The sequence below is a fragment of the Syngnathus typhle genome, linkage group LG11 (genome assembly GCF_033458585.1).
Source record: "Syngnathus typhle isolate RoL2023-S1 ecotype Sweden linkage group LG11, RoL_Styp_1.0, whole genome shotgun sequence".
Classification (NCBI taxonomy): domain Eukaryota; kingdom Metazoa; phylum Chordata; class Actinopteri; order Syngnathiformes; family Syngnathidae; genus Syngnathus; species Syngnathus typhle.
Genome location: NC_083748.1, coordinates 4759625 through 5243679, shown reverse-complemented (window position 1 = coordinate 5243679; position 484055 = coordinate 4759625). Strand labels below are relative to the sequence as shown.

Sequence of the window (484055 nt, the reverse complement as noted above, 5' to 3'; positions counted from 1 at the left end):
CGAGAAGGTCAAGAACACGAAATCCACAGTTGTTGTTGGCAATGGTCACGCAAGTGAAACATATTTTTCACACGATAGCTTTGGTAGGTAACCATTTTGCTTTTATTTTGAGGTGAGGCTCCCCAATGTATTCAGTGTTCATATCGTCTGGCAGGGTTGTGCAGTCTCTTTCTAATGTTGCATCAAATGGGATGGGATGAAAAGGAGTGGAAACTGAAGCTGTAAATCCAGTGGCGTTTAATATGGAAAACACCAACAAGGCATTATACCATGAAACTACAACCTACTGGCTAGTATATTATCTGTATTATTCAAAATGATCAACTTTTTTTTTTTTTAATTCACCTAAACACTAACTGCCCCATTGACTTTTTTTAATGACAGTTGCAAGACATACCTATTAGGTTGTTTAAATCACAAAGGGAGTTAAGAACAGTATATTTCTCCAAATGAGAACCCTGCATTATATTTTTATCCATTGACAAGCTATCATGCTCCAAAGTGTTTTTTTTTTAGGCAAATGCACTAAAGACAAGCTACTTCACATAGATGCCTCATTTTCTAACCATCAGAAAAAAAATATGTACCACCTTTAATCTCATTATCGTTCATAGAAAGTATAGAACGTATAAAAACAATTTTGCGAACCAAAACAGCAGCACTAAACACGTAAACAGTCAAACTAGCAAATATAGATGAGCAGTCTGTCTCAAAGTCACATTCAAGAGTGATTAGCTCGTTTGCTTCACTGTTCCGCAGTTCTGGGTTCAAACCCATCCTGTGTGGTGTTTGCTTCCTGCTACAGCGACTAGTCCAGACAGTGACAGAGTCCCCTGATGGATCTCGTGGGGCATTGCACCCTAGTGCCCCCAAAGCAAGAAGAGAAAATCAAGCCTCCACTTTTTAGTCACTTCCTCTCAGGTGCTATTATGCAAATGAGTCTCTTGTGGCCCCACACACTAATGCCCCTTTGCCTCCTGCTAGCAGAACTGTGAATGGAAGGCTTTAGCGGTAATCATCACCTACACTCATCACACGTGAGGGTGGACTGATTGGAGGATTGTGCGCGCACCAGAGTCCGTCCCTCAGGTGAGTGTGTAGTCAGTGGTGTTCTTTGCAAAGCTATCCAGCTGGACATTTAATTTGAGGAATTTGATTAAATTTCTCATTTAATTATCCAGTTCTCTGCAGGGCTATTGAGGACTGTCACAAGGGCCCTTTGCTTTTTAATGCAGGCCATCTGCTTCCTCTCCAGAATGGGCTACCTTTTCCAAAGTGCCCGTCGCCTCCTGGGCATCCTCTTAGGATCCTCCAGCCTCACAGTGCCTCTGAGCACGGAGCACTACACCGTGCTTGACAATACTACAGACCTGTATCTGACTGATCAAGTGCAATTAACCCCAACCGCTCTTTCTGAGCTCTTTGAGCCCGACGGGATGGATGACTGATTTCTAACTTCTAAATGGTCTTTTTTTTTTCCACCAAGGCAAATTCAGCAAGATGTTAAGTGGACGGAGTTAGCTGTGAGGCGCTGACCTCAAGCTTTAGTACAAGTCTTACTACAATATAGCAAAAAGAGTAATATTATTCCATGAGTCCTAGTGGGTTTTTTTTAACTAGTGATGTGGTATGCCGTGTCTGTCCATGTGTCCTTGAGTGACTTTCACCTGAAGTCAGCTGGCCGGGGCTCCAGTGTCTCTTGACCCTGAAAAGGACAAGCAGGAGAAAAAAATGAATGAATCATAAGCTGTGCCTTCCACTCTTTGTACTTTTCTCTTACCACCTTTCCTAATACAAGGTGACAGTGGTTTCGGCAGTCCAAATAATTTAATTCGAATGACACTTTCTGGAAAAGTTTAATCTCAAATTCCTGTTCTTCAATGTGGTTGTAAACCCTGATTAGCTACTGTCACTGAACATTGACAGGTTTTAGAAATGATTTCCAAAGAGGATGGTTTTATTTTTACAACCAATGACTGGCTGTTGCGGTAGTTTGTTTCAATAATTTTAAAAAGACACCGCATTGCCAAAATTCCATCAATAAAACAAGGAGACGCTTGGCCCAATTCTCTGTGCACATCATTCCAAAAACACCTTAATGGCTCCTTTTTTTCCCCTTATTTGTAGAAACTGTTTTCATTAGATATTCTAGATCAGTGGTTCTTAACCTGGGTTCGATCGAACCCTAGGGGTTCGGTGAGTCGGTCTCAGGGGTTCGACAGAGACTCCACTGAGGAGGTCCGAACAAACCTGATTTATTGTGTAATTCTGATTTGCCAGTATGTAATTTGTTGTGAGTTCATGCATTGTGTTGGTTTTGTTCGTTGAACAAGGTGATATTCATGCACGGCTCATTTTGTACACTGGTAAAAAACATCTATGTCTTGAATTAAAATAATAATAATAATTCACTAACGAGGGGTTCGGTGAATGTGCATATGAAACTGGTGGGGTTCGGTACCTCCAACAAGGTTAAGAACCACTGTTCTAGATTGCCAAGATGAATGGTTGGCTATCTACATGTGGAAAACACAATGACTAGAAAATAGACGAGTACAATACTGTAAAATTACAGGCTTTACATTAAAAGCAAAACACCCAAACAGATGCCTTGTAAAAATAAATCTCGAATCTTGATCCGATGTACATAAGGAGTCATTAAATACTCGAAATAAGCACACTAAACAGACACCTTGTAAAAATCCCCTCTTTAAATGTAAAATCCTGATCAAAAATGCATAAGCAGTAATTAAATACATTAAATAAGTGCACAGCATGTAAGTAATCAGATGGTGTATAAATATATGCATGATACATGTGTATACTGATTGCAATTATTGGAGGAGTAGGAAAAAAGATACAGAAAAGTTGAGACAAAAATACAAAAAGCATTCAAAATTATGTTTCCCTTCCCTCGACCGCCAGGTAGGTAATGTTTTTTTTTTTTTCTTCTTCTTCTTGGCATCAGCGTGAGTCAGTTTACAAGATAATGTCACTAGTTGCAAAAGGCCAGTGGAAGTGTGAACCTAGTGTGAGGTCAAGAATGAGCCCATGAATAAAACATTGCCCCACAAAAAAAAAAAAAAATTAAACTGATAACTTGGTCTGCCCTGTCACTCAACAAGACATCGGATATCACGAGGCAACTGGTTTACACACTCTGACTGCTGCTACCTGGCAGGTTCATGAAGCCATTGTAATGTGTGCTGTGCCATTTGACATTCTAATCTTTTTCACCCTTTGGGAGTTGAAGCCCTTAAGGCATCCTAACACTTTCTCTGACAGTTAAATTGTGTTGCCGAGTTGAAAAAAAAAAAAGAGTAAGTTTAAAAAAAAAAGGAAAATAAGTATGATTCATCTGAGTCCAGCCATGACACTGGCATTGTCCCACAGGCATCTCCTTCCTCTTTGCCCTTAAGTGGTTTGAGAATCACACTTGTATTATTTTTTCAAACACATTTCACATGTTGACAGTTGGTGCATAATGTATGACCGCCTGCATCAATTATGTAATGCAATTCAGGCTATGACTATATATAATTTATTTGATTCTCAATCTCATACAGTATTAATCTAAAAGCTATTTTTGCCATTATTACTCTCCCCAAATAGTTTTATCTTTTGTTGCCTTGTCCTCTGCTGTTGCTCCTCATCATCGTGAGATGCTCCTGCACTCCATCGACTCTTGTTTGTGGGTCTTGGTGCCCTCACAAATTTTTTAGTGAATGGAAGCGTGCTCTATTGAATTGAAATCAGGTCTCCCACCAATTCACTTGATTACATTATATTGCTTTGCCTTCAAAAAGCGAGCAGAGATGGGCAACTTTGATGTCACACAATGTTTTATCCATACGCTCGAGAGCCAGACTGTGAAAATGCTCCTCTCCTGCCGTCATGGGAGGGTTATGACTATTATCATTTTATGAAATGCAAAACTATGTTGAAAATGATTAATAACAGAAATTCATTATGAGTAGCACGGTGGCTGGCGTAGAGGGAGGATAATCTAGCTTCCCAGCATATTCCAAAAACACCCATCTGATTAGGGCTGGCAATTAATCAAAATGTAATCGTCATTTCAATTTTAGCTTGTCACAATCATTAAAAACATTATAATTGAAGAAAAAAATGTGCCCAATGGCGCTATGTGTGTTCCCAAGTTCCTACGCTGGATAGCACCCACAATGCACCTGTGTTACTTATGTATGGCGAACAACAAATTCGTATCGAGTTCCAGGAATGATATACGTATTCCTTCAAATAATAACAATAATAAATATTGATACATAAACTCTGCAGGCACACATACATACAGGTAACATAACAATACTAAGCAGTCTTCTTAATCTTTAAAAAATGTGCGACATTAAGAACATTCAGTTGCCACTTTCTTCTTCTACTCTTAACGAGAGTGAACTCTATGCATGCAAAGTACCACACTGCCCCTAAGAGGCTAATGTCTGCACTGCAGCCGATATTTGGTTCTTGTTCTTTCAAGTTATATTTAAATTTGGATTTGGTGAGTTGAATAAATACTAAGTTTTGAAATTCATGTATAATTGACGTTATTGAGATTTCAATATGAATGTATAAATATTTTCAATTACCCAGCCCTACTCTAAACTGTCCTTAGAAAGACAGTGGGAATGGTTGTTTGTTGATGTGACCCATGGTTGACCGGTATCAAGTCACTGCTCTCGTTCACTTTGAGTAAGGTGAAGCACAATAAAAAATTGATGGATGGAAGGTGGAGGTTTGTCACAAGGAAATCTCTAATCCGCCCATTTTCTCTGGCACTTGTCTTTCTTGAGTGACGGGTGAGCTGAAGGCGGGGCACATGGGCAAACAATCATCCGCACTTGCTTTGGTAACTATTCAGCCAACTGTAAGGCAAGGGATCATAAGATGTCAATTTTTCTTTTCTTTTTACTTCCCATGATTCTTACAGAAGATGATTCATGTTGGAGTGAAATAGTCCACACAGCTATGATGAAGACCGTCTCGATTCAACTTTTTGTTTGTGGTTGGCGTGAAAACTATTTGTGTGTGATACATTCTAAGCGCAATACTGGAATGAATGCATAATTAATGCTGAGATGAGAAGAAAAACAAAACACGAAAGGGTCAATAAGCTTACGGGCAGAGGTTGCAAAGGAGAACTGTGTTGTCAGACTACTAGCACTGAATATTTGTCTTATTCCTCTGATGGATTTAAGCCTGTGCCCATTTCTTATTTTTGTTACTTTCCTGAAGCTTGCACCTAAACTCACAAGCAACGTAAGAAGGCCTATAATAAGAAAAGTCATAATGCAAAATAACCCCAAACAAGTCAGACAAATAGTAGCTCGAGACAAGAAACTATAACTCCTGCGGCACTATCCTGTCTCTTATTGCATTATTTTTTCTCATATGCGTCCCTCACTGCGAACCAGAGTGTTTTTTTACAGTTAAGTCATACTGGTGCGCAAATGATGTCATTCATCAAACTAATGATGTGCTCTCACATTGTGAGCGCCTTCACTGCGCATGTTGGTGCAGAGGTGCTAATGTTTGACGGTGGGTAATAATGTTGCATGATGCTAAGATCATGAGAGAAACATGGGCGACTCTCCACGCGGGGGGTTCAATATTCGATTAAATAAATGTGAGCAGCAATAAAGAAGAAAAATGGAGAAAAAAACAGTAATGACCGAATGTTGACGTTGTATGGTCGCCTTTTGAGGATGTCTGCTGAATTCATGTTGCCATAAATCTCTCGCAGTTCACAGATACATTCATCAGAGAACAAACAGCATACATCGATCCTCTGAAAGCAAAGAAAAATTGTCAATATTTCAATTGATGCCACTGTGTTGTTCCATCATCGTAACTACATAAAGCACCGGCGTGTAAAGATAAATCGGGTAGTTAGTGATATTGCCATCAGTGATAGTGAGCTGTTCCTGATATATTTTTTTTTTACTGTCATTTAAGTGACTGAGTAAGCAAAATATTAAACACAGCACAACTGCAAACCCCCCCAAAAACATTAAGTTGGAACAACTTTGAAATATAAATTGGCATTTGATGTATTCTTCATGATCAACGTCACTCTTTGGGCATAGAGTCTGGATTTCCAGACTAGTATGATTTTATTTAAAATATTTTTTCCTTCTAAAAATGATGAGGTTCTGTTATTTTCTTGACGTGTTGTTTTATTTTGCTCATGCAGGACCTGTTGGCAGTTCAGTTGTTTTCCTGTCAGAGTTTAGCTTGCAGCAAAACTGTGTCCAGCTATTTTTTCTTCTCAGAATATGCATTATGCATTTAATAGGGAAATTATTTTGTGGCATAGAAAATATTTTTTTCCTCTTAGTACCAAGTTATCAAAATTGGTTTTGTTTATAATTGACAGGAAGAGATATATATGTTAGTTTTGTGCTTCAATCCCGTTTCTAAAATATTCTGAACTATTTTACTTTTACTTAACAAAAGGGGTTGGATTAGTATTTTTATTTTTTTACTCAAATACCTGCACTCAAATATTTGAATACTTTTGCAACCTCTTCTTATTGGCCTCATGTGTGACTGGTTACCAACCAATCAGCATAAATAACTAAAATTAAATGTTTTGGTCCATTTGGGTCATAAGGAGAAGGGATTTTATTTCTAATCTAGATCCAATCGCTAATCTAATCAATTTAAACTAGACAGGGCCAGAAAATACTCATGTGTAAAACTCACGTTAAAACATCTTTGGAAATTAAATGTGCATGTATTCAATTTGACTTCTCAAATATTTCAATAATATTTTGTCGCTATAAAAGGATGCTTGAATGATATTATGAAGGCTGTTTGAGAGAGTGATTATTTGGCAATGGAATGTTTGTTTAGTTTTAAATTCCTGGTTTCGGGTAAGCTATTCACCTGCAATAAAAGTGAATAATTAAAAAGCGAGAGAAAGTCATAACAAGAATACCGGTTCTTAGAAATAAATCAAATAAAATGAGAAGCAAGCCTAAACGGCTTCATAAAAGGATTATATGCCTTCCTTTCAGGTAGGAATGTTTTATTTATTCCCTGCTTGAGAAGTGTCATGACGACTTCCCGGCAAGGTTCTTTTGACAGTCGCCCCCAAAACGTCTGCTCCGAGACGTCATCATTTTCTGCATCTGTGCCCACAAGGAGCCAGTCAAGGGTCAGAACAGGTGGCGTCTGATAAAAGACATGTACGCTGAGCCATGATCGGGCCGCGATGCCGCCATTTCTTTGCAGCCAGGTGCTTGCGTTCTGCGCAGTGTCAGGGACTGATGCAACTCAACTTCAGAAAAAACTGAATGACAGCATCTGGATCGGAAACCAGCCGGGAAATACCTACCTATAGGATGTGAAAGTGTGTGTGAAATGAAGATTTTTGTAGCGATAACATCTTCCACTCTTGTGGAAGGACTGGAGTTTCTGTGAAAAGTTTTGTCAGGTGAGGTTAGTGTTTCAAAAGGTTGAGGTTAAATCCTCCTATCCACGCTTGCCTTTCTGGACCTTGCTATGTGCACTGGGAACAGAAGAAGGCCTAGATTGTCAGTATAATGTTTTGAAGCAAAGAAACTCAAAGCCTTTTAAACGGCACTGACACAAATTTAGGATAAGAAGGCGCCCTAGCAATTTCTGGGCTTTGAAGGAAGTACCAGAATCGTATCAAAGGTAGGATGACCCTAATGTGTCAGAAGATAGCAGGCAGCCGGGACAAATGCGGGTTAGGCATATTTGAATTTGAATCCATCCATCAATCCCAACCAAATCCATCAATCCCAACCAAATCCATCCATCCCAACCAAATCCATCCATCCCAACCAAATCCATCCATCCCAACCAAATCCATCCATCCCAACCAAATCCATCCATCCATCCATCCATCCATCCATCCATCCATCCATCCATCCATCCATCCATCCATCCATCCATCCATCCATCCATCCATCCATTCAAGCTGTTTTGCCTGAAAAGAAAAATGCCAAACTGTTATAAACCTGGTCCCGTATCTTGTAAATCCCCAAAGTGTTTAATTCAGGATTCCTTGCACCTCCACCAGAGCTGCGTGCAGAACTGCAATCGGCACGGATCTGTTGCTCAGCACTACACTCACAGCATCTTTCACACTTGATTTCCCCTTCCCAGATGCTGTCAAATTGCAAGGAGCTCAGAGGGTTGAAATCGAATTTGACCCGATGATGCAGAAATTGCTCCATCACGTCTTGGGTGAGGATCCTCCTTAAAAGTTAGCACGGCAGCCCGTTTCGTAGAGGGTCGAGTGCTGCTCCTTGCCACAAAACGCCCGAAGCTATATGCGAGGAGTCGGTTGAGGCTTCCATCTCGTTCTCACAGAATAGAATAATATCACCCAGAAAATCCTGAGATTATTCACATGTTAATGTTATTCCAGGCGATCTGTCCAGCTTTTGAACTCCGTATTGATCTTCTGGTCATCACAGAATTACAGTTGGCTTAGGGAGCAGCACCGTTCCCGGTTGCCATTTGTCACGGTTATGTAGAATTTATTAGCTTTCTTAAATTTTGAAGAAATTCTGGGTCAAACTAACACATCCGTGCCCTGAGTGTCTAACAAAGGAGTGCCTCATTCTCCACGAGTTCACAGGTCAAAAAGGGTCACAGAGTGCAGCAAGTTGTGAAGTTCAGTCCTATTCTGAAGCATGACGAAAGGCTGACTTTTCCAGTCTGGGTTGAAGAGCTCTCACTTTAACAACTGACTGATTTTTCCTCCCCTCATTTGTCTCAAAGTAAGAAGGAGCTAACGCTGCTACAAACAGCTAAAATGAGTTTTCTCTGTAGCGTGACGGCGCTTGGCCGCTCTTCCCTTCTGTTTTGCAGCCACCGCGGAGCGACAAGTGCAGGAAGGAGATGCGGGGACATGTTTGCCTCTGTCGTGCTACACTGACTCACGGTGATCTCTTGAGGGCCCGAGTGGTATCACCAGAAGGGACCGCAGTCAGCTTGTTTGGATGTTTGGACAAAATGTGCCTATAAATAAGATGATGCATTCGTGTCCTCACTTCCACCAAAACCCCTGACGATCTCCACTGTCCCCTTTGTATTGGAGTCATTAAAATGAAAACTTTAGTCAATAATTCAGACATTGCTGTATTCGCTGCCCTCCTGGTATTGGCTGGTGTCGTTTGAGGCAAAAGGAGTTTCAGATTTGACAGATGTTAGGACACGCGTAGCCGCAGCAACGGAAGGCAACTTTAAAGCAGTCTGCATCCTTTTCTGCAAGGACATCACATGCGTTATTACACCGTAGCTAGCCAGGCACACTGGTTTCTCTGAAGTGGTTGTACCTTGTGAAATTTGCCTTTTTATTTTGTTTTTTATATAAAATGACGGCTCTTGCTGTGACTATGTGAGAAGAAGAAGAAAAGGCCAAGAAAAAGTTACAGACTTGGACAGGAGATGGAAGACTCTTGTGTCACTATTTCCGACATCACTAAGGAAAGCCAGTTTTAATATTTTAATATAGTACCTGTCTAAAACCTGAAATGATGTGACATGTTGAACATACTATGTTACAAAAAACAACCCACCTGTATATCAAAATACAGAATATAATTGAATACATATTTGAGACACAATTAGCCATAGTTGTTAGGAATAATGGATTTTATGACACTTTTTAAAGTCATCAATCGGCAAGTAAGTAGGGAAAATATGTAGTTTTCATAATTGTTCAAATATTATGGCTTCAATATTTGATATTTTAAGATTTCAAAATTATGATCAACTGTGTGATGCTTTTCATCCCAATATGTAAGTATAAAAGTGTTTAAAAAGGTCAACTATATTAAACACTAAATATTGTGTGCTTTGTTTTAGTTAGACCAAAAAAAAGATGTAATTGACGGAATTTTTCCAAGCTCTAAAAAGTCGCACTTTTGAAATGATGCTAATCATTATTATTACAATTTGTTGTGCTCTTGAGTAAAATTAGTTAATCAACTTTAACTGTCAGATCATTGGAACAGTTTTAAAAAGCAGGACATGCAGTTTTTCATTTCACAACCCACCTTTAAAAAATTACTGGCTAGGTTTGCTTTGGGTCTCCAAATCTAGCTACGGCCCTGGACTGCACCAGCCAAAGTGTCGACGTTTAATAGCAACCACAGTGGTAACCTCCAGAGTGCAAGTGAAATGTATATCACTAATGACACCTGTAAGTAACACCATTGCAGCTATTAATGAGATATGCTTTATGCAGCCAGTCAATATGAAACTTTGCTGCTACCTCAACTTCTATTGTGCTTGTGAAAAATGACTGTCAGGTATAGGAATCCAGCCGAATGCAGGGGGAGAGAGAGCACAAAGCAGCGGTAGTCAAGCAGCGCTGCTGGGCAGGTGCCTGTAGATCCATTTGAGCAAATCTATTATGAAAAATGAAATATGCAGATGGAAAAAAACGATTGCTAACAGGAAATGTGTCCTCGTCCTTGCATGCATTGCAATAGAATGTATTATGTTCAAACTATTGAATTGGGAGCTCATGTTTAAGGCTTTTGGACGTGACATCTTGAATCTGTGACCTCTCGAGAATACTGTGGGAAATAGTACAAAAGTTCAACTTTAATTAAGTTTACTTTCCACTGACAAGCTCCTATGGCAACTTTTTCAAAATAGAGAGTACTGTCACAACATGAATGGCCTCAAAGTGGCTACTATTGTATGAGTGTGTTATAGTTGGGCAAAATCAACGACGTCAAGAGTGAAGCAGAACCTCCAAGGTAGGCTGTTTTTTTATCATTCTCAACCACCATAAAAATGTAAAAACAAAGTTAACCGCTGTAATAATATAAACCTAACGTCTCAACTTTAACTGTAATTGTCTGAAACGGTTCGTTAATCACAAATGTAACTTAAAACATCCACGAGAGACGTTTAATTTAAGGATTCGGGGTACTAAGAAAAGTTTTTTTCTTTCCTAATTAGATAGCATGATAAACTCTTGACTACATTTTCATGAGGATAGACTTAAGCATTTGTCAAAGGTAGTGGTTAACAGTGCTTGGCAGTGTTTGGATATGAAATGAACAAGGTAGCATAGAAGAGTCAAGATTGTTAGAGGACTGATTAGGCGCGATGAGAAATCTTTGCTCTTGTAGAAGGACTGTCTTAAGTTAAAGAAAACTTTAGAAAGAGCAACCACACGCAAGTAAACTACTATCAAACCAACTATTTTAAAAGTAATCCAAAATCTTAAAACATATTTGAGATTCTAGCAAAATGGTTTGCACATGGGCAGCTAGCACGAGAAGTAAATGAAGCACACTAGCTCGTTAGCTAAGTACCGTATTTCCCGGACTATAAGGCGCACCTACAAAACCTAAAAATTTCTCAAATTGCGCCTTATATATGGACCAAATTCCTAAATTTAAACTGGCCCGAAGGATTGTGTCATGAAATCAATCATAAGTGGCCCGCTGAAGACTATGAATCATGAATCAAAAAGACTATGGATCATTATTTTGTGATTATAAAGTAATTTGTTGCGTCTGAAGTTGAAATAAAAATGATAAAATTGAGAATGATTTGATTTGGATTAAAAATCTGACATGATGCATTGATGGTGCGTCTTATAGTCCAGTACGCGTTATATAAGGACAAAGTTTTAAAATGGGCCATTCATTGAAGGTGCGTCTTATAGTCCGGTGCGCCTTATAGTCCGGAAAATACGGTAAGGTCTTCGTTTAGTATTTCTTGTCAAACAATGCAAACAAGAGACTTAAATGCAAACAACAATCACAATAGTTGCCAGTACTTTGTTCACCACCAGGAATAAAAACAAACACCTATACCAAAATCAGCAACAAAATATTACAAAAAATAGACTTGACTTTGCGTCATTTCAGGATTTCTTTCGGCTACATTAGCTAGTACTATGGATCGTGGGCAGATAAGATTCACATGGGAACACATAGAAGATCTAACATCCACAGGTGCATATTTGAAGCAGTACAGCAAGGAAAACAATGACACAAAGTGAATCGACTAACGAGACCAAATCAATACAATTTCATGGAAGAAATATTGGAAATGAGGTTATAAATGTAGGTCAGTGCTTCTGATGGACGAACTATCATATGTCCTTTATTTTCTGACTAAAATGTAAGGCAGGAGCCCAGCTCTGTATGTAAGCCATTAAGTTTATTAGGTTTGTTTTCATTTTGTATAAACTTGACATAGATGTATTTCTACCCACAAAAATAAATCAACTGAAAACCTCTGTATTGTCATTATACTGTCGCTCGCCTTCCAAGACACGCTTTGTGCATTTGTACACAGGATTGTGTTGCAAGCATGGGAGGGAAAAAGCAAGATTTCCGCATGATGTTATATTTCTATATAAATGCGAAAATTATTCGATAGATGGAAGACAAAAATCAATTTGACATCAGCATATAAATGACTTCTTTGCGCTCTCAAGTAAATGTAGAGTCGGCCGGGCTTTTCGAAACCACCGTTGACATTATAGCGTATTGACTTTGAGGATTAAAGAAATTAAAATCTTCACTCAAATGGTAGGTACCTCCGTTCAAATTCTACGTGATTATTGCATTTAGACTTTGAGGATTAAAGAAATTAAAATACCTCGATATAATTTCCATGTGAAATATGTACATCACTATCACAGAGTTAAAAGCATATTCACTATTCCAATTTAGCCTGCAACTATCCAGACGTCTGAATTTGCTCTGCAATAAAACCATTTGAGTGGAGCTGCAGTCAGTCTCCCCGGCACCTGAATCACTACTGCATTGATGCTCGGAACGATCATTTTCTGTGCTACTCATCTGCGTAGTGGCTCACATCCAACTCGCCGCTTTGTTTCACATCCAAGAGAGAAAAAAATAAAAATGGAAGCACATCAAGAGTAGACAGAAGTGTTCCTTACCTTCAGTATGTGCCAGAATCAGGTCTTGAATCACATTCAACAACATTTTTGTCGAATGAAAATAACCCAATGTATGTTGTTTGGAGGAGGTACACTCATTTCATGGCAGGAATGCTAAATCCAAGATTGAGAACCTGGAAATATTAAATACAAGGCAGTAAATAAAACCTTGTGAAAAATGTGTCTACAGCGACATTTCATTCCTGGCCTTTTTTTGTGTCAACAATGTCGAAATCACAATTTTCTTAAAAGCATTATTTTGATTGAACTGTCCAACTTGTCCATTGCATTAAATTTATACAATTGTACTAACCATGTTGGCTTCAGGCTTTAAAAGGGTTATTAGAAATTTAGAAATTACAATTTAAAGTGCTTTTTTTTAATACACCAAAGTAGCAATTATTAATGCACACCACCTAAATGAAGCATATCCTTCCATCTTATATATCGCTTGTTCGCCTGAAGATTGCGGGTTAGCTGAAAGCGTAGTAATTCAATTTTGTTTGATTGTCCCTATAAAAACTCCGAGCCAAGATTCAAAACCCCAAACCTCAGAACTTTAAGACGGATTGTGCTAAAAACGCACCAACCGTCATCTACACTCAACAAAATGAAACATTGACTTCTCAAGAAAGAAAATACAGCAAGCTTGTTTAATGTCTCTAGGGGAATTTTTAAGACTGGCTTTAAGGATTAAATGTCATTTTAAGGTCCTCATTTTGGAATATCTGATTTTTTGTTTTAAGACTTTTTTTTTTTTTTAATGATCTGCAGCCAAAAAAACATTTAAAAATCCTTACTTCTACTTACTACTTACTACTTACTTCCGAGTCGATAAGAGTAATCCTCGGTGCTGTGTGCAATGATTGCTCCAGTGTCTCCAACATATACATTTTACCTTAAACATCTCTGATCACTCATTTCTACCCCTGAAATTAAATTATTAATATCATTACATAAAATTTTGGTTTTCTAAAAAAAAAAACACAGTTTAAACACATTATCTAACTTAACCTAGCTAAATTAGAATGCGAGTTGAGGTGCGATGGAACCCAGTTTGAACATTTGCTGTAATTCTAAGAAATGTTTACTGCAAAAACAGCACAACAGATTGGCAGTTCAACAGGGATGTGTACACTTTAGTGTTATTGAATGGCATGGGGGGGTAGTGTTGCAGTGTGAGAGTACACACAGTTGTGTGTCTTGGCTGCTGACAACACATTGATGCCCTTTAAAAACACCTACCCAAAGACGCCTCAAAGAATGAATCATTCATCTCCAGCAATAAAGATCCCTCATGATTAAAATGAAGTGAATCTACTTTTTGTCAGTTCGTCTGTAGCAAGATGACACCAACCCTCTTTAGACAAGGCATCACTTTGCAGCGACAGACCCTGGCAAATTCACTTGAGAAATGTGTCAAGGCGGAGCAGTGAGGAAAATTGCACTGACTTGACTTTGACCCCTGTCTCGCAGCATTGCGGGACTACAATAAAGCAGGCAAAGACATGTTGTTTTCTATTATTTGCTCGCTCCTTTCCGAGCAGAAACGGTGGTCATTACGCCGACAATATATGCAGATATATAATCCTTGGCGTACAATTGGCGCAACTGTAGGATGACAGCTGAATAAAAAACAATGCACTCCAGACACTCCCTCAGCTTGAGTTTCATCGACCAGTACCCCAACCCCCAATGCAGTCATTGCAGAGTCCATAATAAAAATGCATCAGATGGATCTTCCTATCCTCAGCAGTACGTCACTCAAGGAGGGAGGGAGGGATGGGGGGGCACCATGTAGACCTTTATGAGAGCTAATGACCCACCGCTTTTACAGTCTCTCAACCATCAGCATAATTAGATTCAGATGCTGCTAGCATCAACCAGCCATTTACGTGGCCTTGAAAGTAAAAAAATGGCAAGCATTATTGACTAGTGAGGTAACGATGGACCATTTTTTCAGGCATATTTCAAATAACTCAAGCAACATTTGGAATTCTCGCTTTACATTTGGCTCTCGTAGGAGAAGTTGTCACCGATACCGATACCAAGTACCGATACCACTAGTACTTTTGATGCATAAAATGTACCCACCGAAAAACTGACAGCCCAAATGAGAAAAAGTGGAATAAAAAATGGATAGATGGTAGGAAACAAACGTTTTAGCATGAGTTTCCTATATCATTCATCTTCTTTAGCCTTTAGGCCAAATATTAACTTTAATTTATTTCTTAAGAGCTACCGTCTTCAATTTCTGTTAGTGCACTTATGATGCTCAAGTCTCATTCCCAGCGATCACCATGCTTGAGTACAGCATCCTATATTTGTGTAGAAACCAAACAAATATTTAATTGCAAAAACAAATGTGACTTGAGCCCATTGACTTTTTTTTTTACTTATTGAAAATTATGAAAATATTTTAGAGTTGGATACTGATGTTTCTCTGCTGTGTACAGCATACTGTAAACAAGACATTGTTGGCACTGTAGCGGTTCACAAAGCTAAACTCAATTCCCATTCAATGTGTCAAGCACAATTGGCCAGTGACTGACAAGCAAGATGTCCGAGATGTGCCCATGAACAAGATAAGTCGCACAGATCGTGGAATAGTGTCAACAAAATGATTTTCGTGTATTCCTGCGTTGTTCCAAAGACCTAAATGAGCTGGAACTTAAAATTTAGCAATGTCATTTCAATCACACAGAGTCTGTTTAATTAGAAACTGTTTTTCAACTATGACTTCTGAGAACTGCCATCACATCTACTGCTATCATTAAATTAATCTCAGACCCGTTTAGACTTTTAATTTCTCTTGCATCAAAATAAATCTCCTTTCACATGCAAAACATGTTTCTAACTGAGCCCAACCCAAATAAGATAAGCACAACCCGCATCGTACAAAAATTGGATGCCGCGCATTGCGATGCAACCACCGTCGAGGGAAGACAATATGAAAAGCCAGCATTTATCCACCAAAACAGCATATGCATATTTTAAAAATGAATCAAACTTGAAGTCTTCTCCTATCCGCCATGCAAGCGTGAAGCCGGGCGAGTGCTAATGCAATGAAAAGCAACATCACGCTAACTGCAGCGGATGGAGATGACAAAGTGTGTGTACATGAGTGTCTATTTCCCAACTCATTAGCGGTGAAGTTCTCTCCATCCAGCATCGAGAAAATGTTCTCAGTGAAGCTGTCAGTGGTGATAGAACTTGGGCTGAAAGTTCTAAACTGGACACACACGCATGCACGTGCACACACAAACACACTGACAGTAACTCGAAGTAATAGAGCTTCACGCTGATGAAACCCACTGCCAAAACCAATCTCACACAATTTTCCTTAAGACACAATAGCTGCTATCTTTTCTTTCACGCGATATCGTAAACAGTTGTATCACGCTTCTATTTATAACCCACATTTGAGATCATCCTTCGTAGGATTGTCACAGTCGTACATTTAGACATTATCATATTCATTGTGAAGTAAGTGACACAGCCTCGCCGAATCTCTCACCACCCGGATGGAGAGAACTCAAATTCAAATCATCACATTCTGAAGGCACAAAACAAATGATATGAATCTAAAAAAGCCGACTGAGGTAGTTGTGTAGCTATACAAGGTAAGAAATATACCTCAAGTATTGGATACGGCGCAGTTGCAGATTGTGAAAGGTCAGGGGAAGCAAACCTAGTGGACTGTGTGCGTGTGCTGTCATGAAATGCGAAAAAAAGAAAAAAAAGATCAACCCTAAGAGCAACTGCTCGCCCCAATGGGCAGAATAATACAGATATACATGACGGAGCGGTCAAAATTAATTACCCAGGTAAAGACAAAGTCAACCCGTAAATGTCGTGTCGTCTGTGGCCCCACTAGTCTAAAAAACGGCTTTCTAATTACCGTATTTTCCGCACTATAAGGCGTACCGGATTATAAAGCGCACTTTCAATGAATGGCCCATTTTAAAACTTTGTCCATATATAAATCCATATATTTGGACACGCCTGCTGTAGTGGCTCAATATTGGTCCATATATAAGGTGCACTGTCGGCTTTTGAGAAAATTTGAGGTTTTTAGGTGCGCCTTATAGTGCGGAGAATACGGCAATATTGTGTTTGTGGAATACGAGTTGAGGATCTCAGAGGGCGGCCATTCTGCCACTTACTGTCTACTGACAATCACAGTTACCAGGTCAACAACCAATCAGGGCTCACCTTCAGAAAACCGGTGAGCCGTGATTGGTTAGAATCCGTAACTGTGCGTATGTTTCAAGTGAGTGACAGCCCTTTGATCGACCGGCGACCAGTCCAGCTGAGATATGGTGATATCTCAGTTCCCTGAATAAAATGTACAAAGTAAATAACAACATAATACTAATCTATCACATCTAGTAATACCCATGTATTTTTACCCCACTGCAATTATTTCACCCAACCAGAAATCCCTACAGAAACTTACCCAACCAATTAATTTTGAACCAGAGCCAGAACACAACACAGCATGGCAAACAGTCCAACAATAGTGGCGTAGCAATTAGAATCCACACCACAAAATCCTAACTGATGAGCCTTCGGCTTCACCTTTGACGTCTCATGGAGATTTTTGCAGCTACTCGCATTCTGACGGCGAAGGGTCTGATGCCTGCCGGTGTTTCACACTCGCAGCTGCTGTTAATGTGCGAGTGCAGGTGAGCATTATTTCCACACTTGCACTCTCTGCGGCCAACAGCGCTAATGATGCAAAGGTTATTGGATTTTCATCTCGCATAACGTGACATGACTGCACTGAGGTAGTAAGAAGGTCAAATTGTTCCTTGGCACGTTGTTAGTACAAAGGTTTTGCCTGCATGTCTCAATGACCTCATCGGTATGAGGTAACCAAAATATTAGAAAAGATGTGATGCGGTGAGGTTTTTTTTTTTAATCAGCCCAAAACTGCAACTACAATAATAAACAATTGAGGGTTTGTGTTGTTCACAATGTTTCTGTCTTATGTTATGTCCAACTCTTTTTGTTACTTCTTCACTCTGTGTCCAGTTTTTGGAAGGGATGGGAATTTTGATATGGTTGGTGGCTATTCCGCCAAAGCTTCAGCAAAGCTTCTGAAGCCCAAAGTAAAGAGATCAGAAAGAGGCCACTATGTGTGGGCCTAAAAGTGAACAGCAAATGACCAATGCCTTTTCTGTGACGCCTTCAGTCTCCGCTAGGTTGTTATGTTTTTCCACAGGTATGGCAGGTCTATAATAAAGCGACAGAGATTTTGTCACAAATCATTTTACTAAAGTGTTGTGCTGTCAGGTCATACTGACTGTTTTAACAAAAGTGACTTTTAAAATGCAACTCCGACTATTGCTGTCTGGATTCCACATTATCGTACTGAGGCGGACGATATTCTCGAAGGCGCTGCCATGGTGACCGAGGGCAATTTCTTGCAGCTCTTCATTTGATTAAATGGACACCGCTGGTACTTTTGTTTAGATTCTCTCATATTACATTGTGTGTTAATTGTTGACCACTTAGCATCCATTGCAGCCTGGAGCGTCTTGGAAGGTGGATCCTCCCATCTGCAGTTCCTTCTCAAGGTTCCTCATTTTTCCCCAGTTGGGATTTTTGTTTTGTTTTTCCTTGCCTTCCCCGGGGGTTGAAATCAGGCAATGTCGAGTATATTTCTCAACTGTGTACAAGTGAAGCCCTTTGAGATGCTTCTGTGATCAAGCGCTATATGAATAAACTTGACTTGACGTGCAATGACTTGCAATAAAGCAACACTTTTTTCAACCAACACCACAATATGCACCAATGATGAAGAAACCGAGCTCACGAGTGTTTTTATGCTGTCTGAGCACAGCCACATACAACACAATTCAGTAATGCATACAAAACATGAGCTCATCTCTCACCAACATTCTTCATTTTTAAAAGGCAAGTAGTTTTATTTTTTGTAGTTTATTCAGTCGTTTACTTTTCTCGATACTTTTATGACACTTAAGAAGGCCAAACTGCTTGTCGCTAATGCTGATTTAATGCTAGCGTCACCTAAAGCCTAGAACAAATGAAGCCACCTTATATTATTTCCTGTGGGAAAGCTTTAAGGTTCCACTCTGTATTATCTTTTCATTTTAAGTTAGGTGGATAAAGGATCGTCATAAAAACCCTCGGATGGGGCTCAACGAACAGAATATGGTAAATAGCGGCTGCGGGTTGACTGCTGAAGTAGCAAAGGTACTGTCGTTATATCTTCTGTTTCAAGCTAAAAGTTGGGGGAAACATGCAAATTCAATTCCATTAAGGCCAGAGCTGAAGTTGAACCCTGAAGCTCGGAACTGAAAGAATGATGTAGCGCTGTAACGGCAGGCTTCCGAACCTCAGTACAATAGTGATAAAAAGAAAAACAATAATTGCTATGTACAGATGTGTTATAAAAGCAAGTGTAAATGCGGATGGGTCTCTTGCTGCCATGCACTGATCACAAGAGGACTCAAAGTGTCTTCTTGAGCAGCCCTAATGTGGTCGTCACGGCGACTGCGACCTCTGAGAGCCTCTATTGGCATCCCTAATGAGGTTGGTTTTGTATTTACAGGATTGTGATGTACAGCGATGTTTTATTTCATGGTGTTATTCTCTTCAATGAAAATTCGATTGCACAATTTCACATCCAGCGACACTTATTATGCAGCAGCGTGTGTGCGTGTGTTGACTATCCCCCAATGAGAGCTGATAAAGCTGAAATGAACACAATTTTCAATAGAATTCCTTTAGATGGATGGTCCGTTCTTTTTGGCGCATGTTTCATCTCCCTGTTTGCAAAGCCTTCATCTCAATGTAATTTCCCTTTTGTGTGAGACAACTTTTGCAAGTCAAATTTCTGCCCTTGAATTCAATTAAAAAGCCTCCACATATAGCTTATGGTGTATATTTGCATCCAGATAATTTAATTCCTCAATGTCAATGCTTGTTTTTCTTTTCCTTTATATGAACAGATTATACGTCTTGACTGGAGTTGGGCAAGCCACCTGGAAACTGTGGCAAGCGTAACATGAGATTTCTGGTTAATTAATAACAATATGGAGTGAATTTAAGTTAACTGATGGATGCAAATGTATGGAGTGACGTGTTTAGCTGGTGTGTGTATGTGTGTGTGTTTGGCTACTTCCTGATTGATGTTGATACAGTAATACTAATCTATTAAAGGGTCCAACCCCTCAATTTGTTTTTATAATAATGTTGCATGAGCCCTCACTCATCTAAACACAGCATTCTCATTAATAATGTATTTGTGGAATATGAGTTAAGCAGAAAGATCCACCTGTTTTTGGGGTGGCCATTTTGCCACTTGCTGTTGACTAAAAATGACATCGCAGTTGCCAGGTCACAACCAATCACGACTTTGCTTCAGAAAACTGGTGAGCTGTGATTTGTTGTGACCTGAGACCTGGCAACTATGACATTGTTTTCCGTCAGTTGAAAAACTACTAATATTATGGCGAATTACTGAGTCACTTACTTCTATCGGGGAGTTTTAAAGATTTAGCTACTATGAAAACATTTGGTCCAAATTGATGTTGCAATGACCTAGCAACTGACACTGGCAGAAATATGGAAGCATATCAACTCGTTAATTCAATGCCAAGACCAAATCTAAAAGTAGACTCAGATACCGTTTCTTCCTTTAAGAAGTACAAACATTTTAAATTGTTATTCTGTGCTTTACACACGCCATGTACGGCTGACAATATCTGAACCAGCTCATTTAGAACGGCAGCCTGACACCCACAGCTTAATTATCTCTGGCAGTATCATCAGCGATTCTCAGTGTTTTTTTGCTGCATCTTTTTTATGCTTGATTGAAAGAAACATTTCTCTGTCATTTACTTTCCTACTAATCTAATCATAGCAATAACTCGGATATGTTTTCTCACTCTGGTGGGAAGTTCCTTGTGATCTGACTGAATATATTAAAGCCCTGGCTGTAACCGCATGACACGGCGTGACAAGTATGGGCTACTAATTGAGTGCACAAGGAACAAGCAAAAGTCAAATTACATCCTTCACTCAACATGATCGCACAATTACTGTTATGACAAACGATTTTTTTTACTCGACTTTTTCTCTCATAGGCAACAATTCATTCATTTGCGTGTTTAAATCCAATAAATATCTCCTGCTAATTCAGAATATGCATTTTGTACAGGTCAGAAGTCATTGGCACGCTTCATTCCTTAAAGATGCTATTATAAGCGGTTTTAACTCCGTAACGGTTCCGTATATTTTGCAAGTCCGTAAATGCATAATTTAGCAACATGATATATTAATATTCATTCATTATTCATGGCCGGTGCTGCTGATCCTGCGCAAGGGTCGCAGGAAGCTAGACAGACCGCCAGTCAATTGCAACACTCTGACTCAACAACCATTCGTCCTCAACGTTACGTCTGTGGGTGGAGTCACAATGGCATCAGCTGGAGTAGGAACTATTATCTTAAAATGTATTTGCTTTTACAGAAATACTGTATTGCAGAACAGGAAATAATATGCAGAAAGATGTATTACTTTAAGATGAAGTGTTGTTCCGTATTGATTTAACTTCCAGGAGATAAATTAGAGCTAGCGTCCAAGAAAAGGCTTCCGAATAATTGAATTGTAGTATTTACGTCATCCCACTGGGCACATACATGTGTATGCGTGTCTACAAGTGCCCACTTCACGACAGAGATGTGCTTCTGCAAAGTGGGCGACTAGTGTACCGCATTTCAAGAAGCTACTTTAATTGGCCATGATTGAAATGGGCTGTGACCACTCCCACAGTGGCGCAACATTCCCTCTTGGAGATCCGCCAGATCCACCTTTTGGACGGAACGCTATCTGTAAGGACCATTAACATCTGGAATGGTCTTCCTCTGCATATCCCGGAGAGTCCTACACTGATCAGCTTTAGAACTCAACTCAAACTATGGCTGAAAACACGGAAATCATTTGAGTCATAAAAAATGACTATTAACATGAAAAAAAGACAATTAATAATTTCAAATTAACATGCTTGATTAACTGCACACCTACAAAAATGAGGAACGATAAAATCAAAATTTTGGTCTTTATTAAACCTTTTTTGTTGTTGTTTTACTGGTATTTTTACCGGCCACTTCAACCTAATTTCGAGGGGGATCCTGACTGAGTTTGTTTGTTTATCCAGATTTCACTGTTTCGCTGTTACATTCACCAAATAGTAAATATGAGCTTTCTTCATTTATTCCGGGCATAGTTTCCTTCGGTTTTAAGTGAAGGAAAGCTCATGAATATTGATGAGGAATGTTTATCTCGACAGCTCTGTGCCGCGCTAAATCGCCTTTAGTCCTCGCCGCAGTGTCAGAGTCTACCTGTTCCTTTGTAGCATCAGAGGCAGATTTGTTTTAGCACGTCTATGCTATAGGCTAATAATGCGTCATGTTTTTGCACTGCATTTGATTATGCAGACTGGAAACATTCCCAGGCTCATTAGCTGGTTTGGTATTAATGTGATTCTCATTTCCTTTATCTCACATCAAAGCTATAGCATTGGCCTGATGATAAAGGTTTCCCTGAAGAAACTTATTCTATTGACTTTTAAAGCTATAATAGCTTTCATTCGCTCTCAATCTGCTCTAAAGCACAAAAGAATATTGAGAATTTGTGCTGTATCAAAGTGAATTTCAGACTCCCTTATGCGCCGCGATGAATATGAATGACAGTTGGAATAAGTCGCAAATGTTTTTGCAAAGACGGACACATGGGACGCTTTGCTCCCTGTTGGCATTTTGCTTTTCTTAATCACGGAAAGAAAAGACGCCGTGCTAATCTGCTTGCCAGATCACACCACACATGAATACGCTTGCACAAAGAGACACGGCGCACCTTCACGTATTCCATTTTTAATTGAAACTTTGGCAAGGCGTCAAGGTGTGCATTCACTTCAATCACAGAGCGGAACTGGGCGGATCAATGCAATTAGCTTTAAAAAAAAAAAGGGGGGTGGGGAATTAGATATTAACAACAAGGCCGGAGAGGAAAAATTATATTTTCCTTCTGCTGGAATTGTCATGCATCTGTCACCTTGCTTAACTAATAATGTCCTGTATGTGTATTAAGGTATGCAGTTGCCTTTATGGCATAATTTATATGGAAAAGAAGCACAGATGGAAGTGGCAAATGTCTTTTGAAAGTAATTTGGAACAATTGAGATGAGACTTAATCGCACATTCACTGCCCATTTCTGCATAAACATCTCACTTCACTGTGACTGTGCTTGAAGTGGAACTTGAGTTTAGCAACTGTGATTATAAAGATAAATTTTCCAATGAGTGATGATAACGACCACAATATATTCAAATTGTACCATAAACTGTGTTGATCAAATTCCAATAAAAGGTGCAAGGGACAATTTCAACATATTTGATATATTGCATAAAACTTTCTCATTGTAAACCATCCACATTCGGTAGCATCGTAACAATAATGCTTACTTTTGTCTCAGAAAGGTATGACCTTCTCATGTAACTGACAAAAGGTCACTTGAATGTTGTATACTCGCTCAGTATGACGTAATGTTGCTGCAAATAGAAGCGCTATAATTCTGATTCAATACATTTTTATGGATTTATATAGTGTCAGAACCTCAAGGCATTTTTTCGATCGAGCAAGCAAAGGGCCGCGCTCCTTATACATTAAATATCTCACGCAGAAGAAAGAAAGTTCACAAAACTCTGTTCTTGAGCGTGATCAAGCAACAGAAGGAAGGCTTTTAAGCAACGGCACAAAGTTGGCTGAGAATGGGATCCTCTTAAATTCTTCTACATTAGACCAAAAGATATAAAAGGAAATTCCTTCCCGTGTTTTACGATATGGTTTAAATGTCGGCGCTTCAAAATAACCACAATGTGCTCGAGGGGAAGGAAGTGGCAAAACAGCCTGCTTGTTAGACCCTTTAGCCAGCTCATTTAACACCCACATCTTAATTAGCTCTGTCAGCATCATCTACATGTCTCCACATTGCCAGCGCCGCCTGCAAGGATGAGAAATATTTTCTCCGCAGTGTCGTCAGGCAATGCCCAACTATTGAAGGTTTTAGATCAAGCCAACCGCCCCTCCACTATCAAACCCGTGCTTGGCTTTAACTTGCTACCTACTTTTTTCTTATTACTGGAAGGAGGATGAAGGAATGAGTTATTGTCGTACAACAGACAGAGGATGTTATGTGCAGTGATTAGTCATACAGTTGATGAATGTCATACGAGAAGTTGGCAGAGGTCTGACTAAAAACGTGAAATAAAAGCTCATGTCCATATTTAACAAAATGGAAAAAGGACACTTTTGCTATATCCATCCAGTTACCAAACTGGTTCAATTCTAATCAAAGTATGTTAGTTTTAAAAAGGTCAAATGTAGTTTAAGTTTTCGTCAATAAAATTCTTTTCAATTTCACTTTCAGTTATCCATCCATCCATCCATCTTATCCGGGGTCGGGTCGCGGGGGCAGCAGCTTTAGGAGGGACTCCCAGACTTCCCTCTCCCCAGCCACTTCGTCCAGCTCATCCCGGGGGATCCCAAAGCGTTCCCAGGACAGCTGAGTCAAAGTCACTCTAGCGCATCCTGGGTCGTCCACAGGGTCTCCTGCCGGTGGGGAGGCTTCCAGGAGGCATCCTGATGAGATGCCTGAGCCAGCTCATCTGGCTCCTCTCAACGTGGAGGAGAAGCGGCTCTACTCCGAGTCTCTCCTGGATGACCCAGCTTCTCAACCTATCTCTAAGGAAGAGCCCGGACACCCTGCGGAGGAAACTCATTTCGGTGTCCGGGGCCCGGGCACAGCCCAAAAAGGAGACGTGGGTCCCCCTTCCCGCGGGCTCACCACCTGTGGCAGGGGCCAAAGGGGTCGGTGCAAAGTGAGCTGGGCGGCGGCCAAAGACTGGGACCTTGGCGGTCCGATCCCCGGCTGCAGAAGCTGGGTCGTGGTACATGGGAACTCAGCAGGAGAAAATGGCAGTAAGTTTATCGGCGACACGTTCTAAATGACAAGTTATTCCCTTTAAAGGTCAGTGCCAGTTTGAATCACGCGAGCATGACGGAGTGAAGCCATGCTACTTAGTAAACTTGATGAAGGGGATTGGATTTAGCGGATGCAGTGGGAAGCTAACTTATGGCGCGGCGAGAGCTGCCAACGGTAGCCGCCGTCTATCTGCGGCTAACAGGTGCCCGGGTTAGACGCCTGAGCTTCAAGCAGCTTGTGTTCCTTCACCGCCACAGCAGATGGAGCGTGGCTTTTCCTGTGTGTGCCCGCTCATAAGCAAGCGCCATTATACAGGCGAAAGTGCGAGAGCGGCGGATGGGCGGAACCTTGCTCAAGCCCATTATGTATGAACGTGTTTATCGACGTGATTTAAACCTGAGCACGGACAAGATGAGTCACACTGGGAGAGGTTTTTCAGCTTTAGATCATTACCTTAAGTTACGGTGTGCTGCTGTAGTGGTAATTGCAGTATAATGGCTCATTAATGTAAATGCAGATGTTGATAATTGTAGCTGTCTGGCAGAAAACACACAACAACCAAGTTCATTTTATATTACTGGTAATAAAAATGGAAATTTAACTTCATTTCCCCCCCCCCCCCCTCCGGCAGTTGACATTCTATTGCTCCACAAGTTATTAATTACATGTAATTACTCAGATTGCTCCAATTAATCGTAGCGACAAGCTGAAGGGTTGTGCTGAGATGAATGGGGCCGAGCGACGGCGCGGTGGCAACTGTGCCGCCTTTGATTGTGTGTTTGCCATTCATTAGGACAGGCCACTCTCTTCAGGCCCAAACTAATCAGGGGGAAAGGCACCGTGCATCTCAGTTAGGAGCCAAACAGTCCATTTACATGAGCATCAACACGAGCCCTAAGACAAATACGCTAAAAGTGATCTGGCTGAGTGAAAGGGCATCGCAATAGCACCGCCCCGTTCGACTCTAACTATCTCATTGGTATGCATAAAATAAGACACGGGTCCTGCCAGGATCCTCTTCATCACCTTAGCAGCAATTGTTACCTACAGTAATGACTTTAACCTTCGCTTGCACTGGTTCTGCATCAAGAACTACTTGTCAACACTAAACTCTGCAGTAAACACCGTCCTCATTACAATTTCCTAAAGTCTCTGGGGTCCGCACGCTTTGGCGTTGCAGCGACATTGAACGACAACGTGCTTAAAGTTGGAGGAACCTCAAGGTTGTACAATTCGGAAATCCATCCATCCGTTTTCAAGAGCGGCCGTCCTCATTAAGATCTCGGTCGAGCTGGAGCCGATCCCAGCCGACGGGGCCCGGACTGGTCGGCAGCCAAGTTGCAGGGCGCATATGGACAAGACTATTCACACTCCCACTACCACATGTAGGAATCAAATCCCACACAAGCATACAGTAAGGATGCAGCTGAGCTTGAACTCCATAAATGTGAGGCAGACAAACAAATCACTAGTCCCACGTGCTGCCATGAGTATTCAACAACGAGAAAAGCTCAAAACAATCAGGAAAGAGCATGTTGCGCAAAAACAGCATCCAGGGATTTATTCTGAAAGCTTTGCTTTTTCTTTGGCTTTTTCTGGGTGCCGGCCTATCATCATAGCGTGCAATTAAAATATTCACTGCCATGGGGAGCCATATATGTCACAAATGAATGTTAATTGTGAGACCTGGCAGCGAATGAGCAACTAAGTAAATCCTTAGTCGTGTGCCTATTTCTGACAAAATGTCTCTCCGAGTAAGCTATTCTGCACTTCCACTCCCGTTATGAGGCAGAGGGCTAATTAACATAATAGCCTACCCCACGCTGAGCTCCTCAGCCAATGACAGCTCGGCTGAACATCCAGAGTAAGCAAACCGTTTGGACGCAGAAGCCAAATCACTATCCTTTAACGCTAAAAGCTAAGCAGAGATGCAGTGTTCGCATCAGCTGGAAATATTACCAGCAGTATGTGCTACGATAATGACTGCCTCTTTTCTTGGTTTTATGTTGGACCTAGTATATGTAAAAGCTTGCACAATACAGTTTTTACCATATCCATCACCTTTCCGAAAAAATATCCACCAACTGCTGAGTCTAATATTAAATTCATAAATATTACTTATTATTATAATTATGATTATTATAATTAGATTATAATTATTATTTTTCTTATTATTGTAACCTGATGTGCTAGAAAGAAATTTGAAATCATCTAAAAAATTAATCTAGAAAAGTTATGTTTCATCTCTGATTAAAAGTCGTAAAAGTTTGCTGACCAGCATTAATCAAAAATTCAATTCACCTTAACTTCTTTACTGACACACAAGCCTCAGCCTTCCCCATTCAGAACATTGTCCAATTAACTCCTGTGAATGTTATTTAATATCTTCCTCTCCGGATAAAAAATGCCAAGAATTACTGCCGTCTTGTTTCGTGGACACATTTATAGGGGATCAATGGTACTCTGCAACCATCAAAATGACAAATAAACTACAAGAGGGGAACCTTTGCCAAAGAAACTAACTTCTTGTCTTCCTGTTTGGATTAGGCTAACAGTAGATTTAGGTTAATGTGCCGCTGAATGGCTTTTACAACAAGAATAACCTTACAAAAATGACTTTCTGTTCATCAGAAGAGACTAAAGAAGTGAGTCGTATACAGCTGATTAGATCTTTGATTAACATCAATTCTAATCATCGTATCAAAGAAATATTCAGCCAATTTAGCCTGGAGCAGCACGTGCTTAAATCCAATAAATTAAAAAAAGAAAATGATTCATTGCATGTGTGTTGGCCGCCAAATGAACCCCAATGACAATCCATTATGAAGCGCACACAATATCAAATCTAATACACTTTCTTTTATTCAGAATGACTAATTTGGTAAATATTTACTCACTGCGCTTGCATACATTTGCATTGGGGCAGAGTGCAAAGAATTGGGAGGGTTGGACGAGGTGCACTAGTGTTTGGAATAAAAATGCTCGTTTGCAGACATAATTCAGAGGACGATACAGGAGAGGGTTTTATCGAAGCTATATAGCCCTTAAGTGAATAAGCCAGCCTGGATCAGCAGGATTTTCTGTGACAAATCGGTTATTCAGCAAATCATCACATAAACTGCTTTGACTGGTCCACCCTGTGAGCATTGAATGGAAAAAAACATGCGACCAGTGTTGTTGTTGGTTTTTTTCTTTGTGCATGTTTTTTTCTACTTCAGCTGCATTATCAATCCGCTTAGCAGGATGAGAGATTGGGCTTTCTGTCACGGTGCATTCAGGTGCAGCGGCAGCTCGGTGACGGAAATAAATTCAACAATCATCAGATAGCACAAGTCACTCTTGCCCCGCACGGGTGTGTCAACGCAGCCTCTCCGAGATGGTGGCGATTAGCGTGTCGCTACGCATGACGCCTCGGCGCTAACGACATTTCAGCACGGGCGACGACGACAATGCTTTCATTAATATTCCATGCATGCTGGGCCACAGGCTCGTCAAGTCCTCTAGTTTATCTGCATAGAACTTTCCACACATCAACAGTCACAAAGTGCTTTACAAGCTGAAGTTGATTAGTAGGCATGACCAAACTTTAAAAAAAAAGTCTGCAAAATATAACGGGTAATTGAAAATAGAACATAATCTTCTGCAGGAGGTCATTTTGTTTGGCTTCCCACAGTTTTATTTTAAATACGTATAATGTTAACAAGTGCGTGGATAATGTTTTCTGCACAATAAGTACCTTACGCTGAATGTAAAACATGTAGCAAAGGTCAACTATTCTCAAATACTGTACAAATACTGTGCAAATCTACCTGTGTACTTGGCTCTTTTAAAACTGCTTGCAAGGTTTGAATGTAGACTTAATTGATAGGTTGGATCGAATTGGACAATATTTGGCATTTTACCCAATATCTAATCGGCTGTGGTATTTGTTAAACTTCAAATAAATAAATAAGTATTTAAATAAATACATATTTAAATATATATATAATAATAATAATAACTAAGCTTCTACACACACGAAGGCAAAATTGTATCTCCAAGTTGGAGAACTACACAATTAGTTTGCAGATGTGTGCATATGGCGCATGCAGCAGACCCTGCCAAAAACAGATACCATGTCACACTGGATAAACATTTAGAATAGCTTGCTCAGAGACTCAATGTGTGTACTAGACACCTCACTAAATCATTTTATTGATGATGTAATTTCACGTTTCGCAGATGGTGCAATTAAAAAAGACCCAGTATGTCCCATTTAAGTGTTTTGACCAGCAAAGCGTTCACGTCTCTAAAAGGTCACTGAATCGGTATGAACAATAGTGTCACATCGAAGGCAAGGGCATTAAATCAGAAGATAAAACTTCCCATAATGAGGGTACCGCAGTTTGAAAGACTTTGTCACTTTTACTTTTCAGGGTATTGCAAGGGACATGGACTAAGTCCTGCTTGGAGGACCTTCTGAGAACCGCTAGTGACACGAGGGCACAGCACATCACTAATATAAGCAGGTGCTTCAACGTGCACGTCAGTGTAAGTGATGATAAGGCTCTTAAATTGGATCCTTTAGGAGGAAGCCAACGTATAGAGGCCAAGACAGGAGTGATGTGACGAGACTGCTTAAGAGCCCAGCGGCATTGTGGAGCAGTTAGCGACAGTCAACCCATGATTTGTTGATGCAAGTGAATTATAGTGTGGGGAGATACGACCATTTCAAGTTGTGACGTGGAGTTTGACATTCTTCTCTTTGTGCTGGCAGATGTAAAGAAAGTGATTGCTTTTTATCCAATCCAGGTGAGCAAAAGTGCAAGCTCCTACTTTACTCCAACGCGTGCCTATCTTCATATGTCAGCCACGTGAATGAGCTGCCCGGGTCATCCCCGCCTCCCGCCTTAATTCAGATGAATAGCTTTGGCCAAGGCACCTCGGAAAAAAGAAGCGCTGTTGAAAATGGATGAGATACATCACACCGAGTTTGGCAATGTCCACGAAGAAGGCGGGCTGACCGCTTTTTGACGGACACACCCTCGGCGTGCCACCCGCTGCTGACTCACCTCAGTGCGGGCGCTATCACAAAAAGATTGTGATGGATGATGAGTGAGTCAGCTGGCAAGTTTTTTCTCCGCTCTGAGTTATTTCTCTGTAGACACAAAGAAGATGGAAGGGACAGCGGTGCAGCAATACGGAGCTCTTAAAAGTAGTTTCTCATGCTGAAACCGCTGGCCGGGAAAACAAGAAATGATTGGAGGACGAAGGAGGGGGTTGATCACGGCGTCCATTTTAGACCGAGAAGAATGGAGAGCTTTCTTTTGATTTAAGAATAAAAGATGGAGAAAATCCGCGAGTGACACATTTAACGAAAAGAAGCAGGCTTGTTTTTTGCGTCATCACCGTGTCGTATCTTGAATTTTTATTTGATTTGATTTTTTGGAAGTAATGATAATTGTGTAGCGCTCGCAGATGTTGGCAGGCGGGTTGACAGATGGCTTTTTGAAGTCCACATAGTTACCGTATATAACAAACAACAATGAATAATAAATACAACATTGTGTCACATTAGGCGCTACTTTCAGAGAACTCACTGCAAGCTGAACACCATCAAAGCATTTTATAGGAAAAATTCGAACGTGTTTGAATGGTAAAGATGAGCAAGCGCCACCTACACAAAATGTGGTCTGCTTAAACATGAGCGCCGCAAAATGATCCCTTAACATTGACCCTGAGTACACAGCTGTCCACGGGGGTGGGATTGGAGGCTGATCCTCCAAACGCTAATGGCCGAATCACTGCATGTATAATGAATCACAAGCGAGGGAGGTGGACAGCGTGCTCACAGTTTGTTTTTTTCTTTATGTATCTTGCTTTTATTGTGTTATGCTGTTGACTATACTGGAATGAATTAAGGATGAGCAAATACAAATAACAATTGTGGTTCCTTGTTGAATGTTTGATGACATTTGCAGTCTATTGAGGATGCTCATTAGTCAGTTCTTATATTGTTACAGAGAATATGATGTAAATTGTCTTTCACCTGTATATCAAATCCAACCCTAATTTGATATTTCCTCCTTTTTCTTACAATTTTCCATCAACCATCTTTAGCCGTGCACGAATGGATTACCCGATTGCACGCAGTCCGATTAAGGCGAGTCTAATTGAATCAACTTCAATTAAAATCGTAATTATGGCTGTCTCTTCGGAAGTTATGACTCTGATGGCTTGATTTAGGTTCCTACTTTGCACGGCTTTCGAGTCTCGCAAGCAAATGTGTTGAATTCTTCTGGATAATTTTTGGTCGAAATCACTGGGGTGGGTTTTTTAAGATGAGGTAAGATAATATAAGAGATATTCCTTTATTTGCCCCACACAGGGAAATTCAAGTTTACAGCAGTTCAAATTAAAAAGAGCAAACAGGAGTTTTACAAAAGAAAAAATAGAATATACACTAGTCTCCTATGAATCATCTCCAAGATTCTCCTAGATTGCTGGCAGTGCTGGTACTTATGTTATATTTGAACAGATTTTTTTTTTTTTAACTTATGAATAAGATTTATTGCACCCTGGGGTTTCTGTTGCAAAGTCTGACAGCAGGAAGGACTTTTAAATAAGAGGTTTTCTTTTACTGCAGGGAACTTTTGTCTTCTGATGATCTATTCTGTTTAATGGAAGTGGAATTTTCTCATGTTTCTCGGTTTCTTTTGCTTTACTTTTCCTTTATCTTGAGCTGAGAAAAGTCCTCACAGCCATGGCTGATTCATTATTGTTTCATCCGAAGAATTTATTTATCATCATGTATCGTGTTTGCTTTTGTGTTTTGGCGGACATCTGATTCGTATGCGTAACCACCAAAAAAAAAAAAAAAAAAAAGCATATCTTGAGGCTGCATTATCTTTCCATTTGACATTCAACATTTTCTTTGTTTTCTAAATGCTCATTAAAAGTGCGCCTCGGGTTGTGTACGCAGGTACGGTGTTGCATCCCGAAACTTTTACACCCGGTGAGACACGGCACGACATAATCCCAGAAGCATTTCGCTCCGAGCAAGGCGTCTTACGTTACAAACAGCCGCAATAATATCAAGGGAAGATGAGATGGATAGTGCGGCACATACAACACGCTAGATCCATAACAATTCAAGCACAAACAGTCGTAGGGCAACATTAGTGAAATCAATAAACTTGTGATCTGGGTAAAAAAACAAACAAAAAGAAGGTAAAGTTTCAACCGGATTCACAATCATCTTTTGGATGCGACTCCAAGATCCTACATAAGCATATCCAATTACAGCCTGATCTGATGAGATTTGACAGAGATTTTAGTTAATTAGCATGTTAAATTGGATCATCTAAACATGGTGCACCCCATCCAGATCGATCTGACATAATAGCTTTTGACCCTGAATGGAATACATACAGAAAATATGGAGTTTTTTTATGCTAGCTATAATGGAATTTTCTGTCAAACTACAAAGCAAAATTGATTTTTTTTTTTTTTTTAAATCACTATTGACAACAGAGAAAATAGCTGATTTGGAATTGTTCTTTCAGCAAAACATTTAAAGGCACAAAATGTATGAATACACAAATAATGATGATTTTTGTCTGTTTACTCACAAATTGACTTTATATTGAACTCAAAGCTGATAACTCAACTCAAGACATGACTTATTTTGCTGTATGAATGCCAATAGGTTTATTGTAGCGTCTGGCATGTATTGGTAGAGGATTTAACAGCTCTAGCTGCTTCCATAGATGGATATATTTGCATTCTTTTATTTTTATTTCATGGCCAATGAAATGAAATTGGATACTTCATCAACAAATTCACCGATTCCATTACGACGGCCATCATAACTTGGAAGTCGCCATCCATTCAGGGAACTACTCAAAAATCAAAGCATCCAGACTATGTACATCCACCATTAAATGAACAACAACAACAAAGAGTGATGTTTGAGTAATGCCACTACCTTTACCAACAAAAAAATAAATAAAAAAAATGTAAAAATGAAAAAAAAAAGTTTCTGACATGAAGGCTCAGCAGAAGCGATCACCTTCGAAGGCCTTCCTATTTTGGCCAAAGCCCTTTAATGGTTTTTATCTTGCATAAACCGAGAGAACATTCAGCGAGTCACCACGCCGGGGAGTCGGGGACCTGGAAAAAACTTTAATGAGGTATCCTGCAGGGGCTCCCCCATGGGTGTTCGTGCATAAATAAATATGCGTCATACAAAGACATACCATTGCCCAACACTCAAAGTTGCTCGGAAATATCGGAATCATACGGCAGAAGTCACGATAGTGAGATAAAATACTCTCTGAATTGGGAGAAATGTTTTGAACTAACAGGATTACTCTCGCTAACTCCGAATTTCGTTGCCCAGTATTACTGCTGTGTGTGTGCTTTTCCCATTCCAAAGAAATACGTTAGGGTCATTAAAGACCCAAGTCTCTCCGGTAGGCTCCAGCTCACACGCGACCCTAATCAGGACGATCGGTATAGTAAAAAGCACGGATGGATGGATGCTGTGTAATGAAAGCAGAGAGGGCTAGCGGCAGAGGGAACGGCACTCGAAACCTCCACTTTGCTTGCTCGCGATGCACTTAATCAACAGTCAATTTCACACTGTGGACAGAATTCTTAACAATCAATCAACTCATCGACTATTTTGCCCATCCATACTACAAAGCACCGACTTGACAAGCAGTCATTGTGATAAATTATTTTCGCTTTTGTAAGCTTGCCAATTTCTACCAGAGGTAAATTGGCGATGTTAAACAGCAACTGCGCTAATGTCTTTGAATGCCCTTCATTGCTTACAAGCGCCCAGTCACGTCTCATTTTGGGCACAACTAAATCACGCCATTGGCTCCGCCTCCATCTCCTCGAAAGATGCTGATGGGTGGTTTTTTTGACAGCCACAATCACTTCTAGAGGAGGCGAGATGGATTTGTGAGATTACGTGGTGCTATTCGTTTGATTTTATCTACCGCACAAGCTTAGTGCAACACACAAACAATTGCTCAATAGAAGATGGGGTGGGGTGAAAACAAAACAGGAAGAGAATCAACAATTTTTATATTTCCCACATGTATATTGATTGTTGTCTGATGGACCGTAAGATGGCAAGGTACTCAAGGCTCACATGTTCAATGCTAATGTGATGGTAAAAAGATGAGGTCAGCAAGTCACTGGCGTCACCAAAGTAGAATTGATTCCAGATCAGATCTCACTTACATGAAAAACATGGGTGTAAAGGAATTGATTATGAGTGCTGAGAAATAGACGCTGCCTGTGGCGAGATGAAAGCTGGAGGAGGGATCAGCAATGTCCTTCTCTTTTGGCCTCTCGTCCTTCTCAGTCAAAAGCACCATCATTAAGGATTTCATGCCGTCAGCTGTTCCCACCATTAAATACACGTTCCATGTTTTAATTATTATGAAGTGCACATTCACCCAGGTTGCTTCGTAACTGCTGCTTTCACGTTATTCCAGCTAGAAAAAGAACAATAACTGCGCATACATTGAAATGAACCACTTCATTTAATTCCCGTCTGGATTACTATCATTCTTTTTTTTTTGGAGTCGGACAGTTCTCCATCAAGCATCTCTAGTTGGTCCAAAATATTGCTGCTCGCCTCCTGAGTGATATTCATAAGAGGGATGACCTGCCAAATGTTAGGCAAATAGTTTTGGGGTATTATCTGACCAGATAACCCACGTAGGTGCCTGAGGGGAGGAACTTTGTTCAGTCGGTCCATAACTGCCATTTGTGGCATCAACTGGCAAGCCACTACCTTTTTATGTGGATGTTAATTAGCCAGTCTTTCACTGATTCACACTACGCAACAAAATCGGCTAGCATAAAGGTTTTTCTGTATTCACGATTCTATTCATTATTTTTTCCATTTAATGAGAAATTCTCAAACAGTTTGCGAATTGATAAAACGAAAGAGATAAGGCCTTAAAAAATTAAGGCCAGGGCAACAACAACAACCATCAGCCGAGGCCACCTCGGGCCCATTGGTGACTGTGAAAAAGCTAGGTTTTTTATTTCTCTGATTTGGACCAAAAAAGACTAAATCTGCCCACGGCAAGCCCCTGAGCAAGTGCCCTCGGCCACAAGGCTGTCACCACAGTTGTGTTCTCGGCTGCAGTTTGAGCCACCATCGAGCAAAGTGGTTACTTTGAATGCAGGTAGCACACTGTAAACAAGAGGCGATGTCATAATTGTTACCTTTAATGGCACGGCATCATGGAGCACCTTTTGATGAGTTTGCCTTTAAACTATCAGGTGAAATTTTCGATTCCCCTCCAGGGGCTCTTAACACTATCCATTTTTCATATTTTTTGGCACCGCTTGTTCCGTTGTTTTCTTTTAACAAATACCCTCAACGGTATAAAAAAGAAATCCCGCTTTGCTTTATTGAAGCTCAGGATTGTATTGTATTCTTGCATTACTGTTGATTTGTGGAATTTAGTCAATCGTTGCAGAAACACCCTACAGCGTGCAATTCCAATTGCTACCTACTGTAAATGTCAGGATGCAAATCTGATGAAAATTAATTAACCCGGTGATGACAGCTACGCAGGGAAAAGTAGTTCCTGTACACATTTCTAATCACAGAGAAGGTGACAGCAGTGCAACCCAAAGGCAGCCCCCCCCCCCCTTCACACGTCTCAATGATAATCTGAATTTACTTATGTCATTGATTATGTCTGCTAGAGAAAAAAGTCCAGGAGGGCATCTAATCCCATCATTTTTGCAGAGACACAGAAACACGGGACAAACAAGATTAATAATAGCCTGCACTCCCTGTCCCCGGGGCCTGGCGGCTAACAACTCTTGACAAAACAGGCCTTCGAACGGCAGATGGATTGTTTGCGGAGATGAAGGGATGTTGTATTGGGAGCATAATTAAGAGAGAGCGAGGGAGCGTGAGAGAGCAGGAGATGCCCGCGTCCCTTCTTTTCCCAGAATCCCTTTGAAAGAGCCTTGCGAAATTAAATCAGCCGGTGACGGTCGCCATCGAGAGATTCCACCTGGGAACAGTGACCGCCGACGTGAATATACACTAATCAGACTTTGTATCTTCTGAAGAATAGATTGCGTTTAATAAATGTGAACAATACTCCTGTGGTTCAATGAATAAGGCGTTCAGTCCTTGGGAGAGTTAATGCAGAGTTGACGAATGTTTTGAACACACGCAACAACATCTGTGCTGCTTGTGATGTCAGACGTGAGCTGCATGGATTTATGAGAATGGGCCGCATGTGAAAGTAGAATTATTTGAGAAATCATTTCCAACATCAAAGCTTTCATACACATTCAAGTTAATTACGACCCGAGGCAGCAAAATCACATTTATCACTGTCTAAAGATCAGATAAGGTATAATAAATGTTTTTTACTTGGCGGTAAAAGTAAAGTTCAGTCAATTAGAACCGAGCTCAACACCATAAGCCACATTAGTCAAACTTGTGAAAAATATGATTTGAAATTCTGTATGTTGAAGTTATCTATTAATCCAAGAAAACATTCTGGCCTACATTCACCTCACTCAAGGGATTCATGGATGCTTGCTCGGTGAAAGCTACACTTTTTTTCCACATTTCGAAAGCATTCAATCCTCACTTTTTGTACCGTCTTTGCTTGTCAGACATTAGAAATAATATGGTACCCCTTTTACATCATGCAGAATGTAGAGGCTGGCTTTTCGATATGTACATCAATTTTACTAGGTCCTGGAATCTTAGCCTGTCTAAGATTTACTAGGCGGCTGTTTGGAGGTGTAACCGATCATAAACGCAACATGTCAACAGGAAAATCGAAAAGCTACGGCTATGCCACGGGGAGCTGTGTGTTCAGACAAGAGGTGTTCACTAAGATATATTTTCAATGTAAATACGTAGTAAATATATTTGACTGTAAAATGATTTATGTTGAGTGCACAGCTCGTAGAAATGGAAGCATGCGAAAACGGTCATTGAATTGTTGCTTAACCATTTACTTATTATTTATTGCATTGCAACCTGGAGGACCAAAAACCAACATACATCCAAGTTTCTTCCTGGTTACATGCTTGCGATCAATAATAGAGGACAGCAATCCCGTGTGGTTTGTCGGAATGCATTTTTGGTACACCTAGATTTTTTTTCTTTTACTATTTGAAGAGAAACTGAACCAGGGGAAAAGGAACCAACTTTACAAACCCATCGAATGACAACCCCCCCCCCCCCCCCCCCCAATAATAAAAAGTAAACAAAATATGTTAAAGCACTTTTAGTTAGTAGTTGAGTGCACTGCTGTTTTTGTTTGTTACTTGCTAAAATTATACAATTGAGTCCTCAATTTCCGGGCTTTGTATTCCAATCGTTGTTTTTTTTATTTGATTTACAGATGCATTTTTAGGACTGTCAAATATATTTAGCACACTAGTGTAGAAGTAAATTACAGTTCCCTCCCAGTGCTGGGAGCCCAGAAATCCAATACAAAAAAATAAACAAATAAATAATCTTAAATTTCAAAAAGAAAAAACATAGCTGTGTTATTCCGACCATTATGTAACACACACGTCAAAGTAGAGAAAAGACAGTGCCAAAGCACAACCGCTGCTTATGCTTAAGGGGGGGGGGGGGGGGTGGGGGGGGTCATGTAAAGTACTAATTTGATAGGCAAAGCCCCCCCACGCCAAACCGGTGAAATGTGACAAGTTTGAAAGCGAGAGCAGCTTTCCTTTCAGCATCTTGCTTCTACAGTACAATAATGCAAATGTTGAGCTCATGGCCATGAAAAAGTGGATCAGGCAGCTGTCACCAATCTAAAGCCAACACGGAAGCCTTGCGGCTCCACTAACACCTGACACATTTAATCAAGGGAGAGGGTCAACATTCAGGCCAACACCGTCTGCAGGGGAGCTACTGAGGGTCCTCGCAACTGAATAAGTCCAAGATCTCCTTTCAGTCAAGTCTGGTTCGTTTAAAAAAAATGGTGCACTTAAAAGATGTACTTATTCAAATTGACTAACCCTTCCAAGGGTGTTTAATAAGTCAACATTTGAACTAGATATTCACTCCTCTCAATGTCGATATATTACTGACAAACAGGATGAAGCATGGAGTTGATGTCCATCCATTATGCTATCAAGAAAATGGGATTATCTCTATAAATGTTCTGCACACCTCATTTTAATCAACAATCCAATTCCATGCAAACCAATCCCTAATCAGCTATTATTATTGAAAATGATACAAAAATGGTGCTTTGACGAATAGAATTCAATCATGGAGACCATCGCGTTCAATCTAAAAATTTGTTGAGTTAAATAAGATCGGCAAAATACTCAAAACAGCCCCCAGTGATGCAGTGCACGACTACAGTTACAATAAAAAAGTGTGTACCCTAATGAAGTGTAAAATGTAAGCGCATGTTGCTTTCTTTATAATGCTGCCATCGCCTCCAACTATAAGAACTTCTGAGGGTTTCTAGATTGTTTGAACATGTTTAAAGACGGGCATCAAACAGATCGTGTTTCATTTTGGCCTTTTAATTAATTGAGGAATATTTCAGCAGCTTGCATCACTGTAAAAGGAAACTACACAACGTGGTTCAGGTGTTATTGCTTTTGCCTGCATGTTCACTGGGATGGTGATCGACAGATGAACAGACGCATCACTAACCAGGTCGAGAAGTAATATTTACAAGCCGTTCTGCGATTGTGAGGGTCACAGGATTACTTTGTACATCCTGCTCTTCATAGCCATTCTAGCCTATAAAGTCAAATTTAGACAAAGGCCCATCCCTAGTTTTTTATTCTCCCATGGTTGTTTTACACCAAATAATTACAGAAAAACTAAGAATGTAGCAGATTTTAGATTATGAGTCAAGTGGGTCATGAGACACAGGCGTCCAAAATAAAACATATTTAACCAAAAATAAATTAGAAAAGCTACACTCCGTCATTATTGTGACATTTTGAACTGCATTGCTGCAACACTAGCTGGCTGACGGGGATAAAATTCCGTAGAGTACAGTCAGGATTTGATTTTGAGCCGCTTAATTTGAGCTGATACTGATCCCGTAAAAAGTGTCCATATTTGCCTGGCTCCTTTGGGTGTGATGGTGTTACTATAAAATTTAGCAGATTCGAGAACTGAGATGAAGGGAAGTATTTTGCCAATGTGAAAATTCAATAGTGTTCCTGCATAAGTTGATGAATCAAAGGTTGTCTTAATTCAGTTATAATGAGGAAAATGGCACTACTTTCTCTTAAGGACATACCTTTAATTACTGTGGCTTAATAAATTCATTGAGGACACTTCATCGGGAGTATAAAGGGTAGCGCGCCTCGAGAGGCGGGCAACAAATTAAAGTTCCATTTTAAATATCTTAAACTGAATCAAACTGCCTGATGTCAGCAGGAAGATCCAATAAGAAAGAGACCCTGCGGGGTTTTGACCTTTGCAACTCCATGCACCGACGTGAGCTCCATGTTCTGAAATCGCAGGACGGAATATGCTGTAAGATATAAATGTTAAGAATGGAGGGGGATGTTTACTTAGTACATTGACAATTCTAAATAATGACACAATGCAGGGAGGCAGGAATAAAAGTTGGTCTAAAGACAAAACATTCTATGAATCGATCCTTGAAACAAAAGGTTTTGCATCACAAAGAGAGGAGATCATATTTGGGGTGGTGTAAAAACAACATCTCTGATCCAAAGTAACATTTCTTGGCGAGACTATTAATAAATCAAACTAACAAACAGCAAGGGTCAAACAAAGTGAATGTTTTTATTATCTGTAAGGAGGGAACCCTTTTTTTTTTTTAATGAACTGTACTAGTACTCAGACTGTGCTTTATATACTAAAGAAAGTGATTTGACTAAGTGCTAAAATAAAGAAATGCAGAGGTATTAGTATTGAGCCTTGTGGGACTCCAAGGCGATAGTACGGTGGGAATAACTCATGACATGATACAATAAAATCACAACATGTTGTACTTCTCAGGCATATTATTCCAACAGTGTGTTTCAACTCCAAATTGTACAACTTCCGGGGACTGTACTCAGTTTGAACCTCAGCAGATACTCTACTGTGTGCCTATCTATCACATACCTAAAAGTAGCTAATAATAAGGCTCGCAAGCATTGAGGAGGCAGGATCTGGAACGAGATATTCCTCCAAATATTTTGCTTCCAAGTGTGAGAATTCACTTTCGCACCTCATTTATTTGATTTACTAGGATGTCTTTATTTCTGGAGGAGCACCTGTGACACATTTTTCCTTGTTTGTTTACCATTCCCTTGTGTCTACTCTACCTTTTTGTATACCGTGTGTTTGAATGTGTGTGTGTGTTGGGGGCAATGGCACTGCTCTCGCACTCCCACCTTGCACACATGCCATCCGTCAGTACATCAAGCCTCACCACTCTTTTGTCCTATGATTGCTTTACTCTCGAGACTTTTTTGGCCTGGCATTCCACTAAATTAACACTGTGACCACTCCACACCTGCTTTGTGGTCTCCTCAATCACTTAGCCTGAAATCCCCGCTGTGCTCTGTTTTGTTTACGCTCATCACCCACGCCTACATTTACATCCATTGGGCACTGTTGGTCCTATCAACAAGCATCTGTTGGTTTCTGTCATTAAGGAAGTGTGTGGGCATGGCGCGCTAACGACGGCAGTGGACTATTTCCTCCATCGGATGACTCCCCGCAAGCTAATTTGAGGAGGTTATATGGCAGCAGGGTGATATTTAAGACATCATTTGTGACCGGAGAGTCATTAGTGAGTCAATTCACTGGATTACCCTGCTTTTTGGTGATTTTTACTCACTTGGAGCCCTGACTATCGCTGTATTCCTCTTTTGGTTGACACGTAAAAGAGGAAGCAAAATAACAATGACAAGTAATTGCCACAAAAATGCTTAAGCAGAGTAGACGCCTAAAGAGCCTGGAAATAATACTGTAAAAAGACACATTTATGTCTAACTTCCATTTATCCATCCATTTTCTACACCACTTATCCTCATGGCAACGAAAGGCAGGGTACAAATTCACTGGGGTGCTGCTTTTGACACTTTTCTTGTGAGGAGTAATGACTCAACAATTGACATTGGAGCATCACTGCATAATTCCCGCCTGGCAAGACATTTTTAGAACCCTGACTGCAATCAAAAACTTTTGTACATTTTTGTCCAACAAAATGGAAGCCCCTCTGTATTTTGCCATGTTGGTGAGGGATTTTCTGACTGATGGCTTGGTCAGTGAGGTCCCCTTTGAATGGGCTCTCCACTCTTCTGACCTCAACCCTTATGACTTTTTTGTGACAGAATGCCACTAAACCCCATGACCTGTCACAGTCAGAGAAAAGAATTTGTATGGAATGCAGTGAGGTCAGGTGAAGAGAGGCTACAAAAAATAAGAGAGGCCTGCGTAGGAAGGTGGCTGAAGGTTGTTGAGAATAGAGGAGACGGCTATTCTTTAAAGCACTGGAAAACTGCAATGACTTTTGTTAATGCTAAAAATACAAATGAACTCATAGTTTGTGTATTTTTTTGGGATTTTATTTGGCATCCTGTACTACATTGCTTATGTAACCAAAGCTTTCATGTAGTTTATAGTACACTCGAATTTGACCTTACATTGCGCTGCATATACTCATATTTTTCCCACTGCACCTTTTAAAACGACGTGCTTGCGGAAAAGGGTAAACATGAAAACAAATCAAATTCATTAGGCATTTAAGTCACAAGAAAATATTTGGGATTGACTGCGAGTGGTGAGCACCCACTGGAAGATGTACCTCGCCTATCACCCAAAGTCAGCTGGGAAAAGCTCAACCTAATGAGGACAAGCGATGCAGAAAATGGATGAAGGGTTATGGAATATGGTGCAATGAAAATACATTTCTTCACAGTACAACTACTCCAATAGCACTCAACAGATTATCGCCTGATTAGCAATCATACTCAAATTACCCAAACCGTTAATAATATTAAAAAAAAAAAAAAAAGGCCCTCGCCTTTCTTTTCTGATCTCTGAAAAAAATTGAGTCAATGTGTGGCTACACTAATGGGGCAAATGTCAAAACAAGAGCAGTCCTCTGGAAGCATCTCCCGTTGCGCTAACACATCCATTAGCAGCTATTGGAATTAATGAAGCTACTGGGAGGACTAGACTTGTCATTAAACCAAAGCGATAGTATACAAACACCTGAAATTCAGTCAGTGCCGTTGCATAATATGACATCATTTCAAAAATATGGCCATGATGATTAATTTTATACCTAATTTTATAAACAACAGGAGAAACCAATGGAAATGTGTTGAGAAGAAAGCATAGCAACTACTGCATTTACACTCAAGAGATAAAATATCAAATTAAGCTACACAGAAAAATAACATTTCAATGTTAATAAAGAACACAACGACACATTCAATGAACTAATGATAATCACAACAATATTACTATTACTGTAATATTATGTTCTTATGACTGGTTAGGTATTTTTAGTTCATTCCCAAGCAACACCCATTCACTCCAGCATCTCTCCTTGCATGCCTGCTGCGGTTCTCCGTGTGGTGTCCAACACAATAATATCCAGTATGGGCTCACAATGAAGTGTAAATATGTATGTACATAATATACAATACATAATATACAGGGCGAAAACTGTAAGAGGTGTGTCAGAAAAGTTACGGGACTGATGTCATAAATATTATATTTCAAATCCAACTCTACAGTATAAGTTTTCTCTTTCTAAGAAGTCCCCCTGGAGCCTAACACACTTCACCAGCATTCCCTTCCATGCCTTCATACGCTCCTTGAAGGGTTTTTACAGAATAATCCACAGTTGCGTTGTCACAGCCATATGCTGTCAGTATATGTTAGCCCCATCTTCAAAACCGGTCCCCTTGAAAAACCCTTTGAGCTTGGAAAAGTTATTATGCAGAGCCTCAAAGGTCACAGGTCAGATAGGTAGGGAGATTGTTCCAGCACACTGATAGCAACGTTCTTCTCGGCCAGGAACTGCCCGATGCTCAGGGCATTGTGAGCAGGCTCTTTGTCATTGAGAAGCAGTAATCATTTCTCTCTTTCTTATCTCCGTTGTAGTTTTGGGTTTGAAATATATTTCTCACACACACTATAGGAAAAAATGAGGCAGAAAGGAAAAATCATTACTGACAAACTGGAAATTAATAATTATGCAGCTAGAAATCATGCAGCAAAACAAAAGTGAGGAAGTGATCAGATCGTGGAGCAATGTTGGTGGAAAATGTCTGGAGGCATAATGGTCTTCATTTTAGCATCGGCTCCATAAGTGTTTGGATTTGTATCCCTTGGTAGACACCTGTCTACCTGCCATTACATGCGAGTGCGGGTAATTGCAATTAAAATGAATATTAATCGTTTTGCTGGTGAGCACAACTTGCTTTAAGTCAGAGCAGAGATGTATAATTCCCATTGAATAACACGCTTCTATAAATATATTACACCAAAGTAATTGCATATGTATGAAATTTTCACCGAACTAATTCTGTATGTATGGAAATGTGCAATTAAAGTCAAATTAATGTTCTTGTAATAATGTAACTGCAGAGAGAATATCAATTTAGTGACATACATGCAACATGGGGCTCATGGTCCTCTTCGGGCCAAACTAAATTTCTGAAAACAATATGACGCTAGTGGTTGAACAAATGTTTCTCTTAGGGCAGTAATAAGAGCATGGTAAATGTTTAGGGGGCATTTTATACAAGAAGCGCTTGCGAGCTGTCTTACCCACAGGCTATCTTCCAGACCATTCGTTGTAGAGGTTCAATATCATGCCATAACTCCAACTAATAAATAAACATAAATGTCCCTGTGATTCATGTCGGGCTGGAATTCCAATAAAAAAAAAAATGGCCTACAGTCGTCCTATAGTAATATTTTGAAGGCCGAGCTCATTTGGGTTAGCTGTCTTCAACTTCTGTGCAAGCCAGATGGTCTAAATGTCTCCATGGACAGGTGTGGATTCTATTTTTTATCTCGAGAGAAAAGGGGAGAGAGGGAGGAAGAGCGTAAGAATGAGTAAAAAGGATGAGGGGGGGGGGGGGGTTGGGGGGAAAAAATACCGCAGGTCAAATATTGCAGTTCATCTTGTACCGCACATTATTTAAAGAAAATGGAACGTATGTGTTGCCGCCTGTGTCGCTGTAGCAATGAGGCATCGACAGCATCCGTCGCTGATGGGCTTCTTCATCACCCACACACTGTGGCGCGCGAGGTAGATGAACATATGGAGAGCGCTATGATGGTCTCTTAAGTGGTCTTCTCATTACAAGAGATATCATTTGAAGCTAGAATTCAGCTCAGCAAATTTCACAATATAGCGTCCCATTAACTTGTTTGTGAAAAGGTCGTTTCTGACTCCTTATATTTGCCCTTCAGGTATAGCTGGTATGCCATGTTTATTGGTCACTGCAAGAAAAAATGGGATTTGACTTCTAATGGTTAAGCATGTTGCTACAATGAGACAGTGAACTGACCCCAAATGACCAATGTTTCGAAATTTTGATATAAATTGAAATTAGACATAAATCCGGCCATTTCTTTGTAGAGTTATCGGAAATTTCCGAAGACACCCTCCAGTACCCTCCAGAGGAGAAGATGTCCACCCGCACTGTTTGAAGGCACTTTGGGCAAAAGTAGCTGCCAAGTCATGAGTAGAGAAACTCGGTGAGCGTGTTATGCAAATTAACTCAACTGTTACCTAGCAGAATGACTCGCTCGCAGACACGAATTTAAAAATAGGCATGACTTTAAAGATTTATTGCATCTGCCGGTTTATAGATAAAGTCTACACTTGATGAGTGGGCAGGCACCCTCGAGACACAACTGTAGGTATACCAGCAATTAAAAAGTTCAACCATCCACCACATTCATTTTCTATAGCCGTTTCTCTCATTAGAGGCACGGGTGAGCTGGAGTCTATCCCAGCTGACTTTGGACGAGAAATGGGATTTCCCCTACATTGGTCGCTAGCCAATTGCAACAATTAAAAAGTCAAATGTATTTAACTCCTTGCCATTGCCGCTCGTTTTGAAAGCAGAGTTCCACATATTGCGAGACCCTCTTCGAGGTCTACCCATCCACAAACGTGCTTGACAAATATACAGGAGTCATTTGTGGCAAAGATATGTACCGTATTTTCCGCACTATAAGGCGCACCTAAAAACCTCAATTTTTTTCAAACGCCGACAGTGCGCCTTATAATCCGGTGCGCCTTATAGTGCAGAAAATGCGGTAACGTTTGAATTCCAATTAAGGAATTCTCAAACTTTCTCTGAACTAACAAAATGTGATTGAAAAGTAGAATAGCAGCTCTAATTCAAAAATATTCACAAAACTGTGGCATTTGCCATTAAGACAAGGCACGATTATTAGTATAGCACCATTGATAGAAAAGGTACATACATACATAGCAGAAGTGAACAATTTATGAAGTTCTCAGGGCAGATTTAAGTGGACTGGTTAGGGTAGTGTTCAGGATATTTCTTTTTACGCAGTTGAGGAGCACAGACAAGGACTGCTGCCTTACTTTGTGCAGTTGTGCTAATAGAAGTACTCAATAAGCATGCGCCCGACAAACTGAGGGGTCAGCAAGTCTTGCAGGCAACCAAAAGGTCTTGAATAAATTCAAATTTTTCATACCAATTATTTGACATACAGAAAGCCAGTGCAAAAACAAAAAGTAGGACCACATGGGATTTTGTCCAGCAGGAACTTGAATAGCAGCACTGACATGCTAAACACTTTCCCAGTGTTTTGGCATTTGACAAACATTTAACCTTCATTTGTTTTCTCTAAAGATTACTGGGCCTTATCTTACGGCTTTATTCATGTGTCTTGCCTTTTATCAGTTCTCTGGCTTTCAATGATGAATTGATTTCTTGGCCTTCAAAAATCTTGAGTTAGCTTCTGGGGTATGTTTACATTTATTATCCATCCAGCTTTGTAGAATTTGTCAGAATGTACGGTACAGCCCGATACGTCTCACAAGCTTGTTAACATCTGTCAGCGGACACATCATCAATAAAGTCCAGTGTGCCCGTTCCATTAGCCGCCATATAATGCATGTGACACATGACGCTTTGGATTGTGAGGTTTTTTTTTTCTACTTGTAACTAAAAGCCCTCTGTATTTATATTCATGAAGATGTCTCCTGGTGCTAGAGTTTGCCTATTGCCAAGGATCTTGGCACCTAAAGGTATGACCATCTCAAAAGCAAATCGAAGCAAAAGTGCAAGCGCTACCTAACCCTCACCGGACTGGTTCTAATGGTGCACATGGTACAAGCCTCCTTCATGTGATGAAAAATTGACACGAACAGAGGCTAGCGCTGTGTAAAAGCCTCTTGGCTCCATCTGTGTACAGCTGTTCTTTGGTGAGCCGCGTCTTGAAAGGTCAGAAGCAACTAAAGCCAAAATTTGAAAGAGTTGGAACTCGCTGTGCAGCCTTCCATGGCAATTCCACCAGAGCTGCACACAGGCCAAAGGTAGGGCCAATTCCGAGCAAGGCTACACGAGAATTGATGGAGTGACGAATGACTGCAGGAAGGACCCGAATTGAAAGTGGTCCGCGTGTTGAAATTCGACTCACAGTTTCAAAGAATAGAGGAGCAGATGGCACCAATGTCTCTTGATGGTGAAAGAACAGAATCAGAAAGGAGGGAAGTACATGAAAAGAAGAGTAATAGTATAAAAACTGGGACCATATGGGAAGAGATGCAAAACACTCTACGTGGTGTGACAGACATGTCACAAATATAATGGGACTATGCCTCCAAAATGTGCTGTACAAAAGCGATCGTGTTGAGGTAGACAAAGCGAGCTTGCATTTATTGTATTTGACGCCGAAATGTCAGCAGTGATTAACTTTCCTGTGGGGGACTAGATATGAAAATGTCAGAAAATTCTGCAAAGGCGGGAGTGACTGAGGGGAAACCTACAGTATTCGGGAAGACCAAAAGTAGAAACGATAAGGGAGCCATTCATTTGGGCAATGAGAACGGAGGATTTTAAGCCATAATGGTGCACTCAGTCACCGCCATTCAATGACGGCTGGGGGGGAAGTAGGGAGGGGAGGGGCCGGGGATTGGGGGATTAAGTGTGAAATCACAGTTGGGAACTCGACTGATCAGGCAAGAGTTCATTGTGATTAAAGGAAGCATGAACGTATAAGAGCAGAAAAGAAGTCTCGCTTATTACATTTGCTAAACGTGATGAGAACAGATAGAGAAAGGCCAGAGAGGCAATTTTGAGGTAACTGCACCAAAGTGGACATAAAATACTCTCAAGGCCGAAATGGTTCAGCTATAGTTAGTAAACTGGGACAAGAACGGGCTATTACCAATTAGAGCCGTGCACACAGTTACGAGAGCTACCACGTTAGCAGATTCATGATAGTGTTTCATGCAAACACAAAAAAGAAGGACACACCTTTCTCCTCCAAATAATTATCTTCCAATGTAAATTCTATGAGCAACAAAGGTACAATAGTTTGCACAGAACCAACTAAACAAAAACAAATAGTTCGACACAACAGTGGGACCTTAAACCAATAGTCCAACTGCGACATGAAATTTGTAATCCGTGAAAAAGGCAGAAAATACCGGATTGAATAAGCAATGCATAAGGTGATATAGATGACTTGAGAAGGCAGTGCTGGACCCTGTAGGGAAAGGACTTGACGAGTAACAACTAGGACAGGATGAGACAGGCCAGGACAAGATAGGACAAGACAGGATAGGCGTTAGTGAGCCAGCCAGCGTTACCGTGCGAGAGTGACTATGCAGTAACTATTTCAATCATTTGAGTAAAAATCAGATGAGAGTCCAGAAAGATAATTACAGGGCTAGCAATTAGAGTAGCCCCACACAAAACGATAAAGTATATCCTCAAAGTTGAACTGATTAGTTGACTACGATTGCGCACTTTGATTAATCGTGAATCAGTGTTTTTTGGAATCTCAACAACGCCAACTGTGTCAGTTTACAACAGTGACGTTAGTATCAGTAATATTTGACACAAATCACATGAGGGGATGAATGTTGTACAATACTCACGAAACTTTTTGAGACCGATTCAGTGATTGCTTTCTGGAGTAAAAGCAGATGTTTGATCTTGTTCAGATTAAACAGCAAAAAAGAATTTCAAGAATGACTACAAAAATTAATGAACATGCTGAGAAGCTGACATTGGAGTATTTGGACATTTTTTTGTTAAGTTAAAAAATGATTTTAAATGATTACTCCATTACGGAAATAGTTGTTGAATGTGTTCATCGATTAGTTGAGTTTTGACAGCTGCTCGACTGTGCTTAAAAAAACAGAACAATTACACCTAGATTTGAGTTGTTGAAGTTTTCGTACTGATTTTGCCTAACTGATGGACTTTTCTTGACTGGGACAACACCCTGCAGTCAGCAACGGTCCAACTTAGTTCAAAGCACAGTTGAACTAAATAGAACAAGTCGGTTCCTGGTCAGACCTTCAGGCAGCATTGTATGGATTGAACACACCATTGCGTGGCCCATGGGGAAATGCTTTTGCAGCAAATGTTCACTTAAAGAAAGAATATTTAATGTACGAGAAGACTCTGGAGCTTTGGAGCTTTTCTATGTGAAGAATTTTAATGAGGTCACATTTTTAGTTTATTTTGTAGTCCAAGCCTCGCTTCTCATTTCAAAGCCAGAGCTCTTAGCCAGTTCTGATCCTCGTGCCTCACTCACCTTGTGTCTCTTCTACTTTACCTTTCCGCACGTGAATCGTTTTTTTTTTTTCTGCCAATTAATCCTTGTGCCTGTAGGTCGTCATGTTCCACACACACTTTGTTGTTGTGTACACACAGTTTTTTCCCCCCTGTCTACTCAATTCGGCAAGAGTCAGTCAATCAAATATTGCCTCGGTCAAGTGTAGACACGGGTTATTTTAAGCGTATTCTCGCTTTGGGGGTCCCCTTTTTTCGGGCTCTTTGGTCATTTTCCAGTGGTTACACTCCTATTCCTAGAGGAAGCGTTGGTATGAGAAGCGTCTGCCAGGCTGGCGGCCTGACGAGTCACTTTGAGGTATACGTGAAAATACTGTCATGGCTGAAGGCGCCGGCAAATTGTCAGTCGTGCGGTCTTTAACCTTAAGAGCTGCGGGAAGAAGTCTTCCCCTCTTTCGAATTAAATGACAGTGCATACATCACTTTTATTGTAGCGCTGATTTATTCAGGTCCCAAGTTAGTGAATCATTACTGGCACATTTAACAGCGAGCAGCATGTGGAGGTATGCTTGAATAGCTAAAAGAAAGCACGATTGATAAATGCTCGCAAAGACGAGGCTGATACGAGGAGGAACCAGTCATAAAATCATATAGGATAAAATAGTCTTATCTTGGGAGACTCGAGTCATAATTTAGGAGTTTAGTAAAGTGAAAAGTTTAGTTATACAAAGTCATAATATACTGAACAAAAATACAAAAGGGCAACACTAAGGAATGAAAAACATTTTTTTTTTTTTTTAAATGAAAAAAAAGTCACATTCCTCAAGGGGGGAAAAAGAAAAGTCATATTTTAGCATTGGTATTTAGCAAGTTAGAAAAAAATTAAGGGTATATTTTATTTGCTATTATTTTATTACTTTATTTTGTATTTATTTAAAATGAGGTCTGTTGAGAGCATGCAATCACTTAACACAATATTCTTCCTTTTTTGCTGTAACTCTAATACTCATTCATCGCTGACTCAGTGATAATAACAATAAATATTTGAGGTGCTAAATGTCTCCAAGCAGAAAATGAAAGGGTTACTGCCGGGTCTTATCTTTCTGCGTGGAAGAAATTACTTTTTTTTTTTATCATGGAGAGGAAAAACTGATGAACTAAATGCAGTGCAGAAGGTCTTCTAAGCAGAGCGAAAGATTACCTTCCTCGATTATGCAGTCATTTCAGAGAGAGTCAAAGGTTAATGATGAAAGGAGGGCCGCCGTCTGTGGTCTAAGGTCTCATACCGGCAGAGAGGGGATCGCTCACTAATGTTTTACAGGAATAGCTCGACACCCGAAACCATCTCTCTGCTTTCTGGACCTTGGTTTCTCAGGTCTTCTCGCCCAATTAAAAAACGGCTAATGGACCTGAAAGCCTGCTCTGCTAGCTGGGCCATAATTTGTCTTTTCATTACCAGTCCTGATGCTGTTTTTCTTCCACCGTTCACCTCTTGCTTCTATGCTTGCCCTCTTTTGTTTCAGAGCTTTAAACCTAATATTAGATGACCTTCTCCATGTTGTTAAGCTGTAATCAAACTTAATGCTCTCAGTACCATCTATAAAAGTATTGTATTACTTTTTTCGACTCACGATGTAATTAGGGGCGGTGTGGATGAGTGGAAGAGTGGTTGTCTCCCGATTTGAAGGTGGTGGGTGAGTTCGATCTTCAACCCTGGTGAACATGTCAAAGAGTCCTCGAGCAAGACATTGGAACCCCAATTTGATTCCAGTGGACCTGGCAGCATCTTGCATGGCAGCAGCCTCCTATTGGTGTGCGAGTGGGTGAGTTTAGAAATACGATACTAGTTTTTCAAAAACTAGTATGTACTGTGCAACCAGAGATTGAATCAAAGGGACTAGTCAAGCTTGCAAAATGTGTACATTTGAGCAATCAAATCTTGAAGATTTGCACGCATTTTTTTGGGATGAAAGCTGCCAGTGATCATTTCAAGCTTTTACTTAGTCGATTCACTGATAGCAGGAAAAAAAAGTGCAATAATTAGCATGATACTTTTCTTTTTAAGGTCAGGTCGCTTCGGAATTATGTCAAGTACCGTTATGGAACATTATCCGATTCGGGATTAATGGTATCACAAAAAACATTTGGGACAGTGCAAGCCTATTAGGTGAAGAACTCCCTTTGTGGACAGGACAATTACGTGTGTATGTGTATGTGTGTGTGTTGTGTGTGTGTGTGTGTGTGTGTGTGTGTGTGTGTGCATGTGGTGAGGAAATAGCTTGCTTCAGCATGGGCTCACACGCTAACAAATTACATGAACATTGATCAATGGAGCGAGCTGAGTTATTTTTTTCCACTCATACGACCAAATGATGTGATACATTGTTGCTTAGTAATATACGAGCATATTTCAGATTGAGCTGTTTTGGGGTTAGGGTTGCCTCAATTAACTGTCACAAAAAAAAAAAAACAGAAAAGATAATCACTAACGTAGCACACAAGACACTGCTTACAAATTAAAAGAATACGACAGCTAATCAATTGGAAGCAAGCGTAAAAAGCTAACAGCCTCACTACCATGTAAAACTAAAGGGAATTTACCAAAAAGAAATAGAAATATGTAAGAATGAAACTAGAAACAAATTTCAATGTCACTTAACCAACACAAGATGTTATCCACCTGATTCCGAACGACAATCTCCGACTGGCTTGACGGTTTTGAAATATGAGGGGTCACTCAGCTGATTTTCTGGTCGAGTTGCTCGAAAGAATTTTCAGGTACGCGCTGTTAATTGCAATTCCCATATGAAGTTTATGGTCAAACATAAAACAAACTGAATTATAAATTGCATAACTTTGCGGAACAGGCGCTACCTTAATGCTAACATATAATGGAAAAGCCATACTCCAGAAACGAGGAGCAAAATGATTTATGAGATATATGGTATAAAAACGTCAATCAGTGGATCAAGACAGCTCTACTTGTCCCGTTTCTAGACGATCGTATATTCACATCAGAACAATACAGCGAGAAAGTGCAAAAGCCATGCATCATTGAAGACATCAGTCAGAAAAAGCCGCTAATGAGGCTCTCCTGTATTTACTTCTCAGCATGTAGCTGTCAGCCAAGTTAAGGAGACCCATTCTATTCAAGGGGAGACCGAGGACACAATAGAAACCAGAACGAAAGTCTGGAGAAGAAAGTTTCAGTTGGATCAGTCAATAATTAGCCCAGTTTACGATTAGAACGAAACCAAAAGACCAAACGGAAAGAAAATACAAGTAACAAAGTATCTGTAATGTACTTAGTTACTCCCAACCAAATACAGGACATGCAGAAGACTCCATATAAGACAAGATCCTTTTTGAAAATAACACAAAGTGTGTTTTTGAATCTGCACACATGTCCAAACTTCTCCCTAATGACTTTAGACAATTGTTTGTGGTCCCGACTTCCTTTAGGGGAGATCACTGTCTGCCATCAGCCCGCCCCCCTCCGACCTGTGGCCCATCCGGCCCGGCAGGCCCAGCAGGAGAGTCTGGACCTTGGTGCAACATGTCGGTGCTGGCCCTGCAGGGAGTGACCGGCTCGCTTCGGGTCCTGTCGTGCAGCTACAGAGAAAGCCGGTCGCAGCTTCTCTCTGTCGAGGCCAGTCTCTCTTCCTGGTTTGACGGATGACCCACTGCTTCGGGCAACGGCGCCTCCTCTTGCTCCTATTCTTCTTCCTCCTCATATCCTCCTCCGACTGCAGGTCAAACATGGCCTGGTGTGATGGTCACTGTTGCTATACTGTTTTTCACAGCAGTACGCCATTTGAAGGCTGCTGTTCAATGAACTCCACGAACTTTCCTGTTGGGTGTCATGTGACTTGCTAACTTTGGGTCGGCATTACCATAGAGATGGTAAGTGTTAAGACTCAAAAGTGAGTTGACGCTAAAGTGTTGGCTGGCGGGGTCATATCCTTATCCTCAAAAACTTCTGATGCCATTTTGACTTTAAAAGGTATCAACCGGCACTGAACTATTGAATAAACCCGAAAAAATAAATGGCCTGCGGATTAAATTGGCCGGTAATATCTCGTAAAATAAATAAATGTAACATTTAGGACAAAAACTTCGAGGTCAGACTGGTGTCTGAGACACAACCATTTCTCTAGGGTTGTAGCTGTGCCCATCTATTTTTTGTTTTTAAGTAGCACAAATAGCTTGGGAACAAATCAATAAATGTTCTTTAATGCTGAAGGAATGGGTTTGAAATACAAAAAGTCCTGCCTAGCTACAAAAACAGATATGCTCAAACCTCATTGAATAAAGTACATAAGCAGACAAGTATATTCACATATTAAAGCAATAAAAGGAATATTTTAAACATATAATTCTACCTACACTAAATCAATAAAGCAGACATAACTAGACATTTTTGACAGGGGGTAATGACAAAAGTTTTTATAACTTTATAGTTATTGTTAGTAAAAACTGTATTGTCTTGATGATTTGAATCTCATCAAACTTTGAAGGTGCACCTAATACTGCATTACCAGAGTTTGAGTCAAATGCAAGCCGACTGGAAGCGCACCTGAGCAACAATCCAGTGACAAATAAACAAAGAGACAATTAAACGTGCGAGCGTGAATTTGATTCTTCGCGAAGACCCGAGCATGAGACTGCCAACAATGACAACATGCAAAAACACTCACGCATAATTCCACCATTTATCTGTCTGTTTACCAAAACACAAGGTCTTGACATTAGCTTTGCTAACACAGTCCTTTGGCGGTTTCTGCCACTTGTCATGTTGAGTGAGTTGGGGAGAGACAGAGCCATGAATATGATTAGATCTTTTTTTTCTTTTTTGTAAACCTAAACATTACGAGGTGGGCTACATCCCTTTCAGTCCAAGGTCGCAGATTTTCTCTCTTTCACAGCTTGCATGAGATGTTTTCCCACCACAATGTTTGGTGTAAAAAGCTGTTGCAATAAAAAGGTATAAATGCCACATTCCTTCCTGTGTACAAACATAAATGCTACTGAAACGATTTTTTTTTTTTCAACGGCATAGTAAGTGCAATAAAATTCTATTTAAATCATTCCGCCTTAGGGATCAGAAGGAACCTCAAATGCACTGTAACCAAATATGTGTACCTTTTTTGTGTACTGCAGGATTAAAGTTGTAGCTTTGTTTATTCGTATGTGCAATTTCCATATGAAGATGTATATATAGAAAATAGCTGAATATTACATAATTATATAATTATCATAGAAGATATAAATGTTGTAAATAGGCAAGAATTACACAATACTGTTAAATCGCATCATGAGAAAATGTGATATACGTAAAAAAAAAAAAAATCCTTATGTCAAGAGAATAAAATCATACAAGAAAATGTTACGAATTACCAAAAGTTAACACCACCAAGTAATAGTAGAAAAGTTGTATTATGAGAATAAAATCTAAATGTGATCATAAAATTATGCAAATACACAAGAAAAAAAGTCACAAATGTTACGTGAATAATTACTTAGAAGAAATGTTACATAAAAGTTCTGTTGGCGGTATCGTGTCAATTAGCTGAGCTGGCAGGACAAAATCTGTTCAGAACTGAATCTGATTACTCTCTTGTTTAATTTCACACTTGATGGAGTGGGCAGGCACAGGAGGGATTAAACAATTTGTATACCAGAAATTATTAAATCCCTTTTCCGTAATAATATGTTCTCTTCGATGTCCTGGAATTAAAATGCTCGGGGGTGTGCTGCCTTGCTCAAAAGCACCTCAGCCGGAAATGCAGAGGGAAAAGTTTAATCAGATCAATCTTTCATCTGCCACTATAATATATTGGAAAAGGTTTTGAATTTCAAATCAGACAGATGAATGATTAAATGTCCCCTCGACAGGCCATGTCAGAGCTGAAAGCGTACTATGTGCACACAGTGTAACATGTGTGACTTGCTATTTTCAATTCCCGCCAGGTAGAAAATGATATCAGATTAGTTTTCTAAGTTGTTGAGCATTGGTGACATGATGGTGGCTTAGTCCATTTTTCCCCCTATCATTTCCTTTCTGGAGCTTCGCCATTGCAACCTGTTACGCAGCTCTCAAGCTATCTTTACACATATCAGACAGGCAATATCCAGCTTTTTGCTCGTGCCGGCAGAGGACTGTGCCATTCCGCAGATAACCCATTTGCCAGAGGAGCCTCTGTGCCTCCAACCATGCATGCACTGAAATTATTTCAGGTCACATTTCAGGAATCTAACATTTTAGGGTTGGCAGTGTGATGTACTAAAATGAACGTGGAGGCCAACCTTTTTTTCTTTAGTTTTGGATAAACTAAAGCATCAAACAACTCATGAGTTATTAGTAGTAAAAATAAGAAAAACTGGATCATAATGATAATTCTATATTGCCATACATTGTCCAAAGCCTTATATTTCATGTCCATCGTCAGGTTGACACAGAAACCCTTACGACAGGTTTTTGTTTTTACTTTGAAACAACTCACTCACCGACTGAAGGAAGAAAGATCATTAGAATCATTCAACAAAAGCCGATCGGGACGCTCTTAAAAATGAGATGCAATTCTATCAGGAGAGGGCCTGGCAGACCCAGCACCACAATCCCAGGATGGCGTTCTGACAGTCGACAGCTGACAGGCGGCTCGCGGGGCAACAGGGTCTATGTCAGAACAGATCAGTTTCAAACTGACGGGTAGGGCAAGAAAGAGCTTGCTGAAGTGGCCCAGTAAGAACAAAGCGAGAAATACAATGCAGGAATCTAATACGTTTACCTTACACTACAGAAAAAAAAATTGGACAGACAGACAGACAAGGTATACCGTATTTTCCGGACTATAAGGCGCACTGGACTATAAGGCGATGGATGGATGGATGGATGGATGGATGGATGGATGGATGGATGGATGGATGGATGGATGGATGGATGGATGGATGGATGGATGGATGGATGGATGGATGGATGGATGGATGGATGGATGGATAGATGGATGGATAGATGGATAGATGGATAGATGGATAGATGGATAGATGGATAGATGGATAGATGGATAGATAGATAGATAGATAGATAGATAGATAGATAGATAGATAGATAGATAGATAGATAGATAGATAGATAGATAGATAGATAGATAGATAGATAGATAGATAGATAGATAGATAGATAGATAGATAGATAGATAGATAGATAGATAGATAGATAGATAGATAGATAGATAGATAAGGTATACCGTATTTTCCGGACTATAAGGCGCACTGGACTATAAGGTGCACCTTCAATGAATGGCCCATTTTAAAACGTTGTCCTTACACAAGGCGCAGCATTAATGCATCATGTCAAATTTTTAATCCAAATCAAATCATTCTTCATTTTATCTTTTTTATTTCAACTTCAGACGCAACAAATTACTTTATAATCACAAAATAATGATCCATAGTTTTTTTTATTCATGATTCATAGTCTTCAGTGGGCCACTTATGATTCATTTCATGACACAATGCTTCGGGCCAGTTTAAATTTAGGAATTTGGTCCATATATAAGGCGCGCCGGACTATAAGGCGCACTGTCGGCTTTTGAGAAAATCTTAGGTGTTTAGGTGCGCCTTATAGTCCGGACAATACGGTGTATAAACAAACACACACACATACACATACACACACACATGATATTATATATACACACACACACACACACACACACACAAGTTCAGTGTGTCTTGGGATCTCTTGGGGTTTAGTTACTTTGGTAGAGCTACCTTGGTGATAATCGTGAGACATAAATAGTGTGCTTTGGTCGAAGACCCTATCCAATAAATAAGGACTTGTGGGGGCAAATTAACGAATGTAATGAATGAGGACCTTTTGTACAAAGCTTCATTTAAAGTAAGAAGAAAGACTTGGTGGAATTCAAAAGGAGGTCAGGGTAGTTAAAAGTTTGTCCCACAGGCCGCTGCTCGAGAGAAAGAGACGCGTTAATGACCCCGATTACAACCAAGTGTCTTTGTGAACTTTACACTCTCCTCATGTCGACGCTCCAGAAATAGATGACGCACATTCAAGGTTGGGCTTTCCATAATTCCATACAGGGTTGAGGTGACTTCAAATGGCAAATGTTTCAGGTTAAGTGCACTCGGCTAAGTCATGCATGCAAATGTGAAAAGAGCATGAACAATTCAATAGATTTTGTTAATGGGTTAGTGAGTCAAGCTTTACTGAGTACCAATTTGGGCAACAAGCACTGTATAAATGGAGAGATGCAGAATTTTCATCATGTTTTTCTGATTAAAACTAAATAGGTAACATATGGCGACAAACAGTTATGGCGGTTGACTCCAATGAATTCATATCAATTACGAGTAGAACATAATTTCGCTAGCAGAAGCTAAGTAAACAGGTAAATGCTAGATATCCCATTGCCATGATTTTTGGGGGACAACAATTGGGACACTTCACATATTTTCTGAATGTGATGCATTTATATATTCCAGCAATAAAAACATCACTCGGGGGACAATATCTTTTCGCTTCATTATCAGGTGACATTGTGGGTGAGCTGTTTTATGGCAATTTAATTGTATTATAATGTGCTTCTTCCACTCCTTACACTTGTACGGCAGGTGAAGTATTAAAATCTAAATCTGCGTGTATGGTAAAGGAGGGAAAAAAGCTTTTATGAACCCGGAACTAATTAAATTGACTAACTTTACATTATCTTTAATGGGAAATTTAATTTGGAAATAAGCGCAACGTGGAAGTCAATTGGGAAGATGCAAACACATTTGTCTTTCACACTCTTCAAGATGGTTTGAAATCGATTAGAAATAAATAAATGAAAGCCTTTACCGTTTCATGCAAGTGGCTTGCCTCATGTTTGGCCTTTTGGGAAATGGTTTAAAGTGCAGCTTTGCGGTGTGTGATTTGTTTTTTCACGCTGAAGAAGGCGTGCAGGGATCTCTGACACCCGAGAGGAGAGTAAAGACTAAACAAATAGGAAAAGGTTGATAATAGATGGAGGACATCATGTGAGATGCATAAAAATAAACGTTCCTCTGCAATACTCTCATGATAACGACAACAATCCTATTCAAACAAAAAAAGCAAAGTAGTTGAACATATTTAAATTGGCTGATTATAGCAGGTCCAATTATGCAAATGTCATCACGACATGCAAAGTTTCATTAATGAAAAGTAAAATCTGGCTTTTTGTCAATTTACATTGCACGAGAAAACCAAATTGCCTTTGCTAATTGATGTGTTTTGATAGATGCAATTGAACAGATTATTTTGAAAATAATGAATTATTAATCACAATCAAGTACGCTAACAAGCGTGATTTATTAACTGATTTCTCCATACCACATTTGTCAGTGCTTATTGCATGCCAAGCTGTATTTTAATGATGCTGTCCGTCCCAATCAGTGTCAAAGCTTTCCTGTAGAGGATAAAAAAGTCACTAATGAACCTTTCATTGTGCCGTGGTCTGTCTTACAAAATCTGCATTCCAGTGCCATAATAAATCAGTGATACAGTGGGCAATCTTCATTATCAGGTGCAGTGCATGAAGGACTGGAATCTAGTTCAAATTGTAATCTCAAAAGTTGTGTGTGAAGTCCAGCATTTCCAGCTCAGTTAACTATAGCCACAACAGTTTGCTTGCTGAGAATTGACTCCCCCCCTCCCCCCTCCATGTAATTACAGTTAACAAGCATAAAGTTTTAACTGCATGCGGACTCACTGGGCTCCCATTGCGCGGTTATCTAGAGACGTTTGAAATAAGTCAAACCACAACGTGACATTAGTGAACCGTCTAATTAGACGAGCTAAAAACACGACCTTGCATTGGGAGCAATGAACAATGCAAGACAAGGTACGATGACCCTGGCCAGCCGCAAACATTTCTGTTGATTAAATAGAGTTTATTTAAAGGGTTCATCTATGGCATCTATGAAAATTGGATCTTAATGAATAGATTTATTAGGGTTGTGCAACCCTTGATTTAAAAAAAGTCAATTTAATATGTGTGTCGATATGAGTTACGAAACATACGAGCAATTTTCACACAATTCTTTCTAGACGGATATCACGACACTCACAAGCATATATTATTTAACTTCAGATAAAAATTAGTAATAATGCTGGGGATACTTACAGTAGTTGAGTGAAATTCATCTTCATTTGTGTCTTCGTGACTGGATTATACTTCCCCCGATGGCCAAGTTGCACACACCAGAAGGCCCTGTCAATAAAGGAATCATGATGTATGGACAAACGGTTTCATTCTTTAAAGTCCATGTAGTTCATCCTTTTATGAAATACATAGAGTGATAAGTTTCTTGTTTAAAAAAAAAAATCAAGAAGACCTTCTGTTTTTGTTATTTAGGTTAGGCTGGAACAGATTAATGGCATTTCAGTTCATTTCAATGGGTAAAGATGATTTGATAGTGTTTTAGTTTATGAACATGGTCATGAAACAAGTTAAAGTTGTATCTCAAGGCACAACTGCACATAATAAAATAGATAAATGCTTAAACGACTGCTAGTTTGTGAGTTAGCAAACTGCGTTTTGTTTCCAATAGAACGCCAACAATGAAGAGAAAATAAATTTTAGATTTGCCAATGTTCCATCTCACTTTCTGCATTTCAAGGGAATCGATTGTGTGGTTTTAATGTAACAGCTATCAAAACAATACCACTAGCCTTCACACTTTCACAATTGGCAGACGTAAAAAGCAATAAAAGGAGACGGTGATAAGGTTGATAGATGTGAAAAGAAGTTCAGGCTCATTTGAGCAAAATGAAAAGTACAAGTGAGTGGCAGTGACCTACATAGATGCCGTACAGACAGTACATTTGGTCCATCCATTTACTGAGCGCCTTTTCTAGTGTGAGAATGGCAGATGTCAATGTCAGGAAGCAGTAAAAGCCTGTCAGTCTTCATATGAGATGCTGAAAATCAATACAGTAAAAATATGTGGAGGCGACACTTTAAAAAAAAAAAAAAATGGAGCACCCATTTTGCTGCACACCTTTACAGAGTGATACACAAACTCAGTGTCCCCATCGTTTGATAATGCTTTTGCAGAAGTTTGAGGACAAGATTTTTGTATGGGGCGTTCTTTATTTATCTGAAAACCTTAATTGGGTAGGGTTAGGGGTTCAATTTTGGCAAGGATGTGGATAACAGTGAAGATTGAGGAATTTGTTTCTCCAGGAAATCCGAATAGTGGCATTGGTCTGTTCTCAGTAAGTATATTGTTTTGGTCTTCATTCTCTAGAAACATGGAAGTGGCAAGCTGATGTTTGACTGGACAAACTCCAATTTTTTTTATGAAAGGATCTGCCTAAAATGACGTATTCTCTTTAGTGCCACTCTAGTTATTTTTATACTTGCGGTTCTAAAAAGGTGTACAAGTAATGTTTAATTTTAACCACCCGCATGTTTGTGCATATGAAAAGCTTTTTTGACGTTAGCTCCAACGAGTGACTTCAAACATGTGCAACGCAAAGAGAACAACAAAAGTCACTTTATTTACGAGCATAACGGGACAGTGTTTGTGGTTTCTTCTGTTTTGATCGCAATAAATAATTAAGACCGTGCCTTGTTTGAAGTCAGAACATGCGAATGATTATGGCACGCAGTCGTCCTCTAGCTAATTGAACCCAACGCAAGACACCTTCTTGATCCCATAATAGCTCGTCTTTTTGTTTAAGCAAACAAAACATCCACAATGACATATTGTGATTTTTTTTTTTTTTTTTTTTTTTTTTTTTTTTTTTTAAAGGAGCGAGAGACACACCTATGTGTTTCTATTTAAAATTAAACATCTGTTAAGATCAAGATAGCTAGTTAAATACTTCATGGTAGGATTAAAAACATTCACCACAATTTATTACTATGGTGACTTTTAACACAGATTAACATAGTCATTTGCTTCCAGGATTAAGGATGACTTCAATTTTCCACGTCCTTATTAATATGCAAATGTCTTATATTGACCACTACATAAACTGTGAATTGTCAAATTTACGAACAATTATAATTTTTTATAAAGCATTAACCTAAGGATTCAAATTTACTCCAGGTTATCTTGCAGTATGCATTAAAACTCAAATATTTTCTTTGTGCTTTCTCTCACTGCACGTTGCTTTTCACTTTTATGGATTCCAAGTTTAAAGCTCTTTATTAGATTATTCCTTTAAAACATCCAGTCATAAATCGAAAGCACCTTTCAATATAATGCACTGCGGCATACAACACCAGCATACCCGCGTTCAATAATGAACAAAGTATTGATATTACCTTCCAGACTGACTCAACAAAAAAAAAAAAACACAAAAAATAATAATTTATGGGCTTTGAAAAGTCAGGATCTCATTACATTACCATTTTCCATGCAAAAGTTATTCATCCTGGATGAAGATCACTTTTGAATGAATGGTGTGCTCTGTGCTTTATTCAATAAAGAAGTATTGCACAGATGGGACTCAATACTAAACAGTTATTCTAAGACTGGGTCATATTTCGGTCAGACTGCAAGAATATACAATATGGAGGGGATTCGAACTCGACACGCTGCACTGTGATGCGGACGTGCATCATGCTGTTAAGAAAAGTGACTATTTAAATCCGCAAAGTGAGAGAGTTTTGCAGATGTGATCATATGATCAAAGTGCACATGATCAAGCTGGACCTGTTCAAACAAAAAAAGTACTATGACGTACTCAAAAGACACGGACACTGACGTCACGTGATGTGACCACACAAACAGATGACACGCTTACACGTTCTTCACTCTTTACCTTTTCCCAGATGACAAAGAAAACAGGATTATATGCATATAGGAAATGTTCACATTCGCATGAATTATTTATCATTTCTTTGGTCGCTTTTGCAGTCGATTGGTGCAAGCTCACCTTTAACAACCTTTCTTTTCATTGGTTAGTTTGAGGTAACCATGGCGACGAATACAGCGTCGCTGTCAACGGATGTTTATTTACGTGTTCTTTGCGTCTACACGCCCTGAAGTCACGAAATGTCTAGTTGCTAATTATCAGATTAATTAACCAGCTATTTGTCTTTCCACTCAGGTGCCAAGAAGAGGAAATGTTTAAGCACAATTATCAGGTAAACGTGTTTAAAAGTAGTTTTCGTATTGGCATTCTGTCTAAATGGTGGCTGCAAGTGTTTGTTTTGCAGGGCGGAGCCGGGGTGGAAGTGTTCAGTGGACAAGGGAAAGATCCCGTGGCCAAGTGGAAACTTTGTGGAGGCCCTTCTGCCATACGAAAAGTGAGAGGAAAATAATATTTTCCAAACAAGTGCAACCGGTTTAGACACGTATAATTAAACAAACATGATATCCTTGAATTCCTTATTGCAGCCGCATGCAAAGTAACACTCAAATCATAGACTGCGGAGGCTGCGGAAAATGAACAGCGCTGAGTGGCACTTTAAGATGTCAGTAACTCTAAAAACGTCTATCCAAGTTGACATGAACTTACATCTCTTTTTCCAGGTGTACGACAAAGAAGTCAAAGGATTTGTTTACTGTCTGGAGGGTAGCAGTAAGACTGTGAAAATGCAAATGCCAGCGAATGGGAGAATGTCGTGTAAGTTGACAATAACAGCAGGTTTCTGAAAAGTACTGCGTAGTTACATCAATATTTTCTGTTGACTCAAAAGATCAGGCGAAATGTGGTGCCAACAAGCATCAAGCGTATAGTCCAAAATATACTTATTGAAGAGTTTCCTCGCTTTTTTTTTTATCTTGATCTTTTTTTTTTATCTTGATCTTTTTTTTATGCCACCGCAGAAGGGAACCAGCAAAGAGGATAAGAGACATAAAATAATGTGAACCTTGGTTTGCCGATATAGCAAGCTGCTCAATACACTATGAGTACTACAGCTGATTAAATATCAACTTCATACACATTCAATCTTACATACAACACAATATTTCCACTAATACCAATAAAACACCACTAAGAATTGGGATTTGATTTTATTTATAGTAGTCAAAGCAGCATAGGGGACTGGTTAGCATGTCTACCTCACAATTATGAGGTTCACACTTCTAATCTTAGCTCTGGTATTCTGTCAACAGTATTTTGCATGCAAATATCTTCATTATTTCATTTCTTTAGTGGGACTCCTCCAAAGATTCTTGGCCATTCAAGTGACTATTCCGCAAGGCAAAGACTTTTCTATGGAGCTTGTGTAAGTTGGTCATGGTTTTTTTTTTTTTGGTAATGATTTACATGACATTCTTGATCATTAATTGTAGACTTTTTTTTTTTACTTAAAATTCCCTCAAAAAAAACCTGATAATCATATCATGGCAAAAAGGTTATTTCCTTTTTTTTTCTTTTTTTTTTAACACAAAACTCCCAGTCACATTTTGTTTCCACAAACTCGACTGCAAGTAAACATTCGACTTTATAACCAATAATAGCATATTGGGTTTGTTGTTATTTGTTTGCTCTGGAAATGCAAAATAGCCATGCTTGAAATACAATCATGAATACACCCTTTTGATATTTCTCATGCATAGTATTTTTAGACCCAGGTGAAATGTTCTCCTTGGTTTTGCTCTATGCGTGTGTGCTCGCATGCCTACTCACCCACGTGCGGGTTTGCATGTGTTCGTCACTGATTTCACAGAACCGACTAGCATCGTATTTTGCAGCACTGTCTAAATCACAATGTGCCTCTGTTACAGAATAACTGATGTGGGCCACCTGAAACGACGGCTCTACTTATCGACCGTGCATAAAGAGTTGTCCGCCACACTCTGGCATGCAAAACTACCCCTGGCAGGAGTGCAACGTAATATGGTGAGCATCTCACTCATCTTGGACACATTGTCATTATTCATAGGTGCGCCCCTCAACAAGTGAATTCCTTTCCCTTCTTGTCTCAGTGGACCACGTTGTTTGTTGACCTTGTGTCCTTCACGGGAGAGTTGTTCAAGGCTGCAGAGTTTTTGTCGCTGGATGGCATCACCTTGTTTGCCAGTTGTAAAGTGCGAAGAATATTTACCATGAAAACGGAGCCGACTGGATTAACAAACTACGGTAAATATTAACAATTGCAGCAGAAATTGAACATGTTGGGACTTCAAATTTTCTTCGCAATATTGTTTCAGAAAATGTTGGTGAAAACCTTTTAGAGAGTTTTGTGTCATACCGCTTACCTCATATTCTTGTTTGAATCTAGATATGTTTTTCAGTAGGGTCAGTGTTGTGGATCAGATCCCGCGAAGCTGCCAATTTCCACCAAACGTTTGCCATGAGTGTCAGCTTCTGAACATGGTAGTCTTGCGGAAGGCCAATTTGAAGACGACTCATGCGAACGCCGACGGTGGTAAGCGCTCTAACGATCAATTTCTAAATGGATCGGTCGAGAAAATGTGTTTGGTAAATTGACAGATTGGAAAACGAGTTGCCAAGATATGATTTGTAATTCTGAATCAACTTCAAGTAGACAGATCCGTTCAATGGAATTCATAATAATCATGCAAATTCATTCGTCCATCTTCCGAACCTCTCTTCCTCACAAGAATTGCGGGATATAACTTCAAATAATGCAAAAAAAATTTAAGGAATACATTGAAACCTCAAATTAGATTGTAAATATTATTAATGGGTAAAATGTATAATCAGTCGAGCATGTTGGCATGGAAACTTGTGCTCACATAATGTGGCAAAGGGGAAAGGGAGAAGTGGCACTTCACCATGAACAAGCATCAATTAAATGGAAGGACTTCAAACTGGGCCAGATCGGTTGTTACGGCAACCATCTGAGGATAATGCACCTCAAGATTACTTTAGTTAATAATCCAGAGTTCTTTCTGCAAAGTGGTTTGCAGTATTGCTGATGTGCTGATATGCATGTCAAGAAAAGTTAAAGAAAAATGTTATTTATATTCTCTCTTCCTAGATGTTTATTTTTCTCCTCATTGTCAAACAGAACAGAAAGTAGGTGCAGCATTATAGCTCGAATATGAGGATTTTTTTTTATATGCGGAAAGGTATATAATTCCATAAATAAAACAATTGCCTGGTCCACCAATGCGGAAGACCACCAAAGTAGAAAATTGGAGCTGCTCTGCAATGACTCAACTCCTAATTCTCTTACTGTGCAGCTCTTATTTGAATATATTTTTGTAATTTTCATAATGATAAAAAATAACTTTGATATTGCAATCCTCAGGAGTTTTGCCGAATTTTTTTTTGTTTGAAATGCGTAATTACAGTACTTGTATGTGGGATGCATATGGAGAAGTGTCTTGAGATTGAGTGCACTTTGTTTTGCTCCAGTTAAACGGCCGCATCATTTGTACTTCCATTTGCACTGAGTCACTTGTACTTTATTTCCTCCTCATATACAAAGACACGCACCAGTAATCCAGTCCTGCAGCCTCCGTGGCCCCTTTCATCTGTACATATTTATTTGTTCTGACAGCCGTTTCGGTCGTGTTGACGCAAGCGGCGGCGGCGCCCGCAAAAGACATCAGCGACCACCTACAAGAACGAGCTTATCGTGATTAGCATCATTAGCATACCGTTCCCTCGTCGCAATTAAAATTAAAGTAGACATCCAGTTAAATGACGACCGCTTTGCCCCATCGCCTTGTCAAGAACTGTTAGGTATGAAGTCGCAATAAATAACCCAAACATCTAAATCCTACGCAAAATAGATTTGATTCAAGGTCGACAAATGTTTTTATTTACACTTCCAGCATTTAGGCGTCTGTCACTGTCGGTTTATGTTGCCCACTTTCTTTCATAAGTTCTCGCAGGCTGCAGTCTTTGTCTGTTTCTATCCCTGTGCTTTTTTCAAAATGGCTACACAAACCTCAGACAAGTTTGAAGCTTTTGTTAGAAGACCAAAACATGCTGCCAAAGTAAATGAATCCCCCTGTAGATGCCGATGCTTGTGCGCTGTCAATATTTTGTCCACTTGAACTGTTCTTTATTCCGAGAATCAAATAGGCCCGTCTGAATCCCTCATGATATAATGCTGGAAAAAAGCCACTGGCAGCTTTTTTCCCCCCATTTTTTCAACTTGACTTTCACTGCTTCACCAGATCAATCGTACAACTCCCAGTGTTATCGTCTTTGATCATCATCATGTTCGGCATGAGATTAAGTGCTTATTATTTGCTGCCCCACTTTAAGCCTGAGCACACTTGTTAAATGATAGCTGTTGAAGATCGATAAGCGTCAATAAGTAATGTGACATGTCTGCCAAGGACCTGACCAGCATCCTGCTGCCAGATCAGCCTCTTCTCACAGAAGCAAGCCCCAGGCAGCTCCACACACGGCCTCGGGCTCCAAAGCCGCAGCGCCGGCAACACATGCCGGAAGAAAAGGCGGCCCGGCCGCGAATGGGATGGAAAAAGGCGAACCCTATAATGACAAAACGGTAATACACAAATTCTATCATATGATTCAGACAGCCATGTCATGATTGTAATTATTTTTGTTTTTGCAACACATCCCACAGGCGTACTTCAATCCGACACACCCACAATTTAATGCACAAGTTGGAGATGCAGCATCATCGCACCTTCATCAAGCGGGTAATGGTTAGTTTTGATATCTTGCTGTTATGTCACCTTGAGAATACACAGTTCGGCAACCAATACATGTGTAATCAAATATTTCAGTAAAGTCAACCCATGCACATTATAAAAAAAATCCATGCTTTCTTGATAACACGGTTGCGGCAAAATACCGGTATCACAAGGATCGATAATTATCGACGTATTTTTCCGGTATATTTCTTACTCTGGTGAAGCTCGTATAAGGGGCAGGTTTGTCTCATGCTGAGCCAATAGCAAGCTGAGCTTTGGTTTGAATAACAATTCGTGGGCTGAAACTCGCTGCGGGCATGTTCCTGCGGCCTTTTGGCCGTCATCCTTCCTCCTTGCTCAGCGGCGAGTGTTCATTAATTTCACACTTGATAGGTTGCGAGGCACTCCAGAGACCCAACTCTTTGTATGCAAACAAAACAATTTTCCATGTCCACTTTCAAAATAATTTTTTGTTATTCTGGTTCTAACTTGTGTCGAATTGTAATGCAGCGTAAAAAAACGAAGATGTGATTGTAATATTTAAACCTTCAGATGCAGCGTCCCAAAATGTTACTTGCAGATGACAATGTTATATTTCTGTGAAGTCCTACTCAGTTCCCAGGGTGAATTTTGGCGTGTGTGTGTTTTCTTCGGATGCTCCAACGTCCTCCCACGTAAAAACAAACAAAAACCATATGTTAGGTTAGTTGAAGATTCCAAATTGTCCATAGATGGGAACTGTTCTTTGTCTCTGTGCTGTATGATAGACTGAGCAGTCCTCTGCCAAATATCAGCTTGAATAGCCTCCAGCTCACCCGTGAACCTAATAAAGGGACACCATAGAAACTATATGGGTGGATAGACCTCACATAATATATTACTGAAGAATATTATTTTGGACCTTATCGAAAAAATGCTTACAGAATCCATTTTCAAAACAAACCTTGTCATGGTCAGCAATTATGGTTCATTGTTACCACTCCCATTAAAATCCCTTTAGATTGCCCTTTATTGTCATTTTAGCAGAAAGCAAACACGTAAAAAAAAAAAAAAAAATTACGATCGAATCAGTAAAACTAGCTATTGCTGCGAATTAATATAAGACTCGGTGTTGTTGCTACGCTGTTATTTCTTTGTGAATGGCTGATTTCACGGTCTACTGCTATTTATTGTACATAGGAGCACCCTCCAGCTTGCATCCACCTCCTCCGAGAGGCAAAGTGCTCAACAAGCAACCATTTGAGAGGAGAAAGTCACGAGTCCAAAGTGCAGCAGTAGAGAGGTTCCAAACACTGCTGGGTACACCGCAAAGGCTCGAATGCATATATAAAAGGACCAAACCACTTGTTCTCTAAAAACTGCGCTTTATTTTGCTTCTCAAGAGCCCGCTCATGTCAGCCACAGCAGGAGAAATGAGACCAGAGAGACATACAGCCGTCCATCAAGTGGACTGGAGAGCAGACAAGAAGTTTTGACCCCAAAAGGAATAACGGAGGTCCTAAAAGCAGGTGGGAGAATGTTCAAGCATCATGATGGCACAAAATAAGGACTACTAAAAGACATTTTCGACACTAGTTGAATCCAGACTGCTGTTCTTCCTTTCAGATTACGGTTTGCTTGAAAATGTTGCCGGAATTTTAATGAGCCTCATTCTAGGTTGCATACATAACTGCTTTTGTTCCACCTTTTTAAATTTTGCATCACCCACGTCGAGGCCCTTTGCTGAGGATTTTTCAGCCAAGCTATTCCCAGTCTTCCGTATCGGGAAGGTCATTGCGCGAACACTGCGACAGGCACGCATTTTCACTAATGTTATTCTACAAAGCAAGAACCCTTTGCGGATAGCTTCGGATTCAAAAAGTCACGCGGCAAAATGTGATGCGAAGGAAAAGCATTGGATATTTTCTTGGATCAAATAATAACTAGTGTCACAAAAACCGAATAAGTCAATTTGCTAGTAAATTGAGCCAAGATCAACATTATTTCCCTTGTGATGTTTTATAACATTTTTTATTTCTTGGTGAGATTTTCTCATTTATAAAGGGTGACCAGAGGAGGATGCAAAACATTGAATCGTCGTGGTTGACACTAAGGTTTGGGGTTCGAGTCTCAGCAACTCTTGTAGCTCAAAGGATGAATATCTGTAATTTATTTTCATAAGTACCTAGTGGTCAGGGCAGCTGCATGTTTTCTCTCTTTACTTGTGTTGGATTTCTCGATAAAACCCAACATTCAGTGCTTTAAATGGAAAAAAAAAAAATGCCGGTAATTTTCTTTTTTTAGCTGTTGCTGGGTAATTGGGCGGTGGGTAATTGATCATGACATCAAGCTAGCTCTCATTCTTCAAGGGCCTACTGCAACTAATACCATGACAATACAATAGCATTAGGAAGATTTTATTTTAAAGGTAGCCTTTGCGTTGATGGTGTGTTTCCTTATGAGCTAATTTTTCCTGGACATGCCTACACGTCAGGGGCTCAAGTGAAGTACCGCTACACTGTACTGCTGCCATACCGGCCCACTTATGGCACTGCTGACATTTCAAAAACATGTATAATGGGTTCATTATAGACTCTAAATTGTTCATAAATGTAAATGTGAGCAAATAGGTTTGCGAATAGAATAGGCTGGCAAACAGTTCTCAACCCCAAAGTCACCTGACACAGCTCACACGATGACCCGAATGAGGACAAGCGCTATAGAAAAAGCATAGAAAGAGTTGATAAAAGTTTGATGCCAAGAAAAAAAAATTCATATTCTCTGGAGTTTTTAATGCAATGCATTAACTTGTATCGCAGTCCTCAATTAATTTATTTCTCTGGCCATTTAACTTGGCAGCAGAATCTTTCATTATTCTTATACTCTATTTCTAAGGGAAGAACAATTTCTAGTCTGTGGATGTTCCTCTGGAGCTGCAAGTTCCTTTGGCCAGCCGTGCTCACAGTAGTTAGTTCATTAATGGTAATGTGGCACGTTAAATAAAAGTCAGAGTGACATCTCCCGGGTCCAGGGATTGCCACACAGTGGGCAATTAGAGGAAGCGATTATACTGACGAGAGGTTGAAACGTGCTTGCTCATTCATATCGAGAGGTGCCCCCATGTTTGAGCTCGGGCCCGCTGTGGAGTTTGAGCGCTCGGCGTCTCTCATGTGCACACATGAATGCTTGCAGCTTTTTCTTAAGGTTGGACTTAATTAAATATTACGCTCCCATTTTTCTCTGTCGATCTAGCGGAGTGAACACTCTGTGTTCTAATAGATTGAATCCTCTATTCGAGGCTCTGGGAGATTTATAATATTCATATTCTATCGTTGAATTCTTTTGGTGTTAGGTTGGAGTATTTTGATCGTTTTTACCATGTCTAATAATCTTTTATCCTAGATGAATGCAGTTTCAGTTCACCAGGCACGAGTTCCATATCGCCCCCACCCACACCGGCGGAGCCTCCCCCCGATTCAAGCCGCCCCGCTTCCTCTCCTGACCCGCAGGTCCAGAGCTGCTGGGAGAGTAATGACGAGGAGCCCGAGTTGCGGCTCGCTCTGCGGGAGGAGGTGTTCACGTTCGCATCCCCGTCCCACTCACCCAAAAGAGGCCAAGGCCGGGGTGAGCGCAAGATGGAGACGAGAGGCGAACAGGTTCAATGCCCAAATGGGACACGCAGTGAGGCTCAACCCGAAGATGATTTCATTGGCAGTGAAAGTGATGAGGTACGCTCACTCTGGGGTGACAAAGGCACCCTCTTCACCTAGATACATTGCTCACTTTTGTTTTGACATAAATGACCAGTTGCCTTGAGCTGGACAGTTTGTATCGTGCCGTTTTGATTTCCCTGGCCTATCAATGCAATGGAACGTCCAACGTCAAACACAATTCTTTCCACGATATTGGTTGATTCTTTAATTCTAATTTCAAAACAATCATGGGGAACATAAGGCACTATCAGGTATTCATACATAGAGCACAAATAGTTTTTTGTAATTGTACCGTATATATTCTTTAGCACTATTATGCTAGCAGCATTAGGCCAGCGACGTTTTGTCTTTTTATTTATTCATTTATTTTGTTTGATTTTTGAGGCATAGCTTTAATGTCAAATCCTTCCGCTCCAGTTCAATGTAAAAGGACATCTCCCACAGTGCACAGTTTGGTGTCAATGTCACAATGCACATTACCACTCAAATTTAACTGGGGGGAATATACTTCATCTTAAAATGTCAATGGGACTATTATAATCAGCCAATGTAATAATGGTTCTAAAATTTATAGAGTAATTTTCTTTATGCTGAGCAGGGTAATTAAACCGTATTGTGGTTAAAGCATGCTGCCTTCAAAAATGCTAAATACTTCTTCAAAACTTTGTAGTAGGTCTTATAATTCCAATTTAATGGAAAATGATTACCATTTGGCTTACAGTCATACACCCTACAGTGGAAAAGAAAATCAATGTTTTAACTTGTACGCAGCTCCACGGTCATACGCGCATTTCAAACTAAACATTCCAGCGTTATGGCAAAAGCGATTGCGTGTGTTGCGATGAAAAATAATTGTTTTGTTTGGCACTTAGCAGCATTAGCCAAACTACTTTGTGTCCGTGAACATTGAAAGACATTTGAGTTCTTAGCCTTAATTTGGAGAGGAGGAGGGGGGGGGCACCCCATTAGCAAATTCTATTCATTAAGGAGTAGTTAGCTCGATGGCATTAAACCAAATTGGGTGCACTTGTGTTTTTTGTGTTTTGTTTTTTTCTTCTCAAGTTAAGCCAAAAAGCCCATCTGAAAATCGCTGTACAATATAAAAGATAACTTTTGATAGAGACAATACCATTTGATCAAATCCAGTACAAAAATATGTGCACGCAATAAAGTAATATGGCTGAGAAACCAGTTGGTAATTAGGATATAAACTCTTTTCAATTTATAGATCATATCCAGTACAATACGTTTTGAATTTGTGTGTTCCCATGCACCATTCGACAATCACAATTATTTTTTTTCCCCAGTGCAAAGTGTCAAATAGTCATTTTATGATAAAGTATTATTTAATAGATATTTCTATATTCATAATTTGCAAAGGGGCTAACTGTGGCACAAAGTGAGTGCCTATTATTATTATCATCCTTATTATTATTATTAATGTTATTTGGCAAGCAATACCTACCAAATAGCATTACCGTCATTTTCGGACTATAAGTCGCGGTTTTTTTCATAGTTTGGGTGGGGGGGCGACTTATACTCAGGAGCGACTTATATACATATATATGGGGGGGGGGGGGGGGGGTTTCACTTTTTTGGGCATTTTATGGCTGGTGCGACTTATACTCCGGTGCGACTTATAGTCCGAAAAATACGGTAATTGCTATTTACAATTTGATTAGAAGTCATCAACTATTTTTTAAAATTACATTTGTGTTTTCTCATTAAGAACTTTTGTTTATAAAATCACTTCAAATTTATATTTATATAGAAAAAAAACATTTTAATCAAATCATTATCACAGATTTTTTTATTTTAAACAATACATAGAATACCCGATTGCAAAACATGACTTAATCATTGCAGTGCGCCGAGCTTTTCATGTTCTTGAGCTGCCAACATGGTAGCGAAAGCACGCACAATTTATCTGACACACGTTGGCTTAATTTAGATTTTCACTCATTTCTGACAGCCTGCTCGTTTCTTCACTCATCTTTCAAGGTGTTGCATCAGATCCGTGCGATTCTTTTGAACCGTTTGTTCTTAAACACAGAGAAATATTAAAAGCAGCAAACATGTTGCTTGTGATCTATACCTGTATACAGTTGTTCTCGAACAAATGCCGTATGATTTTCCTGAAATGCAATCGGGGAAAAGAAAGAAAAAGTAACAGAACAATAGAGTATATTAACACGCCGCCAACAGATTGCAAAGCAGTATGGTCACAATACTAGTCATTAATTGTTGTTTACTGGCTTGTGCTTGAAGTAGAATGATGAAGGATGGAAAGAAGGAGAAAGCAAATAACATATGGCGCTGATAAGCTTTAAGGGATTTAAGCGCTCAACGGGCTTATTATAACCTTTCACCTCAGAATAAAGCCCGCCGCAAATGAAGCCGGGCCGAGGGAAGGAACGGAGACTCTCGGCTCTCTGGGAGCTTTGTGTTTATTTCCGGAGAAGTAACGACCGTATTTAACGACTTCACGTCTTGAGATTTGCTGCTTGCGATTGTCACTTTTTTTTTTTCCCATTCAAAACTGGCACAAACTAGTCTGGAGGGAGGCCGCTTATTATAGTGTATTCTTAACAATGCCCCGTCTGTCAACTGCACGGCACCATTATGCTTAATGTATTAGTCAGTGTGAGGAACAGTATAGTATACTCAAGTAATAAGTTCCTTGCTGATCTCAGCACTTTTGCAAAGTAATCACCTGTGCCTTTTTCTTTTAACTGTGCTATATACGTGTATACTCACACGTACACCAACCTGCCACAGCATTATGACCTCTTGGACAGTCTAATGAGCTCCAATACAGAATCTGTATCAATAGCGTGTTGACAAAATGATAATGCTCAACTTTGATTGACACATTCAAAGGGGTAGGACGTTTGCCGTATGATTATTATTGTAGTTTATTTTTTGCAGTGGTGCTGAATTGAACTGCATCATACATTATTCCGGTGACCTCATTTAGCTATATGACGGAATTAATAATAAAAGGCAATTTTCTACAGTTTAAAAATTGTCATCCGCACTTAGCTGTATGTTGCTGGCCTGGAACCTTATAATTCCAGACAACAAATTCGGGTTTATACTTTCCAACGTGCATGAGGAGGATTTCACATTTCTATAGCAATGACTCAGACAGCAAATAGTTTTTATTCATCACAAAGTTAAATAATAATTGAATGCTCCAGAACAGAAAGGTAACCATGATGGTTAAAAGCAAATATATGTTAAATGACCATTGAATTTATTTCAGAGCAACGCTAGACACGATAGTCAACATTGAAAAAGAAATTGGAGCAAATCTACACTGTACATATATCCAGCTCTATTCAGTCTTAATGAGAAAAAACTCACCTCAGGCGCAAGCTGTAGTCCACAACATCCTATAATGGATTGTGTTTTGACATCAGTGTTATATGTTGTATTATGGCAGATACATTTATGTCTGAATAGCCGTGAAAAATTCTCCCCTCCCCCTTGGTTCAGCCTACAGCTATATAGTCTATTTACTTGTACACCACTGTGGTAAATAAAAATCAACAGCAGTCAATGTGCATTTGTTACGCAAGAAAGAAAATTTCTTACAATGTAAAACCGTGACTGCTTCACTAGCCAGTGCTGTGTCCAAACTCAGCGAGGCTTCGGCTCACTTTAATGACTTTGAAAAATTCTCACAACGAGATGGTTCAACGAGAGCCAGTGTTTCTTAAACGCTGTCAGCCATTTTTTTCCTATACACACCACGCTAAATAAATAAATAAATAAATGAATAAATAAATACGTCACTGTTGTTGAAAGTCTGAATCCAAATAAATAAATAAATAAAATTGAATAAATAAAATTGAATAAATAAATAAATAAATAAAAATCAATTATAGAAATTCTGGATTCTTAAAAAACAAAAATCTATGTCATTGGCAGTTACTGAGTTAACCTAATTCCTGTTCTTCTTCCAGGAAAAGAGCTACTCTGCATTCCCACAGCTAACAATAAATGCAGACTCCACTCCTGACATTTCCCAATATCTTGATCCAAATTTGGACCTGACAGTCCAGCCTGAGGATCAAAGAACTGAGCAAACATCAGTCGAAGATCTTTGTCCAGTTGCCAGTGAAATGCAACTGCAGTCTCCTTGCGTCAACCCGGTTGAAACTGTTCGCATAACTTCCGGTACCCGTCGTTGGCCTTTTGGTACCAGAGAGGAGCAAAGGTGTGGGTCGGGTGACGCAGAAGCAGAACATCAGGCTGTGGAATGGACCAACCCGGTTGAGACTGTCCGTGTAGCTTCCGGTACCCGTCGTTGGCCTTTTGATACCAGAGAGGATGAGAGGTGTGGGTCGTGTGATGCAGAAGTAGAACATCAGGCTGTAGAGTGGACCAACAGCGTGTCACTGTCAAGGAGTTGTCTTCAAGAGATCTCCATGCATGACCCGGTCAAGGTAAGATCTACTTGAAGGAGCCAAACATCATCTGAACAGTTTAAATGTGGGTCACGCCAAGATGGCAATGCCCAGGAAACAATATGTTGCAGATTTACTGGTGGTTTTAGTTTTTATCCCAGAGTAACTTTGATTTGTGGTTTTGGAAATTGTGTTCCATTGCCGAGCGTAAATCGAACTCACCTTGTAGATAAAATAAACGGCCCAATAGTAAAACGAACGGTATAAGTATTTTAATATTTTACATTCCATTCCAAACAGGATGTTCACAGGGCTAGATGAAATGATGCTATAAACCATGAAACACAATGTATCCCCGTCTTTTTTTTTTCTCCCCCCATTGCCAGTTCAGCCTAATCCTGTGAATTTATATTGGCACATTATTTAGGCTTATACTGAGGAGAGCCGCTCTGGAAAGACAAAGCAGTCCGAGGCTTGTAAAGCAATGAGGGTAGGATAATGTGTTGATTTTATTTTAAGGATTGTAAAGTCATGAAGGAAGGGATCAAACTATATGGTGGGATCACGAGCTCTAGGCAGGAATCCAAGATATCAGCGTAGTCAGCTGGAGTGACGGTGAGGCCTGAAGGGTGATGTGTTTCACGGCTGTTTTCTTCCCGAGTTTACACAACAGTGTTGCGACATATCTTCGCATCCCTCTCGTCATGGCTGTAGCGGCTGACTTTTGATTTGTGGCAGCTCTTGACAGGCGGCGTGCGGTGACGCCTTTGACTGAAAGGTTGTCATAGGAATGTGACGTGTTTGAATTCCGTCGTCCCCAGGCCTCGGTTTATTATTTATGAAAATTAATTCACCACTCAACACCGGGGCAGAGTCAGCCTCGTTTTGTACTATTCTCCCAAATGATTAGATGGCCCTATGAAGAAAAAAAAAAATACAAAAAGACATTTTTGCCTTTGACATTTGAGTTTTTGTAGTATGCTTCTGTATGAGATTCACACAACATTGAAAGCTTTGCAGAATTATGTTGACAGAATGCAAAGCCGTTTCATTTGGACTGTGTCAGTCTGCATAAGTGATTTGTTTTGGGGAAATTATTTCAAAGGAAGAAGACAACACAATCCAGCCTGCTGATTCTGGTGATTGGCACACAAAGCCGGTCGGCAGTCTACAATTGCACGACGGGGATGACGATGAGCTCCAGATGCTTGCGAGTCTAAAAAGGGAGCAGGAGGAAGACGAATACAAAGCCTCGGGCCTCACTGCGTCTCAAATCCACCAGTGTAACGTCAACGTGAGCCTGAGCAGCGAGGACGCCTCTACCTGGACGCGCATCTCCACGGTTGGTACAAGCTTCTACTCTGCTACTTTAATCCCGCTAAGCATCCACAGTCGTAATGACGACTACACTGACCCTCTACCTCCCATCTGGAATTATTTCACTGACCGCTGCTGACCCGCACGCTTGCTCATTTCCATTTCAAGCTCCTCATCCACAGCACAGCAAAGTACTCACACACCCTTTCCTCTGGTGTGTTTCCTGCATTACAAAAGATTATGGAGATAGAAACGCATTAATTAGGCCTCTTACCGCTTTAAAAGATACACTAGCACAATAGCCACCATTTCCCCGCACGACTAGAAATTATTTAGGTCATTTTAAAATCATCCCCCTATGGTCTTTTTAGAATTCAAAGATGGTTTGAGGTTGTTGAAGGTCATTTGGATCTATTGTCAATTAGCATAAGCACATTGCACTTTGGAATGAAGAGTGCAGCCTCGGCTGGTCCCAAATGGCTCCTCTGTATGATCCCCGGTGAATGTGATCATTATAGATGCAAATTTTATGAGCCTGTTACTATTTCACTAGATGCTGCAGGTATCCCGATAGTGGTTGAGATCCAGGTAGAGCATATTTCGTAGCTGTGGGACTGACCCTGTTTTGGGACAGCGCCATTAAATGCATTTGAGTCTGTTTCCCATGCGAATCAGATCTGACTTGACTTTCATGTTGTTGTATTCACCCGCCCTGGGCCACCAACTAAGGCTCGCCATGTTTCAAATAACAGTGAAGCGTGCCTTTCCATAACTCAATAAAGACAGTATATGCCGATGTCAGGCCTTAAACAAATATGTCTGGCAATAGTAAAGTCCTCATTTGGAACCCTGGCAGGGCACCCGGTTCTACCAGAGCAAACGCTCAAGGTCTAATTTGGGGTGCAGACTTGGCTTATATTCAGAAGGCTGAGCTCTTGGCACTGGGAAACACAAGGGCAGAAAACAATATGCTCCTCCATAATGTGGAAATCTCTAGTAGAATGAATGGGAATTGTTTTTTTTTTCCAAGAAGTGGAAGCAGATGGTAATTTTATATTTTAGTGCACCAGATGAAAAAAAGGTGTGGCTTCATTTATCATTTACGTTACTACGTGCAAAAGAAATTCACACAAAAAACTCAAATATAATCCTATCACTAGCAAAACTATTGTGCTTAGATTCCCACCCCAAGTTCAACCAAAGCTCTTTTTATTTTCAAATTAATTTTTCTACTTACTCATCATTTTTTCTTTTTTTTTTAGCATCTGCCCTTTTCCAAAAAGACCTTCTTAAGGAAGCTCTTTGAAACAAACCGTCTGGCGAGTCAGATTACCCAAATCATATCCCCCTAAAATAATAGTTCCTATGCATCCCCTTTTCAGGATACTCGTCTTCATCAGTACATAATACCGGTCCAATTCCGCAGGGTACCATTTGAGAACAGTACAAACAGTTAAATAAGGCACCGGAGCATGCTGATAAATTCAATAGACTCAAGCGTTGTGAGGACTCCGAACCTCAGTGTGACTGCTTTTACATCACAGTTGTGCAATGTAACAGCCTTTGCGCCACCACAAGGCTAAAATAGCCTCCCGGGGTAATGACTTTGCTTGGCCGAGATGAAGAAGGTAATATGTTATTATTTCATGTAGGGGATGAGTATGGCTGATACTGGAATAGAAAGGGGTTTTATTTTTCCCACTATTCGCATCAAGATTTCGCACCCATGTCGAGCGTCTCTATTTGTCTCATCTGCGATACAGGATGTAATCTCGCACGCTGAGATTGTATTGCGTCCATTTGCCAGCAGGCCACTATGAGAATAGTTTTTGGTTGTCGCAATATTGCCTGCTTGTTTTTCTTGACTTACTTTTGAATAACATGATAATATTAGAATTGTTTTCTTCCTTATCAGAATTTACCGTCTTTTTCGGATTATATATTGCATCGGATTATAACGTGCACATTCAGGGAAACAACAATACAGCAAATTAGTTAATTCAACTTCATTTGACATCCATCCATACATAAATGAAAAGATTTGAAGTGTGCCTTATAGGCCAAAAAGATACAGTGAGAATAATTCTGAGGGAAATGTTAAATTTCTTTTTCTCTTTTTTATTCAGCCAGATAATCAGGGTCACCACTACCAGAAGGAAATGAACCCACTCCAGTGCTCAAAATCCAGGTAAGCAAACCATCAAAATGTATTCAAGTATATACTCACGGTAAAATTGTCTATTGATATTCATAGTTACTTCGTAAATGGTATATAGATCTCAAAATGTTACAATTGTATTGTACCAATTTCCGCTGGTGCAACAACTGCACTTTGCTCCTGAAATTATACAGCACAACTTGTGCAGAGCAGCCGAGAAATCATACAGATAAACCGATTCCCCCACCTTGATGGGATCTGTAATTGTGTTTCATTGCATCCACGTAAAACAATGAAATGAAACACATGATAAGCGACTGCAGAATTAAGGCTAAATGTCAGCTGTCAGATGCAGACGGAGGCTCATCTCCCTCACAGATGAGTGCAAATAAATTCCTTTTGTGTGTTTTCTTCTCCCTTAACTGCTGTTTGGGCTTTGGTCACAAGTGCACATTACTCCGTATTTCCTTTCTATTTTCTTTTGTGCCTGTCAGACCAAATCACTGGCAACTGGCAATTTGAATAATGATAGAAATCACATTTTGCTCTCAGAGTTCTAAAAAAATGCCGAAATTTGAGTTGCGCTTAGTCCGTAAGGCTAGTGTCGCGAAGAAAATGTATTGTTGAGAAGGGAAGATCAATTTTCAGATTTCACCTTGTTTTGATTTGCCCCAATTCAAATGATTATTATTGATTATGATCATTATTATTAGTGATTATTTTACTGTGACAGCATTCTTTTTGTTTTTAAGAAACACAGGATCTGGATTAAGATGTTTTCGTTTTGTTCCTACAAAATGCACTTTGCCCAACTTTGTATTTGAGTCGAGACACAACCATACCAGAATTCCAAACTCATAAAGTAAAAATTTGTATAAAAAAACAACGACACCCTTTTAGCCATGAATAATCAAATAATAACCGGTAACACAAACCAAACAGAGAACAAGCTTTATCTTTACCCCTGCAGTTGAACCTATTGTTGTTGCCTAGAGATGTTTATTATGATTTATTTATTTTTTACATAGAATTCAATTTCACTACATTTTTGTTGATGATATTTCCATTTATTTCAGTTGGGAAAGATAACAGAAGTGATTGATTAGTCACGGAACAAATTAAACTTCTATCTCAAGGCACCGCTGTCATAGATAGGAGAAATTTCTCTGTTTTCCCAGCTTCTGTTTCCACACCGTTGCCCCGTGACCTGTATAATAATACCCAGAAGCCGAGCCTGAAGAGACCTGCTGGGTTCTAGCTCACCTTCCCAAAGCCGGGATCATGTTCTTCCTCAGGCCACAAATTAGTTATTGAAATGGAATCATATGCTGGTTGCACTCCGTTCGTCCTCGATTACTGTCTGCACAGCAACGCGCTCAAAGCTACTTTTAATTCCGTACGTTCCGGCTTCACAATAGCAGCGTATTAGTAGTGCAAGAATAGATGGAGACCCGGCTTTGTGCTTTTGTCCCTCGTCCTATCTGGCCACATCTAACGGCTCACGTGACATGTTACAAAAGGAGACAAAGGGATTGCATCATGGGCAAATTCAAGTGCCTTCAAGAGAATACTTTTGATTTATTGATGAAAAACAGCGCAATGATATATAGGCTTTCAGCTTAGGCGAGTTTCCTCTGTATATTTCCTGACTTATTTGTCTCCAGGTTGTTTGAATTCCCAGTGGAGCCGGGATTCTCTTCGCCGAATTGAATATTTGTTATTGACAAGTACCTCAAACACCTTCCAGTCGACTTGTTTGGCTTTTACTTTGAAGTAGGTCTTGATTTACATATTGATGAAAAGCTTCCGTGGTTGCTTTTTATTCTTTTAGGTGTTGAATGCTGACACTGCTACCGTTGAGATCTGTCACGTGGGGTTTTTGGAGTGTCCTTCAAGGCATAGTCTCTGAGGAGAATAGTTTTGCTGAGAGTTGAAGTACTCCTGTTGCCGTGTTTAGTGTTGCCAGAGAGTTTTTTCTAATACATGCCTCTCCAAATTCTCTTCTTGCGTCAGACTTTTGAAAGTAATTGCCAGGGTGATAAAGAAAGTGTGGCCTTGATGTCGTTTCATTTAGAGAGATTTGGAAGAGCTTAATGTCAATAATCACTGCCATGTCCCAATGGACAATTTCAAGTCCAATTTTCAGTTTTGTTAGCGGAATCGGCCACTGACACGGCTGAGTAAGACGCGGACAGATTTAGAGCGTAATTACACACATGGAGAGATGTATTCTCATTGGACACTTCATTAGGTACATTAATACAATCTATCACAGCGTTTGCCAAACCCTCAGCTCAAGTCGATAACCTCCCCTAGGATGGAAATCATAATAGATATTTTTTTAATAACTGTTGCTTGTGTTTTGGTTAAATGTTCACTTTTGTACTATTAGAATCAGTTCCTAGCCACCTCCATTTAAGACGATAAATATTTCACGCGTATGTATGTATGAAATTGAATGGTGCAAAATGTTCTTTGTGTATTTTTAGTGCATTGAATTGATTGTAACTGAACAGTTCTGGCCCTGAGAAAAAAATTACTTGGGTGAATGAGAATATTGTCAGGCACTTTTCTTTCAAGGCATTTGCTTTAAACACAAGTAAAGAAATAAACAAAGTGTTCAAGGATTGTCAATTCAAGCATTATTACCCGCCGCTGCAAGTCTCGTATTGGATCTTATTAGACTGTGTTATCGAAGCTGGCAACTCAAGATCTGGAGTCAATAAGTTGTTGTACTCATTTTCCTCCACCCTATTTTTTAAGTTTATGCAAACACGCAGTAGATCAAAATGAGCGACACCGTCCCTCCTTGCTGTTGTTGCTGATGAGATGGATGTTTGATTTGCCCGCAGCCAGATGAATATTAAAACATACAGAGGTTATCGTTTCCTCATTAAAGATGCTATGATGTGCTTTTATGAGATGCTTTGTCCGGAGGCAAAAGATGTAAATGGGTGATTATGCAACTGATGTGAATTATGTTTCAAAAGATTAATCTCTGCCGCGCTGCCAAGTCACATTTCCTCTGGAGACGCCTTGTGTTGAAACACTGTGCCGTGACTTATGTATAATTGAAACCTGGGAGAGTACGCTTGCATGGAAAAAGAAGTCACAGAAGACGGGCAAGGTTGAGAAGAGCTATCTGGGTCAGAATGTTGTCAGCTTAAAGTCGCAGTGCGAGTCAGGACGGAATAAATGATAGTTGGGCTAACGCGGCGAAGCTAATGTTGGAGGCCCAAGGACAGCGGAGTACCGGTTAGGCCCCGGGACGGTGCACGATGATGGGGCCTTTATTGTTAACATGTCATAGAGGCAATTCCAATGTGCCTAGCACTGCGCGGCGATGAAGACTGGAATGGCACATCTTGTCAGGGCTGTATTCCTTTATGGTCTTTTCCCAGGGACTGGATGGATGAGCTCAGCCCCCGCATTCTGCCTCCGAGCAGCAAGAGAAGGTCAGACAACACAAGTAACCGTCATGAGGATCTAATCAGAGGTAAGGTTGATCGTTCTGCACTCGTCACTCCTTTATGTCCGTCCAGGTCAGGGAGACGACGCGTCATCTACGTCCCCCATCACGTGGACTAATGGAAGAAAGCTCTCAAGACACTAAACAGGGCAGCGTAGCATGATAGGAATGCACACATAAACTGTAATTGGGAGAAAAAAAACAAAACACAAGAGGGAAGCTCTCTGTCCTGTGTAGGTCAAAACAGACGGGGCTCATTATAGGTCTTTACCCCCTCACGCTCCCCCCCAGACACACCGACAAGGTTAATTGATGAAACCTTTCCAGTTTACAACATCGTTTTTTTTAAACCTCTTACACAATGTGTCTCATAATTAGTTTTCATTATCGTCACCCAACTTCTGATAAGATAAAATGTTCCACCCGGAGCCTTCCATAACCTTTTTAGCATTTAACTGCCTGTCAATTTAACAGCCAAATTGGTGTGCTTTAAAGTAGTGAGGATTACAGGGTTGGGGCTCTTAACGTCTTCGTAAGGTGCTCGTCACTCGGCGCGTCTCAACTCTTGATTGATGAGTAGCAAGATGGCAGAAATTTTTTAAATCCACCTGAGTCTGAAGGTCATCCCACATGACTCTCGCTTTATTCCACCTGGGAGAGTCTACTCGCCTTCTTATCGCCGAAACGTGCCCGGAAAATATAGCCTCCGTTTATACACTCAATATGGAGGCTTTGAGCACAACTCCACTCCATTCACATCGGTTCATCGTTCACGTCCTGCGTTTTCTTGGGAAGGGAGGGGTCATGTTTTTATGGGTTTTACATGATATCAGAGATACGTACACTAATTTAATTGAATAATCGACAACTAATCGGTCATCAAATGAATAAACAAGTTTTGATCGTTAAATACTTTTTAATTGAAAATGGTCAAATTAAGTATGTATAAAGATTCTCTCATCATTCATGAGCGCCGACTGATGTTTGCACTGAATCAAAATTAACATTAATCAGCATTTTTGCGTATTTTCTGACATGATTTGTGAAATTTCCACATTGTCAATTTGAAATCACGATTTGTTTTTGAATAAAGGGATAAAAATGTCAACTTTTTTTTCTTCCAATAAATCAAACTCATCGTTTAATCGACGAAATAACAGCCAGATTAATCAGTTATTAAAATAATCGTTAGTTCTGGTCCAACAATACGATTATTGCCATGCCATAGAAGAAAACAGCTGAGTATGTTCACCGCAAATAAATCTTTCCTGCCAATTCATTACTTGGCATTGTTGAAATGTTTTTGCTACAGCTTTACAGTTGCCTGCATATTTTGGCATCAGTCGTAGTCCACCCCTTACTCTTAATAGGAAAGGGGGTGTCTATTTGATGTGCTGTTTTTTCACTTACACTATTTGGCTGCATGAGTGAGTTTAAATAATATAGCATCTCAGTAGGATGCTGTGTGGTTCTACACCGCAACAACCTGCAAACTTAATAATGAATGCCTTGTTAAATATCAACGCCTGTGCTATGATGTGCAGGCAAATGTTGCGGGCGGTGGGCATGTTGACTGTATTGTTTAGTGGGCTCTTTTTTTATTCATTACTTTGAGAATTACATCTTTGGAAAAAAAAAAACTTGCTGAGTGATGTTCTCGCTTCACCGCAGGAGGGGACGAGTCTGGAAACGAAGAGGAGATGGAAGACGAGTACTTAAATCTGCTCTATGATCCTTGCCTCAACTGCTATTTTGATCCAGAGACGGGGAAGTACTATGAACTAGCTTGACTCAAAGCTTGCAAGATTCTGACTCAATTAATAAGAGGACATTGACAGCTGATGAATGGCAGCAGAGTTTTGTTATTGATCAGCAATGAATACCCTGCTGGCAAGGAGCTTTTCATCTTGCCGCCTTTTGTTTTTATGCTGGTAACTAACATCGTCACCGGTGGTCTTGTTAGCGTGTAAAGGGAGCAAAATGAAAGCTTTTTTTTTGCGGCAGCTGCTCATTTTATTAGCACATCTGCTGGTAAAATCCGTTTTCGGGAAGCCTTGGCTATAGGTTTAATTGTAAGCTATCTGAAAGAACATCCTGCAAAGTCATTTTATAAATTCAAATTCTGATTTGGATTCATTTGATCGTGTTCCTCATTTGTGTAAAATAGTCAAAGATGTGCCGAATGAATTTCCACTTTAGAAATGCAACTTATGTGGCTTTGCTGAATATAAAAAATAATTTTAAAATAATTAACCAATATTCTGTAATAAATATTATAAAACTATCCTCTGTGTTTATTGCATATACTGAATATGCAGATTTTTTTTCTCTCTGTTTTAGCTCAATAATAAACCCATCAATAATGAATTTTCAATGGAACATTTTTCATTATTACTGAAATGAGACATAAATGTAGATTGCATATCTTTCAGACAGTTCTGACGTTCTGGGCTCAATCTAATCCCAGGGGAAGGCTGGAACCGATATTTTAAGAGACAGACTTGCCAACAAGGGCCACTCTGGTGCCCCATTTACAAAAAAAGAGAGATTGCAATATAACACACTTTGTTGCAATTCATCTCCTGTGTTTCATCCCATTAAAACTTTGCTGAGGTCATACAGAAGGCAATAAGATCCTCTACTGTTATCTGGGTTAAGATGAATTTTTGTCTCATTTATAATTACCGATAGATGTAAGGTACATAATCTAAAAGGGGGGGTGGCGCGTGGCGTGGATCTAAAGGGGCCCAATTCTGCTGCGTGTTTACCAGCTCAAAGTGTGTCTCATCACGAGCAGTTTGTCTGAGCGGTAAGTGACATAATGAGAGCAGCCGGGGCCAAGGAAAATAATCATTTGCTTGTGTACAGCAAGTCATTCTGACAGGATAAACTTCACCTGCCAGGCAAAAAAAAAAAGTGGGCGAGGCTAAGAACGCCGACAGGTGAGTGTGATCCAGAAATAACCAACCGTTGCCAAACTAAAAATGTGCCTGAGCAAAAACACCACTTAAAGTCATAAAATATTTACTTTAATGTTGCAGCTTGATAAGGATGTAGCACCCTGGACCTTTGAACCCCCGCTCTTTTTTTTTCTGCCGTCATCACACAGGTACGTAAACACATCACATAGTGAACCTTTGTGACATGACAAAGTGCTTTGACCCGCCTTAGTACTAAAGATGAACTTCACAAAATGGCTGAGGTTGTAAGAAAATGAAGATTAAAGCAATAAACAAATCTGAGGTCATTTGATGCGCTCGGATATTCTTCTATGCCTAAGTATTGTGAAAAATAACCAGCAGAAGCCAATTCAAAGAAATTTTAAGTCTCTAAACAAATTATTTTATTTGTGGCTTGCATTGGGAAAAAATTACGTTTTGGTAGGAGCAGTCGAAAACGCTTTGTCATTAAATGATGGGCAATTACATTGAAAATTCACTTGGACTCAACCCACTTCAGCCTCTAAAAATATCAAGCAAATTGCTATTGTATTTTTAATTTTATGGCCATTACGCCATTTTCTTAGAATAGACATCTACTATTGACATTTTTAACATCATTAAATGATGTTCCCACTGGTTTCATCAAATGCGCCAGAGTTTTACAACAATGTCAAGACCCCTTTGGTGTTGATTCACATAACACCGACTTAAACCCTAGTGTTTACGATCCACTATCCATTTATTTAATATTACTAATATTTGTAGGTTGATGGGCGTCAGTTGACATTTGGCAAAAATGGAACAGCTCGGGAAGCAATTCAAACACGCACACGTATATTATTTTTTTTCTATAGGTCTTCACATCACCTCATCTGTCAAGCTTTGATATGACACACGCTAGCGTAACTCACTTGAGGCTTTCAGATGTCTTCCTCAGGGAGCTGCAAAAATAAAAAAGATGGCTTTAAGGATAGCCTGGAAACCTCCTTCAGGAATTCTGGGATTTTGGCTGAAAGCCTGTGAAAGCCTGTTTGAGGTGCAAACTGCCTGGAGAAGAAAGTGCAGCTCTCTGTTGGCCTTTTTACGTTTCACGCGTGTGTGTGAATCACTAACATTGTTGTCGTTGTGTTTTTTTCCCCCAGTTGCGCCACAAGCCATTAACCAAGTGCTTGGCTTTACGTGGCCTTAAACTGCCCCATGGTTAAAATTGATTGGATTCATTTGTCTATAGGTTGGGATGAGCCTTGACCCTGTAATCCTTGCTTTTGTGGCCTTTGTGTCAATGACGGCGTTGGCATCTTTTGTCTTGGTTATCCGGACATTCTGCTTCCCACTCGGGTAAGTGTTTTGAACTTGTGTATTATTCAGTGTTATATATCTCTTAACTTACTTCACTCTGTCTAATTTTCCAGTGAGACCAACCATCGATACCTTTCGCTCAGACAGCTGAATGAGGAAAGTCCAGCGATGTCAGCGGAAGCACAATACAACTCAGATGAGGTGTGTGTTTTTTGTTGCCAGAAAAGGCTAGAAATGTGTGAAACATTATTTAAAAGGGAAGTCAAACCTCCATTTGTTTATTTTAAATATGTTCAAAGCGGGCCCACGGGTCTTGACACGATATTCCGATTAATATTGGAATGAGTTAAGCAACAAAATCTACCCGTTTTTATTTATCTCGAAGGGCAGCCATTTTTCAACATGTTGACTGAAAATAACATCACAGTTGCTCAGGGGTATTACCCAATCAGAGCTAACCTGTTTTTTTTAAGCTGAGCCGTGATTGGTGAGTAAAGCGACTGTGATGTCATTTTTGGTTGACAAATTGACTCAAAGCATCTTCATTGTTTTAGATTTACACACATAATAATAATGATGAAAAGTTAGAATCCGTACATGCCATACAAAATAACAGTTGACTGCTTTAATGCGTCTGAAAATCAACATTTCTCTGGAATGACAATAAAATTGTAATTAATCTACATTGTATACCATACGTGCATCGAAAAAAAAAACATGTTTTTATTAATGATAATTCTATTTAAAAATCCTGTTGTAAATTAGGTGACTTATCAATTACAGACAATGGTAAAAACAATTCTATTTCCCTTTGTAAGCCTAAATCGCTGATGAAGTGGGGCGCCATTGAAAATCTCCCCTTGGGTGCCACATTGGTTAGGGCTGGCTATGTCCACAGCCGACACTGTAAATATTCCTCACTCGACACTCTTGGGCGCACTCATTTTCAGGGTTCCCTGGGGGGGGGATAGGGATGCGACAGGCTGACCGGGCTTCAGCAAAATTGTGCTGTTTTCTGCTCCTCTGCCCTACCCGTCCTCTAGTTTTAATGTTAAAATACTACTCTTCTACTGTTTTCAATACATCACATACATGCACGCTTGGTGGTGCTGTGTGGGGGCAAGCTGCGGGTCAACAGTGCCCGATCGCCTTCCTGTTTTGTCGCCATCAGCCTTTCCGGATTTTTTAGTTTAGTATTGGCTGGCCCCGTCGCTAGTGGGGATCATCTTGCAAGGGTCGAGGGATCAAGGGCACCCCGACCTCACATTGCCCTCACAGCAACTTCAGAATGCTCCTGATGACTAACATGAATGTTTGACAATGTCGCTCAAAGATTTTCATGTGACATTCTTAACATCAACTTCTGATTGGATATGACATACACCCAACCTAGTCAGATGCATTTACTTTTATTGTACTCTATTTTTTAAGTTCTCAGTCCGACTTCATATTATGTTAAGTAAATGTCCATCGGAATATTCTCCAGATTCTCTATTCAGGACACAACTGTGACTACCTCAAATAAAAGTGCAGTACGAAAAGGGGTTAAGTAATTGGTTTTGACTTTCCAGTTACATGTGAGTTTGAATTGAAAAATGACGCTTCTAAAAAGAGTTTAGCACCGCCCCTCAGACACTGATTGGTCTGGTCATTTTTTGGACCACTAGCATCGTATCATTTTGAAGCCTAACGAGATGGGACCGGTTAGATTACATGTCTGTATTCTCACGAGTCCCTTTGACATAATGCAAGATAATGCAGCCTCCGTTCCCACATCGAATGTAATTGGCTTTTTTTGTGTGTGTTGACCTTGACAGGATCTGCTGGAATAGCAGCCCAATGACTGCTGGAAGTGACCATGCCATGACTGCTAGAGCATTCTTAAAACACACTGACAATTTCACCAAACCCCCTTCAACAAGTGTAAAACCTCAAATCTTTGCAAGGCATATTTATATTCTCCTCTGTTATCTTGATCTTGACAAAATAAGCCGAGGTGTTCTGTGCGTTTTGGCTAGACGACAACAGCACTGACAATCCATGTTACAAATTGTTCCCGACACAGCTGCACATGTGAAAAAAAGCCGTTTCTAGCTGATGCAATATCCTCTCACTGGTCATTTTTGACATGACACGAAATATAATAAACTTCAAGCAATGAATACCAAGAAATATGAGAAAAACACCATTTCACTAGCAACGCAGTAAAGGTCACTAATTGTCGCATGTGCATTTTCATTTCTAACGGCAGGTTGAAAATGGCTGTTGAATATATACAACATTATCATGTTATAAAATAAGTGGCGTCACATGGCCATCTGACATTTGGGGTGTCTCAAACGCCATAATTGACTTCTAAAAATAATCCGCTCTGTCTGCGAGTGGGCCGGCTTCCCTTTTTCAAGCCTTATTTTCCTGCTTACATTAGCTGACTTGAAAGGACAAGAAAAAACGATCAATGTGACTGCAGAGTTTTTCCCAGAAGCCGGAATACACACGTGCCACAAAAGTAAACTCATATTTTAACATGTAGTATTCAGTGTGTGTCTAGTTTCTGGTAATATTTGAACTTATACCAATACCAGTACCATTTATGCATTCAAACTCCGCACAGGAGGTCCTGGGCTCAGGGTCGAACCCAGAACATGGCTGGGAGGCAAATGTGGTTACCAATTGGTCACTGTGCTGCTTCTAAAGACTTTTGATTGTGTTGTTTTAGTCTTCCCCAAAAACATATTTATTAGAAAAAAAATCCACTACAGAGCCAATTCTCTTGCCAATTGATGTAAATATCCTAATAGTTTGAATGTGTTAATGGCAGTGCAAAGACGCCCTATGCTGGCCGTGCGCGGTATTACATTGCTTGACCTTGTTCATGTATAAGAAAAAGTAAACCTCTTCCCTCACTGTTTAAGGCACACTTTAGATGTAAAAGTTTTATATTATGGGACCTTGTGCTTTATTGATTTAATGGGCTTTTCACCATTACTATTGGTGTGTGTTTGTGCTTTACAAATATGTTTGTCATCAATACAAACATAAGGGTTTATCTTGTTTTTTTCATTGGTCTTCTAGTAGTGACTGTGAAGTCCTTTTATACCTAACCATAACATATTTTTTAAAACAAAACGTTTGTTTCGAATTGAATATAGGACAAACGATTTTCAAATCATCAAATTCTAGTTTTATTTACATTGCACACAGTGATTAAACTTCAGTGGAATTTGAGCTTGTCGGAAGAATGTCGCCTTTTCACAGAAGAATGTTGCTTGGTGAGCACATAGATTTTTCATAATTGTCTTAAATCATGAATAAAATAATAAAAGAAAATATTATATAATACAAATATTGAACGCTTTAGATACAACCTTCTATGTATTTCCAACTTGTCTTCTTAAACCATCTCGGATGAATAACTCCTTTTAGAGAAGCTGGCTTTTTTTTTTTTTTAACACTAGCTGACGCACACCTTCGGAAGGCCAATATCAAAAGTCTGAAAATTGTGGGGAATTATTGTGATATGTCGAAGAAACATTCTTCTCAAACTCAGTGTGACAATTTTCTGTCAAGGTGAGAATCGTATTCATTTTGTACAAGAGTGTATGAGCGCCACACCAGTGTAAGAGAAACAGCCTTTGTAATATTATGAATCGGGAAGTCCTAGTAAATGAATTACCGCCGAAGGTATGACAAAGAAATTATTCTCACATTCTTTCAGGCTGTTGTGTTGCTTCTGTCTGGTGACTCTTCGAGTGTAAGAATAAAGAATTGCACCTTAAACCTCCTAAGATTGAATACTTTGCTTTTCTGTTTTGGTCAGCTTTATTTCCATAAAAAAAAAGAATAAATTTATATTTGTTTCTGTTCTAGTTTAATTAAAAGGTCATTATTTCTAAGATTACAATCGTGTGAATTGGTTTTTAGAAATAAAATAATTGTTTTCCTTTTAACTTTATTATGGTAATCACGTGACTTTTGCTTTTGAATAGGGGTGTGTAGACTTTTTCTTTGCGCCGCACAAATGAAGCTTCACAACAGGCAGCCTGTCAGAGAAGTAAGCCACAGTAAAATGATCAATTACATCAAAACTGCTACGAAATGTTATAATTATTGGTCTGTGCGGAACAAATACAGAAATATCTTAATTTTATTATCAGAATGTAACCTTTAACGTTAAACTCTTGGGCTAATCACGCTTTCTTCTAGCAGTGCAATGCCAATTTGTACAGACAGCCCTGTTATTAACATAATTTAACAGTGTGCACTAAACACATTCATTAGAGCTGCACATGGGCGCATTGTTCTGACTTTTATCAAGTAGCAATTTGATTTTGTAGACCACTGCAATTTGATTTTGTAGAGAAAATAACCCACATTAAGTAAACATACACAGCAAAGAAGAATTATCTTATCGTTTTGTTTTATGACAGCGGGTTGTGACTTTTGTGTGTATCCAAACAAGCTTTTGTTGACTTTAAGCTCTATCACTGACCTGTGAATGGATGCCGTCCCATATTTGACATTGTGGGTGGGAGAAACTTGATGGCTGTGTTCTCCATGGGTGTGTACCCATACAATGTCACATCCTGCTTACTCTCCCAACACAAGGACGAGCGCTGTTGCACATCCAAAGGTCCTTCTCATGCATATGCGTGGCCAGGCAGCCTGAACGAATGACATGACACCAAGCAGCTGTGTTGCTGACAGCAAATACATCAGAAACAGAACGGACTCATTTGTCGCTGACATGAAGCTTCGAGGTGAGCTTTTGATTGCTGATGTACTATATATTTCACAGCCCACATGCTGCGTTGACTAACATCCTCTTGCTCTTTGTGGTTGACAGTTGCTCCCTTCGCTGCTGTAATTGTTGTTTTGGTGCTCATATGGGCCATCTCGCACGACTACGTACGCATACGGCAGAGAGCAAGAGATCTTCTGGGTGAGCTTCATGTTTCCAGAGTCTTTGGGATCTCCACATTTCACCCAAATTAAATTTTCCATTGAAATTCATATGCTTTATTTTAAGTGGTATTAGATGTTTTAACGTATTTTTTCAATAAATTCACAGCATAAAATGTGATGCAATCAGCAAAATATGTGAACTTGATGACACGGTGGACATTTCTGGCTATTAGCATTTAATGAGCATCTTCACTTAATTACCAACATGTTTCAATTATCAAGCTGACTGTATTGATTAAGAAATATGTTTTAATTTCGAGCCAATTAAATGTCTATTTCACAATGAAAGGGTGGACAAGTTAAGGTTGACAACATCCAATTATACACTCATAATATGATGAAAACTACACAACATGGTGACAAGACATAGTACACAATATACATACAAGTAAACAACACAAACAAATAAAAACAAGGCACAAACAATGAATAAATAAGAGTGATGAATAAATAATGAAATGTTAATAATGTTAATAGACGCATATCACATTTTTGTCATGCCTTATTGAGTTCATGTTTTTTCTCTTCTTTCTGTTGCAGGAATGGAAAGTGCAGCACAATTCAAACTAAAATTCCAGTCAAGTGAGCAGAATGAAGTTTGTTTATTTTGACAATCTCTTACTCTTGTGAAATTGCACATTTTTCTCCCAGAATAACTTTTAAAAAACACTTTAATGAAATTACAACTGTATTTTTTTAACTTAAATTTGCTCACACTTTTTCTCGTAAAATTACAACTAATAAAAAGATTGTAGCTTTTCTTGTAATATTCAAACTATATTCTCGCAGTTCTTACTTTTTCCGCTAATTTCAACTATTCTTGTAAAAAATGCAATACGTTATCACATTTTATCTGTTCTAAAGATTGTTTTACTTTTGTTAATTTTCTCGATCTCAATAAATATATTTTGTAAATATTGCAGAAACCCCTCCACCACAATGCAACCTCTCCAGAAATTGCCCACCTGATCACTTTGCAATACACATGCAGAGTGGAGCAGCTAACGTTGTCGGGCCCAAGATCTGTTTCGATGGCAAAATGTAAGTTCACCTGTACGCGAGAACCATTCGTGCAAACCTCTGTGACCCTTCACGTTCTTTATATACTCCATGTCTGCAGCATCATGAGCCACGTATTGAACAACGTCGGACCTGGACTCAATATTGTTGTTGTAAACAGTGAGTAATAATCCAAATATTTACAAATACAGTCATTTGTATTTGTCATTTTATTTTGTTTACTTTGTGTTGTCCACATCAGATCCAGTATATCTCACTTATATTGTAGATGAAATTACAAAAGATTAAAAGAAAAATCAGCTATAGTAAAGTAGGCATTCATTGGTTCTTGAAAACATTTCATCTTTTATCCAAAAGGCTTCCTCAGTTCAGAATCTTACATGTTGAATTCCTCTATTTAGGGTTAGGAATTGATTTCGGATTAAAGGCAGAGAAATGTCTTTTTCACAAACAGTCCAGTGTCCTCAATTCAAAATGTTACCATGTCGGAAAATCTTTTGTTAAGTTACTGATTTTTTTTTATTTTTATAAAACCATCTGACCCTTGTGTATTGAGCAGAAGTCAGAGGTTATGCTTGATATGCACATGCTTCACGTCCGGGTTGAACTGCATGGACTCAATTTTCAAAGAGTCGTCCATCTTTTTTTTTTTTAATCTTGCAAGAGCCCTCTTAATGTTTACGTGGGTAGATGTTTTTTGCGTTTTACTGATTGACCTTTGAATATATTTTCGTCAGTTTTGTTGTTTACTTCTGTCGACATTTTCTCTTCATCAAGCAAAGTGATTTAAATTTTGATGCATACTGTTGAAGTAACGGCTGACAAATGAGGGATGGAAAATGAGAAGGGAAAACATGCTCATTTTAATTGAGCCAACATTTCATGCATACGCCGAAGATGATACGATGATGAATGCAAGCTGGCAAAGATGTTAAACACGTCTGCGTGTTTGTTTGTTTCATCTCAGGTGAGAACGGTGCTGTGGACAGATGTGGCTATCTGAATATGAAAGATGGCGGTAGGGACGTGTTTTGGAAATCTTTTTCACAGAGATGATTTATTTCCATTTTTTTTTTTTTTTTAATTTAATCTGACTTTCTCGGCTGCCAAAGTCCCAGAGGACATCTTGGCGTACCTGAAAGAGATTAAACCAGGAGAGATTGTCATTGTGGCCTCCTTTGACGACGCGACAACAAAGTAGGTCCAATTCCCAGACACTCATCCACTAAAATGATTTCCCTCTCCACAAAAATTACCTTTCATTTTTTTTTCTTCTCCACTTCACTTCTCCACGGCAGGATGACAAAAGAAATGAGGGAGATTTTTGTCGGGATGGGCAGCGCTTTGATCGAGTCCGTACGTTACCGTGACAACTGGGTGTTTGCGGGAAGAGGCGGGGCGGCAAGCAGAAGCTCCTTTGAGAAGGTCAGTGACCCTGCTCTCATTGCTTCTATTTATGCACGTTGAAAGACGCAGTTCTGACAAGTCAACGTCTCCTCGCCTGTTCAGCGATCTGCTAATGACGACGCAAGCAACCTTTATGACGGATGGCCCGTGGCGGTGGAGGTGGGCGGCTGTTTCCCCAGGAGCTCTTAAAAAATATTTCTCATAAACACAATCATAGGAATACATTTTAATATGAAAATAAATGTTTTGCACTTACCGTTTACTGGTTTAAAGCAAATATTGGACCCTTTTTTTCTCTTTTTCTGAAAATATTTGCATTATCTTCATAACAAGTCCAGGTCAATATCACTTGAAAGTGCCTTTGGCAACCTCATCAGAATCACTTAGTCATCATGCAAATGGAAGCAGAATAATGAAACTGAGGTCTTATTAAAGTGGCTAAACTATTGCACACGTACCAGTATAATCAGAAGTTCTCCTTTTTTTTTTATATATATATATACTTTCTTTATACCACACTCAATCAACATGGTTTTATTATCTGCAAAGTATTTGATGAAATGAGTGATGTTGTTTTTCGCAATAATGCTTTCATTCCTTTTTTATATACTAAGCGATTAACTATCCACTTGTGACAACACAAGACATCTCAGTCCTCATTTGCACAATAGACAAACTTCAGTGAACTGCAAATTCCCACTTGCAAACTGTGTGGAAAAAATTGCGTCAGAGGGCAAATGAGCAAACACTAAAAACGTGTAAATTAACCTACTAAATATTTCATCGGCGGATTCATTTTTATGTGTTATATGACAAACATAAAATTAAGTAAACACTCGCCTTTACCTCGAAATCGAAAATCGAACCTCTGCGAGTGCAAATGATTGACAGCAAACAGTTTTCCCTTTTTTTTTTAAAATAAATGAACTGTAAACAGACACATTTGCATGGCACGCTTGTCAGGTCTTTTTTAATATGGCTGTGCACAAATGCAGATTATTTTTTAAATCTACATTTGATTGATATCATAGTGTAGTTAATACCTGTTGCAATACCTGTTGTCTATTTTCCACCATTTACAATTCATCAGACTGTCAAATTACCTTGCAGGTTAACTAACTGCGCTGTCATGATACACCTGTGAGGCTTCTTACTGCGAGGAAGCATGGTGTCGCCCATTAAGACGCCGCTGCAATCCATAAAGTGCGTTATAATAATCAATATTGTTGTCATTATCAAAACGTGGCAGGTGACTTTTTTTTGCATGTTTTTCTCATGGAGAAAACAGGGAGGGTTCACTAATACGCACAATAATAAGCATATTGTCAAATACTTTACTGACAAGAGTCAGATTAAATTAAATTCACAAGTTGTAAAATTAGGTGGGAAATAAATAAAAATAAAAAAAAGGACCCATTAAAAATCTTTGCATTCATATTTGTGCTAGTGCAACACAGTGACAGAAGACAAACACAATGCATAGACAAGGAAGATTTATTCCATTTCCTGCTTTCGGTGGGTACAAATTGTATTCTCCTACATTTTGTTCAATAACCCATGATGCATTGCATCCATACATTTGTAGCTCAAAACAGCTTTACAAAAAAAGGATATACAATATATACTTATATATATTTATATTTACAGTGCTTCTTTTTTTATGTATTTTGGACGTCTTTGGATGGATAAAACAAGCATAAACAACATGTATTGATATTGTATATCAGAGTGGTCCAAAGATGGCTATTTGACATTGAATGAAGCCCTTCACACATGTTTTGCATATTTTCCACAAGTTGTAGAAATACAGAGTGATTGCTTTCTTTTTTTTTTTTTACTGCACAATATGGTTAACCTGTTTGAAGTATGGGTCAACATACAAAAACATGATTCAATACGGCCTGATTTGATGATCGCGTGACTCAAGGAAAGATTTATTTCACCATCCCCAAGTTGTTGTCTTCCTCTTTTCTGTCTGAGAATCACATCCATCTTTCTTTTTCTCAGTCACACACTAAAAAAGATGTATGTGCACTCAGGCATTTTGACTTCATGAGTATGGCTTTGGGACTGCAGTCCATGTGATTTTTTCCCTTTTATCCTTTTTTTCCCTTATACTCATTTGTTTTGTCGTTGGCACTTTTGTCCAACCAAGATATGTATTTTTTTTTTCATCGTTACACATGACAGGGGACTTTGAGATGAATAAGACATGGACAAAAGTAAGGAGACACATATTCAAATGGTAATGATTCATCTTTCCTCATCTCCTTTGAGCATTTATCTCAACACAAAAGAGATCAAGATGTTACATCCCCCAACTTCACAATTAAGAGTTCTTGCAAAAGCCTGAGAAAACCTCATAATGTCTTCCATTTCCACTTCTTGTGGGATGTGTCCCAATACGTTTGCCCATTTAGTACTTAACACATGAATAGACCTTAAAAAAAAAAAACGTCAAACAAAACGTCCACTGTGCTGTGTTTTTGTACTTTGTCAACATTACTTTTGGTGTTACTCACTTCACATTATATAGCTCAAAAGAATTACAGAAGTACATCATTGTCAATACAACAGAATAATAATAATCATCATATTCATTATCATTGTCATGTGTGTATACTAATTGATCATCATTTATGTAAACATATTTAATTAACCAGGTCATGCAAACAGTAGACCGACTTCCACTAGAGGTTGCACAGCACAGAGCAGGCAATGCGCCCACACTGAGACCCCGGGTAGTAATGAGCAAAATGCTTTTTATTTTATATATGATGAAACTTTTTTATCTTTTTAATTTTGTCCAGGGTGTGCTTGGCCTTATCGTATAGAAAATGGATGCATTGGTGTTTTGGGGCTTTTCCACCTGGGCTGTTTGGCCCATTCCAAAAAATCATGAAAGATAATCTCATGAGGGGGATCTCAGTGTGAGCCTTTAATAACAGAACAGCCATAAAACGAACCCAAAAAATAGACTCTTCATTATTTCCACCTTCCCCCAATATCATGCATACACTTTCAGGTCAGCACGGCTTGTCACCAACCCAGTCTGAGGCAGAGCAAAGAGAGACTTCCTTTCAATCGTTTAACTTCAAAGGTGTGATTCGGTTCACGCTGCAGGCAAGTACGACCTAGCTTTTTTTTTGTTCCTTTATGACAGTCTTGACTTATTGACCTTTTGAACTCACATGTCCAACTATTTAATCTTTCAATAGATTTTGCAGTCAGTAGCAAAATTCACAAGTGATCCATGCATTCAGTCATTAGCTCCCCCTTGTGGAGACATAAAAGAAAACCTGGATTCAGGGATGGGGATGAAAGAAGTCAAAACAAGCAGATGACCTTTAGGTAAACTGGGTAGATGTGACAACTAAGCAAACAATGTCTGTCATAAGGGTACCATCTCAGGTCTTTTGATCACTAATCTGCATTCTGAGCCAGACTGGGTGGGCAGCAGCCCTCTGTGCACTCCACAGGGTCTCAATATTATCATTTAGCAAAAGAAAAAAAAAGACAGTGAGGTTGCGGTCAGATGCGACTGGCCGGCCTGCAGCAGTATGTGCAGCTCCTCAGGCTGTCTCGGTCAGTGCTGCCCTCTGCGCTTCCACGGCGGTCATCGCTGTAGTGCGACACTAGATGTGACGAGATGGCATATGCATGCTTATTCATTCCAGTAATTCCAACAGACCACAGTAGGTGGCAGTATTGCACTTCCTATTGCCTTGCCAAAGGGGAGTGGTAGGCTAAAAGCAATGACTGAAATTTACAACTTCATTTGTTTTTGTTCCTTTCACTCATATTAATTTGTGTTTTCCTTGGCTGCACTGCATCCTGTGTGTGTGTATTAGAATTGTTTTGTCCAATCAGATTTCAATTTAAATATGTTGCCATGGCAATCTAATCTGTCCAGGACCTTCAGAGTCACTCAAACTGTCTGATCACATTTCAAAGTCAACACAGAATGCATAATAACATCAACAATCTTCTATCCTCTGATTGGTCGGTCAGAGCACACCAGGTTTGCCATGAAATTCTTGTTTAATTGAGAGATGCAAGTTAACTTGTGATTTTTTTTATGCCGAATCCTGCACATGGGACGGTTTTGTGCTTTTCTTGCATTTATAAAAAAATATATCTTTAATATAATATATGTGTTTTATTTATATGGAGGTGTCATGTAAAATTAGAACAACTGGAAGCCAATCGGGCTCACAGAACAGAGTGTGTTTGACTATGGAGGTGACGCTTTACTTATTCATCCATTGAGGACGATTGAGCAGGGTAAACAGAATAAAGTCCATAATTAAAAAAATAGATTACCACGTTAATGACCCTTGATCCGTCGCATCCCATCAGCTTTGAATTATTGAGTTGTTTCGGGTTTAGAGTGACAATATTGTGAGCTGACAGCTCGTAACTGCGCGTTCATTAATTTGCTGTTTTACTGCAGTAAGCAATGGCTTTTCTGCCACGTTTAATGGAGCGATCCGTAAGTACAAATAGGCAAGTAAGGCTTTCTTATTTGGTGGTGCTCGAAGATGAGTTTATCTTGCCATTTTCACCATCGTAAACCACGTGTCGAGGTGTATGCGTTGCAAAATCATGATAAATGTTTCGAGCGCTTGTGCAAACTCACAACTCTCGTTCTCTCCATTCCCCAATTCATCTTCTTCTTCCTCCTCGGGCAGCAGGAGTCCGTGGCAGGGACTGGTGGGAGTTATCTGACTGGGCCCCTCCACGCTGGTGCCCAGCTGCAACCTGCGCATGTGGCGGACCACTGCCGTGGCGTTGAACGCTTGCTGCGTTGGACGAAGAAAGTAGGTAAGTAAGGAGGAGCAAACACTGATCGTGTTGTCCTTCTAGCAAATCACCAACCTTCCACTTGCTTTTGGCAAAGTTCTTCTTGATTTGAGCACTGACGGATTCATGGATGTTCTTGTCCAGAGCGGTGTCTCCACAGATCCTGGGTAAGTGACACATTGTTTTTAATCTGTTGTCCAGTCAGGATTGTGTAAATATGCAAATGATTCCCCTGACAATAAATAGCAAATCAGTTCATGAGAAATGGTTCTTACCATGGGTGCTGAAGGGCCTGTTCACATGTGTATCTTTTCAAAGAATCTTTTTCCATCATGTGGCAGATGAAGTCTTTGGCTATGAAAGAAAGTTATGTTGATAATGACGTATTTTCTGATTCCTGTTATCTGGATGTTAATGCTAGGGATACCTGATTCGGAGATATCATCCCAGTATGGAGAGTCAAATTCATACTCCGCTTTCAAGATTTGTTCAAATAGCTTGGCGTCATTCTCGTCGTAAAATGGAGGATACCCGCAAAGTCTGAGGGTATGTTTAGAAAAAAAAAAAAAACCATTCATATATATTTGGTACAATAAAGGTGCTGCAACATTCCAGAATCAAATCGAATTGTTACATTTTGAAATTGTCACACTTAAATCGATAAATCGTACACATTTTTTAACCATTTCCACCCAATCCAGAATCAAACCGTTATGCTTATTCATGACATTTGCTCACTATTTTGCCATATGTATGCATGCCATGTATTGTTTGGGCCGCTTTGTTTTGACAAATAATTTTAGATTTCATTCAAACTCACAGAATATAAGAAATGACTCCTATGGACCAGCAATCGACCGCTTTGCTGTACGGTTTCTGGGCCAGCACCTCAGGAGCTGATCAACACACGCAAAAGCACAGCATCGGTGAGGGTAGCATACAAAGTCATCTTGACCTTGGCGTGCTGCCGGGTCACGTTAAACACGATGGAGAGTACTTATAGATCGCTTACACTTGACTTAGTAGTGGATGAGAGAGCCTCTCACGAGGCAATGTGCGCGAGAGGATGTCAGCTGAGCCAGCGAGTGCTGAGCAAACAAAAGTGAGGAGTGGCTCACCCGGGAAATAAATGCCTCACCCACATATCCGGGAGTCCCGCAGGCTGTGGACATAACGCTGCCCGCTCCTTCAATTTTGGACAGGCCAAAGTCACTGATCATGATCTTCGAGTCTTCGTCCATGCTGTAATATAACAAATTCTCCGGCTGCAAATATAGTTATGATTAGAGCAAATACACAGATTGCAGACTGCCAAATCTGTCTTTTTCCATCCTACCTTCAGGTCTCTGTGCACAATTCCCATATCGTGAAGATATTTGACCGCATCCAAAATCTGGTGGATGAGCTGGCTGGCATCTCTCTCAGTGTAGAAGCCCTTCTCCACAATCCTGTCAAACAGCTCGCCGCCTGACACACTGCGTAACAAAATTGAAGCTGATTATAATTATAACTGAGTGACAGGCTGTGCTTGGTATTGATGCTGAAGGCAAAAATGACAAGCTGACAAGTTGGACGCAAATGGCTCCTAAACAGCCTTGAGGAATTCTACTTCACTGTAGCATGTCATCTGCAAACATCTGTTTAGAATTGATGTTCAAGAGAAATATGACGATTTGGTGCTGGTCTTGAGGCACTTTTGTTACACTTTTAGCATGATGCTCAAGAACGTGGCTTGAGGAACTCTATTTCAGGTACCACGGATATATTTTTATGCCATCGAACCACTTGTGTTCACTACCTTGAGATCACAAAGCATCCTCAAGACTCTATTTTCTCACTTGTGTTAAACAAGCCAAGGAAGCCCCCTTAATTGCCACCATTGTTTCTTAAGCTTCTAAATACAAGTGGTTTGAGAGTAGAGCTTTGAGGAACTCCTGTGTAATGTTTAGACATCTCCAAACTATAATTTGTGTTCATTTTAATGAAAAATGACAAGTGTAGGTCCTCAAGGCCTTGAACCTATACATTGACATGTAGAATTTAACTTTACAAACACCAGCTATATATAGTTGGTACTGACGATCACATTGGAATTTTAAAAAATGTGTTAAAACAAAAGTCTCAAGAACAGAGCCTTGAGGAACTCCCCTTGTCATTGTTATTTTCCTCAAACAAAATAATGTTATCATTAAACATTTAAACATGCTACGTTTCTGTCAAAGTGAGAATATCAAACTTTTCTGCTTGATTTTGAACACATTGACACATTTATCATATACCGAAAGTCTAGTCGGACAGTAAATTTGGCACTTTAGCACCAGTTATAGTGAAGAATGTCCAACAACTTGAATAGCATCTCTTTGCATTAAAAAAAAATTGCTGCTTCTGCTGCTGAGAGGTTTGAATATTTCATTTAGAACAGACAGTATGCTGCGTGTGCTGCATAACATAAGAGCAGAACATCATTTTACAAGAACGGGTTTGTAGAAAGTAATAAAACCTCACCAAAAAAATGAAACATCTGCCTTTTATCTTAAATTGCCCCCCTCTCACCAATTCTAATTCCACTTTATCAACTCTCAAATTGAAAAGAGAACTCACAGCTGCATGACGAGGTACAGATGAGACGTGCTTTCAAAGATGTCCTCCAACGAGACGATGTTAGCGTGCTTGATTCTGAGAATGTCGGGAGAGCATAATTACTATATAGAACATTCCGTCACCAGATGGCATTATTGTTGCGTTATGTCACTATTAGAATGCCTCGCGAGGGTAAAATAACGCAAGGACAGCGTTGAGCTGATGAATGTGCTACTCAGAGCAGATTTTAAAATGACGGCAAGTGTAAAAAAAAAAAGAAATACAGCGTGAAGCATCCAGCAGGGCATCGCATGTCAACATCTCACTTTAACACTATGACAGATGATGGAGGATATCGCAGGCTGAGCAACTGCTCTCTTTCCCAGATTGTTTTTTTTTTTCTCCTCGTAATGCTCTTTTATTGGCTTAATAGTGACTTCGAATTTCAGTCCATAGCAGCCACCTTCACTTCTTCTCCTCCCCTTTACGTCTCCTTCTCTTCAATACATTGCTGCAGGGAACTCCACACCATCTCTGTGTGCTGTTGCCCTGGCAACAGGGACACTAAAAATAGGTTTATCTTCTTTACTCCTGACATTTCCGGTGCACAATCCTACTGTTTCTACTGACACCATGCATTCGGTGGCCCATCCACTTGACCTCCTGCGTATAATCTGCCTGAGGTTAAACTCTTCTACCGGACAACAGGAGGGATTTTTGGGGATGGTCAGCTCACCTGTGCAGTACTGCGATCTCATTCTCTATATTGTTCTCTTTGCCTTCCAGAGCTTTCTTGGGGATGCATTTGATAGCCACCAGCCTCTGTGTCCTCTTCTCCTCGGCGAGAAGCACTTCCGAGAAAGCTCCCCTGGGCAAAAATAAAATAGTGCACATATGAAAGAAGATTAGCGAGAGATAAGTGATTACAGAGTTCATTCTGATCATATTGTATTGATTTCACAAACGCTTGACATTCGTTAGATTGGTATTAGAAGATTTTACATGTCAAAGCATAAAAATCGATATGTATGTAATGTCAAGTTTACAGCAATATCAGGTCAAATATGATTTACTGTTTTTTTTCCATGTATAATGTGCCCCCATGTATAATACGCACCCTAAAAATGGCATGTTGATGCTAGAAAAAAGCCTGTACCCATGTATAATACGCACCCATATTTTGACTCCTACTTAAGTCCGTAAACGTAAAATTATTTCAGAAAAAAGATCATCTTTGGGAACAACCGGATGTTATTCTGCCGGTCAGTGTCACTGCGCATGCGCTAGCAAACTCAATAGTGAAGACATGTTTCGGATTTGTGTAGGGTACATTGTGACAGCAAACGAGCAGGTGATCGAGCAAGCGTCTGATACGAGAGCATTGTGTTCGTATGGAGCGTGTTTGAAGTGAACAGCAGAGAAGAAAGCGCATCTGTAATGGCGGCCTCCGTATCATATCCGGATAAAGAAAAAGATTAAAAAATAATAATTTTACCCATGTATAATGCGCACCCCCGATTTTAGGACAATAAATTAGTTAAATTTTGCGCATTATACATGGAAAAAAACGGTAAAAAAAAAAAAGTTAAAAAATAGCAGAACAAAATCTAAAGGCCTCTTGCTCGGAGGGTAAAAAAAAAGTGTCCGAAAAAAAGTATAAAAATGTATTTTCAGAGATGGCTTAAGGTGGCCCTAAAAACATTTTGCTGCTGGATTCGACATATATAATATGAAATCTATTTTTACTTGAAAATCAACTAAAAGTCACTCATCTGTAACAATTTTCAAAATATCCTATTTATGGCAGCAAGATGTACCTCTTACCAGAGTGACATGCTAGTTTACTTGAGCAAGAAACCGTGAGCTGATTTAGAGTAACTTTGTGGCAAGTAATGAGATGATTCAACAAATAATCAGCACCCTTTGGTGATAAGCATCTGGATGTATTTTTTTTATGTGGTGTGTGTGTTAGTGATTGGATGAATAATTCAAAGTGATTACATGACAGAGAAGAGAAAGGTTCAAAAGTTGAAGCCACAAAACGTACGTGCAGGCACTTACAAGAACAGCAGCTGGTTTTAAAAAAACTGAAAAGAAAAAAGAGATGCTATCTTTAACCTGTTCAATAATAGATACCGCAAATGTAGCGTGGCTGTTTTCCAAACGAGACCAGATTGCATTATGCATTACAGTGAGGGGGAGACTGGCATGTATTTACACAGGAGCGTGGGGGGACCACAGGAGGAGGCCATAAACATTGTTAGAGACCGCAGGGATGCCGTGGGATGGAAAAGGGCGGCGAGTGACCATCGGGAGTACGAAAAAAAAATTTCTCCTCGTATGTTGATCCCAGAATGAAAGGTCATGCGCACAAAACCCAATATTAGTCAGTGACTCTCGTAAATGGGAGCCTAGAGAGCATGTGCGCAGTCACACACTGCTATTGTTGCTGTGAGACACGTGTAATTAAGCATCCACTAGCTCATTCCTCCTTGGAGACATTGCTTTCCCGGGGTTTGCTGCTGAGATTTAACCAAGAGACGACTGTTGAGCTTTTCCATGCATGGCTAAAGAGAAGCATAAATAATGGCGATCGTTTTGTTGTGTAAACTCGATCAATACCATCCTAAACTGCATTCTGCATCGTAAGGTTGTAGTCTGCTATAAGTATCCATGTGTGTATTGCTGCGTCCTGCTTTAAACTTAAAATGTTTACGCTAACTGTGTATTATTGCATTCCGCATTTATATTCTCAAGGTCATGTATTTCTTTCAGTCCACTGAGGACACTATCAAAAGCGTTTCTTTTATATTGAGAAATTCAGATTCTTTTACAATTGAATATAAATGAAAACACCAAGTTTCATAACTAACTAACTAACTAACTGACTGACTGACTGACTACATATGTTACAATTAAAATTGACCAGCTAACTAACTGCTAACCCTAACCAACTAACTAACTAACTAACTGACCACATATGTTACCAATTAAAATTGACCACCGAACTTACTGCTAATAGACTCGCTGCCATGACAACCAGTGATGCTAACTGAAGTGACTGACTATCACTATCCCTTTTAAATAACCAACAGTTTATACTAACAAACTGAGTGAGTCTCCTAAGTATAGTTTATTAATTGTATTGACTTGAGCACACTTTTTGTTGATGGCTCACAGGGCTCCAAGCCAAAGTGAGACACGAGCGGTGTTGTCACACTTCTGATCGTGCATTATGTCTGTTGACTGCAGTGTGCTCGTGTGACGAAGAACATGAGCGTCTTCTCCGTCACATCTTCTTGAATGAGGACACTTTGTCCTGACACTCGACAAAGCCTCAAACTGTGAGGATTAGCCAGAATTGAATATTTCAACATAAATCAATTAACCTCGTGCGCTGAATTCCTGTAAGAGCTTCTCTGTAATCGTCTCTCCGAGCCTATAAGGAGCTTTTCATCTGCGACTTTATGCCAGGTCCGGCATCATTGACAATTGACTACAAATACAATCTATATTATGTAACCCAGAATAATAGTATTGTAAATTACACAGCACTAGTCACTTGTACAACACTAACCACGAGACAAGTTTTAAGCTACAGTGTCCCACTTTTCAGCCATAGCTATGACAGGGCCACTCCAACTTACGTCCCCAGCACTTCTTTGAAGTCATAATGCTCTTTAATGTCCGACGTCTTCTTCTTCCACCCATTGCCGTCCTCTCCTAGAGGCATCCTGTCGCACTGATGGGATTCGCCACACTCCAGCTGAGAGGAGACGAGACATGCAGCACGCACAATTCATTTGTTAGCCCTCACCAAAACAAAACACGTGCTGAAAAGCTGACTTTTTGTCGCAAACTATGCAAAAGCATTAAGGCATAAGTTGGAATATGTTTTTAATTTTTAATTGAATAGTGCTGTGGCATACAATGTCCATAGTTATATTTCAGAGATGCTGCTGCACAGTCTGCAAAAATAGATCCAGTACTTCCCTTAGCCTGATGTGATTAATGCTTAGTCCAGCTCATGTTTGACTCCACTGAATGACAATGAGACAACACCATTAATCTATTTTCGATCACGCTTGTCCTCATTACGGTCAAGTAAACTGGAGCCCAGCTTACTTTGGGTGAGAAAAGCGAGGTACACCCTGGACTGGTCTCCAGCAAATCGCTGGGCATATTTACTCAACCATTCACAACGAGTGAAATTTTAAGTGTTCATTTAACCAAACATGCATATTTTTTTGGCAATGTGGGAAGAAGGTAGTGTATGCAAAGAACACAAGCAGGGGGAGAACATGCAAACTCTTCATAGGAGGACCTGAGCTGTGATTCAAGCCATTGACATGGCAACTGGCCACCATCTTTGTGGAATTTTAAACATTACTAAAGACTCCAAATTGATTTTAAAATTCAGTTTTCTGTTGATAAGCAACAGCAAAGATTGCAGCGTTTTATCACAATTTGCATCCCTGAAAAAAATTCAATGTACGACCTTATCTGCTGACAGGCAGCGTGAATAACCGCTTGGAAGTAGGTCAAACAGGACCAGTTACAAAAAGGAGGCATAGAATAAGAAGCAAAAAAAAATGTAATAATAATGTAAAGAATAACATCACTTGCATGGTCAAGAGAGGAGTTGATGACACCAGTGGAAGCTTTTAAAGATATGTCACTGCAAAATTTGTAGCTAATACACTCGTAAATTTGTTCTCAAAGAATGAATTTTAGACAAAGAGACATTTTTGGTCCAAATTAAAATTGTGCTTGCGTGCGTTCATGAAACCACTGTGGGTGTACTGCACCACTCAAGGATGTGACACGCAAAGCAAGACTGCATCGTTAGGTTCATTCACACGGGTGTCATGCACGGACACTTTATAATTTGCGCATTCATGAAAGCCATGGAAATCAATGCGTTGAAGAAATAAAACATACCTAAATGGCGATTTGTGCCCGGGGTTGTGCGCTCCTTGCCTTCAAGAGAGATGAGCTGCTGCTGCTGCTGTTGGCCGGGCTTGTGCGAGGCGCTGCCGCTCCGTTTGCGCTCCCCCTGACGTCAAAGATACGCACGTCCGTGGACGTAGTGCAGCAGCATGAAAACGATTTGGATGGGAGGGAAAAGGGAGATAATATAATGTCCATAAAAAAAAGAGCTATATTACACTTGCAAATGCAGTTTGTAAATTAAATTACGTAAGGAAACATTAGAAAAAGAAATCATGAATCATTTAATAAAGCAGGATCATAATAAATCATGTTGCAAAAGTTTGATTCTATTTGTTATTTTTTTTTAAACGCGATTTGTATATGGCTTGAAGGTGGTTGCAGTACTGTTCCGAATCTGTAGATGGAGACACTGCCCGTTTGTGGCGCTTTTTTTCCGCTCGCTACACAAACAACACAAACTCAACTTCCGGGCTGGAGTTTTCAAACACTGGCTAGCTAGCCCCAATATCTAAGCTCAGGGAATTACGGCTGTCTTCTCTGCATTTGCGGTAAATTTCTTTTGTGATGATTCGGTTATAACTTATTTTAATTTGCTGTATTTCACCATGATATACAATGTGTCGATTTGTTCTGCTGGTAGGCCATGCTAACAAGCTCCTTGCTTTGTTTCATACATTCAAGTGATGCTAATGCTAAGCGACTAAGTTTTGGAGTCCAACCACGATTCTTGTACTATTTCTTCAGTGTCAAGATTCGCGGATGTTTTTTCTTTTCTTTTAAGATAGTGGCCCTGCTCTCTGTTTTTGCAGCTTGCCGCTTTAGATCAGCCCGTTCGATGTCGAGCGCAAAGAGGAGAAGAGCTACTTCACCCTCCAGCAGTGTGAGCGGAGGAGGGGACCTCGATGATGTTTCCACTCCTGGAAGTGGTCGTAAAAGAAAATGGGCTTCCAGTGTTCAACCTGTTGACACGGTAAATTTTGACGATTAGATATTTGGACAATCTCCCTGTGCTAATTGAAATCTTTCACCTAGATCGCTGTATGCCACGAGCTGTTCAACGCCGTGAGGGACTACAAAGATGATCAAGGGAGAAACCTCAGTGAACATTTTCTAAGGGTACCAAAGAGAAGGTATTCAAGTGTAAAAACTTGGAAGATTGCCTTTTACCTGTTTAGCATTGTTTATTATATGAATATCAGTTGTGAATATTATACTAATGGCGTGATCACTTTGTTCTCCAGAAACCTGCCTGATTACTATGAGGTGGTGTCCCAGCCGATAGACATGACAAGAATTCAGCATAAACTAAAGGCTGAAGATTATCAAGAGGTGGAGCAGCTCACTACAGACTTCCAGCTGATGTTTAACAACACCAAATCGTTTTACAAGGTATTAAATGTATAAAGTCTCTCTTCTTTGGTAGCCTGAATTATATCATGTCCAGTGATTGTCATTACTCTTGTATTAATTCCTCAAATTATGATTCTTGTCATCATTGTAGAGGGACAGCGAGGAATATCAAGCTGCCTGCAAGCTGTGGGTCCTCTATTTGCAGACAAGGAATGACTTTTTGCAGAGTGGAGATGGCGACGACGACGACGACGGGGACGACATGATGGATAACCCAGGGGGGTCAACGGAAGATGAGGTCAGTCTAGTGGTGACATATGTTTCCTTTTTCAGCCTGATATCATGTGCATGTACGGACTGTTAATCTGTGTTATATAAAACAGAGCCCTTGACGATAACATTTGTCTTTATTGTGGTTACGTAGGCACCCTCCAGCAGCTTGAAGGAAGTCTTAGAGCAACTCCTAGCGGCGATTGTTTTGTACACTGATCCCTCAGGTCACGTGGTCAGTAAACTCTTCGAGAAATTGCCTTCCAAATTGGTAAGTATTGATTGAATGCTCAAACAATACCGCTCTTCTGGACTACATAGAACTGCAGTCTCTCATGGCATTTTCTGTTTCTATGATAGAGTTACCCAGACTACTATGCTGTTATAAAAGATCCCATTGATCTGAGAACAATTGCTCAAAGAATCCAGGTAGGATTGAAAATTATATTATTCAAGCCAAAGAATTAGTCTCATGTTGAAAAAATGAAGGATTCACAAATTCCCAACAATATCGTCAAAGGGATTTTGAGTTTATAATTTAATTAATTATGCCTTACTTCAAATAGATGCCTGATTCTTTTTACAGTTCAAATGTTGAAAAAATGCATTTTTTTTGTTTAACGTCACCATTTTCTCACTTGCTCAGACGGGGTACTATAAAAGTGTTAACGCCATGGGCAAGGACATTGACCTCATGGCCAAAAATGCCAAAACATACAATGAACCCGGATCTCAGGTTTTTAAGGTTTGTCTTTTTCTTTTATGTATTTAATTTATTTACTCGTGTAGCACATATCAGTCCATTTGTTGTAACAATTTGTTGTGTCGTATTGTAGGATGCAAACACCATCAAGAAAGTGTTCATCCAGAAGAAAACTGACCTGGAACACTCTGAACCCACTAAATCAAGTCTTCGCATCCGGTAATTTATTTATTTTTGTTCATCAACAGGAACAAAAATAAACGATTACTTGCAATCAAAGCAAGGAAGCATGCAACATATAGTCTAAGAATTAATGTTGCGTTGCAGTTATGTGATTAAAATTATTCTTGTTCTTTATAAAGAAATCGCAGATCTGGTCAGGGAGATCGACTTTCTGGTGTCAGCGTAGCTCTTCAGTACGGCTCGGAAAGTGAGGATGACCCCGTGCTATCCGGTAAGCGTTGTTGGACAGCACCGACTGTAGAAATTCGACTCAAAACATTTCATGTTCCGCAGGCTCCGTGTGCTACGACGAAGGCGAGTCGGAGGCTGAGAGTCAAAGTTCTAGCATGGAGATGAGCAACCCCATCTTCCAGCTGTATGAAGCCGTGCGAGGCGCGAGGAATAGCCAGGGCCAGCTGTTTTCCGAACCCTTTCAGAATCTGCCCTCCCGCAGAGAATATCCCGACTATTACCAGCAGATAAAACAGACCATTTGTCTGCAGCAAATCAGGTAGTAGTAAATGCATTTAGGGGCTCTTACAGTGGGCTTTAGTTTTAGAATCTAGTCCACAAAACAAAAATGTACTGACGTATGTGACGCATGGTACAAAATAGGTTTACACTGTGAATTTAAGTCGTTTCTTTAGTGCCATTTCCCCCCCCCCCCCCCCTTAATTGTAGGGCAAAAATGAAGAATGGTGAATATGAAAATATGGAACAAATGGATGCCGACCTCACTTTGATGTTTGAGAACGCAAAGCGATACAACATGCCCAACTCAAGCATTTACAAACGAGCCCTCAGGCTTCAGCAGATTTTGCAGGTAATTTATTTGCTCTTCCCTTGTGTTCCATTTCGTTCCGCCTTTGATCGTAATCATCCAATGTTTCTATTTATTTTTAGGCAAAAAAGAAGGAACTTCTGAGGAGAGATGATGACGATGGTGACAGTCTGCTATCATCTGATGCAGGCAGCACCAAGAGAAAAAGGTATCAAGTCATTTTCCCCCCACCTGACCTTTGCTGTGTGTTGCTGTTTTCTCATTTGATTCTCTCTTCCCGTTTTGAAGCCACAAGAAAAATATTAAAAAGAACCGAATGAAAGCCCTGTACGCTGCAGTGACGGACGCCAGAGAGGTGGGCACCAATCGCCGCCTTTGCGATCTGTTTATGGTCAAGCCGTCCAAGAAGGACTACCCCGACTACTATAAAGTCATCCTTGAACCCATGGACCTGAAGACCATTGAGCACAACATTCGCACCGAGCGCTACGCCATAGAGGAAGCGCTGATGGATGACATGAGGTTGATGTTTCGCAATGCCCGTCATTACAACGAGGAAGGATCTCAGGTAGGACGTGTGAAGGCTATGCCACGAAAATAGCATTTATTTAATTTATTTGCGTCACTGTAGGTGTACAACGATGCTGACGTCCTGGAGAAGATACTTAAAGATAAGCGCAAGGAGTTGGGACAGCCAACTGAAGACGAGGATGTGGGCTCTCCTAAACTAAAACTTAGTAGGTTTTGTTTATTTTTATTTGATCAAGATTGGAGACCATCAAAACTGCTGACTGACTCTGACTCCGTTGTTGACTGTTTTACTTTCCTTATTTTTCCAGGAAAGAGTGGCGTCTCTCCAAAGAAGACCAAATACCTCACCCCGCTGCAGCAGAGGTTAAACGAGCTCTACGACGCCGTGCGGAACTTCACCGACCGGCGCGGCCGCCGCCTGAGCACCATCTTCCTACGGCTACCGTCTCGCGCCGAGCTGCCCGACTACTACGCCACCATCAAGCGGCCCATCGACATGGAGCGTCTGCGCAGCCACATGGCGGCTGGGCGCTACCAGGACGTTGAAACCCTCGCAGAGGACTTCACTGTCATGTTCAACAATGCTTGCATGTACAATGAGCCCGAGTCGTTAATCTACCGGGACGCTCTGGTGCTGCACCGGGTGCTCCTGGAGACGCGCAAGCAGCAGGAGGGAGGAGAGGATTCCGGGCCTCCCGCTGTTGGAAATCTGGTGCGTGAGATGATTAGGAACCTGCTGGTGTCAGTGCTCGGACACCAGGACGAAGAGGGCCGGTGTTACAGTGACTCGCTGGCCGAAATTTCCGCCACGGATCCGGACGCCCCAGAGAAGCCTCCGTTAAACTTTGACTTAATCAGAGTGAATGTGGAGCGTGGCCGCTACAGGAGACTGGATGTCTTCCAGGAGCATGCCTTTGAAGTGCTGCAGAAGGCCAGGAAGATGCACAGGTACACAAACTGACTTCTCGCCAAGTAGCGATTTGTCTAATAAAGACAAAATGTTTGTTGAGTTTAGTTGAAGCCAAAAAAAGTGTACCTTATTTCAATATTTGGTCATTGAAATAATTGGCCTTTTACAGGACCGACTCTGAGGTATTCGATGATGCGGTGGAGCTGCAACAGTTTTTCATCAAGATTCGGGACGAACTGTGCAAGAACGGAGAGATTCTGCAGACCACCGCGCTCAACTACACCTTGAAGCACTTGCACAACGACGTGGAGCAGGAAAAGAGGGAGAAAATACCCAAAGAAATCGAGGAGGATAAGGACAAAGAGGACGAGCCGAGCAGAAGTATGTTCGACATTCCGCTTTGACGTGTTGACTTAAGTCTGAAATGTGAACTCATCTTCTCCCCCTAAAAGGTTCAAAGGAGAAGAACCTGCCAAGTGAAGTGTGGCGGCCTGAAGCGCATACAAATCTGGTGTACAAGCAGCAATGCACCTTTGAGAACACCACCTACCAGGTGGGCGAGTATGTCTATGTGCACCCGTCCGAGGCCAACCTGAAGCCTCACATCGTCTTGATCGAGCGTCTTTGGGAGGATGACCAAGGTTACTCAACTCGATGAATTAATCAAATCTTTTTGGGACCAAAATTGACGAGCAGCTAATCTCATTTTGTTTTGCTGTATGAAGGTGCGAAGTGGCTCTATGGCTGCTGGTTTTATAGGCCGAGAGAAACCTTCCACATGGCCACTCGCAAGTTCCTGGAAAATGAGGTCTTCAAGAGTGACTATTACAACCGAGTGTCCTTTAGTCAAGTCCTGGGCAAATGTGTGGTCATGTTTGTGAAGGTAAGCGTGAAAGATGCAACGATAATTCCCTCTTGATTTCGGCTCATCAGGGTTGTCCGACAAATTGTAGGATTATTTCAAACTGCAACCGGAGGGCTTCAAAGCCGAGGACGTGTACGTTTGCGAATCCCGATACACCGCCAGGTGCAAGCTGTTCAAGAAGATCAAGATATGGGCCGTGCCGCCGAGCCCCGTCAGATTCATCCCTCGAGACGTGCCCCTGCCCGTCGTCCGCATCGCATCCATGTTTGCCAAGCCTGACCTGGAGAAACTTGAGAAAATCACGTTTGCAGACAACAGCAGTTTCGTAGACAAGGTGAGCTTTTAACTTGGCTGCTTTCGGATGTATTTTGTTGATCATGCAGTTCTCTACTAAATCAGCTTGTCAACCACTTTGAGCCTATCCATGGGGTAAACGCAGGAGCAAATAAAGACACGTTCAATACTTTGACATTGGCCTCGCACATGTGCTCCCATTTATCTACGAACAATGAGTGTAAAGGAAGAGTGGGGACCGTATAAATATTTAAAGACAAATGTTAATTGCACTTAATGAAGTGGCTGTGTGCATTTGGCAAGCTGTGAGGTATTTAACCTGAACTATGAGAGAGTCAAGTCATGACTGTGTGTCTTTAATATTTTAGGAGAGGGAGGATGTCTCCATGGAGGTGAACGGTGCAGAGCCAGGTTGCCAATATTATGAACAGTTGCGCTACAACGATGTGTGGTTCAAAATTGGGGACTGCGTTTACATCCAGTCGCATGGCCTCTCCAAGCCTCGGGTTGCCAGGTAACAGTGATTCAATATTGTTGTTTGGTGTGATCTCCTTGTGTGACCTTTTTGAGCATCGCTCCTTTTGATTGGGATGTAGGTTGGAGAAGCTTTGGGTGCAAAACGGAACCACTTTCTTCTTTGGGCCCATTTTCATTCACCCAGAGGAGACTGCACACGAGCCCACTAAGATGTTCTACAAGAGAGAAGTGTTTCTCAGCCACCTGGAGGAGACCTTGTCCATGAAGTGCGTCATAGGTACTGTGCTCATCCTGAACAAAGCCAACATATCACTCCTGCACATTTTCTTTCTTTTATTTCAGTGTTGGATGTCATTGTTTGTTCTCTCAGGCAAATGCATGGTGTCCTCGTTCAAAGACTACCTGTCATGCAGACCGACCGAGGTTGCAGAAGAGGATAATCTTCTTTGTGAGAGTCGCTACATAGACTCAGAGAAACAAGTGAAAAAGTTCAAGGGGCTGAAGCGCTTCTCGTACTCTTCTAAAGTGGTGGAGGATGAGGTCTATTATTTCAGGTGAGTCCACTTGTACAAAGCGCTCCAAAGCAGAGCTGATACAAGGATGAATTTATTATTATTATTATTTTTTGCTGTCTGCAGGAAATTAATAGTTCCACAGAAAGAAGCGTCTCCCTTTTTGAATAAGAAGATTGCTGAGCTTGAGGTGAAACTAGCAGATGTAGAGGATGGAGATGATGACATAGAAGACATGGACGATGAAGATGAGAGCATGGAAATGCCTTCAATGCCTCAACTGCAAACGTCGCTCACCAGCGATATGGATGGCTTGCCTTACACACCTTCTCAGGTATACATTCACAGACCGCTGAATCTCACAACAAATGTTTTTCATATTTTTCACATATATTTCTTTTTTTAATAGTCCACACCAAAGATTAAAGGCTTGTCAAAGAAGGAAGGCGCCAAGAGGAAGATCAACATGAGCGGCTACATCCTCTTCAGCAGTGAAATGCGGGCAGTCATCAAGGCTCGACACCCGGACTTTTCTTTCGGTGAACTGAGTCGTCTGGTGGGCACCGAGTGGAGGAACCTGGAAGCCGTCAAGAAAGCAGACTATGAAGGTTGAACCCTGCAGAAGACAACATAAGCTCCTGCTCCCGAATTGCCGTGACCATTTGTGTTTTGTCGCAGAACGGGCAGCCAAAATCGTGGAGCAACAGGAACGGGAAAGGCCAGCCCTGAAGCAAGTGTCCCCGAGATCAGGTACCCCCGTAGGGTCACTGATGGGGGTCGTGCCTTCGCCTAGCACTATGGGCATGATAAACCAGACCATGACACCTATGTCAGGTAACCCCTCTCAGAGTGTTTGACTAGATGGCAGCAAGGAAATGAGGCAGGACAATTTCAAAACTCTTGAATCTTTTAAAGAAAAGCAACCGTGCTAAAGCTTTTTTTTTTCTTTTTTTTTTTTTTTTAATATTTTGTTGCCTTGTGTTTAATGCTTGTCACATTTTATTGTCGCGAGCATCTCGTTTAAAACTGCATGACAATGCATGAATAACCATTTGAACTGTAAATCTTCCATTCTTGTTTTGCCTGCTAACATTCATTTCTTACTCCAGTCCCTTTCACGCAAAGAGCCTGTGGTTTTATCACAAACGAAATGTTTTCAAAATTCCTCTGGACACTTTTAACATTGTAGTTTTTAATACTTGACCGCAATCCCTCCAGCTGTCACATAATCGCTGGTTATGGAGATTATACCAAATAAGCCTGTGATATCAAAAGATAATGATTGTACTATAATTGGGCCTGTGCTATTTTATACACATTGCAGACATATCCAATGCAAACTTGACATTGTTTAAAGTATGTTTATCGGTCTGAAAAAAATAGTATCAAACATCCCGAATCAAAAGCTAACGTAAATGACCAAAAAGGTTTACAGACTGCTTCCCCCATTCCCAGGCTTTTGTGTGAAAGTGTGTACGGTAGTGCATGGCATGTCATAGCCAGCTGCATGTCACTTATGCATGAATATGTTGTCATCCTCTCCTCGCCCTCTTCCCCCAAGGCATGATGGGAGCTTACGGGCCACCTTACATGCCCATGCAGGGCCCCCATGAGGGTTTGTTGAGTGTGGCCCCAATGTCACCTTACCAAGCAGGGGGCCCCCACCTACCTCCTCACCATCTCCATCAAGGTGGTATGCCCGGGTATCCGGGCATGCTTCATCATGGTAAGGGTTTACTATGGTAGCCACACCTTCACTGGTTGTGGTCTGCGTTTGCGCCATGTGACCGGGTGTGGCACATGCGGTCTTTACATTCACACGACTGACGCATGTGATAATATTGGCACCCAACTACTAACATTCAGCTGAAGTCACTATACATCCAACGTTCCTTTATTTTTGTCTCGTTTAAAAGTTATAGGTGACCATGTAGTTGCTCGACATAGAGTAATGAGTTCTCTTTAATAGGCATGATGGGCGCTGCTGTCAACGGCCTGTCAGGAAGTCCCACTCCAGGAGGCTACATGCAGCAAGTGAGTGTCCAAATTTTAATTTACTCTGCCCCTAAGATCTGTCGTTTGAAGAAAAAGCTAATGATGGTTATACACGCTAATTAATGAATAATGTCAGTTGTGTTTTACCTAAAATGTTCTAATCAAATGAAATCTCTCCATTTCAGTCAGGGATGTTCAGCCCAGGGCAGCATGCTCCCCCACCTTATCCAGGACAGGGTCAGACCCCACCCATGTTTGTTGCTCCACCGCCAAAGACTCAGAGGGTTCTGCACTCCGAGGCCTACCTGAAGTATATCGAAGGCCTGAATTCCGACTCCAGCACCGTCAGCAAGTGGGGCCAGACACTGAAAGGTTTGAAAGTAGGCTCCTCTTAGCCCTATGATAGTGTCTTTGAAATGATTTTGACTACTTTCATGTAGCTTTTATTTGGCAGTGAAAATTCTGAATCCAAAACTTGTCTCCACAACAGCTCAAAGGCGAGACGCTCACATGACCAAAGAGCAAGAAAGCCGGCTGCCAGCTCATTGGCTGAAGAGCAAAGGAGCCCACGCCACAATGGCTGACGCGCTGTGGCGCTTGCGTGACCTGATGCTGAGGGACTCTCTAAACATTTGTCAGGCATACAATGTGTGATGTGTAGGACTCGCACCACTTTTAACCGCAACTCTTCATGACCCTTACTCTCAAACTTAAAAATGAACTGTAGACCCTAAAAGCAATATTTTGCAGTAATTGCTAACCCGTTTTATATTTATTAGTAACTACAGTATGAGCTGAATAGTTTGTGCATTTTCATCTTTTTTTTTTACCCTGCTGATTACGTTTTCTGCAAAACAAGTGTTCTAGCCAATTGCTACTGTTAAAATAAACTTTCTGAATACTATTTAACAAGTACTTGCACTTGTTATTGTAGTGACTAGAACCCAACAACATCAACATGACAGCTCAAATAGACTTCTTCCCATTTAGAACAAGGATATATATTTATATGTATTTATGTCCCCTACTTTATTTTGGAAACATTTCCGCTTTCAATGACGTGACTTCCTGAAGCCCGGCTTAACATCGAGCCATTCTCTTTAGTGTTTGCCCTGTCTCCCCCATGCCCACCTCTCCACAGCCCACAGTTTTGACTTCCAAATTGCATAAATGAGCCCTTGAAAGTGGCCTTTTAGGATCTTTGACGACACCGAGCCAGTGTCTTATTGGGAAGCTTCAAACCTGACAGGAGAACGCAAAGGTAAGGCTTTGCTTTGTGCAGGCTTTTTCTAGGCTAACCTAGCAAAGCTAGCACTTTTGTCGGCTTGTTCGGGTCTCCGATGGGGGAGAAAAATGAGAATACTTTCTTGTTGTAGGGAGTACATTGTCAGCTGTTTTTGTTTTTAGGCTTCTTGTTCGTTTTTGCAATTGAAACAGTTGATTCGCATCGTAGTGTGATAAATTCAATATTAAATAAAGGGTTTGAAGTGGTTAGGGTCCCTGCATTAGCCGAAGAACGCTATGTATCACCCGGCGGCCTCTTTTCAACACAGATTCAATATTTATTTATTGTCATGAAAAATGAGCATGCATGTGTGCAATGACTAGTGTATGCATAATTCTTGTAAGCTTTCCTGCTAGCTCACGGTATACCAGTCCACTCCCACTTCGTCAATAAAAAAAATAAAATAATAAAGTGTGATATTTTTTTCCTTTCCTGTTCCAACACCCATGAAGGGTTTGTAGACTGAACTCCCATTTGTGCATCTCTACTGAGAAAAATAATTAGGGCTTTGTTAGAGGGGGAACCCTGCCGTGTGTGTCTGACTTAAATGATGACCGACATCACTTAAAAACTCGCAAAATCTTACAACAAATATCAAGATTAGAAAATGCTACAATGTTTTATTGGATTTTCTGGCTTTGGTCAGTGGCACTTGCTTAATTCCACTTGTCCACATTCCAAAACATTTCCTCCCCTAAATTTTGTAGCACTGTTGCTGAATGAAACATCGCTTAAAGTGAAATAACAACACAAAACATTTGCAACGATAACGTTAATAACAAATTAACCATATATTACAATTGTTATCAGTTTAAATGTTTTGGGGGGGCTTTCGTCTCAGTTCCACAAAGGTTTGAGATTGTATTTGCTCGAACAATCAATTGCTTTTAGTTGCTAGTTATGTGTTTGGGGTCTACCATGATCTTATTCCTCATTTGTGCAACAGTGCAAATCTATCCTCTTTTCCATTAACAGTTCCCCTATCATTGCTACACTGAAAGGTTTCCTGATCAACCTATAGCAGCTAAAGATGTCCCAGCTCCAATTCCAGTGTCCGGCCAGTCCCATGCCGGCCGCCCCTGCCCCACTGCAACCTGGGCAGCCTCAGATGAGGCCACCTTTTAGCATCCCCTGTGCCGCCAGCACGTTAGCGTCGGAGAGTGCCGGCCAGCCAGTCAGGAGCTCCGCACTCCCTGCGGGCTCAGCCACTCCCTATACAACTGTCACAGGTTTGTTTGTTCAGAAAGGTACCCTCTCTTTCAAATTGATGTATGAATTGAAACAACGTATTGATGGGAAATTTATGCAATTTCATTATTAGATGTAATGTTTTTTTGTTGTTGTTCAAATTGTCATAAAACCATTGGAAATATTTTAAAGGGAAGTTACCTAGTTTCAACAGTAAAATGGTCATTCTAATACAAATTTTTAATTGAAAAACTTCAAGGACGTTTGACTTCAAAGTTTCCACTGTGTTTGGCATTAGTAATTCATCTTTTGGCTGTTGATAGAAGTCTTTCGAGTCATGTGTTTGCTTTTCTTTTTTTTTTTGTTCCAGTATCTAACATGGCAAACCCTAAAGAGAAGACCCCCATGTGTTTGGTGAATGAGTTAGCCCGTTTCAACAAGCTCCAACCTGAGTATAAGCTACTGAGCGAGCAGGGACCAGCTCACTGCAAAGTACGTTGAGCAAATCTTTTACCGAGCTTCATTATTATTATTATTATTATTATTATTATTATTATTTATTATTATTATTATTATTATTATTATTATTATTATATGGAGATCTATATTCCCTGTCGCCGTCAGATTTTCTCTGTGCGACTCACCCTGGGAGATCAGCACTGGGATGCTGAGGGGACCAGCATCAAGAAAGCCCAGCATTCCGCTGCTACATCTGCCCTGGCTGAGAGTGTCCTTCCAAAGCCCACGATCAGGACGCCGCGCAACACAGGCAAGAACTCAGGTTGGTTCCTCCCACTGCTCCTACAACAAATATAGCAGTCTTTGCTCTAATGTGTACTCATATCAGTATTGGTTCCTCCTGGCAGATGGTATGATTCAAATCATGGAGTTGAACGCACTGTGCTCAAAACTTAGTAAAAAGCCAATTTACAAACCCATCGACCATTACCCGATGAGACCAGCACACATGAGTTATGGCGTTCGTGTCCCAGGGCCCTATCAGCGCTCTATGCAACAGTAAGCTTGGCTCATTTACCGTCCACCTACTGTTTATTGTTTTATTTGTTTTAACAAAACATTAACTGTGTGCGCAGCTACTACTACCCATTTCCCCCCATGGGACCAACAGTCTACCACATGGAACTATCCATCGGAGGCCAGCAGTTTGTGGGGAAGGGGCGCACGCGGCAGCTCGCCAAGCAGGACGCTGCCATGAGGGCCCTGAAAGTGCTGCAGAGTGAGCCCATATTGCAGCAAATGCCAGAGGTGAGAGCCGTGCGCTCAGCATTCCCATTGACTCTTTTAATCCACATTCAATGTGTTTTTCATCTCAGGTAAACGAAGAGCCCGAAGAAGAAAACCTCAACAAGTCAGAAATCAGTCAAGTGTTTGAGATTGCACTGAAGCGCAACCTACCCGTCAATTTTGAGGTATCACCAATTTTGATTGCAACACGTTGGCAGGGCACTTGCCAATTGTCAATGTCATGCAGGTGTTAAAAGAAGAAGGCCCGCCTCACATCAAGAGCTTTGTGGTACGCGTCACAGTGGGAGAGTTCACCGGAGAGGGCGAGGGTAAGAGTAAGAAGATCGCAAAGAAGTTGGCAGCTGCCGCCGTGCTTGGGGACTTGAAGAAGCTACCTCACATACCCAGCGTGGAGAGGACACTACCACGCATCAAGAAGAAAACCAAATCCATCATTAAGGTAGTCCTCAAATGTTGCACACGAATTTCAAAACGAAAATGGAAAAGTATGGCAGAAATGTGACAAATATATTCGATCAAGCAAATGGGAAATCTAATAATATTGTAAACTTTATTTTTTTTTTCATTTATTTTACAAAACCCTATATGCTAAAACAAAGCATGTTTCTTTCTACAGTTTTTTTAAAATAAATAAATAAATGAATAAAACAAGAAATGGCCGGGTGAAAAAGGCAGCGGCATGCACGGCTCCAGGCTAAATGTCTTCACATTTAAGTGCACAAGCCAAATGTAACAGAATAAAGTAACTAGAGCATACTGATTCTTAATGAGATGTCAACGCTTGAACTAAAGCAGCCAAGTGACTAGCATTTCCCACCCACTCAATTTTTGTTGGATACATTATGCAGTATTGTATATTTGCATTGCGTCAAAACTGTGACGGTTTTCTTTTAAAACAAAAAAGTGTTAACAAGTCATGTCGCCCGCAGCTGCAGACCAGCCCGGAATACGGCCAGGGAATGAATCCCATCAGCCGTCTGGCGCAGATCCAGCAGGCCAAGAAGGAGAAGGAGCCCGAATACAGCATGGTGACGGAGCGAGGGCTGCCGCGGCGTCGGGAGTTTGTCATGCAAGTGAGTTTTGCGGCAACTCAAGCAGTCGTCTGTCCTCTCCAATGAGACCTTTTTGCACTGCTCTTTGTCTTCTTGGCGTTTCCGCGGCACAAACTTGTTTTTTTTATGGAAATGGTTGCTTAGCAGCTGACCAGAAAGTAGACTGGAGTGTTTGCCTGCAAAGTGTGAAGTAGACTTCATTTCAGCTGTCTGACGTCACAGAAACAATGAATGGATTTAATGGAATGCTAAGTGCAATGTGAAAGGGCCTCTCAAATGTTACGCTCTAATTGAATGTGTGTTGCTTGCATGTTTTTGTTACAGGTGAGTGTTTGCGGCCAGTCTGCAGAGGGCATGGGGCCGAGCAAAAAAGTGGCCAAAAAGAACGCGGCAGAGAAGATGTTGGAGATGCTAGGATACAAAGTGCCTCAGCCGCAGCCTCCTAAACCCGCACTTAAATCTGAAGAGAGGGTAACTATTTGTCCTTTTGGGTCATACAACAGCATAATCCTATTTGAATGTTTAAGCTTTAATGTTTGTTCTTGGTGGAATCTTCAGACTCCTGTGAAAAAGCCCGGTGATGGACGCAAGGTGACATTCTTTGAGCCTGGCTCTGTGGAGGAGGTGCCACCGGGTGAGTGCTAGTGGTTGGAATGTGCAAATTGTTACTCCCTTCCTGTTTTAGGCACATCCTCCCGCAATATTTTCCAGGTTCCAAGGAAGAGGAGTTCCGCCTGCCTTACTTGAGTCACCAGCAGCTTCCCGCCGGCATCCTGCCCATGGTTCCAGAGGTGGCTCAAGCAGTGGGGGCCTGCCAAGGACCTCAGGCCAAGGACTACGCCCGAGCAACACCAAACCCAGGCAAGGCCACCGTCACTGCGCTAATTGCCAACGAGCTGCTGTACGCCGGCACATCCCACACGGCTGAGGTTATCCTAAAGAGCAAAAATATTCAGACTCCAAACGGGCCCCTCACCAGGCCCTCGGAACAGCTCGCTTACCTTGCGTCTGTGCAGGGCCTCCAGGTAGCCGGCGTCTTCAATGCCTTCAGACGCTCATTCAGCTCGGCCTTGCGTACCTAACCGTTCAAACATTTTCTTATTTGCTTGCAGGTGGAATACAAAGATTTCCCGAAAAATAATAAGAATGAGTTTGTATCACTAATAAACTGTTCCTCCCAGCCACCGCTCATTAGCCATGGAATGGGAAAAAATATAGAATCCTGTCATGATATGGTAAGACATGGTCCCGTTTCTATTTTCTACAAGTTTTTGTACAGTGTAAAAGTTCTGTAATACTGGTTGTCCTAATTTCAAAAGCATATTCTCGCCGAATTCCAGACTCAAACTATTCACCATCATTAACTGTACAGGCAATTTTGAAGTAACCTTTAACCTTCATGTCGAACCTGCTGTTAGCCACAGCTCACGCCCGGACACTCGCGCTTTCAGACTAGCCAATGACTTATCCACCGCGCTGCCTCTGTCATCTTCGTTGTTTGTGCGCACAAAAAAGTTGTCTGCTCACTGAGCTGTAGGATGAAATACGTATGTTGAGGTCATGATCCTAGACTTCTTTTTTTATTTTTTTATTTTTTTTAATTGGCCTGCATTTTGGTTGAATTTCTATTTGTACCACTTAGTTTGACGCTAGTTGAACTAATTGTACTTGGTAACATGTAACGGACAGCACATCATCTAAACTGCTGGAAAAAGACGTCAATTACTCTTCTTCACCTCTACAGGCCGCACTTAATGTATTGAAACTGCTGTCAGAGTACGACCAGATGTTAAACGAGCGGACGGGAAACGGAACAGCCTCCGGGTAAGCCTCTTTTCTTCATTGATTGTCAACGCGGCGGAGGAGACCAGTAGCTCATTTACCAGGCTTGTTTCTGACAGATGTGGCAAACAGGAGGTTGAGGGCGAGCTGCACCCAAAACTGGCTAACTCAAGCACACTGGCCCCGCCCCTGGATGGCAGCGTTTAGACCAATATGATGGCTTGACTGTAAGCACTCGAGAAAATTTGAAGACACTGTTCCAAGTCGCTGCAGGACATTTTTGGCGGTGGCCATGCCTCACCGTTTGCATCATGCTCACAGTTAAACAAGATTGAAGTGAACATTTTGGTTTCGCTCTCCTTGATGTTGTTTAATTGTACATTCTTTTTGCTGCTCACTCGTGAGAGTAGCTGCATCCTAGCCAGTGATTCGGGGCTTCACTTCGTGTAACAAACTGTGAATTACGTCCTGTTAACACTCGTTTTAAATATGTTTTATTACTGCCATTTATTAAAAAGAATCCCATTTGTTTTGTTTTCCCCGTGATGGCTAGGATGCAGCTGTCGATGGTTCTGCAGTGCTTTTCGCTCAAAAACCCAAGTGACGTGTTACCGACATTTACCGTGCAGGGCCGGGAAGAAAGAGTGTGTCACTACAAATAAATGTAGCGTGTGATGTAACATGATGTCTCCACTGTTCATGGCGGGGCAGTCTTAACTCCCTTTCCCCTCCTTGATGTCGGCCTCCCGTCTCTTTTGCTCCCTATGGAAATAAACCTGTGTGCGCATATGCACGAAACAAGTGTCTGCATTATCTAGTCTTTATTCTTTCCAGGTCAGTGCTGGACCAATTTTTTTATTTTTTTATTTTTAGGGGGGTGCACTGGGTGGCAGAAGGTATAACAAACCTGTGAATCCATTCGTTGCTATACTTGCAACATAAAAGCTTTGTGTCCATTTAGACAATGTAGTTTTGTTTTTTTATTGTGTGAACACATACAACACAGTAGTTACAGAGTTGCGTTATTTAACTTCTTTGTTTGAGTGGACCTAATGCAGAGCTGATAACCACTTGTCTGAGTCGTCACCTCGCCTTCTGCAGTTGTCCTAGCCTTCAATATGTGAGTAAATCCTAAATTAAGTTTTTCTTTGTGTTAAAGGTCTTCTGTTTTTAACATGCTAAGATTGAAAACCTATGCAAGTGAATTAACACCATTTGCCATTTGTTTCTTCTTGGCCTCAATGAAGGGATACATGCACTTGTCGGAGCCCATGAAACGATACGAAACCACATTGGATTCCCATGGCAGTAACCTAGAAGACAACCAGAAAAAAAAACATAAGCCGGTTTGGGTCAGCGTTAGTGGGACGAGACACGGTACTGACGCTCTGCAGATCCCCGGTAGGTAAGTGAGACGTGGAATGCACACTAGGGGTTGGTCGATGAGGATGGCGTTCATGGCCTGCTCCACACAGTACTGAGGCTCCAGAGGGGGCAGAACAAACTCCACCTCCTCTCTGTTGGTAGTCCGTAGAATAGAAAAGAAATTCAAATGAGGCTGACCTATTTGTAGATTTATTTTTGGTAGAGGGCAGACTTCAGTTTTTCGTGGTGAATGCTGACAGGTGGCTTTTCAATTACAGTCAATTATTTTCCAAAATTATTCAGCTATTCAAAATTCAGCTTCACTTGTGCTATGTATGGGATTAGAAATAACATCGACACACCTTATCTTGCAGCCCTCAAACATGCCCGTGTCCACAATGTAAGGGCACACCAGAGTGGTCTTCACGCCTTCCACTTCCTCAGCCAGCAGCTCGTGAGCCAGAGATTCGTGGAAACCCACCGCAGCAAACTTACTGGCACAGTAGTCCTGTCTCAGGTAGGAGAAACAGTCATTTAGAATGGATTTTTCTGAAAAGTGTTTCAGCCTCAGGTTGTGGTCCAATCCACATTCACCTCGACGCAGGCTGTACTGAAGAGGCCCAGCACGCTGGCGATGGTCACGATGTGGCCGTGATCTTGGGCCTTCATCTGAGGCAGGAAAGCCTTCACTGTCTGGCAATGCACAAAGTGATGTCGAGGTATGTAACGTCAAAGAGTGATTTAACTAAACGTTGCTCAACGTGAAGGACGCTTTTGTTGCGTGAGCAGCATCACATTAAGAGGATTGTGATTGTTGCTGTGAATGGGATTGTGTTAGTGCGCCTTAATTTTTAACAACAATAACCTGCTGTGTGCCAGTAACTGATGATGAAAATGTATTCTGTAATTCAAGTTTATTTTGTCATAAATTTTAATTTGTTTCCTTGATATTGATATCATGAAGAGATAGAAGAAACAATATGTGATTTAATTTGTTGGAGTAGTGTAGACATTCCATCCTAATTTAATAATGCTGGACTTCATTAGATCAAGGCATTGTTAAAAACATATTTATGATTGTTTATCTGTGTTGCTCTTCACAGATGATAAAGAATATTGTAAGTAAAAAAAAAAAATCCCTTAAACTAGTTGTTAAAGCCACATAACAAATTGCTCTCCGTACAAATATTTCCAAATAAAGGTTCACCTCACCCAGAAGAGCGCGAGACAGTTGACCTTAATGGTCTTCTCGATGAGCTCATCCGGACAGTCGAGTACTCGTTGGCCCGCGACCACCCCGGCGTTGTTCACGAGCATGGTGACATCCCGGCCTAGGTCCTTCCGCACCACGTCCGCGTAGCGATACACTTCCTCTCGTTTGGTGACATCCACAGTGTAAGCGTGCGCCTTGCCCCCCAAGTCACGCACCAATTTAGCCGTGTTCTCGTTGGCCGCGGCGTCCACGTCCCACAGCACCACCTCGGCGCCTTGCTTAGTGAACTCCTGGGCAAAGAGACGACCCAGGCCTCCTCCCGAACCGGTGATCAGCACCAGCTCACCGTCGATGGGTTTAATGCGCGGCCGCAGCACGGCCCGTAAAGTGTTGCGCAGGATGAAGTAAATAATATCCAGCATCATCATCTGCAAGTCCATGAGGAATATCATGGTTGCTCACCTTGATTCTTGCTGACTTTCACAAACTGGTTGAGAGCACGCAGACGGCCGAGCTGCTGTTTGAGCCGTCTGTGGCCCTCAGCCTCCATCCTACTGGTTTTAAACACCCTCCTCCCAGATTAGAAGAAATACTTTGAGCTCCTCATTACTGCTGCTTTAAGATGTCGGTGTACTTTATGCGTATGCACCAATGCCAAGGGAAATAGTGTGTAGAATGTAAGTCTTTGTACGGAGCGAGGTCACAGTTTTCTACATGTACACGTGAAACTCAAACAGTACTTACACTAAGCAGACAGTTTATTAGGTACCCCACGTTAAAGCCATAACAGAAAATCCGACTTTGCCCTTTATACAGAAAATCTGGATAGAATTACCAAATTTCCACAAGTGAAGGCTGAGGCGGGTTCTTCCATGTTATCCGAAATTGTAATACGCTATTTATTGAGGGCTGAAACAAAACAAAAATCACGCCACATGAGGAAATAATGGTTGCTTCTTGCAATGAGTTCAATTTCAATTGTGGTGTGTGAAAATTCACACGTTTTATTGGCAGTTTGAGAGCATAAGTAGATTATGATTTTGAACTGTGGTGCCATTACACCACAGGGATTGTTTTTTTTGTTTTGTTCCCCCCCTCCCAACACTGGTGAACTTGTTTCACATTCAATGTTTGGAATGTGAGCCATGTATGTATACAATCACAGTCACTCTTCAGTAGTCTTAAAAATGTCAAGTTCAAATGATCACATTTTTCTGTTTACAACCACAACCACAACAACAACAAAAAATACTTGCGATAGGAGAGGAAATCATATACTATTTAGTGATTTCCTTCAGCCTCTTGTGCCCTTCACACACAATTCAGTTTGGCCTTCACTGTCCACACAGTTGGTATTTTTTGCATGAATAAACTCAAACCACGGGAGTTACATTAAGATGCGCTTTTCAAAATCCGTTTGACGGACACGCCCGGCGAGCAGATCAGTCGAGAGACCACCGATAATGGTCATCAGTTTTAAGCAAACGCATAATGGTTTTAAGCTGTGCTGTTGCCATGGAGACAGTGACTCAGAGAACCACACATCTCTTCGATGGCAGCTTGTTGCCTCAACTTTGATCTTTCTTATTTATTTTTTTATTCAATACCACTATTATATATTTTCCTAGTGTGTATTCTAAATTAAGTGTATAGTTAACTATGGTGTTAGCTTGACTTGATGCCTGCACAGGAGAAAGGCAACGATAAGAAAAACATATCTCAACATCAAAAACATTGTATGCTATTAAAGAGCATAATGTAGTCAGGCGCCATTTCAAATAGACTTTCAATTTCTGCAATTGTCCTTTTATTCAGTGGCTAATGTCCATTGTGAGGGTGAAGTATTGCAGAACATGTTGATAATTAATGTTATTATCATGGATTCTCTGTGGACAGTCCCAGCTATTATTACCACTGGTGGCTATGGCAACGCTAGGGAGAAGCGACTCATCCCCCACGGCGACGACACTATTGGGTAACCCGTCCAGACGGTTTGCGTAAATTGGTGACCTTTTCCAACTTTTAAAATGTTCCTGAAGTAGCCTGGATTTAAGACTGACACTGATAACGGTACTAGAACTAATACTAGTACCGGAAAGACTGTCTGGCTCTTGTTGTTGTCACTTACGTAAATTCACTGTGAAAAGGTTGAATCATTTTTATTTTTTGTAACTACTGTCTTCTCTCTATTCCATTTGGGATAACTTTAATGGGTTAGTCTAAATATTATGTTTTAATGAGGTTTTATTTGTAACTTGGAAGCTCCAATAATTTTCCAGTGGTGTCGCAACCAGATTATAAAGAGTCATTTGAGGAGAGGAAAAGATTGAAGAAAAACTAAAATAATTTATACTAAGTGGAAAAATTATGTATTGAGCCAGTAAAAATATTTGAATGTTTTCTATTCAAAATTTCAGTCTCCCTGGAGGGACCAAGCTCATTTCTGTAAAGTTCTTTCAAAGAAACACACATGGAACTGCTGGGGGCTTGCAATGAGGAGCGTCTACCGCTAGATGGCGCTATTATTTAGCACAGTGGATGCCGATCTCCAGTGGCACGCTGTGGTAGTGGGCTTTTCCCAGTTTTTACCCCCTGGCCCTCACCTTCTGCTTGTAAAAGCTCTACCATACAAATAATGAGTCAGCTATTCTCAATCAAAATGTAAAGTGATCTGCTTTATTTCATTTGGAGTCATCCGAGGGTGAAACGTCACTTTTCTTAAGAAATAGAAACATCCCGGGGACATGGAGACACAGTTTCTTTTTTTTCCCCCGTACAAGACAATAACATGAATGGCTCCGTGTGAGTCACAAGCAGCCGCAACGCCAAAAAGTTACAACATGCACCGAACGATAGAACAGTTATACAGAAACGACAGCATAGAAAGTCAACAGGTAGAAATGTTTTTGTTTGTTTGTGTGTTTTTTACAAAACAGACCAAGCTGGGGACCTACAAACAACATTGGAGAAGAACTTTCCGAGATTTCTTTTCTCTATTTCCCTGGTGTACTTTACAAAGACTGATGGCTTAGGCAAGATTGGGGTCGGGTCAATTCCGCTGAGAGCTTCAAATGTAGAAAAATATATATTTTGTAATTTGTTCCAGTTGTTTATTGGCCTCACTCCTATAATGCTTTTCTTTTAGCGTGTTCCCCTTCTAAAATTTGACCCTAACCCTCTGATAGAGGGTCTCTAGCTTCCATTTTCTGGGTCAGATTTCTCATGGCAATACTGTAAAAAAACCGAATCCCTCGATGCCACAATCAAACTATTCAGAATGGTAGAAAAAAAACATTCACCATACCGCAGGGAATGCCTTTTGGAACGTTTGGAGAATCTGTGCTCTTCATTTTTTTCCATAAAAGTCACTTGATTGTGTTTTCTGATTTGGGCATTCCTCAGTATTCAAGGTTTGGAGATGCAATGTTTCGAGGCTACGATTGGTGTGTTTAGTTACCAGCATATTTCATGTTTTTCAGTTGCTCATTTATGGCCGAGATATGTTTTCCATACCTAACACTTTAATCATGACTTTACAACCGCATCCGACATAAACTGAGGACAACTTTGTTATATTAGCGTAGAATACAGAAAAGTGTCTTACAAAGTAACTTGGAAAAAAATAATAATCATATAATAGCATCACAGTCTAGGTATCATTTTTTTCCCCACCCAACAATACTGCTGTCATAAATGCACTTAAATGAATAGAAATAAATTAAAATACATATTTTGGGCATCCTTCAATAATCTTCAGGAACGAAAATGTGACCCCCCCCCCAAAAAAAAGACCTGCCTTACCTTATGTCTACATTGTGACACATGTTATTTGAAAACATTCACAGGAAATAGTGCTTAAGATTTTAAGATGTTGGGTACCCTACTCATGTCTGAAAACATGGCCCATCAATAATGCGCATTGTATTTGTCGACGCAATTATCAGCAAACCTCGACTACACTGTTTCCTGTCTAGTCATGAAATATTGATTGTCATCATAGTTGAAATATTTCAGCCAAAATGCTCCCTGACAGCCTTTTTCCATCGAAAGCCCAAATGACACATGGTGACAACTTGTACTGACCTTTAGTCACAGAATAAAATACCTGCCCCGCCCCCATTTTATTGATTGCTATTGATAATGATTTTGCTCATAAAGGGCGATCAGCAGATTATTCCTGACCTAATTATGTGTGACACATCTACGTCAATGAGATTTTTATCTCTCGACAGCAATGACATGTTCGTCATACGTTGGCCTTCAATTTTCTTCATCAAGCTAAATCCAATTAAAGGTCCATTCAGCACTGCTGAGCTGTTGAGAGGACAATGGGACAGAAGTCAATTGGAAACGGTCATTTGTCTCTCTTTTGTACAATTATCACCTCGTCAAATGTTGTTAGAATAATTCATAAGCCTAAAAGAAAAGATACTCTTAGTCAAATATGTTAATTACACTTAGATGTGCGTACAGGATATTTCTTTGTAATCGCTGGACAGCAATTCTTATTTTAAGTATGACTTATGCAAGATATTTTTTTTTACCACATCGTAAGTTAAAAGATACAGTTAACCCTATGAACAACAATTGTTGTTTTTGTTTTCAAATAAAATAGCTAACTGTAAATATTACGTGGCAAAGGATTTTATGACTGACTATCCTTTGAATCGTGAGAAAAATGAGAACCTCCATGTAAAAATCTATAAAAATGACATTTGTCTTTTTTTTGTTTTTCTTCTCCAGCAAATAAATGAACAAATAATTGAAGGCCAAAATGTGTTCAGTGTATGACTAATTTGGGTTTTAGCTGTAAATAATATTGCATTAAAAATCCAACTCCAACACTTAGCAAGGGGGCGAATTAATTTATCGCCACTTAAAACATAATATTGTTTATCCATTCCATTCATTAGCAAACTCTAATGGAATGTATCTTGAATATACAGCATCTTTTTAAAAACAAATACGGCATATTTCTGTGATGTCTTTCGGGTGTGGCCGTACGCACATACGGAATGGAGACTTCCCGTTATGCATACATTCATTTGGGAAATTCTTTTCTATTAAGCGTCACAGTCCGGCGCTCTAACACGCACTCACAGCCCCATTGCAATTCCTTTCACTCTGGCTTCTCTGACAACAATGCAAAACCAGATTTGAAAAAACTCCAAAACACAGGAATGACCATCACATACAGTATGATTGTATAACTAGAAATCCAAATTCCTCATTGTTATGCTTTTCTTTCAAGGTTTTGGTTCTGTCCACATACCCTCACTTAATTCTCTTAAAGGGCATTCAAAGGCTCAACTGAGATGAACAAAGACCATTTTTCCTCCCCATATGAATTAGACATTAAAGTGCATGTATATTCTTCTAATAATGAATACGTATATTCCCTTAAATGTTGCTGTGTGTTGCAAAACAAAACAAAGTCACATATCCGCAATGTGCTACATAGGTCACAAACGTGTCACTAGGCGAGGTCACGGCATCTTTGTGACGACGCCGCGTCCGTGAGTCATAGTTGGTGATTGGTGGCTAAGCCAACGTGTGACTTGCATGCATAACTGCCATTCCTGTGTGCCTTTGTGCATATGTTACATGCAGTCAGACCTTCCCACCCCAATTAAAAGACTCAGCAAGGGTACCTGTCACCATGGCAACCAAGCATTTAGATACTGCATATATTGAAGTTAAGCTGTATGCGTCTTCCGTGGGTGTTTTAGCACTGGTCAATTTCAACTGGTGTGCCGTTTCTTTATATACAGTATGACTTTGTTATATAATACCGAAATTTAAGCACCAAAGCCGCAATGGTTTAATATTACCTCAATTATCAATCAATCAAACCAGTTTCTGATTGCGTTCCTGTTGGACGAAATGAAAATTTGCTACTAAAATCTTAAATTAATTGAAGTGGGAGGTGCTTCAAATTGTTATTATAGAAAATAAAAAAATATTTTGCTGATGACTAAATAATTTTACCCTTTTTTTTTTTTTTCTTCATACTGATATTGAGTGTATACATTCACTGGCTACATTAGACACACTGGCGACATTGGACACAGCGGCACATCTACACGCGTGCCGCAACGTGAAATTGGCGGTTGGATCGAATTGGATTGTGTCCTTAATAAAGTAGCCTGTGGGTGTACATTATGTTTGCTTCTTATATTTGCCCATAAAAAAATTCTCAGTCCAACATTTTCATCCATTATAAATGACACAGAGAGCTGCCCAGCTAATATTAACCATTGGCAAGATATAAGTGTGATCCATCTTCCTCGTGATGTCATGTGACAAAATACCGTGGATGATGAGCTGTAACCTCTCAATATCGAAAGCCTCCGTTCCATGACTCTGATCCTTTTCTCGAGATTACTTGTCACGTATGATTATGACAAAGCAGACTTTCAAATAGCCAATATCTAAGATATTTTATCTTTATATATAAAAAAAAAATCAGATTGGACAATCTTTGACGTGTGTATACATAAATTACCATCGGATCATTCATCAGCAGTCGTCCTCATATTCACACACAATTGCAAATGACTAAGGCCAGGTATGGGAACTGAGGGCATGATGACGTTTATAGGCTTTTAGGTCCTTTCCTGTATCTCCCAGACTATGAAACGAGTTCTTACCGGAGAAGGTAACGATAACCGTCAGCCTCAACAATCGCGCAAAACCCGGTTTGATTTTCTCATAGGATGGCTGGACAGACCTGCTGGCTACATTGGGGTGCTTCTGTGGAATACTACCTCTTGATTGGAATGAATCGAAAGAGGGGCAGTGAAAGTGTTTCTCCCCGAGTATTCGGCCCTCGTGTTCTCCCTGAGCCCATGGCAAGCTCGGGTGATTTGTAAAACATCTCAACTTTGTCACTCTCCATTGTCTGCCTGGCTTGTTGTGTGTTTGGTTTCTCTGTCACAAGCACTCCTGCTCTGGTTTATGGTTTATACTTAACACACTCCGACCTCAGTAGCTTTTGTCCAAAGTATTTTGGCGGCCCCTTTCCCCCTTTTGTCTACGTCCTATTTCTGGACCAACGTGATTCTCGTGGGGAACCCCGCAAATTCCTTCCCGGGGAAAAAGACAGTTTTGTCCAAGCATTTTATGAGCTGCTTCCAAGTGGTTGGTGGCTCTCTGGTAGTTGATGTTGATGCCGCGTTTGGGGCTGGAGCCGATCAGCAGGCAATCCGTGGGGCTGGCGTCGGAGATGTCACGCAGGTGTTCGTCGTCATCCGTGTCGGCGTCAATGTATTTACTTATGGAAGAGTCGTGGAAGGTGAAGACTGCAGGAGCCAGGGTGGCGCTCTCCGGGGACTTTGGTGGGGTCCTGCTGCTGGCTGTGGTGTAGACCGAAACTTCAGGGCTCAACAGAGAGTGGTCGGCCAGGATGGAGCTGTCTGAGAATGCCGATGGTCCGGGATCCATCTCATTCCGACAGCCTCCTTTGGAGAAAAGACTTTTGGAGGCTTTGCCAGAGAATAAGAATCTTCTTGCATTTTCTGAGCATGAGGGTTTAGGAACGGGGATGGGAGTCAACATAGGTGCAGCGGTGCTTTGTTGGCCTGGTTTCGCCAAAGAGTGATGAGGAAAAGCTACAGCTGGATTATATGAGAACCGGTTGCTTTCACCATAGCAAAGGTCCATTGTTGTACCCTGAGGGAAGCGTGGATTCTCCTGAAAGTCTGTAGCACAACTGATGTAGCTGTCAAGACTGGACAAACTTTTCATGTCGCTCACCCCGTCTGTGGTTCCCAGCACTGATTGACCATGATCCTGTATGGCTCCTAGCTCTATCTCGTCCCTTTGTTTTCCAACCCTGGAACCTTTAGCATTGAGGTTTGGTTGTGACTGCGTCTTGGCCATTTGGGTGTACATCTCCTCCAGCTTCTGAACATTTAAGTTTTGGGGGCTGCTGCTTCGGCCCTTGTTCGGAGAGTCCTGGACGTTGAAAGAACGATTGGAGCTCGTTTCCGAAACGGCTCTCTTTGGAGTCCATTTCCAACGGCCCGGTGAGAGGTGGTTATCATGAGGTCTAGCATTCTTTTCCACCACCACATCCATCAGTTCTGCACTACGGGCAAAAGCCTCCTTCAAGTTCATGGAAACAATGCTACCATTTCTCTTTGCCCTCTCAAGGGCCTCTCTACGTTTAAGTGCTTTTTCCTGTCTCTTTTGCTCCTTGTAGAATTCTGAGAAGTTGTTTACAATAATGGGAATAGGGAGCGCTATTACCAGTACTCCTGCTATGCAGCATAAACCCCCGACTATCTTACCAAGTAGAGTTTTCGGGTAGATGTCTCCATAGCCTACGGTGGTCATGGTTATAGTTGCCCACCAGAAAGAAGCTGGAATGCTTTTGAACTTTGTGTCCTCCTCATCCTTCTCGGCGAAGAACACGAGACTGGAGAAGATCATGATACCCATGGCAAGAAAAAGAATAAGTAGGCCCAGCTCATTGTAGCTTCTCCTCAGGGTGAAGCCCAGAGACTGAAGTCCTGTGGAATGACGGGCAAGCTTGAGAATGCGCAGGATTCGCATGATCCGGAATATCTGAACTACACGACGGACGTTCTGAAACTGCAACACGCTCTTGTTAGATTCCGTCAAGAAGATGGTGACGTAGTACGGCAGGATGGCCAGTAGATCGATGACGTTCAAAGGACCCTTGAAGAACTTCCATTTGTTGGGAGAGGAAAGGAAGCGGAGCAGGTACTCCATGGTGAACCATGCAATGCACACCGCTTCCACGTGAGCCAACTTGGGGTTGTCGGTGAAGTGGCCGTACTCATCTGTGTCCTGCAGTTCCGGTAGAGTGTTGAGAGACAAAGCGATGGTGGACAACACGATGAAGAGAATGGAGATGATAGCCAGGATCTGAAAGACAAATTGAAGTAGTTTGATTAACGAGCGATTCATCGAGCGGTGAACAATTTTGAGTATTTTCGAGTGCGGGGAATGTTGCGTTTTCATCAGGGTTCTTTCAAGGTTGTCCTTCAAAATTTCCTTGAGGGGCAAAAAATATCAACAAAACTGTTGACGAATATCTGGCGAATGTTTGCCGAACATTTCTGACCTTGAACTGACTCTAACGTAATTCACTGCCCGTCGGAAGCACTTGCGATTGTTCACCGCTCAGTGGGATAGTAGTTGACTACCTATTAAGTGGACCATTGGATATGAATTAATGGACTGTGTGGCTCACTATTTCTGCCCTATTCTACCATGTTCTGTCCAGTCGCATTGTGTAATGGCCCTGCCACTTATTGTGTCGGAAAAATCCAACTCCTTTAAAACGTTTGATTTATTTTGTTTTCCGGCTAAAATAGGACAAACAATTTCAGTATAAATGTATTTGAATGCTATAACATTATTAATTTCCTCCACCGTGTCCTCTTTTGATCAAATCGCACCGATCAGGCATTGGTAAAACAAATTGCAAGCGCATAAGGCAGGGCTTCCTTTTAAATTGTCTAGAGGAAATGAAGGCTGGGGTTGTGAAGAGGCTGATTGACAGCTCGGGCTTTGACGACAGCCTAATGATTTGTCCACTCCCACGAGCAAAAGGGGTTGCTGCCAAATGGCTAAAGAGGCAACCTTATCTACGGCCAATCAGAGCAGGGGGAAACTGTTGCCATAGCATCGTGGCAGACAGGAATAATGATCCTATCTGTTTATTTGCTCCTCTCTGTGCTCCTCTCTTCCTCCTTTGGAGGAAAATGTTTTAGGTATAAAATGTTGAGGAGTAATTGAGAACCATAATTCATCCACAACTTCCACATCCACTCTAAATATAACCTGTACAACTCAGTTGAGTTTGTCAAAAAATCTTTTAGAGGGAAAATAATAAACATCTGAAATGATGTGTTTGCACAAGTGCGCACACCCTCTTATAATTACAATTTGGCTGTGTTCAGAATGAATCTACCAACTCATGTTAAATGGGACTAAGAACACACCTGCCACCATTTGAAGTGTCTCTAATGATCCCAAATAAAGGTCATCTGTTCTAGTGGGCCTTTTCAGACATTTCTCCTGAGTCTGACTGGTAGGCCTATTTGGAACAGTTTGTAATGTCCTCCACCGTGGATAAGGCCCCTGTTCCTGTTGGGGGGGGAATAGTCTCAAGAGAATGATGCTGCCACCATCATGCTTCACTAGACCTTAGTCAAGGTCGAGGCAATTATGGAACAGTAGTAGTAATCAGAGCTTGCACAAATACTTTAGGCTTCTGCTAGAAAGAAAAAGAAAAAGTCAGAGGAAAGTGAAGGACAAGTGAACTTTAATTAGGGTTAATCAGAAGCACTTTAAAGTTAAAGGTTTTCAAATGATTCAGCTTAATTTCTTAAAAATCACTAAACCTTGGGATATAAGCATGGGGTGTGTAGACTTTTTAGACTGTTTAGTAACAACTTAATGTCGAACCACATTTTGGAGCTGAAATAGTTTAGAACGCCTGCTTTAGAGTGTGCAAGTAAATGTGTCTAATTAAGCACCCTCAAAACTTCCTGGCCCTTTCATTTTGCAAACATCAAGTGCTAATTTTTGGCTGTAAATTAGCCATCCGCGGTATTGACCTTACAGGTGCTAATCGAATTCACCAAGATGCTGCATGCAGCACATTTGTAATGAGCCAGAGAAAACATAGACTCGCGCTCTTAACAAATGCCTATTTTCAAACTGTGGGCAACTTTCACTATTAAAACAAATGGCTGAGGTAATAGGCTAGAGATGCTATAAAAAGGTCACTAATGAGGACACGGTGGCGCCGCTGTGTAAAATGATGGCTATGAAGTCAAGTCCTACTCGGAAATCCTGCACATTTCCCACTGGCCTGAGTCCCTGCGGTGACACGGCCTGCCTGTCGTTATCTTTGCACTCCCTCCTTCCTTCCTGGCAGCTTTATTGTGATTGGCCGCTAATTTCATCAAAGCATTATAAATCAGCCCACTAAAAAGCCAAACACATGCATGTCAAGGAAACAGGGCTGAAGAGAGCAGCAGATAAAATTGCAACCACATCAACCAAATTACTGACTATTTATAGTTTCCCTGATGGACTGACGCTGGAAAAAGAAAGATGCTATAAATGGCTGTGTATTAGTATTTCATGTACTAAATTATATTCAACACTCTAATGTATTTTGGGTGGCTTTGGAAAAAAACAATGGAAAGCAGATATTTATATCCAGAGGAGACAGAGAGAGCAGACGGACAGGAAATCCCATTAGAGACCTGAAACATCACAGCACAGGGTCTCATCTCATGTGGCTCACAAGACACAAAATTACCTTTTTAAGTAAAAGAAGGTGACAAGGTGACCCCGGGCTGCTCCATGAGACGTCCACGTGACCCAAAGGGGATTATTTAACTTACTTTGAAACCTTGCAAAGTCAATTCAGTGATTTGTTTCTAAAGGGATCATTGCTGTAAAGACAACTTCTGTATATACTCATTTGTGGCAAAATAGCTTAAAATGGTTTTCACCATTACGGTTTTCAAGATTTATTTTTTGGGTAAAACGCCTCTTCATGGCAAGAGTGGTTACCCAGCGCAACTGCAACATGGAGTTATCTTGCTAACTTGTTTACTTTTACAGCAGGCTTACTAACACTCCTCTTTCCAGGGTGCCAAATTTACAAGCCATTCTTTTTTTTTTTCAATTTACAGGGACATTTTTGAAAGACTTATTTTTCTCTTCAGTACACACGGTCTCATTATTTGCTGTGTTGATTTGTTTTCAATTTACAGGGCCTTTTTTTTTTTTAAAGACTTTTTCTTTTCAGTCCACATGGTCTCATTGTTATGTGTTATGTTGATTAGTTTGTGAACTCTCGCATATTTGGGGTCATGTACCCTTAAACGTCAATAGGAATCGGAACATTAATACTTAATTCTAACCCACACGCCTTTTGGATCCCGTTGCCCTATTTTCAGCGCCATATGACATACATATGCTGAAATTAACATTTGACACGGCCCATGACACCCTCTTAAACAGGGTGGGTGGGGGTCAGTGTGAATAGTGGGGGTGTGCAGAAAGTGTGTTCTGCTCAGTGCAGAGATGCACCCTGGACTGGTTGCCAGTCACTGCACAAATAGAAAACAAACATTTCCATTTTGATTTACACCTATGGACCATTTACAGTCGTCAATTAACTGTGGGACACGTGCCAAACTAGCTAGTTCACCGTGGTGCCCCTTTCCGATTTAGCCTCTGAAACAAAAATCAATTGTGTTTTTTTTTTTCCACAGAGAATACCAAATAGTGTGTTGTCGGGTTCCTTCATCTAACAGAGCTAACATTTGCATTCAACCGGCAAGCCAAACTCGGCTTTGAGAGTCTTTGCGCGTTTGGCTGAGAATGTTCCGCTAATATTTGCTGACTTCCTCTGGTTTGCTATTTGCTGGCAGCTTTAATGGCTTTATAGCTGGCTTTTTTCTTCAAGGCTGCTGTTCTGGGAGGACTGAGGATAGGAGTGTTCTCTCTGACACGAATAATTCCATTGTTTGAAGGGATTGAACGCACTGCTTGTTTGCTGTCAAATATTCCTGTTTCAATAAATCTGAATTGAGGTAGAACATTCTCTTCAGTTTCGAGTTGTTTGCTTACCTTATTTAGCAATATTAGCAGGCCACATCATGAGATCCAGAGCAGTACATGAACAGACGGTAAAGATGGGGAATCTGATTACTGAATGAGTCATGGATTAAACAGAGATTTTAGCTCTCAATTTTATACCCACACTATAGTAACTGAAGGCGATTGTGTTACATCTTTTTATTGCTTCTCTGCTCCCTTTTTTCATTATCAGTTGAATTTCCTCAAAATGTGTTTTGTACTTACCCAATAAGAAATGATGTTGCTAACCTGTTATAAGACATTGTTGGGATAGCTTAGTATCCACGATTATTAGCCTCGGAAATGATTGCAGATATATATATTTTTTTTGTGGCCTGCACTTGCACTTTTCAATGGTCTGGTTCCATCTAAAAAATGGCCTCACCTTGTATTGCCAGCCAGGAACATTTTTAAGTGAAATTTCTCCTTCCATTTGTAGGTTAACATAGTAAAGAAACAAACAAACATCAAAACTAAAACAGTCATAGAACATTTTTTGTTCTGCGGCCATGTAGGTTGGTTTGTGGTTCCTGCTCAAGATTATTGAAATTCATAAGCACCAGTCCAGGGGGTATTGTGTCTGGCTAAAGAACTGAGCCTTCAGCTCGCTCTGTGAATGCCAACTTTTGGATCCAAGCTGTTGCTGCATCATATTTATCTTTTCTCTGATCGTGGTAGCTCGTGCTAGCTTTTGCTCGCTCATGCGAGCTCATTTTAGCACCAAATGGAATTGCAAATGTGAAAAAAATTGCAATCCAAAAAGTGAATAGAGATTGGATGGATGGACGTAGGCATTATATAATATCAATTGTGATAAGAGAAGCTTCACAAGAAAAGTAATGACCATAATTATGTATTACCATAAAAATATTACCGTAATTTTCGGACTATAGGTCGCGTTTTTTTTCATAGTTTGGGTGGGGGGGCGACTTATACTCAGGAGCGACTTATATACATCTTTTTTTTATTTTTTCACTTCTTTGGGCATTTTATGGCTGGTGCGACTTATAGTCCGAAAATTGCGGTAATACATAAAAATATTAATACATACTAGTTTGATTTTTTTTTTTTTTTATGTATTTGTGATGTGCATGATAGAAACACAAGGTCACAAAAATATTATCAGCTAAATTACAATTCCGAAACAACCTTTGGATCTTCCTCCGTACAGTAATTCATAAATAAAAATATTTCAAATCAACCAGGGTGTGCTACCCTTCTGACTTCATCCAAAAAGAAGCTCTTCTTCTTTTCCTACGTGTGTGTGTGAGCCACTGACACAATTCCGGCTACATCACTCGAGTGAGTCCCAGCGCTCTGACTTTCCCTTATTAGTAAGCATCATGAGGAACACCGTGCTCCGTGTGGAATCTCCTGTTCCCGCCATTCCCACTGGAAGCAACTGATGTAGCTCGGAAAACACGCTGGGGCTACGAGCCAAACGCCGTGAACCTAAACTGCTGCGAGGCAGGCGGATCCATTTCCCCCAATCCCTCACCAACTCTCTCCCCCCCTTCATCTCCTTTCAGAGGCGAGGCCAAAGAGATGCCACGTAAACCCTCTGGCAGCCCAGGCTGGGTTATATATCGCCATGACAACACTCTTGAAGCTCGATAGGAGGCGGCTACGTGGACCCGCCTGCAAGTCTGACACCGTCTTGCAGACGCTTCCTCCCCTGCTTCTCTTCTGCTCCTGATTTTCACCGTTTGTGACTCCACCCCATCTTTTAACTGTCTTACCTCTCACTTCCATCAATATTCCACATGGCTCTGTGGCTGTCATTGTTTTAAGTGTCGCAGTTCACACCGTGCAAAGTCCATAAATGTCCCCATCTGTTATTTGATGTGCTGGCGGGCATCCTCCGCTGCAGATGTTTTCCCCGTACGCCGCGCCACACGTTCATAGCGCCGGCGGCGGTGATAAACAACAATAAAGTCGTAATGTGAGCGTTGAATAACGAAATAATTCACACCCCGGATTCAGAATATAGAAGGGCTCTGCCTCTGAGCCTGTGAAAGAGATGGCGTTTCCATGGAGACGGGAGGAGGAGACTTGAGCAGCAGAAGCCAGTTTATCTTTGTCTCGCACGTCTTTTACTCCATAATTATGTACAGTAGTATCAAACATGTAGATTGAAAGCGGTGGCCTACGGGGCACATATCATCCTCAAGCCTACCGCTGCTTGTTTTGCTTTCTTTTAAAGATGGGCAGATCTTCCTGCACAAGTCTTGATATAGCATCAAAATATAAAAAAGCAAATAATAAGTTTGAAGCTGTTAGAACATCTTAAACAAAACTATTCTTACATTTTAGGGCTTTAAGGCTTGCATTAAAGGTTTACAATTTCATGTTGATCCAATGAGGATTTCTTTAAGCCTTTAAGATGGTTTTCGCTCCACAGGTTAATAATTTTGGCTAGGAGTGTGTTAGTTATCTGCTGTATTTCCCATTTGTTCTTTGTGGAGGAGGAACCTTTTACTGGAAAGAACCAAATGTTGGTGTTTCTCTTCTTAAAGGTAATAATCTTGCATTTAGATATATTGACTCCTTAAATTTGATTTCTTAGCTAGTTTTAAAGCACTTTACTGTCACCCACAGGACTGGAGTGAAAGTTTCAAAGACGAAATGGGGAAAAATTCGGAACATTTTGGACGGTCAAGCTACACGCTGGAAATAAACTTCAGGTATTTTGGTTGAATTTTTACAAATGCATGCTGGACTATTTTACTATATTCAATACTACAGACAATAAACTATGCTAATGGCTTAATGAATAAATTCGAACAGTGATAATAATATAACATATAACAACATAATAATAATAATAATATAAACATATAACCTTTTAAAAGCAAAAAAAAGAAAAAAAAACAGCCTTAGCCAAAATCTACTCTCATTTTGTTTGTCCTTTTCCTCACCTAGCCCCTTTGGTGCGTTTTGAGGTCACAAAAGAAAAAAACTTGCAGTCATCGTCCAAAAGCTATTTTCAGTGGGGAACTCTCGACAAACTCGTATAGTGCTTGCATACACAAAAATATTGTGCAACCCCGTTTAAGTAAATGCAGCCAGGAAATCTATGCTTACAGCATCCATCTCCTGAATGAATACCACTTCATTTCCTCTCCTCCTTTATTATTCATGATTAGATGAAGAAGAGAATCCAGACTCAGCATCTAAATTTAAAACTGGGCTGCTCCACGGTGGTCTTAAAAATAGAAACACAATATAGGGGAGGCAAACCGTAGGAGCACTCGCTGGGTGTTGTATATGTCTGACTTTTTGCCTTAGCATGGACGCTAAAGGCTAACACAAAATGAAAGGAGTCCTGGCTGGTCCACCAAAAAGTCGGTGAACTGTGGTCTCTATGGCAATTAGACGTACGATTCAAATAATTCAAATGAATTTTAAATTAAATGATGACTACGTTTGGTTCTTTTAATACAAAAAAAAAAGCAGCATATTCTCCATAGACACAGCTGAAAGGAAATGCAGAAAAATATAATACTCCTAACCCTTTCGACACATACATTCGTGCACATGCACGTACAGACAGCCAACAATGACGCCTGAATAGGCAGCTTTAAGTGTCGGCGTCACACGGTTGACAGTTGCCATGGCGACCCTGAACTTTTCAACACGTTACGAAAGCAGCCAAATAAAAGAGAGAAGTGGTGAGGGAACAAAGGCATTCGAAAGGAGAATAAGCAAGATGTGCGTGCTGCATTTTTTATTCACTCCCGACTGAGAATATTCCAGAAGTCAACCGCGTGCTTGGCCCACATACTCAATGCAACTGTGTATTTGTTGAGCTCAAAGGTCAGGGGTTGGTCATGCTCAAGGGCTGTTGAGGACATGGAGACAGATCCTCTGACTTGTTTAAATCCCATATTGTATAATCACATGCATGCATGCGGGATTTGTCTTCTAAATATGATCTTTGTTGTGCTCCCGGATCTGTGTGAACAAAAGATGTGGCTTTCAATCTAAAGGGGTTAGTCAAGCTCATTATGTCAAGCGTATTATGTTCTCTTATTTTAACAACTAATCATTCATGACAAAGAGAAGCCGGCATTTGGCATTTTAAATAGCAATTTTAATTTACCCAACAAAGGCTGTGCCATTTTAGAAAACCCAGCTTGTACGGGTTGATGCACTTGAAGGCACCAAACATCATGTTCCATAGACTAATGCTAATAATTGCATCCTCACTAAATCATGAGATTTATGCGTGAATTATATAACATACAAGGGGGGAAAAAAGAGCAATTAGTATTGTTTGAGACGAGAGGCAGAACTACAAGTGTATATTGGAAAAATAAATGGCGTAATATTTATATTCAGTATTCTGCATGTATGCTTCAAAGGATTTCAATCACAGTAAAACAGAATAATGCAGGTTAACGGTAGTCATTTTAAATCACAGCCGTATACTTGGGTGAGCGTTTCAAAAATCTCATTTCTGAAGTCTCCTTATTAGTTCTTATAAAATAGAATATGTTAGAATGATGATGAAAAAAATATTTTATTATTTTTGTAGGCATGTTTTGGGGGGCTGGAACCAATTAATGGCATTTCTTTTCATTCCAATGGTGAAAGAGGATTTAGGATTTGAGTGGACTTGAGTTGAATGGTTTGAGTAAGCGAGGTCACGGAAAGCAAACCGTAATTCAAGGCATTGAATCTCAATTTGTAATAAACACCTTGGTAATACACATGCGAAAGAAGTATAGTGGAACAATGCACTTGCTTAGAGTGGGTGGTTGCTAGCTTGCCAGACGCAATTATAGCCAGAATGATCCCTTTACATGCATTTTGACATATTTGTACTAGCATTGAATTGATGCGGCGCAGTGTAGAGTCCGGGTCATGTGCCCATCAAGGTGAGAGGCTTACCAGCTCGCCAGTTCAAGAGCTCTCCCCGCTTTCACAATCAGGCCAGGGATTGATGAATGTTTCTCCCTCGCCTTCGTGGATTCTATTTCTGCCTATGGCCTTGAGACTCTGCTCTCCTCAAAGTCATTTATTCACCTTTCCATCCCAAAGTGCCGAGTTGAGAGAAATGGGGCCTTGTCGCAGAACGGACGGATCTGCCCGGGAGACTTGGGAGTTGTGATTTATAAAAGCTTTTATTCCGAGCACACATCCACGCCAGTGTGAGGTTAGGTTTGTCAAAGTGACGGCGACATGGCCTTTCTGCAGACGGGGGCCTTCAGGTCACTCCTATGTGTGAGTTTATTTCGCGGATTTTTAGTAGCGGAAAATATGTCTGAGGAGCTCACAATCATCACAGATAATACAGTAATTGTGTGATAATCGATTAATCGTCAATCAATGACAGGAAATAAATGAATGGATAAATAAAAGAATGAAGCAGTCAAGTGTCACCTGGACATGCTGTTCTTAGACGAAGATGACAAATATCAACTTTCAAGCGCAGTCTCTGTGCACTGTGTCCCCGTGGATCCCTTCCAAATGAGTTCACAGACTCAAGTGCTTATTTGCTACTTCACTGACCAGTGTGCAGTGTTTGGCAGAGGGACTTAATATTGCTTTTGTCTCTGCAAGTACAGCTGGGCTAGTAAATTTAACTTATTTGCATTATAATAATAGGAGAAGGATTACTACACGCTTGGAAGGGGCCTTAAAGCGTACATAATCATTTTTCTATTGTATAGCTTTATAAACAGAATTAGTGTCTCGGCACTAATTCTGCAGAGTGAAAATAACACGAACGAAGGGGAGAAAATGATCACATATGTTTTGGGGACTTAAGATCATTCAGGCAGGAAGAATTATTTGGGATGCGCTGAAAAGAAGGATAATAATTTAACTTAAAAAAATGTTACATGATTTTATTCCTATTGTAAATTTCTGTTATTCTTGTGAAATCATATATTTGAATCAAATCTTATTTGAATTGATTGTATTTCAACTTTATTCACAATGTATATTTGTCATAACACAATAGTGTCACTGAGCAATGGCATTCTTACTTTGCTAGTTTCCCTCCACCTTTCCAAAGAATGTCAAATGGTTTTAAAAGGAGCAAATTTAAATAAGATACTGAAGGAAAACAATGTTCATTGTGAGGCTTTCCCTTGATAGCAGCCGCATTATTATTTCACAATGTGACTTGTGAAAGACTTGTTCGGCTCCAAAATCGCAATCCCACAATGCATTTTAATATTAAGAAGAGGAAGGATACAAATAATTCATAACAACTTGCAAGATATTTTGGTACACAAGCAAGTCTGGATGCGGTTTTGCCCAAGTCTTGAATCCGCTTAATATTGTGAAGTTGAACCAGCTCGAGTCAGACGTTTCCTTTCTCGCGTTTACAATCTGCAACTGGGCTTCTGTGTTGTCTCAATGCTTCTTGGCATTTTTATCATGTGCGTGTGAGTGCTCCCCTACCGGCTTCCCCATTTGTGAGCCACATTGACGTTCTTCCCGATTTTGTCTCCCTGCTGCGCTCCAAATTGAATCAGCAGAGGAGCTGTCGAGCTGTCTGGTGACAATGTACAATTCTTGGCCACCTCCAGTCCAACGAAGGCGCTACTTATTTTCATTTGAAGCATGTTTTCTGGAGATGTGTCGACATCTGCTCTACAAAACCAAGGTTTCTGAAGCTTTTTTCAAGAAATTAAATTTGGAAGGCAACAGTGGCCATTTTATTTTAATCACTAAATAATTTGTTAATAATTAAGCTACATTAATTATACAGGAGTTAAAAATAAGTTATTTATTGTCACTACATTATAAAATGGATATGGAATGGCAAAAACACATTTTGTAAAAGTGAGGATGAGTAGATCAAAGGATGATAAAGGTACAAATATTTACTTTTACTATTACTTTTTTAAAATGGTTATTAATTAAAATTTAATTAATTATAATTTAAATGAACTGTGAGGATGATGGCTGGATGGATGGACAGGCGGATGAGACGTCTAATTATTATTTTAACTCAACTACAAATGACTTGGCCCATGTGTCTGTTTTAAAAATCCAATTTAGCCCCAATGCACAAAGCTTCGCCCACCCGTGCTCTAACGCAATTGTGCAGTCGTGAATCGTAGCTAGGCTGCAAAGCCTGGCGAGCTCAGCTGACAAAAGCCTCAGCGATCCACTACAAAATGCATGACATGACTCTCACTAAAACTCACTAGACTTCCCTGCTGCACACCGCACATTAACAGCGGATGAGAATGTGAACATGTCAGGAGGCGAAACACTGTCAGACATTCCCCCGAGCCTCGGCTCTATTCTCCATGTAGTTTCCGTATGAAACTGTATGATAACGACATGTCAAGAAAACTACCCCCTCAACTTAAATGGGAGCAAACACTCTGGTAGTGCATGTACATATAAAAAAAAAGAATTGAACAACCAAAAAATTTTAAATAATAGCCAGTCTGGACAAGTACTGCAGTTCACTTCATCTTATAATATTTGTTTTATTGGGAGAAGTTCAGTTATTTTATTTGTCTTTATTTATGACATTGTCATGACCTAGCTGTCAATTCCTAAGTAGCCCTGCTTTACAGTAAGCCGTTACTCATAAATGCTCCATTCAGACACATCCGCTGCATCAACAGTTTTAAAAGAGGAACTTCAACCAGCAGCCACAAAGTGTTTACTACGAAACTGAAGTCACACTAATCACCTTTAATGAGGTTTTGTGAGCCAGCCACTCATTCAATGAAACCTCCCTATTCTCTTCTTATGTAACGTTATGGATTGTTGACACTCACGCAGTGCATACCACCTCACACAGGCGCAGGCGCAGGCACAGGCACACTCTTCATTAGGCACACCTGCACAACCTAATGGGATCCAATACAAGAGCACACATTAACTATTCTGCCTTTGCAAAAACAATAATGCTCCAATTAACTGAGACCTATTTGTTAGGTTATGGGGCATTACCTTTATGTTTTTAAATATCTGCTTTACTGGAGCTGAAGTAGAGACAGTCACAGTGCATTTCTGTCAAAAAAAAACAAAAAAAAAACTTTTTGGCTGTCACGTGCCTTTGGCTGACAGGAAGCAAGATAAGGATGGATGCCATTGATTCGATAGACAAATCCTCAGTCTGTTCACATTATTGAATACAGTGGAGAATAGTCATTCTTATTTTAATCCGTTTTTCTACCGTAATCATACAGTAGCGCAGTGCCGGCTAGTGTGCACTATGTAAATAAATGTAGGCGTGTGTTAGTGTGGCAATAAAATCGGTCAAAGGTTAAAGCCACAGCTCAATAGCTGGGTCGTTCCCTGTCCGCCAATCTATAACCTGAGCTGACCTGTTAATATACTCTTTTGAGCTAACCTTATTTATTTTTGTTTGATTAAAGCATCACAGTTGCCTAGTGTTTAGCACATCTGGCTCACAGTGGAGAGGTCCTAGGTTTGAATCTCATCTGGGAGAGAAAATGGATGGTTGCGGTACATGTTGTGAACCATAGCTTAAAAAGAAAAAAAAGGGATTTCCCATACCTACAACTGTGACGCATCAGGGACACTTTCTTACTTCTATCTTAGATGGTCTCACAAAAAAAAACATTTGGCAAAGAGGTTTGAATTATTCACAAGGTGCGCCCTGAAATGTAGGACGACATCGTTGTTTGGAGAACAACAATGTTCGCGCCGTCCTTCAATGAAATATGTACGATTCAAAATCCGACTTTGTTTTATGCCATAAAGTCATCCATATTATGCCATAAAATATAGCCCGATTTAGAATCGTACATATTTCATTAGAGGAGGACAGGGTGTAAATCAATCAAATTTGTCACAAGTACCCGGCACTTGTATGGGTAGTACAGTCCATAAATCAACGAGCCTGAATTTTAAATCATTAAAGTTAAAACAACAATATTTGATAATAAGGCCTCAAAAGAACATCCTGTAAATCAAAGTCATACTGTCTATATACGAGAATTTCTTCTTGCCAGGACACTTCTAAAATTGCTATTCATACAAAAATAAAAAACTTAATATTGAAGTGAAGCCATCTCAGCTTCCCCCAGACAATAAGATCCCTCTAAATTGAAAGAAAATGTTGAACAAACGTTTATCAGATGGCGATCTTTGGCCGCTGTTTTTGTTTGTCAGGAAACACCTGGCGAATTGATGATCCGGCCCTTGAATCCGGACGCAATTTTGAGTTCATGCGGCCTCTTATACGACATCATCATCCATCTGAGTGGCTGCGCCTTCCGAGCTGTCAGGCGCCCTGATGGATCCCGCTCAGCTCTGATTGCGCTGCAGACTGATTTATGAGCAGGAATATAGCTGCGCCACCTTTCTGTGTCATCTTAAGTGTGACTTGAGTGGGGCGTAATTGGAATTTGTCACCTCCCATCTGATGCACAATGCGGACTGACAGCCACGTTCGCCATCTCACCTCTCCACTGACTACAGAGGAAATTGTGTATGTTGCAGACCTGGGCATCATCATATTGGGGATATATATTATGTATATTAGAAACGAAATGATAATAGTAATTCATCTAGAAAAAAAAAAAAATCATAAATTTGACCCTTGGTTTGTACAACGTCAATGAAGAGAATGAAATCTTTTTTAAGAGTGAAAATAAAAACAAAATAGGAAATCACTAAGCATACTTGCAGTCTCTATTCCAGGAATTTTATGCAGTTCCTAAATAATAACTAAACTAGCCATTTATGAGCCTCACGTGCTATGATGTAAAATAATATATCACACAGTAAAGTTTGTTGCATTAGTGATGAGCAAATGAAGCTTCAAATTTACTTCATGAACCAGTTGTTTCACGCCTCTAGATGGCACTGTTGGTTTAAAAAAAGGGGATTAAGAAAATGGCAAGTCATTGCACTGGCCAATGTTAACTAGAGAATGCCATTGAGAGAAGTCCAAAATACGATATTTATGAAACAAACGTGTGATGTGTTACGACCAGGTGGTTAAAACATTTTTAAAAAAAATTGTATCTTAGTGCCAGCATGAATGTTCTCATCATGCTCAGACACAAAATACTATTTGATGGTAGCACGAATGTGATTTGAGCAGGGGACAGATGACAGTGTGCCTTTTAAAGAATGTAAACACAGAGCTTCAGATTGGGCCTCCTAGAGAATAATTAATGTGACATTTCCCTGACATTTAGTAGACGGAGGTATACAAGAGGAAGCAAAGGGAGAAGGAACAAAGCTTACCCCCCCCCCCCCCCATCTTGAAAATATTTGGTTTTAGTTATACTGCACTTCTTGCTAGGTCCGGATATTAGACAATGGTATTCCCGTTTGTTGCTAGGCAACCTTTTGTTTAGTGCAAGTATCCGCCACCTATTCCCCATGCGTTTATGGCCTGTTACCATCATTGATCCTTGCTGAGAAACCACCGTTGGGATTTTTGGTGGTGCTATGATGATTTTGATTACTTTATGTGAGTGACAGTTTGATGCAGCTCTTTTCCACAGCACAATAACAAGCATGTTGTTAAACCATTACAGTTTACTCAATCAAATCCGAGCGTTATTATCTTTTGAAAAGGCCAAATCCTCTGTGCAAGCGCTTGCAACGTTTTCGTAGATGGAGTGTGAGCTAATTGGAAATTGATTCAGCATCGCAGTTCTTTACCTCAATTGATGCGAGTCTTAATGCGTCTACTTATCACCGGGCGGAGTATTGATCGAAGCAGTTGGATTCAATGAGGACAATATGCACGTGCGCGTTGGAACATTGTCCTCCGTCGGTATCGGGAGGCCGTAATGGAACGAGCCACCGCGGAGTTTCAACTCACGGGCGATCGTCTCCTTTTTTGTAGATGACGTTACTTTTTTGGCTGTAACACAATAAACATTGATTTTTCTTTTCTTTGCATCGCTTTTATTCACATGATGAAGAAGAAGCCTCTTTGCTGATGGATTCAAAAGGCTCATTTTGATAGGCTTTTTTATTTTTTATTTTTTTAGAAGTGCTGACCATTTTTAGAGCCTGTTGCCACGTCTTCTCCAATACGCTAGATGTTTAAAGCAAAGCAAGTTAACATTTTCAATATTTAATATGTCAAATTCATTCTGGGAGAAGGGCTATCCAACGCCACTCGTCAAATACTGTTATTTTAACCTACATTTGAAAAGAGAAATTTGTACTTTCAAACAGCATAACTTCTACTTAATAAAGTGAACATCATCTCCACTTTTTTTTTTTTTATGTGAAAAGAACTGTCTGACATGTTATTTAGCACACGCGTGCAGTCGAGTGAGAATCTTGACATAATGCTTGGAGGTGTTGACCAAAATTGTGGGCTTTACATGGTTACTCAAGCAGCAAAAGCAATCACTATTTATAATTACCTGATTTTTTTTCCTAACAGCAGCAAAAATATGATCAAACATCATTCTTCTAAAGCATACAACAAGAGTCGACTATTTCTGATATACAGAGTCTATTTTGATTCACAAGACAAAAATACTCTGTGATTGACACGATTAGAAAATAATAAATCCGACAATATGTTTATTTTGTTGGTTGTAATGTACAGAGGTGCTCTCCATTATGTGTGTGTGCTTCTTCTCTTTCTAGAGCAGGGGTCAGCAACACGGTGCCCCCAAGGACCACATGAGTAGCCTGCAGGCCTGTTCTAGAAATAGCTCACAAGTGGTGCAACATTGTAGAAGAGATGATTAAAAAATAATAATAATCTGAGATTTACTGAACTATTGATATTTCTTTCCTACCTATTTACATCATTGTGAAAAATCATGAACATGATGAGCGGCTTCACAAAGATGGATACAAATAATTAATAATAAGAAATTATTATTTATTTATTTAACTGGTGGTGAAAGGGTAATTTACTAAGTATATATTTAACTCAAGCTTCAACGTGAAATTCAACCTTCATTGTTTCATCCAGACTCATGTACACTTGCTGAGGGTTTATTGCCATGGTTACAACCCTAACATGATGAAGGTGGAATTGAACAGCGGCCTCTTGTTCGGCACAGTCTTGTATTTTGACACAAATATAAACTGCTCTTTATAAGAGCAACAACCTTTAATTAGGTGAGGAACATACCACCTCACACTATAATCATACAGAGACCCTCTCTTGAGTTTACATATATATTCTCACGCAGATCAATTTGTATTTGTTCTACCAATTTTAGCCATTTTGCCAAAGTCAGGAAAGATGACAAGCTTGTTTAGCTCATCTAGAACATACCATTTTAGTCATATAATAGTGGAAGAGTGACAGAAGACAGCCAATCACACAATAAATTATATTTATTGATTGATTGATTGAGTTATGTATTTATTTATTTATTTATTTATTGGATTACTTACGTATCTACGCAGAGTTGAGTTTCTCGGGTGCTTGCTCACCCATCCATCAAGTGTGCAATTTATCAACTCATCAGCTTATTCTTGAAAGTGTGTCAGGAAGAGACCCATTCTTCACTCCTGCCCCAAATACCCCCCCCTCACCCTATTTTCATTCACACATACCAAGATTCTCCTCCAATGAAATGATCAGTTAAGCTAGGTCAAGATCCAGAGCCACTTTTAAGCATCACCTGACTAGGCTGTCTGAAACACCGCCATGCAGAGAGTCACTATCATGAACAATCCCCTTTTATGTGTTAAGTAATGAATATTCAAACTCAAATGGCAAGCTACATATAGAGAAAGACTATACAACAACATTCACAGACACATTTTCTCACTACTCTGTCAAAAATACATTACTGTAGCATTATTTGCATGCAGGCACAACACCGCACAACATACTGTGAGCAGCACTTCCATTTCCAGGCAAGTGGAAAAAGATTATTCTGCATGAATAAAAAGTGTTATATTTAAGAGAAAAATATGTTTCATCCAAGATTGTGTTTTGTGTTTCTGATTCAACTAAAACATATTTTCATTAAATTGCGAGACATAATAACGTTATAAAATATCGGTACTTGGTATCGGCGCGTACGCAAATGTGCTGTTTGCTACCACACAAGCGCCACCTTGAGGAGCCATGATGTATTGACTCAAGGAGATCAATGGAAGTGCCTAGATCATTGATAAACAACTGTATCACAAAAAGACGTTGCAGTGTTGGTGTTTAATCGCACTCAGGATAATTACCTTTGCAGCAACAGACGAGCTGGGCTTCTCCAGCAGGTCCCACAGTTTCTTGCGTTTCTCCGCACAGCACGTGTTGTCGAATTCTTCCCCCTCTCGGTCCTTTATATTATCCGCTTCCCTTTTCAGCTCCTCGTTCATCTGCTCCTTCTTCTGGTGGTACCTGGCCTGGCAACAGGACTCCAGGTAGATCTCGTCGATGCCCCAGTAGTCGAGTTCTTGACTGAAGGACAGGGCGCACATCTCCTCCATCATGTGCAGCTTCCCCGTGCGGTAGAAGTTGAGGATGGACGTGAAGGCGCCCGGGTGGCGGTCGAAGAAGAACTCGTTCTCGTCCGGGTTGTAGTCATCGCACACTTCCATCAGAGACTCGTGACTGCTGCAATCTTGCAGCTTGCCCAGACGCGTCCGCGGGAGCCTGTCCAGCGTTCGCCACAGGACCTCGTGCGGGAGGCCGCCCACGTTGAGGCGGACCCTCCTGAAGCATGACTTGCTACGGACGATGTCCACCGGCTCGGGTGGAAGCGACGTCGTGGACTGCGAGCCGGCCTTGTGGAACTCTGCCAAGGACTTTTCCATGATGACCTCACAACTGGGAAGCGGGTAAGCACCCACGACTATGGAGTTCTCTTGCTTCTATTTTCTGGCATTATTGTCTCTAAAAGGAAAACAAAAACGGTTCATTCAAAATACTGCATAAAATACTGCATCCTCCCTCTGCTTATCAGTAAAAGCAAAAGGTAAGCAGAGCTGCATAGTTTGATCAGGCCTCCTGCATCCCGAATTATGTGATCACCAAACGTTGACCAATATGCTCCAACCTAGTGTCAGTCCTTGCCCTCTTTTTTTTCCCGTGTACACAGCTTTAGAATGGTACTGGGAAAAAAAAAAAAAAACTCATTATCCCATGACGTTCTACGCCACTGCAAAACAAACACATTGTTAAATTAGTGTCACTGTGAGTGTTATTATCTTTATAAGAATAGAATTACTGACGCAGCTCTTATAATGAAAGTCGTTATATTGCCCAGGCGCACACACAGAATGTCACCTTGGTTAAATCAAACTTCCTGACCAATCCTACATCAATTTGATGCCCCTTCAAAACTCAACCCGTGGGGAGCAATATCCGCAATGAATCTGCTCAATGTGCTGCGTGCATAACAGCCCTGGAGGCGAAAACGGCTTCATCTTTCTTGATGTTTCCTCTTTGTTTGTGAGCCCGTGGATCGTTGTCACGCGGCGTGGGTGGGGACGCAGAGCGGAGCTGTCCAGTGCTGAAACTCCCCCCAATCCGTTTTTTCCATTACAAATACACGCATCTTTCTTTACGTTGATTTTGTTTGTTTCCCTCGAGCGCTGATTCTTTGGAGGCCGGGCGTGCTTTGCATTTCAATGCCGGTTTTTTATGTTTTGATTTGTTTCGAGCACGTAAAAAGTGCTAGCGCCTTTGCAAATGCGATCGTCCATCACTGTCACACAAACTTTCACACGTATGGCTGAGGCTCCAACAAATGCGCACACATTAGGACGACCAGGTTTTTTTTTCTTTTTCATAACCCTTTCGTAAAACAGCCCCCCTACCGCTTTTTGGCTTCAATATGACTCGTAGAAACCAAAAGAGCTTGCAGTTAGAACATCCATGATGTTTCATCAATTAATGCTGTGGCTCCAGATAGTCTCCGATGCGTGTGAGCTCCATTTGGCGCATAGCCGAGCCCAGCTACATATCATGCAGTGCGTGATGAAATCATATCAACTTTGGTAATAATACACATAATTGTAACAGTACCGTGGTGAGTTATTGTTGTTGTTGCTGTTGGCCTCCAGCAGAGACGGAGATGGTGCACAAAAATAAAAGGAGCCACCGTCACTGGTCTACTCGAGCCAGGCTGCGATGCCATCCATTCGCTCCTTCCTCAGCCTCCGACATGTCACACGCGTCTAACGAGCTCCACACGCGTCACTGCGCCGCATTCCTCGCCGCGCAAGCTTGCAACCCGGCCCCAAGATCAACAAGTACCGAGAGGGTGGTCATTCGGAAATGGACCAGTGCTTCCAGTACACCGCAACAGCAGCAAGAGGAGGAGGAGGAGGAAGAAGAAAGGGGGGGGGGGGGGGGAAGGAGGTCTTCTCGAGCCAGGCGGCGCACCGGTCTCTTCCCACAGCCAATCGGAGTTAACTCTTTCTGAGCCTCGCCCTAACACCTGAACGCACCACAGGTTTATGTTGGTCTCTCGTGTTGGGCCATATTACATAATATTCCCCAACACAGACGCTATTTTATTTGATTGATATTATTTAATTTTTTATTTTCCTTCGATTTTTGCTTTTTGCGCTTGGTTTTTTAAATTAAAGCCGTTGCAGAGTTCTGACATCAAGTTTATGTGATTCTTACAAAGCATAGCATATTTATATTTCTAAACATTCTGACTGAATAATACAATAATAACTGTTGCAAATGAATTTAAAATAGATCTGAATATGTTGGGTAAATGACATGCCATCTAGTGTGATTTACGTTTTTTAATAATGTATTATTAGGTCAATTATTAAATACTGTAAGTCAAACAGGTCCTAGAAGAAAACCATGTGACAAAAACACTAAACATAACAAATGTACAGTATATACAAAAATAACAGTGGAATAAATAAATATACACATCAATAAAATATCCATTGAGTTAATTAAGTTGACGTTATTCTCTTTGGTCTGTAGCGGACTAGAAGATCTCCCTCCGGCTGGAGCATTCCGAAACCGTAGCGGCTTGAATTGACGGGCGGCATTTGAGCTTCGGGGTCACACAATTCCAGGTCCAGATGGGTTAGCATCAAGAGCACAAATCTAGATGCAAATGAAGGTAAAATTCAAACACACACTCTTTGGTGTTCAATGTGCTTCATCGAAATATATCATGTGACCAGCATGATGTGCTTTGATCGTGTATTTACGTACATGACGGAAAGATCTTAAAACACTCACTGTTTAATGGTTGTCACTGCAAAATCTTTCCCCACGCACACATTGCTGCCCCCGCCCCAGGGCATGGTAAAATATTTCAGATTTCTATCGTCCTTGCAGAAATCCTCCTTGGCTGTCAGGTCTTCATTTAAGAAGCGGTCGTATTTGAAAATCTGTCACAAAGGAAATTCGATCGTTAATATTAATTTTACAGTCGTAGAAGTGGGTTTGAAAATGATAGAAGTTTTACAAAAATTTTTTTTTTTTTCTTTATGAGCGTGAGGTATTTACTAGGGGTGTAAATCGCGGGTTTTGTCACGATACGATATCATATCGATACAAAGAACCACAATACGATATTTGCCGATATCTTAAACCCTGCTGTGATTCATTCACGATACATCGCGATATAGTGCTATACGATCGATACATATATATATTTTTTTTAAATAAAAAATATAGAACAATATCCTGATTTATAACAATTCATACGCAAAATCAACAAGGTACTGCAAACTCTTTATTTAGGAAATTACAAGAGTATTGTAGTATACAAAGTGCTTATTTTAACACTGAACTTTGATGTCGTGTGTTTTCTTTAAATGTGCGGCGAGATTTGTGCTCCCTGAATATTTGATCACCAGATGGCAGGATTTACAAACTGCACGCGTCTTGTCCGTTGACTCGTTGAGCCATCTTTTCTTTGGAATCCAAAGTGCTTCCAAAGAATGACTTGAAGCCTGAAGTGGAGCCAATTTCCTCGTCTTTTTGGACACTAGCCATAGCACCAGCCCAGGAGCCGCGTATTAGTTGTCGACTCCCCTTTCACGTGCCTGCTCTGCTCACAACACAACACGCCGCCGCGCCACTGCTCCCGGAAAGAGGAAGCAAGCAACAATGAACTGGATTTCAAAATAAAGTCGCGTCTAATGTCCGAGGTCAAACACGGCGATATAAATCGATGTTTACGTTTAGCATCGATGCCAATAAATCGTAGAGCCTTATATCGATTAATCGATGTGTATCGATGAATCGTTACACCCCTAGTATTTACACCTACTTGAGTAACTAAATATAGTTCCTTGTCCTCTAAATGTGTTGACACCAAAGTGCGTACTTAGCACACAGTACCTGCGGTTCTTGGTGTATTTCTGGGTCCATTTGTGGGCTCAGAAAGGGAAAGAGACACACTTTATCCCCCCGTCTTAGGTGGTACTTTTGCCCGTCGGCCATTTGCAGAACTTTGTCCTTCACCACATCTCTGCTGATCATTGCAGCGGCAGTGAGTCGCAAGGTCTCTTTCGCAACGCTGTCTGTTGGACGGAGGGAGTTAGCAAACTTCAATAATGTGTTTACAAACAAAAAATGCTGTCTAGTTCTGTTGGGATGTTGACTAATGTGGTTTTCCATTCAGGTTGAAGCGGATGGATGCTGACACGTACCTAGTATGGGTGTACAGTGTGTCCTCTTCTCTCTGGCCATGCTGGGGGTCTGCTTGAGGGAGCTGTCCTCCAGAGGAAGGCCCCTTATCTCTGACTGGACTGCCATCATAGCCTCGGGGTGAGTGAGCAGAAAGCCAAGGAGCCAAAAGGCTGCAGGTCCAGCATTACACTACATGAAAAGAAGTTAAAAAATAAACATGTTAGGTATTGCTATTTCAGTTGGGAATTATAGTAGATTAGAAGATTTATTTAATCAGGCTAACACCAAAAATACCTCGAAAATGGGAAATGTAAAATGCGAAAAAAAATCAATAATTCAACATTGACATAAAAATGTCAATATTTAATATTTATGTCATGAAGCACTGTTGAGAAGTTGTAGCCCCCTCCAACATTCAAGTTGCCCATCCCTGTTCTATAGATTGACTTGAAACTTCATGATGTAGACAATCAAAACAGCATAGTTGCCCTTGTAACGGATACGGCATGCAAGTGTACCTAATGAAGTGTCTGGTGAGCAGAATCAATGAGACTGATCTTACACTGCCGTCAGCCTCCGGAGGAGAGGCACCTGATTCTGTCAGACAGTAATAGCTCAGGGTGAAGGAAGGTGTTCTTTTTTACCTTTCCGCATCTGAGCACTGACAGCCAGGCCAAATGGGCACAAGCCGCACCACTTTGTCCCCCCTGCCCCGCTACATCTGCAGGTAATGACCATCTGATCACGTCAGTAGAGACACAAAAGGAATTCTGGTGGGATGATGAATGAGGCAGTGGGTGACCTGTTGGATTTTTCATGGTATTATGGGGATTTTTTATTAAAAATGATTAGGGTTAGGGGGGGGGGGGATGAGGAGCTGTATGCCATTGGAGGCCTGGAGCTATTACAGCAATCACTTCTCTATAAAGGACACAACCATCACATTGCTCTCCCCAGTGCTTGCGTTTTTAATGTTAAAATGTAAAAAAATGCCCCCCCCCCCAAAAAAAAACCGACTGAGTAGGCTACTTTCCTTTATCGCCCTGTGCGCCTCTTTTTGTAAAAACTTTTGTGCTGCTGCACTAATGACAATTATTCTGTGCTTCTAAAACTTTACGCTTGAAATATCATTTTAAAAAGCCACTCTGACAGCAGACAAACAGAATTGTTGGATTCTCGCTGTAGTGTCATGAGACGAAAATTGTTTTGTCCAAAGAGGACCAATTGTAAATTCAACAGCGTTTCTCAAAGTACGGTCGGTGGACCTCTGGTTGACCCCACAAACCCTCCAATTGGTCTGTGAATTTTTATTGATATTTTGGAGTTTACTTTTCATGGAATTACAAATCTGTTTTCTAAGTCTAGGCCTATTTATTCTTGTATTATTATTATTATTTTTTGTATTTCCAAAGCGCGAGTGGAGAGGGTTTTGGGGGGAATAATCCTTTTTATGAAAAAGAAAGAAAGAAAAGCACTGCCTGCCTGCATTCTGCACTAAAATATTAACGATGATGATGAAAACTCATGTTCCTAAATAATTTACCACCTGTTTGCCAGTGATTGCAAGTGCTTGTCAGGTACATGTTTGCACGCGCATGCGTGCATGTGTTCGTGTGCGGTTGCTTGCCCTCAAAAAGACGAAAGCCAAAGTTAAATCCATTTCAGTGCTTATTTGTTTCAGTCAATAGCATTGATCCTATGCAAGTGGAGAGCTGACATCACCCAGTAGCTTTTTTTTGGGCAGTACAAGGCGTCTTTTCAATCCCCGTGCACACCTCTGCTTCTGCTTTTTTTGTGACACATTTCACGACACCTTTCTAGCGTCACTGCTAATTCCTCTCTCTGCTACTCTCTGCAGAGATTGCTCTACTTTCCATGCCAGACTGTGTGCTCGGGGGATCCCAGCAGGCATGATGGAGCACAAACAAACAAGCAGGAGGACTGACTGACGGTCTTTGCCCTGATCTGCAGAGCATGCCAAAAGTGACTTACTGAGGGTCTTTCCTCACATTGCACAACGTTCCAGTGGGGTTTTAATGAGGATTGGGATCATAATGTGCAGCAGCAAAGAGCACAATAGAAGATTACTACCGCCACCTAGTGGTCATGTGAAGCAGCAAGGAAGTCTTACACTACTATATACAATAAACTTTTCATATTACACTAAGTTCACCTTGTTGACATCCAGAATATATTTCAGAAAAAAAGCCTCATTTAAAAAAATAAAATAAAATCAACATAAACAATTTAGATTAATGCCGCTGTGCATGTGAACTCAAAAGATGACAAGGCGTGTCATTTCTCCTTCAGCAAAAAAAAAGACATACTGTATAAGTCTAAAGTGCAGGTCCAGGCAGGTTCTTATACTAAACAACTGTCAAGGAATCTTCTGGCCCAGCCTTTTTCTTTGTTTGCTAAATGCCACCAAATTCTCACAGACAGTTGAGGCGTGGCGAGTTGTTGGCAGTCCCCGCATATGATTTCGTTTTTTTTTATGTTTATGACTAGCCCTGACATTGACTGGCAAAAATCCAACTTCCCGTTGAAGCTGAACAGGATAAACAGTCGAAGAAGGATGTTGTGAAAGAAAATCAGCCATATTAGCAGGCTGATGAAAACTAATCTACAGGCAGATTAATTTCCTCTATGCCATCTAAGCTCTTTAAGCTTCATATCCATTCTCAGCAACAGAGCTGGCGTCTTTAAAAAACTTTGAACCAGATTATAGCACAACAATAAGACTGCATTAAACTGCTTTTAGATGTTTTTTTTTTTTTTTGTGTGCATGTTTAGACTTTTTATATGCACCGTATGGTTCTTGTGTATCTGGTCTAGTAAAAAAGAAGAATAAACACTCACCTGTGTGGTCCACAGCTGCAGCAAAAGAGCTCTCTTTTGCATCTCGGCATCCACTCCTTGTTCCTGGAGGAAGCGTTGGTAGTTCTGTTGCCACTCTGCCTTCCCACTGCACCCGTCGTTCGAAGACAGAAGTTCCCACAGTCGTTCTCGGGACGAGTGGGCTGTCCTGTGCTCCCCTGTCATGCACGTTCCACGTCAACCCACTGATACGGTCAGATAATAATCACTGAGTATGAAGATCTCACCTCCTTTGAGCGAGCGGCGAGCCAGTTTGGAAAGTAGATGGTCAAACTTGCGGAATTCGCTGTAGACTGTATTGACGTCCTGCGTGTTGGCAAACAGTGTGAGGTAACCAGCTCTGGACACATGGAAAAGTTTCACAACTATTGTGAGTGATTCAGTAAATTACATTAGTTGCTCTTTGGAGAGGATAAAGAATAGATGCCTGCAAGTAGTATAATAATTTATAAGGTGGCAAAATGATATGCCCATGATATTTCTCTTGTGACTCTTTGTCCAGAAACGAAGTTACCTGAAGAGGAGGCTGTAACATAAGCTGAAGAGTCCCTCTCGTCTCCACTCTGATTGACCGGAGAGATCACCTAGCAGTAGCTCCTGAAGGTGAGTGCTCATCGAACAATTCATCTCCGACAGACGGAAACCTCGAAAATGTCTACAGATCAACCATCAAAGATGACTAAGTGAGATTCGCACAATTACAACACCTCAATACCCGTTGAGTGAATCACTCATTACGTTTTCATAAACATCCTGTCCGCTGCCGGCTCCACGCCTGGCAACTGAAGACCGAAAACTCTATTTATGAGCTGCTGTTTGTTGCGGGTGAAGTCCAGGCGAATGTCGTCAAAAAGTACTTCGTCGAAAGAGCGCGGGTCTAACAGCAAGGTCACGTAATGGCCCGCAACGCACACCTGAAAAGCACATAGTTTGTTTTTGACTCATTTGAGTTTCAAATGTAATTGTCTCTCATGAATGAGCTCAACAAGATACTGACAATTATGCAACAGGTTGAATTTGTGCAACTTGGGTGTGTAGATTTGTTAATCACTGCTGCTTTCAGGAATAGAAAGCCATTATATTAATAGATGAATTGGGAATTTAAAATTTGCATGACTAAATAGATAAGAGTATTTTAGTATTTTAAAAAGGTATTTTAATACCCACGTACAGTGAAACGCTCCAAGGAATTGAAAATATTTTCTTTGGGTTATACTGCAGTTGAACTACATTTTTTTTTTTTAAAGGGGAAGTCGAGTCAAAAATATTCTTGACATTAATATGTTTGACGCGGCTCCACTCATCTAAACATTGCATTTGTGGGACATGTGATATTATTGGCTAAATAATGTGATGGTATTGCAGTAATATACATTGCAATGTGCTTTTGTTTTCTTCTTCCTGTTACAGACCCACTTTTGCAATTCCGTAACTCCAAGAAGAATTAAAAGAAATCTCCCCACAGTTTTACTTACGGTAAACACATCGCCGTGTTTTTCCTTCATCCGAGACAAAAACTTTGCGACATCCTTTTGGAATGCGAGTGCGTGTCCCAACCATGGGATGAGACCTTTGTCCAAAGGAGGCTCATTTTCCCGTCTGCGTAAAACAGAGACAAAGATAAGTCAGATTGTGGTTCACAAATGTCAACTTGAAGACATTTCTCAACCAATTTGCTTGATCGGCTCATTTTGAATGACTGTCCTTTGAGATTGTTGTTCTACCTATCAATGTTTATTCCTTTTAGAATTGCAACAATTGATCTTACGACACGTTTCAGTTCAAAGGATGCAGTTTTGCTGAGGTCTGAATCGTCAATACAAATTGCAATCCTACGATAACGGTAACGTGTATTAACCTAAAATCTTCAATCAATCTTATGCACGCCATACTAGCAATAAAATGAATGAACTTACCTGGTGCGAGGGTAGTAAAGGAGAATAAGTATGAGTACAAATGTAAGCAGGGAAAAAAGTACCCATACCATGTCTGTAAAGTGATACTTGTCTTTCCTCTGGAATAATGTACTCCATAACCAGAGTTATGTGACTTATATGTGCTCCCAGGCTTGGTTTCTTTTTTGTCAAGAGGCGTGGAAAGGTGTGGCTGCTGACACTGACGTAATTACACAATGCAACAACACAGTAAAGTACCGACACACTCCACTCAGACAATTTAGTGGAATCGTGGATGAAAAGAAAATTACATAATATTTGCAGGCTCGGCTTGGAGGTTTTGTTTACTTTTTTTGTCAGGTTAAGTTTTCCTGTTATACTGGCAGATATCTTTTTTAAACTAAATAATCTAATTCTGATTTCATTAGTTGTCTTGTTTGTCGAGAGCATTTTTTGCAGTCCAATGACGTCATTGTCATGAGTGAACTCATGTCAACGAGAGTTGATGTTGGGACATGCAGACTTCCGAGCAGGCATAATTCCGCTTCTGTGACGCAAGCACGCTAATGTGGCGAGATAAACTATATTTAGGATTTTGAAGTGAAGATGAGCGGGTGTACAGTGATGACACACTGACTGGAACCTCAGGCAATCTCACCTCAATTTGCAGCAAATACAGCGGAGGTTGTTTTGTTTGTGCTCACGCTGGATGTGATACTCTGACTAATGAGAATGAGTGAGAATATTTTGAAGAACAGATTTAAAGAGAACCATCATTTATGTTAACAGATTGAGGAGTTTTCTTTATGAACCGCGGTTAGTTGTCCGCTCCACCAGCAGAGGGGAGTAACACACTTTTCGAAACATCTTTAAAACTCGTTTTGCACAGTCGACTTGGCTTCTATGGTTGAAGTTAGGGGTTAGTTAGGATCAGGAAGTGTACATGTATTTTTTAAGGTTAGTTTTTTTTAAAATATATTGAAATAATTTCACTTGTCCCAAGTGTTGGAATGCAGTGATGATACACAGTCTTCCATGTCATGTGAGATTTTTATATGAGGTCGAGCATGATGGCAGTATTTGATTTGATTTTGCAGATAATGGGCCGCTGTGGTGAGGCACTCATGAGAGATTGCTACTGAAGATACTGCAATCAAACTGGCAGGAAGATGCGCAGAGTTTATATGAGTTTGGAGCAGAGACGCTGCAACAAGGGAGGCAACCCAGGTAATTGCTAAGGACGCAAGGGGTCTCGAGGCGATGGATGGATGCATGGATGGACGGAAAGAAGGATTGATAGATAGATGATTAGATGGATAAAAATATTCGTGCCTGCGCAAGTTAGATGGAATGGAAGTGGTGGGGTTGAGGGGAGGAGTCTCACTTTGACTTACACGTCCATTCACCCTTTTTCTCTGAACAGCAGCATGAACTATTTGAATTGAGAGAGAGAGAGAGAGAGAGAGAGAGAGAGAGAGAGAGAGAGAGAGAGAGAGAGAGAGAGAGAGAGAGAGAGAGAAGAGAAGAGAGAGAGAGACTCGTTACCGTCTTTTCCGTTCAGATTTTCCTCCCTCCCTCTTCTGAAATGCGAGTCAAACGTGACTCGTCTTTGTGGAGTTCTTGTGGAGGAGTCCTTGCAGGGAGGAGTGGTCTGGATCGCGTGTGCACTTCCAGCTCGACGTCGCCTTAAACGCAGCCCAACGCAGCATAACAGAACAAACCAGATCATCAGGCCGCTGCTTCTTTCGCCCATCCCAACTTGAGCTTCATTCTCGGGCTATGTCGGGCCTCTGATCGCCGCCGCGGAGACGGAGCGAGTGCAGACGGAGTAAAGGTGCAGTCTCTTCTCGCCTCGACTAATCGGGCCAGCCAGCCTCCTTCCAACCATGTCAACGCAGGCCAAAGTGAAGAAGGACAAAGAGATCATAGCTGAATATGAGAGCCAAGTGAAAGGTCGGTGCTGCTCATCAGTGACAATTGTGCAACTTTACAACAAGCGTATGTGCGCGCGTGCAAAGCTGAGGGGTGGGTCCGGCTGCATATGCTCTTAAATGCATGCATCCCAGCGGAAATGTCCCAAACCACCTCCCTTTTATATCACCTTTTTGGCAGTACACTTTTGTCCAAACGTGACCAAACCGGTTCCGTTGGAGCAATGAAGACTGCAGGCTGCATGACGAGTAAGCAGCAGGCTGCATTGTCAGGCTACTGCAGATGACTTTCATGCTGCAGCTTTTAAGCTGCACACCCAACTGGGAAAATGGGTCTAATTCCTACCTTGGGAAATCTTCCCTAAAATCCGTCATGCATTTCAAATATACAATCTACAATACTAATGATAATGCAGACTCCAACAAAATGATCGTGTTGCAAGAGCAACTCGAAAAGGTCACCCAGCAAACAGTTGAGAAAGTCCATCAATAATGGATGGCGTCTGCATCAATTATAAACCATGAAAGGATTTTCCTTTCTGAATCTAAATTTGTGGCTAAGAAGGATATGAGCTGTTCTTTTGCAGGGTGTGCATGAAGCAATCAGATGCTGCATTGTCCTCCATTGTCCTTTCACTGTAGTGTCATATTCGATTGATCTGACAATAATCGTTTTTATGTGTATTTTTTATTTATTTTTGTGTCTTTGATCAACAAAACAAACAGTTAAAATAAACCATTATAGTCTGTTCAGGCTTACAGGGTGGACATTTTTTTGGCATAATGTTAAACTCTGCAACATGATTCAGTCAGCAACCTGACTGTGTATTGTTTAACATGTATTTTGAATTTTGAAAAGGTTTCTACGGGAATTGATATTACACAGCGACGGAGTGGACATGATAAACTTGGGACTGTCCAACTAAATCGATACTCACTGAGCTGTTGTGTATATTGCTAACATCCCTGAAGTTTCCTAAAGTGACAGCCTGTATTGTAAATTGATACTTACTCAGGCACCAGTAGGGGAAAAAATAATTAAATAATGCTTTTTTTCTTCTTTTTTCCACAAAAACAACAATTTCCAATGGAGGAAATGATCAAAGTTGATTACCAAACAAGCCTCATGCTTTAGCATGTTCTCATTGGCTCGCATATTGGTCGGTTTCTTTGCTCTTCGTCCTCGGTGATGGCTAGAAAAGCTGCCACGGCATTTTAGCTTGTTTCCATTTCACGAAAAGCTTCTAAGATGACATGTTAAGCTCATTTTGGAAGTGGGATTAGATCATCTTGAAGCGGCAAATGGGCTCATTTGACACTGACACTTGGCTACATTAATGCTGACTTACTGGCAGTGCAGTAGCACAATTAACACACACACATATTCTCACTCACTCACACACACAGAAATACTTGTGCTCTCTGCTAGAACTGTAGAACTGTACACGCTTGGACATGAATGTGTGAATATTGCCAAATATTTCATTGAGGAGCTAGTATTCATTCATGAAATGGAAAAATAGGTTAGTCATCTACTGGCCTCAAACTGATTGACAGTTTCTGTAACCTCAGCCTTCTGTTTAGTTGTTTTTTTTAATCACTAAATAATAAAAACATGTTTTTAATACTTTTTAATTCAAATACAATTAATCAATGGAATAATCAATAGAATAATCTAATATTATAATCTACACTAGCACATAGGGACTGTACCGTAATAAAAGTTTTTTGTTCCTCGGATGGAATTACATGTTTTTTCTTTAAATGACGATAAAAAATACAGTTTAGAAATAATGAGAAAAAATTGTTTGTATTGTTCCATGTACTGTAGGTTTAGTAACATACCGTTTTTTTCCGTGTATAGTGCGCAAAATTTAACGAATTTATTGTCCTAAAATCTGGGGTGCGCATTATACATGTTTTTTTATTTTTTATTTATTTTTTTATTTTTTTATTTTTTTTAGAAAACAAAACCAACAACAGGACTGACCGACAAAGTCGTGGAACAAAAAGACAGGGTGACATTACCAAAGACAGGAACAGAAAGCAAACAGACATCATGACAGTAACACATGCAATGATCCGACGGTGAGCGAGGGGCAGACAGGACTTAAATACAAAACACGTTACATCGATTGAGGTGACACAGGAAGAGAGGGGCGACGCGAACAGAAACTATGGCAACCTAGACACATAGCAAAACTGGGGACGAGACGTGACAAATGTCCCTCGAAATGAAACTTGAAATCACCAAGTTTTGGTTTCCAAGGGTGTTTTTATTCCTCTTCAACATCTCTCCCATACAGAGCCGCCTTTTTCACGTCCGCACGCCTCTTTCCCGTGCGCGCACGGAGCGCGATGGTGCGTTTATGAGCAGTCGGAGAAATCAACGCCAACAAAAAAAATTACATCCAGCCTAGTTAAGACCATACCAAAGACTATAAAAATGGGACCCATTGCCTCCCTGCGTGTGTGACGATCATTAAGACTTAAAAAAAAAAAAAAAAAAAAAAAAAGAATTCATAAAAAAAATTCAGAAAAATTGGGTGCGTATTATACATGGGTACAGGCTTTTTTCCAGCATCAGCATGCCATTTTTAGGGTGCGTATTATACATGGGGGCGCACTATACACGGAAAAAAACGGTAATTTGATTTTACTCCGTATTCACACACTTTTGTATGTCTTAGATATCTTTTCTTTCACGTTGGATACGAGCGGTTATGTTTCGCCATTGTCGCCTTATTAGGTGTAGATATACGCATTCCATGAAGTGCACGTGGCCCCAGCCTGCGGGTCTCGCTGTTTATTCATCATAATAAAAGAATGGCCAGGGTGACACTGCCTTGAAATGTCAGGGCTGCATTACGACAGCGAAACTACATCTCTGTTGCCAGCGTGTGAATCTGCAGACGTGTGCCGGCAGAGAAACCTGCTTGGAATGTCAGCACAGCACAATGTGGATTTTCCTGTCCTGCGGTTGCACAAACGGTATTTGAAGCGTTCACATCCAGGGAATGACACGTGAAGTCATGCACGCGTAGCCCCCCCCCAAAAAAAAGCATAGAGCGTCTGTGAGTGCATTGAGACGCTCACGGCCTTGATTCGAACCAAATGATGTCAACGTGTCAGTCTGGGTTAGGACACATGTGACTAGCCACCCATGGCTAATTGCATACGCAGCCCCGGAGAGCGGCACTAGCTAACCGGAGCAGGCTGCTTCCACGACAATGACTCCTTAAAATGGGATTTCTGCACAAGCAGGACAACTTGGCCCACTTGCATGCATGTACAGCAGAAGTTCGCCCATGTAGCCACTACATGCAAGTGCATCAGAGCATGTTCGCATTACATGACATGGGAGCGGCGCCGATTAAACCTCAGACTGCTTTTGTTCAAAAACAGGATCTGCTCAGCTTTTTCACTGACAGAAATTTCCCAGAGAATATACACGAATGGAATGTCAATCTTTTTTTTCAAGATGCACAAAACATAAATGGGAAATTCAAAATGTAAGACTCTAAAAGACATCATGGAGGATGTGATTGATAGCAGAGTAGAACGATAATAGTTTTTGGTTATTGCAAAGGTTTATCAACAAATAACTCCCTCTCTGCTAATCCTCACTCTTGGGAGCAGAAAAAAAATCACTGCCTGAGTACCTTTCAGTTAATCTGAAGATAAATATCACCTTGATAAAGCGTTATGGGTGTCATAGTATCGTAGCATTCTGATGAGCGTAAGTAAGAGTGCTGACATGACCTATGAAAGGATTGTACACAAATGACCTCAACTGATATGATTTCTGATGGGAAATTCAACTTTAAAAGTTCAACTACAAATGTATTCTTCTACTTCCACCTAAAGTGTGTTTTCCAATGTCCCAGAACACACCAGAATGTTGATTGTTTGAATCCCGTTATAATCACGTACTTTTAGACAAAGTCCTCATCCCTGTTGGTGTGCACCTTCACACTCACTTACATTTGACAGCTTGATGTAGAGGGGAACTTTTCAGTGTTTTACATGGAACTGTGAAGTGCTTGCCCATGTCCTCGCGTGATTATGGACACTCTGCGAAAGCTTGAATCATTCATCGCTTGTAGTGCAATATTGCACAATCCCTAGTAACAGTTTAGCTTCTAAAAATAGCCTGCCTGCTGGAGAGCAAATGCAAAAAAAAGATGTCTATTTGATGCCTCGCTGATGACATTATGTTGTCACATCAGTCTAAATGTTATCATTGGTTTGCTATATATACTCTGCAAAAAAAAAATTGCGGTCAATTTCAGCACAATGTTCCATTTTGGAGCTCATTGCTGCTTCGGTGCTCCTCGTTCTCGGTTGTGTATCGGGCATTTCCAAACAGAGGAAGTCGCCCGGTGTCCTTGACCAAACGCCAACGACTGGTGTCAAAAGAGAGGGCGGATTAGCTCGCTCTGGCTGTGATGCCTCCAGAGGCATGTAACCAGGCAACTGCATTACCAAAGAAAAACATGAGGGTGACATGTCCGACTGCATATTTATTTTGTTTTTATTTATATTCCTCTTCTTTCATTCATATTTTCACTCACATGATGGGAGAACATTTACAAACACCTTTTGTCCTAGAGTTTCCATCATTTTAAAACAGAATAAAAGCGCTTTTCATCATTGACGCTCTACAAAGTTCCTTTATGTGCGAACAAATCATATGCATGCTTGAAAACGTCTGTTAGGCCTCCTTAATGGCCCTCAACTGTTTTAATGGCTCATACAGACGTAGCGCCTAGTGTGTGCGTGGGTGTTTGTGTGTGTGCGCGCGCGTCAGTAAATGTATAATCAACACATTTTAACTAGACATGGTCATAATAACCAATTCATTGATAGTTGAGGAGATGTTTGTGTGAAATTGATTGGTGTAAATTGTGTTTGCAAATTATGACAGTCTGAGCAAGATGCTCTATTACAGCACATTGATCTCAATTAATGGAATTGATTCAGGGAGGCCAGTCAACCTACATGCTAACTAAGTTAGGCAACTGTTTTCACATTTTCTGGAAGGACTGCAAGTACCTTGTGGTCATGTTGACCTGCTCGTATTTCTAAACTAGCGACTTTTTGTTTAAAATGTTTAGTTGGGCCTTCAAGCTTGATTGTCTCTCTGGCTGCTGTTGTGTTATCTCTGCTAATTTGTTTTTTTTTTAAAGCGGAGAATGAAAGAAAACCAGAATTCAACTCCTATAATTTCCTCTGTGTCTGTGTATGATGGGAAGCAGCAAGTTTGCCAACCTCCTAATGTGAACTGCAGCAATGCTGCAATTAAAAGAATTCCCCGTATTTGCTGTTTTGAGACAAATCTTTCCGAAGGCTCTCACAGCACAATGCATGCTGACCTAGTTTGTTTTCCGTGCTGTCTGCAGCAATAAACAGACATGCATGTCACAAAATACACACACACACACGACGGACAAAGGCAGTTAGACATCTGCTTTTATCCAATTAGGATGTCTTTGTTCTGTTAAACAACTGGTTCTGCTAGCGTAATAGGTTCCTAACAAATTGCAGCTCTTCCAGTGTGTAACGTAAGAATGACAGCACCAAACATGGCCCACGTATTCCCATTGGCTCTTTGCCTACTTAAAGTGATGCCTCCTGTTGATCTGCAGAGATCCGTAACCAGCTGGTGGAGCAGTTCCGTTGTTTGGAACAGCAGTCAGAGTCCCGACTGCAGCTGCTGCAGGACCTGCAGGACTTCTTCCGCCGGAAGGCTGAGCTCCAACTGGAGTTCTCCAGAGGCCTGGATAAATTAGCAGAGCGCTACTCGTCCAAGATCCGCACTTCCAGAGAGCACCAGCATTTCAAGTGAGTTCCTGCATCGACCTTTCCATTATCCTTGTCAGAAGTGATCATTCTCTGTTGACCAATCGACAAGCAGCTGAGTATCTCAAATTTGAGAGTTGGTACCAGAACCAAACTACTGTAGATTAAAGGTTGGTTTAATAAATAAATATTTAATTTAATTTAATTTAAAAAAAAAATCATTGCTAGCCTTCATAACATGCCATACCCAATAATGTGTACTGCTTGGTAGAAGGAACAAAGGGATTAACAATAAAAAAAAAAGGAGGTATAAAGTATTGACCTGAAATGTAGCCAAGGCCAAGGAAGTCTGGCCTCGGGCTGCTGTGTTCCTTCCAACTAGGTCAGACTTAACCCACTCTACCAACCCCCGCCAAGCCAAGCTCGTCTTCTCTGTCTGCTTGTCATTTCATTTCCATTCTCAAACAACTTCACGCCAGACGCCGACGCTTCAATCCTCGAATTTCCTCACCGGTCACAGAGAATTAGTGAGCTTAGAGTCGAAGGAATGAAACGTTCTATTCAGAATGGTAAATGCTTTTTTTTGGGGGGGGGGGGGGGTAGATTTTAGTGTGGTCATGAATCAAACGCACCCTTAAGCGTTTTATATTTTGTCATCAACTAATAGTTTGTTACGAAACGTTACATACATTCAAATCACGCACATGTGAACATCAAATTCATGTCAGACATAACAAAGGTTGGTTATTCATGGGCAGTGGTGAGCTGTCTTGCTTGATTTCATTCTCTTCGGCCAATTACGTAAATGTAGTCAAAGCACGCAGAGCTGCCATGTCGGGGATGTAGATTAATGGAACGTTCAGTCTAAGGGAGAACCCAGTAAAATATTCCCATCGCTTCACTTCTCATGTCACCCGTTGTCCCGGCCCCAGCTCCTAAAGCTCCGCACCCTTCACTTAAAATGATCATCAATAGAAAGGCTTGATTTCACTCTCAGTTATTGTAATGAGTGCAAAGTCGGTCTGTCTCCTTTAAGAGTCGTGCTTTTATTTCTGACATCGTATAGACAAAGAGGACACGGTCAGACTGTCTATGATACAGAGTAGGGACAGCCATGATATTTGAGGAATTTATCGTTAGGTACTGTGGTGATGATGCGGAATTGAGTGGTCTGCAGATCTTACAACCTGCATCATTTAAGAAATAGTATGGGCAGTCTACAGCTGTCAAAATTAATCAACGATTATCAAATAATCAACAACTATTTTGATAATCGAATAATCGTTTAGAGACATTTTTTGTTAAAAATTCATGAAAACACACTGATTATCTTTTGTGTTTAATCAAAAGATTTTTTTTCCAAACTTTGATTAAACATCACCAATCACAAAATCGGTTTCAAAAACGTTGGTGAGTGGGACATTAATCCCTCTGGTCTGATATTAATTGTTGTTTAGTTGTTAAAATCACTAAACAATATATAATAATTGGTTACAAAACCCTCAATGAGCATGCACTATATTTTCATGTTGCATAAAATTGTATCCAATTATTTAATCAATTGATTGATAGAATATCATTCTAAAAACATTTGTAGTGACAGCTGCACAGCAGTCCTACTTCAGGTAGAAGTTTTTAGCTAGTCTTTGAATCACATACACCGAACCAGCTCTTGAGTAATATGTCGCAACAGGCTCGCAAACGAGGCAATAAAACCATCAAAACTGTTCCGGCACATGGAGCCCAAGCAGCAGCTGGCAAAAAAACAACAAGTGTTTGGAGTTTTTTCTTTTTAAGAAAAAAAGATTACCCTAAAAAGATGGAAGCAGCTTGTTGAATAGAAAAAAAAGCTCAAGACAATATTAAGTATAAATTTACTGCATTAGTTTCGATACCGGTCCGTCAAAATATGTCTTTGGGTGTTTGGGAACTGCTGGATTGATTGTTGTTTTTCCCAGCGTCAATCAAGCAAGGTAAGTTCAGCATGAAGCAATTACTTTCCAAGTAATGAACGCTAGCAATAGTTTTGCTTTTCTCCAGCTGAGTGCTGTTTTCTTGCCCTGCAAAAGCTTGGTCATGAATATTACTTTTTCTCGGCGATATTGAGGAGCAGCCAGCAGCAAAAGATTTTACAGTTAATCTCACGGCATCCAGTGTCGAGGATCAAACTCGTGCTTGGCTTTGAGAAAAAAAGCCTGCGGGAAGGGCGGCTTCACCTTTTTACTGCACTGGAATGGAAAAGGAATAACAAAAAGATGCTGATGCTCAGCACCCTGTATCTTTTTTGTTTTTTATCGACTGTAGCTTTTGTTTTAACTTTTGTTTGTCTGATGTTTGTACTTGGCAAATATTGTACTAGTAGTTGAGAATCAACAGTGCCTCTGCTGGTTGCATCTAAGTAGTGCACTCGATTTGCCCCATGATTCATCAAAAAATAAATCAATTACCGTAATTTCCGGACTATAAATCGCACCGGAGTATAAGTCGCACCAGCCATAAAATGCCCAAAAAAGTGAAAAAAAGACATATATGTATATAAGTCGCTCCTGAGTATAAGTCGCCCCCCCACCCAAACTATGAAAAGAAAATGCGACTTATAGTCCGAATATTACGGTACTCTTTAGACAAAGAACACATTAAGTTAAACAAGCTTCTCAGTGTTAACTGCAGAAATGAAAAAGCCAAACAATAACTCATCAGGGACAAAAACAATCAAAGATGTTGTATGACTTGAGAGAAAATCAAAGTGAATTTTATATATTTTTTAAAAAGCTCTTCAAAACTGAGGCAAGCTCTAAAAATAAGCACTGTGCTTCCAAATCGTCGTTTGATTTCAGAGACACTAAATCCAGACATAGCACAATAATAGTATATGTACCGTTTTAATGTTTCATATTTCATCTTTGTCAAACATTTCCCCTCCAACTTAGTACCGTTTCATCCTTCACAAAATCATTTCCAGTCATCTATCCCATAAGTAATAGTAGTTAAAAAACAATTCTGATCAGATTTTAGCGTTGGTCATTGACCGTCATGTCTTTATGAATTTATGATAAAGGTTTTTGTAGTCTTCATAACAGTTTGACGGTGGGAAAACAGACAGTCTTATATTTCCTAAAGAAAAAGAAGATAAACAAACTCTTCGGTGTGAACGTAATTGAACTCACATGCTCCCTCGAGCAATGAGGCAAGAGCAGCCCGCATGCTGGCTTTGTGCGTGTTTGTGTGTGTGTTTGTGTGTGTGTGTATGTGTGTGTCTGCGTGTCCATCCAGCTATCTTTATGAGGACCGAGTAAAATTCACAACCTTTCAGAAAAGGACTTTGAGATAGGGACAGTAGATAATCTAAAATTTTGTGCAGTGTTTGTTTGGTCGATGTGCTGTTTTGGGGTTTAGATGATAACTGCTTCAAGGGTTCTGGGAATGTATTTTCATGTCCTCACAATTGAGTTCTATGGTGGTAGCATTGTGGGCTAGCAGTTAGCACGATCAGCTTCATTGAAAATTCTGAATTGCCCTTTGGTGTGACTATGAGTTCCAATGGTTGTCTTGTGATGGGCCATGGCCATTGTTAGGTATGCTTGCTCATTTTCTCGGAAACCATTCACAAAGTCTTTGTTTTGCTTTTCCAAACATCTTAACGTACGTCAAATAGATCATAACTATCATCAAGCTTGCGTGTTTCCACCATTAACTGTTCATGCTGCTGTGGTTGTTTCAGGAAGGACCAAAATCTCTTGTCTACTATCAACTGCTGGTACTTGGTCCTGGATCAGACCCGGCGAGAGAGCAGAGACCACGCTACACTCAGTGACATCTACAACAACAACGTCATTGTCCGCCTGACACAAGTGGGCGACGATGTCCTCAGACTTTTTAAAAAGGTCAGCTTTGGAATGAAATGGATGAATGCGTGCAAGCCAGACTGATAATGCGTAACATACATCGTCACGGGTCACCGGCTTGAAATTCATAACTGGTACATACAATTGTCACGACAGAAAGAGGGTTCTCGTTGTCATAGGTGGTCTTAAATTACTGGCTAACTGAATCATCAGTTGTGCTTGAAGAATTGTTAGTGCCTAAATTGTAGTTAAGCATCTTTAACCCTAAATAGCTGCCACCGTACATGTTGTTGCATTTTCTATGCAAATGATTTAAAGACATGTGTAATAATTTAATTTATGTGAATAATTTATTGATTTATTATTATTATGATTATTATTATGACCATTTTTGTATTATTATTATTGCTGATCATAAATTCTGATCTTGTACAAGAATCTCATTGATAATTTCAGTACAACTGGGTATTTGTCTAACGGAGTCACGACGCTCTCATAACAGATGTGCATAATATGCGCTTTGTGTAAAGAAAAAAAAGTGGCTGTGGTTCAGGGGGTTGTGATGAATATTCTGCCCAAACGATCTGAAATCACTATCGCTCGACAGCAGAGGATAATTTATGCTCCTTTGGGGGTTCTGCAGTGTCACGATGGGAGCCTTGATGGGTTGGCCTTCAGCCAGCCAGCCCTGAGAGGCGTTAGGAACAGCCTGCAGAAAGTCTGTCTTCCCCCCGCTAAGAGTTTAGCGCAATTGGAGAAGTTCTTCAAAACAAAAAGCACGTTATGGTGCATTCATCTGCAGTGCTGTTTCATTGCTAATACACTACACATGTGGAACCGCAATGACTTGGGTGTTTATTGAGGAATACGTGGAGCGATTGTGCTGACGCTGACATTTCTTGGAAACACAAGGTTGTTGTTTTTGACAAGTGGTCCTTTGGGAGGTGGCAAAGACGTGAACTTTGCAGAGTCCCTCACCTCTGAACCCCCTCCTCCTCTGGGCCTGTTAGCACTGCCAGGGGATCATGTCAGCTTCGTCATAGCTGCTGAGCAACAGTAACTTCAGCCTCAGCTCTCAATCAGAGTAGTTGATACTGAATAACTTCATAGCACTGAGTCTAATAAAATGGTGGTAAAGATACGGCTCAGGGATCATATACACTTTGTTCTTTATTCCGGCCCACCGTCAAAATGCATTTCTTAGAATCACCCCTGGCCTTGAGCACAAGTCTGGCCACCCGTGTTCTAATGTTGACTAATATCTTTTACAGAGCAAAGACATCGGAGTGCAGATGCATGAGGAGCTTGTGAAAGTCACCACTGAGCTCTACACAGTGAGTCATATATTATTGTCCTTCTCTAATGTCCATAACAGGTTGTCTGGCCTTGCGTGCGTGTTAGCTGCAAGTCTCTCTCCATTGCTACATCCTGCTGCCTCTCAATTGTCAGCTGGCTGGCCTGACACTGCAGACGGCAGACTTGCTTGATCAGCACTTTATCCTCTAACTACTCCTGAGGTCACACACACATTTGCATTCATCTATTGTGAATTTCTCCCTGGGGTAGATGGGGAAAGTGGTTGTGTTTCTCGTAGCGGTGAAAATGAGCAGCTGCTGAAGGTCGGACACATCTGTTTGATGGGGAAGATTATTCGTTTTTGTCTGCATTCAGAAGACGATGCACACCAGTATTGTAACACTTTAAGTAATAAATGTTTATATGAATAGATGTTTTGAACACAAAGAGTGCAACAACACATGTAGACAGACAATTCCAAAGAGTAAATTATAGAATGTTTAAAAATAAATCAAATAAAAAATTGTCGTTTGTGGCAGTCAGTGTGGAACGGATTAATTTAGTCCTATTCATTTTAATGGAAAATGCTTTACGATATGACAGTTTCCAATTTCGAACAACATCACGGAATGAATTATACTAGTATCTCAAGGCGTGGTGGTTTTACATGAGTACACATTAAAATTGCAAAACTTGGGAGCTGCATACGCGATACGCTATTGATCGGCTGATGGATTCTTGCACTATTTGGTTTGCTATTGGGAGCGCGTTGCTTGCTGTCACTATGAAAGGCCCTTTCCTCCCTTCTTAATCGATCGGACTGTCCTTTTACTAAATAGCATGCAGACAGGGTTGCTAGGGAACCATAATTTAGGAGTGAGTCAGGCTGCGCCAGATTCAGTTTGTGGTTGTTTATTGGTCATTTGATTATTTAGTTAAGGGCTACTCTTGAAAAAAAGCATAGTTCATTTTAAGATGTGTGTTCTGGTTTGGGGATTTATTATGCTAGGTTTACCAACATTCTCATCAGGGTTGTTAACCAGACAAACTGGATTGAGCGCCTGTGTTATATAGTCGATTCATGGATTCGCACAACGTCACATTTAACTATCTTGATAAATCCTTTAATCGGTTGTCTGTCCGTGTTTGTGGCTACATTCCTTTCAGACAGTGTGTTGTGTTTTTATGGATGGGTCTTGGTTTGGTATTCAAGGGAGAAGACAAACAGGCAAACAGAGAGAAGAGAAAAACGACACACCCAGTTCAAAGCCTCCAATTCAGCAAGATGATTAAGTTACACTTCCTGTTGTGATGAATGGTAGTAAAAGCAAATACATAAGCCTGACAAACGTATTGCTGTACACAATGTGATAGGCCACCTTTCTCTATTCCGTGGTCATTATTTGGCTCTTTATTGAAAATCCAAGACATAAAAAATTTATTCATATAAGTTTTTCTCCTTTTTTTTTTTTTTTTAAATTAATTAATTTATTTATTTCCTGACTGACTCACAATTTATACATATACATTTTTCTTCTTTTTAAAATGTATTTATTAATTTAATTTATTTATTTATTTGCAGACTGACTCGCTTACTTAATGTATTGTGTATCATGACAGGTGATGAAGACGTACCACATGTACCACACGGAGAGCATCAGCGCCGAGGGCAAGCTGAAGGAAGCCGAGAAGCAGGAAGAGAAGCACATGGGCAAGGCCAACGACATCAGCGCCGCCTTGCTGCGATACGGTCACGACGAACGGCCGCAGCGACGGAGCTCGGTGAAGAAGATGGAGAAAATGAAAGAGAAGGTTTGTTTTTTGATAAGATACTGTCTATGCTGAATATTGACTTAATGGTTACCTGATATGATGGAAAAAGAATAGTTCATGATAGGTAGTGATGAATGCATAGTAAATGGTACAAAAGAGGAATATTATGCAAAAAAAAAAAAACATTTCCCGATATAAATTCCTTCGTCATCAGTAAAACTGACTTGCATTTTAAAATGCCACATTGTTGTTATTGTGTGGAACCAGTCGCGTCAACATTTGGCTGCAATGTTGTCACGCTGCACCCGCTTTGTTTATCATCATGCGTTGTGTTTCTCTTTCTCACAGAGACAAGCCAAGTATTTTGAAAACAAACTCAAGTGTACAAAGGCCCGCAATGATTATCTTCTCAATCTGGCAGCCACTAATGCCTTGGTGGGGAAATACTATATCCACGATGTGTCCGATATGATCGATGTAAGTAGAGCTACCTTGAAGATGAACACACATTGAGTAGACTAATTAGGATTATTTTTGAATTTCCCGCTCATAGTGTTGCGACATGGGGTACCACGCAAGCTTGACGCGAACCCTAAGAACCTACCTGTCAGCCGAATATAGCCTGGAGACGTCTCGACATGAGGGTTTGGATGTTCTAGAAGGAGCCGTGGACGCCATGGACGTACGAGGAGACAAGCACAAGTTCATGGACATGCACTCTCAGATGTTCTGCCCTCCAACACGCTTTGATTATCAGCCCCACATGGGGGATGAGGTGAGCAGGAGATAGCGAGCTCATCTCAAGGTCTTTTTGTTCTTATCAATTTGAATTTGTGTCCTGCTTTTTCCTGCCAGGTGTGCCAGGTGAGCGCACAGCAACCTGTCCAGACGGAACTCTTGATGCGATATCAACAGCTTCAGACTCGCCTGGCGACGCTCAAGATAGAAAATGAAGAGGTGACATGTTTTCTTACTGGGTCTAAATAAACATGTATGTGCCACGCTAACTTCAGTCAACATAGCACATGAAGTCAAATAACCTGTTGTGCAGGTTTAGACAATTTCCTACAACACAAATTTAAACATCAGCACTGTGGTTGGATATTAGAAGTCTTATCATAGAGTATCAAACATAAAGCCAAGAAATTTAGTAGGACAGGAGGAGAATTTAAAGATTGATATCTTCTGCTCTATGTGTGAAGTTTTGGGGGAGAATATTTTGACTGTCTATTACATTAAATATGAAGCTCTAAGCCCAGTGAAGAGTCATTAAGAAGTGCTCTAATTTTAAAAATGACATCATACGCTTACTAATTTTATATACTCGTATAAATGTATCGCTGTTATTGATTTCTCAATAATATTAGACAGAGTAACACATTTTTCAGTTAATGCTAGCTAAAGACGGAAGGAACAAAAGAACCACGTGCCTTATTGGTCTTCTTTGCAATGTTTTAAAGTCTCATTTTAAAATTTTATTTGAAGTAAATCTTCATTTTTTTATGAAACTCTGTTTTGTAACACATTTTTATTCAGTTAAACTCAACAAAATGTGTTATTTTAATTTCCAATGTTTAATAAAATAATGTATTCTCATTTTTAGAAATTAGTTTGACCTCAACTAATTATGTTAAGATCGTTTTAATATCCCTGGTTTTACTGGTTAGTGATATCTAAGTGGTAGAAAAGTCAATAATTGTCAGCAAAAAAAAAAAAAAGTAATGTTTTGATGATTGCTAGGCTTGTTTTAGTACTTGTCGCACTGGTTTTATCTGCAACTCTCACGTACTCTCAAAGAAATGATTAAAGATGACAAAATGTATTGTTAGTCTGCTTTGAGAAGAGGAATGCACACTGAAGACATAGACTTATTATTTCTTGTCATAATATGTCTGCTTTTCCTTGATAGATTGACTTGATGATAGATGTTTTAGGGAGTTTTTGGCAAATGTTAAATCCATGTGTGCGTGTTTATGTCAGGTGAGGAAGACTCTGGACGCCACAATGCAGACCCTTCAGGACATGCTGACAGTAGAGGACTTCGATGTATCCGATGCCTTTCAGCACAGTCAGTCTACAGAGTCGGTAAAGTCAGCCTCATCTGACTCCTACATGAGCAAGATCAACATCTCCAAGAGACGAGCCAATCAGCAGGAGACGGAGGGCTTCTATTTCACTGTAAATTCTGATAAGATATTGCAAAATATTTGCGTAAAAGCTCAAATATGCTGGCCGTGTATATATATATATTTTTTTTTACAATCAATTATTCTTTTCCTCCCTGCAGAAATACAAAGAGTACTTAAATGGCAGCAACCTTATAGTCAAACTTCAAGCCAAACATGACCTTCTGAAGCAGACACTGGGAGAAGGTGAGAATAATAAAATGCATACAAAACTGAAATTGTACTAATCACTAATCCCACACTTTAAAAAAAAAAAAAAAAAACTAAATTATTTAAATTATGAATATTTGATCTTGCTGACAAGGAGAATTTTTTGGGTTAATGTTAGCATTTAATGAGCACTCAGTGGACCTTCGCTAAACTGACTGTACTATTAAAAAATATATATTTTTAATTGCCCAAAAAGTTTTTATATTAAAAGTAATTATTCTAGAACTGTCGTTTTCTTCAATCTCTATTTAAGAAGGACAAAGTACTGGTTGTAAAAAGTTGATATGACACCAACTAAGCTTGTCATCTCGGTGCATTCTTGGTACCATTGGTAACCTTAAAATGGCGCAAACACTTTATGGAAGTAAATGAGATTATTAAGGCATGAAGGTTCTCCGTTTACATTGGCTTGAACTCGCACCCAAATGACTGAATGTTGCAACTACAAAGTCATTCAAGTTTTCTGCTGCATGGTTACAATTATGTGACATGAAGCGAAGTTGAGCAGAAAGCTGCTTTACACATGACAGAATGCTTCAACCATCCTTTCCTCATTCACTGATCAAAGTATGTGTGTTATGAAATTGTCCCCTTATAAAGCAACAACTCGAAAGCTGCTTACACTCTCTAGAGAGAGCAGTCTGGCTATCTGGGGGACTTCAGGGGGCTCTTGTCCCGTTACCACGGCGACGGATGAATGGTCGCTGCTTGGCGGCGTGACAAATGCAGCCATGCTACTCACCCCATTGAGTGCGCCTGAATAGATGGCTGTTTTCTCATAACACCCCTTTCCGTTTCCATCTGGCAGCCTTGCATTTTTTGGGCTGGCACTCAACTGTACCATTTGAAAAGCGTCGTATACTGATTTAGCGCCTTTTGTGCTCTGTTTCCTTTTAGGGGAGAGGGCTGAATATGGAACAACAAGGTAAGATGTCCCGTGACAAGCGAGACAATAAAGTGGGCATTGATTTTTAAAATCCTTCCTTTGGTGTCCATGAATATGACAAAAAATGAGATCTCAGTGTGGGAATGGGAATGTCAAAGTTAACATTGCGTAAGACAGTTATCGGTTTGTTATGATTACAAAATCAGATTATTATTACGATTCGCCAATTGAGAAGCTAGCTTTTTTTTTATCTTAGAAGAAATTGACAAAGCTAAGCTACAGACAGCATCTAAGTTCTCAGTTGTGTGCAAAATGCTATTTGATTCCATAAAAGTCGGATATTAGAAACAGTCAGAGTCAAATCAAGGCGTGATTTTTGTGAAGTACTCCAGCATTATTATTTGTAATTGTCATACCAACCGTGCACCCCCCACCCCACCCTTTCCCCAGGCCCCCCATACTTCCCCCTAAACCTCAGAGAATGCGGAAGTCTAGACCTCGCTCCATTTTTAGGCGTAAGCTGTTTAACGGCAATATGGAGGCCTTCATCCAGGTACGAGCCCCATTGTGTGCTCTTTGTCTCTTGGTGAGCTCCGCTATTTCTCTGGTGGTCTTTTTGATTTTTTGTTTTTTTTTTCCCCGTCCCGCTCATCTTTGGGCCACGCTTTTTACCCATACGTCTGGCTCGCTCACGCTCTGACTCTCCTCTTGCTCGTCGCCTTGTCCTTCGCCGTCTGCTCGTCAAGTCAGACACGGGCAAATCAAGCAAATGTGAAGCTGCAGTTTGCTGTTAACGCTCTCATCCCTGGACAAATGAAGTCCACTCGTTCCTTAAACATGCCGCTTGGCCGTGTCAGACTCTTTCAAATAAAGTCCGCAAAACACACTCAGTCCAAATCAAAAAAAGATCATTTGCAGTACAATGCTATCAAAATCAGCTGCAGGTTTTGAAGTGAGATGTGTATTCTCCTCCTCTGACTTGAATCTAGCCCCCCTCCATCCCAACGTCCGCCAAGCCCCATGTCCTTGTGTCTTGCAAAGACACTGAATTGATGCTTTGGCATTTCCAGGCCTCCTCTTTTTTTTTTTCTCTCTCTCTCTCTGTGAGATCTGTCTTCCTCACTAACTTGTTTGTGGTTGTTGTCGCCTCTCTTCCGCCGTCTACGTGCCTTACTGCTCTCTGCCCAGGGGAAGACGGAATGTCCGAGCCAGGACTCAGGTACACTGTCCTACAGCTTGGTCGCAGTACCATTTTGCTATATTTTCTGGGCCTCTGTTCTGTTGGTGCTTCTTTAAGTGTACATGCTGTAATAATCACATTGATTTTATAGTGTTGTTTGGTAGCTGTAACATTTGATATGATTCGATTAAAACAATGAATACTTGATTAATTCTGTCATTGTGTTTGTTGCCCATCTGCTTTTAATAATTTGAATGTAACTGCAGGACTCTGGGCAGCCCATACCAGTGGTGGTTGAGAGTTGTGTCCGATACATCAATCTTTACGGTGGGTTCACATGTTCCATGACTTTATTACTTAATATTTCCTTTTTGTTTTCCATCATTTTCTATTATTTCTAATTTAATTATTTTCTCTAGTAATTAATTAATAATGTATTTTATTAAATAATTTCTATAATTTTCTAGAATATTCAACTCCATATGTTAGCAAATAGTAAATAAATCTAACACTAAAACTGATCTAGAGAAATAAACTAAAATATTCTAAAAGCTAATTAAAAATAATTCAATTTAAAAAAAAAGCCAAAATGAAATAACTAAACTATCATGAAAAATCCCAAACTATTAGAACTATTCAAATCTCTTGAAAACGTTTTTGTCAGATTTGGAAAGTAAGAAATGAAATGATATTTTCTCTATTAAAACGTATTTGTATGGTTACAGGTCTTCAACAGCAAGGTATATTTCGAGTTCCGGGATCCCAAGTGGAAGTCAACGACATTAAAAATGCATTTGAAAGAGGTCAGAGCCAGTCATTTCATCTTTGTAGATACATAATTTATGACATCTTGACGTCATAGTAAATATACAGGCATCATCCAAACATCATATCAAAACTTTGATTTGTAACATTGCCTAAGAGGAAGGTTCGATTGTGTCTGTGTAGGTGAAGATCCGCTGGTCGACGATCAATCGGATCATGACATCAACTCTGTGGCCGGCGTACTAAAACTCTACTTCAGGGGTCTGGAGAAGCCGCTGTTCCCTAAAGAGCATTTCCTCGACCTCATCTCCACTACGAGTGAGTCATCTAACAGGAAACTTGCCAAACGTGAAGCTTCCTCGCATTCACGTTAAACATGGAAAATCTCATTTATGTCTATCAGATCTTAAACAAATGTGTTCTTATTTTAGAGTTGGACTTTGGTTCCGATCGAGCTCATCACCTCCAGCGGATTGTTGCCACTCTCCAGCCACCCGTGGTCATCGTCCTGAGATACCTCTTTGCCTTTCTAAATCAGTAAGTCTCCTCACAGCAAGTGAGTGACAGCTCCGCTGTGTCGCTAATTGCCTCCGCTCCTCCAGTTTATCCCAGTACAGTGACGAAAACATGATGGACCCTTACAACCTTGCTATTTGCTTCGGCCCCACGCTGATGCCCATACCGGAGGACCAGGATCCCGTGGCCTGTCAAGCGCACGTTAACGAGGTCATTAAGACCATCATCATCCACCATGAAGCCATATTCCCAGGCCAGCGTGAGTTGGAGGGGCCTGTATATGAGAAGTGCATGGCTGGAGGCGAGGAATACTGGTGAGTTTTATATATCAATATATATGAATAATATATTAGCTAATAATATATCTATCCAGAAGTGTACAATATCTCATTGCTATGAAATGTAATCAATATGATATCGTTTTGGGATGAAACTGGTCATTTGTACCCAAACAAAGCATGAGGTTGTTTTCGATCTGGGTTTTACACATATGATAATTGCTCCTAATTACTGCAAAGATTTAAAGTCTTGCGTTTCATTTTCCAAATTAAAGCCTTGATCCTTGAAAATGACACTTAAGCCTTACTTCTGTCATTTTAATGCCAAAGTTCTTATTGATATCTTCCGTATTTTTATTTCCACCAACAAACACTCCACAGATGCCGAATGAAATGTCAATATTTATATTAATTTCCAATATGGTTATTGTTGCAATTTCTTTTGTCCGCTCAGTGAGAGTCCACACAGTGACGCTGGCGCTCTCGATGAGGTGGACAACGGTACTGGACCTAACACAAGTGACGATGGTGAGTCACAGCTAGTTCAAATAATCACTCATCCATCGTATTGCTACAAAATCTGATTTGGTTGAACTTCTTTTCGACAGAGCTGGAGCAGATAGAAGCTATCGCCAAGTTTGACTATGTGGGGCGAACTCCAAGAGAACTTTCCTTCAAAAAAGGAGCCTCGCTGTTACTTTACCTGCGAGCTTCGGAGGACTGGTGGGAGGGTCGACATAACGGTGTGGATGGTCTCATCCCGCACCAGTACATTGTGGTGCAGGATATGTATGTAAAATGTTTTTTTTTTTTTAATTCAAATATGTAGATGTTAAAACAACATGAAGTACATCCTGCCTTTGCAAAGACAATATTTGCGTTTTGCTTGATACTGACAAATAGATACTATTTTTTTTTTCTAATCTGGTACAGGGATGATGCATTCTCAGAAAGCATTCAAAGGACTGACAGTGAGAGCAGTAGTGGATACCACGAAGAGCGATCATCATCCAGACACCAGTCTTTATCTGAACACCCTCTGGAACGTCGCTTCGGGCCACCAATTGGAAGGTGAGTTAGAATTCAAATTCATATTGATTTTTTAACATTGTTTTAAATTATGAGAGCCTACACTGAAAACATAAATTTACTCCGGAACAATCGATTGATTTCAAACGCACCCTTCTAGGGCAAGAGTGCGGTCAGATGGAGCTCCCCTTCAGCGCCACAGGAACGGCGACGGCCACAGCCCCACCAGACCCGCCGACGGGCCCCCGAGGGTGGCGCCTCGACCGTGCAGCCCTCACAAAATAGCTATGAGCAGGGGCCTCACAGATAGTCCGGAGAAGCGGCGACTCGCCAACTATGGGGCCGCCGGGCACCCTCAGCGGTCGTCGCCGGTCACCTCTCGGCACGCCGGCATGGGAGACCACAAAACGCTGGAGGCAGAAGCCCTCGCGGATGTGCGTGGTGATAGATAACGAAGGATTTTTACTGCTAGCATCAATTTCTTAACTTTTCTGTCCGTCTGCCTTGTTTTTCAGGACATAGAGAAAACAATGAACACAGCCCTCCATGAGCTATGTGAGCTGGAGCGACAGAATGTGGCCAAACACGCTCCTGATGTTGTCTTGGACACGCTGGAACCTCTCAAACATCCCGGCGGCGGTGGCCAGGACGTCCCCGGAAGCCCCCTGCACACCATGGTCATCAGAGATCCCGAAGCGGCTCAGCGACGGAGCGGCAGCAGCTCCTCCTCAGAAACCATGACCACGTTCAAACCCGCCCTGGCGGTGCGCAGGCCCAACGCGCCCATCAGGCCGCCGCCCGTCAGACCGGTCCGGCCGGCTCCCGTGCTCACGCAGGGACAAGGGCCACATCGCTCCAGCAGCTCCAGTTCGTCAGGTCTTGGCAGTCCTGGCATGACTCCCACTGACAGGGTTTTCCCTAAAGCTCCTTCCCCTTCGCCGTCCACCTCATCTTCGTCCTCAGACAAACAGGGTAACGCATAGTCATGGCGGTTAGACCCAAATCAAGAATTGCAAAACAGGGACTGATCGCTACACAGCACTTGTTCAATCCAACTGCTGGTTCCCGTCAAACCGCCACTCACACTTTGACTTAAATAGTCAATAATACACTTACTTAGCATAGATGTTGAATTTAAAATGGATGCACTGGAAAGGCCCCTTGTTCACCAATAATAAGGACCATGTCAATGACTTTTACTAGGGTACAAATATGCTGTGAGCTGGAACTTTTCTGCCCTTGTCAGTGTGAGGCAAAGTAGTAGCAAACCACTAGGCCATCTTTTAAACTGATTGAAGTAAAGGTTTGGATGTCCTAATGGCCTACAGTGAAGCAGGTTTAGTATATCAGGCGAAACAGACCACCCTAAAAATTGACATTTTGTTGTATACATTTTTAAATTTGGAATATTTTTATAGCTTTGAATTATTTGGTCATTTTATGACCCTTTTAAATTTTCAGAAAATGAAGAATTCCAAATGTTTTGCAGTGAGTGATCTACCTGATTTTTGATCAGAGGATCAGAATCTGGACACCCCAACTAGAACATCTGGATGGTATAATGAAGGTGTCAGGCATTGAAGTTGCTACCAATAAATACTGTGGCAGGCTTGAATCGTGGCTCCCTCCAGTGGAAGTAGGAAATATTTAACTGGTATCTCCATATGGATGGCAGCTCAAGAAAATTATTTAACTCACCAAAAAAAGATTTTTTTTAAAAGGTACATTTACAAAGCAGACTGTTTTAATGTCTTTTGTAACTTAAGACCAATGCCATCTCATAAAAAAAAAAATGCATAGGTTTGTTTGATATCTCTTAAGGTGCCGTCAGTGCAGTATAAATGTGAATGCCACTTATACTGCATATTCTCGATTTTAGCATCTAAAGCACAAAAATTACTTGATGGTTTTCACCAGTTTTACCATCTCTGCTATCAGTGAGTGTGATTGCATGTTAGCGTCAGTGGTCTGCTACCGTTGAACCTTTGATTATTGGATGGACTGACCAAGCACAATCAAAACTTTGCTTAGGGTATTTAATAGAAACATCTCAAGGACATTGGCACTTTGTAAAGGACTAACCACACACGTCGTTCCTGTAACTTTTACGTAGGATATGAAGAAAATAGCAAAATCATATATCAATGTAGATTTAAAAAAAAAAAAGAATCTGCAAAATAGTAGAATTCCTGCGATGAACTACTAATGCACTTACAAATATTTGCAGGAATTGTGCTGCGTTCGTGTTGTTGATTTTGTACTAGAGTACATCAATGAAGCTTGTCGCCATGTCTGGATGGCACATGGTCTCGCTTTAGATCAGCTCTTTGTCGTCCGTCTTGCCGGGATGATCGATATATCTTTTCAAATGTAACAGGTACGTTTAATCGAATGCATACATGCTGTTAAAATGACGACTTGTACAAATAATGTATGATAGGAACAGGATATATTATCATCTAGTCTGTAGATTTCTTTTGTAACTCTTATCCTTGCACAAGCATTAATTAAAGAATACATTGGGAGATTTTCTCATCATCATATTTGTCTTCAACCACACTTGCAAAATATACACACGCTATATTGTAGAAGTCATTTATTAATTTTAACCATTTTTGCCATTTCCCAGATGAGTGAATGGAACAAGCAAGAATTATCAAGCATCTTTCCATTTTTGGAATTTCAAAAAGAAAAAAAAATTGGAGTTTTGATATGTAGTATATGCATTGAATTCAAATTTACATGCGTGTAACATTGAATTACTTTTAATTATTTTTAAATCACATAACGATTTAAAAACAAAATGTAATATTAAAACGTAAAATATGTATTTTAATGTAGCCTAAATTCAATAAAATATATATCTACTATATTGTGTAGGCATTGGGTTCTATTACGCAGCTCCCATCTTGCTCTGCAGATGGAGACATTGTCATACTAAATTCCACACTCAAACTACCATTCTACTTTAATTTGCATTGCCTTTCGGTTCTCATTTCTCCACAACCAAGGATAGCATGGTATAATATGATTAGTATGACTAGTGAAGTGAATCAATTACTGGACTTTATCTATAAAAGCTAACAGATACAGCACATATATTTATAACATTATTAGAAATTGAATCAATTATCCAAATTACATAGCAGTAATAAACTACAAAAAGAAACTGGACAGTTATAAAAAAAAAAAAAAGCAAAATATTTAATGGGTCTAAAATAAAACTAAGCCTTCGAAAGTTAGGAAGAAAGACAAGTTACCATGCCAAATTTGCCATGCTAGCGCGCTGCAAAATGTATTTTTGCTCAGTTTAGCAAGAAAAAAACAATTGATTAAGAAGACCACCAGTTTGTAAACACACACATTATGAGGGAACATCTGTACACACAAGCAAATCCTGTGCCGTGTTATTGTGCGCTTGCGCTTTCCACTTTTGTAGGATCATTCAATTACATGCAGATTTGGTCCCTTTATGGAGGAATGCACTTTTTTTTAAGTATTGAAGCAGGGTAACTTTTTTATCCTTACATCTTATTAACCCTGGTTAACCCTTTTGATTAATAACAAATGCTATATATATATATTTATATATACATATACGTATATGTATATATTTTTTATATACATATATATAAAATATATAAATATAATATAATATTTAAAATATATATATATATATATATAAAATAAAAATATTATAATATAAAAAATATATATATAGGTATATATATACCATTTTTTTTCATGTATAATGCGCCCCCATGTATAATACGCACCCTAAAAATGGCATGTCAATGCTGGAAAAAAGCCTGTACCCATGTATAATACGCACCCAAATTTTGACTCCTACTTAGGTCCGTAAATGTAAAATTATTTCAGAAAAAAGATCATCTTTGGGAACAACCGGTTGTTATTCTGCCGGTCAGTATCACTGCGGATGCGCTAGCAAACTCGATAGCGAAGAAATGTTTCGGATTTGTGTAGGGTACATTGCGACAGCAAACGAGCAGGTGATCGAGCAAGCGTCTGATACGAGAGCATTGTGTTCGTATGGAGCATGTTTGAAGTGAACAGCAGAGAAGAAAGGAACAAGGCAAAGTGTTGCGAAATAAAATATTACCTGTAATACGGATTTAAGTAGACAACTGAAGTCTCGCTTTTTATATAGCTGGCGTATCAAAAAAATAATAATTATACCCAGATTTTAGGACAATAAATTAGTTAAATTTTGCGCATTATACATGGAAAAAAAACGGTATATGTATATATTTGGGGTTATTTTGCGATTCTGTGTGACAAACCTAACCTCACGCGTTGCATTTGACCCTGGCTGTGGCCTGCATGGAAACACTTATCACTGCTGCTCCACTTCAACTCACATGCACATGGGCCTGCACATCATGCTAGCATGATAGTCTTGTATGATTTTCCTGCGGAATACATGCATGTTACGTAATTGGCCGCGAGCGTCGCACATTGAGAACGCTTGTTATTCTCCCCAAGAATCTTGGCTTCGCGGCAAAGCCCGGAACGTCGCCGCACAACAGATTTCAAGGCTATCATCTGTTCCCGGATGAGACGCAGATGTCGGATCCTGTTCCCACATTGCCATTGTAATGTGTAACTTGTGGAATAGCGTGGGGGTGGGGGGGGGGGGGGGTGATCACTCTAAACTCTTGCGGACATCACTGTCAACATAGAAAGCTTTTGGTGATTGCATGTGAAAGAAAGGCTTGCGTGGCTTTCCTCATAGCGTGCTATTTTGATCCAGAGCAATCACTGCAACCGTGACCAATGGTGAAAAAGCAAATACAGAATATTCCCATCACACAAGTATTCTAGCAAAGTGTTTATCATTACAGCGGTGGTGACTACTTGAGCCCTAAAAAGCCTCTTTGAGACATCACAAATGCGCTTTTAAAGTGGTCACGGTGGAGACACTTTTAAGAAGCCGTCTAAAGGCACGGCAGGACTTTTGCCTTTTCAAGATCAGAAATAATGAAGAATTGGATTACAAGAAAATGATGCTAATCCTATAAACAACTGAGCTGAGTTAGCATGTAAATATACGAGGTCAGCTTCCATGACTGATCCCTAACATCATGCATGCATACACTGTAATGTCAACCCACACGAAGCACCTACATCAGAATCACATCTGCAACGGCAACTACCTCTATTTATTTATACGGGGGAAAAAAATGTTATGGCTACATCCATGACTTAGCACATGCCTTTCCATTTAAAGACTTGAAAATATATTGAAAACAAATCTATCAATGAGATGTTTTGTCAAACTGCACCTCTTACCTCATTCAATCTGCTTCCTTATTTTTGGAATAAGTGTCAGATAAATAAACTTTCATAAGGTGTACTCATCCTTGAACACTTTAGGCAAATGAGGTAGACTTAATGAAACAATTATAGGCATCTATTTTTTTTTAACCTCAGTCACACAAGTGTAAAAAGTAATACAAGTTGATAAAAATCCTTTGATAACAACTGATGATGGAAAATGAGCCTGCCAATAATTTATGAGAATGTTTGTGCACCTCTTGCCCTTTTATGTTCAAAATTAGCCACAGAGCCTTGGGACTGCTAACGTTTCAAATGTGTTTCTTCCTGATGTGGAAAAGCTGATTGCACTTGTTTATTTGCCAGTTGCATGCGGAACTGAAGAGGTCTCGACGAGTGGTTTGAATCTAATTGCTGTGATTATGATTGATCAGAACAAGCCGTTTCGATTGTGTGCGCATATTGCAGACAGTGAGGATGTGTTGTGGGGAAAAAACATTTGTTGAAAAACAAGCAAAATTAGAGACACCTGGAAGATCTCTCCCAGATGCCATCATCTAAGACTATGCTTATGAATAAAAATAATAAAATACTCTAGAGGATTCCGAATTTGCAAACATGGCTTAATGTACCTTCAAAAATTTTGCAATTGAATGTCTAATGAAATGTATTTGATTATAGGAAAATATAGGAAATATATATATGTATATATTTTTGAATTATTTATTTGTTATTTTAGTATTAAAGTACGTTCATGAGTACCTCAGAACAGTCATTGCTAGTCTTCATTGGGCTCTTGATTTGGGGTGTTGTATCATCTAAGACTATGCTTATTAAAATATATATATATATATATATTCTAGAGGATTCAGAATTTGAAAACATGGCTTAATGTACTACCTTCAAAAATGTTGCAATTAAATGTCCAATGAAATTTTAATTTTGAACTTTGACTATAGGAAAATATAGGAAATATATATATATATATATATATATATATATATATATATTTGTATTATTTATTTTTTATTATTTTTTATTTATTTTTATTTAGTACTAAAGTACGTCCATGAGTACCTTCATTGGGCTCTTGACTTTGGGTGTTGTGCTGTAGTGTAAGCAATAATACTCAAGAGACCAAAGCGATGGGGCACAGGTGAAGTTGAGCTGCGCGAGAACAAAGAAAGACGGGAAGTCAAACAAACAGAGATCACGTCAGTGAAGGTTAAAAAGAAGTCAAAACAGGAAAAAACACAAGATTGTTGAGTCCCTCCGTTGCGGCAAGTGGAACAAACTTCCCCAAAAGCGATTTTCAACATGTCACTCGGTGTTCCACATCACTATCAATAGGCTTAGTCATAGGCCTCCTGCTTTGCAATCCGGTTCGGACCTTTCCTGTGGGTCCTGACCTCTGCCTTCCCTGTCTTTTCCTCCCTCGCTCTTGGGAAATCAAATGGAACTTTCATCAAGGATTTCAAGATCGCAGACATCCAACCTTGCCTTGGGCCATTGAAGTTTTGGTGTCCCGGTTGAGGGACCATGTTTAAATGTACATAAAAGAACTTTAGAACCAAGGAATGATACAGTCTTCTCAGTAGACATTACATCCACCATGTTCTTTCTGTTAACATTGACTTGGAGGATGTAATATTTTATATCCATCCTTTGCATTTTTTACCAAATGAGTAAAAGTCTATCAATGTCAACAAACCTTTAAGAGCAGATCTAAATTGTGGTGTAACGCAATTTTGATGATTTGATTAAGGTGTAAACCGACTCTGCCTCTCAACATTGGAGAAATTAATTATTTGAACACCCTTATAAACATATAAACATAAACACCCGCATGAACTCCAGTCTTATAGACTGCTTCTCTACTGTGCTTAATTCAAAAGGAATGAGAGGAGCAGCTTTCATTGGCCAAGAAGTAAGCCGGCTGTGTTCATGCCCACAATTGCGCAATCGCCCACGTGATGTCTTCAAAAATACCTAAAGAACAAAGATTTCATGGCTAGATCAAACCTTGCGCTAGACTTGCAACAGCCACAAAAATCGGGGCATTTATGGTAAACATGAAGAGGAAAATGTCAATGCCATCATGATGCACAATTACATAAAAAAAATAAGAAGATTTTTGCAGAGAATTTATTTAGTAGATAGTGTAGTATAGTGCTTTAGACCAGTGTTTCCCAACCAGTGTTCAGCTGTGCCCTGGGAAATTGTCCAACATTAAATACCGAGCGCATCGTAAACAGGCCGTCATCGGGCAGTAGGCGGGGGACACCTTGAACCGGTTCCCAGCCAATCGCAGGGCACACAGAGACAAACAACCATTTGCACTCGCACTCACACCTAGGGACAATTTGGAGTCTTCAATCGGCCTACCAAGCATGTTTTTGGGATGTGGGAGGAAACCGGAGTACCCGGAGAAAACCCACACGGGCCCGGGGAGAACATGCAAACTCCGCACAGGGAGGGCCAGAATCGTGGGATTGAGGGGGAATTGAACCCGCACCCTCCTAACTGTGAGGCGGACGTGCTACCCAGTGCTCCACCGAGCCGCGCTCGGTATTTAATGATGGACAATTTCCCACGGCACAGCTGAACATCTCTCGCGCGGCACACCAGAAACACTGTAATATACAATAGAAATAATGAGGTAATGCACTTCGCGTTGAAACGAAAAAACATGACGCATATAAATCTAATACAGTGAGGAATTTCTAAAGCCAAAACAAGGATTTTTTTAATCAGTGGTATTGTCACACTGTTTTATGAATTTTATGTTCGTTCATTCATTCATTCATTCATTCATTCATTCGTTCATTCATTCGTTCATTCATTCGTTCATTCGTTCGTTCGTTCGTTCATTCATTCATTCACCTTCCGAACCGCTGTCCATTTTTAAGCAATGACAAGCCCCAATGTTTATTTTGTTACTTAGAACCTTCTTATTTTGGACTTTTTTTTAGTAGTTTTGATGACCTGAGTTTGGGTCCATATTCATAACAGACGGTTAGTCATTAGGGTCAGTGATGCTTATACGAATAACTTGTCCATATGCGATACATATCAGAGTATGTAGAGCATGCATGGATCATAATCCATCAATTTCCCGCAGAGGAAAATGAGATTAGGGGAGGAGACTGCTGTGCCCATAGAGCCTCTCAGCAGAGCAGTCCACAGTGGATTTAGACACGTGAATAGTTGTGTTCTTTAACTCGCAATTTGCTATCATCTAGTGTTAGATTTTGTTGTTTGAGCAATTATTGAAGCCAATCAGTGGGAGATTGCGTGTGCTTCAGCTTCAGGATGTGACCACTGGCTGCGCTTTTTACGCACGATGGAGGACTTTTTACGCGCGGACGACACCCAGATCCAAAATGCGTCTTGGGCCAGATGGCGTGCGTTTGAGAACGGGAGTCACTCCGCCAACAACACCGTAAACCCTTTAAAACGAAATGACGAAGTGGCTAAAGCGGAAGTGGCCGTACTGGTGCTGGTGCTGCTCCTCGCGCTCACTGGCAACCTGTGCGTTCTATGGGCCATCCGCGCCGCCAAAACGCGCCAATCTCGGATGCTCTACTTCATGAGGCACCTTAGTATCGCCGACCTGGTGGTGGCCGTCTTCCAGGTTCTCCCGCAGCTCATCTGGGACATCACGTTCCGCTTCTCCGGGCCGGACGTGCTGTGCAGGCTGGTGAAGTACGCGCAGGTGGTGGGCATGTTCGCGTCCACCTACATGCTGGTGCTGATGTCCATCGACAGGTGCTTGGCCATATGCCAGCCACTCCGACCATTGCGCAGGGGACGGGACCGTGTATGCGTGGGCACGTCATGGCTGCTAAGTCTGATCTTCAGCGCGCCTCAAATGTACATCTTCTCCCTGCAAGACGTTGGGAACGGCGTGTACGACTGCTGGGGGGACTTTGTACATCCGTGGGGCGCAAAAGTGTACATAACATGGATGACCCTCAGCATCTACATCCTCCCTGTGGGCGTCCTGAGCGTGTGCTACGGCCTCATTTGTGTCCAAATCTGGCAAAACTTTAACCTGAAAACTAGGAGGGAGCACGTTTTGGCTTCGTCATCCAAAGACGCACGTCACCTCTGTCGGGTGAGCAGCGTCAGGCTCATCTCCAAAGCCAAGATTCGCACAGTGAAAATGACTTTTGTGGTGGTGCTGGCTTACATCGTATGCTGGACCCCATTTTTCTTTGTCCAGATGTGGTCTGCGTGGGATGATGCGGCTCCACGAGAAGGTAAGATACCCAAAATTTACTTTGACGCGTTAAATTGGAGGGTCGTAACATTCACGCACCAAATGAAACAAACAGGAGTACTGTAAAGAACTTTGAATGAATGAAAGAAAGAATGAAAGAAAGAAAGAAAGAAAGAATGAATGAAAGAAAGAATGAAAGAAAGAAAGAAAGAAAGAATGAAAGAAAGAAAGAAAGAAAGAAAGAAAGAAAGAAAGAAAGAAAGAAAGAAAGAAAGAAAGAAAGAAAGAAAGAAAGAAAGAAAGAAAGAAAGAAAGAAAGAAAGAAAGAAAGAAAGAAAGAAAGTGTTTAGAGAATATCTAATTTCCCGAACAAAATAAGGACTCATTTTGTAGTTGTATTATGTGTAAATAATTGAATCATATTTATATTAAATTAATCTGATCGTCTGCATGGTGACCATTCCAGCCCACTCCTCCACAAGTCGGATGTCGAACTATTATTATGCTCAGGTTTACTGTAATTTTAATTGACATTCTCAACAAGGAATTTATAGGTTTGTCAAGTGTAACCATTATTATTACTATAATTACTTTCTCGGTCCCTTGTTCTCCATGAGCTCTTAGAATGGTCAGCATTGCCCCCTAATAATTAACATCATTTCTTTTAATTTATAGTTTCTGACTGTAAACTTAAATGAATTCTTTCCACACTCAAGATCTGAATTTAAATTACAGTATTTGTTTCCTCCATAGGAACCAAAGTTATTGATTATAATTAAGTGCTATCATTGGTGATCGAGAACAGACAAGCCATTGATGTATTTCAACAAATTATTATCAAAAAGTTAACATTTGCAACAAATGAAATAGCTTCCATAATTTTACAGCGGATATGGCCGTATTGTTGAACGAATTTCCTTGAAACTGTATTGGATGGCATTGGTTTGTATACAAAAAGTGTGCCTAATAATTTGGCCAGACATCTTTGAGCACAGATGAAGGTTATTCTTTTGTCCTGCCTCCTCGCGTGAGATAAGAGCCATTCTATTTGATTTTTTTTTTTTTTCCTAAGCAAAGGCCCTGAATGGTGTACCAGACCTTTTCCCGATGGGACAACTAATCAGTAAATGAGAGTGTCACTGACAGTGTTTATCAGTGGAAGGAAAAAGTCCATGGAGGGGAATTGGAACTCCAGAGAGTGGAGACAAAAGCAGGGAACTATTAAAACTTTGTTATCTTTCAGTTACTCTTGACGTGTAATCATGCATAAGTCTTTTAATTTCCTTCTATAATTCTGGGGTAATACGCATATTTGGATTAATGTATTCCAGAAGGAGAAACATCAAAAATCCATTGTTAATGAACAAATTATACCAAATAGTCAATTAGTGTTTCTAACTAATTGCATTGAAATGTAATCACAAGGCTATAAATCTCATGCGTGTTGACTAAATCATCCTAATAGTGAATTTCTTGCTCTATAAACTTGGGATGGGCATTATACTTCATTGTCATCAACGGCGAAATGTTTTACAATTAATTCATTGTTATTTCAATATTATTTTATCTTTGAAAACAACTATTTAAATATTATTTTTTTCTTAAAACAATAAATATAATAATATTTAGATTTGCTCACACACATATGTCAATAATGATATCATATAAACAATTGAAACAAATGAGACAGCTGATGGTGATTTTCTTTCGACATCAAACTAGTTGAGTGTGAATCAACCGTGTAGTGCGCTTATTTTGCCTCACTTCTTTTGAGTTCCATTGTGGTCTTATCCCCAGATTCCCGGTCAGTTCTTAAGTTTAGAAGCCATGTAGGGAAGTTCACTATACTGAGCTCAACAGGGCTTGAAGTCCAAATGGGACTTTGTGCACTCATGCAATGTTTGCTTAACTTCTGCTCTTTGATAAAGTGCACGGTCCTAATCGAATAAATGATTGCGTTGTCATCGTAATCCTCTTCTGGATTTCAACATGATCTCGTCTTCATTCTTGCGGCGCCGCTCGCTAAAGAGGCGTGAAATGAAGTGTTTCATCTCCGCTTTCGGAGAAATGTAAACAATATGTCATTTGAAGGCATTTCCCTACAGAATAGTGATTTTTTTCACTGGCCATGTTTAACAGGATTGACAAGTTGATGTCAAAGCTCCATCTAGCATGCGAGAGGTCAGCACCTTCAGGAGAAAAAACATTTGACACTCTTTAAATCTGTTTCACCCCATTAGGATTAAAAAGAAAAAAAAAATCCGCTTTCCCCAATGCCCCCCTCCCAGTGTTCTGTGCCTCCCATCACTGGAATTATCATTTCCATGAATAATAAATGACTTTTTTCCATGCAAGACAGTCACATTGGACGGAGAACATTTATCATACTTGTTCCGATGGAAATGCACCAGGCAACTTAGAGTTCACTTTGTGTGGCATCCCTCAAAGTTTCTTATAATGCCAGATGTTTCTGAAGTTCTTGCTTCACCTCAACAATGATTTGTAACATCTCCCCAGCTGGCCTGACCTGTGGCTGATCTATATACTGTGGACATAAAATACACATGAGTGAAATTCTTGAATGCCTCCTTTCGAACTCAAGTGCAAAGGAGCAGAGCTTGAGTTTTTTCTTTTCAAGAAAATATATTGTGCTCATAGTCTGAGCAAAGTCCTCCATTTTTTGACAGACACAGCCTTCATCATCGCCATGTTGCTGGCCAGTCTGAACAGCTGCTGTAACCCTTGGATCTACATGTTCTTCGCCGGTCACATGTTCCAAGGTGTGACAAGCGGTTTCTTCTGCTGTCGATGCTATGTGGCAGCATCCTTGAGAAGCCGCCATCACAACACGGCCATCAAGAAGGACAGCAACCACAAAAGCCTCTCGCACTCGTCTAGCACAGGGGAGTCGGCCCACTGAGACGTCCTCTTCAATGGCACGTCATTACTTCAGCAGTCTCAATGGAAAAATACTTTCCAAACTACAGGAGAGAGTTTTTCATGGCTACTTGTTGCTAAGCGAAAATGAGATCTTGCCCCAAGGACAATTGAGCCACCGAGAAATAGCGGGCCAACTCCATTTTTATCATTTTAGAGTGATTCAGCTCTTATGACAACATGGGGGTAATGCTTGTATGACAGAAATTCTGGATCTCGTCAGATTTGGGCTTTTTGCCAGAAACCGCAACTTTGATTTTGATTAAACATAAGTACACTTTTATCCATATATGGTCGAGTACTGTCATCATCTAGGCTCACTGAAGGACGAGAAACAAACTGGGGTTAAACAAAAGAGTCTATTAACCCTAACTCTAATCTCTAAATACATTCACTTAAATTAACATGCACTCAAGACGAACTATGCATTGAATATAAAATATGTATTAGACTTTTTTTTCAATCCACTTCCATCATGTCAATTACGTAAAATCTCACTGTTGATACCCAAAGTGAGCCAATACTGGTGGAGCGGCTAGAACACAGTCCATTTTGAAATGTGGTAAAATGATTTTAATTTGTTAGGACACATGTAATACAATAAAGAGCCATTTCAGTCAATGTTTTGCATTCCTGTCCAATTTTGAACTCATTGCAAATATCATGTGCTAAGATTTACTGCTTTTTGTGTTTTTCATCAGCATTTGTTGGATCACCATTTCTGTCCTAATTGTATTTTCTGTCATGTTGTAAGGGGATTTGAATAGTATCAAATGTAGGTGTCTGATTTAAGGCTGCCCAAGACTGCCCCCTGTGGCCACATGTTGTCATTAGCGGGAATGTGGAGCACTTTCCTGCAGTTCTCGTTTTGTAAATATGATTGAATGAGAAAGAAAAAGCTACTACGTGCATTTTAAGACACGTCAAAATATTTAGTTATTAAGGACGTTTGGTATCCATAGCAGAGAAAGCCGCGGGAACAAACAATAAATGCATTCCTAGTGTGGTAAATTATACTCGTTTAAAGAGGTCACTTTCTTCATTTAATTTCCCAGAAATTCATTCATTTTTCAAAATAATTTTAAAAAAGTCACAGGAAAATAAAGTAGAAATATCTGTGCCATATAAAGTTGTAAACTACACAGTTGCTAACTATTAAATGTGTTATTGTTTCCAAATCCCACACAAAATTGAACTCTGAGCAAAGTTGCTGTAAACACATAACACTGTAGTGAAATACCCATCATGTCCACTTGTAATCCACTTAGTGGGCGGTGCCGGTGAGTTTGTGTCATTCCTTGGCCAGGTGAACGCTAAAGCCGCTACAGCACCGCCCGACGCTGGTCAACAACGGCCGAACGATGATGTCCAGCACGACGCTCCAGAGATTCTGCAGCCAGCGTGTTCCTATAAGAATACTCTTGATGCACGGGCTGATCATCCTGGAGAACACAACACACCTCAGTGACTCCTTTGCCCTTCGTACCCAAACGAGGTAGTCAAGATTACGTCACAATTGTAATTATTGACATCAGAAGTTTTGAAGTGGCACACTTACCATATGTGTATGCAGCTGAGGATGGCGAAGAGGATTCCCGAGAGGATAGACATGGGGATGGCCAGAAGCACTGAGATGATCCTGTATACCCAAATTCGACTGACTTCAAACAAAGCATGGCTCCAGAGCCACACCCGATCCCCGCTGCGCACCGACATCGGCTCAGCAATAACATCCTCAAATGTCACCTGCATGCCAAAAGAACACATGGTGTTAAGTTTGTGCAGATATGAATAGTACATGTCTCTACTTTCATTCATTTCATATTTGATCCTAGTGTTCACAATTGATAATCGTGAAATGGGTCAGAAAATGTGGGCGTGGGTAAAATAGATTTTTGTCACTGGCCTTTGGGGCACAGATAATTGTGCCCCACAAATTCTGCCTTGCAACAGGTCATGGCACAAAGAATGCAAACAATTCTGTTGAGCCAAGTCACAAAATCCATCTCAGCTGTTATAGCACATTAACATTTTGCTACCTTAAGGCAGTCGTTGATCCCTCGAGGGTCGCGAACATCGAGCAGAGGTTTAGTATCGCTGATATCCACCAGACAAGACGAAGGAATACTTTCTTCTTGCCCGTCAGTGGGCGCTTTCCACAGGAAGTCTGGTTGCTCTCCATCATAATCCTCAGGGTCACTGGAGTCCTCGAGGTCAATCTCCACTTCCTCGGAATCTCCCCCCTTCTGCAGGTCGTCCATTGAAACAGGCAACACGGTACTGCCGGTACAGACGTCCAAGTGAGGCCAGAACTCCGTCAGCTGTGGGCGCGGCGAGGCGCTATATTGGGAAGGCTGGGTTGGCCTGGATGGTATTTTCAGATGGGCTTTCAACTTGGATCACTTTCCTGAGCTGCGACACGATAGAGAGGATATAAATACTGGCCACACACATGAAGCATATGCATTATTTCAGTTGGCACTATGTCCCACAGATGTGAATCTTGGTTTGTTGTCTGGTTTTATTGAATTTTGTTTTTTAAAATTGTAAAACATTTTTTATAAGGTGCTTTACAAATAACGTTGAATTAAATTGCTCCCTAAAGATTATGATTGGCACAAATGTAGTGAAGCACAACAACAAAGTGCAAACCCTAATGTGCACATACCTGCACATTGATTTTAAAGTGTGGAAGGTGCTTGATTTGTTTCATTAACTCTTGGACCCTTTGAATGAAACAAGATACCAATATATCTTGGTGTAATACAAAAAAAGGAAGGTTTTTGAATATAGCTCTTATAGTACTATGAATTGTGAATGTGTTATATAAATAAAGAAAGTATTGTTTTGTATTTTTGTACATAATCAGTACCTTGTACAAGTCCAAGGAGTTAAACAGTGTGAATCTAAACAATTAACAAGTAGTGCGAAAGTGTGCTTAGAAATGGGCGACCAAAGGTGCTTATTGAACAGAAAAAAAACATAAAAATATCTGACCCCTCTTGGGCTGGACATCCATTAACGTCAATAGTGTTCTTGTTGGCCAACAAATAGATTTTTGACACAGACGCCAACGCAAACCTACAACTCTACGGTAACAACTTTCTCGTCTCTACCCACTTTGTATCATATGTGAGCTTTAAAAGCGCTGAACATTTTCTCTACAGCCATGGTGTCAAACTCTTTTTTTGTCACGGGCCGCATCAAAGTCATAGTTTCCCTCGGAGTGACATTTTGAGTGTCAACGTCTTCTATATACATACAGTATAGGCTACACAACAAACCCATGACTAACTAGTTTTGAACCCAGAGACTAGTAAAAATTGTTCAAATATTCTAAAAGGATGAACGGTAATAAAAATTGCTAGCAATGACTCTATTATTTAAAAGTGAAGACATTGTAATTTGAGTAGTGACATAAAGTCGATGCAAAATCTGTCTTTGCGGGCCACATAAAATGATGTGGTGGGCCGTATCTGGCCCCCGGGCCTTGAGTTTGACACCAATGCTCAACAGTATATGTAATACTGTCTAATGAGCGCCGTCCCATGTATAAAAAAAAAAGGGATTACTATAAAAATAACCTACTTCAAGCACCACACAGAATGATGTAGATTAGGAGAGGTGACCTGTCACACGGTTACAGTACAGCACACACGCGAGCAGACAAGAAGGCCAAAACGCAGCCTCGAGTGGAATCGATCATATCGACACGTTGTTGGGTTTGGGTTCCACTTTGACCATGCCCATTCTCTTCTTGAGCAATTTGTCCTCATTGTTCAACTTGGTCCGAATGGCCGTCCTGATCTGGCTGCTGTCCACGCCAAACTTGACCCGCACGTGATCTGGAGGGAGGGATCACACGATAAGGAAGACGAATCAAAAGCTTGCGTAAGACTGCTGAGATGATGTCGAATCCTACGTCTACACATGGACACTAATTTGTAGTAATGAGTACTATCTCTAGGTCAGGGTACATCCCAGAACTGGTTGCTAGGCAATCCCAGACCCCACATAGGAAGGTCAAAACTGAGATTCAAACTCAGAGCCTTTCGAGAGCTGAATGAATAAAAGATGAAGTAAAATCTCACTCAAATTGTACTCATTGCAACGGTAGTGCTACAGATGAATTATTAATCATTCATATTGTCAGTCAGCAACCTACTGATGATGCTCCTGAGGGTCTCAGGTGGAAGCTGGGGCTTGGAGCAGTCCTCCCCAGTCACAGTGTTCCTGCGGCCCTGCAGCGAGTGCGTGGCTAGCGTCTCTCTGTCAAAAAGCATCATAAGCAGCGCGGCGGTGTATTTCTTGTAGTCTGAGATTTCGCCCACATGCTCGTAAAGATTTCTTGGAACGCGGAGGTCTTCAGCGAGGTACATGTAGTTGTTGGTATCCTGAGGGGGAGAAAGATCCTGAGTGTGACGACCCATAAGAAGCGTGGCCAGGCGACACCGACAAAAGAGTGCTGACCTCTGGCTTGTCGCCTACTGCTTCCGTTTGGGCCTCGGGCCCCGGCAGGAAAGCGATGTCTTCGTCTTGGGAGTTGTGCGGCACCATCGTCGCGTCGCCGCCTTGAAGAACGTGGTCCAGCGTGGCTCGGAGCTGATGAGCCGTGTGTCGCATCTCCGCCATGAGGGTGTTCATCTCTGCACCGAGTATCACACCAAGACAAATGACCATTATGCTCAAGCATGTACACATTTTGGGCTAATGGGAAAAACATTTTTACTGTTGGATCAATCATACAGTTTGAACACATTTTTCCATCACTGCAAACTTTATATAAATATTCAGTCCCAACTACAAAGTTAAATTTGGCATTATCCTCTTCACCAGGATGCAAACAGAACATTCAGAGAAGCAACCCATCTTATTTATGAGAAGTTCTCTCCTCCTTCTACCCACCTTTCATCTCCCTCAATTCTCTCTCAGCCAAAATTCGACATCGCCGTTCATATTTGAGTTGGGCCTGCAGCTCTTCTATCTTCATCAGCAGGCTGATGGTGTCCGTTCGGATGCCTTGACTCCCTTCGTCATTAATTTCCTCAAATTCCTGCTGTCGGGTGAGAGGAAAGCCCGATCGTAATTGGGAATACGTGCACGGCGCGTTGTGTATGCAGAGTTCACAAGAGATGCAGCCTACCTCGGTGTGGAAAAAAGGAGAGTAAGTGGACTCGGGCAACTCCTCCATTGGACCATCCTCCGGTGGGACCGTGTTGAGCTTTAGCATCTTTGGCGGCGGCGTCGGAGATGGGGTCGCCCCCGCCTCTCTCTTGGGTGGCATATGGTTCAAGGGAAATCTAGAGAGGGAAGACACATTTTGTGAAGTTCGGCCCAGCGATCGGCGTCTAACTTTCAGCCAAGGAGGGAGACTAAAATGGAAAGTTAGTTAACGCCATGTCATCAGCTCGACCCCTCGGCTGCAGCCTACTTAGCTCACCGTGATAAACAATGTCTAATAAATTCGCTTTTTATGGATACAGTGGTGGAAATGAAGCTCACCTGGGCCCTCAGCTCGTATCGAGAAATTTAAGTGCAACGACACCCACTGAGGACAAAGGCAGTGCAATATATCATGCAAATACTGCGTAGTAGAGGAACTAGTAGAAGTACTACTGCAGTACTACAGTGCATGGATCCCCGTGTAATATTATCACTGTTAGATGTGTAGCTCGTAAGGTTTTGAGCTCAATTCGTGGAAGAAACTGATTAAATTAATTTTTAATATATATAGTTTGAATATGTCACGAATAACTATTAGAATTTTCAAATAGTTTATCTTATACGTGGAACAAAACCGAGACTTGTTTTTCTCCAGGGGACTTATTTTCGGACAGGACTGCTTCCTGTTCTACTAGATTTTCTATGAACCAATAGGATTGCAAAACCTTCTAAAAAGGCGGGATGTAGTAGGCATCGACGAATCAGCAACAAGCTTCATTCCAATTCAGTGTCGGTTAGGTTGACCTGCATGCTACCCATGTGGGTCCAATGTTGACTTGAATCCTAAGAAAGTTGGGATTGTTTTTCCCAGAGTAGCTCGTATTAAGACGTTTTCCACAATGTCGTCGTTTTTTATCAAGGGGTCAAAAAAATACCAAGTAGCAAAAACGGGGGTAAAGACATCGAAGCGGAAAGTAAGTTTAGCGGACCGGGGCGAAGTAGCCACCACTCACTGCTAAATAAATTTGCCTTGCATACCTGCACGTTTAATCTTGCATGTCACGATCGATTTCATTTGTCAAAATCTTTGACTCAGGGTGACGCCGACCCGGCTGCGAAGGGCAAAGCCAAGAAACAGAAAGCAAAGTATAACGAAGAGATTTCCAGCGACTCTGACACAGAGAGGTAGACAATTCGGGTCAAACTTTTAGCAGGTATTTATACAGAGAATAACAATATCTATTTTTGTTGGACAGTCCGATAGTTCCAAAGAAAGGTCAGGCCAAAGAGGACTATGACTATGACGAGACACCGCAGGAGAAGAAACTGAGATTAGCCAAACTTTACCTCAACCAGTTAAAGGATCAAGGTAAGCTTCTACTTATATATCATCATTTCTGAAGTCTACTTTCTTATACTTGTTCATTCTGTTTTGAATAGAGGAAGAAAAGATCGAAAATGACTCATTTGAGACAGATTTGATTGCGGGAAGACTTCAAGAAGAATTGGTAAGACAATTTCTGAAAAGAATGCTGTGTTGAACAAAGATATAAAATATTGTCTTTTTCTTTTTTACAGCTTGAGCAGAAAGGAAAGCTACAGCGGTTCATTGCCAAAGATGTAAGAAGTAATAAAATGTCTATGGTGGGGTGGGTTTACCCATTAAGTATCGTTTTTGTCTTTTAGCTATTACCACCCGACGCTTCCGATATCCGTCTGTTACGAGGACACAAGCTCCCAATAACCTGCCTGGTTATCAGTCCTGACGATAAGTTCATCTTCTCTTCCGCAAAAGACTGCTCCGTAATTAAATGTAACGTACCGTCAGTCTATTTTCTGCATAGCCCGCGGTGACATCATATGTGTTTTAAATGATGTCTGTTTTTTTCTACAGGGAATGTCGAGAGTGGGAAGAAGCTACATGTCATACCTGGTGGGAGGAAAGGGACAGAGGATCGCCATGTTGGACATACGGCTCAAGTCTTGTGCATGTCCATATCATCCGATTCCAAATACTTGGTGAGCACTCACACTTTTACAGTGCAAACCGTAACTAACAGTTTGAGTAGTAAAAAACTTGGTCTTTATTTAGGCCACCGGAGACATGAATAAACTGATCATGATTTGGGAAGCTGAAACGTGCAAGCATCTCTACAAATTCACAGGACACAAAGGCCCCGTGTCGGTAGGTAGTCGCCTATCATCAGGAGTTAATTTATTTGATTTACTTTTAGGGCGTTGATTTATCTATCAGTCTAGCTTTTGTGGGGTGGTCAGATTTTTTTAAGGCCACATTGCTGAGCTGTCAACACATGAAGAAGCTTGTTTGTTTGCTTGCAGGGTCTCTCGTTCAGGAGGGGAACTCACGATCTGTACAGTGCCTCACATGATCGCTCCATCAAAGTGTGGAATGTGGATGAAAACGCATATGTGGAAACTCTGTGAGTGACACCTTAAGAAAAATATCAGCATATACATTGGTAGCGTTTCTTAATTTTGCCTGCCCTTGATGACTTTAAACAGCTTCGGCCATCAGGACGCCATCACGGGACTGGACTGCTTAAGCCGAGAACGTTGCGTGACCGCCGGCGGCCGAGACCACAGCGTGCGGGTGTGGAAGATCGCAGAGGAGTCGCAGCTGGTCTTCCACGGCCACGAGTGAGTGCTTGCGTGTGTCACTTGATGGCGCCAGTGAGTTAACACTAAGCTTTTTTGAATTTTGTTTCGCACAGCCAACCGACAGTGGTTTATGTAAAAGTCCCGGTCAATGTTAAATGGAAGCATTGTAGTGGCTGGCGTTAATCAAAAAAGGCAGAAGCCACTTTTAATTTCTCACGACTGTTTCTTCCAGGGGTTCAATCGATTGTATCCAGCTCATCAACGAGGAGCACATGATCACAGGAGCTGACGACGGGTACGTCCTGTCATCAGCAAAACTTTGGACCCCTGTCATTATCATTAGCATGTGAGTCTGACTCAGTTTCTGGCCCCACCTCCTCAGCTCTGTGTGTCTTTGGAGCGTCAATAAGAAGAAACCCCTCAGCACGGTGAAGCAGGCTCACGGTTGCCATGGAGACCCCGGGCTGAAGCAGCCTCACTGGGTCGCCGCGGTAGCCGCGCTTCAGAATAGCGACGTCGTAGCCTCAGGTGCCTCTGGCTGTGAGAGTCCTTCCCAACACACACACACACATGTTCATTAAGGCTTGTTGAATATGTGCAAATATGTTCCGCTCGGTGTGACACGCACATGTTTCCATTTGGTTGAGTGTTTTGGACACAAGACCAATACATTGATCCAAAGTCACTATAGCTTCTGTTTCACAGGTTCCAGCAACTCGCAGGTGCAAGTATGGAAATGCAGTCCGAATTATCGAGGGCTTGAGCCTCTCTTCAATATTCCACTGGTAAGAGCAACTTGGAATGGACCGACTTTCACACAACACGTCGCCTTCGTGTTTTCTTATTCTGCGTACTTCTTTTCCCTCGCTCAGATCGGTTTTGTCAACAGCTTGAAGTTTTCACACTCTGGTCACTTCTTGGTGGCAGGTGTCGGGCAGGAACACAGGTAATATGGCTGTTTCCATGACAACCGTTCCCTGACATCTTTTTTAGCATCAGATGTTGTCCACTAGATGGTAGTGTTCTACTTTTGTATTACGAAAAAGGTCATTTGACCTGCTGGCTGGTCAAATTCAGTTGTTAGTAAATAGCACTAATTGAATCCCCATGAACAAAATTGAGCTAATAGAAAGAGTATACTGTGGTAGTGAAATGTAATCTGTCTCTGTGCAGGTTGGGCCGATGGTGGAGACAAAAAGAGGCCCGCAACGGAATCTGTATCATTCCCCTTAAAAGGAAACCTACCAATCAAGATGAAGCCCTTACAACAGAATAGTGGACCTATTTTTGTTTTGTGAATTAAAATTGTTTCAAAGTTTATGACTGATTCCTTTGTTTGCTCAACACTGAAAATATGATATATCACATGAATATGAGATGAGAATTATATTGGTATCTTTTTTTTAGGTACGCTAAAATATTGAAACATTCATGTTTTTGAGGGCTGAAATTGTTTTTTCCCAGTACCATTTAAAACTTTCTGGAGAGTAAGAAAGTAACACCACACTGTGTTGTTAATGGGAGGTTCTTTGTCATTGTTTAGCAAACACAGTCACTTGCTGTTCTAATGATTAGCAGTTAGCTTGTGGAACAAAAATGATTAATATCCAGACAGTGTATTTAAAAACAATACAAGTGCCAACTACATTTATTTATCTCTCGTCTTTCTGCAGTTTGACTTACAAATCTCCACCAAAACAGCTTTGAGAGACATCATTGAACTGAAATGGCACCCCCATGTTACTGAAAATCTTCAAATGCTGCGCATTCACAACATCCTACAGAAATGAAAGCAACATGTTATTATTAATTTGGATGCAAGTCAGGTTTATGTGGAGGCAGACCTGACGTGGTCTTCAGCCCGTATGAGTAGAACATCACATGTTGATACACATTACATTAAAAAAAAAAAATTAATAATACCTAGGTATTGCCAAATTCATAAATATTGGCTCTTAATTGTTTTTGAAAATGTTAAAATACAACTCTATTCTCTATTCTGATATTACAAAAACATTTTTATTTACATAAGTTACATAAAAGCACGTGTTCTAAAGTAGAATGTCTACATCAACACATTTTCCTCAGGAGTCATCTAATTTCCCATGTTATACTCACTAAGATAGGTCACTTTTTTTTTTTTACTCCGTTAAATAAACATTTTTAGTCTTCAAACATCGTATATATTCACAGCACTGGACGGACAATAAGAGAAGAACAGCTGTATTACGTTATCGCTGCATACAACATGACAAGTTAGGACAAGGCACGGTGCAAGGCGTCACGAGCCAGAATTTAGTAGGATTTTATACCCCCAAAAATGCATACATTATAATAGAAAAATTTAAATATTATTTTCTTTTAGTGGTTTGTTTCATAATGGCGAATTTGATATGAGCAAATAAAGCTTTAGAAGTTCTTGTTAGATTGTTGTGAATGTAACAATATGGCCTGTCAAGTTGTTAAAGCTTACACAATAATGACCCTGGAACAGATTATTATTATTCCGGCCAGATAGAGCCTAACTTTTTTAAATGATTTCCTACTAAATTCTCACAAAAACACATTGTCCAAGTGTAAACCAAAGAAGTCACAGTATATTAAATAATCTATACAAACGAGGGCCTGTCAAGCGATCCCTACTGTTCGCTGGGGGGCAGCGTCAGTTCTGCCCGCACATTGTCTCTCTGTCGCCGTGGCGACCGGGCCTCTTTACGCACGATGATGGGATGGCGCTCACAATGAGGAAGTCGTCGAGTCCACCACTTCACGACCGTTACAAACCGTTGGCACATAGTTGGAGGCTGACCCTGAGATACGTTCAGAACAAATGTTTCGACAATGTCAATTCATGCAACACATGATTATCATTTTAGATTTGATAGATGGGCAAGTCAGGTAAAGGAAATCGGCCAATCAGGTGAAAAGATGCCAAAAACACGTAATACGCGATTAGTTGACTGAAATCATCAAACGTCAATGAGGAGTAGTGATAACATTTTGGAAGTATTTGATGTTTGAGTCACATTGTATATGAGCACTTGGGCCCACTATGCATCTGTAATTTAATGTTGGTCATCGTGGTAACACTTGAAGAGCCAAGTATTTGTATTATGGATTTTCTTTTTGTTGGAGGTTGTGTATGTGCGCACCTTTTGAGTAACTGGAACTGGGAGCGGATGCAGAGGCCGACACGGTGGCACTGAAGCGGTTGGCTGTGACCCGCAGCGAAGCCACGTTCTTCTGAGGCTGGAAGAGGATGATGTGGACCTTTGGAGCGAACAGGCAGCCCAGCACCACTGATCCGCTCAGACTGACAGAAATGCACATGGTGGTGGTCTGGACCTGCCAGGAAACATGGCATGCCAGCGGGTGAGTACAACACAATACAATACATCTTTATTCATATACAGCTTCTTTATAAACGTGTCCATTTTTTTCTTTCTTTCGCACATATGAAGAAATGCTAATCAAATGTACTGGACAGTCAGTTAGTCATGGTTCAGCCTCTAATATGAGCTGACTGTTGGGGTCATGTGCCTGAGCACCATCTCTTCCCACGCCACCGGATAGCCCCGCAGTCCGAAAACTTCTATTTGCAGACGCACAGCATGAAGTGAATAGAGAGACCCGTCATAACCTCCAAAACATACGGAGGAGGAGCCTCACACGTTTTAACTTTCGCCTGGAAAAACACTGTCGGTTGGGTTTTGAGTGTTGCAACTGTTTCTCGTTATTTTTATATTCAACTCCAATTTGTAATATTGAACCTCAAATGACCTGTTGTGTATTTGTTATTGTTGTTTCCAACATTTTTTGCCCTGGCATTTAGCTGAATTAAATTAGCAAAATGTTGGAAAAAGCCATCTGTGCTAAGCAGTGCAGTTGTACAAAACGGTTTTGCAAATTTGGTCAATTTGTTCCAGACTGTTTGGGACAGCCAGGTTAAGCACTGCCTTTGTTCAAATGTGTAACACCCAAAGGAAGCCAAATTTTAAGCACATGCAGTAACAATCTGTTGTATTATTTTTTTCCATCACATAATTTTGAATAGACAAAAAATATCACAAAGAAGGAAAAAAAAAAGTTTTTTTTTTTTAAATCTTTTGAAGAGTTTTTTTCTTCTTCCATGTGTGTGAGAGGTTGTTTGATGCGAGCGTTTTTTGGGATGAGAGTTAGAGGCTTCTTGGTGTCACTCGAGAGTTTTTAGTTAAGAGACAGACAGACATTTTGTGTGTTAGCGAGCCTTTGATATTTGTAGAGGTATTTTTAGTCCAAGAGATTTTTGGAATGTTGGAGAAAATCACAGATGAGAGGTTTTGTGTATGTGAGTGAGTTTTTTTTTCTGTGTGTGTGAGGGAAACCATAACTGGGCCATTCCACTGAACCACAGAATCAGTGCCATTTGCTTGTTATAACTTAACTCACTTAAAATTTAATCAGACATGTATTGTACAACCCAAACTGGCTGTCTCGGCCATCTTATTATTTTCATGGCATTGTTTTTTGTGCTGAAAGTCCAATTTTGATTATGAGGATCGTAAGTAATAAGAATTAGTTCTTAGCATAAAATGATCAAATTCATGAAATAAAGGCAATACAGATGTTTTTTTTTTTTTTTTAGAAACTTCATAAATGTAGATGAAATTAACATAAAAATATGGGAAAACCATTTGTGGTGCATAACTAATTTTTAAATTGTATTTGCAGCCAATTCACCATGCAAGACACTTTGCGCAATTAAAAAAAAATCACAATGCATTTACATTTTTTTTTTTTGACTGAGGACACAAATGGCAGCAATTTGGTGGAATGGCCCGCCATGAAATTGCATTTGACATTTCTGGCTAAGGTGCCCGATAGTTACCCTGTAGTCACTAGCGGTGACATAGAAGATGGGCTGGAAGGCAAGCCAGATGATGCAGGTGGTGTACATAGTAAAACCGATGAACTTGGCCTCGTTGAAATTTTCCGGGCACTTCCTCGTCTTGAAGGCGTAGACGGTGCAGAGGACGATGAGGACGCAGTTGTAGGTGAGCGACATGAGCATGCTGGAATCCCTGCTGTTGCACTTGAGGGTCACCACGTCTCTCCGCTCCGGGCTCGCCTCCTTTCTCACGCCGGGCACCTCCACCAGCAGCCAGATGACGGCCACCAGAAGCTGGCAGGAGATAAGCGCTCCGCATATGGCCACCTGGGAGGCCGGGCTGATGAAGCGAGGCCGCTGGGCGCCGTCCTTCACGCCGCTGAAGATGCGGGCGATTCGGTTTGTCTTGGTGAGCAGAGCCGAGTAGCACACGGCGAACGACGTGCCCAGGCCCAGTCGGCGCAGCGTGCAAACGACGGTGGAAGGCTTGGCGATGTAGATGAAGGTCATGCTGTAGCACATCAGGACTCCCAGCAGGAGGATGTAGGAGAGCTCACGTCCGCTCGCCTTCACCACCGGCGTCTCGTTGTGCTTGAAGAACAGGGCCACCACGGAGAGGGTGCACATTATTCCCAAGCAGGAGATGGTAACGGGTCCGATGGCCCACGCGTCCTCCCAGCGGATGTACTCTTCGGGCAGGTCGTAGCAGCCCGTCAGGTTGTCCAGGGGCCACTGGCCGAAGCCGCAATCGGCACACGTGAACTCATCCTGAAGGTACTGGTAGGGTTGGCAGGGGATGCAGATCCAGCAGCACACGTCGCCGGGCTGCATGCTCTTCACCTCGTTCTTCCTGCAGGGGTCGCTACACTGCGAGGTGGGCGGCGACAGCCCGGGCCAGCTTACCAGCGTGGTGTTCAGGGTCAGGTTCTGGTCCCAGTAGCCCACCTTCTTGTAGACAAACTTCCCGTCTTCTTGGTGGTAGTGGAAGATGTTGTAGCGGCTGATGCTGTCGCCGACAGAGTCAAAGCGCACCATGTTTAGGGTGTCCACGGGTCGAAACGGAGCTGGAAAATCAATCATCGTTTTAACATCAGATGAATGACCGTATTTGGAAGTCAACCACATTTTCCGGGAAAAATAATCCTCAAAAGGCGAAACTTTTATGAGCTTTTGCTTTAGTTTTGATTTACAACATTTATATTTACTTGTGCAAAAAATGTCATGGATCATCTCAATTCGTTGGCTCCCACAGATCTTTTTGCTTAAACTGCGGTCACCTTGGCAGACTTGATATTTTGTGCTGCGATATGATCAAGAGTGGATTCACATTTCAGATATCTGATTCCATTTGTCTTTTTTCAAATAGAATGTATATCAAAAGTGAGCCACACGGCATGAGATAACTCAAAATTGGATCACTTTTATCGCTATTTCATAGAAATCCGGCCAAACATCTTATTTGTATAACCGCATGTTATTTTTTGAGGCCCGCGGGGTTCGGTGAGCCATAACTGTTGTTTTTTAGATTCAAATAATGTCATGTCAGGTGGTTGTTATGATTACTACCTTCAAACTTGGTCTTCAGAATGAACTCCTTGTAGAACCTTTTACCATTGCCCGGTTTCATGGCTTCACAGACTTTGGAGGTGTTGGAGCACACCGCTTGCCTCATGTTGTGTAGGGCGTAGGCCATGGCGTAGACGGCGTTGACCACAAACATGATCTTGGACTCCTGCTCAAAAGTGCCATCCCTGAGGCTGCGCTCGCTGCACCCGTGTTCCTGGAGGCTGCAGCCGAAGCGGTGCTCCCAGAACTCTTTGAACCAAGGGTTCCTGGTGTTGGTGTACGGGTTCAGTTTGGTGAAGTAGTCTTCAAATTCTCTGATAGGGTAGGAGGCCAGCTCGATGGTGAAAGCGCCATCCGCAGCCGTCTCGCTGGCCCTCACCACGCTCTCCTGCGCTCCCCAGCCGTCACTGGCCACCCAGATGAAATTGACTTTCATGCGGGCGGCGGCCACCAGCAGCTCCCTGGCATCCTCGCTGCGGGTGAACATGATGACCACCTTGGCGTTGGACTTCTGCTGCAGGGAGCGGATCACGTTCTCAAAGCCCTGACGGTTCATGGAACGGCTCACCTTGGCCGAGGTGGCGATGCAGATTTGGTGGGAGCGGGCCTCTTGCTGAAAGGCGTCGATCCCCGTCTCGCCGTAGTCGCCCTCCGATGCCACAGTGGACACGTAGGTCCATTTGAAATAACGCAGAATCTCCGCCATGGCTTTGGCTTGGTAGAAGTCTGCGGGCACGGTGCGGGCAAAGTAGTCATAACGGGATTTGTCACTTAGTTTGGCACTGGTGGAAGCGTAGCTGATTTGAGGGATCTGGAAGAGTCGAAGGAGGTTGGCCACCTTTAGAGAAACAAAACGGACTTTAGAGAAATCCACATTGAAATTTTTAGTCGATATACTTTTTTGCTCAAAGACTTTTAACACCTGCCTGGCTTAAGCATTTGTCTTTGTGAACTGCGGGAATTGTCCATTTCCGGACATTTTACAAGGAATGGCCTATTCGGGGGAAAAATGAGACATTAGCATTTATTAATTTAGATGTTGGCCCCTCTGGTAACTGTTTTGGTCTTTGCTTCCAATTGAATTTCAAGCAAGAGGCTCTTTTTCAGGGAACTTAATAGATTCTCTGTGTGCATGTAAAGACTGCACTACACAATGGGTAATCACCGCTCGTTCCTTTTTTTGGTTTTTGTTTGACAGATAACTGCGTCTTGACAGAAGTGCAAAGCTGCAAAAACAAAGCATGAACAACAACATTGAATCTATTCTACGCTAAGATTTCATGTACATCCCATTCATACTTCTATCCATCCATGCCGACAGTATGTAAAGTAGGTCCATTCATTGACTTGCATTTTAACGCACTTCAGCTGAATGGAGCAGTGGAGTGTTTGTCACTATCAAGCTGTTTACTCAGTCAGGGTCCGCATCGCCAGCGGCTTCAGCCATCAGACCCGTAGCTTAATACCAACACCCGCAATGACCAACGAGGGGGATTTTATCAGGCTGTTCAGGCGGCTCGGTGGCGCACTTGGGTAGCACGTCCGCCTCACAGTTAGGAGGGTGCGGGTTCGATTCCACCTCCGGCCCTCCCTGTGTGGAGTTTGCATGTTCTCCCCGGGCCCGCGTGGGTTTTCTCCGGGCACTCCGGTTTCCTCCCACATCCCAAAAACATGCTTGGTAGGCTGATTGAACACTCCAAATTGTCCCTAGGTGTGAGTGTGCGTGCAAATGGTTGTTTGTCTCTGTGTGCCCTGCGATTGGCTGGCAACCGGTTCAGGGTGTCCCCCGCCTACTGCCCGATGACGGCTGGGATAGGCTCCAGCACGCCCGCGACCCCAGTGGGGACTAAGCGGTACAGAAAATGGATGGATGGATGGATGGATGGATGTTCTGTTGCTCTTCAGCTTTGCTGCTGGCTTTTCACTCCGTCTCCCTTAGCCAAGCTATCTCTTGAACCAAACCTCCCATTGTTTTGAACTATCTATATTCAAATTTGACCCACAGACATTAAAAATCAATGGAGAACTTTGGGAGCCTATTTTGGTTAATTGGCCCCTGTGCGCTTGGCGTAAAAACAGGAGCCATTTTATTTGACTGCTAGTGCAAAGTTTAGTCTACGACAATCTAAATTCTAATATATGTTTTGTGAAATTGTATGAATTATTTCTGGTCATTTATCTTGTCTGTACTGCTTCCAGCATGCGTAGGGTGTTGATTTTTTTTCTTTTTTTTTGCCCAATAGGATTTCAGACTGGCATGTACTGCCGACTGCTTCTTTAACCTATATCGGATTTCAGATTGGGCCCAGGGGTCCAGCTAGCTGGCACACAAATGTCATCATTTTTCCATCCTCTGATTGGTTGCTCAGAGCAAAATTCCCTGAAAACAAATCTCAAAGACAGAAACCTTGTTTTGCACTTGATACATATTCATCAGTCTCCATCCAAATGAATGTATTTGTCTTTTAACTTATGTATGTCGTATGAAAAATTGGCTTCATCAAAGTAGAATTGTCACATTATTTACTTGAGAGGTCGTAACTGTTTGAATACATTTTTTGGCAACAAAGCACAGAAACAGACCAGATGGAGAAGTGTGTGTGTGTGTGTGGGGGGGTATTTCTATGGGTCCTCGCGAGACACCATGGTGATTATTGAACACAAACACGCTTATTATGCATCCCTCTTGCTTTATTGTAAGCCTCGGGGGCTTCCCAAACAATGATGTCCTCATGGGTGTAATACTGAAAACATCCCCTTTAAAGATTAAGCCATTAGTGTTTTTATAAAATAATTAATTCCTGCCCGTACACAAAAATAAATCCAGGAGTGATATTATTGACCGTTCATCGTCGTACAGTATTCCACTCACGGGCCACATTTAACATTATGGCTTTGATTGTGGCAGTAGTTTAAAGTTAAACAGCTAGTAGATGGTGGTAAGTATAGGTAGGGATGTTTGCACGACATTCAATTGGTCACAAGGATAAGTACAGCAGATACTTTTGTTGAATATTTCTCCAACATTAGGTCTATTAAAGGTATTTCTCCCCTTGTAAACGTATACGACCAAGCAGAGACACACTTTGTGTATTCTCACCGATAACACACCACCAACACGTGTGGCCTGAGAAGTTACAAAAGCGTAATGGACACGGACCCACGCATTTGACCTCCTTCTACTGCAACAGCCCAAAGACAAGAGACGGCACAGGCGGCAGGCATTCTACCAGTTCTGGAGGGTATGAAACGAGTCAATGTGATGGATTCAAACAGGCACGCCATGCCACGCCACGCACCCGTTAGTGCTTCATCTGTGAGTGCAGTCGGCCGATGAATATATATGAAATCGCCCACTGGCGTCTATAGGTCCATATTGAATTTGCATCTTTTCCATACAGCGGGCTGATAAACGGTCTTGGAAGTATCGGGGACACGTTTGATGTCGCATGTTGTTTAATAGATACGTTGGATCAATTTATAGGTAGGTAGGCAATTTAGTGGAGTTTGGTTCTGGCCAAGATTTCTTATTAAAAGTCTCTCACACGTTGGCTTAACCCTACAAGCAGACTGACAGCAATTATATGCTCTTTACAGTTCAGTGCTTCCATCCCCGAAAAATTGGTCCGCCTGCTCCGTGTCATAACTTCCGCTTCAGTGAGCGTGGTAAAAGACGAGTTATGGAGGATTACATTTCTACAACCATGAGTGTTACGAGCTAATTAGATTATCAGTTATGGTCACAAAGTTCAAACCCTGACGTCATTCGCGATTCAAGACTTTGTCGTAAGAAATTAGTTGATCAAAATACTATGACTGTACCGCCAGAAACGTGGCAGCTATAAAACTGAGCACTGGTTGTTTTTCGCTAATATGAAAGCAATGTTGTTTCAAATTATTTGTAGTCACAAAGATGGCAGACTAGGCTCAGAAATAGTTGTTTGATAGGACTTCTGTGTTTTTGGCTGGAATTTTGTTAAATTGTGAAATTTGTTACATTTGTTCTTGGGAAAAAAAAAAAAAAAAACACTTAAGAAAATCTGCAGCATTACGGGGTTCTAATCCAAAAAATCGGAATTAAACTAAGACATCTGGAATAGCGCCTATATGTTTCTTAAATCATGTCGCTGTCATGACTTCTTTATTTTTTTTCATCTCAACAGAGAAAGTCCATCTGAATGTCCCAGAGGTGCGTGTCAAGTAGAAGCCTCTAGCTGCTAGAGTCTAGCAGATGACATTCAGGCAGACACTTGAAGACCTGAAGCTTTTTCCGCTGTAACCTCTCTCTGAATGGCCCAGAAAAAAACTACTGCTTTGCACAATAGACAAGCAGATTATGCAGAAACATGGACTGGCAAGAAGTTAGCAATAAATGTGTCTTGACTTGACGTCACCAAAACTTGCTTGACTTGTGAGCGGAGTGTCATTGGGATGTGTTAATTGGGACCAGACCGACAGTTGCACAGAATGTGTGAGAAGTTCATGCACAAACACGACACTTTGAAGCAAGTGAGAGGACACGACAAAAACGTTGAAAAAAGAACTAATGTACCTTTGTCAACACGATTCTTATTTGCACCCAGTGTTTCGGCAAACAAAGCTCCAATTTACAGTTTGTGTGCAAAAAAACAAGTTGAGAAATGTTAACTTAAAAGGCACAACGGGTGAAAAGGTGTAAGAGAAAATTAGTGCAAGTGTTTGTACTTGAGCTTCAAGGGGCTTATATTGTTACTTTTATATTTTTAATGTTATGCAGATGTGCTGAATTTCATGCTTTTATAAATTGTGATCAATAAGTGCGAGTGCGTATGGTTGTTTGTCTCTGTGTCCCCTGCGATTGGCTGGCAACCGGTTCAGGGTGTCCCCCGCCTACTGCCCGATGACGGCTGGGATAAACTCCAGCACGCCCGCGACCCCCGTGGGGACTAAGCAGTACGGAAAATGGATGGATGTATTGATGTCAAGAAATATGTAAAATGTGTTAAAACAAAAACCAATACCAAAAAATATTGATTTTAGACCCATCCATCCATTTTCTGGACCGCTTAGTCCCCACGGGGGTCGCGGGAGTGCTGGAGCCTATCCCAGCCGTCATCGGGCAGTAGGCGGGGGACACCCTAAACCGGTTGCCAGCCAGTCGCAGGGCACACAGAGACAAATAACCCTACGCACTTGCACCTAGGGACAATTTGGAGTTTTCAATCGGCCTACCAAGCATGTTTTCCGGATGTGGGAGGAAACCGGAGTGCCCAGAGAAAACCCACGCGGGGAGAACATGCAAATTCCACACAGGGAAGCCCGGAGGTGGAATCAAACCCGCACCCTCCTAACTGTGAGGAGGACGTGCTACCCAGTGCGCCACAGAGCCGCCTGATTTTAGACCCACCTGACATAGTTTTGTGCATAGTTGAAGCTTTGTTAGATTAATGTATCCAATTGAAAGTTTGGCTTCCACTGTTGGAAAGTAAATTAAGGCATTGTCTCGAAAAGTGCTGAATTTGAATATGGGCATAAAATCCGAATGAATGCACATCAACAATCAACGCTAATTCAATCCTCCACCAGATGGTCACGAATTCTTCTTTTGTATGAAGGTAAGCCTTGACAAGGTAGAGAAAAAAAATTAAAATGATGAAAGAGCCTAATTATGAGAGAATCCTTGTCAGGATCACAAGAGACTGGCACAGCTTCCATTCGCTTCCTTTCTTACACACAGGTGGACGCTTTGCTGCTCACTAAAAGAGAAATCTCCCAGATGGTGCAAATAAACGCTTCTGCTAAGTTTATGAAAAACATTCTTGGCAGGCGCCCGTTGTCTTGACAGACTCAAAGTAAACCTGAAAGACAGTTGAGTGCCGTGACAGTGTGAGCTTCATTTTTGGATCTGGGTGGCCTAGGCGGCGCAAACCTGCTGTTCTTTTGTCAGAAACGTTGGCATCGCAGCAAGGAAAAGGAAGTCGATATTATGCCAGTGGTTTTCAACGAGGACATCCTGTTGTTGAAATGGCCTTTCACACTTACGAATTGCTTACTGGACTCATGCCCAGACCTGATTCAAGACTCAAATCATGCCGTAGCGTCACAGTCTTATTCAAAGAATCGGCACTTCCTCTTCCTATATGTTCATTTCTGTGGAGGTGCTGGCAATTATAGTGAAAAAAAAAAAGGTTTTATACTCCCACGGCGAGAGGCAAAAGAGCTACAAATAGATTTGGTTATGAGGAGCCATCCAAGTCTCAACTCTCATTTTCTCATGCAAAGGCACTAAAAAGCAAGCAGAGATTCAGTTGAGTTTAAATATAAAAGGAAGTGATATCAAATTGATAAAAGGTTTCGAAAACAAATCAATGGAAGGTGGTTGCAATCATAAAGGTTTGACTGCTACAATATATAATTCATGTGTGGCATGGAGGACATCATCATGCTTGCATTTCTTCCCAGTGGTAAAAATGGATCTGCCATCTTCATGGTATCCTTCTGATAATGTCAAAACTCAGTGGAAATGTATGCATGGAATCATCCAACTCTGGCAAAACCATCTTTACATTTTGCCCTAAAGACGTTCACATATTTGATCATTTATATTATATTCTATAATATACTATATAATATTTAGATTATACTATAATCTGAGCTGTCAATCAAAAAGGTCATCTTTTCGGTTACTAACTGAATTTGAACTAGTGCGCAACAGACACTTTTGGGTATCTCAAAGATGATGAAAGTAATGGATGATAATAAGAATAATAAACAATGAAAGTAATTGACTGCATCAATAAAACTATATTTCTGTGCAAATCAACAATATGGAGCAAGTTACTATATCATTTGAGAATAGCGTATGTGCCTAATTGAATTGTTGGCAGTTGATTCATTTCAACTAGGCGCACAAATCCACATAATGTGCATACACAGCGGCAAATACACTGATTAACATGCATATCTGCATATTCATGAGTTCACGTAGTCACCAACACTTCAGGTGTTATGTCAATTATTAATGCTCTGAGTGTGTTTATTACAACGCACAGGACTGTAGACTGTCTCGCAATAAAGAATGAGGCACTTAGTTATTTCGACTTGAGGCAGGAATTCACTTTTGTGATCATTTGCATTTTCTCATTATTTGAATTTTTATTACAAATAAAACAGGGGAATAAATGCTTGTGCCCAGAAATGATTGGACCATAGATTGTAACATGTCTTCTCACATGTCTTTTTGTTTGGGGGGGAAAAAAATGAGATCAAATTAGGCACTGACATCATTCTCGATGATAACGAAATCGTTAATAGCAGCAAGTGAAGAAAATAATTGAATGAAGGACGTTTTAGTTAGTTAATATTTTAAACAGCAGGTTTGGAGGAAGCACTGTGGACTAGTGGCTAACATTTCTGCCTTGCAGTATGAAGGTTCTGGATTCTAAACTTTGCTCTGGCCTTCATGTGTGGAATTAGCAAGTGCTCAGATTTTACCTTTACTTGCTATGAGATCCTCCCACATTTCAAAAACATGCATGTTAGCCTCATTAAAATGTTCACAGGTATGAATAAGTGCATTTACCTGGATGGAAACATCACTGTAGGATCCACCGATAACCCCCGAAATGGCCAGCGGGACTTCATTCTGGATGGGTCGGGACCCATCCGGGCAGATGAAGCCTGGGTCGTGCACCTTGGTGAGAGACGCCCTGACAAAATCGAGGGACTGCTCCAGAGCGTAGGTGTCCTTTGAGCAGGTGTCAAGGATGTGCGCCCCGAGCTGGAGTCCAGGAAGAATGCGATCACTTGAGTTAATCTCGTCGAGCGCCAGCAGCATGGCCTCCAGTCTCTGGATCCCTCGCTCCGCGTTGATTTTACCACAGTCCTCCGTCCCTTCGCCTTTGTGGTGCACCGGGAAGAGGCCACCGATTACCAAGTCGCCGTCGATGAGGATCTCACGCTTGGCCGCCGGGGGGAGTCTGGACATGCTGGGCAGGCTCCCTGGTACCAGCAACTCAAGGAGGAGGATCTGGAGGGGCCAGTAAGAATGCGCCGGAAAGGCCCAACACCTGAGGCGGAGCGCGATGCTCAGCATGGCGGAAGGAAGATTTTGGGGGTCAGTGTATTGAAGTGTCGGGAGGTGGCAGTTTACAGAGAGTGTGTGTTTTCTGATACTGGACACGGCATGGTGGACACTTCCTATAAAGAAAAAAATCAACAATCAATACGGTCATTATTGTTGGCCTCACAGAAAAAAAATAAAAAAAAATAAAGATTTTTAGTCAGCCTTGTGACGAAGACAGCAAATTCTATCATTTCACAGAGCAAACCTGAAATTGTTTACTTTGTTCTTATGAGACATAAAATCCAAGCTGTAGAAATTCCGGACATTTCCCAGATGAGGAGGATTTTCTCAGCTTACGAGGAGATGACACATAGATGGTGGTGCTCCTCAATGTTGCCATGGTAACTTGCTGGGTTCAAAAAAAATAATAAGTGAGGGTTGGACTGCAGGGAAGCGGGCAGTGTATGCTAATATAGATCTCTACAGAAGCGAGCCTACTGTGTTTTGATTTGGTGAGTTGTTGTGATGTCAAATGATAATGAAGAGGGCTCATTAAATTAGAATAGCCATGCCAAACATGCTTATTTATTCATAACTCATCGTGTATTCAAACTTTTTACTGTGTCCATCCATACCTTTTGCACATGCTATGTGACATTTCCGAAATAGGCGATGACGCAAATTGACGATCGTCAATCCACCTCGCTCGGAATATGCTCCAAGAATATTCTGTGACGCTCTCAAAAAGAAAACAACAGGAAGGTAAGAGTCTAATGAATGCTGCATTCCCCCGCTCAGGATAAATATTACATCAGGTTGTGGGTGGCAGCTCGAGCAGCGCATTGATGAATGCACTGCTTTGTATCCAGCGAGGATGTTCGCCGAGAGTGTGAAGATGTGATCTAAGTTACGGACGGGGCGGGTGGTGCAACATGGCGAACACAAAAGCGAGGTGCATGTGTCGCCATTTACGTTTGACCTAATAGGGTCAAGGTCAGAGTGTCACTTCCATGTCCAACATGAAAAAAAGTCTAATTGCTCTTCTGCGCTGGAGCAGATGGCAGCTTTCTGGTTGCAAAGGCAAGGTCGCCGTGTGAATTAATGGCGCCATAAGGAACAGCCAATTAGGCGAGCCTTTGTAAAAGTAGGCCAAATGGAGGTTGGAGGTCTCTCAGAACTCTAAGAAGCGCAAATGCAGTCAGACGCCATAGAGGACATGAAACGGCAGGGTATCAACCCCCCCCCCCCCCAAAAAAAAAACGCATTTCCGATTTGAAAGACAACCAGGACCTTCATCAGCCTTCAAATGGTCCCATCAGCCTTCAATCAAGTCATTACAAGGACGCCCATGTAGACATCGCGGCGGAGCGACTTCGTGCTCCGAAAGTTCAATCGGAAAGAAGCAGTCGGAGAGGACTTGTCCATTCACCATTAGCATAAAAGATGCCTTGATAACACAATTTTTCATTGTCTGGTCCAAATATAGCCAGAGTGTCATGTGTGAGTCTGTGCAGATTCACTCTCAATTATTCTGTGATTGGCACGTACAGTCGCGTATGAAGATGTTAAGTGAGAGACAAACTTTAAGAAGCACCTGTGCTTGAGTTCTACTATGATACATCTATCCAACAATGTTTTAAAGAACTTGTCCTTATGAGGGTCAAGGGTGAGATCAAGACTTTTGAGGACAACTGACCTTTTGGAAAGACCTCCCGTTAGATGTTAGGCAAGACCCCTTGGTTTTATCGTGTTTACATTTATATGTTGTTAATTTTTTATTTATTTACTGTCTGCTGTTAAACAACATTTTTGGCTTTAGTTTTTTGTATGCTGAACTTCACAACTTCACCAAATCAAGAGGTGTTTCTGGTAACTTCTGCACTTACAGGAATTAAGTTAAACAAACAATTAATTGAAGCAGTTGTGTTTGAGATCATTTGTACGCCCCATTTTGCCTCACTTTCTTCTAGATGACAATCAATTTCATACTACTCTTTACAATCAATTAATTCTCAAAAGTGTTTTTAAGTGTCCCTCACAATCACAAAACACATCCATGTATTGTTAAATTACAGTAACAATTAAAACCAAGTAGTATTACAATTCTTGCAAAGGCAAGATTTGACCTCTCTTATTGGTTCTAATTAGATTGAGTACCTAACATTGTAGCTGGTGGTTGTAAATGGGATTTACTCATTCAGTAACATTTGAATAAAACCAGAATGTATTCATTAATATTAGCTTAATCCAGACAAAGCCTCTGCACTCTTTGGTGGAATCCTCCAGTGTATAAGAATTGACGTGTAATTTAGTGCCTATGAGTTACATTAATAGGAGATCGAATGTGGCACTCCTCCCATGAGATGTAGTATATATATAAGTATATAAGCATATAAGTATACACATATATATATATATATATATATATATGTATATATATATATATATGTGTGTATATATATATTTTTTTGAATTGTTTTTTTTTTTTTTCAATGCAGACAAGTGGAAGATAGAAATGCAACTTGTTTGGCTCCAACACTGATTTTCCTCTAAACAAATGGATTGGGTGTGGAAGAGCACGGCAGAAAGTGACAGTGACAGCTCCAGCCGCTTGTCATCCATCACTGTCGAGATGTCACCTCTGATGGCCACTAGATTAGGTACAGAATGTACTAATCTGTGTACTACACTTCAGGTAGATCTTAATGTAAGAGCAGTACTGTACTGGAGAGGAAATAAATCAGTTTTAATTGATATTGCCAGAGCAGTTTTATAGCACTGCAAACAATAAACATACTATAATAGCCATAAAGCAACCGTTATTTATTTTGTAATTTTGTTTACATATTTCATAGCAAACACGGCAAAATATTTGTTTCTATCGTTTCTAGCAGATCTTAAGTTTGCTTCATAAACTAAACTAATTGAGTTGTTTTGATTATATTAACTAAAATAGTTAATCCAATTGCAGGCTGGGATACAATGTGGAGTATAATTCGGAAAATATTGTATTTAAAAAAAAAAATGAGAGAGCGCAACAGAGAGATGAGGCTCATGATGCAGGAAAAAACACGCTGAATTGGAAGGAAATAAAAGCACGGTGCCTTACCAAAATTTTATTGACGTGCAGCTTTCCTTGGCGACCGCGAACGCACCGAGAGCCGCTTCATGTGACCAGGAGCGTGCAGATGTTGTCCTCTTGTGCCGTGTTTGCCAGACTGCCCTTTGGATCTGTCCTTGGTCCTGAAGTGTTTGCTCACACGGGCAAAACTCTTTGGTGCACTCCAGAAAAAGATGTCACTGGGCAATGCAGAGAATAACAGAGCTGCACTTGTCAGGAAAAAATGGCGTTTATAAAAGAACTTCAGGAGCTTTCGTCGTCGAGAAGTGATCAGAACGAACTTCAAAACAAGCGGGAGCTGAAGAATCTCGCTCGTGGTGCTGCAACACGGACGCGCCTCTGCTGCTCCACTGAGCGCAACGGGACCACGCTGCATGCGCGCTCCCGCCTGTCAGCAGCTTCCAAACAAAGCCAAACGAGACACAGGCTGGGTGAAGCTCGGTTTTAAACAAAACTACAGCTTAGTGAGCAGGAGCAAAAATACACTTGTGAAGACAATTAAATGTATATATAAAAAAATAAAAAAATAAAAAAGAAGGTTGCTGAGCTGCATTCCAGCCGACTTTGGGCAAAGGGTGGCGCATTGTGTACAGTTAACCATTACACTCGCGTTCTTTTTAACCTAACGCTGCAAACACCACTGTAAGCAGGTTAACCTTTTTCCAAGTCAGTGAGTCTGCCATATTGAATGTGGCCATCATATTAGCAAATTATATTTGTAAAACGGAGTTAGAATGGCCTAATATTTTAAAAATCAAAAATATTGGTTACGGCATGGCATTTGTACCGATTGCTTCATTTTGCCACATCGAATTCAAGGTGGGAACTTTGACAAAAAGAGTAGCTTGCTCAGAAGTTAGAGGTTAAGTGGCGGCTCATTCTTTTGTTACTTCAAGATAAATGAAGTTAATATCGGATATTGAGTTGGGATTTGGCTGCTGTTCAACCGATGCCACCAATATGAAGTCCAGTGAGCTCTCAAAGCAAGTCAAGTAAAAAGTCATCTATAAGAGAGGAGGAAAGAAATATTAGATGTGACCAAATGAACAGAAAGAAATAAAGTGATTGTATTTCATTGGATCGGGAAGGACGAATAAGATGTCTATGTAGCACATACTCAAGACTCCATATTGCAGCTAAGTGAGTATTTTTCCCCATTGCCTGGGGAATATGATATCAGCAGCATTCCTGTTGCATAATTGATCAGCAGCAGCGAGGTGTTCAAGTGCACAAACACAATTAAATGTAAAGTTCCTCTCAGGAAGCAAGTTGGTTTTACAGAATGTGCAAATGCCTCTTCCTTTCTCTGTTCGGCAGCCACCTTCACATACTTAAAACGCACACGCATGCGGGCTGGCACTCAACTTTCATTTCAGGACAATAGCCGTGCAGGAGGGGTTGGGCGAATAAGGTTGTTTTCTGTGCACTGGCAATTAAAATGACGAGCGGGTCCTGCCTGTTGCGTCATTCTCTCAACTAACACAAAGGGACCAATTTTCTACTGAAATACACTTGTATTTTATATTACGATGATGGATGGCCAGTGGGTGGAATTCAGACTTTAGATAGGAACATGCCAATTGATGTCACGGGAAATAACAGGGAGGGTGAAACAAAGCACCGCTATCCTGCAGTAAGGATGTGGCCGTGTTGAGTTGTATGTAATTATTAAAAATTCAAGAGATATTAGCTAGACAGCTACGGCAGGCAATGTATTCCAATGAGAAATAAGTTGGAAATTGTATAAGGGTCTGGCAATGAATCTACCTGGGCTTTTTTCCAGCGACAAACGATCACATTCGGTTGATTTCATAAGTGGCGAGAAAATTGTAGATTGTAACTGTATATTAAAAACAAAAACAAAAAAATAGCTCGGAATGTGAGACTGCCATGCAAATACAGTTTTGTTAGAATATTAAAAAATGGAAATGAGGATGTATATTCTGTTTTCTTTTTTCATTTGGTTGTCTTAAATGAATCACATTGATGATTACGTTTTTGAATCTGTTATGTTTAGTACACAGCTCTAAGTAAAATTAATTTTTAATGTAAAAAAAGTGGTAATTATTGTAATTATGGTTAAGTTGAATGCTACATCTCATTTATTTTATTTCATTTCTTGGGTCACTTGCTAAAGATAAAAGAATTCATCAAGAGTGCCGTCTGATCATTACTCGATGCGAGGACATCCGCTCGATTAACGAGTCAATTAATTTTAACCTTGCACAGTTGCTCATTTAGTGCATGATGAGGAAAGGATTTATTTTTGTTTTTAATGTCAAATTGTTTCAATCAGCCAGATTTGGAGAATTGATGCTCGAAATAAAATTTAAGAAGAATGCTTGAAAAATTCTGCTTAACATTTCTTACAAGAAAACAAGTTGGTTATTGAAACATTTGTGCAAGGACTGAAGAAAAAAAGTTGGCTATTGAAATCGCGGGTGAAAAGACCAATTATTAAAACTGACATCTGGCAAAATGAGTCCGCCATTTTCGATGAATTTTATGCAAATGATAGCCACGTCTACTTCTCTGCTATTGAGTGGATGTTGCAATGTGTTCTCTTCATTGGTGCCGATAACTTTGCCGCTGCTGTTAATGAGTTTATTTGCCCTCTTCACCCAAGCATTAAGTCTAGCAATACAGTCATAAATGTAAATATGATCATCTGCTCCTACTTTGCTTCACTTCATTTCACCCAGGGTCAAATTACTACCAAGCTTTCTAAACTAAGAAAAAAAAAATGTTAAAGTGCAAAAAACAACAACAACCAGTTAATCCATAAGAAATAATCCAATTTAAAATATTATTATGATTAAATAAACACAGGCAATTTTGCATTTATTGTGTTTCTGTTGCCTTGAGATAAGAGTTTAACTCATTCCTCATTCACGCTTGTACCTCAAAACACTCCTATCTCAAATCGAACGAATTAAAAACCTCACTCTGCTCTTCTTGAGCCTCATTCCATTTTAAGGCAACCTTCAAAGTTAAGCTTGGAACAAGGTCATTTTTACATTTTCAGCATTGACCTTCACCCAAGTGTGGACTCGTCTCTCACCAGCTATGGGTCGGCCCAATCTTCAGCGTGTTGAATAAGAGGCGTCTTGTTCCTATCACAGTCTTTTTATTTCCCCTGTCCTGTCAACCTCATTCTTTTTGCTCATTACTCATATATGGAGTGTGAAGGCACTCGTCTAAAGTCTCAGAGATTGAGGGAAGTTGAAGTTTTTTCAGCACTACATCTGTGTGTGTGTGTGTGTGCACAGTAAACAAGGCAGGGCTGAGGTCCATCTGCTGGATGTAATTATACACCTCAGGGCTTCTCTTACATCCGTGAATCTCATCCATCAGGTTAATCCTTGGGGGAACAAAAAGCCCTTTAGCATTTAGATTTATAATGTATCAAGCGACTATAGATCGTCTTATTTGGAGAAAATTTAGCAGATAAACACCCAGCATTCTTTTCGTGTCCCAGAGGCATATCCAATTTCAAATATATTCAAGAATCGGTGCTGCCTGTTTTTTACCCCTCTAATTTGACTTCTTGACCAAAGTGGTCAATTGTGCTAAATGCTAAACAACCTCCTTATTGCTAACAATAACAAATGGAAAAAAAATACACTCATTTGTAAAAAGGCAGAATCTTGCCACCAATCATTCTTGTAGCTCTTAAATAATGCCATGCATGGATACTTGAAAAATCTGATTGAAAAGAATAACAAAGTACTTGGAATTCATTACTTGCCACCATTCCAAATTAAATAAATGTTTTATTATTTTACTGGCCTTATTGTTTCATTGACTTATGGAACACTGTTACGGTGCGGCTGAGTAGTTTCTGACTGTCACCTCCTTTGCGGCGTTAGAATGCAAATTGTGCTCAGTAAACCATCAATGCAGAGAGATTTGTGGTTTGTGCCCTCGGGTCAGTACCTTTCGGACCACGTTTGTCCCTGGAGAGATGCTCGGATTTCAATTGGCCACAGAGTCTGTGGCTACTTTATCTGCTGGAAGCAGAAATGCAGAAGCAGATCTTAAAAGAAAAACTAGGATTGTTTAGTTACGCACAAAAGTGGAATGATAAAATGGGGATTATTTTAATTGCTCTCAAAAGAATGGACTGCATGTGAGAGTCTGACTAACCACGGTGGGGCGGGCGAGGGGGGGGGATCTGCCACATTTTATCTATTAAAGGCTTTGCTAAAATGTTACCCCATTAATTCTGACTGAGTTGTGTAATAAGTGCAAAGAATGAATTGTTATATCCTGCAGAAGGCTTTAACTCAGCCCACAGGGGCAGCTGTGGAACTGTTGCAGAGTGACTCACACTTCCATCAAGTGGTGAAAATGTGAGGAGAGACTTGGATTCAAAAGCCATTGTTCTCATTTTCATCCAGGCGAAGAGTCCTAAATGAACATTCGTGATAGCCAAACGCTCAAAGGAGATTGACTCCAAATCAACGTTCCCGGTGCGCCTTTGACTTGATGACGAGTGTGCGCCCCGCCTGCACACTCACAGCCGAGCGGCTTGCTGTGAAAAGCTTGCTGTGATCTCTTGTTTGTTCAGAGATGAAGGCTATGGATATGACTGCACATACTTGACTGGCTGCGGGTCATCGGGTGGGTCTTGCAGACTGCTGCCGCCGTCCGTGTTTATTCCGCAAAGAGAAAAGAAAACGAGTGGGGAAAGAGATAGTGGGTGAAAGCAAAGAAATTATTAGATTAGAAGTGGATGACTAAACAGAGCAGGGAAGTGCTGTGTCAATTTAGGAGCGCGGATAATCGCAAGAGGTGACACGGTGATAATTGTACAAATAAGAATCATTTAATCAATGACCTGCCTCAGGGGTTGGCAAACTTTTTGGGTCAAGGAACACCTTAAGCGCCATGACAAAGCGTGTACTAGAGATATGCAGCTTGATTTTGAAATACAACATATTTGATGCCATTTATGCTCTAAGATCAGTTATTGATACTTTGGATATTTTGGTAAATAAGTTCATCTCATTTATAATATATTTTTATTTGAATAATAAGCCAATTAATCGGTTATGCCATTTTCATTCAAATTTTGGAATCAGCATTGAATTTAAAAAAAACAACAACAACAAATCGCCATTGTGCTGCTTTGTGTGAGATTTCACACTTAATAAATTGAGGCCAGATCATTTCAGTATTGCCTTTTTTTTTTTTTTGGTTCGGTATTATAATCCAATGAAGCCATGGCTCAATAAAGGTTTGGAAACATTGGCATGCCTTTAAAGTCAAATAATCCAGTCACAATATTTCTAAAATTCTTTTATTAAAACCATTAAAAGTATTCAAATACTATACACAGTACTAAGAGTTTTGTGTGAATCTGCATGTCTGTGCATGAGTAAAAAACTTAAAATAAACAGTGGCCATTATAAATGACAGCCATATATAACACTCCATATACACAAACACAGTTCGACTTAAATAGGACTGGATCCCTCAGTTCCTCCTAAATTTGAATTATTCAACTTATCAATGTCTTAAGGGGCAAGTATATGCTTCCAACTTTGAAGGAACAACTTGGAAAAGGCTCTTTTTTATGTGCACCAGCGCAGAAAGCAACATCAATAAAGTTTGAAGAGTTTGAAGTGGAACATCTCTTCTGACAAACATTGCAACAGAGCTCATTAGCCAAGTAGGCTCCTCTCTTGGATCCGTGTCAATGACCTCTGACCTCACTAATGTTCCTACAAAAGAAGAAAAATAATGACTAGTTGACCCTAATACTTGCTTGGCTGTGTGGAAATCACTCAAGTAAAACTTATTTTGCTACACAAAAAGCAGCACAGAAAAAATGGCTAGGGAGATTCTATTTGCAGGATGCATAGTGCAAGGTGAGAAGCGGCCAAAATAATATCAAAATATAATTTAAAAAAAAACAAATTATACATATTTATTCAATATTTGTGCCTCCGGCAGAAGAGTGGGCTTGTGACTGAGGGTCATCAAAAAAGTAAAAAAGTTCAGCATGTCCTGAGACTCAAACAAACTTTGTTGTGTTTATTTTCAGAGGAACCTTTGACACAACAAAGGTTCTGCTGTATGAATTTTAAAATCTGCTCAGTCAACTTTTACTCCTCGCCACTAACAACACCCAAAAACTGTGGGACGGGATCAAGGCTCACCTGGCTCGAGCCTTTCTTAAACTGCTCTCCTTCCTGCTCATTTCGTTCCAAGTCCACCTCCTTGAGGGATCGCTCCCTGGAAGTTTCCCCTCCGCGATTTGCGTTCTCGCGGTCCTGGACGGATTCAGAGCGGGCCGAGGACACGGCCGGTGATGTCTTTCGGCTGTCTGACAAAAGAATCCCACTCCTTGAGCTGTATTCGCTGTTTGAGTCTGCACCTAGAAAGCGGCCATCAAAAAGAAGAGGAGGAGATGGGACAGATGGTGAGAGCACTTCTGTAAACAAGCACGAGGAAAGCAGGGCTTCCCAAATAATCGGAGAGATTCAGACCAAATCTGCCGGCTCCAATTTGAGCTGCATTGCACCTATATTAAAAACATTGATTGCAGTTATGTACCATTGCACACTTGTTCGTGCAGCTGTAAATATAACTTCTGGTTAGATGACAACTGTATTTTATTGGCTGAGTACAAGAATAATAAAGTGCATTCTCGACTCAAATCTCTTTTTCCCCCTTTATGTCTTATTAAAATAGAGGAACTCGAGCTGGTGAAAATAACAAGCTGTCAATAGTCAATTCACATTTTAACATAAAAACAATCAAAATATTAGCATCACATTGAATAGAAACACAATATGAGATTAAAACTGATAGTTTGCGAGTTGCAATTTTATGAAAGTCATCATATTCAGGGAATAAAGTGAGAATTTTAGTGAAATGACCAGATAAAATCTAACGAATAATTTTAATCAATATTACTCGCATTAATTTAAAAAGTAATATTTGGGGGGGAAAAGTCAGTTAATATCACAATTTGTAATGTTAGAAAAGTTATAATAATCCAAAGAGTCAAGCAAATATTTACTGCCTTTGAGCATTTTCTTCTAACTCTGGGCTGATAATAGATGCTCGCCTCATCACAACCCCCTGACCCCGCCTTCGATTGTAATCTCCAAGAAAATGGTGTGCGGCACCATATTAGATGTGGCCTGGGTGACCAGTGGCAAATATGCTAATACTGGATACGGGGAGTTCTCGAGAAATAGAGAGCACGAGGTGGCTGTGGGGGTGTTGAACTTTTTCCAAACAAGACAATCACCAAAATAACAAAACTTTTCATAAATTGTCCACAACTGAAAATATGCATTCCGAGGCAATATTATTCCTTTCACTGTGACATTTCCTATTGACTCTTGGCATAACGAGGAAGGTCAATATTTGCATTTTTTTTTTTTACACATCGAGACTTTCTACTTCACCAAATATCTTCTTTCCTTTCAAGAGAAGTTTATTTTATCAATACAACCTTGTTATCTTTTCAGATTTTCAATTTGCCCTTTGCAGGTTAATAGGATCAATTTTATACCTGCGTGTACTAGTCTGCTGCCCTTTTTGGCCTTTTGTGTAACAGTGAGTGTTCTCACAACACTTTTCTCAAATCAATATGTCCAACTAAGCAGCAAGCCTGTCATTAGCGGACGACTCAATGAGGAATATAAACAAACAGTATGAACGAACATTTTGCGTAACCTTTTGCCACCGCTCTGTGAGGAAAATACTTATTTTTGAGTGAGGACTAAAGTGCAAGAATGCTTCATATTTTTGAGTGTGGAAATTCAGTATTTTCTGAAGGCATTTTTTTTCCAACTGTATCTGAGATGCGTAGTCAAGACGATTCGTAAGGTGCTGTCTAAAAATACGAGAGGCTTGATTGGCCCCCGAGACAGAATTGGCATGTGGAGGGGGGCAGAGTGTAGGCAGGTTGGACGGGTCAATGGACCGGCCAAGTTTCCAGTGCGTGACTCGACTGAGTAGATCACACCGTGACAGGAGCACGACTACCTGTCACATTATTATCCCGAGTCGTGGGGCCCAAACGTCACATCCACTCAGCGCACATCAGACATGAAGAACTGTGATTTTGTGAGGGCGGAACACTAACGGGCAACATCTAGTGCAGAAATGATGTAAATGTGCAGCTTTGAATACACCTCAAGTGGTTCATTTTGTAACTGACCATGATTTAAGAGTTCTGAAACAATAAGCAAATCTTGAAAGAATGTAATTGCTTGTTCTTGGTCTTTTATGTCCAGCAACATGTATTCGTCATAAAAGGTCAATTTGCCAGGCATAAAAAATTCAAACTGTGACTGAAAAATAGATTATTATTATTATAATTATCATTTCTATTTTTTATCTTTTTTTAATTTAATTTAATTTAATTTAATTTAATTTAATTTAATTTAATTTAATTTAATTTAATTTAATTTTATTTTATTTTATTTTATTTTATTTTATTTTATTTTATTTTATTTTATTTTATTTTATTTTATTTTATTTTATTTTATTTTATTTTATTTTATTTTATTTTATTTTATTTTATTTTATTTTATATACCTAAACTGTAATAAAGATTGTGCTGTTCCCACCACACAGGCATCTTTTGCACATTGCATAATAGGATGGGCTTCATACAAGCAGCCACTGTGGTAAACACTCCCTAAGAAAGAAATACAGTAAATCTCACGAGGATAAATTAGTGGCAAGTGGAATAACGTTAAAAGACTGCCGCATCTTTTACAGTGAAAGCAACTTTTCCAGATGCCATCCCGTCTTGCTGTTGACAGCACCAGGGTGAGTGGCACAACACGTTCATCGGCGGATGCTGTGTTTGGTCTTTTCATTAACACCTAAAAAGGTGCAACTCTCACACACACACATACACACTGCGCTGCGCTCTTCATAAGCAAAATAGTCGTGTAAACAATGTCCAAAAGGTCATCTAGCACGACGGAATGTAATATTTGTCATGTTTCACAGAGAAAAGAATGTATATTTGTCTTCATGCACCGTGGAAAAACACATTCAAGTGTGACTGGAAATACCTGAAATTTCCGAGTCGCATTCTTCTTGTTCCCAAGCAAGCATTTCCGCTAGATGGGCTTCCGGAACGTAGAAGTTTTCCTGTCGAGCCAGCGGAACCATGAATTGGATCAGATCCTCACTGTAGATCTCGAGGAAAGGATATGCACAAAGTTTTCTGTCCTGGAACAATATTACAATAATATTACAAACAATCCAAGTCGACAATTTTTTTTTTCTTCTAAACCATTGCATGTCATCACACTCCTCCAAGGCACAATTAATGCTATCTGTGGCAGGTTTCTCGAAACAAGATCTGTTTCTGAAGTGTGAGCATCCAAACTGTTAATCCAACACAGAAGGTGTTGGAATGAGTTTCTAGATAACACCTGTACACAAGAGCAGACATGTCTATAATATAACAATATTGGCGTCAATCAAGCAGAGGCTCACATAACGGACACCACTTGACGTCTGACTGCTCATTAACCTTTCATATGCCGCATTTTTGTTATTTCCATACTTTTGACGTAAATTAAACTTCTGACAGGGTGCAGCTAGATAACATATGAAAGAAGATTTGAAGGTCAACATGCTCTAATGAGAATGTGGTCGGAAATCTCGCAAAACACACAATTTTTCTTTATTAACATTTAACATTAACTAACATTTATTGATGACCACTAAATTGTTTTGGTTTTCTATAGTTGTGTATGAATATTTACAAAATTCAGTTTTTATTGTTCATTAGTTAACTTTAGTGCTTACTATTAAAATTTGATCACGTTATGCAAAAAAAACTTGGAATGGAAATATTGTAATCCAAACTCGGAGGCATGAACATTTTTGAAATTAAGAGCTAGCTGTTGTGCAATTTCTACTATGAAGGGCAACCAGTTTGGCACACCGTTTTGAAGTAACAAAATTGCTTAAATTATGTTTAATTATGTGTTAACATGAATTTATTCTTCTATTTAGTCAAAAATATGATAATGACAACCCTTTATTGTTGCACTTTTGTTCAAATCTCAAGTATGGGCTTCCCTGCCATCGTCAGTTCTTCAGCAGAAGTATTTGGAGGCATCAATAATTTTGCATGCCTTTTCAAGACATTCAACATTTGATATTTTTCTACAGCTTCTTGACAGAAACTGAGAGGGAAAAAAAATGATCCTTTCAGATAGTCCACTTTGAATAAAGTGGAGACAGTAAGCTTATTCAAGAGTGGGACTCACAAACACACAATCGTGCACACAAAATAGTCTTACATCTGAATTATTTTCCATCCCATCGTCGTTATCACCATCTGTCTCAGCGGTGACATGCCTCGCTCTACCATATGCAGCAACATCCATTTCACTGATTTTCAACGTCAATTATCAATCCACTCCCCCCCAGAGGCTTGTGTATCCACATCATGTGTTGCATAATGCATACGGATGCGCTACCTGACTAACACAAGCCATCAGAAATTGTCAAATCTAAAATAAAAAGAATGCATTAATGCACCGGGTCCCATTTTCATTGGTTATTTCTTTTCTTCTAAATAATGGAAGGTCAGAGGATTTGACGCAACACAAATGGAAGCGGCGCTTCGGAGTTCAAATCAACTGACAAGTAGTAATATTTAAGAGAAGACCGAATTCTGTTAAAAGACTTAAATCGTCACCAATCAATCCCTTTGTCGTCTGCAAATGCGGCAATCGTTTTTACTTTTAAAGTTCAGGCTGAGAGCTTTGAGAGCCATTTGCAAACTAAAAAATGTTTGCATTGCGAGCGAGTCTGCTTTGTAAAGCAGTCAAGTTGTTTTCATTTTAGATACATGCATTATTTCAGTGCTCTTTCATTATTAGTTGCAGATTTATTTAGCATTTTATGCATTTCAACTTGATGGGGTTCCTTCAATAACAAAACCAGCTTTATAATTTGACTTTTAATAAAAATAGCTTTGGTAAAGATTACGTTTGACTATTTTCAGCAGCTGATGAACGTGACTGAGCAGGGGTGTATTAATAGAAACGCTAAGGTTTTGGTGCGATGAACCAAAAATAAATTAGAGTGCCCTTGTTTGTTGTCCTGACAGAACGTGGCACCCAGTTCAACGTCATATTTCATGTGTTTTGAATCATTTTTGGAACACAGTGGTGATCAATGGAAAATATGAACATCAAGCAGGAAACTTTTTTTTTTTGTTAGATCAAATCTTTTTCTCGCTTTTTATATTTAGAGGAAACTGTGAAAATTTATATTAGCTACAAAGTCTACTCACCACTATTCAAATGTCCAGGTTTTTGCAGATTAAAAATTAAGACCTAAATCTAAAAAATAGTTTAATAGTACCAAACACTATTCATCATCAAAAGAAGATCATAGTACGATTAAGCATGGTGGTGGGCTTTTTTTTTTTTTTTTTACCTGAACCAAAAACCTTGGCCAAGGTCGAGGGAATTATGAAAAGCTCTAAATAACTCCTTATTTGAGTATAAAATATTCTTCTGATAGAAAAAAAAAGGCTGCAGGCTGTGCTGACCTTCAATTCTGGACACAACAGTAAAGCTATATGAGGGTGTGTACACTTGTGCAACAAAATTATTACAGCTGTTTATATTTACCCTACATTCCCTCTTGAAGAGTTCTTTTTTTAATTGTTCAGCTAATATGCCACATTAATGGCAGAAAAAGACTTGCAAGAAACTGTCTTGGTATTATCATTTTATACCGCAGAAAAAGTGATTTTGACACAGGTGTAGTTAAAAAACTGTATATTGAAGACCTGTGAAAGGCTGAGCTAAAAATACTTCATTTAGAACTTCTTGTTGATCCTCTGAATTCAACTGTTTGGAAATAAAAACAGTGACAATGATTTCTTACCATCATCATCATCATCTGTGAAGGCCTAATCCGTTTCTATGCCACCTATACCAGTGGAGGCTTAAGACAAAGGGGCAAAGGCCAAATAATAAGACCTACAGTCACAATTCCTGACACACACACACACACACACACCGCATTGTATGCTTGTATAATTGGGCAGGGGATTGTGGATAGTCCGCTATTGATTTTTGTTGTATTTTCTCCATACACTGCAGAATCAGGACCACTGGGACCAGTGCAAGCACTTAAAGGCGGTAAAGACGATCAGGGTCAAGGGAAGGCCATTTATTATTCACACATAGGATTTACAGTATTGGAACAGATTGTCATCTTCTAAAGTGTGAAAAGTGTTAAACTGCATATGAGAAATCACCCAGGCCAAAAGAGACACGTGAGAATATCCATCTCTGCTGTGTACAAGTGTATCATTTTTCAATCTATCGCTTCAGTTGTAATGAACAAATTTGTCATGGTGCAAAAAATAACATTTTTTTTTGTAACCCAGATTCTTTTTTTGTGCAAGACTTAGAATTAAACGTTGCTTATTTACAGCCGATCTGCAGCAGATCCTGAGGGACCTGCTGACCATTAGACGGTCAACAAGAGGAAGAGGATGTGCAAGTGTTTTCTCTTTCAGGTCCCTCGCCCGGGGGGACTACATCTGCTTGGGATCCTACAGTGAGTGCGTCACACACCCTTGGATAAATAAATGAAACACTGCAGTGTATTTTTAGGGCTCTAAAACAAGATAATTCGGATCTCCCTTGGTAAAACATGCCTATACACTTAGCCTTTACCGTACATTATGACTTGACAGTTGTTTTCCTAGAAAGACAAGTAAATGTATAATCCAGGTATTAAACTAAATGAAGAAAGCGTGTTATCACATACTATAGCTTAGATTGGATATTAGTTTAGATATTAGATTGGCTGGTAAGATTATTAGTGCTTCACTCCCCTCCCTGAAGGACATTTACACCTCCCAACTCACCCGCAAGGCGACCACGATTGTGAGTGATGTGAGTCACCCCGCTCACTCTTTGTTCGATCTTCTGCCCTCTGGGAAGAGGTACAGGAGCCTGCGCTCCCGCACCACCAGACTCACCAACAGCTTCATTCTCCAGGCTGTTAGAATCCTGAACTCTCTCCCCCCTTCTGCGTAGCGTCCTGTACTTTTGCGCTATATTCTGACTGTCTGCTGTATGCACACTTGCTTCTTATTTATTGTTATTTGTTTATTTATTATTTATTCATCACTCCTATTTATTCATTGTTCTTATTTTTTTGTGTTGTTTACTTGTATGTATATTGTGTACTATGTCTTGTCACCGTGGGATAGTGGGAACGTTATTTCGATTTTTTTGTGTCTCTTGGCATGTGAAGAAATTGACAATAAAGCAGACTTTGATTCATAGTGACTTGGATGGTCATCCACTGTATTAATATAAGATTAGAAGCACTATTTAGTAAAATGTCACAATCCTCTACAGTGCTGACTTGAGTAACCCAAATCATCCTTCCGAATTGCAATCCGTTACTACAATATTTGGAGGTTGATATTCTCTTTATGTACATGTAGAAATGCAAATACAAAGTAGACACATTCTGTAGTTTTTCTCATCCAAGAGATGAGACTATCTTTGATTCCTTATGGTCTACATTTCATCCAAAAGCCCTAAAGGTGCATAAGTCAATTCTGAAGACATAATGAGTGACAACGCCAGAACGAACAATGTCACTCAAGCAGCAATTTTCACTTCAGTGATGTGTTCAGCCATGACAATATGAAAAAGGACAGGCTGAAAGTCAGTGACCTGAATAAAGCAGTTAATTCCTTAAAGCCTCCTTTTTATCTAACCATTTTCTTAAAGTACCCCCCTCCCCCCCAAAGTCCCAGACCCCTTCACCTATCACCAGCACCTATATTTCAATGTTTGAAAATTGCCTTTTCAAATGCTATTCACAAAATCCCTAGCCCCACACAGTAAAAACCGAAATCTAATGTACGATAGCATCTTTTAAAAGCGCTTTTAAAAACATATTTGACTTGAGTAAAAATAATAAACCCTCTTAAATTGCAATCATACGCCACATACAACATGATCTTAATTCAGAGCGACAGGCTAAGTTTGAATCGGATCAATCAAATGCAAATGTGACATTTAACACCAACAGTAGAATCCTAGACGCCTGGAGATAAAAGTCATGTTTGAACGGGCAAACTCTGTAGAGTCTCCGATGGGAAACATTCGCTCGCAGGCACGTGATGCAACACTCGCTATAAAAGAGTGAACGCTCGTTTCTTGACGTAAAAATATGAAACTTGAGGAAATTACGGCAATACCTGACGGCAGGAATGCGGATTTGTTCGTTTTAAATCGGTCAAAAATGTCATTTTTTGATTCATAATAACTTAAACCGTTTTTTCAGAAAATCAGCTTGACACTTTTCCTACATACACACGCTGGAAAATTAATTTTAGTGTATTGCTTTAAAAATGTTTCAAAATACACTCACATAGGGCTCACATCTTTGTCCAGAGGACAAAACCCCGTGACCTTCTCTTGACCTTTCCGAATTTACATCATAGCCAAATGTCGGGATGTTTCATAAGCCCCGAGGACAAGCAGATGTGCCGTGGTTTGCACTACTCTGGTCCACCATAGTGGCAAGACTAACAGAAAATTGCAAGAGGCAGCATTTTGTGAAGGTTCATGAGCATGTTGCCATGTGTGCGGCTTGCTAAAAATAAGCACATGATCGAGGAACAAAGGTAAACTTGCTTTATATTCAGCACAGAGGCTCAGTGGTGGCAATCAACTTTAGTGCCCTCAAGCAAACAAATGTTCCATAGTCTGTCCTTCTCAAACCTTTAGATCTGCGTAAATGTCAGCAATATTATCATCCCATTCCAGTCCTCACTACAGGTCCGAAAGCCCGGCCGGCAACCGCGCACCAATCAAATCTCAAGATGTTGCCGCATCTGTGATGAAGCTCACCACTTGAGGGCCAAGGCACAGAAGAAAGCCTGATCGATGGTCTGACTAGGCAAATATCAGGCCTGACCACAGGGCGGCAAAACAAAGTGTCAGCAGCGGCAGCAAGAAATCATCCTGCCGTGGAAAGCTAGATCTGCTAAATGCTGATGAGCTGCTTTGAAAAGGTCTCACCATTGGGGATAGTCAATGTGTCGCGCATGCTTTATTCAAGAGAAACCAGCCCAGGAAGGACGGTGTTGTTCAATATCGTACCTGAAGCTATGGGGGAAGACTGCAAAGCGTGAAAGTTTATTTTTGGCAATGGCAAAAAACATTTGGACATTTTGGGTTTAGTTCCCCATGAAATGGAGTCAGCAGGCCCATGCCATGTTTTAAAGTGTCTCTGATTAGCCCAAATAAAGTTCATCTTTATTATTCACAGCACAAACCATAATCCTCAGACAGCCACCATAACTCCGGCTCATCGGAACATAGAAGTTTAAACAAACATTTTGATGGTTTTGTTTCATTGAAAGGAAACAATTGCATTCCAAAAAGACTTGTTTCAAAACGCCCCAAAATACTCGCCGGGTGTGTGGGAGAAGTGTCAAGGTGCATTCAGGGTGATGCAACAGAATCAAACATTGGGTATTGCAAGAACTGAATTTCAATGCATATTCCCTTCACAAAATTGACGTGTGCCGCCGTTTCAAAAAATGTTCAGAAGGGTTTGAGACCTCATTATTATGTCCCCGGTGAACTTCAAGTTAGGGAAACTGAGCTGTATTTCAATAACAAAAGATCACGGTACCGTTTCACTGGAGACTCCAAAGTACAGTTAAAGAAGAAAGTGGTGAAAATCCTTCAAGATTGTAACATCGCTAGAGCTCAAGCATTTGTATTTTCTAATCAGAATTGACTCGTGTTATACTGATAAATTAAAAAAAAAAAGATGCACGGAGAAACTACAACCTATATTTAGTAGAAATGTCATTTGTAAAATCACTTGCATGACTTTACCCGAATTTTACATAATATTATGATGGCTAATGTTCAATCCATGCAACAAGTGAATTTCCATAATTTCTTATACGGGAATTTAGTTTTACAAATCACAGATTATGTCACTGAGCATCACTGGGGCTACTCCAGCCAAGTCAAGTCAAGTTTATTTGTATAGCCCTAAATCACAAGCAGTCTCAAAGGGCTTCACATAGACAGAAATTGACAATTATTCTCAAAGCATCCCCTGGTCTTAAGCTCCCAAAAGGGCAAGGAAAAACTTAAACACCCCTACCGGGGGAAAATGAGAAACCTTGAGAAGGGACCACAGCCAGTAAATGAGTCACGCACAAAATCTAAGATAGACTCAAACAGACAGCTGAGCTACGTGAGGGGAGGCAAAGATAAAACCGGGATGTAATTAAGTGAAGAAGAAGACCGATGGCCGGTTAGATCATCGACTGTGTACGTTGACCTCTTAGACCGTCTAAGTGCCACTGGAGGGCGTCCAAACAGATGGCAGAGGCAGCCAGACAGGACCCGGGCCAGCGTTTCTCCGACAGAAGCGACGCTACTCAAGACAACCTGTGGTGCTGCCACCTGTTTCCAGCACACTGCAAAATTAAACAATCGCCAGATTGGCCACACAAGTCGGCACGTCCCGATGATTCATTGACACGAAATTCCTCAAACATCACCTAGTAAGGCCCCTTCATGGTAAGAATGTTCACTGCTGGCTGACTCTATGCTATGCTACCTGAATAATAACTTCAGAACTTTTGGAGCTGCTGTAAAAAAGAAAATTCAAATATCAAATGAAATGCCAACAATGCAAATATTTACTTGATGATGAATTTAGAACAGCCAGCGATCCATTCCATAATTCCAGTGTATGTCTTCTGCATGTAAATGCCCGTAGTCTTCCCAAAAACATTGACCATCTTGCTCTAACTCTCTCTAACCTCAACTTTCCTTTTTCGGTTATTGGCATCTCTGAAACTTGGCTACGAAAAGATCATTCTGATTAGTATGCCTTGGACAATTACAGTAATGTCCACAGATGCAGAGAAGACAAGAATGGAGGAGGTGTTTCACTAGTAAGTTGGAATATAAAGAAAGACCTGATCTTGAACAATGTTTTGAGCTGAGTGGAGAAGCAGTATTTATTGAGTCTAATCGAACAGTTATAGGGTGCATTTATAAACCTCCAAAATCTAAGATACCTGATTTTGTTAACAGTCTGTAGAACTTCTCACCTTCTGTCAACCATCTTATTTGCTGATGATACTGGTGTTGTTTATTCACATAGCAATCTCGAACATCTTCTCTCAGTAATAAACAACGAATTGCAAACGTTTTCTCGGTGGTTCAAAGCAAATAAATTGTCTTTGAATATAAAGAAAAAAAAAACTTCTTATTGTTCAACTGTGGGAAAAGTTGTTTGAGCAACAAAGACGTAGCGGTCTTTATTGACAATAACTTAATTTCTCTATCTTCTTTTTTCTTCATGTGACAGTTGTGTTATTTTGTGTGTGCTGAATAAGAATAAAAATAAATAAATAAATGAATGCAACTGTTCAGTGTATTTCGTACTGAGAAGTTAATTTCCCCTGTTTGACTTCATCCTTAGAAAAAATCATTTTTGCCCCCCCCCCACACACAAAAATACACTTGTTTCATTTCTTTAGTCCCTATCGCTAAAATGAGCCTGTGACTCATTGTGTTTATTTTTTATTTTATTTCACCTCCTCCAGCCAGGTTTTTTGTTTTTTACTGTTTTAGTTTCAGCGTCTTTGAGTATCCAGAAAATAATTTTATAACTAACATGCAGTACTTTGAGTACAGCTTTTAAATTAGCGTTGATGTTCCGATAAAGATCGTCAATCCATAATTGTGTAATGACCTCAAGTCAATTCAATTATACACTTTCTTTTCTACACATATATCAAGGTAAATATGAACAAACATCCAGCACCCCAAGCCCACTCAATGATCTACTTTGTTTACTCCAATTCATATCGGAAAGCAATATTCTTGCGGCTTGGACTTGAGGGCTGCAGCATAAATATTGGGAGGAGAGTAGTAGACTTTTCTGACTTTCACGAATCTGTGTTGTGATTGTAGAGACCAGTTGTGATAACTTTACAGTCTCAAGGAACCTGGAGGGTCCAGGGAAAGATTGAACAATCTCACATTCCACTTTAACTCAAGTTTGGCTATGTTGCAAATAATTTTTGATTCAACAGAATGACTTGCATTTTTTTTTCGTGGAACTTTTTCCCAACCGCACACTCATATTCAGGATCACATTTTGTTGAGCAAGTCTGAGGTTACAGCAATATTTCTGAAAGCACAGAAGGAAGGCGGACTGAGTTACGGATGGGTGTAAAAAGCAAAATACCTTGATGTAGCTTGTTAGCCGTGGATAGACTCTTTTTACTCCCAGGCGGATGGAGAAACTGGTCCTGATGGGGAATGAGGTAGTGAGCACGTGTGAGACTTCAGGAAAGACGAAAACTTTAAAGCCGAATGTCTCGTAGCGCTTCAGAAGTTTCTTGTCCGCCTTGTTCTCCCCTTCGCTGACAATACTGCCGATAGCACAGCGGCACTGAGGTCCGGGCACCTTTGAATAAAAGAAACGTACGCAAAGGATCACTGAAAGAGAATGTGCACAGGCAGCGTATATTTTGAGAGGAGTTGCTTTGCTGACAATAAAAGTATTTTAGATGAATTTTTAGGAGAAAACATGCTCATTAACTCGAGCGTTAATTGCAGTATTTGACGTTCTGGATCTTCGGAGCACCCTGGTGGCAATTAAATAGAGGAGGATGGAGAAGGGGGGAGAAAAAAGATGCTCTAGTCTAAACAAATGAACCCACTTGGGACATCCAAGCATGCCGAGTGCCACTAGAAGCAGAGAATAAAAAAAATGATAACCCATCACATTAATGCTCTTTATCCACTGCCATCATGTGAATTTTCAACAGTGCTGAGAAGAAAGGTTCTGTACATGTTGTATTGCCATACAGGAGATATAAATAGTGACCATTTAACAGAACAAGAACAGTTTTGGAGCAGCAGCTATCAAATATTTCTGGAATCAATTATTTGACTGATTATCACAATGATGAATTGAGTGACCAGATAATTTAATTTGCATCTTTAAATATGTGCTGGGTCATCATCTTCACATTCCGCAGTATACTATCTGTAACTTTGAGTGTGTGTGGCTTGAAAAGTAAAGTCTAGCCTGCTAAGTGACGTGGGATTCACTGAGTAAAAGTGTAGAGTTAGCTGTTGTGACCTCGTGCTAGCTAATCGTTAGCAAGTGTGGTGTGGCTTTTTAGTGGAAACATCCAAATTGAAAAATTGTGGAGGAGCTGTAAGCATTTAAGGTGTGTCAATAAATCTCAATTGAATGAGGGATGATGCAACATCTAATCATTGGTCCGAATCAATACAAGCGATTGTATGTCGCAAGACGCAAGAGGTTCTTCCTAAACTAAGGAGTAATGAGTCACATTGTGAAATATTGAGATTGGTTGTATCAATGTGCTCCATATTCTGCTCACAAATGATCCGACCCTGCACGCACATTCTTGACATTGTGGATGGATCTTTTGGGAATTCACAATGGGAGCTTTTTTTTATCGATAACCGCGTGACTACATGCAGAGAATCCAGAAAAAACAAAAGCCTCTTGTTTTGCTTCTCTGCATGTAGTGCACCTAAACCAAATACCATATGTGTGGATTTAGCCAGGTTACAAATGGAATTCTGCTTAATACACTGTGTAAAAACATATCAAATAGATTGTATTTAAATAATAATATTTTAGTGGTACTTTTATATGACAGCCAGGGAAATTGACTTCCCCAGTAGACATTTCAGTTTTATTTGCTTTGATATGGGACATTTCATTCTTTGCTAAGTTTTCTAAAGATAAAAAAGAAAAAAAGAAAACACTGGCTACAGAAAATGTATTACGTTACTAATCCCAAGCTAAAAATATTGTCACAATATTATATTGAAACAATTTTCCCTCTGCCTATGTTATATTATGTTTGGCAGGTAAGACTTGTGTTGATTTGTTTGAGGTATTTTACCCCGAGGCAGAGCCTCCTTTTTACACTACAGTAATTTGCAAAAAAAAAAAAAAGGCATGCATGCTATGTTGATGAAAATCTGATACCACCTTGATCAATTACATATTTATACAAATGTATTCACAGTCAAAATTATTTAACTTTATCCACAAGGTCCCCTGCATTTCAGAAGATGCAAATATCTGGATTCTGCAATTTTATTGAAATTTAAAGACATTATTGTAAGTCACATTTTTACTTTTTCTCCTGAAGTAAGTATAAATAATTACGGCTCAATCACATTAAAGTGAGTTATAATTAAGACCGGTTGGGGGTACCCCGCCTCGGTCCTAAAAGTCAGCTGGGACCCTGAACAAGATAAAACGACAATGGATAAAACTTAATATTGTTCTGCTCACACATAAAAAAAATCAACAGAGGACAAATTACTATTAATTCGATGTATTCCAGTGGGATGGAATTACATTTTTAGGTTGAGTGAGGCAATAGAAGGGAGGGAAAAAAACATCCAACTATTCACTGGCATATAAAGTAGTTTCACATGGACTTTCTGTCACGGAAAGCATTAGCGAGATTGTCGACTATTTCATCAGCCTTCACACAACGGATACCAGCTTCGCTAATTCTCATCCTCCAACCAACTTGTCCTTCTCAACTTCCATCATGTTATGACCTCGGCGTGCCTTGCTGAAACTTTCAAACGTGCCGTCTCACCGACAGCGATTTTAATGAAGGGACTGTATGTCAAAATTGTGGCCTTGACTGCTTATGAAAACGTGGATAGGATGTAAACATCTTCGCAGAGGATGAAGAGCCCACATTGGGTCAGGGAAACACCGCATGAAGAGTTGTCAAGGAGGAGGAATTCTTGAGCCGGAATATGTGAGTGCTTTTTTTTTTTAGGGAACAAAAAGAGCCACTCCAGCCCTGCATCCATGGCAACCATCACAGGACCAACTTAAGTCCTTGTTGAGGTCCTTAGTTTCCCCGGAGGAAATCATTAACAGTGGTAAACGTGAGAAAGAGGAAAAAGAAGAACAAGTCGGGATGAGAGCAGTCATGCAGACACTACTTCTCTGTCAGCTGCACCTTTCGAAAAAAAAATCTTCTCACCGCAAACATCAATAGCAAGTGTCTCCCCGGTTAGACATTAAATAGGAGTCCTCCTATTTGAGAGCGCTCTCTGAGGTTCCTGTCTAGGACTGAAAGCATCCAGCGGCTTGGACACTAATGAGCTGAGATCATTATACCAATTATTTGAACTTGAATCAGGAGTTGGCTGAGAGTGTGCAGTGCCAGCACCCAGTGCTACCCTAATTGTCAGCTTTTGAAAAGAAGATTTAAGACGGAGAGAGGAGGATCTTGTCTGAGCCCTTTTAAAGCTGCCGCAACTATTAAAAGACAACTCAGATCATATACTGTAGTAGGCAACAATGACATGATGAGCAATTACAATGAAAAACAAAACGTGGTTTTTAATCCAATTAATCAACAAAACAATTGACAGAATAATTGCTCACAAAATAATCATTAATTGGAATCCTAAATTAAATACTGTATAGAGTATAGACATTTAAACGACACAGATATTGTCACACTCATTCTGGTGTACACACCCTGACCACTAGAGGGCAGTAGAGAACACACATGAGTACCACAGTAATATTAGTCTTTCTTCATCTTCACAGAGGATAAAAAATAAATGCCTGTGGTATTATTTGCATAGACGCGTTTCTCAGTTTGTGTTCTGATATGCGATGCTTAAAGGGTTATTTTACAGACAAAATATGTAATTCTGTTTCTTTTTAGGCTGATTGACAGTAGTCTTCAAATGAATGTGGAAACAGTCTTGTAAAATGTTGATGTTTACATCAGAATGGAACATCCTTGACAGTAATATTCAGAATCCGTCTGCCATTTAACATTACAAGGTAAGGCTGTTTCTACATTTTTAATTCTATTTGGATTAAGCCTACTGAAAAATAAAGAACGTCTGGTGGACTCCGGTGGAAAGACGCACCGCATGAGTTGGAAGACTGCAGAGCGTGTGCAAGATAAAGTATGAGGAGTGGTTACAGATATTATTGCCTGCTGTTCACAGCCTCCAATATGTTTGGATAAGCTCTCATGAACAGAAGGTAGGAAAACATCTCAAACAATTCCACCCCACTGAATTTTAGATGCAGTGGTCCAGGCGAAGGAAGGCCTACTTGTTTACGACACATGCAAAATGATCATTTGGATGCTTCAGACAACCTCTTTCGGGAGCAACGGAAAGTACCAAGTGACCTGACATAGTTTTAAAATGTCTCTTGCGTTGTACTTCATAATATTCCTAATTGTGTGAAGGCGAAGGCCTTCACACATATGTTATTCTACACCATTCTCTATTATTATTATTATTGTGTGAAGGCGGAGGCCTTCACACTTATGTTATTCTACACCATTCTCTATTATTATTATTGTGTGAAGGCGAAGGCCTTCACACATTGATATTGTACTTTATTATTAAACAACTTATTCCTCCCACTTTTTTGACATCTAACTACTCCCACATGCTTCAACCGATTCACCTCGTTCAACCTTTCACACGTTCCAAAAATTCATGGCACGCTTGCCAGTATTTTTCGCGTTCATAACATTTACCGTTTTTAAGTAATTAGCAAATTTGTGCCTTTTATTTCCCCATTCATTCTTAATGGCAATGTCAACCCGAGCCAGTTTCCTGTAGTGGGTTCGATTCCCACATTGGGCGTCATTAATTATTTTACTCTTTATTCTTCCCGCTTATCATTTTCAACGCTTATCATTTGTAACTAACATTCGCATTCAACATTCATTACATTAAGCAATTTCCACCACTTTGATTACGTATTCGCATTCAACAAACACATTCATTACATTAACCAAATTCAACCAGTATGTAGACAGGGACACAATTAGCTCGTGGGAAACACAAGTGATTCCAGTACACGAGCATCTTTCCCGAGTGGTATCAAATCCCGCGTCAGTTCGATTCCCACATTGGGCGTCATTATATATTTTACTCTTTATCCTTCCCCTTATCATTTTCAACGCTTATCATTTGTACCTTTTTTGTAACATTTGTAACATTTCATTTTTAACGCTTATCATTTGTACCTTTTTGTAACATGTATTTGTAACATTTTCCCATTTATTTCACAATTATTTCTTTCCCTTTTCATTCTTCCCGCTCATCATTTTTAACGCTTAACGTTTGTAACTTAACATCTGCCTTCGCCTTCACACGCAATTTCTTCCGAAATTGCAATTCTAGTTATTGTGTGAAGGCGAAGGCCTTCACACATATGTTATTCTACTTTTTTCACTTTATTATTATTGTGTGAAGGCGAAGGCCTTCACACATATGTTATTCTACTCCATTTACTTTATTATTATTATTATTCTATTTTATTCCCGCCACTTTTTTGTCCCGCTTCTTCTTCCACAAAATTCATCCGATTCACTCCATTCCACTTTTCACGTATTCCAAATATTCACGACATGAGCGCTTGTATTTTTCTCATTCCGAAAATTTTCCGATTCCGCAAAATTCCCAAAATTCCGACAAATTTTTCCCCATCCATTCTTAATGGCACATTCCACATTTCACAAAATTTCGTTTTTCACCTCTAACTTCTACATTTTTCAACCGATTCAACCCATTCCAACTTTCAACTGTTCATCTTTTGCCTACCTATTCCACAACTTCCCACTTACCAAAAATTCCAAATTTTCAAATTTGAAATTCAACCAAAATTCTCTCAAATTCTGTTTTTCTACTCTAATTTCTACATTTTTCAACCGATTCAACCCATTCCAACTTTCAACTGTTCATCTTTTGCCTACCTATTCCACAACTTCCCACTTACCAAAAATTCCAAATTTTCAAATTTGAAATTCAACCAAAATTCTCCAAAATTCAGTTTTTCCACTCTAATTTCTACATTTTTCAACCGATTCAACCCATTCCAACTTTCAACTGTTCATCTTTTGCCTACCTATTCCACAACTTCCCACTTACCAAAAATTCCGAACTTTCACATTTGAAATTCAACCAAATTCTCCAAAATTTCGTTTTTCCACTCTAATTTCTACATTTTTCGACCGATTCAACCCATTCCACATTTATTCCCTTTATTCATCTTATGCTTACCACATTCACTCCCATTCACCCCCACTTCCACTATGCTTACACAATTCAACCCTTGACCCCCAATTCCAGTGTGGCGGCCATCTTGGATGACCCTGAAGTGCCACCAATGAACCCAGAATGAACCGGAAGTGCCCCAAATCAAACCGAAAGTGACCCCAAATAGACCGGAAGTGACCTCAGGTAAACCGGAAGTGACCCCAAATCAAACCGGAAGTGACCCCAAATGTACCGGAAGTGACCTTTTTAGACCGGAAATGACCCCTAATAAACCGGAAGTGACCTCAGACGAACCGGAAGTGACCCAAATTAAACCGGAAGTGACCCAAATAAACCGGAAGTGACCCCAAATAGACCGGAAGTGACCCCAAATAGACCGGAAGTGACCTCTGGTAAACCGGAAGTGACCCCAAATCAAACCGGAAGTGACCACAAATGAACCGGAAGTGACCTTTTTAGACCGGAAGTGACCCCAAATAAACCAGAAGTGACCTCAGCTAAACCGGAAGTGACCTGTTTTAAACCGGAAGTGACCCAAATAAACCGGAAGTGACCCAAATTAGACCGGAAATGACCCGAATCAAACCGGAAGTGACCTTATTTCAACACTAAGTGCCCCAAATAGCTACAATTGCTAACTTTTTCGTTTTTTGTCCGATTTAACCCGTTTCAACATTTTTACCCCAAAAGTGAACCTCTTGAGGCCGTTTTTTGTTTTTTTTCCAAATTTAGAAAGATTTTGGCGCAATTGCTTTTTTTATTTTCCCATTCATTCTCTATGGGGATTCAACATTTGCTCTAACTTCTATATTTTTCAACTGATTCAACCCGTTCCAACTTTCAACTGTACATCTTTTGCCTGCCTATTCCACAACTTCCCACTTACCAAAAATTCCAAATTCGAAATTCAACCAAATTCTCCAAAATTTCGTTTTTCTACTCTAATTTCTACATTTTTCAACCGATTCAACCCATTCCAACTTTCAGCTGTTCATCTTCTGCCTACCTATTCCACAACTTCCCACTTACCAAATATTCCAAACTTTCAATTTTGAAATTCACCACAAATTCTCCAAATATTCTACATTTCTCAAGTAATTCAACACGTTTCAACATCGTTCGGCAGCATTCCCCGAAAAAGTTATTCATACATTTCGCCTTCACACGCAATTTCTCCAGAAATTGCAAAATTCTAGTTATTATTATATTTTATTCTCCTCACTTTTTTGTCCCGCTTCTTCTTTCACAAAATTCATCCGATTCACTCCATTCCACTTTTCACGTATTCCAAATATTCAGGAAAGGGTGGCTTGTATTTTTCTCATTCCGAAAATTTTCCGATTCCGCAAAATTCCCAAAATTCCGACAAATTTTTCCCCATCCATTCTTAATGGCACATTCGACATTTCACAAAATTTCGTTTTTCACCTCTAACTTCTACATTTTTCAACCGATTCAACCCATTCCAACTTTCAACTGTTCATCTTTTGCCTACCTATTCCACAACTTCCCACTTACCAAAAATTCCAAATTTTCAAATTTGAAATTCAACCAAAATTCTCTCAAATTCCGTTATTCCACTCTAATTTCTACATTTTTCAACCGATTCAACCCGTTCCAACTTTCAACTGTTCATCTTTTGCCTACCTATTCCACAACTTCCCACTTACCAAAAATTCCAAATTCTCAAATTTGAAATTCAACCAAAATTCTCTAAAATTTCGTTTTTCTACTCTAATTTCTACATTTTTCGACCGATTCAACCCATTCCAAATGCATTCACCTTATGCTTCCCACATTCACTCCCATTCACCCCCACTTCCACTATGCTTACACATTCAACCCTTGACCCCCAATTCCAGTGTGGCGGCCATCTTGGATTGACCCTCAAGTGCCCCCAATGAACCCAAAATGAACCGGAAGTGCCCCAAATCAAACCGAAAGTGACCCCAAATAGACCTGAAGTGACCTCAGGTAAACCGGAAGTGACCCCAAATCAAACCGGAAGTGACCCCAAATGTACCGGAAGTGACCCTTTTAGACCGGAAATGACCCCTAATAAACCGGAAGTGACCACAGACGAACCGGAAGTGACCCAAATTAAACCGGAAGTGACCCAAATAAACCGGAAGTGACCCCAAATAGACCGGAAGTGACCCCAAATAGACCGGAAGTTACCTCTGGTAAACCGGAAGTGACCCCAAATCAAACCGGAAGTGACCCCAAATGTACCGGAAGTGACCCTTTTAGACCGGAAATGACCCCTAATAAACCGGAAGTGACCACAGACGAACCGGAAGTGACCCAAATTAAACCGGAAGTGACCCAAATAAACCGGAAGTGACCCTAAATAGACCGGAAGTGACCCCAAATAGACCGGAAGTGACCTCTGGTAAACCGGAAGTGACCCCAAATCAAACCGGAAGTGACCCCAAATGAACCGGAAGTTACCTTTTTAGACCGGAAATGACCCCAAATAAACCGGAAGTGACCTCAGCTAAACCGGAAGTGACCTGTTTTAAACCGGAAGTGACCCAAATAAACCGGAAGTGACCCAAATTAGACCGGAAATGACCCGAATCAAGCCGGAAGTGACCTTATTTCAACACTAAGTTCCCCAAATAGCTACATTTGCGCTAACGTCTTCGTTTTTTGTCCGATTTAACCCGTTTCAACATTTTTACCCCAAAAGTGAACCTCCTGAGGCTGTTTTTTTTTGTTTTGTTCCAAATTTAGAAAGATTTTGGCGCAATTGCTTTTTTTTATTTTCCCATTCATTCTCTATGGGGATTCAACATTTGCTCTAACTTCTACATTTTTTAACTGATTCAACCCGTTCCAACTTTCAACTGTACATCTTTTGCCTACCTATTCCACAACTTCCCACTTACCAAAAATTCGAAATTCAACCAAATTCTCCAAAATTTCGTTTTTCTACTCTAATTTCTACATTTTTCAACCGATTCAACCCATTCCAACTTTCAACTGTTCATCTTTTGCCTACCTATTCCACAACTTCCCACTTACCAAATATTCCAAACTTTCAATTTTGAAATTCACTACAAATTCTCCAAATATTCTACATTTCTCAAGTAATTGAACACGTTTCAACATCGTTCGGCAGCATTCCCCGAAAAAGTTATTCATACATTTCGCCTTCACACGCAATTTCTCCAGAAATTGCAAAATTCTAGTTGTGTGAAGGCGAAGGCCTTCACACATATGTTATTCTACTCCATTTACTTTATTATTATTATTATTCTATTTTATTCCCGCCACTTTTTTGTCCCGCTTCTTCTTCCACAAAATTCATCCGATTCACTCCATTCCACTTTTCACGTATTCCAAATATTCACGACATGAGCGCTTGTATTTTTCTCATTCCGAAAATTTTCCGATTCCGCAAAATTCCCAAAATTCCGACAAATTTTTCCCCATCCATTCTTAATGGCACATTCCACATTTCACAAAATTTCGTTTTTCACCTCTAACTTCTACATTTTTCAACCGATTCAACCCATTCCAACTTTCAACTGTTCATCTTTTGCCTACCTATTCCACAACTTCCCACTTACCAAAAATTCCAAATTTTCAAATTTGAAATTCAACCAAAATTCTCTCAAATTCTGTTTTTCTACTCTAATTTCTACATTTTTCAACCGATTCAACCCATTCCAACTTTCAACTGTTCATCTTTTGCCTACCTATTCCACAACTTCCCACTTACCAAAAATTCCAAATTTTCAAATTTGAAATTCAACCAAAATTCTCCAAAATTCAGTTTTTCCACTCTAATTTCTACATTTTTCAACCGATTCAACCCATTCCAACTTTCAACTGTTCATCTTTTGCCTACCTATTCCACAACTTCCCACTTACCAAAAATTCCGAACTTTCACATTTGAAATTCAACCAAATTCTCCAAAATTTCGTTTTTCCACTCTAATTTCTACATTTTTCGACCGATTCAACCCATTCCACATTTATTCCCTTTATTCATCTTATGCTTACCACATTCACTCCCATTCACCCCCACTTCCACTATGCTTACACAATTCAACCCTTGACCCCCAATTCCAGTGTGGCGGCCATCTTGGATGACCCTGAAGTGCCACCAATGAACCCAGAATGAACCGGAAGTGCCCCAAATCAAACCGAAAGTGACCCCAAATAGACCGGAAGTGACCTCAGGTAAACCGGAAGTGACCCCAAATCAAACCGGAAGTGACCCCAAATGTACCGGAAGTGACCTTTTTAGACCGGAAATGACCCCTAATAAACCGGAAGTGACCTCAGACGAACCGGAAGTGACCCAAATTAAACCGGAAGTGACCCAAATAAACCGGAAGTGACCCCAAATAGACCGGAAGTGACCCCAAATAGACCGGAAGTGACCTCTGGTAAACCGGAAGTGACCCCAAATCAAACCGGAAGTGACCACAAATGAACCGGAAGTGACCTTTTTAGACCGGAAGTGACCCCAAATAAACCAGAAGTGACCTCAGCTAAACCGGAAGTGACCTGTTTTAAACCGGAAGTGACCCAAATAAACCGGAAGTGACCCAAATTAGACCGGAAATGACCCGAATCAAACCGGAAGTGACCTTATTTCAACACTAAGTGCCCCAAATAGCTACAATTGCTAACTTTTTCGTTTTTTGTCCGATTTAACCCGTTTCAACATTTTTACCCCAAAAGTGAACCTCTTGAGGCCGTTTTTTGTTTTTTTTCCAAATTTAGAAAGATTTTGGCGCAATTGCTTTTTTTATTTTCCCATTCATTCTCTATGGGGATTCAACATTTGCTCTAACTTCTATATTTTTCAACTGATTCAACCCGTTCCAACTTTCAACTGTACATCTTTTGCCTGCCTATTCCACAACTTCCCACTTACCAAAAATTCCAAATTCGAAATTCAACCAAATTCTCCAAAATTTCGTTTTTCTACTCTAATTTCTACATTTTTCAACCGATTCAACCCATTCCAACTTTCAGCTGTTCATCTTCTGCCTACCTATTCCACAACTTCCCACTTACCAAATATTCCAAACTTTCAATTTTGAAATTCACCACAAATTCTCCAAATATTCTACATTTCTCAAGTAATTCAACACGTTTCAACATCGTTCGGCAGCATTCCCCGAAAAAGTTATTCATACATTTCGCCTTCACACGCAATTTCTCCAGAAATTGCAAAATTCTAGTTGTGTGAAGGCGAAGGCCTTCACACATATGTTATTCTACTCCATTTACTTTATTATTATTATTATTCTATTTTATTCCCGCCACTTTTTTGTCCCGTTTCATCTTTCACATAATTCATCCGATTCACTCCATTCCACTTTTCACGTATTCCAAATATTCACGACATGAGCGCTTGTATTTTTCTCATTCCGAAAATTTTCCGATTCCGCAAAATTCCCAAAATTCCGACAAATTTTTCCCCATCCATTCTTAATGGCACATTCGACATTTCACAAAATTTCGTTTTTCACCTCTAACTTCTACATTTTTCAACCGATTCAACCCATTCCAACTTTCAACTGTTCATCTTTTGCCTACCTATTCCACAACTTCCCACTTACCAAAAATTCCAAATTTTCAAATTTGAAATTCAACCAAAATTCTCTCAAATTCCGTTATTCCACTCTAATTTCTACATTTTTCAACCGATTCAACCCATTCCAACTTTCAACTGTTCATCTTTTGCCTACCTATTCCACAACTTCCCACTTACCAAAAATTCCAAATTCTCAAATTTGAAATTCAACCAAAATTCTCTAAAATTTCGTTTTTCTACTCTAATTTCTACATTTTTCGACCGATTCAACCCATTCCACATTTATTCCCCTTATTCACCTTATGCTTCCCACATTCACTCCCATTCACCCCCACTTCCACTATGCTTCCCACATTCACTCCCATTCACCCCCACTTCCACTATGCTTACACAATTCAACCCTTGACCCCCAATTCCAGTGTGGCGGCCATCTTGGATGACCCTGAAGTGCCACCAATGAACCCAGAATGAACCGGAAGTGCCCCAAATAGACCGGAAGTGACCCCAATTAGACCGGAAGTGACCTCAGGTAAACCGGAAGTGACCCCAAATCAAACCGGAAGTGACCCCAAATGTACCGGAAGTGACCTTTTTAGACCGGAAATGACCCCTAATAAACCGGAAGTGACCTCAGACGAACCGGAAGTGACCCAAATTAAACCGGAAGTGGTCCAAATAAACCGGAAGTGACCCCAAATAGACCGGAAGTGACCCCAAATAGACCAGAAGTGACTTCTGGTAAACCGGAAGTGACCCCAAATCAAACCGGAAGTGACCCCAAATGAACCGGAAGTGACCTTTTTAGACCGGAAATGACCCCAAATAAACCGGAAGTGACCTCAGCTAAACCGGAAGTGACCTGTTTTAAACCGGAAGTGACCCAAATAAACCGGAAGTGACCCAAATTAGACCGGAAATGACCCGAATCAAACCGGAAGTGACCTTATTTCAACACTAAGTGCCCCGAATAGCTACAATTGCTAACTTTTTCGTTTTTTGTCCGATTTAACCCGTTTCAACATTTTTACCCCAAAAGTGAACCTCTTGAGGCCGTTTTTTGTTTTTTTTCCAAATTTAGAAAGATTTTGGCGCAATTGCTTTTTTTATTTTCCCATTCATTCTCTATGGGGATTCAACATTTGCTCTAACTTCTATATTTTTCAACTGATTCAACCCGTTCCAACTTTCAACTGTACATCTTTTGCCTGCCTATTCCACAACTTCCCACTTACCAAAAATTCCAAATTCGAAATTCAACCAAATTCTCCAAAATTTCGTTTTTCTACTCTAATTTCTACATTTTTCAACCGATTCAACCCATTCCAACTTTCAGCTGTTCATCTTCTGCCTACCTATTCCACAACTTCCCACTTACCAAATATTCCAAACTTTCAATTTTGAAATTCACCACAAATTCTCCAAATATTCTACATTTCTCAAGTAATTCAACACGTTTCAACATCGTTCGGCAGCATTCCCCGAAAAAGTTATTCATACATTTCGCCTTCACACGCAATTTCTCCAGAAATTGCAAAATTCTAGTTATTATTATTATTCTTCTATTTTATTCTCCTCACTTTTTTGTCCCGTTTCATCTTTCACATAATTCATCCGATTCACTCCATTCCACTTTTCACGTATTCCAAATATTCAGGAAAGGGTGGCTTGTATTTTTCTCATTCCGAAAATTTTCCGATTCCGCAAAATTCCCAAAATTCCGACAAATTTTTCCCCATCCATTCTTAATGGTACATTCGACATTTCACAAAATTTCGTTTTTCTACTCTAATTTCTACATTTTTCAACCGATTCAACCCATTCCACATTTATTCCCCTCATTCACCTTATGCTTACCACATTCACTCCCATTCACCCCCACTTCCACTATGCTTACCACATTCACTCCCATTCACCCCCACTTCCACTACGCTTACACATTCAACCCTTGACCCCCAATTCCAGTGTGGCGGCCATCTTGGATTGACCCTCAAGTGCCCCCAATGAACCCAAAATGAACCGGAAGTGCCCCAAATCAAACCGAAAGTGACCCCAAATAGACCGGAAGTGACCTCAGGTAAACCGGAAGTGACCCCAAATCAAACCGGAAGTGACCCCAAATGTACCGGAAGTGACCTTTTTAGACCGGAAATGACCCCTAATAAACCGGAAGTGACCTCAGACGAACCGAAGTGACCTCAGACGAACCGGAAGTGACCCGAATTAAACCGGAAGTGACCCCAAATAGACCGGAAGTGACCCAAATAGACCGGAAGTGACCTCAGGTAAACCGGAAGTGACCCCAAATCAAACCGGAAATGACCCCAAATGTACCGGAAGTGACATTTTTAGACCGGAAATGACCCCTTATAAACCAGAAGTGACCTCAGACGAACCGGAAGTGACCCGAATTAAACCGGAAGTGACCCAAATAAACCGGAAGTGACCCCAAATAGACCGGAAGTGGCCCCAAATAGACCGGAAGTGACCTCTGGTAAACCGGAAGTGACCCCTAATCAAACCGGAAGTGACCCCAAATGAACCGGAAGTGACCTTTTTAGACCGGAAATGACCCCAAATAAACCGGAAGTGACCTCAGCTAAACCGGAAGTGACCTGTTTTAAACCGGAAGTGACCCAAATAAACCGGAAGTGACCCAAACTAGACCGGAAATGACCCGAATCAAGCCGGAAGTGACCTTATTTCAACACTAAGTGCCCCAAATAGCTACATTTGCGCTAACGTCTTCGTTTTTTGTCCGATTTAACCCGTTTCAACATTTTTACCCCAAAAGTGAACCTCCTGAGGCCGTTTTTTTTGGTTTTGTTCCAAATTTAGAAAGATTTTGGCGCAATTGCTTTTTTTTATTTTCCCATTCATTCTCTATGGGGATTCAACATTTGCTCTAACTTGTACATTTTTTAACTGATTCAACCCGTTCCAACTTTCAACTGTTCATCTTTTGCCTACCTATTCCACAACTTCCCACTTACCAACAATTCCAAATTTAAAATTCAACCAAATTCTCCAAAATTTCGTTTTTCTACTCTAACTTCTACATTTTTCTACAGATTCAACCCATTCCAACTTTCAACTGTTCATCTTTTGCCTACCTATTCCACAACTTCCCACTTACCAAATATTCCAAACTTTCAATTTTGAAATTCACCACAAATTCTCCAAATATTCTACATTTCTCAAGTAATTCAACACGTTTCAACATCGTTCGGCAGCATTCCCCGAAAAAGTTATTCATACATTTCGCCTTCACACGCAATTTCTCCAGAAATTGCAAAATTCTAGTTGTGTGAAGGCGGAGGCCTTCACACTTATGTTATTCTACACCATTCTCTATTATTATTATTATTATTATTATTCTCTTTTATTCTCCACACTTTTTTGTCCAGTTTCATCTTCCACATAATTCATCCGATTCACTCCATTCCACTTTCCACGCATTCCAAATATTCACGCGATGAGCGCTTCCATTTTTCTCGTTCCGAAAATTTTCCGATTCCGCAAAATTCCCAAAATTCCGACAAATTTTTCCCCATCCATTCTTAATGGCACATTCGACATTTCACAAAATTTTGTTTTTCACCTCTAACTTCTACATTTTTCAACCGATTCAACCCATTCCAACTTTCAACTGTTCATCTTTTGCCTACCTATTCCACAACTTCCCACTTACCAAAAACTTCACATCTTTTATTTTGAAATTCAACCAAAATTCTCTAAAATTTCGTTTTTCTACTCTAATTTCTACATTTTTCAACCGATTCAACCCATTCCAACTTTCAACTGTTCATTATTTTTCTACCGATTCCACAACTTCCCACTTACCAAAAGCTTCACATCTTTTATTTTGAAATTCACACCCAATTCCTTTTCCCTTCTCATTTCTACATTTTTCAACCGATTCAACCCATTCCAACTTTCAACTGTTCATCATTTTTCTACCTATTCCACAACTTCCCAAATACTTCACATCTTTTATTTTGAAATTCACACCCAATTCCTTTTCCCTTCTCATTTCTACATTTTTCAACCGATTCAACCCATTCCAACTTTCAACTGTTCATCATTTTTCAACCTATTCCACAACTTCCCACTTACCAAAAACTTCACATCTTTTATTTTGAAATTCAACCAAAATTCTCTCAAATTCCGTTTTTGTACTCTAATTTCTACATTTTTCAACCGATTCAACCCATTCCAACTTTCAACTGTTCATCATTTTTCTACCTATTCCACAACTTCCCAAATACTTCACATCTTTTATTTTGAAATTCACACCCAATTCCTTTTTCCCTTCTCATTTCTACATTTTTCAACCGATTCAACCCATTCCAACTTTCAACTGTTCATCATTTTTCTACCTATTCCACAACTTCCCACTTACCAAAAACCTCACATCTTTTATTTTGAAATTCACACTCATTCCCTTTTCCCTTCTCATTTCTACATTTTTCAACCGATTCAACCCATTCCAACTTTCAACTGTTCATCATTTTTCTACCTATTCCACAACTTCCCACTTACCAAAAACCTCACATCTTTTATTTTGAAATTCACACTCAATTCCCTTTTCCCTTCTCATTTCTACATTTTTCAACCGATTCAACCCATTCCAACTTTCAACTGTTCATCTTTTGCCTACCTATTCCACAACTTCCCACTTACCAAAAATTCCAAATTCTCAAATTTGAAATTCAACCAAAATTCTCTAAAATTTCGTTTTTCTACTCTAATTTCTACATTTTTCGACCGATTCAACCCATTCCAAATGCATTCACCTTATGCTTCCCACATTCACTCCCATTCACCCCCACTTCCACTACGCTTACACATTCAACCCTTGACCCCCAATTCCAGTGTGGCGGCCATCTTGGATTGACTCTCAAGTGCCCCCAATGAACCCAAAATGAACCGGAAGTGCCCCAAATCAAACCGAAAAAGACCCCAAATAGACCGGAAGTGACCTCAGGTAAACCGGAAGTGACCCCAAATCAAACAGGAAGTGACCCTTAATGTACCGGAAGTGACCTTTTTAGACCGGAAATGCCCCCTAATAAACCGGAAGTGACCTCAGACAAACCGGAAGTGACCCAAATTAAACCGGAAGTGACCCCAAATAGACCGGAACTGACCCCAAATAGACCGGAAGTGACCTCTGGTAAACCGGAAGTGACCCCAAATCAAACCGGAAGTGACCCAAAATGAACCGGAAGTGACCTCTTTAGACCGGAAATGACCCCAAATAAACCGGAAGTGACCTCAGCTAAACCGGAAGTGACCTGTTTTAAACCGGAAGTGACCCAAATAAACCGGAAGTGACCCAAATTAGACCGGAAATGACCCGAATCAAGCCGGAAGTGACCTTATTTCAACACTAAGTGCCCCAAATAGCTACATTTGCGCTAACGTCTTCGTTTATTGTCCGATTTAACCCGTTTCAACATTTTTATCCCAAAAGTGAACCTCCTGAGGCCGTTTTTTTTGTTTTGTTCCAAATTTAGAAAGATTTTGGCGCAATTGCTTTTTCTTATTTTCCCATTCATTCTCTATGGGGATTCAACATTTGCTCTAACTTCTACATTTTTTAACTGATTCAACCCGTTCCAACTTTCAACTGTACATCTTTTGCCTACCTATTCCACAATTTCCCACTTACCAAAAATTCGAAATTTGAAATTCAACCAAATTCTCCCAAATTTCGTTTTTTACTCTAATTTCTACATTTTTCAACCCATTCCAACTTTCAGCTGTTCATCTTTTGCCTACCTATTCCACAACTTCCCACTTACCAAATATTCCAAACTTTCAATTTTGAAATTCACCACAAATTCTCCAAATATTCTACATTTCTCAAGTAATTCAACACGTTTCAACATCGTTCGGCAGCATTCCCCGAAAAAGTTATTCATACATTTCGCCTTCACACGCAATTTCTCCAGAAATTGCAAAATTCTAGTTGTGTGAAGGCGAAGGCCTTCACACATATGTTATTCTACTCCATTTACTTTATTGTGTGAAGGCGAAGGCCTTCACACATATGTTATTCTACACCATTCTCTATTATTATTATTATTATTATTCTCTTTTATTCTCCACACTTTTTTGTCCACTTTCATCTTCCACATAATTCATCCGATTCACTCCATTCCACTTTCCACGTATTCCAAATATTCACGCGATGAGCGCTTCCATTTTTCTCGTTCCGAAAATTTTCCGATTCCGCAAAATTCCCAAAATTCCGACAAATTTTTCCCCATCCATTCTTAATGGCACATTCGACATTTCACAAAATTTCGTTTTTCACCTCTAACTTCTACATTTTTCAACCGATTCAACCCATTCCAACTTTCAACTGTTCATCTTTTGCCTACCTATTCCACAACTGCCCACTTACCAAAAATTCCAAATTTTCAAATTTGAAATTCAACCAAAATTCTCTCAAATTCTGTTTTTCTACTCTAATTTCTACATTTTTCAACCGATTCAACCCATTCCAACTTTCAACTGTTCATCTTTTGCCTACCTATTCCACAACTTCCCACTTACCAAAAATTCCAAATTTTCAAATTTGAAATTCAACCAAAATTCTCCAAAATTCAGTTTTTCCACTCTAATTTCTACATTTTTCAACCGATTCAACCCATTCCAACTTTCAACTGTTCATCTTTTGCCTACCTATTCCACAACTTCCCACTTACCAAAAATTCCGAACTTTCACATTTGAAATTCAACCAAATTCTCCAAAATTTCGTTTTTCCACTCTAATTTCTACATTTTTCGACCGATTCAACCCATTCCACATTTATTCTCTTTACTCATCTTATGCTTACCACATTCACTCCCATTCACCCCCACTTCCACTATGCTCACACAATTCAACCCTTGACCCCCAATTCCAGTGTGGCGGCCATCTTGGATGACCCTGAAGTGCCACCAATGAACCCAGAATGAACCGGAAGTGCCCCAAATCAAACCGAAAGTGACCCCAAATAGACTGGAAGTGACCTCAGGTAAACCGGAAGTGACCCCAAATCAAACCGGAAGTGACCCCAAATGTACCGGAAGTGACCTTTTTAGACCGGAAATGACCCCTAATAAACCGGAAGTGACCTCAGACGAACCGGAAGTGACCCAAATTAAACCGGAAGTGACCCAAATAAACCGGAAGTGACCCCAAATAGACCGGAAGTGACCCCAAATAGACCGGAAGTGACCTCTGGTAAACCGGAAGTGACCCCAAATCAAACCGGAAGTGACCCCAAATGAACCGGAAGTGACCTTTTTAGACCAGAAATGACCCCAAATAAACCGGAAGTGACCTCAGCTAAACCGGAAGTGACCTGTTTTAAACCGGAAGTGACCCAAATAAACCGGAAGTGACCCAAACTAGACCGGAAGTGACCCGAATCAAACCGGAAGTGACCTTATTTCAACACTGAGTGGCCCAAATAGCTACATTTGCGCTAACTTTTTCGTTTTTTGTCTGATTTAACCCGTTTCAACATTTTTACCCCAAAAGTGAATCTCCTGAGGCCGTTTTTTTTGTTTTGTTCCAAATTTAGAAAGATTTTGGCGCAATTGCTTTTTTTTATTTTCCCATTCATTCTCTATGGGGATTCAACATTTGCTCTAACTTCTACATTTTTTAACTGATTCAACCCGTTCCAACTTTCAACTGTACATCTTTTGCCTACCTATTCCACAACTTCCCACTTACCAAAAATTCCAAATTCGAAATTCAACCAAATTCTCCAAAATTTCGTTTTTCTACTCTAATTTCTACATTTTTCAACCGATTCAACCCATTCCAACTTTCAACTGTTCATCTTTTGCCTACCTATTCCACAACTTCCCACTTACCAAATATTCCAAACTTTCAATTTTGAAATTCACCACAAATTCTCCAAATATTCTACATTTCTCAAGTAATTCAACACGTTTCAACATCGTTCGGCAGCATTCCCCGAAAAAGTTATTCATACATTTCGCCTTCACACGCAATTTCTCCAGAAATTGCAAAATTCTAGTTATTATTATTATTCTATTTTATTCCCGCCACTTTTTTGTCCCGCTTCTTCTTCCACAAAATTCATCCGATTCACTCCATTCCACTTTTCACGTATTCCAAATATTCACGACATGAGCGCTTGTATTTTTCTCATTCCGAAAATTTTCCGATTCCGCAAAATTCCCCAAATTCCGACAAATTTTTCCCCATCCATTCTTAATGGCACATTCGACATTTCACAAAATTTCGTGTTTCACCTCTAACTTCTACATTTTTCAACCGATTCAACCCATTCCAACTTTCAACTGTTCATCTTTTGCCTACCTATTCCACAACTTCCCACTTACCAAAAATTCCAAATTTTCAAATTTGAAATTCAACCAAAATTCTCTCAAATTCCGTTATTCCACTCTAATTTCTACATTTTTCAACCGATTCAACCCATTCCAAATGCATTCACCTTATGCTTCCCACATTCACTCCCATTCACCCCCACTTCCACTACGCTTACACATTCAACCCTTGACCCCCAATTCCAGTGTGGCGGCCATCTTGGATTGACCCTCAAGTGCCCCCAATGAACCCAAAATGAACCGGAAGTGCCCCAAATCAAACCGAAAGTGACCCCAAATAGACCGGAAGTGACCTCAGGTAAACCGGAAGTGACCCCAAATCAAACCGGAAGTGACCCCAAATGTACCGGAAGTGACCTTTTTAGACCGGAAATGACCCCTAATAAACCGGAAGTGACCTCAGACGAACCGGAAGTGACCCAAATTAAACCGGAAGTGACCCATATAAACCGGAAGTGACCCCAAATAGACCGGAAGTGACCCCAAATAGACCGGAAGTGACCTCTGGTAAACCGGAAGTGACCCCAAATCAAACCGGAAGTGACCCCAAATGTACCGGAAGTGACCTTTTTAGACCGGAAATGACCCCTGATAAACCGGAAGTGACCTCAGACGAACCGGAAGTGACCCAAATTAAACCGGAAGTGACCCAAATAAACCGGAAGTGACCCCAAGTAGACCGGAAGTGACCCAAATCAAGCCGGAAGTGACCTTATTTCAACACTAAGTGCCCCAAATAGCTACATTTGCGCTAACGTCTTCGTTTTTTGTCCGATTTAACCCGTTTCAACATTTTTACCCCAAAAGTGAACCTCCTGAGGCCGTTTTTTTTGGTTTTGTTCCAAATTTAGAAAGATTTTGGCGCAATTGCTTTTTTTTATTTTCCCATTCATTCTCTATGGGGATTCAACATTTGCTCTAACTTCTACATTTTTTAACTGATTCAACCCGTTCCAACTTTCAACTGTTCATCTTTTGCCTACCTATTCCACAACTTCCCACTTACCAAATATTCCAAACTTTCAATTTTGAAATTCACCACAAATTCTCCAAATATTCTACATCTCTCAAGTAATTCAACACGTTTCAACATCGTTCGGCAGCATTCCCCGAAAAAGTTATTCATACATTTCGCCTTCACACGCAATTTCTCCAGAAATTGCAAAATTCTAGTTGTGTGAAGGCGAAGGCCTTCACACATATGTTATTCTACTCCATTTACTTTATTATTATTATTATTCTATTTTATTCCCGCCACTTTTTTGTCCCGCTTCTTCTTCCACAAAATTCATCCGATTCACTCCATTCCACTTTTCACGTATTCCAAATATTCACGACATGAGCGCTTGTATTTTTCTCATTCCGAAAATTTTCCGATTCCGCAAAATTCCCAAAATTCCGACAAATTTTTCCCCATCCATTCTTAATGGCACATTCCACATTTCACAAAATTTCGTTTTTCACCTCTAACTTCTACATTTTTCAACCGATTCAACCCATTCCAACTTTCAACTGTTCATTTTTTGCCTACCTATTCCACAACTTCCCACTTACCAAAAATTCCAAATTTTCAAATTTGAAATTCAACCAAAATTCTCTCAAATTCTGTTTTTCTACTCTAATTTCTACATTTTTCAACCGATTCAACCCATTCCAACTTTCAACTGTTCATCTTTTGCCTACCTATTCCACAACTTCCCACTTACCAAAAATTCCAAATTTTCAAATTTGAAATTCAACCAAAATTCTCCAAAATTCAGTTTTTCCACTCTAATTTCTACATTTTTCAACCGATTCAACCCATTCCAACTTTCAACTGTTCATCTTTTGCCTACCTATTCCACAACTTCCCACTTACCAAAAATTCCGAACTTTCACATTTGAAATTCAACCAAATTCTCCAAAATTTCGTTTTTCCACTCTAATTTCTACATTTTTCGACCGATTCAACCCATTCCACATTTATTCCCTTTATTCATCTTATGCTTACCACATTCACTCCCATTCACCCCCACTTCCACTATGCTTACACAATTCAACCCTTGACCCCCAATTCCAGTGTGGCGGCCATCTTGGATGACCCTGAAGTGCCACCAATGAACCCAGAATGAACCGGAAGTGCCCCAAATCAAACCGAAAGTGACCCCAAATAGACCGGAAGTGACCTCAGGTAAACCGGAAGTGACCCCAAATCAAACCGGAAGTGACCCCAAATGTACCGGAAGTGACCTTTTTAGACCGGAAATGACCCCTAATAAACCGGAAGTGACCTCAGACGAACCGGAAGTGACCCAAATTAAACCGGAAGTGACCCAAATAAACCGGAAGTGACCCCAAATAGACCGGAAGTGACCCCAAATAGACCGGAAGTGACCTCTGGTAAACCGGAAGTGACCCCAAATCAAACCGGAAGTGACCACAAATGAACCGGAAGTGACCTTTTTAGACCGGAAGTGACCCCAAATAAACCAGAAGTGACCTCAGCTAAACCGGAAGTGACCTGTTTTAAACCGGAAGTGACCCAAATAAACCGGAAGTGACCCAAATTAGACCGGAAATGACCCGAATCAAACCGGAAGTGACCTTATTTCAACACTAAGTGCCCCAAATAGCTACAATTGCTAACTTTTTCGTTTTTTGTCCGATTTAACCCGTTTCAACATTTTTACCCCAAAAGTGAACCTCTTGAGGCCGTTTTTTGTTTTTTTTCCAAATTTAGAAAGATTTTGGCGCAATTGCTTTTTTTATTTTCCCATTCATTCTCTATGGGGATTCAACATTTGCTCTAACTTCTATATTTTTCAACTGATTCAACCCGTTCCAACTTTCAACTGTACATCTTTTGCCTGCCTATTCCACAACTTCCCACTTACCAAAAATTCCAAATTCGAAATTCAACCAAATTCTCCAAAATTTCGTTTTTCTACTCTAATTTCTACATTTTTCAACCGATTCAACCCATTCCAACTTTCAGCTGTTCATCTTCTGCCTACCTATTCCACAACTTCCCACTTACCAAATATTCCAAACTTTCAATTTTGAAATTCACCACAAATTCTCCAAATATTCTACATTTCTCAAGTAATTCAACACGTTTCAACATCGTTCGGCAGCATTCCCCGAAAAAGTTATTCATACATTTCGCCTTCACACGCAATTTCTCCAGAAATTGCAAAATTCTAGTTATTATTATTATTCTCTTTTATTCTCCACACTTTTTTGTCCAGTTTCATCTTCCACACAATTCATCCGATTCACTCCATTCCACTTTCCACGTATTCCAAATATTCACGCGATGAGCGCTTCCATTTTTCTCGTTCCGAAAATTTTCCGATTCCGCAAAATTCCCCAAATTCCGACAAATTTTTCCCCATTCATTCTTAATGACACATTCGACATTTCACATTTACGTCGTTCCAATTTGAAATTCACATCATTCAGCACATTCTAATCGCATTCGGAAGGATTCTCGACATTCCCAAAATTCCCAAATTCGAAATTTTCACGTTTTCACGTTAAAAATTCCGACAAATTTTCGCAAAATTTTGTTTTTCACCTCTAACTTCTACATTTTTCAACCGATTCAACTCGTTCCAACTTTCAACTGTTCATCTTTTGCCTACCTATTCCACAACGTCCCACTTACCAAAAACTTCACATCTTTTATTTTGAAATTCAACCAAAATTCTCTAAAATTTCGTTTTTCTACTCTAATTTCTACATTTTTCAACCGATTCAACCCATTCCAACTTTCAACTGTTCATCATTTTTCTACCGATTCCACAACTTCCCACTTACCAAAAGCTTCACATCTTTTATTTTGAAATTCACACCCAATTCCTTTTTCCCTTCTCATTTCTACATTTTTCAACCGATTCAACCCATTCCAACTTTCAACTGTTCATCATTTTTCTACCTATTCCACAACTTCCCACTTACCAAAAACTTCACATCTTTTATTTTGAAATTCACACCCAATTCCCTTTTCCCTTCTCATTTCTACATTTTTCAACCCATTCAACCCATTCCAACTTTCAACTGTTCATCATTTTTCTACCTATTCCACAACTTCCCACTTACCAAAAACTTCACATCTTTTATTTTGAAATTTACACTCAATTCCCTTTTCCCTTCTCATTTCTACATTTTTCGACCGATTCAACCCATTCCAAATGCATTCACCTTATGCTTCCCACATTCACTCCCATTCACCCCCACTTCCACTACGCTTACACATTCAACCCTTGACCCCCAATTCCAGTGTGGCGGCCATCTTGGATTGACCCTCAAGTGCCCCCAATGAACCCAAAATGAACCGGAAGTGCCCCAAATCAAACCGAAAGTGACCCCAAATAGACCGGAAGTGACCTCAGGTAAACCGGAAGTGACCCCAAATCAAACCGGAAGTGACCCCAAATGTACCGGAAGTGACCTTTTTAGACCGGAAATGCCCCCTAATAAACCGGAAGTGACCTCAGACGAACCGGAAGTGACCTCAGACGAACCGGAAGTGACCCGAATTAAACCGGAAGTGACCCCAAATAGACCGGAAGTGACCCAAATAGACCGGAAGTGACCTCAGGTAAACCGGAAGTGACCCCAAATCAAACCGGAAGTGACCCCAAATGTACCGGAAGTTACCTTTTTAGACCGGAAATGACCCCAAATAAACCGGAAGTGACCTCAGCTAAACCGGAAGTGACCTGTTTTAAACCGGAAGTGACCCAAATAAACCGGAAGTGACCCAAATTAGACCGGAAATGACCCGAATCAAGCCGGAAGTGACCTTATTTCAACACTAAGTGCACCAAATAGCTACATTTGCGCTAACGTCTTCGTTTTTTGTCCGATTTAACACGTTTCAACATTTTTACCCCAAAAGTGAACCTCCTGAGGCCGTTTTTTTTGGTTTTGTTCCAAATTTAGAAAGATTTTGGCGCAATTGCTTTTTTTTATTTTCCCATTCATTCTCTATGGGGATTCAACATTTGCTCTAACTTCTACATTTTTTAACTGATTCAACCCGTTCCAACTTTCAACTGTTCATCTTTTGCCTACCTATTCCACAACTTCCCACTTACCAACAATTCCAAATTTAAAATTCAACCAAATTCTCCAAAATTTCGTTTTTCTACTCTAACTTCTACATTTTTCTACCGATTCAACCCATTCCAACTTTCAACTGTTCATCTTTTGCCTACCTATTCCACAACTTCCCACTTACCAAATATTCCAAACTTTCAATTTTGAAATTCACCACAAATTCTCCAAATATTCTACATTTCTCAAGTAATTCAACACGTTTCAACATCGTTCGGCAGCATTCCCCGAAAAAGTTATTCATACATTTCGCCTTCACACGCAATTTCTCCAGAAATTGCAAAATTCTAGTTGTGTGAAGGCGAAGGCCTTCACACATTGTTATTCTACTTTATTATTGTGTGAAGGCGAAGGCCTTCACACATTGATATTGTACTTTATTATTAAACAACTTATTCCTCCCACTTTTTTGACATCTAACTACTCCCACATGCTTCAACCGATTCACCTCGTTCAACCTTTCACACGTTCCAAAAATTCATGGCACGCTTGCCAGTATTTTTCGCGTTCATAACATTTACCGTTTTTAAGTAATTAGCAAATTTGTGCCTTTTATTTCCCCATTCATTCTTAATGGCAATGTCAACCCGAGCCAGTTTCCTGTAGTGGGTTCGATTCCCACATTGGGCGTCATTAATTATTTTACTCTTTATTCTTCCCGCTTATCATTTTTAACGCTTATCATTTGTAACTAACATTCGCATTCAACATTCATTACATTAAGCAATTTCCACCACTTTGATTACGTATTCGCATTCAACAAACACATTCATTACATTAACCAAATTCAACCAGTATGTAGACAGGGACACAATTAGCTCGTGGGAAACACAAGTGATTCCAGTACACGAGCATCTTTCCCGAGTGGTATCAAATCCCGCGTCAGTTCGATTCCCACATTGGGCGTCATTATATATTTTACTCTTTATCCTTCCCCTTATCATTTTCAACGCTTATCATTTGTACCTTTTTTGTAACATTTGTAACATTTCATTTTTAACGCTTATCATTTGTACCTTTTTGTAACATGTATTTGTAACATTTTCCCATTTATTTCACAATTATTTCTTTCCCTTTTCATTCTTCCCGCTCATCATTTTTAACGCTTAACGTTTCTAAATTAACATCTGCCTTCGCCTTCACACGCAATTTCTTCCGAAATTGCAATTCTAGTTATTTTTATTAAACAACTTATTCCTCCCACTTTTTTGACATCCAACTACTCCCACATGCTTCAACCGATTCACCTCGTTCAAACTTTCACACGTTCCAAAAATTCATGGCAAGCTTGCCACTTTTTTTCTCGTTCATAACATTTACCGTTTTTAAGTAATTAGCAAATTTGTGCCTTTTATTTCCCCATTCATTCTTAATGGCAATGTCAACCCGAGCCAGTTTCCTGTAGTGGGTTCGATTCCCACATTGGGCGTCATTATTTATTTTACTCTTTATTCTTCCCGCTTATCATTTTCAACGCTTATCATTTGTAACTAACATTCGCATTCAACATTCATTACATTAAGCAATTTCCACCACTTTAATTACGTATTCGCATTCAACAAACACATTCATTACATTAACCAATTTCAACCACGGCATAGTAAGGGACTCAATTAGCTCGTGGGAAACACAAGTGATTCCAGTACACGAGCATCATTCCCGAGTGGTATCAAAACCCGCGTCAGTTCGATTCCCACGTTGGGCGTCATTATTTATTTTACTCTTTATCCTTTCCCTTATCATTTTCAACGCTTATCATTTGTACCTTTTTTGTAACATTTGTAACATTTCATTTTTAACGCTTATCATTTGTACCTTTTTGTAACATGTATTTGTAACATTTTCCCATTTATTTCACAATTATTTCTTTCCCTTTTCATTCTTCCCTCTCATCATTTTTAACGCTTAACGTTTCTAAATTAACATCTGCCTTCGCCTTCACACGCAATTTCTTCCGAAATTGCAATTCTAGTTATTATTATTATTCTCTTTTATTCTCCACACTTTTTTGACACGTTTCATCTTCCACATAATTCATCCGATTCACTCCATTCCACTTTTCACGTATTCCAAATATTCACGACATGAGCGCTTATATTTTTCTCGTTCCGAAAATTTTCCGATTCCGCAAAATTCCCAAAATTCCGACAAATTTTTCCCCATTCATTCTTAATGGCACATTCGACATTTCACATTTACGTCGTTCCAATTTGAAATTCACATCATTCAGCACATTCTAATCACATTCGGAAGGATTCTCGACATTCCCAAAATTCCCAAATTCGAAAATTTCTCGTTTTCACGTTAAAAATTCCGACAAATTTTCACAAAATTTCGTTTTTCACCTCTAACTTCTACATTTTTCAACCGATTCAACTCGTTCCAACTTTCAACTGTTCATCTTTTGCCTACCTATTCCACAACGTCCCACTTACCAAAAACTTCACATCTTTTATTTTGAAATTCAACCAAAATTCTCTAAAATTTCGTTTTTCTACTCTAATTTCTACATTTTTCAACCGATTCAACCCATTCCAACTTTCAACTGTTCATTATTTTTCTACTGATTCCACAACTTCCCACTTTCCAAAAGCTTCACATCTTTTATTTTGAAATTCACACCCAATTCCTTTTCCCTTCTCATTTCTACATTTTTCAACCGATTCAACCCATTCCAACTTTCAACTGTTCATCATTTTTCTACCTATTCCACAACTTCCCACTTACCAAAAACTTCACATCTTTTATTTTGAAATTCACACCCAATTCTCCAATATTTCCTTTTCTCCTTGTCATTTCTACATTTTTCAACCGATTCAACCCATTCCAACTTTCAACTGTTCATCATTTTTCTACCTATTCCACAACTTCCCACGTCCCAAAAACTTCACATCTTTTATTTTGAAATTCCCACCCAATTCCTTTTTCCCTTCTCATTTCTACATTTTTCAACCGATTCAACCCATTCCAACTTTCAACTGTTCATCATTTTTCTACCTATTCCACAACTTCCCACTTACCAAAAACTTCACATCTTTTATTTTGAAATTCACACCCAATTCCTTTTTCCCTTCTCATTTCTACATTTTTCAACCGATTCTTCTCATTTCTACATTTTTCAACCGATTCAACCCATTCCAACTTTCAACTGTTCATCATTTTTCTACCTATTCCACAACTTCCCACGTCCCAAAAACTTCACATCTTTTATTTTGAAATTCCCACCCAATTCCTTTTTCCCTTCTCATTTCTACATTTTTCAACCGATTCAACCCATTCCAACTTTCAACTGTTCATCATTTTTCTACCTATTCCACAACTTCCCACTTACCAAAAACTTCACATCTTTTATTTTGAAATTCACACCCAATTCCTTTTTCCCTTCTCATTTCTACATTTTTCAACCGATTCAACCCATTCCAAATTTATTCACTTAATTCACCTTATTCTTCCCACATTCACTCCCATTCACCCCCACTTCCACTACGCTTACACAATTCAACCCTTGACCCCCAATTCCAGTGTGGCGGCCATCTTGGATGACCCTGAAGTGCCACCAATGAACCCAGAATGAACCGGAAGTGGCCCAAATCAAACCGAAAGTGACCCCAAATAGACCGGAAGTGACCTCAGGTAAACCGGAAGTGACCCCAAATCAAACCGGAAGTGACCCCAAATGTACCGGAAGTGACCTTTTTAGACCGGAAATGACCCCTTATAAACCGGAAGTGACCTCAGACGAACCGGAAGTGACCCAAATTAAACCGGAAGTGACCCAAATAAACCGGAAGTGACCCCAAATAGACCGTAAGTGACCTCTGGTAAACCGGAAGTGACCCCAAATCAAACCGGAAGTGACCCCAAATGAACCGGAAGTGACCTTTTTAGACCGGAAGTGACCCAAAATAAACCGGAAGTGACCTCCGCTAAACCGGAAGTGACCTGTATTAAACCGGAAGTGTCCCAAATAAACCGGAAGTGACCCAAATTAGACCGGAAATGACCCGAATCAAGCCGGAAGTGACCTTATTTCAACACTAAGTTCCCCAAATAGCTACATTTGCGCTAACGTCTTCGTTTTTTGTCCGATTTAACCCGTTTCAACATTTTTACCCCAAAAGTGAACCTCCTGAGGCCGTTTTTTTTGTTTTGTTCCAAATTTAGAAAGATTTTGGCGCAATTGCTTTTTTTTATTTTCCCATTCATTCTCTCTATGGTGATTCAACATTTGCTCTAACTTCTACATTTTTTAACTGATTCAACCCGTTCCAACTTTCAACTGTACATCTTTTGCCTACCTATTCCACAACTTCCCACTTACCAAAAATTCCAAATTCGAAATTCAACCAAATTCTCCAAAATTTCGTTTTTCTACTCTAATTTCTGCATTTTTCAACAGATTCAACCCATTTCAACTTTCAACTGTTCATATTTTGCCTACCTATTCCACAACTTCCCACTTACCAAATATTCCAAACTTCCAATTTTGAAATTCACCACAAATTCTCCAAATATTCTACATTTCTCAAGTAATTCAACACGTTTCAACATCGTTCGGCAGCATTCCCCGAAAAAGTTATTCATACATTTCGCCTTCACACGCAATTTCTCCAGAAATTGCAAAATTCTAGTTATTATGTTTTTTTTTTCTTGGTATGGCGCCGTGAGTGGCTGCCTCCCAGCAGTGTTCTCTCTTTTCCTCTTTATTTCCTTCTTTTCTCCTTTTTCTTTCTGTCTTTTTGTCCATTCGGCGATGCTGGTGCCTTCTACTGCACTTCGGTATCTCTTCGGATCGGATATTTTATTTTTATTCCTGGGACCGGGATCATCGGTCGAGGCCGGCGTAACTCTACGACGGCTTCCTGGTTATCCGGCCAGTGATGACCGGGTCCTTCGCCTTGGCCTTGCAGCCGCAACCCCTGTGGAGAGTCCGCTCCCCCGTGCTCGTCGGAACCAATGACTTTCGCTATGCTAGCCCCGTGGTGACCATCTGCACGTGCCCCGACTGGGTGCCCGTCCCGCTGCTCACACGTTCGACTGCTTTGTGATGTTGACCACGGTCCATTGGGCGCCGTTGAACTGGACTGCCCTCACACCTGTCGATGGACCCCGTGGAGGCTATTTTGTGTGTTTTGGGGCGTTCTCTTGTGTTGGGGGTGCTGGTTGGCCGCTGTTACTTTTTTTCCTTTGTCTTTTAGCTTTGATTTGCTTTGATGGCTTTTATCTTGAGCACTTTCTGACTTTCTTTGTGGCGCCGTTGTGTGGCAGCTTTATGAGAGCCTATTGAGTTGCGCTCATGCCATCTGTGCATCTGTGGGGCCTAAATTTCCCCACCCCTGGGGATCAATAAATATTAAATCAATCAATCAATCAATTATAATAATGACATTGCTTTAGGCAGCACAACAAAACAAAAACAAACGGAAAATCGTGAGTGAGGGTTATTATTGATATTGATTGTCTCTTCAGCAATCTTAATGCATACTGAGGTTTAACCCCACGCCCAGACAGTCTAAACTGCAGCATATATTTGGTTAGAATCTAAATCTGAAAACACCCTGTACAGATATGCTTCAGCAAAACTCAAATAAAAGCACAATGAGCCGCCCATTCTCAAACTGTTAATCCAGTTTATTATGTGTAGATGTGTTTTTTATACTAATTTTGTCATGCACCAACTCCAATATATTGTGGTTATGTAAAAATACTGTAGTTGAAAAGTATTGTAATGTTCAGTATATCTAGAGAAGTATGTTGACGCCATCTACCGACCAAAACCACGCATTGTCTCTCCTTTATTCACTGAACTGTAACATGAGGTTAAGTGAAGTGCTGCAAAGTTGTACAAATATGCATCTTTTTTTTCTCATAGCTGGTGCGTGTTTTGCTTACCTTTCTGGGATAGAATATTCCGATACAAGAAAGATTAGGCCCGATACTGTTGGCTTCTTGAAACTGTTTTGCACATTCTTTATACGATCCTTCCTTAAACTTGTAGACGAATGTCACCCTTTTTATAGGAGGAGACCCGGTAAAAACGATAATATCCGACAGGAGTCCGGAGTATAAAAAGTAACCTGCTAATAACAAAAGATTGACGAACAGGCTAATAGCCACACACAGATTCATCCACTCTAACATAATGACAGGCAAGAATAATATTTTACTGGCTTTTAAAATCGACTATTTTGGATCGTTGTATATTGGCAACTGGATCAACGCAGGAATTTTCATTCATCCTTTGCGGACTGAATTCATGATGCATAGCGATCGAACAAACCACCCATCTGGTTGCTCGATGAATGAAACTTCCTGGAATGTACCATTAAAGCCAAGAGGGGCCTGAGGAATAGTTTTAAACACATTAGTTATTGACGAAAGCAAAACTATGTTCCCTCCAAATGAACTTCCTACTTCTTTTTTTTTTAAGTGAAAGTTTAAAATTAACTTTGATGGTGCAACTGAGCCAGAAAGTACAAACGAGATAAACGGTAACTGTTGCATTTCCTTGTTTGGTAAATCACTGAAAATAAACATTAAAAGGGCTGGACTAAATTGCCAGCTGGACATAGCTTCACATAAAATTAAATAATAGAAGTAATAAATGATAATTTAAAAATAAAATCCGGGAAAAAAATCGCTGCAAGAATATAAGTGATAACTGTTTGATCAGATTTGAATAGCTAAATTGTCTTCTGTAATGACCTGCACACAATAATACACTTGATGGGCATTTGCCCCCCACCAAAAAGTGTCGACTCTTCCGCTGTGTTTCCGGTTCCACACGGCTAGACACTAGCTTGACGCATAGCCAAACTCGACTCGTCCAACATGGCTGGTCAGGAAGATCCAGTGCAGAGAGAAATTCACCAAGACTGGGCCAACCGGGAGTATATCGAAGTAATCACGAGCAGCATCAAGAAAATTACTGACTTCCTTAACTCTTTTGGTAAGCATTCTCTTTCTTCGGTGTATGATTGAGGTTGGACTTTCTAGGCGTAGGCTAAGCTAGCTAGTGATGTCCTCCGTAGCCACTCCCATAGAGCATCGCTTTAGCTAGCCTATGTTGATTGTTGTCATTCGTGTCACGTTGATTTCAAGCTATATTAAAATATTATGTTGGCTAATAGTGGTGCTAAACGATATAGCACAAACGTGATCTTAACAATTAGTAAGAGCCTGTTAGCACCACTCGGTTGCCACAACTACCAAAATGCTCGTCTTGCTGTGCTTGGCAAATAGATCGAATGAACGTTACATAAAGGTCCGATCATGATCTGTACAGTTGTCTAATGTGGTGGTGGTGGTGGTGGTGAATGTATATTTGGAGTACGCTGATGAGTATTCGTTTTTAATGTGTCTTCTTTAGACATGTCATGCCGATCTCGCTTGGCTACCCTCAATGAGAAGTTGACAGCCTTGGAGAGGAGAATCGAATACATTGAAGCAAGAGTAAGTATGACACGATGTGTTTCCAAGCTCGAGCAATACACTGTTTATTACACAAGCGTAGTAACGGTACAGACTGAAAACAATCAGTATTACAATTGCAAGAATAAAGTCATAATTGCATATCAAAATTTGTGCATAAACGCAACAGTCGCAGACCAGCTACTTGTATTACATGAAAGACCAAAACTTCCATAAGGACAGTGTGTTCATTATTGAGATTGGATACAACCTTGTAATTTTAGTTTCTTTTTAGTCGTAGCAATATTCTTTTCAAATTTCTTAAATGTGCCACACTGCCTCCAGATAGTCATATACTGCATTATCTGTCTGTTACAGGTGACAAAAGGTGAAACCCTGACTTAAACGACGTCATGGAAAATTACAGCATCCTGATGCTATCCTTCCATTTCCTAGTGGCCCATGTTTTGTTTATTTTGAGTTTGCGTGATTGATTCCACCCTCTTTTTTGATGCTCATTTTTAGATTGTATCACTAGTTTTGCTTGTTTTATATGATGCCACCACTGTGTGTAGTATACAGGAAATGGATGTCTGCGTGTGTGTTACTTCGGCATGGCATTTTTAAGAAAAAAAGATAATCATCAAAAACTTTGCTTTTAACATTTTGAGGAATTTAGTACTTGTGTGATAACAGAAGGTCAGATCGGACCATGTGTTTTACATCACGTACATCATGTCAATAACAGCACAGAATTGATGAGTGGGGACCATCCTCTTGTGCCAAGTTAAACAAGTCTTGTTGTGTGGTCTTTAATAAGGACTGTGTGTGTACATTGCACTCTTTACTCATATGTCAAGGGTTACATACTGTAATAAAATGCAAGAAAATCATTGTGGAAAATGAAACCTTTTTCTGTTTTGTCATGATTTTGTTCAAAACATTTAGACAGAAACGAGGGATTCCATTAGTTCACTAGATTTCATTAGCTCAGTTTCTGTAGAATACTGTTAATACAATAAACTGCAGCCACGAATGTGTTTAATAGTCATGAGGAAATTCATTGTTTGTGAAGTGTTTTTGCATGAAACATTAAATTGTTCCTTTTTAACTGGTCTAATCAAGATCTAATTTGGAGGCTGCTGTAAATGCAGAAATTATTAACTTGTTAAATTATTATTTTAAAAAAAAACTCAAATGTAGCAGCGGTAGGAGAACAACAAAAGGTTATTTGATCACAGTGCTTTTCTGAGACATTTTCCCCCCGCTACATTTCAGGAGGAAAAAGTCGTATCTCATTTGGGGCAATTTATGTCACTGTTTCTCGCTACAGTGGCAGCCAATGCTTCTTAAATATTAACTATAAACTGTATAATCATGTAATATGAATATCGAATAACATAATTACAAGCGATGCTTTTAAGCAGAAATTATTTAGAGCCCAATCCTCCTGTAAGGCAAAAACGGGGTGATAATGTATGAAACGCAGTGGAAACCCCAATGCATCTTGGGAAGAAGAAGCTGACGTCGTTCTTTCATGAAAGGCATACAAGACAGGATTTGGTCGTCAATTTAAAAAATATCACGTTTAAAACCTTACACGTCATTGGCAAGACAGCAGTATCACACTGGTGAGTTAGTGTACATTTAAACGTAACTGTGTAACAGTTAATTTATTTGGGTTCATAATTCGTAAATATGTGTTAAATGACGGAGCTGGAAATGAATACACTTAAACTGTATTTTGCGGCCATATCGATTGAAGCTTTCGATAGCTACATTTTGCCTTTGTGCATACGTGTCAATTTTATTTATTATTTTACATTCAAATAAGCATTTTTTCATGCTCGTTTTCCACAGATCGTGTGGAAGCATTCGGGACAAATGGGAGCAGATAAGAGGTGAGTTGCAGTAGTATGATGGTAGTTATGAACTGTTAGATTTATAGTCAAAAAACTTTATTAAAACGGAGTCTTGCTTCTATGACACTGCGTGATGCCAGGGCTTATCGGTTTTATATGTTTCTGAAATGGTCTGGTCATAGTTTGTCAATATAAAGGTCAACAATAATTTACTATGTGACGAAGCAGATCAATATCATTTTCATTTTCTAAAGATCACTAATGTATTTTTGGGGGGGCAAATGACATTAGCCCATCATTGGGGAGTGCTTTGACATAGCATTCAATTGTTCTGCCTGACAGCGTACACCACTCATATTGATAACTGAACAAATAGTAGTTGTCATATTTTAAGTAGGATTGAATCATTTGAATAATCTGATTGTGTTATGTTGGTCCTTGTGTCATACTGAAATTTGTCATTGCAATTCCCTGTTGAATAGGATAAGTCGCACTGAAAGGAGCGGCAGGTATGGCTCCGACGCACCCCGTGATTCTGATTGGCGTGACAGACGGGAAAAGGATCAAGAGCGCGATCGCCGCTGGTCGGATGAGAGACGAGGAGATCGCAACGAAGGAGAGCGAGACCGTCGAGGACCCAGAGACAGTCCAGAGGTTAATATGCCATAACTGTTAAGTTTTTGGTATTGCCGGTTGATCCCAGAGACCTGAAGCAAGGACTTTATCAAACGTTCAAAGTAAATCTACAATTCACCAGTGCGCGATTCTGTTTTTATTCAAGCCAAGAGAACGGAAAAGACGCAATAGCGACAGATCCGAAGATGGATATCACTCAGATGGTGACTACCTGGATCAAGATTACAGAAGAGAAAGTGGGGATGAGAAAAGGAGCAAGACTATCATGCTATGGGGTCTTTCGTCACACGTCACAGAGGAAGATGTATGTTTTTGTTGTGCTTGCATGTGGACTATTGATAGTGTGAAAGAAGATTGTAATGATCTTACTGTTTTGTGCGTGACGCAGATATGTTTCGCCATTGATCAGTTGGAGGGTCCCCAGCCTGCCGATGTCAGACTGATGAAAAAAAAGACAGGTGAGACTGGGATGCACGATGGACCTTGACACCCCACCCCGCCCTCGTCTTCGACCATAGGGCAAATCTGCTTCCAGTCAGACCCATTTACCCAAAACAACATGATCAGATTAGTTCTTAACAAAATGAAATGATGCCTTCAAGTGTCCATCATTAGAAATTCAGTACAGGTAAGTAAGAAGAGCAATAGGAGCAGGTTTGTTACTTAGCACGGTGAGAGCAGTGGTATCAGTGGTACCGGGGCAGTGTTTCCCTTTTTCCTTTTCGTTTTACTGTGGTAAAACACTTAGGGATTGGCCTGTCGTTTACCATGCAAGGCCTGGGTCGTGAAGCACTTTGTGGAACAGTTTTAATAATATGCCCATGGAATCTTAACTAACACGCCTCCCGTCTATATTTGAATGCTGTCTCTAGGTATAAGCCGTGGTTTCGCCTTCGTGGACTTTTATCACTTGCAAGATGCTACCCGATGGATGGAGACCAATCAGGTTGCTTCACAATCGCCAAGTCTAGTTTTAATCTTGGAGATTTAGGGAAAATTACCCCAAAGGCAACCTAAATGCTTTGAGCCAAAATATTATGTGATGCTTTTTTCCTGGATAAATACCTTATTTTGACGTAGTTTATTGTAGTGCCAATTATATCTTTGGACTGGTGAGGCCATCTTTTAAATATACATTGTGTGTATGTTACACTGTAAATACATCGATTAAGCTGGCATTACTGATTAGACTTGGACAGCCCCATGCAAAAAAAAAAAAAAAAAATTATAATAGTCCTTTTGCCAACGTTTTCTTTGTGGTGAGCTCATCTGTGGTTTTCCAGAAAACAGAATTGTCTTTTAGGGTCACATAATACACCTTACTCCGCTCACCCTGAGCACTTGGGTCCCAAACACTTAGAAGCTCTCTCTACACATCACATACACCACCACGTCTGTCTTTAACAAAGGAAACATGCTGGGGGTCCCTCACCCCCTCCTCTCCCCTTCCAAAGTGGTTGCTCTGTTGAGTTAAGATCAACACACGCCACAAGTACTCGAGTAACATTTTTTTTCCTCTTTCAGAAATGTCTGGTCATCCAAGGGAAAAATGTGGACATGCACTACAGTCATCCCAGACACAACTATGGAGACTGGCTCTGCAATACTGTAAGTTCTAGCCCTGTCTTGAGTCCTTTCTGCAAGTTACCCACACACGTCTTGCATGTAGACTTTGAAATTGCTGCAGTCCTGGTAGCTTGTCTTCATTCAGCTATATATTGAAATAAATAAAGGCTAGGTGGTGTCCCAGGTAAGTCGGTTGTGCTGCACCAAGATAGACTTCAAGTTGTCTCAGGCAGCACTGTGCAAGAGGGCATTTGCAGGTGTATAATAAAAATGATTTGAACGGTTACTTGCAGTGTGGCCTGTACAATTTCCGGAGGCGGCTGAAGTGCTTCAGGTGTTCAGCAGATAAAGTCGGTAAGTAGTTAAATCAACAGGAGGCCCACCGACTCCCAACATGCAAGCAAGCTGAAGCAACAATGTTGGGATGCAGCCCAGTTTTTGGGACTCCTGGAAGCCTCATGATGGACTGTCAGTTTTACGTTTGGACTCAGTTGGGAAGGAGAGCATGCACTTCAGGCAAAATTGTTAATTGGCTGAATTACAAACCTTGGTATTATCTCTCAAAAGACCGTTGAAAAGGGTTTCAGCTATTGTCCTTTTTTGTTGACTCATCTAAACGTCACGTTTATGGACCAAGTTTCTCTTTCTCTCAACAGAATCTGAGACGAATAGTAATTCTGACCTCAATGATACTCAGCCCGGTGGAGACTTTTGTGGTGACAGTAAGGACCCTTTTCATTTTATAGACATATTGCACCGCTTAATTTAGAGCAGAAGGCCACTCCGCATGTGGTAATGATTTAAATTTCTAATTTCGTTTTCATTCCCAGCAATCATCCTGAGAAATATTGCTCCCCTGAGCTCCGTGGAAGGCATCATGACCATCCTGGCACCATATGCTAATCTCGCTCCCAACAACATACGCCTAATCAAGGACAAACAGACAGGCCAGAACCGAGGCTTTGCCTTTGTCCAGCTGTCTTCTCCTCTGGTAAAAAAACATTTTGTTTATCTTTTAATGTCTACATTGATGGTATACTAAATAATAAATTTCTGCCGTATTTGTGAACACAGGAGGCGTCTCAGCTGCTAACAATCTTACAAGGACTGCAGCCAGGTCTCAAACTGGATGGGAAAACTATTGGGGTGGATTACGCCAAGAGTGCTAGAAAGTGTGTAACTGTCCAACTTCTTGCTTTGTGAGTGGATGATTATTGAGTAGACGCTAATTATTCTTTAATTGTAACTCCAGGGACCTTTTGCTCCCCGATGGGAATCGCGTCAGTGCCTTTTCTGTTGCTAGTACAGCTATTGCTGCGGCCCAGTGGTCCTCAAGTCAGGTAGAAATATTTTCTCGCCCTTTTTCTGTCAATAAAAATTCTTACCAAATTGTTTTGATTTTTCAGCCCCAGTCGACTGTCGAAGGAGTATCCGAGTACAGCCTCTTGCACGAAGGCTACACTCCAATGTCGCAGGTCAGCAGAACAGAGAGTTATTGAAAGACCTTACCTGTGTGTAATAATTTACTGACAATTCTGCATTATTTGCAGGCCTACTATCAAGTTGCAGGAGCCAGCACCTCACAAGAGAATGGAATTCTTGGAGGTATCAAATGCAAAACTTTCATCACCATTCTTCTATGCTCTGGGATTTAAAACATGTAATCTGCATATTTACAGCTGCCCCTAACATGAAGCTTGTTCCGGCTGCTGCTGGGGTAGTTCTCCCCCCCACCATGCAAGTCTACCAACCCCATATAATTGGCCAGCCTGCTATTCAGGTAATGTGTTTGATTGTGCTACTAATTCAATGGAAAGTGTCACAAATAACACACCTATTGATTGCAGCCTTTGCAGCTGGCTCGGAAGTTGGAGGCCAATTCTCAGGCGGCACCTATCTCTGGTGCTGACGCTGTGGCTGCTGCCACGGCAACCACTGCCGCTGCAGCGACAACCTCGGGACAAACTACAGACACCACGGCCACCGGTACAAACTTCAACAACACGATTACCTTGTTCAATTGAATGTTATTGTTTTGATTCTTGATGTTGTTTAATTGACACAGTTGTTCCGGACACATCCACTTATCAGTATGATGAATCATCCGGCTATTATTTTGACCCCCAAAGTGGCCTGTACTATGACCCAAACACGCATGTAAGCAGCACACAATTTAATAATCTGTGTTCTGTCATCATCTCGTATTGGACACCTTATGTTGTTTTTTCCTCCTCAGTATTATTACAACTCTCAGACTCAGCAGTATCTTTATTGGGATGGTGAGAAGCAGACATACGTCCCCATCTCAGTTGATGCAAACGCTACAGTGGGTCCCACAGCAGCCAATGCTAAAGAACCCCGTGAAGGAAAAGAGAAGAAGGAAAAGCCAAAGAGCAAAACTGCTCAGCAGGTAAGATGTTTGTCCTACACCAGCGCCATGACTATTATTTTCTTTTTGGTTTTCTGTTGACATGGTGATTTCTTTCCAGATTGCTAAAGATATGGAACGCTGGGCCAAAAGTCTTAATAAGCAGAAGGAGTTCAAGAGCAGCTTCCAGCCAATCAGTCAAGATGAAAGGAAGGAGGCAGCCGCTGCTGATGCTGGCTACATACTTTTTGAAAAAAAGGTACCCCCGGTATATTTAGTAACTTTGGTTGGATGTCAGTATTTGCTATTCCTGCTCAAAGTGCATGTACTACATTTTCAGCAAGCCGGAGCGCTAGACAGACTCGTAACAGAGGTGACAGATATTTCTGATGAGGAAGCGCCCACCAGCTCCTCCAAGGTAAATGTTTGTGTCACTTCCCACCTTGGAGGCAATAAAACTGTTTTCATGAAACTGTTTTGCCACCTTTGTGCCTGCCAGTGTGGCCTCGTGGCGGCCTATAGTGGAGACAGTGACCCCGAGGAGGCAGCTGACGGCGGAGAGGGAGGCCAGGACAAGCTGACCGACTGGAAGAAGCTCGCCTGCTTGTTATGCAGGAGGCAGTTTCCCAATAAAGAAGGGCTATTAAGACATCAGCAGCTGTCTGACCTCCACAAGGTAACAAATATTGTTGTGAGCGGTTCACAGTGTTGATGTTTTGCTTACGTCCGATGTGTATTGTCATTTTTTTTTTTTAGAAAAACCTGGAAGTTTTGCGGCGATCCCAAATGAGTGAAGCTGAGCTGGAGGAGTTGGAGAGAAGAGAAACCGAGGTTCGACTAAATGCGTTTAGGTCACCAGTAGCACGTTTGGTAATGGACTTCTATTTTGTCCGTATAGTTGAAATACAGAGACAGAGCAGCCGAGAGACGAGAAAAATACGGTATCCCTGAGCCCCCTGTCGCCAAAAAGAAGAAATACAGCCAGCCAACACCAGCTGTGTAAGCAGTTTTTTATTCCCAACTTAAACACACTGTTGTTAAATTATGCGTCGTGAATAGTATATTCTGATCTGTTTCTTTGTTTCCCGCAGTAACTACGAGCAACCCACCAAAGATGGCCTAAACAGTGACAACATCGGCAATAAAATGTTGCAAGCTATGGGCTGGAAGGAGGGTAAAGGGCTCGGGCGCAACCAGCAGGGCATCACTGCACCTATTCAGGTATTTTAGTAGGAATTGTAATGGTTAACGTCAATCCACTGTATTTAAATGACAAATGGGGAGATTTTTCACATGCATCCCCCCCCCTCTCTATTCTTTAAGGCCCAACTGAGAACAAAAGGAGCTGGTCTCGGTACTAAAGGCAGCAACTACACCCTCTCGGCATCTGACACGTACAAAGATGCAGTCCGCAAAGCCATGTTTGCTCGCTTTACTGAATTGGAGTGAGCAAGATGAACTGTGAAGTGCTATGGCACTTATTCCTCCCATGTGTGTTAATTATTTTGCCTCGAACCACAGTGGCTGAACACTCCAATTGAAGAATCTCACATGGAGGTATATGAAAATAAGTAAATATAATTTATATGTTGTACATATGCACAAAGTAACCATTTCTGTTTTACATAGTGTTCTTTTTTTGTGGTGTTAATAGGATATTCCTTAGTACATCAGAGATTGTACAGTTTATACAGAAAGGCTTGTATGTTTACAGCAAATAAACTACACCAAAAAAAACACTTGTCATTAAAAATTAAAAAACTAAAGTTGCACTTTTACCTGGTATGCAAATCAAATCAAATATATATAAAAAAAGAGGTACCTGGTTTGCAAATCAAATATTATTAGTCAAATATTAACTGCGGTTCACAGGAAATGTCTCTTGGCAAAATGAATGTTCAACACTGTCATAAGCAACTGCAGTTATTGGATTGGCCCAGACTAAAACGTGCAGGTGTTCCTAAAAAAATGACTTAGTGAGCGCATTATTTTTGGCTCCCCTTTTCGTGCACTTCCTGTGACGGAAGTTTGCGCTCACTGCTTGTAAGCGGATGTGAACTGGGAATGTAACACTATACTTAACCTGTTGAGATGGACATTATTTACACACGAGGTGACTATCATCATGTTTTCTAGGAATCGCGTTGTTTTTACCGTGACGCTGGTCAGAAACACGAGCGTCGTGATTTACGCACTGGCCTCTCCGTGCGTAAATGGTTTTCCACTTGAGCTGCTTGAAGAGCTTGCAGTGTACGTGTAGGAAGCGTTTGCGAGTGGGTGGGTGGCAGTTGGGGGGGATTGGAGAGAACGACCAGAGTAGGCGGACCTTCTCCACCCCCCACAGTTTGGACTGCAATGTGCTTGACAATGCCTATAGCATTACTCCAAAAGCACTGATCGCTACTACCAAGGCGAGCGACCCTCCAATTGTGCGTCAAAACTCCCAACACGTTTTAATATATAAAAACCAAGGAGGAAAACGACTTTCCGTCACGCGCCTGAGGAATTTATCCTGGCAATTTCTCCATTTTAACCTTTTTGGTAAGACATATTTTCTGATTTCTTTTTTTAAAGTACCTTTCATTGTGTTTTTATTGTCCGTGCGTGCATCTTACTGGAGTGATCCGGTTGAAAGGACAAGGAGATAAATAAAACCAGAGTTCAGGAGGATGGCCATTTGAGGACCACCTATCGGATTAACATGAGCTTGGTGTTATTTTTTTCTTCTTCCTCTTTAGAGAGGGTTCTTAAACTTCATCATAATGATAGTTACATATGGAAACAAAACTCGTGTTTTGGGGATCTCTACCGCGTGTGCGCCAAGTCCACATGTCACGACCATGTGGCTCACTGACAGATTGTGCGCTATCTTTTGTTTCGCATGGCTTCAGAAATATATATGTAGTACCGTGCTGGGGTAATTTTCTTTTCTTTTTTTTTATTCCAATGTTTAGTCCAGCGGCATCAACGCAAGCTAATTTTGTTACAGGACCAGCAACAGGTCAACAAATCTGGTTAATGTTATTTAAAATGTTCATCTAAGTCATCAATAGGCGGCGGCATGGTGGGTATATTGGTTAGCACGTCCGCCTCGCAGTTCAGGGCCCAAGGTTCGACTCTGGTCCCAGCTTGTTGCGTTTGCATGTTCTAAAAACATGCATGATAAGTAAGAAAAGAAGACTAAGCCCTCCAAATTGAGCGTAGTTGTGAATGTGATTGTGAATGATCATTTGTCATCACACCCTGCAATTGGCTGGCGACCAATCCATGGTGTGCCCCAATTCTCACCCAAAGTCAGCAATAGGAATTCCATCTTAGTGGTGACTCCTGGCCTGTGTATGCTGCCATGCATATCACTGCAAAATAATGACATAGAATCTAAGACCTGTATAAAAAAAACTGAACTGTGTCCCTAAGCAAGTTTCCTCCTTATCTGCATTCATGCAGGTGTGCCGTTGAATCCATCATCTCCAGTTTGTCAAAGAAGTCTGATGAAATCATGACGTCAGATTTGAGCTACACATCCACATGGGAATTTAAAAATAATTATTTCATTTTTAATATATGTTTTTAATTATTTCATTAATCAGTTATCAGAATTTTACCAAACTAAATATCAGAATTGGCATCTAACTATAGACCCCCCCCCCCCCCGCAACCCCCCCCCCCCCCAATTGCTCTGGCACTATTTTGGGGTGTAGAGAGAGTAGTGTTTTTTACTTTAGCCCTCAATCCTAACATCAACATGCTGGATTTTACCTGCTGGGTTCATTACAGTGGTCAGATAAACCCGGCTGCGGTCAGCAACCTTTACTTGCACTGACCAGTTTAAGCAGACGTTGGTCAGGTGTTTTCTATTTGCGGGAGGGAGGAGGCAGCCATCTGTGTGGTAGGGATCATCAGGGGTACAGCGGAAATCCAATTTCACATCACTGGTCAGAACACTATTGTGATTAATGTTTCTCTTCTCATCCATACCAGCGACAGGCAGAACAATTGAATGTTCTTCCGTTAGATGCCAGAAGCTGTCCATTCATATAAAAAGAACAAGTCATGGCTTCCGATGAGTACGTCAGTGTTGTGTACATTTTGATTAAACAGGCCCAGATTTCATATTGAAACATTTGAACAGACTTGCCAAAATCTCCAAACCTCAGAAGAGTGGAAGCTGCTTTTAGCTTCGATTTTTTTTCCAGTAGGTGTCATGACTTGGTGTTCCAAAACGTTTGTCCCGATTTTTCGACAGTAGTAGCTAAACTGAGCATCTTATGAATTTGATCATCTATGAAGTGCGCACTTCCTCTGGAGGTCAACGACACATTTTCAATCTCTTTCAATCTCTTTCAATCCAGCAATGTCTCAATGCTGGAAATGTACAATATTGTGTAAACAGGCATGACGCTTTTGGGACGAGGCTACTGCCAATGAACTTTGGATGGTAAAATATTTGCTTGTTATAGATTTTTTTTAATCTGGAAAAAATACTTAAGTGGATAGGTACAATTTGTTCTTTGTGGTTTTGCCAATTTTTTCGTTATACGTTAGTTAAAAATATTGTTTTGCCATTACTATTCCTCGAGTCAAAAGTTTCCAAGATGTCACTAAATAATTGCTTTTGCAACATAAAAATGGATACCATACCTGGCAACAATGGTCGTCGCAATCATTTTTTTATTTGCCTTCCACCTGATTCTTTCCTTGTTATATCTAAAATAATATTAAACCTTCATTTTGTCATTTTTTTTAGCCAAAATGAAACTTACTGGTCGCTTTTCTTAATGATAGTTGTTGACGGGTCATCGTTACATAAATGACCAATTTGCTGAATTGTCAAGATTACAGTTGTATCTAACGAAGACTTCTTAAAGTGAGCTTCTGAGCACAGAAGCACTTCTGAGCGTGCGTCAAGTGGTGCCCGCCTTCACATAAGAGCATGTGCCCCAGTGGAACTCAGAAGGCACGTGGCCGAGGATGAGCTGACGCTGCCAAGCGCTCTGGACTCAACCTCGTGCCTGTTCCTAATCGAGCACGACCACATGGGCCTAAACACTTGCCCAACTGACACAACGGAAAATGTTGACAGCCCCACTTTTTATGCATTTGCTTGTTCATTTTCCACTCACCTGTTCAAACACTGGAAAATTCACAGCAAGAGCTTTTCATGACAATTGATTTGCTTTTCACAACGGTTATTGGATAGATAAGAACAATTAACTGCAAATGTTTAAAAAGCCAAACAAGTTATGTTTAAATGTTAGCGTTTTTATTTAGTTGGTTGTTAGCATGCCTGAAGCCAACTCCAGCCGCCGGCTGCTTCCAAATTGGCTATTGCGTAACAATTACAGGGGATTGGCTCTGCCCAACTTCAGGTTGATTACGCACGCAGGGATTTTCCACTGTGAATATTTATATATCTAATATTTATGCGTGGTCCGAGCAGGTTGGGGAGGGAAACTCACTCCTAAAACAATTTGATTTCCTATCTTCGTATTGCACTTTTCCGTAATTAGACTCAACCCATGCTTTAAAATGTATATATTCTGTGTCCTTTGAGGTCTGTGTAAAATTGAGCACCATGTTTTAATGGATTGTGATTTTTTTTCTTTTTTTGGCATTACCTATACAAGCTGTGTTGCCGGTAATTTGAGTGGTTTTGTTGTTAAACAGTATTACATTATTATCTGTAGCAACCAGCGTGTGAAACCTCTCCGAATCGGCTGCCTTGTGACACACAGTACGCAAAAGACAAAAGCAAACACGCAAAAAAGTCAAACAGGCCTTGACCGAGACGTGGTGTGATTTGTTTGCTTGCGATATTATGTAACGAGGGCACATTTGTGTTATCCGACTGACGACATCCTTAGATCAAAGTTGCGAGGTGTCGGGAATGAATTTTTGGTTTTGTTGGAAATCATTGTGTCAACAGAAGAACTGGCTTAGGGCAAGAAAGCCATGCAACGGACGGAAACCTAATAACAGCAACCATTTTGCCTTCGACTTCAAAATGACGTGACTTGACTTAACTTCAAAATAAAAGATTCCTTGTGATATTTTGTTTTTATATTTATATTGTACTAACAAAGCACCACAGAGGCAAATCATACAATACTATGGATTCAATTATTCATATTACATATTGTGGCCTTATGTAGTCATCCATTTTGTCAATTGTCCACCTTGCTGTTTTCCTTCTCCATTAGAAACTGACAACGAACGATCCAAAAAGCGTTGGCGACACCTTTCACGATGGAGCAAGCTCAGTCCGAGATGAACATCCTATCCAACGGGAAAAGCCACAACCTCGGAGATGACGTGGACGTGCCGATAAAGACGTTGCTCGAGGATGATCAGTGAGTGTTTCCGGTACTCCGCAAGCATGTCATGTGTATTTGCACTATAAATTTGTCATTGTGTATTTGCGCTATGAATTTGTCATTGCTTAAGAGCTCTGTAACAGGTTGACTGAGTGTTCACTAAATGCCTGTTTGCTTTTGTTTTTTTTTTATTATTGCATGTTTATTTTATTGCCTCAATGGGTGGATCCTTGCACAGAAATGGCACTCAGACAGTCAGGTAGGTTTAAACTGAATTTCAACTTCATTTAATGACTTTAACCGATCACATGGTTTGAACGTTACTAGCGAAAGTGCTTAACTTTCACTTGTGCTAATTGCCTGAATGTCTCACATTAGATTTGATGATCCTGAAGGAGCATTGGAGAATGAGGAATTTTTGCCAAGTGCAGATGGAAAGAAACCAGTCCGATTCACAGACGTGAGAAAACACAATTCACCATGTAGTTTTTTTTTGTATTTTCTAATATATATTTGTGTTTGTTGTATCAGTTTGAAGGGAAAACCTCTTTTGGTATGTCTGTCTTCAACCTGGGTAATGCCATAATGGGAAGTGGAATTCTGGGACTGGCTTATGCCATGGCCAACACTGGCATCCTCCTCTTCTTGTGAGTAACACCAATGATACTCAGTGCCTTATTTAGCATCCACTACAGCGGGGGTGTTGAAAGTGTGAGGATTGCAGATTGACAAAAAAAAATGGACTGATAATTAGTTTTAACGGTGAGAAAGTAGTAGCAGATAGAGACCCACACGTTGATGAAAATGACATTTCTCATAATAAACAAACGAGAGAACCCACTGTTGGACATTCCTATTTGGTCAGAGGGTGCACCCACATCAATCCCCTTTCCCAAGCCCTTAAGTCTACTCAGTATTTCTGGGTGGGTGAAGGCTTTGTAAACGTTGACGTGAGCCTTGAGAAAGCTCCAGCATTTAAAAGTTTCGTGACTGTGTTCATCAACGGACAATTGTTCATGCTGATGCACATTACCCACATTTCATTCGGAACACCTGCAGAGTCAAATGAAATTTCAATACGAGAAATCAACCAAAAATTCAGTTTGATCCTTTTGTGAGGTGAGGCGTGGAATGTAAGCCAAACATTGAGGCAGTAAAGACAGATTGATTATTATACATCCAAAGTGAGGTTGGGAAAGCTTGCAGTGTCAAGGTCTTTAGTTGCAGGACATGAAGGTAGCTCACCCAGCTAAGACAGATATTCGAGTCTTTATCTACCCCAATTCTTCCACTTGTGCACCCTGCATTCAAACAAACAGGCAGTCAGACTAAATGACCAGCGGTTACCAAGGCCATGTCTGACAGCTGCAGTCTGCACGTCGTAAGAGGACATAAATGAGCAAATCCAGATCCCATATTAGAGCGCCATGTTGGACTATTTTAGGCTGTGGCCTTTCTGGAGTCGGTAAGAGAGTATACATATAGTTTGGTTTATTATGGGACATGTTCTCTTTGGAAATGTTGGCTAAATGTCTTTGGCTCAGGTTTTGACGAGACTAATAGCAAGTTAACGGAAAATGAACAAACATAGGAAGTCTTAAAACTTAAAATAAAACTGGTACCAGCAATATTTCTCAAACACAAAATGGAAAGATCTACTAACAGGAGACAAAACTCAGAATGTGAATCCGCTAATCCAATCAGCGTACGAAGAATTGGAAATGACAAGGACAGAAAATGTAAAATTGGGATCATGTTGCAGGTTTCTTCTGACTGCAGTGGCTGCCTTGTCATCTTATTCCATTCATCTGCTACTCAAATCCTCCGGCATTGTGGGTAAGAATGTCTTATAGTCATTAAATATCATTAAATATTCAAATGATCATTTCACTTACCTTTCAAGTGCATGTGGTGTTGGGAGAAATTGCCCGCGATGTCTCCTAGATAACAATTTTGTGGTTTCAGGAATTCGGGCTTACGAACAGCTTGGCTTCAGGGCCTTTGGCACTCCTGGAAAAATGGCGGCCGGCATTGCAATCACACTGCAGAACATTGGAGGTGACTGATTAAATCATATCAAACTGGGAGTCGCAGTTTTTTTCAGGCATGTATGTTTCAGGCCTACTAATGATTTAATATTTGCTCTCTGTTGCAGCCATGTCCAGCTACCTTTACATTGTGAAATCCGAGTTACCTCTGGTCATCCAAGCATTCTTGAAGGCCGACCCGAACGCAGAGTGAGTGGCTAGCACCGACACTCGTGACTTCGCAGCTTGTCCGATCGAGCTGGTATTCGACGGGTGTGATGAAAATGGATGCTTGTAATTGAACGAGTCAGAGAGGGGCTTGTCTTGATAGCTGTTGGCTGATTTGGTGCGGACACAATGTCAACTTCCAGTCATGCCAAATATATTTTACATGAGACCGCGCAGCACTTCTCTGGGTTCCTACCACCTCTTCCAATGTAAAGAAACAAACAAAAAAAAAAGGAATGCTGCCAGATGCCTTAAGGTCACTCCCATAGGTCAAATTGTATTGTTGAGTTGAATAACTTCTGACCAGATACACACAAACAAGTGACAGCAGCAGATGGGGACACAAGGTCTTCATTCTGAGCCCGAGGCGCCACCTCTCATCAAAGGTTCACGCCAGCCCGGCGTGCCTCCTGTCGTTCCAATCCATGGAATCGAGGGAGTCATGTTTTTTTATTTACAGCTCCAGCTTCTTAAAATAGCTGGCGATGACTTGCGGCTGATGAACGAAATGCCACCTCCCACTTAAGAAGTCATTAAAATACTATGATAGAAATTTATATATAGTAGTACAAGATGCAAACACTAAAAATAAAGCCACATTGGCCACACAAGGAGAAATTGAAGTCATGCAGGTGAACTTGGAACTGGCACTTGACTCTTTTGACCCTGGAGTGAATAAAGTGTCACGTTTCAGTTGGTTACATAAGTGTATTTTTAAAAAGTGAAGTGTAACAACACTCAACAGGGCTTCCTGTCCATTGGGAGCTACTTTGACAAAAAGATGAGCACATGTTTATGTTTTCAAATATGTGGCCATTATTTATACAGTCAGTACCTGGCAAGTGTGATTACGCCAGTTTGGAAACTGGTTCCATTGCATTTTTGTCTTGAAAAAAAATTTGAAACTGAAAAAAAAAAGGAAAAGTATTTACTGGTGTCAAGGAATCGATCTTGGCTAAGGTTTGATGTAAAATCTGAACTATAACGACCGTCTGGGAGTGCTAGTTTGCGACATAGATGCCAACGATGGATGTTTGCACTTAACCATCTTTGCCCCCTTGAGAGATTTGTTTTCTTTGGTATGCTCGGTGAGAAATCCCTCACGCGCCATTTAGCACCTCGTTGGCCGTATGCGTTGAGGAACGATGACTTTGTCTGTTGACTGTAAACTGTTATGAAGCGATGTCAAAACAATGAATAAATACTGGAGGTCCATCCAACAATAATGTAGGTCAGCTATTTCAAAAGAAATATATAGAAACCACTCTGGGCGGTTTACCTCAGTCAACCCTCCAAAATCAAACACCCCAAAAGTTGTATCATTTGAAGTTCAGCCAATAATAAAAGGTTTATGATAGAGTCAGCAATATTTTTCCTATACATAGTTGAAATGAGAACTTGAATGTCAACCAGCATTTGGAATTTCTTGTATTCGCTGTACATACTGAATATTCGACAGGGATTATGTTTTATTAATGTCATCAATGGAGAGCTTGTTGAATGGTGTGTGTGGGAGTCCACATTTAGCAGATGCTGAGTCAGCAACCGGGATTGAAAACAAGGCAATGCTAACATTGCCTATGCATTTACAGCCGAGCATGTTTTATAGACTTTGCATCTTTTTTAGCGTGTGTTGGCTTAAGCCCGTCCTTCCTTCTGGGCAGCTGCCAGTCTTCTCATATTATAACTCCTCAGTTGTAATGGATTCTATTTTTGTGTGACTACATGAGCAATTAGTAATTTTACTGTTGGAGAATCCAAGAAATGAATACTTGCATATTAAACAATATTATGATTGACAAGATATTTTAAACAGTGAGGTCATGCACTTTATGCTGTCCTTAACAGTCTTTGGTACTTGAATGGCAACTACCTGGTCGTCATGGTCTCCGCCAGTGTCATCCTGCCCCTGGCTCTGATGAAGCAGCTGGGTGAGCGGACATTCGATCCTCCCTTTCCACATACTCTTTGACTCAAAGTTCAAATATCCTGTAAAATATAGCAATTGTGTATTATTGAATAAGCTCCACCCCTTTTTTTTTTTATCAGGTTACCTTGGTTATACCAGTGGATTTTCTCTCAGCTGCATGGTGTTCTTCCTCACTGCGGTATGTCGACCGAGTGGAAAACAATCTAAAAAAGATACGAATTAAAACAAAAAAATATTTCCTCGTACTGTAGAAATAGTTTTTTCATTATGAAATTTGTCGCATGGTGTCATTTGATGGTTGCCATAGAGACTGGAAGAGTCACAGAAAGGCAAATAGCGTTTCATTTGATTTCCCCGCCAGGTCATCTACAAGAAGTTCCAAATCCCGTGCCCCTTCCAGGAGTTCAACTCTCTCAACAACACCGCAGCCCATCACAGCCTGAACGTGTCCAACCACAGTGGTGATCACCTCTTGACTCACGAAGAGGACGACGCCCTTTGCGGGCCGCGCATGTTCACCATCAACTCACAAGTGAGCCCGCACACACGATATGGATCTTAATCAATGTGGTTGGGGAATCTTACAAAGATAGAATGGAATCTTTTAAGGAAGCCATTTTGGATCCTTGTGTACCACCTTTGTTTTGGTGTAATGTATCATGTGCTTCTCCACAGACAGCCTACACCATCCCCATCTTGGCTTTTGCCTTTGTTTGCCACCCAGAGGTCCTCCCCATTTACACCGAGCTCCGCGAGTGAGTTGCTTGTCCCTAAAATGCTAATATCATGACCAAGCTCAAAATATATGACACGGTAATCATATTTTGTTTTAAATTGCAGCCCTACTAAAGAGAAGATGCAGAAGGTGTCCAACATCTCCATCTTTGTCATGTACACCATGTACTTTCTGGCAGCTCTCTTTGGCTACCTAACCTTCTACGGTGAACGCTCGTATTTGAATCCAAATGATGTGTCCACAAATTGATTGTTTTGTACTTATTAACAAAACATACTGAATGATACTGCTTTTAGAATATGCAAAGGACATTCTTTTTTATTAACTTTCTGATTTTTTTTCCTGCAGGAAACGTGGAGCCAGAATTACTTCACACTTACAGCCGCATAGATCCTTACGACACGTTAATCCTGTGTGTGCGTGTGGCCGTCCTCACCGCCGTCACACTCACAGTCCCCATTGTGCTCTTTCCCGTGAGTTTCCCATTTCTTATGCTTGGAGACCACAATGGAGCACAATGATGTGGTTAATCTCATTTTGTCTGCCTGTGTGTGTGTGTGTGTGTGTGTGTGTGTGTGTGTGTGTGTGTGTGTGTGTGTGTGTGTGTGTGTGTGAGTGCAGGTGCGCAGAGCCATCCAGCAGATGTTGTTCCCTACCAAGGCTTTCAGCTGGCTGCGTCACATAGCCATCGCTATGGTTCTGCTCATGTTTATCAATATGCTGGTCATTTTCGCTCCCAACATTCTGGGCATCTTCGGAATCATCGGTTAGTACATATTTGGCAAATGACCGGTGAATGAATATTTTCTGTTTTCTTTTCACAAAAATCAACTCGCCAAAAATCAACTCGACAACTTTAATTAAACAAATAGGATTATGATTTACTTATCGTGTCTGTGTTTACAGGCTAAATTATTATTTACTTATTGTGTCTGTGTTTACAGTCTAAATCCACAATGTTTGACATTCTTCTACCTGTTCCATACCCCTGCCTGGAATTCTAAAAAACGTGACTATTGCATGTTGACATAGAAAAGAGGTGAGGGGGGGCCATGTACAGCCAAATAGAGTCAATATTACCGTGCCACTCATTTCACAGAACTGAGGTCATCTTTCTTTGGTCTGAGTTGAAAGTTGAAAGCGTTTCTGTTTACTTGCTGCTGCTGCCAAGGACGTTTTCAGAGGAGCCATTAGCCTGACAAACATGTGAGGATACAAACATAGAATGCCTGTAAACATACAGCAGGGGAGAACCTGGCTCACAACGGGACTGATAGAGAAAGACGACTTTTAGCACACTGAGACAGACGTGCCGTAAAAGATCATGGAGGAGACACTGTTGTTGTGTGAGGTGCGCTGAAGAACACTACCAATGTCCTTGCAACACATATGGGGCACTTTTTTGCAAAAAGAGTGAACAAAAAGTGTCCAAACCGCGTCAAAAAAGACGTGCATGTGACTATTAAAGCAAAAAGTAAGTGAGTATTACTTTTAGGGTGTGCACACTTATCCAACTCGCCTATTGGTTATTTTTTCTATTTGCTTCACTCTCTTCAGTCACATTGTACTGATTATAATTTGTTTTTTTGTAACTTATATTTACATTTTTAGTGATCTGCTAACCATTTAATGTTAATTAGCATTTCTGGTCATGATAACTATAGTTAGCAAATGTAGGCATTCTGTCAGACTGATGGAAAGTCCGTCACTGTTTGTTGCTTATTTTACCCACGATAGTCGATTGATGGCAAAGTTAAAAAAAAAAAAAAAGACCATCACTGACAGAAGCATATTTTTTTTCTCCTCCATCATTCCAGGTGCTACATCTGCTCCTTGCCTTATTTTCATCTTCCCCGCTGTCTTCTACATCCGCATTGTTCCCAAAGAAAGCGAACCCTTCAACTCTCGCCCCAAGATCCTGGTGAGAATTTTTAGACCAATTCTACTCTCATCCCTGCCATGCAGCAATTCCATCCCTAAATTCTTTTCTTATAGGCTACCTGCTTTGCCGCCTTGGGTGTCTCCTTCATGATAATGAGTTTGAGTTTCATTATCATCGACTGGACGACGGGGAGCGGCAATGCCGGCGGGGGCCACTAAGAGCCATGACAATTAAGAGCATGCACATCAAAAAGTGCCAAGCAAAATACCACACTTGTATTGCTAAATGAAGTGACATTTTACTGCAACGTTATACACGGACACTCACTGGCCACCTGATTAGGTACCCTCGATAAAGCTCAGGCATAACAGATAATTTTACGACGCTATGAGGAAAAAATTGCACCGCGTCACACTTAGAGGTTTTTATGCTTTTCTTACTAAACAAGGTAACCAGAATATCTACAAATAGTTGACTACAAACTTTAAAATGAACACGTTTGAGCAACTTGTTTAGCTTTATTATCTTTTTAAATCAAATGCATAGCTACAGACCTAATTTGATTGTAGCCACTGAATGTACAAGAGGGTAATAGTGCTCTTCAATTTCATAATGCAACCATTAGTTTTGAGCTAATCCAGCCACGTTACGCACAAGCAACAGCAGCTGTCACTGTAAAAACCAAAATTGTAGGCTAATAATTTATTTTTGCATGCACAAGGAGATAAATGACATTCAACAAGGAGTGTATATTTATATATCTGCTATTTTTTAAAATTCAAAAGGTCTACATATATTTAACTACTGTTGAGTTAATTGCTCAGGCACATTGTGTAATTTTGTAATTATGTGTAATCACACACACAACATTTTTAACATCGCATATCCTGCTAAAGGTCGCAAAGCCTAACCCAGGGGTCAGCAACTTGGGTTCTTAGGGGCTCCTATCCAGCCTGTTTTAGGTGCAGCCCTACTAGGACACACCTGATTCAAATGACCAGACTTGGTGACCTCTGACCTGACCCAATTTACATCAGACCTCCCTGACCTGAACTGGTCGAACAACCAGCCCCGCTGAGTGGGAATCGATCCCACGCTGCCCGCACACAAGTCAGGCGAGTTTTTGACTGATATAAAAAATAAACTCAATTAATTGTAGAGATCATATTGTGAAATGAGTGAGACATTTTAAAAGGGAGAGAAGTATGAATGAAGTGAGTGCATGTCTGCTATTGTAGTTAGTCTTGATTTGTGTTGATGCTGTGGATTTAGATACATTTTAAGAAAAAAAAAAAAAAATCCAAATGTAATGACACCTACCTAAAAGCAGAGTAACATGAATATCAACCGACTGATGGGTTTTGAAAGTTAATTTGGTAACAAGCTCTTGTGAGGATGACAACATTCTGTTGTCGCTTGTTTATTGAGGTGAAATCCTTTGCAGAATGGCATTACGTTTTTCGTATATCTACGATGTTTATGATCACCTGTCCATTTCAATCTTAAATGATTTCGGGTTGTGTTATTGTGGTAATTGTTTTTTTTTTTTTTGAACACACACAGCACTAACAGCATGCATATACTGTATGTTATCTTTGTGCTGATTTAACATTTTTCTTATTTTCAATGGAAATATATAATGTACAATATAGTTTTTCAAGTGTGAAAGTACAAAACAAATAAATTCAGAGCTATTTTTTTTAAAAAGCTATTCCCCCCGAAAGGTGTACTGCTTTTAAACAAACAATATTTTATATTTGAACAAATTCCACAGTTTATTTATGGATAAATGTTTTATCTTAGCTCTAGCCATTTGAATTCATCCTATTAAGGTATTTTCACTGATAAATTGTGAGCAACTCAAGGAAATGATTGTCCTTTCTTTACAATATATTTGCCAAAACAACAACAAACTACCTACTGTTTGAAGAAAATAGCCTTTAACTTTTAACACACAAATGCTGCAAGGTCAGTGAATACAATATGTCAAACATGCAATTATTATTGTAGCTGAGGTTACAATACAGTCGTCTCTGGAAATGACAAAGTTTATGAATGAGGATTGAGACTTAGCTTTACATTGATGCTGTATATAAATGTAAACATTTTATATTTGTGAGGCCTACTGCATTAAAGTGTAAATAGCCGGTTTTAGTTTGACAATAAAATAATGGTAAATGTTTTATTCCATCATCTATTGTGCTGTTTTTTTCTGTCTTGCACTCTAAATTGAATCTGACTCAGATTGACGAACATTTTATTGTCACTATTCTAAAATATTATTGCACCCAAGCATGGTAGTACATTTTAGAACAATGACAATTATGTATTATTCAACAGTTGTACATGTTACAATGACAAATAAAGATCTATCTATCTATCTATTATAACGCACAGTATGTTGATTGTCCATCAGAGGCTGCTGTTTGTCTACTTCCCATTCTTTATTTAAAATAGTGAATCCGTCTGTCAAGCCTGCTTGAAAACTAAAGTACTTGTACATGCTTACCTCCTACTACTGGTAATAATAATTACCCCCCCAAAAACAATAATATTTAAGTACAGTAATGAAGTACTTGTACTTCCTTACCTCCAATTAGTGGTAGTAATAATTAACCCCCCCCTCCCAAAAACAACAACTACTTGTTACAAATGAACTAGTGTAAAGTGTTAATTTTGTGTTTTAAGAGAAAGAAGAAAAACCTGGACAAAAATGAAGTCACTGTTGGACAACCTTTTGAAAAAAAAATATCTGTAGACCTCTTGTTTCAAAGGTATTTCACCACACCCTACTTCCCGTAAATCCATTCCCTCCTCAATTTCTTCTCACGTCACAGATGGTAACTAAGATTTAGATCAGGGTTCCTCTGAATTGTGTAACTGTTCTTATTCTACCTGTGTTAGTCCAGAATAGGAGGAAATTCTCCCTCATCTGTGATATTTCAAATAATTGATGCGCAAAATCTTTTTGTGTAGTGTCAGCAGCTGTGGCTCCATGACCAGCTCGCATACACTGATACAACTGTGACTAAAAGGTTTTTAATTAACTCAAGGAAGAGGAAACTAAAATAGTTTTAAGTGTCTCAAGGAAGTTGAAACAAATAAGCGACGTGACTCAGCTAAAATATCATCTAGCAAACTGTTTTTAGGCAAAGCAGGGTAGGTTTATTTATGTTGCGGATTTTTTTGAACAAGGTATCGTAATGTATCTATTTACATAGGTTCAGAACATTTAAAGTCAACATTTGAATAAAAAATGACAAAAAAAATTGAAAGGCAAAATAATTAGAAAAAAAACTTACAACATTTAAAGGCAAAGAAGAGAAGTTAAACCAATTGTAAAAAATGACAAAGTATGTACAGCGCAAGAACTTTTTTTTTTGATAAAAATGTTGCAAAAACACTTATGGGGGAAGGGAAAAATAGTATAATTTGTATGTAAAAGCCTTTACACTTGGGGCTATTTAACTTCAGTTCTGTTGGCAGTATAACAGCTAATTGCTAATGCAACAGTTTGCGCCAAACCCGGCATCGCGCAGCAAAAAATATACGACAAAAGAATATTCCATAAAAAGCATACTATTGATAGTTGAGCTAGTCAATTCAAGTCAAGTTTATTTGTATAGCCCTAAATTACAAGCAGTCTCAAAGGGCTTCACATAGACAAAAATTGACAATTATTCTCAAAGCATCCCCTGATCTTAAGCTACTATTGATAGTTGTTCTAAAAATATAATCACCTCTCATTAATGCATGTCTAATTTATTTTTGGTGTCATTATTGTTCAAGTAGCTCCCATTCTCATTCAGTGAGAGTGGGAATGTGAGTTTGACTGTTTGTCAAGGGTGTAGTCAACCATTGTTGTCAGGTAATCTCCACGTCACGTTGTAAAGTTTTCTATGTACACAAATCGTTGGATAAGTCACCTTAGTTCGCTAATGTGACTATAAAGAAGTCAAGTTGACACGCCCAGTTGTCGCGAAACCAAGACTAATGGTGCAAAAAAATTCCATCCTCAAGGTAACACATAATCTTCGATGATAATAAATTGTATAACTGAACAACCGGTACAACGTGCTGGTCGCTGATACAAACTTGCTCAAAATGTCTCCATCACGCATCGATGCTGCTCCCTTTGCGTTTGAACCAATCAGCTCTCTCCATCCAGCTGCTTGCTCCACGTGCCTCATTGTCTCATCAGTCTGTGTACATTTAATTCTTGTTTTACATGCAGGCCTTTTGTGATCGTGTGTGGTCTAGCTGGTGGGCGTGTTACATGACATGATTCTTGTCATGGTGAGTCACTGATTTCTAATCTTTGTTGTTGGTCCTTTTGTTAATAAGTACATTTTTGAGTATATCTTGCCTTGCCTCGCCCGTATCCCTGCACTTGTGTTTGACCTTTAATCATGACCAATGTGCACAAATCAACTTCAAATGAAGCAAACACACAATTTCTCCTTTTAACCATCACAAGTAAATCTAATGTTTCTTCACTATATTTGTAAAGTGGAAGAGTGTTAATTCAATTTTTATATGACAAGATTGGGATGAACAACGGGTAATGTCAATTTCCGTCTACCCATTTATCTGCAGAGAACTGGAGCCTTCTTTGAGTTTCCTTCTCCATTCTGTTGTTTACCGCCATCAAAGTCATCAAAGTGAGGACCCAGATTAACCCTGGTGATTTTGAGTTTCTCGTTCTTCAGACATACGTGAGCAGCTGAGAGACTTGAAATGAAATGAAAGAAAAAGATTGCTCAATGGTTAATAGAAAACCACTAACCTATTGACTGACTCATGGAAACACGTCTAACTGCATTTGTGTTCCCACCTGCTTTTGTCTGAACATTTTGTGCATCCAACCATGCATGATTTACCTGCTACCCTTCTTTTCTTTTGTAATATTCTCAATTATTGCGTACGATTTTAAAAGTTGTGTGACTGCGTTTTTGTTTATGGATAGCTTGCCGTTGTCCAAACCAATTATTTTAACAACCAATACTAATGAAAATCCTAAACTGGGTTTAAAAATAGCAACTCGTACATTTCAGCAAATTATTTTAAAATCTTAAGGTAATTTACTGAAAAAAATTTGTTCATAACTTTGTTCATAATATGAAACAATTTATAAATACTTTTAGAAATAATAATATTGACAATGAATTTTACACATGGGCTTTTGAGGTGTATTTTAAATGTGCTTATTTTGATATAACCGTACGGCCAGAATTAAAAATATGCGTGATTACGAATATATGTAATATTACATATGTTATATGAATCAATGTAGTGACATGAATATGTACCCTAACTTTTGTCCCTACAAAATTGGGGGATTAATTTAATTCAAACAAACTTATTTTTAAAATAAAAAAAAATAAAACCAAAATGTAAATAACTAACAAAAAATTCTAAGCTATTATAAGTCTGGCCCAAACAACTGCCTATAGCTATTTTTCATATTTTTGCACAACTGTACAAGTTGTTTGTTGGTTTATTTATTTTCCTTTCCCTATGTTAATTTGAGGGGTCAAATATTGCGAAATAACCCAAATGTTAGTGCCAACTCTTTTCAGTACGTATGTATGTAGACTTTCATGTATTTTATATAGATATTCATATATTCCGTCCATTGTGTAACCATAGACGGGTTAGATTGTTTACTTTATTTGACTGAGTGGTATGTGGGGTGTGTACATACACCTGCCGCTTTTACATACAGGTAATGAAAAAGATGATTTATTTCCTTCTGGGCGTGTACTTGCTGACTGAGGTATACCTACGTTCAAAAACAAGCTTGACTTTATTACTTCCTACTCCTGCTTCATTCACAACATGGACTACTGTCAACTTAGTTTCCTGCTCCTCGCTGTCTTGGTGCCTGGTAAGTTTCTGCTTCATTTTCTCTCATTATTTGTATTCATATACAAATGAATTGTTGTGTGTCAATAGCATGGCGATTGTTATTACACGAAAAGTGTCACAGCAATGTCCAACTCAGTTTGAATGACAACTGAGTTGAATGACAGCTTTGTTGAGACACAAAGCTGTGAATTTAGTCCCCAAAAAGTAAACTGAACTCGATTCAAAAACATTTTAATATTAGCTATGAGGCAAAACAAGTGCAAACCTAACACATTAGAAGTCAATTTGGATAAAGGACATTTTAAAAGTTGAGGATACGTTTTAGTGATTTCTTAGGTAATAATTCTTAGGTAAAAAAGTCTTATATAAATCACTGTTGACGTTCTACTTGATGTTCATCATTATTAATCTACGTATTACTCATTCTTTCCATTCAGGATGGGCAACTTTATCAGGAGGGTGGGCACAATTTTTCAGAGCTACTCGAAATGCACGCTTACTAACCACATTTATGACTATCGTAATTTTCGGACTATAAGTCGCGGTTTTTTTTTCATAGTTTGGGTGGGGGGGCGACTTATACTCAGGAGCGACTTATATACATATATGGGTTTTTTTTTCACTTTTTCGGGCATTTTATGGCTGGTGCGACTTATACTCCGGTGCGACTTATAGTCCGAAAATTACGGTAAAATGTCCTTTTAAATATGGACAATATACGTGCATGACTGTTGTTTATTGAACCAACGTACCTCATGATATTAATTAAGATACTTCATTATCTCCCATTATTTCATTATTAATGAAATCCAAGTATAATTGTCATCTATTCAAATGCATTGGATTTTTTAATTTTGATTTTGTAAAGCACCCAAATTCTTCCAAAAAAATCACAAACCCTCAAAGTACATTTTCCATGAAAAACAGGGTGTTGATATGCCCATAGAAAAAAATACATGTTTAAGGAAGCATGTTTATAATTGCCATCCCCAAATTTCCGTGTCATACAAGAGGGCATCATTAAGAAATGGCTAATTATGGCTGATATTTGTGAGGTGTGTCCAACAAACCTCACCTACATTCCAATGTAAATAATTTACATTTTCTGTCCCGTAGGTGGCGCTGGCCAGCTGGATGGTGAGCTACATTTTCCATCTATTATATGTTGCGCAATACAAATAAATATGGTGCAAGGTTATTTATGAAGCAGATTTCACAACAGCAGCATCTGTGACAAAGCCAACAAAAACATCTTTATATATGACGGAAATGTTTCATCACATCAATGGGTGTGGGTTTGTCGTATCATACACAAACATTCGTGTTTACATGTCCACATGAAATCAGAGATGCTAACTTGAATGCTTCTATTTCTGGTTGAAAGTTTCTACCATAAGCACTTTTAATTCAGTTTTGTGTATCATAAGACAAAACATTCACACAGCTTGCAAATAATTGGTCCATATTCAGTACGTATTCAACAAAACAATTTCTAGATCTGCTTTAAACTCTTTGTACTGTAAAGTCAATATATCACTTTTTTCAATTGGGGTGCTCCGCTCACAGAAGTTTCATGAGATAAAGGTACTAACAATGGCAGTGGACAATCAGAAAAAGCTGGTTTTAACTTGACAGCTTAGGTCATCTTGGAAGGCTCGTTTTAGTTTGTGACAATAGACTCTGGAACTTAAATTACCTTATCACGCCTAGTCATTAACAGAAGTAGAAGAACCAGAAAAATCACTTGATATTTGCAGCTTGAGTGACGCAACTCTGAAAGTTTATCATTGGCCATCAGTGCATAAGAACGCTTCGCCGAGTGAAGTGGAAAAGAACGGAGCCATTGAAGTGGGAGCAGTTTTTGCACTTTCAAAATTAAGATTTTAGAGTACCCTCAAAAAGAGGCCAAATGTCTGTCATTGTCATAAAAATGTAACTGTGTTCACTGTGAGAATATTCATGTAAAACGCTAAATGTGTGTGTGTGTGTGTGTGTGGCTGCGTGCGTGAAATAGTATGTGGCACAGTGCCAATCAACTCCAGGATCGTGGGTGGTGAGACGGCACCCGAGGGAGCATGGCCCTGGCAGATCAGCTTGCACAGGGACGGCTCACACAGTTGCGGAGGGTCACTGATCAACGAGCGATGGGTGCTGTGCGCCGCTCACTGCCTTACATCGTGAGTAGAAGTACAGCAAATCCCCGTTCACTGCACTTACAAACCCATTTAAATGAAAATCTGCAATATAGAGACCACATAATACATTTTAAAAAACCCACATAAATGTCAAAACACATGCTTTAAAGTATGAGCCATAGTTTGACTGATATTTCTTTCTTTCTTTCTTTCTTTCTTTCTTTCTTTCTTTCTTTCTTTCTTTCTTTCTTTCTTTCTTTCTTTCTTTCTTTCTTTCTTTCTTTCTTTCTTTCTTTCTTTCTTTCTTTCTTTCTTTCTTTCTTTCTTTCTTTCTTTCTTTCTTTCTTTCTTAATTTATTATGCATTTTTATTTATTTATAAATAATTTGTTTATTTTATTTATAAATAAATAAAAATAAATAATAAATATATTTATCCAAGTATGCGTGGTGGCGGTGAACTGAACTCATGATAATTGTCCGTTTGGCAGATAAGATTAGTGCGCAGTTCTTTAAAAAAGGGACTTTTTCCTTTTTACCTATTTTGGTGTAAAATGGTGTCTCATCATTTTTGTGCCAAAGCAATAGCCTAGTTTAGTTTGTTTGTGATTATCTATTACATTATCATTATCTTAGTAATATTTTAACAGCATTTCTGTCAATACATGTGGAAAAGTCTTGCAAAATACCAAAGTAGAAAATTCCCACCATACATACGCAGTTATACTGCGATTAGTGGTAGATCTGCACACAGAACCAAAATACGGTCCTTGAAGCTGTTTATTGTCACTTCCAGTTGAACTGACTGAAGCAAAAATAAATTTTCTGTCGATTGGTGCGATGATCTCACCGAGTTGTGTGTTTGCCATCAGCGTGACCAGCAATAGACTGACCATCTATCTGGGCCGGCAGTCACAGTTCGGCAGCAATCCCAACGAGCAAAGGCGCAATGTGGCGCGAATCATTCTTCATGAGGACTACAGCCCTACTACCAACGACAACGACATCGCCGTGATGGAGCTCGCCTCGCCCGTCACCTTCACCGACTACATTCGTCCAGTGTGTCTGGCAGCTCCGGAAAGCTCCGTCCCAGCCGGAACACAAGTCTGGGTTACCGGATGGGGCACTATCGCCACTGGCAGTACGTACATCTATTCAGCAAATTTTTTTCAAAACATTTGTATCATGGACTGAATTTACATTTCTGCCAAATTCAAACTTGAATGCAGTGCATTCTCTATTCGATCATTCTCTGAGACAATAAATGGGACAATTAGTTCAAATGTCATTTAGAATGAATGATCTTATTCTATGTGAAAACATTAATCATGTTCAAGACTTCTCAAAATAAAATCAACAATTTGTTTTCTTGTTTTGTCAGTTCCACTTCCACTGCCGCAGGAGCTACAGGAGGTGGTGGTTCCTATAGTATCCAACAGTGACTGCAATGATGTATATGGACTCATCACCAGCAACATGATCTGCGCTGGAACCGAAGCAGGGGGGACGGATTCGTGCCAGGTGAATTTGCTTGTGTTGAATATTTGAGCATGACCTTTGGACTTTTGTGAATGTCTTCTTATGGATGGATGGATGGATGGATGGATGGATGGATGGATGGATGGATGGATGGATGGATGGATGGATGGATGGATGGATGGATCGATGGATGATTGCCATGAAGTTATATGTTTAATTGGCTTTCGGATTATTGGAAGGGGCCTCGGAAAAAAACCCCGACGTACTCTCAGTCATTCATATTGAGAGAATGACACTGACTGAGCAAAAATATTTTTATGTTCGCAGGGGGATTCAGGTGGTCCGCTGGTGAGCAAGACCGGTAATACTTCTACATACGTTCAACTCGGTGTGGTGAGCTTTGGAAGAGGATGCGCGTTACCCGACGTCCCGGGAGTCTACGCCCGAGTGTCCGAGTATCGGTCGTGGATCCTGTCGCGCATCAATGGCAACGAGCCGGGCTTCATAGACTTTGTTCCGAGTACAAACAGCGCTACGGTGGTCTTCCTCTCTGCTCCTTTGCTGTTCACTCTTCTCCCGACAATCCTGACCGCCCTGGTGTTCTTGTAGTGAAGACTGTTAACATCAAGTGAAGGGATTCGCAACGATTTAGAGGATGGTGACTCAAAGCTTCCATGATAGGAAGCACCACTGAAACATTTGAATGAATTTAATTGTCTAATGAAGGATTCATTTCCAGTTGTTTATCGCTTAGGCTTTCTTTGTTATTGTTGGTGAGTTGATCTTCAATGAAGACTAAAATATGCTTAAATAGTTTTTGAAATTGAATGTATTGATTTTTCATGCCAAAAGGTTTAAAATGTTTGGAGTCGCAAAGCTCAGTGTGACAATACTTTTCTTCGTCACATTTTCACCTCATGTAAAGATTTGTGCTGATTTACAACATTTACATGTCTGTTTGAATTGATATACTCTCATGACTGCTGCAATCTAGGCTCTGTTAAAAATTGTTCTCTTGCACTGTGTGACATTTGAATGTATGAAAACTTTTTTATGATTATTCTGCAATGTAAGATATTAGTATTCCATTACTTGACTTTTTGACTCATTTGTTTTTTTTTATTTTGACAGTTTCGGTTCTCCGTAGATAAGCAGAGTTAAATCAATACTGTTAATAAGTAAATTTATTCTATTTTCATGAAACGGTTTTATAGTGATGCCTACATATTGGTAATGTTTGCTGACGATACCTGATATCTGTGTTTGAGAAGCACAATGGTTGATATTACATACTTTTGAGGTATTTTACCACTGTCTCAATTTTAGGCCTTCTATGCTACAGTATTTTTATGTTGGCCATAATGGTGGGACTTTGAGCACTAGAAAATAAATATTAGATGGTACAAAATAGTTCTACAGCCTTTAATAATGAGCAAATTTTAGATAATATAAAATAGGCAAAAAGAATTTAGATATAGCTATGGGCTGTAATTAACGATTCAATTAGATAATTGGTCAATTAAAACATGATCAGCCTCAAATATTTATATATACCCCGCCTGGACGATCTGTCCGAATAGGAAAAATGGCTCTTGATCACCAATACCCAGCACATATTTCTGAAAACGAGCGCCTTCATTTGTTCACTCTCTTTTGAGCTCTCTTGGCTACCGTAGCGTGAAGCACGAAGCAGACAGGTCGCATCTGGGATGGGAGCAGCGGCGTTCTGGACTGAGGCGAGAACATTTCAGCTGCTTGGTGGACACGAGCAGCACGCGCGGTTCTGACTCTTTGGAGATGGATCACCGGTAACAGTCATCACACATGATCTGGAACCATTTAAGCAGCAATTCATCCAGAGACATTGACTTTTTTTTTTCTCCCATTGGAATTTTTTTTGCACCATATTTTTAAGCTTTCTGCTGGTTTTTGTTTCTTTAGAGAGCCTTTTTGCCGGGCGAAAGGTTTGGCGTTGCCCTGTCTTGGAGCCATGGGCTGCACGGTGAGTGCCGAGGACAAGGCGGCCGCGGAGAGGTCCAAAATGATCGACAAGAACCTCCGAGAAGACGGGGAGAAGGCGGCCAGAGAGGTCAAGCTGCTTCTTTTAGGTAAACCTCGGTTTTGTGCTCCTGCAATTAGGTGCAAAATGAAACCACTTACCTGCGCAATCTAATGATCTGTCACTAAATACGTTCATGCATAGGTAAGAATGTTCAATTATGATTGACACTGTCAATCATACTGACTGTCTAATAATTTGCCCCTCGCCTTTTGCTCGATCATAGGGATGGGCAGGTATTTGTGCTCTAAAACTACAGTTGCTATTTCAAATGGACAGAGCTGTCAAGATAAAACGGACTAAAAAAAAAAAAAGAGAATGTGAAACATTGATAATAGTTTTTTATGAATAACTTTCTCATTTCTTAATTTAATAATTTGTAATTATTTTGATCATAAATAACTAACCAATTATTCAATAAAATAAGTGAAATGGAAATGAAATTTTTAATTTATTTTATTTACAGTAAATCATTGAAACATTATTTAATGACATACGGTAGTCAAATATACGAAAGTAAAATTAATAAATACATTCATCCAATACAACAGATACATAAATACAGTAACCAACTTGAATAATTTGCTCACAATTGTTCATTTGATTATTTTTAATTAATATTTGTTTTTGTTTTTTTAACATTCTTTTTTGACTCATATATTTTCATTACTATTTGCAGTAAACAAATTAACAGATTATATAATAAAATTAATGATTAAATAAATAAAATCTAATAAATACATATTCAGTGAGCATTTTTTGGGGAAAAAAATATTTCTTAAAATTAATAAAAACAATTAATTTATATGAGTTGTTCAGGCAAATGCTCCGTGGGTCTTATCGGGGGACCATTAGTGGTCAGACTTTGCGCACTTCTGCGCTATTGGGTGAATCTTTCAAACCCATTACCCTTGACCTAGCTTTTGTAACACACCTACCTGTTTATTTTTGGCTCTGTGAAAGGTACACATTTCTAGTACAATAATTAGCTCTGTGCTCTAGATGAGTGCAGATTGTATTCGTCTCGCTCCTCGTTTATCTTATCTTGTCATGTGCAAAAGGGTGTAAATGTGTATTGCCAAGCGGGAGGATGCTACGGTTTGTGTGTGTGTGTGTGTGTGTGTGTGTGTGTGTGTGTGTGTGTGTGTGTGTGTGTGTGTGTGTGTGTGTGTGTGTGTGTGTGTGTGTGTGTGTGTGTGTGTGTGTGTGGTGCAGGACGTGTGTCATCTTGCTGTGACAATCTGTTAGCGCAAGCCAGGACGGAGAGCTGCAGGATGGCGAGTCAGCTGACAAGTCAATAAGAGAGGCCAGCTAGTGTTGATACATTTGTGTGTGTGTGTCTACCAGGCCCAGAGCAGCATGCCTTTCCTCAAACCTGTGTGAAATCTTGAATAAGCACCATGAAAATATAATGCGAGGTGGGCAATTTCAGCAGCGAACTGAATGCTGCATAAGTAAAATTGATAAAAAGGCTGTCAGACATTGCTTGCCAGCATGGAGTGTCTGTTGCCCGATAAAAGCAGCCCTCACCGTGAATGATGGGTTGAGGGCGTTTAGGACATTGTAAAATCAAATCATATGATTTGATTTTACAGAGTTGAATGTGCGTCTGTGTGTGACGTTCAAATGTTCCCATCAACGCAATATTCCCGTGAGTTAATGCAACCCAACTCTGCTGTTTGTCTATTTTGCGGATGATTTCAGGACAACCTGTGCAAGCTATAATTGTTTTATTTGTCAGCGTGGTGTGTGAGAGGATGCACATCAGCTCTGGGCAAAGAGATGATGAGTCATTCCATAGTGGCCATTGACTAATGAGTGCGGAAGGCATCTTATTTCTTTTATATACGTAGTTGTCATCACAATAAGGTAGTTTAGGGATGAGTGAGAACCAGAAACAGCAAGTGAATATAAAATATACTACAAATAATCACATTTGTCTTATGTTTAAATTCCACCTTGGGCACACGATGATAATAATAGGTTTCCACCGACATGACTCAAATCTCAGCGGGAGACTGTCCACAACGACTACCCACAAAGTGACAAGCTAGACAGTTAGTCATGTCTCTCATCAATACCACTTATTCTTATTATACTGTTCTAGGCAAGTTTAAGAGATTACATTTAAAGTTGTTTTAGCGAGAGTACACAGGATTGATTTGATGCACTCTGGCTAAAATGCCACCCGTGTCAACAGATTTACCAAAGCAATGTTTTACATTTGCATGTTTTAATAAAATCAGGAAAGCCCTTTCTCCTAGCCTACAATAATAAAATGACGCCAAATCTCCTGCGGTTTCATTATACAATACAAACCAATCGAAGCCTACCAACATTTTTAATCTAGTATTTGTCTTGTTTAATGTGTTGTGTTGTATTACTCATTATCTAGCGTTACGGTTGCGTCGTTGAGGCAAGAGAACAGATGCTGGAGCAGATAAACAGGTTGGCACTGAAGAAAAATATCTTCAATAAAAAATAAAAAAAAGTCCACCTCATTGAAATTGCACATCATGACTCCTCTAAATCTACTTGAGGCGATTTTATTGGTAAGAATTTGCTTTTCAGCTCATCCATTCTTTTTCCATAAGCCTGTTGATTCACGTTTCTCGTCATCCACGGTTGCACTGACCTTACCCCCTCTGGCTACTTTATCACATATTCAGACACTCGTTCGTCCAATCACATTTAGATACCTTCATGGCCTGAAGTCAGAGCAGTCTAAAAACAATTGAAACCCATTCGTTGTAGGCTTTATGAAGTTCTGAGGTCTTCACGCAAAGCACCTTCACTTCCAAAGGCTTTCTCCACAAGGTTATGGATAATTAGATCCGTCGCCGTCTTTAATTTTCCAGTCACATTCCCATTATCAGCGGCATTTATTATTCAGGATGCAGTTTAATATCCCCTTATTTTCCTGCACGTTCTTTCACATCTCCCTCTTCTTGTCTTGAAGAGCGCGTGAGTGGCTAAGTGTTTGGAAGGATGCGTATTCATCGAGATTGACTCCAATCAATCGGCCTAATTGCACTTGACTCCAAAGTCAGCTGATGGAGGAGGCGCTTGATGGAGTTTGTTGCTGTCGACTTAAAAAAAAAGAAGATACTTTTCAGCTCAATGGTGGATTGTGATGAATGTCAAAAAAGATCATTACAAATGGATCTCATTAGGAGGATTAAAATAGGACAATGTGAATAGAAAGCTATCAGAGTTGTCTGCTATTATGAAAAAGTAATTTTCATCTGGTGACACTGAACAGGACCAGAGGTACAGTATAGGAAATAATTAGATAGACAACATTGATTTAAAAAAATGAAACACACAAAAATAGCTTCCATTCATCGGGTTTTGCACTGGTCATTTTTGAAACAATAATCAAGAAATAACAAGAAGCAGGCAAACAAAATACTTGCTGATCAAGCTGATTGTGTTTTTTTGATGATTCCGACATTTCCAAGAGCTGCTCTGTATGATCATCACTGCAGAAAACAAAATGCATGAAATATATTTGAGCTAATTGGATTAGTTCAAAACGCTTCATTCCCTTTGGTGAAGTGCACGATCCAATATAAGAGCTGTATGAATTATTTGTCCGCTCCATTTCAATTGGATGAGAATAGATTTGCAGGTGTACCTAATATAGTGTCCAGTTAGTGAATAAATTCTTGATAGCGGTAGCTCACCTTAAGATTTATTTGTCATGTCAGTATTAAATAAACCCACCTTTGGAAGTCAACAGTGTTGCAGAGTGAAGAGATAAATAAAGGCATTTATTTATCAGGCTGACAGTTAATCTGCTGGATAGGAGCATTCCGGGTGTCTGCGGATTTCTACAAATCTTACAAACGAGGCAAAAAAAAATATTCATATTCATTCATTCAGTATTTCTTCCATCGATCCCGCGGAGAGGAACCAATGAGGTCACACCTTCATTTAGTAACAATCAAACATGCTCTACAAGTAGAAGTGGCGCAACAGTTCAGTTGGTTTCCCTGATGATGAGGTATCATCGCAGTACTAATGAAACATCAATTCTTCTTGCTTGGACAGGCAGCGAGCTTGCCGTGGCCTAAAAAAGTGTATTTGGTTTGATCTGCGGGAAATAAATCGTATTGAATTTTTGAACCAACCTCAGAGGCACACTTCACTATTTAATGCATTCAACCAAGTGAAAGATTAAAGCGGCGGCGTTATCAGATGGAAGGCCGTGCTTCGTCTGTCACATTGTAATGGCCTTATTATTTTTTTTTGGGTGTGCTCCACATACATTTTAGGAGCAGCTTTCCTCTGCTAGAGAAGAAAAAAAAAAGATCTTTGTGAATGATATCCAAATCTAGAGTTGCCGGCTAAAAACCTGAGGAAAAATATTAACACACTTTGTATGCATATATATTTCTCTCAAATATTATTCACAAAACTTTTTTTCTCAGTGCGTATACGTATGGTAATTTTATGTACAGTATGTATGCGTTATGGGGATCATGGTGTTTATTTAATATTTTGTTATATTTGCTCCATTTTGGTGTGCAACTACAAATTGCCATATTATGGAAAATTGGCTTGAAAAGACAGTGGCATTTCTGGAGTGCTTGAGCATCTAGGTGTGAAATTACGCAACACGGTAATTTATCAGAGCTGCCATTTCTAGGACAATATATCTGCAAGCAAGCAGTTTGGATTTTGGAGGGCGGGGTGAGCAATGGCTCATTAAAATGAAACAGGACAGTGTGGGAATGATTGTAGATTATGGCAAATGTGATTACATTACTTGGATGCACTTTGGCATAACACAAGTTGGGATCCTGCAGCACTTCCAAGCCGACCTGTGCCAACTTCTTTTCCTTCTAGTGCTGGATCCGTTTTTCAGCCTTTCTGAAGAGCCTTGTCAAGTGATGCCATCGATTAACGATACACATTCACTTGATTTGCGTGATTCATTGGAACTCCCGCAAGGCAAAGTGCGTATTGATTTCTGTCAGAGATGAATTGGGTACCCTTGGCAACTTCTGACACGTCGCATGACGCACACACAACACAATTGAGCTGTTAAACTCCGACGTGAGTCATACAAGGAGCATATCGCAGATTTCTAATTATACCTGTCACCAGTAAGAATCTGAGATGACAATGAAAACCATCAATATTGAATTGTAATTGTTCATTATAAGCTGTTTAATGGCTATATTTTTTGTTAATCCACTACAATTACGACAATACAGGGGAATTCCCCTCGCCGCTTGTAACGTCAACCTTGCCTGGGTCAACCGGTACCACGTGCGCTATGTGTCATTTTGATCCATCGCATCTTCCAGATGACAAGGATCACACAAAGAGCAGAGTCTGGTGTCGTCACGGCACGTGTGGCGTTCATGAGGGAGGAGGACAAGTGGTGACGTTGGTGACTCAATATATCGGTCGGTGAGATGAAGCGGTCAAGAACAGGAAAACAGAACTAACCGTGCAGAAAGATGTAAAGTGACCGTGACGTGATTGTACATGTAGCGTAATGAAGCGCTACGACCTCTGATCGTATGTGCTGCAAGTCAGTACAAAGCCGCAGGGATATGTGATTGATTATCATACTCATATTTTTGTATGCATGTCATGTTACAGCTGCTTAGGTTGCTGTTGTAATTATGTGCACTGGAGTCTTTTAGAAGATAGTCACCGGAATCTATCAATTAGCAGCTCCTCGCCTATGCTGCATAATGGTGCATATGCTCCAAGGAGGATCTAATTAAATTGATCTAAGATTCTTTATTCATTGTCCATGCTGGTAGATGTGGTAAAATGCACGTCATCATTGTTAGGAGATGGATGTATTGTTTGGTTTTGTCTTGGAATTGATTAATTTTTATGTTTGCTCCTTTCATGGGTCAATATTTCATGGCGGGTCCATGTGGCGGCTCTAAAATTAAAGTGGAAACATAGAAGAAGGCTCTTTAACAGAACGACGATAACATCAGTCCCAATAGTTACAATGCTGCATCAAAAACATTTTTGGAGATGTTACCGCAGATGCATATTGAATCGTGTGGTGCAAATTAAGCAGTCTGGTCACATCCAGAAGCGCCAGTGAGCAAACAAAACAGATTAAACATTGTGCACATTCAGTGCAGTCTGCTTCTATGCAGAGCCCAGCGGTGGAGCTCATCTTCTTCTCAGCACAACTGATGACCTACTTTAACACTCCAGACGATATAGCGTACTATCCTACTTACGCACGACCATTTTTCTTTTGCTGCCCACTCTGCATCTATTGCCTGTTTGTACCACCTACCTGCATGGGTTACAGACACATAATGTGGATCTTTGTTCTAACTAAACTAGTAGAGCAAATGGATAACCCTCATTGATCAGGTAAAAAATAAATAAAAATAAACCTACCGTATTAACTAGGGGTGTAACAATTCATCGATACACATCGATTAATCGATATAATGCTCTACGATTTATTGGCATCGATGCTAAACGTAAAGATCGATTTATATCGCCGTGTTTGACCTCGGACATTGGACGCGACTTTATTTTGAAATCCAGTTCATTGTTGCTTGCTTCCTCTTTCCGGGAGCAGTGCGCGGCGGCGTTGTGTTGTGAGCAGAGCAGGCACGGAGAGTCGACAACTAGTACGCGGCTCCTGGGCTGGTGCTATGGCTAGTGTCCAAAAAGACGAGGAAATTGGCTCCCCTTTAGGCTTCAAGTCATTCTTTGGAAGCACTTTGGATTCCAAAGAAAAGATGACTCAACGAGTCAACGGACAAGACACGTTTGTAAATCCTGCCATCTGGTGATCAAATATTCAGGGAGCACAAATCTCGCCGGACGTTTAAAGAAAAAACACAACATCAAAGTTCAGTGTTAAAATAAGCACTTTGTATACTACAATACTCTTGTAATTTCTTAAATAAAGAGTTTGCAGTACCTTGTTGATTTTGCATATGAATTGTTATAAATCAGGATATTGTTCTATATTTTTTATCAAAGAAAAAAATATCGATCGTAGAGCACTATATCGTGATATATCGTGATGAATTGCAGCAGGCTTTAAGATATCGGCAAATATCGTATCGTAGTTCTTTGTATTGATATGATATCGTATCGTGACAAAACCCGCAATTTACACCCCTAGTATTAACACAAAAATATGTTGGCAGGCTGGACAATATGTTGAGTCTGATAGACAATATTGTTATCTACACTACTACCACTACTGATATCAGTATGGCGATAAATCATTTGCATTTATATAGACAGGAAAAGGCCTCCTGAATCCATTCATTTCACAGAATGAGTCATGTAGTCCCTACTGGGAGCCCAATGTAATCATTGGTGTGCATTATCGCAGCTATAATGGATCTTCACTCATCCCAACCAAAGTGTCAGCGGGAGATTGGCCATTGATGACGAACATGATCCCCCCGCCCCCCCGGAATGTACACGTGTATGTCTGCAGAAATACAGAAGGGATAAATGGTTGCTATTTATCTCCATCCATCCAGAAGTCCATTTTCTATTTGACTTATCTTGTTCAGCATCAAGGTCGGGGAATTTCGGCCGATTTAAGGCAACAGGCAGATTAGACCCTGGAGAGACGGCCTGTCAATCACCTGGAGATTCTGACAGGTGCACTGAGCAGTTATTGATCCTATGCGAGTGTCAATATTGCATTGAATCATCTACATACATATGAAGATGCCAATTTAAGAGATTGCAATGAGTATTTTATTATTCGAGTTAATGTTTATAGAAAAAAATATATTGTATTAAAATATTAATGGTCAACTCCTATTCCACAAAAGTAGGATTCATTTTTAAATCAAATTTGACCTGACTTCCTCTTTTAGCCTGGCTACTTTAACGCGTCACTCTGTCATGACCAGATGGCTTTAAACACCAAAACTGGTGGGGAGCCAACCGTGCTGTTAGAAGGTAAACCAAACAGACAAAAGATGTTTACTCCAAAGAAATCAATTTGGCTTGTCCCCGTCAGCAAAAACATAGCTTGTTTTGTATTCGGCTCTGTTTTATCGGCGCCCACAGTAGGTTAACCTTTTAAATGGCTGTAAAAGCTCGTCGGATGCGAGCTGTCGTGACGCCACCGTGTTGGTGGGGAGCCATGGGCCGGGATTCAATGAATTGTATCACAGACACACGTAGCAACTACAACCTGATAGTTGACCAACGTAGAGATTTGAAGGTGAAGCCGATTTATGATGCTGTGAAGGTGTATCGGATTGTGTCTAAGCCAGAGATGGGGTGTCTTCTGTCAGTGCTTGGGTATGGATTTTTTAATAGCGGTGGGATGGTCCACTATTATAAATCTTATTTATTATTAATCAGTGCAAGGATAGCTTTAAAACGAATCTTGCACGGACAGTCTGTGCAGCCGCTCACGAGAGAAATGTTTGCTTTGCTTGTCGTAAACTCACGCTGGGGAGGAGTTGAAAAGTAATTATATTTTTCATGATTTATTTTTTTCCCCACACTAAAGATTTAATAAAGGTGCATGCAGCTTGAGATATACTTCTTAAGAAAATTCCCAGCTCATCAAATTACTTTTGCCATCAAAACAGTGTTCATTAACGGTTTAGAAAAGTTGTTTTCAAACAAATAGATTAGTCCTAACTTTTTTTAACTATACATTTTCCAAACGACAGTGAAAACTCATACCGAGTACCATAATGACAATTGAGACACAATATGATCATGATTTTAGTTGCGTCTTACTTTTTAACAGTTTTACCCAGAGGTACGCAGCAGCTTAGTTAAAACAAAACACTCAGTTTAACTTAACAACTTATTTCTTCCCAATTCCCCAAAAGCAAAACACAGTTAACTGTCATGAAGTGAATGGAGCTGGGGGACCAAATGCAGCTTGGACCAGGGTTTATTGAACACACGCAAAAGACAAACTATAGATGCTCGATTAGGGACGTGAATAACCGAACAAAAAGACAAAACACGACAAGAACAGACAAGCAACTAGAAGAAACAAGAAGACATAAGACGCAAACAACCCGACATGAGTGAGGGGCAGACAGGACTTAAATACAAGACAGCTAACGAGAAGCAGGTGACAAGACAGTTAACGAGAGGCAGTTGACGGCAATTACCGTATTTTACGGACTATAAGGCGCACCTAAAAACCTAAAATCTTCTCAAAAGCCGACAGTGCGCCTTATAGTCCAGTGCGCCTTATATATGAACTAAATTCCTTAATTCAAACTGGCCCGAAGCATTGTGTCAAGCCTAAGTGGCCTGCTGAAGAGTATGAATCATGAATCAAAAAGACTATGGATCATTATTTTGTGATTATAAAGTCATTTGTTGCATCTGAAGTTGAAATAAAAAAGATAAAATGGAGAATGATTTGATTTGGATTAAAAATATGACATGATGCATTAATGGTGCGCCTTATAGTCCGGTGGGCCTTATATAAGGATTAAATTTTAAAAGCCAGAGATGGGGTGTCGTCTGTCACACAGACACGCAAACCCAAACTCTGACAACATCAAAACAAGGAGATGAACTGTGACAGATCTTAACATTCACCCCTTGACATTTGCTGAATTGAGGTCTTGTCTGACTTCATCCATGAATCAGTTCCATTCATTGATTAAATGTAAGAATGTGGGAGGAAAATGCAGTACCTGGAGAAAACCCACCTAAACATAACCCAATTGACATCAATCTGGTAACATTGATCCAAGAGCATTGTATGGGAATGAATTCTGCTCTCACCGGAAAACTTAAAAAAGTTTATGTCTCACTTTAACAATAAAATGGCCACCAAGTACTTCAGAGGGAAATAAAATGCAAAGTAGTTAAGGCGAGTGAGAATGCTGGGTGCTTCTGTTGTGTTGTTGTGACTGATGCACACGGCTCAAGTTACTTACGACTCCTAAGATGTCTGGATGGAGAAAGTGAAAGAAACCACAAAATAATTCTGGCACCTATTATTTATTGAGCTTTTTCCAGAAGTACAAGCTGCACTCCAATGATCCATCCTTTCTGCGGCGGAGATTGCACGCATCCATTAGACGCCTCTGCGGATTTATTTGTAATGACCCAACTGAACACGCTGATCACATGAGGTCGTTTGATGTTCTCTGCTGACAACATCTTGTAAATATTTGACCTCTGTGCAATGAAAGGTTGAAAGGTAATTCGACTTCAGATGATTTCTTTCTTAATATCCTGCTTAAAATTGATACCCAAATGTTGGTTCGTGGCACATTTGTAGGAAATGGCAAATTTAATATAAGCAACAACACGAATATAATATTTTTGTTTGTATTTGTTACCGCTTCTATTTGTATGGGGTCGCGAGTGAGCTGGAGCATAAAGCTGATTTTGGGTGAGAGGCAGGCTCAGTTTATTGACAGTGCTCATTTATTTACGCCACAGAGACTCTCCACGCTTTGCTTTTTTTTTACTACAATTTTGGTACCACACTATGAAAATCTGAAGTCCCCCCATAGCCGCACAGCAATGGCCCCCTTTTCCTCCAAACTAGCTTGAACATGAAAAATAAGGCTGCACTCATCTTTCCCAGTGTTCACATGCTCACCTCCCGTTGGGCCTGAAATATTAATGGCCGCGTTTTATTCTGGAGTGAGAAAAGTGACCTTCATGTGAGTGTGTCCACAGAGAGAGTAACATTCATTTCAAACCAGATTTGGGGTATTATGCAAGAATTCACAGAGTAAGCCAGATGATTGAACTGTTTGAATGAATTGTGTTGAGCATCTCAGCGGTAAATCTGCAGCATGGAGGCTATGCAGACAGTGCAGTCCTTTAAGCCTAGAAGACAATATATTCAGAAAATCAGTTGGTCATCGCAGCTGTCTTGCAGGCAGAGATGGAAGGCAGATATGATCAGACATAAAAAGCTACTGGAGGGTTTGCGTTGACACCATGCTGCAGCTTGGCAAGTCACGTTGTGTCACTTAAAACAGAATGGGAGGGGGGGGGGGGGGGGGGTAATGACGTGACCATGATGAGCGTTGACAGTGCGACAGGAGCTATTGCTGATTTTCTAGCCTGCTGACTCGTCGTCACTCTGTCCTGATGGTTCTTGGCGTCTGGGTCAAGATGGCGTGACGAGGGCAGCGCATGGTGGCGCGCCTGATCTAATATTTCGGCCTCTACTTAACTGAAGTCCAATATACATCGCAATGAATTAGAATGCCCACGCTTAGTCCCCACGGAGGTCGCGGGTGTACTGGAGCCTAGCCCAGCCGTCATTGGGCAGTAGGTGGGGAACACCCTGAACCGATTGCCAGCCAATGGCAGGGCACACTGAGACAAACAACCGTTCGCACTGGCACTCACACTCACACCTAGGGACAATTTGGAGTGCTCAATCGGCCTACCAAGCATGTTTTTGGGATGTGGGAGGAAACCGAAGCGGGCCCGGGGAGAACATGCAAACTCCACGCAGGGAGGGCCGGAGGTGGAATCGAACCTGCACCCTCCTGAGGCGGACGTGCTACCCAGTGCGCCACCGAGCCGCCTGAACTAGAATGCAATTTTCAAAATGAAAAAGATGCACGAAAAAATATTATACATACAATAATTTAGGGCTATCACTATCAAATATTTTTAGAACTGATTATAGTATCATTTATTTCAACAATTAATTATATTTGCATTCAAGTGTGTTGAATTTAATAATCATGCCCTAGTATATAAATGTTTTGGTCTTTTTTTTAGTTAGGTAAAATAAAGGCAAATAAATCATTATTAACATAAAAGTCAGTTTCTACTTTTTTAGAGCTCTTAGCTTACACTTGCAAGTCGTTTAAGCATTCACTATGACAACTTCACAAAATTCTACCATCCTAACATTCTTTAGTACATTATGGTACACCATACATCCTGAAGTGTCCCCCCCCTCGGCTTTAACCTCTCCACACTTTACAAAATAGTCTATTTTTACCACAGTCCTGCAAAGATAAAGTTTCCCTCCAGTGATGCAGTGAGCCTAAAAACATCTCTCTTCCCTCAAGTGAGAAACAAACACACTCTTGAATGTGCACTCTCACAAAGAAGAACATCAACAGAGCAGACAACCCAGAGGGGGGGATCTTGTGATGTCACTGACAGTTCAACGCTCGGCTTGCTGGGAGACAGTTTGAACTCCAATCCAACTTTGTTCTGCGAACAAAGGCATTTGAGTTTGGTTTGGTATTTATTTATTTCTTTTTTTTTTTTAACTTGAATCTTTCATTTTTGCATCAGGTGCTGGAGAGTCTGGGAAAAGCACCATTGTAAAGCAGATGAAGTAAGTATGATAAAAACTTTCATAATATACGTATATTGTATTCATAATATATGTTTGAGGCTGGAAATTAGTCTGAAATTACATTTTATATGGTTCTTTTGTTCAATATTATAATGAGTTAGCTAATAGGGTGAATTCACTTTTTTTTTGTCATTTGTTAATAACGATCATGACTTGACCGCAGTATATTCTTTTTTTCCTCCTCAAATACAATTTTTTTTTTATTTCAACAAAGACTGAAGGCAACCTTCCGCAAAGAATTTTTCACTACGATGATCCTTTAACCATTCTGACATCCTCACTAAGTAGTAGCTCAATATTTGCAGTAAGCCTGTAATGTTATGATAACAGAAATGCACCCCTGCGTCTTGGTGGTTTTCCTTTTGATGGCTGCACGTGCCTTTTACGACTCAAAGTACAAGAACGGCAGAACAACATTGTGGCAGTACACCAATCCGAATACACACAGGATGCCCGATGGCTTAATTATTTACGTTCCTTCAGGCTAGCCTGGCACCGAATCCATTTTTTATGAGCTGGGAGCAAGAACAGTCTGTCACCTTTTTGAAGCATGATTTTTATCGCAAATACACACATGCGAGCACACAGCTGTGTCAGTCTCCTAGAAACAAACAAGAATTGATTATATAACACCACACACGGATAAATCCTGGATGCGCTGCCGAGGAAAGCGATCCTTTTCCTAAATTAGGCTATGTGTCTGCTAAATGACTGCAGTTGTCAGGCAGCGAGCACTTTTCACTTGAGAGTTAATATGATTACGACCTCATGTTCTCCCTCTGCGCTCTGATTCATTAGTCTGAAAGATTCCATCTCAGTATTAGACAGTTAAATTTCTCGTTTAGGTGAACGGTAATGGCAGTGATAAAATCGGACTCGAGACGCAGGGTGTTACGCGCTGCAACACACTGATGCGTTGAATGAAATAGACATGAACAGATGCGTACACACACATATATATACATATATACTGTAATCCATAGCTTTGTTTTACTCATTAAATATTTGTTTAAATAATCTGCGGATTTGTCTGTTAGCAGAATTATCAGAATCCATTTTGCTCCGGCAATCAATACATGGCATGTTTCTTCATTTTCAAATCCTCTGCATAGGATTATCCACGAAGACGGCTACTCGGAAGACGAATGTAAGCAATACCGAGCTGTGGTTTACAGTAACACCATCCAGTCCATCATGGCCATCGTTAAAGCCATGGTCAGCCTCAAGATAGACTACAGCAATCCTGGCAGAGTGGTAAGATATCGCCCACAAACATTTTTTTTCACACTGGAAGATTTCTCTGCATGATATTCTGCTTAACAGATTTTCCCCAAATATATTCCACCTCTAACACCTTATTTTGTTGCAAGTGTTTCCCATCAGATAGTTCATTGATACCATCATTCATACACAGACAATAATAATTTGGACTTCATTGCTGCTAACCAAAACAGCAGCACCAAAGAATTCATGTCGAGAATATCTGGACCAATTTTTCAACACCGTACTAATGATCGTATGTTGTGTGGAGACGACGTCTTGAATATTATTCCATGAAGATAAATCCGCAGTGATTAATTGATCGTTGATATTTCTTTAACGTCCAATCGCAGTCAGTGAGACCTGTTTGCCTTCAGCCTCCGACAATTACAAATGCATGCTCACGCTCCTGTCATCTGCCCAGACATATGCTCTCAGCCATCCCCAGGTGAAGTCACTCCATTCCCAAGCTCCCTCGTTCAGTCACATTCAAACACCCTCATGGCCTAGCAGACAGTCAGAATTGATCAACGGCCAACACTAATGCACGTAACGCAGCTGCAGGGCTGTTACGGTGCTATGATGGGAATACGTTTGCAATAATGAACTGCGGTTGTAATATGTTGCTCGAGTTTTTAAAGTTCCGACTGTCTGAGGCATTGAAGGCTGTTCAAAACTACCGGCTGGCAATTTATTTAGCAGAGCATATTGCATTTAATTCCCCAGGTGCTTTCTCAGCATCCACAATGATTCATTCTAATGAATTTCTAAAAGCCTTCAGGTGGCCTCGACTATTCCATTTTTTAAAGACTGTCATTTATCATTTCACTTAGGCCAGTTTCTTTTAGGTGCAACGTGGCTAACAAGTATGTCCTCGTAGTGCAGGGGTGTCTGATTTTTTTTCGCGGGCCGCATTGTAGTCATAGCTTCTTTCGGAGGGCCATTATGACTGTCAACCAAAAATAAATGTATGAGCACCTCATGTTATATCCAGGAAAAGCTACAAAACAAACTGACAAATAACTCGTTTTCAAATCAGACGAGTGAAAAATGGTCAAATATTTAAAAAAAAACACATTATTCAAAGTGAAGACAATTTGCAATTCTAGTAATGACATACAAATTTGTCTTCGTGGGCCACATAAAATGATGTGGTGGGCCCTATCTGGCCCCCGGGGCTTGAGTTTGACCTCTGTGTTGTAGTGGTTTCCAACTGCAATGATTCAACCATTTTTTCATCACAATATTCAGATAAATGTAAGTGACGAGAAACAACTTTGTGTGAACAGTGTAATTCTACGGGTCTGTGGTGGCCAGTGTGTTCAGAAAAAAAAATAGAAAATACATGCAATATTCTCCTTCTACTCACGGACTTCCTTAGAGACTCTTTGAAAGCACCGCTCCCGCTTTGAACATTACAGAAGCTTTTCACAGCATCAATTTGTACTATCGTAATGATTTTGTGTTTGTGAGACTTTGGACCTAAGCTTCAAAGGGACTGTTTAATTAGCTGTACCCATAATTACCATATACTGGCAATACTCACAAGTCAAACTAATTACGAGTGAAATGAAGAAAAATACACGGCTATCAACATTGATAGAGTGCTCGGCACGTTGAAAAGTCCCAAAGGGCTCGTCTGCGCACTGTGGCCATTAAAGCAAAATGGACCTGCTGTACAATTCTAAAATGTATGTGGGCATATAGTTATGCATGAATAATTACTAACGTGTACAAGGAAACCCTTGTGAACATTTGTTGTCTTATGCAATTAAACAGAATATCTTCCTGTATTTATTATTGCAGTTGACAGCTAGCTTCATCTCTGCATAGAATGTGAAGTTGAGTACTCTGGCACGCCCACGAGTTTTTTGTAATATACAAAACAAATATTTATCACAGTACATTAACTTGACTATGGTCAAATTAAAGTGAATAATAACTGTCTAAAAACAGTACAACAAAGAAGAAGCTAAGCCTTTTCAATCCAGTTAGTGAGGGATTGTGCAATTTGAGGTGAAGTGAGCCTGTTCCTGTCTTGCCCATGTATTTGAACATCGATTTTGACTATGAAATGTAGTGGTTTTAAAAATAAAATCAGACCGGCATACTAAAATTGAAAAGGATTTTATTAGATTCATAAATGATTCTTTGTGATGCAGGTGAGGCCTTTCTGCCTCCCCTGACTGACGCTAGGGCATGGTTGCTCAAATACATCTTGCCAGCTTTTGTGAATATTGTTTGTACGTATTATGTCAGGAGGAGATAGAAATGATGGAGAGATGTCATCACGGTAGTAAAGGCGCGCAGCAATCCTGCACACACAAATGTATTGCCTCTGCTGTGCTCAGCTCAAAGCCACTGGCAGTAGTTTATCATTAGTTTCTACGGTGGAATTATAGTGCTGCCTAAGCAGCCAACTGAAAATCAAACATGGAAAATGAAATATTGTTTAACCCCCTAATTGCCGTGATGATTTTTTTTTTTTTTAGTCTGACTCGTATTTCCTGCATCGTTTTTGTTTTATGGGCAGCGTGGTGGACTAATGGTCAGGTCTGCCTCACTTACTGGGTTTGAATCTCTGCTTGAGTCTTTGCATGTTTTATTTAGGTTAACTGAATACTGTAATGTAAATTGTGTGATTGTAAGAAAATAGATGGATTTTCTTTCCAAATAAACATAAAAAGGATAATAGAGTCAAAGAAAAATGACCTCATGTATTCACTCTTGCTGTCTGAAGTGGAATAGCAAGGTAGTAAATTAAATATGAGGATTTGCATGACTTTCATTATCCCTTTCAAAAACCCATCTCGGATGTGAATATGATTGTTTGTGTGCAAACAGCAAGTAGCAAAGTTGGAGGTCAAACTTAATTTATTTAGTCATGTTTCCTGTCAGCTGAAATATCCTTATACATCGCTTGCAACATCAGCTAGTCGCTAGAAAAATACCCAGATTATTTTTCCTCCACAATCCCAGTAAAGCCTAATAAATCAATTAACTCATGCTCCATGTACTGTTTCCATGGCAACTTGAGGCTGAGGACTCTGCTGTCCCATACAAGGGAAAGAAATTATGAGACGATCGTAGCAATTTAACAGGCTGGATCATAATACCCTATAATTGGTCTGAAACTCATTCATTCATTCAGCCATTCATTCATCCGCGTGTGTTTGTGTGCCGCTCTTGCAGGACGACGCCCAACAGCTCTTCGCTCTGTCCGCAGCCGCCGAGGAGCAGGGCGTCTTGCCCGACGACCTGGCCAACGTGATCTTGCGACTGTGGGCCGACGGCGGCATACAGAGTTGCTTCTCCCGCTCGCGGGAATACCAGCTCAACGACTCGGCGGCATAGTGAGTTGTAATCTGTATGCTTTGCGGCCACGTTTCCAGTCGGGGGAAATAACGGCGTTCGCTTCCGATACCACGTCAGTTCATATGCAATCTGCTTCAATGCACAACAATTCCACCACTATAAATGTAAATGCAACTTTTTGAGAAGATGTCTTTTGAAATGTTGCTCTTTTTGATCGTCGCTTAGAAGAGGAAGGGTATTATTGACGTTTGTTTACCCCGTTGTGCTTATTGATTTGATGTTTTGCTGTTGATATTTTGCGATATATTCAATGGCGCATCTTTCAGATGATCTGTCTGCACTGGAATACCTACTATGACCTCCCCGGAGAGCCATCGAGACTGATGTTATCTGTTATCTGATTATTTAGCTTTCCCTGCGGTTTGATTCTTTAATATTGCAAGCAGATGAGTGCAATCATCTTGCCGGATGGCTGGGGAAAAAAAAAAAATAGAGTCAACTATGACAACAGGCCTCGAGATGATGAATCCCTAAATACTTTGCTTCATTATTGAAAGTGCACTTTTCGCTACAGCTGCTTGATGTTTTTGTTTAGAGAACCTCGAGAAAAGTCTCACTGGTTTCATTGATTGGAAATCAAGTTGCTAATACTACTACTCAATTTAGAAAAAAAACAATTCAAACTAGACAAGGAACACAAATCAATCAAAATGTTAATTTTCAATCTGCCTGCTACTAAATGGCTTTTTTCTTTTAAATACATTCCATTTAATATGCAATATTCAAGCAATTTTTTATCCTTTGTCTTTATCTTGGGTTGTGTGTATAAAAAAATGTGTATATATAGAGAGCTAAAGAATAGCATATCTGTGGCCAAGTTGCATCACGTAATAATACTTTGTGAGTGAAACAAAGACTGAACGGGCTCGACACGCTCCCAGCTGGCCTTGAGGATGCTGCTAATGATGTAATGCGGGTGTAAGCGAGGTGGGCTGCAAACACAGATGCGCCTTTACTCGCTCACTGACTGACATCCTGCTGGAAAATGTTTGCTACAAGGTGTTTCCAAGATGGGATGACCCTTTAATGACTCTTCAGGAGAATCATTCATCTTAACTCGACATGTTTCATTTATTCTAGGCTGCGGATTGACATTGAATTTGCACCTTCTTGTCACATTTGAATATTTTCTAAATCAATTATTCTACCCATTAGTTCTGTCTTTGGCTTGCTGCCATCGAGCCATCTTATTTCTATGCAGAGAAGTAAATGTATCTGCAGCATCATTAGTCAGCGGTAAAAATGAACACGGCAAATGAAATTGTTTGACTTTTTTTGATGAATCGTTTCTGCCCTGCTTAGCCCTCGCTGTAATCTTGGTATTTAAAATCAATGGGGTGCTTGCTCTGCCATAGGAGAGTTCTGCTTAAAGGTTTGATGAAAAATAGATGAGGATTATCTCAGGCGTACCGGGTGATCGGATGTTTGATGTTGTTATAATGGGTCGCTTATCATTCCAAATCATGTACAAGATGTTTGAAAAATATCCTTTGAGGATTAGACTGCGGAAAACAATGGAAAACAAATTGCCGTATTTGAAAGAAGAAATGCAGTCCATGTGACACGTCTACTGCATTGAGACACATCAAGTCATGTGACCACCACTGCAGCATCCATTTTCTATACTGTGAACATTTATCAAATTCAGATGGGGACAAGGTCTGCAACACAAAGCCATTTTCAGAAGATTTCGAATGTGTAAAGAGAGTAACCAAGCGGGATCAGCACTACGAATTGCATATAGCTCAGTCCCAAATCAATGATGCATAAGGTTTTGCTGCATTATCCTTTCGGGCAAGTCAATTTAACATCCTTTGATTCGACTTCCACCATCAGTGACACACACACACAAACACACACACTGCCAACGGGTGTAATCATTTATTGCAGTGAGAGTGAATTTCCTTTATTAAGAGCTGCTGACCATCAAGAACAACACTGTCCTTTTTTTCTGTTAGTGAGAAATTGCAGCTTTTGGGAGTGTTTTATGTTGTGCTGACTGAACATTTCCTTCTTGGTTGAGCAGGGAGCATGTCCCCAAAGCTTCTGCTTTGTTTGGGTGCTGACATCTCTTTTCTGATTTAACAACTATCACCTCAAGTGTTTGCATAAATGGTTTAACGGGACCTTTTGATGTACATGCCCAGCGTTTTAAGTGCTATTTGCACAAGTGCATCATTTTGATTGGTCAGAATTCTTCTAATCCTCCCTTCTCACTCTCTTTGTAGTTACCTTAATGATCTGGAGAGGATAGCCAAAGCAGATTACATCCCCAGCCAGCAGGATGTGCTGCGAACTCGTGTCAAGACCACTGGCATCGTGGAGACTCACTTCACGTTCAAAGAGCTGCACTTCAAGTAAGCTCGCACCGTTGCTGATCGTCCTGCAGTAAAAACGGAGCGCCTCTCCCGCCCACTCGCGCTGAAAACGCATCACATCGGTGCTCACCGGCTCTTAAACAAAGCCATCATGATGGCCGTTAGTCTCATTGAGCAGAACGTGCTCATTTCGACAATGCAACCTTGAAATGCGCAAGTGGGCTAAATTAAAACAGCAATTGAAAGCTTAATTATTATGATTACAGAAAGAGTGAATAAATTACTTCCTCAACCCCCCACGCTCCATTTCTATGCAACACATAAAACATGGCTAGACGCAGCCTGAGCACTTGTGTGGGATACTAATGGACCGATGCTTACACAGGATGTACGGACAGCGGAGGTTTATGCCTTCAAACATTTGATAAATGGGCCTGTCCCTGCTAACACTTGTGTAAGCGCATATAGACGAGAACAATATGTCTCCACACAGGACACAGGTGTCAAATTCAAAGCCCGGGGGCCAGATATGGCCCGCCACATCATTTTAAGACAAATTGTGCATCAAATTCGCGTGAATTGTTTTCACTTTTAATATCTTTTTTTTAAATATTTGACCAGTTTTTACTCGTCTGATTTGAAAACGAGTTATCAGTTTGTTTTGTAGCTTTTACTGTATATAATATGAGGCGCACATACACTTATTTGGGTTGACAGTCATAATGGCGCTCCGAAAGAAGCTATGATTACAATGTGGCCCGTGAAAAAAATTTGTTTGACACCCCGACATTGGAGCCCAGTCGCCCTTTTTAAAGGAAGATTAAAAGGCTACTCTCAAAGTTTATGCAAAAAAATTGTTCCTGCAATGTCTGTACATGTACTAGTAAATAATCAATCATCAATATATATTATATTGAGAATTATGATTAAATATTTATTAATTATTTATCTCTTGCTATTGCGAATCACAACAGTTTGGCCCCTTCGTATTTGCATCATGACATTCATTCATTGACCTATTTACATTTTTATGTGCACGTATACAACAGTGCTAATCTAATCAGAAACAATAATGATGGGTTCATGGTTTTGTGGCGCGCATACTAGTGGCCAGAATATATATTTAAAGTGAGAACCGGCCTGGAGGCTTTGACGTGACCAGTTCATTGATCAGCTCTTAAATGTTAACCTTCTGCCCCTGCCTCAGTATTTGACCCAAATAATGCATGGAGAGAATCAATAAAAAGGTTTTTTTTCATTTTTTATAGTTTGCCAAAGGTACAAAAAGTGTCAATCTTTTTCTAAAGCGTTTGTATAGTGTCTATTATTGATGCTCGGTCAGATGCTTTTCTACCTCCTTGTCTTCCAAAAGCAAGCTCATGAAATGTTAATGTACATTCAGGAATTGAATTTCGCCTAAAGTTTCTCCCCTCGTGTCTTTTAGTAGCACCGGGCTCCGTTTGCCTGCACCTCGTACACACATTAACTCTCCCGTGTGTCTCCTCTGCGCCATCTTCCCCTTGCAGGATGTTTGACGTAGGAGGCCAGCGCTCCGAGAGGAAGAAGTGGATTCACTGTTTCGAAGGCGTCACGGCCATTATCTTCTGCGTTGCGCTCAGCGCGTATGACCTGGTGCTGGCTGAGGATGAGGAGATGGTGAGGATGGGGCACCACCCTGTTGTGGCTTGTTCATCTGTCTACAGTCATGATGAAGCACATTACAAGGCTTTTATCATGTCTTCTTATGATTGCACAATCCCTTTTGCTGTTCAACTAATTGAATGTTGAAATCCAAAGTGGCTTGAACCATATGACCCCAATTATTTGAACAGGTTGTTGCTTTAATGATTCAACAAGCACCAATGCTACGTTATCACTTGCATTTGAAATATTGAAAAACAGCTTCCTCTAGTGGCGTACTAGACAATATTGTAAGGCTTGATTTTAAAAAAATCATTTTATTGTCTATTTATTTCCATTTATTTAATTTTATTTATTATTTCCACTGCCACTTGGTGCTTATTGACTGCCTTCTCCTTTAGAATCGCATGCACGAAAGCATGAAGCTATTCGACTCCATCTGCAACAACAAGTGGTTCACTGAGACCTCCATCATCCTCTTCCTCAATAAGAAGGACCTCTTTGAGGAGAAGATCACCCGTAGCCCCCTCGCCATCTGCTTCCCAGAGTACACAGGTACAAGCTGAACGTAAAACTGTTAATAATAGGGCGATGATCATCCATTATTTTAATTAGAATAAAATTAGTAACTAAACTAAAACAAGTGTTTTTCATCACAGGAGCCAACAAGTTTGACGAAGCAGCCAGTTACATCCAAACCAAGTTTGAGGACCTTAACAAGAAGAAGGACACCAAGGAGATCTACACCCATTTCACGTGTGCCACCGACACCAAGAACGTGCAGTTTGTCTTTGACGCCGTCACTGACGTCATCATCAAGAACAACCTGAAGGACTGCGGGCTCTTCTGAAGGTGAGACGGCTCACGGACTTTTGAGAAAATCGGAAAAAGTGCATAAAATGGATTCCTTTCCAGTTCACCTACAGGTGCTGGGTTTGGCGACACACTGCATGCGAGACTGCGGCAACCACGTGACGATGACTGCTTTTTATAATGGAAATGGTGACAGACGTCATTATAACTGGAGGGGAAAGTTTGAAAGAACTTCAGCAATCGTTTGATTGGCTACCATCATCGTCTTTGTTTCACGTTGGCCCTGCATACAAACGGCTCTTACTCTTGAAGAATCTTTCCACACCCTCATCGGGTGAGAATAATTTAGCAGCCACGTGTGGGGAAAATGAGTTGGCTTAATTGTTGGAACGCATGTAAAATGCACAAAGAATATTTATTATCCATCAAGAAAACCTTGTGATGATTTCAGTTACCATTTTGCTTTGACTTTTTTAAGATGTTCATTTTGCCCTTGAAGTTTATTAAGACGACATGAAACAATATTTTATATCGCTTCAACTCATGTGAACAAAATACTGCTAAAACAAAAAAATCATTTTTGTATGCCATTTACAATCAATGAGTCCCCTGCATGACATTCCATTAATTAGCCTGTCCCCACTCACTATTTGTCACCAATTACGTAGCACTTGTTTAAAAACAATCTGTGAGGTTTTAAAAGATGTCTGTTGCTAACCTACTGTAGTTTGCCGTGTAGTCTTTGTCTCATTCCTACTCTCTAGTTTTGACTTTGTTTGTGCCTTGATATCTGTTTACACTTTATATTTGTTCTTCACAGTGTCAATTAGGGCTATTTCTATCCATAGCTTACGAATCAATGCGTCCAAGCACAGAGTCTGAAGGATGATACGGTACTTGTTTGTTGATATTAAAGTACAAATCAAGTCACTTGGTAAATGTAAATAATAAAAGTTTGGTCATGTGAGAGGTTATTGTGTCTTTTTGTTCTAATATGTCACATTTTGTTCAATGCTATGCAAATGTGAGAATACAGTCACTATACAGTATAGAAGATTTCCATGACTTTAACACAGTTTGAAAACAGTTAAGTTGGGACTGTGTGCAAATTTTAGACTTGTTGAATGATGCTTATCTCTTTTCTTGACATGAATGAGTTGATTTGCATTAGCCTCCAGTCTGGAACGCATGGTGTCAAAATTCCTCACTTGCAAACAAAATGAGAAGGTGTCCTATCCAATGGCTTGTATGGAATTCTAAAAAGCAGAGCATTGGTTTATATTGACACGTTGCAAGAAAACGGATAATTAGTGTTTGTATTCAAGCACACTTAAAAAAGATACACAGCGCTTGAGGAAAAGTGATGATTTTTTGATGCAGCCAGCAGGTGGCGCCATACGCCTGGTTGCCCTGCAACCGTGAGCTGACCGTTAATTGATGAGGAAAACAAATAAATAAAACTTAAAACACGCACACAATGTTGCAATGTAAAAAAGTAATAGCGTAGTTAATTTATTTTTTATTATTGTATGTATTTTAATTTGAACATTTTATTTTAATTTGGATGATCAATTTCATTAGATTAATTGACTCATAAATAATAATAATAATAAATATATACAAAAATGTAACATGTAGATGGAGACAGCCAGTATAATATTTAATATATTTAATATGATAACATTGGAAATCATGGTAAATATGGTAAACATCATCTTCCTCAATTGTGCCTGCTACAAACTCATTATGTTGGAGGCTGGGCTTTGTATGAGACGCCTCGGTATTGGTCGAGACTTTGTCTGCCTCACACTCATTGGTTGTGGAGAAACATTTGGGCCTCTACAAAATGTGCTGTCAGCCCATGTTGAGCACAAGAGTAAGGACTCAGCAGCAACAGCATCATCATAAGTAAAATATACACGAGGAGTTTCTTTGCTTGGAACCAAATGCCAAGGTTAGTACTATTCATTAAAAAAAATGAAAGACAGATTTATTTGTATTCCAGAAAATTAAAGATCTAATCTAATGTGATAAATTGTTTTGATCATTGCTCTTTTATTTTGCTTTGCAGAACACATAAGAAGTTGTAACTTCACTGCAGACACTTACAAACAATGGTAAGTTATTCTCCCTTTATTTTTCTTGCATACGGCAAAAGTGTCTTGACTTGACTGAAACATCTAAGCAAGTTATAGTGCGACCCCCTCATTTGTGGGCGCTGTGTATTTAACCCCCCTCCAGCTCAAGGGAAAACTAACATGGTGGCACAGTGGCAATGCTGCCCCATCTGAGAATAAGTCAGGGCAGTAGGAGGAGATGTGGGATGATGAGGAGGAGGAGGCGAGGGGTCCCAAATGGTTCCGAATTGAGAACTCACAGCTGTGATAACATCATGTCATATGGAGTCTCCAAAGGCTAAACACTGCTGGTGCTGACAATGTCAATCAAATCTGATGACTCTATTCCTGGTATCAGGCGGAATGTTTTTTTTGGGCGTACCTAATAAGGGTCCACATTTCAGTGTGACTGGATTCATAATGTGAATCCACAAAGTTGCATTCACATAGTAATACGTAGCAGTCAACATCCTGTGACAGAGGATACGTCCTACTCAGCTGCACGTCTCTCCCTTCCGAATTTCCTCTCCTGCCGGAGGAAGCAGGGAGAGCTCTCCCCGTCCGAAATGTGCATCCTGCTCTCTGACTCATTTGGTGGATCACACCGCTTGACGTGCCGATGGCCGCTCAGAGATTTGTCAGGAATGTTTTTGCATGCACGCTCGCAAAGACCGGTGATCTCAGCTGCTAGAAATCCCACCGGCCCAGAAACAACACAAGGAAGCGTTCAGGTCTCGCGATGCGCTTGGAAGATGGCCTCGTTCTTCTTGCCAGTTTCTTCATCTGATTGTCTTTGTTTGGTTCTCCAGCTGTGTGTGGGAGATTCCAGCGACTGCTTCCAGAACCGCGCGCAGCACATGATGCGTTCCCTGCAGGACCCGAAGCAGGCGGGCCGGCCGAGGCCGCTCAGCGAGCCGTGCGAGCGCTCCTTCGCCGTGACCCGCTTGTGCAAACAGAGGGCCCAGCAGGAGCGCCTTTCCAACCAGCGCGTGTCCCAAGTCAGCGAGGCCAGCACTTACGACTCCGCCTGCTGTTTGGCCAACCCGCTGGAGGAAGAAGAAGAAGAAGAAGAACCCAACGGGCGCTTGGCTCAAGGCTCACCCAACAGCGAAAACAGCTTGGACTTGGACTCCGGTTACTCGGAGGCTTCCTGGCACGATGAAGGTGTTGTTCTGAGAAGGACAAGAAACGTGCGCGTTTCCGCTTCTGCTTGCCTCCGGACAAACACGGGACATTCGGGTCGGATCCGACCCAAATCCACCTCGGACGCTTGCTTAGAGCGCTGGACCTCCTTTGAGTCCAGTGACCCAGAGGACTGGACTACAGCTTTGCTGAGTAGAAGCAGGAACAGACAGCCTCTGGTTCTGGGGGACAACAGCTTTGCGGACTTAATTAAAAACTGGATGGACCTCCCAGAGTGTCCAGAACCAGCAGAACTCAAGCCAAGTGCTGGACGGCGCCTCGCCAAGGACATTCTAGTCAACATGAAGCGACGACTGGCTGGGATCTCCAAAGGTGTGGAGATGAGACAGAAATCAACAGAGTCCGCTCAAGGGAGCAGGACTGCCGAGGCCCCCAAAAGGTTGTCCTGCCCTGTGGGACTCCAGTCGCTCAAACCTTTCTTCCACCGGTCCCACACGGGCCTACATGCACTCGACTCAGACTTCCACCACTTCAGTGCACTCATGAAGACGGGCAGCCGACAGCCCATAATATGCAACGACATCATCGGGTACATCTGACAGTATAAGATGGATTTTCCGCCAACCCTAATAAACCCTTATACCTAATTGCACTCAGTTTGTAAAAAGCTGTAAACTGTTTCTTAATCCTTTCTATGACTTTTGTTTTTACCCTGGGCAAGCAATAAAATACTTTCCATATAAAAGAAGTAGTTCAGTTTCCAAATCATTGGCAAATGTATTATATGAAATACATTAACATGAATGCTGAGCATGGTGAAAGGTAAAGATAAACACATCTAAGACTTTTGGTATAGTATTTATGAGTAATATATTTAATCTATTGAATGAATTTGAACATTTGCGTTTACAGTATGCACAAATGGCCTGAAGAAAGAGACAAATTGAATAATTAATATAAAATTGCTGCTTGAGTAGGTGTAGATTCTGGAAATAATTCAGGGGGAAAATGGCCACCAAACACAAACGTTCAAAAAATATATATTTTCAGCAACACTGAAATGTGTTCCATGCCATCTGTGTATAAATACAGTTTCAGTGTTTTTCCCCTGCCCCCCCAAAGTCAGGAAGTGAGGGGCGAGTCATGCACAGGATGTGACTGGCTCGTGCAGGGGGGCATTTGTCGCGTGGGCCTGCTGTGCACATGCTCAGCCCGCCAAGCACAACAGGAGCTCCCCAGAGACGTTGTCGGCACACAACCGTCACACGCTGCTGTGCACTAAACGTAAGCACAATGCACAGTGACTTCCCTTTAAAAATGCAACTCTAAACATTATTTTAAATATCATAGCACCCCACAGTGTCCACATTTTGTGATGACAATGTAATCGATTCCTTTCAAACCGCCTGAGGCTTCCGTGACCTGCAAAGGTTCCCACTAATCTCCATTTTTAGCAAGTCTTTAACAGCCGCTGGGAAACCTGAGCAGCATTCGCAATCATCACAGCCCATTGATGCTTGTTAAACTTGTGTGTTTGTGTGTGGGGGGGTGGGGTGGGGGTGGGGGGGGGGTCAACGTGGTTGGAGGACGAAACACCTCATCCTGCGATTAAATGTGAGCCAAACAAAATTGTTTGTGCCTGCAGTCCTTGCTTAGAAACACTCCACCTTCTCCTCCTCATCATCCCCTTGATCGAGACATTCCGAATATGTTTTCCTTCCTCATAAACCAATAATTCTCTTCCAATCGGAATGCAAACACCACCAAACGCCTCAGGCCGGCCGTGTGGATGTATCCAAACAGAGCTGAAGGTCTGGCGATGGGCTGTGACCTCAAACGGCGGTGGCTTCTGCAAACACATAGCAGCTACCTGGGCTTTCAAAGGCAAACAAAGTCTGAAAAGCAATGCTGTCAGCTTTGTTGGGCGTGTGAAGACACTTCTGCGCAAATGGCCTGAAGTAAGAGGCAGACTCTGCATGTATATAATGTTGCATAACTATGTGGAAGGGGAACAAGAAATAATAACGTTATATGAATTAAAAAAGAAAAAGTGCCCCGTTTTGTTTTTTTTGTAGCCAGTGAAAATAAGATGGGTACACAAATGTACAAAAATGCACAAAGATAACTTTTCACCAATACTACTGCACTAATACTACTCTAGAGTTTTGCAAAAATAGGCAATAGTCCAAATATGTGATTGACCATCTGAAAAAAATATTAATAGTACTAATAGAAAAGAAAAAGGTAGTTGGAAGGGAGGATAAGGGGAACAAGCCAACAGAACCGGCAAACTGACATAAGGGCCTAACAAATATCAACGGGACTGACCGACAGGGCTGGCAAACAAAAACAGAGCTGACGTGAGACAAAAAATAATCCGAAAATTGGAGTGAGGGGCAGACAGGACTTAAATACAAGACAGGTAACAAGAGGCAGGTGAGGTCACTAATTGTGAGGTGACACAGGAGGGGAGGGGGGAGCACACACGTGGACAGAAACTATGACAAAATGGACACACAATGGACTGACCGGGTAGCAAAGTAGCCAATTTTTTTAAACAATGGCTATTGTATGTGCTGGAGGAAGGTGTGCTACTTTAAGGGGGAAAAACATGTATAAAATATGTTGTAGGAGCCAGTGTGAGGAAAGAACTTACTGAGGCATTTGGGGGGGCAGCGATTCCACTTTTGGAACTGCTGGAAGACTTCCCAAGGTCACTTCCTGCTGGCCTTCCTGCCCGACCCTCAACGAGGATGTCTTACCATAAGATATGTTCATTTCTACAAGCTGCTGATAGACACAAATGCACCTAACACACACAAAGAGTTGACAGATGGAATACGTGTGTGTAGGATGTAAAGATTTCAGAACCACCATTAAAAAGGTTGCAACAGCTCGACAAGGTGCCAAAGGTCAAAAGGGGGCTTCCTCAGACACCTACAGTATATGAAACATCTGCTTAATGAAGACACGCGGACGGATGTTACACAAGTTACAGTAAACATTATCATGCACACGTGTAACAATGGATGACATGTAGCAAGTCATAGTTGCTTCCATGCAGAAAAAAAAGTCAAAATATGACATTCAACTGTTTTGTCTGCTTTACAAGGAGTGAGCTTGGCTCCTCGGGAGAGCAGTTTGGTCCAATTATGTCTGCTCTGGCGGCCAAGCATTTCCATCAGGGGTGGGCAAATCTTTGTACTCAAGAAACACATTTGATGTTTAGGGAAAAAAAAAAATAAGTGGAACGCATCTATTACTAACTCTCTTGACCGCTCACTTAAGAAGTGCTGTAATAAAAGTTTCTTCCCTCACAGTGCGGGAGCTGTGTGGTTTGATATTGCCTCAAGATTGAATTTCTGGATGTTTTTTTTGTTCGACAATAACAAGAGAAAATAGTCAGGTTAGCTACATTTGAGTTAAAAATTGATCACTGTAATGCTTTTTCTGCAGAAGGAACTGCTTATCCACAAAGATTCAATCCCACCTATTAAAATGCTTAGTCAGCAAATGTTTTATTTCCTTGGCCTTTAACAGAAGATGATGCAACCACATATTTGCTTTTTTAATACTTTTATTTCGCAAATAAAATTACAATCACCCTGATATAAATGTTGGACAGTAACAGACTTTAATGTCACAAAAAAGCACTCAACAATGCAAGTAGAGCACTTCAATTCCAGGATGCAGGTGAGCACGCGGTTTTTGCAGAATAATAAAATCTTGGAGCTTTCTCCTCATTTATCTTGCATACCCACATCTCGTTGTCGCAGACACTTTTGTTTTCTATGCGCGCATTTTCCAGACAAGCCGAGCCTATTTTTGTTCCCTCCACTCCCTTCCGCTCACTCATATCAGCCGCACAACCTTTGGCGTCTATCATGGGTCTGTATTAAAACTGACGTCAGCAATTCATCACCAGAGCAGCCAGAGAAAAAAAAAACAGTTGAACGAGGATCCCAACTAACTCCTGGAAACAATTACAAACGTTAGCCACAACTTCAGCTTTTCCCCATGAAACAGTAAGAAAAGAATCGTTTATCTCCAAGGAAAGATGAAAATGTGATTGCGAACATGTGGCCAGTGTGGAAAAGATTTTCTCAGCATCTGCTCAAGTTTAACATCTTCACTACATTTCACTAGTAAATATCTTTATTATCAAGGACAGCTATTGGTATTTCTCAGTGTTTATGGGAGAAATACTTTTCACAAAGTATGACTCGCCTTCTCAAGTCCTCTCAAGTTTTTGGGGCGTTGACGGTAACAAATTACTTCCGAATAATTGAATCATACTATTACGAAATAAAGACGTCACGTACGTACCAACAAACATTTGTTTGGGGGGGGGGTCAAATTTCAATTGATGCTGAAGTCATGCTGGTACTTCTTGGCTGCCACGTTTCAGCTGCTAGCAAGCGAGGTCTTCTGATTACATCACATCACATGAACTTACGCCTAAAAGGTCATCCGCTAAATTCCTTAAGATGAAGGAATGGCCTAATCCTAATTTTAATCAAAGCAGTAAATCATTTTGGGCTTGTGGTCTGCAGATGCATCTCAAAGATGACTTTTAAGTTACACTGGAGAATATAAACATAAAACTATATTTGCAACCTATGCAAACGTAGTTCAACGAGAAGAAATTAAAATGTTTGTGATTCGGCTTGTGTTTGGATAAGTTTGCAGAAGATGAGGATAAAAATCTTAGGGTCAGTTGGATCTAAGCCTTAAAGGGTGACGTCGAGGTTGCACAATTTTACAGCCAGTACGCTCATCTCTAATCCACACAATTTCAATCGGTTCACATCTGCTTTTGAACGAACACTTTGGATTAACATCTTTAATTTAACCAGTTTCAACATTCATCCATTCATTTTCAAACACATAGAGACAAACAAACATACATAGATATTTTAAAAAATGTGTGCAATTTTTCCAACTGTTTTCAAATAATGCCCAATAAAGTTATACTCTATAAAATATACAACTCCCTTTCCATTTCTTTTGTCGTCGTTTTCTTCCTTAGACATTAAAAAAAAGCAGATTTGCACAATCCAGTTCAGACCTCACTACAGTCAGGAGGTGAGACACTGTCTAATGTCCACAAAAGCTGCTGACTGATGTCTGAATCAAAAAAAAAATAATAGAAAAACCAAAGCCTGCCAAGAAATCAACATGACTCAGGTCAAGTCAAGGAATAATGATAAATCTCGCATATATTCATTTTCTTTTAGACTGATTGTGGAGGCAGAAGGTTAGTCCGACTAAAGAGACTATCCACACAAAAAAGAGCTGCTTCATTATCTTGGCCAGAGTCCCAACAGTGGAAATATTTTTACAAGCCCTGTGGCTGTAGGCCTGCTTCTTCAAAGGCAATCCTCCTGATTTTCAGAGCATCAAAGTGAGGCACACGCAACATCTGTGTGGTCTTTTGGATCATACTTTTGTGCGAGTATGTGTGCTAATCACTTTTAAACTTTATTTTTTCTGTGCACGATCTGGGTTATTTTAACGGAGCCATCCTAAATGGAATACTCTAACTACTGTAATTCTAATACAAATTACGGTGTAAAAAAAAAAAAAAAAAAACAGACCATGATCGTCAGCCAGTGTGAGAGCAGGAACAGTTGGCTGTAACAACAAATGGAAACAAAAGTTAAAGAATCAATTTCCTCTTTTTTTTTTTTTTTATTGACTTCATGCCTCCACCACCACGTAGACAAATATGTTCATGTCATAACAGCAGCAGAACAGGGTCACCAAATGTCATTGATGCTGGCTGTGACATAAGGACACGCAAGCCCAGAGATCACGCTATACTTTGCTTGTCTGCAGTTATTGTCACTAAATGTGACTGGTGTCAGAGCAAGGATTTTATAGAAATTCTATTCACTACCATTGACGGCTATAGACGTCAAATATCCATTTTAACTGGACTGACAATCAATGAGTTAAAAGCTTTACCTTTGTACCAGATTTTATAAATATAAAACATGTGCTTTGGCTCAATAAAGCTTGATAAACCCTGGACTAAACTACCACAAGAGTCTTCAAAAATACTCTCTCACAATAGTCTGCTACCTGATTATTATTGATCAACAGCAATAGACCAACAGATGTCCGGGACCTCCAACTGTTCCCTGCAACCCACCCACCGCAATTATCCAGCACACACCGGGGAGGCCGGTCAGCACAGTCGCTATTCAAAACACAGCTAAGGCACTTCTCAGGAGACTGCGAGCTTTGACACGCTGACCCTCTGACCATTGAGGTGTAAACAGTAAACACAAGCTCAATGCAATTGTCTTCCAAATGTGAAGATAACAGCGCTTCACCTGACTGAAAATGACCCGAGGCTCGATGGTCCAAAGTCAATAGAAAAAAACAAAACAAAACATGCTGCAGCCTGCAGAGATGTGAGCACACACCAAATGGGTGATGGATGCTAAATGTTAGCAATATCAGTGCCTCTTTCGTCACTTACAGTACACGTCTAAGTCTAAATATAAGCTTTAAAATTACACATTACATTGATAAAGGGATGATACAATTGATAATAGGGGTTGGCACGTATTATCGGAAACAGTTTTTTTTATCACTGCGCCGAGTATTGAATCAATGATTGCAGTCAGAGGTCACGCTGCCTGTGGTGTGTTGTATAAAACACGATGTACTTTTCCGCACATTGGCCATTGGAGCAACCTATTGACATGTTGTTAAATATGAGCTTGGATTCTTGTCAACAGTTGAATGGATGCTTACTCAACACATGTTCATTAAGTTACTTGACTGGCAACTAAATCACAAAATGAAAAAGCAAGCAGCCATAGGTTGTAAATGAATGACTCACGCTTAATATTAGCTTTATAGTGTCAATTGTATTCATCTGCCCCCCCCCCCCCCCCACCCCACACACACACACAGTCACACTTATCAATATGGAGCTGTGTTGTCTGCGCCTTCACCATCAGATTAGAATTACAATTTGCAATTCGACATTTTAGCCAAGAAAATGTGTTTCCAGTCCAAATGGTCACCAAAAACAACACTGCATGGCCTTTTATTGTCATTGTAGACTAAATAAACAAAGGAACTGTCCAACTGTGCTCAGATGATCACACAAACTTTGTTCCTTATATTTTCCAAAATGCAATCTAGTGTACAGGAATAAACATGACTATTATAATTGCATTATGTTGGTGCTGCACACACCAGACCTGACCCAACCACATCTAAACACCCCCCCTCCTCCCCCGACACATTGCTGCTTCTTATGTTGAACTGGAGGCCCGTGCTCTTTGTAGTGGTGCAAATCAAATAAGGGGCGTCTCGTGGATGTAAACATGGCAGATAATGAGAACCACGTCGCTGAGCCATTTCCACCGAGCAGTATATTTCAATTCACTCTGGAGCTGGACCCGCTAGTGAGAATGGTAAGATGACTATGATGAAAGTTGACTGACAAATATTCTTTCTTTTAGAATTGTATCTGATGTTTAAAAAATAGCAGGAAAATAACAGCAAGTCATTAAGTGAGAGTCTTCAGGCAAAAAATGTAAAACATCTGGAGCGGCCATCGCATTAAGCACACTAATGAGAAACCCGCTGCCCTTTTCTCCCGCTAGCAATGCCACGTTAATTAGAAAATAATGAAACAGAAGGAGGACACTTTTAATCACTTCCACGTGGTGGGGAAAAATACTTCAAAAGCAATGTGATGGTATGTAGCATGTTTAGAAGATCTAATTATACAGAGGTCATTCGTTTTATGACAGAAGTCTAATCTGGTCACTTGCGTACCGTTCGTAATCTCGAAAAATGTTATCGTAAACCAGAACGCGAATATTCTGTACTCATGTTTTGCTCCCAGTGTCATATTGAGCACGAATCTTGGATGTAGTCGGTTTGATTGATGGGAAAACGAAGCTTCGAATTAGCTTCATGAACCACTTTTTGACTCCTCTAGATGGCACTGTAGATTTTAAAAAAGGGGTTAAAAAATTGGCAAGTCAGTATGCTCTTAATTGAACAGAAAAGATTAAAGATTAAGATTAAAGTCCCAATGATCGTCACACACACACCTGGGTGTGGTGAAATTTGTCCTCTGCATTTAACCCATCCCCGTGTGATTTTAATCCATCCCCTGGGGGAGAGGGGAGCAGTGAGCAGCAGCGGTGCCGCGCTCGGGAATCAGTTGGTGATCTAACCCCCCAATTCCAACCCTTAATGCTGAGTGCCAAGCAGGGAGGCAATGGGTCCCATTTTTATAGTCTTTGGTATGACCCGGCCGGGGTTTGAACCCACAACCTTCCAGTCTCAGGGCGGACACTCTACCACTAGACCACTGAGCGAAAGCGCCATCTAGAGGAGTAAGAAAATACAACAGGTTCATGAGACAAATTTGAAGCTTCATTTTCTCCTCAGCATTCCATCCTGTCAATCGCCAGCGCCTTCATTTTGTATCGATTGCTTCAAGATGCGATCAATTCCACACAACTCATCAACAGCCTCAATGTGCCATAACTGAAAAAACTGGATTTTGAAACCCTTTAGCAAGTACCGTAATTTTCGGACTATAAGTCGCACCGGAGTATAAGTCGCACCAACCATAAAATGCCCAAAAAAGTGAAAAAAAACATATATATGTATATAAGTCGCTCCTGAGTATAAGTCAACACCCCCCCACCCAAACTATGAAAAAAAACGCAACTTATAGTCCGAAAATTACGGTATTCGACTTTTTATCTCCAAAATAGCAAAATAAGTGTACTTCTGCTTGCAATCACGACAAACCTTATAAATGTTGAATACGTTGTTGCTGAGTCGCTGGATAAAAACAGCTGCAGAGAGACGGGATGTATTTTTCATCAGTCCCATCCTACATTTATATCTGTCTATAAAATAGTTGGTGGATTAGTCATACTCTCTCTGCTTAATATAGCCCCGAGTGGTTACTTTGCCCTCTTGGAGTCTGCAGCAAACAGACAATGCTGACAGAATTGTGACCAATAAAGTCGTATGGAAAGTAAAGACAAGTTGGTAAAAAAAAAATAGCAAGTTAACATTCTGAACAAAACAACTCGCCGATCCCACAAACACAAACTGGCAAACAACAGAAGGCACAAGCTGATTATTCACCAAACGGTGAGCGCTATTCATGAGTGATGTCGCCGTCTTGAGTTACAAAGCAAACAATGGAGGTCCACGCTGGTGCTCCCAGTGGAGCACTGAGGGCCTTGGATCAAGTTCTCGCCATCCCTCTGCTGGCATAGTGCAGGCGGACTACGGATCGAACCACATTTGAGGCTGTTCCTTTGTTCCTCTTCCTTTCCCAAAGCCTGTTATTATTTGTGCGGCAGATGTGTGACCTTGTGAAAATAGTATCATATCACAAGCAAGTTTGCTTTCTGCATACGTTAAACCAGCGCTGTCCAAATAGTATTCCGTTATATTCACACCACGCCGTCCAAATCACATACAGAGAAATTACATTTAATGAAGATTCAAAAGAAAACCTATTTTGTCACATGCTAGGTGGACAAAAAACTAAATCCTTGTGGGTGCTCTCTGCCGTACTATACTTAGCATCCCAGCAAGGCAGGAAATAGCCAACATTTCTGCCAGGGTTGAACAAAGAAACCAGTGTAAGAGTTGACCTTGGTCCCTCCCTCCAACGCCGCTAATTCAATAAGAGAGTGAAAGGACAAGCTTGGAAAGAGAAGCATTGGGGAAGCGTGAAAGGTCAGCTTGTGCAGGATGTGTGAAGATGCTGGTGGCCGTGCAGCACTTTGCAAATGTAAGCCACTTATAATGTCACAGTCGAGGTGTTAGGCGGCGCGAGCTAATTAACTAGATATGTATCAAGTTGTGACACACCCTCCTCCATTATTTGTTGACATATTTGAAAACAAAGGACAGAAGCGAGGGAGGAAAGTCAAAGGTGAGCGGGGAGGGGAAACATCTGCTTTAAAGTGATACAAGAGGTGCGAAAACTTTTTTTTTTTCCCAAAATCACTCAGCTCATGTTTATGACGGCCTGCCATTGCTGACCAACATCTGGCCACGCATAACATCGCACCACTATGAAGGCTGTTACTTGATATGAATGAACCGAAGCTGGTGAGGACAGACGTCTGGGTGGTGGTAAAGTGATCTCTTGATACCGCATGTCTGATCGGTGATATTTAACAGCTGCACGTCTGCCGCTGCTTCAAACGAGGTCGGGTCATAAACTGTCCAGATATGAGCGAGATCATACTAGCTCAATGTGAGAATTAAAGGTTGAATTTTTGCAAGATCTAACTTAAACACACATTTGGTGCCAATGGCAAGCGCTGGTCCGACTTCGGCTCAGCTGAGGCCGCGTGTTGCCGCTTTATCAGGTGAGATCATGTCTAGACCACGCGTCAGACGCAAGACCACCAGAGCTTTAGAGAGAAGATATGCACTCTACTTTGTGGCAAGTTTTCAAACTGCATAGCCAGATAAGAAATGGCTCATGTCCGAGTCTCATACAATCAATAAAAAGAAATACAAAGGGAGAAAACTTGAAGTTGGCTAATCACAGCAAATATAAAAATGTTTTGGTCCGATTAAAGCAAGGATGAACTTTTTGAATGAAACAATGCTCGCACCATTACAAATGACTCCGTCATCGCAACGCCACTTGTATCCAGCTGCAACATTTTTGGAAGCACAACTGAAACCAGAGCTCCGGTGCGTCGCCCGTCGCTGCTGCCTCCAGACAGACGACCCCCGTCGACCAAAGCCCCTCGATCACCTTTCAACTCTCAGCGAGTCAATGGCCTGAGTGAGGAAAGCAGCACAAGGCAGCTCCAGTGTCTCATTCCCTGCTGAGGTGAACCGTGAAGGGACAAACGGTGCTTTAAAAAGATATCCTCTCAAAACGAACCAATAAAATATTGCTTTGCTTTCTAATCTGGCTGTATTTGTCTTTTGAAGCTGAGGCTATATGGCATGAGACCCCAAACTGGATGCCATTCATCAAAAGAATAAAGTTCTTTCTGCCTTGGACGTTGCCCTTAAACTGACTTTGTTTATATAAACACACTCAGGCTAGGATTTTTTTTTAAGCAATTCACCAAACACCGGCAGTCTACTACAGTGAGACGCCTCATTCATGCTCCCAAGCCAGAAAGGAAGGACGTAAATCTACAGATTTATCCCCAAAGTGGACAAGCTTAAATAATAAATACCATCAGGTTGAATTAAGTGCACCTCTCGGGACCTGTCGTATGCGGATAAAAGCTTTGTGAATCTTTTCTCCAAAATCCTCCTCCCACAATCACTTAGTGTAACTGAAGATGGCTGCAAGCCTCCAACAAAATGAGGAGCGGTTGGCCTGGCAGGGGACGGGAACACTAACTGGACAGAATCAAGACCATTCAAAGGTCAACAATTGATTGGCACTGCTACGTTTACATCAACGTTACGGGCAAAGAAGATGGCACACGTGGAAGAATACTCAAATTTAAGCCTCTTGTGTCACCCCACCTCCCTCTCCTGCAAAGTCAATGGGCCAGCTCCGGTGTCACCTCTCAGGCGACAGGTAAAGTGCTGTGATTAGTTCTGCTTCAGGGGACAAAAAGGAGGGAAGGGTGTCGGGCAGGTGTGTGTGCGCGTGATAATAACACATGACAGAAAATGACAGTGATGTTCCTTACGTCATCATCACAAAGAAGAAGTTGAGGGAATAACAACAAAGTCAGATGAAAACACTGAGATTTTGTTCTAATTTGTATGTTTCTTTATAAATTGGCAGAAAATGTTGGGGATTTTTTATTTTTTTGTTTATGTACTATTCATTAATGTAAAATCGGCGCATTTATTTTACACTAAAGATTTTCATCACAATTGATATTAACCTATTTTGATATGTCATTACGCCACTGATTACAAGCATCACATCTCATATTGAAAATATATTGTTAATCACGCTTATAAAAACAATTCATTATTTGGCACTCTGGTAGAAGTAAATACTAAACCGTAAAACCTCACGTATTATTAAGTGATAGATGGCAGAAGTCAACCTGTATTGTTGTGTCGGTCTTCTCGGACTGCGCCGTGATGGACGTGGCTAGTGAAGTCATCCTTCCCACTTGGCGGCCCTACAAAGGCGAACCATGCGACTGACGCTGGGCCACGGCCGCGGGCCTTGTTAGCAAACTCGGCGGTGGCAATTCGATGCCTCTGAAAGCCTCCTATACACATTCCTCCCATCCGCAGCACCACGGGGATACAAATGAGGAGAAGATGAAATACGGCAGTTGTGATTTAAGATGACATTTGATATGTACTCAACTTACCTCATTCGCATTCATATTCTGCTATAGTGGCACTCACTCAGTCATGGAACTTGGAACTGGAGGATGGCCAATTTGAGTCTCTTAAGGGGTCTCATAAAACTTATTTTTGCATGCTTTTGTGCTAACACTATTTGTCACTGTTCATAATTCCTTCTATGTTAACTAAAGCCACCTGGGAAAAAAAAAAAACAGCCTGATGGCACCACCAGCCTGCTTCATTGTAGCTATGACGTTCTTCCGGCAATGAATCGGAAAATTGGAGTTCTCAATAGACCGATTGCGGAAAAAAATCCATGGCAGTGTTTGTAAGAACATATTCTCCAATGAAGGGCTTATTAGTATACTTCCTGGGCATATTAAAATTTGGAAATAACAATTCTGAGGGCTTTTCCTTTATAGCTTTCCAGAGTCCATGACTCAGTTTATGACCTCCTCAAAGATCTTGACTGTTTTCTCCAACTGCTTTCCACAATACAATGAAGCGCTTTCTTTTTTCCCCAGATTTCAATCCAAAATTAGGAACCACCCATTGGAAGAGGTCGGAGAGCTGGTGGAATTTCAGCTATTAGGTTTTTTTTTTTCTCTAAGCTTCCCTTGGAACCTTCAGAACAATGTGGAGGGTCAAAAGGTCTAAATGTAGCATTCTATCAAAAACAACAACAAAAATGTTGGCTGAGATGTTTGATCAACACTCATCTATCTCCACATTGACCCATAAAGCAGCTTGTAAGTGTTGCTACAGTGTTCCAATCAAATCAAGACGGCAGATATAACAAGAAGTTAGCTGGCTTTGGCACAGAAAGGTGTCATGGCACAGCTCGGGTTTGGGTCAGCGAGGACATAGACCAGGTTCTGAAAGCACTCAAAGATCCCAGTGCAGCTCCCCTGCCACTACTCGGCCGCCGTTCTGTCTGGGGCTGCTGGAGAGACGTCACCGCACCTTTTATTCTTATGCTCGCAAAGGCGTTGGGCCGCATCCGCACGGCTGGACTGCCCATGAAGATTTGTTCTGGACAGTGGTTTTGGTTGACTTTGTTTTGATTACAAAATAAATTCAGGTATGTCATGTTCATTTGGTTTTCATTTCTGTTTTCATCTGCTTAGTTTGCCATTAAAGGTGACTAATGTTGTCTATGTATTCAAAATGGGTCATGACGCCCTTGAGATTAGGAAAGGAAAATAAAAAAACTTTAATTGAGTTATAGAGAGGAGTTTGGTGTCCCTCAATTAGACTGAAGACACCTCGCCGGCTCCATCTGACAACAGGAAGCTGCCGCAACCTCCGTGTGACACGGCCTCACGAGTATTCTTATCAGGTTTGTGTTGACTACACAATTTGTACGCCTGATAAAAGAACAAAGGAGACGGGACCTTTGAAGGAGCCAAAAGGTGCAAAGTCTGGGAAGAAGAGCGTCTCCCGACGACCAGCTGTCGTTGCAAGTTCACCAAAAGGCATGAGACAAGTCCTCCTCTTCAGAATGCCACAACAGTGATCTTTGACTACTGCTGCTTCATATTAATGTTTTATAATGGAGCCATTTATGAAGTATTGATTTACTCTACCACTTAACTCATTTTTGCATTAGGCAAGATGGATTCTCTTGTGATTTAATTTAGGCGAGAGGCGGTTGGGTAATTCGGGGACAGTTCACTATCCGATGACAAGGCACTAATAGAAAAATAGAAATTGATTGTGTTCCTGTTAAATATTTCCAAACCAGGACCAGACACGTAACTGTTAAGTTAGCTTCTGCGTATCAGCCAGGTTACGACCTTTAACTGACGCATATTTGTCCGGCTATCACAGATACTGAGGAAGTCTGTGGTCACGAGTGACGCTCTACAAAAAAAAACAAAAAAAACAACGCCATCAAAACAAAGAGGAATCAGGGGGAAGCGAAAAAAGAGAAGTAGAAATTGGATCAAACCACACGAGTTTCCCTATTTTTTTGTTCCTCTTGCCAATGAAGACGTAGCTGTTATGACATCGGCATCACATTGCAGTTCTGCTGCTACATCTGGCTTGTGTGCACAAATCAGGCAAGAAAATGACATTAACGGGGGTCAATCTGGCTTGATACTGATCCGTGCGCCTGCAGGTGTGACTGCAACATGTGACATCACTCCGTCTGCATGCTTGAGCAGATTACAACCCCTAAGAGGTGCTAAGAGATATTTATCAGCCGTGGCTTTCAGGCGCTTCGGGTTTCAGACGTGCCCAAGCGTCGCGAGACACGCTGCCAAACTGCATTGGCTGAAAAGTGGAAAATGGGTTGCCAGATTGGAAATTTGGGGTTTGAAACATCGGTGACGTACAGTAAATGTACTGTGTATTTACTCCATATATGAATCAATAAGATAAATTAGGTGAAACTAGATGACTCCTGATGGGTCCCTCAATAGACTCCTGTGAGTGTCTTCTTCTCAGTTGTCAACCCAATGATATTGCTTTGTGTCGCCACCTACAGGACGATAGTGGAACTACAACAATTGCAACGATTGACAAATTTACAAGCCAAGTTGACATCCTAGTACAAACTCTGATGAATGACTTTCAGGAAAATATAATGCATAAATTACATTATGGGGGGGCTCTATATTAGATTCCCTGAGTCAATATATAATCACAAGCATACTACAGTATTCTGCAAGAGAATAAAAAAGAGTTGACTTTTGTTCTTAAGAGGTCATAATGTAAATTTGGTGCAAAATAATAATAAATGCAATAAGATTAGTGCTCCTTTAGGGGACTTCCAGTCTTTCATGAGACATTAATTTACTCTATGCAACCCACCGCATCATCTTTTAAGTCTGACAATGTGTGGACTCACAGGGAGAAGAATGAAGTGTGGTCGTCATCCTCCAATGTTCACTCCACCCGTTTGCCTCACTGTGTTGTGATGCAGTGCAGACTCACTGTACACAACACTGCACTGTGCAAACAGGAAATCTCCCCACATTCATACAAGTCCGGGCAGGAATACGAGAGTCATGCATTGGGTTGCAAATGAGCAAGGGAAAATACAACTAAATGTAAGCTCAGCTCTGCAATAAAGTAAACATAAGAAGGCTAACTGAAATAACAAAATGTGGCAAAAAATTTGGAGATTTTATCTATTGTGAGTTATAGTGACTGGTTAAGATGCATTCCAGGGCTTTGACAAGATAAGTTGCCATGTTTTAGTTGCTGTATTTTACTGCTAGAAGTTAAACACGTGCTCTTCTTTGTTAAACACAATAATGAATTAATATACTATTAAAAATGGAGACACATAAAATACAATTAGAGGTCATTACAAAAAAAAAAAAAAGTGCAGCTACATCAGATTAGATTACATCACAAAAGAAGAATGCAAACATTTGGTGTTGTCAGTGTCCAAGAAAGTTGATGCAATTTTGCAGATTTGAAACAAAATATTGTGGCTCAGTCAAGTGGAGCTGTTTCAATGCTCAAATAGAAATCCATCAGCCTACAGATAAAAATGCAATAAGGTTTGGTGTCTATATGAAACTACACGACGCAAAAATCAAGTATGCATCAACATAGCTTGCAAATTTTAAAAATGTATGTTTCTGCTCTGATCCTCAAGCACACACAAGACACTCAACCTCAAATAACGTAATGCATGTTCACACTTAAATGTTTTTTTTAGACATGAACATGAAATGGCCTCAAAATCTCAGGAGTTTTTGCGATGCTTACCTAATGAAGGATCACATGACTCATAATTGAGGGGCGGATTCAACATTTTGGATTTGGATTTCACAAATAAACAAAGTCATATTGTTGAGTAACGCAGGAAATGCCGCGTGAATCACAGCCATTTCCTTGCATGTTGCTTCAGGAGCAACATCTCTAGGGGAATTCAATTTGCTTAGTGTAGTACGCCCTCTACTGGACACGTCCCGAGATTGACATGGATTCTACAATCAACCAAATACTCCACAGACAACAATTTATGTGGCACATGAACAAGACACTAATACGCCATCACAACCGCTTCTCTAACTTCAACCGAGCTATCTGTGCATTTGACAAAACTTAGTGCAGCTCTGCTTACCTTCTTGCATCGATGTTGTGTTTCTCTCCCTCTGTGTCAACACTCCAAATGAATGGCACTTGGGTGAACCAGATAAAAGCTTTACGTGGTTGTTTAATTTCACACTTGATGGAACTCAACTTGACATATAAACAAAAAAGAGCACAGTTTCCATGATATATCCTTTTTAGATCATATCTGCAACAATAAAACGTATAATGAATTTCATAAATTGCAAAAAATGTCAGATCTATTTCGGAATTTACAAACAAAACGATTATTTTTTTTGTTGAATGTTGCAATGAAACCACATTTAACCACCTTTTGCAGTCAAGCCACATTAATTCAAACGCAAAACGAAAAAAACAGATATTCATGACTTTTGCAGTTAAGCAATGATTCAAATCAGCCGTTTTCTCTAACGTGTCCAAGGTGACAAACAATGAAGTGATTGTCATCAGCAGCAAACAGTCTCAGTCTGGCAAATACTCATAGAAGCTCAAGCGGTGAGAAGATTGATCCAATAATTAATTCTACAATTTAAGATGACTGAACGTGAATTATTTAAAATTGATAGGAAGAAAACGTTCAACAGTGAAATTGGGAAAATGTTGCCACACACATGCTCGACAAAAACTGTTAGGGTCATTTTATCACGCCTGCCAAGTGTGAAAGTGCAATTTGCATTGTTTAGTTAAATTCCTTTCAAATGCTGCTGTGAGCAAACACATCCAGCAGGTGGTGCTGTATCGTGTTCTGTCATTTAAACAGGTCACATAGGTCAAGTTGTCAACTCTCCCATTCATCCATTTCGCTCGTGCTAATTGTGTACAGATTTTAATATGATGTATATGATTTTTGTGGTCATTACGTATATGACTATGACGTAGCCCGACACAAAACCAACGTAGCATGCATGTCTTCGTGTATAAGGGACCAAACTGGACTATGTCCGTTATTTTGGTCAGGTCTGAACGTAGGTACCTGTCCATAAATCAAATTTTTTCAAGTTTCTGCCACACCCACTTTTGGGTCAAGGACTTCTGTTAAAAACTCCCATAGCCCCCAACCCACAAATTTGCAAAAAATAAAAAATGCAGCACTTTTCTGGGGAACTGATTTTCAGCCATTTTGACAGGTCTGCCTTACAGACACTACAACAAACATCCTCATATAAAAATTGCCCATATGAGTCATCAGTGCTACAGCAATTCAGGCAAAAAAAACAAACAAAAAAACATAGTAGTCCTTGTCAAAGGCTATCTCATCATAGTCCCATATCTTTTACAATCACTATATAGTATGCTTCAAATACTCCACCACGGTGGCCGTGCAGTCACTCCATGTATCGTGCGCGCTCAAGATCCAGTCTGAGACAACGCGCACGTGTTGTTGGGGTTCCAAATGAGTGGCACGCTCAGAAGGAGGAGGGTGCTTGTGGGTGCTTTGTGGTTTTTATGAAGTCCCGTCATTCCAGTGTGTGGCCCATTCCTTTTTATGAACACCGGATTTCTCTGTCTGGAACTGCGGCCGCTCCTGACGAGGGATCTTCACCGCGTGGTACTGAGGCAGTTTTTCTTTGTGGTGGGCCCGTTGGAAGAAACCACACTGGATGGGAGAAGGAAAGTAGTAATACACACAATTAGCATATTCAATTAGTGTTGGGTTGCCGTGCCTTTTTGAAAGCTCCATTCTGAACTAGACACACTAGTGAAAACTGGGGACGGGGAAAAAAAAAAATAGCAGAGAAGTGACGACTATGGGGTACTTTGTAAATCCGTGTTGTTATTACACACACTAACACACCGCCAACGTGCTCTTAGGAAACACCTTAAGCACCTGTTGATTGTGTCACCAACACAACAGCATGTGTACTAATTTACTTGTGCAAGTATGACAAGCCAAGAAAGTGTGTGACAAGTGCAGACAATCCAAAGCAACACACAGCACAGCAAGCGTTTTAAAACGCCGGTGGGCGTGACGTAACATCAACCGCGTGGCGGTCATCTTTACCGCTTGGAGGGAGGGAGAAGGAGGGGAGAAAGCAGGCCCGACTGAAATGTGTTCTCATTCCAGTTCCGAGGCCTGCTTCTCCACCTCCGAGGGCTGGACGCCCAAATGGGCGCGGTAGTACTCCGTGTCATAGTGTTGGCGCCTCTTGTTGCGCTTGAAGAAGCCACACTGGGATTTGAAAAGGGAGCAAGGAAGATTTTCAGCAGTGAAAAGGAGAAAATAGCAGCCAAAATGTTTTCTGTAAAACTGCTAAAATCATCTGATGATGTTTGCCGCCTTCGGCACCCTTCAGTTGCAAAATTCATAAATTGGAATGAAACGACAGATTTGAGTAGTTGTACGGGAGATAGGTGATGATGTCATTACCATCCACAGTAAGCAGACCAGCAGGGTCAGAAGAAAGATGCCAGCCAGGATGGCGATGAGGATGATCCACCAGGGGATTGAGTACTGGTCCACTAGACCGGGCTCGGGATAGATCATCACCGGAACCTGCGAAACATGAGAAGCATTCAAAGTGATATTATGGAAAGCTGATATTCTGTGGGGTGATGGATTCATAGATTAAATTGGGCATTGCGTTAAAAGTTGGCATTTCAATAACTAATAATTATAAAGAGTTCAGTGTTCCTAAATAGAATATTTAATTTCACTCATTCATACCTGTGCTTCAGCATCTCTGAGGAGCAGATGTTTGATGGTGGACTTGACGGTGATTTCTGCTCTGACCAGCAACTCCAGAGCACTGACAGCCGGGAACTCCTAAACAACACATGGCGGGTGTAAAAAAAGTGACGAATTGAGTGTCCACACAAATCGTACCTCAATGAAAGTGCTGTTCCACAGCCTTCCGTGAATCCTGAGCACCGCCTGCCCGGAGAAGCTGTGGAGGGGGCACTGCAAGAGCACGCAACGCGCTGATCCCAGGAGACAATCCTGTCTCACCAAAACAACAATCCATCGTCGTAAAGGAAAACTACTGGCTTTAGCGTGTGATGATTTCATTATTCCTTCTCCTCTTACCAACTTGAGTGACTTGCGCCTCTCGGAAGCAGCCACAGCCGGAGCGCTTCGTTTCACGCTGCCACCGGTCGTTTCCTGGCCTTCGAGATCCGGGTGGGAGCGACGAGTTCGTCCAACCTTGTGACAACCATCACGAACGTGAGATCTTAACATTTTTGACCATACCTTCAATTCTCCCCATTGAAATGAATTTGAATGGCAATATTGTACTCCAGGTGTGGTTCATTCTACATGCATGATGAATTTATGGACCTCCTGTCCTATTATGCTCACCGTTTCATTGACAGGTTGCGCAGATGTGGGGGCATCTAGACTTAAAGGGTTGATCGCCCCCGCAGGAGTGCATTGGGATCCATCAAAGTTCAGACTGGCCGGGTACAGGAGCCACTTGCCATTGTCTAGTTCATATGGCCACATGATGTTGAGGAAGGCGGAGCCAAATGTTTGCAGCGCTTGACCGGGATTGGCCACCTGGGGAGGGGAGGGGGGGATATTTAACCCCTAGATTGAAGCATGAAAATGAACTCATTTATAAAGTTGAGGCTCCTCACCACAAACTCAAAGTCCACGGGGCTGCCGACATCGTCCAGACTGCCCATGGCGCTTTCGCCCCTAACAGCACCGCTGAAGAACAGCTGATGAGGACGAGCCAGCCTGCAGCAACACACAATCGCATCAGTAGCAAGCTTGCACATATGCAAAACAATTATTTGCATTCATTCAGGAATACCAGTCTGACATTTTTATTAGCTTCATAAAATAGGGTGTACCTGATATTCTGAGTGTTACTTACCCACTGACAGACAGAGGGAGCTCTATTACAACTTTCGCCATCGCTGTGATCGGTAAGAGGTCAGGCTGCTCACTGATGCTGTTGATCAAGAATGGATGTAAATAATAAAATCGTTATCAGATGTAGATGTATAATATGTTGCCATTTTGAAAATGGACAGAGAAAAGATACTTGCGTAGTCAGTTGGAGGTCAGCGGTCAACTCTGTCGTTTCAATGGTGATGTTGGCCGTGCTCAAGTTGATGATGAATTTTAACTTAAAATAAAAAGTTAAAACAATTAAACAGATATATTCTTATTAGCCCATATTATTAAAATAAATGTAATTAAAATAATTATACAAAAAAGATGTAATGCTATTTTACATTTTTTAATTCTATTGTCGCTATAACAAAATGTTCATTCCGACTGACTGAGCTCACCTTTGTGTTTCTTTTCACGGGGTTCCCCAGGTCACATTCTACATCGGAGCCATTTTGATTGGCTTGACACCTCATCTAGAAGTGAGTCATAAAATTCCACAAAAACATCAACATAGTGCATCACATGAACATTTTTTTTTTTTTTGTGACCGCCTAAAGCACCTGAGCGGGCACCCTGGAGCCGGCGTAGGAGAGCATTTTCGGGAGAGAGACGAGCAGCTGAGCGGCGTGAGCGTCATCGCCGTCCTCCTCGGGGCGAAGCGGGTCCGAGGGCATGTTGGTGACGGTGATCTCCAACGCCACTACGCGCTGGTCGGACAAGGAGAAAACCTGCACATCGTTCTCGTCCCTGAGACGCACAATCAAGGTTAAGATTAACGGCTATGTAGACTGAACCAAGATGGCTGCAGACTGGCAAGGCCCATTCATACCGTTGCTCGGCAACAGCCAACAACATTCACAATACTCTGAGTTCATGTTTTATATCCACAAACTAACCTTGGCAGGGGGGTGAACAGGTCAGAGGTGAGAGGCCGCGTTCCAAAGCGGTAGCTCAGCTGTAGGTTGCTCTGGCAGATTTTGTCCGGGCCGCATCCCTCGCGCAGGAAGTTCACCTTCAATAAAAGAAGAAGATATGCTAATGAGTACAGTAGATATTAGAGACGCACATTAATTAGAAGACTGGACGTTTAGAATTAGAAGAGTGACTTTAGATTTCTTGCGGAGAGTACTAGTAGTAACCCTGAGTGACCTCCGAGTGCAGCGTATTGGAGGGCGACACGTTGAGCACAGGAGCCAATCTCTCCAGCCGCTTAGCTCCCGAGTGTCTGTGCGGGGGCACAGGTTTAATGGTGTGGGTGATGGCCAATGAGATGGGTCGAAGTTTGTCCCGGATGTTCTCCTGCGTGGAGAGAGTATACAAAATATAGAAATATGAGCCATTAGGGGATTGATTGACATTTTGCACATGTGCGATGGTGTGCCAACCAGCATCCCGGTCCTCAAGTAAGTTTTACTGACATGGAGTTGGAAGGTAGCGGTGGCACACGCTGGGTGTTTCTGCCGATGAAGCTCCACCTCCTCGATCTGCGTGTACTCGGACTCCAGGGAACTGCGGCCCAGGAAGTTGACGCGGTGCGGCAGGCCCAGCTTCCTGCGCTCCGCGTCGGCTTCAAAACGCACCATCAGGGCTTGAAAGTGGCAAGGAATCAAAATGTCAGCAAGCACAGAGGTTGAGCAGCATTTCTAATTGTTACTAGAATAAATAACGTGTGCTAATTAGCCACTCTAGCCACCAATTAGCCATTCAACACATTATGTCGGACTCACTTATATGCGGCGAGTAGTGCACTGGGTGAGCCGCATAGACAAAGCAAGCCTTGACCTCGATGCTACAATGAAAAAGCAGAGGGGAGAGCAAACAGATCAGGAACGTAAAAGGAGATCAATTAACAGGATCGTGTGGATCTGCTTTTACCAAACTCCATCTCGGCCTTTACAGTTATGCTGCGTCAGATCGATGTATTCCGGGTCAATGGATATTTCCCGAATTACATGGATGACTGGGTGAGACCTTTATGGACAAAAAAAAACAATGGAGTGTCAAAAGAACACACACCGACCGGATTTGCGTTTATATGTATACCTGAAGAGCACCACTGAATTATTGAGTGAGCCAATGGCGAGGTCTGGATAGTGGTTCTCATCCACGTCCAAGCCGCCTGAGATGGAGTATCCGAAACGCCTCACGTCAAAGTCTTGGCCATCCAGCACCTAAATAGTCACAGGGAATAAACTTGATCTCTTCCTGTCATCTACTTTTTTTCCACATCTTAAAAAAAAAATCACCTGAGCAGGTTTGGTTTCAATTCCTGCATCCGAGCCTCGGTAGATGAACACCTTGCCGTCCCCGTCAAACGGAGCGCCAACGGCGATGTCTGCACCGGGGTTACAATTGTCATGGATTTTGACCATATTTAGTTTTGATTTCAGTTTGACATTTTTTTAATTCAGTTCGTTTTGAATACGTTTCGGGTTTATTAGTTTGATTAGACTCATTTTTTGTTACAGTTTAGTTTATTATTCAACTATCTGGATCAGGTTCTTCCAATGAAATGTTATTCTTCTGCAGTAACATGACAGTTTTATCCTGTGGTTTAAATTCTCAAGTTACTCCATCTGTCTAATACACGTTATCTAAAAATACAATAGAGTTAGACTTTGGATGAATTTTTGTATGTTTGACTCTCACCTCCGTATCCGTCCTGGTCCAAATCACCTATGTTGCTGACCGTCATGCCAAACATGGAGTCGTATGTCCCGTTGAGACGGATGGGACGGGCCTGATCGTCCCAGTGTCCAAAGGGATTTAGGTACACGTAGACGGCACCACCGATCTCAGCTTTACGGTCAAAAAAATTGGGCGCTCCCACGATCAAGTCGGTCCAACTAAGAATAGAAACAATTATAAAAAGACATTATGATTTTGTATCTAGCGGCTAGTCTCCATCAAGCACTTTGGTTTATTTCCATATTTCAGGAGGACAGAAGACAAAGTCTCTTCTCACCCATCATTGTTGAGATCAGTGGTTGCCACTGAGTAGCCGAAAGAAGACGCGAGCTCCTCTCCCCAGAAAATATGCTCGGGCACCAAGCGGTGAACGTTGTCCTTGCGTAGCAACACCACGGCCCCCGTGTGATTAGCCCGCGGTGCACCTGCCACAAAGGTCAACTCCCCGAGGCTCATTATTCCCATGGCCGAGTCCACGGAGAAGCCTGGCAGAGGAGGCGGAAGGGGGTAGTTAGGCTCAAGATTTAGTAGTATTGACCGTGGTGGGTGGTTGGGGGGGCTTCTCTGTGCTCATCTTCTTACTAATGAAATGTATGCCTAAAGTGACTATTGATTTTGTGTCCAACTCCTGATGGGGCCAGCTAGCGCTTGTCGGTCTGCGGGTATGTGGGGTGATCTATTGAGCTTCAGCTCATGTCTCACGAGGTCTGCATCGCTTAATTTTAGTCGAAGCATGTAAACATTGTGACTAGACATGAATCAGATTTATAGCCCAAAGCGGGGATTCCTAAACTGTGGTGAGCACTCTCCAGGGTGTGTGGGACATTAATTGTGTAATAATTACACAGCTGTAAATGGGTCTATTTGACTTTTGTGTGGGTGCAACGATTTTGGGGGATGGGCCCCAACGATAAAAGCACAATTACTAGGTTTTACCAAAATAAACAAGCCAATGGGTTTGTTTTGAAAGGGGGTCCATCAACATTCATTGTGCACTTAGTCTCCCCAATAAAATAGGATTTGGATATTTTCGAATGATTTAATTTGGTTTCACTTGATGCACTCACATCTTTAAAATCCAAACCAACTTACAGATTCAATTTTTTCGATGAATGTTTTGTGGTAGGGTTAGCCCCAAGTATTTCATTGTTTGTTTACTGTGTGTGTGTTGGGTGATTGTGTGAGTGTGTGTGTATAAAGGATAGTTGCGTGATTGTGGCAGGTGGCAAGTGTGGTGCGTTTAAAACCAAATAATAAAAACCAAATCATAACAAACTATTGAAACAGAAGCAAACCACATGCATTTGTTACAACATGCTGGGTGGGGAGGTTGTGAGTGACAAAAGGGGGGATGCTCCGTCTGACACTAAATTTTCAAAAATGGAGGCGACAAAGCTGAGACAAACAGCAAGCAGCACCAGGACGACAGGCGAGGAATGTCTGAAGTGTAAAACATAATGGGGGTGTCGCAGGAGCTACTTTTGCCACACATGGTGTTTTTTAACTCACGTCAGTTACAAGGTCAACAATAAAACTGGAGTGGGAAACACAAACCAAATGCTTGTGAGGTAATTAGTATGTGTCCTCAGCAAGACTCTGCATACTTCTATATTCTTAAATATCCTATTCCAGTTTTGCTCCGTCAGCTAAGATTTGTATAGATGTTTGCGTATATATTACATTATGTTAATTATATACTGAAATTATATCTTGGCAGTTTTTTTATTACATTACAATTATTTTAACTCATTATTTTAAGACTGGACAACTTAGAAACACACTACATATTAGTAATAATAAAAAAAATACATAAATAAAGTTTTTAAATAAATAAATAGATAAATTGAAAAATTTACTACACAGTTTCCTACCAAATTCTCATGAGCACAAGCTTTTTTCGTCAGATGTGTGTCATTTCATCTTGTTAGAATCAATGGGGTCATGTGAGTTATTTAAAAAAATGAAGGCTAAAATGTCACATGGGAATTAGTGTTGTCAAGGAGACGGCTAAATAAGGAGTGGGGCAAAAGGGTCAGCGGGACTGGAAGGTATGTGATTTAGGAGATTTACGGGAGATCCACGCAATCAGTGAGACGTAAGAACACCGCAATCCAACGTTAACCATGAAAACGTCTTGTGAAGTCCACGACGGGTCACTAAGCTTCAACGGGACACTTGCTTAAAAATACCTCAAAAGAAGGTAATACCAACCCTTGTTAGTAAGCGCACTCCCAAAAAACACCCAAACCGTATGCTAGTTAGACATTTTTGGAAAACTGAGAAGAATGGGGGCAAGCTAACTAACACCAAGATACCCCGGAAAAGCCTCTTTTTGTACATTACATGCAGACTTGAGATGACAAAGACTTACAGACACAGGAGACGAACTCAATGTTGCTCCAAGAGACAACCACCCACTGATAGTGTAGGAGTCCACTGGCTTGACTTCGGTGGGGTTCAGATACCCCATAGTGATGGTGTAATGGTTGTCCGTCTCTACGTGTAACCTTGCCGTGTAACTGATAAACCATCCAAGGTGCTCTTTTACCAAACATCTGCCATGGACTAACTATGACAGTGAGGTAAATTTTGGATTCTATGCGTCACTGTATGTCACCTTAAATGGCGACCTTGCAGCAGTGAGAAGACCCTAAGCTATTTTTGCGGTACAGAGAAGATCTAGTTTCAGCAATGTGTAGGTACTTAGAATATGGAAGGGCCATTCGTCCGTGACCAGGAAGACCTTTGTCCATGCACTTTTAAGGGCATCGGAAGTAACCAATAGAGTGAGACTCGGACCGCAGCTGTTGTCTTACGAGGTACAAATGATGGGGGAGAACAGATAGAGGAGAGTAAAAGAACGCGAAGGAAGGAAGGCGCGAAGGACAAGAGCAGGCGCGCAAGGCGCAGGGGCGCAAGGGGCAAGAGCAAGAAGCGCGAGGGCCTTTTTGGGGCGAACATCTGTGCTGTCAAGAGCTGAAACATCTTTGCTCTTGGGGCCACTCAAACTTTTGGAGAGACATCACTTTGACATCGGTTGAATAAAATCTTTTCCCAATCAGCCGTGGGTCACCGAAGTGCTTCCTTACCCGGACCAGCCATCGTCCACTGAGTGTTTTTTTGGAGACCAGCGAAACAACAAAGACCATTCACCACATTTTTGGCGTCACGAACAGGATTCGTGTTCCCCCGGGGAATTCGCGCCCGCTTCCTGAGCGAGAATCCAGCGGTCGACCAGCGGCTGTCATTAAGGTGAGATGCTTCGCCCGCAGTTGCCGCGATATGCTCGGTTCTTGGACAGGTGGGGGGTCGGCCCCTTGAGGGGGGCAGTTACAACCGAATCTGATGTGGCCATGAGCTGTCTCGGGAGTAAGTTGTCTCTCCCAGTCAAAAAGTCGTCATAATTCGACTTTCGAAGGGGGAGTGGCCCCAAATAGAAGCAGCAAAGGAAAATAAAATAAAAAAAAATAGAAAATAAATAAAAAATAAGAAATAAAAAGTGAACAGTAACTTAGAACTTAATGGGGAATGTGCACAGTGGAGTGAGTGACATGTCTGGTGAGAATGATGAATGATGAAAAAGAAAAAGCCCGAAGTAGTGTGGCTCGTGACGGGACAGGTTGTCAGGGACATCGCTGTTGACCGTCACAATAAAAGAATGGTAGAAAGTCCCATAAAACGTGGACTTTAGTTTGGCGACAGATCCGATGGAGGATAGAAATTTTAGCTGGGTGAATGAGGCGAAAACACAGATACGATTGAACACTGTTGCGACAGGAAACTACCCGCCCCAGATGCAGTTCCTGGAAAAGCCGAGACACTGCAGTCGCACTCAGTGGCCGTACGGGCCAAGTGCGCACCTGTGGAGAGTTTCGATGGCTGGGTTAGTCTCCGTCAAAAGTCCGACCAAAAAGGGAGGCTTGCGCTGACCGCGTTTGGCAAATAGGAAAAGTGCGCAGCCTTGGCATCCGTAACTGTGAGCATGAATGTGGAAGTGACCCGGTCAGACCCTTTTTTAAGGGTGCCGAAGTGGTCCGGTCAGACCCAGTTATGGGTGCCGAGATCCGGTCAGATTTTAAGGGTACCGAGGAAAATAAAGCGCGCGTAAGCCACGTCGTTTGGACACTGATCGAATTAGAAGTGTGTGGGGGTTACAAGGCTCCTCGATTTAAACGCTGGTGCAAGGAAATGAATAGGTAAACCCGGTGGGCTGTCATTTTCGAATACCGAGGTAGCTGGTGCGTTATCGCGGCAACGGTCCGATCCCGATTTGTCGAGGCGCACTGTAATAGCATGCACGTCTGTCAAAGTTTGATAAATTTGAGCCGGCGACAAAACCGATATTGGACGAAGGTTTTGTGCGGCTGCTGTGTGAAAATGGAAAACGTGGAAAAGAGGCCTCTGGGGGGTTTAGTAGTGATATAAAAAGTAATTTGTGTGCACACTTAAGTTAAATTCTGCAGAATAAAGGGGAGATATACAGCGCTATTAGGAACGAAACGAAACGACACAAAAGTTAAGTAAGACGTGCGTATTTGTCAGTGCATCTGCTCTGATGACAGTTAAAATGACCAAACTGCTCAACAGCAGTTGGAAAGAAGCAAAATGTGGAATGGATTCGAATCCCGTTGTATGTCTTTTGTGTCCGTGTGTAATCTTTGTGAACTTTGTCATCTTTATGTTGTCTGTTTGAGCTTCCGAATGAATGGACGCTTGATGTGTGTACTTGTTGGGCCCCGTAAGTGTGTGTGTAGGGGTGTGTGCGTGCGTGTTTGTGTGGGTGCGCGCGTGTCCGTAAGTACGTGTGTGTGTGCGTGAATGTGCTCATGAGCGCGCATGGGGGTGAGTTTGAGTGTTTGGAAAACCACCAAAAATAACGGATAGTAGAGTGCGCTCTCGTTGCTCTGGGGCGCGTGCACGCCTGCGGTGCCCGCGCGCGGGGGGAGATCTGGCGGTGGGTAGGGCAGGGAGTGGCCAACCTGTATCTGCCCACTGTGTTTAAGGCTGGCCCCTCCCCGCGCGGTGATGCCGAGGCGGGGCGCAGGGCCGAAGTTATGCCCAATTAAGGGGGCCTGCCCTGCCAGCAACGAGAGAAACTATGATAGAATGGTGAAAGACGGAATGCTGAAGGAGCAAAAGAATGCATGACCAACTGGAGAAATAGGAGCATGCGTGTGTTAACCAATACGACACCAATATAGATGTATCCAAAGAAAAACATGCTGGGACGACAGCAAGCGGTGGCAGAAGAGTGTGGCCCCCTCGTAAATAATGGGGGACCCCTCTAAGGCCAGCTGACGCTCCTTTTAGCATTCTGAGAGGAATAGGAAATTGGATCTGACGAAAAGCTCAACTTATTAATTTAAATTGCTGAAAGGATGACAAAATTGAAAACAAATTATTGATACTCGTTTCTTTGGGGCTCTCCTCAATACTTCTGATTTTCTCGTTACATAAAAAACCTGAGACGGCGGATACATCCGTTGTCTCATGGAGGACATAGAGACACAGCATGAACTTAGAATTAATGTTTAACAGCCGTCTAACACGTGGAGTAGGAGCATGCGAGGGCTAACCACTACAACCCAAATATAGGTGATTTGAGTGTCTAAAGAAAACTCAACCGGTCAACACTAATTTATGAGAGCAAGAGAGGTATCAAGTGAGGGCCACAGCAGCAGCTGGAATTAAAGGAATTCTCTGGATTTAGACATAGGACTGAATTGTATGCATGGAGAGCCTGCTCGTAAATTGCGTTGGCCCGACAAGGCTGACCAGTGCCCACTGTAACAAGACGTACAGGTCAAAAGCAGCAAGTTCAAAATAGAGGAGGAGATGCCAACGAGGAGAGATTGGATTTGGTAGTAATTTGTTGGTTCTTTTAATACTCTTGTAAAAGTATGCTCGGTACAAATAAATTAGCGATAGGAGCATTTTAGAAGTCCAAAAGCAAGAAACTCAAATGAAAATCACATTCTAGATTCGAGTAATGGAGCCTAACTGGAGCATGGGAAAAGTGAACAGCTGAGAAATGGCCTTCGATGTAGTGGCGGAGAATTAAAAATTCAAGATAGTCCAGTAATATCGGTAAGTGAGCATAACACCAATAATACTGAGGGCAAACCAGAGAGGATGCAATGTTTGGAACATGACTTAATTATGAATAATGTACATTCTGTACGCAAAATTGGGAAACTTTATCTGAAATTGAAGGCTCAAATCAGCAAAGGTGAAAAGATGATAGAGAGGATTGCATAAAATCAAAGGCAGGAAAACAAACAATAGAATGTAGCCTGAAATTAGGATGATCTTCTGGAAATCACAGTATAATTGAGAGAAACCACAGTTAAGACTTGCAATTTTAAGTTTGGGGTAATCTGCCACTTTAAAATTGTTCAAATAAGGTCCATCACAATACAGCCGAGAGCTCATGAAGGAAAGGCAACGTTTTTCTCAAATATATTAAATTCTTGTTAATAGGAGAATTGGAAGTTTGATTAACAAAAGGTACTAGGTAATTAATGGCTAATTGGAAGACGATATTTAAGTTTGGTTTCCCAGTCTGTCTTTTCCAGTATCCAGCAGTGACCCTGAAACTCGATCCCGAGACTCCACCGACAGCTGAGAACAACAAGAAAACGGTGCATGGCTCTGAGGCACCTTTGACCTTTTGCAAGAGCAAAGAAGGACTATATTTGTGCTTGGGGGGAGCACAACGCTCCGGAGGAAAACGACATCCTCTGAGGCGAGAGTGAAGAAACTTACAAGATGTGAATGGACTCAGTTGAAAATGGACTCATCCGAGAGTGAGGAATGAGTTGGCTCTGAGGCTACAACTAAAGACAACAACTTGAAAATGAGGTGCGGCGAAAGAACCATGAGACCTGAAATGTGCAACAAGCGAACTGGACTCCTTGCTGGGGCGTAATCAATACTTGGTGGGCTTGGCTCAAAGTGAATGGAAGCTTGCTTGGGCACTGAACTTGACACAACTGAGGAGTCTTGATAAAAGATAAATAAATAAATCAGGAACAAAAGGTGTAGTGTTACAGAAAAAGTAAAAGCATCATAATCAGAGGATAAATTTGGATAAAACAGATAGGCTAAATTGTATGAAATAAGAGTAGGATCACATTTAGTCCACCCAGCTTAACAATTAGACATCGGGTCATTGACAAATTGGAGATGAAAATAGGACATTAGGACCCAATAGGAGGCAGTCAAGAGGTGGCTAGATTGTACAATGGACCTGATTATTATTAATTAATAAAATTAGAAGTTAATTACACCTCACGGGGAATTCTGGTGTCAGAAAGTCCGATAAGTTCAAGGAATAACAGCCATGGAAACTTTTGACAGTTAAGAATAATGCGGCATAAGAGTCACACAAAATGACAGTTAACGAGATGACAAACGTGATAGGACTCAAATAACAAATGCATTGACAAGGCAAAGTGAAAACACCATAGGGGAGTAGTCTGTCGGAGGGACCCTTTTGAGTATCTTTACCCAGCGGTTCGATCAGAATGATTGATTAGGATAAAATTATTTAAGGACCATCTGAGGCTGCTTCTTTCCCCATGCTCACCCTTGAACAGGCTCAGCAGTAGAAATAACTGAATTTGTTAGGCATTTAATTGACAGTTTTACGGTAAAAGTGAGGTACGATTGTATGAAATATTTAATCAAGAAGAACATCCAGAAATTAAGTGTTACCTTCAATATTCACTGATTGCCTACTCACTTACACATACTAAATTTGGTTGGTGTGGAATGAGAGCTGAGCGATGAAGGTGACTGAATTGGCACTTGTGTGGTTAAGAATGTGTATGTGTGTCTGGGACAGGGTGAAAGGCCAAAGTATTTTGGAGTTGGGGTGAAAGGGTCACAGTTGAGGGTAAGATTCCTCTCACATGAGACTGGAACACCCAAGTTTGATGAGTGATGAGTTGTAACCTTAACCAACAGCTGATGGTTAATCACAGGCACCATGAACAACAAAATAGTTCATGGAGAAGGCCCATTTCAGCAACACGAATGGACAAGACAGGACTAATATCAAACACTAAGACAATGGACGATATGACATGACAGACTTCGACTCATGGGATGACTGACTGTGGATGACAACCGAACATTTGAAACTTAAGCTTGCTTGTGGCAAGTGCAAGCTTTGCTTTGTTTCTGTGCGTCACTTGACTTATTGCAGCATCAACCACCAGCCAAGGAGCAGATTGCTGATTGGTTTATAACTTGTAATAATTTTGCAGGTTGGCGATTGCAGTCTTGGAGAGTTTATATTGAATTCACGTGAAAATGTTAACCCTAACCCTTTTGATTTTTGTGATGATTGGGGATTTTCAGGACAGAATCCCCGGGCGCCATGATTCGTTGTGTGTCTATGTTTTATTTTGATACTCTATGCCTGTGTACTTTTTGTGAGCACAAGGGTCCGCTGTCAGCAGGGCTGTATGCTCACTGGCAGGAGTGCGATGATTGTTGTTTTGTTGCCGAGTGTGGGGTGAACAGTCAATTTTCAGGAAGTTGGGGATGACAGTTCTGAATGAGTGAAAGGTTCGACAAACTGGCTGCAGGACATATGATGATGCGGTAGGACGTTTTGCCGGTTCCTTTTTGAATGCCTGATGACACATTGAGTGAATGTGTCAGAGGGGGGAGTTACATTTAAATGAGTAAGTAGATATAAAAGCTATTTGTGACATTCAATGTTTTTTCGGATTCAATTATTTTTGAGGCTTTAACAGGACGTGCCAGAATTCAACAGGCAGTGATGGAAGGAGCAGAAGAAGCATCTCGAAAGGAAAGGAGTTAATGGGAGACAACAGCCTGGAATGGATGCAAAGCGTGGCAACAATCTAGCGACAGTAACGGTTAAAGTGTCAACGGAAAAGCACGAATGATGACAAATCATACAGCTAATAGGGATTAGACTGCAGCGCAATAGACAACAAATGTTTGGAAGGTAATTAAATAAAATAGGAAACTGGACCAGAAACAAGCAATAGGGATAAATCCTTAACATATGAATGCATTAAAGCTGCTAATGAAGGGAAAGTATTTAAGAACACATTTTAAGAGGGTTAATTTGCATAACAAATGTTGAAAAGAGTTGGATAGTTAAATCATTTTGGGAAGATTACAGGTTCATTCAAAAGGGCGACTGATTTGAACAGTAAGATGACTTGAAGGGGAGACAAAGATAAGGTACATAAACTAATTAGGTGAACAAAACTGACAGGACTGATGCCCATTTGAGAATACTGAGAAAAATTGGATTCAAAGAGGAAAATTTGGAGTAAAAATTAAGATTTGAACTGGGAAAAGCAATTGCAAAGACTGATTGACAGGACTTCAGACAGGGACAGCTGCAGCAGGAAAGACTAACTTGAACAGGCAGAAGTTACTCTGCTACAGGACGGATCTTGCGAGACCGACAACACGACGAGAAATAAGGGGGATTATTCATAACTCCTAGGGGGAGTGTTTGTTTGTTTGTTTGTTTGTTTCAGGGATCACGTGGACCTCTGGATCATAGGAGTAGATGCCGAGAACGCCTCGGAGGTTCTACTGAGCACTTCGATGAGACGACGACCACCAGTCGTCCCCGTGCCCCAATCAACCCCAAAAGAGAAGATTTAGTTTGCAGACGACTGGTTATGGAGATGTCGTCTACTGGGGCTGACCGAAGGGGGCCGGGCGGACTTCCGGCCTACGCTGGGCATAGCTGCTTTTTTCATTGCAACTCAAGGTTTTGTGCTGTTGTCATCGTTAAATACTGGCAGTGGCTCCCGATTATTGCAGACCCCGTGGACGCTGACCGGGGCCTGGAAAGAGACTCTGAGGACGGTGAAGTGGACAAAGATTTTGGATGGACGGCAGGCCCTGAGCAGTGATCCCGGGGCAAATTCACTACTGAGCATTCAGTGGACTGGACTTTGCATCGACAGGCACTTACATATGCAAGGGGGGCAACACTGAGGGCGCTTCAACGTTTCAGTATGCTGTGATATTGCGTCAATATTTTATCAATCAGTACTTTATCTGATGACTACGTGCTGCAATTACTTTATCTTATTCATTTAACTTTTCACATGTTTACATTGACAATGCAGTTTGACTGTTTAGCGGTCGGTGAACTTGTCATTTCTTTTCCTTCTGTTTTGTGAGCTCATACTGTTTTGTGGATTGTGATATGTGCCGACTCCTTGTACCTGGCTGACGCCAGGTGGAAGGAATCACTGAGGATGTTAGAAAGGGCCTCCCTCTTTTTCCGTGTCATTAGACTGGCAGGGTTTTTTCTCGAGGGAGGGCCGGCAACTTTTTGAGGTTTCTAACGGACCACACCAAATTCATTGCTTCATTAATTATCGACGGTATTGAGATATTACCTAAGGGGGGTGGTTATCGTCATTTGAATAATGTGGACTTCAATTTTCTTTATTTGTGGTTCCTGAGAGGCCTCAGATTGCTTTCAGGGATCAATTGGATAACAAAGTAGTTTGAGCTTTCCTAGTTAAAATAACCTTAAGTAGCATGCCTCGAGCGTGATATAGGCTGTGCAGGTATAGGCCAAATTGTAGACGTGATCAGAAAATTTGGTTGGGTGAAGATTTATGGATGTTTACCGATGTCATCTCTTTTTGGACCGTTTTCGGGACATTTATAAAGTCCCGGAGGGGGGAATGAGGTAAATTTTGGATTCTATGCGTCACTGTATGTCACCTTAAATGGCGACCTTGCAGCAGTGAGAAGACCCTAAGCTATTTTTGCGGTACAGAGAAGATCTAGTTTCAGCAATGTGTAGGTACTTAGAATATGGAAGGGCCATTCGTCCGTGACCAGGAAGACCTTTGTCCATGCACTTTTAAGGGCATCGGAAGTAACCAATAGAGTGAGACTCGGACCGCAGCTGTTGTCTTACGAGGTACAAATGATGGGGGAGAACAGATAGAGGAGAGTAAAAGAACGCGAAGGAAGGAAGGCGCGAAGGACAAGAGCAGGCGCGCAAGGCGCAGGGGCGCAAGGGGCAAGAGCAAGAAGCGCGAGGGCCTTTTTGGGGCGAACATCTGTGCTGTCAAGAGCTGAAACATCTTTGCTCTTGGGGCCACTCAAACTTTTGGAGAGACATCACTTTGACATCGGTTGAATAAAATCTTTTCCCAATCAGCCGTGGGTCACCGAAGTGCTTCCTTACCCGGACCAGCCATCGTCCACTGAGTGTTTTTTTGGAGACCAGCGAAACAACAAAGACCATTCACCACAACAGGATAAATGGAATGGAAATCAAAGGATTGACTGTCATGTTTAGGGTGGTTGTCTCTTAACAGTAAAGGGGACAAAGTCCAACACAGATCGAAATCCAGACACCATTAGCAAGAAAGGATTAACAACAGGAAGAAGAAAATGGGGTTTAGGGCTACTTCTAGATCAGGAAAAGCCAATCCGGTCCAAAGAACAACACATCACGCCTACAAACCTAAGTAGCTATTATGGGCTACATCCTCAAAGGCTGCGGGCTTCGTGGAGGGCTCCAGAGTTTTGTACAGCGGTTCGTCCTTAACTGGGTTAGCCAAGAACAAGAGCCCTGTGGCCCCAGACAGGAGAGGAAAGGAGGTAGAGGGACCAGCGCAGGGAGGGTGACAGGGTGGTGAAATGTGAGGGAGGTAAGGCGGGTAGAATGAAAAAGAAAGGGGGAGAGGAGGGTGCAGGTGAGATAAGCTGTGACTGATTGGTGCTGCGTTTCGGTGGGTGGGTGGGCGGCAGCCATTTCCCCTGCAGAAAAATCCCGGCTCTCTGGTGGAGCGACGGCCCTCCGGGTTCAGAGTGTACCCTGAGTCTCATGGCTGACATCAGATCATTTGAAGCCAAATATAATTTCCAGTCCAGAAAAAACTCTGGACACCAAATCCCAGCCGGGAATGAGTTAAAAATCTTGAGGGTTTTGGCCACAAATAACCTTCCAAGAATAGATGGAGTCACTGCTCAGTTGTGGCCTGGGGCTATATCGGAGAGCGGTGAGGTACAGTCTGAGCCCTGGTCGCCATCTTCCACCAGACCCTCGCTTCCTCAGGGAGGGCGAACCCTACCCAGGTAACTGTGGTAGGGAACAGGGATGAGCCGGGCATTAAGCTCTTTCTGATCCGCCACCTCGTAGGGTCCGTCATCATAGACACCAAGGTCGAGCAGCGTCTGGTTTATCAGCTGCATGCGCACTTCACCTGAAATGCAAACGTGTGAGGCCAAAACATGACAACAGGTATACGCTCCCAAAACACTGGCGGAAACCATCTGGACGGCTACACTGGAGAAAGACGTTTGGGTTGATCGGATTCTGGAGTGAGATTCAAACAAGATGAGATCGTCAATTAACTGTGAAGCAATTCATTTACAGTTGGTATTAGATAGCAAAAGAATCCCGGCACATATGGAAAAGACTTCAGATGCTTATCCCAAGTTCAGAAATATTCCTTCCCTGCGTAAAGTCAATGTGTTTAAATGTTTCCTTGTGGGTTAGCTGAGATTTACACTGAGTAGTTCAACTCTTACATTGCGGCTTTTTACTCCATACAGGCCACCGTACCTTTCCAGTGGTATGTCCCGGGGGCCCCAAACAATATGAAGTTGTTGTCTGGCGTGAAACTGACGGAAAGACCTTGTTGGCAGAAGCCAAACTGCTCGTGACCCTGCGGTCGGCCCTCACAGAACTTCCACTCTCCTCCATCCAGGTCGTCTCGCTTTGTCAGGTCTTCACTTAGAACGTAGCAGCGTCCGATAGGAGATCGCGTCTCGGTGGGTTGGTGCACGCGCTGCCTGAGCTCGTACAGGTGAGCGCAGGTCTGGGGAGAGGTAACAGGGTAGCCAGACATTGTGCAGCTGTAGAAGTAGAAGATGGTTTTTAATCAAGAGTTCCTGACTTACCACCACCTTGCCTCCAATGCCTTGGCTCTTGACAGTAACTCCCAGCCATTGGTTGTCCTTGTTCTCCTTGTTTAGACTCACTGAAGGAGAAGAACGCAAAACAGGATGAGAAATAAGTCTAGGATTTGGTCCTAGCGGCAAGGTGCTACATGTGATTCAAACCAGATCAGGCTCAAATGTTTGTTCTATATTTCAAAAACATGCAACTTCGGTTCTTGGCTCTTTGGTGACTTCAATGCTATTCCAATGTGTCTACTGAAAAGAGAATAAAAACGTACCTGTACCATCAATATCAACCCTCTCACAGTCATATTCCTCGGGTGTGATAGGACACTTGAACAGGGCTCCAGGTCGACTGCCGCGCAACAAACCGTGGCCTGCAGCCTGTGGCGCCCCAACTAAGATCCTGAGACAAACACAATTGTAAGGATTAATAGGATGGATGAATAGATCCTCATGTTGGAAAATGAATCCATCGACAAATGATGGTCAGCCTGCACATCAATCATTGGAACCATCACAACGAGTTAATGTATGTGATATCAGGAACTTTGCATAATGATTCAAGGTAGTACTAACGGTGATATTTTGGTCTGCGGTTGATTTCCTGTATTTAAATAGTACAATCACAAACAAGAATCATGACGTCAGATAGTGTAGTAGTAGTAGTACGTGTATTAGACAAAAAACATTGCTTTTCATTATCTCGACTGTGGGACAGCTCTACGTGGGCTCTATGTCGTTTGCACAAACTTGCTTTGACTCTCAACCTTCACCCATCATGGAACGCCTTTATTCTCACTAAGATGGGTGATGATATTTGTTGGGGGGCAGAGTGGCTGCCCTCTGCCTTATTAGGAGCGCAGATTCTTAGGCTATTTTAAAAACTGAATGTTGGCCCGCATTCCAGCCAACACTGTCAGGCATGGCGGATGCATGGAAGCAAGTCGTCAAGACACAGAAGGGGAAGGGGGGGAAAGTAATGAGGGAAAGTTCAAATAGGAAAAGTAAAAATAGTTAGCCTTAAGGATCAGCTTTTGTTTCCATCTTAGCCACGCTGGTGTGACTAAATCACTCTCTTTGGTCAGAGTTTCATTCCATCGAAAATAATACAAATGTTAATTCACAATCCATTTTAATCTGATAATTCACAAGCTATCTCCGCACTTTGTTAATATGCTTGCATATGTTCTTCGGTAAGTGCCGCTGTTTTGGTTAGCAATAGGCTTCCAATGTGTTAAGTCTTCAATGTCCATGTGTTATCAGTCGTGTAAAATAAATTAGTTCAAATGATTGCAGCATATGAATCACCATTCTGGACTCCTAATTTTATGTACGGCAGGCTTTTGAACACCTTTATTCTCCATTGTTCGGCGATGAGTCAGAAAGTCTCTCCGTCATTTTCAACTGCCAGATCATCTTTCAGCCAACCCACATGACATGCACAACTAAGCTTTGTGGGGTTTAAATTTGTGTGTCTGTATGCTTGTGTGTGTGCCCGTGCACACATGTGCATGTGTGTCTATTGGTGGTGTGAATATAATTACCCACACACATTGTTGGCATATCCTTACTGTACTGTACACTACCATCAATCCACTGAGATCATATCGAGCAGTTGAGTGTGAGGTTGGGTTTTGGAAAAAACCCGCGTGAACTCTCTCATGAAACTGTTTAGACGAGTTGAATGCTCACTGATTTTGCCTGAAGGTTATTTTTCATACACAAACTAACGACAGGTCAATGATATAGAATAGTAGTATCATAGGTACCAGGTGAACAGCTGTTATGGTTTACTATCATTTACCAGAATGTAAGATAAACAACGGAGCACTGATAACAAGACCTGCCACCCAAATTAAATTGGTGTTAAACCGACAAAGACCAGACGATCGCCAAGCATTTGGCTTAAACAAGCTGTCAAGGCAAAAGGTTTACTTCATAAAATCTAAACAGTAACAAACACACTTCTGGCTGAAAATAACAAACACAGCAGAACCTTACGCTTCGAACATTGTTCATTGACCCTAACCCTCATCCACCCTAAGCACCATGTGACCCATCCACTTGCGTAAGCTCGTTCAATTTATTCACATCCATAAATGTGCTACTTCTCCTGATTTTCACATTTTGTTTTGGACGATCACATGCTAACTGTTGATATTCTTCTGAATTCTATTGTACAAACTAGACTACTAATATTTTGGATCTTTCCAGTGAGTGAGTTGTACCAGCAAGTAGATTCTGATATATAGACTGACTTCTTGCAATATATCAGTGAATGCTTGTGACGAATGGGCAGATGGATGGACAGAAGGCCATGTGGACGGACAGACAAATAGGCACGCATTTAGCAATATACCAATGGATTGCTTCTAACAGACGGACAGACGATCGTCTGATTATTTCTCAGTGGGCCTCTGACAGTGAATTCTTGGATGCACAAACGGACATATGGACGGAGAGTTGTTTTGGATGGACAACAGACATCATGTTACACCAGTCAGTTGCTTCTGATGGCTGGATTGACATCTCTCATTCTTTCTGTTATGTATCAGTCACTTCTTTCTGATGGATGGACGATTGTACAAATTTGAGGGTAAAACGTTTTGTCATCATGGTGATACGCTTACTTTTAATGTCCCAGGATTGATCATTTGACAGCCGTTCAGAATTGTGGAACATTAGTTGCACCTTCAACATTTCCATTAGGATTTTAGATTGATGAACCCCCAAGTCTACTCTCACGCTTAACATGTGTTTGGTGGACAGGAGGCAGTGGAAGGCAGCTCAGCAGGATCGGCAGGGGGGTGATGGCCTCCCCTTATTGTCCCGAGGCAAGACTGTGACCTCTGATCTGGATATACAAACATATACTTGCAAAGTCAAACATGAGCAGCAATACAGAGCTTACTATGTACCCAAATTTGTATTTACACAGCCAAAGTCTCCAGACACCAACTATGTAAACCAGGACTCAATACCCGACCCGCCGTCTGTCTTTAAAACGTTTATTTTCGGGAACTCTACGGGAAGCAACAGCTGAGAATGAGATGCTGTGAATCATAATGTGTGCCACAAAAACAGAGGGCATGGATAATGCACAATAAAAGGGGAAAAGAGAAGGACAGAGACAGCTGGTAGTCCATGCAAAAACCCCTTTGGGACACTATGGTCCACAACCGGGAAAGGTGATTCAATGCAATGATTTGCTTCAGTTAAAAAAAGACCAAAAAAAACAAATCCCCTCAGAAAGTGTGTCTCAAATGCCCTCCAGTCAATTACACGGCACATATATAAAGACAGACTCACAGAGTGGCAACTGAACACACACCAAGGTCAGGAAAGTGAACTACTACACCATCAGTTGCTATGGCGGATGCCTGTGAAAACAAAAATTACAGACCACCATAAAACAGCCGCAAAGTATAAGATGCACAAATCTATTTTTCAGCATCATAAAATCCAATTAGCAATGGTCGATATATCGCATCATAGCGATCCCTAACTCCACCTGGGGTGGTGAAATTAGATTCACTGTCTCTATATTGCGAACAGATGCTAAAAAACAGGTCTGTTTTGAGACCATTTACAATGGCAGCACCATGTGCAATTTATTTTTCGACAGCGCTCAAATCCATCCGATTTTTGTTCACTTGACTCAATTTACTAAAACTCGGTTGCGTTTAGGTATTATATGACACAAATGAGGCAATCCTCGTGTCACATACATCTTTAACAAGCCACTCATCTCACCAGTTGGCCTTCTATTGATCAACATGTCAATGATCATTTTCAGGAAATAGATGAGGTAATGATTGGCCCTTAGGAATACGTTCACATCTGTTCTATAATCTTCAATGTCATTCTTCTCCTTATCAATCAATTTATCTATCCATTTCAATATTTATCAACTGAGATTTTAAAGTACACTTGTAGGCACTTCTTGGACATATGTTGGAGAAAAAAAAAAAAAAAGATTCACGCTCATACCCAATTCAGTCTTTAAAGAAACTAGCATGAACAGTTGAAGTGTTGAAGATGTGCTAAGCACTAGCTTCACCAAGCTAATACAAACATTTCATTTAATGTTGAATGCTTTTATGTTAACACAATTATTGCATTTAACTAGTTGGTATTTTTTAGTGATGATAATTATTGACAGTATGCAAAAGGAATATTTATGACTTGGAATGCAAGAAAAAGCTGTCAAATAAAATGGTTTAATTTCCTGCCTTATACTTGACAGCTACTGTAAAGAGATGCTATCACCTGATTGATTCAACCGCAGGTTTGCACACACACACACACACACACACACACACACACACACGCACGCGCACATTTAATCAAAAAGTGAGGCCGGTCATGGCTTATTCATCCCCGCGGCTCCTGTTTGTGTTAGACCCTCCCCCACATTAGGAGAATGTGACCACCAGGGTCAACCTCTTCCTTTCTCCTCAAACAACCTTGATGACACGTGAATAATCAAACACCAAAAACAAACGATGGCGCTGCCGATTATCTAAAAAGGATGCCATGTTTTCCTGCTCTCAGTCCAACTGAAGTTGTGTTTTTTTTGCTGACTCGGCGCTTTGTCCCGCGCTCTCACTCCGCTAATATTCCTGAAAGCTTTCGGGCCTGGCACCAACGCTTCCCGTCGAGCTTTTGTATGGGTCATGGCAGGCCGACGGAGTGCTAAATGGACAGACAGTGAAGAGTATTCAATGAGAGTTCTATAAATTATTTCTCCTTGTAGGTAAGCAGTGGGAAAAAGAAAGGACTTAGATGCACTGCCAATGCTTTCACATGAACGGGCTGCAGGACAAGAGTTACTGTAGACAGATCATGAATTGAGTTTGGGGATGGGAGGGGGCAAAAGCGGGGGAGGCTGTTCTTAACCCAAGATGGAGGGCGAAGGGGTGGCGGGAGAAGGAGGGGAGTGTTTTATTGTGCTTTTGTGATGCAAATTGACAAGTCCATTCTGTGTGTGATGGAATGGTGCAGGGACATAGTGACATCCATTTAAAGAGGTGTCAAACTCATTCTTGTCACATGCTGTATTGTCCTTATGGGTTCCATCTGTTATGACTGTTATGACTGGGAAAGGATATGCATATATAATTGCCGAACCAGTTAGTTTAAAGTTTAAGTCCCTCCATGGCCATGCAACACTCATATCGAGGCTCAGCTCCCTTCCCGGATTTTTCAATGTGTCACTTTTCTCAAATACGCCAACAATTTACAACCCACACGACTGATCACAGCGTACTAAGATGTTAAAGTGAGATTGTCGAGAGGCGGAAATGGCTTTCTTGAACACAAAAGCTCACTCTCAAGGGCTCAGAGGATGAAGATGAAGCACAATAGATGTCTTTGAAGGCCACACAGACAAAACAGCATAGATGATTTGTGAGCTGTGGAAAAACACTGCATCGCGTGCGCTTCACTTTCAACAAAACGCAGAGGCCGGAAAAAGGATCTAACACTTTCATTGGACTGGGTCCATTATATAACTGATGCAGTGGCAGTGAGCCAAACACATCTATGGAGAAAGCTACATGTTGTATATCATGCTGCAATGGCTCTACACAGACGGACAAATGGCAGTAAAATATGAGTACATGAGTGCTTCATATAGACTGTAAGTGCTTGATTTTATCAAATTAAAGAAGCACATACGAAATTTGCCCGCCTACTGGATGCTGATCAATTAGTTCGTGATCTTTTGTTTTAATATGTGAAATATGTGTCAATATTCTTTTTATTTTGAATGAGCTTTTTATTGTCGCCATTGTTTTCTGTCTTGGAATATTTTTTAATGCTTTAATTTGTTGATATATTTATTTATGTTTTAAAATATGTATTATTCTAAACCTTTATCTTTGTGTAAAATGATTTTTACTTATTTTCATTAAATTTATTTATTATAGAGATTATATTTATGTTACATTTATCTTGAAATGCAAAATTTCTATCTTTATTTCTATGTTGAAATTGCTATCATTTTTGTTTGCCTTTTTATTTATCTTTATTTCAACTTTTTAGTAACATTATTATTTCATTATTATTTCATTTATTTAGTATATTACATTTTATTAGTATTTCTTTTATTATTTATATTGCATTTATGAGTTGAACACACACACACAAGCCATTATGGCACAATCAATGTTTTTACTTTTTGGCTAAAACGTGGTTTGGTTATTTACAACACAGTTTTCGGGTAAAACATCTTTTAAGCAGCCATCAACAACCGAGCAACACCAATCCAATTTGAGACTCCCACGAGGTTGTGCGGAAAGACGGACAAAGTACAACAACGAATTTGCTATTCAGATAGACAGCTGGGAGTTTGAATACAGGGAGTTTCCTGTCTTGGCCATGTGCTCAACTATTAGTGGAAGCACTTGTCATCTCAGTATAAATAGCAGATCCACACATAACTCCCACTCAAATGCCTCCATCGTCTGTCTGACAGCAGTGGCAACAGCAGATTGTCAAGCTGCTTGGAGATGCCAGCAGACCTCCACCAAGGCCAAGTCATAGAAGCCAATACTGTGACGCAGAACAAAGACATTACAGTAATTCGTTGCACCAACCGCCAGAAGCCGGGCATCAGAGTGGGCTTCTTCCGATGGCAATCTTTCACAAAGCTGCTTTGATTTTTACAAACCATCTTTGTGCTTTCAACAAATGACTGCACGGAAACTCAAATTACCTTAGAGGTAGTGGAAGTGCCTCAGTCAGTGCTGCTGTTTTGGTTAGCGATTACTGTATTTTAGGGCAGTAGGTACAGGGTGTCTCGAAAGTCACTATAAGCTTCTTTTTTGCTGTTAAGTTGTACGCATCATTCATGAGCCAATCAGCATAAAATGCTTAGACTTAATGGTTTTTGTATATACCGTGGTTTTGCGGGAATATTTTGGATGAAATATGGTGCGTCAAATAAATGATTGATTGGTGTTCTGTTGAAGATGGTAGTGAGTTAGTGTTACAGTCCGTTTGTGTCGGGCCTAGTTGGTTCTGGGAACTTCAGCGAAAGAAAAAAATCGGACTTTTCAATACTCATTACTGACGCCTACAGGACAGGAGTGCAACAGCACACGGCAAGATTTTTCAAGTGTCAAGACGAGAATGTTTTGGGTCGTATTGGATCACGTGAAGTGTCTGGAACTTCAAAGCCGTTATCTTCATATCACAATCAGTGCAGTGCAATGTGACCTCAGGCAAGAGTCACACACAAAGCTCGGCCACATTCAAAGACCAGATGAGTCAGTGGAGCGTCTGATTACAACACTTTGGGGCAAGATGTCTCATCACGGAGCTTTTGAGAACATGTCATCTGAACTGCCTAATGGAAATGTATTATTCATACAAGAGAATCGGTTTCCATATATTTGTTTGGTGAATAATAAAGTATGCTCTCTTTTAAGTTGCTGCTGAGGTTATGATACTGATATCTTCATTTCAGGGAATTGGACCCGTAATGCAACACATACCTTTGATATGTTTATTGTTACTGTAAAAAAATCTTCAGCCTATTTAAAAATGCTAAACTTGTTAATTTTTTATTAATATTTATAGTATCCAAGTTAACGAAATCACATCCATTCAATTGTAGACCTAATATTGTGGCCATTAAAAGTAAGCACATGCAGTCAGGTGTATTTTGCTAAATATATCGAGTCGTCCATACATAGCGATGGAGTGATATTACGAGCGGCCATGTTACACACCATCCAAGCCATCACTTCTTTGACTCTCTTCAGGTTCTTCCACAGCGCAGCAATGTGACACTTTTGGCTCGAGTCACTTTTTAAAATAAGATGGAGCCATGCTGCTGCGCAATAAATATACACTATTAGATTCTTCACGGTGGCTTTATGTCTGATGTCACAGAGTTGGTCTGAGCAGGCGACAGCATGACTGCAGTGCAGCTAAAGCGGGCAGTTGATGCTTAAAAATGGAGGAATACTTGGATTAGCAGGGGGGGGTCTATATATATATATATATATATATATATATACATATAATATGTTTCAAATCAATACAGAGCTTAATACTAATCGTTTTTTATAATTGTATCTTTGCACAAAGGCCGGATGTCCCACTCACTTGCTGTTTTGGCAACGCTTCTAAAGTGATGTTCAAATGAAGAAAAAAAAAAAGAAGAGTGCAGGATTAAACTGAACACGTAGCAGTAGCTGAGTCAAGAGCTGATTTTACAAAAAGTATACGTCAACTCTCGGGTGCGGGAACACTGATGACAATCAATAAACCTTGAAGACGCGTTTAATGAAACAATCTCCAATGTCCGCTGATTCATCACATATGCTCCTATTCGCCCTTGACTTCCCGTTCAGTCTATTAGTTGAATGCACAGAGCACATTCATCTGCTGTGCCCAAATGAATTATGGCTGTCCTGACAATAGACAAAGATAATAACATTCCAAGACCAACAAAAAAAGTGGTAAGACATTGGCTAATTTTAACTGGGATTGGTATTAAATATAATTTTTGAAGATTTGTTTACTATGGTATAATGAGCTGAGTACACAGTTGAGTAGAAGATGGTTCATATATAAAAAGAAATAATAATAATCATAACTCATGTCACTCAAATTTCAAAGAACCACTGTAGGCTGATGTGCTGTATTAATAATACTACTTTGCCTTGACTGTATCTAAGCATGTAAACACTTTTTTGATTAATGTATGTGATAAGTGGTAAAAGGGAGGCGGTAAAAGCTAGTGCTGGAACAGGTGCACACCACACAGAAGTTGTAAACTCACCAGCTCTGAGGTTCAGGGGTGAGCTGCTGATGTAGAGCAAGAGAGAAACCAAAAAAGGTCCCGCGGTCTCCCAGTTTGTGCAGCGTGTGAGTAGTATCCAGGTTGAAAGCCCCCACGTGGTTGAGGAGCGTCAACAGAGCCCACAGGAGACCCATCCTGGTTCCAAGGTGTCTTCCCAGAGCTCCTGCTGCCATGCTGAAGCTTTGAGCAGAACTAGAAGAATGTCCAAGGAGGAATTCCTGCTCCTGCGGCGGGAAATCTTCTTGTTGCGGCTTTTTGGTGCAGTCGGTGTGAAAGTGGGGGAGCAGGCTGGGCTCAATGTGCTCCCGTCGGCTACCAGAGTGCAAGTGTGCAGTATGTGCCTCCTCCCCTCTCCTGCTCCTCTGTGCACCCGAGGGAGACGAGGGAGGACAAGTGCCTTGAATAGCCCCGCTCACTTCTCCCCCCTCCATCCTTACGCACACATACACATTCACACACACGTACACACACTCATACACACACGGTCTCAGCTGACAGCAACACTCAAAGGACTGCTGCCAAAATACCAGGCAAGGTTGTCAAGGTACTTGGAGGCTATTGAATAGAGACAGAGTGGGTGAAGAAAAAATAAATATATAAAAATACACCAGACGGTTTTATTTATCTGCTGGGTTCACACGGTCCTTATCGAAATGCTTGAAAAAAAAAGTTGACGAGAATTGTTGGTGTACTACAAGACATTTGAAAACTTTTTTGTTGTTTCTTTTCGGATGTAACGTTTTAATGTTTTGGGTTTGTATTTTTTTGGGAAACATTCCCAGTGTTCCATTTTTTTGCTGTGTGAAGGTTTTCTTCCAATTTCCAATAATCATATTTTTAATCATACTTCCCTGCTAGTTAATGGCTTACAATGACTTAATTTGTCCCATGACCATGATCAATGAAATGAGTGAAAAACTACCTGATTAAATAAACCCCTAAGAAATTAAACTGTAATTCGGTGGGCATTGTGTTGCACCCTCAGACATGGATTTACTGTATACTGTATAAGATGGAATCATTTTAGTAATTATTTGGAGATACATGCCAGTGAGCATTGTAACATTGTCTGTCTACAGGTGTCGCTTCTCCATTTGTGTTCTAATATCTATTGCTTAACAGTTTCTAAAACCACAACACTAAATTGTATGGTATAGAAGAAATGATGGACAGGAAATACCACGCACACACCCACGCACACAATCTGGACTAAATTAGAAAGTTGTCAGTGCCTGTGACGTTAAGCTACAAAAAGTTGGACTTTAGTGGGTCCTGTGAGAGGACAGAACGGTGGGAAATGTCTGTCCACACATTGTTGACTTTTGCAACTACTTCACATCCCAGTTGTGTGTTGTCAGCTGCAGTAGGACCACCTGATGACTGCTTGTGTGCAGCTGTCACCAACTGTTGCATGCAATAAAGTTTGTGACATATTGTGTGAGCATGCTTGTAGCACGTTACCTTCACACTTCAGACTGTTTAATGCCATGAAAACAGAGCGATAGCCAGCAGGATGTTTTAAAACAAACAGAGCTGTGCCGCACTGCTCTATTTTAAAAATTCTATTTATGCCTTACGTGTAGAAAATTGGGAGGGGTGTATATATAAATATAAATACTAAAAAAATATATTACTCCTTAAAATACAGGTTGGACTGCAACTCATGTGACTTGAAGGAGGTTACATTTTTTATGAGAAAAACCATAGAAGAAAACAGCAATAATGGACATGCGGATGTGAAGATGATGCGGTGCATGACAGCAGCACCCTGATGCAAAGACTCATTAGCAGTCTAAGCACCACCTCAAGGAGAGAGATTATTTTAAACCTCAAGTAGGCAGCACATACGGGCAGGGTCATTTGTCCTGTTTTAGCCCTCCATCCATAGTCAGCAGTATTACTGTATTGATTCATCGACTCGGGGGGGGGGGGGGTGGCGTAGAGGGTGTGGTGCTTCTTATTACGGAATGAAATCCTTGCAGACTATTTAACTACACTTCCCTCAAGGAGGCTGAGCTGAGTGCAGCTGTTTTCCCACACTGGATGGACACGTTGGGATATCGAAGAGGAAGGATGTAAGTAGCATATCAATCACAATACAGAGATGTCACCTTGTCAAAATGTTGGTTGTCGAAACAAACATCCGAGAGCTCTGCTCTTGATGGTTTGATGATTTATACCACGGGAAACAACAGGAAATGTGACATCATTATTAAATGTATCAGCAGGCAACTTGTGGTCTCTGTCTTCTGAAAATCTGACAACAGTGACCTCTGGTGGTGCATTGGGATAATTGCGGGCATATCGAGACACCAGACAGAATGGAACGTGAGCATGACGTTTTTTGTCTTATTTTATTTGCGGCTTCAACAGTGGATAGTTGCAAGATTGATATTTACACTTGTGTTTTATAAATTTCATTGAATTTTGTCAATCTTAATATGTTATTACAGAATCACCCAGGTTTGGATGTTACTTATTCACAATTACTTTAAGCTGTTTGCTGTGCGTGGGTTTAAAGGTCCCTGAAAATGCATTGCAATACCAAATGATTTCAGACTCTGATGACAAGCACACTCCTTTCCGATTTAGGGGTTGAAGCCGTAGGCAGGATTGTAGGGAGGTTGGGGATGTTCATTTGGACGTGGTGGTAGAGGAAGTGGAGTGTATGCTGGAGGAACTAAAACAAATAGATCACATCCCATGATGTGATGATAAAAATGCAGTTATTTTTTTTATATTCCTATGATAAACTGAAGGACTATATGCATATGATATAATTTTACATAAATGTATATATTTTTTCAAATTACAAAGATATTTTGGTGCAATGAACCAGACTCGGCAACTAAGACCGATTGCAAACTCACCATTCCAAGTCAAAGTAAGAACTCACCGGGTCCAATGTATGGTGGTGGGCCCACCGGTGCAGTGGGCATGGCGGGGCCTCCGTGGACCGGCACAGGCTGGTAGCTAGGATGGGACGGATGAGGTGGGGAGGCCGGCTGGTGGGGTGCGGCGACAAAGGTGGATGTCACATCTGCATAAAAAGTTCTTTTTAGTCAGTGAGAGACATCAAGCAAGCGAGAGTAGTGAGAGTCAGAATAAAATGATTGTCAGATTACATCATAAAAATCTGCTTTTTGATCAGGGGTGTGTAGACTTTTTATAACCCCACTACATACTTTCTGCATTTTGTTTGCTGGTGTGGTGTGTTTCTAATGTAAAAAAATGCATTTCGTAAATAAAGAAAGTGTCTCACTTTGACGTCGCCGCGAATTGTGTTGTTTCCTGCACTTTTTGTACAGACAGCAGCATGGAACCATAAAGCAGGTAATGAGACCCACGCAGAAGATAATGGGAAGGACTGTACCGAGGATGCTGCCTAAAACTATGGCAGGCCTGGAGAACTTCGCAAAGCGAGGCCTGCGCAGATGAACCATTAGCGGCTATGAACAGAAGCATTTTAATACTTTTGGGTGCACGTTTTTCCTACATGTCATCACAGATTTCCTGTTGCTCTTGGGTTAGCCGACTTTGCCCTTTAGTGCAGCAATATTTCATGCTGCAGGTTCCACAGCAGTCCATCCCACCACACTGGAGACCATCGTGACGAACGCCGCTGTCGTCCCAGTAGCTGGAACAGTCATCAGCTAGCAGGCAAGCCAAGACATATTGGGAGCACATGACAGAATATATTTGCTTTCATTTCCATAATGAGAGCCATTTTGGGGCTAAAAGAAAGATACACCATAAAGTTTACTCACCCCATATAGTTGGTAGAAAGAGGACACAGGACACGAAGACTAGAAAGGACAAAACGGCCGACACCATTACTGCAAAGACACACACTTTGTGTGTGTGCCTGTCCCACCCAGTAGCTATAGTCGCCTAACCACATTCCAGCTGAGAAACCGGTTCGGTTCAATTAATGATCGCTACAGTGAAATGTCATCGAAATAAATTCATAAGCAGGTTTATGAATTTTACATTAGGTCGTGCACCAGAACAGGCAACTCAGGGAATTGTGGAGAGCGGATATTGATCCATATCAATGATAGTTTTTTTCTTTGGGGACTTCAAGGGTCCTGCTTGCCAAAACAACCCAAACAAATTGTCTTTTTTTGCAAAACAACCCCTAAGAATTGGTCAATTTGGTGTGAGCAACAATCTGATGATTTAATTTTAATCCAAATGTATGAACTTAAACATAAATCAGTGGTTTGGGCACCCTGTGAATTATACATACATGTTATGAAAGTCTTCAAATAAAACCCGAGTGATGTTGATTGCACGCATTCACACAGTCATGAAAGGTAGGAGCTATACACCTGATGCATGCATACAAAGCGAATTTCTAATTTATTGAGCTGGCATGTGGTCACATATGACAGGAAGAATCTGTACGCATGGCACACAAATCACACACCGTGATATAACAGGAAACATCTACTAAAATCTAAATAAAAAGGAGGAAATTGTAAAGCTCCGCATTGCTCGGGTTACGTCGGATTCTGACAAAGGCTTTCGGGTTTGCGAAAAAGGTCACTTGAGCACAAGTAGTTTCAAGTAAAAGTAGAAAATCAATGAGGTCGACTAAATCCTGACAGTTAATGGCACAGCATAGCTCAGAAGATAGATTTTAAATGTGAGCCGAGGTGCTACGGTAAACAAGACTAAGATGAGTCACGAGTAAACGGCCAAAGTAGCTTGACTAGGTAGATGAAATGAAACCTTCCAAATTACGTCTTCTTAATATTGTTTTGGATGTTATGTTGATTAGAAGGCACAGCAGTTGCTAGCATCAGTGAATCAAGAAAGAAAAAAAAAAGGAACTTTGGTTATTTTGCATCGATACATTTGCGTCCAGTTGGAACAATTGAAATATCCTAAGGTTGCACAAAAAACAAACTTATGGAGGACATGAGCAGAAATACAAGTGCACACATAACGGCCAGCTTGCGCATCACAAAATGAATATTCCCTTTTAACCCGAGAGCTCTTAACACCGTAAAAAATACTTCCCACCATTGTTGAAAATTAAAACACATAACTTTTTTTTTTTCATTTTCATCCCACAATCGACTGAACACTACTATTCCAAGAGACACTTGTTTTGGTCGAAGACGGCGGCGGTTTTCAAGTGAGGGACGCGACTTTACTTCAGGGTTTGTAAGAAACATCTGTTAAGATCAATTTGGCTATGTTGAAGGAAAATAGAAAAGATTTTTTGTTTTCTTCGAGGGATTAATTTACAGGGATATAAAAATGAATGCATCACGGTAACTGTTTGGAATTTATGCAATGTTAGCGACTATTTTATCAATAGTAACACAAAGTCCTCTAAAGTGATTCTCACCGTCCCACACTTTGAAAAACCCCTGAGGGCAAAGGCCATATGACGACTGGCACAAAAACATATTACAATATATCAATTACACCCCAAAAATTACTTTTCTCTCTGGTTACACATCATAACTATACCGGCGAGCAGCCAACGATGACAAAGCCAAATGAGACTAAGCGGCAGTAACAACGTCAGCACGAGAGAACGCGACGATAACGGCTCCAATTGTAACACTGAAATATTCAAACGTGGCTAAAGATGGCCGAGATAGTTCAAGCTGCAGTAACTACGGAATTCGGTCAGGTTCAAGAAAAAAAAAAAAAAAGAAAAAAAAGAAAAAAGAAATCCGGACTTGCTTCCTGAGAACTGCAAGGCAAACATCAATTCCCAAAAAGGCATGCACGAACCTCTTGTGCATAATTGTATCGGGTGGATGATGAACTCGAAAAACAGTAAAAATTCTTTTGAGGATGTTGCAGCAAGCTCGACGAGGCCGTTAACCCATCTTGGGTGGTGGAGAGATAAAATCTGGGTTGTACGCCGGCTGATTCAGGTAGTCTACTTGGGCTGCTGGGGCATTGGCCTGGGGCTGCATAGGGGGCTGCACAGGAGGCTGCGCAGGGGGCTGCAGAGGGTAAGACGGCTGGCCGGGGGTGAAGGCAGCCTGGCTGTAAGGCATCGGGTTGGGAGGGTAGGCCGGGCCGGCTGGACAGAAACATACAGCAAGTTAGAGACAGACTACATCAAGTATGACATTTTTGGGGGCTTATTCAAATTTCACACTCACTGGCTTCTATATAAGTTGGCGGCGGTCCCGGTGTGTAATGCTGTCCTGGGGGAGGGATAGCGGGCATGGGATGTTGCGGGTATCCCTGAGGTGGCATGGGCTGGCCATATCCCGTCTGCACGGGTACAGGCTGGTACGCTGGATAAGGGGCCGCCGGGTAGGCTTGTGGTTGCCCGGGCGACATTACGGGTTGCTGGGGGTAATGCTGGGGGGTGTTAGTCACGACGGTGGTGTGAGTGGAAGTTGCGATTACCGCTGTGAGGGAAGGAGAGAAAGAAAAGACTCATTTCCAAAACAATGAAAACACACAATTGTTAAGAACACAACAATCCCACTTTTTACATTGACTTTAAAAAACTCAAAATATGAGATGAAAAATCCCTCTCTGTATAAAATTTGAAAAGGAAAATGGGCGTGTAAGTTGATCCTACCACTACATCATTGCTCAACTAACACACCCACCCTCCCACTCCAAGGCCTTCATGACCACTTCCTGTAGATGTGCTGGAATAGTCCTGAATGCTTCTCATGTGGTTGCCGTGGAGACTATGAGTCATCCACACGTGCACAGACAAAAGACACAGTAGGTGGAGCTCTAACATTCTTGCTGTACTTTAACCAATCCCTCGCTTGCTCTGGGGGCAAACTATGTGCAGCTGAGGGGAAGTAAGAGCGGGAGTGAATTTTCTTGATGTCGTTACTAGTTCCATTCAATACCCAAAGTGATGAGACACAAATTCTAACAGAGGCTGGAAAAGTGGGAATTTCCATTTTAGAAACACGAACTGCAATCATGTGGACAGTGGGCCAACAGACTGCACAGTATGACCAAGTATGACTCTGAGTCATTGGGGGGGGTCTATGACATCACTTTAAATGGTTACGGATTAGAAGATCAATTGCAGGTTTTCACTAGTTCAAAATGAGTCTCAAATCCAGCTGACGGAAATGATGTGCCCAAGTGCACTGGTAGGAAAAAAAGGGACAATGGCTCAGAGTACAGTCTTTCTGAAATCTGTAAAGATCAAAATGGTCCAGAGAAAGCAATTTGACCATTTCAACAGCAAGTGAATGTTTCGCGATGACGGGGTGCGAGCGGACTTACGTCGCGGCTTGCGGCATATCTTGTACAGGCAACAGCAGGGACACACACAGCAGCTTATGAGCACCACCACCATAAAGATGACACCACCAATCACAGAACCCAACATCGGGGTGGTGTCCATGAATGAGACATATTCACTAATGGAAGAAAAACAAAAAAGCATAGACTGTATTATGGTGACAATTAAAAAATAATGTATTATTATTGATAATAAAAATGACAAAAAATTGTACAATATGTAGCAATGCCACCACAGAACAACATGATTGATTGTAAAACAGAAAAATGTAACAAAACCTATGCAGCGGAATATTTATTTACAAAGTTAATTGGTTCCCAACACCATTTTATTTACTCAAATCGAGGTAATGTTGCCCATTGAAATTATTCGAAATGTGATTACTCTGTCCCAGTCCCACATTAGATGATATTTATCAACACCATATTTTTGTTTAATCAGCATGTTGTTAAAATGCAATGCAGAAAAGGGTGAAATCAAACCCTTATAAAGATTCATGTTTTTAATTCTTTGGTTGATTTTGGCAAACTAATCTGCTAAAAAAAAAAAAAAAAATCAAAGTGTGGTGTCACATTCTCACTTATACGATTGTTACATTTCTTTTGATTTTTGAATGATTTCTTGATTGCACCAGCAGAGATCTTCCTGCTCACCTATGGCAACATTTCCTTTAGTGGTTTTCTTTTCTTTTCTTTTTTTTTTAGAGCCATTCTCACTGTTTAGTGCTTTAGTTGTTTAGCTTTTTTTAACAGAGGAGAAACTATTTTAATAAATAACACTGTAAATCTTTTTTGTTATCATTATTTTGAGCATAATCGTGATTGTTTAAAAAAAAAAAAAGGAGACATTATTGAGAAAAGGTAATCTCATTGCATCTCATAACACAGGTTAAATCATAATTACTTTTGTAAGCCATTTCAAAATATTATCCAAAAATTCCCTGTTGGTTTGAAAGGTTTTAAGGCGATACGAGTGAATCTAAATGCCATACACAGTGTCATTTGGTTAAGTTCATGGTGGGGGGGGGTGTATTACCATTCTTCTTGGCTATCCTCTGTAAATCGAAGAAAGGTATCCCTACAGCACCGTTTGGACTGGCAGTTACCACAGCAGAATCCTAGGTAACATTGCTCGTATGGATGATAATGGCCATTGTTGTCTGTGTAGGCCAGGCAGTGTCTACTGTCCGCTGTAACACATCACAAGAAAAACAAACAAACAAAAAACAAGAATAATGAGGAGTCTGTATGTCACTTATTGGGCTGGAAAATAATGTTCAAAGAGGAAAACTACTTCCAAAGAATATAAATGCATCATCAATAAAAAAGCCCATTGCTGATAGCTCACCATGTCAGTACGTACTTGGCAAGTACTGAACAGTCTGGGAAAGATTATTTTGAAACAAATTCAGTCTGTACAAATTGTTAAATCACGTGGTATGGTGGGAGAAAGGTAGAAAAAAATGCTAACAATTTTCCTCATGCATGTTATTCTAATTAGATTTGACCATTTCGGTTTTAATAAGGTGTCTGGGGGGGGGGATAAAGTACATTAATGAGAAACTACTGAATATCCGTTATCAATGTGAGGCAGGATTTTGAGTACAGATCCTGACAAGGGTACCTAATGTAATGGTCAGGGTGTGCGCTGTGTCTTAGGAGTTTCTGTTTCGGGAAAACAAAACTGATTAAGTCGCTGCCAAGCAAATCAGGCCATCCATAAAAACAACATATCAGGGACATTTATTGGAAACAATATTTAAATTCCATGCGCGGTGTTTCATTTAGGTAGCTAACATAATGAACGAAGACTTTTCGAAGGGGGCTTCTCAAGCCGTTTTTACGCAAAAATAGCATGACGAATAAAACAAGATCGGTACCCATCAATTGTCAATTACCTGACTTTATTTACAAACTTACCCGATACGCAGGCGGCCAGAACGGCACATAGTAAGGCCAAGAGGACGACACCCGGGAGGCCTGACGCCATGGTTGCTACTTGCAGATATGGTACAGCCAGGAAGGGGCACAACAGGAAGCGACGGCCTCAAGATCGTCTATGTGCATACATACACCAGCACTAGTCTCACTCCGCTGTACTTCCGCCATCACTTTCGGTAGCTTGATAACCACTAGACAAAAATGTCAGGGGCGGGGACTTCTATTTATTCTTTTTATTCCTTTTTTAAAACTGTTCTTACTATTCTTAACATCTTCCAAGCAAATGTCGGGCAGGGAGAATATACAATTTGGAGTTTAATCATGTGTGACGTCATTCGATCTTGAGACTTCCGCTCAGTCGGCGTCTAAAATAGAAAATAAAAAGTGTTAAATATAATAAAGTGCTCATTGAGTCTGAAAACGTGCGTGTTTTTTAATGGTATAAAAAGGCAGCGTACCTGTGTATGAGGGTGGGGAGTAAATTTTGCAAGAATAGGGAGATCATCATCCAAATTTCCATTTACACAAGATGTAAACAGCAGTCAGCAAGTGTCATTCTAAAAGTCATCTGCAGAGAGCAGCAAAACATTACTAAAACAACGCAAAAACTTTTGACAACACTGGGAGGAATTATCCAGAACAAAACTGCATGCAAAAAAAGATGACTCCCTTTGGCACAAGGTTGAGCAACTTAAATGATAGAGGGGGGCACAATCATTTTCATCAGTGCTATTGGGGGCGCTACACACGATTGGACAAAATGGCAATTTAAATATGGCAAATATGTATTAAAGATCCAGCCTTTAACAGAAAAACGTTCCAACAAAATACACACACACTCACACACATACACACACGTGCAAAGACTTTGTAGTGCATCTTGGGGATAATAAATGGACTTTACAGGAAACACGGGTCTTCTATGTACATTGCCAGGAAAATTGCTCCTGGAAATTCTTGGCTGAAGAAAAAATTATATGACGACGATGACGCACGGTCACACGTGACGGGATCTCGCGAGATTTGTCAAGTAAGGCTTGCCCTCAATGCGCTCTTATAACCAGCTGCACATCCGCGTCCTTCTCGTTCGTCCTCAGTGTAGGATAACGAAGCAGTCACTTTTCGGGCTCTCTTATCCATCTTGAATTTCACGCCGGCAACTCTTCGATTCGACTTTAAGGAGCAACATTGTCATTTTGCCCAGCAAGGTTTTACTTGGTGAGATTTTTTTTTTCCATCAACACTAATACCGCCGCCATCTCTCCTACTCCTGCTTGTAGCTTCATGGCTAATAGTTACTTAAGACGAAGTCAGGTCAAACTAGTACAAGGATCGTGGGCGCTCTTTCACCCATTTTAATTTGTTCAAGATTACGTTACGTATCAACAATATTTGTCGATGTGTAAAAGAATCAATAAGCCGAGAAAAAAAAATCTGTTATAATACATCTAATACCAGGAAGTATTTGAAGCCGACCGAAAGCGAGACTGCTGTTTTTGTTGCCTTCTCTCCATTTCTCTTGACTGTCAAGATTTTAATCAACAATACAGATGAGACATTTTATTAACGGAGACTGGTTTGATTACTAAATAGAAATTCACTATCATCTATGTTAGTCCACGTGTCAATTTCCCATTTGTTTCTTCTCCTTCAGAACTATCACCATGGATGTCATAGTGCGCCGCTGTCCATTCCTGGCTCGCGTACCCCAGGCCTTCATGCAGCAGCCCAGAAATTCACTGGTGGTTTACGCCCAGCGTTGCCCCATCATGATGGAGCTGGCCTCCAAACCCATGGCGCCGTCGCTGGCGCGGGCTCTCTGCTCGTCCACTTCCTATCACCAGAGGGCTGAGAATAACACCACTGAAGGTATGATGATGATCAAATAGGTGACATGATTATTATTGGGTGGAGCTGGTTCACTAAAGTCTGCTCGCATTTTCAGGTACCCAACCGACGGTGGAGGCCAAGTTGCCTGCAGGCCATTCGACTGTGCCATCTGGTCAGGCCGTGGCCTCCAAATGCCCGTTCCTGGCTGCAGAGATGGGCCAGAAAAACAGCACCGTGGTTCGCCAGGTTGGCATGGAGTTCCAAGAAGATGTTCAGGAAGTCCGCACTGTCCAGAAAGGTTAGATTCACTTTGAGAATGACCTTGGAAGAAAGCTGTAGAAGAAACCTGGTGATAGTCATCCTCCATTTGTGCTTTTTCTTTTTCTAGAAGTGTCTCCTGATCAGCTGAAGCAGCCATCCTTGGCCAGCACCAGTGAAAGTCTCATGAAGACCCTCCTTAAACAGCGTCCTAAGATGGTCTCCCACATGCTACAGGACAATTTGCCAAGCAGCTGTAAGTGTGAGCTTAGCAATAGTAAACGTGTTACCGCTCGGGGTCGCATTGCTGAAGTCCTCTTCTTCCCAACAGTGTCCCGCTTCCATTACGATGGCTTTTTCGAAAAGAAGATCGAAGAGAAGAGAAGCGACCACACGTACCGCGTGTTCAAGACTGTGAACCGTCTGGCCAACGAGTTCCCCATGGCCGACGACTTCACGGGCTCCCTGGAGGAGAAAAAGGAGGTGTCGGTGTGGTGCAGCAACGACTACTTGGGCATGAGTCGACATCCTCGGGTAGTTCAATCAATCATGTGAGTTTGAACACGGGTTGTCTCATCTTCCCTACTAAGACCATAGAGACGGGGTGTCATTTGAAAGCGACACCCGGTTACAATACATCCATTGTTTATGCGGCCGTAGTGATAGTTGGCCTTCTCAGTTTACACCAAGTCAAACACAATCCATTCCATAATGCTGGTCAACAAACCAAAACGTTTTACTGTGCAGGGAATTTTCAAAGTAATTAAAGATTAAAGATTAAAGATTAAAGTCCCAATGATCGTCACACACACACCTGGGTGTGGTGAAATTTGTCCTCTGCATTTAACCCATCCCCGTGTGATTTTAATCCATCCCCTGGGGGAGAGGGGAGCAGTGAGCAGCAGCGGTGCCGCGCTCGGGAATCAGTTGGTGATACGAGGAATATGGTCAATGAGAATTTGATTTGTTGCCTCCCTCCAGGGAAACACTACAAAAGCACGGCTCGGGGGCAGGAGGAACTCGGAACATCTCCGGCACCAGCAAGTTCCATGTGGAACTGGAAGAAGAGCTGGCTGACCTCCACAAAAAGGATGCGGCGCTACTCTTCACTTCCTGCTTTGTGGCCAATGACTCCACCCTGTTTACCTTGGCAAAGATGCTGCCAGGTTATTTTTCATCAACTTAATTCTCACTGTAAATACTTTTGTGTAATGACTCAATCGCGGTAATTTGATTTATCGCAGGTTGCGAGATCTACTCTGATGCAGGCAACCACGCATCGATGATTCAGGGAATTCGGAACAGTGGTGCCAAGAAGTTCATTTTCCGCCACAATGACGTCTCTCACCTCCGAGAGTTGCTGCTTAAGGGAGATCCGAGCAAGCCAAAGATTGTTGCATTTGAGACTGTCCACTCTATGGATGGTCAGTTGCAGATCATCCCTTTTTTTTCGTAATTTAAAAAAAAAAAAATGTGTAGTGTAACCTTTGGCCCTTTCTTTTTCCCTGGCAGGGGCTGTGTGTCCGCTAGAAGAGATGTGCGATGTGGCCCACGAATTTGGCGCAATCACATTTGTTGACGAGGTTCACGCCGTGGGTCTGTACGGAGCCAGCGGAGGTGGAATTGGAGATCGCGATGGGGTCATGGACAAGATGGATATCATCTCTGGGACGTTAGGTCAGCATGACATGTCTACTTAGCGCTGATTTTCTTCTAAATGAAAGACTGAACAAATATCCTTTCGTTCTGTGACCTCGGCCGTGTCACCCAATATGTTTACGGGCTTAAAGCAGCTCCTCGTTGCCCTACTGTTGCTAGGAGACAAGAGGCTTGAATTGCTCTTGTCATTGTCATTTCCATCTGTGCACTTGAACATAAACACCTTTTCTGGACAGATACCAGGAGCAAAAACGTGAAGTAAAAACTACCAAAGTAAAATCTGTAATATGCTTTACTCAGCTAGATGGAAATACTTGGACACCAGCAGAGTCTTTATTACTTTTAAATGAGATTGCTTCTAATAATTAATTTCCAGTGGATAGTGTCTTCTTGCAATCTGTAATGCTCGTCGTCTTCCAGGCAAAGCCTTCGGCTGTGTCGGCGGCTACATCGCCAGCACCGCCGCCCTGGTGGACACCGTCCGCTCGTACGCCGCCGGCTTCATCTTCACCACTTCTCTGCCGCCGATGTTGCTCTCCGGCGCCCGGCAGTCCATCCAGGTGCTCAAGGGCGAGGAGGGTCGCGCGCTGAGACGCAAGCACCAGCGCAACGTCAAGTTCCTCCGGCAGATGCTGATGGACGCTGGGCTGCCTGTGGTACACTGCCCAAGCCACATCATCCCAGTTCGGGTAAATTCGGGAGACATGCCTTACAATTGCCAGATTTCAAAATCCAAACTGGAGCTTAAGCCTTTTGCCCTACTTCTTAGGTGTCTAACGCTGAGAAGAACACAGAGGTGTGTGACCTCATGATGAGTCGCCACAATATCTACGTGCAGGCCATCAACTATCCCACTGTGGCTAAAGGGGATGAGCTTCTGCGCATTGCTCCAACACCTCACCACACCCCTGAGATGATGAAATACTTTGTTGGTAAGTTGGTTATGCAATTTCAACCCAAGGGATGTTGTAATACAACGTTTGGTAACCTCTACCTGCCTCTTTTTTTTTTTTTTCTCCTCTTCGCAGAGAGGTTGGTGCACACATGGAAGGAGGCCGGCCTTGAGCTGAAGCCCCACTCCTCGGCCGAGTGCACCTTCTGCCAGCAGCCTCTTCACTTTGAGGTGATGAGCGAGAGAGAGAAGTCTTACTTCAACGGCCTCAGTCACCCGATCTCGGCTCGCGGGTAACCAGTCACCCCCAAAGCTGGCTCCAGACAACTGTCCCATTATCTTTTATATGTCCTCTTAAACACATTATTCAAAATACTCTATGATCAAATATTATATATACGTAATAAAATATTAGATGGAACATGTCTGTGGTCTGTGAATTCTTTAAGTGTCGTTAAGAAAAAATAACATATTTTGTATCTGGTTGGAAGTCAGTTTCAAAGTTTTAAACCACATTTATATACATGAGAGTAACACAACACTGGCGCAAATAGCATGTCCTGCAATGAACTTGGAATTCTTCTAAGACACAAGGAGATGAGAATGCCAATTGACATGACCAGTCAATTATGAAATGATGTCATCCATCCATTCTTCCATTATAGGCTATAATCAAGCCACCCACTAGTTTGGCACTGGTTTAGAGAACAAAGGCTGAACTTTTGCCTGGAGAGGTCAAATGCAATTCTACAAATAGGAAACGGGTGCCAGAGCAAACTATCGCCTGTGATTGATTGATAAAATGTCATTTTGATACTGTCATGAACAGTGTATGAGTCGCAAGCAAATGAATTGTCATGTCACAATCCCATTAGGTGTTCTTCACGCTTTCGGTGGGCGCCACATGAATCTTTGTGTGTGACTAATGAGCCAGCGTTATTCACTGAAGCATATTCAGGTTGCTGTGGGATTAAAGATGTTCTTTATCAAAATGGAACACAATGCTCAAAATGGTGCAAAATCTTGGCACATTTTAGCATCAATACATAAACTGACATCATTTGACCATATTGTGAGCAAATGACCTCATTTTAAAACAAGGCATCTAATGTAATGATAGATAATTACAAAGGCTTCTGAGTTTCTGATTGTACATAAGTATATTTGACTGGAACTACTAACCCACTGTTTGGTGTGAAGTGACATAATTTTTGCTATGTTATATGACAACCCCCCAGCCCCCCTCAACCCAGATCCAAACAGAAAAACATGAAGAGGCGAAACAACAACATAAGGAAGATAGATGCGCCATGCAACACACACATGCATACACAATAAAACGGCTAGATCTAATCATCGGGTTCACTTTCACGCTCCCTTTTCAAGGGTAACCTATTTATTTAGTGGGTGTGTGAACATGGATGTGTGCATTACAAATAGCATAACATTATCTCAATCATCAATTTTGGGGAAAAATGACATTTCTGGTTAGGTTAAAATAATCAAAGTGACACAATTAAGGAAATAATGAAAAACAAGTCAGGACATTTAGGATGTAAGGTGACGTGAACACTGTACCAGTAAAACTGGTTTGTGTTCTATTCAGAAGTCACTCTTTTTTTTTTTTTTTTTAATTCATCAAAAAATAATAAGTTTAGTTGAGAGCGAAATTGTAATAATCCTATTATTGAATATACACAAACATCTTTTTTACTCAACTCCCAGTGGGGGATCATAATGGAATTTAATATAGTAATACATGTCAAGTGAAAATGATTATTACACTTACTGCCCATGTTTTGATTTTCCTTCTAGAAAAAGGCGGACATTTATTTATCAAACACGCATTAAATAATAAGTGCAATTCAGCACTTTGTTGATAACGTGCTGCATCCTGGAGTGAAACTACAATCTATGCTTACCATCTTCACGGGGGCATTTCACAGTTGGTAATCCCTTTATTTTTGGACCACCTCTCAGTGCCTCTCCTAGTTGTCATGGTAACAAAAGTACAACGCAGTGGAAAATGGGGCAAAGTGAGTCTGTATATGACAAAGGAGTGGCCCTTCAGAACAAGCAATTTTCACCGCGGTTGACTATTGTGCTATAATCGATGATGCTTGAAGTATTTCGGTATAAGTGTGTATTAAGACACCTGGGAACTATTTCAAATAGAGAAAAATACAACATCCTACTTTTCAACCAAACAGTCTGAACGTTTTAGTATCATCGCGTGCAACTGTCCTTCCTGATTACAAGTCTAAGGCCTCCTGGAATGTGTCCACTTTGTGCACGCTGTCATCTTCTGCTTTTCCCCTCAGCTTGATAACATTTGTGTCCATAAAATTAATCATTTACAATCTACGCTCTGGTGTAAAAAAGTTCTTTGCATGTGCTTACGGTTTACAAATGAGGAAATTACACAGTGACTGTTTGTAAAGAAGCTTGGAGGGCAAGTGTTGCAAAAGGAAACGAGGAAAAGAAAAGCACTCTTGACACGCCTGGTTCTGTTGTGGCATCATGAAAAAAAAGTCCCTACAACGAAGTGTAATTAACACTTCCTGGAAAGTTCTATAACAAATCCATCGTCTAACCGGTCGGACGAGAATTCTTCTCATGCTATTTCTATTTTAATCTTTTCGACTATTGAAAGTATGCTATGATGTGCGCACACCTCCTTTTTTAATTAATCTGACTTCTTTTCCAATATCAATAACATTGCTTTTGTTTTCATTTAAAAACACACACACGCACACACACACACACACACACATTGACTCAAACTGGAATGATATGGTGATGACAGGGAAGTGAATATTTTCCACTGGCCATTTTGGGGGCTCACTGGAACATTTTGTTTTTTTAAACCAAAATCTTGTGTTGGGGATCACACAAGATTGAGCAGGCCTACCCAATGTTAAGTCTGTTCAAATAGCAATTTAGTTATGACCGCGTCTCAAATGTTGGTCAAGCATTTCCCATTACATTCTAACATTGCATACTGAATGTGCTTGTGAACGTGCAGGGCCCCCTGGAATTGGGCCACGGCACTCAGCATCAACCTTCAGCCCACCCCCACAGCAAGGCCTCCCTGGCACTTGTATTAGAGCGTCCTTGCGGGTCCTTCATTGACATAAACTGGCGAATTTCCAGGCTCCCCAGCTGGACATTCCTCCCCATCTCTATCTGGCATTTCATGTCTTTGTTTTGATCCACCCCCACAAGATGGCCCATCACATTTGTTACTTTGAGACTGTATTGACTGAACAGTAAATAATTTGACTAATGTATTCCACTCTGGTGTTATGTGACCTTTGTTATTTATTTTGGTGTTGTAGCACGCAACCTTCACTCCAGTATCAAGGCTGTCAGACTTTGGTCACACATGCTTGAATTCTTATCAGGAACAAGGATGTAGAGGAGGAAACATACCTTCGGTATAAATGGGTCAAGCAAAAAGTCATTTTACGGGATAGATTTTCATCAATTCTTCTTGTCAGCGAAGAGGAAATGAGATAAATTTCTTCTTGCGAAAAGAAAAGAAAGCAGTTTTAGTTTTTGTACAAAGGTTTTGTCATTCCCCAAAATGGTTTTTCATTACTAACCCAAGACTTTACATCTATTTTTTTTTTATACAATTGTCATGTTTTGACAATTAACCTGATTGATGTTTATTTTTATAATAGAAGCATAATAGAAGACAAACGTTTCCAATTCCATTAGGCCCATAATTTCCTCATGGAACATTGTTTGTTGTGTTGCTAAAAATAAAAACATTGTGTCGCAAAGTGAACTATTAAAGTAGTTTTAAAGCTGTGGAAGAACAAACTACCTCTTGGCTCTGACAGCTACTAAGACGGAAGGTGTGTCCAAAAATTAAAAGCTACAATAGATTTTTTGAAAGAACTGAAACTCGTTCATGCTTTATTGAGCGGAAACGTTTGTGAGACTTTAAACCGTGTGAAATGATATCACACTCAAGATATGAGCCATATATGAAGTACGTAAACAATAAATGATCATAAAAAATGCTTTAGGCAACATTTAAATCAAATATTTTCTCCTCTCTTTGACAACTTGCCCAAGGCAAAAACTATGAACATGTTCACACACATCCAAGCACATTTTTTTTCTCACGAGAGAAGGGTTCAACTTGAGTTAGAGTGAACACTCTATAACTCAAGTGCACCATTAATTTGTGTAAATAATTATTTCAGGTTCTACTTTCTTGTTCTGTTCTATCCGAAAACTGGCAGTGCTGAAAAGTTAATTGCATTCTAATATTTAACTTCAGTAGAATATCTGAAAACTTGGCAACTTCTAGAAGAGAAACTATGTACACTACCCTTCAAAAGGTTGGGGTCACCCAGACAATTTTGTGTTTCCCATTAAAACTAACAATTTCCATTAACAACTAATAATTGCTAAGGGGTTTTCCAATCATCCATTTGTGTAAAATTGATGCTTTGGTATAATAAAGTTTAGGAAACACTTGTATGCACATTAAAAGGATGGTGTACTATTTATGACGTCTTTTAAAGTGATTTGGCAATTGTTTTACCATTAGAGATTTTGTAGCCATATGTATAGTTTGCTCACCACTAATAGAAGCACGCTGCTCACATCTGGCGGCAATAAGCCAGCACTGCATTTTGGAAAAAGGATATTAAAACTGCGTTAGAATTGCTTGTTAACTATAAATAAATTAGGATAATAGCACATTTTACGTTCTCGGCAATATGTTGGTGTTTATTCAACAATTTATTATTGTTGGTAAGAAAATGATGCGGCGTCTCCTTTAAGGCATCTGCGGTCGCCGGGCGCCCAATCGCGGCGCGTAAACTGAAACTTGTTGTCATAGGCTAGCAGCTGAGCTAACAGCTAACAACTAGCTTTTCCCCTCACCCCGTATCACTCTTGATAAACAATTATCAAGTCGTCGCTACATATCGCGTCGTCCTTGAACCACAAAAGATGACTTCTGTACTGGTAAGAGAGTTTTTAAATCTATCTGTTAGCCGAAGTCGAAGTTGCGTCTCTTTTAAGTAGCAACTGACGTAAAACGGACGTCACAAAATCACGTTGACATTTGCAAGACTATGTGAAACTGTTCTCGTATTTCTGTTATCCACGTTAGTTTGAGGGAGTCATATTTCAAGCTTTTTTAAAAAAATGTTTTTTAAATGTTTGTGACATCTCACGAGCACACAAAAGGCATGGCAGTACGTTACGATTTGACGGAGTGCAGGAGCATACTGTAATGTTGTGCAGAAGCTGAATGAATGACATTAATTCATCAGTACTTTTTGGTTGTAAATGAAGATAAGGATTATGGAAATAAATGTTTTATTGATCAGTTCTGGAGAACACATGATTGTTGAGCATCTAAAGCCATTTAATGGTGCAACTCTTCATTCGGTAGTTCATAGTTCAAAATTGGTCTTGGGGGAAAAAAATGTACATATATAGATGCAACTCCTTTAGCGTCAACTCTCGACGCCATATTTGTCAAAGTTTCTCATGATGATGCCGAGCTCCAGCTCCACAGTACCCATGGCGGCTGTGTGCAACCTGTATCTGTCAGCCCCACTGTAGATCAGATCGGGGTTCTTGAGCTGTGGTCCGCCGCCGACGAACCTGCGCGATAGCTCCTCCTGCCAGGAACCCAGGGGCCTCCACGTACAGCAGCTAATTCGATGATGTCCCGGGCTGGAGGGGACGTGGCAGTAGCCGTAACCGAACAGCTCGCACCGACCAAACGAATCCTGGTGCCACACCTGGAGGTGGATCTTAGGCCAACCTTGGAGACCCTTGGTGGCGTAATGCAGGTCGATGGGATGGCACCAGTACGCCATGTCTCCTGTCTGCGGGCAGTCCACTTGAGTTTGACCCTGCTTCAAGCCAGAGAGAAGTCGCCACGCCCCACCAGTGTGAACCCCCCATTTGCAAAAGAGGCTGTTTCGAGGGAAGCCCGTTGCCCCGACCAACTGACCTATGATGTGCAGCTCGGCCATGGCACGAAAAATCCACTCTGGCGTGACAAAAACACTCTTTATCTCCACATCGCACGCGAGCTATGGAGCTTGCGGGCGTCACAGGCGCACGTCCATGCACAACACCGTTCGTGCGGGAACGCTCAGTGCCCCGCGTTTTGCATGTCAGGCGAGCTGAAATGGACGAGCGGAGTCCGTCAATTTACTATCAAAAAGCCGAATAATTTTGTGCAAGGCCGCGATGGATGCATAAATCTAAAAGCTAGGCAAAGAAGACACAGCGGAGACGAACGAATCTGAAGGAGGGTCTACTTCTTCTTCGCCGCTTGGAAGCGTATGCAATTGAAACAGCGCCACCATGCGGGTATAAGGCTGATAAAGATGAGCCGGCACAGTTTCATAAATGATAAGATTTAGTGAAGGAATTTGTCACTGTGAATGTGTAGAGGTACATTATAAGCAATCTAGATAATAAGTTGTCATTTGTGTGGACATTGCAGACAAAGCAGTCTACAGGCATGTGTCATGTTTTGAGCTCCATCGGCAGTCTGCCATTAAGTTCATGCAAAATCTTACATTGTTGCTTAATAATTCATGCTACAGGTCAGTGTGCTGGGTAATATTTAAAATTGTCTCCTTATCCATATAGCATGACCCGACACTTGAGCGTAATTTCAAGGGTCACAAGGGCGCTGTGACGGGTGTGGACTTCAGTAGCAACATGAAACAGATCGGTAACTGTTCTTATATCTCTCATTCATTCATAAATTTGTGTTTTAATTTGAGTTGAGTTTCCTGACAACTGCCCTGGATTGTCATCCTCCAGCCACAAGCTCCACAGACTGCAGCGTGATGATCTGGAACATGACACCTCAGAGGCGTGCGTATCGTTTTGATGGGCATGAAGACTCCATCACCTCCATCCAGTTTTCTCCTTCAGGACACCTGGTAGCCTCTTGTTCCAAAGACAAGACTGTGCGCCTTTGGGTGCCCAACATGTAGGTTTTTTGTTTTTTTTGGCCAGGATAGGAATTTAGTTATTTTTTTCTTGGTATGTTATTTACTGTTTGATTTAAAGAGTTTGGGTTAAAAAAACAACAACAAATTATTGTCAAGTAAATCTCCACATTTTGAAGACAGCTTATAAAAGCAGAGGAAAAAGTTTACACGCAATATTCATCAAAGTCAAAGTCAGCTTTATTGTCAATCTCTTCACATGTCAAGACACACAAAGAAACCGAAATTACATTTTCTCTATCCCACGGTGACGAGACATATTACACTATAGACATACAAGTAAACGACACACTATAAAAACAAGAAGGCACAAACAATAAATAATAAGAGTGATGTAGCTTTATTTTAATTTCGACTGTCAGGAATAAAACTTATTGCTTTGTGGGTTTTACAGGAAGGCTCAGTCAACTGTATTTAAGGCTCACACAGCCACCGTGCGAAGTGTGAATTTTTCCTGGGACGGTCAAGCTCTTGTCACGGCATCTGACGACAAGACGATCAAAGTGTGGGCTGTCCATCGGCAAAAGTTTCTATACTCTTTCAACCAGCATATCAACTGGGTCCGCTGTGCAAGGTATAAGACTCTTTCCGATCCCAAATTGCACCCTCATTTTTAAATTTACGCATTTCTTCCAGGTTTTCTCCAGACAGCCGCTTGATCGTTTCCTCCAGTGATGACAAAAGCATCAAGCTATGGGACAGGAACAGCAAGGAATGTGTTCATTCTTTCTACGAACATGCAGGGTGAACCATTTTTATTTTTTACAAGAATTTGACCAATGTCTTTTCCTGATGTATTAAATTGATTTTCATTTTGTCTTTTATGAAGTTATGCAAACCACGTGGATTTTCATCCCAGTGGAACGTGCATCGCTGCAGCCAGCACTGACAACTCAGTCAAGGTGTGGGACATTCGAACCCTTAAGATGTTGCAACATTACCAAGGTAAAGAGTCAAGACGCTCGCTATTATTTTACATAATCACAGCCGGTTAAATTTAAGATGACAATTAACTGTTTTTCTGGATTAATTTGCATTCATATATTTTTTTTTCCCTTGCCAGTGTTGAGCGGGAAGGGGGGGGGGGCATTATGTTTGTCTACTGCTTGGTTGTGTTGATTAGCTCCCCTTAGTGGATTTCAGATGCGAGAACTAATAACGGCAAATGACACTAGACGTTAACAACTCCCACTCCTCCTCTTCATTATTTTGATTGAGATTACAAGTTCCCAGACTGATGTGATAAAATAGGATTCACTTGTTTTAAGTGGCCAAATTGAAATCATTTTTTTTTTGTTTTGATGCATCCTCATTATCTGTGATTTGGAAGTTAACATGGGAACTTCAAAAGTCACAACCGCCCCACCACCAAGTGGTACAATCTGGACTTCAAACAAGCCAAATCTCTTGAAAAAATGAAATTATGATCTGTGTGACTTCAATTTAGTGAGCCTCCAGAGCAGTGGTTCTTAACCTTGTTGGAGGTACCGAACCCCACCAGTTTCATATGCGCATTCACCGAACCCCTCGTTAGTGAATTATTATTTTTTTTAATTCAAGACATAGATGTTTTTTACCAATGTACAAAATGAGCCGTGCATGAATATCACCTTGTTCAACGAACAAAACCAACACAATGCATGAACTCACAACAAATTACATACTGGCAAATCAGAATTTACACAATAAATCAGGTTTGTTCGGCCCTCCTCAGTGGAGTCTCTGTCGAACCCCTGAGACCGACTCACCGAACCCGTAGGGTTCGATCGAACCCAGGTTAAGAACCACTGCTCCAGAGCATTAGAGAGTTCAATCGAGGACAGCCATCAGCTATCATCTTTCAGCCAAGAGAGGGCGCTCGTGGTTCACAAAAAGAAAACCTCGCTGTGCTCATTTTGTCTGTCAAGAATCCAATTACTACGGTGCACGTGGACATGAATCAAATGTGATTATAAAAGCTTGCCGCAGGCTATTGCAATTGACATCCCCGTTTGTGGGAATGTAAACATGTTGTTGAGCCACCATCAAGGCACAGTGTGGGGAGGAGCATAAAATAGAGTTGGTGGTACATCGAAAATGGTGGAAATAATCGATTATATGCGGAATTGCTTTGAATTATGCAGGTAGGTTAATTATGAACAACAGGCCTCTACAGGTCACGCGGTGCCTACGGGTCACGTGATGCTGTGTTTAAGGCTAAGAACAATTTAACAGTATTTAAATATTTCTTCGTCTTTTGTACTTTGTGCGTTTTCTCTCCAGTTCACAGTGGCGTGGTGAACAGTTTGTCTTTCCACCCATCTGGTAATTTCCTCCTCAGCGCGTCCAACGATTCCACAACCAAGATACTGGACCTCGTGGAGGGAAAACTGTTGTTCACACTGCACGGACACCAGGTACAAACACGCGCCCAAGTTCTTTACATTTTGGACATATAGCTTCAAATTCAAAGGAGTCAACTTGCCGATAACTCACGGCATGCTGAGTTTAATTTAAGTTTTGTTTTGGTCAGAGATCACCAGCTTTTTTTTTTTTTTTTTTATAAACAGAAAGGTACCTCCAGTGCTGATTTGACAAAATTGGATCACATTCCATTGAATTTTGTTCTTATTAACAGTATGTACCATATGTTTGGTCATTTACTTGTTTCCCCCTCTTTTGTGTATGTGTACACAGTGTATTTTAATACTTGCCAGGCAAGCAGCCCACTCATACTGACTCATCTCCAGAACAGGACTGTTTCTTCCTCTGTCCGTGTGGCTCCTCTCCTCCTCCTCCTCCTCCTCCTCCTCCTTTTCTTTTTCCTCTTCTTTGTTTCATCTCCTTCCATTTGTCCAACGTCAATTTCACTCTGTCTGTTGTCACAGCTTTGATATTCTCACTTTAGACTCGTCTGGACTGGCAGGCACAACAACCAGTGGCAACCTATCAATCCAACACAATTCTGTGTCCCGAGCGTGATGTCTTTGTAGGACACTTGTCACTTCCTTGTACTATTTTTTTTTTTAAGATCAATCATATCCCTCTTCTCACACCTCTGAAGTTGTCATCTCACGCACACACTCGCCATTTGTCACATTGTTCTTTTTGGCTCAGCACCGACCCCAATCTGTTCAAGCAGGGAGCTCTCACAGACTATAGTAGAGCCTCTAAGTTCAAATGGTGTTGATCATTAAGAATTATTGGCTTCTAAAATCATACAAAAAAAACAGGAGACTGTCCAAGGCTTTCCTGTTTTATCGTTTCTACTGTGTTTTAACTTTTGCTTACTCCTAAATGGCAGCTGAGAACAGACTCTCGCCACCCACACCGCATACCAGTTTGGCCTGCTCTCATGCAAATTAGCCATGCGGTTAGGCTGCTCAGTACAGCATGATAAAAGTCAACAACAATTAGAATAATAATAATAATGGAAGGACAGAATGCACAGCGGCTTGTCAAACTATATATCATGAGCCATGCACGTTGAGGTTGAATTGTGTTCAAACTCTGTTCGGGGCACCAGATGGAGGCAGGGTGGAGTAAAGAGCGAACAAATGCACATACAGTATTATTGAACGTCTACCCAGAGCAAAGTACAGTAATGTGTGTTCGTCTCGTCCCGGCATGTGCCAGCCTGGCAGCAGGCATTAGTCAGAGCAGAAACAGAACATACTGTCTGTCATATCGTCGCGTTGCCATAGTGACACTGTCTGCTTCGCTCAGGTGCTTCTGGGAAAGCATTCCTCACACAAGCCGGCCTGTCTGGGTTCCAGCCGCGCATAGGACGCAGCTCCCGTTTTATTATTTCCACTCGCCTCATGTGTGAGTTTCATTTCCATTCCTTTGTCCCGACACCCCCAAGGTGATCATTTGCCGGTTCCGACCAGAGATTGACCCCTGCCCACCTGCGTCTACTGCTTTCTTTATTGGTTCCCCGTGCAGGTTTAGCAGTTAGCAGAGGAGTCGTCAGGTGAGACAAAGATTCAAAGTGATCTCGCCTCTGTTTCTCCACAGGGTCCAGTAAAATGTGTGGCCTTTTCCAGAACGGGGGAGTACTTTGCCTCTGGAGGTGCTGATGAACAGGTAATAAGTTCAAGTCACTTGTAGCCTTTTAAGTTGCATTTTATAGCAAAACAATATCCCTATAAGCATTCATGTACATGTTGTTTTTGGCAAAAATACGTGACAATGTTATACCGTCCTGCAGGTGTTGATGTGGAAGAGCAACTTTGATGAGCCCAGTGGAACAGCCAACAAGCAACAGTCCAACAACAAGGTGCCAGCAAGTTCATAGATGAGCAAAATGAGCGAGTTTGGGAGAATGCCTGTCTGAATGTTCTCAACTTCTTATTTGCTCACTGGTCTTCAGACTGCAAACTCATTGAAACTAAATCAATTTCAAATGGTATTACCTCAATTTTTTTGCAAAGCAATTTTTTATCCCGCAATAGCAGAATGTTCACATTCAACGTAAATATTATGCTTAAATATTAACATAATCTCACAGGTTCACGTACAGGTTTATGCAAATATTTACAGCTAGTGCAAAAGTAAACACATGGCACCCACATGGTACAGATGCCCTGGTGTTTAGTGTTTTCGTGCTGCCTTTTCCCCTCCAAGCATATTGCAACCTTTGAAGTCTGGCGTATTCCACGTCTCTGGTGCAGGACCATCAATATCTATCTGGTCCTGCACCTTCACTTTGATGTGAAACACTTTCATCCCTATTCCCTGACTTTTATTTGCATATTAATATATAATCTCTTGTTTATGTGATGGCAACATTTTTTAATGCGATCTTCATATAGGTAGTAGGTTGTGTAAGTCTCTTGTAATAACAATTCAAATATCTAGATCAGTGCTTCTCAAATAGTGGGGCGCGCCCCCCTTGGGGGGCGCGGTGCTATTCCTGGGGGGGCGCGTGTGACCCTGGGGAACAGGCTTTTTTTTTGGCAGTACTAGAATAAAGTGTAATTGCGCGTTTACTACAGCAGGGGGCAGTGGCGCTCTCATTGTTACTTCTGTCACGTTTGCGACAGTGCAACATTTTACGACTTACAAGACAAGTTAGGATAGTCACGGTGGGGAGGGGGGGCGCGAATAGTTTTCTTCTTGCTAGGGGGGGGCGTAACAGAAAATAATTGAGAAGCACTGATCTAGATGAACCCGTTCCAGTGAAAAAAATCAGTTATGGATATCAATATGTTTATTATATCTAATTACAATACATGAAGGTCTCCTCAACAATTCATCCCTAAATTGACGTTTAAAGTTGATCCTAGATAATGGACAGATAAACAAGGTCGTAGGGTATTGCGGCTATTAGCTCTCTTTAAATATTAAAATGCATCGTCAAATATCGCTTTCACACTTAAAAGGCGAAGGTGGTTGCCAGGAGGGGAGGAAGCGTCAGGGAAGGGTTCCGATTTCAATCATTTCCACCTGCCGCAGTGTTACTTACATCAACAAGGGCAACGTCAAGGTCCTCACAGGCGCAACACTCAGCATCTTTCTTTCCTTCTTGCCTCTATTGATCGCTCTCCTGCCTACGGACCAGAGCCACACACTAGGATCAATCTTTGAACTTTCTCATACCCGATTGGTCACTTGCCTCAACAAGTGCAATCAAGTGTGTATCTGTTCGCTGAGATTTTAGAGTAGCTAGCTTTAATTATCGGGATTGCATCGAGTCACGTTGGGGAAATGCAAGATCAGAACCAGAAGGAGAATCTGAAAACCGGACTTAGATGTTTTATTATCCTCAACTGGGCTCCTTTTGATTAAAAAAAAAAAAAGGGCATCTGTCAATTGACTGACACGCTATTATATACAGTACATGACAAAATTTTATATTAGATACTGTACATGGCAAAATTGTAATCATTTTTTTAAAAGCTTTCGACATACACTGTCATTGCCCTTATAAAAAGAGTTTTGGGAGGATAATGTTTTTTCTCAATTTTTTAAACCCTCAGCTATCCTGGAAAAGTACACATGTACTTGTATTCTCTATAAAATAACGGTCAGGTGCTTTTACCTTTCCAACCTAAATGCTAATGCTCCTGGCTCCAATGGTTTGGGCCTAATGATTTTAATCACTAGAGTAATTAATAGAGAACTAGCTAGTTTCAAAGGAGATTTATTTCTTTGCGTTAGATAACCAAAATAACTCTGGACTTTGCAAGAGTAGCTAAAGAGCGGCGGGGGTCATAGCGAAAGGTCATTTGCCTGAAATTGTATTCATAACTGCCAAGCAACTCAGCAGCTACCCACCGATTGCATGAAATGTTTTTTTAACTTCAATAATACCGTCAGATCAGGCTGTAATTAAAACCATAACAAAATTAAAGCATTCCCTGAAGCTTCTACTTAGGACTTTAAAACCACGTGTTCCTCTTATAAGAATACAAACACGTGTGGAACATTATTTAAACAATGTGCCATTCTAATTAAGGTTGTTTTTCCTGTGCTTTGATTCATCTCCTTTTTTTTTTTTTTTTTTTTTCTCTGAATTGTCACCTGCAAATTGTAACGTTGGCATCCATGCCTGGTGACGCACCAGGAAAGTGCCACCTTCCTAGGTTTTTCTTTTCATGTATTATTTATCCATTCAGACTTCATTATTTATAGCGCCTCTTTCATCTGCCACGTGTGTGTGTCGCCTGAGAGGGAAGGGAAGGAGTGAAAAAATTTCACCCTCTCGCTTAAACAGTAGTCGCTTAGAAATGGATTTCAAACGCTTTATGGATTTAGGCGTAAACAACCAACAAGCGGAGTTCTAATAACGGGAGGTAAATCTTTCTCACCTCGCGTCCCAAGGAAGTGAAGCGGGATGATGCAGGGAATAGAACGCGTGAAAGTGTTCTGCCACCAGAATGAACACAGATAGCTCGTTAAATACAACTTTATTTTTCCAAGCATTGTGGAAACATGGAATAATTTAACGGAAACTATTACATATATTCAGGCATATTCACATGTAGTGACCCGGAAATTTACATTATTCTTTCTCAGGATTTTCATACCAAGATTTTCTCATCATTGATTGCTTAGTCCTCAAATGCACTTTTATTCAGAATAACTTCAAGTGGCAGTGACACATATTCTTTCCAAGACAATTAAAACCTCCTATCTATGTTTTTGGAAGAACCTTCCCCGATTCTATGCTCAGAATCCACTCCCAGCCCAATACAGGTTACGGTTACAATTAATTTAATCAAAACGAGATTGACTAACGAGAGAAATGCATGGAGGGAAAGGCCGCTCACAGTTGAAGCTTACCCCCCCTTGGGAATCAACTCCACAGGGAATTCCAAACTAGCGCATTTGATATGCTGATCTGGTTATGTGCTTGGATGCGAGGCTGCATGCGTGATAATTTGCCAGTCATGAGCACGCCACCAGAAACACTGAGGCCTGTTTGTTCAAGACAATAAGTCCGCTTTTAAACAAAGCTCTTGCCCGGTCGAAGAGGCTGTACAGCTTCTGATTTCCTCACTGCTGTGGGAAAAGAAATGAGTGCATGCGTGTGTGTGTGTGTATGTGTGTGTGTACGAGCGCCATCCATAGCTGACAGGCAGATCAGCTCTCTCTTATCACATCCGTCCTAATCTTCCCCGCCTCCCCCCCCCTCGTCTCTAGCTTCACATCTGGGTCTTTCTCCCCGCTCACGTGTACAGGCAGACGATCCGCACGCTCGCAACAGGCTCCCCTTCACAATTCGACACACATGCACACTCCACCGCACTGCACTGCGCTGCACTGCACGGCTTTAGGATTCGGAGGGACAGACTTTAGTAGCAGCATGAACTTCTGTTCCCCCTTTCATTGTTTTCATTGCGCTACTGCACGGTACATGCATATAACTGCAATACTGAGAAGTTACTGAAAGCGAGTCTTTGAAGGCCCTGTTTTGCTGGGCATGATGTGAGATCCCAAATCTTCAAACTTTAAAAGATGATGTGATGTAGAGTTGACTAAAACATAATAAATAATGATAAATATATGGGCACGTTTCATAGACCAGTGAAATAATCCACAAAATTTATGAAACAGCTTTTACTGTCCTGTATGTGGGTCTTTCATCGTTTCTTTAAGCTTTCGATGATTATGATTACGTCAACAATGGGAAATGAGCCGGAAAGGGGAACATGAGAGAAAGAGGGAGGAGATGGACCTGGGACTAGATCGCAACAGGAGTTAAAGAGGGCAGATAATGGGCCAGTAGAGCAGGAGAACAAACGGGAGGAAATGGGGAGTGAAAGGTAGGAACGTGAAGAAAAGGTGCAGTTGTGTGATGCAAAAGATAGAAAAAGGGAAAACGAAAGAAATGGTTGCGTTTGCTCACATGCAGCCTCTTTGGAATGACGTAACTCGATGGTATGGTGGTGACTATCTTTTGGGTCCATTTCCAAACTTTTCTCATTTCTTTGGCAAAAGTCTTTTGACGTGATTTGTGGATCTTTGAATTGGCTCAGGATTGACTCAGGTCCTTAAAACGTCAAGCTGCCCTACCCAGCTTGGAGACCTGCTTTAATTATTGACAGAACATGGAAACATATCTAAAGCAGGGTTCCAAAGCAGAACCTCAATACCTCTTTTGGTCTTGCAGTCCCATTGTTTGAATGAGAATGTACGCTTTTGCTAACGGCACACATTCTTCTAGCATTTCTCATTTTATACATGTCCTGGAACATGTGTAACTTATAATGGTAATGCTAGCTGGGTGAAAGCATGCCAATGAGGCAGACTGCATGACTTCAGAGCTTTGGCACCTCAATAAAATGCCCCCGCAAATGTTATGAGTAACACCTGGGTTGGAAAAGAGCCTCATAGCCTTTGAGAGTTTTTCAAGTTTCAGCCTCCTTTTGTATCAAGTTATGAAACCCGGCCATGAGCTTGTGTCCCAGCTTGTGTCCGTCTCCGCTCATAAAAACGTTCTCTTCTTGAGTGTCACTCTTTGTGTAGTGCGCCATGCAAGGTCCTTTGATGGATTGCTGCTTTCAAATCAAAGTTTCATTTGGGCCTCAGGAAATTTTCCACTGTTGGTTTTCCACTTCAGGTGATTCATTAGTCAGGGTGGTGCTGGGTCGGTGTGCGTCGTATACAGTTTGTGTTTGCATTTGGCCACATCGAGGTTTTGCCTGACTGGCGTCTGTCGTACAAAACTTGCTGTGTAAAAATGTCACCTGAAAATATAACGAATACACACAGTTGAAAAACATTTCCTTTGGTCTATTCGTGACTTCCAAATGAAAGAGCAATGCTTACGAAAATCAGGGCAGAAGAATATAGAAGGAAATGCCCCATTCCAATTTCAACGGAGGCGATGTAAACCGAATACAGATGTGAAATCTTGAGGAGGGGGAATGGAAAACAACGAAATGGTAATAAATCAGAATGTCACATGCTCTACTGTTGCTTAATGCATATGATAATGTGAATCAGATGCCAAAGTGTGCACCAGATAATATTAGCGAGGCATAATGTACCGTAATGACGGGCTGTATTTTTCACAATCAGCGTATAAACACCGCTGAGGAAACTTGAGGACATTGTCATACTGATTTTTTTTACATAAACTGTTTTGGTTGGCCTGCGGTGACCCCTCACAGCATAAACTCGGAATACACCGAGACCACTTTAAATTTCAGATGAAAAGTGATTGTTCAAAAACACAAAATATGATTTTTTTTTTTCTCAACAGTTCTAAATCCAACAGTTTTAAAGTAACACATTTTCACTACTGACATTTTAACATGAAATCTGTCAGACTGTCGTTCTCCTCCTTTTGGGTTACTCCCAATTCTGGGGGAAGTAAGTCTGTCACTACCGTGTATAGTTCGGAAGTACATGTTGGAGCATGCGCTTCGTGTTGAGCATAATTATTTTGTTTGGTGCGGAAGGTAGTCTTTTGCCACCCACGCTGAGCTGCATACTCTCGTTCTTAGTTTTCAGTCACTTAGGTGTGATGAAATAGCTTACCTCCATGAGTTATCCTTGCACATTTATTTAGTTATAGGGTGCACCTCAGTTTCCTGATACTGGTTAGGGCTTAAACATCAGGTTTAGAATTTGGCGTCAGGCTTAGACTTGTATGTTTTAGTTAAGGTCGGGGTTTCAGTTTTGGGGATTTAAGGTTCAAGATTGAAACTCGTTTTTTTCTTTTTTTTTTATAGTTCGGATTTCAATTTAGGATTTCAAATTCGGGTTCATCTCATTTTCTTTTTGTTCCAACACTATCAGTCTCAAGTTTAAGGTTTTGAGACTCAGGTGTCAAACTCAAGGCCCGGGGGCCAGATGCCGCCCGCCACATCATTTTATGTGGCCCGCGAAGACAAATTGTGCATCAAATTCGTGTCATTACTAACATCTTTTTTTTTTTTTTTAATATTTGACAAGTTTTTCTCGTTTGATTTGAAAACGAGTTATTTGTTTTGTAGCTTTTACTGTATATAATATGAGGTGCTCATACATTAATTGGGTTGACAGTCATAATGGGCTTCCGAAAGAAGCCATGACTACAATGCGGCTCACCAAATAAATGAGTTTGACACCCCTGTTTTAAGATGTTGACTGTGTTCCTGTTTCCTGTGATTTTAGGCCTCAGATGAAACCCGAACTGCTGCCAAAATGGGCCGTCGTCACAGTGGAACCATGCAGCCTCACGCCTACAGAAGTTCCAGCACCAGTTCCAGCCACATGACTTCGAGTCCCACCCACGCAAAGGTCCACGGCCCGGCTCAACCCTCGCTCCAAGAAACCCATGCCATCGAGGAACCCATCAGCCCTAATCTTACAAGCACACTTGAACACATTATTGGCCAACTGGATATTCTCACGCAGGTAAGCGGACGTCGGGCTCAGCTTTGGAGGAACGCAAGCACCGCACCACCCACTCATGCAGTAGAGAACAAAAGCTTCCTTTTACTTCTCAACTTGTAGGACAGAAATGGTTTCAGCGACACAAACTCGATTATGATTACATATGGTGCTTGACACCGCTTCGAACTGCTTGATTAATCACGTTTTGTTCAGTACATTACCACTCAAAAACTGTTCAGAATGGACTTGGTTGTAATTCTCAGTTTTTATTGTCAGCATCAGACCCTTTGTGTTGTTCTATCTATATTTCATTCATGAATTATGGATGCTCAGATAACAAGAGCAGGTATTTGTAGTTCCCCATTCATAGTAGCAATATTTTATATCTGACTACTTTAGGTAGCTTTGGCTACCCTATATTGTGGAACTTGGGTTGGAGAGTCTACAAATTCCAAGCTGAGGACATGCCACATAGGAATCTTTGCAGTCAAAACACATGAATGTGTAGAAACCTGCATGGGATTCTGCAAAAAAAAAAAGTAGCAAATAGCTCCGCGAAGCAGGCTGCAGCACGCTTTGACACCACTTCCACATTTCACCACCAATACATGTTTCCTTCAAATCTGAAAACTCAACATGGCGACCGGAATATCTGACACAATGACAAGTCACGGAATGAACTCTGACCTTTGCTGTCTTCACATGTCAAGTTTCAGATGCCCGTTTCACTCTAATTTCTCTCTACCACTTTCCAATCCCACCGGCCAGCTATCAAATAAGGCAAACGTGAGCATATTCTAACAGCCATGCTTTTAGGAAAGCACGGATAACTGCCGATATTTTCTTTCTTCGCCATTCACCTCTTTGTGATTCTCACAGTCGAGGAATCTGAGGGAAGCGAATGAATTATTCAGCATACGACAGAAGCTTCCAAAGACACACTTTGCAGTCTTAGCTGTTTTTCACTTGTCCACCCAGCTCGTTGGTTGTCTTTCCCCTTCTATATGTACTGTGTAAGTGCTATACATCACTCTATACTGACTTTTTTTTTCCCCTTCCACTCAAGCCAGAGTACTTATTGAATGTCTTCCATCAGTCGTCCTATGAAAGCATCGCAGGGAAGTTAAGCCGCCATTTCTAGAAACATGTTCCAATACATTCCAGAGATGTAACCGGAGAATAATCTCTGATTAACGAGTCGGTTTTCCTTTTCTAGAATACGTCACGCTAATGGCCTTGGTCTAAGCCTTTATTATACTTTTTAACTAATACTAGTTCTCACACTGTCAAAAGTCATTTTTATTAAAGGATCGACAGTTTTAATAAGCCCATGCATAGAAAATCTCTTTCCCATTGCTTCGTGAATACACTTGAAAAGCTGACCTTCCTCCTTTACATAAGGTTTTTGAGCTTAATGTCCTTGAGCTATGCTAGCGTATAGTCTTAGCATGTCAACAATTTAGAGTACCGTAATTTTCGGACTATAAATCGCACCGGAGTATAAGTCGCACCAGCCATAAAATGCCCAAAAAAGTGAAAAAAAATATATATGTATATAAGTCGCTCCTGAGTATAAATCGCCCCCCCACCCAAACTATGAAAAAAAACGCGACTTATAGTCCGAAAATGACGGTATGTCGAAATGAGACAAAGCGAGTAAAAAAACTGGACTTTCGCTCTGGTATTGAAACATTTAATGCTAAGAACACATTGTAGAAAGAATTTCTGTACACACACACACACTAACACCCCCCTCACTGTATATTTGGGTCATGTGTTTTCGACTTAACATGAAGGTTGTGTTTTCAACTCGTTTTGTATTTTTATTCCTCACTTTTCGACTGAAGCGGTGAGATATCAACATCTTTTGGGTCAGACATTGCGTGGGCCGTAGCAAAGCGATGAGACTTTGCGTGTAACACAGGCCGATAACGCTTAAGGGGATGGGGAGTATAATGCATTCAAGAGTGAAAAGAAAAACGACTCACTCTATTTTAGGGGGCATAAAGATTTGGTTCCTATCCTAAATGAAAACTATAGACCAGTGGTGTCATGTTGCCACAGCCCGGGGACGCGTGCACAATCACACAAATGACATTCGTAAGGGTGAGGACTGAGGGGGCCATATCAGGTTGGTAAGATAAACAGGGTATTATTGATCAAGAGAACACAGACTGGGAGAAAGATATAGACGCCTCGGATGGATTGAATAACAGGAGATGCCTCCACTGATGACCCCAAAAGAAAACGCCCCTCATCCTCACAAGACCAAGCCTTCAGACGGCAATTTACTCCGAATTTGTTTGCTGGTTCATACCTTAAAATTTGACCACAATCCATTCTGGCAAAATTTGATTTGGTCATTTTTCAAAGCAGTATTTCATGTTAGGAGTAATTATATTGGGAATAATCGGTTCCATGGCGCATACATTAACACTAAAAAACCCTTTTCAATATTCTAAACCTTAATGAAGAAACATACCAGGGCTTTTCAGCCATTTTGTCTTTGAAAATACAATTATATAATACTTTGATCAGCATTCTGTACGAGATATCACAGTAGTCCAGTACTGTTTGAACTCCTCTGGAATTCTGCATGCCCTGATGTTCTGCCAACTGACTCAAAATTTTTGATTTGTGCAGTTGGAAGGTTAATCCGTGAAGTCTCCAAGTCCATGTTTTTAGTTCAACCTGAGACTCTCTCCAAACTTCGCCTAGCTTTACTTTTTGGGATCTTTACAAGCATCACTCGGATCCAGTTGCAAAATTCAGGCTGCATTTTTTTTTTTCTCTCCAAACAACTCAATTTGGCCAGCTTCTCACAGCAGTGAAAGACACCCGAGACCCCCACAAGTCTGACAATAGCCTCATGGAAAAACTCTGTTCAATATCAAACCTAAAAAAAATATCTCTGAGCAAGAATCTGATTACTATCAGGGCCCGCAATATTCATTCGGTGTAGGACGGTTTCATAACACATACTAATTACTTTGGCTAAGATGTTCCCTTTGCCTCGTGTGGAGTAATCAAAAAAACCTTCAGGCTCCCCTTCACTTAATTTGTTCAGTAATGAGGGAATAAGTCATTTTTCATGTAACATTATACCTTAAATGAGTTATCACGTAACCGTTTATGTTAGAACCAATTCAGCAGGAGATTTAATGGTAGCGTTTTAATACTTGATCAAGAACATAATTGACAAAATAGCACTGACAAATGGTTTCACTGCTATTCATTACAGAGCAGTGTCGACGCATTTTTGAGCTTTTTGACAGATTGTGTCACAATTTAAATACCTAAACTACCAAAATGTTGAAAAACATACCTCATGTCCATCGATGACAGTGGCAGTAAATCCCGTTGACGACTTTAGACATTCATGGCAGTGAATGAATCATGTCCAATAATAAAATCATGAACTGGATACATATTGAGATGAGATTTAAGCATCATGTAATTCCACTCCAAAGTATTTTTTTTATCGAACCACCATTGACACTTTGTGTGAAATCATTGTGGAAAAAAAATTTAGCACTGTAACATTTGTAACAAATCAACACTCCAAACAGACAATGCCTACGAAATCATAAAAAATTGACTAAATATCCTTTTTTCCAACCAACCCTGCAAACAAGGTCTTTCAATTGAAAAATTCAACGAGACAGTTTGAGACACATTGATGTGTTCCTCACTCGCAGTCGCTTCTTTGCCGCACTGTGTTTGTCACCAGGCAACACAAGGGAGACATTCACAATCATGTTACTGTTTTCCCGCTTCCTTGAGATGATCCATTTTTTTTCCAGAACCGTTGTCGTAAAAGTGCTGTCTGGATGATTTGTGATCATTATTACACCGCCCCGGCTTTGCAATGGGACACCAATGTTCTCTTGTCTTGAATGTCTTCAGGCACTACTCGAAATTCAAATAACAAATCAGTCCGTCATGGGCAAAAACAAAGAAAATCAAATGAAAGCCAAGCAACATCTACTCATTTTGCTGCAGTCACAAATAATTCAATCAAGAAACGGCTCAGCCTTGAACTTGCCAGACCACTGGCACCAGCAACATGTGCTTGGTTCATTAGAGAACAATTTCTAGTCTGTTATTTACCTTAGTTGCAGTGAATTGAAAGTATTTGACAAGTGAAGTGCGCAAGGCTTAAACTCATCTCAATCTTGAAGGTGTCAGGACAGTTGTGTTCTAAATAGAGTGGAAGCACAAGTAGAAATGGTTTAGCTCACAGATGTCAAACTCAAGGCCTGAGGTCAAATTTGGTCCGCCACATCCTTTTATGTGGCCTCCCAAAACAAATTATGTTCATCGAATTATCTTGCTGAAATACCAGCAAAATCTAAACTGTTTTGAAATGAAAACAACTTGAAGAGTGTTCATCTTTGGAGTTTTCATGGATTTTGCTGAACTGCTGAATACACCGATCTATATTCCACATATTCTTAAGTATCTTGTGCCAGGCAGAAGCAGATCTTTTCTAAGCAATAATGTTCCGCACTCACGGCGCTTTCAAAGTACACAAACTGCCTCATTCACACTCACACAATTGCGGCCATTATTTGTCCATCACTGTCACGCCGGCGCGGCACGTCCTTGTCTAACATGCCTCCTCTGTCCTCTCCCTATCCATCTCCTTCCTCTCCTCTTCATCTCGCTTCCCCACCTCCTCTTTCTCCGTCCAGACGGTGTCTATCTTGGAACAGCGGCTGTCACTGACAGAAGACAAGCTGAAGGAATGTTTACAGAACCAGGTGGCGTCTCAAGCGCAAACGTTTCCAGACGAGGGGAGTTGGACACCGGCCGCCCCGCACTGAGCCTCGTCGCTCGAGATGCGGCAGGGACAAAAGTTGCAGAGGTGGTTGTTTGCGACAAAACTCTTTTCTGCTGATGAAGTGTGTTTACAGTAGGCGACGTTTTCCTGCTTGCCTAAGCGAGACCTTTTTCTTTTGTTTTTTTTTTTAGCTCGTTTTGGACAAACTTGGCATCAAATAGCAACCAAAGCTTCATTCACAATTTAAACATTTGAGCTGATTCCATCCTCTTTCAAAAGTAACGTATCATAAGAAGACTGATTCCCTTAAAACCATCTGGCCCGCTCTCGCAAAGTGGTCCACTATAGGTCTATAGACGGTCCTGTAGATTCCCTGGTCAATTGCCGCTTCTGTTACCATGACAACTCACAGACATCAAAATATTTATTTGTGGAGGTAGCATTTCCTAAACTACACTATATGTACATAACAGCTTGTAGTATATGAGCCATCAATATAAAGTACTATAGGCCCATAAAATGGCTCCATATGTTCTCGTTAAGTGAAAGCTAATCTCGGGGTGCTTTTTGTATATTTGGATTTGCTTTCTGTACTCGGACTACAACGTGACTTTTACTGTTGTAGCCCAACCTTCATCTTGTGTTTTTATCCTTTTTTTTAATTCCCTTTCCTACTTGAAATTAAAGAGACTCCAGATGCTGTTTCATAACTCCCTGCAAGTCCATTTGTTGTCATTACTTTTGCCAGGGCGATGATGTCATCAACAGTCACGCTTTAAGAGGACCATTTCCTCCGCTGACTGGTCGTCGGAGCCAAAGCGGTTGTCCGACACATCGTGACTTTCTTTTGTTTTGTTGTCTTCAGCAAGAGATGTGGACAGCGTGAGTCGTGAGCTTTGTCATCTCAAAGCGCATGGTGAGTCACTTTCACCACCTCCTTTGCCAGATTTTTGAAGTGTATTAGGCCGGGCTTCCGCCAAGTAATACTCTTCAGCCCGCCAACTTTGGTTTCCCTCGGAGTGCCGTGCGTAGGCAGGACAGAACATCCATCGACACCATACACATCAGTTGTTAAGGCAGATTTTTTTGGAGATCTGGAAGAAATTATTAGATTTGCCAAAATGAAGAACTTAATTATCCTTGCAAATCACTCTTCACCCCAAGGTCTCAAAAATGTCACAGATTCAAACACCATTGTCATGTGTATGTTAAGACTTCAACAGGAAGGAAAAGGAAAACATTTTCAGATGTGGCCTGTTTATGGGCATCATTAACGTACTGTGATTGGAAGGCAAAGATAAGAAAAAGTCATTTTAAAACATTAATAGAAACATAAGTAGAAACTAAGAAACCCCAAAGGCTGCTTTTTTTTTTTGCGAAATCAGCACTTTTATTTTTAGTAGCCTCAATGGAAATGAGCTTGAGGTTACACACACAGACACAAACAGTGTTTTTTTTTTTTATTTTAACCCATGGAACAAATGAGTTGACGCATAACACGGTGGTCCAGGTCCCAGGTCAGTCCCGAGAGCGGCGTGTGGCGTCACGAGAGGAAGAGGGGGGCGGGAAACGTATTAATGACTGACTTCTTTTAAAAGAAGCCAACCCGGCCTCTCTTGCACCCGTGGAAAAAGAAGTAAAACACAAGCGGAGTTCTCGGCTGCAGGGCCCACTCTTCCTTCCTGTCTGGGGCATTCTCAGACACGCACACACACAAAATACGTCTCCCTTCCGTAACTATGGGCCTCAAGCAGATGGCCTGCCAGGAGCTCTTGTAGAGGAGGCGCTTCGGACTCTGAGAGCAACAATCCTCAGAAAATTTAATGTAATACATTCAGTTGCTTTATTGTGTTACTGTGCTTGACTACTTTATCACGCCCTTCCGTTATTTCATTGTCTTCTTCCACTTCCGCTAATGCAGTACTGTATTAAAAAAAAACCAAAAAAAACAGGGCTGTCTTCTGTCTGCTACTGGTTACTTTAATGATGACATTGATGTCGGTGCTTTCCTGACAAGTGTAGGTGTACAAATGTCTGCAGAAATACTATGTAAAAAGAGTCTTGAGAGTTGGCCTCTGGAATATGCGGGCCATATGTTGCCTACAAGTGTGTATCTGTGTGTGTGTGTGTGTGGGAGGGGGGTTGGTGAGTCTATGAGGAGAACATCTGGATATGTTTTTCCTTGTAAGCTGTGGTTGCCGCCACTACTTGCCTGTGTGTGCGTGTGTGTGTGTGCATGAGCATGTTTTATTGTTATCCTGGTTCAATATGTCAGGGCTTGTACTTTCCCTGTTTTGTTGTTCTCTAAACTGGCATCAGTAGTGACAATTCTTGGTTCCCTCTTGGTCTCTGCTGCAGGTATCATTTGGCGTTTCATTGCGGAAGAAAAAAAAGGGCAATTTTATTTTCCTAAATACATCAATAGCTGAAGTGTATTCTTAGACATACGAGTTCTAGTAACCACTTATAATTTGTCTCTCAGATCAAAACACAGAATTTTCAGCTGTGTTTTCTTTCCTTTTTTTTTTTTTCCGGTTTTTAAAAGTGAAGCAAGTAGGGAGTAACAGGACCGCTGCAAGTTAATTGCAATTGTTGTCTAAATGCCAGATACAGTTTGGAGCCCGAGGTCAAGCAATTCCCAATTTTCCACAGCAACTATGCGAATCCCTTTCAAAGTCAGGCCATCAAAAGTGTCGAAATAAATCCAAAACTGTTTATATTACAGTTGAATTTTGCAGTGATAAAAAAAAGTCTAACAAAGTGTCACAAACAGCAAAACATGTTCCTAAATATTGTTCCAATTCAGCTTTATTTTAATTGAATAGCATCAGGGGCTTTCCAAAAATGTCTGCCATAACTAAAAATGCTTGTCTTGACACATTGCTGTGTATCTTTGTTCTCGCTCTCTGCAAGGAGGAGAAAATCCCACCTGGGATGAAAGAAGTGTACGCTGGTGGCCACATCAAAATATCTTTCAAAGTGCTTGCATGTGCTCGGAAATATGCAGAAAGGCGCAGACGCACATGAAGCGACAGACCCAATGCAGCAACTGCACTCAGAATAATTCAAAACAGGAAGTCCCCCCCCCCCCCCCTTCATTTGATGATGGGTCTCTCCTGGGTGATGCAGCATTGCAATCATGGCAATCATGTCTTTTTTCATTTCTTTTTTTCAGTTTAACAGCTAGCACCGAGCCTTTAATCCCACTGATGGAGCACCACTGAGCGACTGTGTGGCCTTTCCCCATTCGATGAGACCACCTGCTGGGTTTGAAGGTGGGGGGAAAAAAAGCAACACGTGTTAAATCTTTAATTGGAATAATGCTGACATCCTCACATCGCATGCTGCAAACGTTTTTATTTGGGTTTCTATTCAGTAAGGAGTGAATCATAGAAGCATGACTAAAGTGATTATAATAATAATAATGAAATATTGTGAATTACTGCATGGAAGATAATGAAAAAATCGCACAAGACTCTTTGAGCATCTAAAAAAAAGTGTTTTGCTTTTTTTTTATGAACTATTTTTTGTTATGAGGCGAACCAAACTTTTAATTGAATTATAATCGGTTTACGTCATTTTAAAATTGTGTTTTGTTTTTAAATGCAGGGTTGAATTTGGTCTATCAAATTCATTGATCAATTGAAAAATAATTGAAAGGTTGATCAGTCGTCAAAATAATATTTAGTTTTAGCCCTAATATAGTAAAACACTACATATGAAAGGTTATCGTTTGGCATATTCTCCATTTTTTTTTTTTTTTTTACATTATGATGCGAGATTGTTTTGAAATGAGAAGAGCCTTGCATTTCACACGCTTCTTTACAAAAAAGTAGTTAAAGAAAGTCTTATGTACACTCAAAGTCATGTATGAGTGTTATTTAAAAGTTTTAACTCCATGTGACGCACACCACGTTGTGACATCACTGGCAGGAGAAGCCTTTTTCTCGTCATCTCCTTTTGGAACTGAGTTGGATTTGGCCAGATTCCCTCGTGCCTCATTTCCTGAACCCCCCCCCTAGCCCCACACACACACTCACACACACACCCTCCTCCCACCACACTCCCCCAACTCTCCTCGCCACCACTTCAGTCCACTCACCGCAACCCTCATCTGCTCTGGAGACTGAGCCACGCTTGTCGACAGTTGCTGAGGTTTTTTGGCGCTGCGTTGATCTCAACCCACGCCTGGGCTTGTGCTCCGAAACCATCTTTTCCATTCGCTCTCTCAGATGTGAATGGCCGGAGGCGGTACAAATCCAAAGCCATTCACGTGGACCTCGTTTACTCAGCCTCAAAGAACAACAAAAATAAAATTCAATTCATCAACTACAAAGTAGAAAGTAAATTAGGGCGGCCATAAAAAGTAATATACCAAAACAACATACAAATCAGTCTACTGACGTTTCAATTCAACTTTATACTTTCTTTTCATCAATTAACTAATCGATTTTCTTTAACTTACAGATGAGTCAATTACAAGTTAAATACTTTAGAGACAATTCTTACGCTTCAATTGCAGATCGGTTTGGGTTGGAATGAGCGTTAGGCTGACTAAATCAAACAATATAAAAAATAAAAATCCTATTTTACACTAAAAAGTCCAAACTTTTCTGCAGTTAGTGGAAGTTTTAAATGCAACCAGAACCCGATTGCGGACGAAGATTTTCGAGTTCTGAGCTTTACCGTTGTTGGTCTCAGTTTCTGTAAAATAAATCACCCCCCAAAGAATGCGACTGGACTGACTTGTGCAGTACATGCTTCTCACTGTTTGACTTCACATACACCATGGAACAGTTGAAGAAACCTTTCGTTCTGAAAAAGTGGCCATCTAAAGCCAAGTGCAGTTGCGTCAAGCATATTCCTGATTTAACACACTTGGGTCAGCTCATTTGTCCTGCCGTGCCGCTCGAAAGCACTTCATACGGCAAGCTGTGCAAATGTGCTGGCAGACTGAAAATTGATGACCGCTCTTGACAACACACCCAACCCATAAAACAAATTCTCGGATAAGTCGGCTAACACCTGCTACCCTCCCTGCACCTCCGCCTCACCTCATCTACTAAAGGTCAGCCACTCCCTCATATAATATAGGACAAGGTAGTCATGCAACAAAAAAAGACACCTTGTATTAATGAATGGAATATTTTTTATAAATCACCCAACCATAATTTTTCAATTTTAATAAATGAACCTACTTAGTTTATTGAATCATTAATCTTCAACGTAAGCACTGAAATGAGCTACTGACATTGTTGTGTAACAGAGCACACTAGTGAGGCCTTAATTAAAAGTCCTGCTTTGTTGTTTACACTGAAATGATCGTTATGAGTGACCTTGAAGGCCATACGTCTTTAACCAGGCTGTACTTCCTCCCGTTGTCATGGTAACATAACAAGATGAAGTGCTGTTTGTACACGTGTGTTTTCTTCTCTTGATTCGACCAAGTTAAAAAAACAAAAAAAAAAAGAGATAAATGTTCAAATAAAGGCCTCAGTTAGTTTGGAATGGGAACACATTCAATGTTGTTCTTAGTGTCTGCAGGTTAGATGAGTCACTCTGGCTTTATTAACACTGACGCCTTGACAGACACCTCCTTCTGTGTTTAAGACCATTGCAGGGTTTCTTTACTCACTCGAGCAAAAACACCTGTGAAATATTTTTGACAGTTATATAAAAACAATATCAGAAAAATAAACAAAGTATATAGTATAATCAGAAAAGATGATCGTTGATCGTTTTAAACACTGTACATTGATATGACCAGGTTGAGGTGAGGGATCTTGAGTTGTTCCGCACCAGACTCATCTAAGCATGCTTTTTGTGCTTTTGCAACTTCTCCAAACGGCTTCTTCCGCAATACGGTAGCGTATAATTCTCCAAAATGTCTGGGGTTATTGAATAAAGGAAGATTGAAGGGTTTCTACCCGCTTCCTGATAGATAATTCAAGAGACGACATGTGAACGGGGCCTGAATGAATCATAAAGTCTGACAAAATCTCATGCTAACATTTACACGGACGCCGAGACCATAAAGATGTCATATTTTCCTTACTAGACCAGTCTGACAAATGTGTTGAAGCAAGGAAGCTTTTACAAAGTAGTTTCCAGATGATTTGAAAGAAAAAACGTCTCTGACATTCTAATTATTGAAATGGTAATTACAGCACATTTTAAATTCACTTGTCACAAGCAATTTTGGAGTTCTAACTCACAATTATATGAAGGAACACGTTCATTTTATAGCCTGTTATAGTTCTAAAGTCAGTTTCCCACATTTGTCCCCTTTAAAAGCAGGAAAAGTCCTTGAAATATATTCCCGTGATTTTCATTCAGTCGCTCGTGTGCGGTGCTCATTTATTTCTCCGGTTTCAGGAGTTGGTCTCTTTTGTCTTTCTAGTTTGATCTTGCTTAATGAATTCAGTCGGGAGACTTTACTCCCGTTGAGAGAGGGTTCACGTTGCAAGCACGTGTTCATACCATCTTCAGCAAACACACGTGCATATTCGAGGAGGATCTTTGTTGAAAAATTCATAGCTTTGAATATTCTCCTTTGCAATTCCTGAAGATTACAGAGTCTAATTAATGCCTCTAATATAGACTTGATCCAAAACAAAGGTTGTTTTTAAAATATAGAAACGTCCATTTTTGCTCCTCTTATTTATTATTTGTTTATTTATTATTTATTCATCACTCTTATTTATTCATTGTTTGTGCCTTCTTGTTTTTATTTTTTTGTGTTGTTTACTTGTATGTATATTGTGTACTATGTCTTGTCACCGTGGGATAGTGGGAACGTTATTTTGATTTCTTTGTGTGTCTTGGCATGTGAAGAAATTGACAATAAAGCAGACTTTGACTTTAAGCATCAGTCTCGACAAATATAACGTGAGACATTTCCTAGAAACAATTTAAACGTGTGTGGCGACAAAAGAAGTGGCAGCATTAGCGTGGGCGTGAAGCCTCCACCTACTCAGTCACTCAAACGACAGAACAGACACAAGTGTCCTGCACATTGGTAACATAATAGAAGGCAATTACTGGGCCTGCGACAATCCCAACAATGTGACATAGTAAACATCACAGGTAGTCAAATCCAATTGGGAGAATGTAATTGCTGTTGTATGCAGCTATTCATATACTGTCCAGCTGTTTGTGCCTCCAACATCTCAAAATATCCCTCGACATAAATTAAAGACTATTTCATTACCTTATAGTCAACTTTTGTTGCTAACTGGCGTTCAATAACATTAATAATAATGACAAGAATCATTTTCACTTTGATTACAGCCATAAAATAAGTTCCTGAGAGGGATGATTTTGAAAAGAGCATTTAAATAATATTCCACTGTTTTGACGTAAATGATGCGTTGTTTTTTGTGGTACTTGTGCAAAAAGATTGAGAACCACTGCAGAACTCTCTACTGAGGTCCACAGGGACTACGCACATTCTCGCAAACTCTTATGCATGACCAAGGTGCAAAACTGAACAGGTTCAAAAATGAATTCCGTTTTTGCACAAATTCCTCAAGGCTCTCGCAAACAATATGATCACCATCCCACCGCCTATAGGCGCTGCTGGAACAATACATACAGAGTACACACATGCTGAGGCGGGGAAGCGTGGTCGTGCGTAAAGTTCAAAATGTTCCCCTTGGTTTGTATGCAAACGCTAACAGAGCTTGTTGTGTGTGTGGACATGACAGCCCTGAAGTTTTCCCTCTCTTGTTCGTGTACTTGCGCGTGCATGCATGTCTATGTATGTGTGTGTGTGTTCTCTGACGAGTCAAGGGATGCATTGTCTGCAGCTGGTCCTTCCCCCCCGATCCCACCCCTGCTCTGTGCAGCTGTGAGGAAATCAAACGCTCCTCTTTCCACCTCCTTCCTCCTATGTCACAACCTGCTGATGTCCTATGAGGTCACTCATGGTGGAGCCTAGAGACAACCCACTGACACTGACCCCATTTAGAAACACATCTCCTAAAAATCACCTCTTGGCTGCGACTAGGTTAACACTGGTTAGCTAAAGATAAATAAATAGCGGGCAGAACCGCCGCCCTCAGAATGATGGCCTTTGTTGCTGCGTAATTGCATCAACAAAAATAACGCCATGTCCATCACATCAATCCGAGACATGGCATGTCAGTGGCGGTGGACTGGTGTACCACAAAACCACAAAGTGAAAAGATGGAAATTTAGATAAATATAGAAAATGGCAGCCGCTTTATGAAAACAACAATCCACGATAGCTGGGGTTATTCAATTAGAAACTGCGCTGTACGTCAAATGTCAACATACTCTGCCAGTCCAGCTGCCTCACTTGCCTTATTTCGTTTTTAACTTGACTATAAAAACTTCTAACGCGGCCGGCAGTTCCCTGTTATGACCGGACAAGCCGCCATCGTTTGTTTTTAACCAGCTGCTGAGTTGACACATCATCCATCGTGCATACAAACGATGTATTCCAACCTCCCGCCTTTGATGACGCGCGCCGAGCTAAAGTTAAAGTTGCCGAGCGGCGGCGGTGCGGCCGCAGCAGTTGTTGTGCAGCGACGCGGTTGCGCTAACTGCCGCCCGTAGACCGGCAGTAACCACGTCCATAGTTTTGACCGCAGTCCCGAGCCACAAACATGCAGAGCAGATGCCGCCGCCTCCAGTGATGCATGAGGCGAGCTTGCACTGTCTGACCCTATAAGTGACTTGCAAAGTGTTTAATAATAATGATAGATCATCTCCGGCTTGTAAATTTAGTCAACCGTGACATACCCTCTAAAATATGTCTATTGGTCCCAAGTGGCCCAAGTGCACACACCAGAAGGAGTGGCACAATGTCCTTTGAATTAAAAAAAAAAAAAAAAAAGTCGAAGCAACAAACCAATTGGACATTTGGGGCCTTTGGGGCTCACCACGCATCATTGCTGCATCGTTTTTTCCCTCTATGATCTCACCTTTGATCCCATAATATCTTCTGGAACCAAAATAACTATTAATAGGTCTTCTAACCTGAGCACACTTTAAGAACACGTTCTTTGTTCCAGTTTCAAGCTCTGGCCGATGGTGCAGCGGGAATTGGAAAGATGAACGGAAGGGTAAGAAAAGATGTCATTCACTGCTGTTATATCATTTTTTTGTTTAATAGAATAATTCTGAGAAATTAAGACAATAAAGGCTACAGATATCAATAAAGATCATTTAAGTTGAATGTTGCAAGCTTAAATAAAGTGATGTCACGCAAATACTAATTACGGCATCATCACCGATATGAAGATTTCGATTTTTTTTTCTTCATTAAATACATTGAATTGCTTAGGTTAGTGGTCACCACAGGTTCCCTTTAATAACTTCATGTGTAGCCCATGGGCCTGTTCTAAATGGAACATTGATGATGAACATTGGTGATGGAACATTGTCATTTCCCATTAATGTTTACAAAGTAAATACTGTTGCTAAAGATACATTTCAGACACACAAATTGAATTTTGAATTGAATCCTTCCTTCCATTTTTGTGTGCGTGTCCCTCCCTCAGCTGCCTGTAGGGCAGCCAGCAGGTTGGCCATGCTTGTTGTGAATGGCCGAGGAAGAAGCTGAGCCTCGGTCCCTTTAAATGCGCACGCCCCGCCCTCTCTCACGGAGCTCCGCCAGCCTCCTTAAGTGCTCAGAGCTCAGGCGGGGAACCAGAGCCGTACGTCGGGTCATTCGTGAGATGTAGTTGAACTCCATCCATGGACCAGGACGGCAACCCCTAAAACGGCCCTTGGTTTCCGTATTTCTGTGTTTTTCGGTTCCTTTATCCCATTCTGGAGCTCGAATGGACGTCGCTGAGCTGAAAGGGGGGGAGGAAGAAGCCTCAGCGTGTTTGAGCAGTCTGCCCGGAGCGGAGGGGAATGTTGGATCCGAGCGTGTCGGCTGAGTGGAAGTGGAGGTGGCGGCCAGGGGATAAAAGTGAACTTCAGCTCCGCGATTTCTCCTCATTCTCTCCCCCCCACCACCAGCGTAAAGTCCCATCGGTGGATTCCCACACACCGATTCCCCGATGAGAAGCCCTCACCCGCTGGGAGGCTGCGCGATGGTGACCGTGACGATGAGTAAGAGCGCCGAGTGGCTGCAGGAAGAGCTGGAGTCCGGGGCCGCCGCGCTTCTGCTGCTCGACTGCCGGCCGCACGAACTCTACGAGTCGTCGCACGTCGAGGCGGCCATCAACGTGGCCATCCCTGGCCTCATGCTGCGCAGGCTGAAGAAGGGCAACCTGCCCATCCGCTCCATCATCCCCAACAATGAGGATAAGGAGAAGTTCGTCAAGCGCTGTAAAAGCGACGTGGTGCTGCTTTACGACGAGGCCGGCCCTGAGAGACTGGAGTCCGGGCTGGGAAGCTCTGTGCTCGGGCTGCTCCTGCAGAAGCTGCGGGATGACGGATGCAAGGCTTTCTACCTGGAAGGTGAGTCTGGGAGTGGAACCACTGCTTATTTCTCGTCAATACAATTAAAATATATTTTGTAGATTTGTTTTATTTTTTAAGTATGACCATTTCTGTTTTCCCATTTATTTAACACTAAATAACATAACAGATCTTCATCCATTTTATTTCTAATGATAACAAAGGGATGTTTGAAACTTCACATTTTTATTCCATTTTTTTAAAATATAGAATACATGTGCTTCTCTTGTTAATATGCCATTTATTTTGACCAACACGTTTCAACATGGGTGGCACAGTACGCAAGTGGTAAGGACATCCGCCTCAGTTCTGATGTTGGGGGGTTCGAATCTAAGCCTATGTTGAGTTTGCATGCATCAGCTTCCCACATTCCAAAAACATTCTTCTTATGTTAATTGGGGATTTTTCAATTCTCCATAGGTGTGAATTTGTGTTGCAAGTTTTGTTTGAGTATATGCCCGGAAATTGGTGTGCCACGCCTCTCGCCCTTTAGCTCCAGCTCACCTGCTACCCTAATAAACATCAGCATATATACTTCCTGCATTACATATTGACATTTGTTCATAGGGAATGGCTTTCTGCCTATAAGATGTCTTGCATATTGGGTATTCTAACGGGCTAACAAAACGTCAATGTGGGCCTTAATGTTTTCAATTAAATGCAGCACAGCCTTGTTGTGCTTCTTTAGTAAAGACCGACTTATTGCTTTCCTCTTTCATGAATGAATAGTATAAACAAGTTTGCTCAATGCTCTGGTGAATTATTAACAAAGAAAGGCAGCCTTTTGGAAGATAAACGCATTGTGTAATTAATAACATCACACGAGCCGACGAGCAGATGTATGAATGCTTGTGTGCGCGTGTGTTGTGTATCCGCCACTGGAGCCACAAGCTGCATGTGTCATTCACAAAAAGTCCGCTGAACCGAGCGAGCTTCCACACTGCTTCTCTCAATGGAATACATGTGTCCAGCTGTTTTCTTGTCTCACTGCTTTGGTAGCTCCATAACCGCTAATAGGCTTATTTCCTGGTATCATTTAAAAAAAAAAAAATCTAAAGAAAAGGCAAAACATCAAATTCTGACTTTGAAGCTGTCTCCGTAAAGTATGGATACTAAATCATGCTCTTGAGAATAAATCAAGTGCCCCCCGCCCCCCTTCTCATGCAATGGACTAATCCACTTCTTACATGCACAGGCTTGAGGGTAACAAAACAGTTAGAAACCTGTTCGTCAGTGCGTTGCGAAAGTAACTTAGTTACTTTATTGCTTACTTGTCAAAAGTACCGTATTTTCCGGACTATAAGGCGCACCGGACTATAAGGCGCACCATTAATACATCATGTCAGATTTTTAATCCAAATCAAATCATTCTCCATTTTATCTTTTTTATTTCAACTTCAGATGCAACAAATTACTTTATAATCACAAAATAATGATCCATAGTCTTTTTCATAGTCTTCAGTGGGCCACTTATGATTGATTTCATCACACAATGCTTCGGGCCAGTTTAAATTTAGGAATTTGGTCCATATATAAGGCGCACCGGACTATAAGGCGCACTGTCTGCTTGGGAGAAAAATTTAGGTTTTTAGGTGCGCCTTATAGTCCGGAAAATACGGTAACCAAGTTAGATTACAGTGCTAATGCTCGCAATGAATGGGGAATTGTATTGAGTGGCTAATAAGAAATTAGCATTGAGTTCCAAAAGTGCTATTCCGTTAAATAATTACCGTTTTAATATCTTATTAGTTTTTCTCTATGAAGTTGTGTTCAGAGTTGAGTTTTGGTGGCTCAATAAATACTTTGTTTTGAAATCTATCCTTGACATGACTGATGCTTTTTCATGTGGTAGAAATTCTTCTTAACAGCACCAGAACTTCATCTTTACACTCATTTTGTCCCCCCTAGGAGGTTTCAATAAGTTCCAGTCCGAGTTCCCAGAACACTGCGAGACCAACTTGGACTGTTCGTGTCCCAGCAGCTCCCCGCCGTCGTCAGTCCTCGGGCTGGGAGGCCTCCGCATCAGCTCCGACTGCTCGGACGGCGAATCGGACCGCGAGCCGGTCAGCGCCACCGAGTCCGAGGGCAGCCCGCTGCCCAGCAACCAGCCGGCGTTCCCCGTCCAGATCCTGCCGTATTTGTACCTGGGCTGCGCCAAAGACTCAGCCAACCTGGACGTGCTCAGCAAGTACAACATCAAGTACATCCTCAACGTGACGCCCAACCTGCCCAACATGTTTGAACACGAAGGGGACTTCAAGTACAAACAGATCCCCATTTCTGATCACTGGAGCCAGAATCTCTCACAGTTTTTCCCGGAGGCCATTTCGTTCATTGGTGAGTCTGGCTCTTATTATACAACCACCTACTTCTTCACTTATAATCAATCTTCGTCAATGGAAGATGAAAATAACTTCAAAGACAAATGGCATTCCATTTTTTTTTACACTGAGCCCAGAAAAGCAGCATGTCACAGTAATTGTCTGCACCTTCACACCCACAATCGAATAATTACACCATGTCAGTGCCAGTATGAAATGCTCCAGACAGTGATGATTGCTTGGTGTCAAACGTTCACAGACCTGACCCAGCAGTGCGCAGTACTCATACACACTCCCATTGCTGTAATCATATCAGTGTTTTGAGTTTCTGTGTTTTATTGTTTTTTGTTTTTTTTAAGATTTGCGGACTCCCTAAGGCGTGTGCCTGGCACCAAGCTAAGGCAGCTATTGCTAGCATGATTTATCGATGATAGGATGTTGCCAAAAAAAATGAAATGTTACCAGTTTCATCTGGTATTTTTCAGATTGTCAAAATGATCGCAATTAAATTAGTCATATTATGAGGCCAGAAAGAGATGATTTCCCCTTTTTTCACATATCGCTGATATCAGGTGGAATGATCACTTTTCAGGAGACCCCCAAAATGACAGGTTTGGTCAACTATTTGCATTGCATCACAAAAAAGAGCAAGCCGTTTTCAACACTATAGACGTCCATAGCCGTCATTGGCAGTGAATGAGTTAATCGATTCATTGAGATTATTTTATAACTCGCCCACAGTTTTTCATTTTAATTCCAAAAGGATGAGACAATTCCCTCTTTTATGAGTCAGTGAGAATGACCAAATCCCTTTTATTATGTTTTTGTTTGTCTTCGATTGGGTTCCATTTTGTTTGTCAATGTATTTATGCATTGTGAGAAGGGAAATGCTGCTGCGTGAGCAAGTGCGACTTCTGCCAAAGCCCGGCGTTAATAACCAATGTTGGCACTCACCTCGCATTCTTGTCAAAAGCTCTCAGCTGCAAAAGGAGGCCAAGAAGTGATGTAGAAGTCAAATGATGACATCGTCTTATTGGACTTAGGAGTCTGCTGTTGATGATTTTAGCCTGCCACATGACCAATTCCAGTTCTCTCTTTTTTTCTTAACCCTCCTAAAGTGAGCAGACATCTAACACAAATTGAATTCGGTGTCTGGAGGCAGCAATAAGAGATGTTCGACTAATGGCCTGAGCGACGCAGTGCCTCAGCGGGACAGACACGTGCAGCTTATTAATAACGGAACAACAACCTATAGTTCATGTTTTTACTTGAAGCATCATATCCTTGAAGATAGTGGTGTGTGTGTATTATTATTATTTTTTAACTCGTCTCCTAAGCAATTAAATCTAAATGAACATTTAGCATCACATTTACCGGTATTGAAGACTGTGGATGGCATTTGGAATACAATACGTCGGTCGTACTTTGCTACGAATTCTTTCTTGCGTTCTATTGTGTTTTTCCCGCCGGGTTCACCTGCCAGGAGGGTTTATTCCGCAATTCAAGCTTTTATTAACGCAATACTGAACCAACATTTCCGGTCTGCACCGCAACATTCGGGCAGGTTGGAACAATGTCGGCAGAACACATCCTGTCAAAGGTTAGGATAATCACACCTTTTTTTCCTGCAAGAAAAAAAAAAGGGTGTACAAAAACTAGGGCATTTTTTGTAAAAGAAAAAAAAAATACTACAAGTCAACTGAAATTTTAATCAGAGGAGCTTTATGTGTCTCTAAACATATTTGCTGATTTTAAAGAATTCTTTGTTTTTTTTCCCCCTACTGCATCGGATTTTATAGATATATATTTATTCTTATTTATTTATTTATTTATTTATTTATTTATTTATTTATTTTAGTCATCGTAACCCAGGACATATGAATGCGAAGGTTACACTATATTTTTCCCCTGTGGAACCTTGCCAGCTATTCACTAACCACCTCAAATGCTCTTACTTTTTTTGTGTCAATTATAAAAAGCAGCGTCAACGTTTTTAAAAACTGTTTTCTTCCGTCCTTCATCTTATTTTCTTGTCCCTTCAGACGAGGCCCGCTCCAAAAAGTGCGGCATCTTGGTGCACTGCCTGGCCGGCATCAGCCGCTCGGTGACGGTAACGGTGGCCTACCTGATGCAGAAGCTCAACCTGTCGCTCAACGACGCCTACGACTTTGTCAAGCGGAAGAAGTCCAACATTTCCCCCAACTTCAACTTTATGGGCCAGCTGCTGGACTTCGAGCGGACGCTGGGCCTCAACAGCCCGTGCGACAACCACGCCGCGTCACCCACCAACGAGCAACTCTTCTTCACCACGCCCACCAACCACAACGTTTTCCAGCTGGACACGCTGGAATCCACGTGAGGTCCGCGCAGGCTTGCCATCTTTTGGGTCGAGATCATCCCGTTACCGTGGTAACCACACGGCTGCGCTGGAGGGCGCTAGCAGCCGCTTAAATGAATGATTTAGCTCCGGAAGCTCGAAGCGCGGGAAGTCGAGGTCGCGGACGACGCCTCAAAAGCGAGAAGTTTTTAAGAAAGCGGAGAACAGCTTTTATCAAGCCAAGGAGACTTTTTCGTACAAAGATTTTGGGGGATGGGGGAACACGGAAAATGTGCCGCACTTGTGAGGCGTCCGCTTCCTCACAACCGGAGAATGTAGAGTCTTCGGAAAATCTCTCTACGGATGTCGATTTCTTTTTTTTTTTTTGGAAAACCAAGGAATTAACAAACACAAGTAGTTGTACTGTACGTGCTGTTTGTATGTTATAGCAGGAAGAAATGTCTATATACATTTTTTTTGTATATTTTTCTGTGCTTTTACGCACAAATTGAGACTATGTATCGATATAAATATATATATTACACGCATCATAATAATAATGGTATCTTTGTCCAAAAAACAGTGAGATTGTACAAAAAAAAAAAGGAAAAATGGGAAAGTCGTCTTTGATGATCCGATGCAATTTGCACAATTGTGTAGCCAATGGCTTGCTAGCACTGACATGCAGCCACAAGAAAAACAAGGGTGGGTGGAAGAGGCCAGTCTTGAGATGGTCCACTGAAAGCACCAAAGCTTAGTCTTCTCTTTGACTTTTGGCCAACTCTAGTTCGCAGTTAGCTATAACCTTCCCAACGCCGTATAACCAGAAACACTGGTTGTTTGTTTTGCAACTTCCTGCTCTATGTCGTCGTGTCACAAGCGAGGCTTTGCCAAACCGGTTTCTCCGACGGCACTGACTTTTTGTACTTTGGAGTCGAAGAGAGCGGAAGGCAGCAGTTAGCTTATCTTGACCAGCTTTTGGCAAAGTGCCTCCTTTCTTGAATACGTACAACCCCCTTTCCACGTTTCATGTTAAAGCCAGGTCTTACATCGAGTTCGATCCCGAATGGAGGCGTTGTATTAAAGCCGTAACATGAGTCCCTTTAGAATTAACAAAAGATTGCCAGAATATGCCATGGCAGGAGAATGACGTTTTAACACATGACGACTGCCCCTGCTCTATTGGATTAGACGCAATTTATACATCAGGCAATACTTGTAACAGAAAGGTCATGTTACGGTTTGGGCGCGGCCATTTTGTGGAATCCGAGCAAAAGAGGCACCAATAGTGTATAGGTGGAAACTGCACCTATTCAATCTGAATTTGGGCATGGAACAGGCCCACTTGTTTTCAAAAAGTGTTTGTCTGAATCACCCATAAGCCTTGAGTATATAATCTATGGGAGAAATATTCAACCTAATTGGATATAAATGTACATATAAAAGTGTGAATAGTCAACAGATCTATATTGTTTTGTATACCTGAGCATGCTGCAGTGCTGTATGACTCAGCCACTAGTTGGATGTTGCTTTAAAAACGAAAGGAACGCCAAGAACTTTATTGTTAGTTTACTAAATGGAGGATTTTTCCGAGATTGATGTAAACTCCCGCTGCCCCTTCAAGATTGACACAACCGTTTTTTTTAGTAGCGTTTGCACAAGAAGGTACGCCGAACCTCACGCAAGGATGTTGTTTTATACCTTATATTTACCTCACATGTGGTACATGAATGGCTTCATCTTAGCATATTTAGCAATGTTGTCTAAATAGGCAGCTGCCAAATCCGGGGGGGGGGGCAGATTCTGTTATTTTTAAATGTAAATCCTGGAAAAGAAAATCTTTCTATTCATTCAAATAGTTCAACTTTGACTTCATGTAATGCTCACGGAAATGTGATGCTAATCCTCCCCCAAAAAGGCTAATCTCTTGGCTGGAACAAATGTTGCCCCGTCAAATTCTGATCTGATATTCAATTAACCACAATAATAAGACTTGCGTGAGGTTCGGTGTCTTGAATCAGAAACCAAACAAGTTGTGTTTAGCAGTCGGTTGTGAGCAAGGTTGGCAGATGGCCTTACGAACTCTATCTATCTGTATCTCTGACTGTTCAAAACTCTTTGTATCTCAATTTTTACAGGAACAGTTTGAAACTAAAATGCAGTATTTTTTTTTTTTTTTTACTGCCAAGGGTCACATGTCTTTTTACCCTGCAATATACACCAGGATTCTTTTTTAAAAATACCTAAAAATGTGTCCTTTTGTACTATATTATTGGAATTATAGGATGTTTTATCGATGTATTTGCTCAATGGCTGCCGCTTGCCCCAACTTGACTTTTTTTTTTAATCAAAACCAAAAATTTTCAAAATGGCACTTAGTTATAATTAATCCAATGGGACAACTTAATCTAGGCAAGAATTTGCTGTGGAAAAAGGATTTCAGCACTATCAAACCATATTGCTAAAAACGTTGATTGTTAAACTTTTGCCCAAACAAGAAAATACAATCCACTGGCCATCAAGCTCAATTTTCGTCTTGTTTGGTTTTAATGTGCTCTATGCTATTCCTGTGGCCTTTTGATGTTCATATATACACTATATATATAGATATATAGATATACACATATATTGAATATGTTATGACTTTATATGCAAATGTTGTTCTACTAAAGCACTAGAGTGGAAAATGAACCGTCTCCTCTATCTCACCCCACAGAAAAAAAACCACTTAAGTGTTGAACTCTTTCAATACGCAGCTTAGTTTTGTAAAATTGTTGTATTCCGAGCTTCTTTTCCTGTGTGTTATTTCTTCCTTTTTTTATAACAATGAAAAAAATAACTTTGTTTGGGGGGGGGGTTGATGTACATGTTGCCACATCACGGGAACGGACGTTTCTGTGTCCTAAACAACTTGTAGCCACAGATGGGTGTCAATGTGCTCAGGACGGGAGGGACTATTCAATGATATACATTAATAGGGAAAAGCAATTGATTTAAAAAAAAAAAAAAAAGGTTACCTCAATGAGGGAATTTTCAGGGATTTTTTGGGACAATGTGTCTTTGCATCGTGTCGCATTGAATGGCCCTTTTGTATTGAATGGTCTGAGTATTGTGCTGTTTTTAACACAACATGCAAGCTGTTTGGGCGAGGGAAGGACAGGAAGGGCACGTTGAAGGAAACACCATTGGCCCTATGTATTGTACTGTACAGTATTCAAACCACACCACACTTGTTTATACTGTAATAAATAATGACATATTTTTTCTTTAGCGTGTTGTTTGCCTCCATTCTTTCCACCATGGGCCTAACATCACCTGCTGAGCTTTATGACACAAAAAGAGGTCAAGCAGTTGCCTGGGAATTGTAGTCCTCTTCATGTGAGTCGCACAAAATGATGTCATCAAATAGCAGCCTATAAAAAAGAGCCACCTGATGACACCTTTCCTAGGAGACAAGATTGCATGCGGTTTGACTTCCAATGGCTTTTGTTATTTAACTCAGCCTGAAATGCAAGGTAAAAAGTTTTTGGTTCTTAAAAAAAAAAAAAAAAAGTTATCCAAAGAAAATAGTTTGCTGCAAACCCAGGTTTAATGCTTCTCAATAGGAATTCAAGCCACAAATCTTTCAAAGTCTTTTGTCAATAAAACATTCTCCCACTTCAGAACATCAGAAATTCAAACTCAAATCTACTGTTTGGTTATTCAGAGTGCCACATACACAAAAAAAAAATGTCTGAACACACTCTAGCTGCTCCAAGTCAGGACACGGAGCACCCAGACTGTCAGATAGTGTACCAAACCAATTAAGTTTTGACACATTTGTTTAAGACTTTCAAAACAAATTACAAAGTGCTGAGGCTAAGATTAGATTCTGCGGATTAAGGCCCAGCTAAAGTAAACAGAAATCGCAAATATGCTCTTTATTTTCTTTTTTAATGTGGTGACTTAGTCACAACAGGAAATGAGGAACAAGCTGTCAAGTTGTTGAGTCAGCAGTCCAACCCTAGACTCATTATTTAGTCATTATTTATCATCTTAAATTCCTCTTTTTGAGCTCATACATGTTTCACAACTCACTCAAAACATTCTGGCCTTCTCAAATATATAATGATGTTTTGTTATTCGATAATGTGGATATTTGTGGGTTGTAACTAGTGATGGTGTTACATTAATTGCGGCTTCAAACGCTTTTTTAGATTATCAGATCACGGAGAGTCTAACAGGAAATGACTACGAGCCTCACCATTCTGTTTGCAGAGCAAAGAGGAGGATGAAGATGATAATGATGGCTGACTGGTCCCTTGCTGGTAACCTGGCAACTTGATGACAGGATACCCCCCCTGTCACCATCACGCCTCATGTGACAGAGGTAACGCTTAATGCGAGATAATGAAAACCGGGAATTAATTACACCCGAGCGGAACGAAGACGAGCGAGTCGTGATATCTCTCGGAGCTAATGTCGCCACAGAAGTAAAGGGCCAGTGATGTCGATGAAGAAATGTGTGATGACTACCCCAGAACAGGAAATTGAACTTAATGTGACATTAGATGTCTGACATCTTAACTTTACAATTGAGTCAAAATAATGTTGTTTACTTCCTGTTAGACTAGTTTGACAGATAATTTTAAATGTTACTTAAGACATGGCCTTTATAGTTGAAACAAGTTTAGTTCTATTTCTCTTCATATTTCTAAAGGGAAACAAAATTGAGTCATTGAGTGTATTTCTTTGAGTGTGTGTGTCGAAAGAGGCATTGCAAAATCTATTGAGAAGATCCTGAAAGAAAATGTGTGGTTAGTTAGTCATGGGGAAAAAAGGAAATGCAAAGACGAACGTGCGTGTACATGCATCTACTATGTCGTGTGTGTGCGTACGTGTGTGTGTGTTACATTTCAAACTGCGGCCATCACCACACTTGTCATAACCAAACAGGTGATGCATTAAAATAATATTGTGTTATTAACTGGCATGCAAGTGTAAAAAAAAAAGTAATTCACTATTAAAAGTACAAAAAATATACACAATGAAGTGCAATGTGAAAAGATGAATGTATTGTATGTATTGGCTCAAACTATTTATTTATTTTATTTTTTTTCAAAGATAAAGTCAGCTTTATTGTCAATTCCTTCACATGTCAAGACACACAAAGAAACCGAAATTACGTTTTCTCTATCCCACGGAAATAATAGTGCAGGGAAATAATAGCTGAAGACATAACTAAATAAATAAATTCATATAAAGTAAAATAAAAATACATTTTTGTATTTTGCAAGCTTTTGCTTGCAAGCCGAAACATGTCAGGTAATGCAACCTAAATATCTTGTTTGTGATAAAAAAAAAAAACAGTAAAATAATTGAGACTCAAAAATAAAATGAACAGAGTACACCGAGTTACAGTATTTCCGGAGATAAGTGGTCACAGTGTGTACTGTACATTATCCAAACGCAGAGCAGGGTGAACTTTGACTGACTGACATCTCATCTGACAAAATGATTGCACTCATAAAAGGTGTGAACTTAATGACACTCTGGCTGGTCAGTATGTACACCGGTCCACGCCTGCAAGTGTCAGTGGTATGACTTTTCTTTTTACAGCGTTACACAGGAAGCGCGTGGGCGTAAAAGGCGTCATGTGACTGTTTGACTTTGAGCTCCGGTGAACAAACACACACTCACAGCGGCCTCTTATCTCGCTGACCCTTTGGTGGGTCTCGGTTATCTTGGCAGCCAAAGTCGTACTTGTTTGATTGGCCATATGAACCAACACTTTGAATGAGCGTATAATAGAAGCTGCTATACTTCCTTGTGCTTGACAAATAAAACACTTTGACAAATGGGACACTAAAAAAAGAAAGAATGAATGAAAAATAATAAGTTTCACCTTTAGGAATTCTTACATGTGTCTCCATAACAGTCATTTTAATTTATCTTGAACTTCACTTTCACTTGGAATAAAAAATAAAAATTACATCAAGTCGACACACTGCTGTTTAAAAGACATTTTTGAGGTGACAAAAATGAAATGTGACCAAGATAAATATTTCTTCAATCACTAACGTGATCTATGACCCGGACAGCTCAATTGAGAGGAAATGAAATCTTTTCGAGTGAGAAGGTGAAAATAAACAACTCATATAATGTGCTTGCGCAAGTGTGCACACCCTCATATAAGTAGGGATGGGCTGTGCTCAGGATTAATCTCATTCACATTCATGTAAAACGGGGACAGCACACTGCCATGCTTCACTGTAAGAATTTTGGCGGCAGTGGACAAAATGTCTACAATTGCAGTAACATGATAGCGGAGAGAGGGTGCGGTGCACAAGTGGGCTCATAAAGTGCAACGACCCTCTGCTTAATGGTGGGTGGGTGGTTGGATGGATGGATGGATGGATGGATGGATGGATGGATGGATGGATGGATGGATGGATGGATGGATGGATGGATGGATGGATGGATGGATGGATGGATGGATGGATGGATGGATGGATGGATGGATGGATGGATGGATGGACGGACAACACATGTATGACCTTATATAAATAATGTATACAGTACAAGTCAATACATACAGATAGAATTCTTGTCCAAGATGAACTTAGCCTACACACATTGGCTTTCTGGAATGCAAGTTAATCTAATTGCTTCCTGGCTACTTGAGTATTTCCTCATGCATACCAAGAAAGTTGAACCATATGTAGTGCAAAGTGATTACATGCGTAATGTCTGAGATAAAAGCGACCTGCACTGCATTATTTCCTCGCTCGAGCGAAACTCCCTGCTGACCATGGAGTGAAACCAGCAAATGGTCCGGTCGATGTGGGCTCGCTCGGTGCATCTCGGGTCAGCGTAGAGTTGGCTGCGGCTGGTTATGCAAGTTGATGGGTCATTTGAGGGGTTAGATGAAACTGGCTGAACTCACCTGAAAGGACCATGCACTGAAGAGAATTATTTGCCAATGTTAAATATAAAAAAATAAAAAAAGTGTCTGTGAGTGAGCCTTTTATGTTTTTTTTTTGTGTAATTTGCCAATTTGGTGGTGAAGTGCTGCGACTTTCACTTGTGTCTTTGCGCTCTGGGCTGCCTTCATGCAAGTAGTTGGTGTTGGGCTTGCTATTCTTGTGTTTTCCCGTGTGCTCTCGTAATGACCACAAAGGCGCCGGGGTCAAAGTAGGGTATCCATAAAATCCTCCCCAAAAAATTCTTACATAAGAATGTGGTAAACATACATTCCCATTCATATATCTGTGTCCATCCAGACCGTCTGTCTGTTCCGGAGGCTTCAATTACTCCCGCGCTTTATTTCTGTCACAGTTCCCGCTGATCTCGGCGACTCTTCTGCTTCCTTTCTGTTGCCGTGGCAACGGCCGGCGAATATCATGGGACGGATTGGGCTGAAAAAATTATTTTTATCTCCATTTTATACAAAAGCGAGGGGCCACTGGTGTGTTTGCCAGTCAGGTTTTCACTCCACAAGAGACTCGTGAAAATGTGATTTTTTTTTTAACTTCTGAATTAATTTGTAGCCTTAGCATCCAAAGTATAACGATAAAAGTATGTCAAGGCCGGTTGCAGTTGTCCGGGTCGAGTGGACTTTGCGGATGAGTTGAGCAACACCTCTTTAATCCTCTTCTTCCTTGCCCAAAGCTGTGGAAAGCCTTTTTCCTCTTCTGGTCTAAATGTGAGCCAGCATGCCAACTCTTTGTGCGAAGGCATGCGCTGGGATGCCATGGCGTTACGTAATGCGCCAAGATTCTCCTCTGAGCTAACTCGACACGTACGAATATAAGAATGCATATTAATGCAGCTGCTCCGGCTGGCTGATTTCAATCTACATTTCAGATGTGTCCTTCTAATGTCTCCACTGAATTCTCACACAGAAGGATCATCAGGTTTCGCGATTGTACATCTTTTCTTCCAGCCTTTTAGAGCTGTGTGTTATAACCTGTTTCAAGTGAGTCACCTTTTCGTTGTAGTCGGTTATTAAAGTGCACTAAGGTCGACCCTAAGTTCTTTGCACAAGGCTGTTTATTCATAGAGCTTTTTTTTTTTCTTTTTTAAAATAGCTGCTTGGCTGAAAAGAAAGAAGCGTATCATTGCGTAACTGCCACCCACACTAAGCTCAAATTCCCCCCCCCCTTCCCAAAAGTCATGCAAAATGTAGATGGCTGTTGGAGATACAAGCAGGGATCAACATCCAAGCCAAGGGAGCAGGATCCATGAGACGTTCAGGGTCATTGGAGCTTTTGAAGAGTTCAAAGGTGTCCGCGGCTTTACTTTCTGTTTTGTGTCTAATACACATCCACGGTGGGCTTCCCTTTGACCCTCGTGTTCAAGCTCCAATACACCTAAATAACCTTTTCTTCTTTCACTAAAGCTGGAAAAATGTTGAACAAGCGCAAGCCTTTGGTGGTCTATCGACTATTATTACTGCGACGACCAGGAATGTGCATCACGTGACAATTCTTTGGAGATGGCTCGAGGAACATCTTGTTTCAATTTAAGAGGAACCAAAAAGTATCTGAGGTCTTTTAAAATCAGGGCCGCTTGAAGCCTCAGGCCTCGACAGGATTTGGTGTCTTTTGGGAGGTTTCAGCTTTCGACTTAACTTCCTGAGACTATTCGTTTGTGTCCGCTGTAGTGAACATTTGATTTTAGAAAATATGCCTCGCTAAGAAACCAAAGGCATGAGTTTTATTTTCATTAGTCAAAGCAGCAAATTGCCAAACACACCCAAAAAAAAAAACTGCGATAACAGCTTTTTATCATTCGGTTTTATCAACCAGAAAAAAAACTCACGTAGTCATCACTTCCACTCTTGTGGAGTCAAACGTAGCGTCAACTGCATGTCAAGGGCTTAATTAGGCCCTGATGAATCAGCGGGGGATCATGGCTTGCCATAATCACCAATGTTCTAAGCACATTGACATCTCTTTAGCGTGTCACAGGATGTTCTTATTGCATTCATGCACTCATACCATGCCTCAGTTTGTTAAACGCTCCTCACTTAAACCCAAATACCCTCCCACGCCAACCTCTGCAACCTCACCACCGGATGCTTGGCCACTCTTCGTCTCACCTCATTACAGTCCATTATCAGCGGGGAGAGCACAGATGCAGAATCTGGAATGTCAACAAGCAGTTGTTGTGGGAGATATATGATAGTGAGTGTGTGCGTGTGTGTGTTTGTGCACTTAATGAACAACACGTCTACAAATCCCATGGCCAGTCTGCGTCTGGGCTGTGCTGCTTATTGGCAAAAATGATTCCCAGCTCGGCTTGATGGCTAAACTGCGGTTGTGCAACCACGATATATACTAAAGTTTTAGCAAACATGGGTCTTATTTTCCACCAATCATGTGATCCAAAGGTTGAATTGGAACAAATATTTGTTTTCACCTCAGTTGACCTGCTGTCAGTTTCATTCAGAAAAAAAAGTACAAGAAACACTTTTTATTGATACAAATATTAAAAGCTCCCTCAGCTGGACCTAAACCAAAAAACAAAGTTCTTTATTAGCTGTCAGCCGCTTCTGCTTCCATCCTTAATTTGACAATCGGTCATCACATTCCAGCCACGTTTATTCTCTCGCCCTTACGCAAACCTGTGACTCCCTACTGATATATTTTTTTCTCCAAATATTGCGACACGCTTCTTGTCTACTATTACGACATTTACCACTTCCTCATCACTCCCCTGCCGTCCGGATGTCGAGGGAGGTTCAGCTCAATTTCGACACTACCAACATCTGTGTTCAGATTGGACAGAAAATATACACACACAAAAACAAAGAGGAAAAAGGCAATCGGTTTTCAACATGAAATTTGACACATAATCTGAATCAGAGTGGTCTGGCTTTGTGGGAAAGTTTCGGCCCGTCCTCGGCCTCCGGGTGACGGATCCCGTCATTTGATCTCGGGTCGACACATTCCCCTCGTATCAGATGATTCGGATGTCCAAGTCTGCTTCCTCAACCTTAAACACATTGAGAAAATAAACACTGATATTTAAATGACTAAAAAGTAGAAAATACAGCATGTTGGACTCTGGTCACCCGGAGAACCTCACTCAATCAAAACAATGCTTTTGCAATCTGTCACTGTAGCGAATGTCGACAAATTTGGGGACATCCCTGTAAATGGCGGCCACTTGATATCCAGAGCGAACTCTCCCCTTTCGTCCCCTGGCAGCTGCCCGCACTATCGGGTTGCGGCACCTAACCTGAAAATAGACGCCGCAGCCATTAGCAGCCAACCTACTAACTGCCGAGCTTCCTGTCCAGCTAATGGCAGCTGTCTCATGTTACACAGTGACCAGACGAGGATGAGTTTGCCGTCCTCCAATGTGAGGCTCATTGATAGCATTGTTTAGTTTTCACCCTCTTATTGGGCTGCTAATCAATCTAATGTGGAAAAAGAAGAGGTCATGTGGACATTTTCCCTGTCCATTAAGCCATGTATTCTTTTAAAAAAAATATTAATAAATAATAAAATTGTAGAGATTACGAAATTGCTTTTTTTTTTTACCTATGAGGGATGAAATTTGGGAGTATGTGATATAAGGCGTGTCGGTGACTCGTCAAACAAAACTGTTTTGAGGTCATGATGGAAAAACTATCAACTCAACCGCAAAAGAAAAAAAAAAAAAAGCTTTGCGATCTCTTGGCGCAACTAGCTCTGCTTACCATTTGGCAGTGCTTCTGTCTAGTCTGGCCGATTAACTTGGTTGTGTAATGTCACTCTTGATGGGTGGCCAGGCACTCTAGAAATGCAATTATTTGTATAGAAGCAATTAAAAGGTCAATATTCCATGTTTACTACAGTATTAATCTTGCGTCAGGATTTCGGACAAATTTAGCCAGCGTCAGCGAGTTTTCTGCGTGATTGATTTGGGAGGAGAAGGTGAATAATGGTGGTGACTGACTTGTTCGGGTGACTCAAACTCTTATCTTCGGTGGAAATGAGGCTCTCCACCGTGTGAGTAGGTGTTCATCAGGCCTATTTCTGCATGGAGTGCTGACAGACGAGTTTGAGTATTTCCTGACACACACAACCCCCATCACACATTTTCACACTTCATCACAATAAGATGCGACCCCGGCTGTCACTATGGCAACTGTGGCACGGTGATAACCACTTGGGTTTGAATGGGAGTGTTTGTGTGTGGTGGCAGCAATGTTGGGATTAACCTCATTGGATAAGCGGTGGCTTCTCCACTCTGGAAGCCAGAGGCAGAGATAGTGGAGGGGCTTTCACCATGGGATTCTTTTGATCCCCTGCGTAAAAGATGAAGAGTAGAGGCATATGCCAGCCTTGCTATTCCAAGCTGACCCCCTGAGGTGAACAAGGCTCCACCGAGTGTTTGTTCCACCAAAGGCTTTACCTCGATGTGGAATAAACTGAAGTCTGGGATAGGCTCTAATTCATGACCCAAATTAGGACAAGTGATATGACAGAGAATAAACTAGAGCAGAGGAATGTGATGTTGTTCCATTTATTCGGAGCAATTTTCCACATAGAAAACAATGTACACTGTCATGATCAAAAAACTAAAAAAATGTTCAGGCAACTGTTTCAAGGGAAGATGTAATTAGTAGGATGACCTTTGGATGGCTTTGCCAGCGTCAACAAAGAGAGCTACATGGCTCGGGGTGATGGTCCAGTCACTCTTCATTGGTTAAGCCCCAGACCATCAACCTGGAATCAACTAGCGGATATGCTTAATGATTCATGGTCGGGGTCTGCTTGCGGTTCCTGGCAGAAGCCCTCAATGATGATGTCATGCTTTAGTGTATCGATTGAACTCATTACTCTCTCTCGCTCTCTCTCTGGTTTCCCATCTTTTGTCCATCTCTCCTTTTTTCTTCTCCCCCGTACCTTGCTAGAAACCAGATGCCGCCGCTAAAACAATAAAACTCCCATCCGGAGAGTCATGAGAACACATCGTAATCGCACGGATCAATAATTTCCAGTTAGGGGCAATGGAGGTAGCGTTGCTAGATGGCACAGTGGGAAGACGAGGCCTCGGAGTTGGATTACATTTAAAGTGCACGAGAGAATCGATCGTTTGGAGAAGCTTTTGGCAGCCTTCGGGTTCTCTGGTCTCGTGGGATGTGCAGGCCAGGTCTTGCTTCGGCACAAAAACAACAGATTGGATTTCACGTTTAAAAACATCGCACACCTCATCAGTTTTTAAGACAAAAAAAAATGGCCATGTTTTTAAATTACAGGGAGAAATCAGCATTTACACAGACAGATTTATCCTTTTCAAGCTTTTTTTGATTATGCGTAGAAGTGGCACCTTTTAAATCACAGGTGTCAAACTCAAGGCCCGGGGGCCAGATACGGCCCGCCACATCATTTTATGTGGCCCGCGAAGACAAATTGTGCATTAAATTCATGTGTCATTACTAGAATTGCAAATTGTCTTCACTTTTAATATCTTTTTTTTTTTTAATATTTGACCAGTTTTTACTCGTCTGATTTGAAAACGAGTTTGTTTTGTAGCTTTTATTGTATATAATATGAGGTGCTCATACATTTATTTGGGTTGACAGTCATAATGGCCCTCCGAAAGAAGCCATGACTACAATGCGGCCCGCGAAAAAAATGAGTTTGACACCCCTGTTTTAAATGCTATTATTACTGCTGTTGCACTATGAACAATAGCGACAAACACAATGCCTCGAAATCATTTACAAAACATAAAAAAATCCTGAGGCTGTTTTTCTTCTCTTGGAGTTGCAACATTAGACAAGGTGGAGGAAATATTGAATAATAGTCGAAATAGAAGTCAGTGTTCACAGAAACTGCCAGGCTTTTCCAAGAAAGAAAAAATGTCTAGAATAGTCAAATGGAAGCGCTGTAATTTATTTGGGGTTAATCCGAGCCAAGTTAAATTGTGGAAAGTGTGTTGCTGTCTCGAATTTAATGTGAGTTTGAATGTGACTGGTTAATTAGGAACACTGCCGAATCACCAGTGAGAGGAGGGTGTGCGCACTTGTGCAACCACATTATTCCAGTTATTTTTACATCCCCCTCTTGAAAAACCTGGCACTTCAACAAGGGTGTGTAGACTTTTTATATCCACTATATACATATAATAAATGCCATGGCTATTTTGGCCAGAAATTTATAGATATTTATGATAACCACTTTGCACATTAGAGTTATAACAACAACAAAATATTCATCGTCAAAAAGGTCAGTCACTCATGCGCAACTAACCGTATGTGTCATATGAATAGCTCATCACTCATCTCACCAGTTAACTACCGCTGTTGGAAAAAAAATCACCAGAATGTTAAATCCTTGATCACGCCTTTCCAAATATAATATAGCATCATCTTTTTTGCTTAGAAATAAATTTTGAACACTTTGTATGCATCTTCATTCATAAGAGAACTGTAGACAGTAATGGTCCTTGGCTTTGGCTCCCTCTATTCACTATTTTCTCACTCGCTTCCTAGCCCCTCCCATCCCTGTGTGGCTTTTACTTGAATGGTATATGAAGCAGTCGAAGCTGAATGAGAGGAGATTAGCCAACACTGACTGCTTCCCTTCTAAGCACACACACACACACATGCACGGACACACACACGCACACATTTATATCTCTAGTAGGTTACAGAGTTCTTTGCAACAAAGGGTCTGAGGGAGTATTAATTCCACTATCACTCACACACACACACACACGCACGCACGCATACACACACACGCGCGCTGAATAAGCTGTATGCTATTCATTCATTAATGGAGCCACATGCTGCACATTACACATCAGTGGCCTTCACTCCCGCTTGCGTGCAGTGTATTCCCGCTTTATTTCACGTGACTTAGTCCACAACGTACAGTAGTGCGCATATGCGAGTGTGTGTCCGTGTGTGTGTCTGTCACCATCAAGCATGTTGGCACTCACGCTCACACAAAAAAGAGATGCATTAGCCAGCACATGAATGCGTGTGTAATTGTGTTCCGTGCATCACTTTCTCTCCTCGGCCCGCCATTGCCTCTGAGTCCTGCCCCTCCTCTCGCGTTGATCACATGGCCTCTGCAGAGGAGAACACGAGGCAGCAGCAGCAGCCATGCAGGGAAACTAAAAAAATAAAAATTTAAAAAAGATCAACATCTTCAGTAGTTGGCGATGAGTTCACGTGTATCCACACGAAAATGAGAATCGGTTCAAACGATTTTGTTTTCTCAGTGAACTGTGCGCTTGTAAATTTCATGTTTACAGATTATGCTGTAGAATTTTTTGCGTGTTTCTGTATCCATCCGTTTTCAAAAGTGCTTGTCCTCATTAGGGTCACAGGTCATCCAGAGCTTATCACAGGTGGCAAATGGAAAGGTACACCCTGGACTGGTCACAAGCAACAAACAAGCATTCATAATGACGTGCACATATGTATATGTAAAATGTATTTTGACTTTTTGATAATACTAACATGCAGTTAATCGGCAACGGGAGGGCGGCCATTACGCAATTCTATAAAATCCAGACGATTCTCGGTTGGCCACCATTCACTTGCTATTTAGGGCCATATTGAAAGAAAAACTAAGTTGCCAGTACATTTTATTGTGTTATTAAAATTAATGTATGGGGAAAAGATCCTTAAAATTCCATACCAATTGATTTTTTCTAGATTAGCCTTTAATGAATTTGTCCCATAGTGTATTGTTTCTCAGACGACTTGTGAATTTTCTTCCGCCGAGTGTTTCATCAACACCTTCTCGTTCAGGCATCCAGTGCTGTATGTGTCATTAACAACATGCATGTAGAGCGAGCGAGAAAAGGACAAAGAAAAAGAGAGTCTTTCTTTCTTTTCTTTTTTTTTAATTGTACCACCAACTAGCATTTAGCAATGGGGATTTCCGGCTGTAAGTAGCATTCTCCATACAAGATAATTACATGCGTCCTAACACAAGCAGGATGCAGTACAGAGGAGCAAAAGGCCACACGTTGAGAGTTCAGCATTGTCAGGAGTGATGCATGTTAGGATGGATGGCTTCCAAATATTCTCTTCTAAAAGCAGTGCTTTGTTTTTGTAATACTAACAGATTTGTTTCTGTAAGAAATATCAGACAGATTGTATAACAGGAGTTTAAAAATACCCTGCAAAGTGGCAAGTTGAAGACAGAGTGTGCTTACGCGTGGGTGTCCTGTGAAAACGTATTACTGTGTGTACTGTGTCATAAATGCTTCGACATGGCACGGTAGGGAATCACTGTAATAGGATTCAACTAATTAGAAATCTCTGTTATGTTGAGTTGCTTTTGTTTTGTCAGTAGCAATACAATTTTGGCACAGAAAAGATGAATGTGTTTAAAAAAGCATTCTGCTATTCTGCTTCAAAACATAAGGCATATTTTGTCACAAAACAACCCCACATGCAGTATTCCCCCCCCCCCAAATATATAAATAAAAAAGAGAAAAATAATTAGGTGAAGTCGTGATACAACACGTCGCACAAATCACTGCAGACATCGCTGTCTACATTCATTTTTATAACATCATTGATATATTTTCTTTTCATCATTGCATCTTTCTGCTTGTGTGCTTTGCCACTTAGATTCCATTCATCCTGCAGCAAAAAAAAAAAATGAACCAGTGAAAGAGACGACAGCAGACAACAGTGGAACACAGCTCTCTGATTGGTTGGCGCAAAGTAATGAATGAGAGGATTTGAATGAATGCCACAGTATATGAAGCTTTGGAGGCAACATTGGAAGAACGCAAGGGAGGGAGGGATATAGGTAGGTAGGTAGGGGGAGAGATGATTCATTTCTCTTCCCATCAGCGACACTCTAGCTAACCCTTGAACCCGTCAGCGTTACGGAACACAACCATTCCTGACAGCTCCAGTGGACCCACTGCTACTTCTTGACCATTTGCACACAATGCTGCCACTATTCACTGGTTGAACTACATTGCAGGTCAACCAATCATCTCGTTGAGCTCGCCCACGACCTCGTTAATTGGGAACTTTGTTGAGTCGTGATTCATTATGAGAGTTTTCATTATTGCATGGAGCGCCAATCATATTTCATGTCTGTCATAAAAAATTCAGGTCTAATAACTCAATGTCAATATTAGAAGTACTTCTCTGCCGGTTACAATTTTTATATTTTTGTTTAAAAAAAATGTTTTGCCAAATCATTGTTTTTTCACTAAAACAGTATTTTGTTTGACATTACATTTTTTCACACTTGATAACACTATTTTAGGCAAAAACCTTAAAATATGCTATACTTCATCACAGAATGCTGTATTTTGTTCCAAAACACTAGAAAAAAAAATACACTAAAACATTTTGTCACAAATAATTTTCTCTGCTAAATCATTAAGAAAAAGTTTTTTTCAAGAGGAAAAATCCTGTATAAAGCATAAAACCTAACATGCCATCACTGAATTTTTTTTTTTTTGTCCTGTCAACCACCTGCCACAAATACTATTTGTTACAAAAACATTTTATTACTGACAAAAAACAACATTTTCTCACAAAACAATAATTGACCACAAAATATGACAAATGCTACAATTCAGACAATAGCACTCTCGTATGAGTCGGCTGTGCTTTATTTCAGTATTAAAGCATAAATTGGTTCACAGCTGTGGGATGCAGCTATTTTTGAATGCCGGCCGGGTTTGTCACCTTGTCAGCGTGTGCAGAGAGCATGCTCTCATTACTGAAGAGAAACATCAAGCAATTTATTCCCCGTTGCCTTTGGGTTACCTTACCTGAGCTGCTCGCTAATAATACTTCCTCCTGGTTGCTTCTCCTCAAACTCCACTTTTTTCAGTTAAATTCTTTCCAATATTTGAGCAATTTAGTCTGTTTTGATTTTTGGGTAGGAGAGTATTAAAAGAAGCATCACAACAAATAGAGAGTGTGTTGAGAAAATAATGAGGGCATGAGGAGGAGGATTGTCATGACGGTTGTGCAGCACAGTCACATGCTGTGTAGCACTTAAATATAAAATTAATATTACAATGCTTGGAATGGTTGAACACTGCAAAAATATTCACTTTTTTGTGCTGGAGATAAGAAAATAAATCAATAATTGCAGGACTAAACTTAAAACTTGTCATTTGTTGTAATAGAAAAAGTAATAATGTTACAATAGTGAGAAAATAAAGTCAGTTTCGGAAGCAAATATATTCATATTTATTCAAATCATCATTTAAGAAGTCACTGAATGAAGTCATAATTTAAAAAAAAAAAGGCAAAAAGCCACGTATTTTAATTTTTACCCTTTTACGAGATTAAAATCATAAAAACGGACAAAATACAGGTTCTAGTTTTAATTGCAATAATTTTGGAAGAAAAACATTGCAGTATTTCTAGCAAACACATTTTCTTCTGTACCAGCAAACCCAAACACACGCTCCCTGCAGTCACTCCATGGAACAACACGCATATATTCACTCTTTTTCCCTGGGAAACAGGGACCATGGATGCAATAATTATAATAATAATAATAATAATAATAAACATAAAGTGCAGATATGCACGGCATCGACTCGTTTGATTCTAAATGTTGAATAATAGAGCAAGCGGAGACTAGACGGCCTTCATATTCGGTAATTGAATTAGTCGTCGTCTTGGGATTACGCTGCGTATGTGTGCTGAGATGATTTAATTGAGAACAGCGTGTTCAATTGCAGGGAAGAAATTTGAATTTCGTGGAGATATGCAATCTCTGCACAGTGGAAATCACAAGGAAAAGGTACTTTTTGTTGAGCGAGCAGGTTTGTGTTGTCTTTTCTTCCCTCACAGGATGATGGAAACCAATTCAGGATGAGAGCATAGTCAGGAGTGATGCATGTTTGGTGGATCGGATGGATGGATGGATGGATGGAGCGTGTATATAAGCCTGTATAGTGCAGTGCGGAGCGATGCTGCAGAATGGAAAGCAAGCAGCGAAGCTCAGATGATCAAAACGGCGGGGGCTCTAAATATAGGCTGCTGCTGCACAATTTCTTCTGCTTGAGCTGGGATTCACCCAACCTCAGTTGATAATGTGGGCAAGGACAGGAAAGGATTCTCATTTGTATCATACTTTCATACTCAATAATCAGCAGATTTGGTGCCTTAAAATGCGAGGTTCATTCATTTTGCGCCAAAACTCAAAATACTTATCTAAAATCATCTTTCTCCATTGAAATGAGTGGAGATGCTTTTAATCCGTTCCAGAGACGAGAGTAGGCTTGAATAATATTAAAAATGACCTAATTGTGACCACCCCCCAAATATATTGTTTCTCTGTCCTTTTCCAATCTATTTTTAACAAACATATGCAATGAATAAATATGTATTACAATTACATATTCATCATACATACCATAAATATTTTGGTTTTATAAGTGAAACTTATGCTGAAATAACGATAACAGAGTTGTGAATTTATCGACAAACGACAATGCCTACGGAACTAAGCCCCCCTTCCCTTTCTCCCAATCAATAAATGTATCAGGTGCACGTAGATTGACTGCTCAATAATAGATTAATGTGCATGTTGAAAGGGCATCTTGCTGGGATAGATGCCAAATATGAAATTGTATAACAGATGCTCAGCTTCAGTTGTACTTTCTCCGATTGCGATTATCAGGCAATTTGGCAAACTGGCGGCCCAAATTTTAGCTTAGCTGTTATCACTCTGCACTTCCAAACTGGAGGTTTGGCAGCTAATGGATTTCTTTTTCCTGAAACCTCATGGCTAAAAATACGGGGCATGGTAAAATCTGTATTGCACAAAAAAACTTCAAAACAAAAAGTGAAACAATCTCAATAACCAGGTGTGCTACAAAATGATAGACATCATTCAAAAAAAAAGAAATACAAAGTACAAAGTACATTAAGATTAAAATTGACTCAACAAACTTAAAAAAGAAAAGTGAAACAACATCAATAACCAGGTGTGGTAGAAAATGATAGATATCAATCAAAAAGAAAGAAAGAAATGTCCAAAGTACATTAAGATAAAAATTGACTCATGATCAGTTATTTCAGGTGCAATGTTATGTTATCTTATTTATTTTAATATTTTTTATTTAAGTTAAAATGGGGGGGGGGGGGGGTATTGTTTCATATTAAAAAGGAAGAAATTGTTTATTTTCTTTGCTTGTGGAATTTATCTTGACAAGGACAGTAATGAAGTTTAGTTTTGATAATTTTGGTTTGCAGTGGCATAAAAAAGTGAGACTTTCTAATCAATATATGTGTTGTACCAGACAGACATGGCACAGTACCAAAAGATTCCTGATTAAAATTAAAGTGAAACCCAGAAATTAAAATTGATGATTAAATTGATTGAAAAAATAAAATTGAACAATAACAAAAATACAATTTGTCAGTTTAACTCACCAATTAAACAATTAATAGTTTCGTGCTTTTTTGTTAATCGTAAACTATCTAATAGCATTTATCATGAACACAGGAGGACATCTAGTGGTCCATCGTGAACATCTACCTATCTGACACAACAGCAGGGGGCAGTATCGTAATTTAGAGCCGAGTCGTCGCTACTTTATTTACTTCCGGAGTCATTTTGCTTTCTCTTCCGGTTGTCGTCTGGTCGCGTAGCAGGTATTAACCCTCTTTCCTGACGATGAACTGTCTAATCTAAATCAATCTGTATGTGTTTACGGTGTCTGCATATAAACACTCACTGTGTTTAATTGACCACGTTACAAAGCACACGTCCGGTGCACTATTTTATTCATGCGATCCTATTCAAAAAGGATAAGTTAGTATGAAGCTAGTGCTGTTAGCATTATCTCGCGTTTAAAACAATTACGTGCCATACGCAATCTATTAAATTTGTAAATTAAAGCCGACGTTTCACCGCTAACGTGCGGTCGGTGTAATATGTTTTTTCAAAAATAACAGAACTTATTCTTCTGGTTTTCTTCTGTTCAAGCCCTGTACCAAAGCATCAATGTGGCCAGCAAATGTAGCAATGTTAGCATTGACTAACTCTCTCCTTTTTGTTTTGGTAGGGCAACTAGAGTCACAATGGCAAAGTCGAAGAACCACACGACACATAACCAATGTAAGTCACAGCCTTCCTTCTCTGTTATGTTTTCTGATGGAATCAGTCCCTGGTTTTATTGTTTTTAATTCCTCACACACAACTGCATTAGATGCCCATGCACTATACTGTCTACATCACATGCCCTCTTCCCTCCACAGCTCGCAAAGCCCATAGGAACGGCATCAAGAAGCCCAGAAGCCACCGCTATGAGTCGCTCAAGGGGGTATGTGTCAATGCACAGATTTGAAATGAGAAAATGGCAAATGGGCTGAACTGTTAGCTGCATACGTGTTTCATGGGTTCATTGAATGTAAACAAAGGCATGCAGCGTAAGCTACCTTTAAATGTACTGCACACTAATATTGATACACGCATTAATTGCCTTCTTGGACCTTGGACCAATTCTTATAATCACATCTTACAATCAACAGGAGACAAACGCACACTTTAATATATAAGTATTGTTTATGAAGAGTTTTGTTGCTTCGTAGGTCGACCCCAAGTTCCTGAGAAACATGCGCTTTGCCAAGAAACACAACAAGAAGGGCCTGAAGGCAGCGAGGAAGGCCGCGGCAGCCAAGGCCGCAGGAGTTGTGGCTCCTGCCCCAGCCGTTGCTCAGAAATGATCTGTCTGCTTGTGTTTCCGTCACAATAAAGCAACGCTTTAACAAACACCGTTTCTTTGTGTGATTTCTCTTGTACGGTATTTCCATCATAATAAAGCAATCTTTCTCATTTCTTAGTGTGATTTCTCTTGTACAGTATGTCAGCAGCTCAGGCTGTCAATTGACCGGTTCAAATAAGGCATGTAAAGCAAAATTAGTGGTGTTGGATGGGTGCAACTGTCAGTGTAGCAATAACGATGGCCATTACTACATTTAGAAAAATTTCTTGAATTGCATTATGAAAATGACTGCCACACATATTGCGCCATATTGCATTGCACCTCACTTAACATGTAACACAAGACATACTCTGGAATGACACGTTTATCAACACTGCAGATCAGTAATCGGTCAAGTTCATTTATATACGCGTCTACAACGGTGGGTTGTTCAATGGTACTCGGAAAATTCTACATATGCAGTTGGTCACATTACTGGTCTTTTACGGTTACACACACAACCAAAACCCCACACAAGGAGGAAGTACACTGAATAATGTGGCCGAGTTAACACCCTAGATTTGATGTAGAGATTTATATGATGAGGCATTACAGTTACCAAACGACGTCCTCCTATTTGGAGAGTCAAAATTCCGACTTTCCTTGAATTCTTGAATGAAACATTAAATCGTCCTGTGTCGTCACTTCCGCTCATGCTGACACCAACTTGCATCATTTCTTGTCTTGTCAACTCGGGTTGGACAGCATGTGAGTAAACCATTCAGAGTGATACAGTGTCAAATATATGATCGCGCACTCCGCGTTTGCGCCATATTCTACCCCGTTGTGTAGATCTTGAACGCCTTCCTCTCAGCAACGCCGCAACGCTTTTTGTCTCGTGCTAATTTACTTAAACGTTGACCGGCTAACTTAGCACCCTTGCTAACTTGAAAGAGGCGTCATTATTTGGGAGAAGTGAACTTGAAAATAGCTTTTCTGTGCGCATTTTTCTGGTCATTTTTTTAAAATGACTGATCAATTTCATATGTGAGTTTTTATTTATTAACAGTGGATAATATGGTTTTGTTGACAAATTGTGGACAGCGCTCCAAAAATACATAAATAAATCTAAATGAAATGCATATGATGACTAATAACATGTGACCTCAATAAACATTAATGGTGTCGCTCATTTATTTATTAAAATTGTCATGTCAACTTGTGGGGGAAATGTTCCAATAAGACATTAAATTTTTTTAATTTGCTTTTATTTTGGTTTGATTTAATTTGTATGGTCTTGTATTCGATGATCAATCAAATGTAATTCTATATTTGATACGTGATTGCATTTAGACTGGCATATTTGTTAAGAGTACTACATGAATACATTTTAATTGTGTGATGCAATGTCTTTTATTGATAGACAGACGCCATCATGGTGGAACCGGTGCCCGAGTCCATCAACTTCCCTTCACAAGAAGAGAAGATCCTGCAGCTGTGGAAAGACAAGGACTGTTTTTACGAGTGCCTCAAACAATCCAAGAACAGGCCCAGGTGAGCGAATGAATGCATCTCAACCACTGTTAAAGTTGTAGCACTTCTTGTCAAACTAGTTGTTGACTGTCTTGACTTTTTTCTTAACCCATTCACTGCCATCCCAATTAAATTGGCTCTTTGACCTCTATTGCCATCCAAGACAGTAAATGAGTGAAGAGTTGAACCATAAGTCTGGTGCCAAAATATCAAAATGAAAGGCAGCATCCTTGTCAGAAAAACGGCGGTTCCCTAGCATGACCTGAATATCATAGCACCTAAGCATCCGTTCTTAAAGCGCTGATCAAAAGTTGAACATTTTATCAATCACTTTGGTCAGCTTAATTGTAATCACACAATTTCCCCCACCAGGTACACCTTCTATGACGGTCCACCCTTTGCCACAGGTCTGCCCCACTATGGTCACATCCTAGCGGGCACCATCAAAGACATTGTCACCCGCTTTGCCCACCAGAGTGGCTTCCATGTGGACCGGCGCTTCGGCTGGGATTGCCACGGCCTGCCTGTGGTAAATGATACTGCATATTGTTTTTCACTCCTTTCCTGCAAGATCTGTCTTACCAGCGGTGTGTTTTGTAGGAATATGAGATCGACAAGACCTTGGGCATCACGGGCCCTGAAGACGTAGCTAAGATGGGCATTGCCGAGTACAACAAACAGTGTCGAAATATCGTCATGAGATATTCTAACGAGTGGGAGGTAAGAGCGTGTAAGGAGTAAGAGTGGTTTTGAGTATTTGGGGAACTGCCAAATGTGTAGCTTGGGAATGTTGGTTGTTGCCAGGTCTCGGTCAATCGAATGGGAAGATGGATTGATTTCAAAAACGACTACAAAACTCTCTACCCGTGGTTCATGGAGACTGTCTGGTATGTTTTGTCACAAATGTACACTATTGTGATCCTAACCCAAATATAGAGCATAAAATCAAAATACAATAGAACACATTGTCCTATTTAGCTCCGCTTCAATTCCAAGTATATGGTTGGTTCTATGTTCACTTTTATTGCACGACTTTGTTCTTTCAGGTGGGTGTTCAAGCAGCTTTATGACAAGGGTCTGGTGTATCGTGGTGTCAAGGTCATGCCTTTTTCCACTGCGTGCAACACACCGCTCTCCAATTTTGAATCGCACCAGAACTACAAGGTCCGCACAACCTTCATATCTGACACAGTCCATGAGGTTACAACAGAAAGAAAAAAGTCCACTTTTTGTTTTATTTCAGGATGTTCAAGATCCATCGGTCATCGTCGATTTTCCGCTGCTGGATGACGAAAATGTGTCTCTTATCGCGTGGACCACCACCCCGTGGACGCTGCCTAGCAACCTGGCCCTGTGTGTTAACCCTGAAATTTCTTACGTCAAGGTCCAAGGTAGGCGTCTCTACACAAAATGCTGCCTGTCATAGTCAGTGAGATACAGCAGGGGGCGCTGTTGCAGTGCAAAGCAAACAATTCAGTAACTGCCTGTGCTGCATGGGAGACCGCCTTGGAATACCAATGACTTTTTTTTTCCTTTGCATCAATTCTTATCCTCCTCATTCCATCTTCATCCAACATTTTCTTCCTGTTTAGCTTCACCCTCCACCTGTTTTTGACCTGACGTCGCTCTTTGCCTTGTCTCTCGGGCTTCTGTCATCCTCTGCCGGTCCGCGCTTCGCAGTCATCTGTCACACCAATGACGCGTAGGGACGTCTTCTTTTCCCCCTATGCCGCTCCAATCCCTCCTCCAAAAATCGTTTTAATTTCAAACCTTGCTCTTTTGGGAGCGTTCCGCTGCAGGATGAGCAGTCTCACAGCACGGCCATGGAGTCCTTACCTGACCTTGAGTTTTTATGGCGTTGGCCTCATTGTCATCAAGCAGGATTCGAGATCCTAGTTAGAGCCCCTCCACCTCTGAGTTAGCAGTAATGCGGAGAAGAGCATAACATGGTTGCTGTTTATCAAACATGAAACACGGATCAATGAACATAAATCACTCCTGTCAGGGCCATTTGTTCCAGCGTTCAAAAATTAAGCAGAGCATGAGAAGAATCATCAGTCACATGTCGCAAATGTAGACAGCTTAGAAGACATTAATGAGGAGGAATGGACACTAAGCGCCCTATGTCACACTATTTCCCGGATGACCAAGTACTCTTCGCCTCGGATCTCCCGTCATTGCTTGACTTCCAAGCTCAAAACAAATTCCCACATGTAAAGTGAAATAAGTAATTCGATCGTACACAGTTGCCGCTTGTCCTGAGGTTGCCTATAGTTGTTTCTTTTTTTTCAGATATCACCACCACCAAAACGTACATCATGATGGAGTCCCGATTGGGTGCGCTGTTTAAGTTAGAGAACGAATACACGATCCTGGACAAGTGAGTGCTGCTCACTTTTCAAAAATGCGAGAGAGAGAGGGGGGGAGAGAGGGGGAGTGAATCATGCGTCTTTTTAGATGTAGGTAATGAAACACATTAGGAAATGAGAATTTTAGGTGTCGGTACAAACTCTATTTCCATATACATGTCACACGTGAATACAAGTTTCAGAACTAGCCAAACTATGGGGGGGGGTAAAAAAAAGTGACTTAGGGTCTGAAAAATACTTAAACTGTTTTTACAGTTGCAGTGGAATAAAACATATAAAAATAACCTTGGCTAAATGTACTGCATTGTATATTTAGTACAATGTACAACAGTTGTGGCTGTTGTTAAATAAAGTAAATTCAACAACGTGTCGAAGTCTCAGGTGAGTTATCGGTAAAGTACTTGGCATAATAAGGACAAACATTAAAAGATGGATAATGGATGGCTGTCTTGGATGTGTTTTTCCAACTTCTCCAAAATAGTTTTCTGAAAACTTGCGTTTCGGCTCTACCTGACGTGTCTTTGAAATCTGTTCCTTTCCTTTTCAGATTCCCTGGCAAAATGTTAAGTGGAAAAAAGTACAGACCTCTTTTCAATTACTTTGCCAAGGTTAGTAAACTCTGTGGCACTCTCCTACTTTTATATATTGGCTACAAAATGAAAATCTTTGAATCTTTTTTTCTTTACTAGCCTGACCACATATTGCCATTTATATTTATGTACTTTAAATTTCTGCACCATTTGATCTCAGTGCGGCGAGAAAGGAGCTTTCCAGGTGGTGACGGATAACTATGTCAAGGAGGAAGAGGGCACCGGAGTGGTCCATCAAGCACCTTATTTTGGAGCTGTAAGTACAGATGGGAATTTTTTTACATTATTTTCATCTTGCTAAGTTAGTTGTGTACCATAGTGATAACTTAATATACAATTTAATTTAACCTTTCAGAATCCAAATTTGAGGATGACCTGGGTCATTGCTAATGGAGTTAGATGACCTTGTTAAGAGGACTTAGAATGCCCTAAAGCTTGTAGGTAACCTTCGGGTTGTCTTGAGTCCGCCGCCACACTCGTTCATCTTTCAGGCCTTGAACGTAAAAGGCTCTAAAGGTTCTTCAATGCACATATTTTAGAGATGGCAGATCAATGCATTTATTTCCCCCTAGAAGGCGGATTTCCATTTTTTTTTTCTCTACTCTAATGTCCTGGCGCCGAGATGCCAAACAGCCCCCTTAGCCATCCGTCTTGGGCCACTTGACAGGCTGTTTGAATACAGAATACGTTTACAGATGGAGTGCAATCAGCGACTTGGTGTTGAGCTGTAGCAGCAGCAGTTGTGCTTTGTTTAGTAGCTTTGCAAACACAACCATTTCGTATGGAATCGTAAGGTGCCGTTATGCTTGTGAAACAGCTTGACAAAGTGGTTGGCAAATTATTTGAATTTAATCTATTTAACGGCAATGTTTTGTGATAGGAAATGATATCATTAAGGTAATATAAGACATCTTTTATTTATTACAAAACAGTCTTGTGCTACCCTGCTTTGTTATACTGACTAATAATGTAAAAGAGATTAATCAGCGTAATCACGTGTGTCTAATTTGCCATGTAGGATGATTACAGGGTATGCACTGAATACAAGATCATCCAAAGGGACCAGGTTCCGATCTGCCCCGTGGACGCCTCCGGCTGCTTCACATCAGAAGTCACCGATTTTGCGGGACAGTACGTCAAAGTGAGTGACACGTTAGCCCCATTTATATCGAGATTAGCTTGGTGGTCTTATATCATTCATTGATAGTTTTTTTTTTTTTTTTGAGTTACCGGATAATGTGAAGACACTGAACAACTAAAATACTAAAGTTATAGTGTCGGCTATTTCACCACTTTTATGGGAAAAAGCACGAAATACACATTTGACATGCCTATCAGGTAGACAATTATGGAAATAGTATCCTAGGCAGCCCGAGTAAGTTGCGTCATTTACCCTGCCTACTCCATGGCCCCATTTTCTCAGCAAATTCCCTTGTTTCCAGGCTCGTTCTCGATCCTTACTGCCGTCATACTTGACACCGCTTCTTAAAATAGCCTCCTTCCATTCCATCGCCACTCCTCGACTCCTGCCACCACCCCATTTGTCATCTTTGGCAGCTGTAATGTCTTCTTCGTCCTACCTGATAGCGCATGTCCTTTTTCCTGCATGTTAGCTTCATGATGTTGCCACTTCCTTTAGCTATCTCATTTTGGCAGTCAATGTTTCTCTCAATTCAAGTTTGGGTTCTCGATAAAACCACTTGGGCCGTATGAAGTTGTTGTTTGTATTTAATAACTTCAGCTACTCCAAAACTTTGTTAGGATTTAATATTTGTACCTGGATTTTAAAAGTACTTTGACCAATGAACTCCATTAGTCTACTCAGTAGTAGCTGGCAAAATGCCTCTCACTTATCATATCGCAAGCTGGTGTGTTCACATTTTAATGAGTTAGCGGTCAACTTGGTAGTAAAAAAAGGTTAATATAGGCCAAGAGTTTTTTTTTTCCATGACGATGAAAATATGAGATTTCTTTTTTATGACAAAGGAGTCTTGCAAAGTGTACTTTGCACATCTCTTTCTTTATGGTCAATTTTGTAAAAACTTGATTTCCTTTGACCTTTATTTTTGTTTAACTGATTGATATGAAGGCACGTCCGCCTCACAGTTAGGAGGGTGCGGGTTCAATTCCACCTCCGGCCCTCCCTGTGCGGAGTTTGCATGTTCTCCCCGGGCCCGCGTGGGTTTTCTCCGGGCACTCAGGTTTCCTCCCACATCCCAAAAACATGCTTGGTAGGCCGATTGAAGACTCCAAATTGTCCCTAGGTGTGAGTGCAAATGGTTGTTTGTCTCTGTGTGCCCTGCGATTGGCTGGCAACCGGTTCAGGGTGTCCCCCGCCTACTGCCCGATGATGGATAGGCTCCAGCACGCCCGCGACCCCCGTGGGGACTAAAGCGGTTCAGGAAATGGATGGACGGATAGATGGATGATTGATATGAATAAAATGTAGATAAAAAAAATATTAATTGGAATAAATCTCGGTTTAGGGTCTTTTAGTCACTGTTGATGTACATGCTTGTGTGTGTTTAAAACCCATGTTCATCACATTTTCAACATTGCATTTATTTCTAAATACACGATTACTGTAGGATGCTGACAAGAATATCATCAAGTGGCTGAAGGAGAAGGGTCGCCTCGTCAACTCCAGCTCTTTCAAGCATAGCTACCCGTTCTGCTGGAGGTGAGACATGCCCAGCTCGCATCGTGTAACAGTAGCTTCTTATGACTATTGATATTAGGAATTACAGATCACGTTAAATACTTGTCTTATTCAGCAGCGGCAAACCGTGAGAGCCCCTGTGAAGTTGCAGTACAGTTCCTCAGTCAGCGAGGTCCAAATGTGCCATAGGGTCAATAATGGTTTGTGGTTTCAGAGTGGAATCAATTCAAAGTCAGTGTGCAAGCACAGTCATAACCTTTCAAGGTCCCACATTAGCAGAACTTCAATTCATTACCTTCTCTCCGAGCAGCGGTCGGGTTAATTAAGCTCGTTATATTCAGCGCTGTCAAGCCACTAGTAGATGCAGGCTCGCGGAGATGAAAGTTTATTCGCTACTCCCCCTTCATCATCTCTCTGAGTTGTGGAATGTAATCAACTGTTTGGCTTAAATGGTAGAAATGAATGCATGAAAATATATTCTACCGACACTTACTAGGTTTTCTGCCGTTGCTCGCGTGTGTACAACAATTTCATATACCTGCAGGTCGGATACACCCCTGATCTACAAAGCTGTGCCCAGTTGGTTTGTCCGTGTGGAGCACATGGTGCAGAAGCTGCTGGACAACAATGGACAGTGTTACTGGTAAGCACTCAGCCAGGCCAGGCCAGGCCAGTTTGCCACGCTCTGGCACCCTGAATGTGGACAATATCTCAAAGCCACTAACTTTTCATCCAATAACTCGTACTACTGTAAGTAATACACAAAATCCACTGCAAGATCCCATATTTGCACAATCTGTGTCATGCAATTATTGCTATGGCTTTACTTAAGAAATGTTCCTCAGTAAAGTTGTGGGAAGGCAGTTTATAATGAAGAACTGACAAAATAAAGATCCCATCGAATACTTAGGATTCATAAATGACATACAAATTGTGCATGTTGCTAATCACAATAGCGGAATGTGAAGTAAACGTCTGCATGAAAGGCTCTCCAACCAAGCGGTATTACCCCAGGTGCTCCCTGTGCTCTTTTCTGAGTGGCTGGTAATGGGACTGTCAAACTGAGATGAATGACTAGCCACCAGGAAGGTGAACACACATACATGTAGGCACACACACTTAAAAGAAAAGGCGAGACTGACGTGCACTACTGTAAAGGATGAATTCATTTCCTGTGGCGTAATTGTGGTACACTTAATTTCACAGCAACCGACTATCTCTATGTGCATTATAGATGAATTGACAGCAGTGGTGCACTTTTAATATGCTCTGAAAACTAGCAGATCTTTAGTAATAGATATTTTGGGAAGGTTTTGTGTCAGAAACCTATGAATAACAAATGAGCTAGTCTTTTAAAAAATATATATTAATTATTTTTTTAAATATCTGCAACACTATGCAAAGAAGTATATTGATGGGAGATTTTTTGTTTACGCAGAGAGATAAAGGAAAATAATAGCTAAGTTTGTATATAGTATTGTAGTCAGTATGTGTCGTTGATTTATGGATTAAATTTTATGAGGTATGAAACAACTGTAGCTCAGTGGTGTGTTTGGAAAGGTGTCAAATATGTATTTCCTTCAACCATGTACAGTATGTTGATAATACAATTTCCATAATGCTGGATTTAGCTGACACGCTTTAGGCCTTCAAACATGCGCTCTTATGCAACTTTCTAATTAAAACTTTCCTCCAGCAAACGTTAAATAATTGAAGGGATGCGTTTTGATTAGACGCACCACTTCTGCTCCCGTGAAGATTTTTAATTCCACCCAGATTGTCTGTCAGGGAGCCTTGCCGGCTCATCAGCATCCCCATAAAAATGAATATCCTCCTCTGGTTCAGTGTGCTTTCACATCACGTTCGTGTTCGTTGATCAGAGGTTAAAAAAAAAAAAAAGAAGCCCTTCAGAAAGCAAAGTGCTTGTTATCATATCCCCACAGTCATTTGTTCGGCTTGTCTCGCTTTCTCGCATTGGCGCAGCGGGCAGGCGAGGGCTAAGTATCTATTAGGCCATTTTTTTTTTTTTTTTCTTGGACTAAATCAGCGACCAACCTAACGAGTACTCGAGGAGCGCTCACCTCTTCAGCGGAACCTTGACGACACTTCACAGACCATGACTGGACATAATGACTAATAGATGAGGCAGTATGTCCTATTTCATCCACCTTCCTCCAGTCCTTCATCAGTTTCACTGTGGGTCTCCACTCTACTGCCATCCTGCCTAACTAATACATAACAATTCTAAGTAGATTTTTTATATATGAATTAGAACAAATTCCCTGCTGGACGTTGTCTTGTGGTTTTACTAATTATTGGAGAAATCTGCATTTGAATTGCTCATACTCATCTCTGTTATTATAAACCTTGAGTCCCATGTCTGCTCAGACCTTCTGAGTCCTCCAAGACTGCACACTTAACATCCTACATGTAGCAAGAGAAAAAGGAGGAGAGGAGTACAGGGACTTGGTGAGCAGCAGTAGCAAGAAAAAAAAATCATTAAATTGATGTATTAGGGGCCTAAATAGAAATGCCTGCTACAAATGGGAATTGATGAACTCATTGCTTGGTGGGTGGATGCGGAAGATGATATATCCGACCTCCTCCCCCACCTGCCACAACCGCCAGAACCATCTCAGTTTGCACTGCTGAGCAAGAGAGAAAACACTCAGTAAGAAAAAGACAAGATGTAACCTATCAGGGGAAAGTATGGAAATAAGATCCAGCTCGCTTTTTTTGGCTTGGCACTATATTCGTACATTTATGGTGCATAGGCTACGAAAAAAGTGAGACCGCGTGAGATTATTGTATGACTGAAAATATCCTTTTCACTCAACAAAAATATGAACGGAAATAAAAAGTCATTTCTACCCTAAAATAGCTTAAAATAGCCTTTTGTGCTTATCTTCAATGCACGGCACTCTGTTGCTTTTGGGGTCATGGCATTTGTATATATATATAAAAAAAGTGAATCAATGACAGCACTCATCAAATCTTCCATCTCTTTCAGGATTCCTGATTTTGTGCGTGAGAAGCGCTTTGGCAACTGGCTGAGGGATGCGCGCGACTGGGCCATTTCAAGAAACCGTTACTGGGGCACGCCGATCCCCATGTGGGTCAGCGATGACTACGAGGAGGTCAGGAAAACACAACATATGCAATGAAATGACTCGCCATGAGCATGACAAGTCACTATGGGAATTCTATAACTCATTTTCATTAATTAATTACATTTCATCAATTAATTCCGTTCAGAAAATGGATGGATATGCATTACGGTAGTTACCGTATTGGGTGACCATCGTTTCCATTATGTGCAGTGTGACTACATATTACAGCCCCCCCCCCCCCCCCCTCCCTCCCCGGAACCATTAGAGTCCCTCCATAAACTAAATTCATACATAATTTATTTATATAAACAAGAAACCTAATGGGTTCTGGTTTCTCATCATACCGGTAAGGGGAACGTCCAAGGAATACAATGCAAATAGCGATGGGGTAGAAAGCAGAGAAGATAATGGAAGGTGGAGGAAAGAATAAATGACACTATACAGAAAATGGATACAAGTGAAACGCTACCTCCTAGTTAAACTGCTTGTTGTAATTTTATTATCTCACACGAAATCATATAAAGGAAATTCATGTGTCCCAGGTTTCAGCAGGCTGCTTCATAAAACCACATAAAGGATAAACAGAAATTTCCCATGAATGAAATAAAAGAGAGGCCTGAAGATTTTTAGCGTCGCTTTTTTCCCCCCAATAATGCGATGAAAAAAGAAGTAATGTACCACTGATTTCTGTCTGAGGAATAATCACGTTGGACTTAACGCATTAATGTTTGAACTTGCACATTTGATTTGACTTTTAAGAATATTTTTTATTCAACTCCAAATGGTACCACCTTTGGGGTTTTCCACTTTCCATTATATAATCAGAATGTTTCAGTTTCTCTTTCATAGGATTCCATTCAAACTAGGAACTGTCACTGATCACAGTCAAATCCAACTGACACGGCGAAGTCAAGTGAACTTAATAAAGCTGTCACGATTGTATTTTTTTTTGTAGCTTAAATGAAGTGCTGGTCCCTGGGCTGAAAGAGAGAGGGCTGGTGACCCGCTTGCTGGAAATAGCGCTGTCACTCCCTGGTGCCTGTCTTAACTCTTCCCATACTAGCACCAGCGGACTCGCACACACAAAAACGGTTTCTTTGTGGTTGCCAGTCTGATTTCCATCCCCTAGTAGCTCTTCTTCTAGTTTTGTCGCTTCTAGGTCCAGTGTGAATATTGTCAGTCTTCTGTTGCCTTCTTTGTGCCAGATGGGGGTTAGCAAAGGTAGTTTATGTGGGCCATGTTAGCTACCTTGTGCTGTCAAAACTAGAGCAGAGCCCATAGGCCGACTCCCGGCGGAGAGCACTTTACAAAGTTGCGCTGAAGGTGTTTTAACTTAACACAGAGCAACTTTTACATTGCGTTTACCTCTGCGTCGCGTGTTTTAACTCGAGGCTGATCAAATTCTAACTAACCTGTGTCATCATACCACTGCTCTTCCAATATTAATCATTTTCTTCACTGTGTCATTCAAATGTAAGCTTGGGCGGCGCTTTACTCAAATGTGAGCGTGTGTGTTGTTCAGGTGGTGTGTGTCGGCTCCATTGCCGAACTGGAGGAACTCACTGGCGCCAAAGTAACTGACCTGCATCGGGAGAGGTGAGTGGTCAAGCAGAAAGCCCAATCCAAACTATTCTGTCTTCAAATCGCCTAAAAAAAAAAAGTGAGCTTGGTTGTAATTTCACGCCCTTTGCACTCTCTACCTCCTCAGCATCGACCATCTAACCATCCCATCGCGCTGCGGCAAAGGTGTCCTGCGGAGGATCACTGAAGTGTTCGACTGCTGGTTTGAGAGTGGCAGCATGCCCTACGCCCAGGTCCACTACCCCTTTGAAAACAGGAAGGAATTTGAAGACACGTTCCCGGCGGACTTCATTGCCGAGGGCATTGACCAGACGAGGGGGTGGTAAGTGGAAGAAGGAAGGGAAGTGACACAACGTCGCAATTAAAATGTAACCGAGAAAAAACATTTGATACTTTATCAGGAGCTCTCTGCCCACCCATCAAGTGTGAAATTACATCACTGAATGTTTTTTAGAGAATATTAAATAACTTTTTTCATTGAAAGCTTCTTTTTTTGTGCCCCTCTTTAGGTTCTACACTTTGCTGGTGCTCTCCACAGCGCTGTTTGGCAAACCGCCCTTCAAGAACGTCATCGTGAATGGCTTGGTACTTGCTAGGTGAGTCTTCTGTGTTGTAAGTGATGTCCTCCTATCTCCACCATCTTCTTGGCAACATTGTCATACATCTCCCATCCTTCACCTGTCTGTTCACCTGCTGCTTAAGATCGTAGTGGTGTGTGTGCTGTGACAGTTAGTTGCTCAGAAGCGCTCGTCAGTTGGGCCCATCCTCGGCTTCTTCTTCCTCCTCCTCAGCCTTGGGCTCTAAACAGACCACCGTGCTCACAGGCCTGCTGACCTGGAAGGCCGCTGCTAATTTGAATACCAAGTGCTCTGTTACTTAGATGTTTTTTTTTTTTTTTTTAATGCATGCGTGCTCTGTGTATGTGTGTGCACATTAATTCCTTTGCCTGTGTCACCCCCTCCCCGCAGCGATGGACAGAAGATGAGCAAGCGCAAGAAGAACTACCCGGATCCGGGCCTCGTAGTGCAGGGCTATGGCGCCGATGCCCTCAGGTCAGATCTTGCGCTTGAATGGGAGCAAGTGTGATTATGTGTTTCTGAAGCATGCCGATGGGAGAGAGAGTCTATATATGAGTGTGCGCTAACCTACCTTATGTCATTAGCTGGCATGGTTTGGTAAGAATCATGAGCTAGTCCGAACCGCCACAGTCCTACATGCTGCACACGCACACACTCACGCAAACGATACACTCACACGCACGTTTCTCTTTTGCCCTGAGCTGTCGAAGCACCGTGGCATATGGCCTAATGAATAAAGCACCACACAGTTGCACCATATGTTCACATAGACAGGAAGTTGAGTGAGTTGCATCGAGAAATATGACTGTTTGTTTCTCTCTCAAATGCAATAAAATAGAGAAGACCTGTATTAGTCCCGCATTGGGATCATTCCAGTTTTATAGAAGCTATGCGGACAATTGCAGCACTCAGGAAGATATAATTTACAACATCAGGGAAGGAGGCGATGTAGCATCAGTACATGATTAATTGATGCTAGAATATTGTAGATGTGAACTGCAAAAAAAAGTACGTCCATATTGTAATGCATTGTAATGTTTTCACAATTTTGGACTGAATGACATTTTTATGAGCATATCCAAGTGTGGGGTGGCACAGCTCTTAATCAATGTCTTGATTTGAAGAAGCTGATTGAATAAAATTGCCCATTTTCAGTCAAGCGCAATACAAAGTGCCTCAACTCTTGCTCGCTAAGATTTTTTCTGTCTCTCACTGCAGACTGTACCTGATCAACTCCCCTGTGGTGAGAGCAGAAAACCTGCGTTTCAAAGAGGAGGGCGTTCGCGATGTGCTGAAGGATGTCTTCTTGCCGTGGTACAATGCGTATCGCTTCCTGGTGCAAAATGTGCAAAGGTTACAAAAGGTACGGGCGCTTAATGAACATCACAAAATGTCACTTCTGTCCAAACGCTCCCACAAGTCATCCTTTCTACTCCCACGTTTAAAAAAAACAACAAAAAAACATAGACACGCTTGATGGCGTAACAATCTCCGACTAATTGATTCATTGCTCATTGGCACCAAATGGTAATTACCTTTGATTAATAGAATGAAATAATGTTGTAAAAAGGTGCAGTAATTAGTCCCTGGAGTGTTGTTTATCTACATGTGGGTGTGTATTTAATTTTGTAGTTTTAAAAACGCCCCCCGCTGAGGGGAAAAAAAAAGCATTAGTATTCAGCATAACACTTTATCGTGAAGCTCCAATTAGATATTGGCCCATCTTTTTACGCGCATAATAATGACATCACACTATGATTTTTGTGACCCCGTGAGTGATAGTTTCCGTTGTTGTGATGAAGTGTGTATCGATGCTTGTTTGAATTATTGCGCCCAGGAGGACGGCCTTGAGTTTCTGTATAACGAGAACACCGCAAAGCAGAGTGACAACATCATGGACAAATGGATTCAGTCTTTTACGCAGTCCCTCATCCAGTTTTTTAAGACTGAAATGGACGGTGAGTAGACACTTGTGTGTCAAGTAGCTTTTGCATTTGACAACTTATGAGTGTGAAAGTGCTTACAAGCTGTTGTCTGTCACGCAGCGTACCGCCTGTACACCGTGGTGCCCCGTCTGGTCAAGTTTGTTGACATGCTCACCAATTGGTATGTTCGGACTAACAGACGCCGTCTAAAGGTGAGTTGAGCTGACTGACTTTTTTACGTTGTTATGAATATTTTAGTTGCTCAATTGTGTTTGGAATTCCACCCTAATCATATGTACTTTAAGACTGGATGGACAGAGAGAACTAAGTGACCAAAGACAATGGCAACTATTCGAGGATGAACACTTGTTTGAATGCTTGGGGATATTGTCATTCATATAACTCGTTGCAATTGCATCATCGCACTAGAAAAATACAGTGGGCGGCCCCCTGCTGCACATCAATCAGTAGCTGCATACGTACAAGCTTGCTGCAATAAAAAATAAAATAACTGCGAGCCGTGGTGTTCTTATTGCGGGGCTGAGCAGATACCGTGTCTATATGATAATCATACATGGAAATAGAAAGGGAGAGTGCTGTGGCTATATCGGAGGCAACTGGTTCCATTGTGCATTGTCCATTTCTGCAAAACATTCCCTACCTTTATCTGTTCCACTCACTGGGGACGTAAAGTGGTGCCTTGAGAAGTTTAATTTATGTGATTCCTCAAAACACCGCAAATTGTCTTTCCCCATTGCAATGAATGGAAATGCAATTAATCGTGCTTGGTGGCAAAGATACAAAAGAATATTCTTAATCATCTATGTTGTATGCCACATAGAAATTATACAACAGACCACCATGTGTAATTTTCCGCCATTATCAGTGGACCTCTTTTTTGCGTGTGCATTAGTGGCATTGGACTATTGTGTGTTTGGGCACTTGTGCCCTATTCACTGCTCCATGGGTAGAGGCATTGTATTGACAACTTGACATGTTTGAACTTTGTAGGGCGAAAGTGGTACAGAGGACTGTCTGTGGGCGCTGGAAACCCTCTTCAGTGTGCTCTTCTCCATGTGCAGGCTGATGGTGAGTCATCGCAGCTTGTGTGAAAGCATTAAGAGTAAGAGAAAAATGCCTTTTGTTGTGGGTTTCTGTGTGTGTGTGTGTGTGTGTGTGTGCGTGCACGACAGACTGATTGCATGAGTGTGAATGAAAGAAGAGCTCATGTTTTTTTTGTTTTTTTTGAAGGCTATGAATAAAAAAACACGTGAGGCAGCTAGCCTCACCTAGATCAATATACATCATTTGTGCAGCTTTATGAATTCATTAGTATGCTCAAAGTGCAATGCTGGCACAACTCGGTTTGAACTTTTGCTCATGAAATCTCGGGAATAAAATGTGTTGGATGTGCTTATTTTCCTCCCTTCGCCCGAAAAAGAAATGTTTAAAGCTCCTTTTGACTTTTGGACTTCTGCAGTGGGAAATGTAAATGGACCACAGTTGCACAGCATCAAATCATCTTCCTCTTATTTTTTACTACAGTTGCTCTGCTTTTCCCCTCCTTTGCCCTCAGGCTCCCTTCACACCCTTCATCACCGAGATGATGTACCAAAACCTGCGTAACCTCGTCGACCTCGCCTCTCTGGAGGAGAAGGACACCGGCAGTATCCATTATCTTATGCTGCCCCAAGTCAGGTGGGAGGGGGGGGGGGATCCCTTCATTACATAAAAATTAGTTGAGTGCGTGATTGTTAATCAAACTTTAACGGGTAGTACGACGTTTCCCATAGAGCTCTCGTCAACATAAAATACCAGTCAAATGCACCCAAGACCGACTTCTATTAGCACTGTTGTCTTAAATCGTCGATTAGAGGATTTGCTCTCAATTCTTTTCACAATTTAAAATAAATGCCAGGTGTCTGGAGACAAATGATATCTTCAGCTCCGCCTCCAGACTGCAAATGAATGCTGGGTGCCTGATGTCACCACTTGTTAATTTAATTAATTTAATACAGTACTCATTAAACCTTGAGCCACAACATATTAATTAAACAGTAGTTATTAATGAGATGTCACTAATGTTTATTGGGATTTGTTTTATTTTCTGACACTTTTTGACAACAATAAAAACAGGTTGAATTTTTCATTTCAAATAAGCAATTTAGAGGAAATTTAGACAAAAATTAATTGCAAAAATTAGACTATAAATTCACTCACTACATACAAGGAGATTAGACTATTAGTCAGCTAACAGATGCCTTTTCAGATTGGTGTTCATAGCACTGCAAACATCTACTGTACACAATCTGGTTGGTCGTAGCTTTTTAGCTATTTTTAATGCTTACTATTTGCTTTGCAGTTTTTTTGACAAATTCATCTGATGAAATGCACATATGAGAAATGTAGTTCTAAAGCGTACAGATGAAGTGATAATCTGAGCCAAGTGGCCATTTATCGACTCAAGCAGCGAAGCGGCATCTTTCAAATTGCGAATGTGCTCAACTTCTCCGTGTTGCCTTTTTGCAGGGAAAATTTGATTGACAAGCGCATAGAGAACGCCGTCTCTCAGATGCAGTCGGTGATTGAGCTTGGGCGGGTCATCCGGGACAGAAAGACATTGCCGGTGAAGGTAAATCATCCATTTTGTCTCGTGCACGACCAAAACTCCGTGTACCGGTGTATGACTGCTGCTGGGCTGTGAACATTTGATTGATAGATAGATCTTTATTTGTCATTGTAACATGCACAACGAAATTTAAACTGTCTGTCATGTGCTTCAGTATCCACTGAAGGAAGTGGTCGTCATTCATCAAGATCCAGACGCTCTGAAAGACATTCAGTCGCTCCAGAAATACATCCTGGAAGTAAGTCAATCCATATATGTAAATGATACAAATAATAACTCTGCACCCAAAATACTGGGTACAGCTGTCGCATGCTCCTTTCGGATTCTTTGCTGCAGGGGAAACACGTGCAGACAGGAGCGTTGGCTTTCTCACCTATGAGCGCTTAAGCAGACGAGAAGACATCTTCAATAAATGCAGTGTACTTTACAATGGATGAGAATAAGCAGCACACTGCGCAGCGGTGCATGACCTGCTATCTTTTTCGCTCTCCACTGGCAACTGTATTAAACCAAATCCACATATAAAGAGCCTGCTCAAGCCATCACCGAGTTAAAAATAGCATATCAGCAAGTCATCTGCGTGAAATATCTGTCTCAGCCACTTTGCAGCACAATTGAGAGGAGCGTGACCAATATTTGCCTTATCACATAAGAACGTCACGTATTTCCCTCTTTAGACGAAGGAGAATTGATCGTATAGAAATGACCGAGAAAGACTGCCAGACTCACTGGGGACGTAAAGATGGGCGAGCTCAGTGACTGCTTGATTTCACGGTGCACTCCCTCTGTGACAGAATGACTCTCCAGCATGAACTTCTTGATTTGTTTCTTAGACTGGCTGGCAGAGCGCTTAAGTTTAAAATTGCTGTGTTGCGTAATCCTTATTTATACAGTCTGTAGAATTCAGATTCTCAGACCTGCCGCACACCGACTTTATAATAGTTTCTGTCATTAGCAAATCCTTTTAGAAACGATTATCCATTCGATTATTCCATTGACTACTTGGTGACATATGTCTTGTGGCATCTCAGAACTCTGTTGCTAACCAAAACAGCAGCATAATCGGTCCCTGGGTAAGTATGAGTTCCTCATAATGTCTCCCTTCTCTCCCAGGAGCTCAATGTGCGCCACCTGACCATCTCGACAGACAAAGACAAGTACGGCATCCGTCTGCGGGCTGAACCGGACCACATGGTGCTAGGCAAGAGGCTGAAAGGGGCATTCAAAGCCATCACCGCTGCCATCAAGGAGCTCAGCAGCGACCAGGTTGAGGCCTTCCAGAAGAAAGGTATGGCCATTAAGTTTACTTAAAGGTAAAATAGATATCGTGCTTCAACTGAAATGCCGCATCAATTTGCAGAATTGACATCATAGAGGAAGACTATCCTCTTTATAACAAACAAGTGTCTATATTAAAATGTGAAAGCCGTGTCCAAATCAACAAAGCGCGTTACTGATCTCATGTAGTAAACTCACCACAAAGCAGCACAAGGTATTTTGTCTCCTCAATTAGACTGGAAGGAAGGCGCAGAGAACCCTTAAGTCTCACGGGAAAGATGCTGCAGAGGTCATCCGGACTGTGGGAACTTAGCGCTGCCAATCACTTAGACGTTTGAAGTCCAGTCCGCTCGCAGAACGAAGCAAAGTGTGGCTTCCGGTGACAGTTTATTGATCACAATGCATTGGAGTGAGAAAAAGCTTGCATTGCCTAACAAAACATCTCAGAAGAAGACTTATCATTTCCAGATCCATAATAGGTGCTGTGCTGAGACTGTTGCGTTCTCCCCCCTCCCACATGCTATGTAAACCGTTTAAATGTATTTTGATATTTAAATGTATTTGAAGACACACAATTTTGTAAGCATACAATTTGTAGAAAATACTCTGCGTATATATGCGCCTTTGCCTTGAACGGTTTCACTTTGATGATGGCCGCGTGGTTTTACACAAAGTCTGAAAAGGCATCACTTTGTACCTCAGCTCTGACTTTGATCCCGTCATTTTGATGGAGTACCTAGGAGGTGAATCGCGAGCAAAAGCTGGAAACCAAAGCGTAGAGATGAAGGATAAGATAAGACAAGAAGCGGAGTGACTCCCTCCCCGCCTCTCGCCTCGGGGTGTCCAGGAGTGAAGAAGGGGACGTGGTCACGGTTTTTCGAGAGAACACAGAGACGGTTAATTGGTGCCCCTGGCAAACTTCAAACACGAGGAAAGTTGATTGGCCACATTGTTTGACAGCTTGTGCGGATGCAGCCAGGATGCTTGTTCTTCTCAGGAATTTCTTCGTGCAAGTGAATGCGAATCTAAACTAAAGGTAGAAGAGATCAGCATTCTGGGTGATCTGAAACTCTGTTTCTGGAATATTTTTTGCACTAATAGAGCTACTTAGGTTAAATTAAAACAGCCAAAAGTTTTTTTCCAAAATATTTGGGTGATCATTTGGCTAATTCATTTCATTTTACTAATTCCGAAAATGCTGGCAAGTTTGTTACAAAAGTCCCAAAATGAATCCCATTGGTTTGCACTGTCACGGTGAAAGGGAGCACATCAACATCTTATTGAATGCGAATATCCCAAGCCCATAATGGGAAAAAAAAGTATCTTCTGGTGACTGCTCTAATGACCGTCAATCAATTATGCTTTGATTCACTTCACAGGCAATACGAATCCTGTCTGCTTACGCATTCTGTGAGTCAGCTTGACATATGCCGCATTTCAGGTTCCATAGTGGTGGACGGCCACGAGCTTCATGAAGAGGATTTGAGGCTGATGTACACGTTCAATCAAAGCTCTGACTCAGCCGCACAGTATGAAGCCCACTCTGACGCACAGGTGAGCGAGCGCTTGGCATGTGGATGCTAACACTTCTTATTTGACGCTCAGAAAAGTAAACACGCAATTTAGCATTTTACTAATTGCCTTTGCTATGTAGAAAATCGTAATGTTAGATTCTTTCTGTGAATGTTCTGAACTCCTCTTTTCCATGCTAGTGTTCAATTGAGCAAAGTCAGTGAAGATTTGCTACGTGAGCTGGAAATGATGCCATGAATTCTTCCGATCAACTAGCACGCACAACCCGAGTGTACGTCGTCAAATGTAATTTGGACCTTCCGCTGTATTCCACTCTGCCTTAACAAGCCAAAACGAGACGACAGATGGCGAACATTTTGACATGTTACTGACACACTCGTCATGTCACGCGTCTACTGTACACGCTTGAGAACAAACCATAGTGTCGCTGCGGCGACAGTCTTCTCCCTGAGTGGGCAGGAGATGCAGAAGAATCATCACCGAGCTAAGTGGAGACCAGCTCGTCTGGCTTTTTCCCACAGGCCATCGCTCATCATCGCTCCGTCGAGCGGACGCACAATGCACGGCTGCGCCACTCTACCGAGTCGGCTTTTTAATTCGGCGCCATTCTCGCTCCCTCTCATCGCCTCTCGGTCTCCCATCTGTCTGCCGCGCTCTCGGCCGTGTATTGTTTACATGCGCCAAGACTGTTCCTCAGTACTGTACATTACAGTCGGCGTGACTTGGAAGATAACGAGCTTGACCTGCTTTCAGGCGCACGGTCCATCTCGTGTATGTTTTTCCCTGTACTGTATAGGTTTGACGATGTTCTGTGCTTATTATCCTAAAATATATTGTTTTCAAATATGTGCCTTTGAATTGCTATCGAATCAGCTCAATTGGGAGTCTACATGCTTACATTTTAGACTGCAGCCAGAGAAAACATGCATGCAGTCTGCTTACTTATGGCTCATCTTTAAGAACGTGTCATCTTGTCTGTGCTGTAGGTGCTGGTACTGTTGGATGTCTCCCCGGACCAGTCCATGGTGGACGAGGGTGTGGCTAGGGAAGTCATCAACCGCGTTCAGAAATTACGCAAGAAGGTTGGTAGGGGCGCGGGTCTTATATCTTAAATATATTTTTTTACATTTCAACAGGTTACTGTATAATAATCTCGCTTCTGTGGCTGCATATCCCCCCAAAGTTTGAATGCTGCAAATTAGTCAATTTTCTGGGTCAGGGCGGCAAATGTTCAAACCTCATTATAAATGTTCCTAATAAACGACTTAAGACTATGAGTGCGGTTGTGAAATTTTGATTCTTATTATTTGTAATTAAACACCCAATTGGTTGAATAATGAAGCCACTTTCAGTTTCAGACCGCCAATTTCCATTCAGCATTAGCCATTTTTTTTGTTTGTTTCTAGCCTTGTGATGGCCGTCCTCCTTTGCCTTCTTTCTTCATATTTTTTAACACTCTCATGCTAATTTGCGAAATCTTTCCATAGCAGCGTCCCAGTCAGACATTTCTTCATCATAAAGCGGGATTAATGGCGGCTTAATTACGCTCTGGCCCCTTTCAGATTCGAGCGTTACAGCTTTGAAGTGCGACCGGGGAGTAAAGACGGATTAGCCGGCAGCCTCTTGTTTTCGCGAGAAACAAACAAGTTTTTTCCAGTTGCGCACGGTCGTAGCGGCGGTACTGCTGGCTGGGTCCTGGCTAGGCCGCATTCCAACTCTTATTTCACCCTCCTCCCCATCCAAGATCAGTGAGGAATTTTCCACCCTGGGGATGAGAATTAATTTACCCAATGTTCACTCGTACTATGGCTCTGTTTGTGCTCATGTGGGTGTTTTTGTTTGTGTGCTTCTGGTAGCAGTAGGTCAACTTATTCTTTATCAGGAGTTTTTATCTATCCACACGCACACACACACACCCGCGCCCACAATCAGAGCGGCATTCCCATCAGCAGAGGGTCGCCGCCTTGACTTGGCAGCGAGAGCCTATAAACCTTCTTCCATTGATTGAGCACTTCTCTGTATTTTGCTAGCTTTATTTTTCTGCCCTTGAGCTGTATGTTGCGATTGCATTGTGCACGCGTATGTGTGTGGTAGTCACAAAATTGCACCGGTCCGCACATACGCCACGCAACAGTCACGATTAGGACGAAATCAATGTTTTCGAAGGTGGTGAGGTTAGCGGAGGCTCCAAGCGCTGAAATGCTGCACGAAATGTCAACCAGTCTTTTTTTGGGTCTGACTGTATTTGTTCTCACACTTTTTTTTTCCCTTCTTCTACTGCTTTCTAATCTCACTTGCTTTCATGTCGCTGTGATGTTAATCCCATTCTCTTTACCTTTAAGTAACCGTTCCCTACAGATTTGACGTATTATTGGGAAATTATTTCACCCTCCATCATCTTTGCCGAATCAAAAACCATGAAGCAGGTGAATGTCTTTTCAAGAGTTTATTTGTCTTCATGGTCATGTCCGTGTTTTTTCTCAGGGTCATTTGGTACCGTCGGATGAGATCACGGTGTACTACCGCTGTCAGCCAGGCGGGGAGTACTTGGGTTCAGTGATTCAAGCTCACACGGATTTCATCCTGGCGACGACGAAGGCGCCGCTACTGCCTTACCCGGTCCCCAAGGGTGCTGGCGTCATTATCCAGGAGAAGACGCAGGTACGAGTTTGTAAAGCATCAGTGGAATCTTCAAAGTTGAACATAATTTTTTTTTTTTAATGCGTTATTAGAAATCCCCTACAAATGACTAATGATTAGTCACCAAAAGTCTCATTTCAGTAATGCAGTTCTATTTATTTTGGTACCAGTCAGGATTATGCAAATATCAGTGAAATGTTCCTAATTTTTTTTCCTGTACAAATGGTAAAGATTTTTTGAGTGCCGAATGAGTTAGACTGGGTCCTTGAATTTTATTATACGGTTTGTATGGTCGCAACATAACCCAAATTTGTATGCAAAATTCAGACACCTTATAGTTTATTACTAACAGAGAAGGAAAGTCGCAATCACAGTAGATATTTGTATGGTAAAAAATGTTTGAACGTAAAACTTCAAAAGTCTGTACACTTGCATGGTAAACTTTTCTTGAACGTAAAACTTAAAAGTCTGTACACTTGATCCGGGGTTTATGATAGCGACAGCTTGTGCGTGATGAATGAATCATCCACTTGATGTTCCCTGTGGGAAATCCATTTGGAAGTCAAGTGTTTTAGCAGCTACATTAAAGTGCTAACGAATGTATTTGATTCCCCCTTCACTTATACTTTCTGTCCCTTATGTTTGGTACAGCTGAAGGGCTCCGACTTGGAGCTAACGATTGTAAAGGGATCGTCAGCGCCACGGGCCGCTATAAATGGCCCGGCGTGTGCTTACGTCAACCTCAAAGTGAAAGTCAACGGCAAAGAACAAGGTAGAACCAAAGACAAAAAAAAATAGAAAAACTACAACTTGTACAATTGTTTTAACTTGTTTTCCAGACGGGGTGGTGCTGCTGGAGAATCCAAAAGGCGATAACGAGTTGGACGTGGATAAGTTGAAAACGGTGTGCGGCAGCATCTTCGGGACCAACAACGCCAAGCTTAAATTCTTTAGCGACAGCAAAGGTGAACACGGGCCCAAAACTCTTCCTCTGTGGACTCCTTCTGTCTAAAGGTGTGCTTGTCTCCACCGCAGAATTGCCGAGTAAAGCGGACCTGCGGGCTCTGAGTGGTAAAACCTTGTCGGTGACAACAGACGTGACTTCCCCCGGGACCGCCACCCCTGGCAGCACCCTTGTGTGTCCTTACGTGAACTTGATGCTCTGTGATGCACGGCCCGCCGGTGAGAACACACACATCCAACAGATGTTTTTGTAACATTGAAAATAGCATATACTCTAAATTTTCAGTTTGTGCTTCATAGTTTCATGCACCCATAATGTGGCTCCTTCTATTGTGCATTGAGATACCGTTGTATGAAATAGAGGTCGATCAGTCTGCCACACTGAGGCCACACTCATTTGTAGCGTAATTAGTCAAATGTGTGTGTACCTGTCTTCCTCCATACTCGCACTCCTGCAGAGTGCAAAACGGGACAAGTGGGCACCCTGCTGCTGGTCAACCCAGTGGGCCAGAACAGGCTTGACTACTCCGGCGTGATGTCGGAAGCCGCCAAAGTGTTCGGACTCCGGGGCAGGCGGCTCAAACTCTACCTGGACCAGGATCTCAGCCAGGGTAATCACATTTGTCATTGTTTTTGTTTTGTTTTTAAAGCTGATTTTGTTTTCTTTTTATTTAACCTACACGATCAATGCTGTTTTTTTGAGGGGGTACTCTTTTCAAATCAAAAAAATGATGAGCTAAGCCAAGCTGATACCGTGCAGTGGAAAAGAGACCACAGATACAATGAAGTCTATTAAGTAAGTCACTAAATATCGTTTTGTCTCTTTTAGAGCTGCCGGTTGATTCTGCAGTGAAATCTCTGGACACCAAAACTCTGTTTGTGCGAGTTCTTCCCACCACGGCGGATTCGTAGAACCCTAAGGAAAAAAGGCAACTTAAGACTGGTCATCATTGTTACAGTACAGCTTCCAACAATCCCCTTTTTTTTTCTTTTTCTTTTTTTTTTTTTAAAACTCCTTCTACGATCATGTGTTACTCAACTTGGGGACATCCAACTTTTTAAGACCCAGAAGCACACCAAAATAATAATAGCACAGACCTCTTATGGAAAACAGTTAATTATGCACTTGTAATTTTCTTTCCCATTCACTACTAAAAACTTGCAAGGTGTCCTTTTTCAAAACTCATTTAAGGTGTAAGGGTCCAGACTAGTCATTACGAGTGTGCCAATTAATTGGGCAAACCAATTTGCATTATTGTGGCCAAACGCCATTTAGTATTGAACAGATAAAACTTGCATTGCTTTGTGAGTCTTCATTTAGAAAGTTGAAATGAAATTTTCGGCCGGCTGAGCTTTCAGGTTGACATATGGAAAAATGCTGTCAAATGGAATAAATCAATGGTGATGGAAAATGAGCTTTTTTTTTTCCCTTTTAGTCTGCGCTTTCAGGCTTGTCAAAGGAAGTACGTCTAGTCCCACAGCGTCAACCTCATTTGCTCTTTAGTTTGTCTGCTCGACTCACACACTTTGTCCCATTTGTTTGCCTTACCTTCTTTAATTGCAAGGTCGGCCATTAAAGGCAACAAAGGGGATTAAAGATGCTTTCAGTGGCAGTAATGAGGTAGGACAATAAAAAAAAAAAAAAAAACTTCCCACCCACGGCACCGACAACAACTTATATGCAATGCAACATTAAGCGGAGTGATTAAAACAGAGAGGAAACGTGTGACGTTAATACCTCAAGCAAGGATTAGTGGGAGAAAATATCAATATTCGTATTGTGATGTCAGCATCAAATACTGATGCTGTTTTCGCAGATGTTTTCCTTCACTAGGTGCCCTGTGATGTCATTTTCGATCAAGTGGCAAAATGGTCACACACTCTAAGATGGGTGAAAAGAGGTGAATTTTGCTGCTTCATTCATTTTCCATAATATTAATACCATGTTTAGATTATTGGAGTTGTAATTTTTTTTTTTTAAAGGATAAAAAAAAAAAAAAAACAGCAATTACACTGCCATTGTGCATGAAAATCCCAAAGTCCATTTGGCTGTTTTTCTGTGCCACCATAATTGTCGAACATGAAAGGTTACTCCTAATTAAATAAAATCTCCATTGCTGTTACATCATAAAGGTCACAATTGATTTTAGAGACGCAAAAAAACAGAAACGCTATTGCCCCTGTTAAAAAGTGGAAAAGGTCACATTAGACTCTCACTCTGGATGTGTGACAAAGCACAAAAAACGTACAACCTTGAGGGCTCAAAAGCTAACGTGTATGTGTGTGTGTTATTGATGAGAACAACTTTGATTGGTTGCTTCTCAGTTAGATGTTGTGTACGCCCCTTGCTTTACCTCAACTTGCCATAAATGTGCATTTAAATTAAGCGCATAGCGGCAATCATCGTCATTCTTAGTCCTGGTGGTCGTCGAGAGCTGCAAGTCAGCACCTTCTTTGGTGCTGACTCGCTTCAACTCTCAAAGCCAAACCATTTTGCATAAACATATCAAGGCAGTACCAGCTCATCTATTTTAGCGTCATTAGTCACTCAAAGTATCTTTCATGTTAATGTAATCATGTTTGCAAGTTCAGACTTCCTTCATTCAAGGTAGAGGCTTTCTAGTGTTACTGTAAATAATTATGCATTGTTGGGAGTCTAAGGCTTAAAATTCCTGGCACGTATGAGGCACAGCAGGCACTTTCTGAGGGGTCACTCAAGTTCCTTGCGTGCATGTGTGGTGCACAATTATTAACCCATTTGCATAAACTTACTTTTTTTTTTTAAACTCAGATTAGTTTCATTTTGACGAACTAACATGAGAAGTGTTGAATATTGAACAAACTCGTCTTCCTCTGAACACCTGACTATCTTCAGTTGTGCAAATAAGCTGCACAAGCTTCTCTGTTTCTTTTTTTTAAACTGGCTTTTGGGGATTTAAGTTTATAGAATTTACATTTAGTTACGCAAGGGTGGGCTGTGATGATTTTTTTTTTTTTTTTTTTTTGGTGGGCTTTGATGATTTTTGTTTGTGTCCATGCATCTGCGTGTGTGTCTGTACAAGTGTATGCAAAGGGTTTTGGGGGTGCAGTCTATTTAGAGCTCGCCCTGTGGGAGACGTCTCAGTCCAACCAGAAGGGCAGGAGGGCGTGGGAAGACCTCCACGGAGTCCACGCTGTCATTTGCAGCATGAGTGCACTTGTATGTGCCATCCTAAAAGGGAAGTAAGTATTTTTACACAAAAATAGATAATCAGGTGTGCTGTTTTAAGCAGTTCTTTATAGTCAGAGGGAAGATTTTACCCACTTCCTGTAGCCTTCCTCAGAGGTGTGCTGTTAGTGGGACAGAGGAGTTGAGAATGGAGGTGGGCCTGAACCAGGGATCAACTCTAAACCCCTTTTTCTTTGCAATGGTGGATAGGCTGACATGAGGTTAGACTGGAGATACTGTGATTAGGTGAAGGAACGTTTCAAAAGGTGGAGGCATGCGCTGGAAAGGAGAGAATTTGAGATTAGTGAAAGTAAAATGGAATATAGGTGTATGAATGGGGGGGTGGGGGCGAGGCTACGGGGAGAAAAGATAGTGAGGGCAGAAGACTTTAGGATTAACAGTTCAGAGCAATGGTGAGGAGGTGGGGAAACGGATTAAGCAGGTTGGAGCAGGAATTTTAGGTGTGTTATGTGATGGGTCTCTGTATGGCTTAGTTAGAAGGATGAGCGACGAGCAGTCCCTTGATCAAAGGGATATTTTTTCATGTATTAAACAAACCCAAATAATTCTTCAAAGCACGATGATAAACAGCCATCATTTGTATTCCACAACAAATTGGGGGGGGGGGGGGGCGACAGCGTAAAAAACAAAATCAGAAAAAATATTGGGGGGAAAAGAGAAAGATTTTTGAATATGCAAATATTTTTGTTGTAATATCACCAATCACCACTAGTAGGCAGACATTGCTCAGTCGTGCTTACGCTGGGTCTTATACAGCCCTAGTGGGTATGCACTACAATAATATCCATTCAACACTGGAGAAATCAACTTCCAAAGAAATGCTGTAGACTGTTGCTAGGCGGTACGAATTGTCAAAAATGGATTTTACGAATTAATGCTGACGTAAATGGTAATCAACGGTAGAAATACATGACTAGAATCTCTTCTCCATTAACATCTGAGTTCCTATTTTTATTTTAGTTTTCTTGCACAAGAGTAACTTGACAGTAAGATGTTACTTCAGATCTCTTAATAAATATTATTTAATAAAAACCTCTGTTATCTCTGTTATGGAAATGTCTATTATCGTTGCTCCCACCCAACCAACCCTCTTCCTCCTCCTCAAAGTGTTGCTTTTCTTTCAGCGTCTCATAATGCCTCCGCTGAGGTGCGTACAAGAGGGAAAAGCCCAAGCTTTACCCTCCACATTGCCTTCCGAGTCACGCACTGGAGCCGAGTGGCACTAATATCCGAAGGATACCGCAGGACATCCGGAGCAGAATCCAACACTACCCCTTGTGAGTACAACATCATTGTCTAAGCGAGCACTTTTTTTTTTAATTGAGATTTCTCCTTTTATTCAAATGAGATGGCTGCATTTGACCCTTTTAACTTTTTCAAATTGAGATTTGTGTTTATGATCAGCTTTAATAATGCCATGTTATTTTTTTTACCATCAGCACTGCAGTATTTAACTTGCTTGTTTGGCTCAGTTAACATACTTTAGATAAGTACATAATATTTGTCTTTCCTACTCATCCAAATCCACATTTACCAAATGAGAAATTTCAAAGAGGCCAAATGTTTTATTTGTATCTGTTTTTCCTGGGGTTGGCTGGTGACCAGTCCAGATTGTACTCTGCCTCTAGCCCCCAAGTCAGATTGGATACTCTCCAGTTCACCCACAACTGTAAAGAGGACAAATGCCATAGAAAATGGATGGAATCATGAATATTTATTTTTTGAAGAGACAGAGTGAGTGGTCGGTGGGAACTTGTGGAAAGACAAGATTCTATGACAACATAAAGTCTCCCGAGAGAGAAACGAAAACACACAAAAGTCGCTCACGTGTTCTATTCAAATGCCACTCCAAAATTGGGAATAGATCATAGTAAGAGCATGTGTCCCCCCGCCCCCCAAGTTTTCATCATTTGGCAGATTTAACCACAAAGAAAGAAAAATTGCACATTGTCAGCTGTAGGTTAAACATGGTCACCAAACAATCCCTCGCCATTGTGCTACCTGCACACTGATGCTAACATGGCTAATATGGTGTCTACCACATAAGTTTGAATACATTCTATCATGGTGGCTGCTGCTTTGCTTCAGCGAATTATTTGATCTTCTGGCTAATTTTTGGAATAAATTTTCTAGCTGGTGCCTGCACCTGCAGAGTTTCATTCACTAGACAACATGTGGTCCTGTTCTATTTTAAAACTTGTAATCCCATTCTGTCGTTTTGTCACGGAAAATCCAGCTGGATTCTTTAGGAGTTATTATTGAAGAGTGATGTGTGCAAAATTCAAACATCTCCGGGAGTTTGGTGTCTCTGGAGGGGTTCAGTTTGGTGCTGAACTCAATTAGTATTGTTTGGTCTTGGGAAGGTCCGTGTGTAATTGAACTCTACTTAAATTTCTCAGGGAATATTCCTAATGTCTAGCAGTATTGTCATGATATATAAAAATATTAGACTGACTACCTCTCGGGGCTCAGCACTAGTATGAAAAGAGCCGTTCAGAACATTCATCAATCAATTCATTCTCTGTACTGCTTATCCTCACTATTAAGAGAAATCGGATCAAATGGTAAATTCCACCTTGTACATCAAGTCCAATGTCCTGATGCCGTTGAGTTCGTGCACGTTCATCTGACATTTCCAACTTTCTCAGCTGTCTTGAATGACGCATAAGCAAATCCTACTTAACCCATTTCCAGGAAACCATGTGCAGGGTTTTATTTAATCGTGTTAGTTTATGTTGTGAGCACCTTTTAACATGGTTTGGACTATATACTGTATTTTCTAGATTCATTCCAACAAACAGGATAGTTGGTGGAGAGATTGTAGGGGCGGAGGTTGCGGTGAGCGTTTTGTACCCGCAGTGGCAGTCGTGCATTAAATCATTCTTTACTTCAGCACAATATCAGCTTGATCCATCTCTTACTCCGTATAGCTCACCCCCACTTTTCATCTACTGGTGGTCTTGATTTTATTTCATGCTGTAGGTGGTTTATCTATCTCACCAGTCAGATAACAATTCAAACGCTAGATAGTGTTTTCTCTGACTTGCTTCGTACTCAGAAAGGAATTCAGCAAAGTAATTTTCCGTAGTTCCTTGCTTCATTGTTTATAAGGTGCCACGACAGAACATTAATCGACACAGTAGAAATGGAAAGTAGGTTTTGAAGAAGTGCAGCACATCTATTAGAAACAGCCAAGTCAAAATGGTTGACTTCAAATTGGTTTTATAACAATTTGGAGTGTTTTGTTCATTCTGATCTGAATGTTTTTATAAAATGTCTTGGGGTTAAAATTCGAAATATACTTCGACCTTTTGCTTTATATGCTCGCAGGATGCTTTCACCACTTGGTACGCTAAAATGAAATCAGCACTCACCCCTTTTATTAGTAAAGAATGAAAGGACCTGCCATTTTCTTAGTGTACGTTTGAAGGAGTGAACGGAAAAATGGTGTTCAGTCAGTGGAAATTGCCCCTGAGAGCAAATAACTTTACCATGCTAATGCTGCGTCCACACAGCAGCCATTAAAGATACAATCAACGACCCCCATGCACCCGCTGCACCGCGCCGTTGGCCCGTTAGCTCGATCGCAGCCGAAACCAATGCTGCTCCTGACAAAGCGTCCGCTCTAGGTGGACTAACTCTACGCTGCCTGACCTGCAGAATGATCCCAAAATAGTGCTTTGTATGCGAGTTGACCAAGTTCATTCTTTGTTAATTAGCCGCTGTTAATGAAAGCAGCTGAAAAAAAAAAAGATGGTCACATATAATGACTCTCAGCAGGTCATAACAGTGCAATCTCTAATGATAATATTAAAAATGTAATTTAATTTTTATTTCTGAAGACATTAAAAAAAAAAAAACACATTCCAACTACCGTATTTTCCGCACTATTAGGCGCACCTAAAAACTTACATTTTACTAAAAAAAAAAAACAGTGCGCTTTATAATGCAGAACGTCTTACATATGGATCAACTGATGAATTTGTTGATCCATACTGGTTGTACACAGTGCTCTGCCAAAATGTTTCAGTACGTTTTAGTACGACTAGTAAATTACAAGGTCGCATCGCTTCCCAACATTACGGCAACTGTAGTCAGGGGGCGTCACCGAATAGCTGTTGTACCCGCGAGGCTATTTCATTTCAAAATAGGCTGCTCCGTTAATGTTTCGAGTAAATTTACGGATTGGATTATGGAAGGGAAACATAGGTAAGCAGTACCAATGTGTTAGATCGAACTTTAGTCAGTTCCGATCATTTTAGAGGAGATCGTTTGAGAAACGCTATTGTTTACACTTTGCTGAGGCTCATGGGAGATTGCGAACTGAGGCTCATGGGAATTTGCGGATGGCTAATGCTATAACGATAGCTGCTATACGCACCAGGCTATTTCATGTCAAAATAGGCTGCTCTCTTCAATTTTTCGAGTAAATCTACGGATCGATATGGAAGGGAAACAGATAAGTAGTACCAATGCGTTAGATCAAACTTTAGTCAGTTCCGATCATTTTATAGGAGATCGTTTGAGAAACTCGATTGTTTACAGAGGGCTCGTTGGTTATTGGCTAGTGGATGCATACCGCAACCCTGGTCAACCTCAGTTTGTTGCAGTATAGCGTCTATTTCATGCGCCTTATAATCCGGTGCGCCTTATATATGGACAAAGTTTTAAAATGGGCCGTTCATTGAAGGTGTGCCTTATAATCCGGTGCGCCTAATAGTGCGGAAAATACGGTAAATATAAGTGAAATTGGCGCAGAACTAAATGGATCTATTTTATTTTCCACTACAGTGAAAAATGAATGCAGACTTTCTTTGATGGCTGTCCCATTTTTGTTTCTATGTCATATATGCGTCTTCTTTTGTGTGATATTCTAACGCTTGGCCTGAGGTGTGTGATAACTAACCTTCAAAAAGTAACTGAATTCCTGACTTTGACAACAAGCTCAAGGGGGCAAACTTTCACAGAAGTAACCTGTTTGAACTAGTGCAGGTGAATCCAGTACTTGGATGTACAAACCTTTTCCAGTGAAGGCCACATACAGAAAACCCCTCACAAAAAAAGGTTTTGAAAGTAACGTTGCAAATGAGTAAAGTGATATCTTGTGACATTGTTACATTTTTCTCAGTATCAAAACATTTGAACATTTTCACACTTTCTCATAGGTTTTTCATACAAACCGTATTACGTTTCATCTGAATATTTCATAATCTCAATAGCCTTCTATGGTGTGTATTGCGTAACGTTAATACAGTAAGTCAGCATGTGTAAAAAGTGGGATAAACACAGGCGTGCAGAGTGCAGACGTTTTCTCGTGTGCCTGTAAGCGTGACTTCTATTTAAAGATGTAAAAGTTAGCCTGCAGCTAACCGCACTTTGTGCTGCACTCTCGAGCTGCTAAAATGCTAGCAGCCCATTGGCCGTGTCATTTGTCTGGCCGTACTATTCAGCGCCATAAAAGCGGCCATGTCGGCTGGGAAAAGAAGTTGACCACCGTTTACTGTGTGCACATCAAAAGAGAGGTGGAGAAGACCCTGGACTGGTTGCCAGCCAATCACAGCACACAATGTATTCCAATTCATTCATGAGCTGTATTTAATTTTACATTACATTGGTGTTGTGACCCTGAGATTAGGTTGACCGTCATTTGGTCTTCAGATAATATATGCGGCTTGACACAGCCCAAGGTGACTTCTTTTCTTCATGGTGGCGCATCCTCCACTGTCGCGTAAAGACGTCGGGCGTGGTTAGCTAAATCCTCAAGCGAACTATCAAAGATCTATTTGCTGATGGGCGGTGGCTTGGAATAGACTTCTTTTCACGGTTAGGTAACATAGCTGATAACATAGCTGAACTTTAACCTCTGATCACTCGTTGATATGACACTGATGAATATATATGCGCATCTCCATATAGTAAACAATGTTCCCCTAATTGCATTTACACCGAAATGTTTGGGTAACGTATCTACTTCTACTTCCCTGCAGTATTTGTGAAATCTGTGGTAGAAAGCAATAAATGGATAACAGTAAGAGAAAACCGAAAAGTATTCTGTTATTGCCACATTTACTCCACAATGCACATTTACTGCTGTGTATTGGTTGAAGCAGGAAAGCAGCCAAAGTTATTGCTAATTTACAGGAATAGCACATACATGCAAGAATACATAGATAACGGTTAAACTATTCTGTGCACCGAGTCAATATTTGCGCGGAGCTCTTGCTGCTAGGTATTCAGGAGTGTTCAGGAAACCGTCTTTAAGCAATGTCATAATAATGTACATATTTAGATCATGGATATTTTTAAGTCACTGTGCTTTATTGTCAGTTCAAAGAAAGTAAAAGGATGAGCGGGATTCTGTAAATTTTGCTTTATGAATTTTACACAATTTGGTAACAATTTTTGATTTCAATGATTTATTCACTGTTACGGGAGCAAAATTAATTTATTATAACAAATCAATTTTAACAGCTTCTGTTAAAAGTATGTTAGTTAGCTGCTCTCATCCAAAGTTTTGCTTGAAGGCAAGTCAATCATGAGTCATGTGTCAAAGATCCATATGATAAACGTGATTACGCCTCACAATAATTCCAAAATGCCTTTGGACCATATGCAGCGTATGGCGTAAGTGTTAAAAATAAATCTAGCGTTTGTTGGGAGCAGGCAGATATTAGCTCGTCGAGGTGTGAAACAACGACCAACGTTGTTTTTTGTGAGGTCGGCCTCTAAAGTGTCACGCCACGGGACCCTGCGTGAATATTTTACGGACTGCGCTGTCTTGGTAACAACAGACTTGAGTTTCATAAGAAATATGTATTTACAATAATAGATTAATGACATGGATTAGTGATGCCAATATATTCTGTAGTTATGATCTGGCTATAATTAGATCACATGTAGCATCCTTTTCTGGTATGAAAAAGTTAGCTTCTGAATTTTTAGCATGAGTTGGAACAGTTTGTTTTTTCACATGGGTGGGCTCGTCGGCAAGTTAGCACACGAAGCGATACTAATGAGTGCTCGGAATCTGGCCGAGCCCACCAAGACTTATTAAGACCCTCGCTCAGGGTCAACAAGAGCTTTCTCCACTTCTAAATAAGTTGCTCTATGCTTATTCTTCTGGTCTTGTCTTGGCTTCATCTACCACCTCTCGCTATCTTCTGCCTGGATCCACCCGCTCATATATTCACCCCCCACCTTGTCACCTCCCTCACTTTGCTGCAGTGCGTCCTCCTCCTTCTCCTCTTCATCCTCATCATCTCCGTCATTATCACTAACAGGCACATTAACATCTACGTAACTTCATTTTAACGCGGCTCCCCTTTCTCCCCTTTCTCCCCTGTCCTTCCTTTTCTTAATTCCCTTTGTGTGTGCTGTTTGTTCTTGCGTTGCCGTTTTTTTTTTTTTTTTTTTTTAAACATTAGCCTCCTGTCTGCCTTTCATGTGTGATCATCGCCATGAGAAATCGTTAATTCCTCCTCTTCCTCCTGTGATGAGCGAGTGTGTTGTTCCGAGGGAGACGATGCCCTTGGTGTGACCGTGAGAGAGGAGTAAAGAGGGAGAGAGAGAGATGCATGAGCTAAATCTCTGCAGTAGCAGGCTTGTGAGCAAGCAAGTTTTTATTTTCTCTCGGCTGCTTGTTGGTATATGCAAATGTTCATATCAGGAGGGATGGAGCAAACCAGAAGAAAACGGGGCAGCACTATAGTTGTATTTTTTCCACTATTTAATCCATTTTCTGCATCTTTGAAGCAGGTTAGAGGGACCTGAATTTTATCTTGGGCCTGCACAATATGGATGTTTTTTTTTGGTTGATATTGAAATCGGCAGATTGATTAATTAAATATATGATGGATAAAGTTTTTAATAAATAATAAAGTTTTTTGCTACCGTAATGCTTACAACAACAAAGATATGAATTACAGGCAGAGTATTTGACTGTTTTACAAAACTCACTTGTTCTGTTTTAGTTGAACTTTACAACAGAGAGAGTCCTAATACTGCAATATATTAATGCATAAAAAAAAAAAACAATTGTCAAATTATTTTCAGTTTTTGCTGAATTTGAAACAGTTAATATCCACTGATTAAATTGGTGGGCCCTAATTATGACCGTAAACTCGCTAGACATTTCCCAATTGGGCCATTGTGGTCACATGTTCCTGCTTCTGTCTTTAATCTGGCGACATCCTCCACTGAATTGACCCTTTTTGGATAAAAATGTACGATAATGCTATAACTTTAGACGACCGGGGCTCTTCTCTTATTATTCCCCTAAAAATGTCACTCAGGATTAGGACCTGTGTTTCTCTGTCTTCTGCTTAATTCTGACATCACAGCGTTTGATATTACACATAATAGATGTAAATTGGCTGGATTTAAAAATCTACTAAGTAACACATTGAACTACAGAAGGACTGCAGCACTGCAAAAAATATGAGCTCAGGTTATGCACAGTTTGTTGTTGAACTTTTAATAGTCCAATCTCTTTGAACAAGTACAGAATTAGTTTGTGCTGCTTGCAGCACGCTCATGTGTAGCACTCCATGTCGCCTGTGCGAGCTAACGTTTCTCGGTGCCAGGCAAATCAGTTGCATAGCAACAGGAACTTTTTCAAGAACAAAAAAATCTTTCAGCACAAGTGCAGTGCGATGAGATATGGAAGGATCAGCTCCCTGAACTTTTTCCTAGTCAATGCACTAAATATATATAAACTCGAAGGAGACATATTGTGCATTTGCTGTATTGCTAAAATGTTAGCATGAACCTTTTTAGGATATCATTTTACATGACATGTCATTGTAACTGTGACCCACAATGCATTTCCAAACACTTGCGACTCGAACTGACTTGATACCTCCCACCCTGTGAAAGTAGTGCCACAAACATGGCAACGACTTAGTGTGTAAATGTCACATTGTTTGCGCCACGAGTAATGGAGATGACATTTTACGCTTGAACGTGTGGCTGCTATTATTTTATTTTTTTCGGAGAGGGGGGGCAATTTTGCTGCTCTAAAATGCTGCACTCTTTTCTGCAAAGCAAGAGTGGCGACATGAGTATGGGAACCATATAAATGTTAACATCGAGTCATCAAATTGCTCATTAAAATTGGTAAAAATGTCAGTCGGTCATGAGCTGCCAGGTAAAGCCAGCAGTTATGACGCAGTGTAAAATGTTATTGCCTTTTACCAGGCTTATATAGCTTTGGATTTTTCATAACAGTTGGTGTTTTGTTTTGATATTTTCTCTTTTTAAATTCACTAAGTTTTAAATAGTTTTTAGAGAAAGTTTGTCACAATTGTTTTTTTATTTATTAATTTTTTTTTCTTTCTTTCTTCATTTATTTATTTATTTATTTTAGAGGTGTTTCGTGTTAGTTGAGTTTTATTGTAAGTTTTAGCATTAGTCTTAGTCTGCAGGAAGATGTTATCATTGATCGTTGCTAGCCATCAATATGACCCCACTGGTACTGACATGGCAATCAAATAAAAATTCAAGATGCTTTTGGGAATAATGTACATCATTATCCAGTCCTCCTCTTTATTTAATTGCTCAATATATTTCACAGTAGATTTCAATACGACCAGCCCAAAAGATGATTTGTCTCTGCTGCAGTCATCTTGGAAGTTGACTTTTAGTTTTATCTAAATTTATTGACACCCTGTGGCTTTCTGATTTGTGATTTAGACGATGCGCTTTGGATGCTGCAGTGTGATAATTTGCGTTTGAGCACATCGCAACTTGCTTTACATCTCATTAAGTAACTACACTCTTTCTTTGTGGATGTACTCTTTCTATTTGTTGAATAGATCTGCTTCTGGAAAAACAGGCAATTCCCTCTGCCAATATTGTCTTTTAAGTGTCTGCTAACTTTCCTCTCCCTTGTCTCTTTTACAAATGACGAGTCATTGAGGATTCTTCTGGAGCGAATAGTTTTCTTGAGGGACAAGACAAGGGGTTGATATTGAGTTAGCATTAAATACTTTGTGAATTTGTGGGGTGGTAAGAGATGTAAAGAACACAAAGAATATAGTTTATACCAATGAGTTCTCACATCCTATTCATTTCATCCAGTGCAATTGCAGAACATATTTTGGAGGCTTTGAAAGAAAGTAGTAGAGAATCCAACAAAATGTGATATGATCATATTTTTCATTTTATTGGATACATTTTTATTGGATGTACTGAGCCTCAATGTTTTCCTGCCTTTCCTGTCTGTTTCCAATTCTGATGCCACTGGGCTGTCCTTGGGGTTGGAAGTTCTCCATGACCTGTCCCCCCACCCCCAAATAGTGTGAGGAACATATTAATTAATTCATCATTTTAAGTGAAAGGTTATATTGCAGGGAGCCATCTCATTAACGTCACACGTGCACTTGCATAGTCAGACGCAGACAGAAGCGGTTTTATTTTACTACAGCACTTAGGAAATGGTTTGAGGCTTGAGCAATTAATAAGGCTAATGGTTATTGGCCGGTAGCTAGTAGTGATCAGTGATGGAGATTTATCCACAAGATAAACACGGCACTTAACAAGGAAAATGGATTCTAAACTTGAGTGTTGTGTGTGTGTGTGTGTGTATGTGTGTTTGCGAAATACATACATGGTATAGAAACAACAATAAGACATCCACATTGAAAACAATTACCTTTATTTATTATTATTTTTGATTTTTTTTATCATTTATATTACAACTTTTTTTTATATAATTATTCGATGAGGGTTCAGGCAACAACCAATTACGGCTCAGCTTGCTAATGTCACATGACCAAACCCATTGTTGGGTTACCTGGCTTCTCAGCACATATGATGTCAATTTCAGTCGACAGGAAATGATAAAATGTGTTTGTTATTAAATGTACATGAAAAATACCGAACTTAGGAAATGAATGAATTTTTTACTGCTGAAAATGGCTAAATAAGCGCACTATCCCTTTAGACATGTATCATCTTTGAAAAGGATTCTGAAAAGAAACCGACAACTTCATCAATAAAAGATACGACTGTCGGCATCGTCTTAAAGCTGTGCAGAAAGTAGAAAGTGTAACAGATGTACCTTGGCCAGCAAGCTTCCATTATTGATAGGAGTCAAGAATAAAAAGACACACAGGTAAAAATAAATTCTACTTTGAGGCTGTTTTTACATTTTTCATACAGCTCTGGTCATGGATTTGATGCAGGTATACTTAATGAAGTGGCAAGCGAAAGCTATGGCCTGTCTAACATACTGCAGATGCCCGGACCACCCGCACCTGGTGGTACCTGCAGCGCTAGGCTGCGTGTCCTCTCCTGCTCTTCCTCGCAGCTTTTTGGTGCACTGCAGTTCTGGAATCTTTCAGACTGCGCTGCATTGATATTCAAAGCCTGTGTCTGATCCCCATCACTGCTCTCCTTCCCTCTCTCTTGCTCTCACTCTTTAGGTCTTTTCCTGTAATGTCCAAGTTAAATAGTCTTAACAGCTGTTCTGTAAAACTAACGCTCTGCTTGAATCTCACTCGGAGTACTCTCCGACTGAGTCAACTATTGCTTCTCTGTGTGACAACTTTACGAAACTTACTGAAAATGTTAGATGGTGGATTTCTGAAATATTGGGAATTGTCGTAAGTTGGCATTCAATGGGTTTTGTATCGTAATATTTGGCTGCTTTGTTCCCGCAACGAAAAATCTTCAGTGACTTTGACAACCTGGTGTCATCCGTGTTTAACGTAAAGTATCTTCTCACGGCTGATGTGGCTCTTGCTCCTTTTGCCAGGTTATGTCAGACTTGTCGTGTCGCATCAAAGTATTTTCCAAGTACAAGCGCAGACAACACACCAGTACATCCCTAATTGCCCTATTATGCTCCACAGTCTCTACTTTACTGCTGCGTGCCCTCAATCTCCAAAAACAGAAGATCCATGTTCTCCTCCATTATTTCCACAGCATGCCTTTCTTGGCGTTTTCAACAATTATATCAGAGCCCTGGACATGTCTTGGCGGGTGACTTCTTTACTGATAGCACATTTCCAGTTTTTGGCACTTGACCTTTTCAACTGGAGCATAATAATGCAATGAGTCCCAAGTAAGTGGCTTCAACCTGGAGGGACTGAAATGGACTCTACCCTCATTAGAGTCGGACCTCTTTCTCTTTGCCCTTTTTTGCCTTCCCACCATCTCATCCCATCGTCAGGTGGAATGTTTTTTTAAGGAACAAAAAAACAAAAACGCCTTGTCGCAAACACACACACGCACACACAGCACCCCCGCTGCCTGCCGACATGGTACAGGCTGTGCAGTGAGATGGCCCCAGCTGAGGTGGGAGCACAGTGAGAGAGAGAGAGCTGCTCACAGTCTCAGTCGCCTCACACACTCACACTCACACACGCACACTCACACACCTACACTCACATTCACACACACTCACACACATTCAGCACATTGCTGCGGTGGTTAGTCCGCCGCCGCCGACACCGTCGCAGCCGCATGTGCTGGTGCGCTCGCAGGTGGATTGTAGGACTGCGGGTGACTGTAATCTTGATGTCATGTAAGTGATTTTTGTCATATTGTGTGGATTGAGATGCAAAATTAGTCATGGAATGATGTGTTTTATCATCCCTGTTATGTATGTTCACTGCACATCTTTGTAGCGGACTCCTGCTTTTTGCCATCCGTTAATATTAGTAGGGACCGCTACCTCATTGATGATGCGCAACCGGGGAGCGTGTACAATAAACGGCCGACTTGTCGCGGGTTCGACTGCCCGCGGCGACTGCTATGGCAGATATGTCAACGCACCCGAAGATCACTGCTAAGCCAAGCGAGATTCCCATAGGGATTTATTATAGCCGCTATTGGAAAGTGGTGATGGCTGAATGACCTCAACCATACTAATGTGTCGCCGCCATCAAGTCCCTTTACTGCTCACCATTTTTTTGCAGAGTTGGCTTTAATGTCCATTTTTATACTCTTCAATATTGCTAGATTTTTTCTAAACATCTTATTACCAAAGGAGAATGCAAAATGCATGCTCCAATGCGGTTGAGTCATTTCTGGACTATTCCATGTTGGCTCAAACAGGTACCACAATGGTTGGCACCCCCAGCAGAAGAATGTCCAAAAATGGTCACTTGTAGACTAGTTAGAGCAGGTTTACCACTGTTATTGGTATTGGTTGATTGGAACAGTATGGCTCAGATATTTTCATTCCCTCCACAACTGTACTGAATAATTCCAAAAATGTCCTACAATCGTGGAAACTTTGGTTGGTCTTTGGTTGGTTACTAGTTCTCAAAACCTCCCTTGATCCAACAGTTTTCACGACTGACAGGCCAATATCCAATTTATGCTTCTTGTCAAAAAAGTCCTTTAATATCTCATCTGTGTTCAACTCTAAAAGAGACTTTCTAGACCAGGGGTGGGCAAACTTTTTGACTTGCGGGCTGAACTGGGTTCTAAATTTGGACCGGAGGGCCGAATCAGGAGCAGATGGATGTAGTGTTTGTGGGAAGTAATATAAACGACCTGTAAAGGTATAAAAGGTTTTGGCCTTTAGTAGGTAGTAAAGCATGGATATTCAAAAAAGGTTTTTGGAAAACTAATGCATTTATTAACAGCATTAAAAAAATAAATCACTAAAAAACTGCTTCTCATAAAATACGACACTGTTATTATGAATAACAGTCTCCATCACTTCAGTGCCTGCAGGTCAGATTATTGAAAGATGTTTATCTGAGATCACATCAAACGGCAAACATTCTGACCAAATATATCACCTTGAAGAATCGGTGAAAGCATACGTCCAAATAAAGTAATCAAAACGGCAACATGGTGAGGGGTGTCTGAAAATCAGAGCAGAGTTTTAACTCACAAATACCTGGTAACAGAGGTGAGGAAACGGGAAACACTTCCTTAAAGTAAGCCTTAAGAACTTTACAGGTTAAGATTAGTCGCAAACAGGTGGTGCATCAATGTCCTTGAGCATCCTTCATTGTTTGAAAATGAGAATGGTCGCTAGTTTCAATCCCTGCTATTTGTACAAATCATATTCTAAATGCATTTTTTTACAACAAACTTGAGAGCCTCCCCTTCATTTTCAGTGGGAACAGTGTTGTTGGTGTCCCTTTTTTGCTAGTGCGTCATAGTCTGGAGTAAAATTTGTTGTGGCAATTCTTAGGAGCGATCCGAGGTGTTGGTCCGTTTACCTCGATCTGTGACGGGTTGATGCTGATGTTCGTGTGGCTGAACGTCACCTCGCGTACGTCGAGCCAAATTGGCCACTCTTTTTTTAAACACTCGGCACTGTGTCCACCTTGCTTTTCCTTGGGCGACTCATTTTAATGGAAGGATTCCAGGGGAAGGTTTGTGGGTGGCTTTAGCGTAAAACTGTATCTGAAAACTCAGCGCGGGAATTACAAGAATGCTGTCGTCATAGCCCACGCTCTAAATTCGGCACTGATACAAATAGAGCGGGAGTGCGCCATGTCCGTACTACTGAGTACGTACACGCACTTGTGTGCACCGAGCTTTCTGAAACGGCTTCCGGTAGTAAATGCGCAGGCGAGCGGTTCCCCATCTACTGGGGAAACGCACTCATTGCAGGCAAAATGACCAAAAAATTTTTTAATAATATATACAATTTATTCAGGGTTGGCAGGCCGGATTAAACGGTCCCGTGGGCCGGATGTGGCCCGCGGGCCGTAGTTTGCCTATCCCTGTTCGAGACTCAAATGAGTTTTCCTCAAAACTGCAATCAGGCTTCAGAATAAAAGCACAGCACCAACCCTACTGTTATAAAAGTGATCAATAATATACCCGTTGCACTTTTGATTGATCGGTCAACTGATGTAGGCTTATCAGTTTTGGCCTGTGAGGTCATGTGGTTTCCTAGTTTGTTAATCATTTTAGTGACAGAATCCAATGTATTGCTGGAGTCGTGAGCATCCAAAAGGGGGTGCCTCAAGGTTCTATATTAGGACCTTTCCTATTCATTTATGAGTTGGGATCAAATGTGCATGTTGCTAATATGCCGATGACACAATCATTTACTGCTTTGGCTCATCTCCTGCTAATACTATTGAATCTCTGCAGGGATGTTTCATTGAAGTGCATCACACACTTCTGCCGCTAAAACTAGTCCCTAATGCTGATAAAACTAAATTAATGTTTTGAAACTCCAGGGAGGGTCTGCAAGTACTACCCGCAGTGTTCACTCTTGAGAGAAATGGAATTGAGATGGTTCATCTAAACAAGTGTCTTGGTATTTGGATTGATGATGCTCTTACTTTCAAAACCCTGCTCAAGTGGAATGGGGTTCTTTGTTCACCAGGAAAATGGCTCACTGGTACACTTTTATTTACAAGGTCATTCTTAGAATAATGCATATACTCTCTGTGGCTGTTACCTATACAAAAGTGCATCTAAAATTGGTCCAGGTTGTTGACCATGAAAAAATTGTACCATGCATTCATATTACCAAGATGTGGTTTTAAGCACAAGTGACGTTGTGGGGACCTTGTGGTGAAGGCCCTTACTTTATGAAAGATATCGTAATAGATGGGTCTCTAAATTATCTTGGTATCCTTCAACCGTACTAAACTTGATCACACTGTCTGTTACTGTTGTATGGAACATTTTGTTTTCGGTTCCTTCCTTTAGTGCCAAATAGTACTATTTTCTGTTTGTCGATTGAAGGCACACACTTGAATTGGTTTTATTTTCATGATGTCATATAGTAGTTTTAAATAACTTTGTACTATAAGAGTTTTCAAATCATCAGTCAAGTCAATGGCTGCTTGTGTGGCTGGAACATCATGTACAACTAATAGCCACAATCTGCTCTGCACATTGACTGTTTGGAACACGCGGGTGCTCGCTTCGCAACTTCAAATGTCACGTTATTGACTGCAGTCCGAGTGTGAGCACATTAGCCGCAGTTTACTCAGTGGCTAATTGGGAAAAAGATGAAAAATGTGAGCGTAACGTCTCAGTACAAGAAGCATGATGAAGAGGCCAATTGTACCCTTCAGTTTACATCGGCAAGGTGTCCTAAATGTATTTGGAGCATTGTGCTGTCCTCCTTAAGTTCTCCCATCTGTACTGCCACTGGCCAGCATTTCAGGCCAATGTCGATTTTTATAGA

General features: G+C 40.8%; 30 protein-coding genes and 1 long non-coding RNA gene across 52 annotated transcripts; 19 read left to right on the top strand and 12 right to left on the bottom strand.

The window, feature by feature from the left end:
• Positions 1-61623: 61623 nt before the first annotated feature.
• On the top strand, positions 61624-83693 carry cfap20dc (CFAP20 domain containing). 3 transcript variants are annotated; one of them, XM_061291402.1, is made up of 17 exons: positions 61624-61846; positions 61919-62008; positions 62235-62328; positions 62863-62935; positions 63438-63552; positions 63639-63792; positions 63935-64081; positions 65973-66145; positions 66227-66302; positions 67476-67595; positions 67679-67804; positions 69678-70003; positions 73957-74439; positions 75506-75742; positions 77844-77905; positions 81277-81371; positions 83016-83693. In XM_061291402.1, the coding sequence occupies exons 1-17, from the start codon at positions 61826-61828 to the stop codon at positions 83132-83134; spliced, it is 2511 nt and encodes an 836-aa protein (XP_061147386.1). In that variant the 5' UTR covers positions 61624-61825; the 3' UTR covers positions 83135-83693. The 3 variants fall into 3 exon arrangements, with proteins under 3 accessions (XP_061147386.1, XP_061147385.1, XP_061147387.1); XM_061291401.1 differs by having other exon boundaries at positions 61624-62008; XM_061291403.1 differs by lacking the exons at positions 61624-61846; positions 61919-62008 and adding an exon at positions 62102-62176.
• Positions 83694-84307: 614 nt separating this feature from the next.
• Positions 84308-89363, top strand: LOC133162496 (uncharacterized). The gene is made up of 4 exons (XR_009716241.1): positions 84308-84453; positions 85518-85624; positions 85699-85786; positions 87403-89363. It is a non-coding gene; the product is annotated as an uncharacterized LOC133162496 (long non-coding RNA).
• Positions 89364-90181: 818 nt separating this feature from the next.
• On the top strand, positions 90182-93434 carry LOC133161928 (protein FAM3C-like). The gene is made up of 9 exons (XM_061290668.1): positions 90182-90345; positions 90432-90527; positions 91091-91132; positions 91474-91591; positions 91671-91729; positions 92538-92588; positions 92683-92767; positions 92869-92995; positions 93080-93434. The coding sequence occupies exons 1-9, from the start codon at positions 90264-90266 to the stop codon at positions 93164-93166; spliced, it is 747 nt and encodes a 248-aa protein (XP_061146652.1). The 5' UTR covers positions 90182-90263; the 3' UTR covers positions 93167-93434.
• A 1362-nt stretch (positions 93435-94796) lies between these two features.
• camk1a (calcium/calmodulin-dependent protein kinase Ia) lies at positions 94797-105429 on the bottom strand. 2 transcript variants are annotated; one of them, XM_061290666.1, is made up of 12 exons: positions 105302-105429; positions 104008-104126; positions 101097-101228; positions 100382-100456; positions 99117-99255; positions 98919-99045; positions 98601-98676; positions 98208-98320; positions 98056-98134; positions 97856-97943; positions 97617-97779; positions 94797-96612 (listed from the first exon to the last, which is right to left on the bottom strand). In XM_061290666.1, exons 2-12 carry the CDS (start codon positions 104091-104093, stop codon positions 96509-96511), a joined length of 1182 nt encoding a protein of 393 aa, XP_061146650.1. In that variant the 5' UTR covers positions 104094-104126; positions 105302-105429; the 3' UTR covers positions 94797-96508. The 2 variants fall into 2 exon arrangements, with proteins under 2 accessions (XP_061146650.1, XP_061146651.1); XM_061290667.1 differs by having other exon boundaries at positions 94797-96599.
• Positions 105430-105718: 289 nt separating this feature from the next.
• pbrm1l (polybromo 1, like) lies at positions 105719-115127 on the top strand. 3 transcript variants are annotated; one of them, XM_061290660.1, is made up of 30 exons: positions 105719-105861; positions 106123-106283; positions 106346-106443; positions 106555-106702; positions 106815-106961; positions 107088-107204; positions 107294-107362; positions 107580-107678; positions 107770-107855; positions 107999-108090; positions 108153-108369; positions 108540-108681; positions 108762-108847; positions 108928-109207; positions 109271-109376; positions 109479-110118; positions 110250-110461; positions 110533-110721; positions 110806-110963; positions 111034-111279; positions 111608-111753; positions 111836-111993; positions 112087-112270; positions 112355-112562; positions 112638-112836; positions 112907-113062; positions 113790-113954; positions 114198-114262; positions 114409-114595; positions 114714-115127. In XM_061290660.1, exons 2-30 carry the CDS (start codon positions 106149-106151, stop codon positions 114875-114877), a joined length of 4899 nt encoding a protein of 1632 aa, XP_061146644.1. In that variant the 5' UTR covers positions 105719-105861; positions 106123-106148; the 3' UTR covers positions 114878-115127. The 3 variants fall into 3 exon arrangements, with proteins under 3 accessions (XP_061146644.1, XP_061146645.1, XP_061146646.1); XM_061290661.1 differs by having other exon boundaries at positions 114409-114603; positions 114714-114873; XM_061290662.1 differs by lacking the exon at positions 113790-113954 and having other exon boundaries at positions 112907-112978.
• Positions 115128-115260: 133 nt separating this feature from the next.
• stau1 (staufen double-stranded RNA binding protein 1) lies at positions 115261-121598 on the top strand. 2 transcript variants are annotated; one of them, XM_061290665.1, is made up of 15 exons: positions 115261-115484; positions 116510-116737; positions 117067-117188; positions 117321-117477; positions 117563-117713; positions 117791-117962; positions 118031-118126; positions 118189-118401; positions 118892-119035; positions 119339-119485; positions 119573-119648; positions 119726-120039; positions 120127-120249; positions 120759-120838; positions 120916-121598. In XM_061290665.1, the coding sequence occupies exons 2-15, from the start codon at positions 116539-116541 to the stop codon at positions 121001-121003; spliced, it is 2082 nt and encodes a 693-aa protein (XP_061146649.1). In that variant the 5' UTR covers positions 115261-115484; positions 116510-116538; the 3' UTR covers positions 121004-121598. The 2 variants fall into 2 exon arrangements, with proteins under 2 accessions (XP_061146649.1, XP_061146648.1); XM_061290664.1 differs by having other exon boundaries at positions 116484-116737.
• Positions 121599-121821: 223 nt separating this feature from the next.
• On the bottom strand, positions 121822-123841 carry rdh20 (retinol dehydrogenase 20). The gene is made up of 5 exons (XM_061291800.1): positions 123374-123841; positions 122756-122854; positions 122524-122669; positions 122182-122313; positions 121822-122109 (listed from the first exon to the last, which is right to left on the bottom strand). The coding sequence occupies exons 1-5, from the start codon at positions 123824-123826 to the stop codon at positions 121989-121991; spliced, it is 951 nt and encodes a 316-aa protein (XP_061147784.1). The 5' UTR covers positions 123827-123841; the 3' UTR covers positions 121822-121988.
• A 6517-nt stretch (positions 123842-130358) lies between these two features.
• On the bottom strand, positions 130359-149717 carry kcnb1 (potassium voltage-gated channel, Shab-related subfamily, member 1). Its single transcript, XM_061290714.1, has 2 exons — positions 149139-149717; positions 130359-132266 (listed from the first exon to the last, which is right to left on the bottom strand). The coding sequence occupies exons 1-2, from the start codon at positions 149712-149714 to the stop codon at positions 130359-130361; spliced, it is 2484 nt and encodes an 827-aa protein (XP_061146698.1). The 5' UTR covers positions 149715-149717.
• A 1929-nt stretch (positions 149718-151646) lies between these two features.
• ptgis (prostaglandin I2 (prostacyclin) synthase) lies at positions 151647-159974 on the bottom strand. 3 transcript variants are annotated; one of them, XM_061290716.1, is made up of 10 exons: positions 159837-159974; positions 157872-157995; positions 157135-157310; positions 156911-157051; positions 156624-156736; positions 156379-156554; positions 153540-153708; positions 153229-153410; positions 152119-152270; positions 151647-151980 (listed from the first exon to the last, which is right to left on the bottom strand). In XM_061290716.1, the coding sequence occupies exons 2-10, from the start codon at positions 157899-157901 to the stop codon at positions 151824-151826; spliced, it is 1296 nt and encodes a 431-aa protein (XP_061146700.1). In that variant the 5' UTR covers positions 157902-157995; positions 159837-159974; the 3' UTR covers positions 151647-151823. The 3 variants fall into 3 exon arrangements, with proteins under 3 accessions (XP_061146700.1, XP_061146699.1, XP_061146701.1); XM_061290715.1 differs by lacking the exon at positions 159837-159974 and adding an exon at positions 158313-158486; XM_061290717.1 differs by lacking the exons at positions 151647-151980; positions 152119-152270; positions 159837-159974 and adding exons at positions 152705-152965; positions 158313-158488.
• A 127-nt stretch (positions 159975-160101) lies between these two features.
• Positions 160102-182513, top strand: LOC133161956 (SLIT-ROBO Rho GTPase-activating protein 3-like). Of its 4 annotated transcripts, none has more exons than XM_061290713.1 (22): positions 160102-160244; positions 165871-166066; positions 169746-169908; positions 171141-171203; positions 172786-172977; positions 173287-173415; positions 173492-173713; positions 173794-173895; positions 174919-175116; positions 175226-175310; positions 176232-176259; positions 177409-177439; positions 177667-177727; positions 178126-178203; positions 178349-178483; positions 178597-178702; positions 178768-178995; positions 179414-179487; positions 179568-179748; positions 179893-180030; positions 180149-180422; positions 180504-182513. In XM_061290713.1, exons 1-22 carry the CDS (start codon positions 160178-160180, stop codon positions 180969-180971), a joined length of 3219 nt encoding a protein of 1072 aa, XP_061146697.1. In that variant the 5' UTR covers positions 160102-160177; the 3' UTR covers positions 180972-182513. The 4 variants fall into 4 exon arrangements, 2 of the variants coding, with proteins under 2 accessions (XP_061146697.1, XP_061146696.1); XM_061290712.1 differs by lacking the exon at positions 177409-177439 and adding an exon at positions 176671-176773; XR_009716149.1 differs by lacking the exons at positions 178597-178702; positions 178768-178995; positions 179414-179487; ... (2 more) ...; positions 180149-180422; positions 180504-182513 and adding an exon at positions 176671-176773 and having other exon boundaries at positions 178349-178412.
• A 5911-nt stretch (positions 182514-188424) lies between these two features.
• LOC133162284 (isotocin receptor-like) lies at positions 188425-193063 on the top strand. Its single transcript, XM_061291379.1, has 2 exons — positions 188425-189545; positions 192193-193063. Exons 1-2 carry the CDS (start codon positions 188627-188629, stop codon positions 192423-192425), a joined length of 1152 nt encoding a protein of 383 aa, XP_061147363.1. The 5' UTR covers positions 188425-188626; the 3' UTR covers positions 192426-193063.
• cav4a (caveolin 4a) lies at positions 193001-194897 on the bottom strand. Its single transcript, XM_061291382.1, has 3 exons — positions 194482-194897; positions 194001-194188; positions 193001-193884 (listed from the first exon to the last, which is right to left on the bottom strand). The coding sequence occupies exons 1-3, from the start codon at positions 194701-194703 to the stop codon at positions 193734-193736; spliced, it is 561 nt and encodes a 186-aa protein (XP_061147366.1). The 5' UTR covers positions 194704-194897; the 3' UTR covers positions 193001-193733.
• A 52-nt stretch (positions 194898-194949) lies between these two features.
• Positions 194950-198252, bottom strand: LOC133162285 (uncharacterized). Of its 2 annotated transcripts, none has more exons than XM_061291380.1 (6): positions 197945-198252; positions 197586-197742; positions 197348-197498; positions 196913-197088; positions 196608-196836; positions 194950-196287 (listed from the first exon to the last, which is right to left on the bottom strand). In XM_061291380.1, exons 2-6 carry the CDS (start codon positions 197724-197726, stop codon positions 196145-196147), a joined length of 840 nt encoding a protein of 279 aa, XP_061147364.1. In that variant the 5' UTR covers positions 197727-197742; positions 197945-198252; the 3' UTR covers positions 194950-196144. The 2 variants fall into 2 exon arrangements, with proteins under 2 accessions (XP_061147364.1, XP_061147365.1); XM_061291381.1 differs by having other exon boundaries at positions 197348-197495.
• A 121-nt stretch (positions 198253-198373) lies between these two features.
• rrp9 (ribosomal RNA processing 9, U3 small nucleolar RNA binding protein) lies at positions 198374-201544 on the top strand. 2 transcript variants are annotated; one of them, XM_061291378.1, is made up of 15 exons: positions 198374-198579; positions 198702-198790; positions 198862-198974; positions 199046-199113; positions 199184-199225; positions 199292-199418; positions 199500-199624; positions 199698-199790; positions 199946-200046; positions 200129-200263; positions 200457-200519; positions 200607-200752; positions 200930-201009; positions 201097-201170; positions 201398-201544. In XM_061291378.1, exons 1-15 carry the CDS (start codon positions 198505-198507, stop codon positions 201498-201500), a joined length of 1434 nt encoding a protein of 477 aa, XP_061147362.1. In that variant the 5' UTR covers positions 198374-198504; the 3' UTR covers positions 201501-201544. The 2 variants fall into 2 exon arrangements, with proteins under 2 accessions (XP_061147362.1, XP_061147361.1); XM_061291377.1 differs by having other exon boundaries at positions 200607-200764.
• A 640-nt stretch (positions 201545-202184) lies between these two features.
• grm2b (glutamate receptor, metabotropic 2b) lies at positions 202185-214731 on the bottom strand. The gene is made up of 5 exons (XM_061291479.1): positions 214219-214731; positions 206658-207495; positions 205092-206155; positions 203377-203569; positions 202185-203034 (listed from the first exon to the last, which is right to left on the bottom strand). Exons 1-5 carry the CDS (start codon positions 214729-214731, stop codon positions 202961-202963), a joined length of 2682 nt encoding a protein of 893 aa, XP_061147463.1. The 3' UTR covers positions 202185-202960.
• An 8410-nt stretch (positions 214732-223141) lies between these two features.
• Positions 223142-267799, bottom strand: LOC133162501 (testis-expressed protein 264). Of its 2 annotated transcripts, XM_061291715.1 has the most exons (5): positions 266912-267799; positions 236105-236326; positions 226873-227032; positions 223987-224204; positions 223143-223548 (listed from the first exon to the last, which is right to left on the bottom strand). In XM_061291715.1, exons 1-5 carry the CDS (start codon positions 267158-267160, stop codon positions 223540-223542), a joined length of 858 nt encoding a protein of 285 aa, XP_061147699.1. In that variant the 5' UTR covers positions 267161-267799; the 3' UTR covers positions 223143-223539. The 2 variants fall into 2 exon arrangements, with proteins under 2 accessions (XP_061147698.1, XP_061147699.1); XM_061291714.1 differs by having other exon boundaries at positions 223142-224204.
• Positions 267795-269337, top strand: brk1 (BRICK1 subunit of SCAR/WAVE actin nucleating complex). Its single transcript, XM_061291716.1, has 3 exons — positions 267795-267968; positions 268389-268471; positions 268808-269337. The coding sequence occupies exons 1-3, from the start codon at positions 267851-267853 to the stop codon at positions 268832-268834; spliced, it is 228 nt and encodes a 75-aa protein (XP_061147700.1). The 5' UTR covers positions 267795-267850; the 3' UTR covers positions 268835-269337.
• Positions 269338-269921: 584 nt separating this feature from the next.
• LOC133162870 (RNA-binding protein 5-like) lies at positions 269922-276627 on the top strand. The gene is made up of 25 exons (XM_061292350.1): positions 269922-270060; positions 270290-270330; positions 270774-270945; positions 271073-271231; positions 271316-271385; positions 271800-271873; positions 272452-272535; positions 272787-272847; positions 273150-273215; positions 273324-273484; positions 273568-273665; positions 273746-273833; positions 273900-273968; positions 274044-274098; positions 274173-274273; positions 274341-274479; positions 274559-274650; positions 274730-274903; positions 274983-275120; positions 275202-275279; positions 275361-275537; positions 275618-275692; positions 275760-275860; positions 275953-276082; positions 276185-276627. The coding sequence occupies exons 2-25, from the start codon at positions 270314-270316 to the stop codon at positions 276308-276310; spliced, it is 2505 nt and encodes an 834-aa protein (XP_061148334.1). The 5' UTR covers positions 269922-270060; positions 270290-270313; the 3' UTR covers positions 276311-276627.
• Positions 276628-276894: 267 nt separating this feature from the next.
• On the top strand, positions 276895-290171 carry LOC133162871 (sodium-coupled neutral amino acid transporter 3-like). 4 transcript variants are annotated; one of them, XM_061292353.1, is made up of 17 exons: positions 276895-276974; positions 281062-281211; positions 281414-281434; positions 281554-281635; positions 281707-281822; positions 282938-283011; positions 283141-283233; positions 283331-283412; positions 285279-285361; positions 285480-285538; positions 285722-285892; positions 286036-286115; positions 286201-286301; positions 286445-286569; positions 286718-286862; positions 287914-288017; positions 288092-290171. In XM_061292353.1, exons 2-17 carry the CDS (start codon positions 281108-281110, stop codon positions 288194-288196), a joined length of 1545 nt encoding a protein of 514 aa, XP_061148337.1. In that variant the 5' UTR covers positions 276895-276974; positions 281062-281107; the 3' UTR covers positions 288197-290171. The 4 variants fall into 4 exon arrangements, with proteins under 4 accessions (XP_061148337.1, XP_061148335.1, XP_061148339.1 ...); XM_061292351.1 differs by lacking the exon at positions 276895-276974 and adding an exon at positions 277041-277402; XM_061292352.1 differs by lacking the exon at positions 276895-276974 and adding an exon at positions 278629-278928.
• A 3554-nt stretch (positions 290172-293725) lies between these two features.
• Positions 293726-298555, top strand: LOC133162872 (serine protease 33-like). Its single transcript, XM_061292356.1, has 6 exons — positions 293726-293865; positions 294963-294983; positions 295861-296023; positions 296853-297121; positions 297362-297501; positions 297787-298555. The coding sequence occupies exons 1-6, from the start codon at positions 293817-293819 to the stop codon at positions 298066-298068; spliced, it is 924 nt and encodes a 307-aa protein (XP_061148340.1). The 5' UTR covers positions 293726-293816; the 3' UTR covers positions 298069-298555.
• A 586-nt stretch (positions 298556-299141) lies between these two features.
• On the top strand, positions 299142-322202 carry LOC133162819 (guanine nucleotide-binding protein G(i) subunit alpha-2). Its single transcript, XM_061292269.1, has 10 exons — positions 299142-299267; positions 299401-299567; positions 311765-311807; positions 312941-313082; positions 316281-316441; positions 318692-318820; positions 320308-320437; positions 320824-320977; positions 321082-321274; positions 321338-322202. The coding sequence occupies exons 1-9, from the start codon at positions 299257-299259 to the stop codon at positions 321270-321272; spliced, it is 1128 nt and encodes a 375-aa protein (XP_061148253.1). The 5' UTR covers positions 299142-299256; the 3' UTR covers positions 321273-321274; positions 321338-322202.
• Positions 322203-323059: 857 nt separating this feature from the next.
• inka1b (inka box actin regulator 1b) lies at positions 323060-325243 on the top strand. The gene is made up of 3 exons (XM_061292162.1): positions 323060-323189; positions 323307-323352; positions 324162-325243. Exons 2-3 carry the CDS (start codon positions 323350-323352, stop codon positions 325092-325094), a joined length of 936 nt encoding a protein of 311 aa, XP_061148146.1. The 5' UTR covers positions 323060-323189; positions 323307-323349; the 3' UTR covers positions 325095-325243.
• A 15720-nt stretch (positions 325244-340963) lies between these two features.
• On the bottom strand, positions 340964-369572 carry itga7 (integrin, alpha 7). Of its 4 annotated transcripts, none has more exons than XM_061291059.1 (27): positions 369144-369572; positions 360625-360752; positions 360347-360426; positions 360009-360264; positions 359515-359646; positions 347685-347892; positions 347369-347565; positions 346966-347054; positions 346763-346890; positions 346595-346690; positions 346447-346508; positions 346138-346307; positions 345869-346018; positions 345616-345731; positions 345280-345466; positions 345118-345192; positions 344872-344951; positions 344697-344774; positions 344455-344557; positions 344177-344374; positions 343904-344020; positions 343703-343816; positions 343544-343642; positions 343247-343372; positions 342974-343048; positions 342881-342905; positions 340964-342475 (listed from the first exon to the last, which is right to left on the bottom strand). In XM_061291059.1, the coding sequence occupies exons 1-27, from the start codon at positions 369335-369337 to the stop codon at positions 342363-342365; spliced, it is 3396 nt and encodes a 1131-aa protein (XP_061147043.1). In that variant the 5' UTR covers positions 369338-369572; the 3' UTR covers positions 340964-342362. The 4 variants fall into 4 exon arrangements, with proteins under 4 accessions (XP_061147043.1, XP_061147044.1, XP_061147045.1 ...); XM_061291060.1 differs by lacking the exon at positions 359515-359646 and adding an exon at positions 358905-359012; XM_061291061.1 differs by lacking the exons at positions 342881-342905; positions 342974-343048.
• Positions 369573-371499: 1927 nt separating this feature from the next.
• Positions 371500-373080, bottom strand: LOC133162281 (protein shisa-5-like). The gene is made up of 5 exons (XM_061291373.1): positions 372932-373080; positions 372661-372817; positions 372427-372590; positions 372061-372204; positions 371500-371844 (listed from the first exon to the last, which is right to left on the bottom strand). The coding sequence occupies exons 1-5, from the start codon at positions 372996-372998 to the stop codon at positions 371753-371755; spliced, it is 624 nt and encodes a 207-aa protein (XP_061147357.1). The 5' UTR covers positions 372999-373080; the 3' UTR covers positions 371500-371752.
• Positions 373081-374815: 1735 nt separating this feature from the next.
• On the bottom strand, positions 374816-378505 carry LOC133162280 (protein shisa-4-like). The gene is made up of 5 exons (XM_061291372.1): positions 378342-378505; positions 377458-377611; positions 376404-376540; positions 375299-375553; positions 374816-375216 (listed from the first exon to the last, which is right to left on the bottom strand). Exons 1-5 carry the CDS (start codon positions 378409-378411, stop codon positions 375008-375010), a joined length of 825 nt encoding a protein of 274 aa, XP_061147356.1. The 5' UTR covers positions 378412-378505; the 3' UTR covers positions 374816-375007.
• Positions 378506-379418: 913 nt separating this feature from the next.
• alas1 (aminolevulinate, delta-, synthase 1) lies at positions 379419-383422 on the top strand. The gene is made up of 11 exons (XM_061291708.1): positions 379419-379580; positions 380017-380231; positions 380308-380490; positions 380581-380706; positions 380782-381001; positions 381432-381616; positions 381695-381874; positions 381963-382127; positions 382530-382798; positions 382879-383041; positions 383138-383422. Exons 2-11 carry the CDS (start codon positions 380027-380029, stop codon positions 383296-383298), a joined length of 1857 nt encoding a protein of 618 aa, XP_061147692.1. The 5' UTR covers positions 379419-379580; positions 380017-380026; the 3' UTR covers positions 383299-383422.
• A 4410-nt stretch (positions 383423-387832) lies between these two features.
• On the top strand, positions 387833-406323 carry poc1a (POC1 centriolar protein A). Its single transcript, XM_061290600.1, has 11 exons — positions 387833-387990; positions 389644-389728; positions 389821-389992; positions 390406-390585; positions 390648-390755; positions 390841-390956; positions 392274-392407; positions 394008-394076; positions 394201-394269; positions 400599-400841; positions 405515-406323. Exons 1-11 carry the CDS (start codon positions 387976-387978, stop codon positions 405644-405646), a joined length of 1323 nt encoding a protein of 440 aa, XP_061146584.1. The 5' UTR covers positions 387833-387975; the 3' UTR covers positions 405647-406323.
• On the bottom strand, positions 388331-389331 carry LOC133161889 (B9 domain-containing protein 2). Its single transcript, XM_061290603.1, has one exon. The coding sequence runs from the start codon at positions 389013-389015 to the stop codon at positions 388488-388490; it is 528 nt and encodes a 175-aa protein (XP_061146587.1). The 5' UTR covers positions 389016-389331; the 3' UTR covers positions 388331-388487.
• Positions 406324-406377: 54 nt separating the features above from the next.
• On the top strand, positions 406378-423948 carry dusp7 (dual specificity phosphatase 7). The gene is made up of 6 exons (XM_061290602.1): positions 406378-406519; positions 408779-408878; positions 414642-414692; positions 415131-416040; positions 417949-418377; positions 420404-423948. The coding sequence occupies exons 4-6, from the start codon at positions 415638-415640 to the stop codon at positions 420718-420720; spliced, it is 1149 nt and encodes a 382-aa protein (XP_061146586.1). The 5' UTR covers positions 406378-406519; positions 408779-408878; positions 414642-414692; positions 415131-415637; the 3' UTR covers positions 420721-423948.
• Positions 423949-440180: 16232 nt separating this feature from the next.
• On the top strand, positions 440181-441386 carry rpl29 (ribosomal protein L29). Its single transcript, XM_061291229.1, has 4 exons — positions 440181-440266; positions 440680-440732; positions 440873-440937; positions 441206-441386. Exons 2-4 carry the CDS (start codon positions 440696-440698, stop codon positions 441338-441340), a joined length of 237 nt encoding a protein of 78 aa, XP_061147213.1. The 5' UTR covers positions 440181-440266; positions 440680-440695; the 3' UTR covers positions 441341-441386.
• A 631-nt stretch (positions 441387-442017) lies between these two features.
• On the top strand, positions 442018-466118 carry iars1 (isoleucyl-tRNA synthetase 1). Of its 2 annotated transcripts, none has more exons than XM_061291476.1 (34): positions 442018-442086; positions 442742-442872; positions 443224-443380; positions 443452-443571; positions 443656-443738; positions 443898-444015; positions 444095-444242; positions 445144-445231; positions 445768-445828; positions 445971-446066; positions 446829-446951; positions 448399-448490; positions 449014-449112; positions 451480-451606; positions 453102-453175; positions 453288-453482; positions 453670-453756; positions 454129-454212; positions 454957-455101; positions 455576-455696; positions 455784-455875; positions 456675-456752; positions 457240-457361; positions 458193-458295; positions 458447-458530; positions 459406-459580; positions 461012-461124; positions 462090-462185; positions 463588-463764; positions 464395-464515; positions 464583-464708; positions 464779-464925; positions 465165-465317; positions 465536-466118. In XM_061291476.1, the coding sequence occupies exons 2-34, from the start codon at positions 442754-442756 to the stop codon at positions 465616-465618; spliced, it is 3807 nt and encodes a 1268-aa protein (XP_061147460.1). In that variant the 5' UTR covers positions 442018-442086; positions 442742-442753; the 3' UTR covers positions 465619-466118. The 2 variants fall into 2 exon arrangements, with proteins under 2 accessions (XP_061147460.1, XP_061147461.1); XM_061291477.1 differs by having other exon boundaries at positions 442037-442086; positions 442746-442872.
• Positions 466119-484055: the final 17937 nt, after the last annotated feature.

Bases quoted from the DNA above. Each gene is read 5' to 3' on its own strand.
- brk1 (XM_061291716.1), top strand. From the start codon at position 267,851: ATGGCTGGTCAGGAAGATCCAGTGCAGAGAGAAATTCACCAAGACTGG. The intron at 267,969-268,388 runs GTAAGCATTCTC...TGTCTTCTTTAG, and splicing joins TGACTTCCTTAACTCTTTTG to ACATGTCATGCCGATCTCGC. The intron at 268,472-268,807 runs GTAAGTATGACA...TGTCTGTTACAG, and splicing joins TCGAATACATTGAAGCAAGA to GTGACAAAAGGTGAAACCCT.
- alas1 (XM_061291708.1), top strand. From the start codon at position 380,027: ATGGATGTCATAGTGCGCCGCTGTCCATTCCTGGCTCGCGTACCCCAG. The intron at 380,232-380,307 runs GTATGATGATGA...TCGCATTTTCAG, and splicing joins TGAGAATAACACCACTGAAG to GTACCCAACCGACGGTGGAG. The intron at 381,875-381,962 runs GTCAGTTGCAGA...TTTCCCTGGCAG, and splicing joins GACTGTCCACTCTATGGATG to GGGCTGTGTGTCCGCTAGAA.
- cav4a (XM_061291382.1), bottom strand. From the start codon at position 194,703: ATGGACGACCTGCAGAAGGGGGGAGATTCCGAGGAAGTGGAGATTGAC. The intron at 194,189-194,481 runs GTAGCAAAATGT...TTTGGCATGCAG, and splicing joins GGATCAACGACTGCCTTAAG to GTGACATTTGAGGATGTTAT. The intron at 193,885-194,000 runs GTAAGTGTGCCA...TGTGTTCTCCAG, and splicing joins CTCAGCTGCATACACATATG to GATGATCAGCCCGTGCATCA.
- LOC133162871 (XM_061292353.1), top strand. From the start codon at position 281,108: ATGGAGCAAGCTCAGTCCGAGATGAACATCCTATCCAACGGGAAAAGC. The intron at 281,212-281,413 runs GTGAGTGTTTCC...ATCCTTGCACAG, and splicing joins ACGTTGCTCGAGGATGATCA to AAATGGCACTCAGACAGTCA. The intron at 281,636-281,706 runs GTGAGAAAACAC...TTGTTGTATCAG, and splicing joins AACCAGTCCGATTCACAGAC to TTTGAAGGGAAAACCTCTTT.
- cfap20dc (XM_061291401.1), top strand. From the start codon at position 61,826: ATGTTTAAGCACAATTATCAGGTAAACGTGTTTAAAAGTAGTTTTCGT. The intron at 62,009-62,234 runs GTGAGAGGAAAA...CTCTTTTTCCAG, and splicing joins GCCCTTCTGCCATACGAAAA to GTGTACGACAAAGAAGTCAA. The intron at 67,805-69,677 runs GTGGGAGAATGT...CTTTTATCCTAG, and splicing joins AACGGAGGTCCTAAAAGCAG to ATGAATGCAGTTTCAGTTCA.
- LOC133161956 (XM_061290712.1), top strand. From the start codon at position 160,178: ATGTCAACGCAGGCCAAAGTGAAGAAGGACAAAGAGATCATAGCTGAA. The intron at 172,978-173,286 runs GTTTGTTTTTTG...TCTTTCTCACAG, and splicing joins TGGAGAAAATGAAAGAGAAG to AGACAAGCCAAGTATTTTGA. The intron at 178,703-178,767 runs GTAAGTCTCCTC...CCGCTCCTCCAG, and splicing joins CTCTTTGCCTTTCTAAATCA to TTTATCCCAGTACAGTGACG.
- LOC133162870 (XM_061292350.1), top strand. The intron at 273,485-273,567 runs GTAAAAAAACAT...TTGTGAACACAG, and splicing joins TCCAGCTGTCTTCTCCTCTG to GAGGCGTCTCAGCTGCTAAC. The intron at 276,083-276,184 runs GTATTTTAGTAG...CTATTCTTTAAG, and splicing joins GCATCACTGCACCTATTCAG to GCCCAACTGAGAACAAAAGG.
- pbrm1l (XM_061290660.1), top strand. From the start codon at position 106,149: ATGTCGAGCGCAAAGAGGAGAAGAGCTACTTCACCCTCCAGCAGTGTG. The intron at 107,205-107,293 runs GTAAGTATTGAT...TTTCTATGATAG, and splicing joins AGAAATTGCCTTCCAAATTG to AGTTACCCAGACTACTATGC. The intron at 109,208-109,270 runs GTAGGACGTGTG...GCGTCACTGTAG, and splicing joins ACAACGAGGAAGGATCTCAG to GTGTACAACGATGCTGACGT.
- poc1a (XM_061290600.1), top strand. The intron at 390,957-392,273 runs GTAAAGAGTCAA...TTTTCTCTCCAG, and splicing joins GATGTTGCAACATTACCAAG to TTCACAGTGGCGTGGTGAAC. The intron at 392,408-394,007 runs GTACAAACACGC...GTTTCTCCACAG, and splicing joins TCACACTGCACGGACACCAG to GGTCCAGTAAAATGTGTGGC.
- rdh20 (XM_061291800.1), bottom strand. From the start codon at position 123,826: ATGATATTCCTCATGGACTTGCAGATGATGATGCTGGATATTATTTAC. The intron at 122,855-123,373 runs GTGAGGTGAACC...GTGCATTGCCAG, and splicing joins ACTGTCTCGCGCTCTTCTGG to ACAGTGAAGGCTTTCCTGCC. The intron at 122,314-122,523 runs GTGTGTCGATGT...GACTACCAACAG, and splicing joins TTTGAGGGCTGCAAGATAAG to AGAGGAGGTGGAGTTTGTTC.
- grm2b (XM_061291479.1), bottom strand. From the start codon at position 214,731: ATGCTGAGCATCGCGCTCCGCCTCAGGTGTTGGGCCTTTCCGGCGCAT. The intron at 206,156-206,657 runs GTAGTAATCATA...TTGATTTTCCAG, and splicing joins TCTGAAGACCAAGTTTGAAG to CTCCGTTTCGACCCGTGGAC. The intron at 203,570-205,091 runs GTAACTATCGGG...GTTTCCTGGCAG, and splicing joins TCACCGCTAGTGACTACAGG to GTCCAGACCACCACCATGTG.
- rrp9 (XM_061291377.1), top strand. From the start codon at position 198,505: ATGTCGTCGTTTTTTATCAAGGGGTCAAAAAAATACCAAGTAGCAAAA. The intron at 199,791-199,945 runs GTAGGTAGTCGC...GTTTGCTTGCAG, and splicing joins GACACAAAGGCCCCGTGTCG to GGTCTCTCGTTCAGGAGGGG. The intron at 201,010-201,096 runs GTAAGAGCAACT...TCCCTCGCTCAG, and splicing joins CTCTCTTCAATATTCCACTG to ATCGGTTTTGTCAACAGCTT.
- rpl29 (XM_061291229.1), top strand. From the start codon at position 440,696: ATGGCAAAGTCGAAGAACCACACGACACATAACCAAT. The intron at 440,733-440,872 runs GTAAGTCACAGC...TTCCCTCCACAG, and splicing joins CCACACGACACATAACCAAT to CTCGCAAAGCCCATAGGAAC. The intron at 440,938-441,205 runs GTATGTGTCAAT...GTTGCTTCGTAG, and splicing joins GCTATGAGTCGCTCAAGGGG to GTCGACCCCAAGTTCCTGAG.
- ptgis (XM_061290715.1), bottom strand. From the start codon at position 158,383: ATGGTATGGGTACTTTTTTCCCTGCTTACATTTGTACTCATACTTATT. The intron at 156,737-156,910 runs GTAACTTCGTTT...CCATGTGTCCAG, and splicing joins TGTTACAGCCTCCTCTTCAG to AGCTGGTTACCTCACACTGT. The intron at 153,709-156,378 runs GTGAGTGTTTAT...CTTTTCATGTAG, and splicing joins TGCAGCTGTGGACCACACAG to TGTAATGCTGGACCTGCAGC.
- stau1 (XM_061290665.1), top strand. From the start codon at position 116,539: ATGTCCCAGCTCCAATTCCAGTGTCCGGCCAGTCCCATGCCGGCCGCC. The intron at 117,478-117,562 runs GTTGGTTCCTCC...TCCTCCTGGCAG, and splicing joins CAACACAGGCAAGAACTCAG to ATGGTATGATTCAAATCATG. The intron at 118,402-118,891 runs GTAGTCCTCAAA...TGTCGCCCGCAG, and splicing joins AAACCAAATCCATCATTAAG to CTGCAGACCAGCCCGGAATA.
- LOC133162819 (XM_061292269.1), top strand. The intron at 318,821-320,307 runs GTAAGCTCGCAC...TTCCCCTTGCAG, and splicing joins TTCAAAGAGCTGCACTTCAA to GATGTTTGACGTAGGAGGCC. The intron at 320,978-321,081 runs GTACAAGCTGAA...TTTTCATCACAG, and splicing joins CTGCTTCCCAGAGTACACAG to GAGCCAACAAGTTTGACGAA.
- LOC133162872 (XM_061292356.1), top strand. From the start codon at position 293,817: ATGGACTACTGTCAACTTAGTTTCCTGCTCCTCGCTGTCTTGGTGCCT. The intron at 294,984-295,860 runs GTGAGCTACATT...TGCGTGAAATAG, and splicing joins TGGCGCTGGCCAGCTGGATG to TATGTGGCACAGTGCCAATC. The intron at 296,024-296,852 runs GTGAGTAGAAGT...GTTTGCCATCAG, and splicing joins GCCGCTCACTGCCTTACATC to CGTGACCAGCAATAGACTGA.
- LOC133161928 (XM_061290668.1), top strand. From the start codon at position 90,264: ATGACACCAAGCAGCTGTGTTGCTGACAGCAAATACATCAGAAACAGA. The intron at 91,133-91,473 runs GTGAGCAGAATG...TAAATATTGCAG, and splicing joins CAAACTAAAATTCCAGTCAA to AAACCCCTCCACCACAATGC. The intron at 92,768-92,868 runs GTAGGTCCAATT...TCTCCACGGCAG, and splicing joins TTTGACGACGCGACAACAAA to GATGACAAAAGAAATGAGGG.
- LOC133161889 (XM_061290603.1), bottom strand. From the start codon at position 389,015: ATGGCCGAGCTGCACATCATAGGTCAGTTGGTCGGGGCAACGGGCTTC.
- LOC133162284 (XM_061291379.1), top strand. From the start codon at position 188,627: ATGGAGGACTTTTTACGCGCGGACGACACCCAGATCCAAAATGCGTCT. The intron at 189,546-192,192 runs GTAAGATACCCA...ATTTTTTGACAG, and splicing joins TGATGCGGCTCCACGAGAAG to ACACAGCCTTCATCATCGCC.
- LOC133162281 (XM_061291373.1), bottom strand. From the start codon at position 372,998: ATGGTGTCGGCCGTTTTGTCCTTTCTAGTCTTCGTGTCCTGTGTCCTC. The intron at 372,818-372,931 runs GTGAGTAAACTT...CTTGCCTGCTAG, and splicing joins CTTTCTACCAACTATATGGG to CTGATGACTGTTCCAGCTAC. The intron at 371,845-372,060 runs GTGAGTTCTTAC...TATTTGTTTTAG, and splicing joins ACCACCATACATTGGACCCG to TTCCTCCAGCATACACTCCA.
- iars1 (XM_061291476.1), top strand. From the start codon at position 442,754: ATGGTGGAACCGGTGCCCGAGTCCATCAACTTCCCTTCACAAGAAGAG. The intron at 458,296-458,446 runs GTAAATCATCCA...CATGTGCTTCAG, and splicing joins GAAAGACATTGCCGGTGAAG to TATCCACTGAAGGAAGTGGT. The intron at 464,709-464,778 runs GTGAACACGGGC...TCTCCACCGCAG, and splicing joins ATTCTTTAGCGACAGCAAAG to AATTGCCGAGTAAAGCGGAC.
- camk1a (XM_061290666.1), bottom strand. From the start codon at position 104,093: ATGCCTCTAGGAGAGGACGGCAATGGGTGGAAGAAGAAGACGTCGGAC. The intron at 97,944-98,055 runs GTAAGAACCATT...TCACTTACCCAG, and splicing joins CAGGCCCTTCAGCACCCATG to GATCTGTGGAGACACCGCTC. The intron at 96,613-97,616 runs GTGAGTTTGCAC...CGTCACATCTAG, and splicing joins GAATGGAGAGAACGAGAGTT to TGTCGCACTACAGCGATGAC.
- kcnb1 (XM_061290714.1), bottom strand. From the start codon at position 149,714: ATGGAAAAGTCCTTGGCAGAGTTCCACAAGGCCGGCTCGCAGTCCACG. The intron at 132,267-149,138 runs GTAATTATCCTG...TTTGTCTTTCAG, and splicing joins GCTCGTCTGTTGCTGCAAAG to ATCCTGGCTATCATCTCCAT.
- LOC133162280 (XM_061291372.1), bottom strand. From the start codon at position 378,411: ATGGCGTCAGGCCTCCCGGGTGTCGTCCTCTTGGCCTTACTATGTGCC. The intron at 377,612-378,341 runs GTAAGTTTGTAA...GATGTGTTACAG, and splicing joins TCTGGCCGCCTGCGTATCGG to CGGACAGTAGACACTGCCTG. The intron at 375,554-376,403 runs GTAAGTCCGCTC...CTTCCCTCACAG, and splicing joins GATATGCCGCAAGCCGCGAC to CGGTAATCGCAACTTCCACT.
- LOC133162285 (XM_061291380.1), bottom strand. From the start codon at position 197,726: ATGCCACCCAAGAGAGAGGCGGGGGCGACCCCATCTCCGACGCCGCCG. The intron at 197,499-197,585 runs GTAGGCTGCATC...CTCACCCGACAG, and splicing joins CTCCTTTTTTCCACACCGAG to CAGGAATTTGAGGAAATTAA. The intron at 197,089-197,347 runs GTGGGTAGAAGG...TACTCGGTGCAG, and splicing joins AGAATTGAGGGAGATGAAAG to AGATGAACACCCTCATGGCG.
- dusp7 (XM_061290602.1), top strand. From the start codon at position 415,638: ATGAGAAGCCCTCACCCGCTGGGAGGCTGCGCGATGGTGACCGTGACG. The intron at 416,041-417,948 runs GTGAGTCTGGGA...TGTCCCCCCTAG, and splicing joins CAAGGCTTTCTACCTGGAAG to GAGGTTTCAATAAGTTCCAG. The intron at 418,378-420,403 runs GTGAGTCTGGCT...TTGTCCCTTCAG, and splicing joins GGAGGCCATTTCGTTCATTG to ACGAGGCCCGCTCCAAAAAG.
- LOC133162501 (XM_061291714.1), bottom strand. From the start codon at position 267,160: ATGTTAGAGTGGATGAATCTGTGTGTGGCTATTAGCCTGTTCGTCAAT. The intron at 236,327-266,911 runs GTAAGCAAAACA...TTTTATTCAAAG, and splicing joins GAATATTCTATCCCAGAAAG to GTGCCCGGACCTCAGTGCCG. The intron at 224,205-226,872 runs GTATTTCCAGTC...GCCGCTTTCTAG, and splicing joins ATGCGACTCGGAAATTTCAG to GTGCAGACTCAAACAGCGAA.
- itga7 (XM_061291059.1), bottom strand. From the start codon at position 369,337: ATGGCAGCAGGAGCTCTGGGAAGACACCTTGGAACCAGGATGGGTCTC. The intron at 360,427-360,624 runs GTACGTTTTTAT...CTTCTCCTTCAG, and splicing joins GGTTGATATTGATGGTACAG to TGAGTCTAAACAAGGAGAAC. The intron at 360,265-360,346 runs GTAAGTCAGGAA...ACCTCTCCCCAG, and splicing joins GCATTGGAGGCAAGGTGGTG to ACCTGCGCTCACCTGTACGA.